Source organism: Homo sapiens, chromosome 1 (genome assembly GCF_000001405.40).
Source record: "Homo sapiens chromosome 1, GRCh38.p14 Primary Assembly".
NCBI lineage: Eukaryota > Metazoa > Chordata > Mammalia > Primates > Hominidae > Homo > Homo sapiens.
Genome location: NC_000001.11, coordinates 209,750,827 through 210,191,978, shown reverse-complemented (window position 1 = coordinate 210,191,978; position 441,152 = coordinate 209,750,827). Strand labels below are relative to the sequence as shown.

General features: G+C 39.4%; 5 protein-coding genes across 34 annotated transcripts, besides 27 other annotated features; 2 read left to right on the top strand and 3 right to left on the bottom strand.

Annotated features, from left to right (window-relative positions):
- SYT14 (synaptotagmin 14) lies at positions 20,590-253,762 on the bottom strand. Of its 17 annotated transcripts, none has more exons than NM_001397545.1 (10): positions 253,702-253,762; positions 239,223-239,270; positions 238,720-238,924; positions 178,182-178,346; positions 174,880-176,798; positions 170,725-170,940; positions 97,386-97,657; positions 91,518-91,967; positions 36,069-36,258; positions 20,664-31,250 (listed from the first exon to the last, which is right to left on the bottom strand). In NM_001397545.1, exons 5-10 carry the CDS (start codon positions 175,973-175,975, stop codon positions 30,937-30,939), a joined length of 2,538 nt encoding a protein of 845 aa, NP_001384474.1. In that variant the 5' UTR covers positions 175,976-176,798; positions 178,182-178,346; positions 238,720-238,924; positions 239,223-239,270; positions 253,702-253,762; the 3' UTR covers positions 20,664-30,936. The 17 variants fall into 17 exon arrangements, 16 of the variants coding, with proteins under 16 accessions (NP_001384474.1, NP_001139733.1, NP_001242935.1 ...); NM_001146261.4 differs by lacking the exons at positions 174,880-176,798; positions 238,720-238,924 and adding exons at positions 32,502-32,558; positions 225,966-226,086; NR_027459.3 differs by lacking the exon at positions 174,880-176,798 and having other exon boundaries at positions 20,590-31,250; positions 91,789-91,967.
- Positions 26,366-26,535: an enhancer, noted in NCBI's record as "experimental_2948 CRE fragment used in MPRA reporter constructs". NCBI's record gives its function as "activates a minimal promoter by MPRAs in K562 erythroleukemia cells, with activity observed for both the introgressed and non-introgressed 1:210338874 variant alleles {active_cell/tissue: K562}" and the evidence as "EXISTENCE:reporter gene assay evidence [ECO:0000049][PMID:34662402]".
- Positions 59,108-59,308: a silencer, noted in NCBI's record as "peak677 fragment used in MPRA reporter construct". NCBI's record gives its function as "represses an SCP1 promoter by STARR-seq MPRAs in K562 erythroleukemia cells {active_cell/tissue: K562}" and the evidence as "EXISTENCE:reporter gene assay evidence [ECO:0000049][PMID:32103011]".
- Positions 80,328-80,847: an enhancer, noted in NCBI's record as "NANOG hESC enhancer chr1:210284477-210284996 (GRCh37/hg19 assembly coordinates)". NCBI's record gives its function as "activates a minimal SCP1, AML or CMV promoter by ChIP-STARR-seq in naive H9 embryonic stem cells {active_cell/tissue: H9 hESC(naive)}" and the evidence as "EXISTENCE:reporter gene assay evidence [ECO:0000049][PMID:30033119]".
- Positions 111,556-111,725: an enhancer, noted in NCBI's record as "experimental_2922 CRE fragment used in MPRA reporter constructs". NCBI's record gives its function as "activates a minimal promoter by MPRAs in K562 erythroleukemia cells, with activity observed for both the introgressed and non-introgressed 1:210253684 variant alleles {active_cell/tissue: K562}" and the evidence as "EXISTENCE:reporter gene assay evidence [ECO:0000049][PMID:34662402]".
- Positions 121,204-121,373: an enhancer, noted in NCBI's record as "experimental_2872 CRE fragment used in MPRA reporter constructs". NCBI's record gives its function as "activates a minimal promoter by MPRAs in K562 erythroleukemia cells, with activity observed for both the introgressed and non-introgressed 1:210244036 variant alleles {active_cell/tissue: K562}" and the evidence as "EXISTENCE:reporter gene assay evidence [ECO:0000049][PMID:34662402]".
- Positions 134,797-134,966: an enhancer, noted in NCBI's record as "experimental_2861 CRE fragment used in MPRA reporter constructs". NCBI's record gives its function as "activates a minimal promoter by MPRAs in K562 erythroleukemia cells, with activity observed for both the introgressed and non-introgressed 1:210230443 variant alleles {active_cell/tissue: K562}" and the evidence as "EXISTENCE:reporter gene assay evidence [ECO:0000049][PMID:34662402]".
- Positions 198,121-198,621: an enhancer, noted in NCBI's record as "H3K4me1 hESC enhancer chr1:210166703-210167203 (GRCh37/hg19 assembly coordinates)". NCBI's record gives its function as "activates a minimal SCP1, AML or CMV promoter by ChIP-STARR-seq in primed H9 embryonic stem cells {active_cell/tissue: H9 hESC(primed)}" and the evidence as "EXISTENCE:reporter gene assay evidence [ECO:0000049][PMID:30033119]".
- Positions 254,021-254,315: a silencer, noted in NCBI's record as "tiled region #13960; HepG2 Repressive DNase unmatched - State 10:DNaseD, and K562 Repressive non-DNase unmatched - State 8:EnhW". NCBI's record gives its function as "represses a minimal TATA promoter and a strong SV40 promoter by Sharpr-MPRA in HepG2 and K562 cells {active_cell/tissue: HepG2 | K562}" and the evidence as "EXISTENCE:reporter gene assay evidence [ECO:0000049][PMID:27701403]".
- Positions 257,044-257,213: an enhancer, noted in NCBI's record as "experimental_2736 CRE fragment used in MPRA reporter constructs". NCBI's record gives its function as "activates a minimal promoter by MPRAs in K562 erythroleukemia cells, with activity observed for both the introgressed and non-introgressed 1:210108196 variant alleles {active_cell/tissue: K562}" and the evidence as "EXISTENCE:reporter gene assay evidence [ECO:0000049][PMID:34662402]".
- Positions 292,960-293,487: an enhancer, noted in NCBI's record as "H3K27ac-H3K4me1 hESC enhancer chr1:210071837-210072364 (GRCh37/hg19 assembly coordinates)". NCBI's record gives its function as "activates a minimal SCP1, AML or CMV promoter by ChIP-STARR-seq in naive H9 embryonic stem cells {active_cell/tissue: H9 hESC(naive)}" and the evidence as "EXISTENCE:reporter gene assay evidence [ECO:0000049][PMID:30033119]".
- Positions 295,385-296,584: an enhancer, noted in NCBI's record as "BRD4-independent group 4 enhancer chr1:210068740-210069939 (GRCh37/hg19 assembly coordinates)". NCBI's record gives its function as "activates an origin of replication core promoter dependent on BRD2, P300/CBP, MED14 and CDK7 cofactors, and independent of BRD4, by STARR-seq in HCT116 cells {active_cell/tissue: HCT116}" and the evidence as "EXISTENCE:reporter gene assay evidence [ECO:0000049][PMID:35650434]".
- Positions 315,923-316,424: an enhancer, noted in NCBI's record as "NANOG hESC enhancer chr1:210048900-210049401 (GRCh37/hg19 assembly coordinates)". NCBI's record gives its function as "activates a minimal SCP1, AML or CMV promoter by ChIP-STARR-seq in naive H9 embryonic stem cells {active_cell/tissue: H9 hESC(naive)}" and the evidence as "EXISTENCE:reporter gene assay evidence [ECO:0000049][PMID:30033119]".
- Positions 334,414-364,007, bottom strand: UTP25 (UTP25 small subunit processome component). Of its 2 annotated transcripts, NM_014388.7 has the most exons (12): positions 363,809-364,007; positions 361,832-361,871; positions 360,936-361,176; positions 358,621-358,794; positions 356,816-356,904; positions 354,768-355,178; positions 352,851-353,070; positions 350,924-351,126; positions 349,532-349,714; positions 349,284-349,396; positions 348,283-348,528; positions 334,414-340,775 (listed from the first exon to the last, which is right to left on the bottom strand). In NM_014388.7, exons 1-12 carry the CDS (start codon positions 363,913-363,915, stop codon positions 340,532-340,534), a joined length of 2,271 nt encoding a protein of 756 aa, NP_055203.4. In that variant the 5' UTR covers positions 363,916-364,007; the 3' UTR covers positions 334,414-340,531. The 2 variants fall into 2 exon arrangements, with proteins under 2 accessions (NP_055203.4, XP_006711338.1); XM_006711275.4 differs by lacking the exons at positions 348,283-348,528; positions 349,284-349,396.
- Positions 351,881-352,175: an enhancer, noted in NCBI's record as "tiled region #1786; HepG2 Activating non-DNase unmatched - State 15:Elon". NCBI's record gives its function as "activates a minimal TATA promoter and a strong SV40 promoter by Sharpr-MPRA in HepG2 cells {active_cell/tissue: HepG2}" and the evidence as "EXISTENCE:reporter gene assay evidence [ECO:0000049][PMID:27701403]".
- Positions 363,918-363,967: an enhancer, noted in NCBI's record as "active region_2477". NCBI's record gives its function as "activates an Ori minimal core promoter by ATAC-STARR-seq in GM12878 lymphoblastoid cells {active_cell/tissue: GM12878}" and the evidence as "EXISTENCE:reporter gene assay evidence [ECO:0000049][PMID:35858748]".
- Positions 375,500-376,274: an enhancer, noted in NCBI's record as "VISTA enhancer hs932". NCBI's record gives its function as "enhancer in: limb[9/9] | branchial arch[9/9] | eye[6/9] | nose[7/9]" and the evidence as "EXISTENCE:transgenic organism evidence [ECO:0001131][PMID:17130149]".
- Positions 376,251-376,420: an enhancer, noted in NCBI's record as "experimental_2681 CRE fragment used in MPRA reporter constructs". NCBI's record gives its function as "activates a minimal promoter by MPRAs in K562 erythroleukemia cells, with activity observed for the introgressed 1:209988989 variant allele {active_cell/tissue: K562}" and the evidence as "EXISTENCE:reporter gene assay evidence [ECO:0000049][PMID:34662402]".
- Positions 385,572-385,915: a silencer, noted in NCBI's record as "fragment chr1:209979409-209979752 (GRCh37/hg19 assembly coordinates)". NCBI's record gives its function as "represses an EF-1alpha promoter that drives an FKBP-Casp9 reporter gene in an ReSE screen in HepG2 liver carcinoma cells {active_cell/tissue: HepG2}" and the evidence as "EXISTENCE:reporter gene assay evidence [ECO:0000049][PMID:32094911]".
- On the top strand, positions 385,837-406,362 carry IRF6 (interferon regulatory factor 6). 2 transcript variants are annotated; one of them, NM_006147.4, is made up of 9 exons: positions 385,837-386,032; positions 389,936-390,007; positions 390,563-390,739; positions 395,427-395,631; positions 396,561-396,689; positions 399,552-399,710; positions 401,092-401,484; positions 402,194-402,312; positions 403,335-406,362. In NM_006147.4, the coding sequence occupies exons 3-9, from the start codon at positions 390,566-390,568 to the stop codon at positions 403,557-403,559; spliced, it is 1,404 nt and encodes a 467-aa protein (NP_006138.1). In that variant the 5' UTR covers positions 385,837-386,032; positions 389,936-390,007; positions 390,563-390,565; the 3' UTR covers positions 403,560-406,362. The 2 variants fall into 2 exon arrangements, with proteins under 2 accessions (NP_006138.1, NP_001193625.1); NM_001206696.2 differs by lacking the exons at positions 389,936-390,007; positions 390,563-390,739.
- Positions 406,482-407,097: an enhancer, noted in NCBI's record as "H3K27ac hESC enhancer chr1:209958227-209958842 (GRCh37/hg19 assembly coordinates)". NCBI's record gives its function as "activates a minimal SCP1, AML or CMV promoter by ChIP-STARR-seq in naive H9 embryonic stem cells {active_cell/tissue: H9 hESC(naive)}" and the evidence as "EXISTENCE:reporter gene assay evidence [ECO:0000049][PMID:30033119]".
- Positions 407,098-407,715: an enhancer, noted in NCBI's record as "H3K27ac hESC enhancer chr1:209957609-209958226 (GRCh37/hg19 assembly coordinates)". NCBI's record gives its function as "activates a minimal SCP1, AML or CMV promoter by ChIP-STARR-seq in naive H9 embryonic stem cells {active_cell/tissue: H9 hESC(naive)}" and the evidence as "EXISTENCE:reporter gene assay evidence [ECO:0000049][PMID:30033119]".
- Positions 407,282-407,541: an enhancer, noted in NCBI's record as "active region_2476". NCBI's record gives its function as "activates an Ori minimal core promoter by ATAC-STARR-seq in GM12878 lymphoblastoid cells {active_cell/tissue: GM12878}" and the evidence as "EXISTENCE:reporter gene assay evidence [ECO:0000049][PMID:35858748]".
- Positions 407,420-412,771, top strand: C1orf74 (chromosome 1 open reading frame 74). Its single transcript, NM_152485.4, has 2 exons — positions 407,420-407,601; positions 408,270-412,771. The coding sequence occupies exon 2, from the start codon at positions 408,345-408,347 to the stop codon at positions 409,152-409,154; it is 810 nt and encodes a 269-aa protein (NP_689698.1). The 5' UTR covers positions 407,420-407,601; positions 408,270-408,344; the 3' UTR covers positions 409,155-412,771.
- TRAF3IP3 (TRAF3 interacting protein 3) lies at positions 409,669-435,926 on the bottom strand. Of its 12 annotated transcripts, none has more exons than NM_025228.4 (17): positions 435,670-435,926; positions 432,845-432,945; positions 431,595-431,997; positions 429,317-429,464; positions 429,109-429,166; positions 428,887-428,911; positions 428,587-428,616; positions 428,392-428,487; positions 418,960-419,031; positions 416,490-416,630; positions 416,243-416,380; positions 414,492-414,627; positions 413,806-413,868; positions 412,605-412,664; positions 411,373-411,509; positions 410,521-410,634; positions 409,669-409,923 (listed from the first exon to the last, which is right to left on the bottom strand). In NM_025228.4, the coding sequence occupies exons 3-17, from the start codon at positions 431,937-431,939 to the stop codon at positions 409,831-409,833; spliced, it is 1,656 nt and encodes a 551-aa protein (NP_079504.2). In that variant the 5' UTR covers positions 431,940-431,997; positions 432,845-432,945; positions 435,670-435,926; the 3' UTR covers positions 409,669-409,830. The 12 variants fall into 12 exon arrangements, 11 of the variants coding, with proteins under 11 accessions (NP_079504.2, NP_001307073.1, NP_001307072.1 ...); NM_001320144.2 differs by having other exon boundaries at positions 431,655-431,997; NM_001320143.2 differs by lacking the exon at positions 435,670-435,926 and adding an exon at positions 433,125-433,481.
- Positions 413,909-414,109: a silencer, noted in NCBI's record as "peak675 fragment used in MPRA reporter construct". NCBI's record gives its function as "represses an SCP1 promoter by STARR-seq MPRAs in K562 erythroleukemia cells {active_cell/tissue: K562}" and the evidence as "EXISTENCE:reporter gene assay evidence [ECO:0000049][PMID:32103011]".
- Positions 419,936-420,435: an enhancer, noted in NCBI's record as "H3K4me1 hESC enhancer chr1:209944889-209945388 (GRCh37/hg19 assembly coordinates)". NCBI's record gives its function as "activates a minimal SCP1, AML or CMV promoter by ChIP-STARR-seq in primed H9 embryonic stem cells {active_cell/tissue: H9 hESC(primed)}" and the evidence as "EXISTENCE:reporter gene assay evidence [ECO:0000049][PMID:30033119]".
- Positions 422,274-422,523: an enhancer, noted in NCBI's record as "active region_2475". NCBI's record gives its function as "activates an Ori minimal core promoter by ATAC-STARR-seq in GM12878 lymphoblastoid cells {active_cell/tissue: GM12878}" and the evidence as "EXISTENCE:reporter gene assay evidence [ECO:0000049][PMID:35858748]".
- Positions 422,534-422,583: an enhancer, noted in NCBI's record as "active region_2474". NCBI's record gives its function as "activates an Ori minimal core promoter by ATAC-STARR-seq in GM12878 lymphoblastoid cells {active_cell/tissue: GM12878}" and the evidence as "EXISTENCE:reporter gene assay evidence [ECO:0000049][PMID:35858748]".
- Positions 435,354-435,763: an enhancer, noted in NCBI's record as "active region_2473". NCBI's record gives its function as "activates an Ori minimal core promoter by ATAC-STARR-seq in GM12878 lymphoblastoid cells {active_cell/tissue: GM12878}" and the evidence as "EXISTENCE:reporter gene assay evidence [ECO:0000049][PMID:35858748]".
- Positions 436,044-436,203: an enhancer, noted in NCBI's record as "active region_2472". NCBI's record gives its function as "activates an Ori minimal core promoter by ATAC-STARR-seq in GM12878 lymphoblastoid cells {active_cell/tissue: GM12878}" and the evidence as "EXISTENCE:reporter gene assay evidence [ECO:0000049][PMID:35858748]".
- Positions 439,887-439,996: an enhancer, noted in NCBI's record as "active region_2471". NCBI's record gives its function as "activates an Ori minimal core promoter by ATAC-STARR-seq in GM12878 lymphoblastoid cells {active_cell/tissue: GM12878}" and the evidence as "EXISTENCE:reporter gene assay evidence [ECO:0000049][PMID:35858748]".

The following is a 441,152-nucleotide window of genomic DNA, read 5'->3' as shown; positions in this document are numbered from 1 at the left end:
ATTGATAGGTGGAAGTTTCAGTGGGAGAGTAGGTGGGAGTGACCAATGAGAAGGAGAAAAACTGGCCATGAGGGACAGAAGCTGGAATGCTAGCTGCTTCTTTAGCTACCTTATCAGCATAAGCGTTGCCCTGAGCAATGGGATCTGATGCCTTTTGGTGGCCCTTGCAGTGAATGACTCCAGCTTCCTTTGGAAGTAAAGCAGCCTTGAGAAGAGTTTTTATTAAAGAGGCATTAATGATGGAGGACCCTTGTGTAGTGAGGAAACCTCTTTCAGCCCATATAACAGCATGGTGGTGCAGGATATGGAAGGCATATTTAGAGTCAGTATAAATATTGATGCATAATTCCTTTGCAAGAGTGAGGGTTCGTGTTAAGGCAATGAGTTCAGCTTTCTGAGAGGTAGCGGAGTCGGGCAGAGTGGTAGCCTCAATGATAGATGTGGAAGATACTATAGCACAGCCTGCCTTTGCTGGTGTGTGGCAATTAGGCCTGGTGGAACTACCATCAATAAACCAGGTGTGATCAGGGTGAGGAACAGGAAAGAAGGAAATATGGGGAAATGGAGTGAATGCCAGGTGTATCAGAGAGATACAATCATGGGGGTCAGGTGTGGTATCAGGAATAATGTGGGAGGCCGGATTGAATTCCGGGTCAGGAACAATGGTAACTGTGGGAGACTCAACAAAGGGTGAGTCAGCTGAAAGAGCCAGGGAGCAGAAAGTATATGTGTCAGGTGTGAGGAAGAAAATAGATTTTGGAAGTTATGAGAACTGTAGAGAGTGAGTTGAGCTTAGTTTTTGATTTTAAGGGCCTCTAAAAGTATTAGGGTGGCGGTGGCCACCCCACAGAGACATGATGGCCAGCCTAAAACATTAAGGTCAAGTTGTTTGGACAGAAAGGCTACAGGGTGCAGTCCTGGCTCTTGAGTAAGAATTTTGACCACACAGCCCTGTACTTTGGCTGTGTGTAATGAAAAGGGTTGGGATGAGTTAGGGAGAGTTAGTGTGGGAGCAGCTTCTAGGGCTGTTTTTAAGGAATGGAAAGAGGAGTGGGGAAAGGATTTAGGATCTATGGGGTCAGCTAGGTTTCCTTTTGTAAGTTTATATACAGTTTTGTTAGGATGGCAAAACCAGGTATCCAAAGGAGAAAGTACCCAACCATGCCCAGGAAGAGAAGGAGTTGTTGTTTTGTAGAAGGGGTTGGGGTTTCAGAGATCAGTTGGACACGATCAGCAGGGAGAGCACATTTGTTTTCATGAAGAATTATGCTGATATAGGTAATGGATGAGGAAGAAATTTGGGCTTGACTGAAGTAATGGGGGGTGTCCATGAAGCCTTGAGGCAGTACAGCCCAGGCAAGCTGCTGGGACTGATGGGTGTCAGGGTCAGTCCAGGTAAAAGCAAAGAGAGGTTGGGACAAGGGGTGTGGGGGAATAGTGAAAAAAGCATCTTTAAGACCAAGAATGGAATAGTGAGTTGTGGAGGAAGGTATTGAGTAGAAAAGAGTATATGGGTTGGGCACCACAGGGTGGATAGGAAAAACAATTTGGTTGATAAGGCACAGATCCTGAACTAACATGTAAGACTTGTCCGGTTTTTGAACAGGTAAAATGGGAGAACTGTAAGGAGATTTTATAGGTTTTAGAAGCCCATGCTGTAGCAGGCGAGTGATAACAGGCTTTTTGTGGGATGGGATACTGACGTTGATCAGGGTAAGGGTGATTAGGTTTTAATGGGATAGTAATGGGCGTGTGATCAGTTGCCAGAGAGGGAGTGGAGGTGTCCCATACTTGTGGGTTAAGGTCAGGGGATACGAGAGGAAGATGCAAAGAAGGCTTTGGGTTGGGAAGAAGGGTGGCAATGAGATGTGGCTGTAGTCCAGGAATAATCAGGGAAGCAGATAATTTGGTTAAAATGTCTCGGCCTAATAAGGGAACTGGGCAGGTGGGGATAACTAAAAACGAGTGCATAAAAGAATGTTGTCCAAGTTGGCACCGGAGTCGGGGAGTTTTAAGGGGTTTTGAAGCTTGGCTGTCAATACTCACAGCAGTTATGGGGGCAAGGGAAACGGGCCCTTGAAAAGAAGGTAATGTGGAGTGGGTAGCCCCCGTATTGATTAAACAGTGTATGGACTTACCCTCCACTGTAAGAGTTACCCAAAGCTCGGTGTCTGTGATGGTCCAGGGGACTTCTGAGGCGATTGGGCAGCGTCAGTCTTCAGCTGTTAAGCCGAGGAGATCTGGGAAGGAGTCGGCCAATGAACACTGGATTGGGGCTCCAGGGGCTTTAGGAGCAGTGGCGATGTGAGTCAGACAGTCCAACCTCCAGTGGAGGCCCACACAGACAGGGCACAGCTTAGGAGGAATCCTGTGCTGCGGGCATTCTTTGGCCCTAGAAGCAAGATTCTGATGGAGGAGGTTCTGAAAGAATGCTTGACTGCTGCAGCTTAGGCATTTTGAAGTTCTTGTGTGCTGGAGATGTGGCTGGGGTTTGTGTCACAGTGGAGGCAAGGAATTGCAACTCAGAAATACATTGCTACTTGGCTGCCTCTACTCTATTATTGTACACCTTGAGTCGAGGTTAATTAAGTCCTGTTGTGGGGTTTGAGGGTGGAATCTAATTTTTGGAGCTTTTTTTTTAATGTCGGGAGTGGATTGGGTAATAAAATGCATATGGAGAATAAGACAACCTTCTGGCCCCTCTGGGTCTAGGGTGGTAAAGCATCTAAGGGTTGTTGCCAAACGGGCCATGAAATGGGCTGGGTTTTTATATTTAATGAAAAAGAGCCTAAATGCTAACTGATTTGGAAGAGGTCAGCTAAAGAAAAAGGAGCATTAACCTTGACTATGCCTTTAGCTCCAGCCACCTCTTTAAGAGGAAATTGTTGGGCAGGTGGGGGAGGGCTAGTCATGGAACAAAACAGTATGCCAGACCGGGTGTGAGGAGGGGAGGTGATAGAAGGATTATAGGGTGGGGGAGCAGAGGCTGAGGAAAAATTGGGACCTGGCTCGGCCTGGCGAGGAGCAGCCTAGGGAGGAGGGGAGAGGTCAGATGGGTTCATAGAAAAGGAGGATTCAAAGGACTCAGAGCTTGGGGTGGAGACTGAAGGAACAGACAGGAAAGAAAGAAGAAAGATTTGGGATGAGTTGCATTGGGAGCAAAGATTAGGAAGGGACCGATGTGTAAAACAATGCCTGGACATCAGGCACCTCAGACCGTTTGCCCATTTTTTTGACAAAAATTATCTAGGTCTTGTAGAATAGACAAATTGAAAGTGCCATTCTGTGGCCACTCGGAACTACTGTCGAGTTTGTACTGGGGCCAAGCAGTATTGCAGAAGAAAATAACGCATTTAGGTTTTAGGTCAGGTGTGAGTTGAAGAGGTTTTGAAGGAGGAATGGAGGGTGGAAGGTTGCCCATAGTGAAGGAGGCAAGCTTAAAGAGAAGGGTAGAGACACGGAGAAGCGGGGTGGGGAGCAGCCCTGGGCTGCAATGTGGGTGAGTAGCCAAAGAAGGTGTCCCAACAATTGACTTGCCACCAGGGGAATGTGGGTGAATGACCAAGGCAGGCATCCCTGCGGTGATCAGACACCAATGGAATGTGTGTGAATAATCAGGCAGGCATCCCCGCAGTGATTAAACACCAAGGGAAGACTGCCTTCCCGAGTCTGTGACCAGTGCCAGAGTTTTAGGTCCACGGATAAAATGTGTCTCCTTTGTCTCTACTACAGAGGAAAAATAACTGGAATTGGAAGGACAGGGAGATTGAAGGGTAGTGAGAGAGGCTGGAGAAGAGAGTGAAAAGACCGCTTACCCGATTAGAAATTGGTGAGATGTTCCTTGGGCTGGTTGGTCTGAGGACCCAAGGTCATAGGTGGATGTCTTCACGGAGTGAGGGTGAGGACCGGGGACATGACTCCCGAAGGAGTCCCTCTGACCCAGGTCTTCGGCACCAAATGTCACGCGCGTCCGTGTGAAGAGACCACCAAACAGGCTTTGTGTGAGCAATAAGGCTATTTATTTCACCTGGGTGCAGGCAGGCTGAGTCCGAAAAGAGAGTCAGCAAAGGGTGGTGGGATTATCATTAGTTCTTATAGGTTTGGGATAAGTACATTCTTAAGGGCGGGGAAGAATATTACAAAGTACCTTCTTAAGGGCGGAGGGGTGGAGAATATTACAAAGTACCTCCTTAAGGGTGGGGGAGAATATATGTATCAGTTAGGGTGGGACACGAACAAATCACAATGGTGGAATGTCATCAGTTAAGGCTGTTTTCACGTCTTTTATGGATCTTCCATTGCTTCAGGCCATCTGGATGTACATGTGCAGGTCACAGGGGATATGATGGCTTAGCTTGGGCTCAGAGGCCTGACAGCCATGTGAGATATGTCCCAGCAGAACAGTTAGCCAAACTGTTGCTTGGAGTAATGAGGTAAAGAAAGATCTTGAGGATCTTGCTAAACAGATTTTCAGGCAGAATGCTGAAAGTGCTACTTGGCTTTTTCTAATAATTTTATTATTTATACAGTAAAATATGAGAAGTGAGGAAAAAATTAAAGATGGAACTGTTCACTTTTTGAGAATTTATAGGGTATATTAAGAAGGAAGAACTTGTTCATTTTAAAATAAAAGTCACCAGCCCCATCTCTTTCAGAAAAATACTATCAAAGTAGGAAATGGCTTCAGAGCAAAGGAACTATTGATATAGGTCTGGTTGGGTTTCATAAATATTACAGACTAGTGGCTGCTATGAACCTTTGATTCTGTCCTCCCCTTTTTTGAATGGCTGTGTTGATTGCAGTTACCCTATCCCCGTGTCACTACTGGCTATTGGGTTTATAGACAAGGAAGATAACTTGCGTCTTCATTTCATGGTCTTCAGATCAAGAGGAATTCTCCTCCCAAAGTGCTGGGATTACAGGCATGAGCCACTGAGCTCGGCCAACATAACAGTTTTTAGACCTCCAGGGCCACACATTCATTCAAAGCCTGAAGATGTTTGAGAGTTAGATTCTGCACCTTAAATTTCTACGTGACATCAGTATTTGGCCACAAGCATAGGCTATTTCAGAAGAAACATGTAGAGTGGCATTTTCAGAGGGAGGAACCAGGAAGGCTATTTCTGCAATGTTGAGAAAAACTGATACATATATCCAGTCTTGAGTTACTCAGTGGGCCATAGGGGTAAATCTAATTGGTATTTGGGGTGCCTTAGAATGCATCTGTGAGGATAAGGCCTGAAAAATATGTATTTGTACTATGCTTCCCTCCCCAGATAATTCCTAAACATTTCAAAGTTTGAGAACCACCAATATGAGAACAGGGAAGCATGAGTCCTTTTCCTTTCTCTCCATTCACCCCCTAACCTCCCAAATGCTATTTGCGACATTTCACTCTGTTTCTGTCAACAACAAAATCAAATTCAAAGACAGAATCAGAAATAGCTTTATTGGGAACAAAGCATGTGTATAGTGACAATGAGAAGGCAATGATGACTATCCACTAATGGGTTTCAAGAAAAAGACTAAAATCCCTGTTTTATCCAAATGATAGTTTTGTCTTTTCTGTACCTCAAGACCTAGGTACATTTCTCTCATTTCTATTGCACCTGGCATTACTTTAGTTAGTATTTTATTTTCATACCATGAACTCCCATTTGACATCTTGAAATATATCTCTGTGATTCATGTATTATTTCACCCAAAGGTTTTTATGAAATATGCATTTTTCACTTAATATTAATATTGCTGCATCCAGAGCTCCTCCAATCAATCCAATTTGGCAGGAATTTTATTTCAATACTACCATATGGAGCAATTTCCCCTTCAAGACATTTCACTCTGTGGCTGTCAAAGAAAGACCCATTTAGAACGAAATCAAAATCAAGAGGGAATCAGCAATAACTTTACTGGGAAAAAAGTGATTGTGTTTGTAGTGGGAACGAGAAGGCCAGATGGCCATCCATTCATGGATTCCAAGAAAAAAGACTAAAATCTTTGAATAACATGAATAATCAAGTCCATTTTCACCTTTTAAGATTTCCTATGGACTACTGATAATTTATACACTGTGAAAGAAAGTTTCTTAACTAGAAAATGTTCCCAATAACAAAATAGAGTCAAGGAAAGTTCAATGACAACAGAAGACCATTTGACTTTGAAGAATAGGTTAATGTTTAAAGCTAGGAGGGAAGGCCAGGAGTGGTGGATCACGCCTGTAATCCCAGCACTTTGGGAGGCTGAGGTGGGTGGATCACCTGAGGTCAGGAGTTCGAGACCAGCCTGGGCAACATGGCAAAACCCTGTCTCCACTAAAAATACAAAAATTAGCCAGGCGTGGTGGCCCACGCCTGTAATCCCAGCTACTTGGGAGGCTGAGGCAAAAGAATCGCTTGAACCCAGGAGGCAGAGGTAGCAGTGAGCCGAGATTGTGGCGCTGCACTCCAGCCTTGGCGAAAGAATGAGACTCTATCTCAAAAACGAAAAACAAACAAACAAACAAAACCCAAGATAAAGCTAGGAGGGGAGGCTGAGGATGCCTCAAGTGATATAAATAAGAAAAAATTCTTCTGTCATTTTTTTCTTTAAAATCATACTTAAACTATTTTCTTAAAAAAATGTATCTATGAACCTTTCTATGATTATATTTGCAAATGCAGTATTCAAAATGTTGTGTTTCCTTCCTTCTGTAATTGGGGTAGACTGACACTGGATGGCGGTGAAGCCCTGATAATAGCCACATGGTGCCAGCTGAAGGCTCATTCTAGGCACGTTTATTTGACATGCAATTGTGCAATTTTTTCTTTCAATATCTATTTTAAAAGTTGAACCTGTGTTACTGACATGATTTAAAATGTTATACCTGTACAGTAAGCATGTAAAGAGACATCTAAGTAAAACCTGCTAATTTATCACTAATACATAACTCAAATGACCTTTGAGTGGGAAGTTTTTTAGTGACTCACTCTCCTTCTCTTACATTGAAATCAAAAGCCCAATTCAGGCTGAGTACAGTGCTCCAGAATATCTGCAAGCTGCCGGGGCATTTACCTCTCTATGCTCATTTTTCTTCTATAGCCAGTGTGCCATGCACTCTTAGCAAATGAGATTATTCTCTTCCAGTTGATCCCAACCCATGAGATTAAATGATTATGACTGACTTTATATGTATATAATTTTTTTTTGCCCTTCCCCCATAAATGGCGGGGGGTGGGGAGGGGGTGGGTAGTGCTGTGACAAGAATGTATATACTCAGTAATTGATAGTTTATTTATAGTTAGAAGGTTTCAAAAGAAACATCTTTCCATATCTATGGAATATTCCTGATACAATTGGGTGTCTCAAATATAGCAGGGAAGATTATATATTAAATATTTCTCAGGGGGTTTCGTTGTTTGTTTGTTTTTTTGAGACAGGATCTCACTGTGTCACCCAGGCTGGAGTATAGTGGTGTGATCCAGGATCACTGCAGGCTCAACTTCCTGGGCTCCAGTGATCCTCCCATCTCAGCCTCCTGAGTAGCTGGGACTACAGGCATGCACCATCATGCCCGGCTAATTTTTGTATTTTTGGTAGAGATGGGGTTTTCCCATGTTTCCCAGGTTGGTCTTGAACTCCTAAGTTCAAGTGATCTGCCTGCCTCGGCCTCCCAAAGTGCTGGGATTACAGGTATGAGCTACCGCACATGGCCTAGGGGTTTTCTTAGAAGTCTGTGTCAATTCTGGTCTCCTTTGGATACAGGGTTTAGCAAAAGAGATCCTTAGGACCAACTTTTAAAAGACAACTTGAAATAATTAAGCATACAATTAGATTGTCATATGCTCTTGGGTTATATTCACAAAAAATATATAGGAGTTAATTTTCTTCACAGAAATGTGCTAGTGGGAAAATAAGAATCAGGCATGCTAATAATTAATGATACCAACGGTCTCATAATGTTTTATAAGATTGTTGTCAGGTGTTGAAGAGCTTGGGAAATTAGTCTATCTCTTGCGAGCCAAATTTAATTCTCCTTGATAGTGATAATCTAATCGTTGTAGTTTACATTCAGAGTAGACAATGCATTCAACTACATGTATAAATAATCTGTGATAAAGGGCTGATAATTAGAATTGCATATAGATTCAAACAGTACTTGCAATGATGATGGTTTTGTTGAAAATATTTAAAAAACTCTTTTGGAATTGAAAGCTTCCATGCATTCTCAATATCTCAATCATGGCACCTTAAAAATGGGTTTGATCATCAGAAATATAAAAATATCCTTTGGAATCTAGACTTATAAATAAGATACAGATTAAAACTAAGTAATAGCAACAGGACTATGGCAGATTTCATTTCTCTAAGACGGCCACCACCTTATATCACATCTATATTCCCTCTACTTGTGCTTAGGCAGATCTTTGTGACTGTGTCAATCAACCAAGAATGGAGGAAGTGTCACTTTGAGACTTACGAGGCTGGGTCATACAGATGCCACACACTTCTGTCTTATTCTCTTGGGATGCTTGTTCCTGAAATCCAGCCACTGTGCTGCAAGGAAACTAACCAGGAGAGTTCATGCCTCGGTGTCCCAGATGACAACCTTTGTTGACCCCAGACAGGTAAGTGAGCCTTCAGATGACTTCAAAGCCTACCTGTGGAGTCATTTCCAGCCTGTGAATTATTTCAGTTGATGCTGCATTGAGCAGAGATGAAGTGTCTCTGTCAAGCTCTGCCTAACTGCAGATTTGTGAGTAAAATAAATGACTGTTGGTTTGTTAAGCCACTAAGTGTGGGGTGATTTGCCACTCAGAAATAGACAACTGGAACAGATTTTGGTACCTGGAGATGGGATGCTGCCAAAACAAAAACCTAAAACATGTGGCATTGGCTTTGGGACTGGATAGTAGGCAAAGCTGGAAGGGCCTTGAGGAGATAAAGTATTAGCAGGGGCTTAAAGGACCTTGAGGAGGCTGTCAGTGAGGACCGAAGAGAAAGTAAGGAAAATGTTATTGGAAGCTGCAGGGAAAAAGACCTTCATTTTATAGTGGTGGAGAATTGTCCCTAAAGTCACCTGCAGTAATATGGAAAATAGGAAATGTCCCGAATGCAGACAATAATCTAGTTAAGAAGATTTGTAGGTAGAATATTGAAAATGTCACCTGACTTCTCACTGGCAATGCATTAGAAAAGAGATAAGAGAAAGGACAGTTAAATATAAGGAGCCAGGACTTGCTGGGTACGAAAATTACATGTTTTCTCATTTCCCGCCTCTCCAGATGGTAAATGATGCTTGAATTAAGAAATGGCTTACAGCCAATCAATAATGCTGCAGAAATATGTCTACATATAAAGCCAAGGGCATGACTGGAAATCCTTTTGTTAAGAACTCAGAAAGACTTCAAGTGGTGTTAAAAAAATGTTTTTTTTGAGATAGGGTCTCACTCGGTTGCCCAGGCTGGAGTGCAGTGGTACAACCATGGTTCACTGTAGCCTCGGCCTCCCAGGCTCAAGGAAGTAGCTGAGACTATAGGCACATGTCACCAGGACCAGCTAATTAATTTTTTTTTTTTTTTTTTTGGTAGAGATGGGGTCTCACTGTTGCCAAGGCTGGTCTTGAACTCCTGGGCTCAAGCCATCCTCCTGTCTTGGTCTCCCAAAGTACTGGGATTACAGGCATGAGCCACTGTACCTGGCCATAAGGTGGTATTTTATATGCCTTTTCAGATAGACAGAAGTTCTTCTAAGGATCTTAAGGAAATGCCTCACAGATCTTCCCTGCTAAACAATGGTGCATCTAAAGATCTCGAAAGAGTTGTCCCATAGCAGTCTCATAGATATCTCTAGGTAGAGTAGGACTTCTCTTAAAGAGATTTGTGGATATGGCTTTTCTCTAATAGGGTGGATTGGAAATTAATACACACAAAGCTCACAAGGTTTAAAGAAAAGAAAAAGTAGATTGCCTGGACTGAAATGAACAAAGACAGTACAAAAATAAAAGAGTTCATTGGATCCCCAAACTTCTGCAGCAGAGAGTAGTCTGATAAAATGCATTAGTTGCAAACATGAGCTACGTTTTATCAAAAGGAAGAAATCCCAAGGAGTGGACATCTTTTTGAGCAGGAGGGTTTACAGTGGTTATCCTCTGCCTGTTCTCCTGTTGTCTGTTGGGTGTGTGTCACGCATGTAACTTCTCTCTGGTTCACAACTCTTCAGAATGCTACTGAAGGAACTGAATGCAGGAGCTGCTCCCACGGAGTCTCATCCATACTCAGACCTAAATGACATGAGGAGATCCTGGACTGTGTGTTATTACCATAATGGTAAGAGACTTAGGGCTCTTGGAAGAGAGAGTTGAGTGTATTTTGTATGTGGGAGAGATGTGAACTCTTGTGGCCAGAAGGGAGACTATGGCAGACAGCATTATCCAAAGATGGCCACAATGTGTTATCCCGTGTGTTCTTAGAATGTGACATTGACACCTCTCTCACAGAGTCGTGGAGTCTCTGCTCTACTCCTCTGAACCTGGATAGAACTCTGTGACTGTGTTGGCCAACAGAGTATGAAGAAAGTAATGCTTTGTGACTTCTGAAGATAGGTCATAAAAATGCCACCTACAATTGCCTTGCTCTCTTGAGATCTTATTCTTGGGGCCCAGCTTCCAGACTGTGAGGAATCCAAGCAGCCATGTGCATAGGCTCCAGCTAAGGTTCCAGCTGACAGCCAGCATCAACCACCAGGTACATGAGTGAGTCTTTGGATGATTCCTGCCTCTGACCATCAAGTCACCTTCAGCCTTTGTGCCACCCTGGGGATGCCATGCAGAACAGAGAAAAGCTGCCCCTGCTATGCCATACACAAAGTGCTGATTCATGAGCGAGATATATGATTGTCACTTTTCCAAAGCCACTTAGTTTGGGATGCTTTGTGGTGCAGCAATAGAAAACTGGCACAAGGAGAATGGAAAACAAATTGTGATATACACATACAATGAAACTCAGTCATATAAAGGAATGAAGTATTGGTAAATGCAACAACATGGATGAATCTAAAGATCCTATGCTTAGCAAAAGAAGCTGGGAACAAAGAGTACATATGGTATGTTTCCATTTATTTGAAGTTCTAGAATAAGCAAAGTTAATCTAAATGAATACATGGACCCATGATTGCCTTGGGTGCAAATGACTAAAAAATAATGTAAGGAAACATTCTTGGTAGATGAAAATGGTCTATAATAGAGGTGTGGCTCACAAAGGTGCATCTGTTTGTCAATATTGTGCAGGTAACATTTGTGCATTTCAATATAAGGTATATAAAAGTATATTAAAAAATTTACCTTAAAACTTTTTAAAAGTAATAAAAATTAAGTGGGGATGGAGAGTACATGAAGCTATAGATCATACAAGAATGACAAAATGTTAGTTAACTACTCAAGTTCGGTGAGTAGTACATGAAAGTTCATTATTCTATTCTGTTTATGTTGTAGATGTTTTAAATTTCCCATAATAAAAAGTTTAAAAAGAAAAAAGTACTGATTTTTGTCAAAAGTGAGTTTTGACTATAAATCATTGGGATGTTTTTCTTACATGACTGCTAGATGGGCTCTGAAAATAATACCAAAATAATATGTTTCCAAAATGTTTTGAATTAGGCAGTATTGTTTAAATAGATGAATAGCATACCATGTTTTAAGACCACCAAAGTACAACACTCAATGCAACGTATAAATATTTGTTTCTAAAATCAGTTTTATTGTTTGATATGGTTCAAGCTTTTACTTTAAGCAGCGCATAAATTTTTCTTTCTTTCTTTTTTTTTTTTTTTTTTTTTTTGAGACGGAGTCTCACTCTGTCACCCAGGCTGCAGTGCAGTGGCGTGATCTCGGCTCACTGCAAGCCCCGCCTCCCGGGTTCCTGCCATTCTCCTGCCTCAGCCTCCCGAGTAGCTGGGACTACAGGCACCCGCCACCATGCCCGGCTAATTTTTTGTATTTTTAGTAGAGCTGGGGTTTCACTGTGTTAGCCAGGATGGTCTTGATCTCCTGACCTTGTGATCCACCTGCCTTGGCCTCCCAAAGTGCTGGGATTACAGGTGTGAGCCACTGTGCCGGACCAAATTTTTCATTATTTATTTAGTAGTTACTGTCCATCCAACATTCGTGAAACATCAGTGGTAGAAACTAGTTACAAAAACAAAAACAAACAAAAAACAAAGAAAGAAAAAGAACTAGTTCCCAATAATGATTAAATTGCTGTTTCATAATGATTAAACAGCAACTAGAGTAAGCATAACATTCATTATGGTGGCTCTTTACATTCTATTTATTTATTTATTTGAAATCTCTTCTAATTATTTTGTAACAGTCATTGTTAATGAGTGGTAGGAGTGTTGGAGTCTGCTATGCCATCTTCTCATTGGGTTTAGTATGACCTGAAATGATTTTTTAAATGTTCATCTACGTAACATATATTAGTTAAACTATATGCCATCAGCATATAACAAATCCCATTTATCTAGACTCCAACCGATTTGAAATTTGATAAACTCTAAATCCATACCTTTCATTCAGGTTTTTCTTCTGAGCTTTGGACCTGCATATGCAATGACCTATTAGAAATCTTTGGGATATCACCACAGGGAAACCGAATCAGTATCTCTTCCTTCAGAGAAACTCACCCTATTCTTCCTCTCTTAGTAGACAGCAACGTCCTCTATGCCACTGGCCAAGCCAGAAACAGCATCTTCCTAGACATCTCCCTCTCTCTAATCCTCCACAACTAGTCAGTCATCAAGGCCTGTTTAGTCTTCTTGAGTATTTTTTTTTTTTTTCTGAGATAGAATCTTGTTCTGTGGCACAGGCTGGAGTGCAATGGCTCGATCTCAGCTCACTGCAGCCTCTGCCTCCTGGGTTCAAGCAATTCTCCTGCCTTGGCCTCCTGAGTAGCTGGGACTACAGGCGTGAGCCACCACGCCTGGCTAATCTTTGTATTTTTAGTAGAGACAGGGTTTCACTATGTTGGCCAAGCTGGTCTCGAACTCCTGACCTCAAGTGATCTGCCTGCCTTGGCCTTCCCTAAGTGCTGGGATTACAGGCATAAGCCACCGCGCCCAGCCTCCTTGAGTATTTTTTCTTTCTCCTTTTCTACATTCCCTCTGCGACTACCTTAGTTTGAGCCCTCAAACATTTCTCACCTAGATGACTGCAATGGCCTCTTTATAGGCCATCTGCTTCCAGTTTTTCTTTTGCTGCAACCTATCTTCGAAATTGCTGCAAGAATGGTCTTAATAAAATTAAAATCTCATCATGTTACTGTCTGGCTTAAAACTCTTCAGGGGTTCTCTGTTGTCTACTGATAAATGTGAGATTCTTTGCAAGGCAAACAAAGTCCCCTCTGCTCTGTTCTCTGCCTGTGTCTACAGCATTATCTTTCACCCTACTGTCCTCACATACTATGCTCCAGCCATGACTAATGACTTGCAGTACTCATCAAGAAGCACTCGGCCTTGTATCTCCATTCCTGCGTTCATGTGCTATTTCCCTCATCCCAGTTCCCTAGAAAATATGTACAGTACTCCTTTTTCTACACTGTATTCAGGTATTAAATTCTTGTTGAATCCTTTTTGATGCAACCCCTACCCCAAGAAGAACCAACCCCATGACATTTGTGAGCCCTTGGACCATTTGCGAACTTATATCATTGAATATTTACAATTTTTTTGGCCTTGTTTTGTTTTCAGGTCTGTCTTCCTCTACCAGATCACATGCTTCATTTGGGAAAAAACTGTATCTCATTTGTATTTATAGCCCTAAGCCAAATACAGTCTCTAACACATAGTAGGCATTGAAAACTATTTGCTAAGTAAATTCAAGCCCGAGCAACAGTGGTTTTGTTTAATATTTTACTCTTACAGAAGAGGCAAATTTTTAAAAATCACAAAACTGATAGTATAAATGTTTAAAATCCTCTGAAAAGTATGAAGATTTCTACAAAGATTTTACTCACACACAAACACAATTTAATTTGAAATCCAATTACCTGTAAGCTTGAAAAAAATTGACATTCATAATAAAGATTATAGGATACTGTTTCTGACTCATTTAAAAAATATCTTCACTGAAGTTTAACATATTTTTTCTTGCTTTCAAAATCTCTGGATATCTATGTGCATGGATGGTATGCAACATATGGTAACATCCTATAAAGACTGAAACTATCTTGGGTAAACAAAAATCATCTGTATTGTACAGTTTAAGAGCTACTGTAGCAAAATATTACCCAGTGGTTAGAAATAATTATCAAAGTAATACAGGATGAATAAGTTTTGTTTGACAGTTTATAAATAATTAAAATAGAATCTTTATACTTGCTTTGTGACTAAAAAATAAAAAATAAGTAAGATAAGTGGTATAAAATGTAAAGCCATATTGTAAGCCCTTGTTGTGTTTGAACCCTTGATAAATAAGTGAATAGAGGCTCAGATTTCATGGATTAAGGGATGTCAAGCTAGTTAGAAAGGATCTAGAGAATAGGAAATCTGGAAAATAAAATTTATTAAAGGTATTAATATTATTTAGAAAAAAGATGGTTGATTTAATAATGCCCCCCAAGCATATGAAGTGACTGTTTATGCCAAAGATAATGAGTGTCCTTTCATTAATCATGAAAAGATGAAAATAAAATTACATGAACACTTATTAAGTGTTGGATAACTTGCCTCGGTCAACCCATTTAAAACTCATAACTCCATGCTGAGCAGAGTAATATTTCCAGATGGGAAAATAGGTTTGTAAACCAAAAACATCAGAGAAATCCCAGTTAAGGGACAGTCTACAAAATACCTGTCCAGTCCTCCTCAAAACTGTCAAGGTCGTCAAAAACAAGGAGTGTTTGAGAAACTGTCATAGGCACAAGAAGCCTAAGGAGACATATAAATAAACGCAGTGTGAGATCCTAAACAGGATCCTGGAACAGCAATAGGGCATTAGATAGGCAAGGAGAGGTGACTAAGAAAATCTGATTAAACCAGGGATTTCATTTAATTATAATGAAGCAAATTGGATATTAGTTGTAAAAAATGTACCAGTGTAAGATGTTATTAATAGGGGGATCTGGGTGCATGGTGTATGGGAACTCTCTGTAGTATCATCTGAATTTTTCTGTAAATCTACAACTGTTCTAAAATGAAGTTTATTGAAAAAAAAAGCTTGGTGTCAGCTTAGTATTGTTTCCCTATTAACAGTTATAGCAATGTCAGAAATAGAGGTTTTTTAAAAAATCAATTAATGAGCCAGAAATCACAGAGGAAATGGGGTTTCATAAATCAACTTCTTTTTGTTGAACAAGTATTCTTTTCATCTCAGGTATTATTGAATATATTTCTCAAGTGTATTTGTATATTTTTATTGCTTTGGAAAATAATGCACATTAAATATAATCTAACCATTCTTGGCTGATTCTATTCAATTAAAACAAATAGCTGCCTAAAAAGACACCCCCCAAAAAAAACTCTCAAGCCCCCTCAAACTTCCCAATGTCCCAAACTCCATCAGAAATAAAGATTCATTAATACTCATTCATTTTATGCCCTAGATACTGTTCAGGCATGGGGCACACAGTTGTGAAAAGTTTCTGCCATTGGGGAACGTATATTCTAATGAGAGGATGTCAGCTCTTGATTCCTGTGACTTGGTCATTCCAGTGCTTTGCATGACTCCTCACTGAATTGGTCATCAATTCTCAGAACGCTTCCTTTTCAATGTCTCTCTCACTCATCTCATTAAAGAAAAAAAATTCTCTATTCACATGATCTAGGTTACTAGTATTACCTTATATCTAATCACTTATGATTTTAAACATCTGGTTTTAAAAAAATAGCTTCCGGCCAGGCGCGGTGGCTCACACCCATAATCTTAGCACTTTGGGAAGCCGAGGCAGGTGGATCACCTGAGGTCAGGAGTTTGAGACCAGCCTGGCCAACGTGCTGAAACCCCGTCTCTACTAAAAATACAAAAATTAGCCAGGCGTGGTGGCGGGCACCTGTCATCTCAGCTACTTGGGAGGCTCAGGCAGGAGAATCACTTGAACCCACGAGGCAGAGGTTGCATTGAGCTGAGATTGTGCCACTGCACTCCAGCCCGGCGACAGAGTGAGACCCCATCTTAAAAAAAAAAAAAGCTTCCAATGGATCTCTTTCTGATTCTTACCCCTATTAAACTGGCCTTCTTAAAATTACTCTTCTACTCTAAACCTTATGGGGTTAACTATTCAAGTCTCTAGTCTGGATTCAAGGGATTTGACAATCTGGTTTTCATTTGCCCCTCATGACATTTCTGGTGTCCTTGCCTTAACTCTGGTCACTGCTTGGGTTCTTTCTCTCTTCACCCTACAAATGTGTTCCTCCAACATTCTTATTGCTTCAGTTATGTCTGTAGGTTTGATGCTCAGGTTTTAGTTGTTCCTCTGGCTTTCTACCTATCACTTCATTTCATCCCTTGGGTCACAGTTAAACTCATTTCTTGTAGTTTGATGAAGTTGGAGAGTTAGGCATTTTGAATCTCTCCAAAAGCCTTACAATCCATTCCTAAAATAACTCCTTCCAGTACTGCTGGCAGGCAGTGTTCTGGAGACTTATCTTACTCTTTGATTTTTGCCCCCAACAATTAGGTGTTAGACCTTGCCTTTCCAAATATTGTTTGGAACTTCTGTTTTTTTGCTACAGTGCTATCTAGCATTTTCCTCAGTTACTATGAGTTTACTTATCAGTGTATGCTAGTGCTGCAGGGATAAAATAGACCCCAAATGAATAACAGCTCAAATACACAGTGGAAGTTTTTCTTTCTCATGTAACACTCTGAAGATATTACTGGTTGATGGGTGATGACCTCCAAGCAGTGAATCAAGGACCCAGGCTCCTTTCATCTGTGGCTTCACCATCCCTTAGTATATTAGCCATCTTCTGTAACCAGCTAATGCATGGGGAGAGAGACCATGGAGGCACTGGGCCTAGAAATGGTACATACCACTTCCACTCACATTCCAGTTGGCTAGGACTCAGTCCCATAACCACAGATACTTGCAAGAGAGGCTGGGAAATGTAGTCTAGCATGCGTCCAGGAAGAGAACAAAGGTTTAGTTAAATAGCTTACTTTCTCCCTAAAGAAGACCACCTAAAGTCCCATCCAGTTATTGCAGTCTTCTCCAAGTCCTCTATCTCTGGTGATACACTCTCCTTTCCATCAAGTCCAATGACCTGGGAATTTAAAGATATCTGCCCCTCCAACTTCCACTAAATACATAATGCAGAGCAGGAAGAAGATAACTGCCATTAAAAATTCCCATTTGAAAAAGGGACGAATGAGAAACATAGCAGTCATTGATTCACAGCAGTGAAACCCCGGCCCCCAATTCTCTCAGCAGAGGCAGTTTTTAAATGTTTATTTCTGTTTCCTGTTTTTTTTAGAGACAGGGTCTTGCTCTGCCAACCAGGCCAGAGCGCAAGAGTGCAGTGATATGAGCATAGCTCACTGCAGCTTCGAACTCCTGGGTTCAAATGATCCTCCCACCTCAACCTCCTGAGTAGCTGGGACTATAGGCGTGTGCCACCACGCCCGACTTATTTATTTATTGGTAGAGATTGGGTCTCCCTTTGTTGGCCAGGCTAGTCTCTAACTCCTGGCATCCCTCTGCCCCACCCTCCCAAAGTGTTGGGATTATAGGCGTGAGCTGCCACGCCTGGCCTAGGGGCAGTTTTTTGTTTGGCTCCATCTATTTTCTAAGAGGAACTCTGTTATTCATTATTCTCAGTGATCCCCTGCTCTGACTTCTGAGGAGTCCGAAGACTGTTACATGCTATGGTTTCATTTGAAGCAGATATTGAGAACTGTTTCCTTCTTGGAGGCCACACAACTTTCATAGCTTGCTTCATGAGGATGAAAGTTGGCCTGGAGTTCCTCTGAAACAGGAGGGAACACTAAAACAATTCTGATATTTGCCATGAGGTTGAGTCCCTGTGTTTGGTTGAGCAGTCTCAATGGGCTTTTCTTATTCAACACTTTTTTCAATTTTCTATCTTAATACTTGGGAATCCAGAAGCAGCAGACTTTTCCAACCCCAAGGCAGTTAATCTCAGGGCTCTTTTCCATTCCCTTCAATCTCTCCGTGAGAGCCACAGAACTCCTGCCTGAGTTTACTGCTTTCTCATAATACATTTTAGCAAGGAAAATCTCAAATGCACCGCTACTCTGGCTCTTTCCATCCATTTCCCCTGAACTACACTTTCGGTAGTTGCACTGACCACCTTCAATATACAGGCAACTGGTTATCCGTGCTTTGCCACTGCAAAATACGGCTACAGGTTTCCAGGCTGCTATATCTATTTCCTCACCACTGGCTGCCTGCCTGCTAAGTTAATGTAGAATATTTCAGGTTTTCATTCTCACAGAACTCCACTGGAAGGTATCAATAGTTTTTTAGTTTCGGTTGTTTATAGTAACAAATGTACTCCAAAATAAGTAATGGCTCAAAAATAATAGAAGTTTTTTTTTCCTTATTATGCTGTCATTCCAAGGTATACATACCTGGTTGTCTGTTTTCTGTGAGGTGACTCAGTGACCCAGAATCTCTCCAACTTGGGGCTTTGCCATTCCTGAAAGCTTTCAGTTTTCTCTGTGTCCAGCCAGTGGAAAGTGAAAGAATGCACGGAAAAGGCATATTTGATTCCTTTTTTTTTTTTTTTTTTTTTTTGAGACAGGAACGCCCTTTGTTGCCTAGGCTGGAGTGCAATGGCACAATCTCGGCTCATTGCAACCTCCACATCCTGGGTTCAAATGATCCTCCTGCCTCAGCCTCCCACGTAACTGGGGCTACAGGTATATGCCACCATGCCTGGCCATATTTGATTCTTAAAAAGCCTCCTGGGCTGGGCGTGGTGGCTCACACCTGTAATCCCAACACTTTGGGAGGCCAACGCAGGTGGACGGTTTGAGCCCCTGAGGTCAGGACCAGCCTGGGCACCATAGTGAGACCCTGTCTCTACAAAAAATAAAAATATTAGCCGAGTGTGGTGGCATGCACCTGTAGTCCCAGCTACTGGGGAGGTTGAGGTGGGACGATTGCTTGAGTTTGGGACATCAAAGCTGTAGTGAGCTGTGATTGTGCCACTGCACCCCAGCCTGGGCAAAAGAGCAAGACTCTGTCTCAAAAAATAAAACCTCCTAGAAATTGGACATCATCTCTGGTTGTATTCAGTTGGCTAGAACTCAGTCACATGGCCATGCCTAATCTCAAGGCAAGACATTAGAAATAGTAAGCTAGCCATATGAACAAGAAAGAGAAATACATGGGTTCTGGTGAAGAATTGGCAGTTGCTACCACATATTAAAAGTATTCTTTGGAAGGTTTTCCTTTAGATATATTTTCTTTATGCTGAGTAGATGTTTTCATTTTTTCTCTTACTAATCAATATAAGTTTATGAGATCCTCACATAATTTGCCCCATTTATTTGGCACTTAATTTCATAAAAATATGTAGTGTATTTTTATAATTCATTGTAAATTACTAATAAAATATCCCATATATACCTTTACTGAGACCATTTATTTTAAAATTGGGAATGACTTTATTTTCAAATGGGAAATATCATGAAATATTTTGATAATCTATGGAAAGAAAAAGTTGGCTTAAATATTATTTTGCATATTGGAGATCAAAGGAGTTACAATCAATTTGCAATTAAAATATAATGGTTGGTGAGGTTTTGGTTTAAAAAAGAGAAAAACAAACAAAAAACATACCTTAAATATAGTAACCTGTTATAATGAATAACTACTAAATCCATTTATAACAATAGAAAATGATAATTTCATGATTTATTAGCAAGAATGCAGATGTGCCAATTTTTTTGCTGGAATTTCACTTTATATTAATTGTAATTCTCTGAAAGACCCAAATGAAAATAAAGTTTTTCAAAGTATTAAATAATAAATTGTCCCTAAGTAAGACATTTCTTACAATTCAGAAAACAAATTTTGTCAACACTCAAGCAAATCTGTTACTTTTGGCTTTTTTAACCTTAAATGTCTTTTTTTTTTTTTTTTTTTTTGAGACAGAGTCTTGCTTTGTCACCCAGGCTGCAGTGCAGTGGCGCGATCTTGGCTCACTGCAACCTCCGCCTGCCAGGTTCAAGCGATTCTCCTGCCTCAGCCTCCAGAGTAGCTGGGACTACAAGCATGCACCACCACGCCCGATGAATTTTTTGTGTTTATTTAGTAGAGATGGGGCTTCACCATGTTGGCCAGGCTGATCTTGAACTCCTGACCTTGTGATCTGCCCGTCTCAGCCTCCCAAAGTGCTGGGATTACAGGCATGAGCCACTGTGCCCAGCCTAAATGTCTTAATAATAGAAGCTCAAAATGTTTGAGAGCGGGGGAATAATTCAGCAGTGAGTACTGGGAAAGGATACAAATTCCTTAAATTGTAGACTGGAGATTACATTATGAACCCATTTATTCTGAGCAGAAGAAGTGTTTCATGTTTTCATTATATTTCAGTAGAGACAACTTTACAAAAAGGAAAAAAAAAAACCCAGACCAATTGGGCACTGGCATTCCCCTCTTTAAAAATGTTAACTAAAAAAGGCTCTGGATAATTTATGGAACTAAGGATTCAAAGACAATCAGAGATTAGATGATGCAGCAACTTTAATTTCTTTCAGTTTTAGAGCACCAAACGTTTAAATTCTTTTTCATATGCAAAATAGTACTTGTTAAGTCTGTTGTTATAAATCTTTGTTGCTGGAAGTAAAATGGACAAGGTAATGAAATATGAAAAATATCTAAACTCCAGGTCTTAGGGAAACAATACAACTAGCTAATGAAAAAGAATTAAAAATCAACAAACTACTATTGGCAAAGAGAAAATTATTTTGTTAAACAGGATAGCAATACTGATATGAATGACAACAAATTCACATTAAGTGAAAGAACAAACTAGGTAACAGTTCATATTCCAGCTGAAGATACTGAGATCATTTTAAAGCTATTTAGTTTAATTTGTGATTTATATGAACTTTAAAGGAGAATATTTTTAAATGTTTGCATTTGTAAGTCTATTTTCTTTGGAAGCCAGATTTGACTTACAATTAAAGAAAATAATATGACCCAAACCTTTTGAGAGTAATATTTTATAGCACATTTAGATGAGATTCCTTTCAAACCCAAGATCTAAATAACATGTACATATATCCATTTGATATTTCCTTATGTAATTGACATTATTTTATTTTGTGTAACAGTCATATTAACATTTATTTGTCAATGACAAGAATTAGGACTGATGTTTATGTATCATCATCAATGAAGTCAGATGTTTACCCATTCCATGTGAGTACTAAAACGTAAACAGATTTTTTACATAAAGGTGAAGAAAAATAACTTTTAACCCACACAAAATTTATTCTCTGGAAAATTAAACTGCCATTAAAATCTCATCGGAATAATAATTTTAACTTTTTTTACACTGTTTTCACAGAGGTCAGCAATTTCTGTATGTAATACAATTATACAAAAGGAAAAAGGCACCGAGACAATCGGTGTATACATAGTAGAAAAGTCGACATGAGAATAAAATGCAACACACAGCACATTTTCAATTATATGAAAACGATTACATATATGCTCACTCTATAAAACAGACTGCTTCACACACGCATGTTTATATTTTTGACCAAAAATGTAAATAAATGTGACAATAATACAACACTGTTGATAACCACACAGACATGTGTTTATACTAATAAGATCCATTAATGGTTTAGTCACTAGCAAATATGCTGGAGACAATTCAAGACCAAGGAAAAGGTTAATCAGCAGTGTATTTCTTCAGTTGTTTGATAAGAGTTTTGCTCACGGAGCATTTAAACTTTATCACACTGTTATATCCATTATTAGAAAAATAAGTAAGAAAGCTCTGTAGAAACTATATTATTAAGGAAGCTTCTTGCCTGAAAAAATGAAAGAACTAGGAAGGAAGGAGGGAGGGAAGGAAGAAAGGAAAGAAAGAAGGAAGGAAGAAAGAAGAGTAAGGGAATATTGAATAAAAGATTCCACTAATTGAGCTTTTCCATAAAAATTTCATTATTTTGAGAAATAAAATACAATGCAAGAGTATTGATCAGTGAGGAACCTCATGAGTTTTAGAGTAGGTCCCAACATTTATCAAGACCCTTAAAACTCATATAATAACTATTCTTCCTCAAGGCTAATTTAACTGAAAACATATTTATACACTTTCTTATTTCAAAATTCTAGTAAAAATCTAGCCAAAGGCTGGCCATCTCTTCCAAACAGCTTTAAAGATTCCTCAAAATCGTTGCCACTATATTATATTCACCACAAAAAAGCAATTTCAATAAAATTATACAGAAACATAATAAATCAATTAATTTTATAACGCAAGCTACTACTGGAATTTTTCTCTTGATAAACTTAAAGTAATATTTATAACATCAAAATGCTGTTAGAAGTATCACCATTAATTTCTAGCTCTGCTTCAAACAACTGTTTAAATATGCTTCAATATTAAGAGAGTCGATGTATGTGCAACAGCTACTCTGGTCTCCCCTCACACAACAAATGTCACATAATTACAGAATACTATAAATATTCTCAATATTTATCCAAAAAGACTTCCCAAAACCAAAACAAGCACGATTTCTCCCTTTTCCTCCTCCCCACTCCCCACACTACAAAAAAAAAAAAAAAAAAAAAAAAAAAAAACACCAAAAACATAAAAACCAAAAAAGCCCCCAAACTTCTTATGACTGTATGGTATGTACTTCAGTTTTCTGGGTTTTGAAATCACCTGGTTACAGCAACATGTGAAATTTTAAAAACCAGGTTTTTAAAAGAAGGCTTCCTGTAAAATTTAAAATAAAAAGAATGTGCAAGCTAGAGGGAGAAGGGAGGACACCAAAAGGAGAGAATATGACATAATGATCTCAAATCTTCACTTCCAAGAAGCTGGCTTCTACTCCATTAGAATTGCAATGACATTTGGGTACTGAAGCGGCCGTCCTATTTCAGGGTTCTGGGATACTGATCCTTTATGGGCCTTTTCTCCTATTGGTGCTTATGGATTACTTCCATCAACACTAATGGGGGTTAAGGACAGGAATCACTAGGAGGACCAACCCCTGAGGAATAAATGGTTTGATTGTTACTGAAAATTAAACCGTCAGAAGGAGGTTGGCACACTCAGAAACTGACGAGTGAAGTGACGTTACGAGGTTCAAAACCATCCACCTTCAACCAGATGTGAATGGCAAAGAGAAGCAGTAAGTCTCAGAGATAAGGAAAAATTCCTATTTTCTCATTAAACAAAATAGTCATATTTAATATGAACTGCTAGCAATATCTGAATATATAGACAAAGTTTGAAAATTTTTTTCAGTATATAACGGAGTATTATATTTTATCTATTAATTCATTTTAAACACATCGTCAGGTGAGAGATCACATGTTAATGTAATAAACAGAAAGATGTTATGGTTTTTCTTTTTAAAATAGTCTTCAATATTTAAAAGACAAACTCAAATGTCTAACAGTACAAACTGGATTTACTGATAATCAGAATAATAAAGAAGAGGGTGAAGAAGGGTCCTAATAAGACAATTTATAACACAGACTATCAAACTGACATAGAAATAATGTCAAACATCTTGTACAACTATTGCCACCACAGTGACTTTGTTCTTATAATTAATTAGAAATTTTCATGTCATAAACAGTTGAAATTTTACAATAAAATTATGCCAAACCTTTGTTAGACGAATAATCAGTTTCCTTCCTGCTCCCAGCCCACACAACATAATTTTAGGATACTTCACACTATTCAAGGTAAGTACACAACCACCACCACCACCACCACCACCACCGAAACAGCAACAACAAACATGCTATGATTAAAGAGTATTACGCTTTGCTCTTTCTGTAGTCCCCAAGAAAGCCTATTTGGTCCTCCCTATGGTCCAGTACAGGTGATTAAGAGAAAAAAGTCAGGGTATCACTTTTTGATAGGTATTATTCAGCTTTGATGAACTAACTCTGGTATCTAGTTTGAGTGTATATGAATAAGAGTGGGGAAAAAAGGCAGGGAAGAAGAAAGGGAGTATTTTTAAAAAGGCACATACTAGTCTAAACAGGGAGAGAAAAGAGCAATATTTTTACATTCATTTTTTGATAATAAACTAGTAATTCCAGTCTATCAAGCTGATTACCTTAAGATTATATTAACCAGACCTCAAGCTGTCACCAAATCAAACACAGTGATACATCAGCAGTCACAAAACAGCTTAATTCAATGACAACATTATTTCACATATTCAAATAAGCTCATTTTTAAGTGGGATAACCACATATCTTTGTGGGGGAAAAGAAAACTTCAAAATGTAAAATGTGTTAATACAAAATATTACATCAGAGAAGAAAATATGGCTATATGTGAAATGAGGGGAAATGGAAACTCAGATGTACCTTATCCACAGCATTTATTCTGAGAGAAAGAGAAGGTCCTGAGGCTGCTGTATTAACTTGCTATTTGAAACAAAGGATCCTAAGAACAAAACAATCAAGGAACTAGAGTTTAGAGCAGCAGTCACAGAATCACTGCTTTTAGAGAAGAATCCAGTACTGCATTTCATCTGATGAGTGTGATGACAATGAAGCCATTTAGATGATGATAAAGGGAAGCAAGAAATCTTACTGTATGCAAGAATGCAAACATGCCAGCACCTATGGCTGCTACTACACATTTGCTCAAAGGTCAGTCTTATTTCATTTAGGATACTGATAAAGAAATTACTTGATAAATACCTCCCCATTCTTCACTTTATATCCATCATTGTAAAGATAACTTAGAAGGAAATATTTGAACAGTGATAGAAAGGAATTTTTGGAAGCCATAAAATCAACATATTTATTATACCAAGAAACACTTTGAAAAATGTATGTTGAATGTGAATGTACAGAAATTCATTATTAAATATTAATTTTTTTCATTAAATATCTTCCTTTTTAAGGAAGCACAAGAAAAAGATGAATAACATTAATCCTAGTCTTAATCTCTGTATTACTATCACTATCACACTTAAAGGTCTGATCTACAGGCACTGAAACATTTCATGAATACTACTATGTAATACACTTAATATTCTATATCAATAGATCTCAGACAGAATTTCCTGGAGAGCTTAATAAAATGTAGATTATTGGGCTCCCTTCCAGGCCAAATGAAGTAGAATCTCTGGAGGTGGAGTTTTGGAATACAAGTTAAATTTCCCTCCCTTCTTTCCCTTCTCCTTCATTCTTTCCCGTCTCCTCCTTCCTTCCCTTCTCCTCCTCCCTTCCTCTCTCTCTCCCTCCTTTCTTCCTCCCTTTCTACAAGGTCTTCTGTGTCACCCAGGCTGAAGTGCAGTGGCGCTATCTTGGCTCACTGCAGCCTTGACTTGCCAGGCTCCAGCGATTCTCCCACCTAAGCCTCCTGAGTAGCTGGGACCACAGGCATGCACCACCGTGCTCAGCTAATTTTTAAATTTTTGGTAGAGATGGGGTTTTGCTATGTTGCCCAGGCTGGTCTTAAACTCCTGAGCTCAAGTAATCTGCCTACCTCAGCCTCCCAAAGTGTTGGGATTACAGGCGTAAGCCACCACGCCTGGCCCAAGTTAAATTTTCAAAATAATTCTTAAGGATACTACAGTTTAGAAACCATTATTTTACATTTTGTTCTTGGAAAGAACGTGTGTCCTCAAGTTTGATGGGAGTCTAACATGTATTTGTTCTTTAAGACCCAACTCAGGGATTATCTTTTCCAGGAAGATTTTTTTGAATTCCATGTTGCACTCTTCTACTAAATCCCACGGTACTCTATGCATGCCCCTATCTTAATGCTTCATTATACTAGCCTGAAATTATCCCATTCTGTGGCCATCTTCCTACCTTAGAATGTAGGCCCCATGAGGGCAAAGACTTCGACCAATTTATTATCTCTGCATCTGTAGCACTTGGAACAACAACACATGGCACATATCTAGTACTCTTAAATATATATTAACTGAAGGAATAAATAAATCCATACATAACACAAGATTCATAAAAACTAAGACTCATGTAATAGTGTGACTGGCTTCTTCCACAGGGAATTTAGTTCAATTCAATATTTACTGTCTGCCTACTATAAGCAAAGGGGTACAGAAAGATACTAACAAGGCATTGACTACTTACCTAGGGGGAAGAGAGACATATGTAATAAACTAGCTGTAATTCCTGACAAATCTTAATAAAATTGAGAATAAAACATAAATAAATTGCAATGAGAGGACAGAGGAAGACAAATCTTTTGTCTCACCACTGATATGAGTGAGATATGGGCTAGACACAGGTTATGCCCTTCATAGAGTAGTAAGGGGGTCATGTAACAATTAAAACACCTTGGATTCCTAAAAGTGGTCAAGGAGCAGAACTGATTAATATGCTTTTGGAATATAAGTATAGGCTAAACTGGTAGAATAAATCAATTCCAAATCTTTGCAAATCAAAGTCATCTACAAAATGACACAAAAGTACCACCACTTGTGTCCTGAGAAGAAAAAAAATTTCTGATCTTCTTTTCTAGTCTTTTCTCTTTCCCCAGCTGTTTTTTCCCCCTTAGTTCTGCCATTCAATCAAGGTGAGTGGGATTATTGATAAATATAATGTCCTAAGTAGTTTTTTTTTCAAACAGGGAGGCAAATGCAACATGCATAGCATGGGTTTTAGAGTAATTTACACCTGGGTTCCAATCCCAGTTCTACTACTTACTTACCGAATGACCTTGGGAAAGTCTGCTTAACCTCTTCATGCTGCAGTTTCTTTATCAATAAAATGTTGATAACATTACTTACCTCACAGTATTGTTTTGAGAATCAAGCAAGTAATAAATTATTGTGCTAGATCTTAGTAAATTATAGCTGTTAACCATCACTTTGGAGGGCAGAGACAATGTTTTAAAATTAACGTTAGAAAATGCTTTGCAGCATGCTTAAACTTGTATTCAATATTAAATATGGTTGACAATAATAATACTGACAGCTACCTTCAATGTAGGCCACAGAGGAACTGAGGACAGTGAATGGAAACAAAATTAGAAATAAAAACTATCAATGTGAAATAATATAGTGATAACTCAAATAACTATATATATAATAACTGTCTTTGTGAAAAATCTGTGAATTGTCTAGTCTATGTAGGCAAATGGCAATTTTACGCAAATGAATTTGTGTCCTTTCTATTCATAGCTGGAGAGGGATCTTGAAAAATACTTGGTGGTGACCACTGTTCTTACTCCATCAAAAATTTACATCTTCCCATAGCCTATTTTTTCTTTCACTGGAAAGACTATGATATCATTCAGTATCCCCACACATCTTCATATTGACAAACACTCTCAATTCTTTTACCTCTTTCTCCTATTGGTACTATCTTACTTTGCAGTTATTGATTATGCTTCTGATTCACTTGATAAGTGAAATGAAAATGATGATGGTATCAAGCAAATGATTTAACAAACAGCCCTGGGCATTTTCGCTAGGTTGGATGAAACTGCTTTACCAGGTCCTACATTTAAACATGTGTATATTAATCAGGTAGTTATTTTCTCATTGGGTTTTCTTTTTTTTTAATTGTGGTCCAATTTATTATTCTTGTCAGCAAATACAACATTATTGAGAATTCACTAAATGCACAGTAAGATAATATGCAAATGGATTTCAAACAAAAGTGGATTGTACTGAAGACACAAGAATATAGAAGAAAGCTTCTGAAAGATAAGGCAATATTATGCTAAACAAATTCTTTACTGATTTGACATACATTTTGTTTACTGGGCAGCAATAATTATCTTTTGCAGCTCATTTGGGAGAAAAATAAACCCCATAATTCCAGGTTTAGAGGCTCCCATAAATGCCAGTCGATTGCCATATTTGGACTATATCATTTTATTAGAAAACTTAGGGGATTTTAATAGAACTGTATGAAAGTGGGTTGTCTTTTTCAGGTTTCTGAGCCAACACCTGCTCCCTACCAGTAGGTCCCTATTTGCTATAATTACTGAGATAGAAGATTTTGCTATTAAGCTTTCATGCAAATTCAAGCACACAAAGAAGCAGTAGTACTGTCTCGTACATTAGATTCAGTAGAGTGAAGTGGGTCCCCTGAGCCTTATTTAATCCTTTTCTAAAAGAACAGACAACTTTTTGGGAGTAATTATTATAAGTTGTGTCAATCTACAGAAACAAATGTATATTTTGCTGTGTGTGAAGGAGAACAGCAGCAGAAAGCAACCCAAACCAAATATAATATCTAGTAAATACATAGAGGAGAAAAATAATCCTAAATGTATGAAATGTTTTTCTATTCAGTTATCTGAAAAAGCCAGGGCACCTTTGCCTTTACAAATGAATATACATATACATATTTATGTTGTATGTGTAATGGTGCATGTGTGTATACAGATACATACACTCATATAGATAATTTATAATCTTTGAGGACTTGGCAGCTGGGGTGGAGGTAGGGTCTTTCCAGAAATATTAAAAAACTGTTTATTAATTTTTAAGCCATGAAGGATTTGATACTTATGCCAGATAAATCCCTAGGGATGTATCAAATCACACACACAATTCTGGGAATAGTCTGAAAAAAGGTAGATTTAACAAATAACAATTAGTTAGGTCTTTTTCTCACTAAGAGTGAAAGCACCAAGCTGGTCTTACTAATGTGTTTCACTAAGCTCTGTTACAGTTACAGATAAGACTGATAACTCTTTTTATTAGGAAGATAACAGTTGTTAGCAATGCAGTCAGTTGTTTCAAAGTCTAAAAAGTTCATTATAGCTTCAAATGCCTAAGTCCAATTTCTCAGTAAAATCTACATCCCCTCTTCAAGTCTTTTTTCATACTGTTGCTGAAAACACTTAAATGAGATATTTTGCCATTTGATTCAGGTTCTAACTCTTACTTGTTTATTTGAAAAATCCTGGAAAAAGCTCATTGATGTAACAATAAAAGATGGATTTTTCCCTTTAATGCAGCCCTGTAACACACATTCTCAAACCTCATGTCATCCAATATAGCATTTGTATTTTTTCTTATAATTCATGTGTATGAATGCATAGAGCTGCCATTTTTTAAACTAAAAAAATACAGAAGTTCACGGTCTTTTTGGGTTTCTTTTAAGGCCTTTCAGTACAGCCAAGCTGAAGTAATATCTACGCATTGTTTTGTTATTATGGTAATAACAAGTTCTAGTTTACAATAATATATAGTACTTAGTTGGGACTAGAAGCAATGATATACTGCTTTTTAGTAACTGGTAAATAGTATGTTTTTGTCTATTTTAACTAGAAATGAGAAGGAGAAAAAAGAAACTATTTTTAATATATATAAAACATACTCTGATAAAGTATATGCATAAAATGATATATTAGGTAAGAAGCAAAATTAAAAAGAAAACAGCTTATAATATTCCTGATTAGAGTTCCTAAATATAAAAACAAATGAAAGTGCCTTGCCATTAAAAAGTTAGCACATTATACAACTTTTACATACTTCAGAGGAAATAAAGATCTTGCGACACTGTTCTGAGGAATCTTTACATTTATAAAAATCGAAGGCTTAATTTTGCAAATACAACGTTCAAGCTGTATGAGCAAATTTAACTTACATGAAAGGCACAAGATGACATCACGTTGAAGAACTTTATCTGTTAATTTCATAAAGTCTAGTTACAAGTTACTAGAAACTTCATAAGGAATCTCATAACTGTTTTTAACATGATGTTCCAATTCAAACTGAGAACTGGATAGTCTTCATATCACAAATATAAATTGAAGTAAGAGTGAAGATTTAGAGAGAGAACAGTTTCTTATTTTGAATGCTACCTGCTTTACGCAGTGTTGGTTACTAAATACTCAGAGCAGAAAATTAAAATTGAATTGTTTTCCATTTTCGACAGCTTATCTACTGTATTTTCAGTTTGTAAAAAATGTATTTTCACACTACTGCAATTTTGAAGAGTCAATCACTGAAAGAAATTTGAAAGTAAAGTCCTGCTCTATTAGCTTCCTACATTGGAATACAAGAATACAGGAAGTGCTTTCAACAGAAAGTTACGTAGTTCTACAGTACAACCTGTCTAGAAGACTTGCAAGGGACCAGTACAGTGACTTGGTCTCTTTGGATCAGGCGAAAGCGGAGGCAAATGAAAAATGAACTTTTAAAAAAATAACATATTAAAAAAATTCCTGTATGAAAATGAATACTTGTTTGCACTTAGATTTAGTGCTTTTGAGAGGAACTGAGGCACAATGAACCTAAGTGCACAAAGGGAACATGCCTGAAATAAAACAATTTTCAATGTGACTGAAACCCTTCACCATTAGATATGACTTATGATAGAGTTGGAGAACTACTTTTTCATATTAAAGAACATTACAAACACCAGGGACTGGCCAGTCAAACTATGTTTTATAAATAATATGTAGGGTGATATTAAAATTGTATTGCAACTAAAATTCTGGTTTTTAAAATCACTTATAATTTTGATTTTTCATAAAATGACTGGCTCTTTTGCTAAATTAAAATTAACTTCAAATCAAAAACATCTTATTAAATTTCTGGAGGACTGTTAGTTTAGCAATGATAGTGTACGTTTCTCAGTTTCCTAAACAAGCTCTACTAGATACACATATTTTCTTCATTTATGTCAGTATGAGACGTTCTTTCCATAGAACTTAAAGCATTTTGGTAGAAGGTTGAATATGATTCTTCAAAGAACAGCTCTTCTAATGGGACTTGGTAGAAACAGTAATGTTGGAATTGGAAATATGCTGCCTTTGATGGTAACTGCTTGCTTATTCTATTCATCATGACTCTAGCAACGCATGCCATCTACATACTTGCTGTCCTTTTGACTCTTTCATTTCAGTCCAGTGATTGAGTTCTTCTTCTCCAGAGCTGTTGAGACCTAAAGAAATCCAGCCTATCATCTCTTTTCTTTTCATGCTGCGTTTGTTATACACAGACAGTATGAGTGTCACATCAGAAAGCTGAAATAGGGCCACTTGAAAGACAAAAGTTTCCTTATATACTGGATTTGGCTGCCCTCTGCGGATGGATGTCTTGCATTTGGACATCTCTTGACCCATGGAATTCAGTAGAGTTAACTTAACATATGTATCTAAAGAAGAAAAAGACAACGTATCACAAATATCATTTGAAACAAACTCAAAACAATTTTTTATAGGCTAAGAAAATTAAGTATTTATACTTTATAAGGATATGGTGTATACCATGTTTAATGGACATTCGACCAATTCCATTTTGATGTAGATGCTTATAATATGTGACAAATACAGAGAATCCTAAATAGGCCAAAAATATTTTGGTAGTAATAATATCTTAACCTTACTATTTCTATGTAATAGTTAGAATTTAAAGGTATACCTCATAATCCTTCCTTCACCCTCCCACCCCATCCTTGACCTCCCACTACCCTCCCCTGCCCGTTCCCATTCCCATTTAGCTTCACTAAGCAGGACATCATAGCATTAATAAACACTTAGCAAGCTCAATTAGCCACAACACTGTAAAGCATTCCACTGTTTTCAGAGAATAAGAATAAACAAACAAATAGAAATGAAGGCAAATGGTGAAGAGAAAAGAGGAAGACAAGAATGCAAAGATGACATCAAAACAGCTTAGGATGAAATGTCAAAAAAAATCTCTGCATGGATGTGGTTTTTAAATATACTTTAAAAACATTTAAGGGCAAAAATGAAGCCAAATGCATTAAAGGTTCAAAGTTTAGCAAACCAAGTAAAACTTTCTCCTGGTTTCATGCAAGAGTACATTTAATGTGCTTTCAGGATAGTTAAAATACTATAGGATTGTTTTTTGGCACAAATTTAATGTAAAATTTTAAGAATGATATCTGAACTATTTTTATGAATTACAAAAAAATTGATGTGATGTTTAGTGTACGAAGTGAAACATAACAGTTCATTGCCTGATTATTTGGGAGACAAATCCTTTCTTTATAAGACTGTTTTCAAGTTTTTTAGACTCATGCAAATGATCTTCAGCATGTTGATCCATCATGTGTACTTCATATCAAAATTTCAATTAATTTTAAAGAAAATTGCAATATTTATCAGGAAATATCTATTTCTGTTGTATGAATCAAAGTACAAATGAATGAAAAAATAAAAATTTTTATTTTAAAAAGTTTTGCTTATTTCATATATGCTCTGAATACCATCATCCATAATCAGAGATAAATTCTAAGTTAGTTTTATTTAAAGTACCACAGATAATAAATGTGCATTGTTTTGGAAACCAACATGGTGGACAGCTTCACTGCTGGCAAGTTTTAGGGTATTTTGGTTTTGCATGAAAAGACAACATCCAATTAGCCTCTACAGGAACTCACCTCGGATTATATAAACCTGTCCACCTATCAAGTGTTTTAGACAACAGAACAGTCCATCTGACAACAGGGGGTGGAAAGCAGTAAAAGAAATAATGACCAGATGTCAATCGTTGGGTGAAAGAGGGTCAAAGGTTAGAATTAAAGAGGAAACACTGTTCACTGGAGTGGAAGAACACAAAACTTTAGCATTTTAATTCAGATAGAGGATTGAACAAAAAGGATGTTGGGTAAATTTAATGGGATGAGAATTTTTAAGGTTATTGTGTAATCTTAAACAAAAATTACATTTTTTTAAAGGGGGACATCTTTTTAATGATATCTTCTTGGTCTAAAGCACATTGAACATAGAATCATGCATATTATCAGACTATAAAAGACTGAATAATTATAAAGATCATCAGAATTATTATTATGCTTACTATTATTGCTAAATTTAAAATGTATCAATTTAATATTTCAAATACTTTTATTATTCCCAATATATACAAATTAATTATGCAAAACAAAATAGGACTATTGAACTTTTTGCTCTTGAATATTGCTCTTTCTTTGGAAAAATGGGGATTATTCAGTCTATAACATAGTTCAAAGCTTAGAACCTAGGTATATATGAGGGGCTATAATCTTATATAATATATACTATTTAGGACAAACTGATAAAACTGTTTTACCTTTTACTTTATAAATATTTCACTTTCATAAAATTAAATTGACTTATACTTACTTTCTAGTTACCTCCCACCTAACACCATGAATTATCCTTATACTGAAGATCTATCTAATGGTAAAATAATGGCAATTGCTATACCTATTCTGTAACCTGAAACATCGACTCTGTGTTGCGGATGTGAATCTTTTGTCATCTGTTTATTATCCAACCCTGCGCTTGGCCAGACCTCCCTTTTAGTTGTGATCCTTGTTGCTCTGTTTCTATCAGAGTGACTACAGTAAGGATAGAAAGGCAAACATATCATTTCATTCTATTTTTTAGCATCTCCAGCTAAATATTTGTCAAAAAAATGTAGTAAATTATTAGCTAAAGCATGAGTGGCAAACTGATAACTGGGGGCTCAATGTGACCCTAAACAATGTTCTATTTATCCAACACAGTGCTAACAATCTGTGAATCTGAAAGTCTTCTGGCAGGGTGTGCACTCTTATGTTTGTCACAGGCCTCACCATCTCCCCAACTTTCACCTATGAGTTTTACTCATTTCAGTTATCCCCCAGGCCTTTTGAGTTTGCATTCTAAGTCTATACTAATGAAGATGATCAAGTCACACTACCAAATCTGTTTATTCTAGAAATTGCTTCTTTTCTCCCACTCAATTTCTCCTTCTGAAATGAGAAAGGGAACAATAATAATTCCATCCTTCTTTTATGCACCTTTATCTGATTTGAGTCTCACACTTGCCCTGTGAGAGACATGACCTTAATTTTACCTATAAAGAAACAGACTTAGGGGAGTGAGGTCAACTGTCCAAGGGTAGAAATATGAATTTAAGCCTTCAGACTTTTAAGTCAGGGATAGACACCTTCTGTGATACATGTAAGAAGCAAGCTTTCCAATGTTATTTGGGGCAAACCCAATATATTATAGTAACTTTTTACTTCCATTGAATAAATAATTTTTACGACAACTAGAAAGAGTTAAATTCAAGGATAAAAAAGTTACCCCTCCTTTATTTTTTAATTTTAATTAATAAATATTATTATTTATTTTTATTTTTATTTTTTTAGATGGAGCCTTGCTCTGCCACCAGGCTGGAGTGCAGTGGCGCAATCTCAGCTCACTGCAACCTCCGCCACCTGGGTTCAAGTGATTCTCTTGCCTCAGCCTCCCAAGTAGCTGGGATTACAGGCACGCGCCACCATGCCCAGTTAATTTTTTGTATTTTAGTAGAGATGGGGTTTCACCATGTTGGCCAAGATGGTCTCGATCTCCTGACCTCGTGATCCACCCGCCTCGGCCTCCTAAAGTGCTGGGATTACAGGCCCTTGTGAGCCACTGCACCTGGCCAATTTTTTTTTTTTTTAAGACAGGGTCTTGCTCTGTCACCCAGGCTGGAGTGCGGTGGTGCAATCTTGGCTCCCTGCAGCCTTGATCTCCCTGGCTCAAGCGATCCTTCCACCTCACCCTCCTGAGTAGCTGGCACTACAGTCTCAAGCCACCATGCCTGACTAATTTTTAAATTTTTTGTAGAGTCAGGGTCTCACTTTGTTGCCCAGGCTGGTCTTGAAATCCTGGGATCAAGTGATCCTCCCGCCTCAGCCTCCTAAAGTGCTGGAATTACAGGCATGAGGTACTGCGCCTGGACCCCCTCCTATAATAATTACTTGCTTCTTGGAATAAAACATGGCATTAAGTAAGTCTGTGAGAATTCTTTAAGAAAATTTAAAGTGGCATTATTATTTCAGATTTCGTTTCAAATTTTTAGTTTACGGCATTAACAGCTTTAATTTTAGGTAAGTATAAAGAAGCTGGGCCAGGCGCAGTGGCTCACGCCTGTAATCCCAGCACTTTGGGAGGCCGAAGTGGATGGATCACCTGAGGTCAGGAGCTTGCGACCAGCTTGATCAACATGGTGAAAACCCACCTCTACTAAAAATACAAAATAATAGCTAGGTGTGGTGGTGGGTGCCTGTAGTCCCAGCTACTCAGGAGGCTGAGGCAGGAGGATCACTTGAACCTGGAGGCGGAGGTTTCAGTGAGCCGAGATCATGCTATTGCACTCCAGCCTAGGCGATAAGAACAAAACTGTCTCCAAAAAAAAAAAAAAAAAAAAAAAAAAAAGAAGCTGCCACTTTCCCAGTTTACCTCTTTTAGGTACCAACATTTTAGAGGTATATTGGGTGACAATTTCAATATCCTCCCATAACCTACCCTGGCCTTGTTGAACTGGGAGAGAGATCCAGAGAGAGAAGAGTAACAGACATAACACGCATATAGTCAGGGCAGAGGTATGCTATCTAGCTTTCCCTTCTTAGCATCCAGGGTAAACAGCAAACTGTTCCTTATTCTGTTTGTCCTGGTAAGAGCAAAGCCCATTCCATCTAAGAAAAGTCTCTGCTGGCAGTACTGGCTTATAATTTTAAAGAAGAAAAAAAAAAGTGAAGTAATAGTTTCTTCTTAAATCGTTAAGGGAGAAAGAAGGAAAATATAGAAGTAAATAAAATAGTTCATAGTACTGCATGCAGATACAAAACACATTACTCTTCAGTTAACAACAATAGCTATATACATTCCTGTTCATATTTGTGAACATTACTCACTTTTAAAGGCCCTGTAACCTTTTCTGGCATTAAAAGATAATGGCTATGATAGAGATAATTTATTTTGCAGATACTATGAAAAATTAAAAGTTGTCACCTTACTATGAATACTTTGAATTTCAAATTTTTCTACTTCCCAAATGACTGGAAATAGAAAACATGAAACAGATTAGCTGATGATTACACCATTTCATTTTGATTGGTTAAGACTAAATGATAGGATTGAACTCCCTAATACTGAGAGTCCCAAAAGTGCAGAAAACATTAGAATTAAAAAAATTATTTTTCACTCACTGGGTGGTCTGTTTGCTGCCAAATTTTTGAAGTGGCTGCCTTTTATCACTTCTGCTGATAGTCTTCCAGTTGTGGCATTATAAAGCAGGCCAATAAGAATTTCTGGAACTGAGCCATGTTCAAGAGACTGACATGAGGATGTACTTTCACTACACGACATTTCTGACACGCTCATTTGGGAGTCACAGCCCTGTAATCAATAATAACATTTTTATAGTATTTTGCAAGAGAGATATATTAAGAGATATATTGTTATGCCATGTTTATTTGGATTAGGTAGGTAAATCACAATAAAGATGAGTTGCAAACCAAACACCAGATTAGAATTATTGTCCTTAGCATATTTTAGCCCCTGGATTTCTTTTCATTATGTAAAAGCCAAAGAAGTAATAGGAAATGAGAAGATTTCATAAATCCCTGCATATTTATAAGGAAATAAGAGCAATGTTGCTTAAACTTATAGATGCTAATAAACTGTTTTTTGAATATGAGAAATTATTGTTTAAAGATTATCAACCTTAAAAGACTGACAAAGATTTAGACTCAATACATCAAATGTCCTAACTGTGCCTTTAAATAAACAAAACAAAACTACCTGCTATTTATAAGCCAACATCTAAAACACAGAGATATAGAAAAGTTGAAAAACATGGGAAAAATTAATCATGTAAAAAATAATCAAACAAATTGATGTAGTTACATTAGTATCAGTCAGGGTTGGCTTTAAGGCAATAATCACCACTAGAGATTGAAGAAGTATACAAAATGATGATAAAACATTGAAATTACTAAAAACTAAAATAATCCCAAATTTGGATGCATTTAATAACATGGACTCAAAATACAGAAAGCAAAAATGGCCAGAACTAGAAAGAGAAACACAGACATCCATAATCACTGGGTACATAAGCACACTTCCCTCATTAACTGACCAAATTCAGTAACTGACCAAATGGGTGGACAAATAAGTACCATAAGGATGTAGAAGACTTGAATATCACAATAAGCAAAATTGACCTAATGGTCATATGCAGAATATTATACCTAATAACTACAAAATATAATTTTCCCAAGTACACAGAATTTTTAAATTAAAGCAAATAATAATTTCAAATGATGAAAATTATTCATAATGTTTTTTGATTGATTAGAAAACCAAACTCTGTTCTAGAGGAGAATAAAATATCTATATTTTTTGGAAATTAAAGGTATACTTTTAGTAACCCATAGGTAACTAAATGATAATAAAAATAAGTGATTTGAAAGACTAATAAAATGAATAAATTTCTGGAGAGTCCAATTAAGAAAAAAGGGACGAATAACAATGATCAGGAATGAAAAAGGAGACATCACTACATATTCTAGAGACCATGAAAAAATAATAGGATAGGATACTAGAAGAAAGTTGTTTCTTCTAGTAAATTTGAAATTTGAATGAAATATACCAGCGATCTCCAACCTTTTTGGCACCAGCGACCAGTTTCCTGGAAGACAATTTTTCCATGGACAGGATGTAGAGGGTAATCTAATGCTGCCACTGATCTGACAGGAGGCCGAGCTCAGGCTGTAATGTTCGCTAGCCCACTGCTGCTCACCTCCTGCTGTGCGGCGCCCATTCCTAACAGGCCATGGACTGGTACTGGTCTGTGGCCGGGGGGTTGGAGACCTCTGAAATAGACATCTTTCTAGAAAGTTATTACCAACCAGAAGAGATGCTGGAAGACTGTTCAGAAACAGTCTTACTAAAGAAATTGAATTTGTAATTAAAAGCCTTTCCAAAATACACATACAAAACAAAAATAAGAAACTTTGGCCTAGATGGCTTCACTAGTGAATTCTAATTAATAATGCTAGTTTTACACAAACTCTTTCAGATATTAGAGAAAGAGAAACCACTCCTCAACTTCCTTTAAGAATTTAGCAAAATATTAAAACCAAAATCTAATAAGGGCATTATAAAAAAGAAAAATTACAAGATTTTCTCATTCATGAATCTAGATGAAAAAATCCTAAATATACATCAGCAAACCAAATCTAGCAACATGCAACATCGTACTTAATAGCAAAAAATGTTAATGTTTCCCCTTTGAAATTGCCAACTATTACTACTTTTAGTCAACACTGTAGTGGAGATACCAGCTAGTGAAGATCCTAGCCTTACTAAAGACAATAAAATGAAATAAAAAGTATAATGATTTGGAAGGGGACTAGATTTTTTTAAAAAGCCCTTATGTGCAGATTACATAATTATGTACACAGGAACAAATCTACAGATGAACTGCAGTTGTATACAGAGGTAAAATTTAGAAATCCATACATTACTATATATCAGAAGCAAACAGAAAATAAAATTTATTAAAATATCATTTATTATGGCATTTAAATATAAAATATGTAGGAATAAATGTAACAAATGATATGCAAGGCCTCTATACAGAAAACTATGAACATTATTGGGAGAAACCAAAAAGTACTATATAAACTGTTACTGTATTAGCTCAATTTTGTAACATTCTTTCCAAATTAATCCATAGATTAAATTCAATTCCAATAAAAATATCGGCAGGTTTCTTTGAATTGTTTGACTTCATTAGTAATCAGGGGAATGGAAATGAAAACTATGAGGTAACGCTACACAACAAACAGATGAGCTAAAAGAATACCAAATGTGGTGAGGACAAAGCACTGGGAACTATCATAGTTCTCTTGTAGAAATGTGGAGTGATACCAATGTTTTAAATGTTATAAATACACATACCCTATGATCTGGCAGTTCCACCCCTACATATATACCCATCAGAAATAAGTGCAGTGTTTATCAAGAGACATATGAAAGAATGTCCATAGCAGCATTACTCATATTGGATCCAAGCAATAGAATGGATAGTTTGTACTGAGTTCATACAATGGCATACTATACAGCAATGAAAACCAATTATAACATTTACAAATGTGATTTTAAGTAAAACATGTTGGGCCCAAAAGGATACCAGCTGCATAATTCCATTTATGTAAAGTAAAAAAAACAAACAAAAAAATCAAACAACCCAAAAACCAAAACCTCAAACCAAGCAGAACTAAACCATTATGTTCCCGATGTATTAATAGGTGGTAACATTATAAAGAAAAGCAAAAAAGTAATTCACATAAAGTAAAAATTGTAGTTAACTCTGGAGGTGGGAGAGAAGAACAGTGATTGGGAAGGGCAGGATGGGAGTTTCTGGGGTTAGTGAGACAATGTTTCTTTCATTCCTTGACCTGGATGGTAATTACATGGGTTTTGCTTTGTGATAAATGGGTTGCACACTTGCATTTTTTACCCTTTTCTAATGTGTGTTGGGTTTTGCAAGAAAGAAGATTTAAGAAAAGAATTACATGATGAAAAGACACAGTATACACAAATGAATATACAACGATAAAAATAAATATACAGAACTTTCTTTGAAGATTCCCAAAGAGATCCAATCCATGAATTAAAAAGAAAAGAAAAAAAAGACACTAACAGTATTCCCTATAACAATGTAGTTAAAATTTTTTAAAATGTTTTAAAGAATCCTGGAGTTTAAACCTACTACTGGCTGTAGAAGTAATGAAGGAGAATTAATACATACCTGGAGCCTGAACAAACTTGTTGGACTAATATACAGAAGGGTAAAATCTCCTATTTTTAACTGTAGACTACAGAGTGGAAGCCAAAAGGAATACACATTTTATATTCTTAAGTCATGGGTACACAAAACACATAGTTTGGTATGTTTTCATGACAGTTGGAGAAAACAATTTTAGTAAGTTTCAATTAGGATATATCATCACTTATGAAAATAGTGTCAAAAACATGCTTGAGCACATTTGGTGCATTTGTTACATTAGGCTATAATACTAGCAGCATCTGTTAGAATATTGTGAGATACATTTTTCACAATATAGTATTTTTCACATTAACCTACTGTCAGATAAGATGTGAACCTAATAGTTGTTTATACACAGAAGTCATACTGCCACTTTTGAGAAACAAAGCGATGCCCAAAGAAAGCGATGGAAAGGCCTTTCTCAATCTTAAGGAAAACACTCCCCACTTCACTGCTGTGAAAATCGTTATCTTCAAATCCAAACAAAAAGCAAGAGCATTAAGATCCTTGTTGATCACATTCTATTTTAGTAAGCCCTGCTGAAATATAGTGGTGTTTACATAACACAAGAAACTATTATCTAGAAGAGTTCATTATGAATTTATGCCCTAGAAAAAGTGCTAATCTCATGTCCCTTCCACTGGCATTAGTGTAACTGTCAATTCAATGTTGGTAGAGTTGTGGCAGTCCAAAGAGATCACTCAGTACAAGAAAAGCAGTAAAGAATAGCTATGTAAACAGAACCACTGTAGTTAAAAAAAAAAAAAAGGGGGGGGGCATTCGCCTATAATTTCAGCTACTTGGGAGGCTGACAGAAGAGAACCACTTGACCCCAGGAGTTCTAGAGCAGCCTGGGCAACATAGCGAGATCTGTCTCAAAAACAAACAACCTCAAATTAAATATCGATGCTGTCTGCCCAAATGGCAGCTTTCCTCAGACTACTCCTCAGGGCATGCTGCTCCATTCAGTGTATATTCAGGAATCTCCATCTACTCCCTCTGCAGATCTCATCATTAATTTATAACTGGGGCTTGCCTAGGTAGCAGTAGCTGCAGGTGATTAATGCAAAGTCAAACAAATTCCAATCATAACTAGGTCTACTTAAAAGAACAGTCCCACAGGCTCCCCAAAGTAAAACTTCTTTCCATCTTGCATAATATTTTACTTCTTTTTAATACTTCCCCTCCTTCCCCCTGAGTCTTCTGCCCTAGGGTAAAGGATTACAAGTAATTCTGTGAAAGTAAAGTATATGTAATTTTTAGAGGAATGAATATACTCTATATGTTTACCATAACCAGAATTAGTGGTTAAGGTGGCCATTACATTTACTTAATGGTGTGAATAGGTTAAAATCAGGTGGAAGCTTGTACATACATAGAGAAAAAACAATATGATTAAAAATACAATATAATTCCTATTAACATACTGGGCTTTTTATTAATATTAAATTACTTCCAGCTTACTTGTAACTACTTATGTTCAATATTTTTTAAGGTGAAACTACTGAACTGTACAATGATAATTACTATAATTGAATTATCTATTGAATAGTGTCTGTGCAACTTAATTCTCACTGTGTCTGGAAGATAGCATTCAGTTTTTAATTTTATTTATATGTGAAATGCTTCCATTATACTTTTCTGAAAATGGGGCGATCACAGAGGGTGCTGAAGTTAAAACAAGGGAAGTCACCTGCTGCAAAGTTAGAGCTGCCGCTAATGATGAGCTTCATCTCTAGCAGCAAGGCTCCCTCCTCAGGGTCCTTTCCTAGCCCCAGGGAACTAGGTAAGGAGGAGATCACCAGAGGCAATTTCAGGAGAGAGGAAGAAAGAGCATGATTGCTCCAAATCCCACCTCCTTTCCATCCTCCACACTGTAAGTCTAGCGTAAAGGAGAGCCAGGCTGGGTTTTAGTAGGGTTTGTAAAAATACCGAGTGTATCAAAGGGACAGCCTACTGGAGTGAGCAGTGGCTTTGTACAGTTTGTACACAGGCAGCTTCAGGCACTCATTGATCCAGGCCTCAACCCATGTTACTAGGAACCAGTTCTCCTTTATCCATTTCTCAGGTTTGTTTCCCAAATTTGGCTTCATTCTTTGGCAGACTTTTCCCTCCTAGTTGCCGGCAGCTCTGAGTGTCATGGGAAAGAGGAAGACAGCATCCTACTTGCTCAAACCCAAATCCTGGAACTTGCTGCTTAGAGCCCATGAGATTTAATTCTAGGGCTTTGCAATAAAGTCCGCTTCAGCATAATACAGGGGCAGGTTAGTCTCCCAACCAAAATCTGGGTACTGTGTGCATAAGAAAGATATGAATGCTAGGCAGAAAAAACAGACGTCAACTACAGAGCCCATTCAACTGAGTTGTCTGTCCCTGCTTTCTCCCCCTTGGTCTTCAGTGAGACTGTTATCCACATTACTGGGGAGCAGGTGATGTTGCTGTTGCTCCAATTGTAAGTACCCTCCACAGGCTCTTGCTGTGCAGTTATTAGCCTTGCAGGAGCCAAGGAAGATGAAAAGATGGTTCAATGAAACAGAATCACGATATTACCACACTCATGGAGCACAGCTCTGACATTCAGGTTAGGAAAGGAAGAGCTACAATAGAAGTAGAAAATGATCACTTTTTCTTTCCTAAGCACTACATATTAACACTAAAAATTAACATATCTAAGATTTAAGATAGAAGAAAAATGAATCATAGAACATTCACATAAATAACCATAATAACAAAATATTTTATCAGCGTTTGACCATAGCATCATGTGGAAATGGTCATAAAAATCCCTGCTATGATCCGCCGTGTGCAGTGGCTCATGCCTGTAATCCCAGCACTTTGGGAGGCCAAGGCAGGCAGATCACTTGAGGCCACGAGATTGAGACCAGCCTGGCCAACATGGTGAAACACTGCCTCTACTAAAAATACAAAAATTAGCCAGGTGTGGTGGCAGGCGCCTGTAATCCCAGCTACTCGGGAGGCAGAGGCATGAAAATTGCTTGAACCTGCGAGGTGGAGGTTGCAGTGAGCCGACATCATGCCATTGTACTCCAGCCTGGGTGACAGAGTGAGACTCCATCTCAAAAAAAAAAAAAAAAAAAAAATTCCTGCTATAATCAAAATTTATGTATATGTATGTATATATACATATGCACTTTTTTGCTGTATTCGATATGAACATATTTAATTAGCATTTCTGCCTATACGCTTATAAGTGAGATTGGTTTATAAAGTTTATAAGTTTCTTTTCTCATGGTCTCCTGAAATAATACCTATTTGAAGAATATATATGTATAAATATAGGCATATGTGTATATTTTTTGCTGAATTATTTTAAAATGCTTAATTTAGGGTTTCTGCATATATGTTTATAAATGAGATTGGTTTATAATTTTCTCATGTTATTCTTGTCTAGTTGGTGTCAAAATTATATAAGCCTCGAAAGAGAAGTTAGGTACCTTTCCTTTTCATTCTCTGAAATAGCTTATGTAACATAGAAGTTACTTGTTCACTGAAGTTGGGTAAAACTTGCTTCTGAAAGTCGACCATCTTTTTTTCCTCTTTCTTTCTTTTAAGGGGACTCTGGCTACTGGCTGAATTTCTTTAATGATAATCACTCTTTTCATGTTTTCTACTACTCTTAAATCACTTTTTAGACATTTGTATGTTTCAAGAAAATTGTACATTTTGTTTTCAAATTTATTTTCCTAGAGTCATTCTCTTATAATTTTGAGACCTCCACTGAATTGGTGGTTATGTCCTTTTTTTTTTTTTTTGAGACGGAGTTTTGCTCTGTCGCCCAGGCTGGAGTGCAGTGGCGCGATCTCGGCTCACCGCAAGCTCCGCCTCCCGGGTTCACACCATTCTCCTGCCTCAGCCTCCTGCATAGCTGAGACTACAGGCGCCCGCCACCACGCCCGGCTAATTTTTTTGTATTTTTAGTAGAGACGGGGTTTCACCGTGTTAGCCAGGATGGTCTTGATCTCCTGACCTCGTGATCCGCCCACCTCGGCCTCCCAAAGTGCTGGGATTACAGGCATGAGCCACCGCGCCTGGCCTAGATATTTCCTTATAATACTGATAGGGGCTGAAATCCACAAATTTAGGTATTTTCATTTGTGTTTGTGCGTAAGTATTTCCAATTTTAATTATGCTTTATTCTCTGGCACTGAGTTGACTTACGAAGTTTTTTTTGTTTGTGTGAGTATTGAGTATTGAAAAATATAGATTTTGGTGGGTTGGAGTGAGAGGGCTGCCTCTTTTACTTTACCTCCTACTACTTTACTCCTCAATCATGGAGTTCTAGCTAAATGCACTTCCTTGCTACTCCCTGAACACAACACACGCACTCTGGGCTCAGGATGGGCTGCTCCATCCGCTTGCAGTGTTCTTTCCTCAGATTTTTACATGGTTAACTCCCTCACCTCTTTCAAGTCTTTGCTCATATGTCACATTCCCAATGAGCCTTATACCTTGACCCTTATTTAATAGTACACCTCCTTTCTCACTAGCACTCTTAATTCTGCTTACCCTGTTTTTCCCTCCACCCCACAGTACTTATCTCTTTCTCACATACCCTATACTTATTGTATTATGTTTATCTCTCTCTTCTTTACCTAGAATTAAGTTTCATGCAAGCCAAAATTTATATCTGTTTTTCATTAATGTATACTGAATACTTAGAACAATGTCTAGCATGTAGTATGTTACACTACTGCACTGCCTTCTGGCCTTTGTTGTAGCTGTTGAGAAGTCTGCTGTTGGTCAAATTGTTGTTCCCTTATATATTCTCTGGTTGCTTTTATCATTTTGTCTGGTATTTTATCCTTTCACTGTAATTTTTATGGGTGTGGACTCAGTTTTAATAATCCTGTTTAAAACTTCTAATTTCTCAATCTGATGATCTATGTATTTTAAATATTATCTTTCATTTTCTCTAGTCTCACATTCTGGAGTCCTTATTGGAAAATATGCTTAACATTCTTATTCCACTCTCCAAAACTTTTTCATATTTTTCATTGACTGTATTTTTAATGACTTTTTCATTCTAGAAGTTCAATATGGCCCTTATTTAAATCAGCCTCTTTTCCCACATTGTCTTATTCTTTTTTTTTGTAGTTTCTATTACTTCTTTTATTTCTTTATTCTATTAAAGCATATTTATTTTATAATGTCTTTCACAGAGCCCTATTAGTTCTAGAGCTGCCAACACATCTTTCTCTTGCATCTACTGTCATTCATGGTGGACCAATTCTTCCTGCTCATACTTTTTAAAATGTGAGTTCATCTTCAATGGAAATTATTTTTTTCTGTGGGAATTGTATAGCCTAAGTTTGGCTTCCTGAACAAAATAGGATTTCTTTTAAGGAAAGAAGTAGTGGAGATGGTCTCGATCTCCTGAGACCATATATACTACATACATATAGTATATATGTAGTACATACATACATATAGTATGCATGTAGTATATATATGTAGTATATATTACATACATATAGTATGTATGTAGTATATATGTAGTATATATAACATATAGTATGTAGTATACATATACTACGTATGTACATCATATATACACATATAGACCATATATACTACATATAGTATATATGTAGTATATACATACTTCCTTGATTTCTTACTAGTCTATCACATTTCTGAAAATTTCAAAAACCTTCTTTCTCTGAGATATCCGAGTCACTGCTCACATATATTGAGTTGCTAAATAGTAAAGACTCTGTATCCCAGAAATGCTCTCACATTTACACCTGGGGCAGAAAACCAACAGTATCCATTATACTGTAGTACCTAATACACTGTTTACATTTTGTTTAACAGTTTTTAGAAACATTCATATTCATTTTATAATCCTAATTCATTTTATTTGTGACCAGACTTCAGGCCAGTTGCAAAAATAATAAATAGGCCATATACTGTTTTTTCTTTTTTTTTGAGACCGAGTCTCACTCTGTTGCCCAGGCTGGAGCGCAGTGGCGTGATCTCACTGCAACTTCTGCCTCCTGGGTTCAAGTGATTCTCATGCCTCAGCCTTCCAAGTGGCTGGGACTACAGGCATGAGCCAACACGCCCGGTTAATTTTTGTATTTTTAGTAGAGATGGGGTTTCACCATGTTGGCCAGGCTGGTCTTGAACTCCTGACCTCAGGTGACCTGCCCACCTCAGCCTCCCAAAGTGCTGGGATTACAGATGTGAGCCACCATGCCGGGCCATACTGTTTTTATCTTACTGAAGGAAACAGAATAGACTAGAAATAAAGTTGTTATTTAGAGACTCAGCAGTAGAAAAGTATATTCAATGTCTGTTCAGCACAAGCACTGTACTAGGGAATAGATGAACTGATTTCAAGGCAGACTATGATAAACTGCCTTTAGAGATTTTATGGGAGAAAATATGTGGATATGATTAACTCTGGTAACAGAAACAATATTCTGGAGATACCTGAAGTTGGTCCTAATAGTATTTCAGCAGGCATAGGGAAGGGCATTTCACACAAAGAAAGTATGAGCTAAGCCCCCAAAAGTGGGTATCACGTTTGGTAAATGTAAACTGGTCTGGAGTGGCATGTGTATATGGGGAGGGGGTGGAAAATGCAGATGGAAAGGAAGATTGAAGCCAAATTTTACTCATCCAGCACTATATGAATATTTCTATTAGAGACTTTCTGTCCTGTAACTGTTGCTTTGTCTGTCTTTCCCACTAGACTGTGAGTCCCTTCAGGGCAGAACTTTTGTTTTATTCATCTTTGTATGTCCTCAAATTAGTACAGTGCCTATCATTCAGCAGGCACTTAATAAATATTGCTGAATGAAAATAATAAATCATGAAAGACATGAAATGCGGTGGTAAGAAAAGTTGGACCTACTCTACAAGTAATGGAAGCAAGAGAGGCATTTTGAACTGGGGAGTAACATGCTCAGATATACATCTTCAAAAAATAAGGCCAAATATGCTGCATGACTGAGTGCTTGAGCAGGGATCACAACTTACTTAGCTGTGCTAGTGATAGATAAGTCTTTACTTGAGATAATACTTGCTTTGTGCACATTTTATATCCTGAGCAAAAAATTGCAATTTTTTACCCTGTAGCAAAACATAGACTTAAAAATGTTTTATTATAATCAATCTTACTGATCTAGACACGTTATAGTTGTAGTAATCATGTAAGATTTTTCTAACCTACAGACCTTTAGCGCATACTAAGAACTACACATTGTGCTTCAAAATTAATGTAGCTGACTTCCTTGATTTCTTACTAGTCTATCACATTTCTGAAAATTTCAAAAAGCTTCTTTCTCTGAGATATCTGAGTCACTGCTGACACATATTGGGTTGCTAAAGACTCCGTATCCCAGAAATGCTCTCACATTTACACCTGGGGGAAGTGTGAGCTTTTTAAATTGGTCACTCAGCATATAGAGTGTTAGAATCAGTTATTCCTACACAAGTTGATATATCCAATTATGTTATATGTTCCCTTTAATGAATTTGTTTTAAATGAGATGATTTGAATCTGTTTTTAATATAAATGTTTTTATTATTAGAAAACTAAATAGAAATAAATTAAATTATTAATATAACAGCCCCAAATGATTTCTAAGTGTCTTCCATGTTTTGGATTATAATTATCCATAGACTATTGGTTTTCCAACAGTGGTTAGTGAAATCTATTGAATTTCATTTTAAAAATATAATTTTAACTATTTAAAAATTAAAATAAGAACAATACGAGTATATAAATGAGTAATATAATAGAGGCAATATAGTGTACTCGTAAGGAAAGGAAACTTTGCAGTCAGATTTACGGGGGTCTGTTACAGGACCGTGACTTTAGTAAGGTATTTAGCATCTCCATACTTCAGTTATCTAAAAAAGGTGAAATAACTATGTCTACTTCCTTAATAGTTATATCACTTGTTAATATATTAGGGAACACATTGTATTGCAAATAAATTTAATGTATTATTATTTGTATCTTGGACTAAAGATTTACCTGTCATTTCTGTTTAATTGAGAATATTTGAAGTTTAAAGAGCAAGCTGTCAAAGTTATCATTTGTAACTCCTTATCTATATGAATCAGAGTTTTCTCTAAAATGTATAATTAAAACAAAAGAAATACATTGCACTGGATTTCAGAGCTGCAGCAAGATGAAAACGTATTAGCAGCAATTGCATAACTGTAGGTGCCTGTGCTTTGGAGTAAGACAGTTGAGTTTATGAATAAGCTCTAACTTTTTGCCATCTGCGTGACCTTGGACATGTTTTAAAAGTTCCTTGAGACTCAATTTCCTCATCTATAAAAATAATATAGTAACAGTACCCTCTAGAAAATTTTATTCTCAATTTTTTGTTCATCAAAACAACCCTATCATTTTCAGTATTAACAGATGTTACAAGTAAATATTATAAAATAAGATTTGTTAGTAAAATATCACTTTTCTCTGCCTTACTTTTTTGAGTTATAAATAATATTTCATTTGAAATAAAGGGTCTGAATGCTTGAAAAGCTTGAAAAGCCATGAACTACACTATCTTTATATCTTATTTCTGAATGGTCATTCAAATGACCACATTTTATACATTGTAAGACTGTGCTGCCCCCTGCCGACCCAGTTTCTCCAAAATATTTTGAGTCTTCACTTAAGTCAAAACTTACAGTATTACACTTAAGTAACTCTCTAGTAGTCTGGTGGACAGTAATAATATAGATGGTAAAATATTGAATATAGCGCTAAATAATATATGACATTTTTCAAGATATTAAAATATAAACAAACGGGAGCAAATGAATATAATATACTCCCAACTGTGTAATATTTAACAAATTTAGATATCCAATTCCAAGTAACTATTGTAATTGCTATTGTTTACAGTGCTGCTGACACATGGTGAAAAATTAGCAAAATATAGACATTTCTGGCTAAGATTAAATATTCAGTAATTATTTCCCTGATTCTTTCACCGAATTAATAGCAACTTGATCTTTATTTCCCTACATTAGAATGGCACTTGTTTTTTGGCTAGCTGCAATGTTTTAAAATTACACTTCTAATGCATTACCTTTTCCAACTTTTGGGCATCTTCTCTTTTTTAATCTCACATGACCAACCAGATATACACTGGTGATTTTTCCTCCGGATAGTATCTCAAAATAGGCTCTTCCTTACTACTAAAACTCCTCTAATAGAGTGTTATTATCTAATAGTGCAAAAAGTACTTGACAAATCAAAAGAGCTAGGAGTAGTTCTACCTGTTGCTAGCCCTAAGCCTGGGAAGTAATTGATCTACTGAAAGTCTCATTTTTCTCCGTTATAAAACAGAGATTCATGTTCATGTCCTCTCAAGTGATAAGATTACGTGAGCTAACACATAAGTGTTTTAAAAATAGATCACTATATTTCCATAATGCAATTTCATCTTAGTTATCTTTTCCCCATTCTGATGCTTCTTCTACACTATTATCTGTGTAGTCTGCCGTGAATGCAAACAGTGGGAAATGGGGGAGGAAGGGGTGCAGAGAGCAGGCACAGGAGAGGTCTCCTATGCTCAATCAGGTCATCCTCCATGTCAGCTCAATCTGTTACTTACTTTTAAATCTTTGAACTTTTGGCCTTGTATCTTTTTTCTGGTAACGTTCTTAGTTTTCCTTAACTGAATGGCCATTTTGGATCAGCTCATCACACTACAGTTCACCAATCTCCATGCCAGCATATGGACATCAGACACTGGTAAACTAGACTTCCATACACCTGGCTTTGGTGGGGACACACCTCTACTCAAACACCCTTACAGGCAGAATGGTGAAGTAAGGACCTCTGAAAGTCTGCTCCTCTATAAAAGCAACATGAACACTGGCAAACATTGTCAAAAAAAACTTTTTCAGAACTCTGAACTAACTAAAGGCCTGCAACACTCCAAGGAGTGTTTATTCAAGAAAAATGGCTCAATACTGTGAGAACTACCAAGGTTTGTGGCATTTTAAATATACCCTATTCCCATTACCCTCTCCCCAGTTCCCTGGTAGTGTTGAAAGCCAACACTTGCAACTGTGAAATCCAACAGCCTCATAGATGCTGGAGGGGGGAAGAATGGGTTTGGAGTGCCCAGGAGCCCCATCTTCAGAGAAATGACATTACTTCACTTGTCTCACAGTTCTGTGAAAAGTTCCATTCTCAGGCTTTGTTTTGATTTTACTTGACTCAGATTGATAAGAACTATATCCTTAGAACATCTGTTGGAAACAATCAGTGGCAAGTGTTTAACATGGCAGTCACCAAAGAAGCAGTACTGGCTCTGGCCAATGAAAAAATAAGAGCAAAATCTAGGGAATGAGATGTTAATAGGGATCTCTGAAAAGTTCTAAGGCATTTCTGGAAATCTAGCAGTCTACACACATGTGCAAAGCTATGTGCATGCCCAGAAAAAACTTGAGAAGGTCCTAGTCTCTTACCTCTAGCTGATCTTGCTGCTCTGTGCATGCAGAAAGTGAAAGTTAAGGCACAGTTGTAAACTGACTCTTGGAGCATTGAAAGCATGGCTCAATATACACAGAACCCCTCAGCAAAGACTTAATGAAATCTCTGTCCAGTTGTTAGCTGAGCTGACCACTAATGTTAACTGAGATGCACATGACAATAATATAGACTTTACAAAAACCAAGAAAGTCATCAAAGAGGAATGACAACAACAAACAGCAACAATAAACTATGGGGGCGACTAGTCTAGGAGAATGTCTTTGTCAAGGCATTCAGATTGGAAGTGAAGAATCAGAACTACCTCTATTCACAGATGACATGATCTCCTATGCAGTAAATCCTAAAATGCACATGAAGAAAATAACTACTAGAACTAATGAATATGCTCAGCAAAGCTTCAGGATTTGTGATCAATATATGAAAATCAATTTTATCTCTTTACACTAGCAATGAACAATTAGAAAACAAAAAATTAAGAAAACAATTCCATTCACAATAGCCTCAATATGAATAGAATACTTAGGAATGTATTTAACAAAACTGTAAAATTTGTATTACACGAAAGTTACAAGACACTTTTGAAAGAAATCAAAGAAGTCCTAAATAAATGAAAAGACATCTCATGCTAATGGACTGGAAGACTTAAATTGTTAAGACAGTAATGTAGCCCAAAGTACGGATCAAACAGATTTGATGCGATCCCTATCAAAATTGCTATGGCCTTCTTTTTTTTTTTTTTTTTTGCAGAAACAAAGAAGTCAATCCTAAAATTTAAGTGTCCTAAAATTCATATGTAAGTGCAAGGGACCCAGAATAGCCAAGACAATCTTGAAAAACAATAACAAGGTTGGAGGACTCACACTTCCCAATTTTAAAACTGATTATAAAGCTTCAATAATCAAGAAAGTGTGGTACTGGCAGAAGGATAGACAAATAGATTAACGAACTATAATTGACAGTTCAGAAATAAAAACTTACATTTATGGGCAATTCATTTTCAACAAGGGTGCCAACACAAATAAATGAAAAAAAGATTTTTTTTCAACAAATTGTTGGGACAACTGGATATCCACATGTAAAAGAATTAATTTGGACCTCTCCCTCACACCGTATTAAAAAATCAACTCAAATGGATCATAGTCCTAAATTTAAGAGCTAAAACCATAAAACTACTAGAAGAAAACATAGTAGTAAATCTTTATCTTATATTAGGCAATGGTTTCATAGATAAGACACTAACAACACAAGCAACAGAAGGAAAAAATCAATAAACTGAATTTCTCAAAATTAAAAACCTTGTGCTTCATAGAACATCATCAAGTAAAAAGAAAAGCAGAATAGGAGGAAATATTATCAAATCACTTATCTTATAAGGGACCGATTTCCTGAATATGTAAAGAACTCTTACAGCTCAAAAATAAAGAGACAAAGGCAAAGGATTTTAATAGAAATTTATCCAAAGGCAAAATTTATCCAAATTTATCCAAAGGCAAAAAAATAGGCAAAGGATTTTAATAGAAATTTATCCAAAGAAGATACACGAATGGTCAATAAGCACATGAAAAGATGCTCAACATCATTAGTCATTAGGGAAATACAAATCAAAACCATAATAAGATACCACTTTATACCCAGTAGGATAGCTTACATAAAAAGACAGATAATAACAAGTGTTGAAGAGAATGTGGAGAAACTGAAACTCTCATACATTGCTGGTGGGACAGTAAAATGGTGCACCTACTTTGAAAAACTGTTTGGCAGTTCCCAGAAATGTTAAGAATAAATACAGCTCTAGAACTGGACATATACTCAAGAGAAATGAAACTATATGTCTACACAACAACTTGTACACAAATGTTCATAGCAGCATTATTCATAAAAGCCAATGGAAACAACCCAAATGTCAATGAATGAAAAGATGAACAAAATGTGGTATATCCATACAAAGAATATTATTAAGTCCCCAAAAAACAATGAAGTATGGATACATGATAAAACATGAATGAGCCTTGAAAACATCATGCTAAGTAAAAGTCATCAAACACAAAAGGCCACATATTGTATGATTTGATTCATATAAAATGTGCAGAAGAGGCAAAACCATAGAGACAAAAAATAGGTTAGTGGTTGCCAGGAGGTGTAATTGCTAATGGCTACAGAGTTTTCGTGGCGGGGATAATAAAAATATTGTGAAATTAAATCATGGTGATGGCTGCACAACTATGTGAATATTCTAAAAATCATGACTTTTACACTATAAAAGGGTGAATTTTATGATCTGTGAATCATGTCTCAATAGTTATGAAAAATTACTTACAGGATCCCTATTTCAGAATAATACAATCTTAGAAAGAATCTCAAAGATAATTTAATCCAGTGGTTTTCAAAAAGTTGTAGTAAAAGTACCCTTTTGGCTGGGTGTGGTGGCTCACACCTGTAATCCTAGCAGGAGCTGGAGACCAGCCTGGGCAACATGGCAAAACCCCATCTCCACTAAAAATCAAAAAAAAAAAAAAAAAAAAAAGAAAAAAGAAAATTAGCCAGGCCTGGTGGTACACGCATGTAGTCCCAGTTACTTGAGAGGCTGAGGCACGAGAATTGCTTGAACCTGGGAGGTGGAGGTTACAGTGAACTGAGATTACACCACCGCACTCCAGCCTAGGTGACAGAGCAAGACTCTGTCTCAAAAAAAAAAAAAATAAAAGTACTCTTTAAAAAAATAAAATCTTATTCCACGTTCAAATACATGAAACAGGTAAGTATAGCATTGTATTAGTACATTTATTACTGAGCTCAAATTATAACAGGCTATTTCAATAAAAAATGAAATTTGATATTTAGGTTTGTTGGTAACAGTTTAGTCATATATTAACTTTGCATCCAGTGTTTGTGTTTTATTTTATGTATAAAATCAATAAAGAGCTGATAAGTTGTGAATTACCTTGTCTTGCAATGTCAGAATATTAATTCATTGAACTGACCAAGAAAATTGAAAGATAAAGTTAGGGAACATTACAGAAACTTTTTAAGTTAAACCATTACTATAATGATTGCTTATATTTTAAAGAAAACTACCCTGATTTTATGCAAATAATTAAAACTACCTGATTTTTTAAATATAGAAAAAGCAGTGACTGTGATGTATGAATTTAGTATTAATAGAATTTTTTTGGCAGACATATATAGGACTAAATTAAACAATATATAGCAATTAAACAATATATCAACACCAACCTATAGCTATTCCCAAGTCACAATTACAAGAATTTCAAATATATAGAGAGATATGGGAGAAGTGGCTTTATTAGTAAATCTATAGAAGACAAAAAAGTAGATAGTGAGTGATATGGTTTGGCTGTGTCCCCACCCAAATCTCATTTTGAACTGTAGCTCCCATAATCCCCACATGTCATGGGAGGGAACTGGTGCGAGGTAATTGAATCATGGGGGTGGGTTTTTCCTGTGCTGTTCTCTTGATAGTAAATAAGTCTCATGAGATCTGATGGTTTTATAAAGGGCAGTTCCCCTGCACAGGCTCTCTTGCCTGTCGCCATGTAAGATGTGACTTTGCTCCTCATTTGCCTCCACCATGGTTGTGAGACTTCCCCAGTCATGTGGAACTATGAGTCCATTAAACCCTTTTTCTTTATAAATTACCCAGCCTCAGTATGTCTTTATTGGCAGTGTTGAGAATGGACTAATACAGTGAGTTAACATGTAAACAATTTCCAATAGATTAAAATTTAGTACACAGCATGTGTTTATGTTGATTTTTTTTTATTTACCATTTTAAATTATAATTAAAAAAAGAGGCTGGGCGCAGTGGCTCACGCCTGTAATCCCAGCACTTTGGGAGGCTGAGGCGGGTGGATCACGAAGTCAGGAGTTTGAGACCAGCTTGACCAACATGGTGAAACCCCGTCTCTACTAAAAATACAAAAATTAGCTGGGCGTGGTGGCGCATGCCTGTAATTCCATCTACTCAGGAAGCTGAGGCAGGAGAATCACTTGAACCCAGGAGGCGGAGGTTGCAGTGAGGTGAGATTGCGCCACCGCACTCCAGCCTGGGTAACAAGAGCAAAACTCCATTTCAAAAAAAAAAAAAAAAGAAATTTGAAGCAAACATTTCCAGAATCCCAGAGCATTTCTGGAGAACATGGTTCAAATCAACCTACTCTACCTATTTACCTTAGAAATGAAAAAAAAAAATAAGGCCTGGAGAGGTTAATTAAATATCTTTCTGAAAGTTTTAACATATCTAGTTGTTCTGGAGAAAATGGACTAGGACTTAGGATTCTGGACTCTTAATTCGAATGGTCTTTTTACTAAGAAGTCTAAATCCCTTATTCTGTTTTTGAGGATCTTTATAATCTGGCTTCATCCTCATATTCACTTTCATTATTTTTCCCTCTATAATTCACAAGAGTAGTGAGGTCCCCACATTTCTACCAAGGAAGAGTGCCAGTGGGATGGTGATGATTTTTGGTGGGGGTATGGTAACTGCCCATCAAGAATGTGAGCATAGGAGGTGAAGGAGGCTGTGTCCTACGAGTTTACCTTTCAAATCTGGGGCCCACACCTGCCTCCTCTTCAGAGTTCCCGATATTGTTTGGGCCTTCAGAGGGGATTGATACAAATTACAAAATTGGGTAAGTCCCTTCAAATCTGCCCAAACACTGACAGAAATTCATTTGTATAAAATTTTCAAGCATATGTTACCAGGATCCATGAGGCACTCCTGCAGATTGTGGTTCAGTCTGAAGCTCCTGCCATCTGACTGTACCATCTTCTCCCTCTCAGCAATGTTTCAACTGCTAATCATCTAGTGAGGCCTGCTCCTTTAGTGAAGAATTCCACCTGGCTCACAGATTCCCCTGTACCCTAACATCTCTCTGACTTAATGTGACTTAAGGTGAATTAAATTTCCACATGAATGATCCTTCTAACAGTCTGCACACTAAGTTATTTGATTTTCTCATCTCTAATGACTTCTCCCTCCCAGTCTCACTATTATTTATTGGGCCTCGGCACCACCAGAGGCTACGGTGAGGTCTTCGCCAAAGTTACTAAGTAAAACAGGTGCTAACTACACCTCTTTTTTCTAACATAATTTGCCCACTCAACTGCTCTCATAACACCATGCTTTGACTGGACCTTCAGTGCTTGACACTATACTTTTTGTTCATCAGCCCCTTCTTGTCCTTACTTCTTCCTCTATCAAGCTGGCATTCCAAGCTGCCAAAACGCTAACCTTGGAAGAACCAATTAACTCCTTGATTGTACTAGGAAAAGCATCACACAATGGGATGAATTGGAACTTTGGCCATCATCTGGCTATACTTACAATCTAGTTATACTTCTCGGGTAAATTTATTTTTCCATTTCCCCAATTATTATAAATCTTCCATTTTCTAAAATCAGCTGACCCAGTTCCATTCTCCTAAAATCACTGACCCCGTTCCCTTTCTCCTTACTCATTCCTGCCTCCTGCTTCTCTCTCTCTCACATACACATGCACGCATACACACACACCTCTCAATATGTGGAAACTTCCTCAACTTCCTGTGAAAATATCTACAAACTTTCTGACATCTGGATTCTCTCCTTCTTTCTTACCATTGTAAGAGGAGGCATCCCTTGTATTTCAGACCAATTTCTCCACCTGCTGTCTGGATCCTATTTTCTACAGGCTTCTTGTCTCACATCCTAAATATCAGGCTTCAGTGAATTTGTCTCAGCCATATTTAAATATGCTTAAGTCTCACTCATAGTTTAAAAATTCATTTTGAATCCCAAACTACCTATGGCCAAGGAAAGAAGTGCTGGAAGGAATCAAGCAGAACAATCCCCACAACTCACATAGGCCTGAGAATAATTCACATTCTGAACAAAGTGTAGAAAACATAATATATGGGGCACTGAGTTGAGTACTTAGAAGGAAATTGCCTGAGTAGTGGGGTCAAATTAGCCCTAGAATAAACAATGTCTAGTTTTCTATAGCAAAACTTAAAAGCAAGCCTCAAAAGGATCAAAATGTTTTCAAGTTGCCTGATTGCATCCAAGAACAAAGCTCAAAAGTAAGAGAAAACAAAATAATTTAGCACCCAACAATGTATAATCCACAATATCTGGGATCCATTAAAAATTATCAAGCATGAAAAGAAGAAGGAAAATAAAACCCATATTAAGGAAAAAAAGTCAATTGATAAAAACTGATCCAGAAACTAAACAGATGATAGAATTTGTAGACATGGACCTTAAAACAGCGATTATAAATATGTCCCATGGTTCAAGACAATAGAAGAAAACATGGGCTTGTTAAGAAGAGACACAGACTATATAAAATAGACCAAAATTTAACTTATAGAGGCTGAAAAATCTATCTGAGATGAGAAATACACTGGACTGGATTACCAACATAGACATTGCACAGGACAAGATCAATGAACCCAAAGATACAGCAATAGAAGGTCTAAAATCAAACCACAGAGGAAAAAAAAGACAGGGAAGCCAGGTGCGGTGGCTCATGCCTGTAATCCCAGCATCTTGGGAGGGTGAGGCCAGTGGATCACTTGAGGCCAGGAATTTGAGACCAAACTGGCCAACATGGCAAAACCCTGTCTCTACTAAAAATACAAAAAATTAGCCAGGTGTGGTGGTGCATGCTTGTAATCCTAGGTACTCGGGAGGCTGAGGTAGAAGAATCACTTCAACCCGGGAGGTGGAGGTTGCAATGAGCTGAGATTGTGCCACTGTATTCCAGCCTGGGTGACAGAGTGAGACTCTGTTTTTGAAAAAAAAAAAGACAGGGAAAAAAATTAAGAACACAAAAATTAAGAACACAGCATCGGTGAGTTGGGACAACTTCAAAGGGTCTCATATATATGTATCAGAGTTTCAGAAAGGGGTTATGTGGCCAGAATTAATATTTGAAGAAGTACTGGCAAAAGGTTCCCTTTAATTAAAACTACAAATCCAAACCTTTGAGAAACTCAATGAACCCAGATCGACAGGATGAGATTTGTATGATGAGGTTATGGCTCCTAGCTTTATCAACAGTTTTACAGTGGTACTGTAAAATGATTTAGGAAATGGAGGAGGAGGAAAAGCATGTTTAGGGGTAGGGGCAGAAAGGAGTTCATTATTGTATATGGTGAGTTTAAGGACAAAAGTATGAAGCTTTAAAGGTATACTGTATGTGAAAACACTCTGTAAACAGTTGAAGTGTTTTACAAATGATTTAAGTATGTGTTCAACTAAGGCAAGAAACTCAGGGCTCTATTTCATTAATACTAATGATGATGCTAAGCTTAAAACTGTAAAACTTAGATACAGATGTTCAAATAAATAAGAGTAATGCATAGTTAAGAGCAAGATAATCAAAACAGGGTGTGGTGGCTCACACCTGTAATCCCAGCACTTTGGGAGGCTGAAGCGGGTGGATTGCTTGAGCCCAGGAGTTCAAGATGAGCCCTGGCAACATAGTGAGACTCCTGTCTCTACAAAAAAAATTTTAAAAATTAGCCAGGTGTGGTGGCATGCACCTGTGGTCTCAGCTACTCAGGAGGCTGAGGTGGGAGGATCGCTTGAGCCTGGGAGGTTGAGGCTGCAGTGAGCCACGATTGCACCACTGCCTTCCAGCCTGGGTGACAGAGCAAGACCTTGTCTCCAGCCTGGGTGACAGAATGAGACTGCATCTCAAAAATAAATAAATAAATAAATAAAAATCAACAACAACAAAACCTAACCAATCAAATTGTAACTATGTGCCAACCCTTACATGAATAATGTTGTAATCCTGCCAAAAGCTCCTCTGTCTCTGCCTATACAAATGAAACTTTAGCTTCCCTACTTTGGAATGCCAACTCCATTCCTATGGAGTTGGTGTTTCTGAGTGGTCCATCCCCACACTTTACACTTGAATAAGCTCTCCAAAAAAAAAAAAAAAAGAGTAAATAAGATAATCAGCTGTGACTAAGACATCTTTTGGGCTAGGTTCTCAAAAATAAACAACCAGACAGTTGCCAAAAAAACATCAAAATTAGTACTCAGCTCTAGGATTCTTACAAATTTTTATTCACCTCCACCTTGCACAAGAAGCAAAAGGAATAATACTTCAGAAAGTACAGAGGTTTTGATCTTTCTGTCAGTTCACTTAGAATGGATAAGTGAATATATTAATAAAATATGGGAGGCAAGAGAAAATACTAATACACTGGACACCACTATCAGATTCACCATTACTGGCACCACTATTGACTAACTCCAGCTACTCAATCAGATTTAAGCATTTACTGGTGTCCTCTGCTATCAAATGAAATAAACCTATTTGCTATACAATATCTATTAACTCATTTCTTATTATACTTTCAGTAAATATGAAGAGCAGCATAAGAATCTGAGGACTTCTCCAGTGATAATAGCTTCTGGTATAAATTTGAGGTTGTCACAAAAGCTGCATCCATTATATTATAGGAATAATAAGTGTTGAAGAACCTATATCCCAGTGGAATACAGCAAAAGTCACTGCCTCCCAAACTGAGTCTGATTCTCCAGAGAACCTGACCTGAGGGCAACTGCTAAGATGCTTTGCTAGAAATATATGTGCACTTTCAGAAAGTTCTCCTCCTAGAAAGGGGTATAACTGCAACATTAGGACTCTAACATATGAGCATGTCTATTAATTAAAAGAAGGTACCACCTTTTGAAGTTAGTTATCCTCCAGCTGGCTTATAGAAAGGTCCTCTGACCATTGTGGGAAAATAAAAAGATCAGAGTAAGATATAATAAATTCAGAGAATGGTGTACAGATTTACAAAAGCTCCTAGACAGTCAAAGTGTGGAAATGAAGTCAGGTTTTACAGGGCTTTAGAAAAAAAATCTCAGAAACAAGTAAGAGGTATAGTTAGATCTGTAACAGTGGGGAAGATTCACAATGGTCGGATTTAAGGCAGCTACGCTAGAATCCAGAAGAGAGGCTAGGGACTTGTCAGTACCATGGACAGTTCCACCACTCAGTTTCTCTGTCTTTAATCTCAGAAGGCCAAAAATTATATCTAGTTGCAATACTCTGAAGATTATACTTGGTGGCCATTTCATAGACATCTGGAAAAGGGAAATATCTGAATTATCTGAGACATAAAGTATGGCCACATGTGCGTAATGGTCAATATAAGTTAGTGGCTACACACACACACACACACACACACACACACACACACAATATATAAAATCATCATCATCTTAGACTTTATAGAGGGACTGTCGAGGGGTCATTAACTTACAAAACCAATTAAGGGTGATGAAATAATCTGTACAATAAACCCCTATGACACAAGTTTACCTATACAACAAACCTGCACATGTACCCCTGAGCTTAAAATAAAAGTTAAAAAAAATCAATTATGTCCAAGCAGGGTGAGGAGGGTGTCCTCACAGAGGAGTGGCACGTGGCACACCAGCAGGGTGAACAGGATGTCCATGCCAGGATGGGAAGAAAGATATGAAGAGGTGGACTTGGCGTGGGGAGAGAGCCCAGATGGGCAGCCTGGTGGTGGCCATCAGATCCTGAGCAGAATAAGGAGAACATTTCCACAGAGGGATGGCCTTGCCTGGGGTGTAGAGCCTTGGTGGGGTAAAGAAGACATTTCATTGAGGGCAACACATAGTAACACAGAATGGGCTGCCAGAACCTTCTGCAGGGTGAGAAGGGCACCCATTCAGAGGGGTGAGCCAGTTCAGGTATCAGGTTCCAAGTAGAGTAAGGAGAGTGTTTCCGTAGAAGAGTGGTCTAGTGTGGGATGTCAGAGCCCAAGGCTGGTGTCCTGCATCAGGGCCAGCCTGGTATGAGGCTTCAAAACCTTTGCAGGGTGAGGAGAGCTTTTACTTGGTGTCAGAGGCCAAATACAATGAGGACTTCATGCAGGAGGAGAAAATAAACACAGGGAGTTAGAACCTGAGTTTGGGAATGAATATGTTTATATGGAAGAAGGGATGGCTGCAACAGAACACTGGCTACATTCAAAGAGACTGATCAAATGAGTTAATACATTAAGGATAACAGAAGCCATGCTTTTCACTATGGAAAAAGGTAGCTACACATATAAAAAGGGAGAAAATTAGTATGAATCCTGTGGTGCTGAATTAAAATTGGTAGTCTCAATGTGAATGCATGGCTTTCAATATATAGGTATAGAAATAAATATAAATGTAAATATGTATATGTACATATACATATATATATAAATAATGATAAAAAATAGAAGGATAATTTTCCATAAGTCTTGCCTCTACGAAAAAGTGGCATAAGGCATGAAAGATATTTAGTATAGTATATACCATTCTACTGTGCAATTAAGACTTTAACAATTTACATTTTCTTTCATATTTTATAACAAGTTCTACATATATTAATAAGACTATTCATATAAAAGGGAGAAAATTTTTTAAAATTACTCATGCAAGACGTTCAGAGGGACAAAATGGATTATGAAAACAACTTGTCAATTCCAACTAAAAGGAAATCAAATTAAACTATCCTTAAGAAAGAAGTGGCTAAAAGGTGACAGTCACAGCGGTGATGGTAGTAGAAACAACAGTGATGATGATAATATTAACACAACTATTATTTACTGACTGTTTACTAAGTCCCAGGAACTGTGCTAACCACTTCATATGAATTAAAATCTTAAACACATTCTCACTAAGGAATTAGGACAATGATGATTTCAGTTTAAATTTATGAATACCGTGAGTTTCAAATTTCCTTTCTTAAACGTTAAAGTGGTCATAACAATTCTCTTATGCCACAAAACAGACTGTTTGAAGATTATTTCTGATTCAAATTTCAAATGTTATGAATAAGTTACCGACAAATATAATGGCAAAATATGATTTATATGTTCATTAAAATAGGAATACAGAAGTATATTTCTGAGACCAACTTCATCGTGAATTCTCTAGCTACCTGAGTTATTACATATGATGTTATTACTGTTGTTTCTGTATATATCCTCATAGAGTATTAAAAGCATTTCTCAGGAAATGGAAAGTTAATGGCTATAGAAATAGCAATGGTTTCTATTTCACTTTATCACGATGTGTTATTTTGGAACAAATCTTTTAATGTCATTTTCATTCCTTCTGTCATTTTACACTGTGAAGTTCAGGACAGTCCAGGTGGGACTATACACCGTAAAAATGGCCTTGTGGATAATTAATGGGCCACTTGGCATATTTTCCAAATCAGTATTCCTAAATGACCAGTGAAGCCCAGGAAATGATGAATTTGTCAGTTTCTTAAAAATTTAGTTCTAATATCTTCAATGCCACAATAAACTTTGTTTAAATAAACTGAATCCAAAGAAAAATGTAATCTATAATACTCTAGGTTACATACAATGAACACTGGAAAAAAAACCATTTTTTTTCTCATGGTCATAATGACTTTAATCCATCTTAAAATGTTTTTTGTTTTTTTCTGCTCTCAAAATGTACTAAGCTTCTAATGAATCAAGGAGAGAAATAATTTTAATATTTTACAGTATATATGAAATGTAAAATTTTGAAAGAAGCCAAGGGCAATGAAATGGTTAACATTTAATAGTGTGTATAAGTACTTCTTTCCATTCGTTTAGCTGGTTGCAGTTTGAGCAGTTTTGGAAAAAACAGTTTTATAATAGTTTTCTGAATGATATGGTTTGTTTCATGTTAAGTCTATGGTCAGACCCGACAGATATTTCAGAACTCAACAGTGACTCATTGCAGTCCTGGGGCTATCCAGAAAATGACAGTGAAGAAGAAGATATGAAAGTAAGATAGATTCTGTGGGGCAATGACAATTGATGCAGTTTTGATATTAGAGGCTCTTGTAGAGCTTTTACAAGATACAGATACTCAGGCCCCACAAATCAACAGGTCTAAGTGGGAGCCTGAGCATCTTTACTTTGAAGACTCTCCAACTCATTCTAGTGTAATTAAGATTGAGAATCACCGTTTTCAGGGCTTACTTAGCTCATAGCCAATTAAGCATATTAGAAAGACACTGATTGTGTGAAATAGACCTCAAGTTTCCTAAAGGCAATGTGCAGAAAATTCTGCCTAATTCTGATGCAGCATCAAACTGATTAAAATAGGATTTCATGTATATTATGTCCAATCACTAAAGGTTTAGTGAACATTATTATCAAGAAAGTTTAAATAAATATTACAGTAGACATTAGCTGGTTATGTCCCTAGCATCCATTCATCACTTCCTTTTAGTGGTGGTACCATGAACTTAACTCCTTTCTAACTTTCATCTAATGTGATTTGGAAGGTGACCGACCAACCAGCAGCTCCAGGGCATAAGCTAATCAGTGCGTCCCATCCCTGTAGCCACTGTGATTGGTTCTGGAATGGGCACACAACTCAGTGAGACACAAGGAGTTTCAAGACGGCCATTATGTGAAACCTGATTATGCAGCTGATGCATGGAAGGCAGGGTCGGGGAAGAGAGTAGAAAGAGAAACCAGCACCTTGGTAATATTACTTCTGTCATGCCTGAAGAAAGGCCTACTCTCTAGGTCTTTATTATTGCTTAAACCATTTTGAGTTGGTGTGCATTCACTTGAAACTGACAGAATCTTAACTGATGCAAATAATTATTCAGTGTAATCTCTGGCTTTTTATATGATTAAATGATGGTAGGGGATTTCTAAAAAGGAAACTTTTCTTAATATTTTTACTATAATTTCATTTGTACTTCTTTATAATTCTACTCCTGAAGCTATTTTTTTGGATACCTAAGGAACATACATTGCTAAATATTTGAAAAGGAAAACAAAGGCAGTAAAAGATGGAAAAATCTGATGAAACACAAAAAAACAGACCAAAATATGTCCTCAGAACTTATTCCAAAATATATACTTCAACTCACTCATATCCACAATGTTCTTCGGGAAAACAATTTATGTATCAGTGGTTCTGATATTTTAGTGTATGCTACTATCACTTGGGCAATTTGTTTAAAATAGATTCCTAGGCTGCTTTCCAGTGATTCTGATTTAGTGGATCTAGTGTTGAGTCCCCGAAATAGACACTGTTCGTATTCCATAAGATTCTGATGCAAATGATTGGTAGAGCTTACTCAGAAATTCTGTAGGACATAAGAGGGTAGTGGATCTGTTTCAGAACAAACACTTCAGCTACTAATTTTGCATTTTAAATATTGATTTTTAAAGAGTGGCATTTCTAATGTAATATAAAAGTGAAAAATATTTTCCAAAGGTAAACAAGTCTAAGTTCTTATTAAAAGAAGATGAAAGGAAAAATAAATATTGTATATGAGTTGCAAACTTTTGTTTGCATTTACAATATAAGATAGCTGTTTACTAGTGAAGAGCTACATATATACATCTACTTTTTTTTTTTTTTGAGACAGGGTCTCGCTCTGTCACCCAGACTAGAGTACAATGGTGTGACCATGGCTCACTGCAGCCTCAATCTCCCAGCCTCAAGCAATCCTCCCACCTCAGCCTCCCAAGTAGCTGGGACCACAGGCATGTGTCACCATGCCCAACTAATTTTTTAAAACATTTTTTGTAGAGACTGGGTCTCCCTGTGTTGTCCAGGTTGGTCTCGAACTTCTGACCTCAAGCGATCGTCCTGCCTCAGCCTTCCAAAGTGCTGGGATTACAGGCGTGAGCCACCATACCTGGCCTTAAAAATCTACCTTGAAAATAATTAATAGTCATAGATCTAATCATCCTATTTTATTTTACTGAGATGGATTTTCTCTTTTTGCCCAGGCTGGAGTGCAATGGCGCGATATTGGGCACAATCTGCAACCTCCGCCTCCCAGGTTCAAGCAATTCTCCTGCCTCAGCCTCCCGAGTAGCTGGGACTACAGGCGCCCGCCCCCATGCCCAGCTAATTTTTGGTATTTTTAGTAGAGACGAGGTTTCACCATGTTGGCCAGGCTGGTCACGAACTACTGACCTCAGGTGATCCACCCACCTCGACCTCCCAAAGTGCTGGGATTACAGGAGTGAGCCACTGTGCCCTGCCCTGATCATCCAATTTTAAAAATAAAATATTATATACTTGGAAAGAGAGGAGAAACTTAAAGGAGAAATTATTCATTTTAGGTACATTCATCCAAAAGGATAGTTTCATATTAAAGCATGAATTTGAAGACCGCTACCAAAATTCCTGGTTGTAAGTCACAGTGAACACTGTTGTTTGCCTGCTCAACAGCCACTGCCAACCTCTTCATTTCTTGTTGGAAGGGCTCTCCTCCTACTTTGGAGACTAAAAATGCCAGCACTTGCATTTCTAGTCTTTCTGGCAGATGCCATGGGTATATGACCAAATCCTAGCCAATGGAATCTAAGAGGAAGTTTGCTGAGGGCATCTGCTGTAGCCACCACCAACACAGCCATACTTACACTGTCACCTCCCCCGCCAAAGTCCTCAATAGAGGGTCTCCTTAGCAACTCCCTGAGGATCTCCACTTATAGATTGCTCAAGCCACTGCCCTGGGAGTGAGGGTAAGAATGGGAAATATGTCTACCTCATTATCCAATGAAAATAAAGTCTAAGTGGTACTTACGTTCTCCTAGAATCTTTAGTGCTTTTATAATACTCAGCTTTAGTTCAAACTTCTACATGCTGACTTGCAAATGAACTTTTAACTTATAAATGAGTATGGGACCACAATACATTCATTAGGTAGGGACTACCTGTGAAAGCACATTTTACCATTTTTCCTATTTTAAATATCCAAGCCCCTGCCCACTCAACAGCCATAGAACCCCATCCACTAAGGAACATAACATTATCAAAAGCCTCTACTTCTTTCTCTATATGTCACTCACACAATTTAGTAAACTGTTAAATTGATCAGAGCTATGAAATTTTAAGTGAGTTAACATATTTCATGATACATCCTAGGGTACAGAACCATAAAAGATTCAGAGGAAAATGGTGAGAAACATCCAAAAGGACCAAAATTTAAAAAGAAATGGCAAGGATCCACAAAGAGAGAATTCAGCACTTTTTCATAAAATTATTTTGGTCATAATATATTTTCAGCAGCATACCAGTACCGATGATGAAAAGAGTACTTTTAGTTCTCATTTCTGGATCTACTTTACGTTGTATTTTTGTCCTAAAAATCACAATCTTGACATTTTAGGGTTTCTGAAAGATTTTCACATCTAATAAAAAACAAATTACATGGGAATAAAAACATGTTCATACTTTAAACTTGGTTCTATCAACAATCCCAGACAAATTTAACCCCCTTTCAGGTCAAATTTAGTGTTACAAAGATATAATGATAAAGTATAGAATAGCTGAAAGAACAGACTGTGGAGACAGATGAATTTAAATCCTCACTCTGCCTCTTCTTAAGCATGTGACTTTGGGCAATTCAGTTAACCTTTCTATGCATTTTTTTTTTTTTGGCCATAAATTAAGGATAATAGTACCTATCTCAGGGGTAAACGTGTTAATATATATCATGCTTAAAATTGCACCCAGTACACGGAAGCACTTTTCAAGCTGAAGAAAGTAAGTGGATGTTGCCTTTCTGTTTTTTTTTTTCTTGAGACGGAGTCTCACTCTGTCGCCAGGCTGGAGTGCACTGGGGTGATCTCAGCTCACAGTGGCCTCTGACTCCTTGGTTCAAGCAATTCTCCTGTATCAGGCTCCCGCATAGCTGGAATTACAGGCGTGCACCACCACACACAGTGAATTTTTGTATTTTTAGTAGAGATGGGGTTTCACCATGTTGGCCAGGATGATCTCGATCTCCTGACCTCCTGAGCTGCCCTCCTCGGCCTCCCAAAGTGCTGGGATTACAGGCATGGGCCACCGTGCCTGGCTGGACGTTGCCTTTCTTTACCTCTTTCCACTAATGTAATTATTCTTAGACATTATATGTTAAGAAACCATTTTAACTAGAATCAAACCCTGGTTATGACTGGCAGTGTTTTAGTATAGCATGGACTGCCTAGATATAATTTTAAAATCTGAAAACCTCTTATTCTATCATTAATACTAAACTTCTGTGAACTACATCAGTCAGGAATCAGTGAAGGAAAACGAAATCACTTTGGGTATTTTAAGAAAGAGATTTAATTCAGAAAATTAGGTGCTTACAAAATTGTTAGAAGAGCTGGAGTAGCAAGGTTTAGGCTAGTTCTGCAGAAATGACTCCTAGAACACTGAAAAGCTGATCCCCCAAAGGAGCTACTAAGTAGTGGGAAGGCAGGAAGATATGACTTAAAAAACATACTATCTTAGTTTGATCAAGAGATCAGAAAGTCTTCACGGCCATTGCAATTACCTCTTAGTGCACATGAAGCGGTAAACTAGCTACTATACACCATGGAATACCATAGCCCTAAAAAAGAATGAAATCATATCCTTTGCAGCAACACCAATGCAGCTGGAGGCCATTACCCTAAGTGAATTAGCGCAGAAACAGAAAATCAAATCCATATGTTCTCACTTGTAAGTGGGAACTAAATAATGGGTACACATAAAGATGGAAACAACAGACTCCGGGAATTTCAAAAGGGGGGAGGGTGGGATGGGGGTAAGGATTGAGAAACTACTCATTGGGTACTATGCTCACTACTTGGGTGATGGGTTCAATAGAAGCTCAAACTCCAGCATTATGCAGTATATCCTTGTAACAAACATGGACACCTACCCCCTGAATCTAAAAAAAAAAAGAAAAAGAATGTTACTGGAGGAGGAAAAACATCTTTCGTTTGAACTTGCCTGCCTGAAGCAGTAAGAAAATGGCCTCTGCCTTCACTTTAACTTCGCAAATCATGCACAAATGTGTTTAATTGTTGGAACCTGACTAGCATCCAGAATGCTACAGAATCTCAAACATATTTCTCTTGAAGTACAGGAAAAAAAAAAACCACACAAAAAAAACTAGAAAGGGCTGGGAATATTTGTAGTTTGCCAAGCAATCAAATGTAACACAGTGACTTTGGGATAGTCAAAGTCATAAAATTACAGTTTTGTCATCTGTAAAATGGGGATTAAATAATGACACCTACCCATAATAGTGTTGTGTTTAGAATTTAAGGAGATTATACATCGAAACACTTCATATAGTGAAAATCAAGTTTCTTTACCATTTTGAAGCCTTAGCTTAACTGTCTTGTTGCATCTAGCTTTACAGTTGAAAAGTTTGATGCCCTTCTGATCTTTCTAATTTTTATGTCATCAGGGGGTCTTTCCGGATTTTCTTTTACCCCTGGTGTTCTAAAATTTCACAATGATGTGTCTAGGTCTGGATTTTTTCATTTATTGTTCAGATCCTTTATTTGGAGACAAGCTCTTCAGCTTTGGCACATTGCCTTGTATTTTTAATACAACTTCCTCCCCTCTGTTTTCTTTCTTTATGAATCACCTGTTAGTCATATGTTAAATCCTCCTGGATTGTCTAATCTCTAATCCTTTTTTAAATCTTTCCATCTGTTTCTTTTCCACTCTATTTTCCTTTTATATTTCCTGGAGTTATTTATTTATTTTTTTTTTTCATTTCTGTCTTCTAATTAATGGGTTAGCAAACTTTTTCTGTAAAGGGCCAGATAGTAAATTTTTTGGTTTCATGAGCATATGATCTCTGTCATAACTACTCACTCTGCTGTTGTAGCATGAAAGCAGCCATAGACAATATGAAAACAAATAGGCAGTGCTGGGTTCCAGTATACCTTTCTTTACAAAAACAGGTGGAAGGCCATAGTTTGCCAATCCTCGTACTGACCCTTCTACTATTTGCTTTGTTTTGGTGATCATACTTGTAATTTACAAGAGACCCTTTTTTCTATGACTGTTCCTTTTTCTGAGCATTTTTTCTCTTTTAAAAAAATTTGTCTTCTCACATCTTTCTGAAAACACTAATTAAAATTAGTTTTTAGTTTTCTTGTCATCTTTCCATTATGGACCCTTTCTGTTGCATAATTTTATTTTCTGTTTATCCTGGATTTTCTCTTTCCTGGTGGAGGCTTTCCCTTAGTGTCTCCTCAGCCATGATTGCCTGTTTATATTTAAGAATACATTCCCCAAAAAACTCTAAACGTTTAAATGCAACTTGTTCACTGACAGGCATAAACATGATTAGATGGAGATAAGGCAATTTCCCTGGGGACTCTTAAATGTCAGTATGGGGCAATCTTTGCTTGGAATCTTGAGATTTTCCAGAGAAGAAACTTATGCTATTTACTGCCCAAGGGCTAGACACAAGCCTGACACTATTCTTCATGTTGGATGGAAATACAACTATACATCTCACAGGCTTTTAGTGATTATCTTGTTTTTAATCCCCAGATTCATGCTACCCCATGCTGTACCTGGTAGTATTCATGGGTGTGTGATCAGATTAGTTCTCTCCTTCTGTGTGCACTTTATGCTCAGTTATCTCCATTCTTTCTAAAGAGTCAGTTACCAGCCTCCACCCACAATGTCTTCAGAAGGTGGTATGTCTCATCTGCTGATGCCCTCTTTCCAGCTATTTAGACTTCATGGGTATAAATGTGAATGTATATATATATATGTATTTATTGTTGTAAACTATGACACTATCATTTCAGTGGAGATTACAGGAAGAATAAATAATTATATGTGCCTAATCCACTATCTTTAACTGTAAAAATAAACTCTTTCTTGCATTTTCTTTTGGCAGTGCCAGTCCAGGCCAACTTGTTTAACACATACTACGACTTGTCAGATATTTAAGTATTTCACATTCAATAATATTTTTATAAATTAAACACTTGGATTCAGGAACTGTGATAACTGGACACAGTTGAGTATTTAGGAAAGGCTTTGTTATGCAAATCTATTATTTAAGTAAGATGTAAAAGAGAATGTCCCAAGAGAGCAAATTCATGTACTATAAAAGCACAAATTTATTTACAAACTACTGACTGATATGCAAATCATAAGGTGAATATACAGATTATATTAATCTTACAATTCACGGTATGGAATATTGTTTACAGTTATTCACTGACCCTCACTGTTGATCCCAGGCTTGGCCATAAGACTTGCTTTTAAGATCAGAAGTAAGCAAACTACAGGAGGCAAACTGAATGTGGCATGTGGTCTGTTTTTTTGTACAGCCAGCATGCTAAGAAAGGTTTTACATTTTTAAAAAGAATTGTAAAAAAAAAAAATGCGACAGAGACCATATGTGGAACCTAAAAAAAAAAAAATGAACTCTCTGGCACTTTACAGAAAAAGTTTGCCAACCCCTGCTTTAGACAATGAAATGTAAATGGAAGTGGCATGTGTCAATTTTGGGCAAAAGCTTTAAAAGACAAGGATTAGTTTTCTATGCTCTCTGCCATGACAACCAAGAAAGTTTCAGAAAGAACCTGCCCAATCAGTCTGGATCTTACAGTGAAGAAAACATGGAATAGAGCCATAATTGACCCACAATAAACATGTGGCATAAGTAAGAAATAAACCTTTGTTGTGGGCATTTAAAAGTTTCAGGATTTGGGCCGGGCGCGGTGGCTCACGCCTGTAATCCCAGCACTTTGGGAGGCCGAGGCGGGCGGATCACGAGGTCAGGAGATCGAGACCATCCCGGCTAAAACGGTGAAACCCCGTCTCTACTAAAAATACAAAAAAATTAGCCGGGCGTAGTGGCGGGCGCCTGTAGTCCCAGCTACTTGGGAGGCTGAGGCAGGAGAATGGCGTGAACCCGGGAGGCGGAGCTTGCAGTGAGCCGAGATCCCACCACTGCACTCCAGCCTGGGCGACAGAGCGAGACTCCGTCTCAAAAAAAAAAAAAAAAAAAAAAAAGTTTCAGGATTTGTTACTTCAGAATAGCCTGGTTTAAGCTGCTTGATATGTATCAATGTAATATGAGTTACTACGCATGCCTGAAAATAATAAAAGTGCATTTATTTAAAGAATATTTATAATTCAGTCATCTTAATAATTACTCAGAATATATTTCTTTCTTCTTTTTTTTTTTTTTGAAATGGGGTCTCGCTCTGTCGCCCAGGCTAGAGTGCAGTGGTGCGATCTTGGCTCACTGCAAGCTCTGCCTCCTGGGTTCACGCCATTCTCCTGCCTCAGCCTCCCGAGTAGCTGGGACTACAGGCGCCCGCCACCACGCCTGGCTAATTTTTTGTATTTTTAGTAGAGACAGAGTTTCACCATGTTAGCCAGGATGGTCTCAATCTCCTGACCTTGTGATCCGCCCACCTTGGCCTCCCAAAGTGCTGGGATTACAGGTGTGAGCCACCGCGCCTGGCCCTACTCAGAATATATTTCCAAAAAGTTGTATCTCAAAAACATTTGAGGCTTGAATTATATTTAGTTCCTGAAAACAGTTATTACTAGCTACTTCTGTTGTAATAACGGTACTTTTACCTTCTTCTTTTCCAGCTTGGTATGTCCCTTCTGATTTTGAAACTTGAAAAAATACAATGCAAAGATTTTTTACTTGCGGACTAGTATCTAATTAAGATTACCACAAAATTAGAACATTAAATTTATTCATACATGGATAAGATCAAATAAAAATAGCATTTAGCAAGTTCCCACTCTTTGTCAGCTGCTGTTCTAAGGACTCTACATGGACTAACTCCTTTAATCCTCACAAAAAATCTATAAGGTAGCTATTATCGTTACTATCTCTTTTTACAAATGAAGAAAATGAGGCACAGAGAGGCTGAATATTCACCCAAGGACACACAGTTGGGATGAAGTGGGATCCATGATGTGAATCCAGAGACTGCAGATGCTCCCAACTTTATACCAACCCTCAAATGCAAACATAAACTTGGTCTTGAATATCTAACAACTTTGGCACTAAAATGGCAGATTTCTCCTATCTAGTAATTCTTGAATATTTTGTGACAAATCACAAATGAGCTGGTATAAAAATTTTTCTTAACTTTAACACAGCTTAAAGGACAGTGCTAATTTTCATTTCAGGGAGAAATATACCACCGAAAGTAAACTGACTAACAAAAAAGGTACTTCTAATATGCTGCTATCCATAAAGTAAAATATATCTTATTCTCTTTAGATATGTTATAACTTTTATTATACAAATTATAGTCACATGTCAATGACACAGAAACGGTCTGAGAAATGCACTGTTTGGCAATTTTGTCATTGTGGGAACATCATAGAGTGTACTTACACAAACCTAGATGGTATAGCCTATTGCTCCTAGGCTACCAACCTGTACAGCAGGTTACCGTACTGAACACTGTAGGCAACTGTAACACAATGGTAAGTATTTGTGTATCTAAGCATATTTGAACATATAAAAGGTATAGTAGCTTCTCGGGAGGCTGATGAGCCCAGGAGGTCAAGGTTGCAGTGAATCTTGATTGTGCCACTGCACTCCAGCCTAACAGAGTGACCCTATCTCAAACAAAAAAAAAAAAAACAGCAAAAACACCAAAAAAAATTTACGGTAATAAGACCGTGTAATAATCTGGGATCACCATCAATTATGTGATCTGTTGTTGACTGAAACATTATGTGTGGTGCATGACTGTATATAATTTGATTATAATATCAGGTAATTCCAAAATATAACAAAACTATGTGCACCAAACTCAAGTTTTCAGTTTCTGTTAGTTCTGTTAGCTTTTCCTACTAGAAAAAAAAAAGTAATTTAGTACCATTCTAATCATTAGTTGCCCCAAAAGTGACTGACTATAAAAAGGACATGGTAAATAGCTAAGGTATAGCCTATAAAAACAATTCTAAGAGATATAGGAAAGAAAATAATGTATACCTTTTGTAAGATCAGAGGATATCGTTACCAAAAATGGTAGAATTACTCAAATTAAATTAAGGACACCCGTTTTATCTCAGAGACGCAACTAATATTTGTTAGTTCAAAGGTTTTCACATACTTTACCTCATTTAATCTTCACAACCTTGTGAAGTACCCAGGTAAGCTGGCACTACTATTTCAATTCTAACATGTGTACTATGGAGAATTAGCCTTTTTACCAGAACATCTTTGCATAATCAACACCTAAAAATGTGTATTTTACTCTAACAGGAGCTCCGGGAATACAAACACGTGGTACTTGCAGGAGCATGTTCATTTTCAATTATGGAAATTTACATCTATTTGCTTAAAATAAACATCAGGAAATTTATATACTGGCTCATCATGAACAATAACTTTATGACCAGAATTATTCTTTTCCCTGCATAAAATTCAACGTAACTTTCAAATAGATATCTTTCTGACTCATTATAAGTCTCTACTGAATCCACAGCACAAATGTGATTATGAGACTAGAAACCTGCTAATAAACAATTTCATTCAATTTAAAATGTTTAAAATTAAGTTCCTTTGTCCTAGGCTGCATTCAGTATTTCTTAAGTTCTACTCTATTCTAAGAACATAAATACATCAAGGATAAAAACTGCCTCTTTTCTAAATTAAATCTCAAGTTTTCTGGAGAGAAAAACATTTTTGCAATTAGTATTTCCCAGTTTTCTTTAAATTCTCACCATCTGCCTAAATGGACACTACTTTGGAAAAGTAGCATTAAATCCTGTCCACCTCAAAATAACTGTCTCAGCAGATATATCCATAATTCTTGGAAGAAATATCCTCACTACTGCTAAATTCAGAGGAAAGATTACAAGCAATGTAATTACTAGTAGTTTGCTGATAAAATATATTCTTATAAAATACATATTCATATCTATCATTAAAAATAGTATTAAACATTTTTCAAATGAAGCACCTACTATTATAAATCATCTGTCAAGATTTTGAGTACAAAAATATGAGAATTAAGGATTTTGGTTTTAAAACATATTTGCCCATTGTATACTTTATTGTTATTTTAGATTAGCATGATGGGGAAAATGATTAAAGAAAAGAATAAAACATTGCTTCTGTTTGCTATTTCTTTCATTTGTAAAGGGTAGACCTGAAGAACAACCTCACTCAATGTTACTGTTCATTTAATTATCATCCATCCACCAAATGGTAAGATAATAAACAAGAAACACAGTGGATACAACTATTATTATTATAAAACAATCAGCAGAGGCAGATGGATCACCTGAGGTCAGGAGTTCGAGACCAGCCTGGCCAACATGATGAAACATCATCTCTACTAAAAATACAAAAATATTAGCTGGGCATGGTGGCAGGTGCCTGTAATCCCAGCTACTTGGGAGGCTGAAGCAGGAGAATCACTTGAACTGGGAGGCGGAGGTTGCAGTGAGCCGAGACCACGCCATTGCACTCCAGCCTGGGTAATGAAAGCAAGACTCCATCTCAAAAAACAAAAACAAAACAAAAAACAATCAACACAAAAGGGAACTTACTCGGGAACACTGTAATGTAATAAAAATGCTTCCTTAAATATATATAATTTCATAGATGTTGATAATAATGAAGAAGGCATGTTTTCAGGATGTCCATAATCTAGATACTCCCCAAAGAAATAATTTTTGAAATAACAGTTAATATTTAGAATTTGAATGTTGTCTCCCTATGATGTTTTTATAAGAAACACTATTTTATCCCCTCTTTCTCAATTTAATAAATTTTAGAGCATACTTAACTACAGAATATGCTGCTTGCTTGGACCCATTTATGTGTTATAATCTACCATAAAATGGTCAAGTAGTATTCTCTTTCCATAAAACATTTGTTAATCTCTCTCATTAGCATTACAAACAACTAAAGTTGGTATCATGAAGAAATAAATTGCTTAAAATAAAATAGAGCAGCAAAGGAAAACAATGCCTGTGCTTTAAGCTTATTCTTTCATTGTTGAAAAACATAATACACACTTGTTGGTTGCTGACAGTGAAGGGATTAGCATTTGGATGGCTCAACAAAATGAATCCCAATTTAGGTGCTTGATGTTCTTTATTCTCTATATTAAATACTTTAAAAAGCAGTTTTACATATTGAAATTTCAGTTTTTCTCACTCAGTCTTCCTGCATGTTCAAAATTTCTTGAGACTTGACCTTTAAACCTGACTTTTTTCCTACAAAACTAAAAATCTGACTTAAACAAAAGGCTTTCTTTTATGACCTGTTTGTTTCTTCTTTTCACTAAAAGATTTATCTGATAACAATTCTTTGTGTGAGACTGCAGTTATTCCTCTCAACTAATAATATATGCTCATTTACTTTCTCTGTGAATAATTGTCTGTAAATAGGTCTATAATCATTAAGTTTTTATACTAAAGTGAGCCATGACTCATTACTGTTGTTGTCTAGGGAACTAGAACACATGTAGCTTTCTTCTTCATGTAGTAATTTTTAACTGTGATTATTAGTTTATCATGAAGTATTTATTACAAATTGTTTTACAAAGAAGAAGAGTAATCTACATTCAGAAAATGTAGATTTTTGCTGACAATGGTAGTTGTGAATTATACTGAATATGAAAACAGATGAAGCTAAGTTTTGAAAGGTATTTCCTTATAATATAAAGTATGATTCTTATAGGGACACACATCTGAATTATAGAGTATCAGCAATAATTTACCTCTTAAAAATAAAAATAACAGTATAAACATCAAACTGAAGTGATTTAATCCATTAACATAAAAGATAGGCTATTTCTGACACATAGGAATTTTAGAAATTAAAGGTTGAAATTACAACTATCTACAAGTTCATCATTGTAGTAAGTCATAAAGAGGGTAGTTCAGTCTTAAGAGTCTGTGGCATTATACTCTTGACTGAGAAGTGGCATACACACATATGTCCCTAATTAATCAATTATTATTTAAAAATAAAACAACTCCTGATGTGTTCCTATTTAAATACCCTGAGATGCATGCTTATTGCATTCCAGGTTATAAAAGATTCTTAGTAGGGGCAGGATACTGACACCTCTCAAGAAATAATATTATATTATATGAAACTGAATAAGAATTTAAGAATGATCAGATTTACTTGGACATGTTGATGAATAAATTTAATAAGTGTTCATTGAACACCTGTGTTTTAGATACTATGAAAAATACCATATGTTGATGAATAAATTTAATAAGTGTTCATTGAACACCTATGTTTTAGATACTATGAAAAATACCATATAAATAAAACAGTCTCTCTTCTCCAAGTGTTTAAAATCTAGATTAAGATATAAAACAATGAGTTCAGGATGGGCATGGTGGCTCATGCCTGTAATCCCAATACTTTGGGAGGCCAAGGGGGGCAGATCACTTGAAGTCAGGAGTTTGAGACCAGCCTGGCCAACATGGTGAAACCCCACCTCTACCAAAAATACAAAAATTAGCCGGACATGGTGGCGCATGCCTATGGTCCTGGCAACTTGGGAGGCTGAGGCAGGAAAATCACTTGAAACCAGGAACCTGGGAAGTGGAGGTTGCAGTGAGCTGAGATTGTGCCACTGCACTCCAGCGTGGAAACAGAGTGAGACTCTATCTCAAAACAAAACAAAACAAAAACAAAACAAGTTCAATAATATAAGATTAGCTGCAAAAATGAAACTACAGGCAATAAACTCAGAGATAATATACATACCCTATGAACTTATTCACCCATCCATTCATTCAACATTTATACAGCAATAATTAGTGTCAGGCCTCTGGGCCCAAGCCTGCACATATACATCCAGATGGCCTGAAGTAACTGAAGAATGACAAAAGAAGTGAAAATGGCTGGTTCCTGCCTTAACTGATGACATTACCTTGTGAAATTCCTTCTCCTGGCTCAGAAGCTCCCCCACTGAGCACCTTGTGACCCCCGCCCCTGCTCACCAGAGAACAACCCCTATTGACTATAATTTTCCACTACCCACCCAAATCCTATAAAACGGCCCACCCCTACCTCTCTTCGCTGACTCTCTTTTCGGACTCAGCCTGCCTGCACCCAGATGATTAAAAAGCTTTATTGCTCACACAAAGCCTGGTGGTCTCTTCACACAGATGCACATGAAATTTGGTGCCGTGACTCAGACTGGGAGACCTCCCTTGGGAGATCAATCCCTTGTCCTCCTGCTCTTTGCTCCATGAGAAAGATCCACCTACGACCTCGGGTCCTCAGACCAACCAGCCCAAGGAACATCTCACCAATTTTAAATCGGGTAAGTGGCCTCTTTTTACTCTCTTCTCCAACCTCTCTCACTATCCCTCAACCTCTTTCTCCTTTCAACCTTGCCGCCATCCTTCAATCTCTCCCTTCTCTTAATTTCAGTTCCTTTCCTTTTCTGGTAGAGACAGAGAAGACACATTTTATCCATGAACCCAAAACTCCGGTGCTGGTAACGGACTCTGGAAGACAGTCTTCCCTTGGTGTTTAATCACTGCGGGGACGCCTGCTTGATTATTCACCCATGTTTCAGAGGTGTCTGATCACTGCAGGGATGCCTGCCTTGATCCTTCACCCTTAGTGGCAAGCACCACTTTCCTGGGGGGCAAGCACCCCCCAACCCTTCTCTCTGTGTCTCTACCCTCTCTTTTCTCTGGGCTTGCATCCTTCACTATAGACAACCTTCCACCCTCCATTCCTCCTTCTTCTCCCTTAGCCTGTGTTCTCAAGAACTTAAAACCTCTTCAACTCACACCTGACCTAAAACCTAAATGCCTTATTTTGTTCTGCAATGCTGCTTAACCCCAATACAAACTCGACAATGGTTCCAAATAGCCAGAAAATGGCACTTTCGATTTTTCCATCCTACAAGATCTAGATAATTCTTGTCGTAAAATGGGCAAATGGTCTGAGATGCCTGATGTCCAGGCATTCTTTTACACATCAGTCCCTCCCTAGTCTCTGTTCCCAATGCAACTCGTCCCAAATATTCCTTCTTTCCCTCCTGCCTGTCCCCTCAGTCCCAACCCTAAGCATTGCTAAGTCTTTCCAATCTTCCTTTTCTATGGACCCATCTGACCTCTCCCCTCCTCCCCAGGCTGCTCCTTGCTAGGCCGAGCCAGGTCCCAATTCTTCCTCATTCTCTGCTCCCCCACCCTATAATCCTTTTATCACCTCCCCTCCTCACACCTGGTCCAGTTTACAGTTTTGTTCCATGACTAGCCCTCCCTGACCTGCCCAACAATTTCATCTTAAAGAGGTGGCTGGAGCTAAAGGCACAGTCAAGGTTAATGCTCCTTTTTCTTTATCCGACCTCTCCCATATCAGTTAGCGTTTAGGCTCCTTTTTATCAAATATAAAAACTCAGCCCAGTTCATGGCCCGTTTGGCAACAACCCTTAGATGCTTTACAGCCCCAGACCCTGAAGGGTCAGAAGGCCATCTTATTCTCAATATGCATTTTATTACCCAATCTGCTCCCAATATTAAATAAAGCTCCAAAAATTAAATTCCAGCCCTCAAACCCCACAACAGGACTTGATTAACCTCGCCTTCAAGGTGTACAATAATAGAGAAGAGTTGCAATTACCTGCCTCTGCTGTGAGAGGAACCCCAGCCACATCTCCAGCACACAAGAACTTCAAAACACCTAAGCCACAGTGGTCAGGCGTTCCTTCAGGACCTCCTCCCCCAGGATCTTGCTTTAAGTGCTGGAAATCTGGCCACTGGGCCAAGGAATGCCTGCAGCCCGGGATTCCTCCTAAACCATGTCCCATCTGTGAGGGACCCCACTGGAAATCGGACTGTCCAGCTTGCCTGGCAGCCACTCCCAGAGTCCCTGGAACTCTAGCCCAAGGCTCTCTGACTGACTCCTTCCCAGATCTTCTCGGCATAGCGGCTGAAGACTGACACTGCCCGATTGCCTCAGAAGCCTCCTGGACCAACACAGACTCTTTCAGTAACTCTTACAGTGGAAGGTAAGTCCGTCCCCTTCTTAATCAATGTGGAGGCTACCAACTCCACATTACTTTCTTTTCAAGGGCCTATTTTCTTTGCCTCCATAACTGTTGTGGGTATTGATGGCCAGGCTTCTAAACCTCTTAAAACTCCCCAACTCTGGTGCCAACTTGGACAACATTCTTTTATGCGCTCCTTTTTAGTTATCCCCACCTGCCCAGCTCCCTTATTAGGTGGAGACATTTCAACTAAATTATCTGCTTCCCTGACTATTCCTAGGCTACAGCCACACCTCATTGCCACCCTTTTCCCCAGTTCAAAGCTTCCTTCACATCCTCCCCTTCTATCTCCCCACCTTAATCCACAAGTATGGGACACCTCTACTCCCTCCTTAGCAACCGATCATGCACCCCTTACCATCTCATTAAAACCTAATCACCCTTACCCCGCTCAACACCAATATCCCATCCCACAGTATGCTTTAAAAGGATTAAAGCCTGTTATCACTTGCCTGTTACAGCATGGCCTTTTAAAGCCTATAAACTCTCCTTACAATTCACCCATTTTACCTGTCCAAAAACCGGACAAGTCTTACAAGTTAGTTCAGGATCTGTGCCTTATCAACTAAATTGTTTTGCCTATCCACCTCATGGTGCCAAACCCATATACTCTCCTATCCTCAGTACCTCCCTCCACAACCCCTCCACAACCCATTATTCTGCTCTAGATAAACCTAGCTGACCCCACAGATCCTAAATCCTTTCCCCACTCCCCTTTCCATTCCTTAAAAAACAGCTCCCACACTAGCTCTCCCTAACTCATCACTCCCTTTTCATTACACACAGCCGAAGTGCAGGGCTGTGCGGTCAGAGTTCTTACACAAGAGCCGGGACCACGCCCTGTAGCCTTTTTGTCCAAACAACTTGACCTTAGTGTTTTAGCTTAGCTCTCATGTCTGCGTGCGGCGGCTGCCGCTGCTTTAATACTTTTAGAGGCCCTCAAAATAAAAAACTATGCTCAACTCACTCTCTACAGTTCTCAAAACTTGCAAAATCTATTTTCTTCCTCACACCTGACGCATATACTTTCTGCCCCCTTCCACCACCTCTCAGCAAGCTGAACTCATTGCCTTGACTCGAGCCCTCACTCTTGCAAAAGACTACATGTCAATATTTATACTGACTCTAAATATGCCTTCCATATCCTGCACCACCATGCTGTTATATAGGCAAAAAGAAGTTTCCTCACTACGCAAGGGTCCTCCATCATTAATGCCTCTTTAATAAAAACTCTTCTCAAGGCTGCTTTACTTCCAAAGGAAGCTGGAGTCATTCACTGCAAGGGCCATCAAAAGGCATCAGATCCCATCGCTCAGGGCAACACTTCTGCTGACAAGGTAGCTAAAGCAGCAGCTAGCTTCCAACTTCCGTCCCTCACTGTCAGTTTTTCTCCTTCTCATCGGTCACTCCCAAATACTCCCCCACTACAACTTCCACTTATCAATCTCTTCCGACACAAGGCAAATGGTTTTTGGACCAAGGAAAGTATCTCCTTCCGGCCTCATAGGCCCATTCTATTCTGTCATTATTTCATAACCTCTTCCATGTAGGTTACAAGCCACTAGCCTGCCTCTTAGAACCTCTCATTTCCTTTCCATCGTGGAAATCTGTCCTCAAGAAAATCACTTCTCAGTGTTCCATCTGCTATTCCACTCCTCCTCAGGGATTGTTCAGGCCCCCTCCCTTCCCTACACATCAAGCTCGGGGATTTGCCCCTGCCCAGGACTGGCAAATTGACTTAACTCACATGCCCTGAGTCAGGAAACTAAAATACCACTTGGTCTGGGTAGACACTTCCACTGGATGGGTAGAGGCCTTTCCCACAGGGTCTGAGAAAGCCACTGCAGTCATTTCTTCCCTTCTGTGAGACATAATTCCTTGGTTTGGCCTTCCCACCTCTGTACAGTCTGATAACGGACCGGCCTTTACTAGTCAAATCTCCCAAGCAGTTTCTCAGGCTCTTGGTATTCAGTGAAACCTTCATGCCCCTTACCACCCTCAACCTTCAGGAAAGATAAAATGGACTAATGGTCTTTTAAAAACACACCTCACCTCACAGCCTCCAACTTAAAAAGGAGGACTATATTAAGGATAGAACCCAAAAACTTGCCAACAAAGCAAGTAATTCCGCTGAACCCCCTTAGGCACTCTCTAATTGGATGTCCTGGGTCCTCCCAATTCTTAGTCCTTTAATATCTGTTTTTCTCCTATTATTCGGACTTCGTGTCTTCTGTTTACTTTTTCAATTCATACAAAACCGCATCCAGGCCATCACCAATCATTCTATACAACAAATGTTTCTTCTAACAACCCTACAGTATTACCCCTTACCACAAAATCTTCCTTCAGCTTAATCTCTCCTACTCTAGGTTCCCATGCCGAACCTAATCCCGCTCGAAGCAGCCCTGAGAAACATTGCCCATTATCTCTCCATACCACCCCCAAAAATGTTCGCCACCCCAACACTTCAACAGTATTTTGTTTTATTTTTCTTATTAAGAAAACAATGTCAGGCCTCTGGGCCCAAGCCTGCATGTATACATCCAGATGGCCTGAAGTAACTGAATGACAAAAGAAGTGAAAATGGCCGGTTCCTGCCTTAACTGATGACATTACCTTGTGAAATTCCTTCTCCTGGCTCAGAAACTCCCCCACTGAGCACCTTGTGACACCCACCCCTGCCCACCAGAGAACAACCCCCTTTGACTGTAATTTTTCCACTACCCACCCAAATCCTATAAAATGGCCCCACCCCTATCTCCCTTCACTGACCCTCTTTCTGGACTCAGCCCGCCTGCACCCAGGTGATTAAAAAGCTTTATTGCTCACACAAAGCCTGTTTGGTGGTCTCTTCACACAGACGTGTGTGAAAATTAGTACCGGATTTTGGGTTTACATAGATAAGTTAAATGGTTTATGTTAATGTGGTGGCTCACACCTGTAATCCCAGCACTCTGGGAGACCAAGGCAGGCAGATCACCTGAAGTCGGGAGTTCAAGACCAGCCTGACCAACATGGAGAAACCCCATCTCTACTAAAAATACAAAGTTAGCTGGGTGTGGTGGCGCATGCCTGTAATCCCAGCTACTCGGGAGGCTGAGGCAGGAGAATTGCTTGAACCCAGGAGGCAGAGGTTGTGGTAAGCTGAGATCGCGCCATTGCACTCCAGTCTGGGCAACAAGAACGAAACTCTGTCTCAAAAATAAGAATAACAATCTAATATATTTCTATAAAGATATGATTTAAATTAGACTTGTGAAATCTGAGATTTAAATAGAACCAAATTATGACTGAGATTGACATTTTAGTATAATCCTTTACTATGTCTCCTTGGTACCCCTGATCTACGATAAACTCTTCTAGAACTTTAATCTTTGCTTTGGACTCCCAACACCTTGTTTAATTGAAACAGAATTCTTCCTGGAGGATACTTCATTCCCTCTTGACTTTTCATTCTGGTTATTCCCTCATATCCCAAGTGACTCAAGATCAGGAAGCAAAGTTCTCTGCTGTTTCTCAAGCATTGCTCCTCTAAAAGTTGTGGAAAAGAATAACTATTTTCCTTTAAAGTTTGTATCATCCTGTCCTCCTATTTTGTCCTCCTGGACATTTCATCTTCATTCCTTGAACATTTCTTCTTTGTTCCTTGAGGAAAATGGTCCTTGATTCAATCTTCTTTTAAAAATTTTTTTTATTATACTTTAAGTTCTGGGATACATGTGCAGAATCTGCAGGTTTGTTACGTAGGTATACACGTGCCATGGTGGTTTGCTGCAACCATCAACCCATCATCTACATTAGGTATTTCTCCTAATGCTATCCCTCCCCTAACCCTCAATCCCCTGACAGGCCTCGGTGTGTGATGTTCCCCTCCCTGTGTCCATGTGTTCTCACTGTTCAACTCCCACTTATGAGTGAGAACATGTGGTGTTTGGTTTTCTGTTCCTGTGTTAGTTTGCTGAGAATGATGGTTTCCAGCTTCATCCATGTCCCTGCAAAGGACATGAACTCATCCTTTTCTATGGCTGCATAGTATTCCATGGTGTGTATGTGCCACATTTTCTTTATCCAGTCTATCACTGATGGGCATTTGGGTTGGTTCCAAGTTTTGCTATTGTGAACAGTGCTGCAATAAACATACATGTGTACGTGTCTCTATAGCAGAATGATTTACAATCCTTTGGGTATATACTCAGCAATGGGAATGCTGGGCAAAATGGTATTTCTGGTTCTAGATCCTTGAGGAATCATCACACTGTCTTCCACAATGGCTGAACTAATTTACACTCCCACCAACAGTGTAAAAGCATTCTTATTTCTCTAGCATCTGTTGTTTCCTTTTTGTTGTTGTTGTTTTGTTTTTTCTCTCTTTTTTTTTTTTTTGAGACAGAGTCTTGCTCTGTTGCCAAGCTGGAATGCAGTGCTGCAATCTTGGCTCACTGCAACCTCCACCTCCTAGGTTCAAGTGATTCCCCTGCCTCAGCGTCCCGAATAGCTGGGACTACAGGTGCGCGCAACCATGCCCAGCTAATTTTTTGTGTTTTATTAGCGACGGGATTTCACCATGTTGGCCAGGATGGTTTCAACCTCCTGACCTTGTCATCTGCCCACCTCAGCCTCCCATAGTGCTAGGATTACAGGTGTGAGCCAACGCGCCCGGTCTGTTTTCTGCCTTTTTAATGATCGCCATTCTAACTGGAGTGAGATGGTATCCTGTGGTTTTTGATTTGCATTTCTCTAATGCCTAGTAATGATGAGCTTTTTTTCATACGTTTGTTGGCCACGTAAATGTCTTCTTTTGAGAAGTGTCTGTTCATATCCTTTGCCCACTTTTTGATGGAGTTGTTTTTTTCTTGTAAATTTGATTCTGGATTCAACCTTCTTACACTTCAACTTCCGTCATCATCTTTTGTAACTTCAGTGTCCACTCAGCCTATCTAAGAACCTAGCCCTCTTGAAAATTATCCCTCTCCAGTAATTGTACCTTTTACTCTATCTCAGATGCCCACTTCCACCATCACACTCTGGACCCTTCTCCTTCCACATCATATGAACTGAAAACATTCCCCTTTCAACCAGTCTGCCATCCTTCAACACTTCTTGCTTAGCTACTCCTCTCACAACTCTTTCTTGATATCCTTGGGACTTTCAGTCCACTAACCTTTCTACTTCTCCTGCCCATAATCCCCTTTCTGGCTTCACTTCTCTCTTATTTCATGATCTACCATTTAAGTAAATCTCTTGAAAATACTCTAACACTTTTGCCTCTCTGTTTATATCCCAAACACATTGATTAATGGCTCTCTTCAGTTATTTGTCCTTTTTTTTTTTAATCAAATCATTTGCATTAGTATTTAAACATGCCCAAGGCTCTCCTCACCTCAAAAACATTCTCCCTAAACCCTCACTTTCCAAATACTGTTCTCTCTTTCTTCCTATTGTTATAGCCAGATTTGGTGAAAAAACTGTCTAAATGACTGCCACTCTCGTTTGGATTCTAGCCCCTTCACAATATCAAAATTAGCCCCTGAAAAGCTATCTATGACTTCCATATCCTAAATCCAACACACAGTTTTTAATATTCAGATTATTCTTTCCATCATCAACATCTGACAAAGCTGATTATTCCTTCCTTCATGAACTTCATTCTTGGCTTTCATGATCTCTTATTGCCTCTTTCTTCCTACTTTACCTCTCTTTTCTCCAATTTTTAAATCTAGGGGTTCCTGAAGATCTCTTCTCACCCAAGACAATCATGTACTCTCATGTCTACTTCCAGAACTGCTTTGTGTTCACACAGAAGTGTAAGCAAGAGCCAGATTTAATGAAATACAGACATCTAAGAAAATATTAAGTACCCTCTATCATTAGAACTTAAGAAAATTTAAGTTTTCACTGTGGTCCTGTGTTTTCTCCCATCCCTTCAAGGACTTAAATAATCCAGCAAGGAACTTATTTACTTATTCATCCCCACCAAACTGACCAGGGTCCAAATTCCCTGGCCCTTTCTGACCCTCCATTTTTTAACTGACAAATGATTATCATAAAAAAACAAAGACAGAAATAAACAAAGATAGAAGTAAAAAAAAATCACCATAAACCTAAACCTAAATTGCTATTAGGTAAACATCCTGCAGGCATCATTCTATGAATATATACTAACAGAAAAAGGAATAGAAATACTTTTATAAAAATAGGATCAAACTATAGCTATTTTATTTAAAAATCCATTTTACCTTACATAAATTTAATAGAAAAAAATGAAATAAAATGAATAGTTGAACTTTACATAAATATTTCTTCCTTGCTGATTATTTTCTAAATAATCCTTCTCTAAGTTAAATAGGAGAGGGTTAGTCATTTTTCTTAACTACATTAGCATATTAGCATTCTTACATTTCTTCCCATCTGCCCTATGTCTGCCTTCCAGTTAAAAAAATCAAATACAGTATTTTTTATACTGTCCAGATTTATAGCTATGATAGACACTGTGATACACTGTCAATCAAATGTCAGTATGGTTTTGTTTTGAATTGTGAGGACATAAGATGTGGGAGGGGCCAAGGGTAGAATGATATGGTTTGGCTGTTTCTCCACTCAAGTTTCACCTTGAATTGTAGTTGACAATTGTAATTGTCAATAGATAATTCCCTATCTATCTACAAAGAGACTGTTGCCCTAGCTGTCAGGAGGGCTGTTGTTGGAAGACAGCCTTCAATGTCAGTCCCTTCAGGAACTGATTCAACTGTAAAGAACTGCCTCACCCAAGGTCACCCTTTCAGGGGTGCCCAAGGCTGTGGGAGCCCATCTCTTGCATCAGCATGACCTGGATGTCAGACATGGAGTCAAAGCAGATCATTTTGGAATTTTAAGGTTTAATGACTGCTCTATTGGATTTTGGACTTGGCATGGGGCCCGTAGCCCCTTTGTTTTGGCCAATTTCTCCCACTTGGAACAGGTGTATTTACTCAATGCCTGTACCTCCATTGCATCTAAGAAGTAACTAACTTGCTTTTTATTTCACAGGCTCATAGGTGGAAGGGACTTGCCTTGTCTCACATGAGACTTTGGACTTGGACTTTTGACTTAATGCTAGAATGAGTTAAGACTTTGGGGGACTGTTGGGAAGGCAGGATTTTGTTTTGAAATGTGAGGGCATGAGATTTGCGGGGGTGGCCAAGGGCAGAATGATATGGTTTGGCTGTTTCCCCACCCAAGTCTCACCTTGGATTGTAGTTCCCATAATCCCGCCTCCATGGGAGGAACCCTGTGGGACATAATTTAATCATGGGGGCAGTTACCCTTATGCTGTTCTCATAAGAGTGAGTTCGTTCTCAAGAGATCTGATGGTTTTATAAGGGGCTTTTCCCCCTTTTCCTTGGCACTTCTCCTTGTTGCCGCCATGTGGAGAAGGACATGTTTGCTTCCCCTTCTGCCATGATTGTAAGTTTCAAGATGCCTCCCCAGCCCTGTGGAACTGTGAGTCAATTAAACCTCTTTCCTTTATAAATTACCCAGGCTTGGGTATGTCTTTATTAGCATCATGAGAACAGACTAATACAAGCGGCAACCAACATGCAATGACTGACTGATGGGAGTATAAAGGCCTGGCCATCTCAGCCCAAATGGGGACAACTCTGAGGGACTATTTTAGTTCCAGAATTCCCTGGGGGTAGGCTAAGACTGTCTTTGGGCATGCACTGCAGCTTGACTTCTCTCTGCCCAATCCTGCTTCCATCTCCTCTTTTACAAGTATGAATCCCAAGAGCACTCCTTAACAAACATTTGGCACACTAAACTCCCTCTCAGAGTCTGCTTCCCAGGTAATCAAATCTGCAACACATATGGTGCCTTAGATTCTTTCAGAAGAAGGCAACTGTGTTAGTCAATTCCCTGCTGTGTTAGGCCATTCTTATGTTGTTAAAAAGACATACCTGGGCAATTTATAAAGAAAAGACGTTTAATTGGCTCACAGTTCTGCAGGCTGTACAAGCATGGTGCAGCAATCTGCTCAGCTTCTGGGGAGGCCACTGGGAGCTTTTACTCTCAGCAGAAGGCAAAAATGGAAGCAGGCATGTCACATGAAGAGAGCAAGAGTGAGAGAGGGAGAGGGGGAGATGCCACAGACCTTTAAACAATCAGATCTCATGAGAAATAATTTACTATCGTGAGGACGGCAGCAAGAGGATGGTGCTAAACCACTCATGAGAAATCTGCCCCCAGGATCCAATCACCTTCCACCAGGCCCCACCTCCAACATTGGGGATTACATTTCGACATGTTCAACATGAGATTTGGAGGGGAAATCCAAACTATATTACCTGCTTCATCTGATTCTCGACCGCAGGGGTTAATGTACTCCTTAGTCAGAAGAGCAAATGTTTTATCAGCCAGGGTAGATTATGCTATAGTAACAGAGAACTCCAAATTCTCAGCAGCTTAATTCAACAATGGTTTACTTCCTCCTTATACAACATATCGATTTTGGATTGGCAACAGAGGCTTCCTTCAAAGCTCAAAGAGGCCCCATTTCCACACATGCTTCCATAGTAGTGAATGCATTATTCTGATTCTTAAAGGTTACGAGCAGAAGATAAAAGCAAGTCACCTGGCCACACCTGAGTTCAACAGAGTGGTAATCTATGCTGCTTTTGCAGAGAGGAGCAACAGACCTTACCAAAGCAGGCTACATGCCGGAGTTGACTCACAAGTCATAGTTTGCAAACCCTGGTCAAAAGCAGTGATTCACAAACTTTAATGTATATCAGAATCATGTACAGTGCTTGTTAAAATGCAGATTGCTGGGCCCTACCCTCAGTGTTTTTTTTAATTCAGAAAGTTTCGGAGAGGGAATGAGAATCTGCACTTCTATCAAGTTCCTATGTGATGATGTTGGTCCAGGAATCATACTTCGAGAACCATTTGTCTACAGAAAAAAAAACTTAACAGGTACGCCTGCTGCTCATCTATTAATGTAGAGAACCTTATTTCAAGATGAAACACATCACAGCTTTGTCAAATATCAGTTTTCCTAAAAGGCAACTCACCAAAAACCATATATATAATAATGAAAATAAACCAAGGATTTAATAAAGACTCCTATATTCTGAGAATTGTCCAATAGCCTCACTATTATTATTGCTAGCCACTCTGAAGAGATCAGAATTAAGTACTGTTTGTACAGGAAGGGTTGTGTGTATGTTTGTGAGATAAAGAATAGAGTTTCATTATTAATCAATCAATAAATGTAATAATATTAACAAATCTAATAAGCTGAAATTAGACATAAAACCAGGATGAGGAAAAAGGGAAAGGTTATTTTATGCAACTGTTAGAGAGTAATATAGTACCAAAAATGCAAGTGAAGAAATTAATTGGGGTTAAATACTAAGAAAGAGTGCCATCTGAACAAAGCTGTGTATATAAGAGTTCAAATTATGAGAGGGATATATGCCATGGTAGGAAGGATAACTGAAAACATTCTAGCTACTGAGTTTGGCATAAGACAGTACTAAAGCAAGTAAATAGTAAACCATATGGCTATTTCACGATTCTTATTTGAAAACAACAGACGCTAACTCTGACTCATAAAGTGGAATAGTAATTTATTAAAGGACTAGGGATGAATAAAGAACCAAGTTAATGGTTAAGCTTCTCAAGAATGAAGTCTACAAACCATACTACAGAATTGGTCAGGTGAGGAAAACCTGCTGCTGTTCTCACTGGATTCTTTTCTGCCAAGGACTTTCCTCTACTGCAACTGTTAGTGGCCCAGCACCAATACCATTTCTGCATCAGCAGAGCTATTTTATAACAGAATTACTATTGCCTCTGAACACCAGATACCTCCACCATCAACTTCATGGAAACATGATCTGACTGCAGTGTCTGCTTCTTTGTTCAGTCTGTATTGAGGTTTCCAGAAAATAAGTATGAGTGGCAGAGTCTAGGTCACACAGCTCCTGCCATATCTACCAGTGAGACGGGGAAAGTCAATTTTATGGCTTACCTTAGGGAGGTAGACATGGTTATTCCCAGATAGTTACTGAAAAGGTAGAAGAGAAAACATAATACATGTCTGCCACAAAATGTCATATCACGCATACAAAACTCATCTAAAATTCACCAATTTCTGTTCCTGCCTAACTCCATTCCCAATATATACTAGCATAATTAGACAATATCAGAGATGGATAGGCCTTTAGAGATCACTTGGTCTAATCCTCTGATTTCACTAATGAGAAACCTGATGCCCAAAATAATCAGATGATTTACTTAGTTTACAGGGCTAGTCAGTAGAAAGAAATTATGCTTTTTAAACTCTTAAGTATATTTTCTATCATGCATTGATCAAGAAGGCACACTTCAAACTATATCTTAATGTTAAACTCTTTTTTTTTTTTTTTTTTTGAGACAGAGTCTTGCTCTGTCATCCAGGCTGGAGTGCAGTGGCGTGATCTCAGCTCACTGCAAGCTCCGCCTCCTGGGTTCACACCATTCTCCTGTCTCAGCCTCCCGAGTAGCTGGGACTACAGGCACCTGCCACCACGCCCGGCTAATTTTTTGTATTTTTAGTAGAGACGGGGTTTCATCGTGTTAGCCAGGATGGTCTCAATCTCCTGACCTCATGATCTGCCCACCTCGGCCTCCCAAAGTGTTGGGAATACAGGTGTGAGCCACTGCGCCCGGCCTTAATGTTAAACTTTAATCTTATTCTCAGGGAAACTCACTGTTTAGTTCTCAGAAAGTCATTTTGGTGACATTGGTCTTTTTTTTCTCTCAATCAGTTCCTGCAAAACTAGCTATAAAACTAAATTTTATATGCAAAATTCTATTTTCCTATTATCTATGAAAAAAACTGTAAGTTTAAATGTGTTTTAATGGTAGTTTGCAAGTTCTTTGGCTGGATTAAAACTTTTCCTTGCCAAAAGTTACAATAAAAATGACAACAATAATAAGTGATTATTCAAAAGCTACTAGAAGGCCTGGCATGGTGCCTCATGCCTGTAATCCCAGCGTTTTGGGAGACTGACATGGGAGAATCGCTTCAGGCCAGGAGTTCAAGACTAGCCTGGACAACACAGCAAGACTCGATTTCTAAAAAAAAAAAATTAGCCAGGCCTGGTGGTGTGCACCTGTAGTCCTAGCTATTCGAGAGGCTGAGGTGGGAGGATCACTTAAGCCCAGGAGTTTCAGGCTACAATCAGCCATGATTGCACTACTACACCCCAGCCTGGGTGACCCTGACTTTTCCCAGAGTGAGACCCTGACTCTGGGGAAAAAAAGCAACTAGAACAAATGTTTAATTATGAGTGTATCTCTTACAGATATATTATTGCATCTTACAAAAATTAGAGCCAAACTCACCCAAGTAAACTGCAATTACAAGATCTCCCCACAAAGTTAATATTAAAACTTAAGCAGGGAGAACATTAATACTATAGTATATATAGAATATATACATTCTATTGGTATATTTTAATGACTAAACAACTGATAGCACAGAAGCCAAAAGCAACCAATGAGATTTTGAGAAGGTGGAGAAAGAAGGAAAGTGACAAAAAAGAACAATTAAATACAGGGTACTGAATTTGAGAAGCATGTCAACACAGAGAAAGGGCAGAAGATGGATAGTTTTATTCAAATATAAATGTTACATCTTTAGAGGAGAACGACAGACAATGGGGCCTATCAGAGGGTGGCAGGTGGGAGAAGATAGAGGATCAGGAAAATTAACTATTAGGTCCTGGGCTTTATACCTGGGTGATGAAATAATCTGTAAAACAAACCCCCATGACACAAGTTTACCTATATAACAAACCTGCACACGTACCCCTGAACTTAAAATAAAAGTTAAAAAAAATAAATGTTATGTCTTACAAGCTATTTATTTGGCACTTTTTCCTCAGAAATTATTGTACTGGTTGGCAGAAAAAGATTACAGAATCAATGACTAGAAGCTAACACACGTAATGTAGGTCCATTAAAAAATTGCTTAGTTTGAACAGAGATAAGACAGTATTATTTTCTATGGCTTCATTCTCTTTGTGAAATGAATGTAATTAAAACATAATTAATTGGTAACAGATAAATTACATACCTCTTGATGACAGAGTCTTTCTCTTCTAATTTAAATGAGATTTCTATATAAGCGTTTATTTTCCACAGAGTAACTAGTGATCACTCAGACCAAATAATGAAGAAGTTTAGAAATCATATTAATAACTGTAGATTATTAAATTTTATGAAAAATTCGTTCTTCCCCCCTCCGAAATATTGCCTGAACTCTTTTTTCTCCCCTCTTTTAAGCTGCTATTATTTCTAAAAGGTATTTCCCCAAAATAATTCTGAAAATTTAAAAGGATAACAAGTTATCAATTTTCCCAACAGAGATTAAGTCTTATCCTAGAAACCCATATGAATATACTATATTTACATCATCATTTTGTACTTAAAGACACTGAAATCATTTAGTTAAACTGGTATGGTGTTGACTGTGAATCAAGGTCTTACAACATAAAATGTTGCCTGATGTAAATGAGATGAGACCCTAAACTACTTGGACCGAAGCTTACACATTTAAAAGCTCAAAACAACACTAAAATAGTATACCTTTATTTTAAAATATAAACCTATTCTAAAATCTGTATATTTATATTTTAAAAATGCTTTGTATTCAATATAACAGAGATGAATAAATATAAACCATAATGCACACTTACAGCATATCACAGATTTTTTCATAATCTAAATAACTATGTGGCATAATGTATCTCCCTGGTTTAAATAAACAGTGCAGACATTTCTCTCCTGTGATTTGCAATGCCTTGTGGGAATTTAGTTAAAAATATGAAGACAGAGAGAGATTTATATGTGATTATCATCTGGAGGACAAAAAGAGAAAAGAGAGAACTAGCTCAAAGTACTAAGCTTAAGGGTTCTCCTGAAATACTTTACAATCTGTTTAAAAAGGGTGGAAAGTCTAATGAGGCCAGATTTATTTTGAAATTTTAAAATAATTTCACAGAAGTTCTGGAAACATATCCAGTCGGGACCTAGGGAGCGGTATATATATTCTGTAAGGGCAAATCCTTTCTGCCATACAGCAAATAACATATGGGGCTGATACTTCTTAATGTATTGCCTAGTTTTAACCTGGAAAAAAAATAATAAATTCTATAAGGAGTTTGGATGACTTCATAATCAAACATTTAATAAATGTTCAACAACAACAACAAAAAACATGTAAAACCCTGGGCCAAAACTCTGTGAAGGATAAAATAAAAGACATAAATCACAAATTATCTTCAAGGGCAACTTTTTTAGGTAAGAAAAAGTATATCTATCTATCCAGGGCTTAGATATTTTTGTAAAGGCATGATTACTATGTAAAAAAATAGACTGACAAACTTGTTGGCTTGATTAAAGATTTTTAAAATTGTGCATACTATAAACCATGAACATAAACTGTATTCAGGCCATTTGATGAGATACTCACAGAATGATTGTAAGAAGGTTCCAATATCACAGGCAATGACATTTTCCCTTGAAGATTCAATTTTGTTAAATAAAAAATCTTTTCCCCCACAATCTTTTCTTTTTTCATGCGATGTACACCATACAGTCTAAACCGAACTGCATAATTTCCAATCATCTCAGATTCAACATGATTAAATTTAAATGTTTCTGTGAAGACAGGGCATGGTCCTCTCTGGATGCTGGTTTTTGCTCTCTGTTTCTTTATAGGTAGAAGAACAAGGTGTACTTGCCATGAGTTGCCACCTGTCCTGTTATATGTTGGGATGTCTGTGACAGCTGTCACTGTTACCAGAAGCTTCTGTTCTTGTGAGTCATAGTCAAAAGTCACATCCAGTGTGCCATATTTAGCTTCTGGCTCAGGATCAAAAGGTTTAGGAAGCTGCGAAGATGATCCTTGAGCTGACATATCCTAAGAAAAGAAAATTTAAATGTTAGAGTTTTTAACTCAATTATTTAACCTAGCATGTAAATAAATACTTGATATTTCTTTAGAAGATGTGAAAACAATTCTGCCACAAAGAAAGTAATACAATAATAATTAACAGTCAACTACAACCAAAAGCTACCCTATAGAGCGAGATTAGTACAGGCAGTAAGTTAAATTCAAAACTTATGATAATAAAGACACGTTTAGAATTTAATATTCACCATTACAATTCTGAGAAAGTGTGATGTATGTTTTTATAAATGAGAATTTAAAATATATCCTTTAGTGGGTATATCTGCTCCTTTTGTAGAAAACTACTACATTTTACTTTCAATTTCATTTACAATGCCATTGACAGCACAGTATCAGGCTGCAGAGAAAGAGAACATAAATAAAAGTATAACGCTATGGAAAAATTTGGTTCCGTTTTCAGAGATTGTTCTAAAACACCCCCATCTGTAATAAAATATAAAGATATTTAGACTTAAAAATCAATGGAAATGTGAAATATGAAACTATAAATAAAGGTCTCAAAATATTAGCGGTCAAATATTTACTTTCCATAACATAGACTGTATTTACTTCAATTTCTAAACACAATTAAAAACATATTATTTTCTAACATTAATGACTATTGAAAATGGCAGAACACACATTTTAAAAGTTCAAGAAAGGCTGTAACGGTAGTTTTTAATTATGAAATTAAAAGAAATTATAACCATTTTTCCTGTAATTGTCTCAAATTCTTGCCAGTCTATCTATCTAGAATGTAATAGGGGTTTTAGCTAGTTACCAACAATGTCAAACCTACGTCTCTGACCTTTCAACTATACCACTTTGCCTCTTCAAGTATTTTAATAAATCTTAAATAATTCTCATTTCAAAATGTGGGCCAATTTAATAAATTTCTAAAATTTTCTAAATTTTGAGTGGCAGTGAATACTACTGAATCTCAGTCTTCTCTTTTTCCATTTACGAAACAAAATAAAACAAAACAAAACCTTCCTGAGTGTTAGCTAGAAATACTACCCACAAGATTTGGGGAGCTGAGGCAGGCAGATCACTTGAGGTCAGGAGTTCGAGACCAACCTGGCCAACATGGTGAATCTCTACTAACATGGCCATCTCTACTAAAAATACAAAAATTAACTGGGCATGGGTGGCAGGTGCCTGTAGTCCCAGCTACTCAGGTAGGTGAGGCAGGAGAATCGCTTGAGCCAGGGAGGCAGAGGTCGCAGTGAGCCAAGATCATGCCAGTGGACTCCAGCTTCAGTGACAGGGTGAGAATTTGTGTAAAAAAAAAAAAACACTGTCCACAAGAGACTATACTTCAGCGCCTCTATTATAGCTCATACGACTACATGACTCAGCTTTGGCCAATGGGAGGCAAAAATAATTTACGTGTGAAACATTCAGATCAGGTTTATATAAGAAATTACTTGCTCTCTACTCTCTGTCTCACTCTTCTCACAAGCAGATATACAAACAGGAAGTGTGGGTCAGCTCAGACCATGTGGACTAGGACAATACCCTAGGGGAAGGCAGAGAAACAGAAGAGAAGGAACTGGGTTCCTGAATAATCTCATAGAGCAAAGCCCCCTGCTCACCCTGCACTGTTGTTAAACAAAAGAGAATTAAGTTTCTGTGTTCTTTAGCCATTGTATTTGGTGGGGGCTAGGGGTCTTTTTGTTGTAGCAGCTTAACATGTACCGTAACTACTGTATCTACTATGTGCCAACCCCTATTTTAGGTCGGGAGAGTGCTTCTTTCTGCAGAGAGAACCAAAAAGACATGAGTCCTTAATTTTTTTTTTTTTTTTGACACAGGGTCTTTCTTTGTTTACCAGGCTGGAATGCAATGGCACAATCATGGCTCACTGCAGCCTTGGCCTCCCATGCTCAAGTGATCCTCCTGCCTCAGCCTCCTGAGTAGCTGGAATCACAGGCATACACGACCACACCTGGCTAAATTTTTTGATTTTTAGTAGAGACAAAAGTCTATGTTGCCCAGGCTGGTCTCAAACTCTTGGGCTCAAGGAACCCTCCTGCCTTGGCTTCCCAAAGTGCTGGGATTAAAGGTGTGAGCCACCATGCCCAGTTAGTCCTTGATCTTATAAATCTTATATGCTAGTTGGTATAATGTATGCAGGAAAAAAAACAACAGAAGAACAGTACTTGGGGAGAAGAAATAAATTCCCAAAAGAGAATTCAGTTTTTAATGTAGCATAAGAAAATCAAAACATATTCTTATTCTGTTAAAAAATTTACGGTTTAGAGCAAAATGTGTTAATGTATACTACTTTATAATTGGTAATTAAAGATTATTAATTATATGGCTTTGGTATTTCAATTAAATATTTTCTAAAATAGCATCACGACAGCTAAGATTTTCAGGCAATAAAAATGTTTATCAGGTCCTAGATAGCTATTTTTGAATTTTACTTCTCTTGGTGCCGCCCTGATTGTTTTTTCTTTTTTTTCAAAATTCCAACAACTCTTATGAAACCCAATGTTGAAAGGGTGGAACACTGACAGATAAAAGACATTATCTGCATTCTGAAAACAGGCAATAAGCAAACAATCCTTCCTTTCAAGGTATGGGACCAGTTTTAAAAAATCTTTATTTAGATAGCAATAGGTTATCAACAGCGTTTATAAACTCCTTCCCATGGAATTCTTCTGAACCTTCTCTCCTCTCTCAGTTTAATCATGTATGTAGATAGGCTCTAAGATAGCTACAGCCTGGATTAAACCAAGAGAAAAGTGAGAATTTTCTATCTGACACATAATATCTATTACAAGGATGCAAAATAAACTTGAAAAAACACAAAAGTGAATTTTATATTAGCATAGGCTATCGGCATTCACATCTAAATATTTCTGTAATGTGCATTTGCTATATTGTTTGAGTACATTCAATGCTACTACAGAAGACACAAAAATAAGCAGGACGGAGGAAATTCCAAAGAAGTGGTTACAGATAGCAAGTTAGCAGCTTCTGAAATACAGACAAAACTCACAGTGTGTGATAACTATAGATAGTGAGTAAAGAAGCAGCTTGTGAGACATAGGCAGAATTCATACGATATTAAATATAAATAGTTAATAACTTGTAACATATGCCAAAGAAAGATTAAATAGAAAATCTGACGGATCAAATGAGTGTTACCTATAGAAAGGGATGAAATGCACAAGCCACGATCATGTAGCCTCTGGGCTGACAGCTCTGTCACCCATGTGCTCTACTTAAGAAATGCAGATAAAACCTACAACTGCCTAGTAGGTTGACAAGCTTCACTGGTGGCCAGGAGTATAACTATATCTCTCCCACAAAGCAAACAAGTGTGTGCTGTTGGCTCTTGATACCCTTGTTCAAATTTCAACTCTGGTCCTTGTTACATCATAAATAGGAATGCTGATGGAAAAGAAGACAGTGAGACAGGATGTATGGGCACTGCATAAAACAGGACTCACACAGTGTGGTCTTGCTACCGATACTCACTTACAGCTTATCCCCAGGTGTGTTAATGGATTTCTGATTTCATCCAGCTCCTCTTACTTCTTGCTTTGTATGTGAAATGGACTAAAACACACTCTCTTTCTCTCTCTCTCACACACACACATGCACACACAATAATTTGAGCATCTTACTTTGGTCCTTTACTCCTCTGAGAGAGTTTGCCTGGTAATGTTTGGAGGGTACCACTGAATCAAAGTAATTTCACACACAACATTTTGGATCAAAAAAGGCAATATAATATAGTTGTTAAGAGCACTGTTTTGGCAGTCAGACAGACCTGGGTTGGAACTAAAGTTTCACTATTTAAGAGCTGCTTCTACTTGGTCAAATTGTTTAGCTCTCTGACTCTTAATGTTTTCATTTATAAAATGGAAATAATAACTTCCTAAAGATGTGGTTGTTAGAATTAAATGAGCAGACTACATAAAGCTCATAGCAAAATTCCTGACACAAGTGATGATAGGTATTATTGTTGTTGTTTATTAATCCCACAATCCAGGCTTCACTGTTAACTTGTGAGCTATATATGTAGTTTACAAAGCTACAAAACAGCTGTCTCAAATTTGTTTAGGTAATGGAACACAAAGAAACATTCATCATGAAAAATCATAAAATAATGATATATTAAACTTAAAATATCAGCATACAATTTTCTTCTCGGTCAGATACTGTAATACTAGAAATACTAAAAAAAGCAATAACAGATACAGAGTAGTTTTAACAATTATAGAAGAAAAACCTAAAATTAAGGAAATTCTATCCATAGCTTAATTGTTCTGGGTATTAGGAAACTACACCTATTATTTAATTTTGGCAGCAGATCTGAAAATTCATCTGGTAAGAATACGGACATATTTCAGTATTACTGAATGTTGTCTGGAACAAAAACAGTAAAAACTTGCAATCTAAAACTTTTAAGTAGGCTGGGTGCAGTGGCTTATGCCTGCAAACCCAGCACTTTGGGAGGCTGAAGCAGGAAGATTGCTTGAGCCCAGGAATTTGAGACCAGCCTGGGCAACATAGTGAGAGCCTGTCTCTACAAAAAAATTAAAAAATTTGTGGGTGTGGTGGTGCACACCTGTAGTATCAGTTACTTGGGAAGCTGAGGTGGGAGGAAGCTGCAGTGAGCTGTGACTGTGCCACTGCACTCTGTTCTGAGTGACAGAGACAGACTCTGTCTCAAAACAAAAACAAAAACACTTGAAAGTAAATCTAAATACTAACTTATAAAAACTCTAGATTGTCTTTATATAGTTTTCATTATGACAGAAACATTAAAACAAATTCTTTTTAGAATACAGTAATACTTCAAAACTGCCACAAAATTATTTTTGTTGTAATTTTCACATTTTTGCTCCGAAACAGTAAGTAAACTTAAAGCTCAACCAACCAGCCACTCTGAATGCATGAAGCCATGGATTCAAATTTCATTAGTAAAGCTGATCATCATTTATCCCTTGCATTTTCTATGATATGAAAATACAATAAGATTATTTTGAAAGACTTGTGAAACATTGAGTAACCTCCCAATAGTAAAAAAATCCAAAATAAAATAAAAATAATACAAATAGTAACCTCAAGATGAAATAAACAGGTAAATTATTCCAGAATGTTTTATACAAAGTATTTAAAAAAAACATCTTTAGGTACCCATCTTCTTTTGGTGGTGGGGCTTGGGGTTGGGGAGTGGGGGCAGCTGAAGACTAGTTGGGACATTCCTGATAAGTTTGTTGGATAAAGATTAGATTAAGGATGGATACTGGTACTATAAGTTACAAAGGAATAAGTGATAAAATCAATTCTTCTTACCAAGAGGAGAAGCACAGGATTATTATCCTCCAAATAACATTCATTTTCAAACTTCTATGTGCTTTTACTTACTTCAGGGCTCAGGACTGCAGTGCTGTCACTTGGAACATCTTCTTCATATCCTTTATTATGAAAACTTTCTATTTCATGACCTGTGCTTCCTTCACTTGGGCACTTGTTATATGAGCATCTTGGACTGTTGCTGCAGTGGGAAAATTCACATTTACTGTCCCCAATTTCTGAGGGTGTACATGACAGATGGGGAGAACCACTGTCATCCTGATATGGTGGTGGCTGCAATTCATCCAGCGGGGGTGTTCTTCTCATTCTCTGAATGCAGTTTCCTGATAATGATTAAGAATCTGGTCACTGTTTCCAATTAGCCTCAACACACAGTATAGTCTACAATAATTGTAAATAACTTTTGAAAACTGGATCAAAAAATTGATGGCAACATAACTATTAGATTTACTAATGACTTCTCTTTTTCCCTAGTTCAGAGGCACAAATAAAATGATCTGGTTTCCCACTCCTTGCCTCCTGCATAATAAGATTAGGAAAAATAAAAGTCATATACGAAGAAAGATCCTGTTATGTATCATAAAAATTAGGGAGTGATAAGTATTAAACAGCTTATTTGTCTCTCTCAAAACAATCCCGATGTATACATACTTCATCTATTACCCCATGATCTGTGGCCACCCTAGGGTCAAAGCGATACAAATATGGTTGGAAAAACAAACATAATAATACCTCTGCTTGTTCTTCACCTATGTTCAACAAGAACTCACCTACATTCTTCAGTTACTGAGATGAACTTAAACTAGCATTCAGCTAGCAGTGTCAGAAATGTTTTTCTACATCTGTCCTGGATCCAGAATCCTAGAATGAGGTGCACTGTGAATCAGGCCCATTCCCTGTTTGCGAACATCCATCAATCTGCAAAGACTGGAGGCTGTGTTCTGTCTCTTCTCCATTATAAGGGCACTCTATCCCACTCTACATCTGTGTCTGTATTCTTTATAAATTATGACTCCATCTTGTCTATAGTAGACATCTCTACCTCTAGCAGTTAACATGAAACCACATTTTCTTTCACTCTTAAATTATCCTTTTAATTTTTACCTCAATGATTTACCTCGGTGATTGAGAATAAACATATCTGCGAACAAGGACAGAGTTGGGGGCAGGAGGGAAATAAGGAAACAGAGTCCAGTAAATAATTTAAGAACAGCTAAGTCTTTGTAGATAAATCCTGAATGCAATACTAAACATTAAATTTAAACACTGATCTTTTTTTTTCTTTTAATGAACTGTGCATCTCTTTTCTCAAAAGGGACCCTGAAACAGTAGTTTGTACTATCATTGTTATGGAGTTCAGTTCAAATATTCAATAGTTCCTCTGTTCTTCCTAAGATAAAAAGTTACATAAGAACTATAAGCTTCATTTAAAAATTACCAAAATGCTTGGTTCAAATGAAAAATGATAATTTGCACAAATGTAGCACAAATTTACATATTTGCTCAGAGGCCCCAATTTTGAAAAAAAAAAGAAAAACTAAATGTCTTACCTAGTGAGTCTAATAGTCTAACCACAGAGTCATCTCTCAATATATGTGGGGAACTGGTTCTAACCCCACCATTCCCTTTCAAATACCAAAATGCAAAAATGCTCAAGTACCTGTTATAAAATGGTGTAGTATTTACATATAACCTAAGTACATCCTCCCATATACTTTAAATCATCTCTATGTTACTTACAATGTCTAACACAATGTGAATGCTATGTAAATGTTGTAATACTATATTGTGTGGGAAATAAGAAAAAGTCTGTATGTTTGGTACAGATGAAACCATACATTTTTTCAAATATTTTCCATCTGAGGTTGGTTGAATTCACAGATGCAGAACCTACAGACATGGAGGGCCGGCTGTACTAACTTTAGTTTATAACGTAAGCAAAAAGTAAAAAAGTGGCTGAATTAATAAAGTTGAAGCTAAATTCAAGAAGACAGATTAGACATGTTGCAAGTCATAGCCAAAAAACCCACAGAATTCCAGAATAGTAAAGAGACAAGTGGTTTTAGGCAGTTAATTGGCTTGATCCATTTATGTGGTAGGTAAGTATGTGTGGCTGCCACCGCTGGCAGACTGACTTGACTCCATCCATAACCTCTTTTTCTCCTAAGCAGCATTCTGATTAGGAGTGGCCAATGAGATCTAAGCAGATTTCAGAGTGAACCTTCCAGGAAAGTTTTTGTTTTCCTGATAAAAGCAGGTAGACTCTACTGGCATGCCCCTTTGTCCCTTTGCCTTTCGCCTGCTTCCCTCTTGGAGGAGTAGCAGCAGCTACCTTGTGACCATACAGTGACAAGTATGAGAATGAAAGCTAGGAAGGCAGAAGCAGGAAAATGAAAAGCCCGGTATCTGAAACATCACTAAATACCTACCTCCAAACTTGACACCTGAGACAAATCCCTATTTGTTAAAGAAAAAGAAAAAAAACTATAATAGTTGGATTTTCTACTGTTTCCAAATATATTCTCAATGGATATAGTTTATTAATCATTAAACTGGCATCCTCTGCCCCTTTAAAAGTACATATTTAATTAGCCACTGAATTAAACGGTAATACCTAAATACTGCAACACAAAGTCAATTAAAAATTTTCCAACGTAAGTGGTTTTGGGAGTCAGCACACCATCTACTCCTTTACCTTTTTTCTTAGAAGAGTGGTGATCTTTCCTAGAAGTCTTGAGCATATTGCCTCACAGATCTTAATGCACAGACCTGGGTCACATGTCTATTCCTAAATCCATCATTGGTAGAAGAAATGGGATGACCATAATTGGCTTAAATTAATCAGAAGCCATCAAAATTTGAAGCTGGGGATGGGGCCAGCTTCACTCTTCATATCTATATGGAAAAGAGTAGATGCCTAAACAATGTAGGATCCAGGAGGGAGGATGAAAGAGAAAGAATGTTGGTACAAAATGAACATGATCCAGTTCATGATCCAGTGAACATGGCTCACTGCAGTCTTGACCTCCCAGGCTCAAGTGATCCTCCCTCCTCAGCCTCCCAAGTAGCTGGAACTATAGGCATGAGCCACCATGCCTGGCTAATTTTAAAAACTGTTTGTAGAGACAGGGTCTTGCCATGTTGCCCAGGCTGATCCTGAATTCCTGGGCTCAAGCAATCCGCCTGCCTCGGCATCCCAAGGTGTTGGGATTACAGGCATAAGGCACTGCGCCAGGCCTGTTTTCTTGATCAGAGTATTTTTTTTCTGCCTGTGGTTATATTTTTCCTCAATATAATAATCCTTTTCTGAGGTTCCTTTTGATATGCCAGCACAGTATAATTTTGGTTTGGTAATGATGTTACACCTTATTTCCTTTGGTTTGCTTTTTTATATTAGGTCCTTGCCTAGCTGTGGGCCAACTAAGTGTATTTTCACAGCTGAGCTCCAGGCATCTGGCGCTAGTTTAGATTTAGTGTAACTCTTGCTCCAGAGACCAAGGCACAAGTTACACAAAATGGGTTTGTGATATTTAAAGATGTTAAGTGGGCTCAATGGGTAGACTTCACTACTGTTTTCTGGATTTGAGAGAAACAACATTAAAGCTGTGAATATATAAAATTTATTTTAGCCACACCATATCCTCCAAGTTTTGAAAATAGTATTACCACCCCCTTTTATCTTTACTTTTCACTTCATTTTTGCATTTTATTTTTTAAAGTGTAGAACACACAAATGTAGGTGGAATAAAAATTTCATTAAAAAATATAGTTATGAAGATCCCTCCTTTTTAAATGTTTGCAATCTGTTTTTATTCTACATAGTGTACTAAGAGTTGGCTTAAATGTAATTGATATAAGAAAAATTTTTAAATAATTTTATAAAGTAACAAAATTTATATTATTATTGTTAAATTACACTGTAAACATCAACCTTAAGAAGAAATTTCTAGTGGAACTATCAAACACCACGTGATGATGCCCTCCCATTACTTTAGTTCCTGCTTTATTACCTAATTTCATACCCCGATTTTTATATAAATGATATATCTATAAGAGGATTTAGGCATGGATATATTTTAAGCATTTTAATTTACCATCTGCATATTGCATAGCACCTACAAAACAAGATGAAGTATTTTCTTACCATAGAAAAAATAGCATGTGTGCACACACGGAATATGACCTGTGGTTCTTAACTTTTAAAACAGTGGTGAGAACCACAGCTCTAAAAAAAAAATGATGTATATTCAACGACTGCAGAATTCTTTTTTTTTTCAAGTGCCTGTGGAAATCTGCCAAAATTGATTATATGCTGAGCAATTAATTAAGTCTCAATACATTTCACAAATTGGAAGCATGAAGAGGATGTTTTCTAAATGAGGCAGGAGAATAAAGTCCGAAGGCAGGAAACCTAAGGCCATGCTGACTTCCTAGAACTGAATCAAAAGTAAAACCCCACCTCTCCACACCCAAGTAACAAAAGGATCAGAGGCTACTCCCTTTGCACTGTGTGGCAGATGAAAAATGGGAAGTACCTCTGATTGGTCTCCTCCCACAATCAGACTGGTGACCAGCCAAGTCTTCATGTGTAACGCTGTAACTTCACTTCAGCCTCTGATTGGTCGCCTCCTCCAACCAATCAGACTGGTCACAGGCCCGTCCTTCATTACATAGGATGTAGCCAAGTAACCAATGGGAAACCGCTAGAGGTTATTTAAATCCCAGAAAATTCTGTAGCCAGTGCTCTTGGGCTGCTCTGTGGAGTGTACTTTCGTTTCACTATGCTTAAATCTATGCTAGCATAAATCTATGCGTTCATTGCTTGATTTTTTCGTTGCTTTGTTCATGCATTTTGTCCAATTCTTTGTTCAAAACACCAAGAATCTGGACGACTCATAGTCAAGACATCCACTGGTAACATGACCACTACAGAATTAAACTAGAAATCAGAAACAAAAATATAGCTAGAAAATGTATAGAAATCTAAACGAAAATAACTAGAGATTAAAATATACTTCAAAATAATCCATGGATCAAAGAAGAAATCACAATACAAATTAGAAATATCCTGAAGATATCAATCATTAAAAAGTCAGAAAACAACAGATGCTGGAGAGGTTGTGGAAAAATAGGAATGCTTTTACACTGTTGGTGGGAGTGTAAATTAGTTCAACCATTGTGGAAGACAGTGTGGCGATCCCTCAAGGATCTAGAACCAGAAATACCATTTGACCCAGCAATCCCATTACTGGGTATATAGGCAAAGGATTATAAATCATTCTACTATAAAGACACATGCACATGTATGTTTACTGCAGCACTATTCACAATAGCAAAGACTTGGAACCAACCCAAATGCCCATCAATGATAGACTGGATAAAGAAAATGTGGCACAAATACACCATGGAATACTATGCAGCCATAGAAAAGGATGAGTTCATGTCCTTTGCAGGGACATGGATGAAGCTGGAAACCATTATTCTCAGCAAACTAACACAGGAACAGAAAACCAAACACCACATGTTCTCACTCATAAGTGGGAATTGAACAATGAGAACACATGGACACAGAGATGGGAACATCACATGCTGGGGCATGTCAGGGGATGGAGGGCTAGGGGAGGGATAGCATTAGAAGAAATACCTAATGTAGATGATAGATTGACGGTTGCAGCAAACCACCATGGCACGTGTATATCTATGTAACAAACCTGCATGTTCTGCACATGTATCCCAGAACTTAAAGTATAATAAAAAAAAAATATCCTGAAGAGAATGATAATGAAAATGATCTACACAACTACTTGTAGAATGTGGCTAATCTGTGCTTAGAAGGAAATTTATAGGTCTGAGCATAAAATATTGGGGGGAGGTGGGAGGCTGAAAAACAATGGTCTAAGAATCCACTTCAAGAAGTTAACAAAAATAAGAATGATGGTTTCCAGCTTCATCCATGTCCATGCAAAGGACATGAACTCATTCTTTTTTATGGCTGCATAGTATTCCATGGTATATATGTGCCACATTTTCTTTATCCAGTCTAACATTGATGGGCATTTGGGTTGGTTCCAAGTCTTTGCTATTGTGAATAGTGCTGCAATAAACATACGTGTACATGTGCCTTCATAGTAGAATGATTTATAATCCTTTGAAACCATCATTCTCAGCAAACTAACACAGGAACAGAAAACCAAACACCGCATGTTCTCACTCATAAGTGGGAATTGAACAATGAGAACATATGGGCACAGGGAGGGGAACATCACACACCACGGCCTGTCAGCAAGTGGGAGGCTAGGGGAGGGATAGCATTAGGAGAAATACCTAATGTAGATGACCGGTTGATCAGTGCAGCAAACCACCATGGCACATGTATACCTTTGTAACAAACCTGCATGTTCTGCACATGTATCCCAGAACTTAAAGTATAATTAAAAAAAAAAAACTCACTGTAAAAAAAAAAGTTAACAAAAACAGCAAATTAAATCCAAAGAAAGTAGAGGGATGAAATAATAAAGAGCAGAAATTAAATAAAAAACCAAGCATATAACAGAAAGCATCAAAATAAAATTCACTGAAAACACGAATAAAATTGATAAACTACTAGAAGAGACGAGTCCAGAAAAAAAGAGATTACATAAAGTATTAATACCAGGAATAAAAAGAGGACATCATTTCAAATCCCACAGACATTAAAAAGACAGAAATTTCACCTTTGTTCTTCTCTTTCTGAAAATTTCAGCCCTAAAGCCACTGAGTGGGGCAGAGGAAGGCAGAGGGCTGCACTGATGGTGGCAAAGGAAGCCACAGCGGTGCAGAGCCACATTAGAGCCCAAGGGGGAAGATGTCCAGCCCAGTGTGGTATCTCAGGGCCTGGGCCCCAGTGAGATGACAGAAGGGTGTCCATGTCCATACCAGGGAGTGGAGTCAATCAAACATGCAGTGTCAGAACCCAAGGGCAGGTGAGAAGGGTTTTCAATTCAGAAAGTGACCAGACTGAGGTGTAAAGTAGGGTAAAGACATCACACATACATGGGGGCAGTCCTACAGAGCATGCTGAAGCCCAAGCAGGTAAGAAAGGCCCAGTGAGGGGAGTCAGAGCCTTGGCAGGATAAGGAAGCTCCCCATGGGAGGGCAGCCTGGCCTGGGGCAACAGAGCCCAAACAAGATAAGGAGTGTGTTCGCATTGAGGAAGGAGAGCAACCTAATGTGCAGTCAGAGAATGAGAAGTATCAGAGCTATAGAGCCAGGCGACTGGGGTGGGCTATGAAAATCCAGGAGGGTGAGGAGGGTGCCACACACAGGGGTATCTGGTGAAGTATATCAGAGCCTGAGCAGGGTAAGGTGTGCATCTGCACAGACAGGTGGCCTATCGGGATACTAGAGCCTAAGCAGCATGGGCGGGGTATCCAGTGTGAGGGTGGCCTGGAGTGTGGCGAAGTGGGGTGAAGAGGGCAACTATGTGGAGTAAGGAGGAGTCCTGGACCATGGTACTAAAACTCAGGCAGGAAGTCAGGGCCTAGATAGGACGATGAGGGCACCCAATGTGGGGCAAGCTGACCTCGGATATCAGAGCCCATGCTCAGCTGGTCATGAGGACACCCACAAGTGGGAAAGGCAGCATGAGATATCCAAACTCAAACAGAGTGAAGGGGGCATGTGTGCAGGGAGATGGGAGAACATGTGTGCAGACTGATCAAATAATAAATATATTTAAGGTTAATGGCAGCCAGGTTTCTTACTGATGGAAAAGGGAGTTACAAATATGAAAAAAGAAAAAACTAAAACAAATTCTGTGGTGTTGGATTGGAATTGGACAATCCACATAAACTCATAGTTTAAAAATACATAGATAGAAGTTATTAGTGCAAATGTGCATATATGTGTGCATATATTTGCACATACACCCACACATAAATATTCTAGCTTTGCTCACTGAGGAGATTTGTGACCACCACCACCTCAACAGCAGTGAGTCCACTGAGCGCCTGGGTCTTGGCTTCTAAATCTATTATCCACTAATAGGAACCAGGATTCTTTATAAAGAAATGGCTAATTCCAGGGTGAGGCCAGGTAAAGTACATGATGAGCCTAGAAGAGTCTGTGTATTGAAAGTGAGGAGATGTTCAAAGACTGATGGGGATATGTCAAAAGGACAAATAAATCAGCTTGACAGTGCTCCCACTGACCACTAACCATCTGAGCTCAAAATAAATATAGTAACTGATTATTGCTCACTGAAGAAATGAGAAAACTATGAGTCCATATAGATATAAATAAATATATGAATAAGTGAAAAATTTTTTGAGGAATGGGATATGTACGTAGTTACACAGTATCTTCCCACAAAATACTTTTTTAATTACGAAGGGTACCTTTACAGTGGAGAAACCTGGTAGATACCAGCTTAAACTAGAGATCAAAGTGAACATTATGAGAAACAGGACAAATCAAAATTGTACCCCACCTGATAAAATGCAGTGAGGAATATCTCTAATAAAACAGATAGGATACCTCTATAAAATAACTCCACAATCTGTCAAAATGAATCCATGAAGAAACAGGAAATTATATAATCTTTTATCTATTACAGAAATTGAATCCTTATTTTAAAACCTCCCCAATAAAGAAAATTCCAGGCCCAGAGAGAGCTTCACTGGTGAACTTATTATTTAAAGAAGGGAAAAAATAACAATTTTACACAAAATTTTTCAGGTGATACAAAAAAGAGGGACTACTTATTTTATGAGGCCATAATAACCTTGACATCAGGACCTGAAAAGTATCTTACAAGAAAGAAAAAGTATAAACCAATCTCTCCCGTGAACACAGATACAAAAAATCTATACAAAATTTTAGCAAATCTAACCCAGAGTTATGTAAACAGGGTACCATATCACAATCAACTTGGAATGCAGTTATCCTATACATGCAACATTTAACATTTAAGATGTAACATTTAAGAACTAATCAATCTAATTTATTGCACTGAAAGAACAAATATAAAAAGTAATATGATAATTGTAAAAGACTTACTAAAAGCATTTGATAAAATTCATTATCCATTCATGATAAAATCTCTCAGTGCACTAGGAATAGAAAGCAATTTCCTTTATCTCCTAAAAGGTATCCATGAAAGTCCTAAAGCAAACATCGTATTTAATGGTGAAATGTTGAAAGTTTTACCTCTGAGATCAGGAATGACAAGGATGACTGTTATCACCACTTCTAGTCAACAATGTATTAAAGGTCCTAGCCAGGGCAATAAGGGGAGAAAAAGAAGATGTAAAATGATTGGAAAGAGAAAAATAACAGTCATTAGTCTCAGATGATGATTGTGATGTAGAAAACCCAAAATAATTTAGAGATAATCTACTAAGAGTTGGTAAATTTAGCAAATTCACTGGCAATGTGATCAATATTTTAAAAAATGAATTTCTACACTCGATCAATTAGAAAGCAAAAATTTTAAAAATCTCACATATAATAGCATCAGGTAACATCAAATACCTAAGGATAATGCTAAGAAATGACATTGTTGTTATTTTTCCAGTTCTTGGGTTTATAATTAGAATGTATATTCTTAGCAATTGGTGGAATCCAAACTTTGGCATTCTAGGCAGTGCCTGCATGGTACAGGAAAGGACAGCTGAAAACCAACAGAGCTTCCTTTCTCCAGTAACACGGCATCTCAAAAGAAAGGCAGAGACTAGTCTACCATCGGAGATTAGAGAATTGCAGGTTTGACAAATGCTTTCACTAGTTTGGCTACTGCAAAAATTAGTCGGCTTGAAAAATGATGGCAGATTATCATAAACTTAATTAGAAGATGACTTCAACTGCAGTTGTTGCTCCAGATGGAGTCTTCTTATTGAGCAAATTAAGACAGCTTTGGTATCTGATATGTAGCTTTAACCTACGAATGCTCTTTTCCTTTATATTTATCCAGAAAGAATAAAAGTTAACAGGTTGTCTTCACCTGGCAAGGACAGGAATACATTTACTGACCTGCTTTAAGGAAACAAAGAATTCTTGTTCTATGCCACGATCTGCTCTGCAGAAACCTTGGCTGCCTCAATATTCCATATTACTTTTCCTTGAAGGATCAAGCTTGCTCTGATGACAGCAAGCTATTATGACCAGGAGAGTAGAAGAGTTGAGAGATGAAGTGCCTTGGTTAAGATACACACATGAGACAGAATCGAGAACTAAATCCTACAAAAATACATGGGCTTGCCATGTCAATAATGTTCCCAAGGATCCAGGGATATGATAAGAATATTCCTCCCAAAGTCAAAGAGAATTTATATTCCTTGTCTGTTTCCTAACAAGGAGACAAAAAGCTTTGTTGGCCTCTTTACACTTTGAAATCAGCACATTCTATATTTTAATATATAGCTCTTATCCATTTATAAGGTAAACTAAAAAGCTAATAGCTTTGAGTATCATGCAGAGCAAGGTAAGTCTCTCCAGATGACTGAGGATACAGTAGAGGAGGCTCTACGCCTGACCTTTGAGACCCAGCAAACCAAGTGGCGCTAAAATGTCTGTTGTAAGTAATGGCGCTAAAAAATATCATTGGGAAGCCCTGATGGTAAAATTGCAGTGGAGGCCTATAGATTTTCAAAAATTATCTTCTAGGCCAGGCATGATGACTCCCGTCTATAATCCCAACATTTTAGGAGGCCAAGGTGGGAGGATTGCTTGGGACCAAGAGTTCCAGTCCAGCCTGGGCAACATAGTGAGACTCCGTCTCTACAAAAAATTAAAAATCTGGCCAGGTGCAATGGCTCACACTTGTAATTCCAGAACTTTGGGAGGCCAAGGTGGACTGACAGCTTGTGCCCAGGAGTTCGAGACTAAGCCTGGGCAATGTGGCGAAAGTTCATCTCTACAAAAAATACAAAATTAGCCAGGGGTGGTGACGTGTGTCTATGGTCCCAGCTACTCAGGAGGCTGAGGTGGGAGGATCACTTGAGCCCAGGAGGTCAAGGTAGCAGTGAGCCATGATCACACCACTGCACTCCAGCCTGGGCAACACAGTGAGACCCTGTCTCAAAAAAAAAAAAATTGAAAATTAGCTGAGCATTGTGGCACACACCTGTAACTGCAGCTACTAAAAGACGATCGTTTGAGCCCAGGAGATTGAGGCTGCAGTGAGCTATGATTGTGCCACTACACTCCAACCTGAGCCACAGAGCATGACCCTGTTATAAAATAAATATATAATCTTCTTTTGCACCTTCAGATACATTTTATTAGAAAAAAAAGTTCAGATCATTTTTATGTCACGCCTTGAAAGTCTAATCTTTAATTAATTTATTTTCCTGATGGTTTGAAATAATCCATTACTCGGCTGGGCATGGCGGCTCACGCCTGTATCCCAGCTCTCTGGGAGGCCGAGGTGGGTGGATCACTTGAGGTTAGGAGTTTGAGACCAGCCTGGCCAAGATAGTGAGGCCCTATCTCTACTAAAAATACAAAAAAACCCCAAAAATTAGCTGGGCATGGTGGCACATGCCTACAATCCCAACTACTTGGGAGGGTGAAGTGGGAGGATTTCTTGAACCTGGGAGGTGGAGGTTGCAATCAGGAGAGATCATGCCACTGCACTCCAGCTTGGGTGACTGAGTGAAAATCCGTCTCAAAAAAAGAAAAAAAAAAAAGAAATAACCCATTACTCAAACCAGACTGCACGTATAGCTACCAACTTTCTACCAGTACAATCTTATTCAGTACATCTATTTCTCTAGTGAAAAATCAATTCACTGCCTCTCATTTCTTGACCCTTAGAGCTGTAAAGCAAGACCATACTCACATCAGCAAGTAAAGTGAAAAGCATTTCTGTTTTGAGAAACAGCTCTTGGTCTACTATTAGTATCAAACAGAGGCTATCTGGAAGACCAAGGAACACCAGTTAGCAATGTGGTCCAACCTGTCCAGTATGAAACAGATGACATGTGATCTCCTAGCTATAAAGTTGAGGATGTCCAGCTGCAAACCATCTTTAACAAAAGTTGGCATATATTGGATGATAATTATCAGGCTAAGTAGGCTCTAAGAGATAGGTAGGTCTTATAGTTATGCCTGTTTTCTCTTGCTTATCTACACTCATAGTCTCACGGGGAATACATCATGACTAGCTAACTGAGTAGAAAAATTATATCTAGTGATATACCAACACCAACAGAAGCGAAATGTTCTGGTATTCTAGTACCTTTCAGAGGTGGCCCTGAAAGATAATAGAAAAGGAAAACCTCGGTGGATAGAATTCCTAGTAGTCTCTTCGGTTCTCAACTTTGCTTAGAATAAGGGTTGGTCTCCATTATTTCCTAGCTGCCAATGGTTTGGCTCGATGTATGGACTTGGGAGGAGAAAGACTGGAAGACTGATGTCACCTAGAATGGCTCTATGGCTTGAAAACATTTACGTTTCCAATACAACTTAAAACTCAAATATGCACCAAATATCATGATTTCTAAAATTTAACCCCACATATTCCAAGTTTAACTCTTTCTTAGATGGAAAACACTTTTAAATATTCTAACAACTACATTTACTCAACTGCTTTGCTTTGCTCCTTAAACTGAATTCCTGCTGCTGTCAAATAGAAACTGAAAATCTTAACATTTAACGTTAACTTTTCTCTCTACAAATAGCATCGAGGAATTTCCACAACTGAGCTCAGCATGACTTTTTTCCAAATGAATCTAATTCCTATGCTTAATCATATTCATCTTTAATCAAGACTGTCTAGATGTTTCACTATCATATGCTTGTCAGGTTTTAATTCAAACTTCCTACAAACTATAGTGCTATTATGATTATAGGATTACTATGATATTGTTTATTCTGTTTTGTGAAGTGCTTTGGATACTAGGTAGTTGGGTAGTTCATGATGCTTATGAGGCTGAGGCTATAGTTTTATCTCTCCAACTGTGTTTATTCTATATCACATTAAAAACCACAGACATATCATGTTTTATTGTGCTTTGCTTTATTGTGCTTCAAAGATACAGCAGTTACACTGAAGGTCTGTGGCAACCCTACATCAAGCAAGTCTACTAGTGCCATTTTCCCAACAGCATGTGCTCATTTTTCTAGCAATGAAGTATTAATTAAGGTATGTAAATTGTTTTTGGCATAATACTAGTACACACTTAATATACTACAGTATTGTATAAACATAACACTTATATGTACTAGGAAACCAAAAATATCGTGTTACTTGCTTTATTGCAAAATTTACTTTATTCCAACAGTTTGGAACTGCACCTGCAGTATCTCTCAGGTATGCCTGAACATCCTTAACTATACCCAGAAGCAGACTTAGTCTTGCTCCGGTTCCAGGGACAAAATGTTTTGTTCATATCATATAGTATTATAGTTCTTCAGAGCCGGTTCTATACTCTTTAAAGGTATACACATTACTTTCAAGACGATATCCTAAATGTTTTTTAGCATGCACTAAGAAAAGTCTCAGACATCCAGCTCCTGCTCCAGCTTTATCTCTCAGCCTCTCCTTCTCAGAATACTTATACCCCTCAATCCAGTCACAGCCGTACACTGGCAATTTCCTCAATGCGCTATGGTCTTTTATGCTCTCTTTGGTACATGCCCTTCCCTTGGCCTGTGATATCCTTCACTTCCTCCTCCTTTTTACTTGGGTAAGTTCACATATTATCCTGCAAGAATCAGCTTAGTTGTTACCTCTTTGAAGAATTTCAAAGATTCACTCTCTCCTATCCTTCCCAGTTGCATTTGTCACCCCATCCCCAAACATAACCACGCTCTCCCCAAACACATCCATCTATGCATGCATGTTGGGTTAAGTGGTCCTAAGTACTTATTTCTACAGCACACGTTGCTTCCATCATTTACAATGTATTGCACTATGTTAACATTTAACATTAACTTTTCTATCTCTGTTTAGATGTTAATGTGAGCTTCCTGAAAGAGCAGAAACTGTCTCTTATCTTTGTACCTGCAGTGCCCAGCAACTTGCTTGAAATGCAGTTGCTACATCACAATTTTTAAACAGTTTGTTGAATAAAGGGCAAAATAATTGTTGCAGAGGTATTCAATGTGACCCAACCATGACTGGCAGGGCAGTGAAACCTCTGGGTTCCCATGTCATGAACTCACACTATATTTTCTGTTGTAACATTAAGAAAATAAAGAGTACGTGATATCAAGAGGTGTGACTATTCAGTTATAAAACTCTTCCAACTGAAACATGTCACAGAAATACCAGGCTGTTAGAAAAAAGCCAAGAAAACAATTATTTTAAAAATTTCCTTCTAATCTGACTACATGATATTATGACTCTAAATTATGATTCTGAAAATGACTTCAGATTTCTTTTAGGGGACACTGGAGGGTGTTTTATTCACAAAATTGCCTAAACAATTAAATGAAATGACAAGTGTTCCTGCTAAAAGGCTGATCTGGTTTAAAATATACAGAGTAGATATTTCAAATCCATTGCTTTAAATTCACTGAATTATCCTAAATAATGCAGCAATTTTTGAGGACAAAATTAAAAAGATAATTGGTATTCCTCAGAAAACTTCACAAAACCAAACTAGATAAATCTAGAATTAAATTTAACAATATATATTTTATCACCTTTAAAATACTATGAGGACAACTCAATATCAACAAAGACCAGAATTTCTTTTTACTTTGTTCAACTATACTGAAACTAAAAGACTCTTGATAAATAATTCCCTATTAAATTTTGAAAGGAAGATTGTCCAAAATTACAATGTTAATTTCAATCAATATTTTTGGAGACTGCCAGATTCCATTTTGGTTTTCCCTCCTTGCATTGCAGCCTCAAAATTGTCTCTAAGTAATAAGCTGGGGTCTTCATAGGTATTTCCTCATTCGTTTGCTTTCTCTCATGGATCATATCCCTGCCCTGCCTACTGTCCAATGACTCAAAATAGTTTTTTCTTACATTTTTTTTTCCAGTGTTCTAATTATTTCTGGCAGGAAAGCAAGTCCTTTAGCAGCTACTCCTTCATGGGCTGAGGTAAAAATTCTAAGTCCTCTAATTTTAAACAAAATAGGAATAAGCTAGATATGCATTCTCAACTCGGACAATGTCACGCCCAAATGAGCCACAAGTGGTTTTTGGAGTGATGGCAAAAATATCTTCACTATTACGTTTTATGGGTTACCAAAACACAACCCTACCTGACAAAAAACTTATTCCTTTGTATTTATCTTCTCATTAGGTAGAATTTTTTTTAAGACTTAGTGGGTACATATGCAGGTTTGTCACATGGATATAACGGTAACAATTATAGTTATATAATTGTTATATTGTGTGATGGTGAGGTTTGGGCTTCTATTGAACCCATCCCACAAATAGTGAACATAGTACCCTATTATATAGAGATTATTTTCAAATTAATTAATTTATTGATTTATTTAAATTAAATTGAAATGATCTCTGTAGGGGAGCAATGATGAAAAAAGGCTGAGAAACACCGACCTAGATAGTTTTACAAGGCATCTACTCAGGCTAAAAAAAAACAATGATTAAAAAATTGTTACAATACTATAGCTTTAAAGGATTCATACATGCTGGGCGCAGAGGCTCACACCTATAATCCCAGCACTTAGAGGCCAGGACGGGCTGATCGCTTGAGCTCATGTGTCCAAGACTAGCCTGGGAAACACGGTGAAAACTCGTTTCTACAAAAAGATTGAAAAAAAAAAATAGCCAGGCATGGTGGCACATAACCCTGTAGTCCCAGTTACTGGGGAAGCTGAGGTGGGAGAATCACTTGAGCCTGAGAAGTCGAGGCTACAGTGAGCCATGATAACATCAGTGCACTCCAGCCTGGGCGACAGGGTAAGACCCTGTCTCAAAAAAAAAAAAAATTCATACGTATATCATATTATTCATAGACGGTCAATGAAAATTTTTTCTAACATGCTTGATATTTCTAGAGTCCACACTAGGGTAACATGTTTTCATGACTTTTTTGTCCTTCAATGTACACTCTAGACCTGTGAATTTCAAACTCTTGAACCAGAACCCACACCATAAATACATTTTAAAAGTATATGTCTTAAATTATGGGGGGAAAAGAGTCATTAAGTAATATTCTTAGTATGTGCAATAACCATATTTTATAAGAAATACAATTTGTTTTTCCTAAATATTTGTCATGGCACATCACTTTTTTAGTGTTTGTCAAGACCTACTAAACTGATTTCATGATCCACATGCAGTTATCAAATCACTGTACCAACCCTGTCAGGCCATTTACAGTTCCCTGAAATAGATGCATTTTTTTTTTTTTTTTTTTTTTTTTTTTTGAGACGGAGTCTCGCTCTGTCGCCCAGGCTGGAGTGCAGTGGCGTGATCTCAGCTCACTGCAAGCTCTGCCTCCCGGGTTCACGCCATTCTCCTGCCTCAGCCTCCCGAGTAGCTGGGACTACAGGCGCCCGCTACCACGCCCGGCTAATTTTTTGTATTTTTAGTAGAGACGGGGTTTCACCGTGTTAGCCAGGATGGTCTCGATCTCTTGACCTCGTGATCCGCCCGCCTCGGCCTCCCAAAGTGCTGGGATTACAGGCGTGAGCCACCGCGCCCGGCCTAGATGCATATTTTTATGCTTCAGTGGTGTTTGCTATAATGTTGTTTCCAACATCAACATGGAGATATCCTTTGTTTTCAATGTCCAAGACTTCAGTTCTAGTATAAAACCTTTTCTGGTCTGTTTAACAATCCCTTCCTTTGTGGCACCATTCTGCATCTAGTTTCCATAGCACTTAACACAGTATTTAATTCTTTATTTAAAAAAATTTCCCCCAAATCACAGTCAGATACCACTTTATACCCCATTAAAATATCTATGATAAGAATATAGACAATAGTAAGTATCGGTAGGTATGAAAAAACAGGAATTTTCATAAATTGCAGATAGAAACGTACAATGGTACAATCATTTCAAAAAACAGTTATCAAAATTGTAAAAACAGAGTTACAATATGACCCTGCAATTTGACTTGTACATTTGTATTTACTCAAAGGAGATAAAAACATGTATCCACACAACGATTTTTTGTACATATATTCACATCAGCATTACTCATATAGTAGCCAAAAGGTAGAAAGAACCCAAGTGACCATCAAGTGATGAACGATAAACAAAATGTGGTACATCTATACAATTTAATACTATTTGGCAATTGATATGGTTTGGATATTTGCCCCCACCTAATCTCATGCTGAGATATAATCCCCAATGTTGGAGGTGGGGCCTGGTGGCAAGCGTTTGGGTGATGGGGTGGATCCCTCACGGCTCGGGGCTGTCTTTGTCACAGTGAGTGAGTACTCCTGAGACCTGGTTGTTTTAAGTGTGTGGCATCTCCCCCCCACCGACTCTCTCTTGCTCCTGCTTTCACCATGTGAAGTGCTGGTTCCCACTTTGCCTTCCACCATGGGTAAAAGCTCCCTGAAGCCTCCCCAGAAGCCGAGAAGATGCTGGCATCATGCTTATTGGAACTGCAGAACTGTAAGGTAATTAAACCTCATTTCTTTATAAATTACCCAGTCTCAGGTATTTCCTTATGGTAACACTAGAATGGCCTAACACAGCAATAAAAAGGAATTCTACAATAAGGAAGAACCTTCAAAACACTATGCTAAGTGAAAGAAACCAGTAACAAAAAGCCACTGATATGGTTTGGCTGTGTCCCCACCCAAATCTCATGTTGAATTGTAATCCCCATTGTTGGAGAAGGCACCTGGTGGGAGGTGATTGAGTCATGTGGGTGGAGTTCTCATGAATGAGTTGGCACATTCCCCTTGGTGCTGTTCTCGTGATAGTGAGTGAGTTATCATGAGATTTGGCTGTTTAAACGTGTGTAGCACTTGCCCACTCTCTCTCTTCCTCCTGCTCCAGCCATGTGAAGCGCTGGCTCCCCATTTTTCTTCTGCCATGATTCTAAGTTTGCTGAGGCCTCCCCAGAAGCAGAAGCTGCTATACTTCCTGTACAGAACCATGAGCCAATTAAACCTCTTTTCTTTATAAACAGCCTAGTCTTGGGTATTTCTTTATAGCATCGTGAGAATGGACTAATACAGCCACCTTTTGTATTGTTCCATTTATATGAAAGGCGAGGAACAGGCAAATATAAAGAGACAGAAAGTAGATGAGTAGTAGTTACTTAGATGCTGGTGCTGGGGAGTGACTGCTCATGGGTACAAGATTTATTTTTTGTGTGATGAGAATGTTCTAAAATTAAATTATTGTGATGGTTGTAAAACTCTTGAATTATATACTGTGAGTGAATTTTTTGATATGATACTGCTCATATCAAGTCATTCAGGAGTATACACCATGGCATCTATATTAGTAAGAGCACCTTAAATTTCAGCTTTTTTGGGGTTCCACCTAGTAATCAATATTAATCATGACCCAAAATTATCATCAAAGATTCAATTAAGTCAAGTATCTCAATAAAACTCTCCTACTTGTCTCTGAGATTCTAAGTGGAGAAAATGGCTCTTACTATTCCCAAAGTCTACAGAGTAATATCTCAATGGATAAATGAAGTAGCAAATCTGTGTTAGTTGGAGGCAACATAAAACCAGTAAGATAGAATGCTGCCATCAAAAAGTTTAAAGTTGTTTGCTTAAGGGATAAGCCTATGGGAAAGAAAATTATATAAAACATAATACTTAATATTTAAAAAATACACCCATCATGCAGGTACTATTTAACACAAATTTAAGTCCCTATTAATAGCAAAGATATACCTTTGGTAACAGAAAATCTATACAAGGGAACTACTGATACGGAAGGAGGGCAGGGAAGTGCTGGGAAGGGAAAGGCAGGTCCCTGGTAAGGGCTCTACCCCCGCAGGCCTGTGCCCACAGACCTAGGTGAGGACAGGTACTCCTGTCTTTGCGCCCAAATGTTGCATTTCCTAAGACCACCCTGGCCAGCCACGCCCCCATCCTGTGCCTATAAAAATCCTCAAGACCGGCCAGGCACGGTGGCTCATGCCTGTAATTCCAGCACTTTGGGAGGCCGAGGCAGGCGGATCACGAGGTCAGGAGTTGGAGACCATCCTGGCCAACATGGTGAAACCCCGTCTCTACTAAAAATACAAAAATTAGCCGGGCGTGGTGGCACGCACCTGTAATCCCAGCTACTCAGGAGGCTGAGGCAGGAGAATCACTTGAACCCAGGAGGTGGAGGTTGCAGTGAGCTGAGATTGTGCCATTGCACTTCTCAACAGAGGGAGACTCTGTCTCAAAAAAAAAAAAAAAAACAAACCCTCGAGACCCTAGCAGGCAGGCACACAAGTGGCTAGACGTCAAGAAGAACACATCAGCAGAAGACACAAACAGCTGGACAGCGAGAGGACATCGAGGGGAGCACGCCAGCGGAAGACCAGCAGAAGAGCACACGTCAGCTGGCACGCCCACAGGCCATCGACTGGCTGGATAAGGCCAAGTTTGGCTGGACGAGGCCAAGTTTGGCTGGGGTAGTCAGAGGAGAGCCCGGGCCGCTGAGCGGTCGGACTCCAGGGGAAAACCATCTCCCTTCTGGCTATCCCATCTGCTGAGAGCTACTTGCGCTCAATAAAACCTTGTACTCATTCTCCAAGCCCACGTGTAATCTGATTCTTCCAGTACACTAAGGCAAGAACCCTGGGATACAGAAAGCTCTCTGTCCTTGCGATAAGGCAGGGGTCTAATTGAGCTGACTAACACAAGCCGCCTATGGATGGCTAAACTAAAAGAGCACCCTGTAACACATGCCCACTGGGGCTTCAGTTGTAAACATTCATCTCTAGACACTGCCATGGGGTCAGAGCCCCACAGCCTGCCAGTCTGTATGCTCCCCTAGAGGTTTGAGTAGCGGGGCACTGAAGAAGCAATCCACACCACCATCACACGCCCTGAGAGGGGGACAAGGGAACTTTTCCCATTTCACTATTATGGAGAGTTGGGAAAAAATGTATTGCTTTCTGAGGGCATTTTCTTCCGACAGTAAAGAATTTACAGAATTGGGACTGTAGTCACCTGAGAACATCCTAACAGAAATTTTTTTACAGAGTGAAGTATACCTCTTCCAACATTATTAATAAACAATGTAAATTTTAGGGCAGCAGTTGGGTGACAGAGTGCCTATGTTTGTATCAATACCTTATGCTCATATAATAATTTATGGTCTATACAGTACTTAACAGGAGCTAAGAATGTGGGTTTTGGTATTAGACTACCTGGTTCTAATTCTACCTCTTCCATTCACTAGCTATGTGACTGTGGACAACTTATTTACATCTCTGATGATTTTATTTGCTCATCTGTAAATCAGGAATTGTAATAGCATCAACCTTATTGTAATTTTTGAAGATTAACTCAGTTAATGTTTTAAGTGCTTTGCGCAGTGCTTCATAGTGTCGGTAAATTTAGTTGTTATTATAGTGATCATATTAGCATTAATCAATACAGTAACCCCCTGAGGTAGGTGAGGCTCAGAAAGGATAGATAAATTAGATTTGTATTTTTCATTTTTTATTTAGTGTTCTTGAGAAAAGGCCATGGAACTTCTAAATTTGTTTTCAGATTAATTTTGGACACAGTCTACCCTGTTAAACCATAAAAAATGTTATGTTTTTACATCTGAGTTTTTATTAAACTCAATCAACAACTTGAAATAATAAATTTCATCTGTTTTCTTGATATACCAAATTAAAGCTTTGTGATAGTATATGCAAATAACATACCATAATTGATACTATAACACATACCAAAGATTTTATTTTAGATTCAGCTTAAGGCCTGTTGAATGTGTATATACATAGAGACAGAATACATTTTTTGTTGTGTATAAATTGGTGATTTGTTTTTATATTTGTTTTATGAAGTAGAAAAGAACAAATGATTTTAGAAAGACAAAAAAAAACAAAAACAAAAACCCAAAACATAACTCCATTCTGGCCTGTAAAACATACATGGACTATATTGGATGATGTTAACAGTACAGTTTGTTGGGGAGTATATATCAATAAAGGCAAGAATGAGAACTAATTAGCTTTTACTTATGACATAAATTGGGGATGTGATATCAATTCTTTGAAGATAAAACAATAAGGAAGTTTCACTCCCATTTTGTGTTAAAAGACTTCAGGCATTCTGAGGATTTTTTTTATTTTTTCATTTTTATAATACCAAATAACCAGACACTTCAAAAATAGATGGTTGAAATAGTAGCAATTTAGGATTATGAAGCAGTTAAGTGCTTCACAATGTTGATGTAATACAGCAATTATAGACCTTTGTAATTCAGCTAAAATGCTTTGTTTTCTTGTTATTCATATTGAAACTACACAGTAAGAATACCTCCTTATTTTCAAAGGAAAGGGCTTACATTTTAAAAAATCTTTGCATTAATGTTTTGACCATTGTTATGAACTTACCATTGAAATTTATTATTTTGTAACTAAAAATAAAATGAAATACTAAGGGGGAAAAGGTTGTATAATGTTAGAATTTTGATTAGCAATCACAGCTGCACCAGAATTAGTTTCTATAGCAACAGGAAGAAATAATGTGTTGAATTGCAATGCAATACAAGATTTTTTTTTTTTTTTTTACAGATTGCAATTCAAAAGGAAATCTTTAAAGAATTTTGTCTTAAAAGAGTTATTAATCTTTTATCCATCATAATTCTCTAATGGAAAATACTTAATTATTCTTGTCTACTTTTCCTGAATCCTGTTTTGCTAATTTAAATTTAGTATGTCCCAAAAAATACAGAAAATTTAATATACCTGAACAATAAGAATTTTAACTACTGTATCATTTGCATTTTAAAACAAAAATGCATGGAATAATATTCTGTATGTTATTTAGACAGAAAGTAAATCTCAGGGGTAGTTTAGAACCTACAAGGAAAAGTCTTAAGAAGTGCTTTTCTGAATAAACTATGTTGTAGGACTAAGAATTAAAAATGATAAGCAAATACTATATTTGTATCAGTATGAAACTAAGTCTTCTCTTTTATGAATGTGTACTCCTGTACTCCCATGTCCAAATTGTGATTAAGAAACTGCACTACTATGAGTATTCAGAATGTACATCTCCCTTACTTTAGTAGAAAAATATAATACTATGGGCAGCATTTAAAATTTAACACTGCCCATACTATTTCTAACAGTGAAAAATATTTCACTGCATCCTCTCCAGCTCTATTTTTGGCAACTAATTAAAAGCATATGCCTGAACCTTTTATGTATTTTACCCTTATAATGAGATCTATTACTATGGCTCACTCTATGCCTCTGAGTTCCAAAGTATCTTTGGAGTTACCATGGATACCAGTGACAAGTATTCTCCCATAACTGCTCTGTGTCTCATCAAACACAAGAAAACTGACATGGCAGGAATCAAGGCATCAAGACATTATGAATCTCTAATTGTTTATATCACTGTTCATGCTTTTAAAAAATAGTATATATATATATATATATCTTTAATTAACCAGCTAATCAGCTAATTATTTTAAAAAATCTGAATAGACATCAAATTATTGAATAGAAAATGAGTTATTTTTAAAAAGGTATAAACATTAAAATAAGCCAATATGACAATCTGTGATTCAAAGTAAAACCTGAATCTGAAAGTAAACTTGAGTTTTGAGTTCTTCAGTAATAAAAACTTCTAATTATATGAAAGACAATATCTCATAGGAACATTCATATTATATAGCCCATAATAAAAAATTTCAAAAGAGGTCATTTGTGAGAATATGCAGATTGTTCAAGGTTAAGTGTTAACTTGTAATAAAAACATCACTGCAAAATGGAATCGAAGCTTTTTTTATCAGTAAAATTATTCGGATTATGTCAGAAATCATCTCATTCTACCCCTACTTTCTTCTTTCTTAGTGTAGCAACCAAATCTTTCTTCACTATTTAATATCTTCTACTACATATGAGATCTTTTTAAAAAATCAGGAATTGAATATCAAACTCAGCTCCTACAAAAAATATTTTTCAACAACTCCTTTTGTGACTTATCCTTTTAAAAATAGCATAAATATGTATGAAGCAGTTAGGCAGACTTCTTGTCAGAGAGATACAATTCTGCTTTTTAAGACACATGTACCCACATAAATAATAAGAAACTTCACATGACATAACAATTCACAGGAATTATATTATTCAATGTGGCTAGGCAAGTCCTTTTAGTGAATGTTTAGTTATTTTAAATTTTATGATTAAGATATGTATTACAATGTAGAAACACATATTACTCCTTCTATAAGGACTTGTGACTTAGAGATCATAGAGTGAATAAACATAAATATTTTTATCTAATATATAAATATACTACTTACTAAAGGAAAGCTCTTTAATTTACAAGCAATACATATATATACAAATTCAGTCTGATGCAGTGAATTTCACAGAGGTTCCAACTCAACACTCACAATGCCTCAATTTTTCCATCTGTAGAGGGGGAAGGCATCTTTTGTTGTTTTGGAAAGATTATGAAATGTTTCTAAGTAGAAACCATAAAAATAGTAAAAAATGGTATTACTAGGCTTATATGAGAATCAGTTGAAGGAAAAATATTACAATACATGTCTGAAGTTTTTATCAAGACTCACAGTGAATGTTTAGTCTGTTTTTCCTCATCACAAAGGACTGTAGCAAAAGTCTAGCCAAAAAAAAAAAAAAAAAAAAAAAATTATACCCAACTATCTTTGTTGAATTGAGCTGACTAGCAGAGAAAATGTATCCACCTAAATCAGCTTCTCTCATGACTGCTACTGGAGACAATCCCATGTTCTGTTAAGAGTGGTTTGGAGAAAAGCAGACGACCCTATACCAAGAAACACTCAGCTGATTTCAGTGTGCCTCTTCTGTGCCCACATACAACAAAGCGCAAGCCACTTAAAACTCCAAGTGTACCTGTCTTTCCCAGTAAATGGTAAACAACGGGCATTTGTTTTAAGACCTATTTTGTGCCAGGCATTATGCAAGTTACTAAACTCCATAGGCCTTGAGAAGAAAGCCTAATTTGTCAAGCTTTTATAACAGGGAAAGGGAAAATCAATAAAGAACACTGAACAGGGAGAGCAGAAACCTGAGTTTGAACCCATGGTCTGCTACTAAAAAGCAAAGTGAGTATTTAAACTCTCTGGGCTTTTGTCCATAAACTGCTAAGATCTGTGTAATTTTAACTACAATGAATCCATAACATTTAACAGTTCCATTTTGAAAGTGGAATAGAATAAGGGATTAATTTTCTAAAAGTGAAAACTGCTATTGCTGCAATGGATTATAAAAGGGAACTAGAGAACCTCATTTCTTGAAAGTCTAGATACTCTAACAGAGTTTTACCTTTTCATATTTGAGATCCAGGCCTTCCTGCAAGACTACATAAGCTCCCAAGATCCTTAAATGTATGGTGACGGCACAGTCGGGGAGGAGATGGAGAGCGGAACGAGAGAAGTTGTATGCAAAGGTTAAAACATGAAAAGAATAAAAACATTTTTTCCTCCTCAGAATAAAATGTTTATGCTAAGTGATGTTTAAGTGACCACTATATTTTGCAGACATTTTACATTAATATGCTAGGATCTCATTAGTAAACTCAACTTTAATGTGAATAATGTTTTGCTTCAATGTTTCTAAATTCCTAAAGCTGTTCATAATGTGATCTTTCCTGAGGTTATTTCCAGAGAGAGATGCCATCAAATGCAGAAACCATCAAAAAATTTTGCACACTATCACGTTCCTGAAAGTCACATCATGACAAAGGCAAAAACAAAAAAAAAGGTATAACAGAGAGAAAAAAAAGCATAGAAAAAGTGGGGTAAATGTAAGAAAATAATATAGCAAAAACACGTTCAAATAAGAATAATTATAAAAAGTACTGCGATAAATACATAGGAAGTAAATGTTTACAATATACACTTATAATTAAGAATAAAGGTTGAATATTAAAGAATAAAAAAGATAACTTAACAAATACCAATTTTTAAAAGCTGTGTAAGCACATTATAACAAATAAAATAGTTTTTGAGCCCTCTCTGAAGAGACATAAATATAAATACATAAAGAAGGTTATTACCACAAAATGATATATGGGACAATCCACCAGAAAGATGAATTTGTAAACATGTAAGTCCCTTATAACACAATGTTAAAATAATTTAAGAAAAACAGACAGAATTCCAAGGAAAAAGCTGACAAAATCTACAATCATAGTGGAAGATATTACATATCTCTCCTACTGATTAAAAGGCAAAGCAGAAAGAATATTTAGGAAAGATACAGCAGATGAGTTGAACTCAATAAGCTCAACTAAAAGACATTCACTGAAACTTATAACGAAGAATTAGAGAATGCATACTCTTTTGTTGGATACAATAGATATTAATCCCCTTGACACACACATACACAAATACACCAGCCGCATAAAGCAAGTCTTAACAAATAGGAAAAGTTGAATTGCATAGATTTTGATAGCTGATCACAACACACTTAACTTAGAACTCAGAAACAAGAAGAGATTTCTTTTAGCTTAAATATTTGGAATTTTATATCCAAACCCAGCAACTGAAAAAAATCATAACAGCAATTAGAAAAATTATAAAAACAAATAAAAATGAAGATATTGCATATTAAAATGTGTTGGATACAACTGAAATGGTATTTTAAAAGGAATGTATAGCCTTAAATCCACATGTTAGAAACCAAAAAAGACTGAAAAACAATGAAGTAAGCATCCAGCTCAAGAAGTTAAAGTATAAATCTAAGTAAAAGAAAAATGAAAGTAGATAGAATAAAATTTTTAAAAAACCAATTCTATAGAGAGGATTAACAAAACCAAAATGTTTCCTTGAAATAATTAAAGAATTATTTTTTAAAAACCCTGAAAGAATTAAGTAAACAAAAGAATGCTATTAACAACTTTACAATCATAATTCTGAAAAATGTATACAATAAAAAATTTTTGGAAAAATATAATTTACCAAAACTGACTCATGAAGAAATAGAGAATCCAATGACACCTACATTAAAGTATTAAATCAATAAAAATCTATCTATAAAAAAACTCGTAAGATACAAGTGATTTCATAGGTTGATTCTACCAAACAGAGAACAGATACTCTTAATCTCGTATAATGGTCTAGAGAAATGAAAAAAAGCAAATAATCCAAAACTTGCTTTACAATTTTGTAAAACCTTGATCCTAAGACTCAAACAAAGATAGCAAGAGAAGAAATAGTGTATAGTAAGCTTCTCTGGGAAACCCCTTTATAAAGGGAACACAAGAGGTAATCAAAAGACAGCATGACAAATTGGGTTTTATTTCAGAAACACAAGGTTAGTTTAGCAAAGGGATATCTTTTAATGTAATTCACAACATGAACAGATTAAAAGATAAAATCCATGTGATTTCCAAAGATTAGAAAGAGAAAATAATAAAATTAAACATCAATTAATGATTATCATTTTAGCAAACTAGGAACAAAAGGGAATTTCCTTAATTCAATAAGAGGTATCTTCCAAATAACCAGAGCAAACATCATAAAAGGCAAACATTAGAAGCATTCTCTTTAAAACAGAAACAAGAGGCATATTCACTGGTATTAAACATTGTATGTGAGTTCCTAGCCAGAGCTAGAGGTAAATTATTAGAATTTATTAGAAATAATGAACAAGATTGTTGAACAAGATACCTTTCCTAATAATTTGCCTGTAGAATCTCTTTCCTCTTCTAGATAAGACAACCATATCATTTCCAAGCAATTCCTGTTTTATTTCTTCCTTTTCAATCTTTACATCTCACATTTCTATATTATCAGCTTTTCCTAGGAACTCCACAAAAATGTGAAATACCACCTATCAGATTGCCAAAAATGCAAAAATCTAGCAAATGTAAGCATTGATGAGGACATAAAAGATCAGTAAGAAGGCTGTTAATGGGAGGGTAAATTTTAAAAATACGTTTAAGATGCATAAATACCAAATTCTAGAATATGGTGATATATAGAGAGAGGTCTTCAAATCTATATAATGTTTCAAGTCCTAAAAAAGTTCTCAGAATATAGTAATATGAAATTCTAACGCATGACACAACATGAATAAAACATCTGAAAACTGAAAAACATCGTTGAAAGAAATTAAAGAAGACTTGAATAACTGGACAAACATCTCATGTTCATGAATTAGAAGACTTAATATTAAGATGGCAATATCCTCCAAAGTAATCTACAGATTCAACACAATCTCCATAAGGATCTCAGACGAATTCTTTGTAAAAATTGTCAAGTTGATTCTAAAATCCATACGGAATTGCAAGGATAACCAGAATAGCTAAAACAATAAAGAAAAAGAAGAATACAGTAGGAAGACTCACACTTTATGATTTCAAGCTTAGTAAAAGCAACTGTAATCAAGAGAGTGTGGTACTGGCAAGAGGACAGACACGTAGATCAATGACATATACTTGACAGTCCAGAAACAAAACCATATGTGTATGGTCAACTGATAAGGGTGCCAAGGCCATTCAATGGGGAAAGAACAGTCTTCAACAAATGGTGCTAAGTGGTTATTCACATGCAAAAGAATGAAATTAGACCCTTATCTTATACTATATATAGAAATTAACTCAAAATTAAATACCTAAATATAAGAGCTTAAAGTATAAAACTCTTGGAAGAAAATGAAAAATTTTTTATGACACTGGTTTTGGGAATTATTTCTTGGATACAACTAACAAAACACAGGCAACAAAAGGACCAAGAGATAAATTGAAATTCATCAAACACTTTTCATTGAGCACTGTATTAGTCCGTTCTCACGCTGCTAATAAAGACATACCTACAAAAGCCAAAATTGACAAATGGGATCTAATTAAACTAAAAAGCTTCTGCACAGCAAAAGAAATTACCATCAGAGTGAACAGGCAACCTACAGAATGGGAGAACATTTTTGCAACCTACTCATCTGACAACGGGCTAACATCCGGAATACAATGAACTCAAACAAATTTACAAGAAAAAAACAAACAACCCCATCAAAAAGTGAGCGAAGGATATGAACAGACACTTCTCAAAAGAAGACATTTATGCAGCCAACAGATACATGAAAAAATGCTCATCATCACTGGCCATCAGAGAAATGCAAATCAAAACCACAATGAGATAGCATCTCACACCAGTTAGAATGGCAATCATTAAAAAGTCAGGAAACAACAGGTGCTGGAGAAGGTGTGGAGAAATAGGAACACTTTTACACTGTTGGTGGGACTGTAAACTAGTTCAACCATTGTGGAAGTCAGTGTGGCGATTCCTCAGGGATCTAGAACTAGAAATACCATTTGACCCAGCCATCCCATTACTGGGTATATACCCAAAGGATTATAAATCATGCTGCTATAAAGACACATGCACAGGTATATTTATTGCGGCACTATTCACAATAGCAAAGACTTGGAACCAACCCAAATGTCCAACAATGATAGACTGGATTAAGAAAATGTGGCACATATACACCATGGAATACTATGCAGCCATAAAAAATGATGAGTTCATGTCCTTTGTAGGGACATGGATGAAGCTGGAAACCATCATTCTCAGCAAACTATCACAAGGACAAAAAACCAAACGCCACACGTTCTCACTCATAGGTGGGAATTGAACAATGAGAACACATGGACACAGGAAGGGGAACATCACACACCGGGGACTGTTGTGGGGTGGGGGGAAGGGGGAGGGAAAGCATTAGGAGATATACCTAATGCTAAATGACGAGTTAATGGGTGCAGCACACCAACATGGCACATGTATACATATGTAACAAACCTGCACGTTGTGCACATGTACCCTAAAACTTAAATAATAATAAAATTAAATTTAAAAAAGTATTTCAAATGTATATTTACATACATTTCATTGAAAATGAAAAGTTAAGTAAATATTAAAAATTATTTTCATGTTTTCAAAAAAGTTGCCTTTTAAAATATTCAAAATTATTTTTTAAAAGACAAAATATAATTGTCTCAATTTTAAATAAAAATTTAAATAAAACTTAAAAAAAAAAGACATACCTGAGACTGGGTAATTTATAAAGGAAAGAGGTTTAACTGACTCACAGTTCAGCACAGCTGGGGAGGCCTCAGGAAACTCACAAACATGGCAGAAGGTGGAAGCAAACACATCCTTCTTCACATGGCAGCAGCAAGAAGTGCCAAACAAAAGGGAGAAAAGCCCCTTATAAAACCATCAGATCTCATGAGAACTCATTCAGTATCACAAGAACAGCATGAGAGGTAACCGCCCCCATGATTAAATTACCTCCCACTGGGTTCCTCCCATGACATGTGGGGATTACAGGAACTACAATTCAAGATGAGATTTGGGTGGGGACAAAGCGAAACCATAGCAAGCACTTTTGTGCATCAAAGCACACTACCAAGAAAAGATAGTCCACAGAATGGAAGAAAATATGAAACAACTCAAAACAACCCAATTCAAAACTGGGCAAAGGACTTGAATATACATTTCTCAGAAGAAGATAGACAAGTGGCTAGTAAGCACATGAAAAGACGCCTAACACCATTAGTCATTAAGGAAATGCAAATCAAAACCATAATGAGATACTAGTTTATACCCACTAGAATGGCTACCATTAAAAACAAAACTAAGCAAGGAATAACAAGTGTTGGCGAGGGTGTGGAGGAATTGGAACCCTCATGCATTGCTGGTGGAGTGTAAAAGGGTTCAGCCATCGTAGAAAACAGTTTGGCAGTTCTGAGGAAAGTTAAACATAGAATTAGCATGTGACCCTACAATTCTATTCCTAGGTATACACCCAAAATAACTGAAAGCAGCAACTCAATCAGACACTTGCACATCAGTGTTTATAGTAGTATTATTCACAATAGCCAAAAGGTAGAAGCAACTCAAGAATCCATCAGAGGATGAATGGATAGGCAAAATGTGGTATATACATACAGCAGAATATTATTCAGCCACAAAAAGAAATAATACCTGGTACAATATGGATGAACCTTGGAGACATTATGCTAAATGAAATAAACCAAACACAGAAGGACAAATATTGTATGATTCCATTTACATCAGTTATTTGTAACATATAAATTCATAGAGACAGAAGATAGAATAGTGGTTACCAAGGACTAAGGGGTAGAGGAAATGAGTTATTTTTTAATAGGCAGAGTTTCTATTTGGGAAGATAAAAAAGTTCTGGAAATAGTTAATAGTGATGGTTGCATAACATTGTGAATGTGCTTAGTGTCAAAGACCTGCATACTTTAAAGATGGTAAATTTTATTTTACATATTTTACCAAAATTAAAAGAAATAAATAACAGATTTTTAAAAGGATGAAATTCTGATACATGCCATAACATGAATGAACTTTGAAAACTTTATGCTAAGTGAAATAAATCAGACACAAAAAGGCATATATTATGATTTAAGTTATATGCAGTCCCACTTATACAAGATAAATTGTATGCTGCGTATATATTTTACCACAGTGAAAAACTAAATAGAAAAAATTCACTAGTGTGGGATAACTAAAAGTCAGCTTTCAAATGATTTGGAAAAATGGATCGTGAAAATATGAAAGCATTGTCAGCTAGCCTTCTAAAGAGATTTATAAGAAACGGAAAGAGGGTGTTAAAAGGACTTTAAAAGATTAGAAGGCTGTTATATCTCAAGTTGATTTTTAAAAAAATACTAAAAAAAATTAAGATTAGAGGGAGGGTACTCTTCATATAGGGAAACCTAGGAGTGTTTAAGAATGGAAGAATGTGAATCATGGAGAAAAAAGAAGTCCATCACACAATAAAAAAGAATAAGTGATTACTAATAACCAATTCCAGCTGTGGCCAAATGAAGACAGCAGTTAAGGCATAAGAGAAGTATCTGGCCTCTAGAATACAACGTAGAAATGATGGATAAAAACATAAGAATATTTTGAAATGGAAAGGAAGGGCATCAAAAAACTTCACAACGGTAATTAAAATCTGCATTAAAAGTAATCAAGAAACACTCAACATAAACTCAATGTGATCTCATTCAAAATTGCACCAGAATTATTCTAAAAGTTCAGCTGAAAAAATTATTGAATAAGAATAACCATAAAAGATTTGACAAGGAATATGATGTTACAGCATTAGACACTGTCATAGAGAAATTAATTGGAACACAATAAAGTTCAGAAATAGATACAAGTCCAAAAAGGAATTTAATATAGGATAAAAGCAGTATTTCAAATCAGTGATTAATAAATTAGATTTTCCAGCAATAACATAGTGATAAATGGCAGCAATTTGGAAAAGAAGAATGCTAGATCTCCACTTCAGTTCTTGCAACAAAAATCAAAGCTAGCTCAAAGATTTACAGGTAAAAAAGATGAACCCATAAAAATACTAGAAGAAAACATGAACAAAATTTTCCAAATCTCAAAACAGGAAAGGTCTTTCTGAACGTGACATATAATCCAGAAGCTATAAATGAAAAAAACAAAAAATCTGAGATAATATAAAAATTTTGGGTCAACAAAATCACCATCAATGTTAAAAAAAAAAAAACTAGAAAAAATATTACATGCAACAAAGGCTAATATTCTTAATATTCATGAATTATGAATCAAGAAGAAAAATACCATCAACGCAAAAGAAAAACGGTCAAATTTACCAACATGCACAAATAAATATACATGCATACACACAGCATATATAATACAAGCACATAAACTATAAAAAACTAAAACATTTAATATTAAACTTTAAAACTAGAAATTATTTTCACAATTAAAGAACAATTAAAACGTTAGGAAAAATGTATAGTTGGAAATGTAAATTAAAATATAAGTGTCAAAGATACAGATTGTAGTTAGAATGAACTGTTTTCTACCAATTTGAAATGGGAGTGAAAGGTACAGGAATTCATGAGAATAGAATGTCAAATTTCATTTGTAAACTACAACGTTTAGTTGTACCCACTGCAATTCTAGAATTCAAAATGGACGTGTTGATGGCAAAGTGGTATAACAAGCATCAAATCTTCCTGCCTATTTATTGAAAAATATGTTAGAAACAGCATGGCTGAGCAATCAACTAATAATCTGTGAAAGGTAATCCTTATTCATTTGCACATTATTGTGCTTTTGTTTTCTAGTGTCAAAAGTTTGACAAATTAGAAAAAAAATCATTGACCCAGTATACTTATCAGACACTATCTTTTATATTTGTAGAATACAAAACAAGTTATTATATTTGCAGTCAACCATTTGCAGAGATCATCCCTGGATAGTTTTACACTGTAAGAATCAAATTTCCAAATATGCACTTGGTTATTAGTTCTATTTTTAACCTGCCACTCATATACTGTCGTGTACTTAAAATTCAGAACATGTTTACATTATCCATCCAGCAGGCTAATGCAACTGCACACCAGACAGTCATGCATAATTCAAATCAATATCCTCAGGCTTGGAAGTCTAAGTCAAAGCTGCCTTTAAAAAAGCTAGGGTGTTACTTTAACATGAATAAAGTATATCTAATTTTTCTTTTTATGTGACAAATTGATACTTTCTGCAATGGAATGCCAAAAATGCAAAGCCACTGTATAATAGATCTTTACACTATTGAAAAAAAGAGATAATTGAAAAAATAAGGCAACTACAGTAGTCTTAGAAAATTAACTCTAAATACTGAAAGAGACAAAGCTGAATAAGATTCAAATAGCAAAGCTCACAATATAACAATAGATTATATGAAGTTTAGCCAACAAACAACATGTACATAAAATTACAAAATCAAAGTTCTAAGTTATATTGTGAATTGAGAATACTTTTAATACTTAAATTCAGATTACTATTTTTGTATCAGTAAAGTTAGTTTCATTTAAATTCCTTAAGTATAAACCCCACTACTAAATTTCCATAACTAGTTACATGTCTAGAAGTGACCCTCATCTGTAAAAGCTCAAGTCTATCAAACTTAAATTGAGTTTTCTTAGTTAAGCATGTCAAGATACAGCATTGAATATCCATTATACCAGACTCTAGTTTATGTCACCTTTACTGTGGATATTTGCTTTTAAAAGAATAAGGAAAAAAAGATAACTGAACCTTAGTCTATAAACATCTATTTTTGAGGCTACTAAGAACATAAATGTTTACCAATAACTTGAAATGTAACACACAGTTGATTAGCCTCTGATTTAAAATTCGCATAGGCAAGAATAAACGCATATATTTTGATAATTTTTCTTCCCAGAAGCTTCAAATTTGACTCAACATTTAAAGAAACCCTCCAGATACGAACATCATTGCTCATGCAACCCAACTCAATTATGAAAATTTCGTATTAGTCCTATTCAGTATTACTGACATACCAAACATAATATCCTCTACAATGACAGGCCATTAATGTCAAGGTGTAGTAATATGAAGGATGAAATTAATGGGATAGAGAAAAAGGATTCAATGGTATCTGAGATAATGAAAAAAAAGATTAAATGGCAGGCCTTTGGGAAATACAATAAAGGCATGGAAGTCCTTTCAGTGAAGACAGAGAATCTAGTTCAGGTAAACAAAACATATCTTTTCAGTTTTCTTGCAAAGATAAAAAACTTAAATAACGATGACAGAGTAGATAAATCAAAGATGTCTTAATTGATTAAGCCCTGAATTTAATTAGGAGTTTATAGATAACGCTGTTGATCAAATCTATTCACCAAGTATTCTGTAAGAAAATAGCAGAAAAACATGTTTTATAGCAATTCAACTGCCAATTAAAGCTGGAGAAAATGATGCATAGAAATTTAACATCATAACAGCAACAGCAAATGGAAAATTGCCCTAAAAAAGGACATGTGATCTCACTCAGCAATAATAGCAGCATGGCCCATGGATTGAATATATATATTTTTTCCTTTCTATTAGAGGGCTGTTTCCCTTTAAATTTCCATATTTTTTGCCCACAAGTACAACCAATGAATATTTTAAACCTCTCTAAAGGTAAATAAGTAATTGGCTCAGAGTTTTCTTCCTTTACAAACCTACTTTGGAATATTTGTAATACAGCACCAAAGTTCAAAGCACACAGAATTCTCACGTTAATCCTGACATAGAGACAAATGATAAATTTTAGAAAAGTAGCTATATAAAAGAACTAAAAGAAAGATTACAGAATATAAACCGCATACCAGTTTATTTTTTGAAGTTAACTTTACATATTATGCTGGCAATTATAAAGGCAATAAAATGCAATTTTAGTAGCTCTACTTAGGAACATAGGAACTCAAAATGTGAGAAGTGGAATGGACCTTACCTTAGATCGCATTGCCTAACCTTAACATTTGTGCAAAAGGAAACGTGAGCCTGTGACATGCCTAAGGTAATAGTTTATACAAAGGGTAAGATTAGAAACCATGTCTGCTATTTACAAGTCTCCTGAGTACAGACCTATACAACCATACCCATTGGCTCTAACTACGTCTAAGTTATGCTTAAGAAAAAACAAATGAAGTTGCATATAATTCCAATGCTGAAACAGATGTAGCAAGGACCAATGCTAGACTAGAGCTGAGATGCAGATACCTCTCATACAATGGAATTAGATGGCACCCATATCCTTCAATTTCCCACTTCCCAGTTCCCACCCCATTTCCTCATTCTCCACCCACTGTAGATAAACTTGCATCCACTGATTTATATGGGAGGGTGAGATGCCTTCAGAGAAAGCATCTTAAACTAAGACTATATATAAACATGTCTTGCAAATTAGAGGGTGAAGTGAATGTAACAATCCAAATTTCTGAAAAGTGCAATGAGACTCTTAACACTCACAATAAGAAAAGGAGATATCTTTCACAGAAAGCCATATCAGGCTATCGGGCCTGAGGTCAGAGAAGAGTATGGACCCCTAGTGCAATGTGGTGGCTAATAAATTATTTTATCCTGCCAATTCTGGCAATGCATTCACACCCTGGGAAGAAAACATGCAGTGCATGAACTGAAAGAACAGCCTCTTTACATCCTAGGGCCCACAACTCTGACAGTAATTATTTCAGTTGCCATTATTTTGGAAATAATGTTAATGTAATCCTATTCATGTCTCTCTCTCTCTCTCTCTCTCTCTCTCTCTCTCTCTATATATATATATATATATATATATTCTTTCTTGTCATCATGCATATACAGGTATATATATAATTTATCTTACTCAGGTTGAGTAAGAGAATTTGTCAACTCTTAGCCATCAAATTAATTCCCAAATTAGTATGGGACTTTAGCATGGGAAATTCCCAGGAATTTTTTGCATGGGAAATTTTTATTCTAATCCTTATGTTTTAATTGTATGATAGTGAATTTCTCTCATCCTGCCCTTAATTTGATCCTAAGGCAGAGTTCATTCATTACCAGTCACTTTCTGTTAGTAAAGAATCTAGTAGAATTTAAAGCTAGTAGAATTTAAAACTCCATTCCCAGGTCTAACTTAATTTCCTCTCTATATCTAAGTTTCTAACTTGTAAAACAGAATTAATAATAGTTCATAGTTCACAGTGCTGTCAAAACATTAAATGAACTAATATAAGTAAAGGGCTTAAAACAGTGCCTGTTACATCGCAAGCACTATATATGTATTTGCTTTTGTTACTCCCTCCCTCTGATGCCAGCTAAGCTTCTGTTCATGGAACTTTTGAGTGGGAGACAAAGTGAGGTCTGCACTTTTAATCCTCTTTACTCCATCCAGCACCTTGAATGACTTCATTCGGGAACATTTTCCCCTCTCTTCCACCTCTAATTACTCTGATGTGTTGGGGTAAGGAACAGGAATAGCAGAAATTGCTGAGACTGCCTTACTGTTTGCATGCAGGTAGTAGAAAGGTACCCTAAACCTCACTCTAGCACTGGTTGGCTGTGGTAGCTTTTGCTGATATGGTGGTTTCTTCATAAATTACGCAGATAATTCATTTGGGTGATATTCAGCTTCATCTCAGCCTCTGCAGTCACGGAGGAACTACCAAGAGGAGGGCAGCCAAGTCTTCCCCTGTGGTCAGCAGTCCATACTCCTAATCCCCTAATTAGGTAACAAATTCCCTGGTTTGCTGGTTGCCTGATTAGCCCTATAACTCTTGCCTCCTCTATTTTCCATGCTCCTTCAAAGGGAGCCTCAAAAATATCTCCGTGTTCTTCACAAATCTCAAGTGCCCACTGAAAAAGACGATGAGGCAGAAGAGCTGTAACCACAGTACCTCCCAACTTCAAAACTCCAACTCTCTTTCTCCCCCTACCTCATCTCCTGCTTATTTGATATGGTGTGGGAGTGGGAGCACAGCAGTTAGACTGATATTTGGGAGCAATAAAACCAGTTTGGACTACCTCATAATAAATACGTAGGGAAGTCTCTGACCCAGAATGTCAATGGCTGTTAGCTCAAGATTTTAGATAGAGAGATGAATTACTATTACCTCTTTATTCCAGCTTTCGGTCCCTAGTCACCGATTCCAGAATAACAAAACCCTCAAGAAAAGTCCCATTAAACATCCTGATACAAACACAATTAATATAGGGACAAACAATCTTTCTTATACATCACTATAATCTGTGGTAGGTATAGACCTAAATGTACAACCTAATCAAATGCCTATGTAAGAACACACAGGGAGAGAAAGTTTATGTGTTCTGTATATTCTGAGAGATGGTCCTCCTTACCCCCAAATAGTCACAAGAAATCTGCATATGGAAGGAGTATTCTGTTGTCAGGCTATGGGGAAGTAGGAGTATAGCTAGCTGTCAAACATGAATGATTTATTACTCCATTTTGTGGCCATATCAAGATGAATGCAAAATGAAAGAGATCATAAGGAATGTTAAAGAATCAAACTCAAGAAACTCAAGAAGTCCAAATATATAAATCATTAACAAAATCAAAGGCTAATGGTAATAAGGGCAAGAGAGGTTTTAATTAGAAAAATCAAGTTCATAACTTTGTTCCAATTAAATAAAAAAATTATTGATTTATTAAATTTGCATCCAGCAAGCACTATGTGAGATACGGGGAACTCATACCAAAGTGAAGTGAAACAAGTTACTGTACATAACAAAAGAATATCCAAAGCAACCGAGGTCTATAGAAATTCTGAAAATAGAAAGATTAATCTGTGAGAGTGTTGGCAAGAAAACTTCATGGCAGGAGTTGGCCTTAACTTTGGCCTTGAAATGCAGTGCTAAATAGGTTGAAAGAGGGTTCAATGTTTCAAACTGGGGTACAATATTAACAAAGGTACAAAGTCAGCCATGATGCATGATGACCAAATTACCTCTGCAAAGAACTGGCCAACTAGAGAAGGTTTTAAACAATGGGAGAACAAGGAAAGGTTAATTTAGATATTTATACTACCTCATGTTTGGGTTTGTCTCCAATCTTGGGATTTCAATTATCAATATCAACTGGGGTCGGGCGTGGTGGCTCATGCCTGTAATCCCTGCACTTTGGGAGGCCGAGGAAGGCAGATCACTTGAGGTCAGGAGTTCCAGACCAACCTGGCCAACATGGCAAAACCCCATCTCTACTAAAAGAACAAAAATTAGCACAGTGTGGTGGTGTGCGCCTGTAATCCCAGCTACTCAGGAGGCTGAGGCAGGAGAATTGCTTGAGCCTGGGAGGTGGAGGTTGCAGTGAGACGAGACTGCAGCTACTACACTCCAGCCTGGGTGACAGAGCAAGACTGAGTCTCAAAAATAAATAAATAAATAAATAATAATAGTAACAACTGGAAGCTTTCAAAAAAACTTTTGTTGTTGTTGTTGTTTGATACGGAGTTTCGCTCTGTTGCCCAGGCTGGAGTGCAGTGGCGTGATTCTCCTGCCTCAGCCTCCTGAGTAGCTGGGACTACAGGCACATGCCACCACACCCGGCTAATTTTTTTTTTTTTTTTTGTATTTTTAGTAGAGACGGGGTTTCATCATGTTAGCCAGGATGGTTTCTATCTCCTGACCTCATGATCTGCCTGCCTTGGCCTCCCAAAGTGCTGGGATTACAGGCATGAGCCACTGTGCCCGGCCCCAAAAAAACTTTTTAGTTATAGAACCTTTTGTTCAAATAAAATCTAATCTATTTAAACTAATAAAAGAAGAAATAAGGAGCTCGAGCTCTGCCTCCTCATTCTGATTCCCTGACCCTCATTTTATCTTACTCCTAGAACAAACCCCTACCAAGGATCCACAGAACCCCTTAATGAAAAACATGTTTAAAACTTGTGGAATATTTTTTTGGTGGGGGGTGAGGTCTCAATTACCTTTTAGTTGGTTCAATTCTCATCTAGTTGCATGCCCTATAGATTCCTTCACCCACAGTTTCACTGAAAGCTCTTGAGAGACAACAGCTCCATAAGGATAAATGTTGGAAATATTTAGTTGAGTACAGCTTTTATAATACGATGTCATCAAATGTACTTTAAAGAACATAAACTTATAAAGGTAAGTTTCACATTGGGTGCTAATTTATATCAATTTTTAAAGTGAATATAAAATAAAGTTTGCCTCTAACTGTATAATTACAGAGTTTTAAATCTGAAATGAGGATTAGTCTTAGGCAAAATAGCATTTTTTAAAAATAGCATCAAAAATCTTATTTACATGATGTTTCTAAATGTTCTGTGAGAAGTAAAACACCTACTTAGAAGAGATTTCTAAATGGTTAAAGGTGAACTGGAGATGGTAACTGAGAACTCACTTTGACTTAAATTTTAGTTGATATATAACCAATAACTATAACAAATTAACTTTTTATATGGGAGACAATCCTTTTTTTTTTTTTAATTTCGAGTTCAGTGGAACAATCATAGCTCACTGTAGTCTTGAGCTCCTGGGCTTAAGTGATCCTCCTGCCTTAGCCTCCCAAGCACGCCACCATACCCAGCTAATTCTTTGTATTTTTTTTTTTGTAGAGATGCGGTTTCATTATGTTGACCAGGCTGGTCTCGAACTCCTGGCTTCAAGGAATCTTCCTGACTTAGCCTCCCAAAGTGTTGGGAATATAGGCATGAGCCACCGTGTCTGGCCAACAATTCTATTTTTAAGACATTCTAATAGGAAAAAAAACATATTTTGCCCTCTCAATCAATAAAACATCAATTAAAAGCTAGCTGTTCCCATTTTTTAGATAGTTTGAAGTTCATTAACTTTTACTTTTTTCAACAAATTATCAATGGGCATACCTATTTAATTTTATACATAAAGACTTTTCATAAATACAAATATGTTAATAGCTACCATTTATTCAGAACTATCATATCCCAAGACATGCAGTATTTCTAGTCCTCACACTAACTCTTTAGGGCAAGTATTTTTAGACAATTTACATTTAAGAAAAGACTCTGAAAAGTTTATTATATCACATAGATAATAATCACTGAAGACAGGATCAGAATTAAGTTTTTCCACAGCTTATTCATCTCTTGACTCATGTGAAAATCAGAATATGATGAGAAACAAGCCCTTTCACTCAACAGAGGTCCAGAAAGGCTCAGGAATTGAAGGCATTAGTACCTTAGAAGGTAGTGGGTAAGAAGTATGCTAAAACAAGAGTAGGCAGATGAAAGCTTGCCCAGTAAGCAATATCAACACTCCCACCCCAAACTGTGTCCTCTATAATAGGCACCCAAGAATCCAATTAAGGAACATCAGGCATAAGAGGAAACAGGGATAAGCACTCCCCCTCTGAAAACAGAGAATTAAGTGAAAATCTGATGAACAGTTAAATGCTCAGCTACCTTTTATTACTCAGTTCCAAGAGTGCTGCAGCCAAGCAGTATATCACACTTCTCAACAAAAGCAGGATAATGAGGATAATGGAGGATTATTCCGAAAAATTAAGGGGCCTAAGAGACAACAGTTATAAACACTGACATGTGGGAGTCTGAAATGAAATGGTCATATTCCTTCCCAATCAACTAGCAGTGAAGTCACTGATAACAAACTCAGTCCAGGCACACAGTTTCTAATCTACTTTTCTACGTATCACTGTTACATATGACAATCTCTACATATGTGAGAAAACCTCCAATATAAAAGACAAGAGACTTAAAAAAAAGAAAATGTAATATAAGAACAAGAAAAAGGCTTAAGATGGAAGAAAAGAATATCCTTAGTGATGAAAAGATATTACAATCATAAAATAGGAACAATTACTTAAAGTAAGAAACCATCAGAGACTGAGAAGCAACTCGATATTTTAAAATGTGATAGCAGAAAGTTACAGTATGGGAGGAAACTAGGCTTTTCAATATCAAATGAATAATCTTGCCAGAAACAAAGGAGAAAATGGAAGGAACTATGAAATAAATGATTCAATTTTTTTTTACATCTTAAGAGATGAATATTCAAACTGAAAGTGTCCACCAAATACCTGGCATCAACAATGAAAGTTGTACCCCAGGTACAATGTTACAAAATTTCCCAACACAGGAAGAATAATAATTAAAACTTGCAGAGAAAATAAAATATCTAAAAATAAATGAGAACCAAAATAGCAACACTATTAGTGAGAAGACAATAGAGCAATGACTTCAAAATTCTATAGGAAAATGATTTCCAAACTGACATTCTATACCTGGCCAAACCATTAATCAATTACAAGTTAGAATAAAGAGATTTTCAAATGTGCAGCATCTCAAAAAGCTCACTTGCTATACACTATTTCTCTGGAAGCTACTGGAAGATAGGCTTTATACCAAAATGAGAAAGTAAAAAAACAAACAAAAAAGACTGTTGAGTTTGTAATATACTTACATACATAAATTAATAGAAAATTAAAGGTGCTGTGATGATAAGACCAGAGTTAGGATAACAGTTAACGGCTCTAGATTTCAATGAGATTGGTACCAGAAGTTGAACATGTAAGCACTCAAACTATAGACACAATCCACAAAATTACCTAATGAATGCTAGGAATTGTTACATTTACCTATTTGACAAGCTACCTATTACTGTTCAACTAAACCAAACAATTTTCCTGCCTCAACAGTTAACTCATCTTCCTGCCTCTCATTTCCACCAGCTCCAATCCATTCTTCATAGACTTAATAGGGTTATCTTCCTAAAGCAAAAGTCAGGTCATGTAAAGCTTTTAGTTTAAAATCTTCTAATGGCCTTCACTGCCTAAAAAGCAGTCCTAATTGCTTGGCCCATCAGTTAAGACCCTAAATGATCTATACCAATTTAACTTTTCAGTCTTATATTTTACCACTACTATTACTTCAGCACACAAACCACCTGTTGCTTCTCAACTTGGCAGAAAGACGTTAATCTTCTCTTAAACAGCTCTTTTTCTATCTCTGTGCATAGCATAGCAGGCATTCAAAAATAAAATTACAGTGGCATAAATTAGTGATTCACTGTAATAAAAAACCAAAGGAGATTCTACTACAATATAATTCTACCTTCTATGCATGAACATAAAAAGTTAAATTAAAATGTTGATCTATATTGATATTGTATGGATACAATTATTTCCATGTTCTGGTGTAATTTGCCCTTCTTTGATCTGGGCTTTGTCCTTATGTACAAATAAAGGAAAGAAAATTTGTAGTCATGTAGGATATTGTATAAAATTGTAATACTAGTAGTAGTCATAAGAAAATGTAGAGAATATGGCAGAATGATCTTGGCATTTAATATCACATCTAAAATTTAAAGGTAACATTAAAGGTGAATTAAATTTTAATAAAAGGAAAATAAGCTTATAATGGGTATATGGAACTATTTTTTATTTAAAAAATTTAAACACCTCAATAATTTCCTGTTAGCAACTTATTAAATGGACTCCTAAGCATTTATAATGTTTTCTGCCTGTCAACTCTTTAATATTTAATAAATTGCTTTAGAATGCCGTTGTTTCTGTGCTTGGAGAGCTTTTTTTTTTTTTTTTTTTGGTGAGATGTAGTTTCGCTCTTGCTGCCCAGGCTGGAGTGCAGTGGCGTGATCTCAGTTCACTGCAATCTCCGGCTCTGGGTTCACGTGATTCTCCTGCGTCAGCCTCCTGAGTAGCTGGGATTATTGGCGCCCGCCACCATACCCAGCTAATTTTTCTATTTTTAGTAGAGACGGGGTTTCACCACGCTGGCCAGGCTTGTCTCAAACTCCTGACCTCAGATGATCCGCCCGCCTCGGCCTCCCAGGGTGCTGGGATTACAGGCGTGAACCACTGCGCCAGGTCTGGAGAGTGGCGGGGACCTGTAGTTCCAGCTACTCCAGAGGCTGAGGCAAGAGAATGGCGTGAACCCGGGAGGCGGAGCTTGCAGTGAGCCGAGATCGCGCCACTGCACTCCAGCCTGGGCGACAGAGCAAGACTCTGTATCAGAAAAAAAAAACCCTAAAATTTGCTCCAAACACTTTGTCATGGGGGAAAAAACTCAAACAGCCAGAATATACTGAAAATTCTATAATTAGAATCCAAATAAATTGCTCTTAAAGAGTAACTTAACCAAGAGCTCAAAAAGAATTTAACAAGTTATTGTTAACAATTCGACAACAGTGTGTTCCTGATTGACTTCAGTTCAGGATACAAATCAAGAAATTTGACTATACATATGCAAAAAAGGGTCCAAAAGTTAACATAAGTAGCAGACAAGAAATCCAACAATCTTCTAAAAACAATTAAGATTTTGTTAGCAGTCTCAATCATATTAAATGTAAAGGAGAGAAAGTAACACAGATATGAGGCTAATTATGCTTTCAAAGAATCTGATATTAATATCCTATAAAAAGTGGTCTGAAAGGTAGGTATTTCTCATGAACGTGGGATACTGGCTGAATATAAGTTAGGAGCTTATTCAGAAGTATAACCTGCAGATGTAAAAAAGAAGGAAGGAGATTTCTGTGAATTCATATGGAGTGGTTTCCAAAATAAGTAACAAAAGAAAAATGCAAAAGAAAAAATACATATACACACATACACACATATGTAGTATTCTATGTGAAGGGAAAATAACAAGACACACATAATTATTTTTTCAAAACAAAACACAGGAATGATAAGCCAGAAACTAAAAAAAGTGGTTATCTACACAGGTGAGTGGGAATGAAGCAGAAGAAATAAAAAAGAAATGGGATTTATCTGAGTATATGTTTTTATTTAGCTTTTAATTTAGACTAATGTTTTACATATTCAAAAACAAATTGAAAAACTCAACATCGAATGAAATAAAAAGTGTGAAGTGAACTATATTCATAGCAAACAGATAACCACAAAAAAGAATTAATGCAAATAACTTTTGAACACAGTATACTGTACAACCTTATTGGATATATTCTGAGGACAAACATTACGCAACCAAAATTCTTGAATTTTATGTAATAGATTTATTATTGGTACTGGCATTTAAGTAGCAATACCTAAACTATTTTATATGTATCGTAGGACTGAGCAAATTAATACATACATGAATTTTGCTAGGAACCACAGTTCTATGGGTGAAGAGAGATACAAATACAGAAAAGAGAAATAAGAGGAAGAACTCTGGTACTGGATTGAATGCGTGGTATCAAAATAAACTGTTCACTAAAAGAGCCTAGATGAAATGATACCCAGCAGTAACAAGCACACCTAGATCTTCATTTCTAAATGTCCTTCCTCACAAAAGGATTAAAAGGAAGAAAGGACTCAAGACCTGATTGGGACTGATATGGTTTGGCTGTGTCTCCATCCAAATCTCATCTTGAATGGTAACTCCCACAATTCCTGTGTGTCATGGGAGGAACTCAATGGAAAGGGATTGAATTATATGGGAGTGGGTCTTTCCTGCACTGTTCTCATGATAGTGAGTGAGTCTCACAAGATCTGGTGGTTTTAGAAGGGGAGTTTCCCTGTACAAGCTCTCTTCTCTTGTCTGCCACCATGTGAGACGTGCCTTTCACCTTCTGCCATGATTGTGAGGCCTCCCAAACGATGTGATACTGTACGTCCAATAAACCTCTTTCTTTTGTAAACTGTCCAGTCTCAGGTATGTCTTTATCAGTGGTGTAAAAACGGACTAATGCAGTAAATTGCTACCAGTTAGAGTGGGGTCCTGCTGAAAAGATAACCAAAAATGTGGAAGCAACTTTAGAACTGGGTAACAGGCAAAGGTTGGAATAGTTTGGAGGGCTCAGAAGACGACAGAAAAATGTGGGAAAGTTTGGAACTTCCTATAGACTTGTTGAATGGCTTTGCCCAAAATGCTGATAGTGATATGGACAATAAGATCCAGGCTGAGGTGGTCTCCAGTGATGAGGAACTTGTTGAGAACCAGAGCAAAGGTGACTCTTGTTATGTTTTAGCAAAGAGACTGGCGGCATCTTGCCCCTGCCCCAGAGATTTGTGGAAATTTGAACTTGAGAGAGATGATTTAGGGTATCTGGCGGAAGAAATTTCTAAGCAGAAAAGCATTCAAGACGTGACTTTGTGCTGTTAAAGGCAGTTTTAAAAGGGAAACAGAGCATAAAAGTTTGGAAAATTTGCAGCCTGACAATGTGACAGAAAAGAAAATCCCATTTTCTGAGGTGAAATTCAAACCAGCTGTAGAAATTTGCATGAGTAATGAGGAACCAAACGTTAAAACTCAAGACAATGGGGAAAATGTCTCCAGGGCATGTCAGAGGTCTTCACCGCAGCCCCTACCATCACAGTCCAGAAGGCCAAGGAAGAAAAAGTGGTTTTGTGGGCCAGGCCCAGGGTCTCTGTGCTGTCTGCAGCCTAGGGACTCAATACCCTGCATCACAGCTGCTCCATCCGTGGCTGAAAGGGGCCACCACAGAGCTCGGGCCGTGGCTTCAGAGGGTGCAAGCCACAACCCCTGGCAGCTTCCACGTGGTGTTGAGCCTGTGAGTACACGGAAGTCAAGAACTGGTGTTTGGGCAGGAACAGAAAACCAAACACCACATGTTCTCACTCATAAGTGGGAGTTGAACAATGAGAACATATGGGCACAGGGAGGGGAACATCACACACTGGGGCCTGTCAGCAGGGTGGGGTGTAAGGGGAGGGATAGCATTAGGAGAAATACCTAACGTAGATGACAAGTTGATGGACACAGCAAACCATCATGGCACATGTATACCTATGTAACAAACCTGCATGTCCTGCACATGTATCCCAGGACTTAAAGTATAATTTAAAAAAAAAAAGAAAAAAAATCAAAATCCACATAAAAGATTAAAAAAAAAAAAAGAATTGGTGTTTGAGAACCTCCGCCTAGATTTCAGAAGATGTATGGAAATACCTGGATGTTCAGGCAGAAGTTTGCTGCAGAGGTGGGGCTCTCATGGAGATCCTCTGCTAGGGCAGGGCAGAAGGAAAATGTGGGGTCGAAGCACCCACACAGAGTCCCTACTGGGGCACTGCCTAGTGGAGCTGTGAGAAAAGGGCCACTGTCCTCCAGACCCCAGAATGGGAGATCCACCAATGGCTTGCACAGTGTGCCTGGAAAAGCCGCAGACACTCAACACCATCCTGTGAAAGCAGCCAGGAAGGAGGCTGTACCCTGCAGAGCCACAGGGGCGGAGATGCCCAAAACCACAGGAACCCACCCCTTGCATCAGCATGACCCAGATGCGAGACATGGAGTCAAAGGAGATAATTTCGGAGCTTTAAGATTTGACTGCCCTGCTGGATTATAAACTTGCATGGGGCCTGTAGCCCCTTTGTTTTGGTGAATTTCTCCCATTTGGAAAAGCTGTATTTACCTAATGCCTGTACCCCCATTGTATCTAGGAAGTAACTAACTTGCTTTTGATTTTACTGCGTCATAGGCAGAGGGGACTTGACTTGTGTCAGATGAGATGCTGGACTGTGGACTTCCGAGTTAATGCTGAAATAAGACAAGACTCTGGGGGACCGTTGGGAAAGCATGATTGGTTTTCAAATGTGAGGGTATGAGATTTGGGAGGGGCCAGGGGCGAAATGACGTGGTTTGGCTATGTCCCAACCCAAATCTCATCTTGAATTTTAACTCTCACAAGTTCCATGTGACATGGGAGGCACTCGATGGGAGGTGACTGAATTATGGGGGTGCATCTTTCCTGCGCTGTTCTTGTGATAGTGACTGAGTCTCACTCATGAGATCTGATGGTTTTAAAAGGGGGACTTTCCCGCAGCAGCTCTCTTGTCTTGTCTGCCACCATGTAAGATGTGCCTTTCACCTTCTGCCATGATTATGAGGCCTCCCCAGTGATGTGGAACTGTAAGTCCAATAAACCTTTCTTTTGTAAATTGCCCAGTCTTGGGTATGTCTTTATCAGTGGTGTGAAAATGGACTAATACAGGGACACATACAGATCAAAAAGATGTGGGAGTCGGTTTGAGTGAACAATTGATAGCCCAATTTGAGACAATTTGGGGATCCAAATAAAAAATGACAGGAGTGGATAACACTGAATAGAAAAAGAATCTATGAGTATCAATACTAAAGAAAAAGGTAATAATTGATTTAGTCAAGAATCATCAATGAATGTTAAAACCACTAGGTATTGGGGAACAGGATATTCACACAGTCTCAAAGTATCAATCCAGAAATTATTTACTCCCGAAAAAGTGGAAAAAGGTCTTCCAAAATGGAGCAATCTAGTGGACACCACACCACTTAAACAAGCAAAGTTAGTAGCACCAATAATATCTGAGATCATGTGGTCCCTGATGTAACACACTGAAGACATCTCACTGACATAGTATTCCTGCCAAAAATCAACCTGAAAAAAGTGGACATCTTTTTTATTCATATTTTGCATAACATATAACTTGGATTCCCAATTCTTGAGCTACAGTCAACCTGTTTGCCAATTATAGTATCTTAAAACATCTGTAGTAGTCTCAGGATATTTAATCAGAAATGCATTGAAAATATAATCTACATTAAATTCTGCAAGGCCAGGCACGGTGGCTCACGCCTGTAATCCCAGCACTTTGGGTGGCCAAGGCAGGCAGATCACGAGGTCAGGAGTTTGAGACCAGCCTGGCCAACATGGTGAAACTCCATCTCCACTAAAGATACAAAAAATCAGCCGGGTGTGGTGGCAGGTGCCTGTAATCCTAGCTACTCGGGAGGCTGAGGCAGGAGAATCATTTGAACCTGGGAGGCGGAGGTTGCAGTTAGTTGAGATTGCGCCATTGCACTCCAGCCCGGCCGACAGTGTGAGACTCCATCTCAAAAATAAAATAAAATCAAGTAAATTCTTCAAATTAGGATACACAAGAAAAGGATAAATAATGAAAAAAAACTATACCTAAGCAACAGAAAAATCCACATAATTTTTTTATTTTTTGGCTATATTAATTCAATAAACATTTATTGGCTACCTTTCTATGTGCCATACTCTTTGACAGGTGCTAGACAAAGAAGGATGAATAAGGCCACCTTTATCCTTTTCATAAAAATTTCTAATAATAAATCTAATGATAAAGTAATATTTACTTAAATTCCGGTTTAAAAGGACTATATAATGGTGGATCTAAGTTAATTAGAATAATTATTTAACTATACCTATCAATATGATAGACACATTAATATAAAATTAATTAATTATAGAATTAAAAACAGGAGATCTGGAATCAGACTGGTTTGATTTCTGGGTCCATCACTTAGTAGCTATATGATGTTAATATAATTTTACAGTTTCCTCTTTTATAGAATGGGGATGATAATACTATTTAACTCTGGAGATGCTGTGAAGATTAAAGGTATTAATGTACACAGAGATTTTAGAATACTTACAAGCAACCACACAAAGACTTGCAAGTGAATGTTCATAGCAGCATTATTCCTAATAGTAAAAAACTGGAAATGCCCTAAAAGTTCATCAGTGGTTAAGTGGATAGACAATATGTGGTATATTTATACAATGAAGTACCATTCAGTAATAAAAAGGAAATACTGACCCTGCTAAGTCTACAGATGAACCTCAAAAACATGCTAAGTGAAAGAAGCCAGACACAAGAGACTTCACGTTGTATGATCCCAATTATATAAAATGTCCAAAATAGGCGAATTTATATAAAGTAGATGAGTGGTTGCCTGATACTGAGGGTGAGAGTAGGGATTAACTGTAAATAGGCATGGCAGATCTGAATGGCTAATGGAAATGTTCCAAAAATAACTTACGGTAATAGCTATACCATTCAGTAAAGTTACAAAAAAAAAAATCATTGACTTGTACACTTGAAATGAGTAAATTTTGTTTGTTTTCTACTTGAGACTGAGTCTTGTTTTGTCACCCAGGTTGAAGTGCAGTGGTGTGATCTTGGCTCAATGCAACCTCCACATCCTGGGTTCAAGCGATTCTCCTGCCTCAGCCTCCCAAGTAGCTGGGGTTACAGGTGCCTGCTACCATGCCTAGCCAATTTTTGTACTTTTAGCAGAGACAGGATCTCACCTAAATGTTGGCCAGACTGGTCTTGAACTCCTGACCTCAAGTGATCCTGCTGCCTCACCCTCCCAAGGTGCTGGGATTATAGGCGTGAGCCACCATACCCAGCCATGAGTAAATTTTAAAGAAAAAACATAACTCCATAAAGCAATTTAAAAATACTTAGTGAAAAATGTGTTCAATGTGTTAGCAATTATTAAGATAAAGTAATTTTCTTTGTATTATGTGATTTATAATATCAAATATAATCAAGATACAAAAATAATATATTTTCCAAGGACAAACAGAACATACAATAAAATTGTTAAATTTCTGAGAATTAATGAAAATATATAACGATAATTTCCTGAAGATTTAGAAGTTCTAAAGTGACATAAAAATATTATACCTAGAATAGAAACATAAATTTTCCCTACAGACTTAAAAATAGTTTGTTTTAACATGATTTTACTCATTTATTACTAATATTTCATTTGGTTTTATACAGTCTCCTATTTACTTCTGATAAATATATCTCCAAATGTTATTCTAAATGAAAGTACAGGAAGATAAGAAGTTGCATTTTCATTTGGTTAAAGTCCTTATTTATTAATGTAACTATACTATTAATTCAGAGATAAGAAATGGCTGGAGGCGGCTCTTTTCAATGCCTTCATCTTATAGGAAAGAATATTCCTTCAAAACCGCTAGTAGCATTATTCTGTATTTAAAGTTAATTTTATCTGAACGCAAAAACAACAACAAAAAAAGAATATGTCCTCCATTAAAGTGTACTAAACTTATAAATTTTTAAGTGTGTTAATTTGAAATGTAAGGGTCTGAAATAAATGAACTACAAATTAACTACATTCAAAGCATCTCATATATTTTTTACACAAATCGAATTAATTTTGGGGAAGCATTTACTTTGTATTTAGCACTATTATGAATAAACAGATCTTAGTTTGACAAGGTTTTACAATGCATTAAGAAAATATTTTGTTGACTAACTTACACTGATGAATTAATTTCTACATTGTAAACTTTGAACTAAATGTGTATAGCACCGAATGAAATGAGTCTATTCAAGTCTAAATACCTGGAAAATTTGTAAATATTCTGAAAGTAGATATATTATTATTAATAAAGAGAATCATAACATGATTTGGATGTCTGTCCCCCTCAAATCTCGTATTGAAAAGTGATTCCCAGTGTTGAAGGTGGGGCCTGATGCAAGGTGACTGGATCATAAGGACAGATCCTTCATGAATGGTTTAGTACCATCCCCTTGGTAATAAAAGTCTGGGACATCCCTGCCAACTCACTGTCTTGCTCCCATTCTCACCATGTGATGTGCCTGCTCCCACTTCATGCTCCACCGTAAGTAAAAGCTCCCTGAGGCCTCAGCAGAAGCCGAGCAGATGTTGGTGCCATGCTTGCACAGCCTGCAGAGCTGTAAGCCAATTGAACTTCTTTTCTTTATAAATTACCTACTCCCAGGTATTCCTTTATAGTAATATGAGAAGAGCCTAATACAAATCATTATCTGGAAATTCCAAGAAAAGAGAAATCTTCAGAGATACTTTTATTCTTGGAAGAAAAATGTGTAAGGAGCGAGATAGCTTTAATATCAAAACTACAAGATCCAGAAAGAACATATCTATCACATTGCCTGGCAGAAGCACCCTAATAAGTTTCGATGCTGAAACAAGATTCCTATGGCTTTGATTCATTAAAAGACTGTTTCGAATAAGCTTTCCACAAAAGGAAAGATGCCAGCAGTGGCTTAAAATGGAGTAAAAAGTTGAAGTGAAATTTCTAGAGATTTCAAAACATTATCTAAACTTATTATGAGTTCCGGGTAGTAAAACACAAGGGTCTTTACATTTATTTCTGTATTAGTAAAACTAAATAAAACAAAACCAACTTGAACTAGAATTCTAACACAAAGGAAATAAAAGTATGAGAAAAATGGAAGGTGCATCATGCAATCCAGTAAATGATTAAAAAACTAAGCCTCAAAAAGTGCTTGAACCAAGACTTCTCCAGGGATCCAAAAGTAGATGTTTATGCACCTTCTATTTACGACATTGGCACCAACCAGCCAATTACAGCAGTGGAGATAAGGCCATGAAATACAGACATAACTTCTGGGGTCTACTGCTAGAAATTAAAAGATAGTTCCTAAAGAATGGGGAACTGCTTTAAGTTGAGAAACCAATGCAAAAGTATATTTTAAACGATTTCTGAAAAAATACACTCCATGCCCATATTACAGAAATTCTCGGTATTATCCTAATAAAAAATCTGGAATAGTCTGTGAGACAGATTCAACTGCAGTGTAGTATATAATAAAAATAGAGTACCTGGTTTTAAATACCATATATACTGTGATAATAATTAGATTCCTATCTCCAGACCAGATATTCCCTCTGAGTAAACAGACTCACAGTGAACTTCCAACTTCATATCCTATGTGAGTATCTCAAAGTCCTAACATGTCCAGAAAATCCTTATGCCTACCCTACTCTTTCTCATACTATGTTTGTTGCTCAAACAAAAACCCAGAAATCTATCCTGGATTTCTCAATTTCTGTCAGCCCCCATACTGCATCCAAGCTTGTTAATTCTGGTTCCAAAATATATTTCAAATTCTTACTTCTATCCCCAGTGTTACCACGGTAGTAGAGACAACTATATGCCATTTGGATTACCATAACAACATTTTCCAATTAACCCAACTTGCACTTATTTTTTTTTACACACATATTTTACTTTTTTTTTTCAGTAAAACAAAGATTCCAAAACTTTTTAGAATGTTAGAACTAGAGAGTTGGAGTAGAAATATATCTATCTGGTAGGTTTTCATTAGAAGACTAAGATTTTCTCTTAGAAATTGGAACAGATACTAGGCTGTTTCCATGGTTACCTACTGAAGCCTTTCTCCTTTAATGGAAAGGTATCATTTCTGTACACACCACATGTAGCTTCATGCTTTGTATTGGATCAAATCCTTTGAAAGCAGAATAAAAGAAATGAATTGAAAAAGGTTCTACAATCTGCCCCTGCAGAGAGCCAAATCATGAGTGAACTCCCATTCACAACTGCTACAAAGAGAATAAAATACCTAGGAATACAACTTACAAGGGATGTGAAGGACCTCTTCAAGGAGAACTACAAACCACTACTCAAGGAAATAAAAGAGGACACAAACAAATGGAAAAACATTCCATGCTCATGGATAGGAAGAATCAATATCGTGAAAATGGCCATATTGCCCAAAGTAATTGATAGATTCAATGCTATCCTCATCACGCTATCATTGACTTTCTTCACAGAATTAGAAAAAACTACTTAAATTTCATATGGAACCAAAAAAGAGCCTGTATAGCCAAGACAATCCTAAGCAAAAAGAACAAAGCTGGAGGCATCATGCTACCTGACTTCAAACTATATTACAAGGCTACAGTAACCAAAACAGCATGGTACTGGTACCAAAACAGATACATAGACCAATGGAACAGAACAGAGGCCTTCACGCCATACATCTACAACCATCTGATCTTTGACAAACCTGACAAAAACAAGCAATGGGGAAAGGATTCCCTATTTAATAAATGGTGTTGGGAAAACTGGCTAGCCATAAGCAGAAAACTGAAACTGTATCCCTTCCTTACACCTTATACAAAAATTAACTCAAGATGGATTAAAGATTTAAATGTAAGACCTAAAACCATAAAAACTCTAGAAGAAAACCTAGGCAATACCATTCAGGACATAGGCATGGACAAAGACTTCATGACTAAAACACCAAAAGCAATGGCAACAAAAGCCAAATTGACAAATGGGAGCTAATTAAAGAGCTTCTGCACAGCAAAAGAAACTTCCACTTATTTTTTAATTAAACATCCTTCTCTGTATGGTTAAAGTAATTCAAGACAGGGTTAAGCTCATTTGTTTCACTGTGCTTTTGGTTTTAGGAAATGTGTTTGTAAATTTAATTTTGCTTTATTACTATGTAAACAAGGTTTGTCACAGAAGTCTAGTTTCTATCCCTGTCCATGCAGGAGGACAGGTCCCCAGATGGCCTTGGTCCACTCAGCCCTTCCCCTGCCTCTCCTGCTTGCAGTTGTGAGAATAACTGTAGAATGCACTCAGAATGCAACATCCTAAGGTAAGAAACTGTCCAGAAAAACCCAGGCTCCTCATTCCTCCTATCACTAAGCAACGCTTGGCTCAGTGATCCCAGTCATGCTGGGATATAAAACCCAGAGCAGAGTGCTTTTGAGGTCCCTCAGTTGTGCTGCAACAAGAGGCATACACAGACAAGACTCTATCTACCTAGGGCAGCTTTCCTAAATCCTGGGGGACTGGCTCACCATGGATCCCTGGCTTCTGTTTATCCTGCTGCCTATCTGTGAGTAATAAAGTTGCTTTGCCTAACTTGTAAGAGTATTCTGTCTCACCAGACCCAAGTAGTAGGGTCTCTGCTGTCTCCTCCACCTTGTTTCCTCCCTCATGAGTATTTATTTTTAAGTTTATGATTTCTTCTACTGTTTTTAACAATAAGCAAATACAAACATATTCCCCCTTTCTAGATAAAAGGTAGTATAGTATACGAATTGTTCTACACTTTGCTTTTTTCACTTAGTGTATGCTATACATCTCCTAGTAACAGTTATTAATATTAAGCATTAATGTACTGCATATATTCACCTCTGCATCCCACATGCATGCTTCCTTTAGAAAATTTTTTGTAAATTATAGGGCTTCACCTATTTAACTAATAATCAAATTAAAATCAGTGATCAACTCAGGGCTGACATTCAGCCACACAGTATGAGTATAGCTTTGATTTCCTCATTTGGAAACCTTCTTTCAGGCTGTTTGGTGCCCAAGCAAGTAGCCACCATAAGTCCCTCCTGCTGAACACCACAAAGACTCAAGAGGGTTGACCTAAAGCCTCCTATCTGGCTCCCTCAGGAGCCCTGGGTAGGGACTGCTGTTAAACTCACCAGTTCTCTAGGCCCTATCCTTACATGTTTTCCCAACATCAGAGGAGACATCTTTGGCACCGGCATCCCAGTGGGCAAATGTTCAATGTCCATCTGTCCTACCCAGGTTGAGGCCATCTGCTGACTGCCCACATTTCCTTTGTGTAGCTCCTTATGGTAACTGCAGCCTTTACTGGCTCTGAAAAAAACTAAAGGTGGCAATGGAAGCCACCACAGGCACCATATTGGTGTTGCACTGCAGGCCACTCCCGTAGAAGAACAGAGATCATGGAAGCCCAGCTATCTGGGGCTGGAGACAGGCCCTAAATAGAGAACCCCTTTTTATTTATTTATTTGTTTGCATTGAGAGCTTATTTTTATTCATTTTTAGAAGACCAAATAGTCTTCAAACTTTAGAATTATTATACAGTTACATACACAAACCCATTTAGGAATTTTCAAAGATCATTTTGACTACAGGGGATTCCTGACTAAATGACTTTAGGAACCAGTGCTGCTGGAAGATGCATACCATAAAGACATAGAATTAATTCTTACTAAGTTCAGAAACTCCTATAGTTACACACAGATTAGATTTTAAAGTCTGATCCTACGTCCATTTATTTATAAGGACAATGTAACATGTATAAATGAACAATGTATAAACATCTATGTAGAGCTAATATCACTTTGGTTTCTTTTTTTTTTTTAAATTACACTTTAAGTTCTGGGTTACATGTGCAGAACGTGAAGGTTGCATAGGTTTACACGTGCCATGGTGGTGTGCTGCATCCATCAACCCGTCTTCTACATTAGGTATTTCTCCTAATGCTAGACCTCCCCTAGCCCCTCACCCCCCGACAGATCCCAGTGTGTGATGTTCCCCTCCCTGTGTCCATGTGTTCTCATTGTTTAACTCCCACTTATGAGTGAGAACATGCTGTGTTTGGTTTTCTGTTCCTGTGTTAGTTTGCTGAGAATGATGGTTTCCAGCTTCATCCATGTCCCTGCAAAGGACATGAACTCATCCTTTTTATGGCTGCATAGTATTCCATGGTGTATATGTGCCACATTTTCTTAACCCAGTCTATCATTGGTGGGTATCTGGGTTGGTTCCAAGTCTTTGCTATTGTGAACAGTGCTGCAATAAACATATGTGTGCATGTGTCTTTATAGTAGAATGATTTATAATCCTTTGGGAATGGGATTGCTGAGTCTAACGGTATTTCTGGTTCTACATCCTTGAGGAAATCACCACACTGTCTTCCACAATGGTTGAACGCATTTACACTCCCACCAACAGTGTAAAAGTGTTCCTACTTCTCCACAACCTCTCCAGCATCTGTTGTTTCCTGACTTTTCAATGATCACCATTCTAACTGGCGTGAAATGGTATCTCATTGTGGTTTTGATTTGCATTTCTCTAATAACGAGTGATGATGAGCTTTTTTGCATATGTTCTTTGGCCACATAAATGTCTTCTTTTGAGAAGTGTCTGTTCATATCCTTCACCCAGTTTTCGATGAAGTTGTTTGTTTTTTCTTGTAAATTTAAGTGCTTTGTAGATTCTGGATATTAGTCCTTTGTCAGATGGACAGATTGCAAAAATTTTCTCCCATCCTGTAGGGTGCCTGTTCACTCTGATGACAGTTTCTTTTGCTGTGAAGAAGCTCTCTAGTTTAATTAGATCCCTTTTGTCAATTTTGGCTTCTGTTGCCATTGCTTTTGGTGTTTTAGTCATGAAATCTTTGCCCATGCCTATGTCCTGAATGGTATTGCCTAGGTTTTCCTCTAGGGCTTTTATGGTTTTAGGTCTTACGTTTAAGTCTTTAATCCATCTTGATTGGGGCTGAGGCAGGAGATTCTGCACTACAGCTATTTTGGCAGTGAGCCTAAGGGCAGGCATCTTTTATAGCTCTTGGCTACACTGCAGGCTAGACAGCAGTGTCTCACCAATCTGAGTGTCCCAAGAGTCTGGAAGAAGTGAAAAATTCATTGAAGGAATTATAAAACATAGCTGAAAGCTTTAAAAACAGACTAGACCAAGCAGAAGAAAGAATCTCAGAGCTTGAAGATATGTCTTTTGAATTAATCCAGTCAGACAAAAATAAATAAAAGAATTTAAAACATGAACAAAGCCTTTGAGAAGTATCAAGTTATGTAAAACACCAGAACCTAGGAGTCATAGGTATTCCTGAGGGAAAAGAAAAAGCAAAAAGTTTGGAAAATCTATTTGAGGATAAAATTGAGGAAAACTTCACTAGTCTTGCTAGAGATTCAGACATCCAGATACAAGAGACTCGGAAAACTCTAGAAAATACATTGCAAGGACTTCACAAGACAAATAGTCATCAGACTAAAGTCAATATGAAGGAAAAAATCCTAGTGTTGGGAGGAAAATAGCATCTAAACACCTATAAAGGAAATCCCAACAGACTAAAAGCAGACTTCCCAGCAGAAACTGTATAAGCAAGAAGAGAGTGGGGTCCCATTTTCGGACTTAAAAACAAAACTGTCAACCATGAATTTGTTATTTTACTAGTATAAGCTTCATAAATGAAAGAGAATAGTCTTTCCCAAACAGGAAAGTGCTAACGGAATTCATCACCACTAAACCAGTCCTATAAGAAATACTCCAGGGAATTCTAAACATGGAAATGAAAGATTGATACTCACCATCATAAAAGCACACAAAAGTATAAAACTCATAGATCTTATAAAATAATTAGACAAATAAGACTGCAAAGTAACTAGGTAACAGTAAACATTATGACAAGAAGAAACCCTACATATCAATATTAATCTTGACCATAAATGCCTTAAATACTCCATTTAAAAGACAAACATTGGCAGAACAGATTTGTAAAAAACATGACACAACCAGATGCTGCTTACAAGAAACCCACCTATCTGGAAAGGACACTTGTAGGCTGAAGGTGAAGAAGTGGAAAAAGATACTCCATTCAAATGGAAGCCAAAAGTGAGTAGGAATAGCTACATTTATATCAGATAAAACAGACTTTAAAATCAACAACAATAAAAGAAGACAAAGAAGGGCATTATACAATGATAAAGCGGTCAATTCAACAAGATGTAACAATCCGAAATTTATATGCACCCAGATTCATAAAACAAACATAACTAGATCTGAGACAGACAGCAATACAATAATAGTGGGGGACTGCAACATCCCACTGATAGCATGAGACAGATCATCGAGAGAGAAAATCAACAAAGAAAAACACTGAACTTAAATTGGATTTTAGACTAAATAGACCTAACAGAAATTCACAGAATATTCTACCCAACAACCACAGAATATACATTCTTCTCATCAGTGCATGGAATATTCTCCAACACAGACCATATAGTAGGCCACAAAACAAGTCTCAATAAATTTTTTAAAAATCAAAATCATATCAAATATCTTCCTCGACCAGAGTGGAATAAAATTAGAAATCGATTCCATGAGGAATGCTCAAAACTATACAAATATATGGAAATTAAACAAATTGCTCCTGAGCGATCTTTGAATCAATGACAAAATTAAGATAGAAATTTAAAATATTTCTGAAATGAATGAAAATGGAGATACAACATACCAAAACCTCTGAGATACAGCAAAAGCAATGCTAAGAGGCAGTCTATAGCACTATGTACCTATATTAACAACAACAACAATAAAAAAAAAAAAAACAGAAAAATCACAAATCACCAACCTAATGTTGCACTTTAAGGAGTGAGAAAACCAAACCCAAAATTACTGGAGGAAAAGAAATAACAAAGATCAGAGCAGAACTAAATAAAATTGAGACCAAAAAATTACAAAGGATCATGCAAATGAAACGTAGTTCTTTGAAAAGATAATCAAAATTGATAGGCTGCTACCAAGACAAACAAAAGAGGAAAGAATACTCAAATATGCACAATCAGAAATTTTAAACAGGAGACATTATAAGTGATACCACAGAAATGCAAAGGATTGTCAGAGACTACATGAACATCTCTACACTTACATACTAGAAAACCTAGAGGAAATGGATAAATTCCTGGAAACATACAATCTCCCAAGATTGAACCAGGAAGAAACAGAAATTCTGAACAGACCAATAATGAGTGGTGAGACTGAACAAATAATAACAAATCTCCCAACAACAACAAAAAAGCCCAGGACCAGATAAATTCACAGCCAAATGTTATGAGACATACAAAGAACTGATACCAATCCTACTGAAACTTCCAAAAAACCAAGAAGAAAGGAATCCTCCCCAACTCATTCTACAAAGCCAGTATCACCCTTACACCAAAGCCAACCAAAGACATAATGAAAAAAGAAAACTACAGATCCATATCCCTAATGACCACAGATGCAAAAATCTTCAACAAAGTACTAGCAAACTGAACCTAGCAGTACATCACAAATATAATACACCACGATCAAGTGGGATTTATTTCAGGGATATAAGGATAGTTCAACATATGCAAATCAATAAATGAGATTCACCACATAAACAGAATTAAAAACAAAAACTATATTATCATCTCAACAGATGCTGAAAAAGCATTTGATAAAATTCAGCATCTCTTCATGATAAAATCTCTCAACAAACCAGATATAGAAGGAACATATCTCAAAATAATAAAAGCCATATGCAACGAACTCACAGCCAGCATCGTACTGAATAGGTAAAAGAAAGCATTCCCCCTTAAGAACTGGAACAAGACAAGGATGCCCACTTTCTCCACTCCTATTCAACACAGTACTGGGAAGTCCTAGGCAGAGCAATCAGGCAAGAGAAAGAAAGAAAGGTCATCCAAACTGGAAAATAGTAAGTCAAATTATCTCCATTTGCTGATGATATAATCTTATGCCTAAAATAATCATCTCTCTAAAGACTCCTCCAAAAGACTTCAAGATCTGATAAATTCAGTAAAGTTTCAGGATACAAAATCAATGAGCAGAAATCAGCAGCATTTCTATACACCAACAATAAGCTGAGATCCAAATCAGGACGGCAATTCCATTTATAACAAGCTACAAAAAACAAAAACAAAAACAAAAACAAACAAACAAAAAACACCTAGTACTACATTCAACCACGAAGGTGAAAGATCTCTACAAGGAAAACTACCAAACACTAATGAAAGAAACCGTCAATGATACCAACAAATGGAGAGACAACCCATGCTCAGGGATTGGAAGAACTGATACTATTAAAATGACCATACTACACAAAGTGTTCTATAGATTCAGTGTAATCCCCAACAAAATAACAATATCGTTTTTCACGGAATTAGAAAAAACAATCCCCAAATTCAGATAGAACCAACAAGAAGCCCAAATAGCCAAAATAACCTTAAGCAAAAGAACAAAGCTAGAAGCATTACATGACCTGACTTCAAATTATACTGTAAGGCTATAATAACCAAAACAGCATGGTACTGGTACAAAAATAGACTTACAGATGAATGGAACAGAACAGAGAACCCAGAAATAACTGATCTTTAACAAAGTCAACCAAAACATACACTGGGGAAATGACACACTATTCCATAAATGGTGTTAGGAAAATTGGATTTCCATTCCTCTGCTATATGCAGAAGAATGACACTGGACCCCTATCCCTCATGACATAAAAAAATTATCTCAAGATGGATTAAATACTTAAACACAAGTCTGGAAACTTTAAAAACTCTAGAAGAAAATCTAGGAAAAACTCCTCTAGACATTGGCCTAGACAAAGAATTCATGACTAAGACATCAAAAGCAAAAACAACAGAAACAAAAATAGACAAATGGGACTATATAAACTAAAAGGCAACTGCACAGCAAAAAAACAATCAACACAGTCAACAGACAACTTGAAAAATGGGAGAAAATATTTCCAAACTATGCATCTGATAGACAAGTTATAATATCCAGAATCTACGAGGAATGCAAACAACTCAACCAAAACCCCTCAAATAACCCTATTAAAAAGTGGGCAAAGGAAATGAATACACATTTTGCAAAAGAAGGTGTACATTTTGCAAATGGCCAACAAGCATATGACACCAGTCAGAATGACTATTATTAAGTCAAAAAATAACATGTTGGCGAGGATGTGGAGAAAAGGGTATGCTTATATACTGTTGGTGAGAATGTAAATTAGTACAGCCTCTAAGGAAAACAGTATGTAGATTTCTGAAACAATTAAAAGTAGATCTACCATTCAATCCAGCAATCCCAATACTGGGGTATATACCTAAAGGAAAAGAAATCATTATATCAAAAAAGATACCTGCACTTCTATGTTTATCATAGCACTATTCACAGTAGCAAAATATGGAATCAACCTAAGTGTTCATCAACAGAGGATTGAATAAAGAAAATGTGGTTTACACATACCAGGGAATACTACTCAGCCATAAAAAATTGAAATCATGTCTTTTGCAGCAACATGGATGGAACTGGAGGCCATTATCTTAAGTAAAATACCTCAGAAGCATAAAGTCATATACTGCATGATCCCACTTTTAAGTGGAAGCTAGGTAATATTTACACACAGAGAGTGTAATAATAGAAACTGAACATAGAAATTGGACATAGAGAGTGGAATAACAGAAACTGAAGATTCAGAAAAGTGGAGGGAAAGTGGGTGGGTGAGGGATGAGAATTGCCTAATGAGTACAATGTACTCTATTTGGGTAATGGTTACACTAAAAGCCCAGGCTTCACCACTATGCAATATATCTATGCAACAACACTGTACTTGTACCCCTTACATCTATTTAAAAATATATGTATATATATTTATATAAAATTTAACTTCTGATTTTTCTATAATGAACATGTACTACTTACACAATAAAAATAAAGCAGCAATAAAGATTTACTTGGGTGTAACAGTTACACAAAAGAACATTTTCTCATATTATGTTATCTAAGTTATTTCAGTGGAGAAGTTTGGTGCATTAGCTCTGAGGGCAGACACTGTGTGTTTAAATTTTGGCCCTGCCATACACTTGTATTAACCTTAGACCTAAGTTCCTTAACCTCATTGTGCTTCAGTTTCCTCATCTTCAAAATATGGACACTAACAGAACTTGTCTCTTAACGGTTATTATGAAGATTAAATTAGTTAATTTATGTAAAATGTTTACAATAGTGTTTACCACATAATCATTCATAAATTATAGCTATTGTTATTTGCAGAACTATACTTTTTATTAGTGTACTAAAAATACAGATTTTTCAGACTTCCAAAATATTGTAATCCATCATCTTTAAAAAGCTGTTCACTATGAAATTATAAAAAAGTTTAAGGGTATATTCTTTCTTTGAGAAACAAGTAAAAATGTTTAAGGGTGTAAATATTTTCCTTATAAAGTGTTATGCTTTATTAAATTTATACTTAAAGAAGCATTTCCAAAGTTACCAATGACCAAAATCCCATGATACGTTTTTCACTTACCTACTAAAATCAAGGCACAATGACTAAAAGATTGGTTAAATTATAAAAAGCTAAAAGCTTTTTTCATAACTATCTGGATAGTAAATAACTGCCTTACTGAGACTCAAAATCCATTTAAATGATCTTACTTTTGGTGGATGGCATTTCAACAACTCAGACTGAAATATAATCTGATCTTCTAGGAAAATCTTTACCCTTATGAGTACATATCAAGCAAAATGAAAGAGATATTCTAAGGCGTCAAAACACCTCATATTCTCAAGGTAATTTTTGACTCACACATCAAAGATTTCAATGTAATTTATTTCTCAAAGGTAGGAAATCTCAAAAAGAGAGCTCCACATGAAGACTGCTTAGACGAAAGATTTTTCAGAATTACACATTAAAATAAATAGAACCTCAATTCCATTTCACCCAAAACTAATGATATTCAGTTGATATTTACCTCTTTAAAATGGCTCTGTAATTATTTAACATGAATGAAGCCAGAGAAACATATTACCATAATGTATAATTTATATACTTATATCTTTAACTCAACTCTCATGGTCTATCCCTATTGTCCAATAAAATTTGCATTCAGTCAGGTCTCTTTTCTTTTTGCTTCTCAAAACTCAAACCATGATTAATATCTGCCTCAAGAGAGGACAGACAGGACATGTTCTTCTGACATTATCATCTGAACATTTCAGTGTAGGTTTTTGCTATTATAACTGACTTCTACTTTTTTTGTCTCCCCTAATTCTTATTCTAGTTTGTACGACAGCAGTAACTGGAAAGAAAGAATATCTGAATGATCCTGTCCCGTATTAAAACTCAGTTTTAAGGCAAAAAAAAAATTGAAAATGCAATAATTTGGGGAGTACTATGAACAAATTGAGAATACTTAAATAAATAGTGCAAACGTATAGGTACGCTTCTATCACAATTAGTAGAATGGAAAACATGGAAGAGTAAACTAGGAGAACAGTATAGCTAAATTAATCAGTTTCTAATTATTGTCTTCATAGTAAGTATTTAAATAAAAAAACAGAATTGATATATTCTTCTGCTACAGTATTTATTTGTAACTATTAATATTTACACTCTACTTCTCAATGATGGGTTTTTTTTTTTTACTGGGTACTAGAGTCAGAGTCACTTTAATGAAAAAATGAAAGAAGCAGGTATGAGGAGTTAATATCATAAACAAACAAGTATGATTTCACATGGTTTAATACTCTAACTCAAGCTAGGTTTTCCTCTGCTCCCCCTTTTTACTTCCATTTTTAGAAAGGAAATAAATGATAACTTGGAAACTTCTAGTGGTAAAGAATCTTTCTACTGGCAAGAGAGGAAAACATGATTTGAGAGTAAGAGATACCTGGTGTGGGACAAACCTGATGAAGTGCTTAGGGCAATCTAAAGGTAAAAGATGGTGATAAAAAGGTAATACAAGAGACCAAAGTAGGAAGAACTGGTAGAAAACACTGCTTATTTAATTATTTTTCCTAAGGCTATGGAAGCAGCTGGTATGCTACTGAAATTCAACTGCATTGATACCATTCTGTTATGTCGGTACTATACAAAAATATCTGAGTTAGATGGCAGTGTACTTAATCTTTCTTAATCTAGCATCTTCAGTTGATTCCAATGATATCCTTCTCTGTGAAAAAAAAATCACCATATGAAGAAGAGAAAAAAGGAAGATACTTAACTCTGCCATGGCATTTAAATGCTCCACCAGGTATTACTTTCCTGTTCTACTTCCGGGCATAGTCATTCTCTGCTAGTTGTCCCTTATTTGTCCTGAAGATGCTAAAGTGCATAGTAGTCCATAGCAAAGAGAGAAAGAATAAATTCCCCTCCTTCTTGTTACCTTCTTTTAGAAAAAATCCCTAAACAACAATAGGTGGGCATTACAGGATTTATTAAAACAGGTTTTTGAGGTCTTACAATGGCCCCCTTGCTCTTCACAAAACTCAGGCATTAATCAGGTAAAAGCTATAACAAGAAAACAACCTGAGAAAGAGATAGCAATCTCCACCACAACTGGCCACAATGATATTAAAGGATAACAAAGGAATATTATAAACAACTCTATGCCTACAAATTTGATGACCTAGGTGAAATAAACCAATTCATTAAAACACACAATATTCCAAAACTCACACAAGAAGAAACAGACGACCTGAATAGGTATGTATCTATTTAAAAATTGCATCAATTATTAATAACTTTCCAAAGCAGAAATTTTGGATTCAGTGGTAAATTCTACCAAGCATTTATGAGAAAAATTACTTCAATTCTGTACACTCTCTTTCAGAAGAGAGAAGTAGAGTGAATATTTCCTAACTCATCCTATGAGGCCAGCATCACCCTAATACCAAAGACATTACAAGAAAAGAAAACTACAGACCAATATCTCCATGAAGAAAGATTCAAAAATCCCAAACAAATCATTAGCAAATCAAGTCCAATAATGAATAAAAACCACAACCAACTGGGTTTTATTCCAGGTATGCCAGGCTGGTTCAACATCTGAAAATGAATGAATGTAATCTATCCATCACATATGGCTGAAGAAGAAAAACCATATGATACTATCAACAGATACAGATAGCAAGCTATATTGAAAACTGCCCCATCCTGGGCAACGTGGAGAAACCCCCAATCTCTACCAAAAAAAAAAAAAAAAAAAAAGACAGGCATGGTGGTGCACGCCTGTAGTCCTAGTTACTCAGGAGACCAAGGTGGAAGATTGCTTGAGCCCAGGAGGTCAAGGTTGCAGTGAGCCATCATTGTGCCACTGCACTCCAGCCTGGGCAAATGAGTGAGAACCTGTCTCAACAAAACAAAACAAAACAAAACAAAACAAAACAAACAAAACACTGCCTTCCCATACTAATTAGTTTTATTACTGAGCCAAGTTCACCATGTCTGGTTCCTAAACCTCTCTCAAGAAACTGTTCTTGTGAGTGATCTTCTCTCAGACGCTCCTCCCTGTGCAACAGCCACACACAGACATGCATGAATCCCAACAACAGAGAAAGTTGACATGCTTTCCTAAAACACTCCTCACCTCATCATACTCAATGATAAAAGACTGAAACCTTATCCTCTAAGATCAAGGAAAAGCCAAGCATGCCTACTTTCACCACTTCAACTCAAAATAGTACTGAAAGTCCTAGCCAGAGCAATTAGGCAAGAAAAAGAAATAAAAGGTGTCCAAAGTGAAAAGGAAAAAATTATCTCTGCTCACAGATTATATGATCTTCTATGCAGAAAATCCTAAAGATTCCACCTTAGAAAAAACTGCTAGAACTAATAAACAAATCAGACCAGGTGCAGTAGCTCACACCTATAATCTCAGCACTTTGGGCAGCTGAGGCAGGCAGATCACTTAAGGTCAGGAGTTAAAGATCAGCCTGGCCAACAAGGTGAAACCCCATCACTAGTAAAAATACAAAGATTAGCTGGGCATGGGCATGGGCATGGTGGCAGGAAACTGTAATCCCAGCTACTCGGGAGGCTGAGGAAGGAAAATCACTTGAACTCAGGAGGCAGAGGCTGCAGTGAGCCAAGATCACACCACTGCACTCCAGCCTGGGCAATAGAGCGAGACTCCATTAAAAACAAAAACAAAAACAAAAACAAAAAAAACTAATAAACAAATCCAGCAAAGTAGCAGGATTCAAAGTCAACACTAAAAAAACCAGCTGCATCTCTATACACTAATAATGAACAATCTGAAAAAGAAATTTCTAAGAAAACAATTCCATTTGCGATTACATCAAAAGGAATAAAATACTTAGGAACAAACTTAACTAAGGAGGTGAAAGACTTGTACGGTGAAAACTGTAAAACATTTCCAAAAGAAATTAAAGACATAAATAAATAAATGAGAAGGCACACTATGTTGATGCTTAGAAAACTTAATGTTAACATGTCAATAATACCAAAAGTGATTTACAGATTTAATGCCACCTCCACAAAATTCCAATGACATTTCTTGCAGAAATAGAAAAACCTCCTAAAATTCATATGGAATCTCAAAGAGATCCCAATTCTGAAAAAGAGAAACATAGCTGGAGGACTCAAACTTCTTGATTTCAAAATGTACTATAAAGCTACAGTAATCAAAACACTGTTGTACTGGCTAAAGACAAACATATAGACCAATGGAATGAAACAGAGAGTCCTGAAATAAAACCTTGCATATATGGTCAAATGATTTTTGACAGGGGACCAAGACCACACAATGTAGAAGAGCCTTTTTAACAAATGTTCTGGGAAAACTGGATATCCAAATGTAAAAGAATGAAAATGAACCCTTGCCGAATATCGTATATAAAAATTAACTCAAAATGGATCACATCATAACGATAAGACTTAAAACTACGAAACTCTTAGAAGAAAACATAGGGAAAAAGCCTCACAACATTGGATTTGGCAGATTTCTTGGATATGACATCAAAGGCACAGAAAACAACAAAAAATACAAAAAGTGGATTTCATGAAAATTAAAACATTTTGTCTATCAAAAGATACTATCAATAGAGTAAAAAATGCCATCCCAAAATGGGAAAAAATATTTGCAAACCATATATCTGATAAGAGATTAATATCCAAAATATATGGAGAATTCCTAAAACTCAACAACCAACCAACAAACAATGCAATTCCAAAATGGGCAAAAGATTTGGACATTTCTCCAAAAAAGATATACAAATAGCCAATAAGCACATGAAATGATGTTCAGTGTCGCTAATAATTAAGGAGATGCAAATCAAAACTACAGTAAGATATCACCTCATACCTATTAGAATGGCTATTATTTTGGAAAAACAGACAATAATAAGTGTTGGTTAGGAGGCAGAGAAATTGGAACGCTTGTACACTACTGGAGGAAATGTAAAATAGTATAGTCACTGTGGAAAACAGTAGGGCAGTTCCTCAAAAAATTAAAAATAGAATTGCCATAGAGCCACCAATTTCATTTCTGGGTCCATACTCAAAAGAACTGAAAGAAGAGTTTCAAAGAGATATTTGTACACCCATGTGCATAGCAGCATTATTCACAACAGCTAAAACACAGAAGCAATTCAAGTGTCCCCCAATGGATAAATGGTTAAGCAAAGTATGGCACATGCACAAAACAGAGTATTATTCAGCTTTAAAAAGGAAGAATATTCTGATACATGCTGTAACACAGACGAAACTGGGGACATTATGCTAAGTGAAATAAGTTGGTCACAAAAAGACAAATAGGGTATGATTCCATTTATATGAGGTACTTAGAGTAGTTAAAATCACAGGGGCAAAAAGTAGAATGGTGGCTGCCAGGGTTGGGGGAAGGGGGAATGGAGTTGTTTAATGGGTATGGAGTTCAGCTTTGCAAGATGAAAAGAGTTCTAGAGATGGATAGTGGTGATGGTGCACAACAATAGAATTGAAAACTATTGAGCTGCACACTTAAAAATGGTTGAGATGGTAAATTTTATGTTATGTGTATTTTACCACAATTTTAAAATTGAAGAAAAAAAAGGAATAAAATTCTGATACATGCTACAACATGGATGAATCTTGATGACATCATGCTGACTAAAATAAGCGAGACAAAAAAAGGACAAATACAGTATGATTCCACTTATATGATCTACCCAGAGTAGTCAAGTTCATAGAGACAGAAAGTAGAATATTGGTTATCAGAGGCTGGGATGACAGAATAAAGACTTATTTTTTAATGGGTATAAAGTTTCTGTTTAGGATGATGAAAAAATCCTAGAGATGGAATAGTGGTGATGGTTGTACAACAATGTGAATACACTTAATGACATTGAACTGTACATTTAAACATTATTAAAGTGATGTTTTGTGATGTATATATCTTATCACAATAAGGAATAAAAAGGGAAAAATACTGTAGATGTAAAAAATAAAATAAAATTCTACACTATTGGGAGGAATTAATCCCATCACATAAAAAGATCTCCAAAACACCAAAGATGCAGTAAAAAGAGTCAAGATTATTTCCCCTTCAAATTGGCCATATTTTAAAAATAATACACACGATAAAGAATTCCTTAGAGGAGAGATGTTCATAAACAAAAATCTGAAATTAAGAAAAAAGCTTACCCAAAATCTAAATAAACATGTATGGTTGACCCTTGAACAACAGGAGTTTGAACTGTGCGAGTGTAGTTATGAATAGATTTTCATCCATCTCTGGGATGGATGAGACAGCAAGACCAACCCCTCCTCTTCCTCCTCAGCCTACTCAACATGAAGACAAGAATGAAGACCTTTTTGATAATCCATGTCCACTTAATGAACAGTAAATTTATTTTCTTTTCCTTATGACTTTTTTTTTTTTTGGGAACAGGGTCTCACTCTGTTGCCTATGCTGGAGTGTAGTTGCATGATCACAGTTCACTGCAACCTCAAACTCCTGGGCTTAAGTGGTCCTCCCGACTTGGCATCCTGAGAAATTAAGGTTACAGGCATGGGCCACTAGGCTCGGCTAGTTTTTCAAAATTTTTTGTAGAGACATTATAGGCATGAGCCACTGCGCCCAAGTCCCCTTATAATTTTCTTAATAACATTTTCTTTTTTCTAGCTTACTTTACTGTAATAATACAGCATAAATACAGATAAAATTAAAAATATGCATTAATTGACTTAATATTATCAATAAAGGCTTCCAGTCAACAGCTGGCTATCAGTAGTTAAGTTTCTGGTGAATCAAAAATTATATGTGAATTTCTGACTGAATGGGGGGATCAGTGCCTCTAACTCCTGGGTTATTCAAGAGTCAAATGTAATATACCTAACTTTAACTATGCAAAGTCACTACACTATTTTTATATCAAAGAATTCTGGAAAATACAGAGAGAATTTTTAGTACTTTTCCACTTTGCAAAGAAATTACGAAAATTAATAAAACAATTTTTAATATAACAGTTAAAATGGACTTAAAGGAAATATAAACAATCTATTACTCTTAAATATTAAATTATTATAAAAGCAAAATATAAATAAAAGGAATAAATAAATGTATTTTGGTAGTCCTAATTTTAAGATAACAAAATTAATAGAATGAAGTTTGTGATATAGCTATAACAGAAAGAGAATGACAAGTAGGGGTGAGTGTGTGTGTGTGTGTGTGTGTGTGTGTGTGTGTGTGTAAGCTATATACCCTAAGACATAAGTGATGCTGAAAATTATTTTTCAGTGGGTTTTACATTAACTTGCTCCCAAAATAAATAATGTAAATTTAATAATACAGCTTTCCATAATACATAAGTATAGCTACGTAATCTCTATGGTAAACTAATAATAAAAAGCTATCAATAACAAAAGACATTCTAGTAATTTTACACTGAACTTGATCTTCATATAGAATCATCTTTAATAAGCTTCTCCTAATATAAAAATAGAAAGTATTAATTAGCATGAGTGAAATTTCAGAGGTTGGTCTAGCTCATCAATTAAATGGGATATCCACGAACCATATTTTGACACTGACCTTTTTAAAAATAAGAGAGGTTTATCAGAAAATGCCCTTAATTTTAAGCACAACACAGTAAAAATAAATTAAAACTGTGAACAAAAGGATTTAATAAATTATTTTAATGTTTCTTTTTTCTAGAAAAATTTCTTACAGATATCATCCCTTTTGTAGTTCCAAAAAAAAACCCAGAAGATTAATATGGCCACCTAGAGGAGAAAACATGATCAACAAATATGCCATTACATTTTCCTACTTTTTCTAGAATATGTGTATTTCAGATTTATAACATATAACCTGCTCTAAAGGACCAACTGAAGGGATTCATCTTGTATGAAATAGACTTAGGGAGACTACTAAAGTAGCAGTGATGACCTAATGAAAGCCAAATAACATTAATTTCGCTGTCAACTTGACAAGTATAGTTTTTATCTTGCTGTGTGACTTTGGGTTAAAAAAATCAACTTAAAGTCACTTAAATTCTGTAGAATCTTACCTACCACAATACATGGCAATGAAAATTAAATATGACAGCATAACAGAAACAGACTGAGGCACGTAGTAGGAACTCAATAAATGGCAGTACTCGCTACCTGGTAAAAGTTCTCTTGCACTGGTCTCTCCTAATACCTCTTCAGGTCCTCTCTAATCTTCTCTACTCCTGCAGATTTGTAGGAGTAGAGAAGCTTTGGCTGTTCCAAAGCTTCTCAACTGGAATTACTCAGGCTGTTGAGAAATACACTAAAGGTTCCTTATTAGCATTAATGAGGTAAATATTATGCCATGTAAAAACTGTATATTTTAAAATATTTTTCCTTCTACCTTGTGATTCCCTTTAGTTAACTCACATTAGTCAAGTTTAACCTTTGTAAACTTGTGTGATGGTCACATGCAGACCAAAGGGTCACAGCAATAAGAAGTGTAACTTACTCTATTCATCTCTTTCCTTGTGTGTCATTTATTTTCTATTCACACAGGAAAATGAATGAAGTCCTACCAAGAGAACTGTGCCCAGCAGTTCTCTTAGGTGGGTGATCAGCCACAAAGCAGCAGTTTCTGCAGACGCAGCTTTGCCAAGGGGCAACCACCAGGTGGAGACGCAAATCCCCTTCCTTCCCAAATATATACCAGAGGAGAGTATCAGTGGGTGGCAGGAAGAAGGTGAACAGTTGGGTTACAAACAAAACCCCCCAACTACCTCTCTGACTCTCAAAGTTGATAAGGAGAGAATAGATGCTAAGAAAGTGAAGGCGGCAAATGTATACTTCCTTACCACTTATACTCTCCTTAACAACATTCAATCTGACTTCCTTATTACTCTCCTAAAACTCTAATTGAAAATGATTGCTCAACTTCTACTGGACAAAGGGGTTTATCTGAATTATCATTCTCCCCAACCACGCTGCCTTCCTTCTTCTTCTAAAACTTTTCTTCCATGGCTGATAAAATATAACATTTTCCTGATTCTCCTCTTTATCTCTTACTGTTTCTTTGTGTCTTTACATGATGCCCTTAATTCTCCTGTCAAAGGAAATGATTCTCTGATCTTTTCTCTCCACACATTCTCCTTCATCAATTTAATTCATGCCCATAGTTTCTATTCTCTAAGCATATACGATCTGAAAACTTCTCCCTGAAACGCATTCATGATTACAAGCTTGACAGCCCTTTCCAACTGCTTAAATATCCTGCCTCATCACATATGTAAAATCACTTATTATATCTCTTATTCACTGCTCACTTCCAACCAAACACAGGTCCCTCTCTGGATTTCATATTTATATTAATGACATCATCATTCTCCTCATCATACATGAGGAAATCAGTCATCTCTGATGCTTCCTTTCTTCTTCCAAATGTTCCAAACACATTCAGTTCCTAAATCCAGTAAGTTCTACCTCAATAATCTCTCTCCTATCTTCCTTTATTTCTATTGCCACTACTGTAATTCAGACTTTTATCATTTTCCACATATACTACCCCAAAGATCTCCTTAACTGATATCTTTTCTGATAGTCTGCTTGCTGCTAAATTAATCTTTCTAAAGCACAACCCTGATTATGGTTCCTTAGTAAAAAACTTTTCAGCAAATTCTCACTGGCAAACAAATTAAACCCTATCTTCCTAGTCAGGGGGCACTCCAGGCCTTAGACTTCATCTCTCCTTTCAATTTTATCTTCTATTCCCTCAGATGTATATGTATAGACGCACCTATGTTGGAGCCAAGTGGATTTCTCTCCATCCCTGAAACATTCTCTACATTTTATCACACTCTCCTGCTTAAAAACCTTGATTAATGTATACAGATAGTATGTGTATAAATGCACCTATGTTGGAGTCAAGTGGATTTCTCTCTATCCCTGAAATATTCGCTACATTTTATCACACTCTCCTGCTTAAAAACTACTGAGCAAGGCAATCCCCTTCTTCAAACAAAGATCCCAAGTTACAGGCACTGAAATACACTTTCTTTTGGATTCATGATTGCATGAAAGCCCTATTCCATGCTTGTTGAAATAATTCTCACTCAAGTCTAACTCACCTAGACCCCATTAGACTTCCTCAGATTCCTACTTCCCAAAATCGAAATCACCTCCTACTCTCTGTATCTTTTTTTATTTTTGATTTTTAAAGTTTTGTCAGCTGGGCACGGTGGCTCATGCCTGTAATCCCAGCACTTTGGGAGGCCGAGGCGGGCAGATCACAAGGTCAGAAGTTCGAGACCAGCCTGGCCAATATGGTGAAGCCCCGTGTCTACTAAAAATACAAAAATTAGCTGGGCATGGTGGCAGGCGCCTGTAATCCCAGCTACTCGGGAGGCTGAGGCAGGAGAATCTCTTGAACCCAAGAGGCAGAGGTTGCAGTGAGCCAAGATCGTGCCACTGCACTCCAGCCTGGGCAACAGAGTCAGACTCCATCTCAAGAAAGTTTGTCTTTTTTTAATTTCCTCTATATTTCTACTGCACTTTGTTCATGTGACTAACAGACCTCTCATCATATTACGTATATACTCACTGATTTTCCTCCTCCAGTCAGTAGGTTTTTTGAGATAAACAAGCTTATGATCTTCATATCCACAGTATCTAGCAGTGTATGACTGCTAAAAAGCGTTCACGAAAGCTTTTTGTGTTTACAAAATAAATAAATATAATCTCAGAATGCCTAAAATTAAGTGTTTCATCAAATAATTGAGGGTAGAAATGTGTAAAAAAGTACAGGATAGGTCCTAAATATATGGGTAAAATAAAATGAGAAGGTGATTCTGGGGCACTTGGACCACTTGCAGAGGTTAGGGCAAGAATAGTAGAAGCACCTAGATTGTGTACCTCTCTCCTCACTGCTCTTTCCATAGGCTATAAAGTCAGGCTAGACTAACAGAACTACCGAGAAGTGCTCAAGACAGCAGAGGGGAGTTGGGGTGAGAGGAAAGAGAAATGAATAGAAAATAAATCCGAAACGTACCTGCAAAAAGGGAATGCACACTCAGGGCTTGCTCATGACCGTCACTCTTTTCACTACCATTATAATTGGCTACATTTACTGATCACTTACCTATTAGCTATCGGACACTATGCTAAAAACTGTACCACATATATCATTTAATTTTCATGGCAACCCTGCCAGTTCAGTTTTATTCATATTTTACAGACAATGAAAGAAATCTAAAAACAATGAACTATATTGCCAAAGGTTTCACAGCTAATATATTAAGAGATATGGCCAGAATGTTAACAAGGACCAGATCTCAAAACACATTCTCTTCCTGCTCTACTATTCATGTACCAGGGGTGTACATAACTTGGGGACTGGTTTTACTGCTTTGTATTATTTAATTAACTTAGTAAGCACATGTCTTATTTTCCCTAGTACTAAAATGTATTTTTGAGGGTAGAGTACCTGTCAGATATTTTTTACTTCTTCCCTTGAATCTCATAATGACCATATAGTAATCATTCAGTATTTGATTAATTTATTATTATATCTGTGTACTAGCAGACATAAGAATTGAGGTGCACTAATCTTTAGTTGGCATGAAGCCAAATACAGCAATAGGTGATTTACCCCCTTTGACAACTGTACATGCTGGGATAAAACTTTAAGTCATCAATAGTAATAGGCCCTAAAACATTAAGTCACAGCTACAAAATCAAGGATAGCTTGTGTTTATGTATAATGATAAAAATGATATCTAGGATATATTATTCTGTCCCTCATATCTGGGTATAAAGATAATAATCATGATGAGTAGCCATACATTCTATTAAGCAAGTGAATAATTTATTTAAATGTGGAAATAAATATGCTTTAATTAATGGCAAAATCTGTCTTATTTATGTCACAGAAAGACGTAAAAACATGAATAAGTGGACTGACATCTTCTATATAGGTTGAGTTCTAAAGTCAATTTCAGCACATAACACAAAATCAGTTAGAGACAAATAATCCTTCAAATTACTGAAATCCTTGAAAATACCTTAAATTGCCTTTAAAGAATGGTATAATATAGTACTAGCTCTCAATAAATTCATCTCAGACAGTTTTCCCTTCTGCACAAAACAGATTACCATTTCTTCCGCTGTCTGCCATGTGCAACATTTGGCTGGTGTTTAGGAGCCATATTGAATGAGACAGTATACATTTACACACTGGAATCATATTCAACACCGTGAGAGACTTAAACTCTATCAGTTCCTATAACAGGTATAGAGAAACCAATTCCATCTGAGAGAACAGCAGATTCACATCTTTCATATCATGCTTGCTAAGCATATGTTCACTGTGAAATAAGAGCTACAATTAACACATTACGTAAATTATTTGGTTTTTGCTTTGGGGTGTTTTGGTATTGGTTTTGATTTTTGGCCTGAGCCCAAAGATACAAATTTGAATAAATTACATTCCCAGAAATGTGACTGTACTGTATGTGCTCTCTTGTTTATTCTGCAACCACAGATTCCTAGAATTTCAGGCACAAGTAATCAAATACTATAGTGTGTCATGTAAAAAAAATAAAACAGCCCATCTTACCTTCATCTATTGATGCTTCACTACTGTATCCATCATACTCTGCCGATAGAGGACTGTATTTCTGCCTTGTTTCCCAAGCATAGTTCCTTTGTCTAGAATCTGCCAGTGGTAGTCTGGAATTGTGTGTTCTGGATAAGGCCTCATGATATTTACCCAGCGCTTCATCTTCACTTTCAGAGGATGAACCATGCTCATCTTTGTCCATGTAGGAATTATCTATTTGGAATGACATGAAGAACAAACGGTAATTGAAAAAAAAATTCCCTCCCCTCACCTGGCCCTACTGGGCCCGTCAAATGATAATTTTTACACAATAAAGTATAGAAAATTTGCTGAAGTTATATATATAAACACACACATATACATATATGCACACATATATACACACACACACACATATATATTATACACAACCTGAATTTTCAGATTTAAAAAAATACAATTTTTTCACATAAGAAGCCCAAGCTTTGGAAAAAGATCAGTTTGTATATTCTATTATATAAATAATGTTTGTTAGTCACAGGGATTTTTCAACCATGTTACATATAAAGTAAATTATAATACCAATTTACATTTTTTAAAGTATAAGTAACACACAAGTGAAGTTCTAAGTATTGCCAGTACTATAGCTCTGATTCAAATAACTCACATTAAAAGACACATTTCTGGTTCTCGTTTTGGTCAAAATTTTCAAAACGGATAATGCTCAGTGCTAGCAGTAAAATACAGCAATGGACAGGTATATACTATTGGTGAAATTATAACTGATACTACTTTCCTAGAGAGCAATTTGGCAAAATATATCAAACTTTTAAATCTGCATAATCTGATCCATTTCCAGGAATTTACCAATTCTATTTCTAAGAATTCAGCCTAAGAAATTAATTAACAGATGAATAAAGATATATTTTTGAGACAATTCACTGCACTGTATTTAATGGCAAAAGAGATAACCTAAATGTCCATCAGTGAGCTTTGTTTAAATAAATTATGATGTATCTATTCAATGATATATTATGCAGTCATTAAAAATGAGGATGTGAATTTAAAAGAACTCTCAGGGAAAGAATAACTACAATATCATGTTATGAGAAAAAAGGAGGTAAAAAAGTAGAAGTTATAATTATATTCCCATTTGAAAAATATATATACACACACATGTGGCATATACACACACATAATGCATACATAGGTATGCACAGACAAAACTATCTGGAAGGATATACACCAAACTGTTAACACTTACTGCTTGTGAAAGGCAGAATTTCTAGGAAAACTTTACTTAAATATACCTAAATTTCAAACAAAACTTTCAGGAGGTCTAAATTTTTTATTGTTCTAAAAAGCACTAGTTATTACCAGTTTTTTAAAAAGGTAACCACTTTGAAACTGCACAATGGTGTAACTTTCTTAGAATTATTAAACAATTCTAGAAAGGTGAAGAGACTACAGTAGTTAAAATTCATTAGTTCAATCTGGTTATTTTTCTCTTTATAGTCAGTTAAGCATCTGTAGTAAAGAAATTGAGGTTGAAATTTGAGTGGGAGTTACAGGATAAGTAATTTTTAAAATACAGGACAGAAACTAAATGCTTAGAGTTAGAAGGAGGTTATATGTCATCTAGTCTAGTCCTAGTTTTTAAATCAGTAAAATAAAGCCATAAATGGGTAACGCCATCACCAATGTCATATATTGTGGCAGTGCTTGCCCAATATGTAGCCAATAGTCACATGTGGCTATTTAAACTAATTAAAATTAAACAGAAATTAAAACCCAGTTCCCCATGCTATTAGCCACATTTGAAGTGCTCAACAGCCACATGCAGCTAGCGGTTACTATATGGAACAATGCAGAGATATAAGACTTTTTCATTGTTGCAGAAAATACTATTAGACAACAATGAGATGGCCGAGCCTAAGACCTCTGACTCCCAGTGCAGAGCTGTTAGCACTTTCTGGGATACCATGGTGGGGATCTTAAACCAGCAGAGGGTTTTGAGTCTCTTGAGGAGGGTAACTAGTCTGTGGTCAAACTTCACCTATTAAAAAACATTACCTAACATAACCTACATTTAGAAATAAAGAAGAAAACCCTTTCTCCTTTTTTTTTTTTTTTTTTTTTTTGAGGAGTCTCACCCTGTTGCCAGTCTGGAGTGCAGTGGCGTGATCTCAGCTCACTGCAACCTCCACCTCCTGGGTTCAAGCAATTCTCCTGCCTCAGCCTCCCAAGTAGCTGGGATTATAAGCACCCACCACCATGCCCGGCTAATTTTTGTATTTTTAGTAGAGACGGGGTTTCACCATGTTGGCCAGGATGGTCTCGATCTCTTGACCTCGTGATCTGCCCGCCTTGGCCTCCCAAAGTGCTGGGATTACAGGCGTGAGCCACCGTGCCTGGCCTTCCCCCTTTTTCTATACCTTATAAACCCTGTGTCAGAACCTGGAACACAGGTACCAGTAATATTACCATTCAGCTAAATGAAGGGTTAATCTATGTGTCAAACAATTTTTGAAAATCATTTGGGAACATTGCGTGTATAAGTTTAGTACTGACTATATTGTGGAATATGTTAGAAATATTTGGTTTCTTTAGGTACTAGCATGCTTCTTAATGAAAACAAATTTAAAAAGTTAAAAACCCTACATGCTATTTGTAATGTACTTATTACTAGTATCCATTCTATCATTATTTTCTGAATAAAATAATATGTAAACTATTTTACATTATTTTTTAATTTTTGCTACTTTAAGCAGTAAGTCTACCAGAACTAAACTAGGCCTACCAAAGATCACTAAATCTGACAATCAAAAAACTGCTAGAATGGCCAGGCACAGTGGCTCACACCTGTAATCCTAGCACTTTGGGAGGCCGAGGCGGGTGGATCACGAGGTCAGGAGACCGAGACCATCCCGGGCCAACATGATGAAACCCTATCTTTATGAAAAAGACAAAAACTAGCTGGGCGTGGTGGTGCGTGCCTGTAGTCCCAGCTACCTGGGAGGCTGAGGCAGGAGAATCGCTTGAACCCGGGAGGCAGAGATGGCAGTGAGCCGAGATTGCACCACTGCAATCCAGCCTGGCGACAGCGCAAGACTCTGTCTCAAAACAAAAAACAAAAAACTGCTAGAAAAATAGACTCCAAAATGGATACATTTTCAGAAACTGACATTTCTTTTAAGTTAGTTCATCCATCCTGGATTAGCCTCTCCTATATCACTGTAAAACCACTCATATAATAGATAAATAGCAGATCCCTATTATGTATGTAGTCGTAGCAGAACTGAAAAGTCTTCCTCATTACCGCTATTCTGCTTTTTGTTATTTTACAAGAGTATGAACTTAGAGAAAAATTCCAGATGTGTATTTTATAAATAAAAGCCAGTGTACTTTTGGCCTTGTGATCAGATCAGCAATAAGTGGATATGACTAAGGGATTACCAGAAGTAATTATTAGCAGTATGAGCTGCTAATGAATATTGAAAATTATCACATATACTGTGAATAATGAAAATTATCACAAATACTGTGATTGAAAACTATAAATGCTTAGTCAGAATCCTAATTCTACATAGAGAACTCATGAATAATAATAGATTATTCACGTATACTTATTGTAAACAGGGCAGTAATATAAAATTTTTAATGTATGGGCGAAATGAATAAAAATACATTGTGAACCACATTATTGAATAAAATAAAATCTATTGCTCTCAAAGAAATAATTAAACATTTGATATAAATTTGGATAGATGCAAAGAGCAATACTGTATAAAGGGCTTCAGAGTTAGTTATATAAAAATTTCAAATGCAACTACAGCACATCAAATAAACTCCAAATAAAGCAGGTAAGAAAACCATGGAGTTTCTGGTTGTAAAATAAATGGACATTAAGAAAAACTAGGGCTGCTGAAAAGTTGGCCAAATAATGCAGGGACCAGGGGCAATACTTAGTGGGACAAATAACATGAATGCTCTTGAAATGATTTTAGAAAAAATACTGAATGGCTTTAAAAATGTTTCCCAGTAAAAGGATTCAAGAAAGTCTTAAATATAGACACATGAACAGGAAAGCTGAGAAATTTGGATGATGTTTTACTAATTTAAAAAAAATCAAGAGAAAATTTAATCACTCACACCAACATTAGGAGACCTCACCTTTTTCTGGTATTATCTTAGAATATTTTTCATCTTTACTCTTTGCTGTTCCTTTCTTGGCAGAAATGGCCTCAGTTTTCTTTGGTTTTATGTCTTCGTTCACTTTACAGTATTTCGTTGAATTTATTTGTTCTTCAATTTTCCCAGATAACTTATCTTTAGAATTAGTTGATGGTGCTGGATGTATGTCTTCTTTTATAATAGATTTCTGTGTCATATGCCTATTGCTTGTCAAAATATCTTTTAAAGAACATTCATTTCCTGAACACTCATTCCCTTTGGATGCTTTACTTTTAACACATTTTTCAGCTTTCTTTAAATGATCTGAATGCCCTAAATCGGGAAGATGTTTACATTTATTGAAATGCCCCATATTCTCTTGATCTCTTCCCAAATATACATGTCGAGATTTAGAATATTCCTCCTTTTTACAATTATCTGTACCAACATATTTCTTTTGCTCATACAATTTGTTTATTCCGTTGGCATTCTTCTGATTTCCTTTCATTTCTTGATATCCTACCTCCTTTAAATCATTCTTACCATTATTGGAAATTCCTACTCCAATTGTTTTACATCTGTCAGTACTTTCAAGTTCTTGACAAATAGATCCAGCCCTTGTATTCTGTCTGATAACTGATATCCCACCATTATTCATGTAGCCTTTCAAAGAAGAATCACCAGTATTACCAGTGTCTTGATATTCTGATAGAGTTTGTTGCCTATCATTAACATGTTTAAATACTCTTTCTTCATGTATTCCTTGATCTTGCTTTAGTGAAGTTTTACAAGTATTTATTTGCTTTGCTCTATGCTCTAAATTGGCTTGTGTTTTCTGACAATTAGTGTTTTTGGAGACTTCTGTTAACCCGGCATTTTTTTGTTTAGAAGTGTCTACAGCTTCTTCTGCTACAGAGCTTTCCTCTTCTGGGCGAAAGCCACTCATCATACTTGTTACCTGCTCAGCAACTGAGTCAGTTAAAGCATAGCTGACCTCCCCAACAGCAGTGGTCAAATCCTCTACAGCACTACTGATTGTGTCTACTAGAGAGGACACTGAAGGCAGATTCTGTTGGAAATTTCTGAAAAATGCCATTTTCTAATTCCTTGTTCCTAAAAGGTGCAATAATGGAATTTTCTCTTCTGAAAATATCAACCACTTTGGAACTTGAATTTAACATTTACTTAAATGTTGCTATTCGTCAGCTCAATATTAGCAATTCACATTGTAGCTTTTAATCTTTCTGTAAATACATTATGCATTGAAAGAAATATGTTGAAGTAAAGATTCTTCCGGAAAAAAAAAATCAAACCACTTGGTTTAAACGTTATGACATTTTTTCTCACTCCACAGCTATTATAACAGCAGCAAGACAATATTTTTCCCTCAAATACTATTGGTTTTTTATTCTACACCTGAAAAAAGAAGTATAAAAAGGATTTTTATTATGTACTTTTAGTTTGCTTATTAACAGTCTACGTAAGGGAACTACCCTATCTTACTAATAAACTACCCAGTATCATTTCACATTAAGAAAAATATTAAAGAGAAATATCTAAACAATTTTGCATAGTGGTAAGAATAGGGGAGAGGAAGTGTGGACACCTGCTGAGTGGCTACTATATGCAAGGCATTGTAATTGACACATTTTATCCTACTTGATTTTACAGTAATTCTAGGAGGTAAATATTATTATTCCTATTTAATAAGTGAAAGAAAAACAAGGCTCAGAAAAATTAAGTTCCCTGAGACATTTTCAAGGGATCCTCAAGGTCAAGACTAGTTTTACAATAACAGCAAGGGAGTACTTAACTTTTTCATTCTCATTGGCTCACAAGTGAACACTGGAGTTATCCAGAGGCTACATGACAGATTGAATGTAGAGGCAGAAATGAGAATCCAGCTGTCTTCCATTATGCTAGTCATTAAAAAGATTTGTAAAAAGTATAAAACAAAATCACTCTTCTCACCACTTTTTCCCCATTTTCTTTTTGTTTTGGAAAATAGTTTTGTAAAATTTAAAGATGATATTTATATTAACATGTAATAGTCTTGTTTTTTTAAAAAAATAAATTAATAATATTTTTAAATTTTCTGTTTTAAATTGGTAAATAATATTTTTAAATTTTCTCAGTTTTAACTCTAATATGGTACATATCAATAGATATAATCCACATAAACAAAAAGCTCTTTGGGACTACTCAATAAAATTTAAAAGTACAAAGTTGTCATTAAACAAAGGAAAAACCAGAAATGCTGAACCAGAGAATTACCAAAGGCCAGTAAAGAGATACTTTTAGCCAGTTCTTTCTGCACAAATGATCAAAAAGCAGAACTGGAGTGGAATATGAGAAACACTGAACTTAACCAAATTAAAACTGTATAAAATACTATTTATAGTTTCTTAATGCAAAAGTCACAAAATATAATTCAATAACTAATAGAGTCTTATAAGTAATGGGGCTATCGCCTTTTAAGTTATCAAATGTAAGAGAAAAGCATATCTCCAACACAGGTACACAGACAAGTAAAGCCAGATTTCTCAGCTATTTTTTGTCACATTCTTCTAAATTAACACTTTGCTTTTATAATTTCCAATTTGTTTCTGCTATCATTTTTATAAACCAGTCTTTGGAAATAGAAAATTTTTAAAACTCTTGTAGTAATTAAAAAAAAAAAAAACACTCCAAGGAAAATGTTTCCATAGGAGAAAGAATGGTATTACAGCCCTCATCTTTCCTAGTATCTAGTAACACTATAATATATGGTGCCAAGGGAGGGAGTGGAACACTATTTTTTATCATCGGAATTTATATATAAATTAAGTTACTAAGTAAAACCACCTCCAACTCCTCCAAACAATAAAATTACCCATTAGCTGAAAATTAAATAGCAGGTAAAGAAAAAGGGTGAATACTTTCAAAAGCATTCTAGGGATATGGAGAAAAAAAGCTCTCTAAAGAGCTACTTGGACAATGGAAGTACACTACACAAAGTAACAAGATACCTCCTTCTTCCTCAAGTGTATCTGCTCCTATTATAGGCTCAAAAGCATATCTTACATACGAAAAATTAAAATGTCATTTTGTCATAGTAGACAATTCACCTTTATGTAACAGCAATTCATAAACAACAGAAGAATACCTGAACATAATTTACTTAACAGATCTTTTACAGAACAGTAGCTCAAATATTAGTTTATTGTATGTCACAACCAACCTTTTTATTGCATATATTAAAATAAGTAAATAATAGTACGGATAAAAAGAACAAACAAGAGAAGCAGCAATACGATACTTACAAATTTTATCTTGTGAATTCTTCCTTGTACTGTATTCTGAACCAAGATCTGGAAACCCGCCAACATTTTCAAAACAGAACTTCTTATTAATATAGAGAAAAAGGAGCAGCATCAAGATAATAAACACCCCAACAGCTGACAAAAATCCAACTGCCTCTGGAGATACTAGAGAAAAAAAAAGTCACAGCTGTAAGCATTTATTTTTCTTTAAGCTACAAATAAGAAGGAAACCCCAAACATTAAGTTAGCTTACTACCTTATTTGAATTATATTTTTTAATTGTCATAGTTTAAAAACAGTTTCGTTTATAAGAAAAACAAACTGCAAAGTTTGATGACAGTTGTTCAATTCATTCAGCAGCATTCATTCAAATTTTCTAAGTTTCCTTATAAATTCATAGGAACAATCTTAAAAGAAAGACAGGAGTCGGCCAGGCACAGTGGCTCACACCTGTAATCCCAGCACTGTGGGAGGCCAAGTGGGAGAACCTCTTGAGGCCAAGAGCTCAAGACGAGCCTGGCCAATATGGTGAAACCCTGTCTCTACTAAAAATGCAAAAATTAGCCTGGCATGGTGGCACATGCCTGTAATCCCAGCTACTTGGGTGGCTACGGCATGAGAATCGCTTGAACCTGGGAGACAGAGGCTGCAGTGAGCCGAGATTGTGCCAGCCTGAGCAACAAAACAAAACTGTCTAAAAAAAAAAAAAAGACAGGAGTCTATAAAATAGGCAATCATCATATGTTTAATCCATCGAAGAGCACTGCAAAAATTTGAAAATAAGAATTAGAAAAAAGGCCAGGCGTGGTGGCTCATGCCTGCAATCCCAGCATTTTGGGAGGCCAAGGCAAGCAGATCACTTGAGGTCAGGAGTTTGAGACCAGCCTGGCCAATGTGGCGAAACCCTGTCTCTACTAAAAGTACAAAAATTACCCAGGTGTAGTGGCGGGCACCTGTAATCCCAGCTACTCAGGAGGCTGAGGCAGGAGACTCACTTAAACCTGAGAGGCAGAGGTTGCAGTGAGCCGAGATCGCGCCACTGCACTCCAGCCTGGGTGACAAAGCGAGACTGTTTCAAAAAAAAAAAAAGAAAGAAAGAAAGAAAAAGGTTATATCTGATGCACGGATATATTACTTAACAAAATTTATGAGAACACATATCATTATTTTTATCTCTAAAAGCTTCAATCACTCTTTCTTAGTAAATAAACTTTGTACTCCCTAATGTGGCATTTAAAGCTCCAACCTCTCTTTTCAATATTATACTCCAGTCAAATGTTATACTCATTGCCTCAGAATCCGCAATATTCAATACCACACTCCTTGTTTTTATTGATCTTCTTCCCTTGCCTGGAACGACCAACTCCTCTCTACTGTATCCTACTCATTCACTCAACCAACTTACATATTTGGAGCACCAACCATACACCAGGCATTGTTATATAAACAGTTCCTGTGTTCCTTGAACAATCTGGTGAAGACAATTACAACACAGTGTAATAAAGACAATATAGTGTAAGAAAGGCTATGATTGGGAAAGAACAGGGACTATGAGAACCACAGGAACACTTATTCCAGTGCTGAAAGATCAAGAAAACTTTTCTGGAAGTTATGGACTCTATGATTATATTTTAAGAGATTAGTAAGAATCACTTCAGGCAGAAATAACATCTGCAAAAGCCCAGAGACAGAAAATCACATTATATTCCAGAAACTGAATGAAATTCTTTTATGATAAGCTACTAGATTTTCAAGAGAATTTGGTCTCAAGCAAATATATGAAATCACCTAGAGAGGTTTTATACAGCAAGAAAAGACAAAAGACAGCTTCTCCAGTCCTCGGCAGTCTCTCTTTCAACTTTTTTATTATTTGCCCCTATATCAGTCATTTGGAGTTAAACAGGAACTAAGTTTTTGTATCCTCCATGCCTTACAGATAATATTCAAGTATTAGTTGAGAATGATTCTAAGCTTCAAACACCCCTACAAAGATCCCTGTATAATCTACTTTTCTTCCTCCATCATTCAAGCAGCAACTAAAATGTTATTTTCTCTAAGATTCTTCCTTAAATCAGAGGGCGATGGCAAATAGTATCTTAACTCATTTGTTAAAAATGAAGTCAACAACCGGTCAATGATGAGTGCTTTGATTTCCTTTTTCATTATTTATAAAAACTAGGTATACCAGGTATAGAATTGAATAAGACATTATATCTTTTCAAAGCTGGGTCAATGGTGTTGCAGTAGGAGATGAAGCAGAGAGTAATATTGTAAGGCAGGGGCAATGGGAGTGAGAGGAGGAGGCGGGAGGAACGGTAGGAGTGCTAGCTGGATATCAGGCTGGTGCTGAGGGACAGGCCTTGCTCCTAGAACCAAGAAATTATAGCCAGACATTAGCCTTGCCTGTCTTGTCCTCAGGCTGAAGCACAGCCAGGGAAGAAAATGATTTTAATAAAAGAAGCTAAGGTATATGACATAAAACAGTGGTATGTATCAAGCCTGAGATATGGAGTAAAAATGAAAACAGAGTAATTATCATCAACATTTCAGATAGCCAGGAAAATCAGAAGCAGGACAGAATCTGGTATGAAGAGGCAAAAAAGAGTAGCACTTCAATATTACACTGTAATAACAAAATATATATAGGAGTTCCCCTTTTAGTACAGGCTCAAAACACTCAGACATTTAATGCCTTCAGTGGCTACAAAGGATTAGATATCATGCAGACTGAAAATCTCCCATGTCTTGGAAAACTAAATGAAAGAAAATGTAGCTCATGTCACTTAAGAAAGCTAGTTATTGATAACAGAAATAGCACAAAACCATACAGCAGATACTATACACCACTCACTGTTTTAAGCACTTTACATACATTAACTCATTTAATCTTCACAATGATCCTATTATCATCCCCATTGTAAATTGAGACAAAGAGATATTAAACTATGTGTTCAGATAGTAAGTGGAAGAATCAGGATTCAAACCCTGTCTGGCCCCAGTGTCTGTATTTTAAATACTACTCATACTGCTTCTGTTTTCCTTCTCTCCTCTTCTTGCCTCTTTCTATCCCTTGCCTCAATCCTTATTTCTACGTTCCTCTTTCATCTTTCTCTTGCCCTAAAATTCAACCTAATGGGAGAGATCCACTATAAGCAAGTAAGTATAACATACAGTAAATACTATAATAGAGATATTACTATAAATTATTACTGGAGCACAAAGAAGCACTACCTGAGAAAGTCATAAAACGCTTTAGAAGAGATGACACTTGAGTAGGGTATAAAAAAGGAATAGAACCTCTATAAATAGTAAAAGTACATTTGAAATAGCATGGTTAAAGACAGAAATAATATACATGGCATTCTATAAGCACTAATGGGCAATAATCACGGCAGTCATATTTATTTACCTCTGTATCTTCAAAGTACCTAGGACAGCACCACATAGCTGACATATAAACATCTGTGGACAAATGGATGGATGGATGAATGAATGAATGAATGTATGTGTATTCAGGAAAGATTAAGAATATACCAGAGGAGCTGTAACTGGAGATGAAAGCAAGGTCCAAATTGTCAAAGAACCTTGAATATCATCCAAAAATTTTTGTATTTGGGGAGTAACATGATTACAAGTTTGCCTTGTAGAACTATATTGGTTAAAACAACTAGAAAACTGAAATATGGTAGCAAGTCAATAGTGGTAAAATATCTTCAGTTCTTAAACTAAGTAGTAGCAGTGGTAACAGAGAAGGGTAAAATCTAGTCTTTGTTCAAAGAAAATTGATAATGATCCACTTATGTAAATTTAGAGGATAAGAAAGAAGAAGAGTTGAGGATAAGAAAGAAGAAGAGTTGAGGATAAGAAAGAAGAAGAGTTGAGGTTAATTCTAAAGTTTCTAGTTTGAGTGACTGGGTAAATGGTAATGCACTAACCAAAATGAAGGATATGAGAAGAAAGGCATTTGGATTAGAGCATGGGAGGAAAGAGGAAAGTAGAAGGAGAATGACAGATAATTAATTTAGTTTTTGACATGCTACACTGGAAATGCCAACAGAATATTTCACAGAGGGAAATATGAGTATGATGTTCTGGTAAAGGTCAGGTTAGTTAACAAAATTTGAAAATTTTTCCCTCTTTTTTGCTCCTCTTATTCCATATGAAACACTTCACTCACTAAATAATACCAAGCTGGCAAATGCAGGTGCCAGGCTTTATTAATGGTAAATATCTTATGTTACATATCTTTAGATAAATACATACTAAAGCTTCAGACAAATTAAAAAAAAAAGCAGCTTTCCCCACTAGGAAAAGGTGAAATATGCCTGCTGTAAACATACTGTTCACACAATACCCTGACTGAATGCCTGTTTTTCACATTCATTAAAAATATTTTATCTATTTATAATTTTAAAACAGTAGTATGGTTGTAGAGAAGAAATAAAATATCTTCTAATAAAAATACTAAAAATCTTCAGGCTTATTTTTCATCCTTATCTGAGAACTAAACTAATATTTATTATTTCAAATACATTATGATACCAGAAGTCAGCCAGTAACAGTTCTGAGTATAAAAACATTTGGTAAATCCCACCTGTACATAAAACTGCAATAGGATATACACTGAAATTAAACTAAAGATATGAATACTGTACAACATGCTTGTCCAACTCATGGCCTGCCAGACATATGCAGCTCAGGATGGCTTTGAATGCAGCCCAACACAAATTTGTAAACTTTGTTAAAATCTTATGAGTTATTTTTTACAATTTGTTTTTAGCTCATCAGCTATTGTTAGGGTATTTTATGTGTGGCCCAAGACCATTCTTCTTCCCATGTGGCCCAGGGAAGCCAAAAGATTGGACACCCCTGCTGTACACCATCAATTAAAAAATTACACTGATTCATACCTCCCTAATAAAAAATATATTCTTATTCATTATAGGAGTAGAATTTCCCCTAAAATCTTTGTATACTATGAATCTGCTTAGAAAGTCATTCTGCATAAGTATAAGATAATGTAATTTATCTATACCTATACCTTCTTTCAAGCATTCTAGGCCACCCACTGCAGGAAAGTAAATCTATTTAAAACACACATGCCTCTTAAGGAGGATCTTCAAAATCTTCATTTAGGCCAGGTGTGGTGGCTCACGCCTGTAATCCCGGCACTTTGGGAGGCTGAGGCAGGTGGGTCACCTGAGGTCAGAAGTTCAAGACCAGCCTGGCTAACATGGCAAACCCCATTTCTACTAAAATTACAAAAATTAGCCGGGTGTGGTGGCGGGCACCTCTAATCCCAGCTACTCAGGAGGCTGAGGCAGGAGAATTGCCTGAAGCCAGGAGGCAGAGGCTGCAGTGAGCTGAGATCGCGCCACTGCATTCCAGCCTGAGCGAGAGCGAGATTCCATCTCAAAAAGAAAAAAAAAAATTCTATTTAAAAGCACACAGCCAATAATTAGTTTAATATTACACATTTGAAGAATTAAATTTGTTGAATACAGTCAATAACTCAAATTTCACTAATGCAAGTTTTCCCATGATCCAAATTTGCAAAGTTTTAATGTGGTAAACAACAAAACCAAGACCAACTAATAACAACCTGAACAATATCAAACACTTAAAAAGTGCTTATTATTTAACAGGGACTGTTTTAAGTCCTTTACAAGCATTATCTTATTTAATCCTCACTGCAACCATATTTTACAGATATAGATACTGAGGTTCACAAAGAGTAAGTAAAACTTTCAAGATCTTAAAATTATTATTCAGTGACACAGTCTGTATTTGAACTTGAGCACACTGACTCCTGAACCCAAACTGTTAACTGCTAATCTCTTAGCTTCCCATTTGCCAGATATTGTTGTAATTGCTTTCATTTTAAAATTTAACACTCAAGACAATTTATGATAAGTACTATAATATTATCTTAGTCTTTAGATTAATAAATTGAAGTCCAGAGAATAATTAAGTTGTCCAAGTTCACAAATCTATGAAGTGGTAGAACCTGGATTTGAATCCAGACATTCTGACTCCAGAATCCATGATCTTAAACACCAAGTAATACTGCTCCTTGTATGCCAACCTGCATATAAAAGATAAGAAAAAGCTATATGACCAAAGTAACATAGCTCACTATATATATTATGTGCAAATATTTTATTTATAGCTCTTATATATGTTAAAAAATAGCAAGCAATTTCAACTTCCTCAAAATAAATACATGAATTTTAAAACTGGAATTCTAATTTTTTTCTATTCAAGTTACTATTCAAAATATTTTAAAATTAATTTTAGAATTAAGTTTAAAAACCAAAATATGTGGTACTTCCTTATATGCCACATTTGAAAAGCTAATAAAACAAATATGAATTTAAAAACTAAAGATACTCTATAGAAAATAGCTTGATATTCATTAGTAGTGCTCAATAAAGAATATTAACTGCTCTCTGTGAGCTATATCGTCCACTATATGAATTCCCTAAAGACCATACTGCAAAGTGAGAAGGGGCACTAGGTACAATATCTCACCAGAAAATGTAGAAAGTTTAGTCTTTCCAAGACTAATGATTATTTGTGTTATGTATACTGAACTGGCTTTGGCAGTTATATCTTTATATTTAGAAATAAATATATGTATTTACAAAAAATAAACTTAAAAAATACCAATTTTTTAAAATTTAAGCTTCAGTAACAGTGGTAAAATTCATTTTAATTTCTACAGATAAGTTGGTCATTGAAAAAAATGAAAAAATTACAGTCTTACTAAAGTCAAAGCAAGAGCAAATACATTTCGACTTTGAAAGTATTGCAGAATTCACTTAAATTCTCCATTATATTTTGTCACAAAAGAACATTTTCTAGCTAAGAAAATGTTTTTCTAAGAAAAATGCTAGGATATACATGAAAATAATTAAATATATGGGGGATATTTATCTACTAAACCAACACATTTTCTATTTTGATTTACTTGGACCACAATAATACTCTAAATAATATTTCTATCAAAACAAATTAATTATAATTTCTAAAATAAATTTTGTAAGACTATTCTATTCATTATATCTTAAATGCAAAATTAAACAAAAAGTACCTATGCTTTATCTAATTATTTTTTTAAAAAGATAAAAAGTAACAACTTACAATTTGCATTATAAGGGATGTATTGCTGATTTGTCCTGCTGGGCATGAAACACTAATCCTCTAACTCCATGTCATGGATACTTTAATAATTCATTTAATAGATGCAATTCTATCTCTTGACCAAAATGTGAACTATCAAAGTCAACTTTCATTGAAAAAGATATACCTGTTTTACATTTAATTAGCTGTAAATATTTTCTCCATATTTTAATCAGAAAAATGCTATAATTTATTTTGCTCTGGGTTTGGACATAGAGAATTATTCATAATTCTAAGAGATAATTTAGGAAAACAGAAGGTTAGTATGTTTCAGTTTCCTTTTATAACATTTCAATTAGTTTACAAATAAAATTTCCCTCAAATTTTCGTATTACATTATAAACAATGCAAAACTGGAAAGAATATATGTAAATTAAAAAAAGAATGTAACAATGCTAGCTGTTAACTCCAGATTTTATAAAAAACAATCATTACAAAGAGCATTTACTGATAGAAGTAACACAATTCACTGGTGAGTAACTTAAAGGGACAATGGAAGAAGGCATAGATGGTAGTGATGTGAAACACTAAGATCTTAGGGAAAAAAAATGCCCTCTAAGAGAAACAGTTACCTACCTGGACAGGTTGATAAAACAGATGCCACCCAATTTGTTTCACAGTTCAAGCCATGAATAGATTGAACCTGTATTCCCTCTAAGTACATGCAATAAATTGAAATTTCATTTGACTATCATAACAAAAAACTCTAAATCAATCTTGAAGAAATTAGAAAAAAAAGAAAACCCAAACTTTTATTAAGTATGGAAAACCAAATATAAAGTGTATTTAAACCATATACTTCTTACTTAATAATACTTAATGTACTTCATATATTTAAACCAAATCTTAATATAAAACTCTATCAATCTCTGGCAGAGACTTTTCTTCAAGGACAGTCTTGATTGAGGCTTTAGAATTATGATTCTAATGAAGTTTTAGACTAAGAAAAACTTATTTTCCTGGCAAATCTCCCTACAGCAAAGCATAGTCATTCTTTTGAACAACGAATTGTCTCAATTTTTTTCATTACCTATTCAATGTGTATGGATTCCTTCACAATTATCTAAATGAGAAACGGCATGGACAATATCTAAGGTCACTGCTTCCTCTCCTTTACTTTTTCAATGATTCTTTCTTTCTTTTCAATAAGATCTTCATGCTGAGCTACTATGAGTAAGATTTTGAATTCAACACCAATTGCAGGGGAATATTCTGGTTAAAGCCAATCTGTGATGTCAACTACAGTTTTAGATAAGCTTATTTCAAGATTTAGTTCAAACCCATCAAAATTCTGATAAATACCAAGCAGTTTCATTCAAATCTCTCAGAGAGACACCATCTTCCTCTCAAATTTTAATATTAGGACACCTGGTTCTCTTCTTGAAATGATCAAAACATTGTTTGCTCACTCTAAAACCATCTTTCCCCTACTAAGCCTGATCCATTTTGAAGAGAAGTAGCTTTTGCTGAAAACATTGAATGGTTCAATAGATTTACTGTGTATGAACACATACATAGGCAATCAAAGCTTCATCTAACCTTACCAGCATATCATGTTTTCTTATCCACTAAATAAATGAGTCCGGCATAGTTCAGTTAGTGATGACAAGAGCTCAACATCAACATCATACTGTGCTCCCACCTGAATATAGCAACTGGAATGTTCTACTCACTTGCATTCTCAATGCATCTAGAATAAAAAATGTGTAGCTCCATTTGCAAAATGATATCATTCTACCTTTTTGTTGATATGATATCTGTATCAGATATAGTAAAAGCAAATATATTTGAAATTTTAAAGAAAAACTACTCTAAAAGCTTTGAGAAAAGATACAATCCTTTAAGTTCAGCTGCTGATAGATTTGCTGAGTAACCTCTGAACAAGCATCGCAGTTTTGGAGCAGAATCATGTGAGAAACAGTTTGAGTCCTGTCCTTAGAGATTGAAATACAAATTTTAAATAATTAAAATGAAGTAGGAGCTACTTTTCAATAAGTAAGGTGTTATAAAGTAAGAAGTAGTGCTACAAGGGTCACCAGCCACCAAATCAACATTAACTGAAGAAAGAATTTGTCAATCAAAAAGAGAAAAGATAAGCAATGAAATGATGAAATTAAGAGATGTATGATGAAATTAAGAGATGTAAAATTTGGTGGTATACCATGACACGTCTTTCAGTGGTATCCATCTTAGTTAGGTATTTTGGGAGATATATAAACCCGTGTTACTTAATACCTTTACCAATGACCTGAATAAAGGAATTGAGAATATGTTCATTAATTTTGTAGAAGGTCCTAGGAATACTAGGTAGGGCATGATTGCTAATTCTCTGAAAGAAAGAAAGATACACTAAGGACCTCAATATATTAAAGAAATAACACATCAAAACAAAGTGAAATTCAATATGGATAATTTCAAGGTTACTACACCATTAGGAGCCAAACACTAATAAATGTTAATGAAAATGTTGGCTCAGTAAAATGTGTCAGGAAAAAAATTAAAATAATATAATACGAGTCAAACAGAAATCAGCAGTATAATGTTTCTAACTGGTGAAAACTAATCATTCTATTATGCTATCTGATTCTGATGAAAGCAATTATGGTCTCCAATTTCAAAGTAAAATTGAGAACACCTAGTAAAGAATACATTTGGAGACTTTCACAATAAGGAAAAAAAATTAAAAAGCAGAATAAAACAAACAGAAACAGCATTTGTTAAAAAAATAAATCATTTGTGAATAAAATTAAATTTATGTGGGAAAAAATATTAAAACCAATTATTTGTAAGGATTTGGCAATATTTAATGCATTTTAAAAGGGAAACTGGTTTCCTAATCCTGCTAAAGAATATAATGCAATGGCTTAAAGAGAGCAAGTTAAGAAGCATTGCCAGCAAGTGACTGGTCAGCAAGCTGCTTTCCAGAACAGTATGATCTTTGATGAGTTCATCATTGTCTACTGTCTTACCCTCACTTTTAGAAGACCAAAAACTTGTCTTTTTTCAGGGCCTAGAGGGCCTATGTGAGGAAAAAAAATGAATAGAGGTAAAAAATCTAGCTGTTAGATCCTGTTACACAGTATCCAAATAAATTCAAATGGCAGCGGATATATGAACAACATAAAATTTAAACTGGAGAAAACTCCATTAGAATAACAGAAATGTTAACAGAATGTGAAATCAGGACACACACATCTTCCTGGTATTAGAGTACCTGAAAAGCTGAAACAGTAATTAAAAGGTTTCTTGGCAGGCACAGAATGAAAACTAAAGGGAGGAAACTCTACCAGATACCAAGAATTATTTTAAAAGTAGAATAATTAAAACTAGATGATATTGGCACAGGAATAGATAACAGACCAAAAGGCCAGACACAGACACTTGCACACATGGATTCTGATGTATGACAAAGTTGGCTGCAGAGCAGTGGGTGAGTGAGGGATCATGTTTTGAATGCATTGTGCTTGGAAAATCGAGGATATAAGGGAAAAATGAATTTACATACAAACCAATTCTAGATAGACTATAGATCTAAATGTGAAATGCTTTAGCCAATCAATTTTGTAGAAAAAAATACAAATACTTTTCTTCATGATCCCAAGGCAAGGGATTTCTTACTAAACAAGACATAAAAAGCATAAATCACACAAGAGAATACTGATAAATTTTATTACATTAAAATTTAAAATTTCTGATCATCAAAAGATATAATGACTAGGCAAGCCCAATAATATATTATATGGAATAATGTATTTGCAACACATAATCAGGAGGAAAAGGCTCATATCTAAATACATAAAAAATGTGTAAAAACATTTTTTTAAAGACAGCACAGTAAAAAAATGGGCAAAGTCCTGATCAGGCTTATCATGAAGGATAAAACAAAAATGGCCAATAAATGTATGAAAAGGTGTTCAACTTTGTTATGTATCAGAAAACTTCAAATTACATCATAATGCAGTATCACTATTCCAGAATGGCCAAAATTTAGATCTTGTAATATGAAGTATTCGTTAGGAAGTGGAGCAATTGGAAATCTTTCAGACGATAAAAATCTGAGACTCAACAGTACAGAAAAAAAAATCATGGGTATATAGTCATACACTAGAAAATTATGTAGCCATAAAAATGAATGAATAATAGTTACATGCAAAAAACTGAATCTTGGAAATATGAGGTTAAGCAAAAGCAGCAAGGCAGAAGGGACAAGATTCCAATATAAAGATTCCAATATAAAGTTCAAAACAGGCAAAACTAATCTTTCAAGGATGTGTACTTAGGTGGTAAAACTTAAAGAAAAAAATATTAATGTCCATAAAAGCAAGCAGAAAAGGGATAATACTCAGGAAGAGTGCACGGGGGCTTTTGAAGAAATGGCGGCATTCTACTTCTCTACCTGGGTTCTGGTTACATAGGTGCTTGCTTTTAAGTATTATTCTTCATTTTGTTTCAAAATTTAAAAAGAACTAAAAAAATGTATAGTTCTTATGGGCAGTTTATCTTGGTTATGGTGATACCTGGTGAATCATTCCAGTCTGCGAGAGCTGCTATCTGAATGACCCACTTATAATCTTGTCCCTCTCAGTCTAATCTTATCACAGTGTCCAGAATGAGCCCTTCAAAATGTAAATCAGAACTGACTGTCCTCTGGTCAAAACCTTCCAATGGCTCCTCATTTCCTGCATGATCTGGCTCTCTATGACTACTCTGACCTCATTTCCTACCACTTCCCTACTAGTTCATTCCACAGTCGGCCTTGATGTTTCTCACATATTAGCCAGGTTGTTTTTCCCTGGATGTTCCCCCTCTGCTTTGATGGCATTTTCCCAGATATTCACATAACTGATTCTTTCACCTCCTTCGAGTCTTTGCTTAAACATTACTTTCTTAATAAGAGCAACTCTGTCAACCCTATTTTAAAATGCAACCCATTAACACCCATACCTCACCTTTTCCCTGGCTTATTTTTTGTATCTCTTATCTTCTAAAATACCAAATAATTTATTACTTTTTATATCATTTGTTATCTGTCTTCCCATACTAGCATGTACGCTTCAAAAGGCAGGAAGCCAGCTGATATTTGGGATAGATTGCTAGGCAATAATTATGAATATAAATGTAATTTAAAATGATGAATATAAATGTAAAATATAAATACTAAAACCCAAATCCAGAAATATATGGAGAAATACATCAAGACAGAGTTAGATTTATCCCCACTATGTAAAAATAATGTAACATTAGAAAATCAACTGATAGAATTCATCACACTAACAAAGTAAAGGAGTCAAGACATCCTTTCAACAGGGCAAAAAAAAAAGTTATTAAGAAACCTCAATAGCAACCTATAATTAAAAAAAAATTAGCAAATTTGAGCTGGAAGGTAACTTACTTAGCCTGATAAAGGAAATCAGCCAAAATAATATAGCAAAAAAATTCATGAAAATATATTACAATTCAAAAGTATTAACTTTAAAATTAGGAACACAGCAAAGCTGCTTGTTTTATTTTCAGCACTAAAGAGGTTTTAGGATGCCCTGGATTCAAAACAACATTCAATTCTAGCCTCCATGAGCCTCAGTGAAAACAAGAGTCCTTTATTATTTTAACAATAAAACTTCATTCTTCAGAGGTTAATGAAAAACATAATTCAGTCTTAAAATAATGTGTTTTTAATCACAAAAGGATGAAAACTATGAGGCACGCAGAAACAAGTTTTAAAAAGAAGGCATCCCAGCACTTTGGGAGGCCGAGGTGGGTGGATCACAAGGTCAGGAGATCAAGACCAGCCTGGCCAAGATGGTGAAACCCCGTCTCTACTAAAAATACAAAAAATTAGCCTGGCGCGGTGGCAGGCGCCTCTAATCCCAGCTACTAGGGAGGCTGAGGCAGGAGAATCACTTGACTCGGAGGGCAGAGGTTGCAGTGAGCCGAGATCGCACCACTGCACTCCAGCCTGGGTGACACAGTGAGACTCTATCTCAAAAAAAAAAAAAAAAAAAGAAGGCATAAAACAGCCCTAATGAAAGTAGGAGGAGAACATAATAAAAAGAAAAGCAGCAATAAATTAAATTCGATAAAAGCAACAGAAGTATCTAAGAACATTTTCTTAGATTGTGTGTGTGTGTGTGTGTGTGTGTGTGTGTGTGCGTATGAGGACAAAGGACTAAAATAAGATGAACATACTTTGGCAAGTCTAATAAAAATTACAACAAAAGTAATTCAAGGCTTACTCTGCATCATGCACTATCCCACGTATTTTACATGTATAATTTCATTCAAGTTTCACAACAACTCTACTACCCTTGCAGAAAAGGAAACCGAAACATGTGATGAAAGAATTTGTCCAAATTCACAAAGCCGTAAGTGGCAGAGTCAGGATTCAATTGTCTGGACTAATATAATACTTACAAATATAGAATACTGTACACTAAAATAGGGAGATAACAGTAAATATATACATATACAATTTTAAAGCAAATACTTTATACACCACAGCAAAAAAGTGTTTGTATACATTTGCAAATATCTGTAAAATAAAAATAAAATCATAACTTTAAAAACATTTTTATTAATACATAATTTTTGCACATATTCATGGGGTACATCTGATATTTTGTTACAAGAATAGAATGTGTTATGACCAAGTTGGAGTACTTTAAGGTATCCATCACCTCAGGTATTTATCATTTCCATGTGCTGGGAACATTTCAAGTCCTCTCTTCTAGATTTTGAAATATACAATATATTGTTGTTAACTAGTCACCCTGCTCTGCTACTGAACATTAGAACTTATTCCTTCTATTTAACTATGTTCATATGCATTAACCAACCTCTTATTCCCCCATCCTTACCATATACACCATTCTGAGCCTCTGATATTTACTATTCTACTCTCTACCTCTATGAGATCCACTTTTTTAGCTCCCACATATGAGTGAGAGCATACAATGTCTTTCTGTGTGTGTCTGGCTTATTTCATTTACCATAATGACCTCTAGTTCTTTTCATGTTGCTGCAAATGACAAGGTTTCATTCTTTTTATGGCTGAATAGTATTCCATTGTGTAAATTTACCACATTTTCTTATCCATTCATTGGAAAATGGACACTTACATTGATTTCATATCTCTGCTATTGTGAATAGTGCTGCAAGAAACTATGGATGCAGGTATCCCACTGATAAACTAATTTCTTCACCCTCAGATAAATACCCAGTAGAAGGATTTCTGGATTGTATGGTAGTTCTATTTTTACTTTTTTGAGATATCTCCATACTGTTTCCCATAGTGGCTGTACTAATTTACATTCTCTCCAACCATGTATAAGAATTCCCACTTTTCTGCATCCTTGACAACATCTGTTATTTTTTATCTTTTTGATAATAGCCATTTTAACTGGTGTAAGATGATACCTCGTTGTGGCTTTGGTTTGCATTTCCCTGATGATCAGTGATATGAAACTGTCTTTTCAGAAATGTCTATTCATCTCCTTTGCCCACTTTTTAATGGGATTATTTACTTTTCTGCCACTGAGTTTCTTGTAAATTCTGCAAATAAGTTCCTTGTCAAATAAGTTCCTGCTAATACTTTATATTTTCTCCCATTCAACATGTTGTCTTTTTGCTCTGTTGTTTTCTTTGCTGTGCAGAAGCTTTTTAGCTTAATATAGTCCCATTTGTCTATTTTGGGGGGTTTTAGCTTGTGCTTTTGAGGTCTTAGCCATAAAATATTGCTTAACCCAATGTCCTGAAGTATTTCTCCTTTTTTCTTTCAGTAGTTTTATAGTTTCGGGTCTTACTTTTAAGTCTTTAATCAATCTTGAGTTCATTTTTGTATATGGTGAGAGAGGAGTACAGTTTCATTTTTCTGCATATGAATATCCAGATTTCCCAACACCATTTATTGAAGAGGCTGTTCTTTCCACAAAATATGTTCTTGGGGCTTTTGTCAAAATGAGTTGGATATAAATACATAGATTTATTTCTGGGTTCTTTGTTCTATTCCATTGGTTTATGTGTCTGCTTTAATATCAACATCATGCTGTTCTGTTACTATAGCCTTGTATTTTGAAGTCAGATAGTATGCTGCTTCCAGCTTTATTCTTTTTGCTCGGGACTGTTTTGACTATTTGGGGTATTTTTTTTAGTTCTATACAAATTCTAGAGTTGTTTTCTCTATTTCTGTTAAAAATGACATTGATATTCTGACAGGGATTGCACTGAATGTGTAGACCACTTTGTGTAATATGGTCATTTTAATAATATTAACTCTTCCAATCCATGAGCACGGGATGGCTTTCCATTTGTTTGGGTCCTCTTCAATTTCTTTTATCAGTGTTTCATAGTCTTCCTTATAGAGGTCTTTCACCTCCATGGCTAACTTTATTATTTTATTTTGTTTTCCATACCTGTGGTTAATGTGATTGCCTTCTTGGCCTTTTTCAGCTACTCATTATTGGTGTATAGAAATACTACATAAAATTAAACAAAAAAACCCTAGAAATAAAAATGATTAATACTTTTTTCCTGTGTACAAATATGAAAACTCTGTCTTAAAAACACGCAATCAAAATTCAAAGTTAAACAAAAAAGACGGCAAAATTTAACATATGGTTTTAAAAAATTACTCAAAAAAGCCTTTAACTTTTTAAATAAAGAACATTATAAATCTTCAAGAATAATTTCCATGGAGTAGTCACCAAAGAAGAATGTTGAATTCTTAAATGTTAAATCACCGTTAAAATTGAAAAAATATCCAACTTCAGAGTAATAAAGCAATTTTAAATAATAAATTTTTACTTTCAACTTTTATTTTAGATACAGGGGGGTACATATACAGGCCTGTTACATGGTTATTTATATTGCACCCAGGTAGTGAGCACAGTACCCAATAGGTAGTTTTGTAACCCATGCCCCCATGCCCTCTGTAGTAGTCTGCAGTGTCCACTGTTCTCATATTTATGTCCCTGAGTATCCAACGTTCCATACGAAATTTAGAATAGCCTTTTTTTAATTCTGTGAAGAATTACATTGGTAGTTTAATAGTGATAGCATTGAACCTGTAGATTGCACTGGGCAGTGTGGCCATTTTAACGATATTAATTCTTCCAATTCATGAGAATAGAGTGTTTTCTATTTGTATCATCTCCAATTTCTTTCAGTAGTGTTTTTTAATATTCCTTATAGAGATCTTTCACCTCCTTGGTTAGATGTATTCCCAGGTATTTCATTTTTTGTGTGGCTATTATGAATGAGATTGTGTTCTTCATTTGATTCTCAGTCTAGGCATTATTGGTGTATAGAAATGCTACTGATTTTTGTACACTGATTTCATATCCTGAAACCTTGCTAAAATTGTTCATCAGTTCTTGCAGCCTTTTGGTGGAGTCTTTAGGATTTTCTACGTGTAGAATCATATCGTCAGCAAAAAGAAGCCATTTGACTTTTTTTTTTCTTTTTTTCCCTATCTGGATGCCTTTTATTTTTCCCTTGCCTGATTGCTCTGGCTAGGACTTTCAGTTCTGTGTTGAAGAAGAGTGTTAAGAGTAGACATTCTTGTCTTGTTCCAGTTCTCAAGGAGAAAGGTTCTAGCTTTTGCCCACTCAGTATGATGTTGGCTATGAGTCTGGCATAGATGACTCATTATTTTGAGGTATGTTCCTTTGATGCCTAGTTTGGTGAGGGTTTTTGTCATGAAGGGATACTGGATTTTATCTAAAGCTTTTTCTGTGTCGATTGAGATGATCATGTGGATTTTGCTTTTGATTCTGTTCATGCAGTGAATCACATTTTTTGATTTATGTATGTTGGAACAACCTTGCATCCCAGGAAAGAAGGCTACTTAATCATCGTAAATTAACTTTTTGATATGCTGCTGAATTAGATTTGCTAGTATTTTGCCGAGGATTTTCGTGTCTATGTTCATCAATATGTTCAGGATACTGGCCTGAAGTTTTCTTTTTTTGTTGTGTCTTTGCCAGGTTTTGGTATTAGGGTGATGCTGGCTTTGTAGAATGAGTTAGGGAGGAGTCCCTCCTCCTTGATTTCCTGGAATAGTTTCAGTAGGATTGGCACCAGTTTTTCTCTGTGTGTCTGTTAGAATTTGGCTGTGAATCCACCTGGTCCAGGTCTTTTTTGTTTTGGTTAGTAGAGTTTTTATTATTGATTCAAATTCAGATCTTTATATTGATCTGTTCAGGATTTCAATCTCTTTCTTATTCAATCTTGGAAGACTGCATGTTTCCAGGATTTTATACACTTCCTCTAGATTTTCTAATTTGTGTGCATTAGAGTTGTTCACATCATTCTCCGAGGATCTTTTGTATTACTGTGGGATCAGTTATACTGCCATCTTTGTCATTTCCAACTGTATTTGTTAATCTAGCTAGCAGTCTATGAGTCTTGTTTAATTTTTCAAGGAACCAACTCTTGATTTCATTGATCTTTTGTATGGATTATTGTAGCTCAATTTCATTAAATTCTTCTCTAATTTTAGTTCTTTCTTTTCTTCGGCTAGCTTTGGGTTGGTATTTTTTCTTCTTTTCTAGTTCCTTTAGGTGCAAGGGTAGATTGCTCATTTGAGATCTTTCTAAATTTTTGATGAAGGCATTTAGGGCTATAAACTGTTCTCTTAAAACTACTTTAGCTGCATCCCAGAGATTCTAGTAAGATGTGTCTCCATTTTCATTAATTTCAAATAATTTATTTCTGCCTTAATTTCAACGTTCCCACAGGAGTTTCAAGAGTAAGTTGTTTAATTTCCATGTACTTGTGCAGTTTTGAGAGATCTTCCTTATACTGATTTCTATTTTTACTGTATTGTGGTCTGAGAATATGGCTGGTATGATTTGAGTTTTTTTGAATTTACTGAGATTTGTTTTATGACTGAGCAGGTGCTGGCTCTTAGAATATGTTCAGTATGCATATGAGAAGAATGTATACTCTGTAGTTGTTGGGTGGAGTGTTCTGTAGATGTCTATGAGGTCCAATTGGTCAAATGCTGAGTTTAAGTCCGGAGTTTCATTGTTAGTTTTCTGCCTTGATGATCTAACACTGTCAGTGGGGTGTTGAAGTCTCACCCTATTATTACGTGGTTGTCTATATGTCTTTTCGTAGGACAAGAAGAACTGGTTTTATGAATCTGGGTGCTCCAATGTTTGGTGTCTATGTATTTAGGATAATTAAGTCTTCTTGTTGGATTGTACTTTTCATCATTATGTAATGTCCTTCATTGTTCTTAATTTTTATTGGCTTAACATATGTTTTATCTGATATAAGAATAGTGACTTCTGCTCTTTTTTTGGTTTCTGTTTGCATATCTTTCTCCATCCCTTTCCTTTGCGCCTACAGGTGTCACAAGAGGTGAGATGGTTCTGTTGAAGACAACAGATGGTTGAGCTTTCTCTTTTTATCCACCTTGCCACTCTGTGTCTTTTAAGTGGGGTTTTAGTGTATTTACATTCAAGGTTAGTATTGATATGTATGATTTTCATCTTGTCATCATCTTGTTAGCTGGTTGTTAGGTAGAACTGATTGCATAGTTGCTTTATAGTACCTGTGAGCTACGTACTTAAGTGTGTTTTTGTGGTATCAGATATTGTTCTTACGATTCCATGTTTAGCACTCCCTTAAAGACTTCTTATATGGCTGGTCTAGTTGAAACAAATTTCCTCAGCATTTGCTTAAAATCTGATGAAGATTTTATTTCTCTTTCACTTATGAAGCTTAGTTTGGTAAGAGATGAAATTCTTAGCTGGAATTCCTTTTCTCTATGGATGTTGAAAATAGGCCCCCAATTTCTTCTGGCTAGTGAGGTTTCTACTGAGAGGTCTGCTGCTAACCTAATGAGGTTCCCTCTGTATGTGACTTGACCCTTCTTTCTAGCTGCCTTTAAGATTTTTTCTTTAATGTTGACCTTGGTGAATCTGATGGCTATGTGCTTTGGTGACGGTTCCTGTCTATAGTATCTAGCTGGTGTTCTCTGTATTTATTGGATTAACATGTCAACCTCTAGCAAGATTAGGGAAATTTTCATGGATTATATCCTCAAGTATATTTTCCAAGTTATTTTTCTCTCTCCTTCTCTCTCAGGAATGCCAATGAGTCTTAGATTTAATCACTTTACATAATCCCATATTTCTCAGAGGTTTTTTTCAGTTTTAAAAAATTCTTTTTTCTTCGTTTTTGTCTGAGTTGCCTTGAAGAAACAATCTTCAAAGTCTAAGATTCTTTCCTCAGTTTGTTCTATTCTGCTGTTAATACTTCTGATTGTATTATAAAATTTTTGTAGTGAGTTCTTCAGGTCTAGAAGTTCAGTTGGTTCTTTCTTAAAATGGTTATTTCCTCTTTCAGCTCCTTGATCATCTTACTGGATTCCTTAGATTGTGTTTCAACTATCTCCTGAATCTCAATGAGCATCCCTTCTATCCAGATTCTGAATTCTATGACTGTTATTTCAGTCATTTCAAACTGGTTAAGAACCATTGCTGGGGAACTAGTAGATTCATTTGGAGGTAGGGGGACACTTTGGCTTTTTGAATTGCCAGAGTTCTAGCACTGACTCTCATCTTGGAGGGTTGGTGTTCTGCAGTGTTAACTGTATATAGTCAGTTAGCTTCAATTCTGGGTGCTTTCAGAGGACTAGGGCTCCGTACAACATCTTTAGGTAAACACTTGCACTTGGTTTCACAGGTGTATATATCAGCAGATTTTTGGTGTTGCAGTTTGGGCTACAATCCAGTAGCTGGCACTTAAGAGTAATGGCCAGTAGCTAGGCTAATACCCAGCCACACAACTCTTTGGTACTTCCTCACTTTCACAGGTGTGCACTGCAGTGGGGAAGTCAGGGATGGGGAGAGGGGAAGGAGAAGAGATGGCCTCACCAGGTCCACTTGGGGGAGCTCCCTCCAATCATGGGCGCCCATGCCTGAGTTTCTTTTGTTAGGTGTTCCGGGCTGCCAGGCCCCCCAGGCAGAGGCTGCAACAGAGAGATATGCCAAACCCCTTCTGGACAGGCCCTGTTTAAGGAGAAATGCATGTCTGGTTCCCACCCTGGTCCAGGAACCCATGCGTGTCGCCCCCTCAGTGTTCTAAGGGTACATACAGTCTCCTCCCCAGCTCATGTGCTGGCCACAGATCTTGGCTGCAGGCTGGAGCTCTGGGGGTACCCAGATGTCCCGCAGCTTGGGGTCAGGTTCCAGCTGTGCTGAGGAATTACAAGTGTTTCTGGGCCACTAGGAAAAGAAATAAGGTGAAACAATGCACTCAGGCTAGGCTGCAGATGCTACACTGTGCACTCAATCATGCGGGGCAGCTAGGCATGTGTCCAAGGAGGGGCAGTCGACAGGCGAGCTTGCACAACAGATGTGCCCCTGTTCCATGGCGAAGCCAGCCCCACTCTTTTCTGGCTCAGAGGTCAGTTGGGGCTGGCACTTCCTGAAGGGGGATGGGGAACCCTAGGGAAAAGACATCTATGGTCACTCTCTGACAGAGCTACCCAGCCCACAAAAACTCCCAGGCTCTGCAACATCTGAAAATTAGTCTCTGCCTATCCCCAGCAAGATCCCTCTGCCAGCTCGCATGTCCACAGCAGACGAGTAACTAGGATCCTAGGGGTCAGTGGTGAAAGTGAGCTGTCCCTCAGGTCCTTCATTCACCTCTTTCCCAGGAGCTCTTAAGGGCCAGGAACTAGTCCTAGGGTTCAGTTAACCTACACAGTGTTCCCAGCTTCCCCACCTTCATGCTCAGCTTCAGTGTCGCCTTTCCATTCACTCTCAGCTTTTTCTCTTTGAAGATCTGCCCAAATTAAGGTGGTTTACTCAATAATATGGTCTCTCTCAGTGTGAATGGTACTTCCTCCCTGTGTCTAGTAGGCCATCTTGTCCCCCCTTCAGTTTTCTTAAGCAAGCATGGTTTACATTTGCCTTTTATTTATTTGTTTTTTATAAATTCAGGGGGTTTAAGTGCCATTTTGTTACAAAGATATATTGCATAGTGGTGTTTTTAGCGTAGCCATCACCAGAATAAGTATACACTGTACCCATTAAGTAATTTCCCATCCCTCATCCTTCTCTCACACTTCCATCCTACTGAGTTGCCAATGTCTATTACTACATTTTCTATGTCCATGTGTACACATTATTTATCTCCCACTTACCCATGAGAACATGCAGCATCTGACTTTCTGTTTTTTAGTTATTTCACTTAAAATAATGGCCTCCAGTTCCCTCCATGTTGCTGCAAAAGACAAGATTTCATTCTTTTTTATAGTTGAGTAGTATTCCATGGTTATATAAACCACATTTTTTAGCCAGGTGTGGTGGTGTGCATCTGTAGTCCTAGCTACTTGGGAGGCTGAGGCAGGAGGATTACTTGAACCCAGGAGTTCAAGGATGAGTGAGCTATGATCGTGCCGCTGCACTCCAGCCTGGGTGACAGAGCAAGACCCTGTCTCAAGCAAAAACAACAACAACAAAAAAAAATTTTCTTTATCCAGTCATCTATTGGTAGACACTTAGGTTGATTCCATATCTTTGCCATTGTGAATAGTGCTGCAATAAACATACAGGTGCAGGTATCTTTTTGATATAATGATTTATTTTCCCTTGAGCCTATACTAAGTAATGAGATTGCTAGGTCAAATGGTAGTTCTGTTTAAATTATTTGAGAAATCTGCAAACTGCTTTCTACAGTGGCTTAACAAATTTACATTCCCACCAACAGCGTATGTTTCCATTTCTCTGCATCCCCGTCAATATCTGTTATTTGACTTTTTTTTTTTTTTTCTCGAGACGGAGTCTCGCTTTATCGCCCAGGCTGGAGTGCAGTGGTGTGATCTTGGCTCTCTGCAGCCTCTGCCTCCTAGGTTCAAGCGATTCTCATGCCTTAGCCTCCCGAGTAGCTGGGACCACAGGCACACACCACCACGCCCAGCTAATTTCTGTATTTTCAGTAGAGATGGGGTTTCACTATATTGGCCAGGTTAGATGTTATTTGACTTTTTAATAACAGCTATTCTGATTGGTGTAAGACGGTATCTCCTTGTGGTTTTAATTTGCATTTCTCTGATGATTAGTGATGTTGAGCATTTTTTCATATGCTTCTTGGCCATATGTATGTCTTCCTTTGCAAAATGTCTGTGCATTTCCGTTGCTCACTTTTTAATGGGGTTATTTGAGGGATTTTGGTTGAGTTGTTTGCATTCCTTGTAGATTCTGGACATTGGACCTTTATCAGATGCAAAGTTGGCTAGTATTTTCCCCCATTCTGCAGGTTGTCTGTTCACTGTGTTGATTATTTCTTTTACTGTGCAGAAGCTTTTCAGTTTATATAGCCCCATTTGTCTACTTTTGTTTTTGTTGCATTTGCTTTTGAAGGTCTCAGTCATGAATTCTTGGTCTAGGCCAATGTCTGGAGGAGTTTTTCCTAGATTTTCTTCTACACTTTTTGCAGCTTCAGGACTTACATTTAAGGCTTTAATCCATCTTGAGTTATTTTTTGTATGTGGTGAGAGTTAGGAGTCCAGTTTCATTCTGCATATGGCAATCCAATTTTCCTAGCGCCACTTACTGAATAGGGTGTCCTTTCCCCAGTGTATAATTTTGTTGACTTTATCAAAGATCAGTTTGCTGTAAGTGTGGGGCTTTATTTCTGGGTTCTCTATTCTATTCTACTAATCTGCGACTATTTTTATACCATGCTATTTTGGTTACTAACACCTTGCAGTATAATTTGAAGTCAGGTAAAGTGATACCTCCAACTTTGTAATAATACCAATCTGACAAAGCTTTTTCTAACGAGGAAATGACAAGAATGTGAAAGAAACAATGATTACTCTGTATTTACTAATTTTTTAAATTTTTTATGGGTATATATATAAGTGTATATATTTATGGAGTACATTAGTTATTTTGATACAGGCATACAATGTGTAATAATCACATCAGGGTAAATGGCATACTGCTAAATTTTTGATAAATAACAAGTATTATCATATGATAAGAAAAAGCAACACACTTTATTTCATTAAAACAAGAAATATACATACATATATATACGTATATATATACATATATATACGTATATATATATATGTGAAATATTCCTTCATCCTTAAAAATGGAATTTAGGACAACTGCCAAAATGACATCTGAGGAACACTAGATCAACAGATATTAAGATGTGAGATTTTTAAAAAGGAAGGTGGGGGCGTTCCATGATGAAACGTATTCAGGAAATATTGGGCTAAATAAAGTTGAGAAGTTTTTCAGTGCAGGACTTCTAGAGCCATTGATATGCTAATTTTCTAAACTTAGCCATCTCCATCACAGACTGAGTGGCTCTAGAGAAGCCCTAACAATCTGGAACAGCATTTAAAAATCACCAATCTAATACAATATTCTAACATTTTTTATATATTTTGTAAAATGTACAAAAACAGATGAAAGGTGGAGGGAAAATGAATTCTGTTTACAATAAAGCTGAGGTTCTATAAGGCATAATTTATAACTACATATTGGGTCCAGTTTGAAGGAACCAGAAGTAAAAGATAGCAAACAGGAGGTCTGTAATTTTTACTTGTTTATTAAAATTGATTTATATGCTAATTTTATATTGAATATACTTTAAATTGTGCTAACTGCAAGTACATGGCTTTAAACGTGATGAAAAGTCAGACCAATATATAGCTGAATTTTAAAAAGTATAAATTGAAATGAAAATATAAATATATCTTAGAGTTTAAATAAAAACGACGCCTTGGACATCTAAAGCAACAATAATTTCACAGTAAAATTTCATATATACACACTAGGCAAAGCACTGAAGTATTTACTAAATATATTTTCATATTAGCCATTAGATGGCACCATATATCTACTAGTTAACATAACTATACTATAATTCCCCTGACATGCTCAAAAAGTAATATAAAATATATTTAACTTCTACGTAAATATAATACACATTATCTTTTATCACTGTTAACTTTAAGCTTTAAAGGAAGAAAGATGATATAAGCAACTACATTTATATCACCATTTCTGGAATGTTAAAACTTAATAAGTAATCTCATTCAGAAATCAAATGAAATGTTCTAAGACAATGATTCAAAGGCTGAAGAGCAGACAGCTAGAGAATGCCTTTCCTTAAGGTAAATGTAAGATAAAACTAATTCTCTACCTTAATAAATTTTGTTTTTACTTTTTATTCATAAACCTACATTGTCCAATTTCCAATTCTTCTAAATAATCAAATTTCTGTCTCCTCTTAAATTTCACCATATCTTGTTCTCTAATCCAGGACTCTCAGTTCCTGTGTAATTTCCCAGTCTCTCCTGAAATCGCTGCTGCAGATTTTTATATAGTCTATTTAAATACCAAAAATGACCCCATTCTAATAATCACATTTTCTACTTCCAGTTAAGATAAAATAACATGGACAGATTTCTCCCACCACCTGAAAACACTAAAACAAGACAGAGCGTATGAAACAATGGCACTCAAGACACTGAAGATGGGCAATAAAGGAGTGATCATTCAGAGGAAGAAAAAAAATGAGATCATCTGTATGACTATGATTTTCCAAGCTTACTACCTGGAGAAAGGGGACAGTGCGGTCACTGTACAGTCAGGTGAGTGTTGAGGAGATAAACCTGGGAGTATGAAGAAGCCAAGTGTGCTCAAGTTCATGTGGCTGAGTCCCGGAATAAAAAGCTGTGTAGACAGAGAACTCCAGACACCTGCACTGAGTCACTCCTAAGATACAGTTCAGTACTTCTTAGCACATACATGTAAGGAAACAATCAGAGGCTGGGAAAAAAACTGCCTAAGAGGATTAGAGGGAAGACATGCCAAATCTTACACAGAGCATGAAATGGGGACTATTCTGAAGATCCAGAATTTTAAAATCTCAAACCTTATGAGCCACTGATTAGACTGACATATGAAGGATTTTGCTTCAGAAAATTAATCTTACACTAAATGCAGGTTTTGCCCCTCCTAACAAAGGTGAAAAGCAAGACTGAAAGGAAAGTCTCAGGTAATTTAACCTATCTCAGAATAAAGCTCAAGAACTAATCACGATTAGATCTAACACTCAACAAGGGAAACTTCACAATGTTTGGCATCCAATAAAGAAATTATCAGGTATGCAAAGAAGCAAAATGAAAAAAACCTAGCAGAAAAATTAATCAATCGAAACTGACTCAGAAAATTGATAAAATTAGGAGACAGGGACACTAACAATTATGATGATATATTCCATGGGTTTGAAGAACCAGAGGAATGATCGAATGTGGTAAGAGGAGATACGGAACTTTTCTTAAAAGCCTAAATCAAACTTCCAAAGGTAAAAACTAAAATGTCTTAGATAAAAATACACTGAAAGAGACTGACAGCACATCAGATATTACAAAAGAAAATGTTAATGAACCTGAAGACATATCAACAGAAAGCATAAACACAACAGAAAGACTAAAAAAATGCAAATAATCAGTAAATTGTGGAACAACTTCAAGTAGATAAATACATGTGTAATTGAAGTCCCCACAAAAGAGATGAGAAAAGAAGAAATCAAGAAAACATTTGAAGAAGTGATGGTCAAAATTGTTCCAAATTTAATGAAAACTATCACCAAAAGCAGCTCAGTAAATTCAATGTACAAGAAAAAAACGAAGAAAACTACACAAAGGAACATTATATTCAAATGGATTAAAGTTGTAAAGATAAAAACAGAAGTAGTCAGAAAAATTACACATTATCTACAAAAGAAAAGAGGTAAGGCTGACAAGAGATTCATCAGAAATAATAAAAGATAGAACAAGTGGCACACTATCTTTAAAGTATTGAAAGAATAAAAGCCGCTAATCTAGAAGTCCTTGCCAGTTAAATGATCTTTGAAAAGCAAAAGGTGAAATTTTGTAAAACAACACAACACAACTTTGAGTCACACAAAAGGATATAGTTTGGATATTTGTCTCCACCCAAATCTCATATTGAAATGTAATTACCAGTGTTGGAGGTGAGACCTAGTGGGAGGTGTTTGGATCATGGGGGAAGATCCTTTACAGCTTGGTGCTGTCCTTACAGTAGTGAGTACTCACAAGATCTGATTGTTTAAGTGTGTAGCACCTCACCCACATTCTCTCTTGCTCCTGTTTTCACCATGTGAAGTGCTTGCTCCCACTTCATGTCCCACTATTAGTAAAAGCTTCCTGAGGCCTCTACAGAAGCTGAACAGATGCCAGCGCCATGCTTGCACAGCCTACAAAACTTTAAGCCAATTAAACCTCTTTATAAATTATCCAGTCTCAGGTATTTCTTTATAGCAACACAAGAATTGCCTAATATAGAAAACTGGTACCAAGGAGTGGGGCTCTGCTATAAAGATATCTGAAAATGTGAAAGCAACTTTGGAAGTGGGTAACAGGCAGAGGTTAGAATAGTCTGGAGGGCTCAGAAGAAGACAGGAAGATGAGGGAAAGTTTGGAACTGCTTAGAGATGAGTTAAATGGTTGTGACCAAAATGATGATGTTGATATGGACAATCAAGTCCAGGCTGCTGAGTTCTCAGATGGAAATGACAAACACACTGGGAACTGGAGCAAAGGTAACTCATATTATGCCTTAACAAAGAGCTTGGTTGCATTGTGTTCATGTCCTAGGGATCTGTGTAAGTTTGAAAATGAAAGATAATTGGGTCGGGTATGGTGGCTCATGCCTGTAATCCCAGCACTTTGGGAGGCTGAGGTGGGCGGATCACAAGGTCAGGAGTTCAAGACCAGCCTGACCAATATGGTGAAACTCTGTCTCTACAAAAAATACAAAAATTAGCCGGGCATGGTGGCGCATGCCTGTAATTCCAGCTACTCAGAAGGCTGAGGCAGGGGAATTGCTTGAACCCGGGAGGCAGAGGTTGCACTGGGCGACAGAGTGAGACTCCGTCTCAAAAAAGAAAAAAAGAAAGATGATTTAAGGTATCTGGCGGAAGAAATTTTTTTTTTTTTTGAGACGGAGTCTCATGCTATCACCCAGGCTGGAGTGCAATGGCGCAATCTTGGCTCACTGCAAGCTCCACCTCCTGGGTTCACGCCATTCTCCTGCCTCAGCCTCCTGAGTAGCTGGGACTATAGGCGCCCGCCACCTCGCCCGGCTAATTTTTTTTAAATTATTATTTTTAGTAGAGGCAGGGTTTCAGCATGTTAGCCAGGATGGTCTCGATCTCCTGACCTCATGATCCACCTGCCTTGGCCTCCCAAAGTGCTAGGACTACAGGCATGAGCCACCGCGCCCAGCCCCTGGCAGAAGAAATTTCTAAGTGGCAAAGCATTCAGGATGTGGCCTGGCTGCTTCTAACAGCCTATGTTCAGATGTGGGAACAAAGAAATTACTAACATAGGAACTTACATTTAAAAGGGAAGCAGAGCATAAAAGTTTGGAAAATTTGCAGCCTGGGCTTGTGGTAGAAAAGAAAGGCCCAATTTCAAGGCAGGAATTTAAGCAGGCTGCGGAGCAACCACTTCCTAGAGAAATTTGCAAAATTAAAAAGGAGCCAAGTACTAATACCCAATACTATGGGAGAAAGGTCTCAGAGACCTTCATGGCAGCCCTTCCAACCAAAGGTCTTGAAGCCTAGGAGAACTGAATGGTTTTGTGGGCCAGGCCTAGGGTCCTGCTGCCCTGCACAGCCTTGGGAAATTGCTCCTGTATCCCGGCCACTCTGGCTCCAGCCTCAGCTCAAAAAGGCCCAGGTATACCTTGGGCTGCTGCTTCAGAGAGTGCAAGCTGTAAGCCTTGGAGGCTTCCATGTAGTGTTAAGCCTGTAGGCACTTGGAGTGCAAGAGTAGTGGAAGCTTGGCAGCCTCTGCCTAGATTTCAAAGATGTTTAGAAAAGCCTGAGTGTCTAGGAAGAAGATTGCTGCAGGGATTAAGGCCTCACAGAAAACCTCTACTAGAGCAGTGCAGAGGGAAAATGTGAGGATGGAGGCCCCACACAGAGTCCCCACTGGGACACTCCTAGTGGAGCTGTGGAAAAAGGGCAGCTGTTCTCCAGACTCCAGAGTGGCAGATCCACCAGCAGCTTTCACTGTACACCTGGAAAAGCCACAAGCACTCAACTCCATCCTGGAAGAACAGATGTGGGGGCTGACCCCCTAAAAAGCCACAGGGGCAGAGTGGCCGAAGGCATTGGGAGCCCACCCCTTGAAGCAGTGTGCCCTGAATATAGGACGTGGAGTCAAAGAGGAGACTGATTTGGAACTTTTAAGATTTAATGACTGCCCTGATGCGTTTTGAACTAACATGGGGTCTGCAGCCCCTTTCTTTTGGCCGATTTCTCCCTTTTGGAATGGAAATGTTTACCCAATGTCTCTATCCACACTGTATCTTGGGAGTAAATAATTTGTTTGATTTTACAGGCTCCTAGACAGAAGGCAATTGCCTTGTATCAGATGAGACTTTGGATTTTTAGTGTTGCAACAAGTTAAAACTTTGGGGGACTATTGGAAAGGCCTGATTATATTTAGCAACATGAGAAGGACATGAGATTTTGTGGGGCCAGGGGTGGAATGATATAGCTTGTATATCTGTCCCCACCCAAATCTCATGTTGAGATGTAATCCCCAATGTTGGAGGTGGGGCCTGGTGGGAGGTGTTTAGGTACTGAGGGCAGAATTCTCATGGCTTAGTGCTGTTCTTGAAATAGTGAGTACTCACAAGATCTAGTTGTTTAAGTGTGTGGCACCTCCCCACTGACTCTCTCTTGCTCCTGCTTTTGCCATGTGAAGTGCCTGCTCCCACTTTCCCTTCCAGCATGAGTAAAAGCTCCCTGAGCCCTCTCCAGAAGCTGAGGGATGCCAGTGCCATGCTTATACAGCCTGCAGAACCGTGAGCCAATTAACCTCTTTTCTATAATAAATTACCCAGTCTCAGGTATTTATAGCAGTAGAAGAATGGACTAATACACACATGTTGAAAGACAACATCACCAGCAAATCTGCTGTAAGAAATATTAAAGTTCTTCAGACAGAATGAAAATGACACAAGATGGAAACCCAGATATACAACAAAAAGAATACAGTGTACTAAAAAATAATTTTCATCTTATTATTTAAAAATTTTTAAAAGATAAGAGAGAATGACATCACAGAAAATGAGGGAGAAGGAAGCTTCAAGGGTATGTACCTCCACTGAAACAACCATTAAACAGGAAAAAATTGTCAGAATCAACTATTTCAAAACTCTGGAACCTTGTTGGACAATTAGAGCAACGAGGGATGTGCTTGCTGAAGGGAGAGACTGCTGAAACTCAGTAAGAGAACAGTATGCACAAAACAGCTACCATCCCCCATCCTTCAGCCCCCACCTTGGCAATGGGGACATCAGCTCATATACCTGGACTGGCTAGTTGGCGCTAAAATCAGCAGTAAGGACCCTGACTTCCAAAAATTGGCGGTTGTGCATTTTGATCATTCTGGCATTTCCCTGAAGAACAGATGTAGATGCCTGCCTTTGTTTTGGCTGCCTCAGGCTGCAGTGGCTTTGCCAACAGTGGCTATTTCCAGATGGCACATACATCTTTGGTTGGTTTTTTTGGATCCAGACATTTAGGAAAACCTCTGAGAGGTCCTTGTCTGACCACAGATATAAGGAAAAAGAAACATCTCTGACTATATACAAGAAGGAATAAAGACTTTTCAAAAATAGTCTGGGGAGGTCACTAAATAGATGACTGCAGCACCTACTAACCAAAAATGAGAAATCCCTGAGGAGTAGGACAATCTCATTTCTACTTACCACAATAGAGTGTTCAAAATGTTGTTTTCAACAAAAAGTTACAAAGCTTTCAAAGAAACAAGAAAGTATGGCCCATTCTCAAGATAAAAGAATTTCACAGAAACAATCTCTGAGGAAGATCCAAAATTAGAATTACTAGTTAAGGATGTTTAATGAACTTTCTTAAGTAAGATTAATAAGCTAAAATAAACCAGGGACAGAAAAAACACACACACACACAAAGAAAATCAGGAGAACAAGTGTCAATAAAGGGATAGAAATTATAAAAAGAAACCAAATAGACATTCTGACAGTGAAAAGTACACTAGATCAAATGAAAGTTTACTGGAGATGTTCAATGGCAGATTTGGCCAGGCAAATCAGAGACTCAGTAAACATTAAGATAAAACCATTGAAATGACCCACTTTGAGGAGCAGGGGGAAAAAAAGAAGGCAGAAAAATGAACATAATGAGGGCCTGTGAGATACCATCAAACATACCAACACATGTATCATAGGAGAACCAAAAGGAGAAGAGGAAAAAGGCAGAACAATATCAGAAGAAGTAATGGCCAAAAATGACTTTGTAAATATAACACCAAAGGCACAATCCATGAAAAAAAATAGTTGATAAACTGGATCTCAATTTAAAATTTAAAACTTCTGCTCTGCAAAATACAATGCGAAGAAAATGAGAAGACAAGCTACAGATTACAGGAAAATATTTGCAAAAGACACATTTGATAAAGGACTGTTTCAAAAATATATAAAGAACTCTTAAAACTCAACAATAAAAAAAAAAACAGCCTGATGAATAAATGGGCCAAAGGCCTTAAAAGACACCTCACCAAAAGCGATAAGCATATAGCAAATTAACACATAAAAAGACACTCCACAACATCTGTTATCAGGGTAATGCAAATTAAGACAACAGAGACACCACCACATACCTATTAGAATGGCCAAAATCCAGAACACTGACAACTCCAAATGCTGATGAGGATGTGGAGCAACAGGAATCCTCATTAATGGCTGCCGTAAATGCAACATGGCACAGCGACTCTAAAAGACAGTTTGGCTGCTTCTCACAAAGCTAAATATATTCTTACCATATGATCCAGCAATTACATTCCTTGATATTTACTGAAAAAAGTTGAAAACTTACATCCACACAAAAATGTGTACATTGATGCTTACAGCAGCTTTATTCATAATTGCCAAAACTTGGAAGCAACCAAGATGTCCCTCTGTAGGTGAATGGATAAATAAAACTGTGCAACATCCAGACAATGGAATACTATTCAGTGTTAAAAACAAATGAGTTATTAAAAAAAATTTCAAAACTTCAAAACCAGTGTTTTAAACTAACCCAGTCACACAAAAGCAAAGGGAATTTTAAAAACAGTTTCATGCCTGTAATCCCAGCATCTTGGGAGGCTGAGGCAGGTGGATTGCTTCAACTCAGAAATTTGAAACCAGACTAAGCAATACGGTGAAACCTTGTCTCCAAGAAAAATACAAAAATAAGCCAGCCACGGTGGCACATGCCTGTAGTCCTGGCTACTCTGGGGGCTGAGGTGGGAGGATCACCTGAGACCAAAAGATCAAGGGTGCAGTGAGCTGTGATGGCGCCACTGCACTCCAGCTTGGGTTACAGAGTGAGACCCTATTTAAAAAATAATAATAATAATAATTAATAAACAAGTCTTTGAGAAATATGGGACTATGTAAAGTAACCAAACCTATGAATTACTGGCATTCTTGAGAAAAAGTAAATCTGGAAAACATAACTGAGGGAATAATGCAAGAAAATCTTCCTGATCTTGCAAGAGAGGTAGGCATCTAGATATAAGAAATCGAGGCAACACCTACAAGATACTATAGAAAACAAACATCACCAAGGCACATAGTCACCAGACTGTCCAAGGTCAACGCTAAAGAAAAAAATCTTAAAGGCAGCTAGAGAAAAAGGTGTCAGATCATGCACAAATGGAGCCCCATGAGACTAAGAGCAGGCCTCTCGGCAGAAACTTTACAAGGCAGGAGAGAATAAGGGCCTATTTTCAGCTTTCTTGAAAAGAAGAAAGTCTGGGTCAGGCATAGTGGCTCACATCTATAATCCCAACACTTTGAGAGGCTGATGCAGAAGGACTGCTTGAGTCCAGGAGTTTGAGACCAGCATGAAAAACATAGCAAGACGTCATCTCTCCAAAAACTAAAAATTAAAAATTAGTCAGGTGTGGTGGCACACACCTGTAGTCCCAGCTACTCGGGAGGCTAAGGTGGGAGGACTGCCTAAGCACAGAAGTTTGAGGTGCAGTGAGCTACAATTGCAACACTGCTCTCTAGCTTGGGCAACAGAGTGAGATCCTGCCTCAAAAAAAAAAAAAAAAAAAGAAAAGAAAAAGAAAAAGAAAAAGAAAGAAAAGAAATTTCAACAAAGAATTTCATATTCCACCAAACTAAGCTTCATATGCAAAGAAAAAATAAAATCTTTTTCCAACCAAGCAAGCACTAAGAAAATTCATTACCACCAAATGAGCTTTACAAGAGATCCTTAATGGAATTCTAAACATGGAAATGAAAGAACAATACCTGCTACCACAAAAACATAATAAAGTACATAGCCCATAGACCCTATACAGCTTCCACACAATAAAAACTACAAAGCAAAAAGCTAAGGGAAGTGAAGGACCTCTTCAAGGTGAACTACAAACCACTGCTCAATGAAATCAGAAATGACACAAACAAATGGAAGAACATTCCATGCTCATGGATAGGAAGAATCAATGTCATGAAAATTCATACTGCCCAAAGTAATTTATAGGTTGAATGCTATTCCCATTAAACTAACACTGACATTGTTTACAGAATTAGAAAAAAAACTATTTTAAAATTCATATGGACAAAAAAGAGCCCAAATAGCCAAGACAATCCTAAGCAAAAAGAACAAAGTTGCAGGCAGCATGCTACCCAACTTCAAACCATACCACAAGGTTACAGCAGCCAAAACAGCTTGGTACTGGTACAAGAACAGACACATAGACCAATGGAACAGAATAGAAACCCAGAAATAAGACTGCACACCTACAACCATCTTATCTTCAACAAACCTGATAAAAACAAGCAATGGGATAAGGGCTCCCTATTTAATAAATGGTACTGGGAGAACTGGCTAGCCATATGCAGAAAACTGAAACTAGACCCCTTCCTTACACCATATACAAAAATCAACTTGAGATAAAATAAAGAATGAAATGTAAAACCCAAAACTATAAAAACCTTAGAAGAAAATCTAGGCAATACCTTTCAGGATATAGGCACCGGCAAAGACTTCATGACAAAAGTGCCAAAAGCAATTGCAACAAAAGCAAAAACTAACAAATAGGATCTAATTAAACTAAAGAGCTTCTGTGCAGCAAAAGGAACTATCCATCAGAATGAACAAACAACCTAAAGAACAGGAGAAAATTTTGCAATCTATCCATCTCACAAAGGTCTAATACCTAGCATCTACAAGGAACTTAAACAAATTTACAAGAAAAAAACCATTAAAAAGGCAAAGAATATGAACAGACACTTCTCAAAAGAAGATACACATGCAGCCAACATACATATGAAAAAAAGCTCAGCATCACTGATCATCAGAGAAATGTAAATCAAAACCACAATGAGATACCATCTTACACCAGTAAGAACAGCTATAATTAAAAAGTCAAAAAATAACAGATGCTGGCATGGTTCTAGAGAAAAAGGAGCACTTTTACACTGTTGGTAAAAATGTAAGTTAAGTTCAACTATTGTGGAAGACAATATGGTGATTCTTCAAAAACCTAGAGGCAGAAATACCATTTGACCCAGCAATGCTCCCATTACTGGGTATATGCCCAAAGAAGTATAAATCATTCTATTATAAAGACATATGCATGCACATGTTCATTGTAGCACTATTCACAATAGCAAAGACGTGGAATCAATCTAAATGCCCATCAGTGATGGACTGGATAAAGAAAATGTGGTACATATACACCACGGAATACCATGCAGCCATAAAAAGAAAAAAGATCATGTCCTTTGTAGGGACATGGATGGAGCCACAAGCTGTTATCCTCAGCAAACAAACCCAGGAACAGAAATCCAAATGCCACATGTTCTCACTTACAAGTGGGAGGTGAGTGATGAGAACATATGGACCCATGGTGGGGAAAAACACACACTGGGGCCTGTTGGAGAGTAGGGGGCAGCAGGAGGGAAAGCACCAAGACGAATAGCTAATGGATGCTGGGCTTAATACCTAGTTGATGGGATGATCTGTGCAGCAAGCCACCATGGCACACATTTACCTCTGCAACAAACCTTCGCATCCTGCAAATGTACCCCTAAACTTAAAAGTTGGGAAAAAAAAAAGACCCATTTGTCTGCTGTCCTCAAGAAAACCATCTCATCCATAACAACATCCACAGGCTCAAAGAAAAGGGTGGAAGAAAGATCTATCAGGTGGAGCCAAGATGGCCGAATAGGAACAGCTCCAGTCTAGAGCTCCCAGTGTGAGCGACGCAGAAGACAGGTGATTTCTGCATTTCCAACTGAGGTACCGGGCTCATCTCACTGGGGAGTGTCAGAAAGTGGGTGCAGGACAGTGGGTGCAGTGCACCCAGCGTGAGCCAAAGCAGGGCGAGGCATCGCCTCACCCAGGAAGCGCAAGGGGTCAGGGAATTCCCTTTCCTAGTCAAAGAAAGGGGTGACAGACGGCACCCGGAAAATTGGGTCACTCCCACCCTAATACTGCGCTTTTCCAATGGTCTTAGCAAACACCATACCAGGAGATTATATCCCGCGCCTGGCTCGGAGGGTCCTACGCCCACGGAGCCTCGCTGATTCCTAGCACAGCAGTCTGAGATCAAACTGTAAGGCGGCAGCGAGGCTGGGGGAGGGGCGCCCGCCACTGCCCAGGCTTGAGTAGGTAAACAAAGGGGCCTGGAAGCTCGAACTGGGTGGAGCCCAGCACAGCTCAAGAAGGCCTGCCTGCCTCTGCAGGTTCCACCTCTGGGGGCAGGGAATACCCAAACAAAAGGCAGCAAAATCCTCTGCAGACTTAAATGTCACTGTCTGACAGCTTTGAAGAGAGTAGTGGTTCTCCCAGCACGCAGCTGGAGATCTGAGAACGGACAGACTGCCTCCTCAAGTGGGTCCCTGACCCCTGGGTAGCCTTACTGGGAGGCACCCCCCAGTAGGGGCAGACTGACACCTCACACGGCCAGGTACTCCTCTGAGACAAAACTTCCAGAGGAACGATCAGGCAGCAACATTTGCTGATCACCAATATCTGCTGTTCTGCAGCCTCTGCTGCTGATACCCAGGCAAACAGGGTCTGGAGTGGACCTCTAGCAAACTCCAACAGACCTGCAGCTGAGGGTCCTGAATGTTAGAAGGAAAACTAACAAACAGAAAGGACATCCACACCAAAATCCCATCTGTACGTCACCATCATCAAAGACCAAAGGTAGATAAAACCACAAAGATGGTGAAAAAACAGAGCAGAAAAACTGGAAACTCTAAAAATCAGAGCGCCTCTCCTCCTCCAAAGGAACGCAGCTCCTCACCAGCAACGGAACAAAGCTGGACGGAGAATGACTTCGATGAGTTGAGAGAAGAAGGCTTCAGACGATCAAACTACTCCGAGCTAAAGGAGAAAGTTTGAACCCATGGCAAAGAAGTTAAAAACCTTGAAAAAAAATTATACGAATGGTGAACTAGAATAACCCATGCAAAGAGTCCTTAAAGGACCTGATGGAGCTGAAAACCAAGGCACGAGAACTACGTGACGAATGCACAAGACTCAAGAGCTGATTCTATTAACTGGAAGAAAGGGTATCAGTGATGGAAGATCAAGTGAATGAAATGAAGCAAGAAGAGAAGTTTAGAGAAAAAAGAATAAAAAGAAATGAGCAAAGCCTCCAAGAAATATGGGACTATGTGAAAAGACCAAATCTATGTCTGATTGGTGTACCTGAAAGTGATGGGGAGAATGGAACCAAGTTGGAAAACACTCTGCAGGATATTATCCAAGAGAACTTTCCCAAACTAGCAAGGCAGGCCAACATTCAAATTCGGGAAATACAGAGAATGCCACAAAGATACTCCTCCAGAAGAGCAACTCCAAGACTCATAATTGTCAGATTCATCAAAGTTGCAATTAAGGAAAAAATGTTAAGGGCAGCCAGAGAGAAAGGTCGGGTTACCCACAAAGGGAAGCCCATCAGACTAACAGCTGATCTCTCGGCAGAAACTCTACAAGCCAGAAGACAGTGGGGACCAATATTCAACATTCTTAAAGAAAAGAATTTTCAACCCAGAATTTCATATCCAGCCAAATTAAGCTTCATAAGTGAAGGAGAAATAAAATCCTTTACAGACAAGCAAACGGTGAGAGATTTTGTCACTACCAGGCCTGCCCTAAAAGAGCTCCTGAAGGAAGCACTAAACATGGAAAGGAACAACCAGTACCAGCCACTGCAAAAACATGCCAAATTGTAAAGACATCAAAGCTAGGAAGAAACTGCATCAACTAACGAGCAAAATAACCAGCTAACATCATAATGACAGGATCAAATTCACACATAACAATATTAACCTTTAATGTAAATGGGCTAAATGCTCCAATTAAAAGACACAGACTGGCAAATTGGACAAACAGTCAAGACCAATCAGTGTGCTGTATTCAGGGAACCCATCTCACGTGCAGAGACACACATAGGCTCAAAATAAAGGGATGGAGGAAGATCCACCAAGCAAATGGAAAACAAAAAAAAGGCAGGGGTTGCAAACCTAGTCTCTGATAAAATAGACTTTAAACCAACAAAGATCAAAAGAGACAAAGAAGGCCATTACATAATGGTAAAGGGATCAATTCAACAAGAAGAGCTAACTATCCTAAATATATATGCACCCAATACAGGAGCACCCAGATTCATAAAGCAAGTCCTTAGAGACCTACAAAGAGACTTAGACTCCCACACAATAATAATGGGAGACTTTAACACCCCACTGTCAACATTAGACAGATCAACGAAGACAGAAAGTTAACAAGGATATCCAGGAATTGAACTCAGCTCTGCACCAAGTGGACCTAATACACATCTACAGAACTCTCCACCCCAAATCAACAGAACATACATTCTTCTCAGCACCATGCCGTACTTATTCCAAAATTGACCACATAGTTGGAAGTAAAGGACTCCTCAGCAAATGTAAAAGAACAGAAATTATAACAAACTGTCTCTCAGACCACAGTGCAATCAAACTAGAACTCAGGATTAAGAAACTCACTCAAAACTGCTCAACTACATGGAAACTGAACAACCTGCTCCTGAATGCCTACTGGGTACATAACGAAATGAAGGCAGAAGTAAAGATGCTCTTTGAAACCAACGAGAACAAAGACACAACATACCAGAATCTCTGGGACACATTCAAAGCAGTGTGGAGAGGGAAATTTATAGCACTAAATGCCCACAAGAGAAAGCAGGAAAGATCCAAAATTGACACCCTAACATCACAATTAAAAGAACTAGAGAAGCAAGAGCAAACACATTCAAAAGCTAGCAGAAGGCAAGAAATAACTAAGATCAGAGCAGAACTGAAGGAAATAGAGACACAAAAAACCCTTGAAAAAATCAATGAATCCAGGAGCTGGTTTTTTGAAAAGATCAAAAAAATTGATAAACCGCTAGCAAGACTAATAAAGAAGAAAAGAGAGAAGAATCAAATAGATGCAATAAAAAATGATAAAGGGGATATCACCACCAATCCCACAGAAATACAAATTACCATCAGAGAATACTATAAACACCTCTATGCAAATAAACTAGAAAATCTAGAAGAAATGGATAAATTCCTCGACACATACACCCTCCCAAGACTAAATCAGCAAAAAGTTGAATCTCTGAATAGACCAACAACTGGCTCTGAAATTGAGGCAATAATTAATAGCTTACCAACCAAAAAAGGCCCGGATCAGATGGATTCACAGCTGAATTCTACCAGAGGTACAAGGAGGAGCTGGTATCATTCCTTCTGAAACTATTCCAATCAATAGAAAAAGAGGGAATCCTCCCTAACTCATTTTATGAGGCCAGCATCATCCTGATACCAAAGCCTGGCAGAGACACAACCAAAAAAGAGAATTTTAGACCAATATCCCTGATGAACATTGATACAAAAATCCTCAATAAAATACTGGCAAACCGAATCCAGCAGCATATCAAAAAGCTTATCCACCATGATCAAGTGGGTTTCATCCCTGGATGCAAGGCTGGTTCAACATACACAAATCAATAAACGTAATCCAGCATATACAGAACCAATGACAAAAACCACATGATTATCTCAATAGATGCAGAAAAGGCCTTTGACAAAATTCAACAAAGCTTCATGCTAAAAACTCTCAATAAATTAGGTATTGATGGGATGTATCTCAAAATAATAAGAGCTGTCTATGATAAACCCACAGCCAGTATCATACTGAATGGGCAAAAACTGGAAGCATTCCCTTTGAAAACTGACACAAGACAGGGATGCCCTCTCTCACCACTCCTATTAGTGTTGGAAGTTCTGGCCAGGGCAATCAGGCAGGAGAAGGAAATAAAGGGTATTCAATTAGGAAAAGAGGAAGTCAAATTGTCCCTGTTTGCATATGACGTGATTGTATATCTAGAAAACCCCACTGTCTCAGCCCAAAATCTCCTTAAGCCGATAGGCAACTTCAGCAAAGTCTCAGGATACAAAATCAATGTGCAAAAATCACAAGCATTCTTATACACCAATAACAGACAAACAGAGAGCCGAATCATGAGTGAACTCCCATTCACAATTGCTTCAAAAAGAGTAAAATACCTAGGAATCCAACTTACAAGGGACATGAAGGACCTCTTCAAGGAGAACTACAAACCACTGCTCAATGAAATAAAAGAGGATACAAACAAACGGAAGAACATTCCATGCTCATAGGTAGGAATAATCAATATTGTGAAAATGGCCAAATTGCCCAAGGTAATTTATAGATTCAATGCCATCTCCATCAAGCTACCAATGACTTTCTTCACAGAATTGGAAAAAACTACTTTAAAGTTCATATGGAACCAAAAAAGAGCCCGCATTGCCAAGTCAATCCTATGCCAAAAGAACAAAGCTGGAGGCATCACGCTACCTGACTTCAAACTATACTACAAGGCTACAGTAACCAAAACAGCATGGTACTGGTACCACAACAGAGATATAGACCAATGGAACAGAACAGAGCCCTGAGAAATAATGCCACATATCTACAACCACCCGATCTTTGACAAATCTGACAAAAACAAGAAATGGGTAAACGATTCCCTATTTAATAAGTGGTGCTGGAAAAACTGGCTAGCCATATGTAGAAAGCTGAAACTGGATCCCTTCCTTACACCTTATACAAAAATTAATTCAAGATGGATTAAAGATGTAAATGTTAGACCTGAAACCATAAAAACCCTAGAAGAAAACCTAGGCAATACCATTCAGGACATAGGCATGGGCAAGGACTTCATGTCTAAAACACCAAAAGCAATGGTAACAAAAGCCAAAATTGACAAATGGGATCTAACTAAACTAAAAAGCTTCTGCACAGCAAAAGAAACTACCATCAGAGTGAACAGGCAACCTACAGAATGGGAGAACATTTTTGCAATCTACTCATCTGACAAAGGGCTAATATCCAGATTCTACAATGAACTCAAACAAATTTACAAGGAAAAAAAAAACAACCCCATCAAAAAGTGGGCGAAGGATATGAACAGACACTTCTCAAAAGAAGACATTTATGCAGCCAAAAGACACATGAAAAAATGCTCATCATCACTGGCAATCAGAGAAATGCAAATCAAAACCACAATGAGATACCATCTCACACCAGTTAGAATGGCGATCATTAAAAAGTCAGGAAACAACAGGTGCTGGAGAGGATGTGGAGAAATAGGAACACTTTTACACTGTTGGTGGGACTGTAAACTGGTTCAACCATTCTAGAAGTCAGTGTGGCAATTCCTCAGGGATCTAGAACTAGAAATACCATTTGACCCAGCCATCCCATTACTGGGTATATACCCAAAGGATTATAAATCATGCTGCTATAAAGACACATGCACACGTATGTTTATAGCGGCACTATTCACAATAGCAAAGACTTGGAACCAACCCAACGTCCACCAATGATAGACTGGATTAAGAAAATGTGGCACATATACACCATGGAATACTATGCAGCCATAAAAAATGATGAGTTCATGTCCTTTGTAGGGACATGGTTGAAGCTGGAAACCATCATTCTCAGCAAACTATCTCAAGGACAAAACCCCAAACATCACATATTCTCACTCATAGGTGGGAACTGAACAATAAGAACATGTGGACACAGGAAGGGGAACATCACACACCGGGGTCTGTTGTGGGGTGAGGGGAGAGGGGAGGGATAGCATTAGGATATATACCTAATGTTAAATGACGAGTTAATGGGTGCAGCACACCAACATGGCACATGTATACATGTGTAACTAACCTGCACGTTGTGCACATGTACCCTAAAACTTAAAGTATAATAAAAAATAAAATAAAATGAAATGAAAGATCTATCACACAAACAGAAAAAAAAAAGAGCTGGAGTCGCTATTCTTATATCAGATGAAACATACTTTAAACCAACAACAATAAAAAAGGACAGAGAAATGCATTACATAATGATAAAGTGTCCAATTAAACAAGACTTAACTATCCTAAATACATACACACCCAACACTGAGGCACTCAGATTCATAAAACAAATTCTTCTAGACCTATGAAAAGACTTAGACACACAATAATAGTGAGGGACTTCGATACCCCACTGACAGCATGAGACACATCATCGTGGCAGAAAACCAACAAAGAATTTCTGGACTTAAGTTTGATACTTGACCAACTGAACCTAATAACCATCTACAGAATATTGTACCCATCAACCACAGAATATACATTCTTCTTGTTTGCACACAGAACACACTCTAAGATAGGCCACATGCTCAGCCATAAGTCAAGTCTCAATAAATTCAAAAAAACTGAAATCATTCCAACCATACGTTCAGATCACAGTGAAATAAAAACAGAAATCAATACCAAGAAGATCTCTCAAAACCACACAATTTCATGGAAATTAAGCAACTTGCTACTGAGTGACTTTGGGGTAAACAATAAAACTAAGGCAGAAATTTAAAAAATCTTTAAAATAAATGAAAACAGAGACACAACATACAAAAATCTTTGGGATGCAGCAAAAGCAGTATTAAGAGGAAAGTTCATAGTGCTATACACCTACCTAAATAGAAAAAATCTTCATGATCTAACATCACACCTAGAAGAACGAGAAAAACAAGAACAAACTAACCTGAAAGGCAGCAGAAAAAAAGAAATAACTAAAAATCAGAGTAGAACTGAAGGAAACTGAGACCCCAAATCCATACGAAGAATCAATGAAACCAAAAGTTGGTTCTTTGAAACGATAAACAACATTGATAGGCCACTAGATTAAAAAAGAAAAACAGTGAGATGATCCAGACATTACAACCAATTATATAGAAATATGAAAGATCCTCAGAGACTACTACGAATATCTCTATGCAAATAAAACTAGAAAATCTAGAGGAAATGGATAAATCCCTGGAAACATACAACCTCCCAAGATCGTCTCAAGAAGAAACTGAAACCTTGAACAGACCAACATCAAGTTCCAAAATTGAATCAATAATAAAAACCCTACCAACCAAAAAAAGCCCTGCACCAGATGGATTCACAGCCAAATTCTAACAGACGCATAAAGAAGAACTGGTGCCAATCGTACTGAATGTATTCCAGAAAAACAAGGAGGAGGGACTCCTCCGTAACTTATTCTATGAAGCCAGCATCACCCTAATACCAAAACTTGGCAAAAATACAACAAAAAAAGAAAACTTCAGGCCAATATCCCTGAAGAACACAGACACAAAAATTCTCAACAAAATATTAGCAAATCAAATTCAGCAACATACCAAAAAGTTAATCTGCCATGATCAAGTAGCCTTCATTCCTGGGATGCAAGGTTGGCCCAACATACATAAATCAATAAATGTGATTCACCGCATAAACTGAGTTAAGAACAAAAACTGCATGATCATCTCAATCAACATGAAAAAAGCTTTTGATAAAATCCAACATCCCTTTGTGATAAAAACCCTCAACAAACTAGGCAGCAAAAGGAACATACCTCAAAATAATAAGACCCATCTATGACAAACCCATAGCCAATATTATACTGACTGGACAAAAGCTGGAACAATTCCCCTTGAGAACTGGAACAAGACAAGGATGTCTACTCTCACCACTCTTATTCAACATAATACTGGAAGTCCTACCTAGAGCAATCAGGCAAGAGAAAGAAATGAAAGGTATCCCTATAGGACAAAAGGAAGTCAGACTGTCACTTTTTAATGATGATATGATGCTATGCCGAGAAAACCCTAAAGACTCCACGAAAACACTCCCGGAACTGATAAACGACTTCAGTAAAGTTTCAAGATACAAAATCAAAGTACAAAAATCGGCAGCATTTCTATACACTTATAATGTTTAAGCTGAGAGCCAAGCCAAGAACAATCTCTTTCATAATAGCCACATAAAAAAAGAAATATCTAGGAATACATCTAAGCAAGGAGGTGAATGATCTCCTCAAGAGGAACTACCAAACACTGCTGAAAGAAATCATAGATGATACAAATGGAAAAACATTCCATGCTCATGGATTGGAGAGTAAGTATCATTAAAATGGCCATACTGCCCTGGGCGCAGTGGCTCACACCTGTAATCCCAGCACTTTGGGAGGCCAAGGCAGGTGGATCACCTGATGTCAGGAGTTTGAGACGAGCCTGGCCAACATGGTGAAACCCCATCTCTACTAATAATACAAAAACTAGTTGGGCGTGGTGGCACATGACTGTAATCCCAGTACAGGAGGCTGAGGGCAGGAGAATGGCTTGAACCTGGGAGGCGGAGGTTGCAGTGAGCCGAGACTGTGCCACTGTACTCCAGCCTGGGCAAGAGTGAGACTCTGCCTCAAAAAAAAAAAAAAAAAAAAAAAAAAAAAAAAAAAAAAAGCCATACTGCCCAAAGCAATCTGTAAATTCAATGCTATTCCTACCAAACTACCAATGTCATTCTTCACAGAATTAGAAAAAAACTATTCTAAAATTCATATGGAACCAAAAAAGAGCCCAAATAGTGAAAGCCATCCTAAGCAAAAAGAATAAAGCTGGATGCATCACATTACCTGACTTTAAACTAAATGGTATAAGGCTATAGTAACCAGAACAGCATGGTACTGATACAAAAACAGACACATAGACCAAGAGGACAGAACAGACAACCCAGAAATAAAGGTACGTACCTATAGCCAACTGATCTCTGACAAAGTTAACAAAAACATACACTGGGGAAAGGACACCCTATTCATAAATGGAGCTGGAAAAACTGGATTACTATATGTGGAATGAAACTGGACCCCTATCTCTCACTATACACAAAAATTAACTCAAGATGGATTAAAGACTTAAATGTAAATTCTGAAGCTATAAAAATTCTAAAAGAAAATATAGGAAAACCTCCTCTGGACATTGGGCTAGACAAAGAATTCATGACTGAGACCCCCAAAGCAAATGCAACAAAAACAAAAATAGACAAATGGGACTACATCAACTAAAAAGCTTCTGCACAGTAAAAGAAGTAATCAACACAATGAGCAGCCAGCCTGCAGAATGGGAGAAAATATTTGCATATTTGCAAACTATGTATCTGACAAAGATCTAACATCCAGAATCTATAAGAAATAAACAATTCAACAAACAGAAAACAACCCCATTAAAAAGTGAGCAAAGACATAAACAGACACTTCTCAAAAGAAGACATACAAGCAGCCAACAAACATGAAAAAATGGTCAATATCACTAATCATCAGAGAAATGAAAATCAGAACCACAATGAGGGCCAGGCACGGTGGCTCACGCCTGTAATCCCAGTACTTTGGGAGGCCAAGACGGGTGGATCAGGAGATCAAGACCATCCTGGCTAACACGGTGAAACCCCGTCTACACTAAAAATACAAAAAATTAGCCCAGTGTGGTGGCACGCGCCTGTAGTCCCAGCTACTTGGGAGGCTGAGGAAGGAGAATCACTTGAACCCAGGAGGCAGAGGTTGCAGTGAGCCGAGATCACGCCACTGCACTCCAGCCTGGGCAACAGAGCAAGACTCCATCTCAAAAAAAAAAAAAAAAAAAGAAAGAAAAAACAACCCACAATGAGATACCATTTCACACTAGTCAGAACGGCTATTATTAAAAAGTAAAAACAAATTAGCAGATGCTGGTGAGGCTGCAGAAAAAGGGGAACACTTATACACTGTGGATGGTAATGTAAATTAGTTTAGCCACCATGGAAAGCAACTCTGAGATTTCTCAGATAACTTGAAACAGAGCTACCATTCGATGCAGCAATCCCATTACCAGGTATCTCCAAAAGAAAATAAATCATTCTCCCAAAAAAGGCATATGCACACATATGTTCACCACAGCATTATTCACAATAGCAAAGACATGGAATCAACCTAGGTGCCCATCAACAGTGGATTGAATAAAGAAAATGTGTCCATAAACGCCATGGAATACTACACAGCCATAAAAAATAATGAAATCACGTCCTCTACAGCAACATGGATGCAGCTAGAGGCCCTTATCCTAAGTGAACTAACACAGAAACAGAAAACCAAATACCACATATTCTCACTTATAAGTGGGAGCTAAACACTGGGTACATAGGGACATAAAGATGAGAACAAAAGACACTGGGGACTATAAGAGTGGGGAGGAAGAAAGGGAGGCAATGGTTGAAAAGCTACCTATTGGATACTATGTTCACTACCTGGGTGGTGGCATCAATGGTACCCTAAACCTCACCATCACACAAAATACCCATTTAACAAACCTGCACATGTACCCCTTGAATCTACAATAAATGTTTAAATTATTAAAAAAAAAAAAAGAAATGAGCTACTAAACCATGAAAAGACATGAAGGAATCTTAAATCCACATTACTAAGTAAAAGAACCCAATCTGAAAAGCCTACATACTGTATGTTTCCAACTATATGACATTCTGGAAAAGAAAAACTATGGAGACAGTACAAAATTCAGTGGCTGCCAAGGGTTGGGTGGAGGTGGGAAAGGGATGAATATGCGGAGCATACTCCATATGATATGATGAAACTACTCCATATGATGAAACTACTCCATATGAAACTACTCCATATGATACTATAATATCATATAGTATCTACCATATGAAACTACTCCATATGATACTACTCCATATGGAGTACTATCCATATGGAGTATGGAACTACTCCATATGATACTATAATGGTGGATACACGTCATTACACATTTGTTAAAACCCTTATACTGTAGAACACCAAGAGTGACCCCTAATGTAAAACTATGAACTCTGGTCAATAGTGATATGTCAGTATAGGACTATGCATAGCACTCAATGTCTATTTTAGAAAACAAGGTCTCAGTCAATGACCTAAGATGAGGCTACATTCTGTCACAGTCCCAGTGAACTTATGCATAGATATAAGCACCTGATTGTGTTACTGTTTCTTGCCATAGTACAGTCTCACCTGATTGTTTACATACTGAAATAGCTAACACTGCATTATAAATTCCTTTCCTTTTATTCCTCAGTTATATTATAGTTAGTTCAATATACTGATTTTTTTAAAAAATTTAGTGTAGGAGCAGGTAATGTTTTCTATGAATTTAATTTCAGAATTCTAGAGTGGGCATTACATGATATGTGCTACTTGATAAGAGTTGAAAAACATCTTAAACCAGAAAAAGAAGAGCTAATAAAACCCTAAGTTAGCAGAAGAGAGGAAATAATAAAGATCAGAACAGAAATCAATTAACTAGAAAGCAGATACACAATAGGCAAAATCAATGAAACAAAAACCTAACTCTTTAACACCAAGAAAACCAATAAACCTTTACCTATAATGATCAGTGAAAAAATAGAGATGACAGAAATTATCAATATCAGAAATGAAATAGATTATCTTCATTTGAGTCTACAGATATTAATAGGATAAAAAAGATTATTAACAACTTCAGACAAATAAATCCAACAACTTAGATGAAATGAACAAATTCCCTGAAAGTCAGAAATAATAAAAGCTCACTCAGGAATAGATAACCTGAAGAGGCCTATATATTTTTTTAAAAATTAAGTCTGCAGTTAAAAACCTTCCCATAAAGAAGGTTTATGCCACCAAGGCCTAGGTGGCTTCTCTAGTGAACTGTACCAAACATTTAAGAAAGAAATAATACCAACTATATATAAACTCTCTCACAAAATTCAAGAGGAGGGAATACTTCCCAATTCATTCTCTCAGGCCAGTATCATCCTGATACTAAAACTAGAAAGAGGCATGAAAAGAAAACAAAATAAACCAGCATCCCTACTGACACACGAAAAGTCTTAACAAATTTTTAGCAAATCCACTCCAACAATATAGTAAAAGGATAATCCATCATGAACAAGTGGAATTTATCTCATAAATGTAAGGTTGGTTTAACATGTGATTCATCATGTAAACAAACTAAAAAAAGTTTTAAAATCATATGATATCAGTAGATACAGAAAAAGCATTTTCTTGGGAAAATTCCAACAATCACTCCTTCTAAATTTTCAGAAAACTAGGAATAAAAAGGGAGTTCCTCACCCAGGCAAAAACATCTAACATCATACTTACTGGCAAAAGACTGAATGCTCTTCCCTTGAGATCACCCTAAATGCTTTCCCTTGAGACCACCAGCAAAGATACTCATTCTCACTACTTCTATTCAACATTGTACTAGAAGTTCTAGTCAGTGAAATAAGGCAGGAAAAAGAAAGAAAAGGCATCCAGATTGGAAAGGAAGAAGTAAAACTGTCATTATTCATAGACACGGTCATCTACGTAAATATTTCTTTAGAATCTACAAAATAAGCTACTAGAACGAGTGCATTTAGCAAGGTTGCAGCATACAAAATAATGTATAAAACGTAACTGTATTTCTATATAGTATCAATGAACCACTAAAAATGTAAATTTAAAATTTCTATTTACAACATTAAAAAATATGAAATGCTTAGGGATATATCTGATCAAATGTTTAAGACTTATACACTGAAAATTACAAAATATATCTAAAGAAAATTAAAGAAGAACTAAATAGAAATATACACTAGGTTCATGGATCTGTAGACTCAATAATATTAAAATAAATGTCCATTTTATCCAGCTTATCTACAGGTGTTTTTTTCTAACACAGTCCCATCCAAAATTCCACCAGGCTATTTTGTAGAAATTGATAAACTGAAGCCAAAATTCACACAGATGTGCAAAGGGTCTGGAAGAGCGAATGAATCTGAAAACAAATAAAATTTATAGACTTGCACTTCAAGAATGGTTATAAAGCTATAGTAATAAAGACACTTTGGTATTGGCAACAAGGCAGACAAACAGATCAATGGAACAGGATAAAGTTCAAAAATAGAACGGGCGCGGTGGCTCATGCCTGTAACCTCAGCACTTTGCGAGGTTGAGGCAGGCAGATCATGAGATCAAGCGATCGAGACCACCCTGGCCAAGATGGTGAAACCCCGTCTCTACTAAAAATACCAAAATTAGCTGGGTGTGGTGGGCACGCACCTGTAGTCCCAGTTACTTGGGATGCTGAGGCAGAAGAATCGTTTGAACCCAGGAGGCGGAAGTTGCAGTGAGCCAAGATGGTGCCACTGTACTCCAGCCTGGCCACAGAGAAATACCCTATCTAAAAAAAAAAAAAGAAGTTCAAAAATAAACCGATAAATATATAATCTATTGATTTGATACAAAAGGATAAAGGCATTTCACAGAAAGGATAGTTTTTTTCAAAAAATGAGGCTGAAACAATTAGATATCCATATCAGGTGAACTTTGATATGTATCTCACATCATACATAAAAACTAACTCAAAATGTCTTCCTTAGGGAATGCTTACGGACTGTTGATGGGACTGTAAATTAGTTCAGTCCCTGTGGAAAGCAGTCTGGAGATTTCTCAAAGAACTAAAAATAGAACTACCATTCAACCCAGCAATCTCATTACCGGGTATATGCCCAAAGGAAAACAAACTGTTCTACCAAAAAGATACACGCACTTATATGTTTATCCCAGTGCTATTCAGAATAGCAAAGACATGGCATCAACTAGGTGCCCATCAACAATTGACTGGATAAAGAAAACGTGGTACATATATATCATGGAATACTATGCAGCCACAAAAGAGATGAAATCATGTCCTTCGCAACAATATAGATGTAGTTGGAGGCCATCATCCTAAGTGAATTAATGGAGAAATAGAAAATCAAACATCACTTCTTCTCACTGAGTACACACAGACATAAAGATGGAAACAATAGACACGGGGACTCTAAAAGAGAAGAGAAAGGGAGGGGGAAAAGGGTTGAATAACTATTGAGTATTCTGTTTACTCTTTGGGTGATGGATCCAACAGAAGCCCAGATTTCAGCATCACACAGTATATTAATATATCCATGTAACAAACATGAACATGTACCTCTTGAATCTAAAATTTTATTTTAAAATAGCCTTCGTCAAAACATGCCCTTCTTTGGCACTGACCTTCTGTACAGAAAAAAAGTGAACATAGCAGACCTGAGACTGCTATCCTTAGAAAAGCCTGCTTATAAGGTTGGCCCTTGGCTGGCATCTGGGAACTTGACCCTCAGAGTGGTCCCAGTCAACATTAATTGATAAAAGTAGTTTATTGTGCCTAGACTGTTTGTATAAATACTATGGTTTATGCTGAACTCATATATTCCTTTTGGAAATCTGCATTTTTTTTTGCAAGCTAGGAAGAGGGTGCTTACATGGCAAGCCCTCCATGAAAACCTTGGGCTCTGAGTCTCTAATGGACTTTCCTAGGCAGGAAGATGGTATACATGTTGCTGCATTTTCATTGCTGAGGAAGTGTGCTCTGTGTGACCCCTCATGATAGGGAGAGAGCACAAGGAAACTCAATTGCATTAGGATTCTTTCTGGGAAAAAGGATTATTTTGGAATATAAATTGTAGGAGAGGATACTTTATTCCAAAGTTCATCGAAAAATAAACATAAGGGAATAACCAGAAAATGTTTAAAATGAACACTAATGCAAGAAACCCTTTTCTACTAGGCAACAAAAGCCTCAATAATAAAAGCAGTGTAATAGTGGTTCCAGAAAACACATATAGATGAATAGAAAGAAAAAAATCTTAACTACAGAAACTGACTGTATTAATCCATTTTCACACTGCTATAAAGAACTGCCCAAGACTGGATAATTTATAAAGAAAGGAAGTTTAATTGACTCACAGTTCTACACGGCTGGGAAGGCCTCAGGAAACTTAAAATCATTGCAGAAGGGGAAGCAGGCACATCTTACACAGCGGCAGGTGGGAGAGAAGAGGAACTGCCGAACTCTTATAAAACCATTAGATCTCGTGAAAACTCACTCACTAACACGAGAACAGCATGGGGGAACCTGCCCCCATGATCCAATCACCTCCCACCTGGTCCCTCCCTTGACATGTGGGGATAATGAGGATTACAATTCAAGATGAGATTCAGGTGGGGACACAGAGCCAAACCATATCACTGACCCAAGCGTGTATAACAACTTAGCATATGAAAACAGTAGTATTGCAAATTGTCAGGGAAAATGAATTATCCAATAACTGGTATTGTATAGCTGGCTGATCAGTTAGAGATTAATATAAAGCTGGATCCTTCCCTCACACCTCTGACTGAAATAAATTACAAGTGGATGTAAACACTTACATGTTTAAAGAAGCCCATATTTTACAGTAATTAGAGATGCACTGATGTGAACAACCAATTCTTTGAGGAAATCATCACCAAATCTGTCATTTCATCAGATTCATCACTCTCATTTTGTAGATATATTTCTTAAAGGTTTGTTTGTGTTTACCTAACTTCTGGGGTTGAAATGTAGAAAAGATGAGTCATATTTCAGTTGATGTATGAAAACTGTCCTCTGTAGATATTTTTTCTCCTCATGAAAATGACAGGCCAGAATAAATAACCAGAAAATTAATTTTATTGATCAAAAGATCCCAGCCATACATATTTTTACATATATAATTCATTTAGGTAAAACAAATACATAAGCCAAAATTACTTAGTATATATCCCATTCCTCTGCCTAAGTCTTAGAATGAAATAGGTTGATAAAACAAGAAAATTTCCCTCTTCCCTACCCTCCTTCCAATGGAAAAGACCTTAGGAGAGAGAAATCTAAACTAAATTGGCAATGGGACATTTTGTATAATACCTGGACCCTTACCAAAGAAACTATAGTGGATGGTATGTATGACACCAATTCTGTCAGGACCATCTCAGCAATCCATCTCTATTCCTCTTCTCTCAAGAATAAAAAAAGATTTTCTTTTTTACACACACCCTGGGCATCTGAACTATAATGTCTATTCAGAGTAAAAGAATGCCTAGATCACCTCCCTTGAACCAAGGGCCAGGCAGATAAACAACATTCTAGTCTTTCTGTTCCGGTAGCAATAAATGAACTTCTGTTCCATTTCAATGTGATTTATTAAGTCCATAACTCAACTGAATAATGCAGAAGGGTTAGGAAAAACAAACAGGCTTTAAATTTCTGAAGTTGGTCCACAGACATCATTCTGTAAACACCTTAGTTTTACACTTGCAAAACTCCAACTCATACAGCCATTAGAGGAAGAAATAAGGGAAGAAGAAAATGACACTTTTAGATGGCTTTTTCAGAGTAAAGGAGAACTTAGTGAGGTACAGGATGGGCTCTCATAGTCTTCATCACCCATTTGCTCTCCATTTTTATTTGGATTACTCTAGATTCTTGTACTCCTATGACCTCCATAATATAATCTTTCCCTTTATCTCTTGAACTTCATTCCCCTTCAAAGACTGGGGGTCTGCTTTACTCTTAGCGTATATGTTAATTTATGGCAGCCTGAATTTGGAATATAAAATTAAAAATAACAAGCATGAGTCAATGCGGTAGGCACCCTCCCTCTGGGTGCACATAAACCTCTCATTAAGAAGTTCAAAGAAGCTGAGAACGAATCAAAGAAAATATAGCTCCATGATCTCCACCTTCTACTAAATTGTAAATGAAACTGTCATGTTAATCATAGTAGCTAAAGCTCTATTCTCTGCTACTACCGAGGCTCTATAAATTCACAACCTAATTGAAATTTCTTGAGCCAGGTTAAAGAAGAAAAAAAAAGCTTACAATGTACACCAACAGGGCAGTTACAAAAATCTATTGGTCCCCTCAATTCAAGAATATCCCTTAACAGTAGTGTCTAGAAGTCACTGAGCTATATATATATATAAAAAAAAGATATCTACGCTAAGAACCAGAAAAAACGAAAATGGCATAAATAAGAGAATCATATTATGACAATATTTTTTAAAATAATTAAAACTAAATTATACACTGAGAAAAAGAGCACTTTATTCATTACATACTGTTTAGTCACAAGAAAGAAAGAAAAGTAAGACAATTATAATTTTTACATAATTTTTAGAATTTCTCATTTTAGAATTTGCATGTTGATCTAACAATAAGAGAAAAATTATTTTACTGGATTTGCATAGAAATTGAAGATGGAGGTCTGCTTATATGCCAACACCCAAAGATTCATGATCAGGATTTTTCATACTAGGAGCCACTTCGTTGTTCAGAGATCAGCAAACTGTTTCCTATAGACATATGCCATTATTTAAATGAATTATAGAAACATTTTAGAAGGCTAACATTAGTAACTCAGTAGGTAGGTCTCATACATTCAAAGTCCTGAGTGTCAAACCACTGAAAGAATAAACAATAGAAAAAATCAGGTCATGCCTTCCAGAATTCATACAAAAAAAAAATACATCTGATTCATCTCTAGTAAGAGTCTACAAGTTCCAAGACTGTCCCTACCTTCTTCAGTAAGATAATAATAATATGTACATACCAGTTTACTGACTACAAAGGGTTTCATACACTTTATTTCACTTGATCCTCAGAGAAGTCTTGTGAGATTAGTACAGATAAGCCTTAATAATGTCACCATTTTACAGAGGGGGAAACTGAGACTCAAAGAATTTAATGACTTTAGTTACCCAGCCTGGATGAAGCAAATTGGGAAACTTAATCCATATCTCCTTATTTCATAATCATGTACTCTTTCTACTAAATACTAGCTCTAATAAATACTAGAAAAAAGAAAAGTTACTTTATTGTTCTTCTACTCTGGACAATTAGAACTATAAAAGCCTTGAAAGTCAAGTTTGGTCACTAAGCAAGAAATCTGTACCTATCCCAGCCCCCAAAAAGTCAGAATATAGTTCTACACCTTCACAAATTCTACATGAAAAATTGTCACCTACATTTCAGACACTTTTCTACTATGTTCCCAAAAGAAATAACTGAAACACTACCAAAAGAAGGAAGAGCCCACGATGCACTTGAGGGGGAAGAGAAAGAAAGCACAAATCTGTCTACCCAGCAAAAAGGGAGAATCCGAGGGTGTAGACAGTAAAATATAAACACCTAACTGGATTTCCATTTGTCCATAAAGTGACATCAGCCAACTCAAAGGAAAAGAACAGCACATGCAGAAACATTCCCTTAATTGCCATAAGTTTGGAAAAGCAGCACCAAGTTCAGCCTCTCCCCTAGCTTTAGTAACAGTAATCTACCTGTTGTCTCCAAATTTTCATCTCTCACACCTTGTACTCTCTTATAAGTGTATTATTCTAATACAGTTATGTATTAGGATAAGAAACTATCAGAATTGAACAGATATAGGATATCTATTGTAGCCCCATAATTTGTAAACCTACCACTACCATGCACATCCTATGTCAACAATCATACAAGCCTTTGCTCTCAGATGAGTTACAACTACTCACTTTAAGATGTTAATTGATGAGGTTTATTATTTCGGATCATATTTGAAAGGCTACCTAGACTAGTGATGAGCAGCATTCAAAAAACCACAGGTGGCCAACCTAGCTTCAAGACAATCTTTGATTCAAATGGGAGAAAAGATTGGAAAGCTGTTTTTTGCTACTATTTCTCAAATATGCTCAGATATTTATATTTTAGTGGTTTAAATAAGTGACTTCCTTCTAGTCAAGGAAAAACATGGAAGGTAATAAATTTAAACATTCTATACATCTTCCCAATGGATTCAGTAAAGTCATTTTTATTTTCAATGTTTAAAAAAAGGCATATATTTATTTTTCCTAAATTGAAAAAACAAAGTTAACCACTGATCATCTCCTATTCTCTAACCACTACAGAGACTTTTTTCTACAATTTCCAAAAACAGACTGCCATTCATACTGGGATATTACATGTTGATTTGTGAATACCCAATAAAGTAATGCCATAAAGATAGATTTAGTATATAAAAATACTAATAGGCCAGGACAATAGAGAGTCCTGTGCCATAAAACTACAAACCACCCTCCAGGTTAATATGACTTGGACATATTAACATATATTAGTATATACATTCACCTGTCTCAGGCATATCATTATTTTAATTTAGGTTCATAAAGACATAAAAAATCTAAAGTAATAAATATCAAAGGAATAGAATTTCAGGTAATGGAAACTTTTGCATAAAAAGAGGAGCTGGTTAAGAATAAAACTCACTATGTAAGCAGACGCTTTTTTTATTGAGATAAAACACATATGCCACAACATTCACCAAAGTGCATAATTCAGTGTTCTGTAATATATTCATAGAGTTGTGCAACCACTATCTAATTTCAGAATATTTTCATCACTCCCCAGAAAAACCCATACCTATTAGTAGTAACTCCCTATTCTCCCCTCCCCTAGCCCTGGCAACTACTAATCTATGTTCTGTCTCTATAGATTTGTCTATTCTACACATTTCATATGAATGAAATCCTATATACATGATATGTGGCCTTTTGTGTCTGGTTTCTTTCACTGTTTGCGAGTGAAACAATTTTTATGTCTGGTTTCTTTCTCTGTTGGCAAGGTTCACCAATGTTGTAGCTTGTATCAATAATTCATTTATTCTGGTGGATGAATAATATTCCACTGTGTCAATATGCCACATTTTATTTAATTCATTCATCAGTTGATGGATATTTAGGTTGTTTCCCTTTTGGCTATCAAGAATAACGTTGCCAGGCCGGGTGTGGTGGCTCACGCCTGTAATCTCAACAGTTTGGGAGGCCAAGGCGGGCAGATTGCCTGAGCTCAGGAGTTTGAGACCAGCCTGGCCAATGTGGTGAAACCCCATCTCTACTAAAAATACAAAAAATTAGCTGGGTGTGGTGGCACACACCTGTAGTCCCACCTACTCAGGAGGCTGAGGCATGAGAATCACTTGAACCCAGGAGGCGGAGGTTGTAGTGAGCTGAGATCACGCCACTGCACTCCAGCCTGGATGACAGAGTGAGACTCTGTCTCAAAAAAATAATAATAATAAATTTAAAAAAAGAATAATCTTGCTGTGAATATTCATCTACAAATTTTTGTATAAACATATGTTTTCAATTTTCTTGGGTATAGGCCTAGCAGTATTAATTGCTGGGTTATATGGTAACTCTATTTTTTTTTAGGAACTTTGTAATTGTTTTCTAAAGTTGCTGTACCATTTTACATTCCCAGCAATAGATGGGAGTTCCAATTCCTCCACATCCTCGCCAACACTTGTTATTGTCCATTTATAAGATCATGCTTAGTCAAGCAGTTGGAAGAGGATTATAGAGTATCCTTTTAGTTCTATTTTGTTTATTTTCCCCAGGAAGCTGCCAAAGAAATAAAAAGTATAACTAGAAAAGATTAAAAAACTTATTATTTGAAGATGATATAACTGTCTACTGAGAAAACCCAAAATATCTATGGAAATAGTTAAATAGTTTAGCAACATAGCTACATATAACACTAATTTAGAAAAGTTAATTGCATTTCCCTTAACGAATTTCATTTAGTATAGCAACAAAAAATATAAGGTATCTAAACATAAATCTAAAAAAATGCAAGATCATTATAGAGGAATTTTCAAAACCTTATTGAAAGGCATTAAACAAATGCAAAGATACACCATGTTCAAGAATAAGAAATCTCAGTATTTTAAAGATATCGTCTCCACATAGATCTAGAGATTCAATGTAATTCCTATTAAAATTCCAAAAAGGCTTTTTGTTTTTAAGGAACTTGACAAGCTGATTCTGAACTTTATATGGAAAATCAAAGGCCCAGAAATAGCTATAACATTACTGAAGAAGAAAAATAAGAAGAATTTGTCCTAATAGATAACAAGAATCACAACACTTCAATAATTAAGATAGTGACACTGTTAGGGAATAGGTACATTGATTAATGGAACAGAAATAGACCAACTTGATAAAAACTTGACAGAGGTAGCAGAGGTGGCACTGCATTTCAGTGGGAAATGTTTGGAATACTTAGTAAATTGTGCTGGAACTACTACTTAACCATTAAAAAAATGAAATTAGGTTCTTAACCATATAAAAAATCAATTTCAGATGGATTAATAACATAAATATGAAAAGCAAGACTAAATCTCTTAAAGTAACGGAATTGCTATGATCTTAGGGTTAAGGAAGGATTTCCCCAAAACAGCTCAAAAAGCACTAGAAAGACAGAGAGAAAGAAGGAAGGAGGGGGAGAAAGAGAAAAGAATGAAAAGAAAAAATATTAAGAAGTTAGACTAAATTAACATTAAAATTTTTGTTCATGAACATACCATAGACATTTCTGAGTATCTGAAAAAAATGGAATCTGCCTAACTCCATGTCTCCCAGTTTTACCTCCCCAAAACTGGATACAACAAGAAGGAAAAAGTAAATCTACAAAACAAGAAGGAAAAAATCTACAGGCTGGGCAGGGTGGTTCACGCCTGTAATCCCAGCACTTTGGGAGGCTGAAGTGGGTAGATCACCTGAAGTAGGGAGTTCAAGACAAGCCCAGCCAACATGGTGAAACCCAGTCTCTACTAAAAATACAAAAATTAGCCGGGCATGGTGGTGCATGCCTGTAATCCCAGCTACTTGGGAGGCTGAGGCAGGAGAATCCCCTGAACCCAGGAGGTGGAGATTGCAGCGAGCCGAGATCACGCCATTGCACTCCAGCCTGGGTGACAAGAGCGAGACTGTCTCAAAAAAAAAGAAAAAAAGTAAAGCCACATAAAAACTATATCCTCAGAATAATCTGAATACAGAGAATGCTAATATCTCAAAATAAACATCAGTAAAAACAGAAAACTTACCAAATCATAAGGTGCAATCTCTCGTGCTCCCACCCCACCCAAACAAAAGGGAAAGGCTTTGGTGTAAACAAAGGAAGAGAAAAGCTACGAGAGAGAGAGAAGAGAGAAGACAGCAATGGGGGCTAAAGTTAGAAAGGAAAGTCCATGTTAAATCTGAAAATACTAACAACGGCAATAACAAAACTGGGTAGATGACAGCACAGCCTACAGGGAAGGAACTCTGAAAGTACATGTGAGTTACTTTCAGCATAACTCAGTCAGCATAAGTTAGTTTCAAGCATAACTTAACAGGGTAGTTAGGCAGTCTTTGTACATAGCTTCTGCAGAAGAAAAAAAGGCAGAAGGGAAAAGGCCCTTCAGCAATCGGGTGGTGAAGGGGAAATGAAAAAAAAAGGGTGTAGGGTCCTAAGAGACAAAAAAGACAATCACAAAATCAGAGGATTCACAACCCCTTCCCCTCCAAAACAAAACAAAACAAAACAACCCTATTACATCTTTCCATATGAATTTCCCCTTCTACCTAGCCTTAAATTTTCTCACTGAAGTCACACCTTTAAGTTATATACCTGCCTCTAGAAGAAATTTATCCAGATGGTCACCATTAGCATATATAGAGCATGTAAGACTATGGCAAGGAAAGCACTTCATATTAGGGTAGATTAATTGATAAATGGCAGACTATAGGTTGCTGTACTTCTTGGGCTCACTGACTCACTAACACTTCCTAGCCTGTTTTGAAGTTACTATAGATGTAGCCCTGTGACTGAATTATTGACATGGTAATCTTAAGGAATGTACTTTCCTTCCAGGCCTATCCCATAAAAATCTCCTACACACAATCTTCCTTTCCCCTTTTTTTCCCCCACACTCCCTGCTTAATGAAGATGAACATAGTAACCTCCAAAGCCATGTGCTGAAGATGCCAGAGCCACAAGCTAGGAGCCTGGATCCCTAAATCACTGCTGAAGGAGTGTTCTATGGCAACTAGAAATACCTGATTTAAACTTCACAAAAGAGAGAAAAAAACCTCTATCCTGTTTGAGTCATTATTTGGGGTTTGTTCAGTGCAGCAGCTAACAGTACCTTGAGTAATACAATATATTGACTAATTATTTCCTAGGGAAGCAGAAAAATCTTTTCTAGGGATATATGATATAGGAGACGTATACTTCAATATAGCGGGAAGGGTGGTAGCAGAAGAAAAATAAGAATGACAGAGAAATCAAAGTGGATTCTGAACCATGGTTAATGAGGAGTTAAGATGGGTGCTTACAATCTGAAAGAAGGGATATTTTAAGATGAAAACTATATAAAAAAGGAAATATAATTATGATATAATATGGCTTTACTGCAAACAATATTGATTATAAAAATGTAAGTTCTGAAAACTGACTTAACCAAAATTGAAACACAACTTAGGGAAATGAGATTTGAAGAAATGCATAGGAGGGTAACTTGGTTTCTATTTTCACAGGTCCACAGATAGAAAGGAATTTTGAACCACAATGGATTACACCCAGAGTCTCACCCATACATAATGTAAGTGATTTAGATAATGAGACTTTTGAACTGATGATATTCAGATGACATTTTGGACTCCGAGTTGATACTATAATGTCTTTGTAGATCAGGGTAAGATACTTTTATTTGAGGTATAATGAGAATCCATAGAAAAATTTCAACAAGCAAAGTGGTTGGCCTGATTTACATTTTTGAAAATCACTAATACTTAGTGAAAGGAGATAAAAATGCCAAGTAGGGAAACCAGTTAGAAAACTATGACAGTGATCTAGGAAAAAACACAGAGAACTAGACTACAATGACAGCAGCAGGATGAAAAAAAAGAGGATAAATTAAAAAATATACTTTGCAGGTAGAACTGATTGAACTTACTAATAAATTAAATGTGGACAATAATAATGGGGAAATACAGGATGATTCTTAAGTTAGGAGTTGCGTAACTGGGTAGACAGTGCTATTTATTAGCTGAGATGGAGAAAACTGAGGAAGGTATAGGCTCAGGTAAGAAAATCAAGACTTGCATTTTAAACGTGTCAAGTTGTTATTGTAACAGACATCCAGATAGAAACATCAAGTAACTCATTTGATAAAAGATGAGGGAGCTCAGACAGCCAAGAACTGGATTTATAAATTTGTGTGGCATTTAAAACAACAGAACTAGATAAAATCAAACAGAGTAAAAGATGGAAAAACGAAGTAAGCCCAGGACCAAACCCCTGGTACATGATATAATCAGAGGTCTGACAGGGGAGAGAGGCTAGCAAAAGAGACAGAAACAGTCAAAGAGGTAAAAAGAAGTTGTGATGTCTAGCCGAGTGCGGTGGCTCATGGTGGTAATCCCAGAATTTGGGGAGGCCGAGGTGGACATATCACTTGAGGCCACGAATTCGAGACCAGCCTGGCCAACATGGTGAAACCCTATCTCTACTAAAAATAGAAAAATTAGCCGGGCATGGTGGCATGCGCCTGTAATCCCAGCTACTTGGGAGGCTGAGGCATGAGAATAGCTTGAACCCAGGAGGCAGAGGTTGCAGTGGGCCAAGATCGTACCACTGCATTCCAGCCTGGGAGACAGTGAGAATCTGTCTCTGGAAAAAAAAAAAAAAGAGAGAAAGAATAAAGGAGGTTGTGATGTCAGAGATGTCATTTCATTAGAATAATCATTGATACTAATTATAATTACTCTACATAACTTTCATATGATCTACTCTATGGAAGTCTAGGATAAAATGCAAAAAGCTTTAGCTCAGAGCATTAATTCCAAAAATATTCAAATACTTATGAAATATTCACTGTACTGAATGCTGAGAGGATAAACAGAGATTCAGATACTTTTCCACTTCATGCCTATGGTGTGAATAAATTTTTAAATGCAGAATTAAAATTCTGTAGATAAACGGAAGACAGCAAAAAAGCTAGACTAATATAGAGAAATCTGGGCAAAGCATACTTTGAGAACTACCCGGATAGGAATAGAGACAGCAATAAAGAACAACAACAATAAAAAAGCCATGAAAAAAAAAGATATATTCACACCATCCTCTATCCTTATCTAATTTTCTCCATTGTAGCTTTCTGCTCCCTTTGTAGCCACAAAAGACCCTCTAAACATTTTCCTTTTCTTGCTTCTAGCTGTCTCTACTCTTGTTTTGATTCTCTTTTCACCTGACCACACCTTTAATAGCTTTTGACTCCAACTAAGCTTTACTGTGTCTTTGGCTATCCCAGCAAATTAAAAGTTTTAAAAAGTTTTAGTGGGACTGGATAATAACTATAAAATTATTTCAAACATTTTTAGTAATTCTGGATTTATGTATACAGCAGAAAACTACAAATGTTTATGTAGAGAAATAAAACAATGCATAAATTTGTCTATCCCCTACCTCCATTTTAGGTAAGAAGCACAAATCAACAATAGTTATAGCATGAGAATCACAATCCTAAATTTGAGATTTCATGAAACTGACTTCAATTTCCTCCTTTGTGGTACTAGAGGAAAGGTATATGGAAAAACTATACTTTAATAAAGGAAGAAGATTTTAAATGAACAGCAATTGTATGCAATGACTCACAGATAAACTAGTATGACCATGTCAACAATAGTCACATAAATTCACCTAAAAAGGATTAAAAATTTTTTCAAGTCTAAAGAAGCTGAGGCTTTTCAGAGCTGTTAAAGACTTACTGAAAACATGCTGATATTTTCCTGCCATGCCTCTCATACCCAGGTATCACAAATAATGACACTGCTCCAAACTTCCTTAAAGTGAAATATTAGGGATGGGAGGAGTGCTGTTAGTTGGCTAGACTCAGGAGGGGCAAGTGAGTCTGAAGAGAGATGCAAGAAAAGAAAGTGCCCCAAGTTTAAAAAGAGACAAGAGTAGTAAATTTATGAGGATTTCTTCCCCTGACCTCCCCAGGAATATCTTTCCTTCATATGATTTCATAGATTTGTGATTACTTATAAGGAGTTGTGGGGACTCCCAAGGTTCTCCTGATTCTTCCAAATCTAGAGAATACCTGATTCCTTGCCTCCCACCTAGTAACTGAATTACCTTTCCTGGGGCCACTTTGTTGAACCACCCAGTTGTCAGGTGGCTCCTTCTAAGGAAGCATAGACAGTTGTTGGTGTCAAAGGATGTTGTGGTCTTTGGATATGTTCCCGATTTGAATTTCAACCAACTCCTCACATCTCTCTGATGGGGTACAGTAATAGAACAGAAGTCAATGGGAGATCAGCATGCACTCAGATTCCAGATTCTGAAAGGGAACAAAAATCAAACCCTCCATTCTTTGCCTCTTCACCATGTCTAACAACCAATATGCTAGAAACCAGGCTTTATTAGCCCATCAAAACTAAATATAAAGCAACAACTCTCAATAATCACATAATAAGTAATATGCACTTTACTAATGCTTAAGTCTGTAAGACAAATGTTAATATTTACTAAAATTTACACTTCATAAATACAAATTATCCGCCATCCTACTAAAATCTATTATACACTTTGGAAGTATTCATTTAGTATGTAAATAGCCATGCAGAGCAATGACTTACCTTTTCTAATACAGATAAGTTCATGTACTCCACAGGTTCTCTCTCCACCTATTAAAAAAAGTTTATGGGAAGTTAAAAACATAGAAAGTAGCATGAATCTGACTGTTACAAAGAATCATTTTAAATTAGCACCTAAAAGTGACCTCAAAAAAAGTTTCCCTAACTCTTCTCTTTATACTTAACTAAATGAATATTATAGCCTAATATCAGAATTTTCTGGAACAACCCAGAAATTAGGTCTTAGGAAGTCTCGGAATGAAGACACTTCATTCAAGTATGTGATTTTGAATGGCAAGCTTCTCAACAGCAGAAATCACATCAATATTTCCCAAGCATCTCTTCACATCGTCTAGAAGGAAAGACTGTAAGAGAGGACCCACTTTTGTATCTGAGCCTTAACATACACAGGTTAAGTTATTGAAAGGTCAATCCTGTAAAGTTACTATTTATATTTTATCATATATGCTCACATTATATATTCTCCAACAACCCACTATTATAAATTTGTAAAACAAATTTAATAGTATGATAAAAACAAACTTAACTTTAAAAAATATTTTGATTATTCTTTTTTGGAAAGAGTCTTTCGTAATGTTTCTTTTTTAAAAAATCTCTACTTATTGGGCCAAAAACCAAAAATACAGAAAAGTGCACTAATATATAAAACTTTCATGTAATTGTCACAAAGTAAGCACCCGAGTTGCTAAAAACCAAGGCAAGAACCAGAACTTTGCTGGCATTCCAGGAGCCCTTTACTCATCTTCCTAGGCACTACTTTGTGCCCCAGAAGTACCTAATCCCCTGAGTGCTATCATTACAGCTTGGTTTTGTCTGCTTAAAAAATTTATACAAGTGGAATTGTTAAGTGGGCATTTTTGAGTCCTACTTCTTTCAATATTAGGTTGGTAAGATCAAACTATTTTATTACTTGTAGTTGTGGCTCATTCCTTTTCATTTCCATATAGAATTCCATTGTGTATAAATATACATATATACACATATATTCATGCATACATATGCATAAATTTCAATTCTATTGTTCATAAACATTTGGATTGATTTGGGTTTGCTGTGACTAATTTTGCTATGAACCTTTTTATATAACATATGTCTCTGTTTCCCACATGTGTGCTGTGCGTGCCTTTCTTCTAAATGTATTCCGAGGAGAACAGCTGGGTTTATGGGGCAAGTGCATGTTTAACTTTAAAAGATAATGGCACATGGTGGAAATGGATAAAGAAAATGTGGTAAATATATGTGGTGGAATACTATGCAGTCTAAAAAAAGAAGGAAATTCTGTCATGTGCAACAACATGGATGAACCCGGAGGACATTATGCTAAGTGAAAGAAAGCAGACACAGAAGGACAGATACTGCATGATCTCACTTGTATGTGGAATCTACAAAAGTCAGATTCACAGATGTAGAGTAGAATGGTGGTTACCAGAGGTGGGAGAGAAGAAGGGAATGGAGAGGGGCAGGATAGGAAAAGGGGAGATACTGCAAAGGGTACAAAGTTTCAGATAGATGAGGAGTTTTAGAGATCTGCTGCACAGCATGGTGACTACAGTTATTAATAATGTGTTGTATATTTCAAAATTGCTAATCCAAGAATAGACCTTAAATGTTCTCACCACAAAAAAGGTGAAGTGACTGATATGTTAATTGGCTTGATTTAATCATTTCACAATGTATCCATATATCAAAACATCACATTGTACCCCATAAATACATACTTTGAATATTCTAATTTATTATAAGAGTAATTTTCTCTATTAGTTACTACCATGTAGACATATTTCTTTCACTCAGAATCATGTCATTACTTTAATGTAAGCTGAATAAAATTTTGTAGTGTACCATATATGTATGACCTTATAATTATGTTGTGAATTACTTTTAAACTTTCCATAATGAAAATATTAAATAATCATTTCAGTTTAGCATAGAAGCTTATTACAAACAGCTTGGTTATAAGAAACAGAAATATCCTACAGAAATAACATGAGAAGTAAAAACCATGATATCCACTAAAAAAAGTAGGTCATCTGAGAAGCAAGCTAAAAAAACTAGAAAATAGTATTTCTATCACCAAAGTAGGTTAGATCTTCATTCTGACTTGGTTGTAACAATGGCATTGCTTCTTTCTTATTAAAAATACAGAATAACCACTGATTATCAGGAAGATAGGCTTTGCAAGAAGAAACACCTAACTTAAAACTATGGTTATAAATGAATTATTCAGCAAAACCCCAGTGTGAAAAATAGAGTGCTAACTGGAGTATTACCCACAGATCACTTGCTGAAAGGCTAGAATGAAATACACCTACATACTACAGTTCTTTCCAATTGAGGAGATACTAGTCCAATGACTGGATATTTACCAAATTATGACAAAAAGCTATTTTTGAGACATTAGAAGGGTCATGTAATAAAAATAACATAACTATAATGTATTAATATATTGAGGCCTATGATGTTTTCATAGGTAACTTAGAAATATTCTCCATACATATTAAGGCTTATTCTCTAGAAGTTACACACGTAACTTAATTTGAGTTACACAGTTAAATCACGTAAAAAGGCTGTACTTTTTAAAGCCTGTAATTAGAACTAAACTCTCCCCCGTATTTAATATAAATTGATTAGGTTTTACCACATACACCTAATCTTAACTGTAACAGCATTATTTTTACAAGGCTTAGTATGTACAGTAACAATAAAAACTACTACATTCTAAGACATTTATCAGAACTGCAGAATGACAATGAAAGCCAATTCCCACTTTTAAAAGCATTCAATTTATCTATATTATATAAAAGAACCTCTTAAATTTTTTAAGTTACTCGAATAATCACTATATTTCAAATTTACAGTCAATTAGCTGCCAAATTTGTCCAAGTACCCACAAAAGTCAAACAAGCAAATAAGACTATGCATGACCTTTCTTGGTATTTGTCCCCCAAATTCTAACCAACGAATAAGACTTCACTGATGTACATGTGGAACTCAAAAGCAATCACTATTCTTATGAAAATGAACAGGAATACTAAGGATACATTCCAGACAATAAAATAAAATTCAAGAAAACCCTGCTTTTAAAAACACAAAAGAAGAAATATTAAAAAGTCATATAAATTTATTACATTATTGGAAACTGAAATTGAGTGTTTTTTTTTTTTTTTGAGACGGAGTCTCACTCTGTCGCCAGGCTGGAGTGCAGTGGCACAATCTCAGCTCACTGCAACCTCTGCCTCCCGGGTTCAAGCAATTCTCCTGCCTCAGCCTCCCGAGTAGCTGGGACTACAGGCACATGCCACCAGGCCCAGCTAACTTTTGTATCTTTAGTAGAGGCGGGGTTTCACTATGTTGCCCAGGATGGTCTCGATCTCTTGACCTCATGATCCGCCCGCCTCGGCCTCCCATAGTGCTAGGATTACAGGCATGAGCCACCACGCCCAGCCTAGTGTTCCTTTTATCCCCAATCCTTCCTAAGACTGGGAGGAGTATAAGGAAAAAAACATGCATTCTCCAGGTTAAATGTAAATTTTTTAATGTATATGTCTGTTTGGAAGTCAAAGGCTTAAATACTTTTTCAGTTAGAGATATGTTGAACTTTGTACAAATTTTATGTCTATTTTGTCTTGAAAAGTAAATCTGAAAAGTTTCCAAAAGAAATGTTAAATTTGTAATCAGGAGGCAAGAAAAACACTGCAGACATACCTTGACTTAGATGTGGTGGTTATCCAAAAAGTGGTGTACTGCTTTTAACAGTGTAACGCACAAGAGGGAATGCTTACTTGGTCACTTAGCCAGTATCTTTGGGAAGAGACTAATCTTCCACTAAAATAAATAATCACCCCCAAAATGAACTCCTGTATAAATACAATTTTCCACACATCAAATTTTATTCAAGAAAATGAAGACTGGGACACCATATTAGAATGACAGAACAGGAGACACTAGAACTCAGAACTACATTTGTCTAGTTCATAATTTTATAGATAAATGGAGACGCCCAAAAGTTAAAGTTGCTCAAGGTCACTAGTTAATTGTCAGAAAAAAAAATAGAACATTATATTTAATGTATTTTGGAAAGTAAATATTGATTTTTCCTCATTTTTATGAAAGTTACGAAATTGTTTTCCAATCCTTTAAGGTAATTTAAATAGAACTGCATAAAAACTATACTTGCGGAGATAATACTAGCATTGCTTTTGAAATAATCATCTCAGCAACATGGAAAGGAGAAACAGATAGAAAGTGACAAGCTTAGTCAAAGTTACCATCTTTTCCCTCAGGCAAACCCATGCAGGAGCAAAATGCAAACTGGCATAATCCTCTACAATTGGCATAAGGGGTGTAAGAGAAAATAGATGTGTGTGGGCACACACGTGTGCTGTGATTGTGTGCATGTGTGTTTGTGTATGAATATACACATAAGTGTGACTGTAACTGGAAACTGGGATTTTAAAAAAATACACAAGAGGATCATTACAACATATGTACATGTTTACACATGTTTACAGAAGGAAAATATGTAGTTACATGGCAGCCCCATCGAAATACATCCAGGTACAGGTATACCTCAGAGATATCGACAGGTTTGACTCCCAACCACTGCAATAAAGTGTATATCGCAATAAAACAAGTCACATAAACTTTTTGGATTCCCAGTGCATACAAAAGTTATGTTTACACTAGACTGTAGTCTATTAAGTGTGCAATATCATTGTATCTTAAAAAATGTATGATCTTAATTTAAAAATAATTTATTGCTAAAAAAATTATTGATTGTCTAGGCCTTCAGCAAGTCCTATCTTTTTGCTGGCGAAGGGTCTCGCCTTGATGTTAATGATTGTGAACCCATTAGGATAATGGATGATGAAGGTTGGGGTGGCTGTGGCAATTTCTTAAAATTAGACAATGAAGTTTACCACACTGATGGATTCTTTCTTTCATGGAAGATTTCTCTGTAGCATGCAATGCTGTTTGATAGCATTTTACCCACAGTAGAACTTTAAAAACTGGAGTCAGTCCTCTCAAACCCTACAGTTTCTTTATCAACTAAGTGTATATAATATTCTAAACCCTTTGTCATTCCAACAATGTTCATAGCAGCTTCACCAGTAGTATATTTCACCTCAAGAAACCACTTTGTTCATCCATATAAGCAACTCCTCATCCGTTCAAGTTTTATCATGAGATTTCAGCAATGTAGTCACATATTCAGGCTCCACTTCTAATTCTAGTTCTCTTGCTAGTTCCACCTCATCTGTAGTGACTTCCCCCACTTAAGTCTTGAGCCTTTCAAAGTCATCCATGATAGTTGGAATCAACTTCTCCCAAACTCCTATTAATGTTGATATTTTGGCCTCCTCTAATGAATCACAAATGTTCTTAATGGCATCTAGAATGATTAATCCTTTCCAGAAAGTTTTCAATTTACTTTGCCAGGTCCATCAAAGGAATCACTATCTATGGCAGCTACAGCCTTACACAATATATTTCCTAAATAATAAAGCTTGAAAGTCTTAATTAATCCTTGATCCATGAGCTGCAGAATAAATGTTGTATTAGCAGGCATGAAAACAACCTTCATCTCCTTGTACGTCTCCATCAGAGCTCCTGGGTGAGCAGATGCCTTGTCAATGAGCAGTAACATTTTGAAAGGCATCTTTTTTCTGAGTAGGACTCAACAGCAGACTCAAAATATTCAATAAACCATGCTGTAAACAGATGTTCTGTCATTTAAAACCCCAAAATTTTAGGCTCTGTTTTCTATTTGTAGAGCACACACAGAGCACATTTAGCATCCTTAAGAACCCAAGGATTTTCAGAATCGTCAATGGGCACTGGCTTCCACTTAAAGTCACCAGATGCATCAGCCCCTAACAAGAGAGTCAGCCTGTCCTTTGAAGCTTTGAAGCCAGGCATTGACTTCTCCCCTCTAGCTATGAAACTCTTAGATGGCATCCTCTTCTAACAGGCTGTTTCACCTACAACAAAAATCTGTTGTTTAGTGTAGCCACCTTCATCAATGATCTCAGCTAGATCTTATGGATAACCTGCTACAGCTTCTCTATCAGCACTTGCTGCTTCACCTCACACTTTTATGTTATGGAGATAGCTTCTTTCTAAACCTTATGAACTAACCTCTGCTGGCCTCCAACTTTTCTTCTGCAGCTTCTTCACTTCTCTCAGCATTCACAGAATTGAAGAGAGTGAGGGACTTACTCTGGATTAGGCTTTGGCTTTAGAGAATGTGGTGGCTGGTTTGATCTGCCATCCAGACCACTCAAACTTCTCCATATCAGCAATAAGGCTGTTAAGCCTTCCTGTCACTCATGTGTTCACTACAGCAGGTAGCACTGTTAATTTCCTTCAAGAACTTTTCCTTTGCATTCACAACTTCACCTACTGGCACAAAAGGCCTAGCTTTTGGCCAGTCTCAGCTTTTAACATGCCTTCCTCACTAGGATTAATCATTTCTAGCTTTTGATTTAAAGTGAGAGACATGTGACTCTTCCTTTCATTGAACATTTGTAGGGTTATTAATTGTTGTGTCTCAGGGAATAGGGAAGCCTAAGGAAAGGAAGAGAGACTGAGGGAATAACTGATTGGTGGAACAATCAGAACACACACAACATTTATCAACTAAGTTTGCCATCTTATATTGGCATGGCTCGTAGCGCCCAAAACAATTACAATAGTAGCATCAAAGATCACTGATCACAGATCATCATAACAAATATAACAATAATGAAAAAGTTTCAAATATAACAAGAATTACCAAAACGTGACACAGAGACACAAGGTGAGCACATGCTGTTGAAAAAATTGTGCCAATAGATTCATTCAACAGAGTTGCCACAAACTTTCAATTTGTAAAAAATGCAAATTTGTGAATTTACAACAAAATGAAGTGCAAGGAGGTATGCCTGTACACAAAAATGGAATTAAACCTCAAAATTTAGTTCCTTTAAAATGGATCTAAGAGTCCTTTTCAAAATCAACTGTATTTTTTTGTCTACCATGTTTATTCTGATCATTAGCCTAAATCACCACAATTTACAGGTTCTACTTATTTCTTCTTGGTCAAACACTGAAAGGCTACTTTAGAAATGTCTTAAATTCCATCTCATCTAAAGATTCTTCTCCAAAGCACATGCATTAGTCAGAGCCTTTAAATGATCACCTAGCTTACATTTATAAACTCTTTTATAGCTAATCCTTATGCAGACACCTACACTGTACATCGTAAGCATGAAACTACTAATGCAACTCCCCCCAACCAATTTAATCCACTTAGACCATCGTCACTACCCTCTAGACATCTTTTAGTTTTGTCCCTAATTAGACCATTCAAGGAATAATACCAATTTTGGTCACCAATTTAAAACACAGTGTTACATAAAGATCATTGCTTCTGAATTGAGTCAGACTTCAATTCTAAACTCAGCGTCACCTAGTACTGTCTTTGCAAACCTGTGCTTGTTACTTAACCTTTGGAGTAAGTAAAAATAATAGCTAAAGTAATTTATAAAATAGTAATAATAACCTCAGGACAGAAAATAGCTTTCATCTTGTATACTAATTCTGATGGATTGGGAGTAGCTGCTGGAGTGGGGGTGGAGGGTAGGGTTGCCAAGGATTCTGAAACCAAGTCCACAACTGGCAGGAAAAAAGATGTCTTAATAAAACAGATGTCTGCTGCAGACAAGAGAGGGAGAAGCAGTGCTATTCATGATTGAGAAAATGAATATATGTTGCCTGGCCCATGGCAAGCACCCAAAAAAGGTTAATTCCCTTTGCATTCTTCACCAAGTAGAACATAAAATTCAAAGAAATTCAGGCTCTGGAGATGTTTTCTTCTCTTCTACAGTTATCATTGAATTTCAAGCATTCTCCCATGTAAATATTCCAAAATAAATGTTTAACTTTCTCATACTTCTTAACCTGTCCTCTTTTTTGAATTTTTTCTTTAAAAAAGAGAGGGAAAAAAAAAACAAAAAACTTCAGGCCTCCAACCCTCTGGGAGTTATCCTCCCAAATTGGAATTCCTTTACTTTTTGCTGTTGCTATGCAATTACTGTAGAATTAAAATAGTCTGAAAAAGTCAAGTCCTTTCTATACTTTTACAAACTCATTTCATCTATGATATTTCTACTAAATAGCAGCCTACACTTTGAAACACATACTACCCCTCCAGCATCACATAAAATAAACTAGATCTTATTGACAACAATATCTCAGAGCACTTTATAATTTACAAAGCATGCTAAATATGGTATCTCATTTGATCCACATAAGTTCCTATGAATTTATTCAATAGTCTTTTCTAAGAGGTATAAATTTTATCTTATAAAATTAAATTACTGTTCACAAATTAATCCTTTTTTCCAACTTTTGAGCTACTCTTTAATTCAATCCGTTTAGTCAATTACGTTTTTGACTGCCAGATGCTCATTAACGTAACACAATAAAACCTTAAGTATGTGCTCACAAAAAATTCTACTTAAGTGAATTTTCTAGTCAACTGACAATAAAACAAAACCTTTTTTTTACTTCTGCACCAGATCATTTTTTAAAGCTACTAATATGCATTACTGCATTAAGTTCAGAATACTGAAGATAATTTAATATTCATTAAAACTTCTATCTCATGATGACTCAAAATAATATCTTGAATACCAATTCTAATATAGTCCTAAAAATGTGAAAATAAGAAATTGTTCTGAATATATGTGTGGCTCTTAGAAATTTGTTCATAAACTCCTAATAACAGCTTCCTGAGTTGTCACTATTTCCCCCTTCTAAAAAAATGGTAAATCAAGGGTTCTAATTTGATAGGTTCCAATTTAGCTATTACTATATATACATACAAAATATGCATATAATCATTTTACTCAAAAGCGTGAAATGTTTTATATATAGTAGTTTGTTCATTCTTACATTATTCATATGTAAGCACTTTCATATTAGGTAGTAATCGACTAGGATTCAGAGGAAAAGAATAAAAGAATAAAGTCAGCTAAATGGAAATAAAATTCATGAAAACAATCTATTATACTACCACACATATACTATGTGCGAACATAATATTTTCAAATAAACTGATAATGCAAATAGTATTACTCAACAAATAACAAATTGTATAAATTAAGCCAGTATATGGTTCTCTCTGCTTTCCCCATTGGCATGCACTGCTGCATTCTCTTTTTTTTTTTTTTTTTTTTTTTTTTTTTGAGATTGAATCTCGCTCTGTTGTCCAGGCTGAAGTGCAGTGGCACGATCTTGACTCACTGCTCAGTCTCCCGGGTTCCCGGGTTTAGGTGATTCTCCTGCCTCAGCCTCCCCAGTAGCTGGGACTACAGGTATGCGCCACTACACCCAGCTAAGTTTTGTATTTTTAGTAGAGACAAGGTTTCACCATGTTGGCCAGGCTGGTCTCAAAACTCCTGACTTCAACTGATCTGCCCGCCTCGGCCTACCAAAGTACACTGCTGCATTCTAATACAACCTTAAAACAACAAAAAATAAAATACCACTGTGTCTCTAATGTTCGCTAAGTGTTTCTAATTTTGTGTAGTCGGTTAGAAAAGTAACCTTGAATAAACTGTAAATTATTCAAAAGTAAATCTATTGGGTTTTTTAACTGAATATTTCAAATGGCTTTTGAAAGTCTAAATTTTGCCTTAGAAATCTTAGAGCCAAAAGAAACCTTAAAGAACATCTCAGTATTCTTCTCATTATTTTAAAAATACAATATATGTATGTAGCAAACTATAAGGTACATTATTAATAGAAGTAAATGCACTATATACACACACACACATATACAAACACACACATAGATTCTCACTAGTTTAACCTTATTCTACATTTTTAAAAAATGTTACCCAGAGAAGTTAAGTAAAGTTAATACAGCAACGTAACAAGTGTTTATTTTTTACTTTGGCAAAACAGTTTGCAGAGTCTTCTGATACCCTTATGGAAGAGAAAGAAAAATGTGGACCGGATGAAGGAAGGAAGTTAGATCATTAAGGACCAGCCTTATCTTGAGGTTTTAAGAAACTCAGATTTGCATTTTGCAATATGAAGATAACTAGCACTAACTTGGAAAATGAATTGGAAGGAAACTTAACACTGGAAATGAGACTACTTAGGAAATTAATGCAAGTCTCTTAATGAGCGATAAGGGCATAAACTAAAGTGAAGACACCAAGCAGCACAAATTGATTTGAATTGTAGACTTGGCAGGACTTAGTTATCAACAGATGTGGGAGGTGAACTATAATGCAAGGTTGTTGTCCAGGTTTTTAACTCAGATTCCTGGTTACTTAAAAATGCCTCTCAGATGGTAAATCTGCACAACAGAGCGGGGGGGGGGGGGTAAATTTGCATGGAGGCTGGATTTGGTGGCTGTGATGACAACTTTGGGACATTCTGAATATCCTAAGCTTAACATTTTGGATTGCCGAGGACATCCATGTGAAAGTATCTAGCTACTATTTGGAAATATAAGTCAGGAAAATTCTGTGTTAGAAATACGCTTCTGGACAATGGCATAATTTATGATGACGATGTTCAGAATTCCACGAAACAATGCATAGAAACTTGGCTTGAGATCATACAAAATACAATTGGCCCCCCATATCCACAGGTTCAGCATCTATGGATTTAACTAACCGTGCATGGAAAACGTAGTTAGGCCTACAGTGGTTGTATGTGTACTGAATATGTACAGACTTTTTTTCTTGTCATTATTCCCTAAAGAACTATTTACATAGCATTTACATTATAGTAGGTATTACAAGTAGACTGGAGATGATTTAAAGTATATGGGAGGATGTGCATAAGTTATATGCAAATATTATGCCATATGATATAAAGAACTTGATCATTCTTAAATTTTAGTGTCTCCAGGGGACCTGGAACCAATCTCCCCCACGGTTACCAAGGGACAACTGTATTCAGGTACTATACAAAACCTAAGGGGTACAAAAATGAATAAGACATTAACCTCTAGAAATTTACAGTCGGACAGGAGAAACAAATTTGTAAATAAGTGATTACTAAATTGTTCAATGCGTGCAATTACGGCAATGTGTATAAAGCAGACAATGGCAACAGGGTCAAGAATGGAAGCCACTAGAACATTAGGTCAGGTAAATTAAGACAAAACTGAGAAATATGTAATCAAGAGAGGAGGAAATTTCAAATACAACAAAAAAGTGTCAACGCTATCAGATTAACAGAGGCCAACACTAGAAGAATTAATATGCTGGATAGCAATTACATCACTTCATAGGCTAGGCTACAACAATGATTCCCAACCTGGTATTGCCAGATCACTGGGCCAACAGTAAGGATGTGTAACTATTGTCAATATTTCAAAATGCCTTTCAAAAATTGTAACTTTGCCTAATATAGCCTAACTTCTTTACTGCTGACTGGAATTATGTTAGCTCCATGTGGTAACTCTATCATCTTATATTTGTCTCTTTTTTTGATTAATAGTTACACATCTGACTGATAAAAGGAGGAAATGAATGATTACTTAGTAGAAATAATTTTGTGTTATAAAATAGGTTTACACAGAGAAGAAAATGAAAACAATCCTTAGTACTTAAAAGTCTAGACTCAAGGGCTAAAACACTGGGCCATAGCTAATAAGAGTATGCTTAACAGATATAAACGATCTGTTCAGTTCAAAACATTGGTTAGCTAAGCAAGGGAGTAGTCAAGCTAAAAGAGACTGTGGTTTTAGTTGATTACAGCCTCGCTCTGTGCCAACATGAAGCTCCAAAAAAACCTATTCTAATGTTAAGCTATATTAATAGGATTACACATAAGTGAAGGAGTGGTATAACAGTTTTGATGTATGCTATTCAACAGTATAACTGGAATGAAATGGCCCACTACTATATTCCAAATTTTAAAACATACAACTACAGATCATCCAGAGGAGGGAAGTGGATATTTTATCTAGAAAACACTCTAGAGCTGTCTTCAAATGGCAGAAGGGATATCATATATAGAGAGAATAGTGGGCTTTTAATTTATTGCTACAGAAAGCAAAACTAGGATGGGTAGACAGACGTTACTGAATGGCAGATATTCGGCCAAATACAAAGACCTTATGAATATAAGAATTACTGCCAAAAAACAGTGTTAGACCCATCATCATTGAATGTTTTTATACAAAGGAAAGATGATCCATCTCTTAGCATTCACACTACACTGTAATTGCATGTTTAAAATTATCTGTCTCTCCGAATAGAACATGAACTCTTTGAGAGAAGGGTTATAGTCTTACTTATCTTTTTGGCCCCATGGAATCTAGCAATGAACATTGTATACAGCTATTGTACAAAAAAAAAAAAGGTCTACTGAATTAATAGGTGAATGAAGAAACTGAATGTTTTAAGAAACACTTTACTGAAAAGATGAGACGCCCTTTTGGGCCCCTAAATTTTTAAGATGTCCTTAGTACAGAGTCTCATGCAGAACTCATTCTACTTCATAACACAGCCTAGGAAGGGTGTGCATAATGAATCTATTTTACTATGTGATAAGGAGCACAGTTAGGCTAATTCGAACTGCCATCTTTATCTGAAGTGCTAATATTAATTACAGTTTCTTTGCCAAACTAGAAAAGATATAATTCCTGATCTTTGTATTATGAAAACTTAAGCAAATGCTTCAGTATGAAAATATTTATGAGAGTATCTCAAACACAGAAGAATCTCTAGAATGTGAGGATTTAAAAAATCTTATTCTTCAAACATGTTAAGCAGTAGGCAGAGTAAAATGCCATCAGGTGACATGGAAAATGAATCAGTAACACTTAACTGCCAGTAGAAAGAAAGGAAGAACTAAGAAAAAACGGAAAAAACTGAAAAGATTTTAAGAAATTACAAGTTATAGCATCATATCCGAATGGCATCTGCCTGAAGGATTTTCCTCATGCTCTGCCTAAACCTTTCTACTTTCACGTGGTGTGGTAGTGTGGTAGTGTGGTAGAGTTTCACGGCTTCACAAGAAACTCTACCACAAACTAGTTGGGAAAATAAAGTACACAACATAAATCAGTGGGTTTGGTTTCTTGATTTTTAACCTTTGGTAAAAGGACAGTGAGGGAAACAAATGTTGAAAGTACTGCTGCAGATAACAGGAACATCATAGATTATAGGTAGATCTTATTCCCCACCATTTTAACTCAAGCAGACATTTGAAACTGTCTGAATGTGTCTTGCATACAATAGGTACTCCCTCTCTTAAATAAATAAGCTACATGTAAACACACAGCTAACTCTACTTTGGAGTCCACATGATCCGACAAAAAGAAGTCCCCAGAGATGCATACTACCAGTGATTGATCACTTAGAAGGGAAACGCTTTAAAAAGTTTTACTTAGGAACACACTTTCAATGTAGAGAAATAATGATATAGCTATAGGTACCTTGCACAGCTGCACAGATGAATATACACACACAGGGAAAATTTACAAATTACTTTCACTGTTTGAGTTAATCTAAGAGACAGGGCCTGGAAGATGTAATCTTTCACATAAATATCCTAGACGTGTGAAATTAATTCTCACAATCTCTTCCTTAAAAACAAGGCAAAATATAGACACTTGGTCCCAGTTACATGTTTCTGGAACAAGAGAAAAATACACTTTAGTGTCAACTACCTTATCTAGGAACTTAATTTTTATTAAGCTGTTTTTCGAAATATGAGCATTGTGGCACTATAACACTTCATAGACTGGTATTTGCAGGATTCTAAGAATGTGTGCTTGTTGTAAAGACGTTATTTACTTCTTTTCATGGAGAAAAACAGTTTTGAGTGTTGGCGGGGAACAAAACCACTTGAGGAGGAAATTAACCTAACCCCAAATTTCCTGGACCCCCTACAACAGCAAACAGAAGGGGAACGGGCAGAGAGTGTAACCCAGCATCAGCCCGAGCGGGCACAGGGAAGGGTTAGGAATGGGACAAAAAACTGGACTCTCAGTTTGGCAGGAAGGTGGGTATTGCGGAAGGATGGTTTGCCGCGGCCGGGGAAAGAAAAGAAAGGGCAGCCTGAGCCCCCCGTGGCCCCTCGCTCCTCCCAGCCCGTCCCGTGGGGTCTGCAGGGCCTCACCCCGACCTCCACTCCGCGCGGCCGGCAGGAGGCGGCGGCCCGGACGCTGTACCTGCCCGCCAGCCCGCTTTGCCCCGCGTGCGGCCGCCGGGAGGCCGGCAAAACCACGAAGGCCGGGGCGAGCGAGCCAGTCGGGCCCGGCGTCCCAGCGGCGCCGCTCCGCCCACCCGCCTCCCGAGACGCGGCCAGGACCCCCGCGCGTCTTCAGCCGGCTCCAGACCACAGGAGGCGGCCCCGTCAGCGCCTCGGCCTGCCGGCGCACCTCCGAGCCCCCCGCCAGCTGGGTGGTCCCGGTCCTCGCTCCCCGCTGTCAGCCTCCACTTACCTTCAATCGCCATGATGCGCTCGCCATGGACCGCACCAACTGGATGGCGGGGGCAGCAGACGCGAGGGCTGGCGGAGGACGCGCTGAGTCCGCCAGCGAGAGGGGCGGGGCCCGGCCCGGAGTCGCCCGGCTGTGCGGCCGCGAGGGGCGCCGCGGGCGGGGCGAGGGAGGGGCCCCGAGCGCCGCGAGTGCGGGCCGCGGAAGAAATGGAACCTTCCCGGGGCCGCCGCTGGCACGTGACGCCACCCCGCCCCCACCCCAACCTACCCCACCCCACCCCACCGCCCCACCGCGCCTCGCGCCTCGATTCGAAACAGGTGCCCGGCCCGGAGAGCCACGGGCCCGCGCCCGAGACCCGCCCGAAGCGCGCCGAGCTCGTGTGGGGGCCCAAGCCCAAGCTTCCTGGCGCCGGGCGCCCTCCCGTCCGGTACTTGGAGCAAACGGTGTCCATGAAGGAGGCGAGTGGCAAATGATGTGGTCAGGACCATGGACAGGTCTCCTTGGTTGAAAAGGATTCCCACCCACTGACTCTCAGATTTGGTAATAGTAAGTCTGTTTTGGTTTCGTTTGGTTTTATTTTGTTTTGTTTTGCCCGAATCAGCCACATACTCGTCTCAGATCTCCGCTGTGGAGAAACAGCTAGTTGGCAAAAAGCAAAAAGGAGAGAGGAATCCTGAGCACAGCAGTGGTCTCTCTCTCTCTCTCTCTCTCTCTCTCTCACACACACACACACACACACACTCACTTCACCCCTTAGCCTCGCTCTTGATAAGCCTTGCTGCCACACAGAGCTTGGCTTACCTCTTGGAACTCTGAGTTGGAATTTGTCTACACATTGCAAACGCACATTTGAAGCCACACAAAAGTCAGGGTCAGACGGACGTTTTGACAAAGGACCTGGAAAGCATGTCACACGCAGGTTTTTAAAAATTTGTAAACCTGTGACCATTGTGAACAGTCCCAGGCCAACCCTGAGCACAACAACAATTGGCCACTTAGTTTTTACTTAAGATACTTGAACCGCTCAACCATTTACCCAACTCTCAACTTCATTTAGTAATTTGAGAACCTGGACAATCAACGGCATAAACAACATTGAGAAATAGGGAGTTTAGTGATTCTCTCTTGTGGAGGAAATGCTAATTCCTAGAGCAAAATAGCTATATTAGGGACTGAAACAAAGAAGAAAATATTTTACACTTATGTAAGTAAGGTTGGACTGTAAATCTAGAGCAGAAACTGTCTTCCATTGCTTTTATATAACCTCTCCCTCAGTCGCATTTTATGCTCAATAGACATTCATCCTTTACCATTTTCTTTAGTTCAGTGAGTATCTGTGAAGCCGGCACTGTGCTGAAAACTGGCTACAAGCAAGAATTGTTATTGAAGGATCAAAGAAAATACTGTTTTACTCAGGAAACATTAAAATGCCTATACTTTAGGAAAGCTCCATGAGAGAGTTTATGATGGACATCTAGAGGATTCGGGTAAAATGTTTAATGACATTTTCCCCAGGCAGCCTCCCTTAAAACAGTCTTGAACTCCAAGACATTGATCTGAACTTGACACCACAGTTGTAAGTTGTGGTTTCTGGCTAGTTCTGAGTAACCCAATTGTTCAAACTTTTAAAGAATTTCATATTGAAAGCCCGAAAAATGTATTCATCCTTTCCTCACCAATTACATAGTTACTAAGTAAATAACCAGATTATGTGAGTTTCCATAACCTAGATTAACATCGCTACTATTTGTCCAGGAGACTTATTTGTCCAGGAGACTCATGTGGATGAACTGGGGAAGAAGGAAGATAGTTCCTAGAAGGAGGTTGTTGGACAGAAAGAACTTAACTTATGCCTAGTGTTCCATTATTGGAACGCTAAGCACGCGGGAGTTGTTTACATCCTGCTGCTCAAGGTCATCGCCAAGGTCTGATTGCAAAAATTCTAAAAATTGCAACCTCAGGGATAAATGAGTTAAGTAGTAACTACAAAGGTACTGTACTGTCTAGACATCCACCTCTTGTCTACCTTCTAACTCTTTTGCAAGCACTTGCCTTTCATCGTACTTCCCTGCAGTTCCCTTACAGCAGAGCTATCCAAAAGAATTGTCCGCAACTATTAAAACACTCTGTATTTGTGCTGTCCAATACAGTGGCCCGTAGCCACCTGTGACTATTGAGCACTTTAAACGTAGGGAGTGCAACTGAGGAACTGAATTTTTAGCTTTATTTAATTTTATTCAGTTTAAAGTTTAAAAAGCCACTTGTGGCTATTGTCTGCCATATCAAACAGCATAGACTTAGAGCTACAGAAATGGCATGGTAGTGTTCAGCCAGGAACTAAGAAAGAAGATTATTTAATGAGCACTTGGTGAGATAAACTGTAATGTCTGTAGTGGGAAAAGAATAGCAGCAATTTCCCATGTTTGGCAATTCTATCTAATGACCTGACACTGTTAAGAAATATATCCATCATGCTGTGTGGAGGTAGTTAAAGATGGAGATGGAAAAAAATAACCAGAAATCAGAATAATTTTGTTTTCTCTTCCATTTCCTCCAGCAAATATTTTCCTCAAGAGTTGTCATTTACTCTACTATAGATAGCACAGTTATAACAGGGAAAAACTAACATGAAATATTCTAGAATTATTTTTGTTCACTTAGATCAAATGGTAGTTTTTTTCCTGCCACCTAAAGCTTTAGAAGTAACACAAGCTCTAGCAAAGAAAAGAAAGAAGTAAGCAAATAGCACGGACACTAATTTATTATCCTGTGCTTTCCTTCCATGGTATCTTCTAAGCGTTTCATTCAGACAGAAGGGCCAACTACACTTCCTTTTCCTCTGTAACTATGATATTATTCCTGTATAATCTGCTATAATTTTCTTATTGCTCACTGAAGTTATTGCTATTGGCTAGCTGCATAGAGCAGTACACAGAGGTTTTTCAAAAGAATAATAACACAGCACGATACTGGCCTGTCAGCTCGTAGGAGTGAACAGAACTTTTAAACATATAGACCAATTTAACACAAAATGATCAACAAGTACATGCTTAGTAGGATACAGGCTACTGTAACTAAGTGTTCTTATTCACAACAAAGAAGTTATTATTTTGTTCTAGGTAACAGTACTTGACTATATTTAAAACCTTTTTTCACAGCTGAGTGTTCCCATGATAATGACAAGTGACATTTATATAGTGACTTTCACTCAGAGGTCAAAAAGTGTGCCACACACCTTTTACATGACATAAATATGTCACCCACCAGTAAATACAGCCACCTATCATGTAGAAAGCGGAAGCAACTTTTAGAAGCCCTAAAGAATATATATATACAGGAAAGAAATTGAATTTTACACCTAGAATAAATTGAGTTAGATGAGAAAATGGTCTTCTGCTGCAAAAACATTATTCAACTCTTCTTGGTTTATATAATTGCAAATTTGGACAGGGTAATGATGTGTGGAATAGAGGAAGGAGAGTCAAAGCAAAAGATAATTTAGGATAATCTGGAAAAGAGATGATTAGGGCATCATTTAGAAAAAGGAGGTAAAATAATGGGCTTGATCAGACCAGAGAGTCTATGAGGGTCACTAAGATCTTTTATTGCTTACACTGTTCAAATACAATGCTGTCAAACATTGTTCTTTGTATAAAAATAGGTGCTCAATAAATTGTTGTTAAATGAATAAATTATAACAGGCTTGGTGTCATGTATCCTTTATAATTGTAGTTCTTAAACTCTGATGCATACATCTACACAAAAATTGGATAAAATAGCCATTGATGATTGTGATAAAGAGAAGCTAAAAATGGATTATTGAAAACTCTTTATGTAAAATAGTATTTCTCATTATCATCTTCCTAATCATCATTTCCTAATACAGAATTTCTCTTTGCTTAAGTATTTACTTACTGTTATGAAGGAAAGGGAAAAAACTTAATAGTTTAACATGGTATAACATGCCATAATCTGACAGAAAGTTTATTAGTGTTTTCTATTTTAACATGGAGCAATTTACTAAAGGAATTATGGAACATTTTTTAAGGATTCAGAAAGATAGACTATAAAATCAATTATAGAATGACTTGTAAGAGTACAATTTTGAATTGTAAATGATATATTAAGGACTGGAAGTACATTGTGAGACTCCAAGCACAATTCATGTTTCAATTGCTATGGTAAAGTTTTCATTTCATGAAGATACTGAATTTTTAAAATACTAAAAAACTGATTAAATGAACTCTTGATAATAAGTACTTAAGTAATCCAGTTTGTCTCCTAAAACTCCATGCATAAATATTTAGCTTAGTTTTTTTTGTTTGTTTGTTTGAGACAGAGTCTCACTCTGTTGCCCAGGCTGGAGTGCAGTGGCATGATCTTGGCTCACTGTAACCTCCACCTCCCAGGTTCAAGCGATTCTTCTGTCTAGCATCCCAAGCAGCTGGGATTACAGGCATGCACTCTGCTAATTTTGTATTTTTAGTGGAGGTGGGGCTTCACAATGTTGGCCAGGCTGGTCTCAAACTCCTGACCTCAAGTGATCCACCTGCCTCAGCCTCCCAAAGTGCTGGGATTACAGGTGTGAGCCACCGCACCCGACCTTGCTTAGCTTTCAGTAGAAAAGGTGATATAGAAAATATGAGATAAAGCAGTTAGGGTACCTGCTACTTCTACTAGTTTCTGTTAACTGCATCTGATTGTTATGAATTTACAGAGGGGAAATGTACTCCTGTGCTAGATGCTAAGCCATGTTTGTTTTCTTCTCCACCCACACTCCTCACCCAACCAAAATACACTTGATTGAGTTTATGTCTATATTGTTAAATATTAATCCAACTGAATTCACCATTGTTCAAGAGGCTACTAAATTTCAAACTCTCAATCTAAAATGTAACAACTACATTGTCCTTTGTAATGTTTGCATAACATTTCCACTGGGATCCATTTCTAAACCTTTTAAATATCAGACTATTACTTTCAGTTGCCTCCTGGTAATTTCCACCTGTTATGCTCAACCTACTTCTTAATCAAACTCACTACATTGTCTTTTTAAAAAAAATTATTCCTCTTTCTTTATTCACCACCCAAGTTATTGATACCACAATCCACTAAGTCGTCCAAATTAGAATGACTTAGAATTATTTGTATTCCTCACTCTCAAAAGGTCATTAAATCTGTAGATTCCACCATATGTGTATAATCAAAACCCTACTTTTATCTCCTTTTCCTAATGGATGCCCTCATCATCTCTTTTCCAGATTTTTACAATAAATTCCTAGATTATCTTCCTACTTTGACTGTCTTTCCCTTTATTCCACATATGATTACCTTGTGCAAATTTATCTTCTTCAATTCTATCAATATTATACACTGCATTTCCAAAATACATACCTGAGCATTTTATTCTTATGTTAAAATCTTCAGATAATAGTGGTGAAAGGGAGATGCATGTGCATTAGTTGATCACAGACTTTTAACAACTTTCTAGAGGGAAAACTTTAGCTGCAATGGATATATCAATAGAGAGAAATGTCAGCCCAGAACTCATAGAAGAATGCCAGAGCAATGATGAAAGCTGTCTTTCCCAATAAAGCACCAGGGACCTTGGGCTTGAAGTGGATAGAAATGAAGTGGAAAAGCAGATTCTAGAGTAGAAGTAAGGGAACTTAATTAAAAGCCTATCAGTGGGGCGGGCGCAGTGGCTCATGCCTGTAATCCTAGAACTTTGGGAGGCCCAGGCGGGCAGATCACAAGGTCAAGAGACTGAGACCATCCTGGCCAACATGGTGAAACACCGTCTCTACTAAAAGTACAAAAATTAGCCGGGCATGGTGGCACGCACCTTTAGTCCCAGCTACTCAGGAAGCTGAGGCAGGAGAATCGCTTGAACCCGGGAGGCGGAGGTTGCAGTGAACTGAGATCATGCCACTGCACTCCAGCCTGGGCAACAGAGCGAGACTCCATCTCAAAAAAAAAAAAAAAAAAAAAAAAAAGCCTATCAATGGATAGCTAGTTCAATCCAGCCTCCCCTATTTTTCTCAAACCCAAATGTATGGATAACTGCCAGAAAGAAGTGAAATTTGTAGTATAGAATCAGAGAATTGTAAATAAATTGAACATCTTTCTAGAAAGAGGTAAGGCTCCTAGTGTTGGCACCCTGACATAAAGCCCTCTATATTTTGATATACTAACTACATGTATTATTCCACCTTGTCCTTTATTTTAAAATATAAGTTCTTAAATAAAGGATCTTTAGACATTTGTAAAAGACCTAGGAGAGGTTGGGCTCAGTGGCTCACACCTGTAATCCCATCACTTTGGAAGGCTGAGGCAGGTGGATTGCTTGAGCTCAGGAGTTTGAGACCAGCCTGGGCAACATAGTGAAACCCTGACTTTACAACAAGAAATACAAAAGATTAGCCGGGGGTGTTGGCACGTGCCTGTGGTCCCAGCTGTTCAGGAGGCTGAGGTGGGAGGATGGCTTGAGCCTGGGAGGCAGAGGCTACAGTGAGCCGTGATCACGCCACTGCACTCCAGCCTGGGCGACACAGCAAGATTCCATCTCAAAAAAAAAAAGGAAGAAAGCATATGTCCATACAAAGACTTGTACCTGAGTGTTCATAGCAGCATTATTTGAAGTTGCCAAAAACTGGAAACAACCCAAATGTTCATCATAAGTGAATGAATAAACAAACTGTGGCATATCTATATAATGAAGTAATAACCAGTAATTAAAAGGAATAAACTGTCGATGCACACAACATCGTGGATGAACCTCAAAATAATTATGCTGAATGAAAAAAAGCCAGGGAGAAAAATGAATACATACTCTATGATTCCATTCATATAAAAGTCTAAAATATACAAACTACATAATCTATAGTGACAGGCAGTAAATCAGTGGTTGCCTGGGAGGAAAGAGATAAAGTGGTCTAGGAAGGGGCAGGAGGGAGAGATTACAAAGGGACAGAAGGGAGTTTTGGGGGCTGACTGATGTCTTATCTTGATTGTGGTAATGGTGTCATGAGTGTATTTCTATGTCAAAACTGATCAATTCATATACTTAAAACATATGCAATTTATTGTTTGTCAATTATGCTTCAAAAAATCTGTTTGTAAAAGGAAAAAGAAAAAACTAGAAGAGACAAAAGACAGGTGAATGGAAAATAGGAGAAAAAAATAAAATTCATTGAAGATCAATTCTGAAAGTCTAGAGTTTAGCCAATAAGAGTTCCAGATGGAAAGAAGAGAGGATCTGGAGTGCAAACAGTTAAAGAAACAATGCAAAACTATTTCTCTGATCTAAAGAAAGGCCCTGGACTTTAGATGGAAAGAACCCTGCGAGAGCCAAGCAAGATGAATGAACGAAAACCCACATTGAGACACATCCCATGGAATGGAATTTTAGAACATCAAGAATAGTGAAGATTCTTAAAGCAGAGATTTTTTAAAAGAAAGGGTAAAAAGAAAAATTAAAATAAATAACTTAACTCTGAAAAACTGAGGTTCAAACTGGGATCAGAGATTTCAATGACAAACTGGATATTAGAAAAGAAGGGAGCAGCCGGGTGCGGTGGCTAATGCCTGTAGTCCCAGCACTTTGGGAGGCTGAAGCGGCGGGTCACTGGAGGTCAAGAGTTCAAGACCAGCCTGGCCAATATGGTGAAACTGTGCCTCTATAAAAAATACAAAAATTAGCCAGATGTGGTGGTGCGTGCCTGTAGTCCCAGCTACTTGGGAGGCTGGGGCAGGGGAATCACTTGAACCCCAGAAGTAGAGGTTGCAGTGAGCCAAGATCATGCCATTGCACTCTAGCCTGGGTGTTGCAGTGAGACTCCATCTGAAAAAAAAAAAAGGAGCAATGACTGTGGAGTCTTTAAGAAAGAATGATTATGAACTTCAAATTCTATGTCAAGCCTGATTCAATCATGAATGAGGACAGAGTAAAGCATTTCAGGCATTCATAAATTTTTTAAAAATCTACTGTTGTGCACATTTTTTTTAATTTTTAACTTGATGATATAGCCCAACAAAATAATAATTCAAGGAAGAAGCTATAGATCCAAGAAACCATGAAACTAACCTATGAGTATAATGAAAAGAAATCATAGGAAGACAATGAACCTGAAAATCAACAAATTTAAAGGGAAGTCTGAAGAAAATATTCAGAAAGAAAATTACCATTCAACAACTAATATACTACAATGCTGAAAGATCTTATTGTTATGAAAAAGGCATACATTTTTTCTCTTAGTAGAAAGAAGAGCAGTTAGATGCTCTAGGGTGGAAAAGCCATATGGCCCACATATGAAACAAATTAAGTATGGCTTGAGTTTGAGTCATTGTTAAAGTTGTTAGAGAAAATCTAGTTGACCTTGACACTTGGAATATTCTCTTTTGAGCAGCACTGATTTAGCAACATAGCACCACATTTTCCAATTTAAAATTGTAATCATACAACTTGAAACACAGTAAATAATATTTCTTTAATCATAACATATAGATATTATTTATTAATTCAAAGATATTATGAAAGGCGCAGAATACTTCACAGAACCAAACATAAATGTTATCAATATTGACAATATCAAAATAAGAATATAGCCATCAGAGGCTGAGAAGTAAAGCAGAGGAATGAGGGATGGAGAACAAGGATGGTAATTTCTCCCAACTTACATAAGGGAGAATTAAAATTACTTTTTAAAATTTATGGAAAATAAGGACAAATTTTATTATATTTTGAAATTGATATAAATGAGCAATAGAACACATATATATATACATACATATATATGTATAATATATATATTCTTTTTTTTTTTTTTTTTGAGATGAAGTCTCTCTCTGTTGCCCAGGCTGGAGTACAGTGGCGTGATCTCACCTCACTGCAACCTCCACCTTCCGGTTCAAGCAATTCTCCTGCCTCAGCCTCCTGAGTACCTGGAATTACAGGTTTGTGCCACCACACGAGACTAATTTTTGTATTTTTAGTAGAGACGGGGTTTCACCATGTTGGCCAGGCTGGTCTCGAACTCCTGACCTCAAGTGATTCGCCTGCCTTGGCCTCCCAAAGTGCTGGGATTACAGGCATGAGCCACCACACCTGGCCTATATATTCTTCTATTGTATCTTCTATATATACATTCAGAAAAAGAGGAAGGGAGGAGGTGGGAAATAGTATATAGTCATCCCTCAGTATCCTCGGAAAATTGGTTCCAGGACACTCCTCCCCATTCCAAAGTCCATGAATGCTTAAGTTCTTTATATAAAATGGAAGATAATTTGCATATAACCTAACCACATCCTTCTGTATATTTTAAGTTATCTCTAGATTACTTACAATTTCGAATTCAAAGTAAATGCTATTTATTATACTGTATTTTTTTAAATTTGTATTATTTCTTATTGTTGTATTGGTATTTTTTTTTCAAATTTTTAAATTCACAGTTGAATCTGTGGATGCAGAACCCACAGTTACAGAGGACAGATTATATATGAGCCAAATTCTTCTTCTTTCATAACCTGGAATCAATAGATATCTAAACTTAGAAGATAGAAATATATATATATTTACATATGGGTTTTTTTGTTTTGTTTTGTTTTGTTTTGAGATGGAGTCGCCCTCTGTCGCCAGGCTGGAGTGCAGTGGCACGATCTCGGCTCAGTGCAACCTCCACCTCCCAGGTCCAAGCGATTCTCCTGCCTCAGCCTCCTGAGTAGCTGGGACTACAGGCGCGCGCCACCACGCCCAGCTAATTTTGTATTTTTAGTAGAGATGGGGTTTCACCATGTTGGCCAAGATGGTCTCAATCCACCCACTTTCGCCTCCCAAAGTGCTGGGATTATAGGCGTGAGCCACCACATCCGGCCAGAATTATATTCTTTTCTTTTTCTTTCTTTCTTTTTTTTTTTTTTTTCTGAGACAGAGTCTTGCTCTATCGCCCAGGCTGGAGTGCAGTGGTGCGATCTCGGCTCACTGCAGCCTCTGCATCCCAGGTTCCAGCGATTCTCCTGCCTCAGCCTCCTGGGTAGCTGGGATTACAGGCACGCGACACCACACCCGGCTAATTTTTGTGTTTTTAGTAGAAACAGGGTTTCACCATGTTGGTCAGGCTGGTCTCAAACTCCTGATCTCAGATGATCCGCCTACCTCGGCCTCCCAAAGTGCTAAGATTACAGGCGTGAGCCACCGTGCCCAGCTGATAGAATTATATTATTTAGCATATGGTGATAATCGCAAGAACTAAAAACAGAAACTTATAAAAGTTTGCCTCTTGGGAATATGCTGGGTATGGAGGAGTCTCAATTGGAAAATATTAATTTTTGTTTTGACATTAAAAATATAAAAATATATTCTGAAAGTAAAGGTTCGAATGGCTTCTCTCCTCTGTGATGCCTCCCAAGCCTACCTTCCATCAGAGGTAAGAATTCTCATGATATTTGCATTTATGTTTATTATATTTAGAGTGTCTCTTCATAATTGAATGGGCCCTAAACTGAGCCCTAAGTTAGTAACTCTGTTTCATTCATCTTCCTGGTTCCCTTTCACTGAGGAGGCTTAAATGAGGAATTCCTTAAATAGAATTGGTTTGAGCCAGACAGGGCAAGCCAGTCTGAGGGAGGAAGTGTGTATTCAACCCACCTTGGTCTGTGCTCTCATTCTCTTTGTTTTCCTGGAAAGGGTTTTACTGTTCTCTCTTAGGGGCCATTCCCTTTTGATTTAGCCTTCTTTTATGTCTGAGGCTTAGTTATATAATCACAGATGAAGTTCTTTATTTTCTCCAAATTTTCTATGTAGGGCTTTTCTATTGGTGCTGGTCAATGGGAAGTCATTTAATGTGCTGAGCTATATCTCTGCAGATGGGAGAAATCTGGAGCCTGGTCATAGTTTTTTTTTTTTTTTAATTTGGACAATGACATCAAGGATCCAAAAACCACAGGAGGACTCTGAGCATAAACACCCTACAAACTGGGGGCAAAATTTGGATTTCTATGTATACTTCTCCTATCCCTCCTTACAGTGCTGTCAGGGAGGCTCCAGGAAAAACCCGTCTTATATTCTGAATTCTCTCACCCTGACATACCACATATCAACTATGATTTTCCTCATTGTATATTAAATAACGGTATATGCTTGTGTGGTCCTTTGTGCAGAGTACGAATGTATTCTATAATGAATATAAATGCAGAATATAAACTGTAAAACTTTGGTTTGTAGTTAAAATGTCCAAAACCTGCAACTGACCCACCTGAGCTATGCTCTCAGCTTATTCTAAACAATAAACCAGAGAGGGGATTGGATAAGAACTCTGTCCAGAATAATACACTATTTGTGCTGCGCTTGCACCAACCCGACAGTGAGTGCCTCCTTAAGTGTTGCACCCTAGGTTCCTGGCTTACCTCAGCCTTAGTCCTGACCTGGGATTCCTACCATCTCTAGCTCCCCCGGGTCACAGCAATGGGAGAGGATCTCAGCAGTTCTAAATCTTCCCCTACTCCCAGTGCCAAGCCCACAGTGATCCCTCATTAGTGAAAATGTATTTAATTAATAAGAAATCATCAATAAAGCCCTTCAATAAATGAATGAAAGTAGAATAGGGAAAACCTAGACCAGAAGCAGCACAGGTAGAATGGACGTGGAGTTTTAATTGAGAGTAAGTTCAATTTGTATATATGGGGTGCCTACTAAAATTATTAATGTGGTTTTAGACTGCAATTTTAGATACCTATTATCTATCAAAAAGACAGCAGCAATCCCAGTCTTCCCTGCCCTGGTTAAAAAAAAAAAATACCTGGAGTGAATTCAATGGCAAGATATTTCTAATTATATTCTATGTGAAAAAGGCTAAAAAGCTGATAAAGTTTAGTCTGAAAAAGAAATGACTCAGGGACTCCATGATAATTGTTTTCAAATATTTGAATGTCTGCCAGATGAAAAGAGATCAGGCTTATTCAGTATGGTCACGATGGTTAGAGCCAAAACCAGTGGGTGGCAGCTGTACAGGAAGAGATCTGTGCTTGTTATAAGCCCCAGTGCCGAGATTATCACTGTCATGAATGGTCTCTCTTGGTTTAGTGTGCATAATAATTGGTTTTTTTTTACCACATTAAACCAGATTGTAATCATAGCCTACATACAAGGTCTATTGGAAGAGAATTATGCTAACAGGCGACTCAACAAAAGCATTAGGTGGATGGCAGATTTGGGAAGCTGCCAGCCCTTTCCCCTCCTCCTTACTTGGCATTTTTTATGTTTGTTTGTTTTTTGGGGGTTTTTCCACTCTGTGTTGGTGGAAGCACTTCAGATAGTTGAAACCAGTGGTTTCCCAGGTAGGCTTTCTTCTTGCCAAAGACCCATCCTGGAACCTGTACCAGTCTCCCCATCCCTCTCTCTCCCACAGTCTAACTTTCCAGCAGGTTTCATTGTATCCCAGTCTCCTGCTCTCAAAATCCTAAGGACCACATGCTAGTTTTGTCATAGGGCCCATACCTTAGGTTTCTCTCGCCTCACTCCTCCTCATTTATACTTTAGCTTTAATTTTCAGTGATTCACCTCTAATCTCCCAAAGGTCCAAGAAGCCAAAGTGGAGAGAAATTAATGCTCATATAGAGATTTTCTGCCTAAGAGTCAATGATTCTAAGACAAGCTTGAGATGGAAATGAACATGATGTACTTGAAAGATGAGGAGATTTTCAAGAGTAAAGAAGTAGAACTGAGGAATTGTAAGAGTCATATTACTATTGCTGAATGGCAGACTGAGGACCCCCAGAATCTTGTAAGGATTTTAGCAAGAAAGTGATATGTTCGAAGTGACATTCTGGGCAGTAAATTATAAGAGGGAGTATAGGATTAGTTCAAGAAAGTAGAGAATAAATGCAGGAACTAATTAGAAGATGCCACAGTAGTCCAAGAATCAGATGGTGAAAGCATGGACAATGAGAGCAGCTGTAAGCATGGAAAGGAAGTTAGGTGGAGAGGCATGTTAAAAGAATTTTGACGATACTTAGTGTACTGGACATTATCTTATCTGACCAGAAAAATATATCCTTTATTTTCCAAAAGTTGCCCCTCTCCCACTCCAGCCATATGATTATGGAGGGGACTGAGGTGCAGCCATGAGAATGCCCTTGGTAGAACTCCTACCAAAAAGAGCGCACTTGAATAAGGGCCTCAGCTGCTGCACTTGGAAATCCATCTCCATGTATGCACTGAGACCACATCTCATACAGGTTGCTGCCACCAGTAACTGAGTGTGATAGGGACACCAAGGGAGCTCCATTCCAGGAAGACAAGAGACTACCTTTCAGCAACTTTGCCTCAGGAACTACCTGATAATCTTGCAGAACCCTCTATAGACTGCCTAGCAATCTAGACCCAAACTATTCTCTCTTTTACCTTCACTTAGAGTCAGATTGCATCATGGTCTGATGGCTTCCCAGCCATTTCCAGCACCCTCCCTATATATATATCCTTTTACACAGATATATAGGTTGTATATGTCTAAGTATATCTAATAAAATCCTTATACATTTAATCCTGTTTGGCATCTGCTTGTTAGAGGACATGAATGAATGCAACTGCCAATCCTATTCTTTCTCTCTGGCTCTGTCTTCTGTCTCTCTGTCTCCCTCTCTCTCTTTTACACATACACATGCCCCAGGGGTAGCACATGATCCAGGCTGGGCCAATTACTTAGTACAGCATCCATCTACCCATAGTGATTATTCTAAGGAATAGGCACATGACCCAAGTTGTACCACTAAGAATGCCCCCTGAGACTGGCTGAATTTAAACTAGAGGCCAAACTGAGTTTTTAAATGCAGATGCTGCTGAATGGGTGTGACCTAAGTCTACTACTAGAATCCCAGCCTTGTGGAAAAGACCCAGAAAGTATAGCTATCATCCAGGTAGAAACAGAAAGAGTGCATTTTGGTGGCACCACTTTGCTGGTTCCAGTTCCTGAGGTGTGTAGAGCTGCTTTAGTTTCCTGCAGCTGTCTCTCTCTCTTTTTTCTCTTTCTAAATTATATGAGGTACCCAGGATCCTTCCAATAAATCCCTTTTTTTTTCTTAAGGTAGCTGGAGTTTCAAATTCAGTCACTTGAAGCCAAAAGACTCATAATTAATATACACAGTGACAAAATAGACAAAGGATTAAGTAGAGGATAAGAAGCAGTTAGTTCTAATGTTATAGGCATAGGAGACCAAAATAATGGTGCTAGTCACAAAAATATGGGAATTAGAAATTCCTCATGAGAGATGATTGAGACACAACAGCATATCCAAATAGAAATGTAATTAGATTATTGAGGATAATAAAAAATTGAAGCCTTAGTGAGAAGTTTCAGGATGAGATACAGACACATAATAGACTTGCTACTTGAAACTAGAATGTAAAATCAGTTTACCAAGATAGTATACTAGGCTCGGCTGGGTGCAGTGGCTCATATCTATAATCCCAGCACTTTGGGAGGCTGAGGCAGGCAGATCACTTGAGGTCAGGAGTTCGAGACCAGCCTGGCCAACATGGTAAAACCCCGTGTCTACCAAAAATACAAAAATTAGCCGGGTGTGGTGGCAGGTGCCTGTAAGCCCAGTTACTTGGGAGGCTGAAGCAGGAGAACTGCTTGAACCTGGGAGGTGGAGGTTGTAATGAGCCGAGATCATGACACCATACTTCTTGCCATATAATTAGATAATTATTTCTGGATTTTGTTGTTGTTGTTGTTGTTGTTGTTTGTTCTGAGACAGAGTTTCGCTCTGTCACCCAGGCTGGAGTGCAGCAGTGCAAAATCTTGGCTTACCATAACCTCCGCCTCCCAGGTTCAAGCAATTCTCCTGCCTCAGCCTCCCCAGTATCTGGGATTACAGGTGCCTGCTACTGTGCCTGGCTAATTTTTGTATTTTTAGTAGAGACGGGGCTTCTCCATGTTGACCAGGCTGGTCTTGAACTCCTCACCTCAGGTGATCTGCCTCCCAAAGTGCTGGGATTACAGGTATGAGCCACCACGCCCAGCTTTCTGGTCTTTTTATTTTGTATTCTTGTACATAATCTAAATGAAATTGCTACTAACACACATATCCTTCATTAATGTAATTTGCTAATTAGTTCAAATTAACTATATTTTTATTTGTTATAATAAAGGCCAAGCATGGTTAAAGTCAAAATAATGGTTTAACTACCCAAATAGTGGTAAGTACTTTTGAGTGTTCCCTTTAAAAAAAAAGCCAAATCCAAGTTGCAATTTCTTTAAAGAATAATTACATATATAAAACATATATAAATAATATATATAAATAACATATATATACATAAAGGAATCCGAATGCAGAACAAGAAGAAAATATTCTACTGATCTGTCTTTACAATTTTTTTAAGAAAAGAAGGAAATTGAATGTTAAATGATTCTGAAAACTAAGTCAACAATGCATTAAGTTTTTAAATTTTTTCCTCCATGAATCCATTCCTTAGTCACATGATAATGTGTCTTGCATTTGCCTAAAAAGATTAAGTTCAATGTCATAGAAATACAGATAATTTTAAAATATGACCCTTTTTTGAGAGATAAGAAAGTTCTTTCCCGGAAAACTTATTAGCCCAGCAGGTGACAAGGTGGCCATAATAATTATGGTATTTTGCAAAGCCTTCATTGATCTGAATGCTGAATTTGAATTTTTCACTAAGAACTTTTGGCAACAACTACATAACCATTGCCAAGATGAGTTTGCTCTGTAGGCCATCCAACCTAGTGAGTTAAGCAAAATATCCCCCAACAGGTTATGAAATACCTATGTCTTTCTTTTAAATACCTGTCTTAATGCATTCATGTATATTCTTGGCTCCTGAAATAAAACCAGATTTTTAAAAAATTATTCTTTTATAACATGCCATTAAAAAGACCTTCTCTATAGCCGTTTCTCAAAGTGTGGTCCTTAATATGGCATTAATACTACCTGGATTTTTTAAAAAACACAAATTTCCAGATTCCATCCCACATCAAACGAATACAAATCTCTTGTAGTAGGGCCTGAGAAATCACATTTTTAAAAAGCATCCCTTTGGATGCTGATAATGAAGGAGGCTATGCATGCGTGGGGATGGGATCATCTACTCAGTATTGCTGTGAACCTAAAGCTTTTGTACAAAATAATGTTTATTTTTAAATACAATTTTAATTGGAAATAAATGTATTTTGCACCAAAAAAAGCATCTCCTCCAAGTGATTCTTGTGTAAACCAAACAAAGCTTGAGAACCACTTGCTCCATAAAGACTGATTTTAAATGCAGAGTATTTTTCACCTGTATACAATTTTAAGTTCTGGAATCTAACACATACTGAAAATTTTCAAGTATAAGAAGTATTAGGCCAGGCGCAGTGGCTCATGCCTGTAATCCCAGCACTTTGGGAGGCCGAGGCGGGAGGATCACCAGGTCAGGAGATCGAGACCATCCTGGCTAACACGATGAAACCCCGTCTCTGCTAAAAATACAAAAAATCAGCCTGGCTTGGTGGCAGGCGCCTGTAGTCCCAGCTACTCGGGAGGCTGAGGCAGGAGAATGGCGTGAACCCAGGAGGTTGAGCTTGCAGTGAGCGGAGATCGCGCCACTGCACTCCAGCCTGGGCAACAGAATGAGACTCCGTCTCAGAAAAAAAAAAAAAAAAAAAAAGATGTATTAAAGAAGTTTAGGAATAAAAACTAGAAAAACATACTTTTTGGGATATCTTTCTATTCCATGACAAGTATGCTCTTCTCTGAGAGTTATTCTCTCAGATATCAATGGAAAATATCTGGAAGTCATGTTTGTGTAGTATGCCTAAGCCCTTGGCCATAGTGGATTGGGTCAGGGATAATAAACACCTAACACACAGGGACTAATCAATCCCAGTCAACCTCTTTCTCTCATTTGAACTAGGACACCAAAAGAACATGATAGTTGGGAGGTTTAAGGTTTAGAATAAGATTCACAAACTGTTAACACTAACCTCCCCAGAGCTGCCTTTTCTCTTGACTTATGCCTGAGACAAGAGAAAATATTTCAACAGTGAAACAAGAACAAGATAAAAAGGGACACTTATACAACAAAAAAAGATTTTCAAAATAAAAAATAAGATAAATTAAAATGTCAATAGAAGGATTGAAAAACATAAGTGAAGACATTTCCCAGAAAGTTGAACAATGATGAAGATGAAGATATAGAAAATAGGGGCAAAAATAAGGGGACACAGAAGGTCCAATATACCAATAAAAGGAGTTTCAGAAAGAAAAAGGGAAGAAATCATCAAAGGAAATAAAAAGAAATTAGAGAAGAAATCATCAACAACCAAAAAAAAAAAAATCTAAGAAAACTTCCTATATCTGAAGAACAGATTTTACAGATTGAAAGGACACTCTGAATGCTTAGTATAATTAGTAAAAAGAGGCCTACGCTAAGACACTTCTCATGACCTTTTAGAATACTAGGGACAGCAAGAAGGTCAGAAATCAGATATATTGGATATAGAACAATCTGGTGCATAATAGTTGATCAGTAAATTGAATCAGATTGGCTGTAGACTTCTAAGCAGCAATAATACAAGCTACAAAGCAATAAAGCTATGCTTTTAAAATTCTGCAGGAAAATTATTTCCAACCTAAACTTCTATATTCTACAAAATTATAAATAAAGTGGAAGGATAGCATAAGAACATTGTCAGACATGTATGGTTTCAAAACATGTTACCTCCTATGCACCCTTTCTTAAATACTTATTTGCAAATGTTTTCCAACATAATGAGGGAATAAGCCAAAAAAAAAAAAAAGAAGACACAAATTATAGGAAACAGGAGTTCTGACATGTACTCTTGTCAGAAACATATTCTAATAGAAATTCTTGGAATCCTAGAATGATGGTAAGGAGAACCAGAGAAACACCTGGACACCAAAAGTGGAAGTCAGTGAGTTCTATTAGGGACAAGTCAGGAGGCTCCATGAGAGAGACTTCTTCATGAAGATGAAATTAATAGAATATTTGATGTGCCTGAACATCTTGAGATGGTATTTAGGTACTGGGGCTTGAATAAGTGCATTAAAAAAACTAAGAAGATACATACACACACACATCATGATTAATTTCATTTTGCATGGAAGGAAATGTAATCATAGCTTACTACCTGGGTTAGCTCTGAATAGCAATCACTTAGTTATCACAATATAAACATTGGATGTTGACCTAATCAAAGTATGAGTAAAGACTTTGGGGAGTATAAGAAATATGGCAAGTGTGCATGTGTGTGGTAGGAGTAGGGGAAAGAAAGACAGCTAAATCCTCTTATACAGTGGAATAGATAATGTCTGAAACTGAAAAATTAAGTAGTAACAATATAACCATGTTAATTGGAAATAGGAAGACAAAAGCCAAATTAATTAGGTTAACAAGGGGAAAGGATTGGCTGTTAAGAGAAAGAAAATGGAGGGAGGAGCCAAGATGGCCGAATAGGAACAGCTCCGGTCTACAGCTCCCAGCGTGAGCGACGCAGAAGATGGGTGATTTCTGCATTTCCATCTGAGGTACCGGGTTCATCTCACTAGGGAGTGCCAGACAGTGGGCGCAGGCCAGTGTGTGTGCGCACCGTGCGCGAGCCGAAGCAGGGCAAGGCATTGCCTCACCTGGGAAGCCAAGGGGTCAGGGAGTTCCCTTTCCGAGTCAAAGAAAGGGGTGACGAACGCACCTGGAAAATCGGGTCACTCCCACCCGAATATTGCGCTTTTCAGACCGGCTTAAGAAACGGCGCACCACGAGACTATATCCCACACCTGGCTCAGAGGGTCCTACGCCCACGGAATCTCGCTGATTGCTAGCACAGCAGTCTGAGATCAAACTGCAAGGCGGCAACGAGGCTGGGGGAGGGGCGCCCGCCATTGCCCAGGCTTGCTTAGGTAAACAAAGCAGCCGGGAAGCTCGAACTGGGTGGAGCCCACCACAGCTCAAGGAGGCCTGCCTGCCTCTGTAGGCTCCACCTCTGGGGGCAGGGCACAGACAAACAAAAAGACAGCACTAACCTCTGCAGACTTAAGTGTCCCTGTCTGACAGCTTTGAAGAGAGCAGTGGTTCTCCCAGCACGCAGCTGGAGATCTGAGAACGGGCAGACTGCCTCCTCAAGTGGGTCCCTGACCCCTGACCCCTGAGCAGCCTAACTGGGAGGCACCCCCCAGCAGGGGCACACTGACACCTCACACGGCAGGGTATTCCAACAGACCTGCAGCTGAGGGTCCTGTCTGTTAGAAGGAAAACTAACAACCAGAAAGGACATCTACACCGAAAACCCATCTGTACATCACCATCATCAAAGACCAAAAGTAGATAAAACCACAAAGATGGGGAAAAAACAGAATAGAAAAACTGGAAACTCTAAAACGCAGAGCGCCTCTCCTCCTCCAAAGGAACGCAGTTCCTCACCAGCAACAGAACAAAGCTGGATGGAGAATGATTTTGACGAGCTGAGAGAAGAAGGCTTCAGACGATCAAATTACTCTGAGCTACGGGAGGACATTCAAACCAAAGGCAAAGAAGTTGAAAACTTTGAAAAAAATTTAGAAGAATGTATAACTAGAATAACCAATACAGAGAAGTGCTTAAAGGAGCTGATGGAGCTGAAAACCAAGGCTCGAGAACTACGTGAAGAATGCAGAAGCCTCAGGAGCCGATGCGATCAACTGGAAGAAAGGGTATCAGCAATGGAAGATGAAATGAATGAAATGAAGCGAGAAGGGAAGTTTAGAGAAAAAAGAATAAAAAGAAATGAGCAAAGCCTCCAAGAAATATGGGACTATGTGAAAAGACCAAATCTACGTCTGATTGGTGTACCTGAAAGTGACGGGGAGAATGGAACCAAGTTGGAAAACACTCTGCAGGATATTATCCAGGAGAACTTCCCCAATCTAGCAAGGCAGGCCAATGTTCAGATTCAGGAAATACAGAGAACGCCACAAAGATACTCCTCGAGAAGAGCAACTCCAAGACACATAATTGTCAGATTCACCAAAGTTGAAATGAAGGAAAAAATGTTAAGGGCAGCCAGAGAGAAAGGTCGGGTTCCCCTCAAAGGAAAGCCCATCAGACTAACAGCGGATCTCTCGGCAGAAACCCTACAAGCCAGAAGAGAGTGGGGGCCAATATTCAACATTCTTAAAGAAAAGAATTTTCAACCCAGAATTTCATATCCAGCCAAACTAAGCTTCATAAGTGAAGGAGAAATAAAATACTTTATAGACAAGCAAATGCTGAGAGATTTTGTCACCACCAGGCCTGCCCTAAAAGAGCTCCTGAAGGAAGCGCTAAACATGGAAAGGAACAACTGGTACCAGCCGCTGCAAAATCATGCCAAAATGTAAAGACCATCGAGACTAGGAAGAAACTGCATCAACTAATGAGCAAAATCACCAGCTAACATCATAATGACAGGATCAAATTCACACATAACAATATTAACTTTAAATATAAATGGACTAAATTCTGCAATTAAAAGACACAGACTGGCAAGTTGGATAAAGAGTCAAGACCCATCAGTGTGCTGTATTCAGGAAACCCATCTCACGTGCAGAGACACACATAGGCTCAAAATAAAAGGATGGAGGAAGATCTACCAAGCCAATGGAAAACAAAAAAAGGCAGGGGTTGCAATCCTAGTCTCTGATAAAACAGACTTTAAACCAACAAAGATCAAAAGAGACAAAGAAGGCCATTACATAATGGTTAAGGGATCAATTCAACAAGAAGAGCTAACTATCCTAAATATTTATGCACCCAATACAGGAGCACCCAGATTCATAAAGCAAGTCCTGAGTGACCTACAAAGAGACTTAGACTCCCACACATTAATAATGGGAGACTTTAACACCCCACTGTCAACATTAGACAGATCAACGAGACAGAAAGTCAACAAGGATACCCAGGAATTGAACTCAGCTCTGCACCAAGCAGACCTAATAGACATCTACAGAACTCTCCACCCCAAATCAACAGAATATACATTTTTTTCAGCACCACACCACACCTATTCCAAAATTGACCACATAGTTGGAAGTAAAGCTCTCCTCAGCAAATGTAAAAGAACAGAAATTATAACAAACTATCTCTCAGACCACAGTGCAATCAAACTAGAACTCAGGATTAAGAATCTCACTCAAAGCCGCTCAACTACATGGAAACTGAACAACCTGCTCCTGAATGACTACTGGGTACATAACGAAATGAAGGCAGAAATAAAGATGTTCTTTGAAACCAACGAGAACAAAGACACCACATACCAGAATCTCTGGGACGCATTCAAAGCAGTGTGTAGAGGGAAATTTATAGCACTAAATGCCTACAAGGGAAAGCAGGAAAGATCCAAAATTGACACCCTAACATCACAATTAAAAGAACTAGAAAAGCAAGAGCAAACACATTCAAAAGCTAGCAGAAGGCAAGAAATAACTAAAATCAGAGCAGAACTGAAGGAAATAGAGACACAAAAAACCCTTCAAAAAATCAATGAATCCAGGAGCTGGTTTTTTGAAAGGATCAACAAAATTGATAGACCACTAGCAAGACTAATAAAGAAAAAAAGAGAGAAGAATCAAATAGACACAATAAAAAATGATAAAGGGGATATCACCACCGATCCCACAGAAATACAAACTACCATCAGAGAATACTACAAACACCTCTACGCAAATAAACTACAAAATCTAGAAGAAATGGATACATTCCTCAACACATACACTCTCCCAAGACTAAACCAGGAAGAAGTTGAATCTCTGAATAGACCAATAACAGGCTCTGAAATTGTGGCAATAATCAATAGTTTACCAACCAAAAAGAGTCCAGGACCAGATGGATTCACAGCCGAATTCTACCAGAGGTACAAGGAGGAACTGGTACCATTCCTTCTGAAACTATTCCAATCAATAGAAAAAGAGGGAATCCTCCCTAACTCATTTTATGAGGCCAGCATCATTCTGATACCAAAGCCGGGCAGAGACACAACCAAAAAAGAGAATTTTAGACCAATATCCTTAATGAACATTGATGCAAAAATCCTCAATAAAATACTGGCAAACCGAATCCAGCAGCACATCAAAAAGCTTATCCACCATGATCAAGTGGGCTTCATCCCTGGGATGCAAGGCTGGTTCAACATACGCAAATCAATAAATGTAATCCAGCATATAAACAGAGCCAAAGACAAAAACCACATGATTATCTCAATAGATGCAGCAAAAGCCTTTGACAAAATTCAACAACCCTTCATGCTAAAAACTCTCAATAAATTAGGTATTGATGGGACGTATTTCAAAATAATAAGAGCTATCTATGACAAACCCACAGCCAATATCATACTGAATGGGCAAAAACTGGAAGCATTCCCTTTGAAAACTGGCACAAGACAGGGATGCCCTCTCTCACCGCTCCTATTCAACATAGTGTTGGAAGTTCTGGCCAGGGCAATCAGGCAGGAGAAGGAAATAAAGGGTATTCAATTAGGAAAAGAGGAAGTCAAATTGTCCCTGTTTGCAGACGACATGATTGTTTATCTAGAAAACCCCATCGTCTCAGCCCAAAATCTCCTTAAGCTGATAAGCAACTTCAGCAAAGTCTCAGGATACAAAATCAATGTACAAAAATCACAAGCATTCTTATACACCAACAACAGACAAACAGAGAGCCAAATCATGAGTGAACTCCCATTCACAATTGCTTCAAAGAGAATAAAATATCTAGGAATCCAACTTACAAGGGATGTGAAGGACCTCTTCAAGGAGAACTACAAACCACTGCTCAAGGAAATAAAAGAGGACACAAACAAATGGAAGAACATTCCATGCTCATGGGTAGGAAGAATCAATATCGTGAAAATGGCCATACTGCCCAAGGTAATTTACAGATTCAATGCCATCCCCATCAAGCTACCAATGACTTTCTTCACAGAATTGGAAAAAACTACTTTAAAGTTCATATGGAACCCAAAAAGAGCCCGCATCGCCAAGTCAATCCTAAGCCAAAAGAACAAAGCTGGAGGCATCACACTACCTGACTACAAACTATACTACAAGGCTACAGTAACCAAAACAGCATGGTACTGGTACCAAAACAGAGATATAGATCAATGGAACAGAACAGAGCCCTCAGAAATAATGCCACATATCTACAACTATCTGATCTTTGACAAACCTGAGAAAAACAAGCAATGGGGAAAGGATTCCCTATTTAATAAATGGTGCTGGGAAAACTGGCTAGCCATATGTAGAAAGCTGAAACTGGATCCCTTCCTTACACCTTATACAAAAATCAATTCAAGATGGATTAAAGATTTAAACGTTAGACATAAAACCATAAAAACCCTAGAAGAAAACCTAGGCATTACCATTCAGGACATAGGCGTGGGCAAGGACTTCATGTCCAAAACACCAAAAGCAATGGCAACAAAAGCCAAAATTGACAAATGGGATCTAATTAAACTAAAGAGCTTCTGCACAGCAAAAGAAACTACCATCAGAGTGAACAGGCAACCTACAACATTGGAGAAAATTTTCGCAACCTACTCATCTGACAAAGGGCTAATATCCAGAATCTACAATGAACTCAAACAAATTTACAAGAAAAAAACAAACAACCCCATCAAAAAGTGGGCGAAGAACATGAACAGACACTTCTCAAAAGAAGACATTTATGCAGCCAAAAAACACATGAAGAAATGCTCATCATCACTGGCCATCAGAGAAATGCAAATCAAAACCACTATGAGATATCATCTCACACCAGTTAGAATGGCAATCATTAAAAAGTCAGGAAACAACAGGTGCTGGAGAGGACGTGGAGAAATAGGAACACTTTTACACTGTTGGTGGGACTGTAAACTAGTTCAACCATTGTGGAAGTCAGTGTGGCGATTCCTCAGGGATCTAGAACTAGAAATACCATTTGACCCAGCCATCCCATTACTGGGTATATACCCAAAGGACTATAAATCATGCTGCTATAAAGACACATGCACACGTATGTTTATTGCGGCACTATTCACAATAGCAAAGACTTGGAACCAACCCAAATGTCCAACAATGATAGACTGGATTAAGAAAATGTGGCACATATACACCATGGAATACTATGCAGCCATAAAAAATGATGAGTTCATGTCCTTTGTAGGGACATGGATGAAATTGGAAACCATCATTCTCAGTAAACTATCGCAAGAACAAAAAACCAAACACTGCATATTCTCACTCATAGGTGGGAATTGAACAATGAGATCACTTGGACACAGGAAGGGGAATATCACACTCTGGGGACTGTGGTGGGGTCGGGGGAGGGGGGAGGGATAGCATTGGGAGATATACCTAATGCTAGATGACACGTTAGTGGGTGCAGCGCACCAGCATGGCACATGTATACATATGTAACTAACCTGCACAATGTGCACATGTACCCTAAAACTTAGAGTATAATAAAAAAAAAAAATTAAAAAAAAAAAAAAAGAAAACCATCCCAAATGACCACATATTCCCAAGCTTGAGAGGGGCTTTTATCATATACATTATGGTCACCCATATTAGTGAACTGCTTATGTAAAAGTTTTATGAGCTTGTGGTAAGTGGTATTTTCCCTATCTTTCAACCAGTTAAATTATATCTCTGTAACTATTACTTATTTAGAGAAAACATACTAAAGCCTTAGGAGACATTCTATATAGATCTGGAAGCGTATCTGCCATGCTGAGTATTCTTCAAGAATAATATTAAAATGACTTGTGGCAACAAACTTCATATGCAAGCTAAAAAATGTTAATCTTTTCAGAGTAATCACTCTTTCAAATGCATTTTTGTAAAAGTGAATAAATTCAAGAAGAAAAACAAAAAAAAAAAAAAAAAGAGAAAGAAAATGGTAAGAGAGGGCCAGGAGGATGCTGTTTTTTTAAAATAACAAATCTTGTAGAACTATTTTACTTTTTAAGCTTTGTTCACATATAACTTTATTTTTTTTAAAAAAGAAAAAAGTTTAAAAAATAAACATGGAAATCTACTTCCTCAAGTCATGGAAATGCATAAACTGGGAAGTCTCATAGTTGGCATGTCAGTTTGAGCTGTCTTGGAAGCAAATGTCAAAATATAGTTAGAAGTGCAAGAGATTTACCGAGGCTAATGCCTTGAAAGAACAGGGAAAAAGGAGTAGAAGTAGGTATAGAAGGTCACCAGGCCGCAGTGCAGGTCTGACCCCTGTGAAGTGAGAAGAGGAAGGAAGGAGGTGAAAAGAGCTATGGTGCAACTCTGAGAAGGTTTCAGCCAGCCTGATAGCAAGCTCCAGGGCAAAGATTGCCTGTTACAAGAATTTCTCCTTGTATATAAATGGCCAAACCCCAGTTCCCCCTATTATGTTCAGTCTTTTACTCAGTCTCTGCAAGGAGAGAGCATTTCTTGCCTTGAACATTTCAGAATATCATTCAACATCTCCCTGGCTTATAGTAGCCTCTTTTCCTGGAAACTTAGAAGAAGGAGATTAGTGGGATTAACCGCAGTACCAATCTCTACAGTTGTTCATAGGGTTGCAATGGTACTCATCATCTTCCTCTTCAACTAACCATGCTAATTTTATTCACACTAAGCTATCACTTCTTTCTGTCTCAAGGGCTTATCTGGTGGTGTCAAACCCTGATTTCTGCGAAGTCTGAGCTCCTGACCCCTTAATCAAGTCAGAGTTGCTGCACTTTTTCATGCCTCATCACAACTGGTGAAGAGAGTACCAGGAGGCACTCAAAGAGAATCCTTTGCATTCCATTGATATTACTTTCTGCCCTTATTGTATAACAGCAGCCTTATCTCCACTTGATAACCAAGGTCAATCATGACTGACAAGATGGTGACTCTTCTTCTCTCAGCTGATCTCTGAACATAGAAGTACAAAGTACGCAGATGGGCTTTAGCTTGTAGATCAATGGGACCCTGGCACCACTGCTCTTTTGGGGGGGACTAGGACCTCAAATGCTGCAGAGCCCAGAACTGTGGGCACAGGAAGCACAAAGTGCCTCATTGGGTCAATGAAAATGATGGTAAATGGGGATCTCATGCTTCCACCTCTTGATCCCAAGCTATACATAGAAACTTGATTCAATGTACACGTATATACTGCATATGATAGGATGTCATCCCACGCTTGCAAAGTATGTTTCCAAGCTGACACTGTAATTCTGCCTTGAACGAGTCATTCCAATGCTCTGTCAGACCAGCTGCTTCTGGAAGGTGTGATACAACCAGTAGCTTCTATGATTATTGGTCTTCTTGTACAACTCTTTCACTCTGAAGTGGATATCCTGGCCAGATGCTACACTGTGAGGGATTTCATGCCTATGAGTCACCTGTTCCATAAGCTCCCTATTAGTGGTGCTGACTGAGGCTCTGCAGGTGAGAAAGGCAAATCCATACCTGAAGTAAGTTTCTTTTCCTGTGCAAATGGATCTCTAGCCCTTTCAGGATGGAAAAGACCCAGTATAGAAAACTTAAAACCAAGTGGCCAGTTGGTCTCTCAAGGAATAATGCCATAAGTGACCTCAACATTGGTCTCATTGCTGGCAGGTCGGACATTCATATGTGGCAGTTAGAAAGGCCCTGGTAAGTGGGACTCCATGCTATTGAGTTCATGCATAGATTCCATCTCTGACACCACAATCACTCTGTTCATGTGCCCATTATACTAGTTTTGGGGTACCTGATGATCAAGGCTAGGTAGTGCCTTCTTGGTTGTTCAGTGCTTCTTCCAGGTTGGATGTATTCCAATAGGTCTGCATATACCATCGTTGAAACAGAATGACTATGATATGACCCTTTATATTTCTAGATCAACTTAGTTCCCATGTCCAACAGTCCTCAAAATGCCTTGGCATTCTTCTTGCTCCAGTGGGTAGTCACCTGAGTAAATGGCTGTAGGTCCCTTTGGGGAGGTCTAGAGAAATCTTTGTATTTTTCCTAGGGACCTATTCACCTTTTCAGTCAATAGGTTTAGAGTCTGAAAATTGGCTTAGATCCAGTTATCTTAGGAATTTAGCAAGGAATCACAACTTTTTTGTTGGGGAAACTGCCCTCAGCCTTCTATTCACCCATTTTTGCTTTCTTTTGATTCTATGAGGCAGCACTCTTGTTGGTTTCCCATTTATCTTGCTCCTAGGGATGCCACGTTCACCTAGTCTCCACAGCTTCCTTGTAGATTAGATCCCCTTGGCTGTCTCTACAAATTTGTCAATCAATATCATAATTGTTTTGCTCTGGCTTCCGGCGATTAAGGGTCAACAACTGGCCTTTTTGTTTCAGAACCTCACTATCCCCATTGCTATTGATGAGCCCAGCTCTGTGACTGCATCTCCTATGGTCAGCCCTGGCCTACAGAGAAAAGCCAACCTCGATCTTCTTAGCAATGTTGGTGCTTGTTTTATCAGCACGTTCCTGACAGTTTGGTAAATGATGTGACTTCTAGGCCCTGCTGTGGAAAATAATCTTCTGGTGGGTCTTCTGGCCTCACATCATATATATATTTCAACATGCCCATCTCCTTGACCATTTAAATCCCTTCTGCCACCATCTGCCATGGCCACTCAGGCATTTCAACTTCACTTAGTATGAACCATCAATTTCTGCAGGTTTCTAAGAACCACCCCTTCTTCCACTGAGAAGTGTCCGTGAGTCAATGAACTCTTGCTTTATTGCATCTTACTTTCTAGCTTCTTTGATCAAGCACTCTGGCTCCTGCTAGTATATGTTAGTTAATTCTTGCAGCTGCTTTGGGGGTATAATCTCTTTCCTCCCCTTTCAGATGTAGTATGTCCCCAGCTGGACATGCTAGGATTGAATCTTCATGATTTACTTAGCAGCCAGGAGAAGAAGAGGGAGTAGCTCTTCAGGGGGACACCTGTTGCCTTGTTTGATAAAGGACTCTGCCCTATCTTCCCACATGGGGGACATGCTGGCTCCCAAAAGCTGACATCAGCTGCTTTAGCAGGCCAGGCCACTTTCCAGTTCTCTTTATGAGTTTTTTTCCCTGATAATTTTCTCTAAAACAGGGATATTGTGAAAAGTTCTGCCCATGAACTTGTTTAATTACAACCTGTACATTTTATAAAAGGAATTATTTAAAACACCATGAAGAAAGAAAGAAATATTTGGGAGTTATATAATTGTAATTGCAAAAAACATAGTAAAGGTATGTCCTCTGTTGATAAAAGATTTTTCTCATTACCTGAGTGCTCTGCTACCTGCTGTTATCATATCCACAGTCAACAAATTAAGATACTATTCTTGAATTAGCATCTTTATCTTTTTTCCTAAGCAATTTGTATCATGATTCCAAGAAAAACAAAGAGAGTGTGGCAATGCCAAGTATTCCCTCGTCTCCTCATTCTGCTTTTTCAGCTCTCCAGCAAATATGCATGTAAATAAAAGACCTACAAATAAGATGTTTTGCCATAGAAATAATGAATCCAAAACTACCCTACTGTGTAGACACAAGGGATTTTGACAATCTGTTTTTCAAATGTGTGCAGCAGTGCACTAAGACAAGGATAAAATATTAGAAAAGCTTCACATCATACTCATTAGTTCTACATCCGTGGTCCCTAAATTCCACTTTGCCTTTTAGTGCAATAGCCCTACTAATGACATCCAGAATAACTGTAGGCCATTATCCCTGTTGGCCATAGTCCTTCCACTGGTGTACTCCCTAGTCTTCCGTGGGTGTGCTCTGAATTTTTATTTCTGAGCTGACCATAATAGCTATTTTTATTGAACACCTGGCATACGTTACATCACTTAGCTCCCACACCACATAGATATTATTATACCCATTAATACTGAAGAGGAAATGGAAGCTCAGAAAAACAAAGTAGCGCTTGCTCAAAGTCTCTCAACCAGGAAGTAACAGTCTAATTGACTAAAAAAGTATGTGCTCTTAATTTCTGCACAATATTGTTGCATATTACAAGCACTGCCAAAATAACCTGATTTGGTCATTTATTCCATGTGTTTCTTCTTGCTGAGAATTACCTTCCCCAGGCCAACTACAAATCAGTCATGGTCTTTTCCTTTTCCTCTACTACCCCCATTTTTTTTTTCTTTGAGACAGTCTTTCTCTGTTGCACAGGCTGAAGTGCAGTGGCACAAACATGGCGCACTGCAACCTCAACCTCCGGGGCTCAACTGATCCTTCCACCTCAGTCTCCCAAGTAGCTGAGACTGCAAGCATGCATCACCACACTCAGCTAATTTTTTTATTTTTTATTTTTTGTAGAGACAGGGTCTCACTGTCTTTCCCAGGCTGGTCTCGGACTCCTGGGCTCAAGCAATCCTCCCACCTTGGCCTCCCAAAGTGCTGGGATTACAGGTGTAAGCCACCATGCCCAGCCCTAAACTATCTCTTAACCACATATAGATAAAGAATGAGGAGATGGGGGGGAAATTGTAATTATATTCAAAGTTTCAGCTGATAAATGCATCTGTTGTATAAACAGTATATAACAAATTGTTGGACATATAATACATACAGAAATATATTCACACCAGGTGCGATGGCTCATGTCTGTCATCCCAACATTTTGGGAGGCCAAGGTGGGAGTATTGCTTGAGGCTAGGAGTTCAAGACTAGTCTGGGCAGTAAAATGAGATCTTAGATCTCATTTTTACAAGCTTTTTTTTTTTTAAAAAAATTAGCCAGACATGGTGGCACATGCCTGTAGTCTTAACTACTTGGGAGGTTGAGGCAGGAAGATTGCTTGAGCCCAGGAGTTTGAGGATGCCGTGAGCTATGATTGTGTCACTCTACTCTAGCCTGAGTGACAGATCGAGGGAAACAAAAGAGAAAGAAAAGAAGGAAGGAAGGAAGGAAGGAAGGAAGGAAGGAAGGAAGGAAGGAAGGGGAAGGAAGGAGGGGAAGGAAGGAGAGAAAGAAGAAAGAAAGGAAGGAAAAGAAATGTAATATATTTGCCATTAACAGCACAAAAGAGGTGGATAAGAGCAAAGCTTTATTGAGCTAAGAAAATGAATCCAGCTGGTAACTTGAATCCACGGAAACAAAGAGAACCAGAAATGACAAATAAACAGGTTAATATAACAAAAGCTATAAATATAAACTTGTTGTCTTTTCTTCTATTAGCTTCTTTAAAAGACAAAATTATATAAAATAATAACTATAACAATGTATTCTTGTGTTTTTAACATGTATAAATGTAATATGTATAATAATAATGCCACAAAAGGGGAGGAAATTAATAGAGCTATATAGAAAAACATTTCTATGTCACATTGGAATTGTTACTATAAATCTGAAGGTTATTTCAATAAGTTAGGATGAATATGGTAAACTCTAGAGCAATATCAAAATATCAGTAAGAAATTTAAATGCTTCATTAGAAAATATTCACTTAACGCAAAAAAAAAAGCAGTACAAGAGGAATGGAGGATCAAAAAAAAAAAAAGAAACATATAAAAACCAAAAAACAAAATGGCAAACATGAATCCAACCATATTAACTGTATTGTATCACATCATAAGCCCAACTATGTCATCAAATAATTATTTATATTTATTTATTAATGAGATTAGATATATGTACAATTATCTGTAATATATTTAATATGTATTAAATAAGCTATTTAATATTAAACGTGAACAGATTAAATATCCCAATCACAAAACAGAGATTGTCAGAATGGATAAAAAACAAGATCTAACTATATGCTGTCTACAAGAGACACAGTTTATATTCAAAGGTACAAATACATTGAAAGTCAAAGATGATAAAATGCATATATTATACACACCAACCATAAAAAAATGGAGTGGCTATACGTATATCAGAAAAAATAGACTTTTAAACGAAGAAAATTTTTAGAAATAAAGAAGGATATTTTATATGGATAAAGGGACCAATCCATCAGAAAGATATGACAATTATAAATTAATATGTACCTAACAACTGAGCATCAGAATACCCAAAGCAAAAACTACCAACAGAAATAAAGAAATTGACAATTAGCCAGAAACTTCAATACCCCACTTTCAATAATGAATAGAACAACTAGATGAATAAGGAATTGGAAGACTGGGACAACTGTAAACAAACTTACCCTAATAGACATCTATGGAACACTCTATCCAACAACAACAGCACATTCTTCTCAACTGCGCATGGAGCATTCTCCAGAATAGAACATATGCTAGGCAACAAAACAAACTTGAATACATTTAAAAGGAAAGAAATAATACAAAGTATGTTCTTCAACCACAATGAAATTAAATTAGAAATCAATAACAGAAAAAAGTTGTAAAACATGCAAATGTGTGGAAATCAAAATACACACTCCTAAATCATCAATGAATCAAACACAATCAAAAAAGAAAGTAGAAAATACTTTGATGTGAATAAAAATGAACATACAACATATTTAAAACATATGGGATGGAGTTAAAGCAGTGCTCAAAAGAAAATGTATAGCTGTAAATGCCTACAGTAAAAAAAGGTCATAAATCAATAATCTGATTTTCTATTTTAAAACACAAGAATAAAGTAGAACAAACTAAACCCAAACCAAGCAGAAAGAAGGAAATAATAATGATTACAGTGGAAACTAATTAAATAGAGAATTAAAAAACAATAGAGAAAAGCAATGAAACTGAAAGCTGGTTCTTTGAAAAGTTCAACAAACTGACAAATATTTAGCTAGATTGACCAAGAAATAAAACAACAACATAAATCACTAAAACTAGAAATAAAAAGCAGATATTACTAGAAACCTTACAGAAATAAAAAGATTATAAAGAACACTATGAACAATTGTATGCCAATACATTAGATAACTTAGATAAAGCAGAAAAATTCCTAAAAAACACAAACTCCTGAAACTGACTTAAGAAGAAATAGACATTAATTGACCTATAAGAAGTAAGGGTTTGAATTAGTAATCAAAAAACTACCTCCAAAGAAATGCCCATGCCAGATATCTTCAGTAGTAAATTCTTCGAAACATTTAAAGATGAATTAAGATGTATTCTTCACAAACTGTACCCAAAAAATAGAAGAGGAAATACCAAACCATACAAGAACACCACAAGAAAACTATAAACCAATATTCTTATGAATATGGACATAAAAATCTTCTACAAAATGCCAGCAAACTAAATTCAGCAATGTATAAACATAATGATATATCATGATCAAGTGGGATATACACCAGGTATGCATGGTTGTTTTATTAAACTGCAATTACTTTTGCACCAACTTAATAATATCTAAAAGTCAATTAATGTACTATGCCATAGCAACTGAATAAAAAACCAAAATCACATTATCTTAATAAATGCAGAAAAGGTATTTTAAAAAATTTTATACACTTTTATGATAAAGTACAAAAAAAACACTGACAATACTAGAAATAGAAGAGAACTTCCTCAACCTCCTGAAGGACATCTACAAAAAATTCACAGCTAACATCATTCTTAATAGTGGAAGACTTCCCGACTAAGAACAGGAACAAGACAAGATGTCTGTACTTAAAACATTTATTCTGTGTCGTACTAGAGGTTCTAGCCAGGGCAATAAAGCAAGAAAACAAAATAAAACCATCAAGTTTGGAAAGAAATAATTAAAATTCTTTCTACTGCAAATGGCATGATCTTGTATATAGAAATTCCTAAGGAGTCCACACACACAAAATACTAGTACTAATAGATTAGTTTATCCAGCTTGCTGGGGACAAGATCAATATATAAAAATAAATCCTATTTCTATATACTTGCAATAAACAATTGAAAAATGAAATTAAGAAAATTTCATTTATAATAGCATCAAAAAGAATAAAACATTTAGGAATACATTTTACTGAATAAGTGCAAAACTTAAAATCTGAAATCTATAAAACACTGTGAAAAAAATTAAAGAAGATTTAAATAAATGGAAAAAATCTCACATTTATGGATCAGAAGACTTAATAATGTTATTAAGATGGCAATACTCCTTAAATTCATCTACAGATTCAATAAAATCCCTGTCACTGCTTCTATGTAGCATTTTATCAGGAAGCCTAGCCAGTTCAGTAAAAACAGGCAAAGAAATAAAGATTGAGAGAAAAAAAAAATTACTACTGATATGGTTTGGCTGTGTCCCACTCAGATCTCATCTTGAATTGTAGCGCTCATAATTCCACATGTTGTGGGAGGGACCTGGTGGGAGGTAACTGAATTATGGGGGCAGGTCTTTCCCATGCTGTTCTGGTCATAATGAGTAAGCCTCATAAGATCTCATGGTTTTATAAAGGGGAGTTCCCCTGCACAAGCTCTCTTGCCTGTTGCCAGGTAAGACATGCCTTTGCTCCTCCACACCTTCTGCCATGATTGTGAGGCCTCTCCAGCCATGTGGAACTGTGAGTCCATTAAACCTCTTTTTCTTTATAAATTAATCAGTCTTGGGTATGTCTTTATTAGCAGCATGAGAAGAGACTAATAAGACTACTGTACTAGGTTATAAACTTCTTGAGGGCTTTGTTTTATTCCTTTTCATAACCTTGGAAATGCTTAGAATTAGACATTTTATAAAGCAACCCTCAAAAAATTATTAAACTCAATTGCAATTGAAACTGATTTCCAGTAGGTAGACTAAACTAGACAGACTCTTGTCTTAAACTATGAATCTGTAGCCAAGGATTACCAGATATTTGAACACTAAATGCCTCCAAAATAAAAGAGAAACTTAAGGAAACAGAGAATAGGAATACTGAAGAAATATATATGACATCAAAAGCAGAAGGGTTTTTATTTTTAAAAAATCCTGAAGATAAATGTCTCCAAAGAGAAAAGAGACTTATTTGATCCATGGAAAAAAGAATAGAATCCTATTTAAAAGGGAGAATCAAAGAACAAGACAGAGCTCTTGAAAGTTAAATATCTGATAGCTCAACTTAAAAATTCAATATCAGGGTTGGAAGAAAAATAGAAAAAAAGATGAACAAAAGGAAAGAGAATTTGAAAATCAATCAGCAGATCCAATTTGTCTCACACAGAGTTCCAGAAAGAAAGAACAGAGAAAATGAAAGGGAGATAATTACCAAAAGAAGATTATCAAAGACATTCCCTAGAATTGCAGGATTTATTATTATTATTATTATTGTTATTAAAAAGGATCACCAAATGTCAGAAAAAAAAGAAGGAAGGAAATGAAAAGGAAAGAAAAAAGGTGTTAACATTAAACTTCATGAGGGATTAACGAAAGAGCCTAAACTTCTCAAGAGAAAGAAAAAAAGTTCACCTACAAGGTGTCAAGTATCAGTGTTCTAGTTATGTATTGTTGCTTTGTAAACCCATTTAGTGGCTTAAAATAACAATTTATTTAGCTTATGAATTGGGTGGAGGATTCATTTCCAAGATGGTTCACCTACACAGCTGGCAAATTGGTGCTAGTTGTCAGGTGGTGGCTTAGCTGGAATTGAGGGCCAGAGACCTGGATTACTCTCCCTGTGGGTCTCTTCATGAGCTGCTTTGGGCTTCCTCACAGCATGGTTGTTGTGTTTCCAAAGCAAAGTATCCCAAGAGACAGGGAGTAGGAACTGGTATTTTCTAACATAACTGTCAGTTCTGCCACATTCTATTAGTCAAGAAATCAAAAAGACTAGATTTAAGGGGAGGAGACAGAAATTCTACCTCTCAATAGGAAGGCTGTCAAAGAATTTGGGGGCCATGTTTTAAGACTGCCAAAGGGTCCTATGTCCATACCTATGAACAGGGGCCTCCCATGCATTGTCACATGAGAGACAGTAATAAGGTTTGGATGTCTCTTCCTGCCAAATCTCATGTTGAAATGTGATTCCCAGTTTTGGAGGTGAGGCCTAGTGGGAGGTGATTGGATAATGGGGATGGATCCCTCCTTAATGGTTTAGCACCATCCTCTTGCTGATAAATGAATTTTTGCTCCTTTATTTCACATAAGATCTGGTTGTTTAAAAGTCTGGGACTTCCCTCCCCTTCTTGCTCCCTCTGTTACCATGTGATATGCCTGCTCCCTCTTCACCTTCCACCATGATCGTAAGCTTCCTGAGACCCTCACCAGAAGTAAGCAAATGTTGGTGCCATGCTTGTGCATCCTAGAACCATGAGCCAATTAAACCTCTTTTCCTTATTAATTACCCGGCCTTCAGGTATTTCTTTATAGCAATGCAAAAATGGCCTAATCCAGATCGTAAGATCCTGATTGATTTAGACTAATCAGAACCCTGGATCTGGTAGTGGGGTCAGTTTTCTCCCAGTTACACTGGGGAGGTAAAAAAAAACAAAAACAAAGGTAAAGGTAGGAGGAGGGAAAAGGGGACTGGTTGCTTTGTAACCAGCAAACACCAGCACACTAGTTGTTTCTGTTTTTTTTGTTTGTTTTTTAATTCAACTTTCCTACTTCACTGTATATATAATTCTAGAGTCTCCTGAAATCCATTGTCAATTTAGGAGCAGTGTAAATACACACACACACACACACACACACACACACGCACAAATATTTTCAGAAGGTTTTAACCACAGTTCAAGGACTCAGTTACAGTTACCTATATGTACTGGTTAAATAGCTAGCCCTAGTTGCTAGGTAGCATATTAACGAGTATGTATTTAATCTTGTGTTTGTGTATAAATTTAATATTCAGTTGGTTAAAATATTAAACTCTGCTAATATGTGGTCAGCCTTCCTAGTTTGTTAGTCTTTAAACTAGCGGCCTTTCCACACCTTTCTAAATGTTAGAGAAGACATTTGATAGCAGGAAAAGTATCTCACTGCCCACTCTTCCTCTACCTAGGCTTCTTATTGTAATTCCTTCCTTCCTCCCCCTTGTTCAGAGAAGAATGTGTCTTCTTCTCTGTGCTATCCAGGAAGTCAAGAAAATGAGAGGTTATTTTGAAGATAAAATCTGAAGAAATGGCAAAGAGGAAAATCAAGAAACTATTAAGTGAAGGATATTTATGATCCAATTTAAAATGAAAAACTGTCAGGAAGTATAAGCTACGGTATAAATAAGAACATATAAAATACATCCAAACAAAATGCAGGTATCATAAAAATATACAAATGACATTTTCACAGCACTATCTTAAGGCCTTAAGAAAGACCCAGCAATATCATATCAGGCCAAATAAAACATGAGGACTCACCTCTATACCTGGGATTTAATTGAGACTTCTTCCTAGGTATTAACTTTAAGTGACATATTAAATATTCCTCAACTCGAGTTTATTCAGATAATCAAACTTCTGGTAGGCATACATTTGGTTGTGATAAATGTTTATCTCCCTAAAACAAAATGTAGTTATGGCTTATAATGATATTAAAAATAAACCAAAAATAGTCAATTTTCTTGAAATATTTCAGGGAGGCTTTATTCTTTGCCTGAAGTATAAACCATAACACTAATTGAAGAATATTTTATCTCCTTTATATATATTTTCTTTCATTAAAAATGAATTGAATATTGTTTCAAAACTGCAGGATATAATTTTAATGGCATTTATGAACACTTAAATTTGTTTGCAGACTGAGAAAATTAGTTCATGAGTAAGCCTTTGAAAAACTCAAGTAGCAACTTCTTAGAATACATAATGTTATGAGAGATGACTGTTTTGTGTATTAGCATTTTTAGGGTTTTAATAATTTAAATCAATTCCTTCTTCCCAAAAGTTAATGTTTTATATAATATGAATTGCAGATAAGTTGAAATTTCATACATTATTTTCCCTTTTATTTATAGAATTACAGGCAGTGGAAAACAAAAATAAGATATGCAGATTTCAAGTACCAATGCAGCATATGTATTCTGAAGCGGCCTCGGGGTAGCAAGGCAATTTGACTTGTTAAAGCTAAAAAGTAGTTGAAAACACAGAACAACAAAAATATCCTGAAAATGCTACCAGGATGTGACTACCACACCCTTCCTGCATTAGGCTATTTTTCAGGAATGATAGTTCTATATTGTTGTTATTTTGCTTTGGGTTTATGGAGATGGGATTTATCAACTGTTCCTGTAGCAATAGTTTTCTTCTTGGTATTTGCTCTCCACCACTCCAAGTTCAATCATAGTGCCCATCGAAATCTCTACAGACATCACTAATTTGTGATGTTGGATATCACTAATTAAGGTTAGCGTACCAGAAATACTTGGAAAAAGACTGAGATAGACAGTTACCTGCAGAAGGTTTATTGGGAATACTCTGGGGAGAAACACATGGAAATAAGTGAGGAAAGCAGGAAGATTGGGCAGAGGGAGAAAGTGACTCACAATGAGGTAGCTCCTGAGGCTTCTGCTGATCCCACAGGAATCCTGGAGCCCAGATTAAGGCAAGGGGGTTGGCCTTTATATGCCCTCATTCAGCAGGTCATTGGCCATGAGACACTGCTGACAGGGGCTGTAGCCTTGGGTGAGGCAGTTCCATGAAACCCAGGGGATGCAGCTGTAGATACCCCCAGCAACTGGAAGATGGGTGCTGTGGCCCAAAAGAGGGGACTTGGGGGAACAACACAGTATCCAATATGTTTCACTCCTTGCATCACTCAGGTTCACTTGCTTTCTGGAGTAAGTTCCTTCTGGCAACAGCTCCTCCAGAATTGCTAATGAGGTATAAATGTGTTAACTAGATACTTGAACAGGTAAAAAGGAACTCTAAGATATTATGAAGTTAGCATCAAAACACTACCACCCCTACGGCTGAGGGAACAAAAGGAAGATATTAGAATGACTAAACCCTGGAAGCTGAAGAGGAGCAGCTCTGAGAAGCCAAAGCTCAGACTTGAAGAGGAGATACTGTTTGGGAGGAGGGCCTAAGTGGGGCTGGGACCCGCATCTCGGAAAAGGGGCACCTGCTGGCTAATGCTGGCATCTTTGAGGGGGATGTGATAAAACTCATTCTGTAAGTGTTGGGAAAATGGCAAACTGCATTTTAGCTGCTACTGTGGGACAGAACTGCTGCTGTTGGGATGAAGTTCCACAGAAGTGATGCTCACAGGAAGTCCACGGGAAGCAGGTAGTTGGGCTGCTTTGAGGACTTTGTCCTCCCTCCTCCAGCCTTGAGCTCTTCCTCTAGCACCCCCTATTGGCAGAGCCCAACACAGAGCTAACTGGCAAAGCGGACTGTTTTGCAGAGTCCCAGCTGAGCATCACAAAGCTGGGTATCATAGGAGGGGTTTGAAGTTAAGAGGCAATGACTTAACAAGTACAGGAATGTTTAGAATGGGTTAGAGGACTGATTCGAGAAATGTTTCATTGAGGACACAGGTTTTGGACTCAGACTCAGGTTAAAATATCTGCTCTTCCACTTACTGTTGGGTAAATTCAGTGATTATCTTAATTTTCTGTGTCTCAGTTTCCTCATCTGTAAAGTGGAGTTAATATCTGCCCCATGGGGTTGTTGTGGGAGGTAATGTCTATGAAACACCCAGCAGTCAGCTTGGCTCATAGTAGTTGCTCAGTAAATGAGTTGTGATTATTACCATGGGGAAGACTGAAGGCAGAGAGACCTGTGAAGACATTTTCAGTAGCACAGACTTAAGCTTTCTGCACTATGAACTATGCTGATGGTAGCAGGAATAAAAATAGTAGGATAGATAGATGTAAGAGACCTTTGAAAGAGAGAGTCAAAAGAACTCAATGACTGTATATATACATATGTATACATACACACACATATATATATATGTTGATTCCTATGGCGGATGAAGGAAAGGGAGAAATCATCAAATCAGCAATGATGCCTGATTCAAATGGACCTTTCTAGTGGCTTTGGGCCAGCCTAAAAAGATAACTCCAGTAATCAAAGTACATTAAGTGCTTAATAATTGTTTCCTGGATGTTTGTTGAATGCACGTTAAACCATTGTTAAGGTACTGTTTTGAGAGGTGACAGCGTGCTGGCAGTCCTCAGAGCCCTCGCTTGCTCTCGGCACCTCCCCTGCCTGGGCTCCCACTTTGGCGGCATTTGAGGAGCCCTTCAGCCCCCCCACTGCACTGTGGGAGCCCCTTTCTGGGCTGGCCAAGGCTGGAGCCCACTCCCTCAGCTTGCAGGGAGGTGTGGAGGGAGAGGCACGAGCGGGAACCCGGGCTGCGTGCGGCGCTTGCAGGCCAGCTGGAGTTCCGGGTGGGCGTGGGCTTGGTGGGCTCCACACTCGGAGCAGCCAGCCAGCCTTGCTGGCCCCGGGCAATGCGGGACTTAGCATCCGGGCCAGTGGCTGCGGAGGGTGTACTGAGTCCCCCAGCAGTGCCGGCCCACCAGCGCTGTGCTCGATTTCTTACCGGGCCTTAGCTGCCTTCCCGTGGGGCAGGGCTTGGGACCTGCAGCCCACCATGCCTGAGCCTCCCACCCACTCCATGGGCTCCTGTGCGGCCCCAGCCTCCCCGACGAGCACCAACCCCTGCTCCACGGTGCCCAGTCCCATCGACCACCCAAGGGCTGAGGAATGCGAGCGCACGGCGCAGGACTGGCAGGCAGTCCACCTGCAGCCCCGGTGCGGGATCCACTAGGTGAAGCCAGCTGGGCTCCTGAGTCTGGTGGGGACGTGGAGAGTCTTTATATCTAGCTCAGGGATTGTAAATACACCAATCAGCACCCTGTGTTTAGCTCAAGGTTTGTGAGTGCACCAATCAATACTCTGTATCTAGCTGCTCTGGTGGGGCCCTGGAGAACGTGTGTGTCAAAACTCTGTATCTAACTAATCTGATGGGGAGGTGGAGAACCTTTGTATCTAGCTCAGGGATTGTAAAAGCACCAGTCAGCAGCCTGACAAAACAGGCCACTCAGCTCTACCAATCAGCAGGATGTGGGTGGGGCCAGATAAGAGAATAAAAGCAGGCTGACCGAGCCAGCATTGGCAACCCGCTGGGGTCCCCTTCCACACTGTGGAAGCTGTGTTCTTTTGCCCTTTGCAATAAATCTTGCTACTGCTCACTCTTTGGGTCCACGTTGCTTTTATGAGCTGTAACACTCATCGCGAAGATCTGCAGCTTCACTCCTGAACCCAGCGAGACCACGAACCCACCAGGAGGAACGAACAACTCCAGACACCCTGCCTTAAGAGCTGTAACACTCACCGCAAAGGTCTGCAGCTTCACTTCTGAGCCAGCAAGACCACTGAACCCACCAGAAGGAAGAAACTCCGAACACATCTGAACATCAGAAGGGACAGACTCCAGACGCGCCACCTTAAGAGCTGTAACACTCACCGCGAGGGTCCACGGCTTCATTCTTGAAGTCTGTGAGACCAAGAACCCATCAATTCCGGACACAGTTGTAAATATACTAAATCATAAATTGTTAACTCACTAACTTACTTTTGCTAAATGTATGACAGATCGTGGTGAATCTGGTATACATGTACCCTGTTGGTGGTACAGTAAATTAATACAGCTCTTTTGATAAACACTATATAGGCTAGTTATCAAAAGTGATTTAAATGCTTACTGCTTTTGACTCAGTAATTTAAAAACTGAAATTCATAGGAAGAAGTTGAGAATATGGTACCTCTATGACTTTAGATGATCAACATAGAGGCAGCTACTACTGATCTCATGAAGTGTCCTTTGGCAACAAAATTGGCTTGATCCAAAATGCTAAGTTTGATGTACTCTTGTGCTTATTTTTTGCCGAGTCCTGCAAATGAACCAATAGGCATTTTGAAATCGAGAGTTACGTAGCCACTCTAACAGAAGGCGCCCTTCCTGTAGCTTGGCTATGTAATGACTGCCTTGTAATTTACAAGTCATATGGGTTCTGTCCGCTAAGTTGTACGCTCTTCCAGAAACATTGTGAGCAACCCACTTTAAAAAAATCCCTGAATGACCCGGGCTCCACCCCTCACAACTCTTTAGCTTTAGGCTTGCTCTGTCTCTTTCCTCCTCTTGCCCTGCTATGCTTCCTTCGCTTCTCTCTTACAACCTTAGCAAAGTGTTTCTGCTCACAAGACCACCAGCTTCAGCACAGCATGGACGCCTCTAATTCAAAACTCCGTCCTGATACATTGTGAACACTATTTTAGTGGTTGTTTGCAAGCCTCTGTTGACACTTATGAAAAAGTAGGTCAAAGGAGTAGAAATGCATGCAGCAATCACTCAGTATGGCCCAAATAATGCCACTAAAAAAATCTGTACAGTCATGATGTTTAAAAATATTTCTCAAATTATACTGATGGTATGGGGGTGAAGTCTGGCAAATTTACTTCTCCTTCTATCCTTGCCTCAGATTCACATCCTCCACGTCTTGTCACCTTCTCCCCAAAGCCTTCCCTGTCCTCTTTAGATTGTTAGAGAAGCACTGTCTCTATGTTCCCTCAGTACACCTAATATTGAACATACCTTTATTATAGCATTTCTTCTTCTGAAGTAATGATGCTTACATGGTTGTGTCCTCTTCTACACTGTATCTCAAGGTGGCATACATTAGGTACTTAATGAGTGTTTGCTGAATGTTTGTTGAATGAATTTATCTCCTTGTGTAATGCTAACCCTCATCAGCTTCCAATTATCCACGCTAATGGAAGGGAAGAGAGGTTTAGGATGATGTGAAATAATTGACAGTTCTAAAATCTGAGATCCCTGATTCAAAAGGCTTGTGTACTCAATAATGCAGTCACACACACACAAACAGCCATGCAGCTAGGAAGGTTTTAGAGGAAGAAGTCAACTGATTCAAATCCTCTCCAGGGTGGATTCGCAAGTCATGGGAAACAGTAAAACTGATGTGTTGGGTTTGCTCTGCCAGAATGCCTTTGCACCAGATACCCTGCATACCCTGTGGTCAAATGTCTTTTCCTGTCATAGCTACAAGCCAACAGCTCCATTGCATTAAAATTGCAGGTAGTTAGTTATATCCTATATGCTTTGACGTCAGTTTAATGCTAGGGCACGTAGAAATAAGGGTGAAGAGGGTAAGCTGGTCTTTGTCCTTGGGGAGGGCCTTGAGTACCATGCTCAATAATGTGAGTTTGAGGAGCCAGTGAAGGTATCCGAGTAAGAGAGCAATATTCATATAAGTGGTTATTGAAGATCCTTGGGTGGCAATGTGAAATGTGGATCTGAGGCAGGAGGAAGATCAGTTGGGAAGGGGTTCAGAGAACAAGTAAAGAAGAAAATCCTGAAATGGAAGTGAGACAGAGCAGGGACCCCTTTTAGGATCCTGCCTTCCCACCCCCAACCCAAGCATGGGAATAAAGGAAAATCTTGAGTTTCTTCAAGGGAAATTCCAGGCACCTAGCTAGCCTTGAGAAATAAATGAGTAATCTAATAGCTTAAAACAATAGCCAAGAAAGTTAGAGTCACAGGATGTTTGGTTCTCTAGAGAAACTAAAGATAACATCTTAACATACCTCGTCCCTGAGTTGTTTTTCAGAAACCTGGACCCGCCCCTACCTTCCCCCGCACCCCACCAAATGGAAAATACTGTCTGCTGGCATGTAGACCTCAAACGGGAGAACTGAGGACTGAACTCTATCATTCTTTGTTCTAAATTTCTTCCTGAGGGCCCTGGAGAAAGTCATGCCCACATGCTAGATCTTAACATTCTTTTCTTCCAACCCCAAATGTTTAGACAAAGCTTTGCTTCCTTAGTGAATTGCAAACCAGAGAGTCTTTGAATCCACCTGTGACCTGTAAAGCCCCAATTCGAGATATACCACCTTTTTAGGCCAAACCAATATATAACCTCCATGTATTGATTTACCATTTTGCTTGTGATTTCTGATTTCCTGAAATTTATCTCAGCCTTTGAAAAAACCTTGCTTGAGGCTGGGCACGGTGGCTCATACCTGTAATCCCAGCACTTCGGGAGGCCAAGGTGGGAGGGTCGCTTAAGCCCAGGAGTTCAAGACCAGCCTGAACAACATGGTGAAACCGGTTTCCATTTCTACTAAAAATACAAAATTAGTCGGGCGATAGTGGTGCATGCCTGTAATCCCAGCTACTCTGGAGGCTGAGGCAGGAGAATCGCTTGAGCCTGGGAGGTGGAGGTTGCAGTGAGCTGAGATCACACTACTGCACACGCTGAACGTGGATGACAGAGTGAGACCCTGTCTCAAAACAAACAAACAAACAAACAACAACAAAACAACAACAACAAAAAGCCTTGCTTGTAAGCCATCAAGTAGGTCAGGTCTGAAGTGTAAACTGCCAGATTCTCCTTGTTTGGGGCCCTGCAAATAAACATCCTCCTTTCTTTTGCTGCAAAACCTCAGGGTGGATGTTTAGCTTTACTGCACAGCATAAGCAAATCCATGTTTGGTTCAGTAAGAGAAGCGGGGAGCATCCTCCTTTGAGGCAGAAAGGGAAAAGTGAAGGATTAGTGATAAAGCACAGTGAGTCCAGGGAAGCTGACAGGCTTCATATGATGCGCGGTTAAGAGGGGAACGTTAAGGGAGGAACACATAAGGTTTCATCTTTCGGAGAGCACTTTGTTTTGAAACTGGCATTGTGGGGAATTTTAATGGTGAGCTGAAGTCAGCACGATTTGTGATTTTTATCCAGCAAGAACTGTGACCTTAACAATTCCATCTAGAGGCATCTGCTTTGAAAAAAAAATGGAAGAAGGGAAAGGGCATTGCTGTGGGACCAGAGGTGATTGCTGGCGGCTTCTCCGCTTACCTCATTAAAATGCCTCTTTGCTTCTCTTGATCTCTTTTCCCCTTTAAACCACTTTGCAAGAGCTGAGATCTGTATTCAACACTCATTAATTCGATTCATAATTATAGAGTACCTAATATGTACATTATTCAAGGTGCTGGGGTTAAAGCAATGAGCAAATCACATTAGGGAACAAATTCTACTCTCAGGGAATTTATATTCTATTTGGGGAAACAAACAATAGAGAGGTAAATAATAGTAATTCTAGACATTGATTAGTACAATAGAGAAAGTAGCCTGGATGCGGGGCTCACACCTGTAGTCCCAGCACTTTGGGAGTCCGAGGCAGGTGGATTGCTTGAGCTCAGGAATTCAAGACCAGCCTGGCCAACATGGCAAAACCCCGTTTCTACTAAAAACACAAAAATTAGCCGGGCGTGGTGGCACATGCCTATAGTCCCAGCTACTCAGGAGACTGAGGCATGAAAATCACTTGAACCCAGGAAGCCGGGAAAGGGAGGCTGCAGTGAGCTGAGATTGTGCCACTGCACTCCAGCCTGGGCGACAGAGTGGGACCCTGTCTCAAAAAAAATTTCAAAAAAAAAAAAAAGTAAAGTAAATCAGGGCAATGGGACAGATGTGGATGAGGCACCATTCAAGCCTGTGGTCAGGGAAGACTTTTCTGAGAAGACAACAGCTGAGCTGAGATCAGAGACAAGAAGCTCCAGTGTGTGAAAACCCAAGGCAAGGTCCTTTTGGCTTTTGGGCAGAGGGAACAAGTGTAATGGTTCTGAAGTGGGAACAAACTTAGAGCATTTGAGGAGCAGCAAGAGAACCAGTGTGGTTGAGTTGCAGTAAGCAACGCGGGAGCGGGCAGATGAGTTTGGAGACGCAGGAAGCAGGAAAATGTGGTAGCCAGAGTGCTGGCTGAGGCAGTAGAAGATTGCATTCTCCTGCAAAGATTTCCCCTGTGACCCAAGGACACTCGCCCTGGGTCTCAGCTTCTTGTTACAAGATGAGAGGCCTGGGCAAGATGATAGGAACTCTAGCCTGCCCAAGAAAGAGAAGTACTTAATGCTGTTTATTTAAAAGATGAATCTTTAAGGCTTTTGCAGCCTATGTTCTATGCTTATCAGGGCTCTCTGCAACCTAGCTCCAGGTTCCATAACAGCATGTTTCTCTACCTTTGGGATTCTTTAGTTGGGCTGTTCTTTTCCCTGTTCCCAGAATACCACAGACCCATGGAAGGGTTGATATTGCAGTTTTGAGTCTGAAAGAAATCTGAAGGCAGAATTTCTTCTTCCTCAGGGAACCTCAGTCTTTTTTCTTTTTTTTTTTTTTAATTTATTTTTTGAGACAGTCTCGCTTTGTCACCCAGGCTGGAGTGCAGTGGTGCAATCTTGGCTCATTGCAACCTCTGCCTCCTGGGTTCAAGTGATTCTCCTGCCTCACCCTTCTGAGTAGCTGGGACTACAGACATGTGCCACCACACCCGGCTCATTTTTGTTTTTGTTTTTTTTTAGTATAGACAGGGTTTTGCCATGTTGGCCAGGCTGGTCTTGAACTCCTGACCTCAAGTGATCCACCCGCTTTGAGTCTTTTCTCTTAAAATCTTCAATTGATTGGATGAGACCCACCCACATTATGGAGGGCAATCTGCTTAACTCAAACTTTACTTATCTAAGTGTTATCACATCTAAAAAATACCTTCACAGCAACATATAGACTAGTGTTTGACCAAACAACTGGGTACCATAGCCTAGCTGGGTTGACACATAAAATCAACCAGCACAATGAATCTTCCTTCACTATACTCAGCACAAGTCCACTGTGTGCAGGGAGCACTTGATGAATAGTTAACTAAAGGGCTGTAATTAGTGCTGTACATCCATTCATTCAGCAAACACTATGTTTAATGAGCACCTACTTTGGGCCAGGCTCTGTTCCAAGAGCTGGGCAAATGGCAGTGAACAAGACTGATAATGATTAAGTCTATTTTTTATTCATGTGCTTTGGCATCTTATAGATCCAGTGTGAACAGTTTTTGTTGTTGTTTTTATTATTTTGTTTTGTTGGCTGATGTAGAAAAGTTATCATAAGCATAATCCCTTTGTAGGTCTACTCATTAAAGCTGTCAGAGTAGGATTCTTAAAAAAAAAAAAAAAAAAAAAGAGGTTAGATAATTTGCTTAATTGCATTAAAGTACAGTTGGCCTTCCATATCCGTGAGTTCTGTATCCATGGATTCAATCAACCACAGGTAGAAAATAATTTGGAAAAAGATATTGCATCTGTACCAAACATGTACAGACCATTTTTCTTTGTCATTATTCCCTAAAAACAACTACTTACATAGCATTTACATTGTATTAAGTATTATAAGTAACCTGGAGTTGATTTAAAGTATACAGGAGAATGTGCATAGATTATAAGCAAATACTAGACTATTTTTTACCAGGGACTTCAGCATCTGTGGATTTTGCTATTCGGGGAGGTCCTGAAACCAATCACCTATGAATACCAAGGGACAACTGTGTATGACAGATAGATAGAATTATAAAAATGTCCCCTCAAGATGCTTGTCCCTGGTTAGTCATGTATGACAGATAGATAGAATTATAAAAATGTCCCCTCAAGATGCTTGTCCCTGGTTAGTCAAACACTAATCGTCTTAATGCTGAGAAGGTATTTTACAGATATAATTAAAGTCCCAAATCAGTTACCCTTGAGTTACAGAGATTATCTGTGTGGGCCTGACCCAGTAGATGAACCTTTTAAGAGCAGAGAGTTTTCTTTGGCTAGCAACAGAAGAGGAGTCAGAGATTCAAAGCACAAAGGGGATTCTATGCACCATTTCTGGCTCGAAGAAGGAAGGGGTCATCTGCCAAGGAATGTGAGTGACCTTAAGGACCAAAGAGCAGCCCCCCACCAATAGCCAGCAAGGAAATGGGACTTCAGTCCTACAACCACAGGAATAGAATTCTGTCAACAACCTGAATGACCTTGAAAGCAGATTCTTCCCAGATCCTCCAGGGAAGAGCCAGTAGGCAAACACCTTGATTTTGGCCCTGTTTGATCCTGTGTAAAGAATCCAGCAGAGCCCACACTCTGACCTACAGAACTGTGAGCCAAGAATTGGATGTTGCTCTAAGTTTGTGATAATGTGTTATGCAGTCACGGAAAACTAACATAGAGTATACAGCTAAATAATGATATGGCCTGTTTTAAAATCTTATTTTTTTAAAGTAGCTGAGAAAGTAAAATTCTTTCTCATTTTAATAATCTTTGGCACACATCTGCATAAAAGAAGAATGCTTTCTTAATGTGGTCAGTGGTATTTACTCATGAAAATACTGCAAATCTGAGACACACCAGTCCTGTTTTGGGTAAAAAGAAGTTTACTGCAAAGTATTAAGCCATTAAGCTAAAAGCAAAATAAATTAATGAGGATTCATAACTTATATCCACTGTCATATGTTTACAATATTTAGTATCATCTTTATCATGTGATATAAGGATGAGTCATAATATGGTCAAACTCCTGGTGTTAAATACCCCAAGGACTAAAGAGCTCATGAAGGAAATGAATAATTTGTTAATGCTTTAGAAATGAAGGCTTCAGGCAAGAAGAGTTTTGCTTCCTTTTCTTAATAAATGTAGATGGATGTATTTCATGATAATTTAATATTCCTGGAATAAACTCCCACTTTGCATCTGGCAAGTTTCTCCCTTTATGTTCATTAAATTTTCCTCTAGATCTACGCCTCTCCCCAAACCCCTCAGAGCCACCAAAATACACCCTGAAGGCAACGTAGGCTCAAATGCTAACTTCTGAGTATGAAAAGGACATAGGAGCAGGAGGGTTGTCAGTGATGGTCTGGATCAAAACACCCATTGTTCTAGACGAGGAAATGGAGGCCCAGGAATAGGCCTTATCCAAATCACAGAACAACTGGTAGTGGAACTGGAACTCAAACTTTATTTTTAAGATGATAAGTAGAAATATAAGTAAGCCCGCCTAGATTGACTTTTGTCAGAATTAACTTGCTAACATGTATGAGCTATTTGTGACAAAATTAGACTACATAGTTTTTAGTTTTGAATTCTAGGTCCCTAAACAAATATTACTGAAGGTGTCTCCATCCTCCTACTTTGGTAACTGTAAAATGAATAAATTTCTAGTGGCAGGCCATCTTTGAGGGTTGTTAGATAGTATTTGTGTGTATGGCTTTAAAAATCACTGAAAGGGCCTGCAGATTCGCTGATCCATGAAAGTAAGGTTAGCCTTGATATAGAACAGACTAAGATGGAGAAAGCTCCTAACCCAGCAACAGAGCCAGCAGTTCTGGATGTAAAACCACCTTCTTTTCCTCTCTGGATTCTGACTCTTAGATAATACACATAAGCACCGCTAGCCAAAAAAAGACAAAAATATTAGCTTTATCAACACTTTGGCAAGTGCCCAATAATCTCTACAATATGAGAATCTGTGGTACAACTTCGGATAGAGAAAAGCTGCTTGAAACTGGTGCCAAACTGGGGGCTTCTCACTTCTGCACTGGAATCTGGGCCTTGGGACAGGCACGAGCCTCCAAGGTGAGGAATGTGTAGAGTGCAGAGACTCTGAGTTTGCCGTTAATTCACTAAGGCAAACGGCCACAAGGTTTGTCACACACACTGTCACAAGCAAGACAGACCTAGTTCTCTCTATTGCATGGGCAAGGAAGATGCAATGGGCTCTCTTCACCTAGAAGACAGATAGATGTGGAAGCCCGGACCAGACGACCTGCTAGGCCTGGTTTCCTGTTTTCGAAGCCAATAGCCCTGCTCACTATAAAAATTAAAGAATTAATCTTTTTTTTTTTCTACCTGGGGAGGAACCAGTAGAGTGGATATTTGAACAGTTAGTGAAGTTACCTCCTGTATAGAAATAAGTGGGAATGTAAGAAGAGTAATATGATGTCTCCTTCAAAGTAAAAATGTTATCTCTTTAGACAGAATTAGAAACCAACTTTGTTTCAATATTTCTGAGAACTCTGAACCCAGAAGAATTATTGATAGAAACTTCTGGGAAGTTGATCGAGCAAATAATTGTTCCTCACCTTGGCCTGGCATTTAGGTTGCCTCTCTAGCAGAACAGTAGACAGGATTGAGAGGTGACAGCGTGCTGTCAGCCCTCGCAGCCCTTGCTCGCTCTCGGCGCCTCCTCGGCCTCGGCGCCCACTCTGGCCACGCTTGAGGAGCCCTTCAGCGCGCTGCTGCACTGTGGGAGCCCCTTTCTGAGCTGGCTGAGGCCTGAGCCGGCTCCCTCAGCTTGCAGGGAGGTGTGGAAGGAGAGGCACGGGCGGGAACCGGGACTGCGCGCGGCGCTTGCGGGCCAGCGCGAGTTCTGGGTGGGCGTGGGCTTCGCGGGCCCCGCACTCGGAACGGCCGGCCGGCCCGGGAGACAGTGAGGGGCTTAGCACCCGGGCCAGCAGTTGCGGAGGGTGCGTCGGGTCCCCCAGCAGTGCCGGCCCACCGACGCTGGCTCGATTATTTCGCCGGGCCTTAGCTGCCTCCCCGCGGGGCAGGGCTCGGGACCTGCAGCCCGCCATGCCTGAGCCTCCCCCAACCCGCCGTGGACTCCTGTACAGCCTCCCCGACGAGCGCCGCCCCCTGCTCCGCGGCGCCCTTTCGTCCCATCCACCGCCCAAGGGCTGAGGGGTGCGGAAACAAGGCGCGGGACTGGCAGGCAGCTCCACCTGCAGCCCGGGTGCGGGATCCACTGGGTGAAGCCAGCTGGGCTCCTGAGTTTAGCGAGGACTTGGAGAAACCTTTATGTTTAGCTAAGGGATTGTAAATCAATCGGCACTCTGTATCTAGCTCAAAGTTTGTAAATGCACCAATCAGCACTCTGTGTCTAGCTAATCTAGTGGGGACTTGGAGAACTTTTGTGTCTATCTCAGGGATTGTAAACGCACCAATCCCCACCCTGTCAAAACGGACCAATCAGCTCTCGGTAAAACAGACCAATCGGCTCTCTGTAAAATGGACCAGTCAGCAGGATGTGGGTGGTGCCAGATAAGAGAATAAAAGCAGGCTGCCCGAGCCAGCAGCGGCGATCTGTTCTGGTCTTTTTCCAGCTGTAGAAGCTTTGTTCTTTTGCTCTTTGCAATAAATCTTGTTGCTGCTCACTTTTTGGGTCCACACTGCCTTTATAAGCTGTAACACTCACCACGAAGGTCTGCAGCTTCACTCCTGAAGCCAGCGACACCAGGAACCCACCAGAAGGAAGAAACTCGGAGCACATCCGACCATCAGAACAAACTCCAGACATGCTGCTTTTAAGAAGTGTAATACTCACCAGGAGGGTCCGCAGCTTCCTTCTTGAAGTCAGTGAGACTAAGAACCTACCAATTCGGGACACAGTAAGACATAAACACATAGATATTTATGGTACAAGGTGGAAAGACATAAATGCTACATAGTAGAAGCAGAAAAAGTGCTATGAGAATCCAGAGATCAGAGAGACTGAATATAGTCCTTCCATGTCCCTGGGTTCCGCATATGTGAATTCAATCAACCAAAGATCAAAATTATTTGAGAATAAAATAAATAAAACAAATTTAAAATATACAGTATAACAGCTATTTACATAGCATTTAAATTGTATTAGGTATTATAAGTAATCTAGAGATAAGCTATATGGGAGGATGTGCATAGGTTATGTGCAAATACTACATTATTTTATATAAAGGATTTGGGCATCCATGGATTTTGGTATCTGTAGGGTCCTGGAACCAATCCCCTGATGATAACAAAGGACAACTGTACATGTCCAGGAAGAGGAGGTTAGGCTTCATGAAGGAAGTTAACAAGTGAAATAGGCCTTGAGGGATGGGGATAGACTGTGGGGATTTAGGAAGGGAATCCCAGGAAGATGAGGAAAACATAGGGTGTGCATAAGAAACTGACTTTTTAGTTTCAAAAGAGATGGGAAGTACAGGCCGGGCGTGGTGGCTCATGCCTGTAATGTCAGCACTTTGGGAGGCTGAGTCGGGCAGATCATCTGAGGTCAGGAGTTCAAGACCAGCCTGGCCAACATGGTGAAACCGCATCTCTACCAAGAATACAAAATTAGCTGGGCATGGTGGTGCGTGCCTGTAATCCCAGCTACTTGGGGGGCTGAGGCAGGAGAATCACTTGAACCCGGGAAGCAGAAGTTGCAGTGAGCCGAGATTGCACCATTGCACTCCAGCCTGGGCAACAAGAGCGAAACTCCGTCTTAAAAAAGAGAGAGAGAGATGGGTAGCACAATGGAGAATTAAGGTTAGGAAGATAGGTTGGAGACAGACAGTGGGAAGTAGGGAGAGAGGATGGCGTTTAATGATAGGTGAAGAAGTTTAGATTTTATGCTGGGGAGCCAGTGAACAGTTTTTTAAAAAATTAGAGTGACTTGATCCCAGTGCTGTTTTAGAACCTGAATCTGGATTGGCGTGGGGAGAGCTTGGAGCCAGGAAGTCCAACTACTAGGAGGCTCCCACAGGACATTAGATGTGCGGTGTTGAGGGCTGGCCATGAATTGGGGCAGTGGGAAGAGGAATGGAATGGTGGCATCAAATGGACAGAAGCACTGGGTGCTAGTGAGGGACAGGACCTCTGTCCGGGAGGCAGTGCTGTGAAGGAGGAAGAGTGCCAGAACCTAGCCCTTAACTTACTGGCATGAGACAAGGAGGAGGGAAAAGGATGGGCAAGAGCACACTGTGATAGGTCAGCTCCATGCCAGCTCACACAGTCCATTAAGGCACGTGGTATTATCTTCATTTTACAATCAAGGAAACTAGACTGAGAAGAATCTGCCCAAGGTCACACCTTAGACCGCCATGGACATCAGCTTCCTTCCTTATCTACAACCTGCTGAGTTCAGTTTTGAACATGTTGAATGGGAGGTGCTGGGAGGATTTGCAGGTGTAGATGCGCTCATGGGCGATCACACAAACTCACACACCTGTTTGTTCATTCCTTTGTTTTTTGCGTGTCTGCTCCACTTCATCTCTTTGCACTCTGCATTCTCTCCCTTCCTTCTCCCTCCCCTATTCCCTTCTCTTTTTTCTTCTGATCTATTTTATCTTTTTCCTCTTTTTCTTTTTCCCAACTGAGTTAAAACATGCAGAAGCCTTTTTACACTGAAAAGCTATGAAAATATAAGAGACTGTTATCAATATTCTCTTTTCTCTGTATCAGTGGTTCTCAACTGGGGGCAATTTTGCCTCTCAGGGGACATTTGGCAATGACTGAAGACATTTTTGGTTGTCACAGCTGGAAGGGGATAATACTGGCATCTAGTGGGTAAAGACCAGGAATGCTGCTATCATACAATGCACACAGTAACCACCCCCTCCTCAAGAAAAATAATTATCCAGCCCCAAACGTTGCTCTGTACCTGAGGTCTGGCAGTGACCACTGCAGCACTGCTGAGTTTTACCAGGGGCTCTAGTTTAAGGCAGGGAGGATAGGCTTGTTTAATCAGAAGTCAAACCACTATAGATGGAGGCATTTAAGGAATCTGAAATTTTTGCAATGGGTGGTTTTTCATATGCAAATACAATAACACTTATAAACCACTTACTATGTGCCAGGCATTTTTAAAAAATACTTTACATATACAACACAGTTAATCCTCCCAACCATCCTTTCAGATAGAAACTAACAACTGCGCATAGGAAGTAGGTGGCCAAGCAAGAAAACTAACCCAGAAAGTCTAGCCCTCAAGCCACAGTCTTAAGACACTTCATCCTATTGCCCAATATAGCAACGGTGACACTCCCAAAATGTCACCAGTATGGCCTATGCCTTTCCTGGTTTTTCCACAGAAGCCTGGATAATAAAACTCCATTCATACTTTCTCATTAAGGCTTGCTTTTCTTATGCTACTCTTAATTTTTCAGTGACTAGTTGGGGTACTCTTCTGTGACCATGAAATAGATATTTTTCTCTTTGCAAAACTAATTGACTGGCCTCAGTAGCAAGATAACTGTTTTGTGCCTCAGTTTCCTCATCTGTAGAATGAAAATATTAATGACGTCATGAACTTTTAGGAGGGTTTAAATGAGTTAATACAGTGCTCTTCAACAGAGTTCGTAGACTTGCGCCAGTTGGTGAAGGTTTGTTACTAGTCTACGGGGAGATACGTATAGCAACTAAGAGTAAGGATTTAGAAACTTTTATAGCATTTTGACAATTTGATGTCTCTTACAGCTAATAGTTAAAAAAGGAAAAAATTGAGCTTGAATTTTGCATGTTTTAATTTTTTTTTCACTTTTGTAGTAATTTATTTTTATTGAATTCCACAAAAGCATTTGTCCATGACACATTGGAAATTTAAAAAACAAATACTGGCTCATTATCACAGCACAAGAAGCATTAAGTTAACATACGTAAAACACTTGAAGCAGCTCCTGGCACTTAGTCAGTGCTTAATAAATGTTAGCTAATAACAATAATAGCACTATATTCTAACAAAATGAGCTATCTGTCCCAAAGATGTACGTTCCTGAGATTTATCTTCTATGTCATTCTAAGTTCATCTTCAATTCTATTAAATCTCTTTCCTACAGTGTGAGCCATTAAAAGAAGTGCTACTCTACTCCTTACCCATTAATCATACATTATCAGACACTAAATATTTTAACAGCCAGTGTCTGCCATTGGTCTCAAGGGGAATATAACCAGCATAACACATAGTGATTGTGGTTGTTCTTCTGCCACAGAAGGTGACGTAGTCTTACACAGTGCCCCAGCTGCTAAGGAATCAGTCTCCCTGACTCACCCTCACGTGGGGAGCCTGCTTACTCACCCTAGCCTCACTGCCCTTCTAAGGCTCCTCCCAGGAGGAGGTCCAGAGTCCCTTTCTAAAGAAACTACACTATTTAACAGTCTAGGAATTCTTGGATCACCCAGGTTAGTCCTCAGTTTCCTTTAATCAGGCATTGGAGGCTCATATTGCAAATAAAGCAAATTCCTGGGTAACAGAAATATTAGTATCAAAATGGCTATATTTCTCCTGATATTATTGGCTGCCTATAAGTGTTCACGTAGTGGATCAATGAAAGGGGTGGGAGAAGCAAAAAGAAAAACCCAATTCATGCAAGACAGTCTAGTGCATCTGAGCGGGCTTCTCACCGACTTCCTTGGACTGCATATTTTCCTCCCTCCCTCTGACTCACTCCATGCAACCAATTTTTCTTTCCTCCTTTGAACTAACAACATTAGACTCATATCAGTTTCTCTTCTGAAACCCCAGTGGGTCTACAAGATCATGGGCAGGCACGTCCTGACTCTAGCTAGCTTCATTGTTCCTCCAGATTAATGTTGCCACTATACCCTTTGACTTAAGAATCTCTTGAGAATGTCACAATGTCCTTTAGGATAACCAAAAGCACAAAGGATTGGAATCACAACACAAAGGTCTAATACAGCTTTTTTGAATACTCACTTGTCTCATCAGGCCACTTACTAAACTAAAACTTTCTCTGGAACAGTATTATTTGGGTCCTTTCTCCAATATGTTTTCATCTTGACTGGGAGTTAGAGCTCCTTGGAGAGGGAGAACACAGGGCTCACACATTTTCTCTTTATTGGTGCTCCAAGGGAGGTCCTCTTACCTGCTTAACCATTCACATGATGATAAAATCTCTTTGCCCCAGAGGAACAAGACTGGATTTCTTTTGTTAAAATCTCATTAAAGACTGCTTCAGCCTGTAATAATTTGTTAATAGATGGCAGTGCTATTTGGCTGCGATTGGGTTTTCTTTCATTTCTTCTCAAGCAGGTCTCATAATTGTTGTCTTATCTCCAAGGCATTTTGGTTGTCACTGAAGTGTAACAGATGCTGTAGCCACTGCAAACCACTGGGTGAGCATCCCACATTATCTGTGAGGAAAGAGATGCCTCATTAGTTTCCTTCCTTTCATTTTTTTCCTTTTTAAGCTGCTCTCTAGTCAGCTAAAAAAGCTGGCTCTTTTTCTCAAACCAGGCCAGATTCCCAGATATTTTCCTGCTCAGTGATTTGAGTTAAACCTATCTGCCAAGGACCTCTCTCTCTCTCTCTCTCTGGTTGCATTTTACACAAAACCACTAAAGCAAGCAGTTTAGATTTTTTTTTTTTAAAGTATTTTCTGAGTGTCCATCCACATGGCAACAACTAAAGCATTTTCAGAGGCATGTGACAGGGTCTGTCTGAGGATGGAGAGGTCTGAAACCTCATGAGTCACTCTGGGAATCACATGAAATCATGGAGATAGAAGTGTTTTATAAACTGTAGCCTACAGAGATGGAGGATCACAAAGTGGTTTGGAGTACCCTGGGTTCTGGCTGAATTGTGGAAGACTCCAGTCCAGTGTCCTGAAGCTTCAATAGAGGCAGGAAGTACTTTTACTCAACCCCGTATCCACTAGGCTGTGAATTCCCTTTATAAAATATAAAACAGTGTGGGGGAGGAAGGAATGGGTTGTATGTCTTTGTTTTCCTGCTGCACCTGTCAATCTGCTCCTGCCACCAATCAGAATGCAAGCCTGACTGCTGAATCCCATGGTCATCTCTCCAACAGTTTCGAAGGTAAAATCTCCTTCTGATAATTTGATAGAAAAGAAATGGAATTCTATAAATGCTATTAATAATGATAACATCAATAGCTAACATTTACCAAACACCCTTTGCCAGGCACCATATTAATATTTTTATTTCTCACAACCTTATGAGACAGGTATTATTATTTCCACTTTTAAAATTTGTTGCCAACAATTTCATGTGAATACCAATGCTTCTATTTTTAAAATGAGGAAACTAAGGGTTAATTGATGAGGTAACATTTGAACCTAAGAATTCTGACTCCAGAAGCTGCTTCTTTATTTAAGCACTTTAAATGAGCTATGCTAAGCTGTATTCTATTTATATTAGAAATAGAGGGTCAGCCCACCTTCATTATGCCAAACCACCATAATGGTCCTTAGATTGGGAAGGCAGTTGAATTGTCCTGAGTTTTTGGCCATGTGTTTTACAGTTATTGTTCTACCCCAAATCTAACTTCAGACCTACTTGCCAAGGAGAGTGACTCTCTTGACAAAAGTGACTTAGTGACATTGGGGTCAGTGGGTAGCAGGGAGGTAGGGAGAGTGGTTGACCTGGAGCATGGCAAGGGGGCAGTGGGGCGAGGCAGGTGGACAGCTTCCCCAGAGATAAGGTCAGAGGGTTCAGCAGAGACATTTCGTGGGCTACCTCATAGGACATTCAAAGAAGCTCAGATTATATGCCAAGGGCAAAGAGGAGTCCACTGTCGGGTTTTAATCAGGAGGATAACAATCATATCTGCCTTATGGGAGCCATTCTTTGGTAGGATTACAAAAGAATTATTAGAGACAGGCAAGCCCAGAGGGTGAGCTTACTACCAGAGCAGAGCAAGAGACAAGGAGGCCCTAAATTGGATTAGGGAAAGAGGACTGTGTCTAGAAGAAGGAAGGGGTCAGTAACAGAGGTGTTAAAAAGATATAAGATTTTGTAAGTAGATTTGAGGGTCTGGAGAGGAAGAAGTTGTCTGGGAAGATTTCCAGGTGTAGGGTTTAAGTGATTAGGTGGATGCCTGAAGCCAATATAAATAATTCAGGTGGAAGAGCAGACTGTAGGGGAAGTCGTAATGAACTCTGTGTGGACATGCTGAGTTGGTCCTGGCTGGAGAACACTAAAGTGAGACTGCTGATCCTGCAGCTGGATATGGAGGTTTCATGTTCAGAGAAAGATTCGAGACCAGAGACAGAGACTTGGAAGAATTCAGCCTAAAAATGACAAAGTCATGTGATTGTCATGTGATTGTTCAGATGCAGCTTGAGAAGAAAAGAGGGCCAAGGACTGAGCAATAGTCGAGGGATAAGCTGGCATCTGCAATGTGGGACAGTGACCAGAAGAAATGAGTAAAATGCTGGAACCTGTGTGTTCACCTTATGATCGTAACTTCTTTGGAACATGGCTGTTTCTTGCCGGTGGCAGGTGGTTAAAACAAAGAAAAGAGTGCCCCTGTGTTTGTTTTCTAAGATAGCAAGGAACAGCGTAGCTCATGAGCCAGTAATCTATTCAGAAGTTGGTCTTGAGGAAAAAATGGCTCGAGAAGTTGAGTCGGTGTGAGGGACGTCTGTGAAGGGCAGGGAACGCAACCTGATCTCCGGAGAGGCATCTGGGAACTAGTGAAAGTGGAGCCAGGGCCACGGGGGCTGGGCTGGGAGATGTGCTTGTCTGGCAGGAGCCCCCTGCGTTCTCTGACCTGGTGGTCTGAGCTGAAGGAATTGCCCTACTGTCTTCCAGGGAACATGGACACTTTCACTAGATCACAAAATGCTGACGGCTACAATTGCCAAGTTGGTGCCAAGGGGGTGCCTTCCATGGGAGACATGCTTGACAGACCCATGGAGGAGCAGAGCATCACCCAACACCTCCACTGCTATGACTGCGTGGGGCCCTCTGTGTGGGAAAACAGGAGGTGGGTTTGCCTCACCTCAGAATATTCACCTTCATGTCTGCCTTTTCCTTTCCAGCTAGAAGAAGGCATACCACTAAGACATTTCCACTGTCCCTTTGGCTTCGTGGAAAGCGGTTGTCTAGGCTGCATGGGATGTGCCTTAGAAGGCATTCTACATTTGTAAACTTCCAAGTGACAAAGATCGGGACTGTTATTTATTACGTTTTCCTTTGCAAGACTGTGAAATAGGCAAAATTTTAGGTCTCTGTTTCTGGTCTCGACTCTTTCTCTCTTTCCTTCCTCCCTCCCTTCCTCCCTCCCTCCCTCCCTTTCTTCCTTCCGTCTGTCTGTCTCACTATGTTGACCAGGCTGGCCATGAACTCCTGGGCTCAAGCAACTCTCTTACCTCACCCTCCTAAGTAGCTGGGACTACAGGCATGCCAAATCCACTTTTTCCTACCTTTTTGGAACTACTAGTCACCCCCTCTCTACTTTGTCTATATTCTCTTTCTCCTCCACCAGATCCCAGAGCCCTCCAATTTTCACCTTCTCTCCCATCAAAACTCATTCATAAGAAAGAGTTCCAAACTACTAAGTCTCTGGGGGCTGGCACTGTACAATTCTAAGAGGCTTCACGTTTGGCACTTCCTAGTGACATCTTTCACTGGGCAAAGGCAAATCTCAAGCCAAGGGATGAATCTGAAATGGTGGGAGTTTAGTCCCACCATTTGATGAGAGGTTGAGCTGATGAGAGGTTTCTAAGGAGGACTAAGGGAATATGCCCCCAGCCCCTGAAATCAAGTAGACAGCTGCTTCTCCTGATGACTTAGAAGCCTGTTCTTGTTCCCAGCGTAACCTCCTAGGCAATTAAAGTCAATCTTATGTTGCCATTAAAAAAAGCCAATTGACGTTATGTTGAAAGACAGCATGTGTCAGCCATTTCCCCTGGGTTGCCCTCTCTGTAGACCTCCAGCTTTTCTCCTCCACTAAGGTTAACTTTCCCAGAGGGATTTTTACATAAGGCAGAGTCATTTGTGCTCATTAAGCTTGTAAGATTTTTCTACTTCGAAAGTAAATACTTTTGGTGAAATAGGTCCAGTTCTTTGGAATACAAATCCTTAGCTTGAGGTTGCTTGAGTGGAAATTTTTAACATGCAATTCCCTCAGCTACAGAGCCACGCGAAATGTGATTTTTCTTAATGTGTGTGTGTTCTCACAGAAGCTAATAAATGGACATTACTCTGGTATGGACACATCCTATTACTCAGCTTGATCCTAATATCACTGGCAAAAAAACCTATTTGCTGCACTAGCAAACAGCTGAATTCATTATGTCCGGCTACATGAGTAATATCCAGGCGGATTCTTGTTGACACAGACAAAACGCCAGTCTCTGAGGCGCGACAGGGCTGCCAGGCAGAGCAGCCGGTGCTGCCACGCTCCCTCCCTCTGCTCCCATGGTATTCCACTAATCAGAAGTCACCACTCGCTGCCGATAGGGTGATGTATGGCAGACTCATGACACCTCGTTATTTCTGAGACAAAGGGAAAAAAAAGGACACCAGGAAGGAATAATCTGTCGGTGTAATTGGGGAAAGGAGAAGATGTACGGCACAGGAGGAAGACTGTCGAGTTAACCACACCTGCCATCACTCAGGGAGCTGGAGAATAGGTCATATTATGCAGCCAGTCTACACGGTAATTATGGATTCTCAGGCTGAAGGGTCTCACTGAAGGACATTTTCTCTCCTCCCTGCCTTGGGGCAGAATCATCCCCACACCCACGCCACACTGGGTTGGAAAGTCTTCCCTGCAAACAGACTGCGTAGTCACTTGTCACTCCAGATAGGAACAACCCTGTAGAACAAATTTGGAGAGGGTTCCTGGGTTTAAGGGGTGACAACTCTTGAGATACAAAGCACCCAGAGCCTTCAATGAGAGGCTCTGCCCTGTGGAGCATGCAGTGATTCTGCAGAAACACCAGGCAGTTCCCTGGGCAATCCCTTCTTAGCCTGAAGCTATCTCCATTTTCCTGACAATTCCCAGATTGCTCAGAAGAGAAGTAAAATCATCCCACCAGGCATATTCTGTACAATCAGAATATGCACACAATCTGATTGTACATTCCATTATGCTCAAGAAATAGTTCATTGTTAAAGTGTTCACTTTTTGGAAGTGTTATTACTCCAACTGGGTAATGTTCCCTACTGGTTCTCAGCAGTTATTTTCTTCCTCTGTTGTCCTTGAGGTCCAGGCAAACAGTCCACTAGCTCTGCGTTGAAAACTATTCTCCATGAAGCTCTTTCTAAACCAGGGTGTAGAAAGTGTTCTTCAACCTGATGCAATTTCCACCTCGTTTACACCCTTCAGCAGTTTGTATGCAACTGTCACTTTTTTCATTCATTCATTTATTCATCAAGTATCTCTTGAGCACCTACTACATGTATACCAGGCATAGTTCTAGGCAGTGAGCACACAATTATGAACAAGACAGATCATATCTTAACCTAATGGAGCTTACAGTCTAGTGGAGAAGACAGTAAAAAAGTTCCACCTCTTGCTGCTGAGAGTAGAGTCAAAGATTCTTACAACTGGAGAAATTAAAATCACAATCCCTCCAAATTCTCTCACTCAGCCTTGGTTCAAATTAAAACTATAGGTCACAGAGGTGTTTGACAAGCCTTGGGTAAAAAGAATATCTATATTTTTTTTATTGATTTCATTTTATTTTTTATTTACTTGTTTAATTAATTAATTAATTAATTTTTTTTTCGAGATGGAGTCTCGCTCTGTTGCCCAAGCTGGAGTGCAGTGGTGCGATCTCAGCTCACTGTAACCTCCACCTCCCGGGTTCAAGCAATCCTCCCACCTCAGCCTCCCGAGTAGCTGGGATTACAGGCACCTGCCATCATGCCTGGCTAATTTTTATATTTTTGTAGAGACCGGGTTTCAACATTTGGCCAGGCTGGTCTTGAACTCTTGAACTCAGGTGATCTACCCACCTCGGCCTCCCAAAGTGCTAGGATTACAGGCGTGAGCCACTGTGTCCGGCCTGATTTCGTTTTAAAACAAGAATCTCTATCTTAATGAACAGTGTTCTTATCCTCTTCCAAGGGCTTTCCCTGAGGCTGCCAACCTCCAAAAATTGTTTTATAGTTCCAAATTTCCTACTTCTCCTTCCCCAATCAGAATCTTTATTCTTACAAGGCAAGCTGTTTAACTAGGTATGAGAGGGAAAGCAATCTTATTAAATTAAATCATACTAATGTGTGAATGACTAAGTGAGACTCCTCAAGAAGTTTTTGACTTTTTATAAGAGAATATTTACTAACCCTAAATAGTATCTAGATTTTCAGCCTTCACTATAAATTGGGGGGAAAAGGCAATATAGGAAAGATTTCTACTAAGTTATAAGCATGAGTTCCTTAAGAACAGAGACCATCTCATTTTGGGAGTACTGAGTTACCTAGTACAATCAATTGAGTACCTAATCAATATTTATTGAATTGAAAAGAATGTGGAAACACAGAGTGGATAGGAGAAGGGAGAGGGTAGGAAAGCAAGGGTACTGAGGGGAAAGAAAAGACAGGAAGGAAAAAGAGAAGAAAGGAAGGAGGAAGGAAGGAGGCAGGAAGGAAATCCAAGAGAGGGAAAGAGAACTAAACACAACCCAAATTATGGTACAGTTCCTGGTTTCTTTTGCAGTGAGAGCCCTCAGAAAAACTGTAGCAAAAAAGAATTTATTTGCAGTAGAAAAAAAAATTTTTTTAACTGCTGCTGTTTCAGAGTGCCAACAACAGAATAGAGCCAAGAGATGCTGAGCCCTAAGGAAAGATATTGATCAAAGCCATAAATTTCTGTTTTTCTAGCACAATAGCAATGACTCATGACGGTTGACTGGCCACCGTCAGTGAGCCTCCCTGAGGGCCCCTTGTACCCAGCAGAATGGATCCACTGGGTCCATGATCATCTAACAGTCACAGGAACTCAGGGACTAACCCTGTTAGGGTTATGAAAATGGATCTCTGTAGATTCAATATAATTAGAGAGTGCATTCATCCATAGAAGTCCACAGTGGAATTTTCCACAGAAGCCAAACTAAAGTGGAAACTTGACAAAGAAGTGGAGGTCAGAAGGCAAGAGCCAGGACCACCAGTTTTCCTTGGGGTTTCAGGAAATAAGGGAAGAAATCTTTCTGAGCTGCTAAAGAAGAAAAGTGAAGCAGCAGACTGGCTACAGGGAACCAAGAAGACCAAATGTTCTTTAGAAGCTAGAGAGAAACGGGCTCAGGGGCTCTGAGCAACAGAATCCTCAAACAAGATCAGCCCAAGAACCAAAGGGATTGGGACCATTTTTGCCAAGATATCTATCAGGGAATATAATCTGTGCACTATGTGATTGGCCTGCTCTAGATGGAAATATCAGAGGTCCTGCTCAGTTCACAGCCAATAAGATCATATGCATTTAAGTGCTTGCTTCCATCTGTACCAACAGTGAAATCATGGTGCCTGGATTTAGAGCCAAACGCAGTCCGGACCCTCCCACTCAGGGTTTTATGACCTTGGTTAAGCTACTTAATCACTGTAATCCTCCATTTCCTCATCTGTAAAGTGGAGGAAAAAACTTTTGCTACCATTTAATAAGTATTTCCTATTGCCAGACACTATGCACTCTACAAATATTACCTTCTTTACTCTTTACCACCATCCCAAGAGGTAGGTATTATGACTGTCTTGACAGATGAGGAAAATGAGGCTTAGAGAGATTACCATGCATGTTCAAGGTGTCACAGCTGGTAAGTATTAGGATTGGAACTGACACTTGGTCTAACTTCAACGTCCACAGCCTCAGACTGTGCAGCACTGCCTATCCAGCTGCCCTAAAACCACAGAGTTGAATGCAGATGGCAATTTTCCATGCTTCGGTTCAAATACAGCTGAAGAAGCACCCTCTTCCTCTATCACAGTGGGATCTACAAAAGGGAAGTCCTCCCCTGTTTATTTTTCAGCGAACAAAAGACACAGCGCCTTTTTCTGGGTATTTGTTTTATCTTGTTGGCATCCTAAACCTACAGACTAGAAAACATCATTCTCAGCCCCTCAGGTCTCCAGTGAGCAAAACTATTATAAGGAACTGCCATTTGTCAGCTTTCCTCGGTACCCTCGACAGGGCAAGGGCATTGCCAAAATATGGTCCCTATTTCTGCAGGCTGTCAGCGGCTGCAACCTTGGAATTCAACCTCTCCAGCTTATTAACACAACAAATTACCCACCACGAGAACTGCGGAGTGCATTCGCTTGGAAAATGGTCTCTTTTTAATGAAGTGATTTAATTAGGAGCAATTTTCCCATCAGCTCACTTGTCAGAGCATGGCTGAGGCAGCCATTGAGATGAGCGTTTGGCCTGTGCCTTCCTGCTCCCTCCTTTCTGATGCCACCTTTTGGAGAAGGAGGAAAGTGAAACCACTTTAGGAAAACACAGTTCAAGCTGGGAAAGGAGACAGATCAGGCCTGAAGGCTGTTTTGTAAGGTCTTCAGAGAGTCCACCGTTTCAGGATGTGATTTGTCCATTTGTAGCGTGATTCTCCCAATGGGGATTTTTAAAGACTTGAGCATCTTGTGTGTCTCCCTTCCGCTCCTTGCCCTTAGCCTTGATCTCCTGCAGGCCTGGTGGTTAAGAAAACAAAATGAATTTCAAAGCATTACTTGCTGGAAATGTGTAACTCTGAAGGATGTTTGGGGAGGAGGACTAATGCATGGTTGAATCCAGTTGAGTCTGTGGTATCCACAGGCTGCAAAGTTTCTAAAATTGCATTAGAAATCTGATTTTTTTTTTTTTTTTTTTTTTTTTTTTTAATGAGACAGGGTCTTGCTTTGTCACCCAGGCTGGAGCGCTGTGGTGTGATCATGGCTCACTGCAGCCTTGACTTCTCAGGCTCAAGTGATCCTCTTGCCTCAGCCCCTCCCAAGTAGCTGGGACTACAGGTACACGCCACCATGCTCAACTAATTTTTGTATTTTGGGTAGAGACAGGGTATCACCATGTTGCCCAGGCTGGTCTTGAACTCCTAAGCTCAAGCAATCCGCCCGCTTCCCAAAGTGCTGGGATCATTGGTATGAGCCACTGTACCCAGACTGATTTTTTTTAAGCCAAATTTCCATCCTGGACCACTTGATTTTGACTTTTTGTTGCATTCCCATCATATTTTCAGCTCTCAGATATATAGTATTTGACATGTATGGATGCCTGTCTTTCTGTATCATACATGTGAGCCTTCCACCACACCTCCCAGATTTGGGAATAAGCAGGTAAGAGTCCCCTGATGCCAATGGAATTTTTTGTGTGTGAGTGCAATTTTTCTTAATTTTTCTAGAAAAAGGGGGATAAAGTTGAAGTTTAGGATCAGTGACTAAATGTTTTGCAAAAAGGTACATCAGTGTTGAGAAGATCAGAGAGCTCAATGAGTCTAGTGTGGAAAGAGTTCATGGAAACGGTGAGTTTTTGAATGCAGTCTGAAAATACTTGACAGATTTGTGGCTCCCTTTATGCATATTTAATCTTTTTTCCCTAAGAAAACCAAATAGTCACAAATTCTTTATACTCACTTACAAAAAGTGACAGTAGAAATGTAATCTTTCCAAGGGAAATATTTTTTCACTGTTGTATGAAAGCATCATTTGGTATATGGTTAGGATGGCATATAAGCAATTCTGTGATCCACAGCAGTGTTTACAGATGCTAGCTGAGACCTCGTAGTCAGTTTGTGGACCATGACCAGCACTATTAAAAAGGAAATAATCAAATAGAAAAGGACAGAATAAAAACCACCAGTTTTATCATTATAGGTGTAATCTTGTACACACACTGTGTACCAGCATAAAAGGTAGTTCTTACCAGTGGTTCATGGAGCTTGAAATGTGGCATCAGAAGATCTAGGTTCTAGTTTTGGTTCTTCCATTAACTAACTATGTGACCTTGGGCAAGTACTTAATTTCTCTTCTTTAAGCTTCTCTTTCATTATCTGTGCAATGAAGGCTGAGGTAACTATTTAAGCTTCTATTAGGTTATGAAATATAAGAAATATAAATATATTCCTGCAAAACTGTGCTACATCCCAAAGTCAACTAAATGTGAGTTGAGGGTGTTTTGAATTACCTGCATTGTTGCTTCTCCAGTGATATCTGGGTGGCTACTCAAGATTCAACAGAGATAAGCCCTTTGATCCATCTAGCCATATTGTCAAAGGACTTTATTGCAGTCTTTATGAAAAGGATATTTCAAGTCATAATGAATTTCAGAAATAAGTACGTCAAAGACAAAATCATGGCACAATAACTTGCTGTGGTCCATGCATCTCTACCACCAGCCCCTCATCTCCCTGAAAAAGGAAATATAACAAGAAATACAAAGCTTTGTGCAGCTGGGGATCGTGCCTTGTGAGAGTGAAAGCACGCCTCTCTCTGATGTTTCTCATTCAAATGGAATGTCATGTGCACCTTCCAGAACAAAAAGTTCTCTTCACATGTTCTGTATCATAACTACGCCTTACTTCTTTGTAGTTGAACAAAGGTCTGACTTTTATCACAGATGGCCACTCTTTAGGTCTCAAGTGTAATCTGACACAGCCTTGCTCTGTGGACCAGTCCTATTCTGAGTCAAGACTTCCCTGAAAACTCACACCCTCAATTTTCACAAGAATGCATTTCAGATGGCCCACCAATTTTCTGCATATCCTACATGTATTATATTGCAATGTCCTTGAACTTGGTCTGCTCTAGCATCTCAAATTTGGATGTAGTAGAACTTAAGTCTTGATAATGGATAATAGCATGATTATAGCAATTACTGTAATGCTTTATAATTATGCCTTTATGTGTATGTCTCTTTCATTACATTGTGAACACTTTGAGGTCTAGGATTAGTCATGTATATTGTCAAATTCCTCAGTGAGAGCATCACCTGACCTGTTATTCTAGCCTCTAAATAAATTCTGTTGAGGTTTGATTTATCACTGAAGGAGAGAAGAAAACATGTTATCCAAAGCAACAAAAAAATGGTTGGAGTTATTATATTGGGGGTCTTACATTTAAATGAATTGTATGTGTAGTATCAAAAAATCCACTTCTCACCTAAAGGAATTATTGTTATTTAAAAAGATGCTGAAGATCATCTACACCTAGGGTTGGCAAAATATGGCCTGTGGGTCAAACCCAGCCCACTGCCTGTTTTTGTAAATAAAGTTTTATTGGAACACGGCCACACATTGCCTATGGCTGCTTTTGTACTACAACTGCAGAATTGAGTAGTTGTGACAGAAACTGTATTACTAATAGAGACTACGCATTTACTATCTGGCCTTTTACTCAGAAAGTTTGCTGACCCCCAGTTTAGAGTACTACTCTCATTTGACATAAAAGGAAATTGAGGCCAGGGAGAGGAAATGACTTTCTCAGACTCATTAATGGTACAACTGAGACTATACTCTAGGTCTCACTTTCCAGTTTCTCTTTTTGAATATTCCTGTTTCTTCCCTGGAATGACAAATGTTCACGTTGAAGATGTGATTCAGAGGGGGCTAGGAAAGTGTCCCCATGTTTCTGTGCTTAGCTAAGGAAATATCTGTGAACTTCCTTTCAGAGCTGGTGGGTGATGTTCTATTGTCCCATCTATGTCCATTTTAAAGGGTGACAGTGTCTCAACTTGAACCTCAACTTTATTTACTTTGGATCCAGACACCCCTGAGCATATTTGGAGAATCATGGCCAAATGGGCCATGGGGCCCCCTAAGGGGCCTTTCTCATGAGTCCCCCAGGAGAGTTCACCTGAAGGAGCAAAGGGTAGAGCTGCACAAATCTGGGTCCATGAGAGAGGAGCAGAGAAACCCAGATGGTGCTAAGGGCACCTGCCTGACTCCTAGGCAGAAAGGGCTGCCATAAGGAGAGAATTAAGTGAGTCATTCCACAGACCCTAGCAGGGGCATGGAGGGCATCAGACAGCACAGGGCACTTGTGGCCCTGGTGCCAGTGGCTTTGGCATGAATGGTGGTGTCTGTGCTCTGGTGGTGTCCAGGTAGCTGCACAGGAGTATGTGATCTCTGGAATGAAACTCAGCACAGGAATTCAGGGCAGAACTAGAGAGAAATGATGGTTACTGGTGTTACGTACCAGAGGATTGTGCTATGTGCCCATGTGGAGTGCTCCTTGGGGTGCCCTAGAACCAGCAGGGAAGAAAAGGCAGGGGCTGGGAGGGTTCATAGCAGCAAATGGGGCTGAACCAGATAAATACTCTCTTTTTTAAAAATCCTAGGCTAGTACAGCAAGTGACAGTAACAGTTACAAGTGTTAATCCTCTCATTTGCCTCTGCCAGTGTTAGAATATCATAGAGGTGAATTTGAGTTCTTCCCAAGCCATATCCCCTGAGGTGGACAGCAAAGCCTCCAAAGCTCCATCGCTGAGTTTATTAATCCTGGTTCAATAGGGCAGGGAGATCCTCCAAGTCATTCAACAAGCAATTCCCTTACTGTCAGATACCACTTGTCTATAAACACAGCCCATGCAGTTGATGCTATTGGCACAACCACCTAAACTTGAGTGGGATCCAGAGAAATGGCTTCTGGCCTGTGAAGGAAAAAGCAAAAGAAAACAAACACTTGTTTAACAATGATTTAATTCTCTTCCTAATAGGAAAGTCTCGCTCATAAGTCTAGGACTTAAGCTGTCAGACAAGGAGAGGTAAGTCTATTCACTTCAGATAGGTGGTTATTTCTACCTTCCACCTAAAGAATGTGGATGGAAATGTCAGGGGAGGAAAAGAAGCCAGGGATTGCAGGTTGGATTAGATCACTCTGAAAACCATTTTCTGGGTTTATGGGTGATCATGCATTGTGGTTTTTATTTATAGGCAAGTGGTAGCTTACCAAGAGTGACGCTAGGCACATTGCATACTCTGCCTACTTTTCCTTCCCTGACTTTTCCATCTAAACTCACAGAGGCAGATAAGAGGATTAACACTTCTAACTGCTACTGTCACCTGCTATACCAGCCCAGGATTTTTTTAAAAAGAGAGAGAGCATTTCTCTGGTTCCAATTACTCATGATTAGGGGCCAGACTCTGTAAAATGAGATGTTAACTTGAAAAGATAGCTACATTGCAAATGACTCTTGTTCAGTAGAAAGGCAAAAGAATTCTGTCAAATAGAAAACATAACCCCAAAGGGTCTGATCTTGCTGCTGTGTAGGACATTAAACAGTTTTGCCTAGCTTTGCAAACCCACTTCTACATCCTTACTTTCAATGATCATAGAAAACAGCCTCTTGTATTCTCCTTTGATTTGGATTTGTCTTCCTACTGGTTCCCTCACTAATAAGTTAGATCAATCTTCGACTATATCTGTATGAGAATCATGTTTTTAACATTGAATAGCAACCCCCTTCTCCAAACTTCTCTGTGGGCTTCTCTGTTTATAATTATCCATCTTATTCTCTATGCATCATAATGAATTGGACTCATCTGGCTTTCATTTCTTAGCTGGGAGATTAGACAAAGTCTCTTTGTTTTATTTTTTTAAAAAAGAAAGTTCCTTTCGTGTCTACTTTAAGCCTATTCCCTTCAGCAAGTTGTTTAGTGACCTTTTGGGCCCAGCATTGTGCTAGTTACTCCATAAATCATAGAAGAAAGGTCATAGCCCCTGTCCTTAAGTATCTTACAGACCAAATGGAGAGATGCATCATGTCATTTCTCCATAATTTTTTAATAATAGTCATCTGTTTTGAGACATTGCCATGGCATGTGCAGACCAGTTAGCTACCTTGAGCGCTAAGGCTAATCTGATTTTACTCCAGGATCTAGAAGAAAAAAAAAGTAGCAAGAAAGATGACTGTAGCTGTAACAAGTTTCAGCCTCTGTTGGCTCCCACCCAAACTAATCGGCCTGGGAGATTGATTTCCCTTCCAGCCAGCATCTTGTTCAGCATTTCTGCTCATCATGCTTCTGGCATTGCTTCCTCAGAGGACTGTCCATCATTCCTAAATGATCTCTGGTCCTCTTGATAAAACAGCAGACAGATGCTGGGGATACAGAATTGAAATTCAAAAATATACCTGATTTGCAGACTCATTCCCTCCTCCTTGTTACCCTGGCTTCTCTCACCAGAGAGAACCATCAAGCAGTCTAGCAGTGAATTGGGAAGTTTGTGTGTGTGTGTGTGGGTGGGGGGTGTGTTGAGGGTGGGAGTGGGAGTAAAAGGGAGAAGATTCCTGGGATGAGTTTGAGGGGAGAAAGCTTCTAAGCAGCGATTCTCTAAACTCTCTGAATTCTTATAGGCCCATCTTTGAGGGATATTTTGGAGAATGATGTTGATTTTACTGTCTCTTCAAGGTCAGAAACAAAGGCCAGTTTGTTTAGTGTTAATACAAAGATAGAAGGAGGAAAGAGCAGGCTTTAGTGCCCACATGTTCATTTGGATACAAGGCTAAGAACTTCGGGGTGGGGGTGAACTGGGGAGGGGATGACCATACTTGTGCTAAAGTACTTTATAAATGAAACCCAGCTGAGGCTCTCCCAGGCCCTTCAGATCCAGATAAGGTTTGTTTGAACTGTCTGGACTGTGGAAAGCTACAGCCCTCTCCCATATTTCTGTGAATTATTAAGGGATCTATATGATCTTATTAGCTCTGGCTCCAGCTTTCTGCCCCAGCTGAGTTCTTGATCCCTGCCCTATTGCTTGTGGCTGTTCTTTATTTTCACTCTGGCTTTAACCCAAACATGAAAGAACTTGGCCCTCTTTCCTTGCTTTCCACAAAATAACCATTCACACATGGAAATGAAGGAGATTTCTATGCAGCAACATGAGCTATTTTAAATGGCACAGCAGATATTCCTCTTCTTAAAAGTTCTTTGGCTACCCTGCCTTCTTGCCCTGCCATCCCCCAAATCTTCTTGTTCTTTTGTGCAAAGGCAGTGTGTTCTAACAGGAGCATGAAGGTTGCCTGCTAGAGTTCCTATCCTAGTCTAACGCTTACTCGCTGTATACCTTAGGTAAGTCACTTCAACTCTCCATGCCTCATTCTTCTCATCTGTAAAATGGATTTAATAGCCCACCTATCTCATAAAGTAGTTGTGAGAATAAAAGGAGATAGATATTGCCAATACGCTCATTAAAAGATGCTTGCCACCATTAGTTAACAGGGAAATAGAAATCAAAATCACGATGAGATACCACCACCACGAAGATGGCCAGAATAAAAAATTCAGATAACAACAAGCGTTGGTGAGAATGTGAAGAAATCAGAACCCTTATAGATGGCTGATGGAAATGTAAAATGGTGCAGCTGCTTTGAAAAACAGTTTGGCAAGTTCTCAAATAGTTCAACATAGAGTTACTATAGAACTCAGCGATCCACTCTTAGTTGTATACCAAAGAGAAATGAAAACAACGTCCACACAAAAACTTGTGCCTGAACGTTTATAGCAGCATTATTTATTATAGCCAAAAGGTGGAAACAACCCAACGTCCATCAACTGACAAATGGATACATGAAATGTGTTAAATTCATACAGTGGAATATGTTCAACTACAAAAAAGACCAAAGTGCCAACATAAGCTATAATAACATGGAAGAATCCTGAAAGCATTGTGCTATGTAAAAGAAGCCAGTTGTAACAGATCACATACTATAGCATTCTATTCATGTGAAAAAGAAAGAGAGAAACCTACAGAAAGTAGGTGAGCGGTTGCTCAGGACTGAGGGGTGGGGTGTGGGGAAGAGGAGGGTAGTAGCTAAGGGACATGGGGTTTCTTTTTGAGGTGATGAAAATGTTCTAAAATTAACTGTGGTATTGTTTGTACATATCTGCGAATACTCTGAAAGCCATTGATCGTACCCTTTATGTGGGTACATTGTATGGTATGTGAATTATATCTTAACAAACTGTTTTTTTAAAAAAAAGGAAATGTATATTTATATTTATAACAGTGCCTAGCACACAGAAAAGCTCAGGGACCTGAGAGGAAACAGATGGCACATTGATGTGAGTTATTAAGGAGAGATTAATGAAGTATCTATTCACAGAGGTGTGGGCAGGGTCAGGGGAAATGAACAAGAGATGCTGGAGTGTCCCAGGGCAAGGGGAGGAATCCAGAGGCTGGGCTGTAGTAGAGAGGGTGGCCCAGCAGGAGCTGTGGCTTTCATAGAGACAGCAGCCACCACCCACCTGCAGCCCAGCAGGGAGACCCTGAGAACCAAGGCCTCCACATGATCAGACATCATTTGCTGGGGCTTCTCTTGGCTGGACCCGTCCGAGAGCTCGAAGAGCCATTGAGGAGCCCACAGATGTCTCCTGGAGCAGAAGCTGTTATTATTATGTGCACCAGCTTAGCCTTCGTTTGTTTTGTCACATCTTAACAGCCCCACCTTAGTGCCAATCTTCTACGGCCATGCTTTTCCCACCAATTGGTCCAATAAGGTAGGTTCTTAACTAAGAGGTTTGCTTACTAAGAGGTTTGGGTACTTTTCTATCGGGGGAACTCACCCCCAATATTTCAACGTAGGTTCTTTCTATTTTCTCCAAGTGTCAGCTGGTCTGAGAAATAGAAAGAGTACAAAGAGAGGAATTTTACAGCTGGGCCGCTGGGGGTGACATCACATATCGGTAGGTCCATGATGCCCACCTGAGCCACAAAACCAACAGGTTTTTATTGAGGACTTTAAAAGGGGAGGGGGTGTATGAACAGGGAGTAGGTCACAAAGATCACATGCTTCAAAGGGCAAAAAGGAGAACAAAGATCACATGCTTCTGAGGCCAATAAAGATCACGAGGCAAAGGGCAAAGCAAAGATCACGAGGCACAGACAAAATAAAAAACTCCTGATAAGGGTCTATGTTCAGCTGTGCACATATTGTCTTGATAAACATCTTAAACAACAGAAAACAGGGCTCGAGAGCAGAGAACTGGTCTGACCTCAGATTTACCAGGGAGCAGTTTTTTCCCCCATCCTAATAAGCCTGAGTACTGCAGGAGACCAGGGCGTATTTCAGTCCTTATCTCAACCGCATAAGACAGACACTCCCAGAGCAGCTGTTTATAGACCTCCCACCAGGAATGCATTCCTTCCCCAGGGAATTAATTATTAATATTCCTTGCTGGGAAAATAATTCAGCAATATCTTCCCTACTTGCACATCCATTTATAGGGTCTCTGCAAGAAGAAAAATATGGCTGTATTCTGCCTGACCCTGCAGGCAGTCAGACCTTATGGTTGCCTTCCCTTGTTCCCTACAATTGCTGTTATTCTGTTCATTTTCAAGGTGCACTGATTTCATATTGTTCAAACACACATGTTCTACAGTCAATTTGTACAGTTAACACAATAGTGGTCCTGAGGTGACATACATCCTCAGCTTACGAAGATAACAGGATTAAGAGATTAAAGACAGGCATAAGAAATAATTATAAAAGTATTAATTTGGGGAACTGATAAATGTCCATATTAAAATGAAATCTTCACAATTTATGTTCCTCTGCCACGGCTCCAGCTGGTCCCTCCATTCGGGGGTCCCTGACTTCCCGCAACACTTTTCTGTAGCAAAATATTTGCAGGCTTCTGCAAAGATGCCCTACAGACTTTATCCTAGACTGGCTGGAGAAAGAAAACTAAAACATCAGAATGCTTTCCCCAGGCTATACACAGAGGGTGGGAGTGGGTGGAAGGAAACAAATAGGGCTGAAGTGTGGGGTACCACACTTTTGCAGCCCACATGGAGGAAGTACCAAGAGTGTAGGCAGATAAGAAACAGATTTTCAGCTTCCCCTTCTAGTAACCACACCTCCACAGGCTTGTATTTATTCCTCCCCGATGTAATTTCCTCCTGGAAGTGTGGCCTCCTTTCTCAGTGGCCTTTTTTTTGGACAGACTGGTGAATCTATATTTGCATTAAAGTCTGGGCAGAAAGGGGACCTGAATACATGTTATGGGCTGAATTGTGTTTCCCCAAAATCCCTATCTTGAGATCCTAACCCCCAGTAGTTCAGAATGTGACTGTATTTGGAGATTGAGTCTTTAAAAAGGTAATTAAAGTGGGCCAGGCGTGGTGGCTTATGCCTGTAATCCCAGAACTTTGGGAGGCCAAGGCAGGTGGATCACCTGAGGTCAGGAGTTCAAGACCAGCCTGGGCAACATGGTGAAATCCCCGTCTCTACTAAAAATACAAAAATTAGCCGAGCATGGTGGCAGGCACCTGTAATCCCAGCTACTTGGGAGACTGAGGCAGGAGAATCCCTTGATCCCGGGAGGAGGAGGTTGCAGTGAGCTGAGATCACACCATTGCACTCCAGCCTAGGCAACAGAGTGAGATTCAGTATAGAAAAAAAAATTATTTTTTAAAAAAAGGTAATTAAGGTAAAAGGAGGTTATTAGGGTGGGCCCTAATCCAATCTGATATGCATCCTTATAAGAAGAGAAGGACAAAGACAGACAGACAGAGGGAAGACCATGTGAAGACACAGGCAGGTCTCAGAAGAAACCACCCCAGCTAACACCTTGATCTTCGACTTTTAGCCTCCAGAATTAAAAATCAGTTTTGGTTATTTACTTATTTATTGTTTTTTGAGACAGGGTCTCACTCTGTCAACCAGTCTGGAGTACAGCCTCCGTCTCCCAGGCTCACTGCAGCTTTGATCTCCCAGGTTCAGCAATCCTCCTGCCTCAGCCTCCCACATACCTGGGACTACAGGCATGTGTCACCATGCCCAACTAATTTTATAAAATTATTTTTTGGAGAGACAGGATCTCACTATGTTGTCCAGGCTGGTCTCAAACTCCTAGGCTCAAGTGATCCTCCTGCCTCGGCCTCCCAAAGTGCTGGGATTACAGGCATGAGCCACCGTGCCCAGCCAAATTTTAGTTTTTGAAGCCACTCAGTCTGTAGTACATTGTTATGGCAACCCTAGCAAACTAACACACTACTCCTTGCAGGATGTTAGTTGCCCACCTTTCTCCTGCAACTCGTGGCTTTACAAGGTTGAGAGCAAAGTCCCTTGAATTAGGGTTTTGCTTCCCGCCTCTGCCCTATTGTTTACTCATAAGAAGAGCATTTGGGATGCTTTGCTGTTTTGTTCCAAGTATATATTCTGTTTATAAAACTTAGGAGTATAAGGAGTATCACCTTTTCTCTTTTTCTTTCTTTTCTTTCTTCTTCTTTTTTTTTTTTTTTTTTGATGGAGTTTCACCCTTTGTTGCCCAGGCTGAAGTACAGTGGCACGATCTCCGCTCACTGCAGTTTCCACCTCCTGGGTTCAAGCGATTCTCCTGTCTCAGCCTCCTGAGTAGCTGGGATTACAGGTGCCCACCACCATGCCCAGCTAATTTTTGTATTTTTAGTAGAGATGGGGTTTCACCATGTTGGCCAGGCTGGCCTCGAATTCCTGACCTCAGGTGATCCACCCACCTCGGCCTCCCAAAGTGCTGGGATTACAGGCATGAGTCACCATGCCTGGCCTCATTTATTTCTTTAAAACAGCTGTAATCTGCTCCAAACCTCATCCCTCCTGATTGACCAGAAAGTCAATTTCAGTCATACTTGAGGCTCCCCATTTCAGATTTGTGCAAAAATCCTGGAGGTCTTATAGAGGCTACAGCATTTAGGGAAGGCCTTCTGACCTGGCCTTCAGTTTCTCTGGTCTCTTTTTGTTACAGTAGGTAGCAAAAAGCAGGTAGCTCATGTCTGCTAGTCAGACATGAGCAAGGCAGGATAGGCACCCCTCCACCCCCACCCCCACCACCCACACACACACCAGGAATGTTAGGCAATGATCAGGTGATGGTCAGGTGACTGTTAAACTGTCTTGTTAAAATAATAATTGGTTTCAGCCAGAGCCAGGGGAAGGCTTTCTCCCAATAAACAGAAACACCTGAAACTGGTGATCAGCAGCTTCCTGATCCCAGGAGCTGGGTAAGTGGGCTCAAGTATGCACATTACAAGGCAAAATGGCAAAGCTTAACTGGTATATGACCTTTAGAGACATTTGACTGGCAAGGGAAGAATGTCTCAAGTGAACATGTGTACAATTCCAGTAAACACACTGTGCGTGCTCCCCGCCCCAGCACTAGCAGGCCACTGTGCATGTGGACAGCCCACCCCAAGGGAAGAATCAGGGGATAAGGGACACAAAGCCCCAGAAGTATGCCAGCGTCTAAAACCCCAAGTCAAAAGGTCAAAACTGCACACTTGATCTCTCAAGTCACCTTCTTGGCCCTCTTCCAAGCGTACTTTCCTTCCTTTCATTCCTGCTGTAAAGCTTTTTAATAAACTTTCACTCCTGCTCTAAAACTTGGCTTGGTCTCCTTTTCTGCTTTATGCCCCTCAGCTGAATTCTTTCTTCTGAGGAGGCAAGAATTGAGGTTGCTGCAGACCATTATGGATTCGCTGCCATTAACCTGTTTATCTGTTTATTTTCCAAACTTCTATGAGTGCTTAAAGGGAGCAATGTCATGGCTTTTGTGCCATGCTTGGACAGGAAGGTCTTTGCAATACCCTTCCCTCCTGTTCTAGGAGAAGCCTCAAAACTCTTTTCCTTTGGCTGCTTCTGTCTCCCCCTCCTCCACCCTAGCTTCAATGTCCTCTAATTACATGACACGCCAACAAAGTTCTCTTGGCCTGGAAAATGCTGTTCACCCTTCTCCCAAAGCTCCCCAAGGCAAAGAACACAAGACCTGGTTAACTTTTTGGTAGCAATTTGCAGAAACATTTAGAGCAATAAAAATGGAGCCAAAATTAGTATCTTCACAAGTCACCCTGCTTTGTTTTGATGGAGTGTAGGGAAGCCACTACACTCTCCAAGCCAGATTGCTATCGTGGAACAGCTGGAATTCTGTCACAGATGGGGCAAGAAGAACTCAGCTGGCATTTCCTCTGAGTTCAGGTTCCTGTGGGGAACAAACACAGCTCTACAGATGATGGCTGCTGGCTTCGATTCCTTTCCGTGCCCAAGACTCTCAAGCAGCTTTTTTCGACCCGGGAGTTAAGTCAGTACAGCCAGATTTAGCTTTCTCCGCAGGTTTCATAACAGATAGAACAAAACCGGGATATCTCCCTGCCCACCCACAGGGGATGGGAAGAACTCTGTGACAGGTGTTCCACAGCCATTCGCCTCCTGTTGACACCTCCTCACCCTGTGGCTGGAGGTGGAAAGGGAAACAAAAAACGTGAATTCCAGGGTGCAGGGCAGCCACTTTCTGAGAAATGATTAGGACCCCAGAGAGGAGGAGTGCTCAGACTCTGAGCATCTCATTAAAAAGGATCAGTCTGCTACTGTGGTGCTGGAGCTGGGGTGATGCGGGTGGCTGACGGCTCACTGCGGGCAGTGAGGGGCGGGTGACCATACTCAGACTCTGCATGTCCTTCATATGCAAAATGCCTTCATTTAAGTGGCTCCCAGAAATCCAGCCTTTTGCAGGAAGGCTTCTAAAGCCTTTTAGGAAAAAAACAAACAAAAGAACTAGTATCCCTCCTGCTAGATTTAGATTTTCCCGCCTATCAGTCTTCATCCCTGCCTCTATGACAGACAGGCACACACACCACACACAGTCATGAGCACATGGGTGTGTGCACACACAAACACATACACATCCCAGGGGAATGGTTCATTTTGTTTGGAAGTTTGTTCCTTTGTCCCCATCTGGAGGTACCAGGATGCCTGTCCCCTTTCTCCTCACTCTCGGATTTGCCACTCGCAAACCAAGGTATCAGGTAGTTCTTTGGGGTTACAGTGTCAGTTTTCCTCTTCAGTATATTCGTGGAGCTTTGCTTGAGGGTGGGACAAAGGTGTGCAGAATGAAACAATGAGTAAGATATGAGTGAATGTCCTCAGCCTCGCAGGTGGATTTAGACAACCAGTGGGAAAGTCTAGAGGAGGGCACGATTAAAGTTCATAGCGAGCTGTGATGATTTCACAGAGATTATCATTTGAAGGGGGCCTTGAGAGAGGAGAAGTTCAGCAGGGGAGGAGTAGTGATTGGGCATTCTGGACAAAGGAAACAGGATGGTCAAAGATCTCTATTACCTGACCCTGTTTTATTCTCTTCCAACATTTAGCACCATCTGAAATTGTACTTTTATCTAGCCTCTAATTCTTTCTTTTCTGTCTACACTATGCACTCTAACTCTATGAGTGCAGGAAATATGTGTGCCTCATTCATTGCTGTGTCCTAAGTGCCTAAAATAATTTCTAGCACATCGTGGGTGCTCAGTACATATTCACAGAATGGATAAATCAATGCTCAGACCAAGGAAAAGGGAGAGAAGGAGACTCTTTTTCTTTTCTAATGTATGTGGTTTCATTTCATCCTTACAATACCACTCAAGAAAGACATAATCATCTCTACCTTACAAATAAGGAAACTGAGGTAAGCAAAGGTAACTTACTGGGAGTAAAAGGTAAAGCTGAGATTAAAAGCCTAGTTTATCAGTTTGTAAAGTGTAGATTATGCCATGAAGACTAATGAAGGTCTGAACTAAGCAAAGCTGTGGGAAGGAAGTTAGAGAGGTGAGCTCACGTTTGAGGCAGTGGGTTGATAAAACTGACAAGACTCGGACACAGATGGAAAGGGAGAAATTCCCTTGCAGACTCATCTCCATCTGAGTGGCTGGTCCTGACCTCCCTCTCCACTGGATTCAATCACATGGGGATTCAGAAAAAAACATGTGGCATTGGCCACTAGCCAGTTGTTTAACTTTGGGAGACCTGCCCAATTTCTCTAAGCATGTTTTTCCCCTGCTATATGGTGATAAGCAATCAGCTGGCTTTTAAGGGTTGTTGTGAGATGACTGATGTACATCAAGCACCCACAACAGTGCCTGGCCCACAGTAGGTGTTCCATAAATATTAATTCACCTATCTTTCCCCATGATTTCCTGATGTCTTTTGGCATGGGAAGTACTGTTCCCAAGAGGAGGACCAAAGGGCAAGTGTGAGGACATCCACCCTGGCCTAGGTACGGGAGTGGATAGTCTCAAGAAGGAAGGAAGTGACAACCTAGGCCTGGGGGCAGTGGATGGAAAAGAAGTTAGGGAAGTACCCAGTAGAGAAAATCTCCCCGTCTCTGAGAAAAACTCTAACCCCTCTGGAAAAAGGTTAGACAAGAAACCACAATTCTAAAGGGATTATGGTCAATCTCTTCTCTGCAGAAAGGTGTAGCCAGAGTGTGGTGATGGGGAGCCAGGGGGCTGTTGGGCTTGGGCCTCATATATGTAAATTTGGTTGTGAATTGGGTTATGAATAACCAAATGAAGCTACTCACAGTTATTATCATTTAGAGTTTGTTAAGTTAGTTTTTAAGAAATTAGTTGTGAGTTTAAATATGCCATAGAACCTATTGGAGATTTTCCATTTCTTAAAAGGTAATGTTCACTATTCCATAAAATTATTTCCTGAAATAAATACACGATTATGAAATCATTTTAATGTGTTAACTTATAAACAAATTCTATCACAGTTGTTTGTAACTCTTTGAATTTCTTAATTTCCTATGTATTTAAATTGTTAAATAAAATAAAATAAAAAAAAGAGGCCTAGGTCTCTGTCTTCTCCAGCTCTGAGAGCTGCCAGGCACAAGCCCCACAGCCCAAGGCCGGCACCCGAGGGGAGGTGCAGATCTCCTTACTGTACTTGTTTACAGCGCCACCTGGTGTTCCTAACGCATAAGCGCCCTCACCCCTAAGAGTTGGAATTTGCTAAGTAAAAAAGATCCCTACAGCTGTTTTTCTGAACCATTCTCTCTCAAAATCTCTTTTCTTTCCTTTGAAGAGTATGAGGCATATAAGTAAGAATAATACAAAATAACAGTTAATTTTCTAAAATTTTACTAATCTTTGTAACGTGGAAAAGAAGGTCTGGTCTTGTTCTAAGTGCCCTGCATGGATTAAGTAACTTAGTTATTGTAACTCTGAAGACAGGTATTATGATGACCATCCCCATTTTACAGATAGCAACTGAGGTACAGAGAGTTTAAGGAATTTGCCAAAAGTTACGCAGCTAGAAAATATTAAAGCAAAGATTTGAACCTAGGCAGCTTGGCTTCAGTACTCACGCATTCTTATGCTGCTTCTCTGTGCATGCGTGTGTTTCAAGAAAAAAAAATTAATTTTTATTTGTACTGACACTAAGAATTTAATCTCTCTGGGCAAACCTCAATGGACCAAGGATAAACGGGGCAGCAAAGGAGTGAAAAATATGCCTTAAATGATCCTGACATATGAGACGTTATGCTTTTCAGGTTGCTTGAATTCTCCTTCAGAATGTCACTTGGTGGTGGCCGCGCGCGGTGGCTCACGCCTGTAAGTAATCGCAGCACTTTGGGAGGCCGAGGCGGGAGGATCACGAGGTCAGGAGATTGAGACCATCCTGGCTAACACGGTGAAACCCCGTCTCTACTAAAAATACAAAAAAAAAAAAATTAGCCGGGCGTGGTGGCGGGCGCCTGTAGTCCCAGCTACTCGGGAGGCCAAGGCAGGAGAATGGCCTGAACCTGGGAGGCAGAGCTTGCAGTGAGCCGAGATCGCACCACTGCACTCCAACCTGGGCGACAGAGACTTGGCATCCAGAAGGATGGCACACAAACAACTCAATTAATGTTTATAACAACCCTCCCCAAGAAAATATTATCATCTCCCTTAGTCCTTTTTTTTTTTTTTTTTTTTTTTGAGACACAGTCTTCCTCTGTTGCTCAGGCTGGAGTGCAGTGGCATGGTCTTCTTGGCTCACTGCAACCTCTGCCTCCCGGGTTCAAAAGATTCTTGTGCTTCAACCAACCAAGAAGCTGGAATTACAGGCGCCCACCACCACACCCAGCTAATTTCAGTATTTTTAGTAGAGATGGGGTTTTGCCATGTTGGCCAGGCTGGTCTTGAACTCCTGACCTCAAGGAATCCACCCACCTCAGCCTCCAAAGTCCTGGGTGAGAGGTGAGAGCGTGCTGGCAGCCCTCGCAGCCCTTACTCACTCTGGGCGCCTCCTCGGCCTTGGCGCCCACTCTGGCCGCGCTTGAGGAGCCCTTCAGCCCACCGCTGCACTGTGGGAGCTCCTTTCTGGGCTGGCTGAGGCCGGAGCTGGCTCGCTCAGCTTGCCGGGAGGTGTGGAGGGAGCGGCGCGGGCGGGAACCGGGGCTGCGTGCCGCACTTGCGGGCCAGCGCGAGTTCCGGGTGGGCGTGGGCTCAGCTGGCCCCGCACTTGCAGCGGCCGGCTGGCGCCGCCGCCCCGGGCAGTGAGGGGCTTAGCACCCAGGCCAGGAGCTGCGGAGGGTGCCCTGGGTCCCCCAGCAGTGCCGGCCCGCTGGCGCTGCGCTCAAATTCTTGGGCCTCAGCTGCCTCCTCGCGGGGCAGGACTCGGAACTTACAGCTGGCCATGCCTGAGCCGCCTCCCCCACCCCCGCCGTGGGCTCCTGCGCTGCCCAAGCCTCCCCGAGGAGCTCCGGCCCCTGCTCCAGGGCGCCTGGTCCCATCTACTGCCCAAGGGCTGAGGAGTGCAGGCACACGCTGCAGGACTGGCAGGCAGCTCCACCTGCGGCCCCGCTGCGGTATCCACTAGGTGAAGCCAGCTGGGCTCCTGAGTCTAGTGGGGAACTTGGAGAACCTTTATGTCTAGCTAAGGGATTGTAAATACACCAATCAGCACTCTGTATCTAGCTCAAGGTTTGTGAACACACCAATCAGCACCCTGTGTCTACCTCAGGGTTTGTGGATGCACTAATGGGCACTCTGTATCTAGCTAATCTGATGGGGACTTGGAGACTCTTTATGTCTAGCTAAGGGATTGTGAATACACCAATCAGCACTCCGTATCTAGCTAATCTAGTGGGGACTTGGAGAACTTCTGTGTCTAGCTTAGGGATTGTAAACGCACCAATCAACACCCTGTCAAAACGGACCAATCAGCTCTTTGTAAAACAGACCAATCGGCTCTCTGTAAAATGGACCAATCAGCAGGATGTGGGTGGGGCCAGATAAGAGAATAAAAGCAGGCTGCTGGAGCCAGCAGTGGCATCTCCTCGTACTCTGTCCTGGTGTGGAATCTTTGTTCTTCACTTCTTTGGGTGCATGCTGCTTTTGTGAGCTGTAACACCGCGAAGGTCTGCAGCTTCACTCTTGAAGCCAGTGAGACCAGGAACCCACCAGAAGGAAGAAAGTCCAAACGCATCCGAACTTCAGAAGGAACAGACTCTAGACACGCAGCCTTTAAGACCTGTGACACTCACGGCGAGGGTCCGCGGCTTTATTCTTGAAGTTAGTGAGACCAAGAACCTACCAATTCCGGACACACTGGATTTACAGGTGTGAGCCATCCCTTAGTCCTTTTAAGAGTTCAACAATTAGGATTGCTTCATTAAAAAGGGTAATAATAACTACTATTTATTGAGTGCTTTTATTGTTTTGTTTTTAGAGAAGTAATTATCTAGTAAAAACAGTGTAGGTTTTCAGGATTGTGCTGCCTGTGTGGAAATCGGGAAAAATAAGGATGCTTACCTTAAACGGGTGTGAGGGATTAACTGATGTAATACATGCAAAGAGCTTGGAAGAGTTGCTGGCGCTTAATCAGTACTCCAAAAAATGTTACCTTCAAAACCACCTTTTAATGCAAAAGCATATATATACATACACACACATTGTTGGTTATTATTCATGCAGAAAACAATCTGGGAGGAAACATAAGACATTAATAATGATCACCAAATAGATGTAGTTTGATTTTTGTTTTTCACTATTTCACTTGTATTTGTGGAATGGGCATGGGTTGCTTTTTTAATAAGATTAAAAGAATAACTTTTCAGGAAAAAAAAAAGTTTAAGGAAGTAAGGATGATTGGCCTGGAGAAGCAAGTTTCATAGGAGACATGGTAGATGTATTCCAATAGTTGAGCCTTAAGTGGGGAAAAAAAAAATTTGTACCGTACAGCTTCAGAAACAGGACTGATGGATAAAAGTTTCACAGTGTTTCTAACAATCAGAGATGATTAGAAAAGCCACAATGAGCACCCCATCCTTGAAGGAATTCAAGCAGAAGCTGGAGGCCACCTCTTAGGGATGACCTATAGGTAATTCACGGATCAAGTGGCAGATTAGATCACAAGACCTGTAAGTTTCTATCGAATTGGGGATTCTGACTTATTTCCTATTTGACCTAATTTAGCTTTGACATACACTAGAAGAGATGAGAAACAGGTGGTCATCAGCCTTCAGAGAGCTGAAGTCTGTTCTCTTGCTAATTATTTTTCTGCAACGATCACTGTTTCTATAAATCTTATGAGAAGACACTTGTGTTCCCTCGTTCTATGGATCCAGTGTGGAATGGACACGTCAGAACTGCTAGCAGAGACATGTGAGTGCCCACTCCTCACGCCACCAAATGGCCAGCATCAACCCTGAAGTACAGTCTCAATGTTGGTGCTTGCCAAGAACAGACGAAAGAATAGGCAGTGTCTTTGGAGTTCAGGAGTCTGTGATGCCATTTTTGTCTTCTGTATCAGTCAGGAATGGCTAATAGAGGCCTGGCCTAATGGCTTAAACAAATTAGGTGTTTGTGTGTTCACGTAACAGTAGTGCACAGGAATACCATGCAGGACTGGTATGGCAGCTCTACAACATCCTTGCAGAACCAAGCTCCTTTCTTCACCACTCTCCTACGTACAGAGCTTATAGCCTCAGGAGCTTCAGCCATCACTTCTGCGTTCCAGGCAGGAAAAAGGGAAGAGCAGAAGGTAAAAGTGGTGCTCCTCTGAGTTTTAAAGAACTCCCCTAGAAGTCCTGCTCAGTAGTTAGTGCTTCTGTCTCATGGGCCACATTTTACTGCAAGGGGTGGGGGATGGAAAATGATGCAGTGTTTTTACTAGGTACTTTGTTATCTCATTAAAGTCCAGCGTTCTGGAACTAGGGAAGTAGGTGGATATAGGGCAAACAATAGCAGTCTCTTCCCTTCTCACACAGTCCCTCTATAAGGCTAGTGGGGATTACTCCATACTTCATAAAGATGAGAAAACTGAGAAGTGGTCGTGAGGACTTGTTTAGAGCCACAGAATGTCAGTGGTGATGTTGGTCCCAACACCCAGCTTTGAAAAAATGAGAGAACACAAAGAAACCCATGAACATCTGTGGACAAACACCAGCTGTGAGCCCAGGGCCACCTCTCCTTGCGGAATCAAAACTGGCAGATGAGAGAGGCTGCAGAGGTCAGTGAGGACGAAGGTGGCAGGGCACTGGGGCAGATGTTTCAGTGATGGTGCTCCATGCTCTGTGTCATTCCTTAGGTTGGCAAAAGGTAGACAGCTTTGGCCTTGGCTCAGCTGGGAGAACAGATGGGCAGGAATTCAGCACAACTCCTAAATCAGCCAAGCGGCAGACTGCCTCCTTTCCTTCTCTGGGTCAGCCAAGGCTACAGTTTCCACCTGGTCACAGCCAGCTGCAGAGGCCCAAGACTGAAGCCCATGACAGCTCGGCGAGGAGCACCTAGAAATGTGCCATCCCACACCTGACTGTGAGGGGCCATCAGGAGAACAAGCAAGGGCAGGTGTTTCTTCCAGCAGTGAGGGGACATCTGTACTGAGCTGCCCAGCAGGAGAAAGATTAGATTTCTCTGTGCAAAGCAAACAGCTCCTTATGGCAGTCACATACCTGTCCTCACTCCTTTTGAGCATAGGGCTATACTGAGAAAACCAGTTTGTTTGAAAAAGGCCTGGAGCTCTGTTCTTTCTCATCCCCTTTATCTACCATAGGAATAATGGCAACGTGACCAGAGGTGTAAGGGGAGCCTAGGACCTACTCTGAAATACATGTAATGCAAGTGGAGGCGGCAACTCCCCACATCTGAGGAGGGGAAGGTCCTCACAGAAGGGAAACAGGAACAAAGCAAAAGTAGACAGGAACATGTGTTTAGCTTTAGACACAGGACATAAAATGCAGTTTTGCTGCAGTTCTGGTGAGAGCACGTGGCATAGGAGGAAGACGGCTGAACGTCGCGGGGTTTGCTTGGGAGGAAATGACCAAGCCCAGAGGGAAAGAAGCGTTCCCTCTTTCCCCTTCCAATGCTTACATCAATTTTGGATTATCTGTGTATTTACTCCCCATTCATTGACTCTAATTAAAAGTTGACTGAAATCTGTTTAGAATTCTATGTAGCCAGGCTTTCAGAAAAGCTTTTTAAAATAAGTGTGGAGTAGAAATTTGGTAATGAAGATCACTACCATGCTCCTTTGAGAGAAAAGATGGGAAAGGGACTGGAAGGAGAGGATGGCTAGACGGAGGGAGGGCTAGCTGTGGTGGCCCCACGCTCCTCAGAAGCCGTGCCCTGAAAAGAGCCACTTCTGAGCATTCCACTGACATTACTTTTCCACGAAGCTTTGGGCACCTCAGGCCCCTGCAGTTGGACAATGAGGCTCTTCAGACAACTATAAAGAACTTCCAACTCTTGCTCCCTCACCCCAGGCCTTCTGTAATCTTGAGACCCTAGATCTGCTCACGTGGGCTTGGGAAGGCTGGTCAGATGGCCAATAGGGTCTGGCCCCACCTGCCTTTCCCTTTCCTCCTTCAGCAGCATAGCTCCTTGCCCTCACGAGGGCACAATCAGGGCTGAGAGCCTTCATGAGCCCCCCTTGGTCCTCTGGGGTATGAGGAGTCAGCAGGGACACATTCCCCATCTCCACTAGGACCATCTGTGCTCAATTATAAGCCCTTTGGAAGCAAGCAGAGGGCTGTTTAGCTGCTGCTGGTTCTCTATGATTAGCTTGTTCTTGTTTTTTGAACACTGCACGTGGTGCAGCCAGCTGTGAGAAGCATCCACGATTCAAAGCTTTTTCTCTCTCAAAAAGAAAAGTGCTAAGCTGGTTGTTTTAACTATGGGAAAAGAAAAAACATTTAAAAGTGTTACTTTCTGGGTAAGTTCCTTTCCATACCTTTTAATTCCACTGTTTCCAGGATTGGGACCATCCTTTGTCTATATTTCAGACCCTATATAGGCACTTGCTTGCTGCAAATGAGCCTTGTTAACATCAAGGTAGTGTGTAATTCCAGCTCACGCATCCGTATTTCAGTAGCCTCTCTTCTCGCTTATTGTGTGTTGAGAGAGACCAGATCTTCAAGGCATCCTTTTAATAAAACCATTGCAGAGACTCCACTCTGCAATGCACTAAGGAGCCAGGGCTAACTGCAGAGGCTTACCTTCTTTTCAGGTGCTGAGCCAGGAACAAAGCAACACTACTTTGTTCACACTTGAAATCCTCAGTGTTCTCTGCAGGCAAGAAGCAGTTGGCTGGGTTTGGCTCTATGCCAGCATGAAAATCACTAGGGGTGCTTAATAAAATGGTTATTTCTGGGGCTACATCATGGATTTGAAATCCAGACTCACATGTGAGTGGAGAGCCAGAGAAGCTGGAGATTTGGGAGTCGTGTGAATAGTAATAATGGAAACCACGAGATGAACTACAATTCACAGGCAAAAGAATATGGCAGTAGAAAAAGATGTAGGTAATTGGCCAGGCGTGGCGGCTCAGGCCTGTAACCCCAGCACTTTGGGAGGCTGAGGTGGGCAGATCACTTGAGGTCAAGAGTTTGAGACCAGCCTGGCCAACATGGCAAAACCCCATCTCTACTAAAAATATAAAAAATTAGCTGTGCATGGTGGCATGCGCCTGTAGTCCCAGCTACTTGGGAGGCGGAGGCACGAGAATCGCTTGAACTCGGGAGGCACAGATTGCAGTAAGCCAAGATCATGCCAGTGTACTCCAGCCTGGGCAACAGAGCGAGACTCCATCTCAAAAAAAAAAAAAAAGATCCAGGTAATTACAGTCCCTTCGCCTCACATTTCTGAATGAGGTAAATAAACTCATTTCTTATTCTCATAATATACAGGATCTATGATAAACAGCAGCACAATTACGCCAGTAACCACAGGGCATGCCTATAGATACAAAAAGTTCTTTGTAGCATGGGTTCGGTCGGCTTTTATCTAACTAAATTTTCTGAAATTTAGAAAACCATCTAAATATGGAATAAATGGTTTTACTTACCATGCTGAAGAAAAAGAAGTAAAAATGTCTAAATATTTAGCAGAAATATTACTTCAAAACTGATTTTACTTTTTGTTTTTGCTAAGTAATTTTAAGCGTGCCCAAGGATAAAAAAAATCTGTACCAATCATGGGTTATTACATTGAGGATAATGGGAGCCACTGTCTGAGAAAGGAGTTATCAATATGGAAAGAAAATGAGAAGCAATCCTGTGTTGTTGGACTAGAATTGGAGGTACTGGTGTGAATTCATGGTTTTCAATATATGGATATGAAAGTAAATTTAGATATTAATGTGAAGCAAATTTAGACAACGTGTGTACATATGTGTGTGCATACATGTACACAATTCCCAAGTTCTGACCACTGAGCCTGGGATGAGTGGCACCACAATAGTAAGCACTCCAATCTAACCTTTTATAATAATTTCCTACTAAAAGCAAGCAGGGCTGGAGTAGAGAAACCTGGAATGTCTCATTGTCAAAAAATACAGCAGTGCCCAAGTAGATGGGGGACATGTCAAAAGTACACAGGGGCTAACCTGAAGGTGCTCCCAGCGGCCATATTTGAGACCAGTTACGCATCTAAAGAAATAATGATGTAACAAACCGTAACCCATTGAATAAAAGAAGAAACTACGAGTCCATACTAGGATGAGTTGAATATCTCTTATCTGAAATGCTTGGGACCAGACGTGTTTCGAATTTTTTTGGATTCTGAAATATTCACATTATCCTTATTGGTGGGGCATTCCTAATCACAAACAATACCCTTAATTGTTTACAGGAAATATATACTAAAGTATTTAAAGGTGATAGGCCCACTGGGTTGGCAACTCACTCTCAAATGGTTCAGGTTCTGTACTTGGAATTTTTCTGTTTGAGAATGTTTCAAAATAAAAATGTTTTTAAAAGTGTAATTTCCTTTTTATTTGCATCTGTTTATGACTGAAAAAATGACTAGTTATTATGAAGACACTACTGTTGAAGATGGATATTTTAACATGGAGTTTCAACAAAATTACTTCTTGAGACAGAGCTGATGTGTTTTTTAAATAACGTGATTTTAAGCATATATTTGAACAAAACTAAAACATTTAGTATTATGAATATGAAAAAAGATCAGTAAATCAATGTACTCTTCTAGGCTGAATTAAGGTAGACTATTTAAGGTTTCAAAAAAGTTTGGCTGGGGCAGAATAAGTTTTACAAAACCCATGCCATCCAAAATTAAGATGACATGTAGCAGCAAGAAGTATTCCAATGTCTCATAACCAGTTCTCGCAAGCAATGTGTATTCCTTACTTTAAGGAAGTGTCAAACAAATAGAAAAATCTGGAAGAATTTACTAAGTGTAATAAATTAGAGGTAAATCGTAATAAAAGAATTTATGTCTCACAAAAATATTCACAAGTGGGAGTTTTCTTCTACCAACTTCTCAGAGTCCTTCTAGCCCCCTCTTCACTTCTGAAAGATGGGATTTACCAAAATCTGGTTTACATTTAACTTTTCAGGGACACATGACCTGAAAAGAAAGATGTCAGATAATACTGACATTGCCTCATGCACTTTCTTTGTATCAGTCCTTCTTCTGTAAGTAATCAGAATTGGGTCCAAATGGCATAGAATCAAACATTATGTATCATGCCAAATACCACTTCCTGCCCAACAAAATTTCATTTTTCTCCAGTAATGAAGAGGTGGACATTCTTGTTGGACTGTAGCATCTGTGCCGCCCGCTCCACACCAACCACGGCAGCTAACCTCTGGGCATCATATTTGGAGTAGAGAACAGTGCAGGTCCACGTGGCCTCTTCTCCTCTGTTGGTGGCTCTCAGCATATTACAGATTTCACTGTAAAAGTGTGGATATGTCGGCAGTTCATAGAAAATCAGGTTCCTGATGCCTTTTATTGTATACCTGTCAGAATTGGAAAGAAAGAGCTATGTCAACTTGAGAAACAAGTTCTAGAAAAACTACCTAGGAGTTGTACAGAGGCATAGTTCATGCTTGTTGCTTCCTGCTAATGGAGAAAAACAGTGGCACAAGTAACAGAACAAAAGTTATTCTAACTTGAGGTGGCAACATATTTGAATTCTTTTTATGACAACATATTCGAATTCCTAATATTTGGCTTAAGAAAATGATAAAATAAATACACATTTCTTGATCCTACACTGGGTAGGCTGAGGTATCATGGGAAAGAATAGTAGACCAGGATTTAAAAATCTGTCACAGAAAACTTAAAAAGCAGGCACTTAAAATGGAACATTAGCCTTATTATAATCAGGCAAAAAAGAATGGAGACAAGGTCAGACCCAGTACATAAAATAAGTTGTACAGATTGTAAATACACTCCCATTAGTCTTTTCTTGCCACTCTGGATACATGTTAACTCCATGGCAGACGTCCCAAGTTCATCCATTTACAAAACCCTGCCCAAGGACCCACTAGGCATCATGAGAAAGCAATTAGTTTCAACAGCGTATGCATTTCCATCTCTTTCCCAGCTGCACAGTGCCGCCCTGTGGTGGGGGGTGGTGTACACCCAAGGGACTGACTTGCAGTATGGTTCAGTCAGGCTGACGTCAACCGTTCCCCTGTGGGATTCCATAACAAAAGATTTTATATGTTGACAAGCTTCTGATTTTTCCTGTTAAGTTTCTCTCATACACTGAAGACGTTAGACTCCCTTGGGGATTTTATTTCTTTCACAGAAGGTAAGTTTTCCTTGTCTTTTTCCCTCACAGCTCATCCTGATCTCTCTGGAGACCTTCCTTTCCCAAACCATGACTGTGATCTATTATGTGGTTCACCTTTCAACATCCTTTCCATAAAGAAGGAATTCTAACGGCTAATGAACTTGAATAAACTGTTCTACCTCACTAGTTCTCAAAACAAAAACAACACTGAGTTCTACTTCTGCTTAGAATGTATAAAACTCGAGAATATTGCTCCTATACCAATAAGAAAAAGTCAGATAATCTATTATACAAAAATGTTCCTTTTCTTGAGCCCAAAGAGCTACCATCATGAAGCAATCAGGTAACCTGAATTAGGTGGTGAGCTGGTGTATGTTTAATAATTGGTCCTCAGTGGGAGAAAGGGAGGGTGCTAATTTGAAGGATTTGTCAGTTTCAAGCTACCAATGTCATGCTGCTGACCCAGAGATGTGCAGCCAGGTCTCATGAGCCAGTGTGAGCCAGCTTCAGCTCACCATGGACTGAGTTCCAAAGAGTAGCCCTTCTGAGGAAAAACGGGACACAGGAACTACTGCACCTTAGGCAGAGCACAGGAGAAAGATGGCCTCTGCCAAAAAAGTGGGTAGTAAGAAAATAGATACACTTCTAACACATTCTTAAAGGGCAAGAATAGGCTTGCCTGACTTCAGGACCCCAGGGATCCCTGGATGCTCCTTTAGTTCACATCCACTCATGAGCTTGTTCCAGAGGCCTGCACTGGGAGCCCTGGAGAAAGCAGAAGACCCGAGGGAGACCCCACTGGTGGTAGGGACATGAAAGCCCACCTACTTCCCAGGCCCATTATCGTGAAACCCATGGTAAAAACGTGAAGCACACGGGGGAGAAGAAAGGAGCCACCCTGTCCCCCACCCCTAATCGCAGGCAGGCAAAGGCAAACCACTTGAGGGGGAGGGTGAGTAGAAGCAAAAGTTGTCTGCCCTTAAGGGAAGGGCAGTAAACCCCCACCCTTCCATTTGTCCCCCACACAAGACTTGTACCCAGTAAAAAGCATTCTGCCCCAGAGGAAGGGGTAAGAAACCTGTTCAGCCCAAGTTCCTGCACTGATACAAGCAGAGTTCGATTAGGGAAGAAGCTGTATACACTTCACCACAAAGATCCCTCACAGATAAAAGGTGGAGTCTGGCTGCCACGGAGGTAGCGGGGCAGGAACCCTGAGAAAACCTCACCCCCAAAGCTTGGAATAAAAAGGGCCTGCCAAAAATTGAGCTGGACCAGGAGAACCCCCTCCCCCCGACTTCATGCCTTGCAAGGAGAAACAAGAGGCCTCCTGTGAGGAGGGGTCTGAGTGTGGAGTGAGACCCTCCTCTGGCACACGTGTCAAGGCCTCAGTGACAGCTGAGCAATCAGGACACTGAGAAAAACCCTCCAGCACCCGAGACCCTACACCAAGCCCACTGTCTGCTGGAGGAATTTGAGGTCTGTGGTGTTGGGAAGGTATCTACAGTAACAATCAAATCCTGACTAGATTGATAGCACCCACACCAGTGGCCTACGGAAGGGGTGCGGCCGGACATAAGTATTATTTACTTCAGCCTCTACATTCCATTGAAAGTTATAGAAGACACAAAAAAGCAAGAAAAGACATCCAAACAATGAGGTATCATTTTGACTATCACATCAGTAGCAATAATTCAGTCTATGGAGCTTTGGAGAAATAGGTGAATGGAGCATAAATTACTTTGTCTATGAATTCAGGAGAAGATATGGAAAAGATGCAAAGGAGCAAATAAGTGGCAACGCATGACACATTTTTAACTGTGTACAGCCTCTGTGCTAACGAGTTTTCCTTTCAAAATCTATCCCAAGAAAATAACTAGGTAAGTATTTCATCAAAACATATGCATATGGATGTTTTGCGTATTATTATATACAACAGCAGAAAACAGAAAAAAAACCCCTATATGCCCACTAAAAGGAAGCTAGCTTAATTAACCAATGTAATACTATGTAGCCATTAAAAACAATGTGATGTTTACCTCACACGTTACTTATTAATTACATACACACACTAAGTGATTTTAGTGATTTGGCATCACCAAGAATGAGACAAAGTGACATTACGTGCCTTCTGATGAGATGAGGTAGAAAGTACGTAATATTCCCTAAGTAGAATTCTTATCAAAAGATATTTATTCTAAATCAGTCATCCCCAAACTGCTGCACATTGAAATCACCTAGCTGGTTGTTTTTTTATTTTTTTTATTAATACTTAGGTTTGGTCCCCATCCCAGACACTGCGATTTAATTGGTACTGGGATGTGACCTGGGCATTTGGATTTTTAAAAGCTTCTATTCTAACGTACGGCAAAGTTTGAGAACCACTGATCTAAATAACAAGGGAACAATTAGATAAATCCAGACTGTGAGACATACTGCAGGAAACCAGATTGGACTCTTCAAAAAGATGTCGATGTCATGAAAAAGTAAAAAAGCAAGAGAGTTATTCTGGATGAGGGTTTCTCAGTGTTAACACTGCTGACATTTTGAGACAGATAATTCTTTGTGGTTGGGGGCTGTCCTGTGAACGAAGGTGTTTCACAGCATCACTGGTCTCAACCCACTGGAACCACCAGAATAATCCTCCAGTTGTGATAACCAAAAATGTCTCCAGATATTGCCAAATGTCCCTGAGGGAGCAAAATTGTTCCCCAATTGAGAACTAAACTAGATTAAAGAAACAAAAGCAGTAAGTTAACCAAATGCTATATATGATCCTTACTGAATCCTTTTTGGCCGGAGGGGAAAGAGCTATAATGGTCATTTTGGTGACAACTAGCAAAATCTGAATATAGACTAGATATCAGATGATATTACTGTAGTAACATCAGGTAGCATGATAATGGTGCTATGGTTAGATAAAAGAATGTTTTTGTTTTTAGGAGCTACATGCTAAAATATTTAGGGGTGAAGTGTCAATGAAGACTCACGCTACTTTACTTTCAAATGGTTCAGGAAGAAAAAATAAGAGATGTGAGTGGGGATAGAGAGAAGATGGGTATGTGCAAATGTGATAAAATGAGAACAGCTGGTGGAATTTGGGGTAAAAGCATTTATAAATAAACAGATGTTTATTGTTAGTCTCTTAACAATTTTCTTTCACAATGAAATCTTTTCAAATAAAAACCTGGGGGAAGAGAGGATGTCGTAGAGCTATATATAGTAACTTAAAAATATACACAAAAATCCACAATATACAAATATACAGGCCAAAATGTTAGTCTTTGAATTTTTTTAAATGAGCACATAAAACATCTAAGACAAAGGAAAAAAAAATCCTTAAAACAAAAAAAGATCCTAATTTTAGTATTGTTTTTTAAAAAAACACGTGTGTGTGTGCACGTGTGCATGTGCACACATTTTTCACATAAAAAAGATGGAAAAAAATTACCAAAAAGAGTATTTATATCAGGGCAGTGAGATTTTTAACCTAAAATTTCCAATATCTCTACAATAACTGTGAAATACCCTCACAATCAGGAAAAACAAAACAATAAAACTGTTAAGTGTTATATTAAACACACACACATGAAAATCTGTCTCAGTCCCAATGCAACCACAATAGAGACTGAGTATCTCCTGGCAACAGAGAACATGGCCAGGGCCTCTTCCAAGGGGCAGTTAGTGGCAAGTCTCCATAGCTTGAGCACCCCTTACCCTGCCTTCCTCCTCCCTTATATATGCTTTGTTTTCAGTGACTCCTACAAACACAGCCTAATCACCCTTACAGTACCTTCCACATGTCTATTTCACGAGCCACTGTTAAAGACAAATGAGGCAACCACAATGAACTTGAAAGACTGGCTCCTTCCTACGGTCCATAAAGACCAAGTCTACTACTTCTAGAACTGGGATTCTCCTGTAGGGGAAGGGAGTAATCAGAAATTCCCAGCAGCCTTTCCAAACTCCACAAATCCCACCTCCAGTTTCTGACTTGCCTCCTGGTTGAGATCCTCCCTGCTGTGGAAACCCACTGATAACGCACTGGAAAAGAGCTGTGACCCATCACTGGGAGGGCAATCATGACCAAATGTTCATCCAATTCTAAGATTCTGCTAGTTTAATCTTCCCCACATAAAACAAATCTTCAGGTTAAAAAATTTTTGCTAACTCAAAAATGAATTCTAATCTTCCTAACATTGCCAGCTGTCATAGAGAATATAAAAACAGAGTCAGATACTACAATATAAAATACATGTACATTTTCTGGCCGGGCACGGTGGCTCATGCCTGTAACCCCAACACTTCTTGGGAGGCTGAAGTGCGCAGATCACATGAGGCCAGGAGTTCAAGACCAGCCTGGCCAACATGGCAAAACCTCGTCTACTAAAAATACAAAAATCAGCCAGGCGTGGTGATGCAATTCTGTAATCCCAGCTACTCAGGAGGCTGAGTCACGAGAATTGCTTGAACCCAAGAGGCAGACGCTGCAGCGGGCCGAGATCACACCACTGCACTCCAGCCTGAGCAACAAAGTGAGACTGTCTTAAAAAAAAAAAAAGAAAAAGAAAAAGAAAAAAAAAGTACTTATTCTAAGGTCAAATTAAAAAAAAAAAAATCACAAAGGCACTGCACACCAAAACATCCATCATCACCTTGGTGATCTCTCGAGCAAAAAATTCTATAGCTGGAAACCTTGAGATAATTAGCTGTTGCAGAACTCTAAAGCACATTATTTTCATTCATCTTCTACAAAAGAAACACCAATTAACCTGGCCCAGGGCATAAAGCAAATGGCATATGCTGAGATTTGTCCTTATCGTGACTTTGAGGGCAACATGGCTTGGTAAATAGACAGTGTAATACAGGAGACTGTCCTGCTTACAAAGGGCTCCATGCCCTGTCCTTGAAAAGCTGCTGAGATATTAAAGAGCTTAATTCCCATCCCAGCTTAATTCACAGTTGCCATAGACAATCACACTGGGAAGTTTTCCAATCCATCCACTTCACTTAAAGGGCTTGCTTTCATTTGTCAAGATGATAGAAAGCTAAGAGCTTTTAAGACCTGATGAGTGCAACTTCCCCAAATACTTTCCAACATGAATGGAAACGACAACTTACTGGAACAGAGCAAATAATGAGGGCAACAAGCAGGCATTCATTAACACTCTTTGGCCAAGCAGCCTTCTCTGGGTAGCCAAGAATGGAGCCTGGGAAACACAAATTTAATCAATCCTCAACTCTCTAAGAGGTCATGCCATGCCAGCTTTGCTATGCCTAGGCAAGCTGCTGGGACGCCTCCCTCCCCATCCTGGGAACAAGGACGTTATCTGGGGAGCACCATCCTAATCGTTTTAGCATAAACTAAAAGGTAATGCAATGCCAAAGTGCATCATCTAATGTGCTCCAAAGCTTGGGAGATTTCTGGCGTATCTGTTTAGGATTCTCTGAGAAAATGCACCCATTGTGAGTTAATAAAACAGTAAAGTCAGAACTTAAATCCACTGGACATTATTGTGAAATCAGGATGAGGTAACAGAATGTAATTTACATAACTCTACAGGCAAGGGTTAAAAAAAGCCTTTTACATATTATGCAACCATGAAAATTGAAAATAAAAATCTAAAAAATAAAAAAGCTTTTTCTATTTATCAACAGAGAGAGACTTAGCAAAACAATAAAATACATGAGCTCTAGGGCCAGAAGGGCCGCCACTATCCCAAACAGTAATAGAAGGCTCAGTATTACTAACCCTCTAATTAGAGTTGGTTTTTTTTTTTTTTTTTTTTTTTGAGATGGAGTTTCGCTCTTGTTGCCCAAGCTGGAGTGCAATGGCACGATCTCAGCTAACTGCAACCTCTGCCTCCCGGGTTCAAGCTATTCTCCTGCCTCAGCCTCCCGAGTAGCTGGGATTATAGGCACACACCACCACGCTCAACTAATTTTTTATATTTTTAGTAGAAACGGGGTTTCACCATGTTAGCCGGGATGGTCTTGAACTCCTGACCACAGGTGATTCGCCTGCCTTGGCCTCCCAAAGTGCTGGGATTACAGGTGTGAGCCACTGCACCTGGCCTGAGTTTTTAAAAAAATAACATGAAGACCAATCAACTTATTTTGTCAAAGTCACCTGGTAGGAAATCTAAGCAAACGCTGAAACCCTTCAACATTCAACTTGAAGCCCTTACCCTTTTACCTCCTGCAAATGTCAAGGAGCCCACGGTCCTAGTTCTCCTTGGTAGGGAGTATCTGTGCATACCTCAGGAACACCGCAACTGTCTGGAAACTGACACTGTACTCAGCCTCCATCTCCCCAGAAAACACAGTTCTCAATGCTTTTGTCTGTGCACTGAGGGCAAACAGAGGGAAAAAGTCTAGACAGGGACAACTCAAGTGAATACAGGGAAGGTCCCTCCCCTTCCTTGTATTCATTTGAGTTGTCCTGTAATGTCCTTCTTGCAGTGTATAACCACAGCTACATGCCAGGTCTATAGACAGGGTATGCTTTGGTTTCTACATCCTTCTTCAGCAATGCCCATTTTGGGAGAAAACCAACTAACCAACCAAGAAGAGTCTGTCCAAACCAAAAACTCTCTGGCTACTTTGTAAGAGTGCGAGAGTGAGGGATGATCTCAACACCACGAAGCCTGCCATGCATTCAGAGCAGGCCATGATTTGTCCTGCACCTCCCCTTCAGAGAGGAGGCTTGAAACCTGGCACCACTTTACCTTTTGTAGAAATGGAAGCGCTCTGTGAAAAGTAGAAACTGTTTCTCTCCTTGAAGGAAGAAGTGTCTGGCCCTGGAGACACCAGACTTCTGCGTGTACTCGCAGATGTGGGTAAAATTCAATTCCTCCTTCTTGAAGTAATTTCGAAGACGCACGAAGTCAAAGTAGGAGGGGATATAGATGAGCGTGTGAGACATGACTGCATCACGATACTGTGGCAAAATCTTGTTCACAAAAAAGTTAAACCTGATTTGGAATGGCAAAGGGCAAAATTAATGTCTAGAGCTAAGCTTATGGTGTCTCTTAACTGTGTGACCCTGAGCAAATTACAATCTCGTGTTAAAAGATTACCTCCCCAGAGGCCAATATGATTTACCTCCTCTCAAAGAGATTATGTAAGGATAAAACTTGATAAGCACACTAAAAAAATAAGTGTCAACACTATTCATTGTAAAAAACAGATGTAATACCATTATATCCCAGAGAATTACTCTAGGAAGTACACACCACACTATTCAGTCAGTCAGTCAGTCACTCAGTCACTCAGTCCAACAGTCAACAAATAATCACTGAACATCTACCATATACTAAGCCTCACTAAGCTTCTTTGGGGTCCCCTAACTAAACACAATGAAGAAAAAGGGGGAAATTATACAATTAGAAAAATAGTTCTTTCCCTGAGGGGCTTACAATTAACTTGCTGACATGAGACACTTTGTAGCATAAAGCTGTATAATTTTAAAATGCCACAGTCAAGAGTGAAAGAGTCCTGATTTATAGTAATAACCCTGCTACTAACTAGTTATGAGACCTAGGCCAAAGTCACTATTTCTCTCTGTGCTTCAGTTTCCTCCTCTGACAAATGACATAATTAAGTTCAATTATCTCAACTGATTTGGTAGTTATCAATAAAAGCAAAATGGAATCCAATTCTAGGTTTGTATGCCCAAGTCAAATCTCTCTATGTGGTCCCCAGGGGCCTGCTGGGAGGAGTGGGTTACCTGGCATCAATCACTGAAGCTAGGTTTTCAGCTTCCATCCTCTGGAAGACATGTGGGAGCTGCACCAGGACATGACTGATAGAGCCTGTCATTGGGACATTCCTCACGGCCACCTGCCAGTAGTCAACAAGAGCGTTAGGTGGACAGCCATCCCCTTCTTGACCAGAAGCTATCGCCTCCTTCTACCTCAGGACCCAAACAATAAACAGTGCTCATGAAGATACTGAGGAAACAAGACGAGAACCCACCTGGCCTTGCATGTTGACACAGTACTTGTTGAACACTGAGTTGATCTGGGCATCCTGAAGGGCCCCAAATAGCAGTGTCTGGCGATAGTACTTGGACCAATTATTGAGGCTCCACATCCGCACTCGAGAAAAGTCTACCCCATGTGAGTCCAGGGGTAGTAGGTTCATGTGATTCATCAAATGCTTTGAGTGGAAATAATATTACCATTAGTGTTGACTGAGAGCATTTACATGTTGGACATTGCTAAACATTTTCCGAGTCTATCAACTCATGTACTATCATCTCCTAAATTATAACAAGAAAACTGAGGCTCACATGGGTGAGTGACTTGCCCATGGTCAGCCAAACATCCCCAATGAGGAGATAAGCTAAAACTGGCCCTCCTGGAATTTTAACAAATGATCAAAATGGTACCTACAGGAATGTTCCTTTAAAATGAACTTCTGAAATGCCACACTGGTCTCTCTATGGGTCCCTAAGTCCCAGACTTGGACAAGAAGGGAAATGCCATGGAAAACAGAGCTGCTGTCCCTCAATTACCTGGTTCTCAAAACATTAGGAATAGTTGCAGTGTCACCCTGTCTTTTCCTCAAATCTAAGAATATAACTCGACTATGCCAAATGCCTTTTCCATTTTAATTATATTTTTACCTTGTAATAGATATTGAAGGGTAATGAGTACAATAAATTTATTTCCTACTTTAGAAGTAAGTTCTACCCTTCATTTGTCCCAAACTTCCTGCAAGCTTCAAGACATGGGGTTGTAGAAGGGGTGAGTTCCCATATGCCTTAGAAAAATAAACCTATAGTTCCTAAATAAGGATTGTTCCAAAGCAGTTTTTCAGTCCTAAAACTGATAACACTGCAGAGTGTGTGGAGAAGGAGAAAAAAATTACAGTACAAATTACATCGGGTAATAAAGACATCCTATATTTCTCTACAAAACAAGATCCCACCTTAAAAAATCTTGAGCAGGGTATTCCCATCTTCACCAAAGACCAAACAAAACAGCATAAGCAAAAACCACATGTGGGATTATGTTAGGTAAAGATGTTCCTGGTGAGGACCCATCCATCCATCAACCTATCCCATCCACCCATCCACCCACCCTAAAGTTAGTAGAAAGAAATTTTAAGGGAAAGAAATCTTTTCTGGAGATTTGAAAATGACTGACAGGAATTTTAATCTGTAGACAGTTTAATTATGGACAATCTCTGGGTAGAAAAGGGGACAAAAGACTTTTTCAAATTAGAAAATGTGGAGTGTGTGTCCTTGCTTCCAAACAAGAGTTCTAATCTGGACTTAAATAATTCTTTAGGACTTAAACCACTGGGTGTCTTATCCCTCTAAATATGAATACTGTCCCACTGAATGTGAATGGCCAGCATTACCAGGACATGCTCCCAGTTCTGCATCAGGTAAATGTCAGCTTGATCAATGATGAGAAGCTCGATAGAAGACAGAAAGTCAAAATCTCTCTTCTTCTCTCCTTCTCCACCAATGATGGTCCTCAAGCCCAGGGGGGAAGCAATGAGGATATCCGAGGAGTAAAACGGGGCATAGAGTCGGATGCTTCTCTGAAGTATTGCCACTCCTACACAAAACAGCCAAGTACACACCAATTCATTAGTCACTACCAAGCCATTACCTTCCACCCTCTCAAAGCAGTCCACCACTTCTATTGCTTCCACATCTCTTTTGTTCCTCTTAGCATGTAACTGTGCTCAACTGCTTTAATTATTAAAACATAAGAACAAGAGAAATCTCTCCCTTGCATCTATAGTCCCTTCTAGCTTCTACCTTCTCTTCCTTTCCGTCACTATCAAACTGCTCCAGAGAATTCTCTCTACTTTCAAATCTCTCCTTCACTTCTCACTCCACTGCAATCCGGCCTCTGATTCTCAGGACTCCAGAGAAATGACTCTTGCTAAGGTCCCCACAGTCCTCAGTCACCAACAGGATGAACACTTTTGAGAGCTTCTTATGAGGAAAGTACAAACGGCACAGAATGTACTAACAGCTGCCTTGCAATGCTCTTTTCCTTGCTAATAGTTTCCATGACTTCAACTCTCACTTTTGCTTCTATCACTGACCTGGCCCTTGTCTGTCCTTCCAGATCCAAATAACTCTTCTGCAAACTGGTGGATTCACTTGTCAGCTCTGCTCTCGTGCTGCATAAAGCTTTGGGTTAACTGACTCACTGATCATGGCTTTAATGTCACCTTCACACAAATGTGTATTTCCAGCCCATATCTTTTTCCTGAGCTCCAGAACAATATACCAACTGCTTCCTGGACAGCTATATATGTTCCAAACAAAACACGAGCTCTTGTCTCCTTATGCCTTACATTCCACCATACCGAAGCCTGTGTGAATCATAGGTCATTCCAAGCTTAGTCACCCTGATGCCTCTGCAACAGGCAGTTTCCTGTCTGAAATGTTTTCCTCCACTCAGCCACCTCCCTTTGAAACTGGCTGAATCCTACACAGGTTTCCACCTAGTACAGATGACACCTCCACCACGACATCTTCCCTAACCACCCTGCCCCCATTTTGGGTAAGGGGGTTTGCTTTAAATGCTCCGAGAACAACCGTTGCACACATATCCTGCACTGCCTGCTCTGTCGTAGGCTGGATTTCCTTAGCAATGGGAACTATAACTTTTATTTCTATATTTATCTGTAGATTCCCAGCTTCTTAACAGTGCCTGGCACACTGTAGATACTCAATAAGTATTTGTGAATGAGCATATGTGACTAATGAACATTTCCCCAAGAACTTTACTCTATAAAAGGTATAACCAACCAAAGTCAATGGGAGCTGAATGAGAGACAAGCAAAAATGTGAAAATTTGGGTGGAAGTCATGTGTGGAGATTATTCAGGGTAGGCATCTATGTAGCACACAGGAGAAAGTCCACCTTTATGTAGAGACAGTCATTTTATTCAGCCTCCCCAGAATGACCCCATCAGCCCCATCACTTCCAACATCCTAGAGAACCCCTTGTAGCATCTATCTGCTACCAGCTATGGGTGTGCTTTCACACTTCTGTTATAAACTTGCTATAAATTTCTGTTATAAATGTACATGTGCCTTTCATATATGGCCTCAGAGATCCTCCCGACTCCACTGGCCTAATGTCCACCCCATTAGCCAAGGCAAGACTCTCCCATGGCAAACAACATGTCTCAAAGGCACACTGGTTCTGTTAAAGAGGCACAGTGAGTGATCCACTGGGAAAATATCTAATTCCAGCTTCTGGTCTCCAGCTATGTAGACCTTCACACTTTAGGTCTCAAAGTTGATAAGGAAGAATTACCAATCCTGAAGTGGTCATCAATATTGCCCACAAATACGGCTTCATAATCCTCAGGCCTCTTCAAGTTGGGTGGTCTCTCCTCGGGATCTGATCCATATTCTCCCTGAAACCTCTTTTTGTTGCTCACAATGATTTTCTTCTTGCTGTCACCCTCGAGGAGGCTGATGAAGAGCTGCACCACCCGCAAAGCAGCTTCCCGGAATGGCACCACTATCAGTACCTGTGCAGACAGCAACAGCAGCCTTAGTGGGGTAAGAGGAAGGAACAGGATCTTGAGGTGAAACTGCTGAGGAAGTGGAGCTAAAAAGCTCCATGTAGAGCAGTGGCCCCCAGCCAAGAAACATACCTATGTTACCCGCTTTGCGCAGGGCTTGGCTCAACACCAGAAACTGAGCACCTTTCATAACCCCAGCACCATGACCTGCGGACTTCAGACCCATCAGTCCACGTGAGACATTTCTCAAGCAGAATTTGGAAATACCTTTTACAATAAGCCAATGCCTCTAACAGATACGTCTACCAGTAAAAACTCAAGGACATAAACACATGAGCTCTTTGAGGGAAAGATTTCTGTGTCTCCCACAGAATTAGTGCAATATTTTTATCCTAAAGACACAGTGAATAAATACATGTCGAATAAATAAATGGAACAAGTAGAGAAGAAATAAAGCGGGTAAGAAAAAGGATTAACACATCATTACATTTCTAGTGCATTCTCTATACAGTGTTTCAGAAATGACAATAAAGCATTTCTAAAAAAAAATGACCACAATTAATGGGAAAAACAGGACTCAGCTTTCTAAGCATATTCAAAAATATTTAAAGTTACTGTTGAGAATAAAAACCGAAGATGCTTAAAAAATGGTTAATTTCTAATTTCCTATTGTAAACAATGGACATAACCCCAGTTAAATCACGTAATTCACCAAATTATAATATGTTTCATAGATAATCTGCCTCTTATTCTTCTATGTAATTCTAAATGGAAACAACCTTATAACCCTGATGTTCAAGCCCCAAGGAGTGCAGTGGACTCAGCTTGGTACAGTTGCAGAGATGGTGGACCAAGATTTAAGAGGACTGGGTTATTGTTCCAGCGGTGACAGTAAGCGTCGGGGCTTTGGTTTCCCCCGCTATTACACAAGGGAGTTTGACTAAGAAATCTCTAAAGGCCACATTAGTATCAAATTTCTAGAATCCTATTAAACTCAATGAGAAAATTCTAAAAAGATGAGGCTTCTTCAATACGGAGAGATGCAGTTCAGGGCAGGGGGACAAGTCCTGGTTCTATAACATCATGAATAATGTAGATAAAATTGAAAGCCATTTCCTGTTAAGGCCTCAAATCCACTAGAGCTTAGACTTATGAATACAAACGCATCACTTTAAGCAGCAATAACTTTACAGTGGCAAATGTAAATTTTTGCTTTCAAAGGCTGACGTATGTATGTGGCTTAGTGAAGAGAATCTATGGTTCTTGTCTCATCTCTGCTATTCTTTCCCTGGTTCTCTTTAGCAAGGCCCTCTATGAATTTCTACGAATTTGGGGTTGTCCACAGCTGTAATATGGAGGGATTGGATAAAAGGCTCATTAAGGTCCCATCCAGCTTTGACAACCACAAAGAAGAGATTTATAATGGAGTTTTATTTATATACTCTGGGTTTATCTTTAAGGAAAGTGTCATGAAGTGCCTCCTTCTCGCAAGTTTCCAGCTACATCCACTGTCAGAAACAGCCCACTAAGCTGCTGCAGTGCTGCTCTGACACTACCTGGCCTACTTAATATGCTCACATTTGGGCTCATTCATTATGCCAGTCAATTATTAAAATACCCAAGTTCCTGCTAAGTGTCAGGCACCTCTATGGCAGTGCCTTGCAGCCACCTCCTCGAGAGCAAAGCTTTCCTGCTGGACTCACCTTGGGCCTTGTTAACCCTTGGTCTCTGAAGTCATCATCATCACCCACTCCAAACTTCTGGCTTCGGCGTCTGCTATTGTTGCCAAGCACCTGGGCATTGGCTTTGAGGATGTGATTTATCACATGCAGGCAATACACATGGCGGATCTCTTCCCCGTTCTTCAGAGCAGTCCTTTCCGGGTAGAACAGGTCCCGGTAAGAATTCATAATTAAGAAGAGTTCTTTCTGGAGGGGGGTGAATGGGCTGCTTGATTTTTGGGGACCAGATAGGAACTGGCTGTTGGTCTTAGTCCAGGTGGATTCCAGAGGCTTCTGGAGATGAAGTGACTTTAAGTCAATATCCTTTGGGGGTTTAAATGTTTCCAACTTCTGAAACTTAGAGGAAAAGAAAAGCTGGCCCAGAATAGGCCACTAGGGGAGAAACAGATCAAGAGCCAAATTAGAAATGAATAACAGTAAATTACATTCACATAGTACTATATTTAGCGAATTTTTTCATGATTTATAGATCATCTCATTTAATCCTCACAACAGCCCTGCAAGGTAGTTACCATGATACTCATGTTATAGTTTAGGAAGCACTGAGGTTCATACAGAGGTTGTATGATACAAAGTTTACACAGAAGAAAATGGAGCTGAGGGCTAGACCCCAAGGTTTCTGACTTCAAATCTGAGCTCTTCACCCTATCAGTTGTCCCACACTGTTCTGTGGAATATATTCTGGGAAGAGTCAACATTCATTCTAGAAACAAAGGGGTTCCATGGTCAAATACCCTTGATAAACATCACAAAACTTAATTCCTCTGAGGGAGATTGACAATGTACACTCGATACTAAAGGTGTTGACAAGTTCTATGACAAGAAATCTGTCCATTTTGTTTAAATCCTAAGGAATACTATTTTCTATTTTGTGGGATACAAGTTTAAGAATTTTTGCATTATAGCTAAATTGCTGATCTAAAAATAGGACAACCTCAGCAATAAAAAGAAATAAATTACTGATAGCTGAAATAACTTGGATGACTCTCCAGGGAATCATGCTGAGTGAAAAAAAAACAATCTCAAAAGGTTACATGCTGTATGAGTCATTTAACATTTTTAAAATGACAAAATTATAGAAATGGAGACCAGATTAGTGGTTACCAGGGGTTAGAAATGGGGGTGGGGCAGGGTGCAGAGGGAGGCAGATATGGTTATAAAAGGGCAACAAGGATTTGTATTTTGCTGGAAATGTTCTGCATCTTGATGGCAGGAGTAGATACAGGAACCTATGCATGATAAAATTGTATATAAATATAGGCACAGGCATATGCAGTTGAACAGGAGTAAAACCAGATCTGAGTAAGACTGGTAGATTATATCAATGTCAGTTTCCTGGCTGTGACATTATACTACAGTTCTACAAGATTTCACCACTGAGGAAAACTGGGCAAAGGGTACAAGATGTCTTTGTATGATTTCTTACAACTGCATGTATATCTATAATTATTCCCTCAATAAAAATTTCAATTAAAAAAAGGATGACCAACTCTCATGAATGGCATCAGTGGTAAGAACAAAGAAGCAAAAACTGCCCAATATCTGGATAATTTATTTGTGGACCTACCTCAGATATTTCAAACAAATGAACAACAGTAGTACCTACTGTTTTAATGAACACTGTTTTACTGAACACTATGTATTAGTAAACTATTCTATTTTGAGATAGGTATTATTATCCCCCTCTAGCAGACTAGAATAGTGAATAGCAAAAAAGCAGATGAACTTGCCTTGGGTCAAAATGTGATAGCTCCTTGAAGATGTTGGTCTCCAAATCCACTCTTACCCATCATTATATTATCTGGCACCCACACTCCAGCTTCCTGGTGCGTTTTCTAGCTACAACTGTGCCCCACTAGGCTCTTCTAGCCTTCCTTATGCCCTGCTTCCCTATCAAGCCATCTACTGCAGGTGTATATCATACATTCTGGGAGGCCACTAAAACCCAAGACCACTGTTTTATTTAGAGCTTTCTCTATTTGTGACCGGGATGACCAAGCAACACTTACTTTAAGCTCGTGGGTAGTTTTGGGATTTGTGGCAACAGCCTGAATTGCTTTTTCTTTCAGTTCTTTGTTCACATGTTGAAGAAATGGATCTAATTCAGAAATAAAAAATGTCAGCACACTATGCAACTACAGAGGGGTTTTGTGGTCTTCCCCTGTGAAAGACATGTTGATCTTCATTGTGTTAACTCATCCTTTTCTCCATTGACTTTCCCCACCCTCTGGCCAAGTCCAGAGCTTAAAAACTTCTGAAAGGTTCATTTTCCTAAAACATTTCTCTAATTATATTACTTCCCAGCTTGAAAACTTTTGAAGAAACTTCTCAGCCTGGAATTCAGAGCACTTTAGGATATACCTCCAACCTGCATCTCCGTTATCATTTCTGGACTATATGGCCCTCAAATTCTTCTGCCTCTGTGCTTTTCCTTCCTTCAACTAAAAATTCCAGCCTCTCCTTCACTTCATTTTTGCATATCCAAATGTTATCAATTTAATGTTACCCACTGAATCACAATAAATACTTCCCAGGCTTACTGTGTTAGGCACAACGTTGGCTCACCTTGTTCCCTAGAGTCATCACTTTCTCAAGTCTCCTACTCTGCCCAACCCACCCATTCCAACACATATACATATATACATGTCTTATCTAGCAGACTGCAAGGTCTCTAAGAACAGGTTCCATGTCTGATTGATCTTGCACTGGGACACACAGATATGACCAATACTCCACTGAATTGAACAAATGATCCACATGATAGCATCTGCACTCCAAGTAATCTTTAGTATTCTGAGCTAGCCACCCAACCTTCTCTCCCAGTCCCACTCATAAGAAACAGAACAAAGTTAAATGACCCATCCAAGCATCCAAACAGTAAAATTTCAAATGAAATGCATCTTGTATTAAATATCTAAGAGTGAACAACAGGACATAAGAATTCTAGATGCTAATATATCTGTATGAGCAAAACAACCACAGAAATTATGGGACAGTCAAGCTTCCTAATGTTTCCTCCAAAGTTTCTAAGTTTTAATGGTTCAGAATGGAGTTTGTACTAAAATCTACAAATTCTACCTGTCACTTCTTCTCCTGCAAAATAACCAACAGAACTAAATGAGTCAAATGAGGATTAAAATTTCTGTTTCATTAAAGGTAAAGCTGGGTTGAAGAATGGCAATGAGATCAATGAAGGCAATCAGGATACAGAACGAGACCAACCTGACTTGCCCACCCAGACACTGGCTGAGAAACTGGACTTGAGACAGCAGGAACCCATCAAAGCCCGCCATAGGCACGTCTTGACCACGTGACTGCCATTTGGTCACAGGAGTGGTCAAGAGTCTGTGGGAGGCAGGAGACACAGGGTAGGGCTTTTTGGCTTTTGAGGGTCTCCCTGGTAATAAAGACCACTCAGATTAGCCACCCCTGGGTCTTGCAAATCTGAAAAATTACTGCTCCAAAAAGGAACAGCAAGTGAGGGGTAGAGGAAGTATTTTTTCCTCTTTTTCTTTCTCTTTCCCTACTTGGGGAGAAAATCAGAAATCTTCCCCTGACTCCAATAATGAAAATGTGAGGCCTGGGAAGCTGGCCTTCCCTACCATCATTCTTGTTTGTTCTCCTAAATGTCCCGTCCAACCCCTAAACACTGAGAAACACAAAATACCTTTTAGAATTATTTTTCCCAGCTCTAGATCTAGCCACTAAACTGTTTTTATTGCTGTTTGTTCCAATAATAGATTCAATGTGTATTAGTACACAAATTCCATACTAAGCACCTGGTGAATTCAAATAACACACACTGTGCTATGACCTTGAGAGGCTTTCAAAGAAGAGTTGTCTCCACTTTCCTCTTCCAGAAAATTGGTTTCCAGGCTGAACAGTGACTCGTGTTTTGCATCTGTGAACTCTTCGGGGGATGTTTGTGATGTGCCCGGTGGCTCTTCCCCATCTTCTTTTCCCTCAGGGTCAGCAGATAAAGCTACATCTGCAGTTTTGAGAAACATTTTATAAAATTATTTACTCACAAATTATACTTCTGTTGACAAAATTTATTTCCTTAGGCTATACCAACAATAGCGTTCATTGATACTATTTATATTTAGGTAAATTCAGGTAGAAAACATAGATTTCAAAATTAAGCCTAATCATCAACACATGATGCATGATGGTGGGTTTTATGTCTCAATTTGGCTGGGACACAGTGCCCAGATATCTGGCCAAACATTATTTTGGATGTTTCTGCGAGGGTATTTTTGGATGAGCGTTTATTTATTTATTTATATATTGAGACAGGGTCTGGCTCTGTCACCCAGGCTGCAGTGCAGTGGTGTCATCTTGGCTCACTGCAACCTCCACCTCTTGGGCTCAAGTGATTTTTCCACCTCAGGCTCCCGAGTAGCTGAAACTACAGGCATGCACCACCATGCCTGGCTAATTTTTGTATTTTTCTGTAGAGATGGGGTTTCGCCATGTTGGCCAGGCTGGTCTCAAACTCCTAAGCTCAATCGATCTGCCTGCCTCAGCCTCCCAAAGTGTTGGGATTACAGGCGTGAGCCAGATCTCTTTCTCATATACACACATATCCTACCGGTTCTGTTTCTCTGGAGATTTCGAATTAATATACCCACTTCTAGTTCTAGGAACTTATTCTAAAATAGTAACCAGACATAGTACACTAAGATGTACATGAGAGGATGTTCAAAGCAGCACTGATTATAAGAAATAACTGGGGGAAAAAGGGTCTATCAATGGGGTACAATCATATTTTTACAATGGAATACTATGTAATTAAGAAGCTAATGTGAATCCACAGTCACAGATGTAGGAAGTTACGGAAATGTATAAGGCCATTATACAGATACACATAAATATATATACATACTCATATATAATCATAAAAATGTAGTCTGAAAGGTTATATACAATGCTAAAGGTGTTTATCTCTGGGTAGCAGGGATAGAGGGTAACTATATTACCCTCTTAAATGTTTACAGTAAATATATATTATTTTTATAATGATAAAAAAATTTTCATTTTTAAAAATCCAAAAAAGCAAAGAAAAATAGAAACAAACAAAACAAACTCCTAAGTGTAAGTCAATGAATTTTTATCTCAGTAAAACTGATCAGTTAAAATACCTGGAATGATATATAATACCAGAAGGTATAAAAAAAAAATAAGGCTATAAGAAAAATAGGCATTAAAATAATGAGTAAAAAGTCACCCAGCTATATTCAGACAATGGAATGCTATTCCAGCAACTAAAAAGTAGTAAGTGACTAATACATGCACAACACAAATAAATTAGAAAAACATGAGAAGCAAAAATAGCTAGACACAAAAGGAGTCATACTGTATGATTCAATTTATATGAATTTCTAGAACAGGCAAAACTAATCTACAGTGACAGAAGGCGGGTCAGTGGCTGCCTGATGCCAAGGGTGGGGAACTGACTGCAAAAGGATAAGAAAAATTTTTGGAGGTAATGGAAATGTTCTGTATCTTGATTTGGATGTATACCTTTGTCAAAACCTGTCAGACTGTATATTTAAATTGGATACGTTTTACTGTATGTAAATGATACCTCAATGAAGGTGATTTTGAAGTTAAAGAAAAAAGTCACCTTCAAGTCTGAGTGACACAGAGTCCCTGAAGCCTTCCCTAATTTACACTGGCAGTGTTCAACCACTCTGCCTCTCTTCAACACCTTACATCTAGCTGTTCCATGCAATCGCAAATCTACTGTTTGAAATTTTTTATATATATTTATGTCTATCTTCCATCAAACTTGGTCTCCCTAAGAGAAGAACAGTAACCTCTTCAATAAATTCAGACAGTCACAAAGACAGAACTGTGTTCTCCTTCCTCTGTATTAGGAGGTCTTTCACTAGTACTGATGAAGTCCCTGAAATTACAAGCAAAAATGTTATTTCTGCCTAGCTGTGCTAAGAAGGTTCTGTGTTTCCATCAGATTCTCAAAGATACAATCAAACCCAACAAGGGTAAATCCCTATTTTGGATTCATGTCCTTTCATCCAACTCACACAGTATATAAGGTACCATGCTCATGAGATGAACTGTCTATAGTTCTGGCAAAGATGATGAGCCTATAGTAAAGACACTTACTCTCTGGACTTTCAGTAGACTCTGCAGCCATCTCTTCTTCCACACTGACATCGCTACCACCATCTTCATCGTTCATTTCTGCATCATCTACAATACTGTCTTCTTCCTCTTCCTCCTCCTCATCTTCCTCTTCTTCCTCAGAAACATTCTTTAATGTAGCAAGTAGTCTGTGGTAGCCAGAAACTTGTTGTGGTTCACTCTCTGAGTCGCTTTCAGAATCTGAAGAATCTGAACTCTCTGACTAAAAGGAAAAGGAGAATTTTAAGAACAAAAACTATATTGTTCTTATTGTTACCCTAAAACTATCATCAAGCCAACATCTATTCAACGAAGCCCAAATTCAAATTTACTTAAAATTGCTAATCTAGCTATGATTCTAGAAGCTCTTCATATGCTCCAAACTGCTACTGCCCCACTTTTAAAACATAAAACTTCAGGTTATGAGATTTAATTTATGTCCCAGGCATTAGGCCACAGGTTTAATAGAACAACAGGATAATTACAAAACAACAAAAGAAAACAGGTTTCTTTTTTTTTTTTTTTAGTTTGTTGTAATATGATAGGCCCTTTGTTCATTTTGCACTGTATTTGTGACTCCTTTATGCTAACCAAAAAAGATATTCCCTCTTAGGATTCACTAAGAGCCCTCTGATAAGCCTCTGTAACAGGGCCTAATAGGCTAGTCTCCTGGGACAATTTCAAACTGTGGCTTCTGTATTAGATATCACAATGGCATTTTTATAGACATCTGCATTTAAAATTAAGTGATACTGCCAAAATAATAGCTTGCATCTGAAATCAAAAGGAATAGAAATGTAATCAAGCTTTATTATTAGATATAATCTTAGTGGGAACAACCCAAAACCAACTATTAAAAAGAAGGTAGAAAGCATTACCAGTTGACAAATCTGTGGCTTTGCTTCCTTTCTGGAAACCCTAAAAAGAAACAGGCAATGTTACATTCTAACTACTAGTATGTAGAAATTAGGAAAAGGTCAAATGAGATGTTAAATGAAAAAGGCAGAATATAACATTATAAATACATTTTAGATATAGTCATGCAAAAATTACACATGCACTTGGGCAGGGCTGGCAAGAATATGGTTAATAACTGACAAATGAAAAGTTTAAGGAGGTCACATGACAAACCCTAGAGTCACACAAGGCTCTCATCCAAAAGAAGGATACAACTTGGCTAAATAAAAGATTTCGGGGTTCATGTTTTTCTAGCAAATTTCTTAATTAGAATGTCCCTCTAAGCTGGGAGCGGTGGCTCATATCTGGAATCCCAGCACTTTAGGAGGCCAAGGTGGGAGAATCACTTGAGCCCAGGAGTTTGAGACCAACCTGGGTAACATACGGAGACCCTGTCTCTACAAAAAAATAAGAAAAATTAGCCCGGAGTTGTGTTGTGCACCTGTAGTCTCGGCTACTGGGAAGGCTGAGGCAGGAGGACCGCTTGAGCCCAGGAGGTGGTGGCTGCAGTGAGCCAGGATTGCAGCACTGGATTCCAACCTGGGCAACGAAGTGAGACCCTGCCTCAAAAAAAAGAAAAAAGAAAAGAAAAGAAAAAAAGAATGTCCCTAACTGATGACAAAGCAGCCCAAAGTAGTGGGATGAGCATTGAGATCATAACTGCACCTAGACATTTCTAGAGAAACCACAACTACTAATACACTTAGTTCCTTATCGTAATTGCAAAGATCAATGATGTCCCAACAAATTCTTTAAAAACACACACAACATATGATGTGACTATAACTAACAATTTATTGTATATTTTCAAATGGCTAGAAGAGCGGATTTTCAATGTTCCCAACGCAAAGAATTGATGTTTGAGATGATGAATATGCTAATTACCCGGATTTGATCATTACACATTGGGTACATGTATTGTTATCAAAATATCACACTGTATCCCACAAATATGTACAATCATTTTATGTAAGTTAAAAATAATTATAAAAACAGGCCAAGCGCGGTGGTTCACGCCTGTAATTCCAGCACTTTGGGAGGCCAAGGCGGGCAGATCACCCGAGGTCAGTAGTTCGAGACCACCCTAGCTAACATGGTGAAACCCCGTCTCAACTAAAAATACAAAAAATTGATCGGGTGTGATGGCGGGCGCCTGTAATCCCAGCTACACGGGAAGCTGAGGCAGGAGAATCGCTTAAGCCCGGGAGACGGAGGTTGCAGTGAGCTGAGATCGCGCCACTGCACTCCAGCCTGGGCGACAAAGCGAGACTCTGTCTTAAAAAAAAAAAATTATATATATACATATATATATGTGTGTCTACAAAAAATTCCTAGATCTCTGACCACACAAAAATCCGCCCCCATAGCTGGGCGCGGTGGCTCACGCCTGTAATCCCAGCACTTTGGGAGGCCGAGGTGGGTGGATCACCTGAGGTCAGGAGTTCAAGACCAGCCTGGCCAACATGGTGAAACCCCATCTCTACTAAAAATACAAAAAATCAGCCGGGCTTGGTGGCGGGCGCCTGTAATCCCAGCTACACGGGAGGCTGAGGCAGGAGCATCGCTTGAACCCGGGAGGAGACAGAGGTTGCAGTGAGCCAAGATCGCGCCATTGCACTCCAGCCTGGGCGACAGAGCGAAACACCGTCTTAAAAAAAAAAAAAAAATCCTCCCCCACACAACGGGCGTGCCTCTTAGCAGGAAATTACAGGCTCAACAAAAAGGCCCGTGAAGCACTCCATCTCCCGGCGGGATGGCGCCAGAATCTCCCCGGCCGAGCACAGCGGGAGCCAGGGAATAGTGGGAAAAGGCCGGAGCAGCACTATCTGGGAGACCAGAGGACCAAACTCGAGGATACATCTCTGGCGACTGGGGAGCCCTGCCACGCCCCTTCAGACCTGTCATAGAAGGGATGCTCCTCGCCGAAATCTCGAAGATGTTTCTTCTGCTTTTTAGTTAGGGTGTTGAGTAGCTGGCTCTGGCTCCGGCTCCCGCGTTTGCCCATAGCGAAAACGTCAAGTTTGCCCACTTGCAAGAGTCGCGGTTTTCCACCAGGAAGTTGTCCAGTCAACACAAGCACGTGGGCTCGCTGACTGCGCTTTACGGCGAAAGCAAGGTGCCATAAAGCAGATCCGCTTTACGTCGCGCTCGTACGACAGGCTTAGAACATCCGGTTCCCGGTTCTGCCCCCTACCGCAGCTCTTTGAAAGCACGGGAGTTCGTTCACTAGTGTTCTCAGAGCCCTAGAACGTGGGCAGCTGGGCTTCCCGGGTTGCGTGAGTCGGGGGCATGAGCTTTGTGCTTGTGTTTTGGTTATGGAAATCAGTCTGCGTAAATGTGTAGTAGCGGAGATAGTCGAATGCAGTGACTTTACAGTATACTGCAATAAAAATATCAACCAACATTTAAGGGTGCCTGAACATCTCACTTCATCACCACAACAGTGTACAGATAGGTCTTGTTAATAAGCCTGGTGTTGCAGATAAGGAAACTGATGCTTAGAAAAGATAACACGCTAGCGGCCGGGCGCGGTGGCTCACGCCTGTAATCTCAACACTTTGGGAGGCCGAGATGGGCGGATCACCTGAGGTCAGGAGTTCGAGACCAGCATGGCCAAACATGGTGAAACCCCGTCTCTACTAAAAGTACAAAAATCAGCCGGGCGTGGTAGCGGGCGCCTGTAATCCCAGCTACTCAGGAGGTGAGGCAGGAGAATCGCTGGAACCCGGGAGGTGGAGGTTGCAATGAGCCGAGATCACTCCACTGCACTCCAGCCTACTCCAGCCTGGGCGACAAAAGCTAGACTCCATCTCGAAAAAAAAAAAAAAGAAGAAAAGAAAAGAAAAGATAACACGCTAGCAAGAGAAGAGAGAAAAACCTTAACTGATGCAACCACATGCTTTTACCCATTAGGGTCTGCCGCCTGTGTGTGTTATATCAATCATGGGGCCCACAAGTCTGAGATTCCCACCCTCACCCTATTCTCGCATTTTCTGAAAGTATTGGAAGAGTCCCCGCAAACAAATCTGTTCCAGCATTCCCCATTTAACAACAGCAGAAACACATCTAGAGAGGTAAAGTGACTTTACTGAAATCACCCCAGTCAATGCTAGAAAAGGCTGTGAAACCCAATCCAGTGTCTCATAACTGAACTCGGACAAAAGGGGATGGAAAAGCTTTTGAAGGTAAAGGAACCATCTTACATTTTGATCATGCTAGTAGTTACACCTTGTATACATAAGAAAAGTTAAACTGTACAGTTAAAATGGGTGAATTTTAATGTATTTAAATAACACCTAAATAAACAGGAAAAAGCAAAAATATAAAAGTAGACTCAGTATTCTAGGGATTTGCAAGTGTGCAGGGCTGCTTGAGACCACAGGATAAAGATGGTGAGATCCTTTTCCTAATAGTAACTTATGCTACCATGTTCTATAGAAACAGAGTGCTTAAATCATAAGCCGCAGAATTCACTTGAATATTTACGGTAAAACAGGAGCGTCCAAAATGAGAGAAATGAGAAGCAAAATAATAGCTCTGCTATTGGAGTGCTACTGTGGGAAATTTGGGTTTTCCCTGATACTGTGTCACACCATAGAAGTTGTAATAAAACCATTAGAATGCGATTCTTGTCAGTTCTAGTGACCATCTACTATTCCTAATTAGATTCGGAGAGGCTGGGGTGGGGATGGGAGGACAGGGCCGGAGAATATGAGGAACACATGCAAACAGAGCGGGTGGTGCCCAGCAGCTGGGCCAGCCAAGGAACCCATAAATAGCCATTTGTCTTCTATGTAATTTCAAGATAAAAGGTACAGTCACTTAGGTCAACAAAAGCCTGTTTGCAAGATGTCATCATATATTTTAAGGTGCTGACCACAGTATAACTTGGCTATAGCAATAAAGAGCCATCCTTTTTCCCCCTCCCAACATATCCCAAGTGCCCCAGTTTCCCTCCCCAGAGGCAGCCACTTTCTTGGTGTTCTTCCAGAGATCTTCTATGAAAGCTATATTCTCAAGCACTTGAGGTGACTCTTACTCTCCCGGTTTCCACACCCTTGTGGTCTTGTGTACAGGTCTAGACGGTTCTCAGGTTCAGGTAAAAATTTACCCTAGCCCCACCCAAGCAGTCTCATCATTGGCTCACTGGGTCATGGAAAAAGAAGCCCTTTTTGTCCTAAAAATATTTATATTATCCTTTGACAACATAAAAAGGGATCCTTTGTGAAAATTTAACCTAAGAGCCAAGAATGTAAGCATTTCTCCCCGCCCCGCCCCCCCGTGAAAGTTCTCTTAGTAAAACCTGCACAACGATGATGTATATGCCAACAAATGAAGGCCTTAGGAAAACTGTAATGAAGACAAAATTTGTTCTTCTTTTTCCCTCCCTCTGCCCTTCCGTTTCCCTCCCCCAACGTTTTCTTTTACTTCTACTCACAGGAACTCCATATTTTCAGTGTTAAAGGCAGTCCAGGAAATAACCCTCTGTATTAGTTTACAGATAGCTGTTAATGAATTAACAAGTTACTTTCCTTGGGATATTTGCAATTTCCAGAAGATTCTCTAGGATAATGATCTCAAGGAGTGGGAGAAGGATAGCTATCCCTTAGGACAAGAATATCAGAATGTTTCGGAATCAGTTAATAATTTAAAAGAAAAAAATGTTTTATATGGCACATTTTAAGTGTATACAAAAGTAGACAAAATGGGAGAATGAACTCCCATATACCTATTGCCCAGCTTCAGCAACTGTCAACTCAAGGCCATCTTGTCTCATTTATATGCCCAACCACTGCCCTGTCCCTACTCTGCATTATTTTTGAAGCAAATCCCAAACATCATATTATTTCATCTGTAAATATTTTAGTGTGCATTTCTAAAAGTTAAGGGTTTTTTTAATGTAGCCTCAATGGCATTATCCAACCTAAAAAACACTGAAGTTAACTGTTTAATATAATCATATATACTGCCAGTGTTCACATTTTTGATTGTCTCATAAATGTTGTCTTTTAAAAATACTTTGTTGGTTTAACATGTTATGCTCTTCTCTATATTTCTTATGAATTGATTGTTGGATCTAGAAGTTTGATCACACTTTGTTATACTTGGTATTTTGTACTTCCATCAGAAGGCATATGATGTCTGGTTGCCTTTCTTTCTGTGATGTTACCAGACATTGATGCTCAATGTCTAAATTCATTAATTCATGAATACATTATAATTCTATTTCAGGGAGTGATACTCTGATTCTGTCATTTATTCTTTACTTAGTTGCTGAATTCTTGTTGTGAAGACAAATTTCTACCTTAATTAAATTTTGGTTACCCAGTGGTACAGTTTATATAGGAAAGAATAAATGCTTGATTCTTTCCCTTCATTTGCCAATTTTCAAGGTAAGAAGTTGATCACTAGATTTAATGGTGGCCAATTAAGTTTTGGTTTTTATTTTTAGTATCATTATGAATTCATGGAGTTCTACAAATTGATATATTCTAATTGTAAATATCATGATATATATAATTTGAAAGTACTTACTTGACATATAGCTATAAATATTTAAAGACACAAGTCAGTCACTTTATAATGCAAAATACAGAAAGTAAGCAGAGGGTCTATCTGAGATTCTCAACAGAGCTAGGGGGAACACTGCTTGAGGATACATCTCAGATGCTGGGGATGTTTGAGATTTATTTTTTTTTTGATAACAAGGTCACATAGTTTCAAGATATGTTGAGAGGAAGCCATGTATATCCAAAGGTATGACTCTCTAATGGTGAAAGTCAGACACCTCAGCTTCTGATTTGGGAAGATTCTAGGGAAGGATTTTGTGTGTGTGTGTGTGTGTGTGTGTGTGTGCTTTCCTAGTAGCCTTAAAGTAGACAGTTTCCTACATACAAGACCAGCTCTTCTACAACATGTATACACGCATGTCTGTGTACAGACCCAAAGCAATCCAGCCTCTTCCCGAGACTGCTGGCAGAAATCACTCTCTCACTACCTTATAAAATTATGGAATTAGCTTACTTGTTTAAAAAAATATTTACCTAACACTTAGGTGCTGGCAGCCAAAGCTAGGAGAAAGAATAAGATCATGCTAGTCTCCTCAGGGCGTTCACAGTCTTGTCTGGGTGTAGGTAAGTACACAGACAATTACAATACGCTGTGCTGAATGCTGAACTGAACAATGCTGGATGCTAAGGAATCTGCAAGGACACATTTACTCAGGTGGGGGGATGCTGGTCTCAGGCTGAGCATGTGTCAGCCAGACACATTCATTGAACACTAGTATTGAACTCAAAATTGATCGAAATTATAGATATGAGGCTGTATGAGTTGTGTTTCCTGACCTCATCCACAGTAAGTGTGTGTGTTCAAGACAGGATATGACGGATATAGGACAATAGGAAATTAAGAAGCTGTGTAGTCATCGGATTCCACAGAATTTATTGTACGTGGAGCAATAAGCTTCTAGGTGGAGCAGACTTTAGAAGTGAGATTATGTCTGCGAAGAGCAAAGCTTTGTGATGCACGCTACATAACATAAAAATACAAAATATGAGTACATATGTCCCCTGCCCTTTCCATTCATCTGTACCCATAAGAAGTATCCACTGTGAAACTCAGAACCTGGAATATAGTGAACATTTATAAATATGTTTCATCAGGTGTATCAGGGATTGATTTACATTAGGTTTAGCTTAAAATGGAAAATATTTTATCGTATTACTTTAGTTGAGAACAAGCCTTAAATGCTGTTAGAGGGCATCAAGTTTTGCATTGCTCCCTCTAGTGGGACGTTGGTATAACTACATACTATTTTTCGTCTGTTGCGGCAAGGGCTCAGCTGTTCATACATTCATTCATTTTATCAAGCATTTTCTAAGCAGTTACTGTGTTCCAAGAATGACACTGGGCATGAAGGATTTAAAAAGCTCAAACATCAGACTTTTCCCTTGAAGACCTCAGAGTCTAGTTGAGAGACAAAGCAATTAACAAAGAATGACATTGTCATGGGCTAAAAGACGTACAAAAGGGTTAAAGGAACCCAGAGGATAAAGAAACTCATTCTGCCGTGGAGAAGAGGGAAAAGTTTGTGGGGAACTGCACAGAGGATGGGCTGAGTCAGGGTTTCCTGGGTGAATAAATAGGAAGAGAGAATTCCAGGTAGAGGCAATAGCATGAACAAAAGTATAGAGACGTGTTTGGATAACTGCAGTGGTCCACGTCACTGAGGTGGACGGGCAGGACAGGAGGGGTTAGAGAGCAGGCAGGTGAGGAGCCAGTCCATGAAAGGCCTTGGATGCCTTGCGGAGAAGTTGACATCCAATCCCATAAAAGGTGACGAGCTGATAAGGGATTTCAAGCAAGGAAGTTATGTGATCAGATTTGGAGTTTAGAGAAATCACAAGGATGTCTGGTGTGGGTGCCAAGGCTATTAAACCTTCCTTTCTGATGCCTTACCTGAGCAATTAGTTTGCTTTGGATGCTGCCCACCATGACTTTGGAGACTTTTTCAGCTGGGCGCTGTGGCTCATGCCTGCAATCCTAGCACTTTGGGAGGCCAAGGTGGGTGGATTAATTGAGATCAGGAGTTCAAGACCAGCCTGGCCAACATGGTGAAACCCCATCTCTACTAAAAATACAAAAATTAGCTGGGCGTGGTGGCATGTGCCTGTAGTCCGAGCTACTTGGGAGGCTGAGGCACGAAAATCGCTTGAACCTGGGAGGTGGAGGTTGCAGTGAGCCAAGATTGTGCCACTGCATTCCAGCCAGGGCGACTTTGAAGACTTTTTCATATGTTTACCAAGTGCTTCCTCCTACTTCTCAGCGTTTATTGAAACCAGGATCTCAAGTCTCTCCTGGTATAATTATCATATTTTGAGACTGTAATGAGTTCAGTTTACCAGAAACATCCATGAAATCCACACTATCCATGCTGGTCACTATGCGAATATGGTTATAATATGATGGAATCACATGGGTGAACCCAAGGGTCCAGCTCTCCACAGCTCTTAACTTCTTATGTTCTCCCTTTATCCCTGCGGGCTCAGAAACACTGCATCCATCTGCCCAACAAGTGCCCAGATAATTCTTATTATTTATTTATTTATTTTTTTGAAACAGGGTCTCACTCTATTGCCCAGGCTGGAGTGCAGTCATGTGATCTCAGCTCACTGCAGCCTCTGCCTCTCTGGTTCCAATGCTTTTCCCATCCCAGCCTCCCGAGTAGCTGGGATTACAGGCGTGCACCACCACACCTGGCTAATTTTTTTTTTATTTGTATTTTTAGTAGAGATGGATTTCGCCATGTTGGCCAGGTTGGTCTCGAACTCCTGACCTCAAGTGATCTACCCACCTTGGTCTCCCAAAGTGCTGGGATTATAGGCATGAGCCACCATGCCCAGCCGATGTCCAGATAATTCAATTCACATATTAAGCTATAGATAGATTCCCCTTAGACATCTAAGTGGAAAGGTCCAGGCATGTGGCACATCTGGAGTTCAGGAGAGAGGTCCAGGCTGCCAGGATGACCAAGCATATCTGAGAGTGGTCAGTGTATGATTGGGACTGAATGAGATTACTTAGTATAAATATAGAGAAGAAGCCTGAAAACTGAGCCCTGGGGTAGCTGCGAATTTAAGACACAGGACAGATGAAGAAGAACCAGCAAGGTGACTAAGGCAGAGCAGCCACTGGGGGAAGAGGAAAGCTGGTGTTGTCTCCCATTTATGGACTGATCCTTCTTAGGAAAGGCAGGTTTACAAAAGAGTTAAGACTGAGGATGCTGGACTCACATCGATCTGGATTCAAATCCTAGTGACGCATTAGTGCTAAATGACTTTTACACCTCATACAGGGGACTGGGTGCAGTACAGAACCTGGGGAGTGTTTGTTTGCTGAGTAATCGTTGATTCTGTACCACTGCACTCCGGGGATATATTAAGTGCCAAGGGAATTTATGTGAAAGAATGAAACAAAGTCTCTGGCCTCAGGGAGCTCACAGTCCAGAGAAAGGGAGCAGTCATAGAAGCCAGTGATTCTCCACAACATCACAGTGTGATAAATTCTCTCATGAAAGTGTGAGCCATCACTGAGGGAACAGAGAGGAGGGAGTCATTAGTCCAGCCTAAGGTGGCCTGACTTACATATGACGCATTTTTTTTCTTTTTTGCCTGTTATGTGCCATTTTGCCCAAGAAAATCACGACTCTTCTGAGCACCGTTGATTAATTTATGTGATGGCTTACAAGAATTTGTTTATTTTTGGAGGGGGAGAAATAAGGGTAAAAAATCCCAAGGGTACAGATTGTGGTCCTGCTTTTTAAAAAAATTCAGTTAGGAATTACAATCTTGAATGAAACTGAGTCTATAATTGCCTATTAGCCCAAATCAATGTTCTCTGCCTTTTGGCTGTTACCAAATCACTCCCTGGTGTAACTTTGACATCCCAGCCTTAACCCCTGAGACTATTACATCTGGTGTGGTAGGCTTCAGCGATTTTAATGTTTTATTTGGGCAGTTATTTACCTTCCATTTTGGGGGCAGCTTTTCTTCTTTAGACAGTGAAGCCCCTAAAACACCAGCTTTTCTCATATTTACTTTAACAACCATACCCACTTCTCATGAACAAGATTTTCTATCATTTTCTTGTACTTTTTTGTTTCTTCTTACTTTCTTAGTTAAGCATTCATTCTGGCTAGAACTAAAATTTTTAGAAATAAAATTTATAACTAAAAATGTTCTTTCAGCTGGGTGCAGTGGCTCACGCCTGTAATCCCAGCACTTTGGGAGGCTGAGGCAGGCAGATCACTTAAGGTCAGGAGTTCAAGACCAACCTGGCCAACATGGCAAAACCCTGTCTCTACTAAAAATACAAAAATTAGCCAGATGTGGTGGTGTGTGCCTGTAATCCCAATCCCAGCTACTCAGGAGGCTGAGGCAGGAGAATCACTTGAACCCAGGAGGCAGAAGTTGCAGTGAGCCACGGTCACACCACTGCACTCCAGCCTGGGCAACAGAGTGAGACTCCACCTCAAAAAAAAAAAAATAAAGAGTCCTTTCATGAGTTTATTATAAATTCTTGCACTGGAAATTCCACAAAGGCAGATTGCAAAACTGGTTGTAATTCAGTGTTGAATGCAGTGGAATAGTATTGCCCTTATTCTGCTAACTAATAGCTCCTCTAGCTCTATCTGAAGACACAATTAGGGATTTGGGAGCCAGATAAATGTTGGATAATTTTGTTCTCCAGCCCTAAAGTAACTGTAACTGTAATTCCTTTGATGGCTAAGGTAGATGACGGTGAATGTATTTGGGACAGGACAGGTTCTAGTGCTAAGAGAGATGAGGGCAGCCTGGGCCAGGTCTGGACATTGTCTGCTGGAATACAAAGAGAAATTTTTTTCTCAACCACACAGGAATATACCCTCAAACCCATGTTGGCTCTTCAAGAAACAAAAACACTTTAAAAATCATTAAAGGAAAGGAAATCCTGAGAATTCTGTATTCCTGATTTAAAAAGTGAAGACTCTAGACTTTTTTTCCCAAGAAAAGATAGTTAAGGTTTATTTCCTAAGTAGGATATGCTATTTTAAGAATAATCATTCTTAAAAGTTGTCTCTGTGTTTCAGTCTTTAATGAAAAGGACTGAGTTTCTTTTAATGTGGGATTCTCAGTGAGGCTGAGCTTCTATAGGGTTAGATTAGTAGGAAGTCCATTCTTTCCCCTGGTTTGGCCAAGTCTCTCAAAAATGCTAACCCAGTCCAAAGGGTCAGTCCTGATTACCCTCATCTTGAGTAGTTGCTGTTGAAATCTGGCTGTGTTCCAGGAGGCAAAAGCAGACATTCTCCCCCATTCTCCCCTTTCTTCTTTCCCGGGTCCCTGTAACTTGTGATACTCTGCTTCATGTCTGCCATGCAGGACTAGCTGTCAATGGCACAGCTCTTTAGGGTCCAAACTCTTCAGTTCACAAGTGCTAGCCATTTCCCTAGCAGTCCCATAGGGTCAGGTGAATGGGTTGGAAGGAGGTGTCAGTGTCAGCTGCATGCTGTTTCCAGAACCAACTCCCCGTCTGATGGGTTCTAGGCCCTCTGTCACCCGTCCAGAGTCTCCTCTCTCATGGTGAAGCTATTTCAGAGGGCTTTTCACCACTGTCTGTCATTGAGCCTCTGTCAGAGAATCCCTTAATGACATGTTCTGGTAACCCTGAATCTCAAAGAGGCCAGGTCAGTTATGCTCAATTCGGGCTATGATTATTGTTATTGAGCACTATTTGCTGTCTAAGCCTCAGTTCCTATTAAGTTAAACTGAATGAAAGAGAAAATGGGTGGGGAAGAGCTAGCTCTGCTGCTCCCAGATGAAGGTGTGCGTGTGTGTGGATGCATGGATGTGTGTGTGTGTGTATGTTGCGGGGAGAGGAGCAAACTTTAAAGACCAAGCCCTCAGAGTGCTTTCCTCTGCACTCTAGGGCTCTTCCCTCTCATGATTTTCCAAGAGAATCTAAAGCACAACCAACATAAAGGTATTAAAAAATAGATTCTGAGTGACAGATAAATTTTATAGCCTCTTGCTAACTTGCCATGATCATAGTCTAGATTTTTTTTTTTTTGAGAGAGAGAGTCTCACTGTGTTGCCTAGGCTGGAGTGTGGTGGCATGATCTTGGCTCACTGCAATCTCTGCCTCCTGAGTTCAAGCAATTCTCCTGCCTCAGCCTCCCAAGTAGCTGGGATTACAGGCACCCGACACCGTGCCTGGCTAATTTTGTATTTTTAGTAGAGACAGGGTTTCACCATGTTGGTCAGGCTGGTCTCGAACTCCTGACCTCAAGTGATCCACCTGCCTCGGCCTCCCAAAGTGCTGGGATTACAGGCATAAGCCACCATGCCTGGCCCATTTTGACAATCACAACAGGCCAAATTCTAATCACATTGTAGGTATGCCAGGAAACCCCAGAGCTGTCTGGTAAGAGCCCTGGAAACCCAGAAAGAGACAGAGATGCTTCTTTGGCCTATCAGGAATAGATTAATTTGGCCCAACCCAATTAGTAACACAACATCTTCTCTATGCTGGGCCACTGGGGAATGAAATGCTGCAGCTCTTTCTGTGGAAGAGTTTATCATCTCCTTGGGGAATGCAGAAGGATGCACTCCTAGAAATAATTAAGACAACAGACTCTGTGCAGGGCTTCTGGACATGAACTTTCCTACCCTGGTTACCATTGCATGACCAAGCTGCTTTAGCAGAGTAATGCTTACATGTTCTTTGCCTGGTCACTCTGCACAGCCACAGCCTGACTCTTGGAATCAAGGAAGCATTTGCTTCTAGTGGTCAGGGCATGTGGGATGAGAGGTAAGACCACAGCAGCGGACATCCTTTCTGACTGGGTGCAGAGCTAAGGTTGAAATGGTAAAGCTTTGGGATTTACCATTCACGAGGTGTTTTCAACCCAGGAAAGCAGACACAAACAGGAGAGATGGGGTCCTGTGTCTGGAGATCTGGGTGCCCTGTTTTGATGAAGAATCATCTGAAAGGTGAAACAAACAAAAAATATGAAACAACCTCTATATCTAAGTCAGAATGGGGTGGGAACAGGGACTGGGGCTAGGCTTGGGTTAGAAGTGGTGTCCATCTCCTGGGAGAGTGTGGTGGGGATTTCATACAAGAAGGGAAGTCCCCCAGTTTCCTATGGGACTATGAGACAAATTGCTTTTAATTATGTTAATTACAACAACAGAGCACTCCACTTCTCAGGAGAGCTTTTCATCTTCAAAGGGGCTCCAGGATGGAGCATTAACAGTTGTCATGAAAGTCTCTGGAGTTTGAGAACTGAAGTCAAAGGAGCCCTAGCTATGTGGGTTGGGGCCCGTGTATGCCCTGAAAAGCCAATGTCTAAGGGATTCTCTGGCTTCAAGGTTAGGAGCAGGTCAAGGCAGGGGTATATGTCTGGGAATTAGCCCTACCTCACTGAAATCAGAGAGGCAAAGGAATGGGCGTGCCAGCCTCAGTCCAGTTCCCTCAAGCCCCGACTCCCTTTATTGGGATTGCCAGTAAAATCAAGGATCCCCAGTTAAATGTGAATTTCAGATAAACAACAAATAATTGTTTAGTGTATTCATGTATTCATTGTTTATCTGAAATTCACATTTAACTGGGCATCTTGTATTTTTATTTGCTAAATCTGGCCACCCTATCCTATATGCTTCTCTCCCCCAATACACACACACACACACACACACACACACACACACACACACACACACACGTGTCTCTCTCTCTCACACACACACACACACACACGTGTCTCTCTCTCTCACACACACACACACACACACGTGTCTCTCTCTCTCACACACACACACACACACACACACACAATGAGAGGCCCAGCTTCCAACCTGACAGACTCCTACCTGAGAGGTCAGCAAGCCTAGGCGTGTTCCCCTGGGGCAGGGGAACAGAACTCTCTAGACCTGCCCAGGCCCAGCCTCTTTCCCTCCTGCATGTGGGAATGTGAGAAAACTCCTGTCTCAGTTCTCTAGGGGGAGGATCTTCAGGGCTGGGCAGCTGGACATATAGTGCATCCTTCCCAACACCTTTATTTACCTTGGAATTTGAGGATGAAGCAGCCTGAGGAATGGACTCTCTAAATCTTCCTGATCCTTCCCTCCCATCCTTCCTCCTCTGTTTGCTTAGCTTACCTCCACTCCATGGCTCTTGTGGCTTAAGGGGGAAACCTTTGGCCACCCACCCCCATTGCCCCATACTGCTGGCATGGAAATTCCTCTGTGACAAAAAACAGAGAGAAAAGGTCACTGGGCTGAGATGAGCTTCCTGCCTAGGCAGTGGAATCCAGGCTGCCAGGACGGGTCTGGGCCTGAACTAGAAATGCTGCCGGTTTCCCGGGCTGGGTGGGGAAGAGAGGACAAGCTGGCACTTGCCACAGCACAGAATAGTAACTGGGAGGTTGCGATGCCTGCTCTGAGCCTGAGCGAAACTCTCAGGGCCTCCAGACATTGACGCAGGTAGAGAGGTTCCCAGGCCCCAAAGCTCCAGATTCAGCCCCTGGGCTCAATCAGGGTCAAGGATAGAGCATGCTGCCTTCTTCCCACCCCCAGGACAGGCAGATGGTCACACATGTTCACATTCTGGGGTATTACTTCAGGCCTTTGGGTAAGATTAACATTCCAAAGCTCCAATCCTCAGGTTCCCCTTCATGACCTAATAGAAAGGGCATGGAGTCAGACAGATCGGGCAGAATCAACTTCCTACTCACCATTTACCAGCTTTGAGACCTTGGATAAAACTCTTAAAAACTAAATTTTTAAAAAATCCCCTGATGAACCAAGCTGAGTAGCTGGCAAAGCTGTGCAGGGGATTTCCAAACAGAGAGGGGCAGAATACGCAGCCACAACTTTTCCTTCAAAGCGCAAGATTCTGGAACAATTCCAGAAAAGCTAACATAGGTAAATTACTCTTAGATTTGTATTGGGGAACAAGAACAATAACAACATTCCCCCTGTGAATAGCCATAGTTGGTAAAACATGCTAGTGTTTCCTTCCCTCCTTCTCCTTTCTTAATAAATCAGAAGTGCATGAATTAAGTATCATACACTTAGCTCATGGGCACCATTTAAATCATTACCTGGCAGTTATGAAGAATGTGGAACACTGAAGTTCTTTATTAAATGTTTATTGAGTAACTGGCTAACTAGAGGAAGAGAGAAAGGAAGGGAGGAAGAAAGGAAGTATCTATTTTATTTCAACTGAGTAGGACTTAGTAGAAATTATGACTCTTATTTTACTTTTAAAAACATTTATTTATTTATTTACTTTGGCCATTTCCACTCAAAGGACTGACTCTTATTTTAGAAGCCTCCAGTGCTGGTACTGTATTTCCTCAAATACCCCTTTGCTAGGTCTACTGTTTCCCTACCACCTTCCATTTCTATTCTGCAGCAGCTGTGCCCAGCTCTTCTCATAGTGTTTTGTAAATAGTGAACTAGAGCAGACAAGAGCTTTGAAGCTTCCTGGCTACCCCAGGGAATTAAGCTGGCAAGGCACCTGGCCAGCGTAGTCTTGATGGGTCCTTCTTTGGATTCGAAAGGCCCAGGAGAAACTGCTACTGCTAGCAGCAGCTCAATAGTATGCAGATGTCATTGTGCTGGGGAGGGACAGGTGGTGTGTAGGCAGCCTTGTCTCTGATTCTTGGGCCTGAACAAAATAAGAGGGGTAAAACAGTCTCAGAAGGATCAAAAGTTTCCCAGGGGATTGAAAACCGGGTGGAGTCATGCACAGGACATTGGTAACATGTGGGAGCAGCCCTGGGATAGGGGGCGATAGAAGGGTCTGATGAAGCACTCTTCCTACTCTTATTCTATGTCTCTTGCAAATCCACTTGCCTATTTCGAAGTTCAGGGATTTGGACTTGAACTTGAGCTTGACCACTTCTCATGTGATCCTGGGGATTATCCTTTATGGGCCTTAGTTTCCTCAAGAATAAAATAGAAATGCTATCACTAACCCACACACATGCATTTAGCAAAGATACGTTGAACACCTAGTGTGTGAGAGGCCCTGAGAACACAGTAGCACAGACAAAGCCTCTGTCCTCTTGGAGCTAATTCATACTCCAGGAAAGAAGCCCCCAAATGGCAGCTCCTGTGGGGTGTTTTATATGGCTCATGTAATTAAAAGTTAAAAAATGCAAATGTATAAAAAATTAGTAGATTTTACATAAAAAATCTAGATTTCCCAGTGGCAACATTGGACCTGTATTTCTGTCCGGCAGCCGTCAGCCAGAGCTTAGTGGCTGCTTCTTTTAGAAAGAAAGCACGCTTTCCAGGTAGCCACAGTCCTCACCATTTCTAGACACTCTTACCTTGCCCAACCTAAACAATATTTTTGTTTTTTTACCCAAAACTTTTCAATGCCCCTCACTGTAAAGAGGAGAAAGTCCAACTCTTTGATGTCACATTCAAGGCCTTCCTTCCAGTTCTGTTTCCTGCCTAATCGATCCCTGCAAATGCTACACTTCAGCAAACTGCAGTTTCCTGACTATCCCATGAGGTACTGCTGAACTATTATAATATTATCCTCTTTGCCTGAAATGCTTTTTTTGGTTCTCCTTTTCTATCTAGAAAATGGTTACTGAACTTTAAGGATCATCTTAAACATTCCCCTCTCCTTTTGTGAAGACTTCTGCTGAGAAAATACTCAGAGGGTCATGTGAAGATCCTCAAAGATGGAAATGGTCCACTTGAGACCAAAAGGCCATCAATGGCTCTACATCCTATGTTTGATTGGGCACGGGGCCCTCCAGCTGGTCACAATTTGTAAAAAGCCTCAGCTTTCTCAATAAATGGGAACAAAATATGAACATTAAAAAAGATGTCTGTAAATGAACTTAGATAACCATGAAAAGTGTTTGAATGGTCATTAATGCTTATTAAGCAGTAGCTATTGTTCCAGCTGTTGTTATTAATATTCCAAATGGAGGCAACTTCATTAAAGATGGTAGATCAGCAGATGCAAAGCATATTCAAGGAAGACAAATTTATTATGGTTGAAGGGTAGCAAAATGGTAGAAGATATGGTTGGAAAAGTAGGCTAGGGCCAGAGAGGGGCCTTCTAACTGGTCTCTCTCTGCCTGACCTTTTTCTACCTTCTAGCTTAAGCACAGCAGCCAGATTAATTGTGCAAAACAAGTTACCTACGTCACTCCTCTGCTCAAAAGCCTCCAGTGACTCCCGCTTACTCTCAGAGTAAAAGTTGTTACCTCTCAGACCTCATATGCCCCACCTCCAACTCTCCCCTTGCCCCAGCCACACTGGCCTCCCTGCTGGTCCTTTAGTGGGGCAAGTATATTCCTGCCCTGGGGCTTTTTACTTGCCGGGCCCTCTTTCTGGAATAATCTTCCCTCTGATACCCACTTGACTCCATCACATTCTTAGCGCTCTACTCAAATGTCATCTTCTCCCTGGTTAGTCCACGTAAAATTTGGATCCACTCCACCCCCTCCTAATCTTTTTCAGTTGCCCCCTTGTCCTTCTTAGAACTTGCCATGGACTTACATACTTTACTTGTTTATTGCCTGTCTCCCCAGCTAGAATATAAGCACCACGAGGGCAGAAATTTTTGTCTGTCTTGCTCACTGCTGTGTCCCCAGCACCTAGAACAGAAATTTGGCACATAGTAGATAAACAATAAGCATTTGTTGGATGAGGGAATAAGCTTTCTTGATTCAGTAAGCATTAGGAAATCACAGAATGTTTTTGAGCAGGACAGTGATGGGACTGGAGCTCACAGAGGGCTGTAGAATAGATTGGAGTGGGGCTGAAAGCTGGGAGTTGGGAGGTAGTCACTATAGCAGAAGGGCACATATGTGAAAGTTTAAACAGAAGGCTTTCATAGGAACAGGAGACAATATGTTTCAAAAGGGTGGGGATTCTTCTGGTGTATAGTGCTCAATAAAGATTTACTGAAGGGTGAATGAAGGAATGATGTTTGTGTCTCATGTCAGGTAGACCCAGGGCCCTGGTCTTGGTCTGTCTTAGAAAAACCAAAATCCTATTTGCTCCTGACTTTGGGGCTCTCCTGGTCAGGGGTTACATGAGATTGTTATTGAAAATCTCTTATTTATATATACATCTCCCCTTTCTTCTTTGACTGGGCTAACCCTCTGTAGCATCTAGCCACTTCTTAGGCCCAAGCTTAGCTTGGACAAAGCTGAGATTCAAGCTGTAGAAATTGAGGTGGGGTTTAGGCTGTCAGTGTCTGGGGCAGGGACCAGATAGAATCACCTTTTTGAATGTTATGCAACTGGAATTTTAGGCAATGTGGAGAAATTAGTGTGGCAGGTAGTCCTTAGGCCTTCCCTGGCCAGTCCAGAGCCACTCAAGAGAGTGGAACTCCCCATGGAAACCATCTTTACCTTTTTCCACAGAAGGCCAGGGTAATTGGATAGGAGGCCAGTATAGGTTGAGGCTGAGCATTGGACTACATGAAGAGAACATTCTGACAGTGGAGGGGTGAAGGGTGGGGCTGCTACTTGGTCAAAGAACTTCTGGTTTCTACCCTGTCTTCCCTGTCCCTTAGCCATATCTCCTCAAGGGAATTCTTCACTAGGCTCTGAGAGTCACACTTGGGCCTTGCTCTTAATCCAATCAGCAGAGAAGAGATACTTTGTGTCCTCGCTGTCCCAAGAACAAATACACAGTAACACTGCAGGTTTTAATTAAGTGAATACCAGGTGCCCTGAACTGTGCCACATCCTTGCCTAGAGTTGGGGAGGGGGATGCAGCAATAGAGAAGAATGATATTTTCTAAGATGTGGTATTGTTTTATTTATTTCATTGAATCCTATTGTCAATCCCATGAAATAGGCAGCATTCTCATTTAGGAGGTGAGTAAACTGAGGCTCAGACTGCCTGGACAGTTAGGAAATGAGAGACGGGAAACTGGAGACAAATTTTGACTCATTCCAAATCACAGTTAGTTTTTCTGATGCAGCTCTGCTGTCATGGAGTGCCAGAGAATAGTCTGACACCCAGGTCTCCTGACTCCCCAAGTGCTCTTTCTTCTTTCTTGAAAACAAGTAATGATAATATTTTCGTTAAATAGTATATAAATCTGCTTTAAGATTTAACCAAATAGGACTGAAAGCTTTATAACCAAATCATCAGCCCCCACACACATCCTATTTTTGTTGAAATAATATTTTGTCTCCTATTATTTTTGTTGAGCTCTCTCATCCATTCTTATCTCGACTCTCATGCTTTTTGTCATCTCTTAACCTTATAGATTAATATGTTTTAAAAAAATTCCTTCACTGTCATTGATCACCTGAGGTGATCTGGGGTGGTGGGGGGTGGGAGAAGAGAAAAGCACATTTGGTTAATCACTCATATTGAACAGGAATCCAGCTTCTTGCCACACTGCTCCCCGAAGATTCTGTACTCCTGGAGTCTTCATTTTCTGAAATCGACACATTGTCCAGTGCTCTGTAGCTCAAACTGAGCCTAACACTCTGCTAGTTCCTGTCTGGCCTGCACCTTGCTGCCCTTAGGGCTTGACTGAAGCCTGGAGAGAATTATCTACACAAAGGAAACAAAGAGCAGATAACAGCAGTGATGGTCGCTCCATCTGCACAGCACTCCACCTGTTTCAGAGAGCGTCCATATCCACTATCTCATTTCAAAGCAGCATAGAGTCACAGGATAGGTTGTTTGGTGCTGACCATGAAGCCAAAATCCGGCCACTGTTTTGTCTCAATGGGGAAGCAGCTTTGAATCAGAACTCTGAACTCTCACATTCATGGTGGTTGTAGTTTCTTCAGCTCTTTTGTCTGCAGAGCCAATGAGAAAGCTCTCCATGCTGGGGAAGATGGGAAGTGGACCCTCAAGCTTTGGAATGAATGGGCAGAAGAATGAAGGGAGGGCCCCAAGGGGGAGCTTACTTCCAAATAATTTCCTGGGCTTTGCTTTTCCTCCTTCGCCTCCCATAGAGATCCAAGTTTGGAATAAAAAAAACTGCTTCTTTGAGAACACTTTCCAGTGCTCAGCTTGCTTCAAGGATAAAAAGGGTCTTCTAACTATGGAAAGACTCAGAAGATGTTCTGAACACTTTGGTGGAGAATTCTTCTAGAGTCCAAAGCCAAAGTCTGTGCCATTGCTTGGATTGGAAAGTGAGATTCTTTTATGCTTCCTGCCATCTTGGTGATTCTAGAATTTGGAGGCCATTATAGAGTGCAACAACCAGAGTGCATTCAGTTTAGGCTGTGGCTTAGGCAATGTGTTAGGATCACCTGTGGCCCTGATGCTTTAAGATACTTGGATGGAGACAGAGATAAGCCAGGGCCAAGAGAAAAGTGAGGGTAGACCTGATGGGCTCCAGAATGCCTTCCAGAAGGAAGGTTGGAGTCTGATTTCCTTTGAAAGCACAGAATTGGATTGTTTAGTGCAATGTCCCTACCTGACTCTTTAGCAACTCCACCAAAGGTGCACAGCTTCTTTGCTATCACCAACTCCAGTAACACTAAACTCTCCACTGTATGGAGCCTTTGGGAGGAGTCCCAGTTGCCACGCTTTCTGCTCTGCCAAGAAGAGAGTGGGATTTGGGTTCATGGTTTTATTGTCACATGTCTGATATTGTAGAGTTTAAAGTCTCTGGGTGGAAAAAGAAACTCTTTCCTACCAAATGAGAGCTGACTGGGAACAGGAGAGGGGAATTCCCTCATTCCCTGTGGCTGTGAATCAGGGCCCCCGTGCTGAAATGTACGTCCCACTACCTGAAACTCAGACTCACTAGTGAGTCAGCAATGCCGCACCTGATTATCAATGGAGGGCAAAATGATGGGAGCATTGCAGGCCCAGGGCATGTTGGGAATGACTGAATCCTGAAGAGGCTCTTTTGAGAATACAGAAGAACTGATTCCTCAAGAGCTTGTGGAAAGACTCACAAGATGTTCTTATTCCCCAGATCAAGCAGATGAGGCGTGTATCAGAATAGAAGACATCAGGGTGGCCTATTGTCAGGGCTTGTTGCCTGCAGAGCCGGGGAGTTCCTCCTGATCTCTACCTTAATTCCACCTGCTTTACCCCCTTTCATTAATTCTTCAGTTGAGTGACATGAGAGTAGGGACTTGGTTTTGTTTATGGCAATATCAACAATATCAACAGTACCTAGATCCATGGGTGATTTTTTTTTTTTTTTTTTTTGAGATGGAGTTTCCCTCTTGTTGCTCAGGCTGGAGTGCAATTGTGCAATCTCGGCTCACCGCAACCTCCACTTCCTGGGTTCAGGCAATTCTCCTGCCTCAGCCTCCCGAGTAGCTGGGATTACAGGCATGCGCCACCAAGCCTGGCTAATTTTGTATTTTTAGTAGAGTTGACCATATTGGTCGGTCCGGTCTCCAGCTCCTGACCTCAGGTGATCTGCCCGCCTCAGCCTCTCAAAGTGCTGGGATTACAGGTGTGAGCGATTGCACCTGGCGATTTTTTTTTTTAAATCGTTAACAGCCAGTGCAGAACAGGTCAGAATAGACTTTGGCTGCGGAGCTGAGCAGGGGTCCAAGTGGATAGAGCCCCGGGTTTGTGTTCTAGTCTTGGTTTGTGGCTAATATGCCATGTGACCTTGAGTAAATCACTTGACCTCGCTGGGCCGCAGTTTTCTCATCTATGAAAAGGGAGAATTTAGACTAGAAGTTGCAATCAGATGCCTACAGGGTCAGGCAATTAAAGTAAATTAGTGAGCTCAATAGAGTGAGTTTGTATTGGCTGTAACGTGTAGACTCCCTCTAAATGGGCAACTGTTGCCAGGTAGAACTGCTGGTAGAGCATCCAGGGCACTTGACTCTTTAAGAGATGCTGAGAATTTTGATGTTTATGTGATACCTCCTGATATTTAAAATACTGTGTGGGTAAAAACTGGCTAAGTCAGTTTTAGTCTTGATCTAGATAGTCCAGAAGAACCCTCCCAGCTTGAGTTTTCTGATTCCAAAATATATGTCTTCTAAAGAAGGTCCTTAAGACATCCCCTTAGTCATGGGAATTTCAGCTGGTGCAAAAGTGAGTGCCTGTGTGTGGGCTCATACTTGTATGCCACTGGGGTTTTGACTCCCCTCAAATGACACTCTCCCAATGGCCTTACCCCTCATCCCTCTCATACACCTGCAGTGGAGCTTGTTTGGTCCCCAGAGCCCAGCCCTGGGCCAGATGGAAGATGCTGTTTGTCTAGTGAGCTCATCAGCAGTAAACAGCTAGCTGTGCTGATGAGCTTGCCCTTCCCCCAGTGAAGGGAAGAGTGGCCACAGGGCAGTGGTTGAGACAGAGGCTGGCTGAGTCAGGCCTTGGGGCCTTGCTGCCTTCCCAGGCCTTTGCTGGCTACATTCCAAAGCTAAATTGGGACTTGGAATCATGCCTACATTATTATCAATCTGGGGCTCTTCAACACACTTGTATGAGTATGCTAGGGCTACCATAACAATGTACCTCAGAGTGGGTGGCTTGAACAACAGAAATTTTTTGTTTCATAGTTCTGGAGTTTAAAAGTCTAAAATCAAGGGTCTGAGGGATGTGAAAAAAAAAAAAAAAAAAAGAGCTCTATTCCAGGTATCTCTCCTTGGGTTGCAGCTAGCTGTCTTCTCTTTATGTCTCTTCATATCACCTTCCCTCTGTGGGTATCTGCCTCTGTGTCCAAATCTCCTCCTTTTATAAGGACACCATTCATATTGGATTCAGGCTCACCCTAATAACCACGTTTTAACTTGATTACCTCCATAAGGATCCTGTCTCCCAATAAGGTCATATTCTGACATCTGGCTGTGGTTGCAGTGGGGGTGGTCAGGACTTCAAAATACAAATACAAATTTTTTTGTATGTGGGTGACAGTTCAACTCATTGTACCACTCCTCCACAGTTTCTCACTCATTACTTTAAACACCAAAACCTAAGTGACCTGCGCATGCCCCATTTCACCTACGACAGCTCAGTGGTTGAGGGTGGGGGATTTTTAAAAGTCTCATTTACTGTTGCACAGCCTCCTGCAAACCGGTCCTCTAGATAGATGAGGAAGGTGAGGGCAATCTCATCAAGCACCTGTTAGGGTACATGCAGGACTTGAATTTCAGGTAATAACAAGGAATGCCTTCTTGTTCTCTGACGCACTGTCTATATGGTATTTTTAATCTTTATGCCAATAATAATTGCAAGTACATATAAAGCACTTGATAAGTGCTAAATATTGTTGCAAGCAGTTTACATGTAGTTATTGAATTCCCACAATACCCCTGAGGTAGGTACTATTACTAACCTCTTTCTACAGATAAGACACCAGGGCCTAAAAAGCTTAAGAAACTTTCCCAAGTCTGTAGTAACTGATGGAGTTGGGGTCTAAACCCCAATAGTTGGCTCCAGAGGCTATGCTTTTACTCATTACACGATAGTGATCAGAGGAAGCAGGAACTCCAGTCTGGGCAACATAGTCAGACCCTGTCTCTAAAAAAAAAAAAAAAAAATTAGCCGGGCATGGTGACCCATGCCTATATTTCCAGTTACTTGGGAGGGTGAGGTGGGATAATTGCTTGAGCCCAGGAGGTTGAGCTATGATTGTGCCACTGCATTCTAGCCTGGATGACAGAGCCAGACCCTGCCTAAAAAAAAAAAAAAAAAAAAAAAAAGGAATTGAACTGGGTGCCAGTGCCTGTAATCCCAGCACTTTGCGAGGCTGAGGCGGATCCCTTGAGCCCAGGTGTTGCAGACCAGACTGTGTAACTTAATAGCAAGACCCCATCTCCAAAAAAAAAAAAAAAAAAAAAGGAAGAAAAAAGAAAGAGAAAAAAGCAAACAACAACAAAAAAGAAGGAAGGAATTATTATTCTCATTGAAGAGATGAGGAAACTGAAACCAAGAAGCCAAGAAGCTAAGTAACTTACCCAGGGTCACACGGGTAAGAGGCAGAGTAAAGGTAGAATTCTAGTCCTGAAAGCCTATGGCTTCTCCCAGACAGGACCAAGTGTCCTGGTTCTCTTCTTCATGTGCAACTCCACTTACACAGGCCCACGAGTAGTAGGGCCAACCCAGAATCTCAAAACCCTTATTTGTGCTTAACTGTCTGCATACTGCAGGGTAATTATGGGCCGTGAAGGAGGGAGGCACCCTCTCGACTTAGATCTGAACTCCCAGTCGCTTCCAGTTCCCAGGACCACCAGCCCTGAGCCGTAAGGCTAGGCCTGAATCTGGGACTTTCTTAGCCGGAGTTAGAAGCGGAGGAGTAGGGTGGGACGCTGGACGGACGCCGCTGGGCCGGGCAGCCCAGAAACGCGGAGTGTCATATTTCTTGCAACTCGCCAATCCCGAACGCCGGGGGGCGTGGCCACACCTGGGAGGCGTGGCCGGGCGGATGCGAAGGCTGCGGCGTCCTGGGGCGAGGCGCTGACGTGAGCTCGGCGCACCTGGGCTGGGCAGGTAAGGGCTGGTGCGGGACGGGGAGAGGAACCTGCAGTCCCTACTTGGGTAGAGCCAGGCGCCCCTTGGCTAAGACGTCGAGGAGCGTGGTAGCGACGGGTGATCTTCGCTGCGGACTTGGTTCGGAGGGACGTCCGCTTCTGGTGGACAGATTGAGCAAAGGTGGGTACGCCAACTTCTGGGGACCAGCTTGAGGGAGGAGAGGCTCCCCCGTGGGTGGGGTAGGACCCATCCCCGGAGTTTGTAGGGGGTGAGAGAACTTGCTTGGGGGCATCTGTGTGTTTGGGGTGGGTACCCACTGGGGCTGGGTGCCTGTCGCCCTTTTCCAGATAGCTTTGGGGCGGCCTCAGTTCTGTAGCGCTAGGCCCCTCTCGAATCTACACTTGTGTCTACTCTCCCTACCCCCACCGCCGAAGCGGAGGGCACTGCTCTCGGCCGTCAACAACCCCACTATCCGGTAGAGCTAAAGCACCGCGCCCCCTTCAGTCTTACCAACTTGCGGCTGGCCCCTGTGTCCCAGAGAGGGGACTTCCCAGGTCCGCAGGTCCTTGATCCTAGTGGGCGTTTTGGGAAACTGGAGTGAGGGTGGCCAGGAGCTTTGGAGCATTGGCGGTTTGTCTTCCCTCCCTGAGTCTGTTTGGCACAGTTAGGCCCTTCGCCCTGGGCCTGGGAGACAACCTTGGATTTCCAAGGAGCGGAGCTAGGTGCTGGGGAGGGTGGCGCTGGGGTGTGGTTGCTCTGGGGGTGGGCCCTCTTTGCCCGAAGGGGCTGGAGGGTGGTGTGGAGAATGGGGAAAGTCTCCCAGGCCTGACTTGGAAAGGAGGCCTGAGGTGTCACTCTTTACAGGGAGCCTGCTTTGTGGTAAAGGGGTCATCCTGTTCCAACCTGTTCTCTTGGTGGATGTCAAGAGTGGAAGTCAGGGAAAAGAGATGGATAGAGAGAGGAAGGCGCTTGGGTGGGATTGGTGAAAGCTGGTGTTGACCCAGGAGTGTGGTTTAGGATGAGACGTGTGTATGATGTATGACAGTGGCACTCAATACCTTGTAACTCCCATTCGCCATCCCCCAGCTTCCATCCAGCAGAAGGGAAGGGTGTGGGCATTTTGACTAGAGGCCTGCAGTTTACCCCTAAGCAGGGCTAAACAGGGAAGCCTGAGGAACGGAACTTAGACGATGGCATTTCATTTCTTTCAGGAGAAAGGGAAGAGCTGGGACTGCTAAGAATTGTCTGCGAGAAATGGCGTGTGTTTTAACCTGAGCAAAACCACTGACGGCCAAATCTCGGCTTTTGTGTGGCAGTGCCCCTGGAAACTAGTCTGGGGAGGAGCTATGGAGGTGGCAATGAGGGTGTTTATGGAGGACCTGCTCCCTAGAATAGGGGTATGGGAGAGGACAGTTATGCTCGGAGGAGGCTGAAAGTGTCCCTCCTCTATGCTCACTGTGAGGGGAATAGATAGGTTAGCATCATTGTCCTTTGGCTGTTTAAGTACCTGTTAGAGACACAGGCCTTACATTTTGCTGTGATGGCAGCTAGAGATACCAAGATGAGTTCAACTAGGCTAAGGTGGTTCTTCAGGCGTTGGGATTTGGGTGGCAAGAGTGTTTAGAAAGAGAACTCTGATTTAGGTGTGTTTGAGAGTGGATGTTATGCAGTCTCCACCTCAATCACTTTATTGGCCCTCTATGCTGCTGGGATCTTTGTTGATGTTTTTAGTTTACTTTCTTGGTGCGCAGAAGATGAGAGGGACATGGAAGACAAGGTGCAGTGGCAGGGTTTGGTACAGAACACTGTGACTTAGGAAATAAAGCACCTCAGCCCAGATGTAAAATGGGGATAGTAATATCACATTCAGGTTTATGAGGATGAAATCAGACATGTTAGGTAAAGGTTCATGTAAAAATTGTAAAGCCTACACAGATACAAAGGATTGTTGTTACCATCCTTCATAAGAAATGTCTTATTGTCCTGAGGTTAAGAAAAAATTACTTGTAGTTTTTTAAATTATAAATTGAAACATATCATTGTAGGAAAATATGAATCATATATAATGTATATGGGAGAATGTAAAAAGCACCCATAGTTGCATCACTAGATAACCATTACAAATATTTTGTTGCATTGTTGTATTTATTTCCTTTTTTCAGTTCTGTGTGTATGTGCACATGTATGCAAGTATATGCTGTGTTACAAGATGGAGATAGTGCTACACAGTCAAGTTGTATGCTGTTTCCCCCTGCCCCCACAACTTCATATTGTAAACATTTCCTTGAGTATAATACAAATTCTGACACCTGTTGTTAATGGCTACTTAATATTGCAGCCTGTGGTTGTGACGTAATGAATGTTTCTGTCTTGGCCATTTGGGTTTTCAATTGTTCCATCTCTGCCTGTTTTTAGACTTGTAGTTACTGGGTGGTGAGTGGGGGAGATCTTGGCTGACTTTCAGAAGGTGGAGAGGGTTTACAGTGAGAGAGGCAGGGCATGGGCTTGGAGGAGGGCAGGCTGGGGCTCCTTCCATGGGGCTGAGGCAAGGCTGCTCTTGTGTAGTCCCATCTTAGGAGAACACTGAGAACCCAGGGCTCTAGATCTTAATCACTGATTTCTGTGGGTGGCTGCTTCTCCTTTCCCATCATCAGGTGCAGCTCCTGGTCTTGGCCTGATTGCCTTAATTTTTGCATGGTGGGATTTGGATCAACTACAATAAGTCCTTTTGGACTTTTCTTCCAGTCCACTATCAGTCAAGAGTTGGATTTTAATGTCTGACAGGCCCAAACACAGCACTTACCAGTATTGCAATGGAAATTCTCAAAAGCTCTTTACTAGATTGACTGGTTTGGTGCCTATTTCCCTATCCTCTTTTTCCTTCTCTTGCTCCATCCCCCTTTCAGTAGTGATAGGACTGGGGAGCAGAAGGTAGAACTAGCCGTTGAGAGAATATGCATCCCCTCCTCCTTATAAGGCTTATAATGCACTCCATGGTTTGATGGTTTCACATGCTGCCCTACAAAACACCGTAATTCAAGGCCAACTACATGGGGGTACTTGAACACTGCGTGCCAACCTGACCTACCCACTATGCTCCCAGGGGGAAGGTTTCAGTTGCAGGACTTGGTAATTGGGTCAGAAAGCTCAGGTGAGAGCAGGTCTTGCCTTGCTCTTAAAGTGCCAGACGCTGAGTTGGGTTTGGGTTTTTCACATTTGTTGGGAGTCTGGCTGGGGAGAGAAGTGGTGTTATGGGCCACCCCGTCAGCTAAGCTCTTCTGAGTAGGAGCCTTCAGCTGACCCTTTTAACCTCTTTTCTTTCCCACCTGGCACAGTTTATTCCCATATTTAGCTGCTTTGCTGTAAGGTTGTTTGGTTTCAGAACTGTGGTCCAGGTAGGGATCTTTCTGGGTATGAAGGTGACCTATTTATCTTCCCCTCCTTCTCAGGCCATTGTGGGGCTTGAGAAGTTCCAGTGTGGAGTTTCTCAAGAAGGAACATGGAGCGTCAGTGTTTAGTAACTAACACCGTGCTTGGCACACAGTAGCTGATGAACAAATATTTGTTGAATGAGTGTTCTTTTTCCAGGCATCTCATTCTCATCTTAAGTAAAAACAAAATAAGAACACCAAAAAATCCAAACACAACATCTCAGACAAACAATTCTCCAGTGACTGTTTTTTTATCAGTCACCCAATCTGGGAAGGCTTTTGTTTTCTGCTGTGAGTGCCAGCTGCTCTTGAATGTTATCTGCTATGCCCATGTATTTTTACAAGAATCAATTGCAGACTTTACCCATGCTGGCTCCTGCAACCAATTGGTTCACTCCAGCCTTCACTGGGAGATAAACAGACCCAAGGGAGGAGGCTGTCCTAGCCATGCAAAGCTTGTCTCATGACTGCTTTTAGTACTCTAAGTACTCTTAGTACTTTAGTATTTGGTTATTCTAGGGCTTCTGAGCTTTACCAGACTCAGTAGTGGAGACGTGTTCTCAGCCTTTGTCGCCAGTGTTCCCAAGCCTTCTCCCAGACACTGGATTGTTGTATGGATAGCCAGCTGAGACCCCTCCTTTTCTCCATACAGAATCTTTGAGCGGTCAAGGGAAAGACAAGCCGACTCTTCAGATCCCTGTGGACACACTGCCTGCTCTTCCATGTAAGTGAGGACTCTGGAGTCCAGGATCTACCCCTTATCTACTTCTCCCTCATCATGGTGGTGTCATTTATTTCTAAAATATTCCCATTCACCTTTAGTTGTCTTGTTTAAAAAGAGAACATGTGTCACCTTCTCACTTATATAGTTGTTGCTGTTTCCATAACTTTTTTCTTCCCTCTCCTGAGATGAGATTGAAAAGAGCAATTTTCCTTCTCTTCCAAAGCCCTTGGTGCTTCAGGAAGGACTGTGTTCCAGCAGGATGACATCACCTTTTTATTTTTCTGCTTCAGGATTTAAATAGAAGAAATGTGATCTACTTAGCTGATAAGTCTGATTTGGCTAGAGCATGAAGTGTAAATGGCTTTGGAATCAGAATAAAAAGGACCTTTTAACCTCTTTTCTTTCCCACCTGGCACAGCTTATTCCCATATTTAGTTTCTTTGCTGTAATCTAGTGAAACTGTAGCTCTAGTAGATGGGAAAGGTGGCTGGGAAGGGTTCCCAGTGGCTGGCCTAATTCTTCTGCTCTTCCCATTTCTCCCTCTGACCCCCCCAGATCATGGCCCTCCACCCCCGCAGAGTCCGGCTAAAGCCCTGGCTGGTGGCCCAGGTGGATAGTGGCCTCTACCCTGGGCTCATCTGGCTACACAGGGACTCTAAACGCTTCCAGATTCCCTGGAAACATGCCACCCGGCATAGCCCTCAACAAGAAGAGGAAAATACCATTTTTAAGGTAAAGGACTTCTTCTACCATCAGACCTTTCTGGATTTTTTTTTTTTTTTTTTTTTGGCATGGGGAATACACTAGATCTAAAACTCTGGTGAAACAGAGAGAATGCTTATGATGGGGGTGCCCAAACTCAGCAGGCATAGTAATTCCTCTTTTGGGGGCATGTCTGCAATGGTTGAAGCCGTTTATTCTTTCCCACTCATTGAAGGTACTCACTCACATCCCAAAGGATACCAGCTGGGGTTGGCTAAAACTCTCATTAGTGATTGTAGTGATGTGTTTGTTTCAAAAGCTAGCGAGGGTCAGCAGTTGACTCTTCCTCCTCAATAACTCAGAGCTCTTGCTATGCAGAGAGTTGCTTGGGCCTGGGAATGGATACTCAGACCAGGACAGAACTATCAGGTGTTAGCAGGCACGCAGTATAGCCTATGTGATTGGTATAGAGGGCTCTCAGCAAGTTTTTCTTTCTTTTTCTTTTTTTGTGGGATATGGTCTTGCTCTGTCAACCAGGCTGGAGTGCAAGTGGCATGATCATAGCTCACTGCAGCCCTGACCTCCTAGGCTCAAGCGATCCTCCCGCCTCAACCTCCCACGTAGCTGGAACTATAAGCACACACCACCACGCCTGGCTAATTTTTGTATTTTTTCTGTAGAGACGGGGTTTCACCATGTTGCCCAGGCTGGTCTTGAACTCCTGGGGTCAAGTGATCCTCCCTCCTTAGCCTCCCAGAGTGTTCAGATTACAGGCATAAGCCACTGCACCTGGCAAGCTTTTCTTTTGAGTTAAAATATTTCGCCCCATCTATAACTGGGGCTTAAAAATCAAAGGTGATTTAATTACAAGTTTTAATTTTTTAAATGGTTTTAAAAATAAGAAATAGCACTGATATGACAGTCATTTTATTTAACTGAAAACAAGATTTAATCACATAGCATTTTACAAAATTTAAGTGAAACCAAAGCTTGACTTAAGACAGAAGTAGGTGGACAGGCTTGTTGTGGGAAAGGTTTTCACATGGTTTGAAACCCTGGAGGCTACGTCTCTGCTCCACACCAGCTTCTTTCTTGGTCACTTCCATCTCATGAGTAGCTTTAGTTCCTGCATCCCAAGACACTGAGAAGTTAGTTTTGTTTGCCCTTTTCTTCTTTGAGTATAAGCTAGAAGTCACAAGTGAAATACAGTCTCTACTGTGGGTCTCTCAAGATTCATGCTTTGGGTCCTTGCTGAAATTGGGTTGGGAAAGGGCAGAAAATGTAAGCGCAGGGTTCAAAAGAAAGCCATCCTTAGGATGTTTCCCACCCAACTCAGTTATGTCAGGTGTAGAGAGGACAGGCAGAGAGAATATTGACCTGAAGGTACTTAGAAGGTATTTAGAAAATCTAAATCTTAATTTAGATTTTAAATAACAATATAAAAGTTGATAAGGTTAGTACCTATAAACCAGCACCAATTATTGGAGTTGGCATTGAGAAGGGCACGGGCCCATCTTGGCCCATTTGGCCTCTTGTGGCCATGGTCTGAAACTGGATTTGCTGTTCAAGTGTCTGACAGTGGCTGGCCCTGGGGAAGAGGCTATTTCCTGAAAGCCCTACTCATGAGAGTGATGCTTTGGGCTTGCATGCTTGGGGCTTGAGGAAAATTGGGCTGTGGGGAGGTGGCTTTGTTTTAGTTATATCTGTGCATCTGTTTGCAGAGTGCAGGGGGAGGGTGCTTTCACAGATACCAAGCTCTGATGGCCTTTAGCAGAATATGCAGCTGGGGCACTAACATTAAATGGGTGTCTGTGTCCATTATCTCTTTTAATTCTCGTGACAACCCTGTAAGGGAGGTATTACCTTCATGTTGTTGATACAGAAGCCAAGTCTTAGAGGGGCTGAATAACTTGCCAAAGTCACACAGCCAGTAAGTGGTGGGGGTAGGATTTGAACCCATGACTTTCTGTCTGCATCCCACCCCCCATTATACTGCCCTTTCTGATCAAGAACTGGAAGACCTGGCCTCAAATTCTACTACCGTCAACTGCATGTGTAGCCCTGAGCAAGTTAACCTCTCTGGGCTTCAGCTCTCCCTTTGGTAAAATGGGGATGAAATTAGTCTTGCCTGTGAGAATCAAGTGAAATAAAGTATGGAAAGGGATTTGTAAAGCACTATAAAAATGCAGAGATTATTTCCTCTTTAGAAAGAGAAATAAGGACCTGCACAGTGATCAGAATCTCTTGCTAGCAAGACTCAGAATGGGTTTGAACAAGTGATGTTTATAAATCACAATGATTGCCACATGGTTCCTCCTAGGCTCTCCTTTCTTGATTCTTTTTTTTTTTTTTTTTTTTTTTGAGACAGAGTCTTGCTCTGTCACCCAGACTGGAGTGCAGTGGCGCGATCTTGGCTCACTGCAAACTCCGCCTCCCGGGTTCAAGCGATTCTCCTGCCTCAGCCTCCCAAGTAGCTGGGATTACAGGTGTGCACCACCATGCCCAGATAATTTTTGTATTTTTAGTAGAGACGGGGTTTCACCACGTTGGCCAGGATGGTCTCAATCTCTTGACCTCATGATCCACCCACCTCAGCCTCCCAAAGTGCTGGGATTACAGGCATGAGCCACCGCGCCTGGCCTCCTTTCTTGATTCTAAAGTTCCAGTCTTAAACGATACGGCTCTTCACTGCATCAGCCTTGGGTGCCCAGTGCAATCTGGGTGGGTCCTGGGGATGGCTGTGTGGTGAGCAGGAAGGCTGGGGCTCTGGTTCTGGGTTGGTCTGGCTGCTCTCCATGGAGGAGCAGGGATTTAGGGAACCACAGAAATGTGCAGAGCTCTGCCAAAGTCTTCATAGCCCGAGTCAGCTGGGTGGGGCCAGAGTTAGCGTGGGCACACAGAGGATCAAACAAATGGAAGGGAAAATTTGGGGAGGCAGCAGCCAGGTACTGCCAGGTAATTGGAGATAGGCCTTCCAGATACCAGCGACCAGTGAAGTTGAAATCTCCCGTAGGGGGTTGGATAGAATGGAGCAGCAGTTAGGCCCCCTAGTGTCTGCTCAGCCACCTGGGGCAGCAGAATGTTGTCAAACTTCTTCATTCCATACCACAATCAAATGGAGGGACCCAAATCTGAAAAGATGGTAAGAGGAAGTGATCTGAATTGGAGGAGGAGGATTTAGATTAGCTTTTGAGGAAACTTCCTCATGCCTGTGAGGTTCTTCAGGGGGCGACTGAAGGAGATCAGAGCTCTCAAAGGATGGGGCAGAAAAATTCAATTTCAGCTTGAGGAAGAAGCCTATGATCAGAATCAGAGGAAGGGATTGGGTTTGGACAAATCATATACACTGTTGGCTTGAAAACGTTGGTGTGTGCTTCCTGTCTTGAGCTGTCTGCTAATGGTACCTACTTTTTCGGCATCAGAACAAGTTGTACTCCTGCACAAAGAGATCAGAGAACTTGTTAGCAATGGGGGAGAGTGGCTATCCCATTGCAGAAACAAGAATGCCTGTTAGAGCTGAAAGTAGGGCCAGGTGTCTACTCCCTGCTTTGCTCCTGAGCACCTTGGTCTATGACTTGAGCGGCTTAGATTTTTCCTTTCCTCATTAGGGAGGCTAACTTCTTCTTGTCTGGGGAAAGTGCTGTGAGTTTCCATATTTGAAAACCAGAGAGAAGGAGTCGAAGTGGTTTTAGTCCGTGCTGCCAGCCACTGGTGTGGTTGACAGCATGATGTTTCTAATGAAGCAGAAGTTTGAGGGGATAGGGTAAGGTAAGGGGTGTGGATTTTTTAGGACTTGAGGCCCTCAGCCAGAGGGACAAGCTGAACCCCCAGTGTGTTTCCTTCCCTCCTAAAGGCACTTGGTTTCTACAATTCTTTTTTTTTTTTTTTTTTTTTTTTTTGAGATGAAGTTTTACTCTTGTTGCCCAGGCTCGGGTGCAATGGCACGATCTTGGCTCACTACAATCTCCACCTCCCGGGTTCAAGTGATTCTCCTGCCTCAGCCTCCCGAGTAGCTGGGATAATAGGCATGCACCACCATGCCCGGCTAATTTTGTATTTTTAGTAGAGACAGAGTTTCTCCGCGTTGGTCAGGCTGGTCTCAAACTCCTGACCTCGTGATCCACCCGGCTTGGCCTCCCAAAGTGCTGGGATTACAGGCATGAGCCCCTGCACCCAGGTTACAATTCTTTATTTATGTATTAGATTGAAGACTGACAGGAGGGAACACAGGAGGCCAAACTCTTCATATCCTCTGCCATCCCTCTTTGTCTTACCTATTGTCGTATAAGCAACTCATGTCAAAAATGAATAAGCAAAGAAAAAAAGTTACTTGAAATTCTGCTATCCAGAGTTACCATCTGCACTTTGGTGCATATTTTCAGCAGGCTTTATCTTCAGCCCTTCATTAGAGCATTGTCGTCTTGATGAGTGCCGGTACCAGTGCTTGAGATAAGGTTCCTCCTTTTAATATATTGTGTTTGCACATGGCTTTATTTCCCTTAGGCACCTGTCTTGCCTGGTCCTAAGGGCAGTGTTTCCTGCTGCAGTCTCTGTAAATCGGGGTTGGGATGATGGGGCAGTCATGCAAAAGTTGTGTGTGTGTGTGTGTGTGTGTGTGTGTGTGTGTGTGTGTGTTTGTGTCTATGAGAAAGGGTAAGCACATGCTTTGCAGTGGCTCTGGGCAATGATAGGACTCACTGTGGTTTCTTGTTCTCAGGCCTGGGCTGTAGAGACAGGGAAGTACCAGGAAGGGGTGGATGACCCTGACCCAGCTAAATGGAAGGCCCAGCTGCGCTGTGCTCTCAATAAGAGCAGAGAATTCAACCTGATGTATGATGGCACCAAGGAGGTGCCCATGAACCCAGTGAAGATATATCAAGTGTGTGACATCCCTCAGCCCCAGGGCTCGATCATTAACCCAGGTGAGGCCCCAGGTGCTGGGGAGAAGGTGGGCAGCATGCCAGATTCTGGGCTGCACTCTTAAGAGATAGTCAACTTGAAAACAGCCTGATTTACACAGTTTAAGATGGATAAAGCAAGAAAGCCTTTCTCTGGGAAGGACCCAGAAAACAAAAGATGCAGACTCAGCAAAATCTTGCTTACTTAGGGGAATGTTTTTTAACCTGGTTACTTAAAGCATTAGAAAGTGGAGGGGTATACAGTTCTACTGTAAAAGTAGCCTCTTTTGGGATTCAAGAGGCCAGGTAGTTTTGAAGGAGAAGGGATTAAAGCTTAAAAGGTTTGCGTTCTAAACCTGGCCCTTATCACTTTACTACTTGTGGGACTTGAATCAAGTCATTTTACCTCTTGTAAGCCTCAGTTTCTTCAACTCTAAAATATGGGATCTCAGCTTTCCTATTTACTTCAAAAGCTAGTGTGAGAATCAATTAACATGATCTGTAAAAAAAAATTAACATGATCTGTTAAAAAAATTTTTTAATTGACAAATAATAATTGTACATATTCGTTGGGTATATAGTGATGTTTTGGTACATATAATAGTGACAAGATCAGGGTAATAAGTTCTTTATACATATTGGGTGACTGATCGTTTAATTCATAGGATACTTTGACTAAGAGAATATCTCCTGATCCCTCCAATTAACTGCATACTTAACAAGTACTAACAGCCAGATAATTTAGATATGTGCTCCAGTGAATCTAGGGAGGTCCTTCCATGAGAGAAGTGTTCATTCCCTTGATTCTCACTCTTTTTAGCTAGGACATTGAGGGTGTGTACTGAACCTGAGGAGCCTCTGGGCTAGCAGTCCCTAGCTTGAATGGTGGGTCAGCTGCAGGGGTGGCAGTGCAACCTGAATGGCTCACCTGCGAGCTTGTGTATCTTGGGTAGGATCCACAGGGTCTGCTCCCTGGGATGAGAAGGATAATGATGTGGATGAAGAAGATGAGGAAGATGAGCTGGATCAGTCGCAGCACCATGTTCCCATCCAGGACACCTTCCCCTTCCTGAACATCAATGGTGAGTGGGGATGATGGGTGGTACAGAGACATATGGAGGATGTAAGGAGTTTTGACCTTGGGACTGTCAATACATTGGCCACCACTGCCCTGAAAGCAGGATCAGTCCCTGCAGCCAGACTGCTGGACTGTTAGCAAGTGGGAGTCAGAGGTGAGGAACTCCCTGTTGGCTCAGTTATCCCAGTAGAGTTGGGTGGGTTCCAGGCAATAGAACATCTTTGGAAGCTTATGTGCTAATTCAAAGAAATAAAAAATTTGAATTCATTCTTAACCCAACATACAAATATATCATCAGTTACACATTTTGCCAATTTCCTTCAGGCCAAGTACAGTGTCATTTTTTCGAGTTACGGGCAAACTCTTCTAATATTTCCCTTGGTATAAATTCTGTGTCACTTCCTTCACAAGGACTACTCTGCCTAGGCTGTATCACGGGAAACTTGTGATGTCTGTAGCTGATAGTACTTGGCTCTGATAGGATTTATCTGCAAGAGACTTTTCTTTTATGGGCTTTTGAATCCAGCTTCCTAGGAAAATTGAGTTGGGAGCTTGAGAATTCACCGTGTGACAGAGCAGGTACTGAATCTCCCACTGCGTTTTCTGAGGATACTTGAACACACGTTGAATTGCTCTTTCTGCAGCATCTTTACTTCATTTGTCCACTGAAATGCTCCTACGCAAATGACTTGCATCCAGCCAAGCAGTTTTTCATTGTCTTTTTAGTACCACCTGGCTGCAATGGGTCAAAATGAGATAACTTGTGCCACCTATAAAACTTAGGATAACAAGATGATTTATTTAGTATTTTCAGGTACTCTACCGTAGGTGATGCCTCTACCTTTGAGAATCAGGAAATGACACTTGTCTGTCCACTGGCCCTCCTTCATTTATATCTTTGCAACCAAGTGTGGGTAAAGAGAAGTTTCATAGAGATCTTGCAGGTCAATATTGCCACATGTTCAATGTCACTAATCATTAGAGAAATACAAATCGAAACCACAATGAAATACCATCTCACACCAGTCAGAATGGCTGTTATTGAAGTCAAAAAATAACAGATGCTGATGAAGTTATGGAAAAAAGGGAACACTTATATCCTGCTGGTGGGAATGTAAATTAGTCCAGCCACTGTGGAAAGCAGTTTGGTGATTTCTCAAAGAACTTGAAACAGAATCACCTTTTGGCCCAGCAATCCTATTATTGGGTATATACCCAAAAGAATATAAACTGTTCTACCATAGGGACACATGTACCCATATGTTCATTGCAGTACTTATTCACAATAGCAAAGACATGGAATCAAATTAAATGCCCATCAATGGTGGACTGGATAAAGAAAACGTGGTACATATATACCATGGAATACTATGCAGCCATAAAAAAGAGTAAGATCATGTCTTTTGCAGCAACATGGATGTAGCTGGAGGGCATTATCCTAAGTGAACTAAAACACAGGAACAGAAAACCAAATACTACGTGTTCCCACTCATAAGTGGGAGCTAAACATTGAGTACACATGGACACAAAGAAGGGAACAATAGACACTGGGGCCTCCTTGAGGACGGAGGGTGGGAGGAGGATGAGGATAAAAAAACTACCTATTGGGTACTACGCTTATTAACTAGGTGACGAAATAATCTGTATACCAAACCCCGGGACATGTAATTCACCTATATAACAAACCTGCACATGTATCCCTGAAACTAAAATAAAAGTAAACACAAACAAAAAATTGCCACACGTTACATTCCCGCTTAGTGAAATTGAACATCTAGAAATGTGGGATCCTTTCTCAAATGTCTGGCTGACTCATTCTGTTATTCTCACCCCCTAAAAGGATGCAGTTTATTTCCAGGATCCTGATTTCCTATTTCTGTTGATCTTTTATTAAAGCTAATATTTGTGTGTCCTTATGTTTTGAGCTGCCTTTAATCCTTTTTTGGAAAGTTGTAGAATAGATACTAAAAACAAAAAAGTAAAATGGGAACATAAATTTAACCAGTTCCCATAAATTTAACCAGAGTGCCATTGCACTCCAGTCTGGGTGACAGAATGAGACATGATCTAAAAAAAAGGGTCAAAGAAACATTAATCTTTGTGATTTCAGAGCTGTTGGGGCAGAGGATGAAGAATTGTTGAAGAATAGATGCCTAAGAGGTGAGGCTAGGAGGAGAAATCTGTAGACTTTGGAGCAAGTCAACTTTGACAGTAGCAGGGAAATACTCTTTTTTCTTTTTTTAAACCTTTTAATTGGATCCTTTTGAATAAATAATACTTTCACATGGTTTACATTCATAATGGTACAAAAAGGTAAATCAGTGGAAAGGTTTTCCTTCTATCCTGTCCCTGAACCTTTCATTTCTTTCCCTGGAGGAGTCAGATCCTTCTAGGTTCTTGAGTATCCTTCCAGACATTTTATGCATGTAAAAGTATTTGTTTGTTGTTAAAGGTATTTCTATGCATTAACACTTACTCGAAGCTAATCAGCTAATTTAGCTGAGTTCGTTTTATGGAAGACAACCAGCTTCTATTTAATTGCTGGGGCCAAATTTTACAGTATGGAATGTCTTACTCCTTGTAATTTAACCTCCAGAGAAAACTCACATGTCTATGTTAATCTTCAGCAAACAAAGGTTTTTAAAACTATGAATTTGTGGGAGAAATAATATGACTAGGAAGCAGGAGCAGGGGAACCTTATTTCTTATTGCGTTAGTTATGGGAATCACTGATGGGCTGGAAGATCACACTGGGTCAGGGTTCAGTGTTTGGTTCTTGTCTACTGACCTTGTGAGTTCTCAGAGCATCAGCAAGTGATGTGCACGTGTGGTACCCCTGTCTGCTCACCATATGCTTTTGTTTTAGGTTCTCCCATGGCGCCAGCCAGTGTGGGCAATTGCAGTGTGGGCAACTGCAGCCCGGAGGCAGTGTGGCCCAAAACTGAACCCCTGGAGATGGAAGTACCCCAGGCACCTATACAGCCCTTCTATAGCTCTCCAGAACTGTGGATCAGCTCTCTCCCAAGTAAGTGAGACTTTATCTTTCTTGCTCGGTCTTCTGCTTCTATTATAGACTCTTTCCTGTCCTGCTTTCTAACTTCATTTCTTTGCCATGTATTGAAAAACTACCTGTCTCAGAGGCATCCTCTGTTTCTGTTTCCTGGCTAGCCCATGAGTCACCAGGGAAGAAGTAAAGAAACACTGGCCCAGCTGGGTGTGGTGGCTTACACCTGTAATCCCAGCCCTTTGGAAGGCTGAGGTGGGAGGAGTGCTTGAGGCCAGGAGTTTGAGAATAGCCTTGGCAACATAGTGAGACTCTCTACAAAAAAATTTTTAAAGAATTAGCTGGGCATGGCAGTGCATGCCCATGGTCCCTGTTACTTGGGAGGCTGAGGTGGGAGGATCACTTGAATGCAGAAGGTTGAGGCTGCAGTGAGCCCTGATCATGCCATTGCACTCCAGTCTGGGTGACAGAATGAGACATGATCTAAAACAACAACAACAACAAAAACATTGGCTGACACTTACTTGCCCATAGGGATGCTCTGATTGGTTACAGCTCCAGCTCCAGGTTATTCAGGTCTTAGGTGGGTAGGAGTCCCAGATTTATCAGTCACGCAGGGGGATTTAGTGACAAGGCCAGTTGTGGAACAGGGAGGTTAATGGCCATGGATTTGGTAGAGGAGGCTCTTGGATTTTGAGAGGCTTTAGGACCTACAGAAAAAAACCTCTTTCTGAATTTGGTACGAATTTATCTCAATGACGAATCAATGTCATTGCTTGGGTCTCCCTTTCACACTACATATGGTAGGCATGTGAGTGCTATTAATAAAATTTTGTCCAAGAGGCTAAGTAGCTTTGATAGGGGCTATTGGGTTCAATGGAGATTTGCTGAGTAAAAATTAACTTTGATGTGAACTGTGTCCTTTTATGGTATATTATTAGAGCAGATCCCCAGTGTGTGTGTTCACATGTCATTTTCAGAAAAATTGTTTGGTATTGCTTCTTCTTCCTCAAGTTTCTTTAAACAATAAGCTAAAAATGATACACAAACAAGATACCTTAGTTTTTAGCTCCTTCCAATGACCATTGGTGTGAAGACTCAGTCAGTATAGCGTGGGGACACCAGGACCACTTTACTTGATGCAATTGTAGCCTTTGGGGTGTGGTGATTGAACAGAAATAGTTGAGATGGACTTTGAACTGTTTGCTTTCAGGCAGCCTTTTGAGTGAATATTCCAGGGATATGTTGATGTCTCCCTTTATTGCAGGAAGGATAACTATGGCAGTGGCCTTCCTGAATGCTGGTTGAAAGGTGGCTTGATCTTAATGGACTTGCATGAGTCACAGGGATGAACAGGCAGAGCAGTGAAGCAGGACTCTCACTGTCATCTCTAACCTTGCAGTGACTGACCTGGACATCAAGTTTCAGTACCGTGGGAAGGAGTACGGGCAGACCATGACCGTGAGCAACCCTCAGGGCTGCCGACTCTTCTATGGGGACCTGGGTCCCATGCCTGACCAGGAGGAGCTCTTTGGTCCCGTCAGCCTGGAGCAGGTCAAATTCCCAGGTCCTGAGCATATTACCAATGAGAAGCAGAAGCTGTTCACTAGCAAGCTGCTGGACGTCATGGACAGAGGACTGATCCTGGAGGTCAGCGGTCATGCCATTTATGCCATCAGGCTGTGCCAGTGCAAGGTGTACTGGTCTGGGCCATGTGCCCCATCACTTGTTGCTCCCAACCTGATTGAGAGACAAAAGAAGGTCAAGCTATTTTGTCTGGAAACATTCCTTAGCGGTAAGTCATTTCTCAGAAAGTTGATCGTGGGAATCACTCTCTGGAAGTACATTCCTTCCACTATCCCTGTCTTTCACCTTCCTGCTTTCCTGGCATGGCAAAGATCTTAAAAAATTTAGTCTGGAGGAGGTCAAGGGAGAACAGAACTTTGGTTCTAAAAATTGGAGGTGACCTAGGCAACAAAGAAGGGAGTTTCACTCCAAAGCTATGTACTTGGAAGCTATTTTTAAGTTGGTTGTGGCTCCTTCAATGGCAGAAGAGGGAGACAGCCCTGTCATTACACCTCAAATGTTACCAGCGTGTCTTTAACTTTGGAAGGTAATCCTGTTTGTTATGTTCAGAATAGCACATATTCTTTTGGGAATTATCTGAGTGGTGAATTCAAGCAGGCAGTTTTAGGGAAAGCACCGTGATGTCAATTTTTTACAATGTGGTTTGAACTGCAAGTCATGATCAATGATGTCCAAGAGAACCCTCTGTAATTTGTACTGTTCAATATATTTGTGCTATTCAGTATGGTTGTCACAAGCCATATGTGGCTATTGAGCATGTAAATATGACTAATGTGACCCAGGAACTGTTTAATTAATTTAAAACTAGTGAGCACATGTGGCTAGTGGCTATTGTAATGGACAGCATAAAAGATGGTATTTGTTGAGTGGATGTGGAATGACCCAGTATACCAAACTTGCTCTTCCACTTTCTGCAGATCTCATTGCCCACCAGAAAGGACAGATAGAGAAGCAGCCACCGTTTGAGATCTACTTATGCTTTGGGGAAGAATGGCCAGATGGGAAACCATTGGAAAGGAAACTCATCTTGGTTCAGGTGAGAAGATAAGGCTGTGTCAACAACTCTTCATCTTTTTGCCAATGCTTAAGCCCCCAGGTCTGGGTTGAGCCCTCATCAAGCATCCATCAGCCCATGTAGGTTTCAGTCTCATCAGATGGGGTAACAGACTCAGGTTTGTGCAGTAGGACTCATGCTGGAAAAGGCAGGGTCCTTAAAATGGGTGATTGATTTAGTGGAGATCTTATCTTTCATTCTCTTACTAACCTTAGAGTCTTGCTGAAACCTCACAGGATATGACCCTTTCCAGGTTTTCTTCACACACAAATACACACACACACACACACACACACAATGTAAATTGCACTTTTTTTTTTTTTTGGAGACATGGTCTTGCTGTGTCGCCCAGGCTGCAGTGCAGTGGCACCATCTCAGCCCACTGTGGCCTCAACCTCCCAGGTTCAAGTGATCCTCCCACCTCAGCCTCCCAAGTAGCTGTGACAACAGGCACAGGCTACCATGCCTGGCCTAATTTTATTTTTAGCAGAGATGAGGTCTCACTATGTTGCTCATGCTGGTCTGGAACTCGTGGGCTTAAGTGATCCTCCTGTCTCAGCCTCCCAAAATGCTGGGATTATGGGTGTAAGCCACGATACCTGGCCCTTTCCAGCCTTTCTTAGAAAAACCTTTTGAGTTACTTTTAGGAATATAAATTTATTCTAGGAAGTGGCAGCAAGGCCACTTGGGCTTTGCCCCTGGAGTTGTGTAGCAAGGCAAGCAATAGATGATATTTTGTAAAAAGTCTTGCAAAGTAAGCAGTCATTTATTTAGGCCTGTGATGTAATGTTACATCTAGGTTCTTTACCTTCATTTGAACCAACTTCCACAGTGAGCCTTGGCAGAAGGATGGTCCAGAGAGATGAAGGCATATCCTATATTTAGACATCAGAATGGGGTCTTCCTCAGGGCCTCTTTGGTCTGTCCTTCAATCTTGGGTCCATTGTGCTATTTAAAAATACCTTTTCCTCAGAGGATACACCTGTGTTCTGTGTCCTGAACAGGTCATTCCAGTAGTGGCTCGGATGATCTACGAGATGTTTTCTGGTGATTTCACACGATCCTTTGATAGTGGCAGTGTCCGCCTGCAGATCTCAACCCCAGACATCAAGGATAACATCGTTGCTCAGCTGAAGCAGCTGTACCGCATCCTTCAAACCCAGGAGAGCTGGCAGCCCATGCAGCCCACCCCCAGCATGCAACTGCCCCCTGCCCTGCCTCCCCAGTAATTGTGAATGCCATCTTCTTCCTTCTCTTTTTTATAATATTGTACATATGGATTTTTTTATTGTTTAGATTTAACCAGCTTTTAAATCTCTCTTTTCTCTAACAGTGTTAGAAGTTTGTGATTCTCCAAATATGCCTAGATTTAAAGCTGATTTAATTTATGGAAAAATCACCCTTCAGACTTTGCTTTTCTTTTTCAAATCTCCTAATGGTAGTATGATATAGCATAGTAGAAGGAGATTTGGCCTGGGAGTTTGGACACCAAAGTTCTAGCTGCAGCTTTGCTTCCAATGTGACCTTGAACAAGTCCTTTAACCTCTGGGCTTCAGATTTATTGCTTATAAAGTGAAGAGATTGGAGTAGTGCCTGAAATTGCATCCAGCTTTAGAACGGACTCAATGACCTTCTTCTACTTGTACAAGGCTAAACTGCCTGGAACAGAATCCTTCTGCATTGTTCTTGTACCACATTTTTCCTTGGTTTTGTTAAAGTTTCCTCAAGCACTGATTTGTCCAGGATCGAGCTCTGTTTGACCTGTTCTGCTAGTATAGTAAGCTGGCTCCCTGATGGGGGAAGTGAGAGGGAGAGGAGCTGGCTGGCTGGTTGCTTAGAAACTATGCTTGATATCTAAATAGAAATGGGTGCCAAAGTCTGAAAGTCACCCAGCCTGTGGAGTGAAAGCTCACAAATTTGGCTTCTAAAGGGAAGCTGTTGACACAGAAAGCCTAGGGATTCTGTGGAAGAATAGGTTGTCAGGCATTTACCTTATTACCACTCAAATACCAGTGTGTGTGTGTTGGGGGGGCGGCAGGGAGAGGGGGTAGGTGACAGTATGTGACTCAGGTGTTAGCTTTAAGAGGAAAGAGCTCTATTTTTCTTGTTTTCTTCTCTGAGCTAGACTGAGCTGGGGATCTAAGATGTACTTCTCTGACTACAAAAGGGACAGTATCATTTAGATTTTTTGCAGTTGGAAGAAATGGGTTGTTGAGTGTGTTAAGGCTGGGATGAAGAAGGGCTGGGCAGTACTCTTCTGGAAAGGCTCACCTAGCACGAACCTGCTTGTCTCCCTTACTAGTGGAGGTATCTGAGTGTGAACAGTGAAGGTAAAGAGTGGTATAGAACAATGCAGCTGTATCTGTCACAAACTGGTCTTATCTAGAAACATCTGCTGAGTCTCTAACCCTTTCAGCTTTCTCTTCTTTTTTGAGACAGAGTCTTGCTTTGTTGCCCAGGCTGGAGTGCAGTGGCAAGTCACCACTTACTGCAGCTTTAAGCTCCTGGGCTCAAGCAATCGTCCTGCCCCAGCCTCCTGAGTAGTTGGGACAACAGTCGTGCACTATGATGCTTGGCTAATTTTTTTTTTATTTTTGTAGAGATGAGGTCTTGCTATGTTGCCCAGGCTGGTCTTGAACTCCTGGGCTCAAGCAATCTGGGACCTAAATGGCAAATAAGATGCTAATCTGTGGTTGCAAGCCCCAGTCCTCTTGAATAGTGATGCCTATCTGTCTGTGTCGGGACATAGTAAGGAAGCCCATGTCTAGTCTGGTACCTTTAAACCAGGCCATCTCCAACTTTTCAAAATGACTCAAAAGTTGAGCTAGCCTTATTTTAAAAACTAAAAGTTCAAAATCAGTGGTGACATGAGGACTTATTTATTTAAAGTGCTTAAGCCTTGGTTTTAGAGTTTCTAAGAGACCTAGTGGAATTTGCTATTATGAAAAGCATGAAAAGATTAAGAAACCTGGCTAAAGGTCAGGTGCCCAGCTTCGAGGAAAAGTTGGGCTTTTAGGGACCGGGAAGCATTAAAGGCACAGAAACTTTACATTTTGGGGGTCATTTTGTTGAGTAGGTGAAGTGAGGGATTTGGGCTTGATATTTGGCTGCCCCATCTCTACGTGGGAACTCAAAGTTAAAAACCCACTGTAGGTAAATTAGAAGGGCAGCTCTTGAATCTGGGCCAGTCTATATCCCTTCTGTGAAGTGCTAACAGCCAGGCTATCTGTAGCCTGGGTGGGAGCCCAGATAATGTGAGCTGGTAAAGGGTATTGGAAAAGTGCCAAGAAATGCCAAGCTTTTGGTTCGTAACCACTATAAAAAGTTTATGAACATGTCAGAGGAATGGATGAGTGATTTGTGAGGTCTTAACTAGATACCCCGGTTTCTTCCTTGTTTTGGCTTCTTTTCAGAATGCCGGGAGAGTACATGCAGGGATTCCATCTAATCACCCTCAGCACTCTTTCTCTGGTCCTGCTGGATAGATTTAGATTTCCTTTCTTTTTTTAGGGCCTCAGTCTGCTATCTCCTTTGGTGGCTACCACCACTCACTCCCTTGATATCTTCTACTCCCTTGCCTTCACCTTGCTTAAGACTGAGAAGGGAGTTAGATTTTGTCACTAGCTCTTCTTTTTCCTCACTGTGTACCCCACCAAACAAGATTAGTTCAAGTTAAAAAGAACCTACTGGAGGTAAACTGGGAGAGCAAGTGTTGGATCTGGGCTGGTCCCTTTCCCATAAAATTAGGTCCCTGGTTGTATGTTCCCATAGCACCCCATACTTCCTCTCTCAGAATAATCATTTCCCTTGTAATGCTCAGCATCCGCATCCTGCTTGACTGCAAACTTGCTGAAGGTAGGGACTGTTTGTCTTGGACTTCGCTGCCAGTCCTTAGAACAGTGTCTGGGACACAGTGTGTTCTCAAATATTTGTTGCTGGAATAAATGAATGAACTAAATCAGTCTTTTAGGGATTTACTGTTAACCACCATGGGAAAATTAAATAAATGCGGGGAAGGAAAACGTTCTAAAATTAGAAGACTACTTTCTACTCTCAGCTTCTGATTCCCTCTGAGCTAAGAACCAGACAGCCTTAGGCTGGTAACTCCTATAAGCTGGTCCTCCTCCCATGCTGACCCCATCTTTACTGTACAATTCACTTTTCATGGACTGAAGGCACCACCAAGATAGATCCAGGAGTGACAACTCCAGTGTAGGTGTCCACTGTTCCCTTAATCTCTGTCCTGCTCCAAGTATAAATAAATTGGGGCCATTTCCTTAGATATTGGGGTTTTCTCAAGAAATCCTTTCCCTTCGTGGCATGGGTCAAATCGCTGGTAGTTAAAAAGGTGTTAACTCTTACGTGAAATAACACTTTTTCTTTGTAATGACCTGACTGGAAAGCCTCTGTGTCATCACTTCTCATTTCTTATTTGAAATCAGCAAACTGGATTCAGTAGACATGAACTTAAGCCCCATGAAAGTGGGGGTTTTGTCTGTTTTGCTCACTGCAGTACCTCCAGGGCCTAGCAGCATGACTGGCACATATTTGTTCAAAGTGAATACTCACACCTTCACACCCTCCCTAGAGAGCTGTTGTAGGCCTCTCAAATGTAGGATTTAGGGAAGTCAAGTTAAAAAAAATTAAAACGTTTCAGCACCACCCACAGGTGAGGCTATTCTGCAAAATATGTTGTCTTGAGGTATGTTTCGTCTGGACAAAACGTATTTCCACAGACACAAATCAAAGGTGTTTATTAACTGCTGTGTGCCCTGTTTCTGGATTCCCAGTCAAGTGGGACACCAGACGTCATAACACAGGGAGGACGTTCGGCGAAGCAAAATGAGGGCAGCAGCGGGAAACCAGTTTCACCAGGTTCCGCCTTTTCTCGTTTACTTCCGCCCTTCCCAGTTCCTAAGCCGACAGATGGGGCCGCGTTCAGTCTGGCCGGAAAGGGCGGGCCGCACGGTGGCCCAAACTTCCGGCGCGCAGTAAGGCTGCCTAGCTAGTGATTCTAACGCGAGGCGCGCGAGCGGCTGGATGACGTCACGGAATGGGGGGAAAGAGGGCGGCACTCGAGTGGGTGCGCATGCGCAAGAAGGTGCCTGCGGGACTGGAGCAGAGCGGGCTGCGAGGGTCTTCCCAGCGCAGGCGGGTTTTCCAGTGTTACTTGCGGCTGGGCGTGGGGGACTAGCTGCCTTTCTGGCAGCAGGCAGGAAGCCGCAAAAAGTTTCTGAGCCCCCGAACCTGTAGCGGACGTGGAAAAAGAACGTATGTGAGACAGACTTATGCCTCATTTAGCAAATCACTATAACATGCTCTGGTGTGGGGTGTGTGGATCGGAGAAATCTCATCTTCCGAGGGTCCTTGATGTCGGACAGAAAGGGAAGGCGGGGCCAGCAGAAGTTAAAATACTACCCTTCTGCAGTTCTAGTGGATTTCATTCATTCATTTTTATGTGTCAGGGTGAGATGGTTGTTAGTCCACATTCTGGTGTATATTAATCAAATTACTATTCTTATAACTATTCTCTGGCGGGAAGAGTAGGGGAGTTGTCAGTGGAAAGGATACATTTGGAACTTGGAGCTCTGTCCCAGAAGGGCTTTTGGGCGAAATGCTGTGAATTTTGCCAAACACTGCCCCGCCTCCGCCTCTGCCCCAAATTCCCTACGGTTTGAACCAGAGAACGTAATTTGCAACAGGTGAAATTTAGAATAAAAGCCAGAGGGAATATAAATCTAGCTATAAGGCTAGAAAAACACACGAATTTATGATTGAGGGAGACCAAGTCAACCAGAAAAATCAAGCAGCATCGGTGAAACTATCTTGTCTGGGCTGGGTCGCCATTTCAAAGCAGGGAGGGACAGAATAACCTTTGGAAGATACCGCGATTTAACAGGAAGGCTGTTAATAATTCCCTGCTCCTGCTTTGTTTCTAGGCCCCTCCTCAAGTGTCTGGCTGAAAGATGCCACCCAGGGAAGGGAACTCGGGCTAGCTAAGGAGGCCATTCTTGATGTTGCTTCTAGATCTCATGTCATCACCGAGCCCTCAGCTGCTGGTGGCAGCTGCTCAGCAGACCCTTGGCATGGGAAAGAGACGGAGTCCACCCCAAGCCATCTGCCTTCACTTAGCTGGAGAGGTGCTGGCTGTGGCCCGGGGACTGAAGCCAGCTGTGCTCTATGATTGCAACTGTGCAGGGGCATCAGAGCTCCAGAGCTATCTGGAGGAGCTGAAGGGGCTTGGCTTCCTGACTTTTGGACTTCACATCCTTGAGATTGGAGAAAACAGCCTGATTGTCAGTCCTGAGCATGTATGTCAGCACTTGGAGCAGGTGCTGCTTGGTACCATAGCCTTTGTGGATGTTTCCAGCTGCCAGCGTCACCCTTCTGTCTGCTCCCTGGACCAGCTTCAGGACTTGAAGGCCCTCGTGGCTGAGATCATCACACATTTGCAGGGGCTGCAGAGGGACTTATCTCTAGCAGTCTCCTACAGCAGGCTCCATTCCTCAGACTGGAATCTGTGTACTGTATTTGGGATCCTCCTGGGCTATCCTGTTCCCTATACCTTTCACCTGAACCAGGGAGATGACAACTGCTTAGCTCTGACTCCACTACGAGTATTCACTGCCCGGATCTCATGGTTGCTAGGTCAACCCCCAATCCTGCTCTATTCTTTTAGTGTCCCAGAGAGTTTGTTCCCAGGCCTGAGGGACATTCTAAACACCTGGGAGAAGGACCTCAGAACCCGATTTAGGACTCAGAATGACTTTGCTGATCTCAGCATCTCCTCTGAGATAGTCACACTGCCGGCTGTGGCCCTCTGACTTTAACTCTCCTCCCATATAGAAGGTACTCAGTAAATGATCATCTCTAGGTTGGGGATGGCAAATAATCATCTCAACTGCCAATTCCAAGTGTCTTGAATACACTAAGGCACAATGCTGTAGATCAGTTGGCCACAAATGCAAAGGGCATGTAAATAGGTAATGGTGGTGCTAGTAGCAAATTGGTAGATAGTACATACTTGCCATTTCTATACTAGGAAGTCCTCTTAGTGGAGATGTTTTCATTTTCACTGGATAAAAGATAGAAGGAAGGAGATGATAGAGGAAAAGCAGGGTGATGGAAGACAAGCCAAACACTCTTGCATGGTAACCTTGTAAATATACCTGCTCTATGTGGGTGCTGCATGCTAGGAAAGTAGGGCTGGGGGCTTTTCTGCATGTTTATATGCCTCCAACTGAATTTGAGGAGAGTAGACCACCAGTATGCTTAAATATGTGATACTTGTTAATGTAATACACCATTCAGGAATAAACTGAGAGTTCTGAGGAACAATCTGGTCAGGTGAAGTTTATTTACAGTAGGTTAAGAAATTAATAAAAAGTCAGAAATCCTAAGTCAGTTGGAAAACCCAAGCTGTAATGTACCCAAACCTTCTGAGTTTTTCGCTGAGTTGCTTGCTTCTGATTTTCACCCAAGGCAGTTGTCACAAATTATTCAGATCATCAGGTTGTCTTTATTGGCCAGGAACACTGCCAGTGCTGCAGCAATCACCACCATCAGCACTGGGAGCCATCGCCCACATTGCCTCTGTAGGGGGACAGGGAGACAGAAGAAAGTGGCCATGAGTGGATTGGAAAAGATATAGGCAAAAATCTTTCTTCTTCCTACTCTAGCCCAGTGGAAAACGCTGGGTTGGTGGTGGAGAAAAAGCTTTTTACTCTGTCTCCCATTTTGTCACCTGTCTTGGGATAAAACCACTTAACCAATGTTCTCTGGCCCAGGGAGCCGTATCCATCAGGGACCAGATATATAAATACTGATATGAATAATGAAGGGTGGAAAATAACCCAGCAAAATTATATTCTTTCTTTGTATTCCCCAGTACTTTTGTGTCCTTCTGTTCTTGCCACCATGCTTATCATCGGCTAAAAGAACACCCTTTCATACTTTAGCTAAGAGTAAGTCTTTCCTTCTGGCATTGAGAGTTCTGTGAAAGTTGGGCTTTGATGGACGAGCCAGTGTTTTTTTCAATGGTTGCCATAATGTCAGTATAGTATAAACCAAGCACAGTGGGACAGGATGGCCAGTTGTTGGCGTGGGCTGATATATTTTATGTGCAAAACTTGGTTAAAGAAGGAATCGTCCCATCATCCAGGGCTTTATGGGAAGGAGAGACCCTCTTACTCTGGGAGGCAGCTGCTGGCTCTGGTTCAGCTCTTCTCGACAGTGCTGCAGCTTACGCAGGCAGGAGAGATACTCGTCACTGAGGTTGTCTAATTCTGAATGCAGTTCTCTGCACTGGGGAGAACATCACCAAAGTCATCACTGTCACTTCTGTCTAGGACAGAGCCCAGGCAGGGGAGACTGCCCTTTGTAAGTTTCACTCATTTGGAATTTTTACCACCATCTTCCCTTCCCAGCCATTCTCAGGGATTTGAGTTTGTCTTTTGACTGTCTTACATTGTCTGGAATGTGTTCATTTAAATGATTGACAGTAATGCATATTATAGTATTACATTTTATACATTTAAGTTCTTTTATATGACTTTACGTGCAAGTGCTTTGCAAATGAGAGACACCGAAAAATGAAGTTCTTATAGAACAAACGACCTAGAAGTGACCTTAGTACAAGTTTCTTTCCCAGGAGCTAGTTGCATATCAATACTTCTGGGGATGTGTATGTTTGTGAGTATGTACAAAGGAAGAGTTTTACTCTTTAAGAGACATATAAAGACTTAAGATACTCAATGTGGGACGACATATTGAGAAGTTAATATTTTTATTAAATGTGTTTGAGTTTTGGTCGACTTTCTAAAAGGTAATCATTTAATAAAACCTTGAATAGGAGTTGGTATAAATAAGGAAGGGAAAAGATTGACAAGTCAGCCCAAAAGCACAGACACTTTATGTAGGCAAATGAATGTCTGTGGTTATCCACTCACAACTTAAACTTTGAAATCCCTGCTTTTTGACTGCCTCCCAGGTTTCTCTGCTATTTCGCAAATGAGCCCTCACTATCTCAGGTCACCCTCTCACCTCCTTTTCCTTGGCCTGGAGCTGCAAAGTCTTCTTTTGCAGCTGGTCTCTGAGATCCCAGTCTTTCTCCTTCCCTGTACCCTCAGGCTCCACTTCGTTAGGGAAGGACTTTGGACTCCACACGGGCAAAGCCTGATCTAAAAAAGCAGCCAGATTCTTGGTGACAGTGAGGCCCACACCTCTGAGGAAGGGCCCTGAGGGTGAAACCACTAGGAGTGGGGAGAGGGGAGGGAACTTGGGAGGGCGTGCTCTTGGCTAGACTGATGGCATTCTCTGACATAAAGGTTAACTTCCAGTAGGCCCCTGCTAAGCTTGGACAGACAGCTGGAATCTGAGCTCCTTGAGGGCAAGATTGGGATCTTTTCTTTGTATCCCCAGTCTTATCTAGTGCTAGATAGTTTTAGTGAATACTTCTTAATTGAATTTCATTGGTTGTATGTCACATTCTTCCTAGTTTGTCAAATAAGTTTGGTAAATGCTTTAATACAATCCCTTTTCCCTGATGTCCTCATTTGAAAGTTGTGAAGATGGCAGTCATATCCTAAAATTTATCTTCATATGGTTAAAGATGGTTTTTTAGCCACCCTGCAGTCTTAGTCTTGGTGAAAAGAGCATGGACTAGGAGTCAGAAGTTTTGGATTGTTGTTATAGCTGTGTTGTTAGTTTGTGTCACCATAGACTTTCATGTTCTTATCCATACTCTGTGAGCATAAAAATTTCTGCCTTATCTATTATATTATGCCCAATGATTGTGAAGAGAAAACAAAAGGTCGTGTGTAGTGGACAGGTGAGGAGCTATTGCCCCTCTGTATACACAGTGAATTCTCAGGAAACATGGACAGTAGACTCTCTAGGGCTAACAGTGAGTTGACTCTGGACTGCTATGTGGTTTGGGGCTGGGGAGTTGGATGTGATTTGGAAAATCAAGTGTGTAAAAATTGACATGAAATCCTGAGTTCAAAATAAATTTATTGAAATGTTCAACACAGACATGTGCTTTCAGAGAGAATAGAAACCCTTTTTCACAGTTTATATACCTCAAGATAGAAGGCTAACTAGTTGAAGTGTCCTCAGAGCCAATGATCAGTCCTTAAAAAGCTCCCACACATCCCGGACTTAACAGACTCCCAGAACTGGCTGGGACTCCAGGAGGTCATGTAGTCCATCCCGCTGCCTCTAGGCAGGTAAGAGAAGAGCAATATCTTAGAATTTGTGGTAATAAATTTGCTGACCTTTCTTTGTTAAGAGTTTCTCCTGTTCTTGAAGCTGTAAGGATTGATTTTGAAGCAAACCTGTTGGAAAACACAAGGAACTTGTCTATGCTAGCATATTTACTACAAAAAGTTTTCTTTTCAGAACTTTGCTTAGAACCTTGGTTATTAAATATGTTCCCATCTGCTGTGTGTTGAATTTTGTCCCCCAGAATATATATGTTGAAGTCCTAACCCTCAGTACCTTAAATAATGACCTTATTTGGAGATAGATTCTTTAAAAGATAATCAAGTTAAAATGGGGTCATTCAGGTGGGCCCCAATCTAATATCACTGGTGTCCTTATAAGAAGGGGAAATATGGACACAGATATGTTCATGGGAAAGACAATGTGAAGAGACACAGAGAGAAGACGGCCATCTACAAAGCCAAGGAAAGAGCCCTGGGATAGATCTTTCCCTAAACGCCCTCAGAAGGAAACAACCCTGCTGACATCTTGGATTTCTAGTCTCCAGAACTGTGAGACAATACATTTCTGTTCTTCAAGGCACCCAGTCTGTGGTACTTTGCTATGAATATAGCATCCTTATATCTCCCCCTACCATGTCTCTATCTTCAAGTCTTTGCTTGAAGATTTTCCCTTTTCCCTGTGGTTGCTTTGCTCTCTTAATAATCATTGCTGCTTTCATGAAGCTTCTCTATCAGGTGTCAGAGGTTAAAGTGGTGGGCAACCAGCAGCTGTATTAATTGAGTCAGGTTCTCCAGCTTTTCAGAAACTGCTTTTCTTCTGAGAAGTCCCTTTTCCTCTTTGGGCCCAATATGTAGTTTTGAAGTGGATTGAGGCACGTATAGTGTAAGCTTATTTTCTAAACCATCTCTAATGACAGGTCTATGTGACACATTCATGTACATAAATTAGAATATATAAAATAAGAACTGCTTTAGGAAACCCAGTATTTAAAAAAAATCTGCAGTTCTAGGGGAAATGTAAGTGGTGTCATTGGCATGGAAGGAGAACAGTAGAAAAAAAAGAACAGAGGCTAACACATAATTTATGGAGAGCTATGTAAATGACCTCACTTTACAAGAAGAGGGTCTGAAAGTGCACAGAGTTAGAGCATATGCCAAAGACTGGGCCCTTAGTCCCTACTCTGGGTGCCTTTTGTGGGCCAGGACCCCAGGAAAACCCTGTGGACTTTCAGAATCTGGAAAGCGAACTTACCCTGCAACTGCTGTACTCTGGTCACCAGGGTGAGTTTCTCTGCCTCTGACCTTTTTAGTTGATCTGAAAATGCAATAATGCAAGCCAAAATAAAGGAACCCAAGACTTAATGAACTCAGTACTTAGGATGGAAATTAGTAATAGATGCTGTCTTGTCATGGTCTTTAACGTGTGTCTATTGGAAGTTGCTCTATCTTCGTGTCCCAGTTCTGAAGAGGTAAACCAGAAGCCAAGTACCTCAGGTTTTTGTGCATCAACAATGTTGGGTTGCATTGAGGCTTGTGTTTACACACTATCTAGTCCTCTCTATCAGCGGACACAGAGGATGTGACTGAGAGACTTTCTCTATGCCTTGTGTTTCAACTGACCTTTCCCTTTCAAATTAGGACTGTGGCCTTGACATATGTGACTGATGTGGGAGCAGCTGTGATCTGGCCCAGAGGGATGGGCTAAAAAAGAGAGCTCAGACAACAAGATACTCTATCTACTACAGTGAAATTAATTTTCAATTTTGGATGATTAAAACAGTCCTGCCTCTCCCTCAAGGTAAAATGAGATTATAAAGCCAATCAACCAATCAAGCAAACAAATAAAAGGCTGAAGCCTTTCTCTTAATTCAGTTTCTTTTTTCTTAGCTCACTTGGCCATGGCTGCCATGCACTCAAGGCCTCCAAGGAGAAGAGTACCTTGTAGGTCCTGGGTATCCAAGCTGCACAGGTCTCTGTCCCCTTGCAGGCATTCAATCTTGGCCTGCAGTTGCTGGTGCTCATTTTCCAAAAATCGCAGGGCCTGGTTCATCTGTAAGTCCCTGCTATCTGCTCCCTGTAAGGAGGAGGAAGGGCCAATATAGAAGGAGGTCAGTGTTGGGGTGGAGGTTGGGGGGCGGGTACCATGGAAGAGGAAAATGTAGAAAAGTCTGGAATTTTAGAGATAGAAGGAATGTTAGGGAGATGAGAAAATAGAGAAGTCTTTCTTTTTTCCTATTTCTTCCCTTTGCTTTGTTCCTCATATTTATAACAGCAGATTAGACTTTTGATATTCACAAGGAACTCGCGTCTTTTATTTATTTATTTTTATTTTTAGAGATGGGGTCTCACTTTGTCACCCAGACTGGAGTGCAGTGGTGCCATCATAGCACATTGCAGCCTCGACCTCTTGGGCTCAAGCAATCCTCCCATCTTAGCCTTCTGAGTAGCTGGGACTACAGGCATTTGCCAGTAGTTTTGAAGTGGACTGAGGCATGTGCAGTGTAAGTTTATTTTCTAAACCATCCCTAGTGACAGGTCTAAGTGACACATTCATGTACATAAATTAGAATATATAAAATAAGAATTGCTTTAGGAAACCCAGTACGTTAAAAAATCTGCCATTCTAGGGGAAATGTAAGTGGTTGTCATTGGTGTGGGAGTCATGTCTTGACACTTTGGTAAATCACCAAATTAAGGAATACAAAGTCATTAGTTTTCTGGATGTTTTCATTTTCTCTTTTTTCTACTTCTGGCAGTATCAGTTTTTTTTTTGGTTAGGGTCTTTTTTTTTCCACAAAGATTTAAAGTTAAAAAACCCCTCACAAAAATCTTCATAGGAGTTGCCTTATAGGTGATGGGAAGAAGAAAACAACAAAGGTTGAGCTGTGGATACCACGCAGAGTGACCAGCTGGGTTCACTCCTTTGATAAGACTCACATACTCTGTCTCTTATCAAGTGGGCTGTTCTGAGCCCTGCTTCAGGAAAATTACAAAGATCAGCTTTTGAGGTGGATCCTCAAAATTCCAAACCAGGTAAATAAATCTATGCAAAATAATAGCTAATATTTACTGAGTGTTTTTGTGTGCCAGGCATTGTGCTAAGTGCTTTACATGGATCATCTTACTTAATACTCAGAACCACCTTATGATGTAGGTACTATTATCCTCATTTTAGAGATGGGGAAACTGAGGCTTAGGACAGATTGAAGATGATGGAACCCTTGAGGATGCCAAGAATCTAATTGTAATTGCTAAATGTAATTGCTTAAAATACACATTGGCAGAAAGTGTTAATACTCACCTGTAAATAAATTAGTGACATTCTTTCTTTGCCAACAGTGGGCAATTCTGAACTGGATGCTTTTTTGGGATGGAGTTTGGAGAGTGGGTTGGGAGATGACATTAGTAGGCTGATGAATATTCCAGCCAGTTCTTTTCATTTGGGTGGTGATGGTGTCATTCCAATGAACGCTTAGTTCATTTGCATGAGCAATGCAGACATCCTTGCTAAACTCAAAATTAGATTTCAGAGCCAAAACAGTGAATTTGGTACAAAGTAGTGGTGACTGAGGAACTGAAAGCCAGATGCTGTCAGCTGCCTTTGGAGTCCCTAATCCAGAACAGCTTCTTTCATCACCATCCCTCCTCCCCATACCCTGTCTTCCCTCCCCACCCCCAGTGCCTGGTACCTGCAGTTTGGACTGAAGCACGTGGAGTTGGCTCTCCAGCTCCCTGTGCTGGGTCCCAAGGGTCCTCCAGTCCTCCTTCAGAGCCTCATACTGGCTCCTCCACTCTTCACACTTCTGCTCTGCCAGGGCCAGGGATCGCTGAGGGAGATCAGAGAGGAGAGGGCTCCAGGGAGTTGTGCAGCTGGCTCCCCTTGTTCCCCAAGCTGCCTGGAGTCCCCAGCCCCATGTCTATGTGGCATCCCCATACCTGTGTGCTCTGTAGTTGCTGCTCTGCATTCATTTTCTCCTCCAGCACTTTCTGCAGTGACTCCTTGGCCTTCTGCTCATAGCTGTTTTTCTGGTCTTCCATCTCCAGTAGTACTTTTTTCATTCCCCAAGGGGAGTATTTCTGTAAATTTGATGCAATTCAACAAATACACATTGAGCTTCTGTGTGCCAAATCCTGAGCTGGGATACAGAAATGAAAAGAAGTTGGTTCTTCCCCCAGGCAGAGATACCAGTAATCTAGTGAGCCATTTCTTTTAGGGTAGAGCTAGCAAGAAGAGTCCCTCAGGCAATGAGAGATGAGTGGAGGGCATAATAAACAGTGCCCTAGGCTTCCTGGGCATTATATCTGAGGCCTTCTGCAAGCTCTTGGAATCCAAGATGTCTAAACAGGACTCATCTTTCTAAACATGTTCTTTTTTCTTGGGGTTCCTATCTCAGTGACCAGAATCATCATCCATCCAGGCTTTTCCAAACCCTAAACCAGGGAGTCAATCTTCATTTTCTCTCTCACTTCCTCCCCCTCTAATCAGTTGGTCATTGAGCCTTGACAATTTCCTTAACAGCTCATATCTGTCTCCTCTCTATCCCTACTGCTGCTTCCTTAGTTCAGGCTCTAGTAGTAGTGTTATGTGGATTAATGCAACAGCCTCCCTTTCTTCAAATCTTGCCTCCCTTCAGTCCCTTTTCAGTTCTGCATTTAGAGGGTTCTTTCTAAAATGCAAATCTGATCTTGCCACTTCCTGTATAAATCTCTCCATGGATTCTCAGCATACTAAGAATCACATCCAAACTCCTTGTCATGGCTCCTCTTACACGCCTAGACTTTCATCCCATGCTACTTCCACCTAAGCTGAGATGTTTGCAGATCCCCCAGCACTCTGTTTTTTGGGGCTCTGCCTTTACCCATGTAGCTTCTTCTGCCTACAGCCAGTTAACTTCTACTAATACTCAAGATTCAGTCCAGTATCATCAGTTCTGATAAATTGACCAACTACCCCCATCCCACAATGTCTTATGGATTAGGTAGCTTTTCTTAGGGTTCATGGTGTTCACATAGTATCCCCTGCATGCCTCTATTATTCTACTCTATTGACTCATCTGTCTTTCATACTGGATTGTAAACTCCTTCAGGGAGGGAGCATACTGCTGCTGCTTTAAAAAAAAATCATTGTAGCTTCTTTACAATGCCTAATGAACTTCATGTTTTAAAATTAATACATTTGCATTATAAAATTCCTCCTGGCTGCAGGATTAAGGAGACACAAGCGCAGCTTTGCAAATTCACTGGGGGTCTTGCCTTCTCCCTTTCTTTCATCTTTATGCCCTGTGATTTCGGAGAAGGCAGGCAGATTTTATTGTCAATTCTGGATTACCTACTGTGTAAGCAGTAGACCAGATGACAACAATTTAGGGATCAATATGAAATCATTTCCATTTAGCTTTGGAATTGTCTGAAATTTTGGATTTAAATTTGAGTGGGTCTTATAGTTTTGGAACTTTCATTAAAAACCAGATCCAGGAATTAACCTGGTTGAGGTCATATGTAGGGGATGTCCCAGTTATTGGACATCCAATGACCATCCATGCTGGGCACTGGTTATGTGTTATTCCCTATTGAAAATGAATAGACTGGCATTCTGGATTATATATTAGTCTCCTGTGAACTTGGTTGGCATTATTTAGTCCTGACAAAGCAAGTTATACTGAAAAAATGAAAGTTGTGGACCAAGAAACTTATAGACTCCATAAACTCTCTTCCCCTGTAAGACGCCATCAATGTGGCCAGGACTGTCTTCTCTCTCTAACTCCAGATGGGAGAATTCTGCCTGTTTCACCCCATTCTCTGATTTGATATCTTCCCACCTGTCAGGTATCCATCACTTCTCAAATGTGAAAGCTGATTTCTTTCTATCTCTTATAAACCAAGATTAGGCCAATCAAGAGATTACTAATGCTGGAAAATGGTGTTACAGAAGAGCCAAGTAAAAGAGCTTTTACATTCTTCCAGGGGTTGCTAGAAAAAACAGAAAAAAGTTACCCATGGAATGAAAATAATTTTGTAAGACTTCATTATAACATCTAACTCATCTGTTCAAAGATTAGGATGCGTAAAGGGCTGTCTGGGTGATGTGAGTCTTTACCAAGGGCCTTCCCCTACAGTGTCAGGTATTCTCAAGGTTCCCCTGGAGCTGACAAACTGGTTAGTGCTGGGATTCCTCCAGGGTGCAAAGAGAAGGATACTGGGAGAAAGGGAGAGGAAGAAGGATGGAGACAGTGATCTAGTGAATTAGAGACTAAAGTGTAAATGGCCAAGCCAGAAATGGGTAAGTAGGAATGGGTGTGTTATTCTCTATCTGGTGGTGTTTCTCGAAAGTAAGATTGAGGTTCAAAAACATTCTTCTCATTTAATTCTAGATTCCTGAGATGGAAGTATCCTTCAGAATGCTTACCTGGGTACAGGTGTATAGCTGGTTTTCTAAGGATCTCAGTTTCCCCTTCAGTTTGTCTTCATTAAGCTGTCCCTGGAGCAAATGGGATGAGTTAATGAGCTTGGGGCAAAATCTAGTCTGCAAAGAGTTTGACTCTATATTCCTATTCTACTGCCCAGCACATGGTTGGTGCTCAAACAGTGAACTCTTTCAGGAGGCAGGCAGGAGCAAAGATGACAAAGGATGCTGGATAGAAGAGGATCTTCTCCTGTTTCTCTGGACTAGGACAAGAAAGAATAAGACTGGCCTCAAGTCCTCTTTTTACCTCGATTTTTATCAAATGGCTCAGGGTAGCATAGCAGGGGGGCCCCGGAAGGAAAGCTTCTAAGCTACCCTTTCGCTCACTATCTCCCTCCCCTGTCTAGGCACTTCTGCACTCCTCACCTCTTCTCAGTCTTGTACGTGGACTTTTCCCTGTAAAATGTAGGCCAGTGAGGCTAACGCAGTCTCCCCTCCCGGGAGAATGTTTATTCCCTCCCTTGCCCTCGGTTATGAGCTCATTTATATCTCCTCAACATTTCTATGTTGAAGTCCTAAGCCCCGAGTGCCCCAGAATGTGACCATATTTGGAGAAAGGGTCTTTAAAGATGTAGTTAAGTTAAAATGAGGCCATTAAGCTGGCCCTAATCCAATATGATGGATGTCCTTATTAAAAGAGGAGATCAGGGCACTGCAGGAAGGCCATGTGGAGACACAGAGAGAGATGGCAATCTGTAAGCCAGGAAGAGAGACCGCAGGAGAAACGAACTCTGCTGACACCTCGATCTCAGACTTTTAGCCTCCAGAACTATGAGAAAATAAGTTTGTTTTTGAAGTTCCCCTGACTGTGGTACTTTGTCATAGCAGCCCTAGGAGATTAATACACTCCCCTCCCTGCCACACACACCTCCACATGCACACACACACCTCCATATACACACACCTTCACATGTGCACACACACCTCCACATGCACACGTACACTTCCACCTGCACACATACACTTCCACCTGCACACACGTACCTCCACCTGCACACACACACCTTCACATGCACACGCACACCTGCATATGCACACGCACACCTCCATATACACACACACCTTCACATGCGCGCACACACCTCCACATGCACACGTACACTTCCACCTGCACACACGTACCTCCACCTGCACACACACACCTTCACATGCACACGCACACCTGCATATGCACACGCACACCTCCATATACACACACACCTTCACATGCGCGCACACACCTCCACATGCACACGTACACTTCCACCTGCACACATACACCTCCACCTGCACACACGTACCTCCACCTGAACACACACCTTCACATGCACACCTTCACATGCACACGCACACCTCCATATGCACACGCACACCACATGCGCACACACACCTCCACATGCACACGTACACTTCCACTGCACACATACACCTCCACCTGCATACACGTACCTCCACCTGCACACACACACCTTCACACACACCTTCACATGCACACGCACACCTCCATATGCACACGCACACCTTCACATGCACACACACCTCCACATGCACACACCTCCACCTGCACATGCATACCTTCACATGCACATGCACACTTCCACCTGCACACACACCTCCAGCTGCACACGCACACCTCCACATGCACAGATACACCTCCACATGCACACACACACCTTCACATGCACACGCACACCTTCACATGCAGATGCACACCTCCGTAGGGACACACACCTCCACCTGCACACACATACCTTCACATGCACACACACACCTTCACATGAACACGCACACCTCCACATGCGCACGCACACCTCCACATGCACACAACCTTCACATGCACACACATCCATATGCACACGCACACTTCCACATGCATGCACACTTCCACCTGCACACACACACCTCCACCTGCACACACACCTCCACATGCACACGCACACTTCCACCTGAGCACACACACACATCCACATGCACACGCACACCTCCACCTGCACACACACACCTCCACATGCACACGCACCCCTCCACATGCACACGCACACCTCCACCTGCACACGCACACCTTCACCTGCACACGCACACCTTCACCTGCACACGCACACCTCCACATGGCACACACACACTTTCACATGCACACACACACTTCTATATAGACACACACCTCCACCTGCACACACACACCTCCATATGCACACACACACACCTCCATAGGCACACGCACACCTCCACCTGCACACGCACACCTCCACCTGCACACGCACACCTCCACCTGCACACACACACCTCCACATGCACACACACACCTCCATATGCACACACACACCTTCACATGCACATGTGCACCTCCACCTGCACACAACTTCCAGCTGCACACACACCTCCACATGCACAGATACACCTCCACATGCACACACATTCTACCTGGACACACACACCTCCACCTGCACACGCACACTTCCACCTGCACACACATACTTTCACATGCACACGCACACTTCCACATGCACACACACACCTCCACATGCACACACATACCTCCACCTGCACACACACACCTCCACATGCACACACACACCTCCACCTGCACACACACACCTCCACATGCACACGCACAATTCCATCTGGACATACACACTTCCATCTCCACACACACACCTCCACCTGCATACATACATTTCCACATGCACACGTACATACTAGACTCAAGATGAGAACTTCTTTAAGAAAGCAAGAAACGGAGAGATATTAAAGCAGAGTGAGGGCGGCAGGGGGTGTAAGGGAGCTTCCCAGAAAGTCACATTCTATTTATTCATAAGCTGGGGCTGTCTAATGGTATTTTCGACATTCCAAGAAAGATGCTAATCTCAAGGGCGAGAGGGGAGCAAGGCCGGCATGAAGAGCCAATCTGTTTCTCGGTTTTTCAGTATTTCAGCTTAGTAGCTACAGCTTCCCTGCCACTTTTTTGTCCCCTCCCTTTGTAGACTTGCCCCTTTTGCCCAGGTAGGGGTTTTGTTCTTCCAGCCTGGAGTTTTGTGTAGGGTGTATCTGTGTAGGGGAGGGGGCGGAGGAGCCATCAATGAGAGCAAGTTTTCCAGAGAAAGGGCAGTGACCGGTTTTCCTATCTTTTCTCTGGCTTTTTCCAACCAGGCCAAGTGGGACGCTTGTGAGGTCTTGAAATTCCACCTCTCTTTAGGCCCGAGACGCCATGGGCTCTCTCAGCCAGATGGCCTGGACATTTCCATCTCTTATAACATTTCCGGTTTGTAATGGTCTGGGGGTAGAGGAGGGGGCTCGGCTTTGAGGTCCGCCTCCCTCAGTGAGTTTCAGGGTGCCTGGGAGAGGCAGGAAGTGGTATCTCGCAGCTCCTGTTTTGATCTTGTTTGGCTTATTCTTCTAACCATGGGAGCCAGGGGGTGCCCCCACCCTTTCAGCTTCCTGTGTTACTCAGCTGGGGCTTGCAAAAGCAAAAAGTGTTGCCAAAAATAATTTTTTAAAGTGCCTCCTGCTATTAATGTTTTTCCTAACGTCTCATGTGAGGGAGAGCAGAGAGTCAGGGATTTGGCATCTACAATAAGCAGAGGGCTTTGGGACCGATGGAAGACGTGGACAAAGACTTCTACTGTTTGAGCTTTGAAGTAACTGGTAAAACGGCTGCATTCCACTGTGGCCTGTTCATTGTCAATCCACAGGTCCTGAAATCAACTGGCTCTACACCTACCTCCTCTGGTTCACATCTTCGGTTCCACACATTTGCCTTTGCCCAAACTCTTTCTATGCAGAATGCAATCAAACCTACCAAATTTAAGGTTTATCTTGCTGTATTTTGGGAATATAGCAGGCCTAAGGCAATATTCTTAAAATTTTCCCAGTCTCCTACCCTTTTGGGGTACCTCCTCTCTCCCCATTCCATAGTATGGCTTTAATCCAATATTTTGCCTCTTTCAACTGTTTTTGTATTGGCCCAACCCCAAATTACTTTTCCATTCGTGTTGCAACGGAAGACAATTTACCATAGCCACTTCAGTGGGGATGAAGGGCCACCCAAGTCTGGAGCTTGAATGAAACCTCTTTCCACAGCTCTGCTTTTCTGGACTCCCCAAAACGTCATAAAAGTCGCAGCCAAGTTGTTGCAAATCGGGCATGTAGTTTCCTGGTCTGAGCCCCAGGGTCCCCCACACTGAAGCCCAGTGTTACAGTATGTGGGAAGAAGCACTTTTTACAGGCCTACTGCTGACATTCTAGGCAGTTAGACCCCGGGAGCCGAGGGCTCAGAGGGCATATAAACCCCAGTGAAGAGAGGAGCAAGGCGGAGGCCATACACACCTGGTGCCGGTCTGAGGTCTTCAGCTCCTGCTTCTGCGTGGTTTTCCCCTGCCTCTGATCTGCTCTCCAGAAACACCACCACCTCACCACAGAAGCACCAGCCCACAGCTCATCTCTCTGCTCTAGTAGAGGTTGCTTAGGGCTTCAGCCAATCCCCGCTGCGCTGTCATCTCAAGATCTTAATTCCAGGACGCAGATCTTCAAACCCAAGGCTGCCCTGCTCTCGTTTTTGTATTGCACAATATTGAAAGCTTGCTTTCTCTGCTAGTAGAGCTGTTTCTGCCCTGAAGGTTGGACCCTCCTCAGGAGTCTCAATAGTGCCCCAGAGCCTATGGTATCCAAAAGGCCCAGAGACATCCGGAGGTGAAGCCAGCGGAGGGAGCTGATCCTTGGGATTCTAATAGGGAGTTTGTGGTAAGTTCTCAGCATGTGAAGTTGGAAATTCAAATTTATGAAGGTCAAATGGCAAAAATAAAGGTCTGAACCAGTTCTGGCCACTTTCTTCCAATTATTTTTCCCAGATACCACAGTTTGGGGCTATACTTTTATTGGAGTTGAGGCTTTCATGGAAGAGATAGAGAGTTGAATTACCTTATTTTAGGGGAAACAATAGCTGTTAACTGAAAAAGTCTGAGACTGTTTTTCTTTAAAACTGGAAGCTAGGGGGTTGGTGGGGAGGAGGGACAAAGAAGAGAAGGGTGAGGATTGGGAGGGGTGAGAAGAAGGGAGGGAGGAAACCACAACCAAGGGAACTTCTGCTCTTGGGCTGGAGCATGGGGTGAAACTCCTCCTTGGAGACAAACCCAGAAATGTCTCTTAATATATCCCCCCTCATTCCCACAAAGCTTGCTTTGATTCAAGCTCTGGTTGTGTCTTACCTGGGATATTACAAGAGTCTCAACTCCCCCAACCCCTGCTTGGAGCCAGGGTTCTTATTGCTACAAGTTAGATAATCCTTGAACCCTCCCCCCTCTTTTTTTTTTTTCAAGACAGGGTCTTGCTCTGTTACCCCATGCAGGAGTACAGTGGTGCAGCCTGGACCTCCTGGGCTCAAGCGATCCTCCTGCCTCAGCCTCCCAAGTAGCTGTGACTATAGGTGTGTACCACCATGCATGGCTAATTTTTTTATTTTTAATAGAGATGAGGTCTCACTATGTTGCCCAGGCTGGTCTTGATCACTCAAGTGATCCTTCTGCCTTGGCCCCCCAAAGTGTTGGGATTACAGGTGTGAGACACTGCATCCAGTTGGAAATTACAGAACTTTTTAAGACACAGATCTGATCATTCACAAGTCATTTCCTCAGATAGTAATTGCATACCTTCTAAGGATGAGCCAGACATTGCTAAGTGTAGGACTTTATACCTCAATAAAGCATAGTTCCATTCTTACTCAGCTTATTACCTATAGCAGTGTTTCTCAAGCTGGGTAGCATGCATTCTAAAGGATCTCTGATTTTATATATATACATATATGGGTTTCCTTTAAAAATGGGTCCATGCATTATTCAAGTTTGAGATACCTTGTTCAACAGAAAAAGTTTAAGACCCATAATTCTAAAGACCTGTCTGAGATCCTTTCTTTGGTACTACTCTGGCATACCTTCATTTCAGCCATACTCTGCTATACCCAATTCTTTGCCATACATAGGCCTGTAATCATTCCAATTCCTTTACCTTAAACACTCTTCTACTTTCTGCTTTTTTCCCTCATCATCACTCTTGCTTCTCTACTGGTTAGCTCCTACTCATCCTTCAAGATTCAGCTAAAATGGTTTCTTTCCTTTATTTTTATTTTTTGAGACAGAATCTTGCTCCGTCACCCAGGCTGGAGTGCAGTGGCACAATCTCAGCTCACTGCAACCTCCACCTCCTGGGTTCAAGCAATTCTTGTGTCTCAGCCTCCTGAGTAGCTCGGACTTCAGGCATGCACGATTACGCTCAGCTAATTTTTGTATCTTTAGTAGAGACGGGTTTTCGCCATGTTGGCCAGGCTGGTCTTGAACTCCTGGCCTCAAGTGGTCCACCTGCCTTGGCCTCCCAAAGTGCTGGGATTATAGGCATGAGCTGCCGTGCCTGGCCAGGTTTCCTTCCTTTAAAGCCTTCCCTGTTCCACCTCAGGTGGAATAATTGCTGCCTTCTTTCTCTTTTTCCTGCATCATGCTTTATGCACTGCTGCTATAGCCTTATTATACTGTTTTGGTGTTATTTATTACATGTCTCTGTCTTCATGGCTGGACTGTGAGCTCCTCAAGAGTTAGGACTGTAATGCTCTTTGCCCCTGTAGCACAAGGCCCAGCACAGAGTTGGAACTTATCAAATGACTGTCAAACAAATGAGTGAGATGATCTCAATTTAGTTCAGGACCAGAAACCACCTCACGTGCACAGCTGTCTGCCCCAAGTTCCTGCTCTGTCAATGAAAATGACCTAACAATCAGGAGCTCTGACCACAGATTGAGAAATCCAGGTACAATGTCTGACGTGAGGAGCAGGGCTGAGCTTAGGAAATCTTTTTTACATCACTGCAACTTCTCAGTTTTGTTCCATACTCTCCCATCATCTTTCTTTCTCTGCTCAAGCCATCTTCAAGGTAGGGTGAGATGTCACACAGGCCGGTGAGGTTGTGTGCTCCATCTCTTTCCACCCGGTGCGGTATGCTTTGGTGGTGTCAAGCTGCTTGTAGCTCATATTAATACATGAATTTATAGTACATACTAATTTACAGGTTTCAACATGGGGATTCTGAGGAAACTTGGGAATCCCCAAGACCCTTTTAAGGGATCAGCAAAGTCTTACTTTTTCTAATGACATATTTGTGTGAAACTGAATTTTTCTTTATGTTTAAACCAATAGATTGAATACAGAAGCAAATTGAGAAGCTAGCTGTCTTTTTTTTCAGCCAGACATTAAAAATATTTGCAAAAGTGTAAAGCAATGATACTCCTGTCACTAATTTTGTTTTTGAAAATATGGTTCTTTTTCTTTTTCTTTTTTGAGACAGAGTTTCACTCCCATCGCCCAGGCTGGAATGCAGTGGTGCAGTCTTGGCTCACTGCAACCTCCACCCCTGGGACGTAAGAGATTCTCCTGCCTTAGCCTCCTGAGTTCCTAAGACTACAGGTGCATGCCAATGTACCTGGCTAATTTTTTGTATTTTTAGTAGAGACGAGGTTTTGCCATGTTGCCCAGGCTGGTCTTGAACTCCTGAGCTCAAGTGATCCACCTGCCTTGGCCTCCCAAAGTCTGGGATTACAGGTGTGAACCACCGCACCCAGACTGTTTTTCTTAAAACATGTAATTCAGGTTAGCATGAAAAATTTTACTCTCATTATTTTAAAATTAATAATTCTTTCTCAATTTCTATCTTAATTTCTTCCTTCCTTCCTTCCTTCCTTCCTTCCTTCCTTCCTTCCTTCCTTCCTTCCTTCCTTCCTCTCTCTCTCTCTCCCTCTCTCTCTCTCTCTCTCTCTCTCTCTCTCTCTCCTGTCTCTCAGAGTCCTGCTCTGTCATCTAGGCTGGAGTGTAGTGGCACTATCATCGCTCACTGCAACCTCCACTTCCTGGGCTCAAGCGATTCTCGTGGCCCAGCCTCCGGAGTAGCTGAGATTACAGGTGTGCACCACCACGCCTGGCTAATTTTTGTATTTTTAGTAGAGACAGGGTTTTGCCATGTTGGCCGGGCTGGTCTCTAATTCCTGACCTCAGGTGATCTTCCTGCATCAGCCTTCCAAAGTGCTGGGATTTACAGACATGATGCACGGCACCTGGCCAACTGTTTTAATTTCTAGTATGGTAAATATAAACATTTCTTATATATTTTCAATAATTTAAAAAGTATAAAGGAATCCTGAAATAAAAAAATTGGAGAACCATTTTACTAGACTGTGTCATGCCTTTAGATTTTTTTTTTTTTTTTTTGAGATGGAGTCTCGCTCTTTTGTCCAGGCTGGAGTGCAATGAGGTGATCTCAGCTTACTGCAACCTCTGCCTTCTTGGTTCAAGCGATTCTCCTGCCTCAGCCTCCTGAGTAGCTGGGATTACAGGCATGTGCAACCACACCCAGCTAATATTTTTGTATTTTTAGTAGAGACGGGGTTTCGCCATGTTGGCCAGGCTGGTCTTGAACTCCTGACCTCAGGTGATCCACCCGCCTCGGGCTCCCAAAGTGCTGGGATTACAGGTGTGAGCCACCACCCCCGGCCTTGCCTTTAGACCTTTGCCTGTACCCCAACTAAAATACTATTCCTTCTTCCATATTTTCCTGGCAAATGCTTATATAAGTATTCCCCTGGCTCTTTTCTTCTCTGGAGTCACTCATTCCTTCTTGTATTTTCCTATATCTTGAAAACATTTCTTTTATTTTTCATGTTTTTGTATTGTTTAGTCATGTGTCTTTCTTACAAAACCGTGAGCCTTCTCAAAGCAAGAACCCTATCTAAATAATCTCATTATTTCTAGTGCTAGTCCAGTGCTCTGTATAGAGGACATAACCTATGAATATTGTACATTGAATGGACTAAAATCAAAGGCCTGAATTTTAGTTGCAGATCTGCCACTACCTAGCTGTGTGACTTTTCGCAAGTTACTTGACCCCTATGAAGCTCAGTTTCCTCATGGGCAAAATGAGAGTATTAGGCCAGATTGTCTCTAAGGTCCCTTCCCACTCTGATATTTTTATTCGGACTGAGTGGGTACATGGCATGCTGGTTTCGATAAATATCAGTGGGAATCCCATATGAAAATATTTGACATTTAGCATATTTAGTAATGTAAACTATATTGGGATCTTCCTTCATTCCTTCCAACAAATTAAAAAATGGGAATTCTTGCCACTTTTGTTTCTGGGTCTTCCTTGGATATGTAGCACCATGACCCTCAGGTGATGACCCATATATTTATTGTGACCTGTTTGACTTCTAGGTCTGAGCACCATCCCCCTCATCTCCTGCCTCTTCCCAGCTTACTTTTCAGTAGTGAGAAAACCCCTTCTCTTACTGTGATGATGTGGAAAGAAAAATGAGATGGGAACACATAGAAGCCCAAGCTTTGTTCAAAAAGAATTTCATTCCCTTACCTTCCAAGAGCTGTCAGAGGCCTGAATCAGAGTGGACAGTAGGTCTTGGAGAATCACCATTTTCTGTTTTAGGACCAGCTCCCTTTGTAGGGCCTCCTGGGGGTGCGGGCACAAAGTGCAAGAGGGTAAGATTAACCTGGAGGATCGGGGGTAAGTGGATGGAGGAACTGAGGGGAGGGGTCACATGCCACTTACTTTGAGGTAATCAGAAAGCTGGATGATTTCCTGGAGAGAAAGAACAAGGGTATTCAAAATGTCTGTAAGTCCCCTGAAACCCTGGGATATAGAACCAGAGCCTGGGCTGGCTTGTGTAGAGCAAACCTCTTCTGCTTTGGCTCTGACAGGGTCCCTTTAGTCCCCATGTCTATGCTCAGTACCCCCTTGCCATCCAGGAAGAAGATGCCCCTCCATCCCAGCCAAGTTTATCATGGAATTCCAGAATGTCAGAGCTTAATACTTTCTGATTTGACCCCTTCAAAGTGAATATGTGCTTACCTTATCCAGAACTGCAACTCCGTAACTGGAAAGAGAAGAAATTAAAAATAATGATAATGGACCAAAGAATCAAGTCAGGAGGCAGTGGGTTGATTCCTTCTGAAGAGCCAGTAGGGTGGGGAAGGGCTTCCTCTTTCTTAATTAAGGCGGACATGGAAATTCATTGTGTTCTCTCTAGAGAGGAATGGATGGGATGTGAGAGGGTTAGGGTCAGGAACTCACTTGGTTTGCTGACTGGCATCGTTCTTAATTGTTGGTCCTTCTGCCTTTGTCTGAGTACCTGAGAGATGGAGGATAAGTTGATTTAGAACTTACAGGGAGGAAGTGAGGGAAGTGGGGAGGGACAGGGACTCTCCATTGCCAGTGAGCTGGGACAGTTGTCTCAGGATTCTCTGCAGGCCCTGTGGAGTGAGGGAGGCTCTGCTCTTACCACGGTGGTGTTTGGGTGGCTTCTTGATGGGAGTGTCCTGTGGAGGAAGGCCCCCAGCCTGTGAGGAGAGGTGGTCAGACAGATCCCTGCAGATGCCTGAGGGAGGAGGATGCTGGGCTGGAAAGACTTCAGAGCTGGTGCCTGTCACCTGGAAGGCAAGTGGGGAATGCTGAAAACCACTGCCTGGAGCCTCTTGAAAGACTCTCCTGATGATTTCGGAAGGAAGAACTAACCATCATGTTTGTTATGGACTGAGTGTTTATTGTCCCCCCGCCCAAATCTGTGTGTTGAAATCCTATCTCCCAATGTGATAGTATTAGGAGGTGGAGACTTTGAGAAATAATTAGGTCAGAGCAGGTAGCCCTCATGAATGGGATTAGTGCCATTATTAGAAGAGACACGAGAGAGCTTGCTTTCTCTCTCTGCTCTCTGCCTTGTGAGGACACAATGAGAAGAAGGCCATCTGCATAGTGGGAAGAGTGCTCTCATCAGACACCAGATCTGCAGAATCCATGGGTTTAGAACTCCAGACTCCAGAATTGTAAGAAATAAATTTCTGTTATTTAAGCCACCCAGTCTGTGGTAATTCATTACAGGACGAAGACAATGTTTCAGATCCACAAAACCAAAGTAGCCCACTCAAGCTTTCAGAGCCACACAGGCTTCTCCTGCTCCTGATATCCTTGTCCTGACTGGCAGAAATGGTCCTCCTCAGGCCAGGCATATGTGGAGCTGTACTTTTCTCCAGGTTTTCTCTCTAGAATCTCTAGTTGTTGTTTTTTTTTCTCTCTCTACCTTGTTTGGTTATGGCCACTTACATAGCCAGCATGGTGATGTGGAAAGAGAACTGGTCTGAGTGGGGAGTGAGGGGATCTGGGTTCAGATCCCATCTTTTCTAGGTCTCAGTCTTCTGTCTGTGTAGTGAGGAGTTTGGAATAGATAATCCATAAGGTTCCTTCCATATTCAAAGGAAAGCCTCCTTTCTCTTAGTAACAGCTAGAAAATCATTGAGGTTTTGTGTGAAGACTAGGTAAAGTGGGGAGTTGTGGGAAGGTTTTTTGCTTTAGTATACAGTTCCTTTTCTTTTGCAACTGGGCTCTAGGATCATTTCTCTGAACAGCATCTCCTATTGAGCATAACAGATCCACTAGTTAAGAAGCCCTGATAGAGTACCCACTCTGGGTAGGGAACAATGCCAAGCATTACCATGGAACATAGTGGACACATCCCTGCTGTCAACATGCTCACAACTTCAGTAGGAAGATGGTTTGCTGGCCAAGGTCATCTCAGCATACCCTGGTTTTTGCCAACATTGTTCCTTTCCAGGCCAGACTAATGGGCCCTCTAAGGGTTACACAATCTTAGAAGATTTTAACCTCACAAGGCCCATAGACAGCAGAGGTGGCCTGGAGAAGCCAGGGAAAGCTTCCTGGACCAGATGAGGCTATAGTCAAGTGATTTAATAGAATTGGAATGACACAAGAGGAAGTGAGAAGAGTGGGCACAACAGCCTTGCAGAAGAAAAGAGGACAGATATGTCTGTGTGTGTGTCAAGAAGACTGGCCTGTGTGCTTGGCATATAATAAGCTTTCAGTAAATATTTGATGACTGATGGATGAATGAATGCTGTAAGATAGCTGTAGAAGACATGTGTATATTGCCTAAATTTGAACTGATATAGGCATTAGCTTTGGAATTATTTTTATTTATTTTATTTTTAAGTTTTTTAGAGATAGGGTCTCCCTCTCTTGCCCAGGCTGGAGTGCAATGGTGTGATCATAGCTTATTGCAGCTTCAAACTCCTGGGTTCAAGTAATCCTCCCATCTTTGCCTCCTGATTAGTTAGGACTACAGGTGTGCACCACCATGCCTGGTTAGTTTGTAAAGTTTTTGATAGAGACAGGGTCTTGTCTCTATCAAAAGGCTGGTCTCGAACTCCTGGCCTCAAGTGATCCTCCTGCCTTGGCCTCCCAAAGTACTGGGATTACAGGTATAAGCCAACATGCCCAGCCTGAAATTGTTTTTAAAAATTATTTTTTCTCTCTTATAAGTCAAGTGCAGAACAAAAAGAGCTAAACAAACGAAAACACAACAGCAAAAATCTCTGAATAAGTAGCTGTTGGCAACTTTACTATAAGTAGCTCTTGGCAACTTTACTATATGACTGAGGAAGAAGGACTTGATTTAGGTCACTTTTTAGTGACCTTGAGCCCACCCACCCTCCTTGTCCAGAGAGGGTCCCAGAGCACACAGCAGTATGTCCCTTGACACGGCCCACCTGCTCTCTGGGAGAAGAAATCCTTCTGGCACAAGACAAGGGTTCCTTGAGGACAGTCACCTGTCCTGGCCGCCTGGAGGGCCCTTGCTCCCTGGCCTGGGGATGCTGCGCTTTGCCCTTCTCCTCTAGCTCCAGGTTCCTCCTCCTGAAGAACTGCTGCAGTCGAGCTCTCTGGAGCTGCTCTCTCTGTTGGATCCTCAGCGTCTTCCCCACCTGGCGGCAAGTGGTCACATTGGGACGGCAGCGGCGGCTTTCACGGATCTCTTGCCTGCGCTCACACTTGGCCTCATAGCTCTCAGCCCACCGGGCCAAGCCAGGGGAGGGCCTGGGGTCTGGGCTGATCATGATGACCTCCAAGCACCTGTTGCGCTTGGCTTCCAGTTCCTGGAATAGATGCCTGGATCTGCCAAATGCCAAGAGGGAGGAGAAGGGGAGGGGTCAGAAGATGGGCAGAAAAATGACTATCTCCCTAGACCAGGGGGCAGAAATAGCACAGAGTTCCATCCATGTGGGTTGAAAACTGAGGACATGGTGGTATCAAAGTGGGAGTCAGGACTCTTGGGCTCAGTCTCTAATGAACTAATACAGTCTTATAAAAGTGAATTCCTGCTTTTCTCTAGCCGATGTTTCCCCTTTGTAAAGTAAAAGGGTCTCTATGGCTGCCACTTACTCCTTGACTGAACATCTTACCATGCCTCTGAGTCAGGGGAACATGAGAAATAATTGATTAAAATCATAATGAGCTTATAGCCTCTTGGATGGCAGGTGTGTGTTCATTTTCCAGACTTCTAGAGAAGCAGCTAAGTTGAGCCAATCTGCCCTCTTATCCCCCAGTTGAAAAGGAAAGTCAGTATCTTTACTGGTCTCTTGGTCCAAGCTGTCACTAACATAGTTGAGTGACACTTCTCAAGGATCTGGAGGGCTAACCACACCCCCTCAGGTGGTGACCAGTCCTGTGACCAGCACCCACTGCTCTCTTCTTGACTTTTAGCAACGAGCTTGTGAGCCTGGACCTGGCATGGTTTAGGAGGGAAACCCTACCCTAATTCCTCCAACCTGCTGTCCTGACAATGGTCCATGGGCCCCCCACTCCAAGCTCAGGACTGGGCTGTGTCTCTCAGGTGCAGATCAAGTCCAATCAATATTGACTGAGCATCTGCCACATGCCTAGTGCTGGCCAAAACCCATTTCAGAGCATCTGGCTCCAATACTGTTGGGGCTGAGGGTTCCATTTCTTTAGGATTACCAACCTGTCAGGGTTAATGTTGGTGCCAAGTCTGCTTTCCTTAGCCCAGACACAGATTGTGCCATCCAAACCCACAAGCACATGAATTGTACCTCAATAAGGCTGCTGCAAACAGAAAAGAAACAAAACAAAGACAGTAATCAGAAGTTTCCAGGGAGCCAGGCTTGGTGTAGGGGCCACAGGATGACCCTCTGCATGGCCTTACCTGATATTCACATAGCACCTAGACCTGAATCCCCTTTTCCTTCTCTGTGCCTTTCTCTTTCCTACTCTTCCCCACCTACCTTCTGTAGTTTATCCTCCTAGAACCCTCTGGTCACTTTGCTGAGTTGGGCTGGATTTGGATGAGCTGGATCCTGAGCGTTGGAAATTCTGTGTCCTGCCTCCTCTGATCACTGGAGTCAGACCAGGGACTGATGAAGGAAGAGGGACTCCCCCTCACAGCTGCTGCTGCTTCTCTTCCTCCCACGACCTCATTACCCACCACCCTGGGAGGAGGGTATCTCAGCTTCACCAACTAGCAGGCATTTGCTAGCTCTAACCCCTTGGGGTTTATTTATAGGCCAAACAGACTCAACAGGTAGCAGACTCTCTGCCCCTTTACTGGGACTTCGCTACTCTGGCTCAGTCTGGAATTCTCTGCAGGATTCTTGTTTTCTCTCTGATCCTACCACTCATTCCCCAGGGTCATGGGTGGGGCAGTCTTCTTCCCTGAGAGGAGTTTTGTGTGGTCAAGCCCTGGACACTCAAATGCCTGACTCTTGAGGGTTGGAGGGGCATACTCTGGTGTCAGGCAGCATTGATTCCAAGCAGAAATGTGAGGTTATTAATGTTTGTCCTCTACATACCCATTCTGAATGGCTCTCTTCTTTGTTTTTCCTTACTTCTTCTTCTCGGATAAGGGTGGGAGTGGGCATAGGGGGTGGTCCCTTGACTTCTTCCCTGCCACTTTCTTTATTTAAAGACTTAAAAGAAAGGGTCTGAGAGACCCATGTCTATTGTTATAAATGACTGAATGGAGGAGACGCAGGATTATGTGCATGTGAACTCCATGTCTAGAACCTACACTCACAGCATCCCTGAGCCACAGCCCCTGGCTATTCTGCCATGGATTGCAGTGGAGAACCCTGGCTCTTGGAGTCACACTGCGTGGACTCATGTCCTGGCTCTGTCACCTACAACCTGTGTGTGTTTTTAGATAAGCTATTAAACATCTCTAAGCCCCAGTCTCCTCATTTATAAAATGGGGCTAGGACCTGCCTTGTAGGTTATAAGGATTAAATGACAAAATGCAGGCCATGCACCTGGCATGGAGCACACAATAAATGTTACCTTTTAATAATAAAGACATAAAGTATTCCTATTAGGTTGGTGCAAAAGTAATTGCGAATATTATCCTTGTTATGCCGATGTTGGATATTGAAGACTTGGTGCTGTAAGACAAAGGCTCCAAGCTAAACTAGCACTTCTAGGACCAAGAATGCCTTCTCTCATCCTCTCAACCCTCTCTCTCTTTGACAGAGTATATTGTTTACCAGATTGAGGGGATGCTGGCCCCAGGCTGAAGTCACATTTACTTCTGACCTCTGGGTTTGGGCTATAAGGAGAAAGGCTTCTCTGTGGTCTGGACATAATTGCCATCCCAATTACACCAAGCCGAAAGGTAAGGAAGAGATGGGGTCTGCCTGTGTCACACATAAGGTGTGAGGTCCCCTCCCTGTTTGGCTCAGCTTCCCCACAGGTTTTGTAGTGGAGGCAGAACATTGAGAATCCTCCTACCTTCTTGCCGCGAAGAGGAAAGGGCTGTGGGGGAGAAGACAGTGCCTGAGATGAGGTCTCTCTGGGCTCTCCACCCAGGCCACCAACCTTAGTCCACTGAAACACACAGCTGCTCTGCTCTCTGCTTCCTTGGGGCAGACATGGAGCCTTCTTACCCAAGAAAGGAGCTGCAGTGGAAATGGCTCCTTAGAGAGGGGAGTGTTCCCAGATGCCTTGGCTACCACACCTGCTAGGATTTGGTGCAGCATGCTGCATAGAACCCTACCCAGGTTTCTGGGATATCTGGACCCTACTGACTTGCTTGAAAACAAGAAGGTATGTGGGACGGCTGACAGGGGTAGGCTGCTAAAGAAAAGGGAACTGGTCCCTGTAGGGTTCAAAGAAAGATCACTTGGCCACTGCCCAGGCTTTCTGGCATCTCTCAGGTTCCCCCCTGGCAGCATGACTGGGCTCACTTAGAGCTTGGAGGAAGAAGGTTTACTGGCTGGGAAGGCTCAGCCTGGTCTCTCAGGCTGCAGAGAGAGAACAGGGCATGGCTCCTCACCTGACTGTGGCTTGACATGCCTTTCTGAGTCTCGCTTTTACTTCCTGGCCATGTTTGTAATGGAGACAATGAATGGCTTCCTGCATGGGTTGGCCTTCCTGGCCCAGAGCTCTCAGTGTGAACTGAGGGGAGAGGGGCCTGCGCTTAAGCTGCTGGGAAGGCAGTCTTGTGTTCAGGGATCCCTGCTTTGAAGAAAACTGTAAAAGGTCATTTAATTCATGCCCATATCACTGGGTAGCCTGAACTCTAAGTCGTTTGACTCACTCCTAATCTAATGTAATCTAATCTACTGGAACAGAGGAGTGGTGCAAGCTGTACCCTGTGCCATGGCTAGCGCCACAGGAAACCAATACAGGATACTTTCTTGGTTACCCAAACCCCTGACACCCTTAAACTATGCCACCCACTCTCCACCCAGGGGAGCTGGGATGGTAGAGCATCTTCTGCCCTACCCCGAAGTTGGAGTTCCCAAACCTGGACACAAAAGCATCCTCCTTCTCAGTTACCTCCTAGTCCCAGGCTCCAACTCAAGCCACTCGGGAAAGCATTCCAGTCCTGGGCAGATCTTGGCTCTGGTCTCAGATGGAGCAAGACAGCAGATGGGTAAAGCACACGCTTTCAATCCATAGGTCTGGGCCCCATTAACACGTCCCTTCTTGGTACCGTCTTTCTTTTTGCACAGCAGCCTTGCTGAAACAGGAAACAGACAAAGCCACAAGGTTCGCAAACCCCAGTTCCTCTCTCTTGCTCTCTGGTATCATCTAAGTGGGCCCCTGAACTCTGAGGCCTCCAGGGCTGGGCTCAGGAGCTCCTCCCATCAGTAGGCACCCCGGCCACCCTTTCTCTTGCTACTGGATTGGTCGGAGCTCTTGGACAGTTTCAAGTCAAGATTCCTTTCCATGATTAGAAAAGGATAGTCCTCTGGGTCAGATTCAGACCTTTGTGGTTTCTATGAGAGGGAAAAAAATGCCTTTTTGGTGGTAAGACCTAGATGAGATGTTCTCAGTGTAGGCTTTCATGTGTATCAGGTAGTTCTTTGTGTAAGGATTTTCCTTTTTCTTTAGCCACCTCTTCCCAATCCTGGTGTTGTAAAGAGTTTCTGCTCTTCTGAAGTAGGTGGTGTCTTTCTCAGATTCTGGAATGAGACCAACTCTGGATTTGCTCCTTTCTGGAGCAATGAGGAGGGAGTGTAAAGGTGGGTAGCTGGGGGATGAAGGAAGGAATAGAAGGCAGAGTCTTCTACACATTTTTTTATCTGGTCAACCGGACTAGGAAATTTAGGGAAAAACTAAAGGGAACTGATTTGCATGCATTAAGATGAAGCCATCACAAATGATGCAGCCAGGAAATTCCCAAGAAGTTCAGGCTAAAATAGTGGAGAGGAAACTGGATTGGGACAAGTTAACTGAGCAGCTTTGTAACCTTGTAAAATTCACCTTGTCTGGATGCTACTCACTGTGGTAGTTGGGTGATGTATGTGGCTCTTTGGAATTCTAAGGTTTGACACATGTGAGGCAGGTAATGAGACTTAAAAATAGCTGTGATAACATTTATTAACATGTGGAGAGTTTGTCACCATTTTCTCTGCTTCTGCTTCTTTCTCTGTTCTTTGAGGAGAAAAAGGACAAGGAATCGGCAGGGAAAAGCAGAGGATGGATTCTCAAGCACTAGGACTGAAGACAAGTGGCATTTACTCAGGATGAGAGACAACAGCTCAAGGCCCTGTGTCTGGAGCTTGACACATAGAGATGGGAATGAGTAGAGGACAGAGGGCTTGGGGAGCCCAAGATGTCAGAAAAAGAGAATTTTGGCCGGGCACAGTGGCTCACACCTGTAATCCCAGCACTTTGGGAGGTCCAGGTGGGTGGATCACTTGAGGTCAAGAGTTCAAGACTAGCCTGGCCAACATGGTGAAACCCCATCTCTACCAAAAATATAAAAAATTAGCCGGATGTCATGGCATGTGCCTGTAAACCCAGCTACTTGGGAGGCTGAGGCACAAGAATCGCTTGAACCTGGGAGGCAGAGGTTGCAGTGAGCCAAGAATGTGCCACTGCACTCTAGCCTGGGCGACAGAGTGAGACGGAGTTTCACTCTTGTTGCCTAAGCTGGAGTGCAATTGCGCGATCTCGGTTCACTGCAACCTCCGCCTCCCAGGTTCAAGCAATTCTCCTGCCTCAGCCTCCTGAGTAGCTGGGATTACAGGCATACGCCACCATGCCTGGATAATTTTTTGTATTTAGTAGAAATGGGGTTTCAACCATGTTAGTCAGGCTGGACTCAAACTACTGACCTCAGGTGATCCACCTGCCTCGGCCTCCCAAAGTGCTGCGATCACAGGCATGAGCCACCACGCCTGGCCAGAGAATTTTTATTGGCATAGAAGAGTGAGAAGATTCTGGGAGTTCAGGGCATTAGAGCGTAAAGAAAGACAGGAGATTTTAATAGGAGTTCCTATAGAGACCTACTATTTGGACTCCATTAAACATCAGAAAGAAATGTCTACAAAGTCCGCAGTCATTGGGATACTAATCCCATGATAACTGGGATTTAGAGTGGTCAATGATATGCTCAAGATCACACAGAAAGTGTTGGACCCAGGTTTGCTTGACAGTAGGTTTGAGCCCTTAACATTGTGTTCTGAGAACAAAACAATTAATAAGGTTGTCATACCTATCTATCTATATTGAAAAAGACACACACACACACACAGAACTTTGAGAATAGAAAATATACCTTATTTTCAAATGCCCACGAGACATTAAAAAAATTGACCATATGGATCAAAAAGTAAACCTCAGTATATGTTTTGAAAAGTTGATCTATTATGGCAGGATTTTCTGACCACAGTACAATACAATTGAAATAAATAACAAAAGATGGAAGAAAGAAACACTTTAACTTCTTGGAAAAAAATTCTTCCCATTTACTCTGAAAAGATAGAGGGAATTTCAAATCTGCAATTAAGAATGCATTGAAAACGGTGATAGTGGCAACATTATGAGGAAAATCTGTGAGGTATGGCCAAGCAGAATGCAAGGAAAATTCCTAGCTTTAAACATTTTCATTACCTAAATCAAGAAGATTAAAAATAAATTTCCTATTCATTTATTTTCAAATGAATTGCTAAAAAATGATCAGAAAAAAAGGAGGTGAGAATTTTGAAATGATAAAAGGAGAATATATAATAAGTTAGAATCCTGTTTAAAATTGATAAAAAAAATTCAGTTTTGTGTGTGCATCTGGCAGGGGGAGGAATGGTAGACATACAAATAGAAAACAAAATCAATAAAATAAAATATCAGCGAGCCAAATCAATTTAAAAAAGAGAAAAGACATTATAAAAGTTTAGGAATGATACATGGAAAGTAGCCACGATACGGTGGAAATTAATTATAGAGAGTCATTTGTGTAACTATGCTAATGATTTTTAAAATCTAGATAAAATGGATTTAAGAAAATGAATTTACCAAATTAAGCTCAAGTAGAGATTTGTAGTGTAATCATCAGCTGGCCTCCAATAGAGGGTTTAATTCAGGCTGCTCTTGAGCTGGGCACCAGGCTTTTAGTGGCCAGTATCCTTTGCTTCTCCTCATCATTTCCAGGTTCAATGGGAACAACGGCTCCCTTTTTTGATGGTCATATTCTGAAACAGTTTCCTTGATAGATGCTGGGCCCTGTGTAGTCCCCCATGAGGCGATGAGTATGGGGTAAGCTACCCTTTCCTTTATAGCCTGGTTGCTTCACAATACCACACAAGCATGTGTAAGATTATCAGATTTTATTGTACAGTTGGGGTAACTAAACTATATGCTAATATGACTTCTCCCATACTCCAAGAGACAGCACTAAGGAGTTAAAAAAATTTTTTTTTTCTTGAGATGGAGTTTCGCTCTGTTGCCCAAGCTGGAGTGCAGTGGCATGATCTCAGCTCACTGCAACCTCTGCCTCCCGGGTGCCTCAGCCTCTGGAGTAGCTGGGATTATAGGCATGCACCACCACGTCTGGCTAATTTTTTGTATTTTTAGTAGAGACGGGGTTTTGCAATGTTGGCCCGGCTGGTCTCGAACTCCTGACCTTAAGTGATCCACCTGCCTTAGCCTCCCAAAGTACTAGGATTACAGGCATGAGCCACCATGAAGTTAAACACTTTATGGGGGTCCCCTCATGGGTGTTACCAGTTCTAATCCCACTCCTCTTTCCACTCTACAGGGTGACTCCTACCTATCTTCTGGGAAATGGCAACCTCATTCATAAGAGTTGTTCTTGCCTTAGAATCCTTCCCTACACTCCTGACAAGGTTTCTTCAGCACCGCATTCCTCAAGTCTAAGTTATTCATTCTAGAATAGTGCTGCAGACACTCTTAATAGGATAGTCCACAGCGGCCTTGGCACTCCAAATTTTGCAGAACAGCTCAGGGCAGGCATACTTAAGTCTGTTCGCATTCAAGTTCAAGTTCTCCTTATCAGGTGACTTGCAGACTCTCCTCCTTAGTTTTCCAAGTGTCTAGCTGGTAACTGTTTACTCAGATGTCCACACAAACATCCCAAAGACAAATATTCATTCTCAGAGATGATACAGTCTAAACTCACCAGGAGGAAGACAAGTATTTCCTTGACTCCTACGTTTGCAAGGTTGCTGCTCTGTCGAGTTATGACTGTACATTTGTGGCAGGACAGAGTTCTAAGTCCTCCTCTTGTCTTTGCTTGCTTTGTATCATCATTGTTGGTAGAGAGCCTTTTCGTGTAATGAAACCTCAAATTTATGCTGTAAGAGACTTTCAATATTAGCAAGAGATTTATCTGTTGTTTAGATTCTAAGAATCTGAAAGGCCTAACCATAAGGCTCAAATAACTGTGGATCCGTTCTTGTGGGTCCAGCATTGAGCAAGGGACAAGTTACTTTTTGTTGTAGGCTCATAAGAAAGGTGGTCTCACTGGCTGTGACATTGAAGGGCCTTGACAGGCTGCAGCCTCAGGCTTGGGGGTGAAGGTGGGGTAGGTATAGAGGTAGGAGTGTATGTATATTAGGAAACAGAAAAGGAAAGAGTAATGTAGAACAGAAAAAGGGGGGCCTCCCAGGCACCCATCTCTATTTGGACGGAAAGGACAAACCACAAGTTAATCTTCAGAGAGCTTTCATTTCTCTTCTTTATCCTTCATTTGAGGTTCTGTACCCTTGACTCCTGCCAGAATATGAAATAGGGCTGTTCCTGAGTTAAATATCATAATGACTTGTCTTCTACTCATAAAATGCCCTTTTATAAATGAAAAATTACTGCTTTTTAGAGCTCAGCCGAAGCACCACCCTCCTCTCCCTAGTGTATGTGTGAGTTTTCCAATAAATAGGACTCCTAGTTTGTGGCTAAAAAATCACATTCTTTTTTGAGATGGAGTCTTGCTCTGTTGCCCAGGCTGGAGTGCAGTGGCACGATCTTGGCTCACTGCAACCTCTGCCTCTGGGTTCAAGTGATTCTCCCACCTCAGCCTCCCGAGTAGCTGGGATTATAGGCACACGCCACCATGCTGGCTAATTTTTGTATTTTTTAAAGTAGAGACGGGGTTTTGCCATGTTGGCCAGGCTGGTCTCAAACTCCTGACCTCAAGTGATCCACTTGCCTCGGCCTCCCAAAGTACTGGGATTACAGGTGTGAGCCACCGTGACTGGCCCACATTCTTTATTTAAAAGATATTCTTACGTAAATTACTGAGTTTCCAAAAATTATCATTCAACAGAAATAACAAATATGAGGTTTCTGTTGATTAAAATATACTTCTACTTACTTTTTGTACGTCATGTTTTTTCACATAGCCTAGGCAGTCAGAGCCATGATCAATGTCTTTAGCTAAGAATTCTGAGAGCCTCAGCACTAGTAACTGTACTCATGAATACTCCGATATTGGGGATGTTGGCCGTCTAACAAAATTAGGTCATTTAATAGTGTGATCCTCTTTCTGAAACTGACAATTTTCCTTCCTAGTTAAATTG

Bases quoted from the DNA above. Each gene is read 5' to 3' on its own strand.
- C1orf74 (NM_152485.4), top strand. From the start codon at position 408,345: ATGTTGCTTCTAGATCTCATGTCATCACCGAGCCCTCAGCTGCTGGTG.
- SYT14 (XM_006711262.3), bottom strand. From the start codon at position 175,975: ATGGCATTTTTCAGAAATTTCCAACAGAATCTGCCTTCAGTGTCCTCT. The intron at 170,941-174,879 runs GTGAGGTCTCCT...CATTCCAAATAG, and splicing joins TAAGATAATACCAGAAAAAG to ATAATTCCTACATGGACAAA. The intron at 31,251-32,501 runs GTGAGTTCCTGT...TTTCTTCTTTAG, and splicing joins ACAGGTTTATATAATCCGAG to ATACATATGTTAAGTTAACT.
- TRAF3IP3 (NM_025228.4), bottom strand. From the start codon at position 431,939: ATGATCAGCCCAGACCCCAGGCCCTCCCCTGGCTTGGCCCGGTGGGCT. The intron at 428,617-428,886 runs GTAAGCACATAT...CTTTCTCTCCAG, and splicing joins GAGTTGCAGTTCTGGATAAG to GAAATCATCCAGCTTTCTGA. The intron at 410,635-411,372 runs GTGAGAGGGTGA...TGTTCTCCCCAG, and splicing joins TCCAGGCCAAGGAAAAGGAG to TGCAGAGAACTGCATTCAGA.
- UTP25 (NM_014388.7), bottom strand. From the start codon at position 363,915: ATGGGCAAACGCGGGAGCCGGAGCCAGAGCCAGCTACTCAACACCCTA. The intron at 361,177-361,831 runs GTAATGCTTTCT...TTTTCCTTTTAG, and splicing joins AGCCACAGATTTGTCAACTG to TCAGAGAGTTCAGATTCTTC. The intron at 358,795-360,935 runs GTAAGTGTCTTT...TCAAAACTGCAG, and splicing joins GTCTACTGAAAGTCCAGAGA to ATGTAGCTTTATCTGCTGAC.
- IRF6 (NM_006147.4), top strand. From the start codon at position 390,566: ATGGCCCTCCACCCCCGCAGAGTCCGGCTAAAGCCCTGGCTGGTGGCC. The intron at 399,711-401,091 runs GTAAGTGAGACT...CTAACCTTGCAG, and splicing joins GTGGATCAGCTCTCTCCCAA to TGACTGACCTGGACATCAAG. The intron at 402,313-403,334 runs GTGAGAAGATAA...TGTCCTGAACAG, and splicing joins GGAAACTCATCTTGGTTCAG to GTCATTCCAGTAGTGGCTCG.